Source organism: Globicephala melas, chromosome 12 (genome assembly GCF_963455315.2).
Source record: "Globicephala melas chromosome 12, mGloMel1.2, whole genome shotgun sequence".
Lineage (NCBI taxonomy): Eukaryota > Metazoa > Chordata > Mammalia > Artiodactyla > Delphinidae > Globicephala > Globicephala melas.
Window position 1 is genome coordinate 42,221,193 of NC_083325.1, and position 554,401 is coordinate 42,775,593.

General features: G+C 36.8%; 1 long non-coding RNA gene across 1 annotated transcript; it reads left to right on the plus strand.

The window, feature by feature from the left end:
* The first annotated feature begins 47,495 nt into the window (after window positions 1–47,495).
* On the plus strand, window positions 47,496–410,542 carry LOC132598240 (uncharacterized). Its single transcript, XR_009566235.1, has 5 exons — window positions 47,496–47,605; window positions 48,429–48,527; window positions 49,940–50,036; window positions 262,720–262,800; window positions 410,490–410,542. It is a non-coding gene; the product is annotated as an uncharacterized lncRNA (long non-coding RNA).
* The last annotated feature ends 143,859 nt before the right edge of the window (window positions 410,543–554,401 follow it).

Consider the following 554,401-nt stretch of genomic DNA (forward strand, 5'->3'; position numbering starts at 1 on the left):
AGTCCTATCCAAAGTGAATATATTTTCACCTATTATCAGAGTTGGTTTCTGAGTTTGGTTGTTATGAATCAACTCCACAGAATCTGACCACCTTCTGAGAAGCTGATGAAATTGAGAGCCTGGGAATACCCTGGCAGCCCAGTGGTTAGGACTCCACACCTCCACTACTGGGGACATGGGTTTGATCCCTAGCCGGGGAACTAAGATTCCATATGCCGCATGGTGCATACGAAAAAAAAAAAAAGAAAGAAAGAAATTGAGAGCCTGGATCAAGAAACCTTGGCTTAAAGACATATCTGCATAGCCAATCAGTATCACTCAGATCCATATGTATTTCAATTCAGAGTGTTTATAAACACATTAATTTTACATGAGCCTTGTACCTAAGTCCCCTACATATGAACGAGTTCCATTTGGAGAGCAAGTTCGTAAGTCCAGTTTGTTCATAAGTCCAACAAAGTTAACCTAGGTACCCAACTAACACAATCGGCTATATAGTACTGTACTGTAATAGGTTTATAATACTTTTCACACAAATAATACATAACAAACAAACAAACACAAAACATAGAGAAAACTTTTTTTTTTTTTTTTTTTTTTTTTTTGCGGTACTCAGGCCTCTCACTGTTGTGGCCTCTCCCATTGTGGAGCACAGGCTCCGGACGCGCAGGCTCAGCGGCCATGGCTCACGGGCCCAGCCGCTCCGCAGCATGTGGGACCCTCCTAGACCAGGGCACGAACCTGTGTCCCCTGCATCGGCAGGCGGACTCTCAACCACTGTGCCACCAGGGAAGCCCCAAGAAAATATTTTTAATCCTACAGTACAGTACCTTGAAAAGTACAGTAGTACAGTACAACAGCTGGCATACAGGGGCTGGCAAGTGAACAGGCAAGAAGAATTACTGACTGGAAGAGGGAGAAGAGGTGGGAGATGGTAGAGCTGAAGGGTCTTCAGCAATAGGAGATGGAGGGCAAGCTGCCATTTCACTCATGCCTGACATTGATGGCACAGGTTCTGGTTCCTTGCTGGATTCAATTCTATCTACCCTTCTGAAAAATGATACAGTGATGTCTGGGTGGTAGCTCCTTTTTTCTCATCCTAGATGACACGGTAGTACTGGATTGCATTCTGAACATTTGCTGCAACCTTCGTGTACAGTTCTACGTTCGGGTCCTATGCCTTAGAAACTAACAGTGCCTCCTCAAATGAAGAAAATCCCTTTGGCATTTCCTGCATCGTGACTCTCTTCAGTTTTTCAGTTACTTCTTCCTCTTGTCTCTCTTCATCCTTTATCTGGGCCTCCAATTCCATCAGGTCTTCATTAGTAAGTTCCTCCTGTTGCACGGCAGCAGTACTGTACAGTAAAGTACACAAAAGCACAACACTTGTAGAGGATGCACGCATGTGACGATGTACACCAGACACGTGAGCACACATGTGAACACACGTACGTGTCTTTGAAAGTTTGCAACTTGAAGGTTGACATGTAGGGGACTTACTGTATAGTATTATTCAGTTCAAATCAAATGAATCCAGAGAAATTTAGCTTGAGTTTACCTATAAAATGGCATTAATCACAATTCGAAGCAAATTCCCATTAAATATGTGTGGATACCCTGATTTCATTCATTATAAGATTTAGTCATCTCATTGACTTTCCATTTTCTTAAGTGAAATGACCAGGTAATAAAACTTGATCTAATTGATTTCATTGGTTTGTCAGTTAACTTATGTATATAGTTATGAGGCTCTATAAGAGACTTGCTCAAGGTCAAAATAAAATTTGACTAGTTAGAACAGTCATTTTGAAAAAATTCTTTCTATTCCCTCTTGAGTCCTATAATAAGCATATAAACACAAAACTCTCTGTTTAAGAGATAGGAGCCTCTTGAGGCCAATTCTGTTCCTTTGACTGATAGAAAGAAAACCAACATATACTAAGCAACCACTCTTCACCAAATGGTATGTGAGATGAAGATATAGACCAGGTTGTATACTACTAGACTGTGACGGAGTCTTACCACTGGACCTCCAGGGAAGTCCCAATGTACTACTAGACTTTATATATCTGAGTAGGTGAGCAGCATGCTGTGCTTTTACAATAGGTTTCTCTGTGATTTCTCATATAATCCAAGTTTATTCATTACAGAAATATATATATATATATACACACATATATATACACAAGTATATATTGAGTATTTGCTATGTGTAATCCAGATTTCAAAGATAGCAAATCCTAAATTAAGCTATATAATTAATGCAATCCTCATAAAATACCAACAATTTGAGACATATGACAAAATGCTATTAAATTTAAGTAGGAGGCATAAATATTCAAGTCTATTCTTAAATCCAATAGAGCTTATATTATTGTTGGGAGAGACACAAATGTAAGCAAACATAAAAGTAAAATATATAAATTTTAGGTGGTGAAAAGTGCTCTGGAGAAAAGTTAAGTATAATAGGTGGATATGGAGTACTATTGGTGGGGCTTTAGTTTTAAATAAGGTCTACAGAGAATACCAATGAAGTCAGTATTATTATTTTCATTTTATCTTACACTTCCAAGATTTGTCCGTGGCTATCTGATATTCAGTAATGGTTCAGTAAGAGTTTGGTTTGGGTACTTGAGATATTTAAATTAAACTCCAGTACAACCATCCTGAAATATAAAATCAAAAATAAAACAAATGTCTCTGATAACAATTCATGAAATCTCTGTTAAATACCTCATTGGTCAAAAAGAAAATCAAAACCTTGATTGTGCAATGTTTGTAAAATAACAAAAGTAAAAACAGTAAGTTTCAGAACAAATAGGATATATCTACTATTAATTACAGCACAATTCCCATAGTCTTAAACTCTTAATTAAGAAAGATTAAAAGGATGAATTAATTATTTAAATCAAGTTTTTGAAAATGATCAAGTGGGAACTAAGGAAAGTAGAGGAATGATTTAAAAAAATGAAAGCATAAATTTATACATAAAGCAGAACCTATAAATGAATTCAAGACCTGGTTCTTTAAAAAAGAAAAACAGATAAAATATATTAGATTTGAAATAAAAATGAGGACATAAACAACTGCACATAAAGAAAAAATCAAATTAGTTATAAATGAGTATCTTACATATTCTAATTATATTTGAAAGCGTAGACGAAATAAAAGCTTTTCTGATTAAAAAATCCCATAAAAACCAGAGTTAACTCAAAAAGATGTAGGAAAACTAAATAGTCGCCAAATCCAAGGTAAAAATTGAGAAAAGTGTTAATCCCCAGAAACATTACACTTAGAAGATTTTACATACGAAGTCTCCCAAATACTTTAAAGCTTGAAAAAGTAATAATTCTAATTATGTTAAATAATTTTTCTCACATAAAAAGTTTAAACTGATATCAAAATCTGATTAATGATAATAGAAAGGGAAAAGAAAATGAACCACTTTATTAACCCATGAACACAAAAATGCAAAACACATTATTGGCAAATAGAATTAGAGCTATTATGAAGATGACTTAATTTTGGAAAAACTAGTGATATAATTTACCATATTAAAAGATGCAGAAAAAATATGATCAATTTAATAGATGATAAAAATGCAGTTGCTTTAAAGCAATATTTATTTTTAATATAAAACTTTAAAAATGGAAATGGAAACTTCCTTAGCATGAGATAAATGCATGCCCAATTCAAAAGCAAGCAAGCATCAGGCTAAATAGTGAAACACTAAGATACTCCTGTTACACTCAGGAGAAATATAGATATGCTCTTTTATATCATTATCATTTATTATTTTTCTGGAAATACAGACATTAGATTCATTAGACAAAAAATAAATTTAGATTTATAAATATTGGAAAGTATGGGCTAAATTTTAATTTTGCAAATGATAACAATTTTATACTTGAAAACCCTAAAAGAATCAACTAAGAACTATTATAAGCTGTGACAGGGCAGGAGAGAGTCATGGACATATACACACTAACAAACGTAGTAAGGTAGATAGCTAGTGGGAAGCAGCCGCATGGCACAGGGATATTGGCTCGGTGCTTTGTGACAGCCTGGAGGGGTGGGATAGGGAGGGTGGGAGGGAGGGAGACGCAAGAGGGAAGACATATGGGAACATATGTTTATGTATGACTGATTCACTTTGTTATAAAGCAGAAACTAACACACCATTGTAAAGCAATTATACCCCAATAAAGATGTTAAAAAAAAGAACTATTATAAAAATAATTTAGTGAAATAATAGATTAAAAATAAATAACCAAAAAGTTTTCTATATACAAAACTATAAATTTAGAAACACATAGTTTCTAAATTTCTATATGTTCTGTATAACAAGTGGAATAAGAAAAATAGTATTACAAAGATATATTCCAAGAAGATATTCCTGTAGTGAAGAACTACATCTGCATGGTAAATGAACATGAAAATTAGGTATAGAATTCCTTACATGGATATATGTCGTTGTTAACGAATTTCAAGAATGAATAAATAATTATTCAGGCATCAGAAAAAGCTAATCACCTCCAAAAGAGACAAAAATCCAGACAGACCTCAAACTTCTGCATAGCAACACTCCATGCTCAACTATAAATGAGAATTGTCTGCACTGTGCTGTCCGATATGATAGTCACTAATTATATATGGCTTTTGAGCTCTTGAAATGTGGCTAGTTCAAACTGAGACATGCTCTGATTATAAAATACATGCTGGATTTTGAAGACAATATAAACTTTTTTTAAAATCTCATTAATCATGTTTTATGTTGATTACATGTTAAAATGATATTTAGACACATTGGGTTGAATAAAATATATTATTAAAATTAAAAATGTAATGGAATAAAATGTTTAGTATACAATATCTTCAAATAATAATGTGTAGAACTAATGTGAAAAAAAAACTATATCTTTTCTAAGGATAGTAAAGAAGTATCAAATAAAGAGAAAGACATACTTTGGATAAGAATAATCTATGTTAAAATTGTATATTTTTCTCAAATCTGTACATTTAATATACTCCTTTCAAAATACCAGCAAGATTGCTTTTAAGAAAATTTGTAAAATGATACTAAATTTCATTTGAAAAAAATAGTGAGATTAAAATGAAAGATTGTAAATGAGAAGAGTAATGTTGGAAAATAAGCCCTACCAGATATTAACATAAAGTATAAAGCTAGAGAACTTTAAAGAGTTGGTCACTGATTTAAGAAAAGACTGAAGAGTATGAAAGTAAAAGTCAAAATATATGAAGATTTAATACACGATAAAGGTAGGGTTCAAATAAATGGGGAAGGAATGAATTATTTAATAAACAATGTTCAATAAATTGGCTTAACATTTGGAGAACTAAAGTGAGATCTCTACCTCACTCATACACTAAAATGAATTTCAGATGAATCAAACATTATAACATAAAAAGTAAAATCATAAAAGCAATGGAGTAAAACATTAGAATATTGCTGTAGTAAAAGCCTTCTAAGCATAACACAAAATTTGGAAGTTGTAAAAGGGAGACTGACAAATTTGAGGACATAAAGATTAAATCCTTCAGTGAAAACAAAAAATTGAAGTCAGAACATGAATGACCACCATGGGAAAAAGTAATCAGAAAAGCATATGAGAAAGGGCTAATTTTATTTTTATGAAAGGATTCACAAGTTATTAAGAAAAAGTAGCTCAACCCTATAGAGATATGAACAAAAACATAAAGAGGTAGTTTACTAGGATGACCTTCACAACACATTTGTAACAACCACACACACAAATTCTGGAAACAATCTAAATATGTGTCAATTATGATTCACACAAATCATGAAGTATACTGAAAAAATTTTCCTTTAAAAATGAGGTATGGGCTTCCCTCGTGGCACAGTGGTTGAGAATCCGCCTGCCAATGCAGGGGACACGGGTTCGAGCCCTGGTCCGGTTAGATCCCACATGCCACGGAGCAACAAAGCCCATGCCCCGCAACTACTGAGCCTGCACTCTAGAGCCCACGAGCCACAACTACTGAGCCCACGAGCCACAACTACTGAGCCCACGAGCCACAACTACTGAGCCCTTGTGCCACAACTACTGAAGCCCGTGCGCCTAGAGCCCATGCTCCGCAACAAGAGAAGCCACTGCAATGAGAAGCCTGCGCACCGCAACGAAGAGTAGCCCCCACTCGCCGCAACCAGAGAAAACCCGCACACAGCAACAAAGACCCAACACAGCCAAAAAAATGAATTACATAAATAAATTTATTTTAAAAAATGAGGTAGATTTTTTAAACTGATATGGAAAAATATCCAAACTACATTATCATATGAATAAAGGACCTAAAAATATGCCCAAATTTATTTTTACCTGTGAAAAAGCACGGAATTTCTAACAGGTATCTCTATTAACATTGCAGTAGTGTTAACTTAGTGCAAAGTGTAACAAGTCTGTTCTATGATAATAGTTGATTATTTCAAAGGTCATCCAATTAAATAGAATTTAAAGGGAAAAGAAAGGGGAAGATAAAGACTGCAAAGCACATAATTAAATGCATTATATTGATTTCCTATAAAACTGATTTTGTTACTTTTTTTAAGAGTATTATGTGAATTTAATATTTTGTTTTGGAGATAGGTTTTTTTGTTGTTTTTTTTTGCGGTACGCGGGCCTCTCACCGTTGTGGCCTCTCCCATGGCGGAGCACAGGCTCCGGACGCGCAGGCTCAGCGGCCATGGCTCACGGGCCCAGCTGCTCCGCGGCATGTGGGATCTTCCTGGACTGGGGCACAAACCCGTGTCCCCTGCATCAGCAGGCGGACTCTCAACCACTGCTCCACCAGGGAAGCCCTGGAGATAGGTATTTTGAAATAATGTAATTCATTGTGTAACTTTATAATAGACCCATATAAAACATGTAAAAGCTAAATTATTCAGTTTGCTATTCCACTGGATTCCAATGCCGTATTTTAATATAAGTATAAAGAGTCTAATTTAAAAACAGCGCCTTTTACAAATTACTGTGTTTTTTTAGCTTCGTGATTAATTTTTCTATAGCTGTTCTTCTTTCAGAATAAAAGAATATTTATCTTAAATCTCTCTGTAGTTGTACCTATTTCATCTTTGTTTCAAAATTTTAAAAAGATATGCATAATTCTCATTCCTTCCTTCTTTGTAGAAATATTATTTAAAAAATACTCTGCCTTCAAATATAAATTAAATATAAACCAGAAGAATAAAATTTATTCAGCCATGAATTAATAATAGGTTACTAAGAACTTGAAAATTAATTCAGCACCAGGCTAAATTTTATCCTTTTCTCCTTTTTTCTCAAATCACTTTTATATAGCCACATTTTAGTGAGCAAATAGAGAGTTTCACAAAAGAAATTATTGTGCTAATTCTGTTGCTAACAGCAAGGCCCTAGGTAGTTTCAACCATTTTAAGTGGCTTCTATTTTTCCACAGGTTATTTGGAATTGGTTTATTATAACCAGGTAGGATGACACTGTCCTTCCATTTTCTACCTAAGGAAGTGGGAAACCAGTTTAGAAGTTGTCATCACTCGGAGGTGAATCAATTCTAGAGCAGAGTGGGTGCTGGGAGCCCTTCAGTTCTTCCAGTTTCCTCTCTGGTTTCAGATTAGCATGGATGCCTCCAACTTGAATCTACCATCACAATTCTTTACTTCATTTACAAAACTCTTGGAAATTGAATAAAAACTTTTAATGAAATGAAGTGCATGTAGTTATCTGAGAAAAAAAACTTTTTTTTTTTGCTGTGACTAATTCTCTGTTGCCAAATTTTCTGGAGAACATGCATCTGTAAACAGATGTCTAAAAACTTGGTGGGAGAAATTAGTTTGCAAATAGCAGAGTTAAAAAAAAATTGAATACTTATACCTTTCTTTTTCACTAAAAATCTTTCCTAGAGCTAATTCATATTCTAATTAGGATGGTGAATATCCCAGAGGGAAATATATCCCAAACTTGTTTGACCATGGAACCTATTTTTTTCCCCTATAGAACATCTGTTTAGTAGAACAAATTTGGGTAATAGTGATAAGAGCATATCTTTGGACATTTAAAAAAAGAAAGAAGAATTACCTTAATAATTTGGCTTACAGCACAAATCTCCTGCTATATGAAAACAAATTTATACTTTAGCAAGTTAATCTGTAATATCACCTTTTATTGGTATAAGAATAACACATTTTATGATTTTAGTTAGAGGCTTCATAACTGATAGAATTACCACACCTTGGAGGTGATGCTATCGAGGACTCTTGGCCAAGTTGCTGCTATGCATTTGCTTGAATAGAGCTTTGCTAATAATCATCGAAGGTGCTGTGCACAATGGCTGGGCCTTGTTGTGGTCTGTCCAAAATTTCAGCCACAGAGGCAGTCTGGATGTGAAGGCTGGCTCTAAAAGCCATGCAATTTACCCACCCTCAAGCAATGATTATTTTGACTATGCAATGAGCAGATGAAAAAAAAAAAGAGACCATTTCATATGTGAACACTAAGTTCTGTTCACTCTTGGAAGGCTGAATATGAGTACAGGGATGCCTGTGATAAATTTTAAGCTCTGAGTTCCTTAGTCATTGCTCCTGGTATTGTTAGGGAATTTAAACTGTCACTGTTCTTCGGGTCTGACGTTTTCCTTAAATAGCCCATTTATTAATGCTTATTAGAGGGAAATTTTAAAATTCTTTTCTGTTTTTTCCTCATGCATATTTAAAGTCAGCTTAACATCGTGAAGACTCTCAGGCAGTTGGGTTATTCTGCTATGTCATTTGGCGGCTAAGTTTTCTGCTTTGTCTACAGACCTGTTAAATTTTGTCTAAATGATAGATTGCAGTATTTTATTATTTTATCCAACAGACAATTTCACTATGTTCTCTTCTCAATTTCTATGATCTACCACTTTCAATATATGTCTACAGAAACCTTCACTCCTTACTGTGTCTTATATGCAGCACATGGGAGATTCGTTCATATTTGTAAAATTTCTTAGATTCTAAAAACATCTTTGATGTGAAGAGGAACAGAGTTCCCATTATGATTCAAATAAGCAGAAGGGATATAAATGATCTGAAGCAGGTTTGTAAGTTTAGTTGGTGACTGTCTATGTGATGTAATTTCAGGGATCTCACAACACTAAAAATAAATGACTGAAAACATTCTGTTCTACATAATGGGATGTAGAACAGAATCTGTCCTACAGATTCTGTTTGTCTTGAGCCCTCTGATCAATGTTAAAATGTGCACAGACCTTCAGTTAGATACGTAAACATATTATATATTAAGGATTTCAAGCAAATCATTTAAGAGGAAGATTGAGTAGGGTAAGAGACTGCAGGAGGATTTGGGACAGCTAACGTCGGGAGCCGAGGAGAAGGCCATGGAAGAGAAGGGGCTGGGGACACCAGACACAAACAATTCCCTTTGATAAATGCCAGCTCTGAATACCTCACTAAATCTCCTGAAAAGGAAAATGTGGCCAGTAGTGCCAGTGTGGATACACTGAAGAGCAGATGGCTCATGGTGTTGTCAATCTTTAGTCAGAAATGTGATGCATGTTTTAAATTTGGGGATAGGGTATGAGAAAGGAAAGCATCTTTGCTAACACATCGCTGAAACTCTCTCATGGGTCTTGGGCTTCTTTTTACCTGAAGCTGGGCGGAATGATTGTGGCATCTTCCTGAGCTGTCTGAGGGCCTTGGGTTTTGGATTCTTTGAAGCCAGAATCTCTTCTCTCATCCAGTGGTCCTTCCCCTGCCTTAATATCTATACCGCTCGTCACTGAATTTCAGGGCTGTATGCTCCAGAGGGAGGTAGGCTGAGAGAAAGAGGCTGGAAGTGGTGGAAATGGAAGACTGTGACTCTGTGAGGCTGAGTGTTTTGGACGGGGCCTCGGGGAGGGGATTCTTGTGCTCTAACCCCAGGCCTTTAAGGCATAGCTGGTGGCTGCACCTGTTTTGCCTTTATCAAAAACACTGGTGCGCTACATACCACCGGGATCTTTCTGAGAGGAGATCAGTAGAAACCCATGCTGTTCTTTACCAAGCTTGTGCCTTTGAACTTGTAGGTATCTACTGATTGTATCAAAATGTCATATGTCCCTCATCTTCAGTTTAATGTCCCTCATCTTCAGTTTAAATGTTCCATACCCCATGTGGTATGTTAATTCATGATCAGGTCTCCCCAAAAGAAAATCGATCAGGGTTGAATATACACAAACTAGAAATGCCCTTCTAGAAAAGGTTAGTATGCTTTTCTAGAAGGACATTTTAGTAACTTTATACCATCACATTCATAGTATCTTAGGGGAAGGAACCTTTGAAATCATGCAGTCCTATTCAGTTGGCTCGTAGATGAAGAAGCTGGGGTCTGGATGGGTGAAGTACCTTACCCAAGGCTTCAGAGCCAGACAGGAGCACAAATCTTTGGGCCCCAGCCCCATGCTTTCCCTAGTACATCACACTGCCCTTGGTGCCTCTTTGCAGTGACTTACCCCACCTCAAATAAAAAGGAGAAAATGCTTCCCTTAAAGTACTCTAAAACGCCAAGTACTTGCTATAACTATTTGGCATCACCGATCAAAATATGCAAAACAATCACACTTCACTAAGGAAGATCGGCATTAGGTTCAGCATTCATTACACATGAAACACTATTGTAATTTATTTGGAATCTGAAAACAAATTTTTAAATTTTACTAAAAACGTAAAAAAATTGAAAATCTACAAAATGAAAGTTGTCTTGAAGAAATATAACGTAGGAAACCAAAGAGAAGACATCTGCTTATGTTAATCCCTGCTTACTCAGCTATCTGCCTACCCACCTCTTCCACTAGTGAGCTTGTTCTTACCATATCCCCTCCCTGCTCCTTCTTAGCTTGACAGAGGCTTATGAATTCAAGGGGATCAATTCAGTTTGTTGTCCAACAAAGTTCTGCTCTGCATGAGCAAAATGATTCTTTAATTAAATGCACTGTCATGCATATTTCACAGATTATCTTCATTTTTCCTACTATGACTCTGATCTTCACTGCTTTCAAATCTTGAGATGTTTCTCTTGACTTTTGGTGTCTGATTCAGAAGACAGCCATTCCTCTTAAACCAGTTTACCTTGCTCAAGCCCTCACCTCAGTATTCTACCCTGAAGTGGCCTTGGGGCTTGAAGTACCCTGGGTGAAGATGTTTTGCATAAAGAGGACAATAGAAAAAAAAAAAAAAAAGAGGACAATAGATATAGCAACATACTTTAAAATTTTTTAATTTATATTTTTCTAAAGTAATACTCAATGTTGCATATTAGATTCCCTGGCGAAAATATTCAGATTGAGATTTTGGGGGGAGTTTATTAGGAGTGCTCTAGGGAACCACACCTGTGAGAGAATGAAGGAAATAGGATGGTCTAGGGAGAAATTGGAGGCAAGAGAGCTAGACCTTAATACTGTCACATTAACCAATATTGAATGTGAGTTGCCTCCAGAATTTGGGGGTGGGAAGTGTGACCTAGGACAGGGAGGCTCTCTTTAGCTTAGATAGCCTTCTTCAGCCCAGGGTGAGGCCCAGAGATAAACTCAGGTGAAAGCATGAGTGGTAGATTGAGTCCTGAGGTTGATCTAGACAGGACACCCCAGGATCCACAAGAGCCCACCATTCATATCCCTCAGATATGTAAGTTTCATATAACACACTCAGGGAACAGTCCCCCTGTATCCTCTTGGGCTTTTCCTAGGAAAATTACAAGAAAAGTTTAGTGGGATGAACTATAGCTCTAGCTCCCTCAGCTGGTCTCAAGGCTACAACGTAATGTGTCTGTCTTCCACTAACCTTCCTAAGTTCCACTTACGTTTGGCTTATACCTCATGGTCTGGATGGCTCACTTGCTAGGATGACTCAGACCCTAATCTCTGTAGGCTCTGAGTCCTGGATAACATGTTCTTCACAGTATATGCCTGTGAATTTGCCCCTTTACAATCAAAATGGTGCGAGAGAGATGCTGATAAAGTTCATCTGGGTGCCAGCACGTTCTTCCATGCCTTTATTATATAATAGCTGTCCTACTTTTTCCTGACGATTAGGCCAATTGTCCTGCCAGGATGTAACTCCTTTCCTTGCCAAGTGGTCTCATTACAAGAAACATAAAGGGAATGGGCAGCACCCGTAGCTTAAATTTCAATGGCACTCTTACTATGTACCGTGATGGAAGCATTCGTACCTGGGAACCAGAAGTTTTAAACCTGCAGAGCCCTGTGTTGAGGGGAAGAGAAGCACACATTCCTCAGGTGAGTCACTGGGAGTGAGGGTAAGCTGAGCCACTCCTGTTTCCACTCCTTTGTTTCCTGGACCTATTTTTCTATCTATTGGGAAGACAGCACAATTAATAGGTCATTGATTTAGAGTGTTATATAACATTCTGTAGGAAGAGCCCCCATTTTCCCAGGGTGTTACTTGTGAGCTGGAGCTTCAGCTGTACCTTCATCAGGCCATTCCATTGCTCTACCAGGTCAGCATCTTCTAGAAGGCACAGTAAGCAATAGCACCAGTGGATTGCCTGGTCATGTAACCATTCCAAAGTCTATAGGCTTCTGTGTCAGTGGGTCGAACACTGTGTAAGCGCTTGGAGCGTGAGCATAGGTAGGCCCTGCAGGCAGGAAAAGCAAACCCATACTTGGAAAGTATGCTGATGCCATTCAAGTTGAGTTGCTGCCATTCCAGTGTAAAAAAAAAAAAAAACCCAGTCTGATCAACTAGCCAAATCTTTATCGGAAAGACCTTTTCCATGTTCCTTTACTGAAATACTGGGGTTTGTTGTTAGGAAAAGAAATTATAGCTGGGCCTCTCCAGCTTTTCTTGTGTTCTTATTTTAATTCTTCCACTTATAGCTCTGTAATTTTAGGCTAGTCACTTAACTTCTTTGACCTTAAGATTTTATATCAGTAAGTACATGATCCTTCTCCTTCTTCTTCTTCACAAATTTATTGTGAAAAACCCAGACACTCTACTAATGTAGAAGGGATAGTTTTATAGTGATATCATGTCTAGGGATAAGAGAACAGTACAAAGGGGAGAACCAGAGAAAAAACAAAACAAAACAAAAAACCTTTTCTTTTTTTTTCTTTCAAACTGTGTCCCAATTTGCCTAGTGTCGGGATCATACACATTTTACAGAGAAATAAGGAAAACACAACTCATTGGTTTTGTTTCAGAACAGACGCGGCTGTGCCTGCATAGCAACCAGCAAAAGATGGAGAAGGGCAGGTTTCAGAGGATGGTCCAGATGCTTGCGGATATTCACAGTGTAAACGAAGCAGCTGGGTGGTTGACTGAATCTCCCGTTCATCACCAAGACCCTTGGCCTTGTGTGGACAGAATTGTAAGTTGATGATGGGGAGAAAAATAAATCCATATAGACAGAAAAACAGAATGATACATAATTCCAGTCTGGTATGTTTGATTGTAAATGTCTCTCTTTGTACTCTCATAATGAGTGGGAGTCTTAGACAGTCTATTATAACAGCAGGGGCAGCCATAAAGACAGTAGGGATATAAATGATGACAGGATAAATAGTCTTCTGTTCTACTGCAGATCATCGGAGGGGAGCCTTTTAAAACAGAGTATTCTGTGAACATTCCCAAGTTGGTGTGTCTGTACTTATTTCATCTTACACTTTTTCAAATGATGGTCTCTCCAGAAGACATATACATCATTGCAGTTCCTAGAGGAGGAACCCATAGACCCTTGCTTCTTTTCATGGTAGCTGAAAATGACGAGACTAGAAACCCCTTGAGATGTGACACTCATGAGTGAAAAGCCCCAGGCACCTGAACTAAGACTTGAATCAATGCATCCAAATAGCAGAACGGGATGGGATGCTTAGGGGATTTGGGCTCATGTATCCCCTACCTTCAACCATGCCGAGAGAGGAGGTAAACCAAATATTTGTCCACAGGGAGGAGGAAGTAAGCCTTCTCAGTCCCTTTTCTTTCTTTTCCTCTTCTACTTCTATAGCCTTGTGGCAACTTTGGAAATGTGATCGCTTATTTAAAAATTAATTTATCCAGGGTTATGATTAACCATACATTTATCAGGCAATCTGTATTTTCTTACGAGTTTTTTTCTTCTGAGCTATATTTGTTAATATCAATTATTAAACACACATGAAATAACTTGACTTGAAATACAGTATAACTTTATTGTAAGTATTTGTTGATCATTCATTGTGTGCTTGTATATGTACCAGGCACCCAGGAACCTACAAACTGCCTGGAGAAATAGTTCCTGGTACTTGCTGTCTTCTTTTCTCTCATTCACTACTCAACCTCCTGCAGTACAAACTGACTGGAATTTCTCTTGGCAAGGTCAATGATGACGTCTTTGTTGATAAATTCAATAAATAATCCTTATTTGAACTCTCATCAGCATTCCACAATGTTGACCAGTTTCTCCGTTAAAAGCCTCTTCCCTGGCTTCTAGGATACCGTGCTACCTGGCTTTCCTACTACTTCTCTCTGGTGCCTCTTTTCTGGTTCTTAGCATGTGTCTCCCTCCTCTGCCAATAACCAAAATGTTGGTATTTTCAGGGTTCTTCTCTAGGTGCTCTCCTCTCCTTTTTCCTCCCTTTTCCTCTCTCCTCTCTCCTCTTTTCATTCTACTCAACTTCCCTGAGTAATCAGAGCCACTCCAATGGCTCTGCAATCCCTAATCCAGTATGTACCATACAGCCCCTTATATATCTGATTATTCTTAAATTTATGTTTTCATCTGAATCTTCACACCTGGACACCATCCCGTATATCAAATTGCCCCTTGGATGGCTTGCTTTGCTGTCTTACAGGTACTTCTATTATAGTATAATCAAAGAAAAATTCATCTTCTCCCACAAATTTGACTCATCTGTTTTGCATTTTTCACTGAATGGCACTAAAATCCAACCCACAGAATAAGCCAGAAATATGGGTGGCATGGTTGACTCTTTCTTCTCCACACATTTTACCAGTTACCAAGTTCTATGAATTTTAACTAAGAAACATTTTGAAATATGTTCACATGCTTCCTTTCCTCTATTAACACCCCAATCTGAGTCCCAACATTTCTCCCCAGATAAAGTCTTCATTTTAACATGCACAATTTGGAAGAGAGGACAAATACAGTCATTTTTAGGAAGAAAGTCTTAACGTTAGCCAAACTGGAATAAACAAGGGTTTGTAGAATGGGCCACAGCATTTCTTCACGTTTCTCTTATGAGCACCTTTCAGTTCACATAGAGTCAGCTTCAGATGGAAATTTGAGAAGCTCTTCCATTTCTGATTTCCTCCTCTCTTCTTTATTCCTCCAACTATCCCTTTGGTTCTTCTCTAGTACCTTCAACTCAAGTGCCTTAAATTCCTTGAGGTTCTGATAATGGCTCCTGCTTCTAATCTGTCTGAGGGGCTATAGATCCTTTTTGTGTCATAGATGGAGAAATTTTCAGGTATTTCAGATGCTTCAGACCATACTAGACCACTTTTGTTTTGTCAGCATTGAGTGCCTCTCTTGGCATAACTTTTCTCTATTACTGTACCACTCAAGTCATTCTCTCTAGGACTCAGAGGATGAGGGAAGGCAGTGTGAATTCAGTATTCTGTTCGTGGTTCTGCTTACCTCCTGATTTGCTCCTGTTCAATATTCTCTTCCTTTTGCAGTCAGAATAAGCCTTCTGAAAGGTAGGTCTAATCATATCACTTCCCTACTTCACATTCCCATGGCATCCCATTACCATTAGGGTAACCATCAACTTCTTAAAATAGACTTGTCTACTTCCTTTCACGTTGTCACGTGCCACACCCTTCTTCTTTCTCTCAGCACCAGCTAAACTGGATTCTTTCAAGCTCTATGTCATCTAGTTCTCTGTTAGCTCCAGTCCTTTGCACATGCTGTTCCTTCTGTCCCAACGCAGACCTTGGAATCATTGCATCTCATTCTTTGGCTCATCTCTAGATCTCCTTCTTTCTACAAGAGATAGGTGAAAATGTGAATTGCAGTCTCATTTGGGTATTTGTTTATATCCTGTTTTATGTTCTGTTTTGTCTGTTGAATCCTCCTAATAGCAGCAAGCCTGAAATTGAATGTCTGGTTTCCGGTGAATAAGAAAAGCACCTTCTGCCTAGGGAACACTATTCTTTTCTGTGCTCTGTTGCTTGATGATTGGCTTCAGGTGGGTGGCAGGATGTAACTTCCAGCTAGGGTCTTGCCGGGAGGTCTCCCAGCTGTGGGAGTAAAGCCAAGGGCCCCTCCTGTGTACGTGCATATGAGGACAGCTATAATGAGCTAGGAACTGGTACTTTATTCTCAGTGTTTTTGTTACAGAGATGTGGATGAGGGATTGTTTTAGCAAAAGGAATTAAATACCTGTCAAGATACTCTGCAGCATTAGCATGGAAAAAAGTTCACTCCTAGAAGTTTTCTGAGCTTAGATTCAATGAGTAGTTATTGGCATCATTATTTAGTAGGAGAATTTTGATCCACAGAGTTGATATATATCTCAGGTTCCTAATTTATATGCGTGTTGTAGTTTTTTTTTTTTTTTTCCTGTTCGCAAGAAGGATGTTATTATCTGTTAGATTCAATGGTGGAAGCAAAACAGAAGGAACCAGAGAATACAGCATTGTGAGTTCAAGCAGTAACACTATTCAGGAAAGAAAGCAATCTCAGGAGAAAGAATTGAGTAAACTTGATAGATTTTCTGATTTATCCTCTTCACAAACGTATTCCTACATCCCTAACCAATTTCATTTTCTCTCTACCTTCTCTATGATATGCCTTAAAATCACTTTAATCCTTAAAGAAGCAGAGTTAGCACAAAGGACTCTGTTTGGGCCAGCTTTATAAATGATTCTCATGATTTTTCCTCGAGTTATAATAGGTCCGAAGGAAATTAGCAACAGAAGACAAAATGGGAGACACCATTTTACATCTAGGGAATGGCTTATTTAATTCCTTACTTTTTTTAAAGGCCATGTTAGCTTCTTTCTTAGGAGGTGTTGGAACGTGAAAAAAAAATATGAAGAGGTTTTACACATTTTTCTTTTTTTTTTTTTTTTTTTACTTAACCCTCATTTCAGAAGGTTGTAATGAACTCCGACCCCTCAGCAATGTGTATTTTTGAGCCCTGCTAGGTAGCATGGTACAGACATGGACTCTAAAAAAACCTCAGAGTGTCTGTTTACCAAGGAGATTCAAGTGCTTCTCGAAGCTCCCATCCAGCTCCTGAGAGTTCTGCAGTGTTGAAGTTTTATGTCCAATTTATGATTATATTACACAGAGATACTGAGCTAACACAGGCAATGAAGTCCAGAGGCATTAAGCATGTTCATTTAAGCAGTAATTTCTGTCTTATCTATTAATGATTAGAGGGGTTAGCAAGTTGCTAAAATGAGACCGATTCTGGCTTAATTTTATTTCATTTCCCTTGTCTCCGCTTAAATGAAGGGCATTAACTAGCAATGAATTGTCCAGGCCTCTGGGAGAGGGGTGGAAGGAGAAAGAAGAAAAGCAAATGTCCAGTTTCTCCCTGAGACTGGACACACCTCCTCTAGGTAATAGGCATTGGCTCTGCCTTTCTGGGAGAAGCCACAGTTTTACCGGGAGAGTACAGGAAAATACATAATAAGGGAAGAATACCATATATTGTTTTCATTGCAGTTGAGACAGTCTTGATTGTTGTTCCTATGCTCCTTAGGCTCGGAACTGGAGGGCGGGGAGCGCATGCAGCTTGGGAGTAGGATGGGGCATCTGGCTTGTATGTACACAGCATTATGCAAAAGTCTTGTATGCCCACACTTCAGACAGTTCTGACAGCTGCTGGGACAAACTATTTTCCAGTATAATTATATAAAGCCAAAAGCAGTCAGCAATTGTATTTACCATTGTGAATTGTGTTCCAGATCTCATTCTCTCTGAGATATTCGTTTTAATGAGCTAAAGATGCTCACTTAAAAAAATAAAAGGTTTTGCATGTAAACATCTTCAAAAAAATGTTTTTATACTGTATGCTAGCGTTACCACATTTCTTCCAGAACATATTTTGATTCCTAAGTTAAATCTAGCTATAGCCAAAACTCAGGTTTGCAATATGTCAGAATGCTCTGTTACAGGTAGCTCTCAAGACCTTGTGGCCGTGATCCACCAGGAGTAGACTGGATTTTGGAAATTATGGCAAATAGAATCTTAATCATATATGTCTTCAGCCCTTCTGAAGATTACAGGTTTCCAGATGAATGAAATGACATGATGATAAAGATGTTTTTCAGCCTAAGTTTAGTTCCTCTACAAAGCAGAGGAAGCTCGGAGAATTGACACTCTTACTGAATCCATCTATCCATTAATTTTAGATTTGTTGCTGCCTTTAAACTTCTCATTCTTTCTGCCACCTTGTAGGAAATGCTAACCAATGGCACAAATAACTAATGACAGAAGCTAAATGAGGTATCTTTTCTCTTAGTACTCACTGAGAGTTGTGCACACCTGCATTGTAGCCATAACTTTGCTGTCTTGTAATTGTGTGTCTTCCCTCCGTACCATACTATGGTCTGCAGACCATTCCTGACCGCTCCCTGTTGTTGTTTTTTTAATAACGTTTTATTGAAACACATCTCTATGCATCTGTTTATGTATTTGTTGTCTGTGACTGCTTTTGTGCTACAGGGGCAAAGTTGAATAGTTGCACCAGAGACTGTAGGGTGAGACCCCGGTGGGAAGGAAACAAGGAGAATAAGCAAGGAATCTTCAGGGATTCAAATCTTAATGCCTGTGCTGTCTGAGTGATTAAAGAAAAGTCAGTATAGTAGAGCAGAGGAGCTGAGTCACCTACAAATTTCATCAGCAGAAAGGGTTCCAGGAAAGATATATGCTTAGGGCCACCATTGTAGAGAGCTGAGCCTCTGGGAGAAGATGAAAAAAGCCTGTTTGCTTATTATACTTTTTGGTCCTCCCTTTCAGTGGTAGTAGTAATTAAAGGTCTGAGTGTGTCTTTTGCCAGGCAGGGCTTAATGGAGGGTTAACCTGGGCCAAGGTGAGGCCTTGGGGGTGGGGTGGGAATACGGTGGAAGGAAGCAAAGGAAGGCTGCTTGACTATCTCTGGATCAGGCCTCAGGGTTCTTTCAATTCTCTGCTGGTCGGCTTAGGTGGGTAGGGAGAAGGTGAATGTTTAGAACAGAAGCCCTGGTTGTGGTCACGACTGCACATTTGGTCAGTTTGGGTCCTGTGTCATCTCTTGGAAATCACATTGAGGCAGTGAGGATGTGGATTTGGGATGGTACTAATTGAGCTGAGGGAGCCCGAACATCTGCCAGAGCCAGCAATAGGAAACGTCAACAGCTGGCAAACGACCTACAAATGCTGCCTGTCTGCAATTGCAGGAACAATAGCTTTTTCACATAGTGAGTAGTAAATAAAAGAAATTTATCCACTACCCTCCAAAGGTTTTTATGAGAAGAATAACAAGTGACAGTGATCCAAGAAACAATCACTTATTGAAGGGGAATAATGTGCTCAGAATATATTTATAAAATGAATATATTGTAGGGTCACCGAGTATACTGACTGTGGCAAACACTCAGCCTCCTAACAAAATATTATAACTTCTGCAGCTAAACATGTACACTAGTTAGCATATATATATAGCAGGGTGGCTCATTGATTTAGCTCAGCATAGAATTTAATTTTCTATTATACATTTTTTTTTTTTTATTTTTAGAGATGAACTAGAGTTCTAACATGATGAGTCTCAACCAGGAGTTTGAAGTATTATAATCAAATGATTTCATAGTCTCAAATAACCTAAAGCTGTTCCCAGATTGTTTATTGATTCCTACTGATTTATTTCCTGGTATTGTTATTCTTCTCATCTGCCACTGTTCCTCCAGCCAGAGAGCACTGTGGCCAATGTATATCTACAAGCAAGCACTGAGAGGAGATAGGTAACCTGGAAAGCTTCATTAAATTTCCAGGACAACAGAGTCAGAATCACTGCACCAGGTTAGTCATTTACTGAAAGGCAAAACGATTTTGCTTTGGATTCTCTGGTTACCACCTCAGGGGTCCATAGAAATCTTCTGAGCCCTTTGTTCTCACTCGTTCTGTTTTTCTTGAAGGATGAATGCACTAGGTTTGTTTTTATTACAAATTTGACGCAGTAAACTCTGAAGTTACAGTATGGAAAACATATAATTATGGAAGCAAGCAAAGCAATAATCATTTTGTATAAGACACCAAAAGCCTACAACTGTGGCAATTAGTGTGGCACTCCCAGCTGAGATTACATTTGCATAGTGTTAATGCCAAAGTGATGCTTCCATGTGGCTCAAAGAATGGAAGGAATTATCATCCCAAATTACTTGCAAATGATAAGCTACAGAAAACCAGCAGGGTCTCTTCAGTGACCTGGCAAATTTATGTATCTTCCCTTCTGAAATCATCACTTGCTTTAGGTTGTGTGTGTGTGTGTCTGTGTCTGTGTCTGTGTCTACACCAGTGAAGAATGGCTTTCATAATATTTCTACCATGAGTTTTTAAAGCATTGTTCGTTCAGATAAACGTCATATACTGTTGTGTTCTCAGAACATCTCTTTAAGGTGAATATGAAGATATTTTTGCTTTCAGATGTCTTCAGTGTTCTAGAAAATTCAGGCCTAAGACAGCCTGACATTGTTGTTATCGCTGAGTGACATGAACTCAGCTTCTGATTCACATTTTTTCCCTAGCGCAGGAAAAAGCACTTTTTCCCTGCCCTTGAAGTCCTGTTTTTTTCTATTTTTTATCCTAGCTCTAAATAGATACAATTTTTTAAAATACCAAATTATATTTAGTCTCACTTTTACAATATAGGTGAAGCAGTTTATATCTGAGCCCTTCTCAGCTTTAATTTAATTACTTTTTAAAGTCTTTGGAAAATAATGTCTGCATATAGTGAGAACCTTTCGTTAATGACAGCAATAGTTAACGCTTAGGAATCTACTGCACCCAGAATACTCTACTGAACCCTGTAAGGAAGCTTGTATATAAGAGGAAACTGAAACTTAAAGAAATTTAAATGATTTATTCAAGGCTACATTGCCTAGTAAGTGTCAGAGCTGGGATTCAAACCCAGGCATTCTGGCTCTAGTGCCTATATACTGAATATTGCTTTGCTAGAGCTTGGCTGCAGTTTTTGCTAGCGTTTTTGTTTTTGTTTTTGTTTTTGTTTTTTTTTTTGGTTTTTTGGTGTTTTGGTTTGTTTTGGGGGCTGTGCTGCGCAGAATGCAGGATCTTAGTTCCGTGACCCCTGCAGTGGAAGTGTGGAGTCTAACCACTGAACAGCCAGGGAATTCCCTTGGCTGCATTTTCTACATGTAGGTGGATGGGAATTTCTGTCTAACTAAGTAGTGGTTGGCATAGCAGATAGGTAAGAGGGTGTATGGGCAGGTGGGGAGTATATGTGGGTCCTCGATGCCTTCCAGCCAGTGTGTGCAGAAGGAAGGGAGTGTCAGAGGGTTTCTACATAGTTCTACAAAGGCCTTCTAAACCTCATGATCATCCTGGAAAACTTTGAAAGAAATAACAAAGGGAAGCTCTGTAGCTGCTGGATGTCTTGTTTTTGTAATCCTCATTACAAAATACTGTGCTTTTGAGGGATTGATGTTTGTCTTCCAAATTCTCCTTTCGCGTCTTCACTGAAACGTGACCAATGTGGTCTAAGGCCAGTTTGTACCTTTGGTAAGTACACAAAGTCCGCCTTCTGTTTTGACAAGGTCACGTAAGTCTTGGTGGTAGTTGTATTTCTATATAGGCTTATAACCTATTTCCTTGTCTTTTCCATTATATTCCCCTTCTGTTATTCTTATGCTTTTCCCTAGCATGTTGTCATGCAGATGTTGTGCTAAACAGTAGCAAGGGAGTGAAAAGAATCTATAGGTCCTGTGTAGCCACCAGGATAACTCAAGCAGGCTGTCACGCTAGGGGTGCTGGCCATGATGTAGCCATGCACCAGACATATGGACATGAGACTAGTCGTGCCTATCAAAGCATGGCCCAATAATGATGACTTAGAGGTCCCACACATGGAGGACAGTGCACTAGTGCTCCATGACACCACAGTCATTTAGACAGACCTACTTTAATGTAACTGGAAAAGGTAAACAGAAAGTATTCTAGGCTGTGGAAAAGGAATGTTGTTCTTGAAAAATGCTATTCAAGATGCCTCCTGGCCAAACCAGTATACTCATGAAAAGTTTTGTTTCCAATTTCCAGGATTACACAGCTTTTTGTATTGTCCTTGCCGTAACATTTTTCAACATGTAGTGGAACTCATATAAAAATTAAGCTATCTGATATCATGGGATCCTGTCTGAGCCCTGTAGCAATTCTGTAATTACCAGTTAGTAAATGCCTGTTCTGCTATGTACTTGTGTTTACCTGACCATAGGGCTGTAAGAGGCCAGAAAAACATAAAGTATCCTCAAAATAATCCCAGTTTGATATTTACAAAGACAAATATCATGATATGTTTGTTCCAAACAAATACACACTTTTAACCTTTTAAACTGCACTAATTTTTTTTGCCATTCCAACTGAAGCCAAGAAATGAAAATAACTATAATTTCTTATGGCAGGGAGTTCCCTGGTGGTCCATTAGTTAGGACTTGGTGCTTTCACTGCCGTGTGCCCGAGGTTCAATATATATATATATGTATGTATGTGTGTATATATATATGTGTGTGTGTGTGTGTGTGTGTGTGTATACATACATATATATATATATATATATATATACACACACACATATATATTTCTTACGGCAGTAGACATTTATCCCTGGGAGTTTTGTATAAATTATTTTTGACAACCTCAACGAGGGAGTAAACTTATTTCTAAGAATTTGTAAACCTTGCCTCATGTTTAAAAGCTAAAGTTAAATAAGTCACTTTTTTACTTCGGCAACTGAAAAGTTTGGTTTACCTTGTACTCAATTAAAACCAGATCTTTTATACAAAAACATTGCTCTGTGATGATTTCTTACACCTATCTGTATTAGTGGTATTGTTTTGTATTGTACTATTTTGAGGAGACAATTCGGTGTCTTACCTTTCAAAGTTCTGAATATCTATTTTCATTTAGTTATCTGGCAGTCTAAAGTGGGGCCCTAGTCTAGGCAGTATGTATTTGTCACTGTAAGTTGTGTAGATCATATAATTAGTTTTAATTTTTTTTCTTTATATAGAAGTCTATTTATTTGGAACTTTTGTGGCTGTAGTTCTGGGGCATGAAAAGGATTAGTAGAAGCAGGGCCTGCTATTAACAAAATTGGAAAAGTCTAGAACTTTACAGTTAAATCCTTTAGCTTTTTCTTTCTTTTCTTATTCATTCAGTAAGGCCCCATCTTACTCATTGAGATACGTCAGTGAACAGAGGTATCTGTATATCAGCTTCCTCATAACCTTTTTTTCATTTTTTGCTGTCACTCCCTGTCTCTGTCCCTCTTCTAGGTTCATCATTCACAGAACAGATATTTTTGAGTATCTATAATGTACTACCCTAGTTCCCCGGTGGTTTTGTAGCTTTCTCAAACAGCTTTTAGAGAAGGAATTGCAATAAGTCATATAGTCTCAAATGTGAATTGAAGTCAACTTTAGCTCTCTCTTTCAAGGATAATAAATCTGAAGTCTTATTTGATTATAGAGGTATTGGATTTTACTAACAGAATTTGGTATTAATTAGGAAATGGCTAAATTATTGGTCTTAGCATCTACTGTCTAAGGGTAAGTGCATAGTCCCTCAGATATTCACACCTAATCAGAAGCTTGAGTTAAAGGAATTTCAGGAATCTTGCTCTGTTCCACTTTCACTTAACAGGGTGGAAAAGCTGACATTTTATTTATTTATTTACAACTCTATGCCCTTTATTTTATTTATTTATTTATATATATGGAATCTTAAAAAAAAATGGTTATGAAGAACCTAGGGGCAGGACGGGAATAAAGATGCAGACCTACTAGAGAATGGACTTGAGGACACGGGGAGGGGGAAGGGTAAGCTGGGACAAAGTGAGAGAGTGTCATGGACATATATATACTACCAAAAGCTGACATTTTAAATTGCCAAATACCTCACATCAAATTTGTATGAAAACGCCTATCAGAACCTGGCTGGCTTTTTGTTTTGTTTTGTTTTTTTGTTTTTTGGGGGTTTTTTTGGCTGAGATCCATGGCATGTGGGATCTTAGTTCCCAACCAGGGATAGAACCCATGCCCCCTGCAGTGGAAGTGCAGAGTCCCAACCACTGGACCAAGAATCTGGGTTTCCTGACTCTCAGTCTGATGAGTTTTACTCTACCATGTTGAGTATGGGGAGAACCTAAAGCAGAATGAGCCCAGAGAGAACTAAAAGGTGGAAAATTAGACCCAACCTGGAATTTGTAAGTATTTGTCCTGGACAAGAATAGGCTAATGGGAAACTTCAAAGCTAGCTGCATTTAAGGGTATAAACAGCTTTTACAGTAAGAATTGTGATGACTAACACTATTGATTGAAGGCATAAAAAGAACAAATGTATTTAAGTTGTACCATGAAGATTTGGGTGAGGTATAAAAAATTCCCTGAAATTAAATGTAAGAAGATATTTCTGGGAGAAAAGATGGACCTATATTTTTGAGAGATATTGAGATATTTTAAAAAAATAACCTAGATATCTAGGTGTGTTTGTGTGTGTGTGTTTAGTTGTAAACCTCCTGTTCAAATGGAAGGAAGTGCATTATATAAGTCAGGTGAAAGTGGAGGTGCACTTAGAATCCCACTTGCTTGTGGTTCCCTGAATTCTGCAGAGCACAGTCTGAGTGAAAAGCAATGAGCCAGATCATCATTTGGCCAGAATGGGTTTACCTTAGGGCAGAGAGTAGCTTTTATGACAGTGCTGCAGCTCTGATATTCCAGGAAGGGCTCTCTGCCTGCATATCAAGAGGTAGTTTGGCAATGTACATGATATTCGGCAATCATTGACTCATACCCTTTCATTTCAACTAAATTGAATAATCAATGCTCAACATAAGGCCTTGCACACAGTGGGTTCTTGACAAATATTTGCTGAACAAATGCTGTTCTTTGGTATAGTAGAGAGCTTTAATTCTCTAAATGATTTGGTGAGAAGCAGTGACAAGTCAGTGGCACAGAGTAAATTTTGGCTTCCTATCCTCTCTAGACAGTATATTGGATTTCACCCATGAGATGGCTGCCAAAGATACAATTTTCCCAGCTCTGTTTGTGCTTGTAGCCTGGGCAGAAGCTGGGATGGCTGCCACAGCAGAAACATGAGGCACAGACCCAGGGCCAGCCTGACTCAGTCAATATCTTCCCACTCAGCACCTCAAAAATGTTTCCTGTGTTAATCTCTTTGGACAGTAATGAAGGAACGAAGGATATTTTTAAAACAGTAACTTATCAACATGAAGCAGATACCCAAGTGTGCTCTGGATTGGATGCAGTTTACACCAGAACTTTCAGAATTGATTTTTTTCTTTTCCTGGCCTTATATAAATGTGGGGAGGTGACTCCAAGGCATTATGGATTTTTTTTGGATATTGACAAGTCAATCTACCACTGAATGTGCGGCTTTGGAGAGCAGTAAATAATTTTCCTGAGTTCACTGACTTTTAGGGCCCTGACAGATATTTTCAGAACTGCCATATAAAGAAGATTGTATCATTATGACAAAAACATTTTGCAATTCCCACACTCCCTGCTCCATCCCCATGAGGTATGTTTCTTCGTTGTGCTTTTATCAGCATTTTTTCTTCTCTTTATTTATCATGTAAATAGCATAAAATAACAACCAAGACATAAAGAACAAAGAAGGAAGTTATCTGAAATATCACCAATTATAGAAAATGTCTTAAATTTTCATTTTTCTTTATAGACACTGTGTTCATACAAATACTATATAGTGTTAATAAAAATGTAGATAGAATTATGTCTTCGTATGCTAAAATTGATGTTATGTATATTTTCCATGTTGAATGATTTTCATAAGTCATCAGACTAGTGGTTATATTCTTTTGGTAGATATATCTTAAGACTTTATTATTTGATGCTTATTTAGAGAGTTTCCAAGTGTTTCTATGATAAAATCACTGAAATGAGTAATTTAGCATATATCATTTTTTCCTTCTTTTAAAAGCACAGCATAGAGATAATCCCTTGCTAAAGAAATTTACATTTTAGTGACGATAGACATGAAATAGAACAAGTGGGTAACAGTTGCTATAGCAGCTGGGTACAGTGAGAGAATGACAATGGTAAATTCCTGAAGGGTCAGAATGGTTTTTTTTTTTTTTTTACTGTATAAAGGAAGTGATGCTGTTACTAAGTCTTGAAAATGTGTTGATTTTAACTAGTTATGTGAAAGCAGAAGGAATTACAGACATAGGGAGGAGCTTGTGCAAGGGCATGGAAGTCCGGGAAATTCTGGGAACTGTCAGTCATTAGCAACAAGGCAGTATGAAGGAGGCTCAGCTACACTCAGGTGAGACACAGATGATGAAGGGCCTTGTGCACCCTTCAGGAAAGGTCATGGAGGCTGAATGAAGCCTGTTTCCTGTATCGAGAAATGGGGGACACAGAAAGGTTTTTGTGCCCAGGAACCCCACAGGGTCCTGCTCGGTATCACCTCAAATTTTGTCTATTGAGCTCTTTCTGGATTAGAATCCATATGGATTTTCCATATCATGTAGATATTAGCTCTTTGTACAGTCATACTTGACATTTATTCTTCCTAGTGCATTTTAAAAGTTATTTACTTATTTATTTTTGTCCGGTGCATTTTTTGTATTTAAAAATTTTCAGTTACATCTATCGTGAATTCAACAATTTTAAATTGTGATGCTTTTCCTTTGTGATTTTTTTCTTCTGCATTGAAATACAGACCGATTAATTAAGAGGAATTGAAGGGCTAGTGGCAGGGAGTCCAGTTAGGAAGCTATTATGCCAAAGAGATGATGTCCTGAGGGCCTGGAATAACGAAAGGAGCAGTAGGAATAGAAAAGAGGAGATGGATGTAGGAGTTACTACAGAGGTAAAATTTATACGTTTCCATAACCAGCTGTAAAATTAGGCAGGAATGTTTGGAGGCTGAGGTTTTAGACAATGGATAGAAGGAAAGAAAACCAGCATTTTAAGCTTTTACCATATTTCAGAAAATTTATGTTTAATCATTCAAAGAATTTATTGAGTACCTGCTATGAGCCTGACATTGTTCTATGTGCTTGGGATGTATTAGTAGACAAAGCAATGATTCCTGCTCTTGTGTAGTTTACTTTTTAGGGGTGAATACGGATGATAAACAAGCAAAAAATAACAATGGCACATGAGTAAAGTATACAGTACATTAGAAGTCAATGTGATTGATATTCTCTGCTTGCTTCTCTAGATTTATTTTATCTTTTCCTCTTCCTGCCCAGAGCTCTGGAAGTCTGACTTTTACAGATGAATCAATGGGTTAATTTGCCTTTGGGCCTCCAATTAAGTTTAACCAATGAGAGGCAACAAAAGATCAGAGCCTGGGAGGAGAATGAGTGTTGTTCTCTCCTCCTGCTGGTCAAAGTGTTGATAACGGCTGGGCTTATCTGGCAACAGGCTCAACTTCTGTAAGATGCCTTCTCCTACAGGTTTCTCAAGGTTCCAGCAAACTGCTTCTCCCTTCCTCGCCGTTTTAGCCAAGATTGGCACTAGAATGCTGCTGTTTCTCACCCTGATGTGTTTCAACATTTGTAGTTAATTTCCCATTTATTTGCCCAATAGCACCTTCAATCCCCTCACCCCCCATTTGAGCATAGCATTTGTTTTCTACCAACCTTGACTAGTGTAAGTGATAAGTACCAGGTGAAAAAAAAAAAAAAATAGAGCATGGTAAGGGGGATCAGGATTGTCAGAACTGAGAGGATAATTTGCAATATGAATAGGATGGTTAGTTGGGTTTTATTAAAAATGAGACGTTTAAGCAAAACCTGGAAGGAGTTGAAGGCATTATTCAAGTGGATATCTGGGGTAGGATCATTTCAGGCTGAAAGAGCAACCATAGGTAATGTACCAAGAATGGTGTGTCCTATTATGTCAAGAAACAGCGGAAGACTGCAGGGCTGGGGCATAAAGAGTGCACTGGATTGTAATATAGAAGATCAGAGACCATGCAGGCATTGAAAATCATTGCAAATAATTTGGCTTTTACTCTGAAACTGGGAGTCACTAAACAGTATTAAACAAAGGAGTGACATGATCTGACATACTGAAACAGGATAGCTTTGGATACCTAGTTAAGAAGAGCTGCAGGCAGGCAGAGGGATTGAAGGGAGAACTAGTTGGAGATGATCATAGTAGTTTTCTTGGAAAATGATGACGACTCTATCCCTTGTGATATCAGAGAATGTGGTGCAAATTGGTCAAAGCCTACGTATAATTTGGGGTATGAGAGAACAGAAAGAGTAAGGGATGACTCCAGGGTTTGCGTCTGGGCCTACTGGTAAGGTGGGCTTCTATCACTTCAGATAGAGTGCAAGGAGATCAGCTTGGCTTTGGACATGCAGAATTTGAGATGTATAATTGCTATCTCCAATTGGAAATCGCAAGTAGACAGACAGATATGTGATCTGGAGTAATAAATTGGGAGTCATTATATAGATCTGCAATACAATAGTCCACTTGCCACATGTACTAGCGCATGTAAAGTGCCCAGCAGTCTCATGTGGTTAGTGGTTGTTGTATTAGGTAGTGCACATATAGAATATTTCCACCGTAGAAGAAAGTTCTGATGTACAGTGTTAATCTAGATGGTATCTCAAGTAATTAGACTGGATGAAATCACCAAGGGAGTCATAATAGAAGAAGAGAAAAAACTGAAACCTGGGACAATAAAATATTAAGGGATCAGACAGGAGATGGAAGCAATAAAGACTTGAAAAGGAGTGGAAGTATAAGGTAAGTCAGAAGTATCTGGTTGAAGTGTATCATTTCATCCTCATTACAAAATTAAGGGGCTTCAATTATTTTCAATATTATTTAGGCGAGGAAACAGGCTCAGAGAGTAAAAGCACATGTTTTCTATCACACAGCTAGTTCTGGAAAAGTTGGGATTTGAGACCAGAAAGAATGGAAAGCCTCCTCTGGGAGGGATCTAGCTGTATGTAAATATGATGATGGTGATTTCTCTTAGACCATGACAGCTAGGGTTTTCTCACCAAAGATGTCTGTTCTGGTAGATTCAGGATGTTGACTCAGGTCTCAAGGATCCACCCAAACCTGTTGAATATATTATACTGACAACAGCTGCCTCCAATTATGACCAGATGAGAGAGAGTGTTTGCTTCCCTCCCATCCAGTTTATTGAAATATAATTGCTATATAGCATTGTTATAGTTTGAGATGTACAACATAACTATTTGATATATGTATATATTGCAAAATGATTACTACAGTAAGTTCAGTTGACATCCATAACCTCACATAGTTACAAACATTTTTTTCCTTGGGACCAGCACGTTTAAGATCTACTCTCTTAGCAACTTTCAAATATATAAAACAGCACTGTTAATTATAGTCATCATGCTGTACATTACATGCCCAGAACTTATTCATCTTATAACTAGATGGTACCTTTTGACAAACTTCACCCATTTTGTCCACCTCTTACCCACCACCTCTGCAGCCACCAATCCGTGCTCTGTGTCTACGAGTTTTTTTTTTTTTGATTCTACACATAAGTGAGGTTATACAGTATTTGTATTTTTCTGTTTGATTTATTTCATTTAGCACAGTACCCTCCATTATGCATAAGGTTCAATGATGTTGTCACAAATGGCAGAATTTTATTCTTTTTTATGGCTGAAAAATATTCCATGGTATATATGTATATATCATGTTTTCTTTATCCACTCATCCACTGATGGACACTTCACTTGTTTCCTGAAAACATGTCTTGGCTATTGTGAACAATGCTGCAATGAACATGGAGGTGCAGATATCTTTTCAAGATAGTGATTTCATTCTCTTTGGATATAGACCCAGAAGTGGAATTACTGGATCATATGTAGTTATACTTCAAATTTTTTGAGGAACCACTATACTTTTTCCACAGTGGCTGCGTCAATTTATATTCCCACCAACAGTGCACAAATGTTCCCTTTTCTCTACATCTTCACCAACACTTTTTATCTCTTGTCTTTTTGATAATAGCCATTCCAAAAGATGTGAGGTGATCTCATAGTTTTTATTTTCATTTCCTTGATGATTAGTGATATTGAGTATCTTTTCTTGTACCTGTTGGCCATCTGTATGTCTTCTTTGGAAAAATGTCTATTCAGGTCCTCTGCCCAATTTTTAATCAGAATCTTTTTTGCTATTGAGTTGTATGAGTTCTTTATATATTTTGGATATTACCTCCTTATCAGATATATGATTTGCAAATATTTTCTCCCATTCAATAGGTTGCCTTTTCATTTTGTTGATGGTTTCCTTGGCTGTGCAGAAGCTTTTGAGTTTGACGTAATCACACTTGTTTACTTTTGCTTTTGTTGCCTTTGCTTTTGGTGTTAAATCCAAAATATTGTTGTCCAAAATATTATTTACAATGATAAAGTGTCAGTGTTTGCTTTTGAATGGATCGTCTTCCCTAGGTGTGTCACATAAGAGGGTACGTGCTTCATCTTAGTGACTCACAAAGTCCTAAGATTGCTACGTGAGGGGCTTAATGTTTTGCCTGATTTGATATTTCTTATTATAAAATCCTTAACATCATTTATGTCTTAGTTTGCTTCTCCCTGAAGGCATAGACTGAAATAAGGATTTGGATGCAAGTGACCTATTTGGGAGAAGATCATTTCTGCTTCTGGGAAGCAGAAATGAGAGAGTGAGGAGAATGAAGCAGGGCAAGGAGAAAAGCTAAAAAGGGTTAGTTACCTACATGGGCAAATGGAGCTTAATCTATGTGGGGTCAGTCTGATTCCCCTGACTCACACTACCCTCAGTCCAGAGTTGACCTTGGGGTAACTACCCATAATTCTGGGCTATGCTTATGTACAATTTAAGCTGTGTTCCCAGCTTCTCCCTGAACCAGAAAAATCAGAGATGCTGCAGCTTGTGTTTGAGGTGAGACACAGGCACTGTGCATGAAACTGTCCACTAAAGCCATACTGAAATCAGGGGGGTGGGAGGTGGCATGCAGCACCTGTAAATGTGTAATACAGTTGGGAACTAGCATAATTTAGCTGTTGGTAGTTACTAATGAATACAGAATTACATTATCCTCCCTTAAAATGATAATGTAAGTATACTGGCTGACACTATCATTTGTCTCTGAGACAAAATAATTACCAATAAAACTTAAAAAGAAACTCTCCACTCTTTCAAATTAGATGCATCATTTTGGAATCAGAGAAATTGGGTTAAAGTGCTAGTTTTGCTGCTTATTTGCTCTCTGACTTTTGGGAAGCTAGTTATTATTACTGAACATCAATATTGTAATCTATACAATAGAGATAAACGTATTTACCTCATGGGATTATTAGAAGAGTTATAGAATACATACACAAACATACACATATGCACACACATCAGGCATGGATTAGGTGCTTAATGATTGTTAGTTTTCCTTTCTTTTGAAAAATTGTATTTATTTAATTCATTTTATTCTTGAGCTCCGTTCTTTTTTTTTTTTTTGGTGGTACACGGGCCTCTCACTGTTGTGGCCTCTCCCGTTGCGGAGCACAGGCTCCGGACGCGCAGGCTCAGCGGCCATGGCTCACGGGCCCAGCCGCTCCGCAGCATGTGGGATCTTCCCGGACCGGGGCACGAACCCATGTCCCCTGCATTGGCAGGCGGACTCCCAACCACTGCGCCACCAGGGAAGCCCTCTTTCTTCTTTCTGAATGCAAAGTAGAGACATATGTTGATTGGTATCAATGGTGAAAAAACAGAATAAAAATGATACAAAATTCCATTCGATTAAATGAAGAATATTGAACTTTCATGAATAATTTTGGTATTTAAGTTATGACAAAATGAAAAAATATATGAACAAAGAAAAATATCGTCTTATCTAAATTTTGTACTAAAAATTCATATACTGCAGCCTAATTTTTCTTTTTATGATATTTAAAAAGAGGCAAGGAAAAAAAAAGCAAACTGTATTAGGTAGTACACATACAGAATACTTCCACCATAGAAGAAAGTTCTGAGGTACAGTGCTAATCTAGATGGTATTTCAAGTAATTAGACTGGATGAAATCACCAAGGGAGTAATTCCTACTTCCATTTACTGTAATGGGAATGTTGTTGATTATAAGCTTTGAATTTTCTATTAAATGTCTTCTTATCGCTTTGCTTTATTGAACACTCATTCCTCATTTTTTGTTTATGGCCTTACTGTCTAGAGATGAAGAGAGAAAATAAATGCCAACAAGTCTAAATACTGAAAGGTCAGGGTGTTCACACACACAGTATTTCACTTTTCAGAATGCATTAGCCATTACAAGTCTAGTATCTCCGTCAACTTTCAGATATCAAATTGATGTTGTGCCATTTCTCCCCTGGAGGCAATTTTGAGATCATAAAAGTTGTGCCAAGGACAAGAAAATGGGGCCTGGATGACTCAGAATTGAGAACATGTTCAGTTCATGGGTAGTGAAAAAAGAACCAAAGTGCTGGTTTCACTGGCTGCTTGTTTTTGTAGCACTTCAAGTAATAAAACCATCAACATAAATTCTGGGTTGGTTTTGTTCCCCTTTGAACTTTTGCTCTAGGGACTGATGAATCTCTTTGCACAGCTGCGTAAATACTGTGCTGCCATTTGGCTCAAATGGGAGGTTGGTCTTAGAAATCTTCACTTGTGAAAAATGAAATAAGCACAGGGGACTAGAACACGTGTGGATTAGGAAAGGAAGAGAGGAGCTGGAGCTCTGCAGTCTGAGATTTTTCTGTAATAGATATTTGCTGCTCCTCTTTGCCTAATATATTTTCAGTTGGGTACCTGCTCCTTCTCTACCTCATAATTTTGGTCAAGCTGTCAGGTACCCTGACTTCTGTCCAACAGAGTAGCTACTAGGGGTCCAACAATTGTAAAATCAGAGGCAATAAGAAAAAAAAAACACCTTGATAAATTTGACTATACAAAATTTTTTCAAATGCATGAAAACATCATAAGTAAAATCAAAAACATTTGATAAATTTGGAGAAAATATTTTCAAGGTATATCATATATAAAGGGTTAATAGCCCTAATTCATAATAAACTTTTAAAATTAGAAGGGGAAAAAATGTAGTAGAGATTAGGAAGAAGATATAAACAGATAATTCACAATAAAAATAGCTGTTAAACATAAAAACGTTTCTAATTTCTTTACATGTTTGCCAACATTTACCTTTTATTGTTTCGATAACTGCTGTGAGATGGTATCTCATTGTGGCTTTGATTTGCATGGCCCTAATGATTAGTAATATTGAGTATCTTTTCATATATATATATATATTCATTTATATGGCCTTTTAGCCATTCCCCACCTGTTGACTCTCTATCAGCCAGGGCTCTCCATTAGCTCAGCTTGCCTGCCAGAAAATAATTAAATTCAGTAAATATGTGATCCCTTCCTGTGGACTGGTTTATCCAAGTGCCTCAAAGTCCTTTCAGAAATACCATAAACACTATAGGTTAAAAATTGTAGGCAGAATTTTATCACACTCAATAATCTCTTCTACCTTCCGTCTCAGTTAATAGCATATTCATCTTCCTATTCCTTTTAGAAACCTTAGAATCACCTTTCATTTAAACTTTTCTTAATATTCTCTATGAAGTTACGAAATGTTGTATAGTCTTACTATTTCAGCCTTATCACTTGCCTCCAGATTCATAGTCTACGTTTTCCTCCTGCTTTGTTTATGGTTCTCCTGCTATTCAGTCAGATAATCACAATGACCAAGTCCTTCTACTGCAATATCAGTGGGGTCCAGTCCATGACATTCAAATAAAGATCTTATCATTATTCATCTATAAACAAGTTCCTGACAGTTCCCTGTTCCCCCAGTGGATACAGAGAAAACTCCTTATCATGGTATACAAAGGTCTCCCCAATCTGGTATCAACTATCTTTCTAACCTTATCCTTTGCCCTGCAGTCAATGTATTCAAATTCACAATGTTGCTCTTTCCAGAGCTCCCTGTGTTTTGGTCTGCATATTGCTGTTGTCTACACCTATAATACTTTCTTTTTCTTTTCTAACTGGAAAATGCTTACTCATCTTTCATAATCCATCTTAAATAGCCCCTCTGATGTTTTTTCTCTATTCCCTCTATTCCCAACCTGAGCAGGTTAAATCATTCTCTCTTCTCCATAACATCTCCACACATTTTGTTATTATCAAACTCATCAATTTATATTGTGATTTTTATGTCACTTTTTCTCTAGTAGACACCTAGCAAAATTATGGGGTTCAATAAATGTTAAGTTGAATGAATATAAATGAGTGAGTGCATGAGACATAAGGGAAGTATTTTTGCTGTGGAAGAAAATCTTCTGCTACCACTCACATGTGCACTAAAATACAAAATAGTCTACTCTGATTATGAGGATGACTGTTCTCAAGTAATTTATATGACTTCTATGTTGTAAATAAATTTACTTTCAAATCTGAGTTCATTCTTGGTATGCATTTTGCCAGGACACTTTCTAAATTCTAAACCACATTCCTCTCTATAGCAGTGATATGAAATGGCTCTAGGAAACTACACCTTTAAATAATGACTTAAGTCAGATGGTAAGAATAAGAAACTATATTTTATTGGTCCAATTAATTTAATAAGCCCTTTAGTTTCTATAATAGAAAATTAGAATTCTGTAGAAATAGAATTATGTATATAGCTTTTGATAATATTATATAATATTTCACTTTAAACATGTTATGCTTTTGAATGTAAGTTACTGTGAAACTAACTGGAAAAAAACAACACCACCTCATCAGACTCTCAAGTGTTGAAAATCTTTTTCCTCTATATAGAAACTATATTCCTGTGGAAACTATATTCCTCTATTAGAAGTAGATGGCGCCATTTTCCAGGCTGAAATTATAAGCCAGTACACCTCCAGGCATTTCTCAATGGAGAAGCTGAAAGGTAATCACATTTGCACAACTCTGTGTGCCGTAAGCTTGACAGATTTGAGTGCACTGTATTGTTTTCTGAGAGATTATTTATACTCTTATCTTTAGGATACAGAGGTCCTTACTCTGAACTGGCTTTTTAAAGGATTTGCACTGAAACAGCACTTGCATCTGTAAAATGTGCAGGGAGGAAAGCCAGGTTTGTTTAATGTCTTATATGCTCTTCAGGTACTTAGACAAAGAATGCATTTTTTCATGTTTCTTTTTATTTACAAAAGTCTCATCATTGTGACCTTATATAAGGCTGTTTATACATATTTGTGTGTGTATGTATGTGTGTGTGTGTGTGTGTGTGTGTGTGTACATTCAAGACGACACAGATGTTTGCGTGTTGCTACAGAAATGTTTTGTTACATGCTGTCTTACATTATTAACAGCCTCTGGATTTGTATCTTGCTTTTCACAGTTGAACTTGTGATTAAGGCTAGAGAGGCATGATGAATCCTTGTGCAAAGTGATGAAATTATAAAATTGCAGTGGCTTAAACTGATGTTCACAACACTTAATTCATTTGGCTCTAAACCAGGCTTATTCATAAATTTCTTGTACTTGAAGAGTCGGCAGACATTTAATATGCCTAACTTTTTTCTTTCCAGGTATAGTTTGATCTTGACATCGACTAAAAAAATTAACCAAAATAAACTAAGGGAAAACAAATCTGTTGTTTTTTTTTTTTTCAAAGTCTCCCTTGCATTCTCTCTCCAAGAGGGTATGAAACCTAATTATGTATTTTCTAGGAAGCAGTGATCATCACATTGAAAAGTGAAACATCCAGACAGTCTATGAGACCTAATAGTCCAGTGATATGCTGCGAAGGGAATTTTATATATTTGACGTTTTCTTTGCATTTTGAGGACTGCATTTAAGAAAGGAGACTTTAGTGTAGTCTCAGAGATGAGGTGAAAAATGCCTCCAGGCCTCCTAAAAGTTTTAATGACCTGAGAAGGTTTCTTAACTTTTCCTGCTGGTATTAGTGTTTCAGCAAAGCACTTGATACTTGGGAGCTTCACTGACCCAGAGAAATACAAGACCAGATCCAGGGATTACACTTTCCATTTTTATTAAAAGTACTCTGTTCTTTCAGAATCTATCTGAATCTTTGTGTGCTGAGAGACCTCAGCAGATTAAAGCTTTCTAGAAGGATTTCATTGAGGAAGAGGGTTGAGATACATATTTTCATAGCAAAAGGTGTTTGAAAGGATACCTATTTTCTTCTGAAGCCTTAACATGCATATTTACTTACTTAGTGTGAAGAAAATACCACCATCTCATCCCTGGTAAGATGCAATGAAATTAATTTCATATGGGATAACTTTTTCTTCTATAATGAGAAAAGACAGTGAAATATAAATGTCTCTGGGGCAGGGGGCATTTTGATTCAAGTTCATACTAGGGTATAAAAAAAAAGTTTTCCCAAGAGCAGTTTCTGATGGAAGGAAGAAGAGTAAAGAGAGCAAGAATACACTAGATGGAAGGAGGAAAAAATATCATAAAGTTCGGGGAAATAAAGAGGAATGGGCTGAGAGGCTGGAGTACTCACAAGCCAGCTATGATGACAATTTTATAGATGTGTACTCTGGCCTTTCCACACTGCTTATGCTTAAAGCTGGCTATCAACTCTGTGACTAGATCCATGGCTAGTATTTAAATATTAGCCTCATAGATGGCTAGGAGTATTTGCTAAAATAGTGCTAGACTAGGGCTGACTGTGGTAATTTTTCCCCCATATAGAATTTGGGCACATTAAAAAAAAAATCATCCTTGAGGACATCCTTCTAAGTACCTCTTTCTACTTGAATTTGCCATTCATAGGACAACACAATGCCTAGAAAATTCATATTTCAGCTCACTTGGCAATTAACTAATTATATTTAAAGATGGGGATCATGGTTCTTTTAGACCTCTTAGAGCCACTTGGACATAATGGAAAATTCCAGGAATCAATTAATACATACGAGAAACATAAGCATATTTATATAAACATAAACATATTTTTAAATTGTAAGATAAAATACAATAGGCTTGGTCCTATTGGTGAGAAAATCATTATTAGCAAAGTGTCATTTAAATGTGATGATTTACCTTAAAATATTTACAATTCTGTTCTCATTAGAGATTTTTCACAATTGAGCGGTCTACATTTTTTTTAATATTTATTTATTTACTTTGGCTGCGCCAGGTCTTAGTTGTGGCACGTGGACTTCTCAGTTGCAGCTTGTGGACTCTTAGTTGTGGCTTGCAGGCTCTTAGTTGCGGCAGGCATGCGGGATGTCTTTCCTTGACCAGGGATCGAACCCAGGCCCCCTGCATTGGGAGCACGGAGTCTTACCCACAGGACCACCAGGGAAGTCCCTGAGTAGTCTACTTTCTTTTCCTTTTAGGGGACTCAAAATCATGAAACCAGGAGCCTGTGCTAGGATTTCTCACCACCTTCCTTTGAAGCCTTTGCTCAGTCCCCTTAGTTCTTTCCTCTCCATTCTCCTCAACAGAGGAACTGCTCCTATCTCTACTGAGTCATAATAAGTGAATTTGAACAGAGTTTAAAGTGGACAAGGCACCACTCACTAGTCAGCTTTTCTCATTTTCCTTGGTCTCCTTAGCCTGTCTTTAAAGGTGCTAATAATGAGAGCAAATCTTCATTCCACAGTTTTTTTTGAAGTCTGCTATTTCCAAGGTACTATGCTAGATATCCAAAAATAGAATATTCTTGTTTTCTGAAAGCTGAAAGCTGGGAGCTGGGAGTGGGGAGGGGGGGTAGTTAAAATACATTCATAAATAATTTGGATACATAAGCTGAACATAATACAGAACAATGAGATATTTACTGAGTATTTACTATGTGTTGTATACTCTGCTAGGTGCTGTGAGTGATTAAAAAAAGTGAGTGGAGCCCATGAATTAACTGGAGAGATGGTGCATACACACATGAAACACAGGCTGGTAGGAACCAAGATAAGTAGAATCTGATGAGAAGACATCAGAGAGCTAGATTTATGGTAAATATGTAATAAATGTTTAGAGATTGTTTAAAGAAAATTGGGACTAAGCAAGGACTATGGAGTAGCTTTAGCTGGTGCTTTAAGAATGACAGTCTGGTAGAGTAGGGGAGGAAGCACTCTGGGTAAGGAAGTGACAGGAGCAAAGGTAAAGAATTAGGTATGTACTGGCATGATTGGAAATGAGAGATGCTAACGGGAGAAATGCAAGCAGGGGGCAAGAAGGAGACCTGGAGGTCAGGCAACTTGTCCAAGGTTGTAGAGCTAAAAATAAATGGGGTTGGGATTTGAACCTGGGATGTCTGATGCTGACTCCCCTGGGTGGGAGGTCAAAATTGAGGCAGCCTTCATTATGGAAAACAGTATGGAGTTTCCTCAAAGAGTTGCCATATGATCTAGCAATCCCACTCCTAGGCATATACCCAAACAAAACTATAATTCGAAAAGACACATGCACCCCTATGTTCATAGCAGCAATATTCACAATAGCCAAGACATGGAAACAACCTAAATGTCCATCAACAGATGAATGGGTAAAGAGGATGTGGTACATTATATACAATGGAATACTACTCAGCCATAAAAAAGAATGAAATAATGTCCTTTGCAGCAACATGGATGGACCTAGAGATTATCATACTAAATGAAGTAAGTCAGAAAGAGAAAGACAAATACCATATGATATCTTATATATGGAAATACCATATGATATCTTATATATGGAATCTAAAATATGACACATATGAACCTATCTACAAAACAGAAATAGTCTCACAGACATAGGGAACAGACCTGTGATTGCCAAGGGGGAGAAGGGATGGGGAAGGGATGAATTAGGAGTTTTAAATTAGCAGGTGCAAATTATTATAAATAGAATAGATAAATGACAAGGTCCGACTGTATGGTACAGGAAAATATATTCAGTACCTGTGATAAACTATAATGGAAAAGAATATGAAAAATATATATATAAAACTGAATCACTTTGCTGTACAGCAGGAATTAACACAACATTGTAAATCAACTATACTTGAATAAAATAAATTTTTAAAAATTGTGGCAGCCTTGAATTTGGGCACAGGGATTTGAGTTTAATTTTGTAGATACCTGAGGATTTATTCAATGTTATTTTCTTGCCTTTCTACTATGAACATTAGCAGCTGCTTTAATATTGGAAAAGAGTACTCAGAATTGAGAGAACTCAGCTTTCTGAAATGATGGTCTTGTAAATGACCTCAAGTACTGGGAAGTAACTTTTTTAACTTTCAAAATTCTAATGTTCCAATATGTGATAAGTAACACAAAATTCTGTGATATTATTGGGTTTCTGCTGAAGTCTTTCATAAAAGGAACACTTTTAAGCTGAGATGTGACTTGTTTGAGGTTCTTATTATGCGGAAAACTTATTTCTAGAATTTCAACTAAACCTAAGACGTGAGTGTTTACAGGTTGATTTGTGTCTCCTCAAAGTTCATATGTGGAAGCCCTAACTCTTAATGTGACTGTATTTGGAGAGAGCGCCTTTAAGGAGGCAAATAAGGCTAACTGAGGTTCTAAGGATAGGACCCTAATCTGATAGAATTTGGTCCCTTGGAAGAAGAGGAAATAACACTCAAGCTCACTTTCTTTCTCTCTCCTCTTGCACAGGAGAAAGGCCATGTGAGGACACAGTGAGAAGGTTTGCAATCCAAGAAGAGAGTTCTCGCCATAAACCAGCCCTGATGGTGCCTTGATCTTGGACTTGTGGCCTCTAGAACTGTGAGAAAGTAAATGTTTGTTGTTTAAGCCACCCAGGTATTGATATTTTGTCATGGCAGCCCTAGCAGAATAAGACGGTGAGAAAAAAGTAGGAAAGAGAAAAAAGGAGAAATAAAACAGAATTCTCTCTCTCAAATTAATAAAAGGAAATTGAGGGGAAATACAATATATGTAGAAATATGTTATCATTTAAGGAGGCGTTATTAGGTCCTAACTTAGAAAGCTCATCTCATAGGCTGTCTGGATTGACATACTGTGAAACATCAGGAAGTAAGTTAACTGATTTTCTTGGAAAGAGAAGTCACCATGAAAATTATGGACGGTGTCACTTGGGGTTACCTATGTTTAAAAATAAATGTAATTGTGGCCAGTGAGAAATATTTGAAAACTATTGGCCATTTTTTGTTTCACTCTGCTGTAGTTTATGAACACAAGTTTTAATTAACTCCATTGGCAGTATTATTTTTCTCTTGCAGCAGCTGACTAAAAAATCTAGGGCAAATTCTGGCAATAATTGTGTTGAATCTCTTCAGGGAAAAAGTGAGAGCGATAATACTTATAAAACTTTGCAATGGTTTGCGTTAGCAGATTTTTTCAAAGACTGAATATTTTCACTTTTTACTCCTTTGAAAGCAAGTAAACCTGAGTTGTCTGAACGGGAAGAAAAGTTTCACTTTTCACATGGGGAACTTCTTAAAAAGAGAGAAATTCTTTTGAGGAAGATGCAGATTCTTGGGTATCTGTGCGTCTAAGCTTACTTACTAGCTCAATGTTGGGTGATGTGGCACCTTTCCTATTCCTGTATTCACAAATACTGAAACTGTGCCTCAGCACTGCAATGAAGACATGACAGCTTATACTCTCCTACAGTTTCAAAGACTCTGGAAAAAAACAATCTAGGCCATGCCCATATATAATAAAGGGCTTTAAAATTTTTTTCCAGGTTCATATAAAGCCATTTAAATCATTTGGTTCCTCTTATAAAAATACAGAAAATTGAATGTCTTGCTCTATAGAATAGATAATACATAAATTTGAAAGAAAGCATAAATGATTTTATGCTGATATAGTCTTTCAATATTGCTAATTTCTTCTTTTATATTTCTCCCTCTTACATTTAAGGTAAATAAAATTGCCAGTTTGGTACAGGGATTTAAACCAAGCTTCCAATTGTGAAAAAAAAGTTTTTAATTTGATTTCTGATACAGTTGGAGGTTTATTCATTATACATTTCTAGATTTTATGTTATTTAAAATTACTTCTCCACATAGTACTGGCTATCAATCTGCATAATAACTTGGTCTGTCATGCTGCTGTAATCAGATTTTTTAGATTTACTCTTTTATTTTGAAACATATTTCCATTATTTCCATTCAGGTAAATTTATTGGGTACCTGATAGGTAAAGTTCAATAATGAGTTCTAATTATTTCAAGCAAAGTAGAACATTTCACATGATTTCAAAGTTTCCTGTAGGGAAAATGAGCCTCATATGAGCGTGGATTGTTTTCGGCTACTCATCATCCAAGGATCCAAACATCTTTCGTACTATGGGATAGCTCTAACAGTGGTGGTAAGCAGGGCCCTACCTCTCACTATAGAAGTGAAAGAGGTACATAATTCTTTGACTTCCTGGAAGCTAAAGTATAAGCAAGTATCACAGGCTTGGCTAGGTAGACACTATGAACATTTAATATTAAGGGAATCATTCAAAAATAAGGGAGTTGAGTTTACTTATAGAGTTGTCACAGTGAATTTTCAGGGGCAAGTGTCCACTGCTAAATTGGTGTTAGAGATGCCAGCATCCATCCAGACCGCTCCTGTGTGCTATCTCGGCTACACCTTGGTTTCCTTTATTTCTTCTCATCCTTTATATCTTTCCAGTGTTTCTGTGAACTCTCTATTATCCTTTCCATAAATTTGTTTTATGTTTAATGAGAGTGGATTTCAGATATTTGCAGTCAAGTAGCATGACTATTACCTTCCATCATCAGGGATGATTATTTTTTTAAACTGTAGGTGAAATTAACTAAAGTAGTGATAACTTTCATTTGTACAGTCCTCTCTAATATTTTTGAAGCACTTCCACATTCTTATTTAATTTTATCCTAAGGAGATTACTATGAATTGGTCAGGAACTAGTATCTCTGAATGATAAAACAATAAGCTATGGCATGGAAATGTTAAATGACTTGCCTAAGGACACCTACTCAGGCATAGAGAAGAATTTATAAGCCAGAGTGCCTGACTCTCAACATCACCTTCTCATATTTGTTTCATATTAGCTGGTATCAGGATTGTGCTAATAAAAATCTTAAAACCCTAAAAGAATAGCCTAGATAAATTTTAACTCAGCATATATTTATTGAATAAATTTCTAACCTGCATATTTTATTTTTTTAAAAGCAATAAAAACAGGGCTTCCCTGGTGGCGCAGTGGGTGAGAGTCTGACTGCCGATGCAGGGGACACAGTTTCGTGCCCCGGTCTGGGAAAATCCCACGTGCCGCAGAGCGGCTGGGCCCGTGAGCCATGGCCACTGAGCATGCGCGTCCGGAGCCTGTGCTCCGCAATGGCAGAGGCCCCAACAGTGAGAGGCCCACGTACCGCAAAAAAAAAAAAAAAAAAAAAAAAAAAAAGCAATAAAAACAAAATTATTAACTGGTGAGTAAAGCTGTCTCTACTCTTCTAGGAACTTACTATTGAATCAAGGAGGTAGATCTACATAAATAACATATTTCAATAGGTACTTATGGGGTCTGGAAAATTCTTGAGGCGTAACTTCTGAAATGAATGAAGGAGCTAAGTGAAGGTTGTGTGGCAGGATTTCTTCAGGGGAAATCATGGAGTTGGTTTTGTAGGAACTTAGCAAAGAGTGTGCCCTGAGAGAAGAAAATGGAGATGAGGTTTAAGACTAGGTCATAGTGAGCCTTGAAAAAGCCTTACTTTTGAAACGTATTCTCCAAGACAGCAGTTTCAAGCAATCTCCAAGGAAGTGTTGACCTGACACAAATAGACTGCCAGACATTTCTCCAGCAAAGATGGGTTTATTCACGATCAGCAGAGAATTGCAATTTGGACTCTGCAACCATGGTCATCCACCTGTAAGTCCCTGTAGGCAAGGGATGGAGAACACTTTTATAGAGATAAAAAGTAAGTTGGGAGGGGTACAGGAAACAGAGTCCATGGCTTTCCATTGGCTGAGTCCTTGCCAGGAAAGAAGAGGCATCTCTTTTCTTCTTGTTGGGCTCTGCTGTCATTGCAGAACATGAGAGATCCCCCTCTGGCCTCCCAACTCTATTTAATTGGTGTTTCTGTTTGTCAGATTTTTACTGAAGTTTGTTAAAATGTGGTTTCCCAGACCTCCTTTGCAGAAGTTCTTATTTTTCTGCCTGGGGTAGAGCCTAGAATTTTAACCTTAACAATAACAAATTCAGGTGGTGTGCAGATGCTCCCCAGTGAGACAACCAGCTTATGTCTTGTAATACATTGTTACTGTTCATGTAACTTCTAGTAGGTCTAAATGTATGAAAAAGGGGCAATGAAACAGCCTACCTTCACTCTTGCCTGATATCATTGTCAAGTAACATTCACTCATTCAGGTGTGTAATGGGTTCTGTCCAGGAGTTGGAGGGGTGGTAGAGGACAAAACAAAGTGCCTGCAAGCGTAGAGCTTGTGTCCTAGTTGGAGGCACGGTAGAGACTATTTTGTATCTTATATCTTCATTACAAATCTTATATCTTCATTACAAGAACAGGAGATGTGTCGATGGAGGGGTATTGTTTTCATAGCAGTGATCAGGAAAGGGCTCTCTCGTGTGATACTTGAGCAAAGTCCTGAAAGACTTTGACATGAGGAGGGAGTCAATCTGAGCAGGAAACTTCCAGGCTGAAAGAACAGTAAGTATGAAGACACTGAGGAGGAATTTGTGGTGGGAAAACAAGAGTCCAGTGTGGTTAAAGAGGAGGAGAAAGGAAGGGAGCTAAAGAGAACCAGTTTAAAGATGTAGAGAATGTCTGCTCTTTTATGCTGTGGTAAGGTGGTCACTGTGTTCTCAGTATCATGGAGAGAGAATTTTGAGCAGGTGATTCATGATTTTAAACGATCACTTTTGCTGCTCTGGGGAGAAGGGACTGTTGAGAAAGCAGAGTGTTGAGAGGTGATGGTGGCCTAGACCAGGCTGGCCCCGACTGGCATGGCTATAATGGTCCTTCAACCCAATTACATGATATATGTCTTCAAAACATGTTTAAAGGGTTCTGTGGTATTTTCCAACATCGAAGCCAAGTCTCTGGTTCTCTGGACACCAACTATGTCCTACAATGCAATTCAGTTCTGGTAGTAACTCCTTGGATTTAGCACCAGAGTCCACAGATTTAAGGGCTCAGACCCACAAGAATGTCCTCACTTTAGATGCCAACATAAATATTGGGTCCCCAGGTTACACACATTCTGTCCAACTTGGCTGCAAATTGGGGTTTCCACCCCCCCCCCCAGTTCAATAATTGGCTAGACTGGCTCATAGAACTCAGGAAAACAGTTTACTTTCTGTAACTGTTTTATTATAAAGGATACAACTCAGGAAGAGTTGTTACCAAACCTAACTTGTGTCCACTCTCCTATCCGCAGCAAAGCCAACCTACTGACACCAGTTGTAGTGAAAGGAAAGAATAGCATTTATTTCAGGGTGCCAAGCAAGCAGAACGAGCAGCCCACGCTCAAAAGACCCGAACTGCCTGGTGGCTTTCAGGGAAGGGTTTCTAAAGACAACATTTGGGGGTGAGGTTTGCAGCTTGTGGACTTTCTTCTGATTTGGTTGGTGTTCAGGTAACAGGGTGATGTTTTGATGATCTTCATCATCAACCTTTTGGTTCAAACCAGTTTGGAGTCTACATGCCTGTGGTCAGCACAGAGGTACCGTCCTCCACCCAGATTGGGGGGGGGGAGTCTTGGTTTCTGCAGAACAACTCACAGATATGCATCAAATTATTATGTATATCTCTTAAGGAGGATCCAGCACTCTGTTTTATGGATGAACAATTGTTTAAGTTATTATCACTTTTGTTGCTTAACTGCTTTCCCTTTGTTTCTGTGTTCCCTCACTTCTCTAATTAGTAACTGCTTGAGTCTGCTCTTTGGAACTCAGGGAAGGCCTAGAAGACGAAAGCCTTTTTCTACAAACAATAAACAGGGGACACGGAGGTGCTTTTGTACCTGGGAGGGCCCACAGATCCCTGCTCTGTTTCAATCCCTGCTTTTCTTTGATACTATTCAATCCTGAGGGTAACAGAGGTGGGACAAGAAAAGGAAAAGTTTTGGACAGAGAGGTTTATCATAAACTCATCAGGGGAACTCAGTTTTAGTGGAACTTGGTTTCACAGGCAAATGGAAGAGATGCATAGGGCAAGTTATAGGGGAAGGGGCATAAAGTTTCCCTGCCATCTCACTGTGCAACACCATCCCAACATCTGGATGTGTTCACCAACCTGGTAGTTCTCTGAACCTCATCATTTAGGAGTTTTTATGGTGTTCCCATTACATAGGAATGATTGATTAAATTATTGACCATTGGTGATTGAACCCAATCTCCAGCCCCAGAGGTCTGAGGGGAGGGCTGAAAGTTCCAGTCCTCTGATCATGTGATTGGTTCCTCTGGCAACCATCCCCCATCCTGAAGCTACCTAGGAACCCAGCAAGAGTCACCTCATTAACATACACTCAGGTATAGTTGAAAGCAGCTTGTTACAAATAACAAAAGGTGTTGCTATTACCACTATCACTCAGGAAATTCCAAGGATTTTAGAATGTCTGTGTTAGGAACTTAAGAGAAAGACCAAATATGTGTTTACTATAAGTACAAATAATGGTGGAATCACATGTTGGCTGAAAGCCAGCCCACTTTAGGGATACATTTCTTTAATACTGTATTGCTTTTGACACCCCAGAGTTCACACTATGTAGATGGCTATGTACGAAGGAAAAGGAACGTTTTTAACATTTCTATAAAAGGCCACTTTATAATTTCTATAATTTAAATTTTAAAATAGCATCCATTAGGAAATACCATACTTACTCTAAATTCTTCTTGCTGAGGTCCAATCTACTGCTTTCTCTAGAACCATATGCTTTTATAGGATCTAATAAAATGATCTCATAATTATGTTAGGATTTCAGCTGCTTTACATGAGATAGTTCTATTTGTGGAATTAATGTCGATTCCAGTTATATTAGAGAACGTGTCTCAAAATCACGAAAGGAGATGAAGATGGCCATACCATTTATAGAGCAAGAAGGGCAATTTGACTTACAATCACTGAATGTTAGTGTTTTTCAGTAGTGATACAGGAAACAAACTTATTTATATGTTGTTAAATGCTTTGCACAAATGAGAGAATTGACGTATGTGTTAACTGTAGAAATAGGTAAGCTTTTAAGACTGAGAGAATGGATAGAAATAAAAGCGATCATGCACTTCTGTGAACAGAAATGCAGTTGCCAATGATAACGATTCCATTCAGTTTGAGAAACTGTGATACAATGTTCACCACATTGAAAACTGAAACGCCCAATCTGGCATTATCTATGGCACATATCCAGTGATATGGGCCAAAGAGGACTTAGTGTGACATCTTAGAGTATCTATGAATTTATGACAGAAAAAAGTGGGAAGGTTTTTAAGTTAGGTAAAATTGTAACAGAACATTCTCTTCCCCGGTATAATAAAACTGGAAATGAGACAGGAGGGAAGAGAGCAGGGCACAACCATCAAAAGAATGACATAGCCGTTGAAGATATGACATAAACTGGTTAGAACCAACTAGGCCCAAGGTGGCGGAAGATTCAACTTCCAGTGGACCTTGAGCCTCATTATGCATTCATTGTAATACATTAGCTTAAACGACACACACACAGGCGCCATGATAGTTCCGAGGCTGGCCAAAAAGTGGGCTGTGGCCTAATTCCTGGAAATCCCCACCTCTTCCCCATAATAGTTGGAATAATCCTCTCACTCACCAGCCTATGAAATTACCCAGCCCATAAAAACTACCACCCCTGCACCAGACCACCCTCGCCTTCTAAGACGGCCCACACTCTGTCTGTGGAATGTGTCTCTCTCTAAATAAATCTGCTTTCACTTTACCATGGCTCCCTCTTGAATTCTTTTCTGCGTGAAGCCCATCCCAGGGACTCACCTGAGAACTGACACATGTGGTCTTCTCCCCCTCCCCCATTTTTCCTTTGATTATAAAACTGTAGCCCACGTAGTTACCGGGGCAGAGCCCTCTTGTTTGTCCACGTATATCCTTCACAAGCATCCTATATTAATCTACTTTTTACTTATCACTTTGTTTCTCGCTGGATTCCTTCTGCAGCGAACCATAAAGAATCTGAGCTTAAGTCATGAGATAAGTTGCGTGGTTTCAGTTGGAAGATTGTGGGTTCAAGTCCCTATGTGAGGTGCAGTTTCAGAAGGAGAAGAAATAGCAAGATGCGGTCATGTTTAAACTGGCACGTTTTACTTTCTATCTTGGAGGTTGGGCGGTTCGGAGAGGAGGCGAGACAGCGGGGCTAGAGAGGCTGTTCTGGCGGCTGCAGGCGTGGCCGGAAGTGCTGGGTCCCGAGCTGGAGCTCGAAACCTCGCGTGCAGGTATTCTACCTCTAGTTTCTTCGCAGACTGTGTCAGAGTGGAGGTGAGCCATCTGGACGATTTCAGGAGAGCATCTCACTGTTTTCGCAGACTTGCTGGCCTTGTGGCTATGACTGCGTGTTCTCTATCACTAAGTGGCCGTCAGCACCCCAAGAAGCAGGAATGAAAGTGGTGCTTTCTCCGGCCCAGGGTTCCAGGACACAGTCCCAGGCTGCCTATGGTTATGAGGCCGACTGAGGGTGTGAGGGGCCTTCACACCTCACTGCAAACTTTGCGCTCGTTGTAACATACAAAGAAACGACGCCTGGAAATTTCCAAACAAGTTTTTTCCTCAATTTCTTCCTTAACTTTAAGGAACAAGAAGCTGAGTAGGGCCCAGTATAGGGGCTGCTTTCTTTTCTACTCCCTTCGTATCAATATACATCTATATGTAAGTATGTATATATATTTCCTGTGGGGAAAAAAACCTATGATTAATTTTAATCTCTTTAATGCACAGTGTAAGCTTAGTTGTAAGGAGCTCAATATAAACCGGGTAATATAGTTAAGAGCTGAGGCTCTGGAGTCTGCTGGGTTTTCAGCCATGGTTCTACAACTTGTTAACCGTGGGACCTTAGGGGATGTTAAGGACTGAATGTTCTTGTCTTCTCAAAATTCATATGCTGAAGTCCTAATTCCCAGTGTGGCTATGTTTGAAGATGGGACCTCTAAAGGAGTAATTAAGTTTAAATGAGGTCATATGGGTGAGGCTTTGGTCCAATAGGCTTAGTGTCTATATAAGAGACACCTGAGAGTTGTTCCCTTTCCCTCTCCACCTGTCTAGGATTCAGCAAGAAGGCAGCTATCTGCAAGTCAAGAAGAAAGCCCTACCTGAAACTGAAGCAGCTGGAACCTTGATCTTGGACTTCTAGCTTCCAGAACGGTAAGAAAATAAATTTCTGCTGTTTAAGCCCCGCAGTCTAAGGTATTTTGTTATAGTAGCCTAAGAAGACTAATAAAGAAAAAATATTTAATTCTCTGTGCCTTAGTTCCCTTACTGTAAAATGAAGGTAACAGGCCCACTTCCTAGTGTTGCTTTGATGAGCTGAGTGTAAGAAGCTCAACTAATGTTAGTTATTCATATTATAATTATTGAGAATGCAGTTTACTGTTGTCGTTATGCAAGTAGAATAGAATGAGCTAATTTGGTGAATGAGTGTTTTTTTTAATGAATTAAACTCATTAGGTATAAGTATTTATACATATTTTGTATGTAGAAGCATGTACATGAACCTGAGACAGATATAAAGCTTTGTCAAAGAATGCTAAAAAGAGAGGTCTGTGGAATGTAAGAAGAGTAAATTAAACAAATTTTTTTTGATATGAATTTTGACTTTTTTTGAAGGTGTGACTCAAATGTGACCAAACAGACTTAGGTGAATATCGTTTTGAAATTTTCAAGGTTCTTAAACTGTACCCTAGATAACTAAATGCAAATTGTTAGTCTGAGCTCTTTTCTCAGACAATGACAAGGAGAAAAACAAAAAGAGTATAGACTATATGGTTCATTTAAATATTTTAGCCCCAAACTTCAGTCTGAAATTTTGACTGCAACGAGCTCTTTTAATGTCCTGGAGACAGAAATTCAGTCAATTTAGCAAAGCAAAGGTCAAGTCAATTATTTGTTGTCCTAGAGAGGCAATTGAATAATTGATTTAGTTAATATTATGTTTCTTGGGCTTCCCTGGTGCCACAGTGGTTAAGAATCCGCCTGCCAATGCAGGGGACACGGGTTCGAGGCCTGGTCCAGGAAGATCCCACATGCTGCGGAGCAACTAAGCCCGTGTGCCACAACTACTGAGCCTGCGCTCTAGAGCCTGTGAGCCACAACTACTGAAGCCCACGCTCCTAGAGCCCGTGCTCGGCAACAAGAGAAGCCACCGCAATGAGAAGCCTGTGCACCGCAACAAAGAGTAGCCCCTGCTCACTGCAACTAGAGAAAGCCCACACTCAGCAACAAAGATCCAGTGCAACCAAAAATGAATAAAAATAAAAAATTAAAAAAAATATTATATTTCTTTAATCTGGTAATGACTGTGAATTTTAGACAAAATCTCAATGAAATCAGAATTTTTCTTCCTACTAGTTAATACCTCAACACAGTGACATATGTCATTTTATAGACAAATTGCTTACTGCAGTATGTTCTTTAATAAAGTGTTTGGGACCTAGAATTGAAAGTAGATGTGCTTGTATGGGTTGGGCAGGAATGGGGGGTGGGGAGGAGTCAACTGTCTTCAGACATTTGACTGACTGATCTAACAAAGTTCCTACTATTCCTAAAAAAATTTCTAGGTTGTTGCTGATGGCTTTGAGGGCAGAATGCAATTCTTATAAGAAAATAAGAAACCCGAGGGTACAGGAAGAATATTGATAAAAAATCAGAGATAAGGTAGGTAAAGCAGATTTCTCTGAAAAAATATCTCTTTTTTAATCATGTCTCTCCCTCTTAATTACCAAATCTGGTTAGTTAGAGGTAGAATAAGAAGAAAGTAGGAGAGAGATGGTGAATACAGAATTTCATTGTCATCAGTAAATAAGTTGTATGTGTCTATTTATATGTTTTACTGTCATCTTATAAAACTGGGACTTAGTAGCAGGAAATTCTATAATGAATCATAAATATAACAGTATTTTAATAGTATAAATTGTATGCTCATGATGCTTATAGTAGAATAGTAAAGTCTTTTAATAAGCTCTAGAAAAACCTTCAATGTAAAGCCAACTAATGAAAAACTATAGGTTTAAAATAAAACACTATAATGATGTAATCTGTTTGGCATCTTAAGTTATCTAACTTAGTCTTATAAGTTCAGTGTGTAATTTGCCTAGGGAAAAGATAATTCTTTTTTTTTTAAGGAATATTTATTGTGTGCTTATTACATGTCAGACATTGCTGGCATTTTTTTAAAATTTTTATTGGAGTATAGTTGCTTTATTTATTTATTCTGTTAGCATATATGTGGCATCTAGAAAAATGGTACAGATGAGCCGGTTTGCAAGGCAGTAATAGAGATACAGATGTAGAGAACAAATGTATGGACACCAAGGGGGGAAGTGTGTGTGGGGGTGGGGGGGTGGGATGAATTGAGAGATTGGGATTGAGGTGTATACACTGTTGTGTATAAAATAGATAACTGATAAGAACCTACTGTATAAAAAATAACTAAAACAAAATTCAAAAAATATATAAATGCAATAAATAAATATTCTGTTAGTTTATACTTTACATACAACATTCTTTTTTTTAATTTTTTTTTTTTTAATTTTTTAAAAATTTATTTTATTTATTTTTGGCTGTGTTGGGTCTTTGTTGCTGCACGCAGGCTTTCTCTAGTTGTGGCAAGCGGGGGCTACTCTTCATTGCAGTGTGCGGGTTTCTCATTGCGATGACTTCTCTTGTTGTGGAGCACGGGCTCTAGGCGCATGGACTTCAGTAGTTGTCGCGCACAGGCTTAGTTGGTCCACGGCATGTGGCATCCTCCCCGACCAGGGCTCAAACCTGTGTCCCCTGCATTGGCAGGCAGATTCTTAACCACTGTGCCACCAGGGAAGTCCCAGCATTCAGTTTTGAGGGGTCTTCTGGAGGCTGCAAGTCCAAGATGAAGGTGTCAGCAGCATAGTTCCACCTGAGGCCTCTCTCTTTGGTGTGCAGATGGCTGCTCTATTAATGTGTCTTCACATGACCTTCCCTCTGTGGCCGCACTTCCTTGATGACTCCAAAAGACAATTCTTAAAAAGTTCTTTCTCACTTAAGTTATTATGAATAAGAAAATATTAATGTACTTTATATGCACTTTTAAGTAGTGCATAGGCAGGGACAGAGAAAATTAGAAAACTTAAAAAAAATGAGTGCTAAAAAGTGAAGGAAAAGCTGTTTTGTATTGAATTCCCACCCAAAGATATCTGAGAAAGAATAGAAGTAACTAATATATCCAGTTTTTAAATATTGCTTTAGGAATAGTTTCATTTGCTGGAAAATAGTGAAAAGATAAGGAACAATATATTTCTCAGTAAGCTGAGAGAGTATATTTGACTGCAAGTTTTTAGTATCTACAAATGCTGTTTAAAGAGGATATTAATATCCATTAATGTCTCCCAAGCAAAGCAAAGCAAATCAATGGGAAAAATATTAAAGCTAAGAACATTTGGTAAAGTGGCTGTTTTCAAAATAAACATTATAAAAAAATAGCTTTATCAGTAATAAACATTAAAAAGAACAAAAAATTACACTGAAGTTGTAAAATATGAAATTTCTAGGAATTATCTCAACAAAATTTGTCATACAAACAAATTTGAGACCTATGGAGGAAATAAATTTAAGACCTATGGAGGAAATAAATTTAAGACCTATGGAGGAAATAAATAAAAGACTATTTTTTCCTCTTTTGTATCCCTAATGCTTTGAATAGTGCTGGGCTCAGCCCATGAAATATTTGTCAAATAGCTAATGGATCAACCTTGTGGAATATGTAGAAAATAGTTTGGGAAATGCTTTTATGATGTAAAAATATTGCAGTGTTGACATTCAATGTATATATACATATATAATGAATATGTATGTATATATGTTTGTGTGTGTTTTCTATTAAGTGAATATTATTTTTAAAATTGCACCCAGCATTCTATATAACAGAGAAGTAATAGAGGCATGTGATTCTAGTATTTAATCAGATAGTCAAGGGTTGCAGATTTATTTATTTCTTTTTTTACTTATTTTGCTCCTGAATTTTAATCCCTAGTTGTTATATACTCTAGTTTCTGGAAATATAAGGTCAGAATTCTGAATTACAATAAAAATAATCAAACACAAGCACTCGTACACACATGCATGCACACATACATAAACACACCCTACAGTCGACCAGAGAACAAAACCTAGTGTCTCAGTTCAAAGTCATATCATGTTTCATCCAACTACCCATCCATTGATCCATTGATCCATCAGTCCATTGATCTATTGATCCATTGGTCCATCCATCCCTACATACGTACATAAAATTAAGTTTATTGACCTCTGTAAATATAAACTAGTATTAGCAACCTGTTTCAGTAAAGGAAACATAAAAGGTAATCATAGAAAGAGTAGAAAAAATAGAGTATTGCAGTGAAAGTCTAGGAAAAGAAGTGTTTCAAGGAGCTGGGAGGAGTCTATGGGGATGATACAGAGGGATTATGTCTTGGTAGTATTCTTTTGGATTCATTGCTTAGGATGCTACTGATGAATTTCAAGATTGCAGTTTTAGTAGGTTCATTAAGTACAAGCCAGATTCAGTTAGATTGAAAGTAAGTGTGGTGAGAAGGAAGTAAGGAGTTGAATGTGTGGCATCCTTATCAGTACCACTCTTAGGACTGGGAAAGAGTGGCCCCTGCTCTCACACCTGCATTATAAAAGGACACACGCATCACAAGCCCACAGACTCACATGTTTATTAAAGAACACATGGGCAGTACTGTTATCAGAGATCTGGAACTCGGTGTTCTTTTAATACGTGAAATGAACCTAAACATCGTCTTTTTTGACATACCATTTGGTCTTCAGGGAAATGCTCCTTTTCATCTCTTGCACCATGTGTTTGAAACAAAAAGTGACAATGTCTGAATGCCATGAAATTTGTGCATCAGGTTAATGTCAAAATCACCTATACCTTCAAAGTGCAGGAATGATCTGAGCACCAAAAGTGCTTAGGTAAAAGGAAAAAAAAAAAAAAAAAAAATATATATATATGTATATATATAAAAAAATTAACTTGTCAAATTCTTCCTCTCACCATGGAAGAAGGTTGTAGATTCTTGCATGACAAAGTATCCTTCCCAGCAGTTCTGAGCTTCTATTCTCTGTTCCTCTGTGTTCCAATTCCTGGTTCTGGAGCCACTCAAAAATAGTACAGAATTTGTAGCATTTGCATGGCAGCTGAGAATCAGTTTGTAATGTTAAACCACATTATTATAATGATTTTAAAATTATTTTTACTTTATGTTTTTGATGAAATATATTCAGAATTTGGATGCTTTGAGAACAATAACATTTTACATTTTAATTCTTAGATCATTCCAGTCAGTAGAACAAAAATAACACTATAATATTACTTATAAAAACAATTTGTGGGACTTCCCTGGTGGTCCAGTGGTTAAGACTTCACCTTCCAATGTAGGGGCTGTGTGTTTGATCCCTGATGGGGGAGCTAAGATCCCACATGCCTCAGGGCCAAAAAACCAAAGCATAAAACAGAAGCAATATGGTAACAAATTCAATAAAGACTTCAAAAATGGTCCACATTAAAAAAAGAAAAATTGTGATTTTGATGAAATAAAGGCAAAAATATTTTGGAATATACTCTATGAATTAGGTATGCCTTTGTCTGTTACACATCCAAACATTGCAAGCTCAGCAAGAGAATGATGCCCAGACACATACAATATTTATTAAAGTCAGTCATCTTTGATATTTTGATAATTTCAGTCACAAAGAAACCATAGTTTTATCAGTATTTTTCCATTTAAAAAAGTCATGAAGGTAGATTTGTCAAAGAAGAGAAAAACATTTTTATTTAGCAGTATGTTAGCTTGGTTTATAACTTTTAAATATTTAGACATATGGTTTGTGGGCTTCATTTGTACTCTTGCTTTGGGTCTTGTAAATTTTAGGGCTGGGTCTAGTGTGAATATATTCTTGAATATTTGTTCACTTACATAGTTTCTTAAGATAAATTTATAAAATAGAATTACAAAGTCAAAGAGAGAGACCTTTTTTGTGAACATTTAGATTTGTAATGATTTCATAGCAAAAGCCCCTTTAATAAATGAAAATATTATTTATTGAGTACTGTTTACTACCCTTTTATCAGAAAATCCCTCATAATTTTGTTATTGAATGTATAAGTTATTACAGTGTTGCAAAATTCTGCAGAACTATTGCAGAGGTCCTGAAGAGGCAGAGAGGAAGTCAGAGGAGAGCTGGGGAGGTACAGGGCAACTGGAGGAGGCTTTCTTTGGGTTCAGATTTTATCCGTGATCTCTGTGCTGCAGTTTAGTTACAAACCAAGCGTCCCTCAGCCTGGAAATTTGGTGGTGGGCTCCATGGGTCATATACATTCTTCAAAACAAATTGCATTTTGAAAGACTATACACAAATACATTTTTTGTTACAAAATATAAATCAGAAAATTTATGAAAGAATGGGGAGAATGATAATTGCCTACAATCATATATTGAGAGAAAAATTTCTATAGTATTGATACTTTTGTATATATATTTTCAGACATGTATGTGATTTTATATATATTTAAATGTGTATATATAAATATATATATATATATACATTTAAAATTTATCCCCCATTTAATATACTGAGAACATCTATCCACGTCAGTACATATCTAAGGTTGCATTGCATTGGTATATGAATATACCTTAATATATTCATTTATAATTTATGTCACATTCTTAGACATCTAAGATGTTTTTGCTTCCATAAATAATCCCAAGACAAATATGTCTGTACATAAATCTTTAGAATCTTGTCCATTTATTACTTTAAAGCATGTTCTGTGAAGTGGAATTACAGATTTTAAAATAAATACACGTTAAAGCTTTTGGTAGATATTGTCAAATAACTCTCCACAAAGGGTATATGTATTTTACCCTGCTGTCTGTGGAAGTGATTAATTCCTCAATTCACTGTTATTTTGTTTTTACTCTTTACCAGTCTCTATGACAATGCAAATAATTTTTGTTTTATTGTGTATGGTCGCAAAATAATTTAGATAAGCTTTCATATATTTATGGACAGTGCATTTATTTGTGAATTGTTCATATAATTTCCATATTATTGTTTGATGTCTTCAAACTGTTCTTTTTTTAAAATTTATTTTTTTATATTTATTTTTGGCTGCGTTGGCTCTTCGTTGCTGCGCGGGGGCTTTCTCTAGTTGCGGTGAGGGGGGGCTACTCTCCGTTGCGGTGCACGGGCTTCTCATTGCAGTGGCTTCTCTCGTTGCGGAGCATGGGCTCTAGGCATGCGGGCTTCAGTAGTTGTGGCGTACAGGCTCAGTAGTTGTGGCTCGCGGGCTCCAGAGCACAGGCTCAGTAGTTGTGGCACACGGGCTTAGTTGCTCCGCAGCATGTGGGATCTTCCTGGACCAGGGCTCGAACTCGTGTCTCCTGCATTGGCAGGTGGATTCTTAACCACTGTGCCACCAGGGAAGTCCCAAAATTGTTCTTATATATACACCTTATACAGAAAAAAATACTAAAGCTTTGTCTCAATTTAACAACATTTAGAAAACTATTTATTGACCAATACTCTGTTTAGTGGAGGGCACTAAATAGACACATTGAAAAAAATAAACATGACGGCTGAGCTGAGTGACTTATTTAATGATCAAGCCAAGGAAGATAGAAGAAAAGGAAAGATGGTCTTCACACCCAGAAAGCTGTTTTAACCAAGACAGATAGTGATAGCATTCACATTGCTTCAGTGCAAGAAATCTGGCTCCATAATTCATATTGCTGTGTTTTTCATTTTTTGCTTTATATTAATTTATTACAAGTATAAATTTAATGAACACATTTTAAAAATTCAAATAGTATTAAGCAGCTTATAACTAAAAGAAACAGTATACCCTGCCCTGTTCCTCCCCATCCTCTAAACGACTGTACAGAAGCAGCCACTTTTATCATTTTTAGTTACTGGAACATATATTTGCCTGCATATTTATAAGTAATATATTTAAACATCTATTTTTTGATCTTCAAATTTTAGATATTATAAATCAATTTCATGTTAAGAAAGGCTTTAGCTTTGTAACACTAACTCTCTCTCTTATACATGCACACACATACACACACACACAATAAACACCTACATTTCTCTTCCTATATTTCTCAAAATTATAATTTTTGTTTAAGTCATTGTTCTTAGTTTCTAATATTATAACTGTTACCTGAGATTTCTCAGTCTCAGCACTATTGACATTTCAGCTGGATAATCTTTATTGTGAGGGGCTGTCATGTGCATTATAGGGGTGTTTAGCAGCATCCCTGACATGTACCCACTAGATGCCAGGAACACATCCTAGTTGTGGTAACCAAAAATATCTCCAGACATTGCCAGATATCTCCTGGAGGACAAAATTGCCTCTGATTGAAAACCATTAATTTCATCTTATAAATGATCCATGTTATTATGTATTGTTCACCGCTGAAATTACATGTCGTACAGTTATTTTACTGTCTTTTCATATAAATTTTGTTTCTATTGGAGTTAATAACTGCATTATGTGTGTGTCTTTGCTTCATTATATATGTAAATTCACTGACAGAATTATAAGACACCTCTTAATATGTCAAAGACATCTGTTAACCTGTCAGTTCAGTTTTCTCTGGGAGGTACTTCTATCCTCCTGCTCCAGGATGGACTGGTTGCTCTCAGTCAGATATATTACTGTCATTTTGCAACTTCTCCTTGTCATACTAGGAATTTCCTTTGCCTCACTAATCTGATAAAGCCCTGGATTCATATGTATTGGTTATAAATTGTACTTGGCTGCTTATAAAAGACACAAAACAACAGTGGCTTTCACAGCAATAAATTAACTTTTTGCTAATATATAAGTAGTAGAGAGCTAGTTCTGTGCAGTTCTGGTGGCTCCAAAAGTCATTAGGGATCCTGACTGCTTTCTCTTTCTGTTACACCATGCTCATGCATGGTCCTGATGGTCAAAAAGTGCCTGCTGGATCACTGCCATCACATCTGCACTCAAAGCAGGAAACAGGAGGAGGAGGTGGGGAGAAGATAGAAAGTGTTCTTGTATAAAATTTGGTTTGATTTTATAGAAAATTTTATGTTGGAAATCATGTTTTCTTCGATTAAAATGTTGAAACCATTCCCTCAATGTCTTCTGGCTTTCAGTGTTGCTACTGAGAAGTCACATATTATTTTGATTCCTGATTCTTTGTGGTCATTTTTTTCCCCCTCTAGTTGCTTTTAGCATCTTTCCTTTATCTTTACTGTTTTTAAATTTCACGAGTCATCTTGGTTTGGATCTTTTTCATTCAGTTGTGCTGGACACTTGGAGGAGGTTTTCAATTTGGAAACTCAATTTCTTTTGGACAATTTTCTTATATTTCCTTTTTTAAAAATTTATTTTTTCTCATTTAAATAATTAGAAAAATTTTATTGAAGTATAGTTGATTTACAGTATATTTCTTCGATAATTTACTCCCCTCTACTTTTTTTATATATTGATTCTGGATGTTAATGCTCTAATTCATTAAATGCTGGAATACTTGGATTGATCCTATAATATTCTCTTGTTGTTTTTCCTCTCTTTTATTTTTCAGTTATTTTCTTTTTGGTTCTGTGCTTCTGATATTTTTTTTCAATTTTATCTTCAAACCCCTCTCTTGAATTTTTTATTTCTGCTGTCCACTTATATTTTCTTGCTTGTTCTCTGTTTCTGTTTTATAGCAATCTCTTTTTACATCCTGATTTCAATAACTTCTCTCTGAGACCATTAATGATAAAGTTTTAGTATTTTCTTCTGCTTCTCCAAGGTGCCGTTTTCCTGTTTGCTTATTTTATTTTTTTATTTTCTTTAAGGGATATTCCTCAAATATCTTGTAATGCTTTGATAATCTATTTCTCTTTAAGAGTGGGGTGCTTAATGGGTAATTAGAAGCTCTGTACAGAGCTCATCATCTTCGTATAGCACTGTTTGGTAGGGACTTCACCATTTCATAGGGAAAAGTCCAAAGTTAATATCTGTAGATATGGGTTTTTTTTCCAGTTTTATTGAGATATAATTGACATATAACATTGCATCAGTTTAATGTGTATGACATAATGATTTCATATATGTATATTGTGTTTTCTAGTTCTGATCAAACTCCCTGTGGAAGACTATTCTGACCCACTGCCCAGGGGAGGGATTTAAACTTGACTGTTAGCATTCTGGGAGTGGAGCATGAGAAGTAGAATGCAAACCTCCTTTAAGGATGTGTAATTGAATTATTTTTTCTGTTTTCAAAATGGCACTGTATCCCTGCCCTCATTTGTACAGCCTCAAATCCACAGGTTCTTAAGTTCAAATTTTCCAGAAACTTTACTCCAGATGATATGATAGGGGAGCAGATCTGAGGATCTAAATTCTCTTTATAAAGACTTCCAACGGATTCTCCCTTGTTCAGACCCATCTTCTACTTCTTCCTACATACCTGCTTACTCCTACTGAGCTTCTAGAGATTGTCTGGCTGGAATTGGTTTCAGATGTCATCCTTACTAGAACAGTTACCACTCATGAATCTTATTTTCATCTTCATCTTCTTTATTGATGCATCTTGTATGCTCGAATTAACTCTTTCATTTGCTTTGCCCTTGTCTTTTATCTATTTTTATTAATTTATGTACATTTTGGTAGTATTCTTGGAGGCTAAAGATAAATAAGTATGTTCAATATGCCATGTTTATCAGTTTCCATTCATTTGTTATAGCTACCCTAGGTAATATTTAAATGGTCTCAAATATATAAATAAAAGGACATTTTAATGTGGCTAGGTTAGGACAACAGAAAGAAGTAGTTACTCTGAGTTGACTTGGGGGGCTGGTCTAGCTGTTGGGGCTTTGACATTTGGTGCCATGAATTGTTTGGCCAACAGAACATAACGAGATTGTATGTTGTAGTCTCCACTTTATGTGTTCCCTATCATGATAGCTCATACAATTGCTACTTCTATCAGGGTGAAAAAGTCAGATATGCCGAGATTTGAAAGATGCTTATGTGGTTATCTGATAAAATCTAATTTGTAGCTAATGTATTTTGTATCACTTGAACCCTTCACTTCCAAACCAATGTTCACATTAGCTGTCATGAGTAAAGAATATGTGTTATCTTACCTCATTCCTAATCTTGAGTTGAAATTCAATGAGAACCATTTGTGATCTTCCAAACAGTTCCTTTTAGTGGAGAAGTTCGAAATGAACAGGCTGCACCTCACCAGCGCAGCATAGCATAGGTAGGAAGAGGCAAGAGTAGGAGTAGAGAGGAATAGGTCTGCAGTGATCAGAGTATTTTTCTGATTTTCTAGTATGTGACTAATGTGGAGGATTTCTTATTCAAATTATTTTTAGGAATTACATTGCCTGACTTGTGAGGCCCTATACAACATGTCTTCTGTCATAAATTTAGTGATGTGGCCTTATTATTTGGATTGTACTGAATATGTAGTGCATTTTGCATTTTTCCTCCACTTAACTCAGTATCTGCCCATTAGCTGCAAGTCACTTCTCAGATGACACAGCGTTTGAAATACCATATGGGAATAAATAGTTGCATTTGATTTTTGATTATTTCCAAAAGGCATCAGTGAAAAGCTGTGGTAAAATATAAGGTTGAGTCCCTGGGTAAAGGAAATTACTGCATTTCAGCTACCGTATCACGTGTCTTAAGGAAATGCTTACTCATATCATTAAGAGGTGCATTGCATTATATATCTCAAGAGTAGATTTTTCTGCATCTTAATTAAATAGATTGCATATCCTGGGTTAAAAGCAGAAATGAGATAACAGTGATGAGAATTGGTTTTAAGTTTTCAGATGTTAAGGAAAAGAAGTAAAAGTAGGAATGCAGAGATTTATTTGTATCTTTTGACAAAAGGAAGATGTGAGGACAATTTATTTTTCTTGCAAAAAAAAGTGGAAATTTATTTCTTGCGTCTTTATACAGAGAACATCTAGGAATAAAATCTTCAAACCTAAAGAAACATTGCCCAGCTAATGGTTCTTGTATCGACCTTCAGCAGAGACAAAGAACATTACATTAAGTTGTGCCTTAGTGAAAGCAATTCTTTGAAGGGCTCTGGTAATGTGGTAAATGTGCTTTACTGTCTGATGGTTTAATACAGGAATGGATCTTAGGCAATCAGACAAATGGATGTAAGCACATCCATTAGATGCTTGCCAGTATCATGAGTAGAAGGAAGCATAAGATTCTATAGAATTTCTATAGGAAATTCAGTTCTTCCGTAGGTATTCAGGAGCATGGGAGGGTTATTTATCTCTGAAGTAATCATGAGTATAGCCCTGTAACTGAAATTCTTTATACCTTGTGGTATAGTCTCAGATTCACTTCTCTGTTTTCCTAGGTATGAGTAAAGATGTCCATTTTTATTTGATTGCACATATAGAAAATTTTATTCTTGTTGATATCCAGGAAGCTGAATATTCAGAAAGTAGATGAATGGATCAGATACATACCTATATTCTTTTAAAATAACCTCCCAATTCAAAAACATAAATTTAAAGATTTATGGTGAGCAATTTATAGCATAATTATTATTTTCTTTCAAATTCAATGCTAAAAAATTTAGACAACTATCTTCATCTACTTGGGCTGCCATAATAAAATACTACAGACTGGGTGGCTTAAACAAAAGAAATATATTTTGTCACAGTTTTGGAGTCTAGGTCAGGGTATTATATGGTCAGATTCTGATGAGGACTCTTTTCCTGGCTTGTAGAAGGCCTCCTTCTCTCTGTGTCCACACAGGGCAGAGAGAGCAAACTCTCCAGTATCTCTTGTTATAAGAGCACTAATTCCACAATGAAGGCCCCTCTCTCGTGACCTCACTTAAACCTAATACCTCTGAGAGGACCCATCTTCAGATGCCATTATATTGCGGGTTAGGGCTTCAACTTATTAATTTGGAGGGATACAGTTCAGTCCATAGCAACAATATTACCTGGGTTTTCATGTTGAGTATTGTAGTTGACTCCTCCAGATTTCCCAGTAACCAGTGTTTTCAAACCATGATGTGTAGCCATCTGTCCATCTGACTGAAAGTACCTGGGCTCATTCAAGAGGACCTATGTCTCCTATTTTGGCTGTCCCTCCCCTTATTTTTTTTGAGAAAGAACATGGTCAACAAAGACTCATTTTTGAAGAAATTGAGGAATTCTTGGTTAAATGACTGGTAGATCTGATGGAAAAGGAAGAAAAAGAGAAAGTTTAGAAACAATGCAGAAGTTTTAAACAAACCCTATATCAAACATCTTTTCTTACCCACTTTCCATTAAACATAAAAAAAAATTGATACATAAACTCATAATTCTAACTGTTCAGTAGAGCTTATTCATTTCTCTTTCTGACTGAACATATCCATACATATAGTACAATGTATAGCCCCTGATCCTTTCATTTTGCAGATTTCATGTGAATCCATACATACACTGGTATAAAATTGATCACATTTGTTTGAACAGAATCTCAATATGTTTTATTTCTTTGCCACTAACTACAGCTGGAAGCTAGAACTAAATATGTTAGGCATAGGTTATCTGTATTTGTGAATGGCCTTTTTTCCCCAGAAAAGGGACTTGAACCACGTCAACAGGATTGGCCACATGTAAATGTAATGCTTGATCCTTGAAGTAGAAAATAGAGAGTTAGCTCTAAAATAGGCTTCTATCATTTTACACACTTAAAATACATTGTTTAAGTTCTTGAGACCAAAGCAATGAAAGAATGTGAGTGGTTTCATTTCTATGTGTGCTCTCTGCAAACTAAAGGAACATTGTTTTGTGGGTGGTAATAAATATGTCTTAGAATTCATGTACTTTATTATTGTGTTTATAACGTACAACTAGTTAGGTTAGAGTGAAGAATTGAGCTATGTTCATATGTATGTGTCTCCTTGGACTGTGAGTTCTTTAAGGGCAGGCTCTATAATATATTTGAGTCTGTGTCCCCAGAATAGTATTTGTATGAAATAGGGGCTCCGTAAGTGCTTAATGATTGACTGACTGAATAAATATCTCCAAAATATCTGGACCACAGCATAATTAATTCAATGTTTTAGTTTGATTTAATGACCAATAGGGATAGCTCATGGTCAAATAAATTGATGTGCATCAAATTTATAATAAAAAATGGTGGGGCTTCCCTGGTGGCGCAGTGGGTGAGAGTCCGCCTGCCGACGCAGGGGACACGGGTTCGTGCCCCGGTCCGGGAAGATCCCACATGCCGCGGAGTGGCTAGGCCCATGACCCATGGCCTCTGGGCCTGCGCATCTGGAGCCTGTGCTCCGCAACGGGAGAGGCCACAGCAGTGAGAGGCCGGCGTACTGGGAAAAAAAAAAAAAAAAAATGGTGAAGCAACTTATTTTGTTTCAGTGACAATTATTTATAAGGCTTTCTATTCATCTGACTTAAAGATTAAACCCATATTTCAACCAAAATATTAGAGAACTTTACTTTCTTGTTGCTAGTTTATTTTCTTTCTCTTATATTACTTCGTTTTTGTAGATTACCCTGAACTAAAAAAATATTTCCAACCTCATTGAAGATTCTGGATGACAAGCCCTTGACTGAAAAATGCCAATGGCGGTTAGTTTTGGTTATTTTTAATGCACTTGCAGAACATTAGAAACCTCAGGTCTCTTTTTAAAAATTTCAAGTGCATTTTCACAGAAACTCTCAAAGATAGACCAAGATGATTACAAAGTCAAGGTTATTTTGCAAGGGTAAAATTCCTTACTGAATTCTAGTTAACTTGAGGATTCTGGTCAAATGCCAAGTCAGATAATCGCTTTATTCTCTGGTAAATTTCCTTCCTGGATTAGAATGCATTTACTTAATTTTATGATTTCTTCCAGGGGTGGATAATTGGTGAATATTCTTGATGCTTCATCACAGACATAGGTCCAATTTGATTATGTGGGAAATGATATGTGTGCAAAAGTTACAGAATTTTGCATCTTTTTATATTTAGTTTCTGGGAGTTAATGAATTCATGGCAGTGTGCTTTCAGTCTGGTGGAGGAGGATCCAGAAAGAAATACTTTATTGCTTTATCTTAAAATGGAGAATTGGGGCACCTTCGGATGAAACGAGACAGTATGTGATAGCATTATCATCATAGCCATTATTTATAAACAAAACCAAACAAAGCAACCATCTATGCAGGTGTTAGTTGTGGCAGAGTCAGGAGTGGTTGAGAAGAGTTTATTAGATGACTAAAGAGTGCAGGCAACATTGCATGGTGGAGTAATCAGCTTTGGAGTCATATAGCATTGGTTTCAATTCCCAGTTCTCCATTTTAGTAGTTTTGTTCTTTTCATCTTTTCAAGTTACTTTTCAGTGTCTGGCATGTAATAGTTTTAATATAAATCGTAGTTATTGTCATTAGCCACTAAACAACTAAGGTGTTTTTCTGGAATATTCACACTTTTTCAATCAACATTTGTCTTAAACATTTTTGGTGATGTGAGACTGAATGTTTTGTTGCAGTGAAGTCTTTATCCTGTGATTTTCCCTACTCAATTAACCAGATAGCCTCCACTCTTGGTTTAAAAAGCAGAAACCTCAAAGGGTTAGAGACACAAACATTTGCGTACTATATCTCATTTTTGTTGGATATTTTAAGAGAAAAAACATTTTAAAATCTCCCTAACAGTAGGGGCATGGCCATTCCTTTTAAATTTTGGTCACATATTCAGGAAGATAGCAACGGTAGCTGATAGGGAAATTAATGGTCCCTGAAGGGCTGGTCTATGTACCTTGGAACATATTCAGATTTACCTTATAGACTGGTTAATTGTACATAATGGAGGCACAGGTGGTATTGGTTGTGAAGAGGAGGAAGATCCTGAACTTTCTCACTCATCTTTTCATTTGTTAGGGAGTAAGGAGGCCATATGTAAATTAATTAAGTCTAAAAGATATGTTTGGTCTATTCCTGAGATTGTATTGAACTTAAGCCTTTGATTTTGAGGTCAGAAATCCTGGCTTTGCTATTTGTTACCACTGTGTCCTCCTATGAGTTACTGGACTTCTCTGGACTTAGTGTCTTATCTATAAAATCATAATAATATGTCCCACATCATTATAAGTTTTATCTGGAACTTTATTACCTAGATAATGCAAGGAAAGTCTTGTTTTAATTCATAGTGCAAAATATCTGTTCAGAAAATGTTTGATGGTCTCTGAACCAAGTTTTTGAGACTTAAGAATGCAAAAAGGCAACTGACAGTTGTTGAGTATGCACATACTGTGTGCGAAATAGATGTTGGCCAATTATTATATATATTTATCTCATTTAATCCACATAGCAGTCATGTTGAGTTGGTCCCCTTACCTTCATGTACAAGGTGAGGGAACCAAGTCTTAGGCTGGTTTAGTAGCTTGTTAAGTCACACAGCTAGAGGCTTACAATGCCAAAACTTTATTGAGTTTGTCTATTGTCAGACAGCAAATTCTATTCTCATGGAATGTATTATGTTCCTGGGTCTGTGTTCTTTGCTACCACCATAATATCTTCATAATTTCCTGTTGATTAGTTTATTCCTTCTTATGCTGAGCCTGTGTGCTTTACTTTAGACTACATACCTGCTTGATTTAGGGTTTGCAAATATGTATCTATCCAATTTAGGTGTCAGGAAATCCATGCTGTTGATTTTCTGGTTAGCAGGTATAGTAAAGAGAAATGTGATTTACACAGGTTATTTTATAGCATTATTGTTTAACTTCAAAAGGAAACATATTCATTTTATATGTATTTAATAAGCAAAAGGCTGATGGTCTCAGATTCCTTGATATCCTCTTGAAAAAACATTAAATGTAACAGATTTACTAATATTTTTCTCATTAAATCGCATATGAATTTATTCTGTGCAAAGGCAAGGCCTGTATATCTGTGGCAAAATCAGGCATGGCTGAAAGATGAAGTCATTCGTAGTTGCCAGGGAATTATATATATTAATAATATGACTCCTGAGAGTGGAAGTGCTGTCATCTCTCTGTCCACCTGCCAAAAGGATTGCAGAGAGGGCACAGAAAACCAGAAATTCTGCAGCTGCACCAATAAGACAACTCCAAAATGATATGAAAGTGGAAAAAAACAGAATTATTGATTTTGAGGTATTCTTATATGTCAGTTCCAGCCATGACCAAATCCAGTCTTTAATGAAAAATGGAGAATTCAGAAACAAAGTTAAATTAATTTGTCATTGTCCCTCCAATTCATAGCTAAATTTATATTTTCTATTTGAAGATGGTGGATATGTAATGCAAAGCAGATATTTCATAAACCTAAGTAGATAAACCTGTGTACAGAATGCAACTAAATTTGCTGTTTAAGACAGCATTTAAGGTTGAAAACCTTGAAATTCTTTAATTTTACTTAAAGACTTAAGCAACACAAAAATAAGTTGCTTTTATTTTTCAGGTTACAGATAATATGAAAAGAAAGTTGCCAATCATTCCAGAGTTTTATTTTAATCCTTCATGGATAGTGTTTTTTAAACTTGTGCTTATCTCTCATTTAGTGGAATTTATGTAACTCTAGAGAACACAGTGGTGATCATGGCTCTTTGGATGTGGTCCTTTTGAATCCATGCCCTTTACCACTCACATACCCTGCCCAAATCCCAGCAAATGACCCTGTGTCAGAAAGAAAGTAGGAGCTGCCTAACATAAATTCTCTCAACTTTCTACCCCACCACCCATAAATTTATCTACTTCTATGTACTCCAGCTACAAAGGGAGAGGGTCAAGACTGGTTGTTTTCTGGTGCTCTATAACCCATCCGCTCCTGCTGTCTACCTCTAGTTTCTTATTACATTTATTTATCATTTGATCTCTTCTTTGCTATTAATCTCTCACACTTCACTGGTTCCTTTTTTTCAATTTATAAATATTCATTAACTCAACAGTTATTTATTAAGAATCTGTTTGACGACAGGCTCTTTTCTAGGCACTGGAGTTACAGTATTGATTGAAATAGACAAAAATATCTACTTCCATGGAAGTTAGATTCTGGTGAGTGGAGAAGAGATTTTAAAAATAGGTAAATATGTAATATAGCAGATGATGGGAGGGACTAATGAGGAGTTCACAATAAAATAAGGTAGTCTGGAAAGGCTTCATTGAGGAGATGATATTTGTACAAAGGAGGTTAGAGTGTAGAACGTGTAGATCTGGGGAAGAACATTTTAGCAGAGGAAACATGAAGTAGAAAGATCTTGAGAGAGGAGCATGCCTGCCATATGCAAAAAACAACTAGGAGGTCAAAGTGGCTGGAGCAGTCAGTGAAAGAAGATGGTGCAGATCCTGCAGAGTATTTTGTCAATTATACAAACTGAAAAATAATAAAAATGTATAATTGATAAATAAGAGGGGAGATAGAATCGTAAGAATGCTCAATTAATATAAAAGAAGGCAAAAAAGGAAATAAAAAAGAACAGATGGAATAAATAAAAACAGCTAGAAAGTTGTAGATTTTAGTACAACCTATCAATAATCACATAAATGCTCTAAACCCACCAAGTAAGATATATCGTCAGACTGCATATAACAGAAAGACCCAATTCTATGCTCTTTACAAGAAGCCCACTTTAAACATAGAAAAAATAAAACGGATAAAATATTAGGATTGAAAAATATATACCATGTAAATAATAAAAAAAGAAAGCTAGATTAGTTGCACTAATATCAGATAAATAAGACTTCAGAACAAGAAATAGCACCAGAAATAAAGAGGGGCGTTTCATGACACAAAGGGGTCAATTCTCCATGAAGGTCTATCAATTATAAATAAGTATGCACCAGAAACGAGCAAAAATTGACAGAATATAGGAGACAAAAGCAAATATACAATTTTAGTTGAAGACTTCAACAATCCCCTCATTAACCAATACGAGACAGAAAATGAGCACGCATATAGATGACCTGAATAATATCAACCACGTTGATCTAACTGACATTTATGGAACACTCCCCTCCAAACACACACACATACCCACCCACACTCACACACATACACACAGCAGAATATACATTTTTTTGCAAATGCACAAGGAATAATCATCAAATTTACCATATTCTGGGCCATAAAATAAATCTTACAAATTTAAAATAGTAAAAATAATACAAAATGTGTTCTTAGACTCTAGAGGAGTTAAATAATAAATTTCCAGAAAGTACCCAAACTTCACAACTCTCTGTTGACTTACCTGTGCCCCCTTCTAGGTATGCTTCTACCACCACCCTCACATCCTGTGGCTAAGAGCCAACAAAGGACTATTACTGAATTCTCTGATCCACTCCTCATTGGCTTTAGCTCTTATTTTCAGTTGTGCTCCTGTATTTTTGACTTGAAATTGATCTTGATTTCCTTATCCCGACCCTTGATATTATTTAGGACTTTGGCTAATGAGTGGGATGCCCCACACAACTATGATCCCCTAAACCCAGTTGCTACCCACATGCCTGACCAAGGCCCATAAAGTTAACACTTGGTAGTAAGGTTTTCCCAGAAGAGTCAATCACTCTCTAGTTTACACTCTTACTGTATCTTGCCCATGATTAAATGAAATATGATATATAAAGAGTTTGTGCAATCCTTGGCATGTGGCAAGTTTGCAGTAATACTAGTTGTTAGTATTAATGTAAAATTTTTGGTCTTTTTCTTATTATATTGATATATGTGTTTTATTTCAATTTTTAGCTTCTCTCCCCAACTTGTTTTATTCTTTGTATTTACTATTGATAAATATGATCACCAGGCCCCAAGTTACTCAAATTATAAAACTGGAGTTGTCTTCAATTTCTCTATTTTTCTCCAGTCGTTAACTACTATAGAGTCTACCTCTTGAATGCCTATCGTATTTTTTTATCATCCTCTCAGTTCCTGTTGCTCCTATCTCTTTATACCTTGCCTGGGCTAGTGCAGTATTTTCCTAACTAGATTCTTTTTCTCAAAGTCATCCCCTACCATGATTCCAGAAGTATAATTCCAAAATGCAGGCATGATCTCGTATTTAAGACACATTATTCATTGTCATTGGGAAGTCCATGAATCCCTTCATTGTATCCTTCTGAGTAACAAGTCTCACTTCTGATTATTTCATCATGTGCACTCATCAGTGCTACACTACTTGCAGTTCCTCCAAATTATTTACATCTTTTTGCTTTTGTACATATTTTTCGACAGGAAAACTCTTATACCCCCAGTTTGTTGGTGTGAACACAGTTTAAATTCCTCCTCACTTCCAAAGCCTTCACTGATAGCTAACTGCCATCCTGTCCTCTCTAGTGACAACACACCACATATCCCATCCTATGTGGTGCTCCTTTTGGTACTTAACCAGGGTGTTATCATTTTAAATTCGTATGTCTATTTTCTCCACTAGATTTTGAGTTCCTTGAATTCAGGCATGGCTGACATCTTATTAATCTGCTTCTTCAACCCTTTGTCCAACCCTGGACATGTGGAAGGTTTCATACTAGAATGGCTGACTAAATAGAATGAAATAGAATGGACTGAGTTAGGTTCAGTAATGTCCCATGGAACTTTCCAGACTTATGATTCCATAATGCATTAAAATTGAATGAAGACAAAGATCAACTTTTAAAATTTGTTCAAATTATCCAGATGTACAAAACATACCAAATATTATGTTGTTTCTTCACTTTCAAGGCATGAAACTCATCAATAAATTCTTTGTCTGAATTTTCTAGCATTGTGCCACATGTAGCCTGTAGATGTATGTGGATTTAAATATTTCTGAATTTTATATACACATGATTTATTCTTTTACTTCAAAAAATTGGTAGAAATTTGAACTGGCTATCAATCCTTAGCTACAGAAAAATGCCTTCTGTGTATAAAATGTAATTCTATACACTGTATTGAATGTTGAAATTTTATCTACTATAAATTTATCTGAACATGTGCTGAAACATTGTCAGTGATAAAATCCTTAAGCAAGAAATCTTGAAAAAAATGAGATAAAATACCCCCAAATTGTCTGTTGCTTACAGGGGCTATTTGACCTTTTGATTTGGTCATTCCAAGATCCAAAATTGGATACAGAATGGATTGCTATTGGGTGTATACAAATTATATTATGTAAGAAGATATCTTTTTACCCCATATTGAATGGACTGGGCTTGTAATTCTTGCTTCTGAAGAGTTACAATAGCGGTATTCCCGGACTCAGTAAATCAACATTTTTGAGTTCCTACTATGTGGAGTACATTTGAGGGAGACTGATTTAGAAAGAGTCGCTGCTTCCTCTATGCCTACAGCTTGATGTCAAGGCAATACCATTATTACTGCTCCTAATTTTGAGATTATCAACAACAATATTTTATGTTGATGTATGGGTCTAACACTGTTCCAAGGAATTTATATCTATTATTAAAATTTAATCATTACAAAAAACCCTTTGTAGTAGATATAGTTATTATCTCTATTTAACCACAAAATAAAGTCCTAAAGACTTTAACAGACTTATCCAAAATCACACAGTTATTAAATAATAGAGTTGGAATTACCCAGTCTTATGCTGGAGTTTGTTCTCCTTAGCACTGTAGCCTACTTCCTCCCAAAGTTTCACAAGCAAAAAATATGAAGAATTAAAAAGCATATGAATTAAATTGCAGTTCTGTGTAACAACCTAGAAATATTGTGGACAGTGCATGATTAATTGCCAAAAGAATGGTAAAGACAAAGTCTTTGGGTTTATCTTGATACTCAAGAGTACTCCAAAACCACCTTCTATCTCTTCTCTTGTATCTCCTTCTTTAAACAATCCCCTTGCAAGTCCAATTTGATAGCAAAGTCCAGAATTATGCAAGTTTACTCAATGTATTTTTCCTGTACACATTTTAAAAAAGGTACTGATTAAAGTTTTGCTTTTTTCAGAATACATACACAAACTGAACCTCTGCTTGCATCTATAAACCAGTTAGCCTACCCAGTTATGCATCAGGCTTAAAATGATGGCTTTTGTTGAATTTTTGCCAAATGAATTGGACTAAAATATTCTCAATATCTAGCAAATGTGTGCCAATCAAATAGCCATATGGTAATAATAAATGTCTGGCTGTGACCCATAAAAGACAGCTTTTTAATATATGATCTTGCACTATGCCTTCATTTTTTTACCTTATTTTAAAGTTCTTCTCCATGATACCTTGGATATTCACAAAATTCTGAAGTAACTGCATTCAGTCTGAATAAATAGGACTGAAGATTTATGATGTGGCCATATGACTGTATAAAAGTGAAGTCAGGCTTCCCTGGTGGCACAGTGGTTGAGAGTCCGCCTGCCAATGCAGGGGACATGGGTTCGTGCCCCGGTCCGGGAGGATCCCACATGCTGTGGAGCGGCTAGGCCCGTGGGCCATGGCCGCTGAGCCTGCGCGTCCGGAGCCTGTGCTCCGCAACGGGAGAGGCCACAACAGTGAGAGGCCCGTGTACCGCAAAAAAAAAAAAAAAAAAAAAAAGTGAAGTCATGTGATGATGATTTTCTTTGACTGTAGGAAAATACTTTTTAGAAAATCAGTTGAGCAGTTTTTTACTCCCCGTTTCAGTGTAGATCATCACTACTTTAGTTGTAGCTTACATTAGGTTTTGTATAGAAAGAGGAAAAGAAAAGTTTTGTTTGAAAGTGCTTCCAGTGGTTGATTTATTGAAAGAACCACCTCAGTAGGAATAATTTTAACTCTAGATTTCCCAAAGAATCAGCAATTTTAAAATATAGGTAGCCTTCAAATAAAGATGTATTAATTCTGAATACTTTAATTTCAAGGTAAATCTATCCTTTCAGGTGGTTTTATGTGCAGGCTTCATAAAATCTGTAATATATATGCGGGCATAAGGCAGGGAAGGAGTAAGTCTCAGCTTCATAAAGTAACTTTTGTTTGCAACACAGTGTTTGAATAGGGGGGACACAAATTCCCAGGCAAAAAGTATACAGTCAAGTTTATTACTTTCTGAAACTGCTTGACTGTTGGAGTTTATTTTGAGCATCACTGATTTGATTTTCTCTTTGCGAATCTGTTTACAGAGAAGCAAGAAGCCCTTGATGTGACCAATTTGATACTTCCCAAAATATCTTAGTATATTTTAGATATAGTGATGATTGCTTGGTTGACTCCAATGTCTGCTGTAATATGTAATTTAATATCTCTACTACCCAGATTATATTAAACATTGAAAATGCCACATTGTTTCAGAGGTTTTAAATAAAACGAAGAACCTCATCCATAAGAATTTCTAGAGTGCATGTCCTTGCCTGTTAGAATATAAGTGTAGATACAGAACCACTGATTTGTGAGTCACATGGCTATGGTTCTAATCCTGAGGTCTTTGCCTCTCTGAACTTTAGTTTCTTCTTTCCTAAAATAGAAAAATATACCTATATCATGTGGTTGTTTTGAGTAAATAAATTTATGTCAAAGAACATTGCAAATTACCCTTATTATACAAGTGTTAGTTATCATAGTCATTTTTCATAATATATATAATTATTAACCTGAAATTTGTTTAGCCAGAAAATCATTTCTACTTTCCTTTTAATATCCAGGTTTTCTCTTGCTTGGTACCAGAGCAAGTTTTCCAGATCTGGTTAATTCATTTGTTTTTGATTGAAGGTCGGCTCTTCACAATGGGTCACTACTTATTTAATCTTCCCTAGGAAACTCCCAAGCTTCAGTCATCTACTTCAGTAACTTCTGGTTGAGTTGAATGAAACCTATGTTTGAGACAACTGATTGTTTTAAACACACAAATTCCTTACAGATTTGAAATGAATCCTAAAGCCAGAGGGAGAAAAATTAAATATTTGAGCTTGCCATCTTTCACTAGGATACCATCATTTAATATAATATTTTATGGTTTCTTATTTGATATGGTAAAAGAATCTGCAACACATCAACAGATCCTAACAATCTTTGCAACGGATTGCTATAAATAAGTTATAAAAACACTACCAAAAGACATTTTTTATTGAACTCTCTTTGATCTGAACATCAGTCGATATCTATAGAGACCTGATATGTCAAAAAATTATAGAAGCGTTGATTAACTCTTCACAGAAGTAAACCCAGATTACCTGAAGAGTAAAATCAAATTAGAGGTAGCAGCTGAATTTGATAAATTTAAAAGCAGTCAGGAAAAACCACAATTTTACAAAAATGTAATAGTCATTTTGAGGTATCTAAAGCTGATACAATGTTTAACTGTATTATGCCTTACAGAACACAATATTTATCAATTTTCTTAATTTATCAATTAATTGATTCTAAACCAGTAAAGCAGAACCTGCATGGTATTCCCTTTTGGGTCAGGAATGAAGAAAGTGTTATTTTTAAATTAGCTACATTTCATTTACATGTTTTCCAATTTTTTTCATTATTAGCATGTACCATACAATCATAAAATGTTGATAATAATGTATCTCAATATGAACATTTCAATGTAATCCACTTTTATGGTTTACTCATCCGAAATTCACCACCAAATAACATTGACTTATTGGGTCACATAAACGAATTCTGAAGCTTTGAACCCCTTTGTATCCAAATGAAATGGCATCTGTTGAGATGGATAGGAGAATTCTCTGGATGGTATCACTTGGTTGCCTAGCAACCAGTCACCTGATGTGTTTGGGGAATTAGGCAATGAGCAAGAAGTCTGACAAAAGAGAGAAGCCATAAGACCTTTTACAAAGGCTAGTTATATGTACATTAGCATCTGTTTTAACTTCTGCTTGAGTGTATAAAGTAATTGAAACTAGGCCAACAGTACTTTTGGATAAGCTTCACTATGGAAAAAGAGGGATCTGGTAACATATATTGAGCTGCTCATATGATTTCTTTAGAAGATAAAGGTTATAATCTTAGGATACTCCCAAGAAGATCTTCAGTGTCTATAATATGAATTGTAATGATCTTGGGAAATATCCATTTGAAAATGTGTTCTTTGGCATTATTAGCAGTAGAAAATTTCAATTTATGTGATTGATTACACTTAATTAAGCAAGTATAACTCATTGCACTCGCTTCGCTTTATTACAATTCACAGATATTGTGGGGTTTTTTTAATAAACTTTTTTATTAATTTAATTTTTAAAATTTATTTTTGGCTATTCTTCATTGCTGCACACAGGCTTTTCCCTAGTTGCAGTGAGCGGGGGCTACTCTTCATTGTGGTGCACGAGCTTATTGCTGTGGCTTCTGTTGTTGCGGAGCACGGGCTCTAGAGCGCAGGCTCAGTCAGTGGTTGTGGCTCACGGGCTTAGCTGCTCCTCGGCATGTGGGATCTTCTCAGACTAGGGCTTGAACCCGTGTCTCCTGCATTGGCAGGCGGATTCTTAACCACTGCGCCACCAGGGAAGCCCCGATATTGTGGTTTTTACAAATTGAAGGTTAATTGAAGGTTTGTGGCAACCCTGGGCTGTCAGATGATGGTTAGCATTTTTTGGCAATAAAGTATTTTTTCATTAACGTACATACATTTCTTTTTTAGGCGTAGTGCTATTGCACACAATAGACCACGGTAGAGTGTAAACATAACTTTTATGGGCACTAGGGAACCAAAAAGTTCTTGTGACTTGCTTTATTGCCATATTTGCTTTATTGCAGTGGTCTGGAACCAAAAACACAATATCTCTGAGCTATGCATGTATTTATGTGTTCAGATTAATTCTCATCACATGGAGTCTTTTTCCAGAAATTTTGTGACTTCTTTATATAAAAAAGTTTTGTGACTACAGAAGTCATCTAATACAATGCTACTTATTATACTCTTAATTGTGTCTGAATTATGTTAATGCTACAATTCTTAGTTTCTGTAACATTCAGCATTAACTCTTCTCTACCAATGAGAGTTTGATGTGTAACTGTATCTAATACAAGAGGGTCTCCTATTCCTTATGACCTTCTTAAATCCCCTGGGGAATAAGGCAGGGTAAAATTAAAGAAATAATATAACAATTGATTAATATATTAAGTTTCTGCAAGAACTATCATGAAAAGATATATAAGAAGTATTTAGCAAAATCTCTAATCCAGAATGTGCTACCTGTATAACTATACTATAAAGAAGGTCTAGAACATATGTATTTCACTCTCATTAATATTAGACTTATCTGTTTATGTTTAACTTAATGTTTACTTTTTAAGTATCATGAATATTAGGACTAAAAAAATTGAGACAACATTTGCATAATATAGAATTCATTATTTTAATAATTTTAAAGTATACAATTCAGTGATTTTTGGTATTTTCACAAAGTTGCACAGCCATCACCACTAATTATAGAACATTTGTATCACCCCAAAATGTAACCATTTATTTATTAGCAGTCACTCCCCATTCTTTCCTTCCTCCCAAGCCACTAGCAAGCACTAGTCTACTTCCTGTATCAGTGAATTTGTTTAAGCTGAATATTTCAAATAAGTGAAATCATACAATATATGGTCTTTTATGTCTGGCTTCTATCATTCAGCATAATGTTTTCAAGATTCATCCATGTTGTAGCATGTATCAGTACTTCAGTCCTTCTCAGGACTGAATAATATCAATATTTCATTGTATAGATATATCACATCTTTATTCAGTCACTGGCTGATGGACATCTGGGTTATTGTCACACTGTGGCTATTATGAATAATGCTGATATATCACTCATGTACAGATTTTTGCATGGTTATGTGCTTTCATTTCTCTTAGGTGTATACCTAGCAATGGAATTGCTGGAGTAATGTTAACCCTATGTTTAACTTATCAAGGAACTGCCGAATTGTTTTTCGTAGCAGCTCCACAATTTTATATTCCCACCAGCAATGTATGAACTTTACAGTTCATTCACATCATTGCAAATACTTTTTATTATCTGTTTGTTGTTGTTGTTTATTAATAGCCATCCTAGTGGGTGTGAAGTGGTAACTTAATGTGGTTTGATTTTCATGTCCCTAATGAATAAAGATATTGAGCATCTTTTCATGTTAGCCATTTTTATGTATTCTTTGGAGAATTGTCTATTAAAACTCTGCCCATTTTTAAATTGGGTTGTCTGTCTTTTTGTTGTTGAGTTGTAAGAGTTCTCTAGGTATTCTGGGTGCTAGACTCTTATCAGATATATTATTTGCAAATATTTTATTCCATATTGTAGATTGTGTTTTCACTGACTCGATAGTGTCCTTTGCTTCACACAAGTTTTAAATTTCGGTGAAGTACAATTTATTTGTTTTTTGTTTAGGTTGCATATGCTTTTGATGTCATGTTTAAGAAACTATTATCTAATTCAAGGTCATAATATTTATACCTCTGTTTTCTTTTAAGACTTTTATAGTTTTAACACTTACCTTTAGATCTTACATTTATTTTGAGTGAATTTTAGTATTTTGTGTGATGCAGGGATATAATTCATTCTTTTGCAGGTGGATATCCAGTTATCCCAGATCCATTTTGGGAAAAAAACAAAAACAAAAAAACACCTTTTATTTTTTCTATTTGAGTGAACTTAGCCCCCTTGTTGTAAATCAGTTATATGGATTTGTCTGGACTCTCAATTATATTCTGTTGGTCTATATGTCTATTCTTATGCCAGTACTATATTGATTTGACACGAGTATATTCGTAGAAAGTGTTAAAATTGGGAAGTGTGAGTACCCCAGCTTTGTTTTTTTGTTTTGTTTTATTTATTTATTTATTTTTGGCTGTGTTGGGTCTTCGTTGCTATGCGCAGGCCTTCTCTAGTTGCAGTGAGTGGGGGCTTCTCTTGTTGCGGAGCATGGGCTCTAGGCACACAAGCTTCAGTAAGTTGTGGCTCACAGGCTCTAGAGCGCAGGCTGAGCAGTTGTGGCGCACGGGCTTAGTTGCTCCATGGCATGTGAGATCTTCCCAGACCAGGGCTCGAACCCGTGTCCCCTACATTGACAGGCAGATTCTTAACCACTGAGCCACCAGGGAAGCCCCCCAACATTGTTTTTCATTTTCAAGATTGTTTTGGCCACTCTGGGTTCCTTGCAATTCCATAGGAGTTTTAGAATTGGCTTGTCCATTTCTGCAAAAAAAGGAAGTCAGACATTTAATAGGGAATGCATTGAATCTGTGCATAAATTTGGTGATTATTGCCATCTTAACAATATTAAGTCTTCAATCCATGAACATGGGGTATCTTTTCATTATTTTAATTCTTTCAACAATGTTTTGTAGATTTTAGTGTCTAATTCTTACATCTCTTGGTTAAATTTATTTTTTTAAGTATTTTATTTCTTTTGATGCCTTAGTAAATAAAATTGTTTTCCTGTTTACATTTTAAGACTGCTCACTGCTAGCATATAGCAATACAACTGCTTTTTATGTTGATCTTGTATCCTACAATTTTGATGACTCTTTTGTTAGCTATAATAATTTGTGAATTATTTAGGCTTTTCTATATATAAGATCATGTCGTCTGTGAATATAGGACACATTTTCTGCAAAAAAATATGTTGGGATTTTGATTGGGATTTCATTGAATCTGTAGGTCACTTTGGGTAGTATGGACACCTTAACAATATTAAGTTCCCGATGCATGAACACAGCCTGCCCTTCCATTATTTGTGTCTTCTTTAATTTGTTTCAGCAGTGTTCTGTAATTTTCACTGTATGAGTTTTTCACCATCTTGGTTAAGTTATTACTTTTTGTGTTTTTTTGTCACAATTGTAAATGAAATTGTTTTCTTAATTTCCTTTCAGATTGTTCATTGTTATTATGTAACTTTTGATTCCCTTTTATAATTATTTCCTTTTGTTGATATTATCAATTTGGTGAGTCATTCTTATGGTTTCTTTTTATTCATTGGGCATGATTTCATTTAGTTTTTGAACATATTTAGAACAGCTATTTAAAATTTTTGTCTAGTAATTCCAGTGTCTAAGCTTCCTCAGGGAGAGTTCCTCTTCATTTCTTTTTTGGTTTGGTATGGGTCATATTTTATTGTTTTCTTATTGCCTTGTAATTTTCATTGAAAAGTTGACATTTTGAATATTATGATTGTGCAAATTTGTAAATCACATTCACCTTCCTCCCCTTGGCTTTTTGTTGCTGCTCGTTGTTGTATGTTTGGTGGCTTTTCTGAACTAATTTTGTAAAGCCTGTGTTCTTTATTATGTTTGGCCACTGAATTCTCTGTTCTGTCGCCTTAGTGATCAGCTGATGATTGGACAGAGATTTCCTTAAATGGCTGGAATTAAAGTAAAATCTCTCAGTTTTCAGATGGGCTTGTATGTCATTTGGGGGGATATCCTGAGTACTCAGGCAGGCAGTTTACAGCTTTGCCTTAGCCTTCCTGGAGATCAGTCAGAGGGGAGAATTTAGGGCCTTCTCATGTCTTTTCTGAACATGCATACATGGTCTTCCAGATTCCTAGTATTATGTTGGAGCTTTTCAAAACCTTTATTCCTCAAAGCATCTCATTCTTTAGTCTTTCTTCCCAAGCTTTTTGGTTAGTCTGTTATTTGTCCCAGCTGTCTCCATTGCCCTTAGGCAGCCATGACTAATGTCTTTGCTTGTATATTTGACCAACACCCCTCCTCCTCAGATAGCCATCTCAGCACTGCAAAAGTTCTGAATTAGGCAAAGATGAAGGCAAACACTTTGATCCAAGGAGTCACCAGACAGGTCAGCTGATCACCCACGTCTCTTTGTGAATGAAGTCTCTTCTAGTCCTTCTAGTAATGCTCTCTGTATTGGGACTGTGAGCTCTTAAGTCAAGTTCACATCTGAATCCAGAATTGGGTAATGGGACCAATAAGTAAGAGCACCACTGGGGTCTCTGTTTTTACAAAATCCCACCAGTTTTTGTTGATTAAGCATTATCTTAGTTGCTGCAAGCTTCTGTTTATTTTCCGGAATGCCAAAAAAAGTTCATTCTGATAGATTTTGCCAGTGTTTTTATTGATTTTACGGCAGGACAGAGTTTTAGATTTTCTTACTATGCCATTTTTTGTTAACAATATTCTGTTTAGGATTTTAATAAATTGTAACATTGAATATCTACTAATGAGAATCCAAACTAAAATATCAATATCTTAATGCAGTGTGTACATTTTAATATATATATGTATACACACGTGTGTGTGTATATATATATATATATAAAACCTACATGATACTCCACACCTTGACACATTTTAATCTGTATCTATTTTTCTTTCTCAATAATCGGAAATAGAACTTGGTATAAGAAACAGGAGAGTTAAATCCTATTTGACCTACTTCATCAGTGCCCTCCCTCCTTGCCAAGACTCAGTGTTGGTGGAGTTAGTTAGCAGTTCCCATTTGGATACAGAGTTTCCATTTAGCTACAGTTACCTTCAGTATTACACATTAATAAATAACAAAAGTGCTTCTCTCTTCTCTTTAGGTACTTCCCCAGCATTACTGACTCTCAAATATGGCAGCCTCACATAAGACTAGGAGAATTGTGTGGGAGATGTATATTGACCTAAAATTAAGCGTTTAGCAAAAATATAATTTTTTGCAGCTATACAGGGAGATACTAAAATAGTAAATAGGGATTTTGCTACTTTGAACATTAAGTGTAGTTTGCATATTCTGTGTGTGTTGTGTATGTGTTTAAAGGAATTATTGACTGTTGTTGAAAATAAAGTTCTAGAATACTGTTTCAACTTGTTTTATTTGAGTAAAGGTTTGGAAACTTGTTCCTATCTTAACTTTAGAAAAATATACTCTAGATATCAGTAACTAACATTGGTATAGAAATTTATGGTTTATAAGTTTATGATTATAAATTTGGATAGTTTCTCCATATTACTGTCTCTTTAAATATCATAAAAAAGATAATCACAAAGGGGAAAAATGTTTAGAAATGTTGAGGATAACCTGAGGTCAGATGTGTAGTAGTTGGCCAAATTGGAACTAACTATAAATCATATAGTTTTTTCAATACCATCCATTTAAAAATAATGTATACAAGCTTGAGTGACAGATGCTTAGTGTGAACCATTTCTTTAACTAACTAAGCAGTTCATGGAGTTGGTTCAGTGTAATTCTGAAGTTTTACCTTAGTATATCATCTCAAGGGGACCATCATTAAAATCATTCCTTAAAGTAATGGTATAAATGGGTTCTCCAATATTTCAAGCCTGTCTCCGAGGAAGGACTTGCCTGAAACCTTTGATGTTTTATAATCAGAGAGCCTTTTTGATCTTGCTTGGTTATACCAATTTTGCATAATATTCCCCAGTCAATAATAATTCTGTCATATCAAAATTACTCTGCTTTATCCTTTATCCTTTATGGTCATCAAAGAATATTTGTTTCAGCCAAATTAATTGCCTCTGGTATAAATGCAGCCAAGGGATTAGTTTCTGTGAGAAGTTTAAAAGTTGTTTCATTATCTAAATTTCAAATATCTATTGGGTTAAATTTATTTAAGCCTTTATTTCCAACCTTGGGGGAGAACAAAAGTCATATCACTATTCAAAATTGCCTTTAATCTATCAGAGTTTTGGAGATACCAAAGTATATAAGTCTAGAGAAGTGAAGAGAAAAGAAGTGTGCTTGATTTAAAAGTAAGCTATTGATATTTGAGTTGTACAAGAAATGAAATAACCTCTGTGTGACCCTAAAGAACATTTACTAAGAAGTCAGTGTTCTGAATCTCTATGAGAACAGTAATCAGAAGCAATATTCTGTAAAAAAGCATGTCTGGATGGATGGATGGAGGGGAAAAATGGGTTTCAAGTCAGACCCTTTTGTCTTAGTTTTCTAATCTGTGTTAACTGTTTACAGGGTTATTGTGAGTATGTTCGGGGAATAAGTATGAAAGATTTGAAAAATAAACTGAATCTTGGACATAAAGTGCTTTTATTACTTCCCATTAATAATTTTAATAATTCTTAAGAGAGTGTAGCAATGTGCCACATCAGATATAGATGTTGGGAGGAGACTCCCTAGTTGCCCCTTCTGAAGTTGTTTGTCTGCCATCACAGCAACAATTCCAGCCCTGTCACTAGTCAGGGGAGAGGAAGTCATAATTCTTAGCTTTCCTTCTAATTCAAGTGATATTATAGGCTCAATTGAGACAAAGTAGACTAAAGCCGAAAAAAAAAAAAAAGGCTTTTGAGTCACATAGCCATATCTCAAGAACAGTGTTGTCAGTAGCTGTGGGATAACTAGAATCTGGATTTAGACAACATCATGATTTCCTTACATTTGGCTCTTGATTCTCTCTCAGTATTGCTTTCTTCATATTAGTTCTACTCTCATGACCTCATCTAATCCTAATTACCTCCCAAAGGCTCTATCTCTTAATACCATCCCATTGGACGGTAACATATGAATTTTGGAGAATAAAAGCATGCAATCCATAACATTTTGTTCCTGGCTCCCAAAATGTATGTCCTTCTCACATAAAAAATACCATCTCAACAACTCCCAAAGTCTCAACTCATTCCACCATAAGCTCTAAATTCTAAAATCCAGAGTTTCATTTAAATAGCATCTAAATCAGATATGGGTGAGACTCAATGCATGCTTCATGCTGAGGCCACTTCCTCCTCAGCTGTGAATCTGTGAAACCAAATATGTAATGTGCTTCCAAAATACAACTGTGGGGTGGGCATAGGGTTGGCATTCCCATTCCAAAATCAAGAAGTAGGAAAGAAGAAAGGGGTAACGAGTCCCAAGTATGTCTAAAACATAACAGGGCAAAGAGCATTAAACCTAACGGCTCAAGAACAATCATCTTTGGCTTGATGCTCAGCCTTCCAATCCCTTTGGGGGGCAGTATCACCCCCATGACTTTGTGGGATAGTCTTAAGTGGCTTTCTGTAGGGGCCCTGCCCCCACAGCAACTTTCTGCCTGGGCTTTATGGCTCTCTAGGGTTGGGTCATGTGCCCGTGGCTCTCCTAGTCTGGGATTCCAAGCCTGTGGCTCGGCTGACCCCATCCTTTGAAATCTAGATAGAGGTAGCCCATGTCCCCCCATAGCTGTGCTGAATACAGCCCATGCTAATTTCTCCGTGATGGCCCAACCTCTGAGGCACTGGGCAGGGGCATCCTGGACTGCCTGGTGACCCCCTCCTTTGAAACCATTCTTCCCAACCCCTCATCCCCCACAGGCCCCCTCCACACTGGGCCTGTGATGGGAGAAGCAGCCTTGATGATGTTCGATTCACCTTTGGGGTCATTCTTCAATTGTCTTAAAGAATAAATCCTGGCTTCTCTTGAAATGGCTGATTCATACTAATCTTATTAAAGGGTTGCCTGGCCACATCCTTGGTGTTCTCATTTTTTTGCAATATGGATAAGCTGAGAATTGTCCAGATCTTTATATTCTGCTTCACTTTTTGCTCAACAATTCCATGTTTAAGTCATTTCTCTCATCTCATATTTTATTATAAGTAGTCAAGAGAACCCAAGCTGTACCTTCAACTCTTTACTTAGAAATAGTTTCAGCTTGATATCCAATTTTGTAAGTTCTACCTTCCACAAAACACTAGAACATAAACACAATGCAGCCAAGGTCTTTGCCACTTTATAACAAGGATTACCAGTTTCCAACAACATGCTTCTCATTTCTGTCCGAAACCACATCAGAATGGCCTTCATCATCTATATTTCTACCAACATTCTGTTCAGGATTACTTTATCCTCTAAGAAGATTAAATCTTTCTCTACAGCTTTTCTTTCTGAGTTCTCACCAGAATCTCCCTTAATGATTCATTCATGGCAATGTAGGCTTTTTCTAGCATGGACCTCAAAACTTTTTCAGCTTCTACCATTACCAGTTCCAAAGCCACTTCTACATTTTTAGGTATTTGTTACAGCAGCATATCTATTTCTCGATACTAATTTCTGTTTAGTCAATTTGGGCTACTATATCAAAAATACCATTGACTGGATGACTAATAAATAACAGAAATTTATTACTCAACAGTTATGGAGGCTGGCGGTCTGAGATCAGGGTGTAAGCATGGTCAGGTTCCAGTGAGGGCCCTCTTGTGGGTTGCAGACTGCTGACTTCTCAATGTATCCTCACATGGCAGAGAGCAGAGAAAAACCAAGCTCTCTTGTGACTCTTATAAATTCATTAATCCCATTCATTGAGGCCTCTACCCTCATGATCTCCTCTAATCCTATTGCCTCCCAAAGACTCCACCTCCTAGTAGCATCCTGTTTTTTTTTTCCTATTGAAATATATTTGCTTTACAAAATTATATTAATTTCAGATGTACAGCATAGTGATTCAGTACTTTTATAGATAATACCCCATTTAAAGTTATTACCAAATAATGGCTGTATTTCTCTGCTGTACAATATATCCTTGTAGCTTATCTATTTTATCCATAGTAGTTTATATCTCTTAATCCCATACACCTATTTTACCCTTCCCCCCCCTCCCCTCTCCCCACTGGTAGCCACTAGTTTGTTCTCTGTATCTGTTTCTGTTTTGTTATATGCATTCATATTTTTTTAGATTCCACATATAAGTGATAATATGCACTATTTGCCTTTCTCTGTCTGACTTATTTCACTAAGCATAATACTCTCTAGGTCCATCCATGTTGTTGCAAATGCCAGAATTTCATTCTTTTTTATGGCTGAGTAATATTCCATTGTGTGTGTGTGTGTGTGTGTATGTATGTGTGTGTATATATCTTCTATATATAGAATATAAATATGTGTATATATATAGATATGTCTTCTATATATATAGAAGATATATATATATATACATATTCTATATTTATTCATCTGTTGATGGACACTTAGGTTGCTTCCATATCTTGGTATAGTAAATAATGCTGCTGTGAACGTTGGGGTACAGTATATCTTTTCTTCAGATATATACCCAGTATACAAGGGTTCCCTTTTCTCCACATCCTCACCAGCATTTATTTGTGGTCTTTTTGATAGTCATTCTAACAGGTGTGAGGTGATTATGTCATTGCGGTTTTGATTTGCAATTCTTTGATGATTAGTAACATTGAGCATCTTTTCATGTGCCTGTTGGCCATTTGTACGTCTTCTTTGGAAAAATGTTCAGGTCTTCACTTATTTTAAAATTGGGGTTATTTTTTGATATGATAAAGTTTCAACATACGAGTTTTGGGGCAATACAAGCACTTAGTCCATAACATATGGATATACCACATTTTGTTTATTCTTTCATCCATTGATAACTACTTGGATTGTTTCTGCCCTTTAGTTATTGAGAATAATACTACTATGAACATGGGTGTACAAAACCTTTTCAAGACCCTGCTTTCAATTATTTTGGATATATATACCCAGAAGTAGAATTGCTGGATCATATGGTCATTCTGTTTTTAATTTTGGGGGGAAACCTCCAGACTGTTTTAATAGTAGCTGCACCGACATCAAGCACCCGCGGGGTTGGCGGCCAGCTGGGCCAGAGCCATGGTCTGGGCTCTAGGACCCCAGCGTGGCCTCGCGAATTACCTCACCTTGCCGCCACCCTTCTGCCTCGGGCCCAGTCTGAGCCCTGGCACCTTCCAGGCTGGCACCAAGCTGAGGTGGAAATGCAGCCATTTTGTTGAGTGTGACTTAACTTTCTGTGAGGAACTGTGTGGAGTGTGTCACCTCAAGGTGCTCACCTTTTACTCTACCACAAGCTGTGTGGCTGACAGGGTCTTGGTGCTCCGACCGGGTGTCAGGCCTGAACCTCTGAATGGGAGAGCTGAGTTCAGGATATTGGTCCACAAGAGACCTCCCAGCTCCACGTAATATCAAACAGCGAAAGCACTCGCAGAGATCTCCATCTCAACACTAAGACCCAGCTCCATTCAACAACCAGCAAGCTACCGTGCTGGACACCCTATGTCAAACAACTGGCAAGACAGGACACAACCCCACCCATTAGCACAGAAGCTGCCTAAAATCATAATAAGGTCACAGACCTCCAAAACACACCAACAGCGCGGCCTTGCCCTCCAGAAAGACAAGACCCAGCCTCATCCACCAGAAAACAGGCACCAGTCCCCTCTACCAGGAAGCCTACACAGCCCACTGAAACAACCTTACCCACTGGGAGCAGACACCAAAAACAATGGGAACTAGGAACCTGCAGCCTGCGAAAAGGAGACCCCAAACACAGTAAGTTAAGCAAAATGAGAAGACAGAGAAACACACAGCAGATGAAAGAGCAAGATAAAAACCCACCAGACCAAACAAATGAAGAGGAAATAGGCAGTCTACCTGAAAAAGAATTCAGAGTAATGATAGTAAAGATGATCCAAAATCTTGGAAATAGAATCTTGGAGAAGATACAACAAACGTTTAACAACCTAGAAGAACTAAAGAGCAAACAAACAATGATGAACAACACAGTAAATGAAATTAAAACTCTCTAGAAGGAATCAATAGCAGAATAACTTAGGCAGAAGAACGGATAAGTGACCTGTAAGATAAAATAGTGGAAATAACTACCGCAGAGCAGAATAAAGAAAAAAGAATGAAAAGAACTGAGGACAGTCTCACAGACCTCTGGGACATTAAATGCACCAACATTCGAATTATAGGGGTCCCAGAAGAAGAAGAGAAAAAAAAAAGGGACTGAGAAAATATTTGAAGAGATTATAGTTGAAAACTTCCCTAATATGGGTAAGGAAATAGTCAAGTCCAGGAAGCTCAGAGAGTCCCATACAGGATAAATCCAAGGAGAAACACAAAAAGAAACATATGAATCAAACTGTCAAAAATTAAATACAAAGAAAAACTATTAAAAGCAGCAAGGGAAAAGCAACAATTAACATACAAGGGAATCCCCATAAGGTTAACAGCTGATCTTTCAGCACAAACTCTGCAAGGCAGAAGGGAGTGACAGGACATATTTAAAGTGATGAAAGGGAAAAAAAACTTCAACCAAAATTACTCTACCCAGCAAGGATCTCATTCAGATTTGAAGGAGAAATTAAAACCTTTACAGACAAGCAAAAGCTAAGAGAATTCAGCACCACCAAACCAGCTCTACAACAAATGCTAAAGAAACTACTCTAGGCAGGAAACACAAGAGAAGGATAAGACCTACAAAAACAAACCCAAAACAATTAAGAAAATGGTGATAGAAACATACATATCGATAACTACCTTAAATATTAATGGATTAAATGCTCCAACCAAGTGACATAGACTGGCTGAATGGATACAAAAACAAGACGCATATATATGCTGTCTACAGGAGACCCACTTCAGACCTAGGGACACATACAGACTGAAAGTGAGGGGGTGGAAAAAGATACTCAATGCAAATGGAAATCAAAAGAAAGCTGGAGTAGCAATTCTCATATCAGACAAAATAGACTTTAAAATAAAGACGAGACAAAGAAGGACACTACATAATGAGCAAGGGATCGATCCAAGAAGAAGATATAACAATTGTAAATATTTATGCACCCAACATAGGAGCACCTCAATACATAAGGCAAATGCTAACAGGTATAAAAGTGGAAACACAATCCTAGTAGGTGCCTTTACACCCCACTTTCACCAATGGACAGATCATCCAAAATGAAAATAAATAAGGAAACACAAGCTTTAAATGACACATTATACAAGATGGACTTAAGTGATATTTATAGGACATTCCATCCAAAAACAACAGAATAGACTTTCTCTCAAGTGCTCATGGAACATTCTCCAAGATAGATCATATCTTGGGTCACAAATCAAAGCTTGGAAAATTTACGAAAATTGAAATCATGTAAAGTATCTTTTACGACCACAATGCTATGAGACTACGTATCAGTTTCAGGAAAAAATCTGTAAAAAATACAAACGCTTGGAGACTAAACAGTACACTACTTAATAACCAAGAGATCACTGAAGAAATCAAAGAGGAAAGCATAAAATACCTAGAAGCAAATGTCAATGAAAACACGATGACCCAAAAGCTATGGGATGCAGCAAAAGCAGTTCTAAGAGGGAAGTGTATAGCAATACAATCCTACCTCAAGAAACAAGAAACATCTCAAACAAACAACCTAATCTTACACCTAAAGCAATTAGAGAAAGAAGAATAAAAAATAGCCCAAAGTTAGCAGAAGTAAAGAAAGCATAGAGATCAGATCAGAAATAAATGAAAAAGAAATGAAGAAAACAATAGCAAAGGTCAGTAAAACTAAAAGCTGGTTCTTTGAGAAGATAAACAAAATTGATAAACCATTAGCCAGATTCATCAAGAAAAAAGGTAGAAGACTCAAATCAGTAGGATTAGAAATGAAAAAGGAGAAGTAACAACTGACACTGCAGAAATACAAAGGATCATGAGAGATTGCTACAAGCAACTATATGCCAATAAAATGGACAAGCTGGAAGAAATGGACAAATTCTTAGAAAACCAAAACCTTCTGAGACTGAACAAGGAAGAAATAGAAAATATAAACAGATGAATCACAAGCACTGAAATTGAGACTGTGATTAAAAATCTTCCAACAAACAAAAGCCCAGGACCAGATGGCTTCACAGGAGAACTCTATCGAACATTTAGAGAAGAGCTAACACCCATCCTTCTCAAACTTTTCCAAATTGAAGCAGAGGGGGGAATACTCCCAAACTACTTCTACGAGGCTACCATCGCCCTGATACTAAAACCAGACATAGATGTCGCAAAGGAAGAAAGCAACAGGCCAATATCACTGATGAACATAGATGCAAAAATCCTCAACAAAATACTAGCAAACAGAATCCAAGAGCATATTAAAAGGATCATACACCATGATCAACTGGGGTTTATCTGAGGAATGCAAGGATTCTTCAATATATGCAGATCAATCCATGTGATACACCATATTAACAAATTGAAGGAGAAAAACCATATGATCATCTCAATAGATGCAGAGAAAGCTTTTAACAAAATTCAACACCCATTTATGAAAAAAACCCTCCAGAAAGTAGGCACAAAGGGAGCCTACCTCAACATAATAAAGGCCATATATGACAGACCAACAACCAACATCTTTCTCAATGGTGAAAAACTGAAAACATTTCCTCTAAGATCAGGAACAAGACAAGGTTGTCCACTCTCACCACTATTATTCAACATAGTTTTGGAAGTTTTAGCCACAGCAATCAGAGAAGAAAAAGCAATAAAAGGAATACAAATCGGGAAAGAAGTAAAGTTGTCACTGTGTGCAGATGACATGGTACTATACATAGAGAATCCTAAAGATGCTACCAGAAAACTTCTAGAGCTAATCAGTGAATTTTATAAAGTAGCAGGATATAAAATTAATTCACAGAAATCTCTTGCATGCCTATACACTAACGTTGAAAAATCTGAAAGAGAAATTAAGGAAACACTCCTTTTTACCACTGCAACAAAAAGAATAAAATACCCAGGAATAAACCTACCTAAGGAGACAAAAGACCTGTATGCAGAAAACTATAAGACACTGATGAAAGAAATTAAAGATGATACAAACAGATGGAGAGATATACCATGTTCTTGGATTGAAAGAATCAACATTGTGAAAATGACTCTACTACCCAAAGCAATCTACAGATTCAGTGCAATCCCTATCAAACTACCAGTGGCATTTTTTACAGAACTAGAACAAAACATTGCACAATTTGTATGGAAACACAAAAAACTCTGAATAGCCAAAGCGATCTTGAGAAAGAAAAATGGAGCTAGAGGAATCAGACTCCCTGACATCAGACTATACTACAGAGGTACAGTAATCAAGTCACTATGGTACTGGCACAAAAACAGAAATATAGATCAATGGAACAGGATAGAAAGCCCAGAGATAAACCCACGCAAATATGGTCACCTTATTTTTTGATAAAGGAGTCAAGAATATAAAAAATGGAGAAAAGACAGCATCTTCAATAAGTGGTGCTGGGAAAACTGGACAGCTACATGTAAAAGAATGAAATTAGAACACTCCCTAACACTGTACACAAAAATAAACTCAAAATGGATTAAAGCCTAAATGTAAGGCCAGACACTATAAAACTCCTAGAGGAAAACATAGGCAGAACACTCTCTGACGTAAATCACACCAAGATCCTTTTTGACCTACCTTCTAGAGAAATGGAAATAAAAACAAAAATAAACAAATGAGACCTAATGAAACTTAAAAGCTTTTGCACAGCGAAGGAAACCATGTACAAGACAAAAAGACAACCCTCACAATGGGAGAAAATATTTACAAATGAAGCAATTGACAAAGTATTAATCTCCAGAATTTACAAGCAGCTCTTGCAGCTCAATTAAAAAAAAAAAAAATCCACAAATGGGCAGAAGACCTAAATAGACATTTCTCCAAAGAAGATATACAGATTGCCAACAAACACATGAAAGGATGCTCAACATCACTAATCATTAGAGAAATGCAAATCAAACTACAATGAGTTATCACCTTACATCGGTCAGAATGGCCATCATCAAAGAATCTGCAAACAGTAAATGCTGGAGAGGATGTGGAGAAAAGGGAACCCTCTTGCACTGTTGGTGAGAATATAAATTGATACAGCCACTATGGAGAACAGTATGGAGGTTCCTTAAAAAACTAAAAATAGAGCTACTGTATGACCCAGCAATGCCACTACTGGGCATATATCCTGAGAAAACCATAATTCAAAAAGAGTTGCGGCTCTATTTACAATAGCCAGGACATGGAAGCAACCTAAGTGTCCATCAACAGATGAATGGATAAAGAAGATGTGGCATATATATATATATATATATATATACAATGGAATATTATTCAGCCATGAAAAGAAATGAAGTTATTTGTAGTGAGATGGATGGACCTAGAGACTGTCATACAGAGTGAAGTAAGTCAGAAAGAGAAAAACAAATACCATATGCTAACACATATATGTGGAATGTAAAAGAAAAAATAAATGGTTCTGAAGAACCTAGGGGCAGGACAGGAATAAAGACCCAGATGTAGAGAATGGACTTGAGGACACAGGGAGTAGGAAGGGTAAGCTGGGACAAAGTGAGAGAGTGGCATGGGCTTATATATACTAAGAAATATAAAATAGAAAGCGAAGTGGGAAGCAGCCGCATAGCACAGGGAGATCATCTCAGTGCTTTGTGATTACCGAGAGGGGTGGGATAGGGAGAGTGGGAGGGAGACGCAAGAGGGAGGAGATATGGGGATATACGTATATGTGTAGCTGATTCACTTTGATATAAAACAGAAACTAACACACCGTTGTAAAGCAATTGTGCTCCAATAAAGATGTTAAAAAAGAAAAAAAGTGGCTGCACCATTTTGCATTCCCACCAACAGTGCACAAGAGTTCTAATTTCTCCATATCCTCGCCAACACTTGTTATTTTTTGTTAATATTTTTGATAGTAGCCATCTTGATGGATATGAGGTTATATCTCATTGTAGAAATATCTCATTCTTAAGCTGTGTCTCCACCTCTTTTTCTCCCACTTAAGAATGTGTGTTATAATGTGAGTGAATGAGAGTGATTTTGTTATGTCTAATCATGAATCTGTTCTAATTCATTTTTAATCTTTAACGAAGTTAATGATTTTTTTATTGTTACTAACAAATAACATGCAATGTACCTCTATCTCGTATTGTCTGAAAAGAATTATAAGTGGTGGCTCTGAATTACAATAATATAATTGTAGTGTGTATAGAAGGCTCAGTTCTTAAATACACTTTTACTTCTTTGCCTGAAAGTGGTGATTCATATTCTCCTCTTTCTATTAGCAGTCCTTCTTTGCTACATGACTTTTTTATTCCATATATATTTTAGCCTGAATTCTTTAGAACTATTTAATGTGAGCAATTGAATCTATATTTCATAATGCTTACTGCCTAGTTTTGGAAGTAGACATCAATACCAAATAGTTATTTAATAACAATGGTGATAAATTATATGAAAGGAAAGCACATGATGCTGTGAGGGCTGTAATGGGGACTGGAACTAAGCAAGAAGGGGGTAGGAAAGACAGGCTTCTCTGAGAATTGACATTTGTGTTAAACTTGAAGTTAAGTGATGTTTTAGATGATATGGTGTGTTGATAGACATGACTGCATGGGTGGATGGGAGTGGATTCCAGGCTAGGTTAGAAAATATTTTTAAAAGTCCTTAAGATGGAAAGACATTTGATTTAGGAATAAAATGTAGGCCCGTTTGAATGAAGCATAAAGAATAAAAGAAAAATGGGTAGGAGCATAGGACAGAGAGAGAGGCAAGAGCTAAATCTTGCAGGCTATGCTAGACCGCATTTTCAAAGAATGTTTTTGGGCCTTTTTGATCAAAACTGTGCATAAGTTTATATGAAGTCTTTCAATTTTAAGCAAATAGCAATGATATATAATGTATAAAAACAGTAGCAAACCCCCCCAGATATGTAGTTGGACTCCAGGGCAAACTAGATATTTTTGCAATCCAGAAACAGAATAGAAACTCAAGTAGTGATGAAGCTGAAGCTATGAACTTGCTGGTATCTGATACAAGACACTGTCATTGGTGGCACAAGAAATTGGCTCCGGTAGACTAATGGGCACCAAATTCCAAAAAATAGGAAAGCATGTGATGGCAGATTAGCCTATCAAATCAACAATCTGTATGTGAATTTTCCTTCAGGGAACAGAAGAAGGAAATTAGCAAATTCATTCTGATGAGTCTAGTATAATATTGAGATCAAGACTAGGCAATAAAAGTTTAAGAAAAAAGTTATAGAAAATCTCACCTATGAATTTGAATGCAAAAAGTCTCCAAAAAAACTAATATATCAATATTTAAATCAGCAGTACATAAAAAAGATACATCATGACCAAGTGCAGTTGATCTGAGGAAAGCAAGAATGCTTCAGTATTTGAAAAGCTATCAAAATAATATATGATTAATGGACCAAATCTAAAAATCTATATGATTATCTTCATAGAAACAGCAAAAATAAATGTAATTCCATACTGCTTCATAGATTAAAAAATAAAATCTCTTAGCAGATGAAAGGCAAATAAAATAAGTGTCCTCTATTGTTTTTTTGTCTACCCATACTCATTCCTAAACCCTTTTTTCTTACCCACTTTTCACTATCAAGATGAAAAAGCCAACTATTCACATTCCTAGTCTCTCTTGTGTAAGGGTGGTCATATGACCCAGTTCTGGACAGTAAGGTGTCAAGAGGATTCTGAGAGGGGATACTAGGAATGACTTTCCTCCCTGATGAAAGAGATATACAATCTTTTTTTTTTTTTCCTCACTCTAGCTACCCACTGTTTCTTCCCTATGACCATGGTTGTAAGTGAATGTGATGCTTGAAATTATGCTGTAAGAAAAGGCCAAAGATTCTAATCCCATATACTGATATCAATAAGCTGCTGCCCAAACCTGCAACTACGTACCTTAAAATTTCTTGCTATATGAGATAATTAGCTATCTTTTTTTGTAAATAGCAGTGTTAGATATTCTTACTTTCAATCCAAAGTATTTCTAACTGATAAAGAAGGAAACTTCTTTAACTTGAAAAGGGAATTCAAATTCCCCTTTCAAATTCCTATTCAGGTTCTTCAGTGAGTATCATACATATTAAAAAAGGTTAGAAGTCTCCCATTACATTCAGAACTGGAAAAGGATGCCATTTATAACTTGTTTCAGTGTTATACTGCAGATCCTAGTCAGTGCAGTAAGTTAGAGACATAACATTAAAACATTAGAAAAGAAAAATACCTAATTTGCCAATGATATTGCTTTCATAGAAGACTGGAAAGCATATATAGACGAACTGCAGAATTAGTAATAGAGTTTTGCAAGTTTACTGGATTCAAGATCAACTGAAAAAAGACTACATAGCCACTACCCACCAGTAAAAAGAAATCACATTATATAATAAAGTACTTAGGAATGTATCTAACAGAATTTGGTAGCACTTTTTAAAAGGGAATAATTTCAAAATGGTACTGAAGTGTGTAAGGTGAATAAAAGGAGAAAGTTTGGGAATTGAATCACTCATTATCTTAAAGAGACATTGATTTGCCTCAAATTAATACTAGATTCTATATTTCCTATACAATGTCTACTCAAACTTTAAAAGGATTTATTGGGTGTCTTAACAGCTCTTCATAAAATTAATGTGAAGTTGCAAAGGACCAAGAATAGCTGAGACAATTTTAAAAAAGAAGTGCAAGATAGTTAGACCTTACCGAACTTATTTAACAGCATAATGATTACGATTATATAGTGTAGTAGTTGCTTGAGGTTGGGCAAACAGAAAGATGGGAAATTTTAGGGAAACAGAGCACCTATGTGGAAACGGTATGTTCCAGAGGTGTCATTAAAATTATAGGCAGAGAGCAACCAAGTATATAAATCGTTCTGGAGAAATTAGTTTTCCTGGTGAAAACAGCCGAATTCCTATTTCACCCTACATAAACAATTAGGTGGATGAAACAATTAGGTTTATGATCTCGGGTTAAGAAATGAGTTAAGTTACAAAACACCATAAATCTTAAAGGAAAAGATTAATAACTTGATCATATTAAAGTTAAAAGTTTCTGGTCATCAAGAGACACCATAAAGGACTTCCTTGGTGTCTCAGTGGTTAAGAATCCACCTGCCAATGCAGGGGACACGGGTTCGATCCCTGGTCTGGTAAGATCCCACATGCCGCGGAGCAACTAAGCCCATGTACCACAACTACTGATCCTGCACTCTAGAGCCCATGAGCCACAACTACGGAGCCTGCATGCCACAACTACTGAAGCATATGTGCCTAGAGCCCATGCTCCACAACAAGAGAAGCCACCACAATGAGAAGCCTGCGCACCACAAGGAAGCGTAGCCGGCACTTCCCCAACTAGAGAAAGCCCACGTGCAGCCAAAAAAGAAAAAAAAAAAGACACCATAAAAATTAAAATATATCTAAAAATATTTGAAATACATCTAACAAAAGTTGGGATCTAGAATTAAGAAAGGATTCCTACATATAAATAAGAAAAATGTAATAACACAAGTGAATGAATAAAGGAGAGGAAGAGGGGACAGAAGCCTAACCCACACCCATAAACGTATCCTCAATCTCACTGATTATTTGGGGAATTCCATTTCACAGCTATCAAGTTTGCAAAATTAAAATCTGGTTTGACAATTCAGTTAGTTGATGAGGATACAGAGCTACACGAACTCTCATTTATGTTGGTGGGAATGCCCACTGATGCTTTGGAGTAGAATTTAGCATGATTCAACAGTGTCAGTGATGGTCATACCCTTCATGCTATTTATACATCCTAGAGAAGATTTTTCTAACTCAGGATTAAAAAAGATGTTCTTGGCAATATTGCTGTCACAGGGAAGACTGAAAATGACTTAACTATCCATTAACAAGAAAACAGGTAAATGCTATTACTTCACAGTTGAATACTTACTACACATGGCTCAAATGAATGAACTACAGCTACATAGTTATACCTCAAAAATATAACACTAAGCAGAAAAATCAAGTTTCACAATGGTGTGCAAGTTATACTGTTTTGGTAAAGTTTGAAAACAGGAACAACCCTTCTGTGTAATGTTTATTCATACATGTACAAGTAGTCATAGATTAAAATGTGCATGGGAATGAGGAATACCAGATTCAACATAATGTTATATCTGGGGAAAAAGAAGGGAAGAGGATGGGGGAGAAATGCATAGGGGCTTCACCTGTTCAAAATATTTTATTTCTTAAGCTGAGAGTCTGTTACATGAATGTTTATTGTACGATTTCTATGTTTTTGTATGCCTTAAATGTTTCACAATAATCTATCTATCCTATCATCCATCTATCTGTCATCTATCTATCATCTACATATTATTTATGTATCTGTCATCTGTTTCTTTATCAGTCATCATCTATCTGTCATCTGCCTGTCTGAAGCATGCATGATAAAATGGATAATAGATCTATAAGTATTATGATATTCTTATTACTTTGCTGCTATTTTAAACATGTTATTTACTAAAAGGTTTTATTTGCTACTGTGTGGGTAATAGATCAGGGTAGATAAGAGGGGGTGTGAGATGCCACTGAGTTTTACTGCAGTAGCAGATGGAAGAACATAGTGAATCTGAAGACCACTTAGGAAGTTGAATGGATGTCTGTGAGACTACTTGAAAGTGAAAGTTTAGGGAAAGGCTGGTGCAAGGATGGTTCTAATGTTTCTGTCATGAACCTCCTAGTGGACAATAAAATGACTTCTATTGCTAGAAAATACATGTGGAAAAGGTGACGTTGGTGGTTGGGGCAATGTGATTTTAACATTTTTAACAAATTTTAACAAAGAATTTATGTTTCTTGTAACATTCCTTGATGTGTTGCATATCCTCAAAAGTGCATCCTGAAGCCTTTGTCAGAGTCCAAGAGAAGAAATGTTCTGATGTGGCTTTTGCCTCCTCCTGAAAAGTCCAAGTTAAAAATTTCTGTTTAAAGAAGTAAATCCTTCGTATGGCATATTCACAGTTTCTATAGAACTGGCTGACATGAGGTGGTTTAGGAGAGATCCATTACTTGGTCCCATTTGTGGCCAATATGGGCTTTGGACTCTGAAAATGCTGATTGGATTGAAATAGGATTTACAGCTGAGAATCACCTGTTAGGGCAGGGATGCTGTCTCAAAATGCTGGCTGAAGATTGCAGAATGTGCTGATCTATATATTGGAGAGGGCCCTAAAAAGCACAATGTGCAAGACTTTCACTGTTGCTAAGAACTCAGGTGAAAAATGTGTGTTATAGGCACTTTTTCACCCGGCATGACTTCCGTGGATGCTGCTGATTGATCAGAACTTGCTGCATATTGCTTTGTGGTCCCTTAATTTCTGTACTAGCTCTGGATGTAGGATCTTTTAAAAAAATTGTTATACTTCTTCAGCCATGGTAGGAAGTCACAACAAACAGTTCATTCTCAGCTTCATAATCCAGAATTATATAAAATTTTGCTATAGCGCTGTTTATTTGTGCCTGATCGAATTCTTGGCAAATAACAGAAACTGATGCTTCTATTCTTATTCCTGATGCTCATTTCTATATTAGGGTATGAAAAGAGCTAATGGATAGTATTAAGCATTAATAAAGTGAGCAAGTGAGGTTGCTTAAGAATGAAACTGCTTATGAAATGTCCTAGATTCTACTTTGTGTTAGTTTTATTAGATAGGTGTCACTTTTCCAATGTTGATTTTCATAACCACGTCCTTTATTCTGAACCATGAAAAGTGAGTATATGTTTAAAACTAAAGTAAATATAATATTTAGGTTTTTAGCAGTTTTGTACCATCTATGAAGAAAATAAATAAGCCTGGTAACCTGAGAGTTCATTTCAGTTAAGAGTAAAAATTACTAAAATGTTCTGTTCACTGAACCAAACACAGATTATATTTTTGTTATCTAGGTTCCAAGAATTCACCAGGGGGAAGCTAGAGAAAAAAACAAAATTAAACAAAACAAAAATCAAATGAGATCTTGATAGTAGAAGAGGGAAAGACTCAAAGGCCTATCTATTCTTTCCTTATAAGAAAGTAAACCTTTTATAAACTTTCTACAAAGAAGTTTTGCAAAATTATAATCAGACATTTCAGGGGCAAGATGGTGTTTCTGATTTGCATTCTCGGAAATCACAGCCAGGATCCAGTTTGCTAAAGGGGAAGCTTCAAGAAGAGTTCATATTAATGTTCCAGGACTTCGATCCTAGGTTATCAAATTCTGGGGGCACCTCGTAGATCATCTGTTTCTATTCTGTTTATTATTGAAGACTCCTGCTTTTATCTTCACCTGAATCTCACACATAATCAGATACACTCAAGCAGTCTGGAGGGTGCTTATACTTTTGGAAAAAGTACAAATTTACAAAAATAATCATCCCTTGGACCCCTCTCCCTCTCCTTTCTACAATCACAGATAGTTTCACACCTGCCAGTCTCCCCTGCTTGGTTCCTCTAGAGCAGTTTCTCAACCCTGGCACTTTGGTTCTTTGTTGTAGGGGTCTGACCTATGCACTGTAGTATGTTTAGCAGCATCCCTGGGCTCAGTCTACTAGATGCCAGTAGTACTCATCCACACAACTGTGACAAACAAAAATGTCTCTAATTCTTCCCAAATGTCCCCTGGGGGCAAAACTGCTCCCAGTTGAGAACAAGTGTTCTAAAGAGAAGTTTATATGGGTCTCCAAGAAGCAATGGTGAAAGACTAATTCTGCAGCATCACTGATATTTGGATTAGGTTTTCATGCAGATAGATGTGTCTGGGGGTTATCCTAAAAAATATCATGAGATGATTGTATCAACTAAAATAAAATAAATTTTTAAAAAATCATGAGTTGGGAACCTCTTTTTACAGAAGCATTATTCTACTACACGATATACTTTCTATTTTCTGACTGACAGCAGTTTCAATAAATGGATTGCTTTTCTATGTTAGGTGCTGAAAATACTAGTGTGAATGAAAATCAATTTCTCCTCTAAAGGAATAGGCACTCTAGGGACATTTGGGAAATCTTTGACCAAAACGAAACTTAATGTAAGTTAACATTAACTGTGGACCCTATATTAGTAACAAACATTACTACTTTCTTTCATTAGTGAAAGACACTTCATGTGTATATATTCATTCCTTTATGTAAGAATCTGCCTGACTCTCCTATTCTTGTATCATTATTAAAGGATGAATAATACCCAGAGAGGTAGTTAAAGCCGCTTAATTGGCATATGAATGAATGAAATGTTCAATTAAGAGGGCCAAATGCCAGAGATGAATTAGTTTAATGTTTTTTTATGACTTGACATGATGCATTACTGGTGACTAGCATCTATAAAGTGGTCTGCTTTATAAGACACAGGGTTAATTACTAAACCTTAGCTTAAACCACTTCATTCTATTGTCACTTTGTTTTATATTTTCTTGTGTTGTTCATTGCTTAAATTCATGAAGAATAGTTCTTATTTTAGCAAACATATTTCCCATCTTAGGATAATCCAAGGCTTTATTGTTCCCTGATGCTCTCATTTGATGCCAAGTACCATGTATTTTAATATACCATACAACTACTAGATTGAGATGATTTCTTAATTGGCTCTTTCAGCTTTCCAGCAGCTTGCACCAATTAAGAAGATTCTACTCTGCTTATCAGAAGTGAGCTTGCTGTAGTTGGTGACATTTGTGCTGATCTTAAAAATTATCAGACATAAAATCATTTATTGTCTAATCACGTAAATTGGACAGCTTCTATCTCTGACTGAACTTACAGGTTTTTGTGAAATAAAGTAATAATAATGAATAGTAATGAAAACCAAGTGGCCTGATACATGATATAAATCTTTATTGCTCTTATTTGTTCTGTTGGTCATTCCTCCCACTACCTATTTCAGAAAGTCATCTAAAATAGAAACCTAGTACTCTGAATCTTATGGAAAATAGTCCTTTAAAAGAGAAGAGCCTTTCTTTATTTTGATGCATGTATATTTAGAATCCTTTGAATACTCAAATACAAGACTATAGATGGAATCGTATTATTTAGAATAGACAGTGATATTACAGGTAATTCAGCACAATGCCTTTATTTTTTCATATAAGGACACTGAAAGTCAGATTGGCTAAGTGACTTGCCCAAGCTCTCTCAGATAGAAAGAGGCAAAGTAGGCATAATAGTACAGAATTACTAATTCCTGGTCCAGTGGCATCAGTTTTCTAGCATATTGTTTTTCTATATGAACTTCAGAATTATTTTTTTCTGGTCATATGATTATATGATTTAGAAGTTAAGGAAAAAGTAAGCTAAAATAATCTTTTCTCCACAGCCCCAAATTTTGTATATAAGTTTCAAGAGTTGTTCAAATGGTTGGTATTTCATGGCCTCTGACAATTGGAGACTCACTGTGAACATCACAAGAACAGTTAGACACATGCGACTTGTATGTTCCAAATGTTCTTGGATCAGATTCTTATTTCCATAGGTGTACCTTTTGAGATTTATATAAAAAAGATACCTTTAGCATTGTTAATTTACATAAAAATAAAACGTTAAAAAGTGAATTTACATGTTTTTATATATTAAGTAGAGTTTTTTTTTTTTTTTTTACAAGTAGGAACCAAAATGTTCTGGTTGTAATAAAGCGAGTGTTGCAGAATTCAGTACTGTTTTTTTATGATAGATATTCAGTATAATTTCAGGGGATAGAAACTTGCTATAATGAGCATTCATATAGTGAGAAAAGAATTAATGTAATTAATGTAGAGATTATATATATATATATATGTAGATAGATAGAGATATAGTGGATGTGAGAAGTATCTCGTTGTAGTTGGAAGTTGCATTTCCCTAATGACTCATTATATTGAGCATTTTTTCAGGTGCTTTTTAGCCATTTGTGTATCTTCTGTTCAAATCCTTTGCCCATATTTAAACTAGGTTAGTCTACTCCTAGGTATAGACTCAAGAGAAATGAAAACATATGTGCAAACAAAATTTTGTGGAAGAATGTTCATGTTAACATTATCCATAATAGCCAAAGTTGGACACAATCCAAACGTCTGTCAACTGAACAATAAGCAAATGTGGTATATCTATACAATCAAAAACTATTTGGCAATAAAAGTGAATTATGTACTGATGTATGCTATAACACAGATGAACCTGAAAACATACTAAGTGAAAGAAGCCAATCATAAAAAAACATATATCATATAATTACATTTATATGAAATGGCTAGAAAAGAGACGGAAAGTAGGTTAGTGCTTGCCTAGGGCTAGGGAGAGAGAGAAATGGGGAATGACTGCTAATGGGTATATGCTTTCTTTTCGGGTGATGACAGTTTCTAAAACTAGATAGCAGTGGTGGTTGCACAACTCTGAATGTGCTAGAAAACACTGAATGGTAAACTTTAGTTGGGTAAATGTTATGGTATGTGAATTATATCTCAGTAAAGCTTTTGAATAAAGAAAAACATGCTTATAAAAATTACAGTTTGACTTTCTTGTAGTTTATAAAATAATAAATTTTGAAATAAGCCTTTTAGAATCCTTACTATAAGTTGATTACCAGCTGGTCAATAAAATATCCATTTGCACTTAAATTGTTAAAAATTAACATCTCTGTATTACAGACAAATGTTTTCACTTCTACTCTCAGTATATAGCACATCATCTATCTAGTTGCCCAAACCAAATACTTGAAAGTAAGCTTTCATTTTCTTTTACCTCCAACCTGTAGGAAAGCACAAAGTTCTATTGATTTCACCTTTTACCTCCTGGGTATCATTTGGCATTCTTCCTTTCCAGTCATGCTGCTTTAGCCTTAGTTGGGAATATTTGGCCTACCCTATTTTTTAAAAAAATTTATTAGAGTAGAGTTGATTTACAATGTTATGTTAGTTTCAGGTGTACAGTAAAGTGAATCAGTTATACATATATCCACTCTTTTTTAGATTCTTTTCTCATATAGGTCATTACAGAGTACTGAGTAGAGTTCACTGTGCTATACAGTAGGTCCTTATTAGTTATCTATTTTATATATAGTAGGTATATATGTCAATCCCAATCTCCTAATTTATCCCCTGGTAACCATAAGTTTGTTTTCTACATCTGTAACTCTATTTCTGTTTTGTAGATAAGTTCATTTGTACCCTTTTTTTAGATTCCACATGTAAGTGATATCATATGATATCTGTCTCTGTCTTACTTCACTCAATATGACAGTCTCTACATCCATCTATGTTGCTGTAAATGGCATTATTTTGTTCTTTTTATGGCTGAGTAATATTCCAGTGTATATATGTACCACATCTTCATCCTTTCCTCTGTTGATGGACATTTAGGTTGCTTCCATGTCCTGGCTGTTGTAAATAGCGCTGCAGTGAACATTGGGGTGCATGCATCTTTTTGAATTATGGTCTTCTCCAGATATATGCCCAGGTGTGGGATTGCTGGTTCCTTAAAAACAGAGTTACCATATGGCCTACCCTATTTTTATATTGGTTTTTCTATACCTATTGGTTTGTCTATACCTCTGTTAAAGAATGTTCTAAAATGTATGTATGATCTCAGTGACATCAGTGTATAATTTCACTTACAGAATAAAGATTAAACTTCTTAGTATGCTCTGGAAAGCTTTCTATATTCTGAATCCTGTCCATTTTCCAGTCCTACTTTCTATCACTCCTACACAGCAAGTTACACTAGAGTTCAATGCACTTGTCATGCCATTTCAGATATTTAAAATTTTTGTCTTATAACTTCTTTGATCCATAGGTAATTTAGAAATATGTTGTTTAGTTTCTAAATATTTGGTGATTTTCCAACTACCTTTCTGTTACTGATTTCTAGTTTAATTCCACTGAGGTCTGGAAACATACTTTTTGTTTTTATTTATTTATTTATTTATTTTTGTGGTATGTGGACCTCCCACTGTTGTGGCCTCTCCCGCCACAGAGCACAGGCTCCGGACGTGCAGGCCCAGCGGCCATGGCCCACGGGCCCAGCCGCCCCGCAGCATGTGGGATCCTCCCGGACCGGGGCACGAACCCGCGTCTCCCGCATCGGCAGGCAGACTCCCAACCACTGCGCCACCAGGGAAGCCCTGGAAACATACTTTGTAAGGTTTCTATTCTTTAAAATTTGCTGGGATGTCTGCTGTGGCCCAGAATGTCATCTCTTGGTGAACATACCATGTAAGCTTGAACAGAATGTGTTTTCTGATGTTGGATGGAGTATTCTACAAATGTCAACTAGATCAAGTTGATTGATAGTACTATTCAGGTCATGTATATTCTTACTGATTTTCTACTGGCTTGATCTATCAATAAGTGGCAGAGATAAGTTGAAGCCTCCAACTATAATGCTGGATTCATCTGTTTATACTTGCAGTTTTCTCAGTTTTTATTTCATGTATTTTGCTACTTTTTAGTAAGGTGCATTTACATCTGGGATTGTTACGTCCCCTTGAAAATTGGCCCCTTTATCATTATGTAATGCCCCTGATTCCTTCTTAGTCTGAAATTGATATAATCACTGCAGCTTGCTTTTGATTAGTGTTAGCCTAGTAAAGATTTCTCTCTAGCCCTGTACGTTTTACCCATCTGAGTGGTGTACATTTAAGGTGTATTTCTTATGGACTGCACACAGTTAGATCTTGTTTTTTTAATCTACTCTGATAATATCTATCATTTAATTGGTATGTTCAGACCGTTTATATATAAAGTGATTGATTTATTGATATAGTTAGATCATTATCTACCATGTATAAATATTCACTGTATTTGTTTTTGTTTCTTTCTCCCCTAGTTTTCTGTCTTTTCTGATTTTGATTGACTATTTAAATGATTCTATTTTATTTCCTCCCTTTAGTGTATCAATTACACTTTTTAAATAGCTAGACTTTATATTTTTAGAGCAGTTTTAGATTTACAGAACAATTTAACAGAAAATACAGTTTTCATATACTCCCTTTTCCCCTGCTCCCATCATTTCTTCTGTTATTAATATCTTGTATCAGTGTGGTATGTTTTTAACAATTGATTAACCAATATTGATACATTGCTATTAACTGAAGTCCATTTACATTACAGTTCACTCTTTGGTTGCACATTCTATGAATTTTGACAAATGCAGAATATTATGTATCCACCGTTTTAGTATCATACAGAGTAGTTTCACTTCCCTAAAAATTCCCTGTGCTCTACTTATCTCTCCCTCCCTTTTCTCCCTTTCTTACCCATTCCTTTCCCCTGCTACAACTGAACTGGCAACACCAGCTTGTTTACTGTCTCTGTAGTTTTGCGTTTTCTGGAATGTTATATTATTGAAATCGTACGGTGTGTAGCCTTTCATACTGGCTCCTTTCACTTAGCAATATGCATTTGAGGTTCCTCCATGTCTTTTTGTGGCTTGATAACATATTTCTTTTTAATCTGTGGCTAATATTCCATTGTATGGATGTATCATAGTTTGTTTATCCATTCACTTGTTGAAGGACATCTTGGTTGCTTCTGGTTTTTCACAATTATGAACAAAGCAGCTATAAACATCCACGTGCAGGTATCAAGGAGTGTGATTGCTGGATCGCATGGTAAGAGTATGTGTAGTGTTGCAAGAAACTACCAAACTGTCTTCCAAAGTGGCTGTACCATTTTTCATTCCCACCAGCAATGAATGAGAGTTCCTATGGCTCCACACCTTGTGAGCATTTGATGTTATTAGGGCTATGGATTTTGGCCATTCTAATTGGTGTGTAGTGCTATATCATTGTTGTATTAATTTTCAATTCTCTAATGACATTTGATGATGAACATATTTTCGTATGCTTATTTGCTATGTCTTCTTTGGTGAGATTTCCATTTAGAACTTTTGCCCAGTTTTTAACTGAGTTGTCTATTTTCCTATTGTTAATTTTTAAGGATCCTTTGAATATTTTGGATACAAGCAAGTCCTCTACCAGATGTGCTTTACAAAGAATTTTTCCCAGCTATGACTTGTGTTTTCATTCTTTTAACAGTGTCCTTTGCAGAGAAGCAGTTTTTAATTTTAACGAACTCCAATTTATCATTTTTTCTCTCATGGATCTTGCCTTCAGTATTATATCTAAACGCTATTGCCAAAACCAAATTCACCTAGTTTTTTTCTATGTTATTTTCCAGTTTTTGTGGGTTTATGCATTACTCTAAGTCTGTGTTACATTTTGAGTTAATTTTTGAGAAAAGTTTAAGGTCAATGGCTTAATTCTTTTTTTCCCTGTTTTTTTTTGTCATAAAAATATTCAGTTATTCCAGCACCATTTTTTTTAACATTTTTATTGGAGTATAATTGCTTTACATTGTTGTGTTAGTTTCTGCTGTATAACAAAGTGAATCAGCTATACGTATACATATATCCCCATATCCACTCCGTCTTGCATCTCCCTCCCACCCTCCCTATCCCACCCCTCTAGGTGGTCTCAAAGCACCGACCTGATCTCCCTGGGCTATGTGGCTGCTTCCCAATAGCTATCTGTTTTACATTTGGTAATGTATATATGTCCGTGCCACTCTCTCACTTATTCCTAGTTTACCCTTCCCCCTTCCCGTGTCCTCAAGTCCATTCTCTACTTCTGTATCTTTATTCCTGTCCTACCCCTAGTTTCTTCAGAACCATTATTTTTTTATATTCCATATATATGTGTTAGCATATCGTATTTGTTTTTCTCTTTATGACTTACTTCACGCTGTATGACACACTCTAAGTCCATCTACCTCATTACAAATAGCTCAATTTCGTTTCTTTTTATGGCTGAGTAATATTCCATTGTATATATGTGCCACATCTTCTTTATCCATTCATCTGTCAATGGACACTTAGGTTGCTTCCATGTCCTGGCTATTGTAAATAGTGCTGCAATGAACATTGTGGTTCATGACTCTTTTAGAATTATGGTTTTCTCAGGGTATATGCCCAGTAATGGGATTGCTGAGTCATATGGTAGTTCTATTTTTAGTTTTTTAAAGCACCTCCATACTGTTCTCCATAGTAGCTGTATCACTTTACATTCCCACCAACAGTGCAAGAGGGTTCCCTTTTCTCCACACCCTCTCCAGAATTTATTGTTTATAGATTTTTTGATGATGGCCATTCTGACTGGTGTGAGGTGATACCTCATTGTAGTTTTGACTTACATTTCTCTAATGATTAGTGATGTTGGGCATCTTTTCATGTGTTCGTTGGCAATCTGTATATCTTGTTTGGAGAAATGTCTATTTAGGTCTTTGGCCCATTTTTGGGTTTTGGGTTTGTTTTTGTAGGTCCTTCTCTTGTGTTTCCCACTTAAAGAAGTTCCTTTAGCATTTGTTGTAGAGCTGGTTTGGTGTTGCTGAATTCTCTTAGCTGTTGCTTGTCTGTAAAGCTTTTGATTTCTCCATCGAATCTGAATGAGATCCTTGCCGGATAGGGTAATCTTGATTGTAGGTTCTTCCCTTTCATCACTTTAAGTATATCATGCCACTCCCTTCTGGCTTGTAGAGTTTCTGCTGAGAAATCAGCTGTTAACCTTACGGGAGTTCCCTTGTATGTTATTTGTCATTTTTCCCTTGCTGCTTTCAGTAAATTTTCTTTGTCTTTAATTTTTGCCAATTTGATTACTGTGTGTCTCGGCCTGTTTCTCCTTGGGTTTATCCTGTATGGGACTCCCTGCACTTCCTGGACTTGGGTGGCTATTTCCTTTACCATGTTAGGGAAGTTTTTGACTATAATCTGTTCAAATATTTTCTCGGGTCCTTTCTCTCTCTCTTCTCCTTCTGGGACCCCTATAATGTGAATGTTGTTGTGTTTAATGTTGTCCTAGAGGTCTCTTAGGCTGTCTTCATTTCCTTTCATTCTTTTTTCTTTATTCTGTTCTGCAACAGTGAACTCCACCATTCTGTCTTCCACGTCACTTAGCTGTTCTTCTACCTCAGTTATTCTGCTATTGATTCCTTCTAGTGTACTTTTCATTTCAGTTATTGCATTGTTCATCTCTGTTTGTTTGTTCTTTAATTCTTCTAGGTCTTTATTAAACATTTCTTGCATCTTCTCGATCTTTGCCTCCATTCTTTTTCCGAGGTCCCAGATCATCTTCGCTATCATTATTCTGAATTCTTTTTCTGGAAGATTGTGTATCTCCACTTCATTTAGTTGTTTTTCTGGGGTTTTATCTTGTTCCTTCATCTGGTACATAGCCCTCTGCCTTTTCATCTTGTCTATCTTTCTGTGAATGTGGGTTTTGTTCCACAGGCTGCAGGATTGTAGTTCCTGCTTCTGCTCTCTGCCCTCTGGTGGATGAGGCTATCTAAAAGGCTTGTGCAAGTTTCCTGATGGGAGGAACTGGTGGTGTATAGAGCTGACTATTTCTCTGGTGTGCAGAGCTCAGTCATCCTTTAATCCGCTTGACTGCTGATGGGTGGGGCTGCATTCCCTCCCTGTTGGTTGTTTGGCCTGAGGCAACCCAACACTGGAGACTACCTGCGCTCTTTGGTGGGGCTAATAGGGGACTCTGGGAGGGCTCACGCCAAGGAGTACTTCCCAGAACTTCTGCTGCCAGTGTCCTTGTCCCCAGGGTGAGCCACAGCCACCCCCCGCCTCTGCAGGAGACCCTCCAACACTAGCAGGTAGGTCTGGTTCAGTCTCCCTTGGGGTCACTGCTCCTTCCCCTGGGTCCCGATGCGCACACTACTTTGTGTGTGCCCTCCAAGAGTGGAGTCTCTGTTTCCCCCAGTCCTGTCGAAGTCCTACAGTCAAATCCCACTAGTGTTCGAAGTCTGATTCTCTAGGAATTCCTCCTCCCCTTGCTGGACCCAGGTCGGGAAGCCTGACGTGGGGCTCAAAACCTTCACTCCAGTGGGTGAACTTCTGTGGTATAAGTGTTCTCCAGTCTGTGAGTCACCCACCCAGCAGTTATGGGACTTGATCTTACTGTGATTGCGCCCCTCCTAACATCTCGTTGCGGCCTCTCCTTTGTCTTTGGATGTGGGGTATCTATTTTGGTGAGTTCCAGTGTCTTCCTGTCGATGATTGTCCAGCAGCTAGTTGTGATTCTGGTGTTCTCACAAGAGGGAGTGAGAGCACGTCCTTCTACTCTGCCAACTTGGAGCATGTCCTTCTACTCTGCCAACTTGGTTCAGGGCTCTTTGGCCCATTTTTGGATTGAGTTGTTTGTTTTTTTGATATTGAGCTGCATAAGCTGCTTGTGTGTTTTGGAGATTAATCCTTTGTCAGTTGCTTCATTTGCAAATAATTTCTCCCATTCTGAGGGTTGTCTTTTTGTCTTGTTTATGGTTTCCTTTACTGTGCAAAAGCTTTTAAGTTTCATTAGGTCCCATTTGTTTATTTTTGGTTTTATTTCCATTTCTCTAGGAGGTGGTTCAAAATGGATCTTGCTGTGAATTATGTCCTAGAGTGTTCTGCCTATGTTTTCCTCTAGGAGTTTTATAGTATCTGGCCTAACATTTAGGTCTTTAATCCATTTTGAGTTTATTTTTGTGTATGGTGTTAGGGAGTGTTCTAATATCATTCTTTTACATGTAGCTGTCCAGTTTTCCCAGCACCACTTATTGAAGAGGCTGTCCTTTCTCCACTGTACATTCCTGCCTCCTTTATCAAAGATAAGGTGACCATATGCGCCTGGGTTTATCTCTGGGCTTTCTATCCTGTTCAATTGATCTATATTACTGTTTTTGTGCCAGTACCATACTGTCTTGATTACTGTAGCTTTGTAGTATAATCCGAAGTCCAGGAGCCTGATTCCTCCAGCTCCATTTTTCTTTCTCAAGATTGCTTTGGCTATTCAGAGTCTTTTGTGTTTCCATGAAAATTGTGAGTTTTTTTTTTTTTTCTAGTTTTGTGAAAAATGCCAGTGGTAGTTTGATAGGGATTGCATTGAATCTGTAGATTGCTTTGGGTAGTAGAGTCATTTTCACAATGTTGATTCTTCCAATGCAGGAACATGGTATGTCTCTCCATCTGGTTGTATCATCTTTAATTTCTTTCATCAGTGTCTTACAGTTTTCTGCATACAGGTCTTTTGTCTCCTTAGGTAGGTTTATTCCTAGGTATTTTATTATTTTTGTTGTAGTGATAAATGGGAGTGTTTTGTTAATTTCTCTTTCAGATTTTTCATCATTAGTGTATAGGGATGCAAGAGATTTCTGTGCATTAATTTTGTATCCTGCTACTTTACCAAATTCATTGATGAGTCTAGTATTTTTCTGGTAGCATCTTTAGGATTCTCTATGTATAATATCATGTCATCTGCAAATGGTGACAGTTTTACTTCTTCATTTCCGAGTTGGATGCCTTTTATTTATTTTACTTCTCTGATTTCTGTGATAAAACTTCCAAAATTATGTTAAATAATAGTGGTGAGAGTGGGCAACCTTGTCTTGTTCCTGATCTTAGTGGAAATGCTTTCAGTTTTTCACCATTGAGAACAATGTTGCCTGTGGGTTTGTCATCTATGGCCTTTATTATGTTGAGGTGAGTTCCCTCTATGCCTACTTTCTGGAGAGCTTGTGTCATAAATGGGTGTTGAATTCTGTCGAAAATTTTTTTGCATCTATTGAGATTATCATATGGTCTTTATCTTTCAATTCTTTAATATGGTGTGTCACTTTGATTTATGTATATTGACGAATCCTTGCATTCCTGGGATAAATCACACTTGATCATGGTGTATGATCCTTTTAATGTGCTGTTGGATTCTGTTTGCTAGTATTTTGTTGAGGATTTTTGCATCTATGTTCGTCAGTGATACTGGTCTGTAGTTTTCTTTTTTTGTGACATCTTTGTATGGTTTTGGTATCAGGGTGGCCTCATAGAATGAGTTTGAGAGTTTTCCTCCCTCTGCTATATTTTGGAAGAGTTTGAGAAGTATAGCTGTTAGCTCTTCTCGAAATGTTTGGTAGAATTCACCGGGCAATCCATGTGGTCCTGGGCTTTTGTTTGTTGAAAAATTTTTAATCATAGTTTCAATTTCAGTGCTGGTGATTGGTCTGTTTATATTTTCTGTTTCTTCCTGGTTCAGTCTTGGAAGGTTGTGCTTTTGTAAGAATTTGTCCATTTCTTCCAGGTTGTCCATTTTATTGGCATATAGTTGCTTGTAGCAATCTCTCATGATCCTCTGTATTTCTGCAGTGCCAGTTGTTACTTCTTCTTTTTCATTTCTAATTCTGTTGATTTCAGTCTTCTCCCTTTTTTCTTGATGAGTGTGGCTAATGGTTTATCAATTTTGTTTATCTTCTCAAAGAACCATCTTTTAGTTTTATTGATCTATGCTATCATTTCCTTCATTTCTTTTTCATTTATTTCTGATCTGATCTTTATGATTTCTTTCCTTCTCCTAACTTTGAGGGTTTCTTTCTTCTTTCTCTAATTGCCCTAGGTGTAAGGTTAGGTTGTTTATTTGAGATTTTACTTGTTTCTTTAGGTAGGATTGTATTGCTATAAACTTCTCTCTTAGAACTGCTTTTGCTGCATCCCATAGGATTTGGGCCATGGTGTTTTCATTGTCTTTTGTTTCTAGGTATTTTCTGATTTCCTCTTTGATTTCTGCAGTGATCTCTTGCTTATTTAGGAGTGTATTGTTTAGCTTACATGTGTTTGTATTTTACTGTTTTTTTTTTCCCTATAATTGGTATCTAGTCTCATAGCATTCTGGTCAGAAAAGATACTTGATATAATTTCAGTTTTCTTAAATCTACCAACGCTAGATTTGTGACCCAAGATATGATCTACCCTGGAGAATGTTCCATGAGCACTTGAGAAGAAAGTGTATTCTTTTGTTTTTGAATGGAATGTCCTATAAATATCAGTTAAGTCCATCTTATTTCATGTGTCATTTAACGTTTGTGTTCCTTTATTTATTTTCATTTTGTTGAATTGTCCATTGGTGAAGGTGGGGTGTTAAAGTGCCCTACTATTACTGTGTTACTGTCGATTTCATCTTTTATGTCTGTTAGCATTTGCCTTATGTATTGAGGTGCTCCTATGTTGGGTGCATAAATATTTACAATGTTATATCTTCTTTTTGGATCGATCCCTAGATCATTTTGTAGTGTCTTTCTTTATCTCTTGTAATAGTCTTTATTTAAAGTCTATTTTCTCTCATATAAGAATTGCTACTCCAGTTTTCTTTTGATTTCCATTTACATGGAATATCTTTTTCCATCCCCTCACTTTCAGTTTGTGTCCCTAGGTCTGAATTGGGTCTCTTGTATGCAGCATATATATGGGTCTTGTTTTTGTATCCATTCAGCCAGTCTGTGTCACTTGGTTGGAGCATTTAATCCATTTACATTTAAGGTAGTTATCAATATGTATGTTCCTATTACCATTTTCTTAATTGTTTTCGGTTTATTATTGTAGGTCTTTTCCTTCTCTTGTGTTTCCTGCCTAGAGAAGTTCCTTTAGCATTTATTGTAAAGATGGTTTGGTGGTGCTGAATTCTCCTAGCTTTTGCTTGTCTGTAAGTTTTTAATTTTTCTGTCGAATCTGAATGCGATCCTTGCTAGTTAGACTAATCTCGGTTGTAGGTTTTTCCCTTTCATCACTTTAAATATGTCCTGCCACTTCCTTCTGGCTTGAAGAGTTTGTGCTGAAAGATCAGCTGTTAACCTTATGGGGATTAGCTTGTATGTTATTTGTTGCTTTTCCTTTGCTACTTTTAATATATTTTCTTTGTATTGAATTTTGGTAATTTGATTAGTATGTGTCTTGACATGTTCCTCCTTGATTTATCCCATATGGGAGTCTCTGCGCTTCCTGGTATTGATTGGCTATTTCCTTTCCCATATTAGGGAAGTTTTCAACTATAATATCTTCAAATATTTTCTCAGTCCCTTTCTTTTTCTCTTCTTCTTCTGGTACCCTATAATTCGCATGTTGGTGCGTTTTATGTGTCCCAGAGGTCTCTGAGACTGTCCTCCTTTCATTTCATTCTTTTTTCTTTATTCTGTTCTGCAGTAGTTATTTCCACTGTTTTATCTTCCAGGGCACTTATCCGTTCTTCTGCCTCAGTTATTCTGCTATTGATTCCTTCTAGAGAATTTTAAAATCCATTTATTGTGTTGTTCATCATTGTTTGTTTGCTCTTTAGTTCTTCTAGGTCCTATTTAAACATTTCTTGTATTTTCTCCATTCTTTTTCCAACATTTTGGATATTCTTTACTATCATTACTCTGAATTCTGTTTCAAGTAGACTGCCTACTCCTTGAAGAGGAGTCAAGTAGACTCCTCTTCATTTGTTTGGTCTGGTGGCTTTTTACCTTGCACCTTCATCTGCTGTGTGTTTCTCTGTCTTCTCATTTTGCTTAACTTACTGTGTTTGGGGTCTCCTTTTTGCAAGCTGCAGGTTCTTAGTTCCCGTTGTTTTTGGTGTCTGCCCCCAGTGGGTAAGGTTGGTTTAGTGTATTATGTAGGCTTCCTGGTGGAGGGGACTGGTGCCTGTGTTCTGGTGGATGAGGCTGGATCTTGTCTTTCTGATGGGCAGGTCCACGTCTGGTGGTGTGTTTTGGGGTGTCTGTGAACTTACTGTGATTTTAGGCAGCCTCTGTGCTAATGGATGGAGTTGTGTACCCGTCTTGCTAGTTGTTTGGCATGGGGTGTCCAGCACTGGAGCTTGCTGGTCGTTGAGTGGAGCTAGGTCTTAGCGTTGAGACGGAGATCTCTGGGAGGGCTCTTGCCCATTGATATTACATGGGGTTGGGAGGTCTCTGGTGGTCCAGTGCCTCAACTCCGCTCTCCCACCTCCAAGGCTCATGCCTGACACCCAGCCAGAGCACCAAGACTGTGTCAGCCACACAGCTCAGAAGAAAAGGGAGGGAAAAAAAAGAATAAAATAAAATGAAAGTTATTAAATTAAAAGTTTTTAAAAAATATTATTAAAATAAAAAAATTAAAACGTGATTAAAAAAAGAAAAGAGCCACTGAACCAGTAAACACACCCACCAATTATAACAAATGCTAAAAAGTAAACTAAGATAAGCATATAAATCAGAAACTAATCAGTCACATATGGCAAACCCCAAGTCTACAGTTGCTACCAAAATCCACTGACTCAATTTTGGGGTGATTCGTTGTCTATTCAAGTATTCCACAGATTCAGTACCTCAAGTTTATTGTTGAGATTTAATCTGCTTCTCCTGAGGCTGCCTGGAGAAATTTCCCTTTCTCTTCTTTGTTAGCACAGCTCCTGAGGTTCAGCTTTGGATTTGGCCTCGTCTCTGCATGTAGATCTCCCTCTCGCATCTGTTCTTTACCCAGACAGGAGGGGTTTAAAGGAGCGGCTGATTAGGGGGCTCTGGCTCACTCAGGCCAGTGGAAGGGAGGGGTATAGTATGTGGGGCGAGCCTGAGGCTGCAGAGGCCGGCATGACGTTACAACATCCTGAGGCGCACCGTGTGTTCTCCTGGGGAAGTTGTCACTGGATCACTGTACCCTGGCAGTGGCAGGCTGCACAGGCTCCCAGGAGGGGAGGTTTGGATAGTGACCTGTGCTTCCACACAGGATTCTTGGTGGTAGTGGCAGCCGCCTTAGCGTTTCATGCCCATTTCTGGTGTCCACGCTGATAGCTGCAGCTCGCACCCATATCTGGATCTCATTTAGGCGGTTCTCTGAATCTCCTCTCCTTGTGCCCCCTGAAACAATGGTCTCTTGCCTCTTAAGAAGGTCCAGACTTTTTCCTGGACTTCCTCCTGGCTAGCTGTAGCACACTAGCCCCCTTCAGACTGTGTTCATGCAGCCAACCCCAGTCCTCTCCCTGGGATCTGACCTCCGAAGCCTGAGCCTCAGCCTTTAGCCCCCATCCACCCCGGCAGGTAAGCAGACAAGCCTCTCAGGCTGGTGAGTGCTGGTTGGCACCAATCCTCTGTGCGGGAATCTCTCTGTTTTGCCCTCTGCACCTCTGTTGCTGCGCTCTCCTCCATGGCTCCGAAGCTTCTCCCCAACCACCACGTTCTCTGTCAGTGATGGGGCTTCCTAGTGTGTGGAAACTTTTCCTCCTTCACAGCTCCCTCCCAGGGGTGTAGGTCCCATCCCTATTCTTTTGTCTCTGTTTTTCTTTTTTTCTTTTGCCCTACCCAGGTATGTGGGGATTTTCTTGCCTTTTGGGAAGTCTGAGGTCTTCTGCCAGCGTTCAGTATGTGTTCTTTAGGAGTTGTTCCACATGTACATGTATTTTTAATGTATTTGTGGAGAGGAAGGTGATCTCCACATCTTACTCCTCCACCATCTTGAAGGTCCCTCGAGCACCATTTTTTGGAAACACTTATTCTTTGTTGAATAGCCTGTGCTCCTTTATCAAAGATCAATTGTCTATATTTATGTGGGTAAATTTCTGGCCTCTTTATTCTGTTCCATTGCTCTGTTTGTCTATTTTTTTTTTTGTCAATACCACACTGTTTTGATCAGTGTAGCTTTATAGTAAGTGTTGAAGTCATATAGTGTTGGTCCTCTGACTTTATTTTTCTTCAATATTATATTGGCTAATCTGGGTCTTTTGCCTTTCCGTATAAACTTTAGAATAAGTCACTTGCTGAAATTTGATTTAGATTGCGTTGAATTTATAGATTAAGATGGAGAGAAATGATATTTAACAATATTGAGTCTTCCTATCCATGAACATAGAATATCTGAATATCTGTCCATGTAGTTAGATCTTTTTTCTTTGATTTTTTTTTTCATTAGAGTTTTACAGTTTTCCTCATATGTATCTTGTACATATTTTGTTAGCTTTATACCCAAGTATTTATTTATTTTTTGGTACTAATGTATATGATATTTTTTGATGTCAAATTTCAGTTGTTCACTGCCAGTATAAGGGAACACAATTGACTTTTGTATATTAACCTTATATTCTGCACCCTTGCTATAATTGCTTATTAGTTCCAATAATTTTTGTTGTTGTTGATTCTTTGGGATTTTCTACATATAGCCATGTCTTCTGCAAAAAGATAATATTATTTCTTCCTTCCCAGTATACTTTTTTTTGGTCTTAAATCATTGGCCAGGACTTTCAGCACAATGGGAAGAATAGGAGTGGTGAGAGGGGACTTATCCTAGAATGCATTTTCTAAATTAACCTTTAGAACCCACGTCAAATATCACTACCTCAATGAAATCTCCTCTAATTTCCTGCTCACCTGTACCCTTAAAGGATTAGTTGTACTTTCAGTGGCTCCCAAAATATCATCCAAAATATTAGAATATATGTACTCTAATACTTACTTTTTTTATTAATGTACATGTTTGTATCTTTCATTGTGAGCTGTATGTTTAATTCATCTCTGTATTTTAAGTATTTAGAACACATGCCAGTACATAGTACACTCTCAGTAAATATTTAATAGATAAATTTATCATTACAAATTACAAAGCTTATTTTTGTATGTTTCTCCATGGTTACAAAACCAGCATATCCATAATTTTTGGTCCAATTAACCATAACCTAATATGGCATGAGGAAGCTTCACTTACCTGGCTACCTGTATTCCTTCCAACTAGAACCTTATAACTATATAGATAGCTGCTTTAGGTTCTGCCAGATATTTGACATGAGGACAACTGAACTTACGTTCTTGTTCTTTCTCCCACTTTAGGTGATAGTCAAAAAGATCGAAAAATTATAAAATGGAAGGTTTGATCACAAGTAGTTTAATAAAAGAAATGAATTTTTTGAAATATGACATTTAATTACAATATAATTTACAAGGAAGGTGCTGAACATCATATGGTTTTATGTAAAGCTCATTTAAAAAATATGTATACATCTCTCTTTAAGTGTAGTGCAGCTTCCTGTGGTAAGGACTGTATTTTATCTCACTTTTCTCATCTAACGCACCAAATAGAGTGATAGGTGGATATTAGGCACTCGAGTCATTTTCATAAGTAGTCATTAATCAGTTAGCCTAATGTTCAAAATAAACTGTTTTCTGTCTTTTGAACAGTATCATAAAATTATTACTGTAAATGCCATCTAACATTTGAAACTCTATTAGACATCTTTATGCAAAGTAAGGCATCCCCTCTGGCCTGCTAATTACTAGCTCTTAATAGAATGTCAGTTTCTGAACCTGTACATCAGGAACATCGTTTGGGAACATGGAAGCATGACAGGCTTTATAATAAAACACTGTGGGTGTAGTCCCCATATACATATATTCTGTATTAAAATTCTCAATTGTTTCACAAATAAAAACAGTGCCTTTAGTGGATCGGCCAAAAGATGACAGTTTGAATTATTTATGGATGATTTAGATACTGGTGTAATTTCCTGCTTCAATATTTCATGTAATTGACTGTAAATATGAAAGTAGAGAGAATTGTTAGGCTGATTTTTCTCATTCTGAAACAAATCTGTGCTTTTACATCGTATAACTACCCTTGGGAATATCATCGAAATGAATGGGTTGCATCGCTACATACAGTGACTGGAAGCTGCAGTTGGATAATGTTTTACATTATTTATTTATTTTTTTTAATGTTTTCATATCTGCTTCCGTTTATCTCAGTTCCAGTCTCCATCCCTCAGAACAGTCTGTCATTCATGTTTCCTGCAAGTTAGTGAGACTGATCACGTAGGAAAGATTCATCCATAGTAGAGAGAACTTCATTTGAGGAACATTTATGATTGACTGCAACTTCAGAAACAAGATGACCTCAATATACCAGTCACAGTGTTATAAAATTTTCTAGCAATGAAAGATCAAAATAATATAAAGGTAAAATAAAAATACCCTGAAGGAGGGAGAAAGCTTATTTGAACATAGGAAAGCAAAAGACTAATTTAGAAGCCTTCAAATCTCCTGGATTCATTTGAGTCACAGTGTTAGGCAATAACTCTAATAATAGTAGCATTCGTTTCAACTGTATTCAGGGGTACTTCCAATCAGTCCTAGTTGTTTCTTAATAATGGCTCAGTCCAAGCCTGCATCCTCTTTCACTTTTTTGAGACAGGCCAGGTAGCTGGCTTTTTGTTTCCTTCTTTTTTCTTTCTTTTTTTTTTTTTTTTTTTGCTGGGGGGCGGGGGATTGATTTAAATATTTTATTTAAAGAAGTCTTCTGAAGACTATAGTTTATTGGTAAGAAAAATATAAAGCATACTTTTTTTTAATTTTAAGGAGTTTATTTCAAATGCAAGTAATGAACAGAACTATTTTAAAACTGCTTTTGACTACTGGATTTTATTAGTTTGAATGTGACTTTTCCTGGAAATCAGGTTACACTGCATTGTTGAATTTATTTGGGTAAAATATGCAAACACCTCTTCAATACGTAAGACATAGTGGGTACTCAACAAATGATACATGTTATAATGGTCATAATTACTTCTGGCTGCCACTTCTTTTTTGTAGGCTAAATATGATGGCTCTATTTTCAGGCACCCACGTCTTTCTTGCCTCCATTTTTGCCCGCCCCTCTTGGAGAGATATTACTTTTGCAAGGCCCAAACTAACAATCTGGGACATTGCTGCAAGGCATTAAATTCAGGTATGTCACAAAGGAGTAATTCCGTTTTCCCCCTTCTCCATGCATCATTTAAGGCCATAGATCCTGAGGAAACTGCCAAAAATACAAGCAGCACTAGCAATGAGAAAGGTCACAGCCACAGATTTTTGGGACTGCAGAACCACACACATCCTGTTCTCATTGTCATGGGTATATGAATTTACGAGGTCCCTGATCTCATATTCTTCTGTATTCTTTTGAGTGGAGTTTCCCTTTTATTTTTCTATTTTGACCATGATATTTCTAGTCATCTTGGGACCATGTAAGATAGACTTGAAAATCTCCCAGAGGTAACAATTTTCTCTTATTTACAAGTGAACGTTTTAGTAGGAGTTTCTAATTTTATTTTATTTTCACTTTATCACCATATTAAATTATTTTATATAACTATTTATTCTCTCACTTACTTGCTTTTCTCAACTAGAATGTAAGCCCCATGAGGTTTTGAGCTTTATCTGTTTTTTAAAAAAATTTATTTAATATTGGAATATAATTGATTTACAGTGTTGTGTTAGTTTCAGGTGCACAGCAAAATGATTCAGTTATACACATATCTATTCTTCTTCAAATTCTTTTCCCATTTAGCTTATTACAGAATATTGAGTAGAGTTCCCTGTTGGTTCTGTTTTAAATATAGCAGGGTGTGTATGTTAATCGCAAACTCCTACTTTATCCCTACCCGGCACCCTTCCCCTTTCGTAACCATAAGTTTGTTTTCTAATTCTGTGAGTCTGTTTCTGTTTTGTAAATAAGTTCATTTCTATCATTTTTTTTTGATTCCATATACAAGTGATACCATATGATATTTGTCTTTCTCTGTCTGACTTACTTCACTTACTATGATAATCTCTAGGTCCATCCATGTTGTTGCAACTGGCATTATTTCAGTTCTTTTTTATGGCTAAGTAATATTCCATTGTAAAATTGACCACTTCTTTTTATCCATTCATCTGTCAGTGGACATTTAGGTTGTTTCCATGTCTTGGCTATTGTAAATAGTGATGCAATGAACATTGCAGTGCATGTATCTTTTTGAATTATGGTTTTCTCCAGATATATGCCCAGGAGTGGGATAGTTGGATCATATAGTAGCTCTATTTTAGTTTTTTAAGGAACCTCCATACTGTTCTCCATAGTGGCTGTACCAATTTACATTCCTGCCAACAGTGTAGGAGGGTTCCCTCTTCTCCACACCCTCGCCAGCGTTTTTTGTTTGTAGACTTTGTGATGATGGCCATTCTGCCTAGTGTGAGGTGCCATCTCATTGCAGTTTTGATTTGCACTTCTTATAATAATTAGTGATGTTGAGCATCTTTTCATGTGCCTCTTGGCTATCTCTATGTCTTCTTTAGAGAAATGTCTGTTTAGGTCTTCTGCCCATTTTTTTTGTTTGTTTGTTTGTTTGTTTGCAGTACGCAGGCCTCTCACTGTTGTGGCCTCTCCCGTAGCAGAGCACAGGCTCCGGACGCGCAGGCTCAGCGGCCATGGCTCACGCGCCCAGCCGCTCCGCAGCATGTGGGATCTTCCCGGACGGGGGCACGAACCCGTGTCCGCTGCATCGGCAGGTGGACTCTCAACCACTGTGCCACCAGGGAAGCCCTCTGCCCGTTATTTGATTGGGCTGTGTGTTTTTTTGATATTGAGCTGCAAGAGCTATTTGTATATTTTGGAGATTAATCCCTTGTTGGTCCCACCCTTTGCAAATATACTCTCCCATCCTGTGGGCTTTCTTTTCATTTTGTTTATGGTTTCCTTTGCTATGCAAAAGCTTTTAATTTTCATTGGGTCCCCATTGTTAATTATTTTTTTAATTTTTATTACTCTAGGAAGTGGATCAAAAAAGGTATTGCTGCAATTTACGTCAAGGAGTTCTGCCTATGTTTTCCTCTAAGAGCTTTATAATATCTGGTCTTACATTAAGGTCTTTAATCCATTTTGAGTTTAGTTTTGTATATGATGTTAAAGAATGTTCTAAGTTCTTTTTCTCCACGTAGCTGTCCAGTTTTCCCAGCCCCACTTATTGAAAAGACTGTCTTTTCTCCATTGTATATTCTTGCCTCCTTTGTCATAGATTAATTGACCATAGGTGAGTGGGTTTATTTCTGGGCTTTCTGTCCTGTTCCATTGATTGATATGTCTGTCCTTGTGACAGTACCATACTGTTTTGATTACTGTAGTGTGAAGTCAGGGAGCCTGACTCCTCCAGCTCTGTTTTTCTCTCTCAAGATTGCTTTGGCTGTTTGGGATCTTTTGTGTCTCCATACAAATTTAAAAATTTTTTATTCAATTTCTGTGAAAAATGTCATTGGTAATTTGCTAGGGATTACATTGAATCTGTAGACTGCCTTGGGTAGTATAGTCATTTTAAAAATATTGATTCTTCCAATCCAAGAACGTGGTATATGTTTCCATCTGTTTGTGGCATCTTCGATTTCTTTCATCAGCATCTTAAAGTTTTCAGAGTACAGGTCTTTTGCCTCCTTAGGTAAGTTTATTCCTAGGTACTTTATTCTTTTTGATGTGATGGTAAATGGGATTGATTGTTAATTTCTCTTTCTGATCTTTTGTTGTTAGTTTATGGAAATGCAACATATTTCTGTGTGTTAATTTTGTATCCTGCAACTTTACTGAATTCATGGATGAAATCTAGTAGTTTTCTGTTAACATCTTTAGGATTTTCTATGTATAGTATCTTGTCATCTGCAAACGGTGACAGTTTTGCTTCTTCTTTTCCGATTTGGATTCCTTTTATTTCTTTTTCTTCTCTGATTGCCGTGGATAGGACTTCTAAAACTATGTTGATAAAAAGTGGCGAAAGTGGACATCCTTGTCTTGTTCTTGATCTTAGATGAAATGCTTTCAGCTTTTCACCATTGAGCATGATATTAGCTATACGTTTTTCATATATGGCCTTTATTATGTTGAGGTGGGTTCCCTCTATGCCTATTCTCTGGAGAGTTTTTATCATAAATGGTGTTGAATTTTGTCAAAAGCTTTTCCTGCCTTTATTGAGATGATCATATGGTTTTTATTCTTTAATTTGTTATTGTGGTGTATCACACTGACTGATTTGCAGCTATTGAAAAATCCTTGCATCCTGGGGATAAATCCCACTTGATCATGGAGTATGATCCTTTTAATGTATTGTTAGATTCTGTTTGCTAGTACTTTGTTGAGGATTTTTGTGCCCATGGTCATCAGTGATATTGGCCTGTGATTTGCTTTTTTTGTGGTATCTTTGTCTTATTTTGGTATCAGGGTGATGGTGGCCTCATAGAATTAGTTTGGGAATGTTCTTTCCTCTGCAATTTTTTGCAATAGTTTCAGAAGTATAGGTGTTAACTTTTCTCTAAATGTTTGATAGAATTCAGCTGTGAAGCCATCTGTTCCTGGACCTTTGTTTGTAGGGATTTTTTAAATCACAATTTCAATTTCAGTACTTGTGATTGATCTGTTCATATTTTCTATTTCTTCCTGGTTCAGTCTTGGGAGATTGTACGTTTCTGAAAATTTCCCCATTTCTTCTAGGTTGTCCTTTTTTTTTTTTTAACAAATTTATTTATTTTTGGCTGCATTTGGTCTTCATTGCTGCACACAGGCTTTCTGTAGTGGTGGTGAGTGGGGGCTATCTCTTCATTGTGGTGCATGGGCTTCTCATTGCAATGGCTTCTCTTGTTGTAGAGAACAGGCTCTAGGCACACAGGCTTCAGTAGTTGTGGCAGATGGGCTCAGTAGTTGTGGCTCACAGGCTCTAGAGCGCAGGCTCAGTAGTTGTGGCGCACGGTCTTTGTTGCTCCATGGCATGTGTGATCCTCCTGGACCAGGGCTCGAACCTGTGTCCCCTGCACTGGCAGGCAGATTCTTAACCACTGCACCACCAGGAAAGTCCCTAGGTTGTTCATTTTATTGGCGTAGAGTTGCTTGTAGTAGTCTCTTATGATTCTTTGTATTTCTGTGGTGTGCATTGTAACTTCTCCTTTTTCATTTCTAATTTTATTGATTTGAGCCCTCTCCCTTTTTTTTCTTGATGAATCTGGCTAAAGTTTTATCAACTTTGTTTATCTTTTCAAAGAATCAGCTTTTAGTTTCATTGATATTTTTTATTGTTTTCTTTGTCTCTATTTCATTTATTTCTGCTGTAATCGTTATGATTTCTTTCCTTCTACTAACTTTAGGGTTATTTTTGTTCTTCCTCTAGTTGCTTTAGGGGTAAGGGTAGGTTGTTTATTTTAGATTGTTCTTGTTTCCTGAGGTAAGATTGTATCACTATGAACTTCCCTCTTAGAACTGCTTTTGCTGTGTTCCATAGGTTTTGGATCATGTTTTCATTTTCATTTGTCTCTAGGTATTTTTTTATTTCCTCTTTGATTTCTTCAGTGATCCATTGGTTGTTGGGTAGCATATTGTTTAGCCTCCATGTGTTAATGTTTTGTTTTGTTTTTTTAAATGAAAGCTTCTTTCTTTCTTTATTTTTGGCTGTGTTGGGCCTTTGTTTCTGTGTGAGGGCTTTCTCTAGTTGCGGTGAGCGGGGGCCACTCTTCATCGCGGTGCACAGGCCTCTCACTGTCACGGCCTCTCTTGTAGCGGAGCACAAGCTCCAGATATGCAGGCTCAGTAGTTGTGGCTCACAGGCCTAGTTGCTTCATGGCATTTGGGATCTTCCCAGACAAGGGCTCGAACCCGTGTCCCCTGCATTGGCAGGCAGATTCTCAAACACTGCGCCACCAGGGAAGCCCGTTAATATTTTTTATAGTTTGTTTTTTTTTTTTTAGTTGATTTCTAATCTCATAATGTTGTGGTCAGAAACGATGCTTGATAATGGTTTCAATTTTCTTAAATTTACTGAGGCTCTCTTTGTGGCCCATCATGTGATCAATCCTAGAGATTGCCGCATGTGCACTTTAAAAGAATGTGTATTCTGCTGCTTTCAGATGGAATGCTCTATAAATATCAATTAAGTCCTTCTGGCCTAATGTGTCATTTAGCGCCTGTGTTTCTGTATTGATTTTCTGTCTGGATGATCGTCCATTGTTGAAAGTGGGATGTTAAAGTCCCACACTTACTGTGTTACTGTCGATTTCTCCTTTTATGGCTGTTAGCATTTGCCTTATATTTTGAGATCCTCCTACGCTGGGTGCATATATATTTGTAATTGTTATATCTTCTTTTGGATTTTTCCCTTGATCATTATGTAGTGTCTGTCTTTGTCTCTTGTAACAGTCTTTATTTGAAAGTCTATTTTGCCTGATATGAATATTACTTCTCCAGTTTTCTTTTGATTTCCATTTGCATGGCATACCTTTTTCCATCCCTTCACTTTCAGTCTATATGTGTCCCTAGAGATGAAGTGGGTCTCTTGTAGACTGCATATATACAGGTATTGTTTTTGTATCCATTCAGCCAGTCTATGTCTTCTGGTTGAAGCATATAATCCATTTACTTTATATTTAAGGTAATTATCGATATGTATGTTCTTATTGCCATTTTGTTAATTGTTTTGGATTCTTTTTGTAGGTACTTTTTCCTTCCCTTCCTCTTTTGTTCCTTTCTCTTGTGATTTGATGACTGACTTTAGTGTTTTGTTTGGATTGCTTTTTCTTTTTTGTGTGTGTATCTGTTGTAGATTTTTTGTTATACAGCAGTCTGTATATAAACAAGATTGTTTTAAGTTGCTGGTCTTTTCATTTCAAGTGCATTTCCAATATCCTGCATTTGTGCTCTCCTCTTCTCATGATTGCTGGTTTTGATATCATATTTGTGTGTGGATGATTTCCTACATTTACTGTACATTTGTTTGCCTTTACCGGTGAGCTTTCTCATTCGTAATTTTCTTGTTTCTAGTTGCGGCCTTTTCTTTTTCACCTAGAGAAGTTCCTTTAGTATTTGTTGTAAAGCTCGTTTGATGGTGCTGAATTCTCTTAACTTTTGCTTACCTGTAAAACTTTTGATTTCTCCATCGAATCTGAACTAGAGCCTTTCTGGGTAGAGTATTCCTGGTTGTAGGTTTTTCCCTTTCATCAGTTTAAATATATTGTGCCACTCCCTTCTGGCCTGCAGAGTTTTGGCTGAAAAATCAGGTCATAACTTTATGGGGATTCCCTTGTATGTTATTTGTTGCTTTTCCCTTGTTGCTTTTTTTTTTTCTTGCGTTACGCGGCCTCTCACTGTTGTGGCCTCTCCCGTTGCGGAGCACAGGCTCCGGACGTGCAGGCTCAGCGGCCATGGCTCACAGGCCCAGCCGCTCCGTGGCATGTGGGATCTTCCTCGACCGGGGCAAGAACCCATGTCCCCTGTATCAGCAGGCGGACTCTCAACCACTGTGCCACCAGGGAAGCCCCCCTTGTTGCTTTTAATATTTTTTCTTTGTCTTTAATTTTTGGCAGTTTGATTACTGTGTGTCTCAGGGTGTTACTCCTTGGGTTTATCCTGCCTGGCACTCTGCATTTCCTAGACTTGGGTGACTGTTTTCTTTCCCATGTTAGGGAAGTTTTCAGCTGTTACCTCTTCAAATATTTTCTCATGCTCTTTCTCTCTCTCTTCTTCTGGGACCTCTATAATATGAATGTTGGTGTGCTTAATGTTGTCCCTGAGGTCTCTTAAATTGTCTTCATTTCTTTTCATTCTTTTTTCTTTATTCTGTTCAACACCACCGATTGCCACCATTCTGTCCTCCAGCTCACTTATCTGTTCTTCTGCCTCATTTATTCTGCTATTGATTCCTTCTAGTGTATTTTTTTTATTTCAGTTCTTCTCTGTTTGTTTGTTCTTTAGACCTTCTAATTCTTTATTAAACATTTCTTGTATCTTCTCGGTCTGTGCCTTCGTTATTTTTCTGAGATCTTCGATTGTCTTTACTATCATTACTCTGAATTCTTTTTCAGGTAGATTTCCTATCTTTACCTCCCTTAGTTGTTCTTCTGGGGTTTTATCTTGTTCTTCCACCTGGAACATATTTCTCTGCCTTCATTTTGTCTAACTTTCTGTGATTGTGTTTTCCATTCCGCAGGCTGCAGGGTTGTAATTCCTTTTTCTTCTGGCGTCTGACCCCTGGTGGATGAGGCTGGTCTGAGAAGTTTGTGCATACTTTCTGGTAGGAGGGACTGGTTCCTGTCCACTGGTGGGTGAAATTGGGTCTTGTTCCTCTGGTGGGCAGGGCCATGTCAAGAGGTGTGTTTACCAGGCAGCTGTTGGCTCACCAGGATTTTAGGCAGCCTGTCTGCTGGTAGCTGGGGCTGTGTTCCCACCCTGCTGATTGGCCTGAGGTGTCCCAGCACTGGGGCCTATAGGCTGTTGGGTGGGGCCAGGTCTTGGTGAGAAAATGGCAGCCTCCAAGAAGCCTCACACCAATAAGTACTCCCCAGAACCACTGCCGCCAGTGTCTCTGTCCCCACAGTGAGCCACAGCCACACCCCAGCTCCTCAGGAGACTCTCCAAGACCAGCATGTAGGTCTGGCCCAGTCTCCTATGAACTCACTACTTTTTCCTTGGGTTGTGGTGCACAGGAGACCCTGTGTGCACCCTCCAAGAGTGGAGCTTCTGCTTCCCCCCAGTCCTGTGGATTGCTGGCGATCAAGTCCTAGTGGCTTTCAAAGCCAGATACTCTGGGAGCTCCTCTTCTCAATGCCAGACCCCCAGGCTAGAGAGCCAGACATTTGGCTCAGAACCCTCACTCCTATGGATGAACCTCTGCAATATAAGCATTCTCCAGTTTGTGGGCTGCCCACCCGGCGGGTATCGGGTTTGATTTTATAACGATTGCACCCCTCTTAAAATCTCGTTGTGGCTTCTTCTTTGTCTTTGGAATATCTTTTTTGTAGCTTCCAGTCTTTTTTTTACTATGGTTGTTCGTCAGTTAGTTGTGATTTTAGTGTTTTCGTGAGAGGATGTGAGCTCATGTCCTTCTATTCTGCCATCTTGTCTCCGTCAACAAATACTATTTTTAGGGGTTCTCTTTTTTCCAAAGCTTTCCAAAGAATCATGAATTGAAATCTGAGAAAGCCAGTTCTTTAGATTGCTTGTATGAAGTAGATTTTTGGTCAGTGACAATAAGGCAGAACAGAGGAAACTCCTTGCCTGATAGCAGTTTTCCAAAGATGAAACATCAAAATAGTGACAAAACTTCTGAAGCCTGTGATTCTGCAGTTTTAGATGCTCATTATATTAACAACAGCCAAATAAAGAGATATGTAGGACGTGGTCCCAAACAAAGGTATCATGGAGTTTGGCAACCTGCACAATGGTGTGCCGAAGTGTTCTGTTTCTCCAACCTGGAAGCTCTAAGCATACATGTTTGAAGATTATTTTGTACTGACATTATAGTAACTAGATTTATCCATATAATATGATTCATTTTGTAGTGCTACTAGTGGAATTCATTCTGCAGAAATATGTTTTGTCTTCAAATCTTGCCATATTACCCTAACATCAAAAAGAAAAAAGGATAATAAAAAAGCACAACTTGGGGGTTTCCCTGGTGGCGCAGTGGTTGAGAGTCCGCCTGCCGATGCAGGGGACACGGATTCGTGCCCCGGTCCGGGAAGATCCCACATGCCGCGGAGCGGCTGGGCCCATGAGCCATGGCCGCTGAGCCTGCGCATCCGGAGCCTGTGCTCCGCAACGGGAGAGGCCACAACAGTGAGAGGCCCGTGTACCGCAAAAACAACAGCAACAACAAAAAAACACAACTTGGATTAAAGTTTACTAGACCACATCTAATTTATTACAGAGTAAGTTATTTTATTTACCTCTTCAAGGATGTGCTTGAACAAGGTAGGAAAACAAATCGCTCTCTTTCCATATATATATATATATATATATATAAAACATTATTTTCATAGTCATATATTTCTTAACTTGGGTTCCAGAACTATTAGGGGGCCTTATAAATTGATCAGTACTTTAATATAATTGTCCTACTTTTTAATCCCATCGTTTGATATTATGTATTTAAAAAATCTTTTCTAAGAAGGGGTTCATAGACTTCTCTAGGCTTCCAAAGAGGTTCATTGCACAAAAAAAGGTTGTTAGCATATATTGGTGACAAAATTAAAAATTCTTTTTTTTTTGACTATCATGGGAGCAAGTAATACATTACTTTATTTTCTAAATAGAATCAACTAAGCAATTGTCTCATTTATCCAGGAGATGCAGCATTATTTTGTATTGTTCTAGCCGAATATTCAAAAGCTCCATCAGTAAGAAGCCATAAGCTTTTAGTCACAATACCATTAATGGAATGTTTTCTGGCATTGTTCGTTCTTTCTTAAGTGGGTGATTTCTGGTCAGCCTTTTCTGAAACTAGGCACCACACAAATTATGTGTTTCTTTTAAATTATTAGTGAACTGATCATAGACATGTATCCCTTATTTTAATGCACAGTTCTGAATCATGAGCAGATATTTCAGAGACAGTTGTTGATAGAAGAACTTACCAGAGTCAGGAATGGATCACATTTAACTTGGATTTAGGGAATAGAAATGAATGTTTCAGTGCAAAATTGCTCCTACTTATCCATCATTTCCACACATTTCTATTAGGTAAAGTCATTTTAGGCCTCTTATAATAGGAAAATCTGTTCTTCTAGGGCTAACTCATTACTTAACATCATCCTTTAATAATATAACAGTTTATCTGATTAGCCCTTCTCTTTTATAAGATTGCTTTTCAAACCATGGGCCATGATTTATTTCTAGGTTATAAAATCAATTTAATGATTCATGACTAGCATATCTTTTTTTATTTATTTATTTTTAAAATAAATCTATTTATTTATTTATTTTTGGCTGCGTTGGGTCTTAGTTGCTGCATGCGGGCTTTCTCTATTTGCAGCGAGTGGGGGCTACTCTTCGTTGCGGTGTGCAGGCTTCTCATCGCAGTGGCTTCTCTTGTTGTGGAGCACAGGCTCTAGTAACTCAGGCTTCAGTAGTTGTGGCACGTAGGCTCAGTAGTTGTCGCTCACGGTCTCTAGAGCACAGGCTCAGTAGTTGTGGCACACAGGCTTAGTTGCTCCACGGCATGTGGGATCTTCCTGGACCAGGGCTCAAACTCGTGTCCCCTGCGTTGGCAGGCAGCTTCTTAACCACTGCGCCACCAGGGAAGTCCAGCATTTCTTTTTAAATAGAGTACACTAGACCATGTCAATTTCATAATATGAATTAAAGGTAAATATTGTTTTCTGAGAAGTTGTTTTGTGTTTGTTTATGTGTGTGTGTGCATGCGCATGCACACGAGAGAGAGAGAGAGAGAGTGTTATATGTATCTATGCGTATTGCGTTGAAATACAGGCGTTTTTTGGAAATGTCATATAAATTAGGATGAAGTCAAGAAAATTTGGAAGCAAACAGAGAACTTATGGAATGGGAACGTAGGGACATTAGCAGTTAAAGGTTGGCCAAAAAAGTATTGAGAATTAATAACAATAGTAATAAGTATTATTATTATTCCTGATGTTTCTTGAGCATTTGCCAGGCACTGCTATGAGAAATTTCCATAACTCACTTAGTGTTCCCAATGATGCTTTAAGTTATGTAGGTAGTATTGCTATTTCCATTTTCCTGTTGAGAAAACGAAGATACAGATAGGCTTAATGACTTGATCGATGTTGTTTAGCTTAGTGAGTGGCAAACATGGGAGTCAAACACAGGCTCTCTCCAGCTATGAAGCTTATGCTTTTAAGCACTACAGTAGATTACTTCCCAGGTTAAATGCGATTGAAGCATAAAGACAAATAAGAATTGCCTGCTTCAAATGTATGTTTAGAGAGGTCTGCATACAACAGTATCCTCCTCTAAAATAAGTTTCAGACAATGGGCAGACATACAAGATCAGGGCATTCAGTACCTAACCCATTCAATATTGTAAATGAGTGTTTTGCAGAAGCCTTTAAAACTGTCTACAGGTTAATGAGCTTGATACAATAGACTTGTAGGCTTATAAAAGAACTGTACTGGCTGACTAGAGAGCCATAAATTTAGCTCCTCTCAAGTTGACATGTTGTACAACTCGGATTTCCCAGTGTCTTGAATTTTAAAATGACCATAAGATTTAGGGACATTTACTAAAATGCTTTTAACTTTCTTCACAAAGGCCCCAAGCTCATTAGAAATACAAACAAAACTAAACTCTCAAACTTCATGCAGCTGCTGCTGAAGCAACCTGAAATGGAGAGGAAGTGATTAATTTTATATTTTCCTTAATATATACACAGTACACATTATGCTTCTATCAACTTTAATGCATTTATCCCTCAGGGATCACTAACAAGCAGCCAAGGTAAGGCAAGGTGAAGTGACCAGAAGGTTTCAGAGCCGATTTCTTCAGCCTCCTGGGAGCTGATCTTGTCCATCTCTCTGACATGTGCTCTCTGCATATCAGAAAATGCTGTTGATCACATCAAAGCGTTCATGAATTCAGTGATTTCTTTTTTCCTTCACCAAATGTTCTTTCCTTTTCAGATCTTTGTCAGTGGTGTCACAGCTGAGTGAGCCATTCCTGGCTTCCTGAATTTCCCTTGAGGGCTAAACTGTCAATATCTATGTTCATCATGGAAACCTTCAACTTAAGAAAAATAATTTGATTTTAATCGGGATTTTATATGTAAAATGAAGCCTCTTTAGTTCTCTTAGTTTCCTGAATTTTTCCCCTTACGATTTTAGTCCATTTAATTTTTCTAGGAGGATTGTAAACACCCCCCCACAATGAAATTTTTCTTTTGTTTTTACTTCCTCCCCTTCCCTTTCTCTTCACTCCTGTTCTTTCTTTCCAGCCTTCCTTCCTACTTCCTCATTCTTATTTTTTAAATCATTTCTTTCTTTCAACATTTATTGAAATAACTGCTATGTGCCAGACATCATGGGTGTAGTGATGGATGCAAATGTCCTTGCCTATGAGGGACTCACATTGACCACTTGACCTTCATTCTTAATCATGAAATAAGCAGCTTCCTTCATTCGTTGCTTTTTCCAAGATCACCTCTCTTCACCCTGTGTTTCCTGTCCTCTCCACGTGCTTAGATGATTTATGCCAAAGGGCTGGGTGTGCCTGGTTGGGTTTATCCTGCTTCACATGCCTGGAAATGACAGTTAGCTCTGTTATGACTTTGATTTGGCTTCAGAGGAATGAAAATGGAACTAGGTTTAATGGAAGATACAATGAAGAAGGAAGGAAGGGGCTTTAATTCAGTCCTGCAGGATGATGCTAGGGAGGCAAAATATCTACTCTTTAACTTAGTGGCGTCCCTCATTGGCTGCCCAATCGCTTGAGATCCTAAGTGTCCTGGTAGGAGTAAAAACTTTGGATGTATATTTTTTAAATCTATTGAATACATATAACTGGTTATATTGCCCTTTTATCATGCTTCATCCCAGTTCATTCTCAACATAGTCATTAAAGTCACCTTTTTAACATACAAATCTGATTATATTGCTCCGCTACTTAAAACCTTCTTGTGGCAGCCGTTTGCCTAAAGGTGGAAGGCAGAAGTTTACCAGCTCTGTATGTTAGGCCACTTACATTGTGACCCTGCAACCTCTCCATGCTCATCTCCCCTGGTTTTCACCACATGCACTCTGTTCAGAATATATGGATTTGCTTATAATTCCCTGAAGGTTCCATGTGATTTCATACTTTTATGCTTCCACATACCTGTTTTCTCTGTCTGGAATTACTTCTTTCCCCTCCACTACTTATCTACCTGAGAAAGCCAATCAAGTAATCAAAATCATGGCCTGGCATTGTCTCCTCCTGAGATCTTCCTTGAATATCCAAACTAGAATTAATCACTGACTTTTCTGTACTTCTTCTATATCTGGTACTTATTTTTTATTATTGCACTTCTCATTTTGCTGCTTAATCACTTGTGTGTACATTTGCTTTCCTATTACACTGAGCTCCTTGAGTGAGAGTTTGTGTTTCTAATGTTTCTATTTCCAGCTGCCTTATCAAATACTTGAACCATCATAGGTAACGAATAAATATGTGTAGTTTTGTAATTAATTGATATGGATTTGTATATTCTGTTTACAGTTTTCTTTTTTTTTCTATAACAGTCTTTATTTTCCAAGGAAACTTAATAATGAGTTTAATAAATGCTCACATACCATGTTAAGTTACTTGCATTCCCTAGGACCCCAAATTGGATTTCAATATACTCTTCCTTACTGGTAGCCTAATGTACAGTTAGTGTTCTGACTTAACATGTTAAGTGAAGCTGAAGTGAATTCTAATTAGATCAATGAGCTAATAGTCTACTCTTCATAGAATATCCCCATCTTTCAGCCATTCTTCAGTATTTATCAAGCTAAGAGATTTAGTTAATGATGAAAGTTAATGGTCAATACACTTTTTTATGTTTTTTATTACTATCTTTGGTAACTCAAAAGGTGTTTTTCTATGTACAATCTCATTTAATTTTCAAAACTACTCTGAGTAAAATATGGCAAATTTCACTTCCAGAATCTCTAGGATATTCTGCAACATGCAGGACAAGGTGGCAATATGCCATCTAGTTGAGACGTGGGGAATGCTGGCTTATCAGTTAGATAGTCCTTCACATGGTGACATTTGTAACCTGGGAGAATTCCCTGTATTTTAGGCTTTGGATTTTCAGGCTTTGGGCTCAGAATACTGATGTTCTGATAAATGAAGAGGAAGATCAGACTCTCATGGACAGTCTCACATATATATATCTTTCAGATTCTGATTATTGAAACCAGAAGGATTTTTCTTAATTTAAAATGAGAATAAGTCATCACCAAGGTAAGATACTGATATCCACTAGTTGTGGACTTTCTTTGTGTAGACAAAGCTACATGAGTTTCAAAATTATAAACTGAAGTTAGCTTTAAAAACATTAATGATTCCAGACAAGGAGTGTGTAAATGCTTGCTTCACCCGTTTCTCCACAGATGAAGCTGCTGTTAGGACAAGAGAGGTCACATCCCTGAACATTCAGCTATATTGTCACTCTACTGTTGATTTCTTCTGTGCCAGTCTTTTTTTTTTTTTTTTTTTAGTTTTCAAGGCTGATTTTTTTTTTTTTTTAATTTCACATTCTCTGTATCAGTCAGGGTCCAGCCAGGATTTTAAAACTATATATTTTAATGGAAGGTTATTTAAAATAATCAATAACACAGGTGATCACAGAATGGAGAACCCAAATTAAGTGTCACAGATATTAGCACTAGGAGGAAGTAGTTACCATTCCTAGGGCTAGGAGGCTACCTGTTTCCCAATTGAGATGTGAGATTCATCCTGAGAGCCCAAAGCTCAGTTGGAATGAGGTTTTGCTTATGGGAGCTGAGTCACAAAAGGTGGGACTGTCTATCAAGGAGCCATGGAAACGGTATAGTCACTGCAGAAAGATACTACAGGGGGCAAAAGAGAGAGTGGAAGAGATACTTTGACTTCCTTCCTCGCACCTTCTTGTCTTCCTCCAGTGCTTTACAAGGCCTGGAAGTACTTGGAAGCCAGACAGCAAGGGTGGAACTGATGACAAAATGACTTTGGCCAGCAAGTCTTCTTTCTTCACACTTGGTCAAACATTAAATTAATCCTTTAGCAGGCAATTTGCATAATTGACTCAATTTGGGATTCTGCATTCTTTGAAAATTTGGTCAGACTGATATATCTATCACATTTTAGGGCCTCTATCAAAGAATACTTTTTAACAGACGTATAGTTGATTTACAATATTAGTTTCAGGTATACAACATAATGATTCAAACATTTTATAGATTATATTCCATTTAAAGTTATTATAAAATATTGGCTATATTCCCTGTGCTGAACAATATATCCTTGTACCTTATTTATTTTACACATAGTAGTTCGTACCTCTCAATTCCATACCCTTTTCTTGCCCTTCCTCCTTTCCCTCTCCCCATTCGTAGCCACTAGTTTGTTCTCTATATCCATGAGTCTGTTTCTGTTTTGTTATATTCATTTGTTTTATTTTTTAATTCCCCATATAAGTGATAATACACAGTATTTATCTTTTTCTGTCTGACTTATTTCACTAAGCATAATACCCTCCAATTCCATTTATGTTGTTGCGAATGGCAAAATTTCCTTCTTCTTTATAACTGAGTAATATTCTATTATATATATACATATATACATATACCACCTTTTCTTTATCCATTCATCTGTTGATGGATGCTTAGCTTGCTTCCATGTCTTGGCTACTGTAAATAATGCTGCCATGAATATCATTGGGGTGCATGTATCCTTTTGAATTAGTGTTTTTGTTGTCTTCAGATATATACCCAGGAGTGGGATTCCTAGGTCATATGGTAGTTCTATTATTAGTTTTTTGAGGAACTTCCATACTGTTTTCCATAGTGGCAGTACCAATTTGCATTCCTTGTAACAGTATACTAGGGTTTCCTTTCTCCACATCCTTGCCAAAATCTGTTATTCTGACAGGTGTGAGGTGATATCTCATTGTGGTTTTGATTTGGATTTCTCTGACGATTAGTGATGTTGAACATCTTTTCATGTGCTTGTTTACCATCTCTATATCTTCTTTTGAAAAATGCCTGTTCAGGTCTTCTGCTCATTTTTTAATCAGGTTGTTTGTTGTTTTGATACTGAGTTGTATGAACTATTTGCTTATTTTGAATATTAACTCCTTTTCCATATATCACTTGCAAATATTTTCTACCATTCAGTAAGGTTGTCTTTTTTGTTGCTGATGATTTCCTTTGCTGTGCAAAACCTTTTAAGTTTAATTAGGCCCAATTTGTTAATTTTTGCTTTTGTTTTCTTTGCCTTAGGAGACAGATCCAAAAAATATTGCTATGATTTATGTCAAAGAATATTTTCCTATGTTTTTTCTAGGAGTTTTATGATTTCTAGTCTTACATTTAGGTCTTTAATCTATTTTGAGTTTATTTTTGTATATGTTGTGAGGAAATTTTCTAATTTCATTCTTTTACATGATGCTGTTCAATCTTCCCAGTACCACTTATTAAAGAGACTGTCTTTTCCCCATTGTATATTCTTGCCTCCTTTGTAGTAGATTAATTGGCCATAAGTGTGTGTGGGCTTATTTCTGGGCTCTCTGTTCTGTTCCATTGATCTATGTGTCTGTTTTTGTACCAATACCATATAGTTTTGATTATTGTAGCTTTGCAGTATAGTCTGAAGTCAGGGCTTGTGATACGTCCAGTTTTGTTCTTTTTTGTCAAGATTGCTTTGGCTATTTGGGGTCTTTGAGGATGCCATATAAATTTTAGGATTATTTGTTCTAGTTCTGTGAAAAATGTCATTGGTATTTTGATAGGGATTGCATTATATCTGTAGATTGCTTTGTGAAGTATGGACATTTTAACAGTATTAATTTTTCCAATCCATAAACCTGGGATATCTTTCTATTTTTTTGTATCCTCTTCAGTTACCTTTGCCAGTGTTTTATAGTTTTCAGTGTATAGGTCTTTCACCTCTTTGGTAGCGTTTATTCCTAGCTATTTTATTCTTCTTGATGCAATTTTGAACATGATTATCTTCTTGCTTTCTCTTTCTTATGGTTCATTATTAGTCTATAGAAAAACAACATATTTCTGTGTATTAATCTTGTATCTTGCAACTTTACTGAATTCATTTATTAGTTCTAATGGTTTTTTGGTGGAGACTTCTATATACAGTATCATGTTATCCACAAATAATGACAGTTTTACCTCTTCCCTTCCAATTTAAATGCTAAGAAATTTTAAAGGCAATATACATAAGATTATGAGATTTAAAATACTGTTTCCTTACTAGGAGTACATGTTCCCCAAACCTGAAGTACTTTTTTTTTTTTTTTTTTTCCTGGAGTCTGTGCATGAGTTTAGATCCAAGAAAGGACCATGCTTCTGGAATTGAGATTCTGTTATTCTGGTAGTGATAATGGATTCTGACACCTTTATTCAGGATTCTGACACCTTTATTCAAGTTCTAAGGAGGGATCAGAAGATATTAGTGGGAGGGCTGGGCAACAGTTATTGTATATCCATCCAGTCTGGCCAACTTCCCTGGCAGAGATAAGTGTTCCAGCTGTGTGGATGATAGCCTCAGTCTTCATGGATTAAAGGTGTACATTAAAGTTAATTTTTTAACAGAGCTACTGAATTCAAGGATGGAGTAGGGAGCTACCTGTATATCAGGATTTCAGGGGAATCAAAAAGCACCCCAATGCCCTAACAATGGGCACTGTCCCACTGCTGATGACTTTAACTGACATGCTTAGACATTTATTTCTTTGACAATATTTTCTTCACTGATAGAATGAAAAAAAAATCCATATAATATTATAATCATGATTTTCTAATATTCTTTAGAGAGAAGGCAAAAGGATAGCTCATGTATACCATATTTTTGAGGAAAAAAATCAGTGTGCCTCTTCTGACACTTTAACATTATGCTTTGTGGAAAAAGGGATAGAATATTTAATATTAGAAATATCTATGAAATCCTGTGTGTATACAATCACTTTGCTTATAAGAGATGGGCAACATGACTTTGAAGATTACATGCTTGAGGTTGTGGATAGAGAGAGGGAAGGAGTACAGACCTTAGAACAAGGCAGAAGTGTGGTCTCCTTTTTATCTACAAGGTTGAGAGCTTTTACCAGAACGTAAATGTACTAGGTCAGTAAGCACACCACTTAGTTCAGCTGTTTTACATGTAGCAAGACTTTCTCTGTGAAGGAAGCAGCATAAGACTCTCAGTTGAGTGCAAGCTCTTAGCTCATGGTGGACATCATTTTGGGTAGCGTCATTTCAAGCAAAGGGAGAGAGCCAGGAAAAAGGGATATCTTGGGAGCCAAGGGAAAACACAGCCTGTTTCACTTTTGTTGAGTTCTGAGCGGGTTTCTTTATCCAGATTGTTAGAACTACCATCTGTAACCTTCATTTATTGGTTCTTATTCTGTCCTTCAGTTGTGGGACTTCCCTAAGTCTTCCTCACCCCCGCAGTTCCTTTAATAATTCTCCATAATGCTTGGTTTTCAGACCCTTCATCATCATCTTCACCATTGTTAGAATGTACCACATTTTATCCAGGTTGAACGCAAAATGATGAACTCATGCCTGTTCTAGACACATACTAACTGGAGCAGAGACTGTGGGAACTATTTTGTCCTGGACGCTGTGCCACCTCACCACAGCCCGTGATTTCATGTTTGCTCATGGATATGTCTCAATTCTTAATAACATTAAGTGTACTGTTAACTGAAACCCCATGCCTTTATACTTTCTTCACATGAACTGGAGTTAACTTATATTTCCATCATCTGGTACATGTGAAGCTGATTTTTTAAACCTACTTGCCTGATACTTCATTCATCATTACTGACGAATGACTTAATTTTGTCTGTTCTTCTGATCAGAAGAACAAGATTTATTGGCCGTTCTGGGGTGCTAGTGTAGAGAGTAAATTGTTTCAAGGTGCTATCAAGACATTTAAACAAAACATTTGGAATTATGTTACAAATACCTTATCTACTCATTCAATGCTGTAATGGGATTTATGTGATTGAAAAACTCTTGCTGAGGGACTAAAAGCTTAGAATTTTTCATTAAAAATCAGCTGCATATGTGAGCATTTATTCATTTACCCTTGTTTATAAACATCACCTAATAATTGTGGAAATTATTGTTTGCAAAAGAAGTTTCTACATATTTTTGGAAAATGTTATTTGGCTTTACTAAAATCCCAGTTTTCTTTTATATAAAATACACTTTATGGGAATGTTTTGAAGATAAAATAATCTGTGATTAATAGTAATTTCAGTCCACAAATTCCCATTTGCAATAAATATTTCCTATAATTAAATTTAATTTGAAATCTGAGTCACCATTCATTGTACTAGTGAGAAAGGCAACATTTAGTCATTCTTGAGGTTTGTACAAATTAAAGAAGAGGTGGGATTTTAACATGAATTTGAAGTGGGGGGAGAACTCTACCTGGAATGATTGGACGAATTCAGGAGTGGCAGTTTAGACAATTCAAGGGGAGGGAGAGCAGGCAAAAAAGGTGTTACGTAGGAGAAGCCAAACTGGGTTTGAAACCAGAACTCAGTCTAGTGTGCTTGTAATAGCAACTATGCATTGGAAGAAATAAGGGAGAAAAGTACGATGGGAGTGGAATTACTTTCACAACTGTTTACCCAGACTGCGCTAGGCTAGGTAGATAGGTTCGAGTTCCTCTGCAATTAAATGCTTTGGGGCCATTAAATTCTTCTGAGGATAAAGTGACATGGTTACCTTCATGCTTTTAATGGAACATAAAGATAACTGGAACAAGTGTGGTCATGTTTGGAAAGGAAGTGCTTGCAGTTAGGAAGCCCCATTAGGACATATTACAGTGGTCCAGGCAAGTGATTCAGAAGGCCCAGACTAGAGGAGTGTTGGAGAGAACACGAAGGAGGGAACATGGCATTGGGTTCTTTCTGACAAGGAAGCACTCTTAATAGAAATACTTGTCTTCATCATTAGAGTCTATTCCTTCTTCCACTTCAATCAACCATTGATTAGATAGTCAGAGTCATGCATTTTCTACCTCCTACTAATCCTTGTCCCTAGCCTGGGACAGCAAGTTGTTTCTTAGTGAATGTAGCTACCAGGGAAAATTGACTTACAATCAGTGTGTAGTGGGAATTAGCAAAATAAGTTCTACTTAGAATAAAGTTATATTTGAATATAGAAGTTATTTTTATGATCATTTTATGCCTTTATAATTTAAAAATCAGTAGCTAGATAAGGTTAAATAAGTATAAATGGCATTTATATTTGTTATAGTTGAAGGTAACTAAATAATATGATTAATTCTTATTAAGCTCTAAGACAAATTGAATATGGGTTAAATAATAAGGTTATAAGTTATGTCCTTTGGCTACTGGTATTAAAATTGATAGAAACCAGAAGAATATAAATATAATATGCCATTAATTGCTGTTTATAGATTTTTTGTCATATCTAAAATTTTAAAAAAGCGTAAGACCTTTAATGTGCCATGTGCTTTGTAGCTCACAAATCACATTCTTGGATAGTCTCATTTAATCCTCAGTACAGTTCTGCCAGCAAGGCACTTATTATTTTCCCAAACAGAGACTCTGAAGAAGTCAAATGAATTTTACAACTTTTTATCGAGCTGGCTAGTAAAAAATGAGAACTTGACACTGTGATTTTGTGTGAGTGATTCTGTGTGTTTTGAATGCCACACCATGCTACCTAAGTTATTAGTCAGGATACACTAAATTTCAATAACTCAGAACAAACAGTATCTATCTATCTATCTATCTATCTATCTATCTATCTTTCTTACACTTGTCCATCAAGTGCTAGCTTCAGGCTCTGCTCTGTGCTTTCTTTAGTCCAGAACACGAAGCCAACAGAGGACATCCAGTCTGGTAGTGGCTGGTCATCATGACAAAGGGAAAGAGGACATGACAAAGCTCATACATTTTGAAAGCTTCTGCCTTGGTGACTCACAGTACTAATATCTGCATGCCATTGGTCAAAGTAAATTAAACAATTACACCTAGCTTCGGGTGCGCAGAGATGTATGTCTTTCCATGTGTCCAGAAAGAGAGAGAGCTGGACTATTTATAAACATCCTAATTACTACCATAGTTGTTAAAAGTCAAAATTGAAAAACTAATAAAAATTTAGAAAAACCGTATTTTTGTTTTAAATAAAACAATGTTTGCCTTTTACCCAAAGTTTACATATGAAATGTTTGCTTTGTGTAATTTTAATGAGCATAATTTATTGACAACTCAGCATAGAAATTCTCAAAGTGAGAATTGTGTAAGACCAAACCTTTGAGATGCTCTGTGATCCAAGGTTGTATAAGTTTTGAAACTCTATCTCCTATCACTTTCTTGGAGAGTCACAGTTATATTAGCATTTAAAGCCCAAGAAATCCTGATGAAGTTCCAAACTCATCTGAAGACACTCCTTTGTGTGTGTGCATGCATGTGTCACATCCACTAGCGTCCTGACAACGCGGGACTCCTTGGGAAATTCACCCTGAATTCTTCTTTAATGTCCTCTTTTTCCTTAATCTTCACATTCAGTCTGCCAGAAAGTCCATTCAGAATTATATTTTCCTGAGTAGTAGGCAGCAAAAATTGTAAAAAGCCTATTGTAATAACCATACTAGCTATATGCCATAGCAAGTGACTTAAACTTTTGGAACCTCAGAAGTGTTGTTTGTAAAATGGGTTTAATAGTTGCTGTGAGGATGAAAGTAATGACATGTAAGATACCTGACCCAGCAGGTAGCTAGTTTTGATTTTCCTTTCTATTCTTCCTTTTTCTTTCCACTTACATACTGGGAAAATAAAAGAATGGAAATGATTTGCCATTTTTTCTTATTTATTTAACTAAAATATTCTATTTGTGTGTTTCTTAAAGATAGCCTGCAAAACAGTAATAGAATAAACTACCACACACTTTAACTTTGCTAACTTCTTAGAGGGAACATTAGAAGCAGAGAGCACTGAGCCAATGGGGTATAGAAGTCATGATTTCAGGCACCAGCATGTGTCAAAGACACTAAGCTAAAAAGCTAAAGAACTTTTGTCAGCAAAGCTGACTGCCACTTTCCATAATGAAGGCACATTTCCAAAATGTGCCTTGAGTAGTTCCACAGAGCAGGAAATAAAAAACATCCCATTTTAACGTCCTATTTACATTTGCTCTACTCTAGTCTATCTTTTTTGGTAACAAGAAGAGAGAATTATTTGTCAGGATAAGGATTCCTTGTTAAAACTCATTTTTAAATGGATTTACCTTTCGGACATATATAATGAGAAAGAGGTTCTTTGGGACATCATCATAGACAAAAGCAGCCACCACAATGATGTAATGAAGCAAAATTGAAATAATAAAAATAAATATGAGATGATGAAAATGTTAGAAAGTAAAAGCTTTTCTACTATACAATCCCAGGGGCGCTGGGCTACAAAACTATCTTATTCTGGAATCAACTATATATTTCCAGATCTGGCCCAGATCAGAAGCAGTTTTTTCTGAGATGTAAGAAATTATGCCTAGTTTCTCTTTATGCCATATCTGGGCCACAGAGACCATGAAGAAGGAGACTGGTAGTGAAACCCATTTAAGGACTGGGTTATAAATCAGTCATCTGCAAACCTGACCAGGGAGTCTGGACTTCATATGCTCTTGTGTAGTGAATCTTTACTAAATAATCTTCTGTAGAACTCTGTTACCTTTAAGTGAGATAAAGAGAGAGTGTGGTGCAGGGTAACTGGGAAGAATAATGATTTCTTATCAGGAGCACCCTACTCTGGTTCTCTGTGGCCCAGTAGATGTGGGTCCTTTTCTGTTTAACTTTTTGATTTTTATCCTTAAGTTATCCTCAGCAGTGGACTGCTATTTGTTTCTTTATGCGAGAAAGCTTTCCCCTGGCTATGGTGTCCCCTGAAAGCAGTCATCTTCATCAGTTCTACTGAGTCCAGGAGTGATTTTCTAATGCTAATTTTAGGCTTGTGCCCTGGAGTTGAAGGTCTACAGAGCCAAATATAGAGTAGACATTATTTCCACTCTGTAACATCAATGAAGAGCACATCATAGCTTCAAATGATGAGAAAATGTGAACCTCTCCTCAACAGAAAAGACTGCAAAGCTAGCATAGAAAGCACAAACTAAGAGATTTAACATCTGACTTGGTGATCTACAGATAATTGCCCATACATTTATTGTCTCATTTATTCCCCCATTCATCAGACATTTGCTAAAATCTCCTATGTGTCCTTTTGTGTAATATACAGAGGAGGTGATCGCAAAGAAACCACACATTGCAGACCGAGGCAGTTCTGGAGCCCAAACCTGACTTTTTTAATCCCTGCAAGTTACATATCACTCTATGCCTTAGTTTCTCCATGTATAAATGGAAGAAATAAACATTGTAGCATACTTTTCTTAGTGGATTAGGTGGTGTACTTAAAACCACGTAGCAAACAGTGGTATCACACAACACTAGTTAATTCCCTTTGCTTTTTGAGCTGTCTTTCCCTATGATTCTGGAAATGATGCCGATATGATGATATGGTTTCTATCCCCGAGGAACAGACTGAAACTGATGCTAGTCAAAAAACATGGAAAGCCTTTCAAATGGGTTAGACCAGACCTACTTTTAACATAGGAACCTCAAAATTACAGCATATCTATGAGGGGAACAAACATGTCTGTCTTTTATATAGTTTTGGAGTTATAGAGCCTTATCACGATTCCTGTCACTTAGTGCTTTCCAGTAAATATTAAATGGATGAATGAGCCTGAAAGAAGTAGAGATCAAGGACTAAGTAATTTCTAATGAGGGAGAAATGATTTCTTACATATAAGGTGTTCAGGTCTGGTGCTTAGGACACAGAATCTGAGATTGAGATTTGTGTGCAGAAATGTTATTAGAGATGGTCTCAGGATTAACATGTACAGGGGTAGGTAAGGAAGCAGAATTGGGCAGAGAGAGAAGTTGGGCTGTGTGATGCACTCAGAAGAGTCAGTGAATCCACTGGTATCTCAGAGACTAGAACAGGTAGGGTTTTCCTGAGCACCCTTACTTTGAGCAACATGCAGGCTACCCTTGAGAAGTGGGTATAACCTTTAACTGAGGGAAATTCCTGGAGAGGGCTGACAGCTGAGGGCTATCGGGCTGCAGGCTTCTCAGCAATATGGAAAATTGGCCTTTATTACCGAAGGGAGGGTCTGTGGGTGCAGTACACTGTCCACCGCAGTCTACCATTCCTTCTGATCAGATCTACTTCTTCCTGTATATCTGAGAACAGCTATTCCAGGATATTGGTTCAGCTCTTTTCCTGTGGACACTTACAATAGGAAGGTTAGTGAGATCACTAGAGACTGCTGCTACAGCTTTTCTTGAAATCACAACTAATATTCATCGTCTCCTTCCCCTATTGTCCATTTAGTCTTCACCTCAACCACAGCCAACCTCTGCTGGTCTCAGTGGCATACCTGCTGATGTGATTCAGAGTCTCATTTCTGAGGGGTCTGAACTTCTGGTCACCAAACTCTTCTTAGGCTGTGGCTGCTACACTTCTCTATTTAACTTCAAATTTGGACAAGCGATTACCTAGAGAGTCCTAAGAGGATCGCCTCAGTGTCAGATACATTCTTCCCTTTCCCCGTTACATAACCACAGCCTAATCTCCTCTTAATGATTGATAAACTCTGCCAGAATAGTGACTCTTCTCGCCTGCTGGTCCTTTGGCATAATGTGGATCCTGAAGTGCCTGTATAGCAGCCGTATCTTAAAATTTAACACTTGCTCTAAACCAGCAGTGAACAGATTTGGAGGGAAGGGAAGTACACATTTTCCAAGTGGGCCACGCTTTTGTCCCTGAACCCATGTATTCTGTCTAGTAAAGGCATGGCACCATGTGATGGCCACTGTTTAGAGTATATAATGAATCGGGAGGATGGCATCCCATCTTCACAGAGTTTGATCTTTCAGTTGGTGTCTCAGCTGTGCCTTCGACAGGCTGTTACGTTGCTATGTCAGAATAGCAGCTTCAGGTTGGTAAGATTTTTTGATAGGACCAGTGGATCTCACAGTGATGTGCTCACTGCCCACCCCCTCTTCTGTAAATCGTGTTCTTTGGTCTGATATGATATTATATGGGATTCTGTGTCAGCTTACTTTGTAAGCCCTTTAATGGTGGTAAAGGCAGAACACCTGATGGTAGCAAAAAGGAAATTCTTATATGGAATGTGTCTATTTCAGCCAAGTGACTCACTCTCAGGGTAGAAGAAGTTCAGTGTGGTTAAGTTGCTCTCAGGTGGATGGTTGGTTTCCTTGGAGAATGGTCCTGTATCAGGGAGTCATTGTTCTATTATGTTCTCTACCATGGTACCACATGACATACTTCATCTGAGCCCATATAGCTCCCTCAGGTTCTCTTTCTTGCTTCTGTAACTAGGAAAAAGAAGCACAGGGATATTTTCCAAGACTGGGAACACTGCTTCCAAATTTCCGGTCCCCTTAAGTATGCTATGACAAGTCATACCCTTGTCTTCAAAAATATAGAAAACATATGCTGTCAAATAATCACTCCTCTCTCACTTTCCCCATCTGGGAAAACTTTCTTTTCTCTCTATTGTATCTTTCTAAAACTCATTTTCTTTTATCCCTTCTCTTTGGAGATGTCCAGAATAATTCTTTCAGTGAGTTTATCTCTAGACAAATAAAAGAATAGCTCTTGACTTCAAACTGCTTCTGATGTTAGCCCTGGAAAAAAGAAGTTCCAAAGGCAAGAAACTACTAAGGGTCTGGCTATTGTACTAGAGACGGGGGAGGAAAAATAAAGCAAACAAAATGCAAGTTAATGCACCAAAAGTGTCAAGCTAAAGTGATCCAGTGCTATGAATCCAACAGACAGGAGAGAGAGACTGAGGGAAAACGGTTTAGTGGGATGAGATGACAGACGGAATGATTATGTACCACCACAGTCAAAAAGAATTTTAGGGGCAAAAAAGACCCTGAAGATCACATAATCCAATTCTTTTCTTTTATACAAGGGTAATCTGAGGCTCAGAGCTAGAACCAAAGTCCAGGGCTCTTAATTACCAGCCCAATCTCCATTTCTAACTCTTATTTTCATGCCTTAGATGACTGATTTTTCTTGTTCAAACCTTGGTAAGGAGAGATGTGCTGAGTTCTTGGCAGGTGACTGTGAAATTCATGCTGCAACTAGTTTAAGGTTTAGATGTTTGTTTCCTGCATGCACACTACTATGAGACCACAAGGAGCTGTGAGATACGATCTGCAGTCATAAATCAAGCTAGAGATATTTAACAAAGGCAGTTTGTGTCGTGAAAATGAATGTATTGTGGTGCTATGTAACGACAGAAACCTCTCTTTTCCCTTCTCCTTCCTTGCTGAAGCTGAAGGCAGCTGCATAATAAAAAGTGACCCTTTGAAGCCAGCAATGCTAACCTTCCCAAACTTGATAAGAATATTTAATTCCTTTATCACCAGACTGGGCTTCAAGGAAAGTACAATTCAGACATAAAGAGACCAGGCAAATGGTTCCAGGGCTCTTTTCTGTTTCTGCTCTACCTGCCAGAATTTTTGGCATTGCATCAAGCAGCCCTGCATTCCCCAGCCCAGACAGATGCTTGTCAAGGGAATGGATATTTTAAAGAGGTTGCCTTCTGTTTCAATTAACTGACTGATAAATGAAGTATATCTGGCAATGCCATGTTCATTCTCATGTTAAAATTACAGTGAATATATGAACACGCAAGAATAGGTATATGTAGTAAACATTTGTATTTCTCCATCCACCCAGATTCTGCCCCTGTGTCTTCTAATATTAGAACTGTAATCCCCTTTGCGGAAATTATATCCTATGCGTTATATATAGTCTGCATATTGTTCTCCATTGATGTGCTCTGTACAATCCTGGTAAATTGTCAATGCATACCTGAGGCTCAGTTTCTTTGAAACTCTCTCCAGATTTTTAATCTTCAGTGGCATGACGCAGGGTGGAAAAATGGAGTTGATTCATGTAAGAGGCTGATTCATTCTAGCATAGTGTTATCCAATAGATATTTCTGCAATCATGGAAATATGATACCTTTGTGCTATCCAATGCAATAGCCGCTAGCCACGTGAGACTACTGAGCACTGAGGCGTGGCTAGTGTAGCTCAATAACTGAATTTTTAGTTTTATTTAATTTTAATTAATTAAAATTTAAATAACCACATTTTTATGGTAACGTCTGTTTCAGACAGCACAGCTCCAGCAGAGCTCCCTGGAGAAATCATGCACTGGCACATGGTATGTGTGCACGTGGATTCCCAGATAGTACGGTTCTTTCTCTTTTTGAACCTCTTTCTTTAGCTATTTCTTTGACTCTCTGAGCTACCTCAATCCAGTTTGTTATGATAATTTCCTCCTTTTCCTAGTAGCTGGAATCAATTTTATTTGCTTGTAACCAAAGAACTCTAACTGAAGAGCGTAAGTGGGGAAACTCACTAATTTATTGACATATCAATAAGTTAAGTATCTATATGTGTCTGAGCTGGTCTTTGGGGATGAAAAGTTATAAACAAAAATCCTTACCTTTCAGGAGCTGAGACTAATGAAGAAGATAGAAACATAAACAGCAGTAATGCAATGAGAGAAATCAGATATTTACAAAGAATTCTGGGATCCCAATGGATATTTCATTAATACAGTGCAGTGAGTTAAATAGTGCTCCCCCCCAAAAGATAAGTCCATCTGGAACCTGTGAACATGACCTAATGAGGAAATAGGGTCTTTACAGATGTAATTAAGGATTTTTGAGATGAGATTATCTTGGATGTAGAGTGGACCCTAAATCCAATGACAGTGTACTTACAAAGGACACCCAGAGGAGAGACACAGGGAGACGAGGAGAAGGTATTTGAAGGTGGAGGAAGAGAATGGAATTATACTGCCACAAGCTAAGGAATGTCTGGAGCCACCAGAAGCTAGAAGAGGCCAGGATGTTCTCCCCTAGAAGATCTGGAGGGAGCGTGGCCCTGCCAATACTTTGATTTTAGACTTCTGGCCTCCAGAACTGTGAACTAATATATTTAATTTGTTTTAAACGATCAAATTTGTGGTAGTTTGTTATGACAGTTACAGGAAATTAATGTATATAGTAAGATATTCCAGTTCTACTAACAGAACACTGCCTTAAACCCAGCCTTCTGTGTTGTCCCTTGGGTAGCCGACCTAGATATCAGGGACGCTAGACCCTATTTGTTCTACCTCCAAGTGTTAAGTAGGGTTATTCTGCAACACAGATGGAACATATCCATCTTATCTTTGCATATTGTCCATTCAGCTGTAAGTTCCACAAGGGAAGGGATATTTGTCTAGCCTGTTCACTACTATATTTCCAGCACCTAGAAGTATACCTGCCGTACATTTAGTTTTAAGTAAATATTAAATTAATAAATTAAATTTAAAAATAATTTAATTTAAAATTAATTTAATTTAATATTAAATAAATTAATGCTGCTGGGTCCTTCCCCTGGACCTTGCCAAACTTCTTTCTCCTGCCACATCCACTTTCAGTATTAATGCTAATATTGGTGATGTTCAAGTTCACCCTTCTTCCTTGGTGAATCATGTTGAGATTGCTGATTACTACTTACCCAAAAGAAACACAACCATGGAATTGACTTGGTCACCCCTACCCTAATCCCAAATTGTCACTAGATTCTGCCACCCCTCTTTTAAATCAAAATATCCTGAAAGGAGTAAGAGTAAAAAGCATCTCTGGATCATATTGGAATAATCACATCTTTGGGGAAAACTGGTGCTTTTTTCCTGGTATATTAAAGCAGATTGCTTTGATCAGTATATTGTTGAGCTACTGCCAAGTTTATTTTCTTAGACTCTACAACCTCATCCATAATTTCAGAGTTAAGTTGTATCATGCTTTAACCATCATGCCACAAAACGTATACATTGAATTCCTGGCACTGTATTCTACGAAGAGGTCTTCAGATTCTCATTAGATTTTATTGACTGTCTTTCAACATATACTTTTAGAAAATATGATTGTCTTTTTTCTCAGCTCATAAGGCATTTAAATAAGTAGTGGCAGTGACTCACATGCAGTGACTTCACACAGTGACAAGTTACAGACTAATACTGAGAAAAAAGGAAGTTATAAAATAGATACAAAAAATGTAATGTACAACAGACAGCAGCCATGTAATGCAGGGGCTAATCATTCTACATCCCTCAATAATCTACAGTATTACAATGGGTGCTCATTATAATGACTCAATCATCAAAACAGACTTAGCTTATGTTCAGTATATTAATCTCTATAAGAGATTAGAGAGGTAGAGAATATATATTTTTAAGAATGTCACAAACTCATTAATTTATGTATTTTTTAACAATCACCATGAAAATATTTATTTGTGATAATCGTAAGTCAGTAAGACCAGCACAAACAGACACGGTCTTTATAGCGCTGGAAGGGGTTTTATGTTTACAAATACACCGCAAGCGTACAGTAGGTGGGGCTGGTAGAGCACGGGGCTAGTGAAACTACTGCCTGAACCGCAGGGAATCCCCCAGCTGCCGCCCCCCGCAGCCAGGACTGAACTGTGTCTGAGGCTGCATGACTTAAACCCCCCCCCACCCCCCAGAAACCTCCAAAATCTGAGCTCCATTCAGGAATGACAGGGTAGGCATCGACTGGCCTGAGTCAGTGCCTTGGTCCTCCTGTGGGTCCAGTTTTGCAATTGTTGGCCAAAGTCCCAACTAAAATTCAGAATTAGAAAGTATGCAGCTTTAAAGCCAAAAACACCACCCACATACTTCTTATCTTTGGGGGCTACATGGAGTAAATTAAGAATTCAATCCCATTTCCCCGAATATCAACATCTGTATCTCCTATCATCAAGACAGCAACAAACTCATTAATTAAAAAAAAAAAAATGGTACTTGAAATGGCAAATCTTACTTAGGGGGATAATCCCCTTAAGTGTTCATGCTGAGAAAGACTGGGAAGCTCCTGGAGCTCTGGAACAACAACACGCCTGCCCAAGTATAAGGACTGAAGGTTCTGAAGACAAAGAAATCAGGTTATTAATGTCAAACTGGAATATATACTATGATTTGAAACACAAGTAGGAGGTCACTGAAGGTACACAGGGTATAATCTCCAACCTGGTAGATTGATGGTTCCATCTCTCTCCCTCTCAATCTCTCTCTCTCTCTCTCTCTCTCTCTCTCTCTCTCTCTCTCTCTCAACACACACACACACAGACACACACACGTATAGAAACAATCAAGACCACATCTTTGGGGTGTGGAGGCCCTGAAGCGACCTTGTATACATCTCTCTTTATCCCAGCACAAGGGCAGCCAATCTAAAATTGAATTATGAAATCATTTGTTCTTGATTTCAGCCCCTATGGTGTCCATTGTACTTACAGGAGCCATGCTGCCTCCTTTTCTGTCTCAGGGAAAACCCTCTCCTCTACTGGACTTACTATCTACAGGTATTATTTCCAGTCATTCTGTCAAATGCTACAATCTCTCCAACCCCAATCTAAAACTAAAAACTCTGATAGTATCAATCCACATTTACCTGAAACATATTTAGTATCGACCCCATGATGTAATACCCCCAGTATTATTATTTTTATCTCTAATTATATTGATAGATTTGTCCAATTAAAGGAACCTCAGACAGTACAGGAAGAATTTGAACTCTTGAAAGAGATGGGAGATTTAAGTGTTAAGGAATTTCATATCATCCAGCTGGCTGAGAAGCAAACAGCAGCTTTGGGGTACATACTGGGGCCTCTTTTCTTTTAAGTGGATATGTTAGAACATTGATCATTGCTATTACTATTATTACTGTGCTTACAGTGGTAGTGACAGTAGAGTATTCACATGGTTATGGTGTTAAGGAAAATTGTGGATGCATATCTGACAAGGTAGTCTTCTGCATTTGATGGTTTGGGTTCCATACTCCTTAAGAAGTTACATTCCTCTTCCAGCATGAGGAAAATACATAAATAAATATGTGTAAGTGAGAAATATTGGGAATTTTTATCTTCTTCAGTGAGGTTCATAGTTTTAAAAACCCATTGATCATATAACCATCTGTCACCATTCAAGCTAATAAGTATTTGAGGTTTGCTTTCTCACGAGGATTCAGTGCTGTGTCTTGTGAGGCTGGTTTTACTTTTTGCCTGATTATTTATGTCTCTCTTTTTTTTTTCATCTTAGAGGCATAACAAGGAAAACTGCTGTCTTCCCATAGAGTTATTTTTTAATAGTTTCAGTATATTTATTTATTTGGTTTGAACTGACCAGTCGTCTCAAATGCTTGTGGTTTGAAATATTCTTCAATGATCTACTGAAGGAATTCTCTTCAGCTGAGTGTGATTCCTATCCTCTTGTCACGTCTTCGGTATCTGAAAGAATGTGTAGAGATACCAAGACCTTTGGAAGATTTATCAGCTGTTCCCACAACCCAAAATACAAGCGTTCTTGTAATAAATTAGAATACTATGTGATATGACTCCTGGGGCCTCACTCTGTCTTTAAAAGATAAAAAGTTACTAGATTTAGTAAAATTCAAAACTGGAGAAAAAAATGCTCTGTTTTCTTGCATTCTACCTGGCCTTGGTATATGGGTTTACAAAATTAATGTTTTTAGTTTCTTATGTTGACAATTATCTTAAACAACAGAAGAGGGTTTAGTGGTTGAGGTTTGGTATTCACCTTTTCCTAGACTTGCCTTTCACAAAAAAATTCCATCATTGCAGCACTAAATGGAGCAACTTAGGAAAAATTTAATCAAACTTCTTTCACAGAGGAAAAAGAACAAAATCTTGCTCTATCATGTTGCACAAATGATGTATTTTCTCTTTCTAAATAATCAGGCACTAGGGATGCTCCAATGAGTTGGTTTAGTGGAATGCAGATTCTGATTAAGCTAACATTTACTGAGCAAAAACTGCATGCCAGACGCTGCCACATCTTTTAATGATACTGTTTAATCACACAGTGTAATAACTGTAGCTACAACGTATAATTGCCAACTATATGCCAGACAATTTTTGCTCATTTATTGATGTTGCTCCAAGCTATGCAGTCAGTGAGTGCTGGAGACAAGATTTGCTCTTCACTTTGTGTAGCTCCACAGCTTCTCCTCTAGTATTTCTCAGCCAATGCTGCCTGACCAAATAGGGTAATTTGACCTTCCCTTGATTTGTACCACTCTTATCATGATATCTCTCCCTGGATGATTAAATTCTAAAACTGATTTACCCATTTAGATCATTAAAACACTCAACTGTTTAAGTGATTCTTCAGTGCACAAATGCTCCTGAGAGGCTAACCCCTTAAGCCTTTCTTGGCTCAAAGTACGGAGGATGAGACTCGAGCCAGGCCCTGGGACAGTGGGATGCAGGCAAAGCGACTACGGGCATGTGATTGCGATTATGTACTTGGCTCAGTGATGGAGAGAATCATGGCAAAGAAAGCTGGAGGAATCCCAGACAAGTCCTTGGTGCTTCATAATTTAAAGAACAATTCCTCGTCTACCTTGTGTCCAATCAGAACTGTTCCACCAAGAAGACCTACAGGTCCTCGCTATAGGTTTATTGTAATCTCTTCCTTTATCTTTCCTTTATTCTTTTAACTGTTTCCAGTTTGTATGCCGCCTTTCATCAGTTTAGTTGCTTGAGGCTAGTGTTTGAACTTGCCTTGCAGTCTTGTAGGCATCCTGCACAAACTTACACATGGCAATTTTCAATAGAATAAAATTGTTTGAAGTTAACTTCTTCCAGGGAAAGTATTTCACAGTGTCTATACAAGGTGAATGTCCATTTAATTATCCTAATTTTTATCATAGTGACCGAGGCTAGATGGGAGATATAACCACTAGGAGATATTCATCTAGTAAAATACAGAACCAAATGGGCAAGTGTCCAAGAGTAGGAACTGGAATGTAAATTCCAGAACCTTTTTTTTTTTTTACATCTTTATTGGAGTATAATTGCTTTACAATGGTGTGTTAGTTTCTGCTTTATAACAAAGTGAATCAGTTATACATATACATACATCCCCATATCTCCTCCCTCTTGCGTCTCCCTCCCTCCCACCCTCCCTATTCCACCCCTCTAGGTGGTCACAAAGCACCGAGCTGATCTCCCTGTGCTATGCGGCTGCTTCCCACTAGCTATCTGTTTTACGTTTGGTAGTGTATATATGTCCATGCCACTCTCTCACTTTGTCACAGCTTACTTCTTTTCATTTATATAAGTTGGTGTTGCACTGGTGTCAGTTCTCTTATAATCATTCCTGGTAAGAGAGCAAAACCATGTTTGAGATATGGTTAGGTTAAATTGCAAGAAAAATATGGAGTTGGGCAAGTGAGGATGGGAACACCAGAGAAGTGAAATCTATTGAATTAATAAGAATTTATTCAATATTTACTGTACTCCTGGTACTGGAAATGTAGATTGAACTTAAGCTAGGGGATTTTTTTTTGTTGTTTTTTTTCAGTACGCGGGCCTCTCCCTGTTGTGGCCTGTCCCGTTGCGGAGCACAGGCTCCGGACGCGCAGGCTCAGTGGCCATGGCTCACGGGCCCTGCCGCTCCACAGCATGCGGGATCCTCCCAGACCGGGGCACCAACCCGTGTCCCCTGCATCAGCAGACGGACCACTGCGCCACCAGGGAAGCCCGCTAGGAGATATTTTGTAATAACTTTGAGTTTTCTTTTTTTAATTTAATTAATTAATTTATTTATTTTGGCTGTGCTGGGTCTTCATTGCTGCGCGCAGGCTTTCTGTAGTTGTGGCGAGCGGGGGCTGCTCTGCATTGTGGTGTGCGGGCTTCTTATTGCTGTGGCTGTTCTTGTTGAGGAGCATGGGCTCTAGGTGCGTGGGCTTCAGTAGTTGCAGCACGCGGGCACAGTAGTTGTGGTTCGCAGGCTGTAGAGCACAGGCTCCGTAGTTGTAACGCAGGGGCTTAGTTGCTCCGTGGCATGTGGGACCTTCCCGGACCAGGGATCAAACCCATGTCCCTGCATTGGCAGGCGGATTCTTAACCACTTTGCTACCAGGGAAGTCCCTGGGTTTTCTTTAGTACCCCAATTTTCCCCTTACTGTTCCCCTTTCTCTCAGATGGTTTGCTTCAAGAATTTTGATTTTGTTGTGTTTATCCAAAATATTCTAAGTTATTATTGGTAAGAAATTGCAATTTTAAATAATCCTATAAGACCAGTTGGACAGATAGGAAGGGCACTAGGTTTGGAATAAGAGAGACATATGTTTTTAATCTCTGCTTTACCACTTAATATACTTCTGTTTTTCGATAAGTCATTTATCTTCTCTAATCCCAAGTGTCTCTGTCTGTAAAATGGAGATAAATACCTTCTGGGTTGGTGTGAAATGTGAAGATTAAATGAGATAATGTATGTATCGTACACAATGCACAGCACCAAGTAAGTGCTCCATAAATAACCCTAACTGCTGTGCTCTTCTATTTAAATCACCCAGAACAGAGCTAAGAATATATTAAAATCACTGTAATTCTTATTGCATTTCTCTTCCCTTTAATATTCAAGACCTGAATCTAGGGGTAGAATTTCTGTCCCTGAAACTGGGAGAAGTAGATGCAAATTTGGCTCAAAGGAAAGAGGAGGAAAAGAAGAAAAGTGGTAGGAACTTTCTGAGACTCTTCAAATCAAACCAGCTGTGACCTTAAATCCACTTTGAATTAAGCTCTGTTCCACTAGTGGAAGATTTCAGAAAGGCAGTTTGTCTTTCCTTTACTGTCTCAAATTGTGTCTGGGCAGAGAACAAACAGGCAACCTCTTGACATTCTTTATTTTGTTAGCTAAAACCCATATACCTAGATCTCCAAATTTGACTAACAATATAACTACAACATTTGGAAAAAATGTATTTTCTTTTCTTTATCAATAACATGTTTTCCCTCTCAACAACTGTTTGTTTTTTAGTTGGAGGGTGGCAGGATTGGGGAGGGGCTCTTTTAGTCATTTCCTATTTCAAATTTCATCTGTTCCTACAATTTATACATGGAGTGCCTACAGAAAGAATGCTCAGGCTTTCAGATTTTAGTTCTTCATTACAGCTGCAGCTTCTCTCCAAGATGGTGGCTGAGCATATGGGGGTAGAAATATGACTTGCATGATGTCATGTAGGAGGGAAAGGCTTAGAGAACTTGGAGATTCTGTGGTCTGCTTCTTGTGTCGCAGGCAGTGTCTTTTTTCCTCCCTGGTTGAGGCTTGCTCATCTGGTATCCCTGGCTGGAGGGTGTAGCTGATGTAAGTCACAGTCCTTTCTCCCTTCCAGGGCCTGACTCATTGACCTTTACCTGAGCCCCTCTTGGTCTATAGACCCCTTTCAGATCTGACTGTAACTCGCCTTCAGCCAGGTGCCAGGAATCCGAACTGCAGTTCTCATCCAAGCCATTTTGTCTCACTCTTGGGATCCCCTCTCTAAGTCCCCTAGCCAGGTTCCCAGCTATTTCTGGGTCCTGTCTATGCCTCGTCGGGATCAGCAGGCTCATGATCATGGAACCTCAGTGCCTTTTAGTGACTGACCATCCTGAGCCGCTGGGTTTACTTTTTACAGCTGTGGCTGTGAGGCTTTCTCTTCTCATCATTCCAAAAGAAGAGTGGATACCCTCGGTATCGCTACCACTTGTCTCATTAATGCTCCCTTTCTGAGCTGAAGACTGAAGAGGGTAAACTGAGCACGTGCCTCTATTTTCTCTCCTGCCTTTCTTCTCCCTTTTTCCTCCCATAACCCCAGGACCCAACTGTGCAGGCTTTTCTTTACTTCAAACTCCAGCCTCGTTACTGAACCTAAATGATGATGAGTATTTCATTCACTTTACAGGGACAGTTCTATAATGTGTTCTCACTTTAGCCTTTGACTTGTTAAATCATCGCTAAAAGAATGAGGTAATTTCTCTTTAAGAAGCCTGGCTTTTCTGCCTATCGCTGTGCCAAAGAGGCGAAGTACTGATTCTTTACTTCTTGAGAACAGTATAACTCATTGAAGTGGAAATTTGCAGTGTGACCATGATAAAAGGGGAAGTTAACATGCACTTAACATATTTACAAAAAAATTATCTGTCACCTATTATGTCTTTGGTCTGAAAATTTCAATGGCTTTTCCATTGTGTGTGCAAATTAATTTTGAAAAATGAACCAATCACATATTATATCAGTATGTTAATGTAGTTTTCACTGTTGGTGCATATCCTCATGGAGAACATGGATTGTGATGAAATACGTGTCAGCACAGAGTTTGCTTTGTAATAGGCCCTCATTAAATATTTGTTGAGATAATTAATTCATGATGACCTGTGCTCAGGTCTATATTGGCCAAGGTCTGTGATAATATCCAAAGAGGAAACATGTAAAACATAGCAACTACTTTGATATAACATTTTCCAAGCCTTTCAAGCTCCATTTCATATTCTTTTACTATTGGGCATTTCTTGTGGCTTATTTTGTTCTTTTTTGTTTTTTTCTACCCCGTCTTCTCTTTGGTGAAAAGAAACATGCTTTTGGCAGTTGAAACCAAAGCCAGTGCCTTTTCATTTCCTTTTCACTTTAGCCATTAAACTTTTCACAGTTTCTGAGTCTTGTCCTGATAGTCTTTTGTTTCGACAGTTAGCTTCAAGTCTGAAGGCAAACGTTTGTGCAACTCAGCTGTAGAGCAGCTAACTGGGCATCTGCATTATATGAGCAAGCCCTACCCACTAGTAACTGGATGCAGAAATGAACAAAAGACAACAGTCTTTGCCCTTACGGAGCAAATATAGTGGAGGCAAATACAGACCAAAAAAAAAAAAAACAGGTTTGTCATGTGAAATCAAATTATTAAACATTTACCGAGTATTTACTGTATCCCAGTGTTTGTGAAGTGCTATGATACTTAAAAGTTGGTATACCCATGGTCTTTTCCTTAAAACTCAAAGTCTGTCTTAACTAAACTTAAGCTAAATGTGAAGCAATTAGAAAACCAATACAATTGGTAACATTTGTAACAAATATAAAAGGAATGAAGAGAAGAGCATAGCCACCAGAATCTTTAATAATAATAATTTAATTTATTACATTTAAATTTATTATAACTACACACATCACTAGGCCATTTGCATTAATGAGAACTCAGTAAGGTTGGGGGACACATACGATTATCCCCATTTGTAGGAAGAATATGAGACAAGACGGGGTAAAGCAACTTGCCTGTGTTTTATGACGGATTAGTAGTACCAGAGCTAGAATCAAGGTGTTGGACCCATACTGCGTCCAGGGGGAGGGGAGAGGAGGGGAGGGGAGGGGAGGGGAATTTTTGCCAAGAGAGACAGCGGTGACAAAGGCACAGAGCTGGAAAGATACAGAGTATTAAAGGAGTCTCAAGATCTCAGGTTTTTCATGTTTCAGATTTGAAGCAGATGAAACCAAGATCATTCTTAAAGACTCTTCTAACATCAAAAATACATTATTCCTTTTTAAAGAAATATCATTTCCATTACGTACTCTTAAAGTTTGATGGAACAGATTTTTCCACTCAACAAAAGTATAACTATTTTTGGTGGGCAGTTTTCTATTTCTGCAACTCTGATCTTTCTTTGAACCTTACGTGCTGCCTCTCTTACTTTTTGAAGAACAGTTTCACCTGAAGTTTTTATTTTACCTTCAAGCTATTATGTGTAAAGAATTTGTTATATTTATTTCCAAATAAATTTCCTTTCAAAGTATGTTTATAGCTGTTTTTCCCCAGTAGCTAAGGATGAAAACTTCGAAGCCATCCTTGCTGCCTGCCTTTTTTTTACTTTCCCTTTTCTAAGAGCAGCAGTCACCAGTGTTTTCTGCAATTGCTAATTCCTTTGCATTCCACTGTTCCCAAGCTAAAACAGAATTTTATTACTTCATTGTTTGCATGACTTTAATAATTTTGTAATTAATTTTCTCCATCCCTTTCAGTTCATCATGCAAACTCAAGACGACAGAGTCAGTATAAATATAAAATTATTGTCAACCAAAACAGGTACAGGATAAAGAAAGGTTATTAATGTGTCAATGGCATTTTTTGTTGTATTTTATATTTGTCTTAAGAACAGGTATCTTGTATGTCTTATTCACTACTTTGTCCCCAACACCTGGAATATAAGGCTCTTGTAGACAGACTCTAAGATGGCTCTCCTGTCTCATGATATTTTGATCTGCTCCCCATGATTATAGATAGGACTTGTGACTTGCTTCTAACCAATATATTCAATAATATGGAAGAGTGGTAGAATATCATTTCCACAACTACATTATAGAAGATTGTAACTTCCATCTTGCTAGCAGGCTTTGATTATTGACTCTTTCCCTTGCTGGCTTTTATGAAGCAGGCTGCCACATGGATAGACCCACATGGCAAGGAAATAAAGATGATCTCTGGCTGACAGCCAACAAGTCCCTAAGGCCTTTATCTGATAGCTTATAAGCATCTGAATCCTGCTGATAACCACATAAGCTTGGAAGTAGCAGATCCTTCCCCAGTCAAGTCTCAGATGAGACCCTAGCACTGGTCCATGCCTCAGTTGCAGCCTCATGAGAAACACTGAAGTAGAGGACCCAGCTAAGCCATGGTGGGATTCCTGATCTACAGAAATTGTGAGATAATAAATGTGTGTAATTTAAGGCTGATAGGTTTATGGCAATTTGTTATGCAGCAATAAATAACGCAATGCCTTGCGTCTATTTTGCAGTTAATAAATATTTGTCAATTGAATACATGAATGAAATATCCTCATTGTATATTTAAGTCCATCTGGTCTAATGTGTCATTTAAGGCCTCTGTTTTCTTATTGATTTTCTACCTGGATGATCTGTCCACTGATGAAAGTGGGGTGTGAAAGTCCCCCTCTATTATGTTACTGTCGATTTCTCCTTATATGTCTGTTAGCATTTGCCTTATATATTGAGGTGCTCCTATGTTGGGTACATATATATTTACAATTGTTATATCTTCTTCTTGGGTTGATCCCTTGATCTTTATGTAGTGTCCATCTTTGTCTCTTGTAACAGTCTTTATTTTAAAGTCCGTTTTGTGTAATACGAGTACTGTTACTCCAGCTTTCTTTTGATTTCCATTTGCATGGCATACCTTTTTCCATCCCCTCACTTTCAGTGTGTATGTGTCCCTAGGTCTGAAGTGGGTCTCTTGTAGACAGCATATATATGGGTCTTGTTTTTGTATCCATTCAGCCAGTCTTATGTCTTTTGGTTGGAGCATTTAATCAGTTTACATTTAAGATAATTATTGATATTTATGTACTTACTGCCATTTTGTTAATTGTTTTGGAACTTGTTTTTGTAGATCTTTTTTCTTCCCTTCCTCCTTTCATCTCTTCTTTTGTGATTTGATGACTAACTTTAATGTTGTGTTTGGATTCCTTTTTCTTTTTTGTGTGTGTGTTTCTATTGTAGATTTTCGGTTTGTGGTTACCATGAGGTTTTTTTTGTTTTTTTGTTTTGCGGTACACGGGCCTCTCACTGTTGTGGCCTCTCCCGTTGCGGAGCACAGGCTCCGGATGCGCAGGCTCAGTGGCCATGGCTCACGGGCCCAGCCGCTCTGCGGCATGTGGGATCTTCCTGGACCGGGGCACGAACCCGTGTCCCCTGCATCGGCAGGCGGACTCTCAACCACTGCGCCACCAGGGAAGCCCCTACCATGAGGTTTTGATATAGCATTCTATGTATAAACAAGAGTGTTTTAAGTTGCTGGTCTTTTAATTTCAAATGTATTTCCAACATCGTGCATTTGTGCTCTCCTCTTCTCATGATTGCTGGTTTTGATATCATATTTGTGTGTGGATGATTTCCTAACTTTACTGTATGTTTGCCTTTACTAGTGAGCTTTCCCACCCATAATTTTCTTGTTTTCAGTTGTGGCCTTTCCTGCCTAGAGAAGTTCCTTAAGCATTTGTTATAAAGCTCATTTGGTGGTGTTGAATTCTTTTAGCTTTTGCTTGTCTGTAAAGCTTTTGATTTCTCCATCGAATCTGAATGAGAGCCTTGCTGGTAGAGTATTTTTGGTTGTAGCTTTTTCTTTCATCACTGTAAATATATTATGCCACTCCCTTCTGGCCTGCAGAGTTTCTCCTGAAAAATCAGCTGATAACCTTATGGAGATTCCCTTGTAAGCTATTTGTTGCTTTTCCCTTGTCGCTTTTAATATTTTCTCTTTTCTTTAATTTTTGTCAGTTTGATTAATATATGTCTTTGTGTGTTCCTTCTTGGGTTTATCCTGTATGGGGCTCTCTGTGCTTCCTGGACTTGGGTGACTGTTGCCTTTCCTATGTTAGGGAAGTTTTCAGCTATTATCTCTTCAAATATTTTCTCAGGCCCTTTCTCTCTCTCTTCTTCTGGGACCTCGATAATGTGAATGTTGGCATGTTTAATGTTGTCCCAGAGATCTCTTAAACTATCTTCATTTCTTTTCATTCTTTATTCTGTTCCACAGCAGTGATTTCCACCATTCTGTCTTGCAGTTCACTTATTCATTCTCCTGCCTCATTTATGCTGATGTTGATTCCCTCTAGTGTATTTTTCATTTCAGTTACTGTATTGTTCATCTCAGTTTGTTCTGTAAATCTTCTAGGTTTTTGTTAAACATTTCTTGCATCTTCTCAGTCTGTGCCTCCATTCTTTTTCCAAGATCTTGGATCATCTTTACTATCAGTAGTCTTTTTAGGTGGAAGTCCTATCTCCACTTCACTTTGTTGTTTTTCTGGGGTTTTATCTTGTTCCTTCTTCTGGAACATATTCCTTCTCATTTTGTCTAACTTTCTGTGATTGTGGTTTCCATTCCACAGGCTGCAGGGTTGTCGTTCCTCTTGCTTCTGGTGTATGCCCCCTGGTGGATGAGGCCAGTCTAAGAGGTTTATGCAGGCTTCCGGGTGGGAGGGGCTTCTTCCTGCTCACTGGTGGCTGGAGCTGGATCGTGTCCCTCTGATGGGCAGGGCCGTGTCAAGGGATATGTTTAGAGGTGGCTGTAGGTTCGGGTAGGGCTGGGTTCCCAACCTGTTGGGTTGTTTGGCCTGAAGTGTCCCAGCACTGGAGCCTACAGGATGTTGGGTGGGGCCAGGTCAAAATGGCGGCCTCCAGGAGTGCTCACACCAATCAGTACATCTGTCCCCAAAGTGTCTTTGACCCCACAGTGAGTCACAGCTGCCCACCTCCCCAGGAGACCCTACAAACCAGCAGGTAGGTCTGGCCCAGGCTCCTATGAAGTCACTGCTTTTTCTCTGGGTTCCAGAGCATCTGAGACCTTGTGGGCACCCTCCAAGAGTGGAGTTTCTATTACACCCAGTCCTGTGGAGTTCCTGCGATCAAGCTCTGATGGCCTTCAAAGCCAAATGCTCAGGGGGCACTTCCTCCTGATGCCAGACCCTTAGGCTGGGGACCCTGACATGGGGCTCAGAACTCTCATTCCTGCAGGAGAACCTCTGCGATACGATTATTTTCCAGTCTGTGGGTCACCCACCTGGCGGGTATGGGACTTAATTTTATTGTGATTGTGCCCCTCCTGCCATCTCATTGTGGCTTCTTCTTTGTCTTTGGATGTAGAATATCTTTTTGGGGGAGGTTCCAGTCTTTTTTTTTCGATGGTTGTTCAGCAGTTAGTTGTGATTTTGGTGTTTTCGTAAGAGGAGGTGAGCTCGCGTCCTTCTTCTGTGCCATCTTGTCCTCTCTCCGTTTTGTATCTTTATAAATGAATATTCTATATACATATTTCAATAAATACTACCTAAAAAGAACAAAAAATACCTCTTAAAAGTTAAGAAAACTAGATTAATTTTAAGACTGGGACCTATAATCTCTGGGCATATTCTTTAGTGTTGAGTAATTATGATGTGGTGAATGTGGTAGTGTCAGGTATTGCTTTTGAGTTTTTCTTGTTGTTTGATGGCTAACATCTCTGCTGTCATTGAACATGCTTAATTAAATGTGTGATCTATACTTTCACACACTAGTTAATTAAACCCATGTCTGTAGACATAAGGTGAACTCTCCTTTTATTTTCTCAGAGACTTTGACGTTCCAAAGTCATTTTTGCCATAATTCTTGAGGATACTTAATTAAATTTGTATTGTTTTCAAATATCCTCGTTACCAACAGCATATTGTACCATGGTGCTGGACATGCAGACAGAAAATCAAATTATAAATTGAAATGTGGCAAATATACATTAAAAATTAAATTCTATAGATCTTACCTCACTTGGCAAAGACTACTGTCAGAAGATGTAACTTAATATTTCAGATCTTCAATAAAATATTCAAAAATCACAATTCTCTTCTCTTGGGAAGAAGAAAAAGTTTCAGCAAACTTAACATCTACAAAATATAGTGACATATGAGGGGCACATATTTTTTATTATAAGTAGTAAAGGAAAATATCAGGAGGCAATATGTTTATTACCAGGTTGGAAGTGCTAGTTACTGTGTTTGTATCAGCTGTTTCTGGAAATTTTGCAATAGGTTTAAATGTTTGCTTCTGTGACACTCAGGCAATTCCTTGTTTGCTTCTTCTTCTAGTCCAGTTCATTTTCACTCTGTCTCACCCCATCAGAATCCTGTCTTTTCATTCTGCCATTCTTGTGGTTGTGTTTAGAACTGATCACATTACTCAGAAAATAATTTTTTTTTTTTTTAGAAAATAATTTTGAATCAATTAAATGTGCCTTGAATTAAAAAAAATAAAACAGAGGATGAGAGTATATTTAGCAACATGCCTTGTTAAAAAAAAAAAATTGTTAGTGGAAACCCCAATTTCAAAACATAATATGGAAAGCAATAGTAAAATTGGACAGTAAGTCATGTTTAACTGAGAATACAAATGGATAATTAAACTTGTGTGTGGGAATTCTCTGGTGGTCTAGTGACTAAGACTTGGCATGTTCACTGCCTTGGGCCCAGATTGATCCCTGGTCAAGGAAATAAGATCCCACAAGCCATGTGGCAAAAAAAAAAAAAGAGAAAGAAAAACCTTTGTGTGACCACAATTCACAATTAAAGGATAAAGGAAAGCAAATAAAAATTGCAAATACAAATTTCAATCCAAGTAGTTGTTGATACTTTTTTTATCTTTTTGTTTCAAATGAAGTGGAGGTGAAACTTGATTGAGGGTTGGCTAGTGAACAAATTGGCCTCATGTATCATTTTGTGGAGAGTATGAGTTGTATGGTCAACCAAGGACATTATATTTGACACAGAGAAATGGGTGGATTTCAAGAAAGAAGAGGATATTTAGAAAGTGGTACCGGTAGAGGAGAGTAGAAAATAAGAACCTAGGTCTTCCCTAGATCTTAGTCTCTGGTACCTTTTAAATTTTTTTAAGCAGCTTTATTGAGGTATAGTTGATATATAAAAACTGCATGTATGTATGTGTACAATTTGATGAGTTTGATGTTTACAAACACCCATGATATCATCATGATGATCAGAGAATAGATATATCCAGAACCTCCCAAAGTTTCCTTGTGTCCCTGTTTTCTTTCTCCTGTTTCTGTTTGTTTATTCTTTTGTGGTAAGAACACAACATGAGATCTATTCTCTTAAGAGATTTGAAGTGTAAATACTATATTATTAACTGTAGACATGATGTTGTCACTAGGTATCTAGAACTTATTCATCTAGGATAACTGAAACTTTATACCCTTTGAAAAACAACACCCCATTTCCCCCACCCTCAGCCCCTGGTGACCATTATTATATTCTCTGCTTCTATGAGTTTCACTATTTTAGATACCTCATATAAATGGAATCATGCAATATTCCACTCTGTGATTGACTTATTTCACTTAGTATAATGTCCTTTATCTATGTTGTCACAAATGAACATGGGAGTATAGATATCTCTTTAAGATCTTGATTTCATTTCTCTTGGTTTATACCCAGAAGTGGGGTTGCTGGATCATATGGTAGTTATACTTTCAATATTTTTTTAATGATCCTCCATATTGTTTTCCACAGCTGCTGTACCATTTTCCACTTCTTTTAGAACTAATATGCAAATTAGAGTTGCAGATATAAAATCAACATGGAGGGCTTCCCTGGTGGCGCAGTGGTTGGGAGTCCGCCTGCCGATGCAGGGGACGCGGGTTCGTGCCGCGGTCCGGGAGGATCCCACATGCCGCGGAGCGGCCGGGGCCTGTGCTCCGCAACGGGAGAGGCCACAACAGTGAGAGGCCCGCGTACCGCAAAAAAAAAAAAAAAAAAATCAACATGGAAAAATCAGTTGTATTTCTGTACACTAACAATGACCGATGTCTCAATTCTTAAGAAAATAATCCCACTTACAATAGCATCAAAAAGAATAAAATACTTAGGAATAAATTTAACCAAGGAAGTGAAAGATTTGCACACTTAAAATTATAAAACATTGATGAAAGAAATAAAAGGGGTCACAAATAATTAGAAGACATCGTGCATTCATGGAATGAAGACTTAATATTGTTAAAATGGTCCAGACTACACAAAGCAATGTACAGATCCAAGCTATCCCCATCAAAATCCCAATTGCATTTTTTTCTTACAGAAATAGAAAAATTACAATCCTAAAATTCATGTGGAACAACAAAAGATATAGATTAACCAAAGTGATTTTGACAAAGAAGAACATATCTAGAGGCATCACAGTTCCTGATTTTAAAATATATTATGAAGCTACAGTAATTAAAACAGTATGGTATGAGCATAAGTACAGACATAAAGAACAATGAAATAAAATAGAGAACCCAGAATAAACCCACACTAGAAGATTTACAGAACAAACAAACTGAGATGAACAGTACAGTAACTGAAATGAAAAATACACTAGAGGGAATCAACAGCCCAGGTCGTAGGGATCTGTGACAAAGGCTAAGAGATCATGAGAATCCCAGGTGTGAGGTAGATTGACAGTAGACTATGGCAAAATGAAAAATCATTGTCCTGCCAACTTCCAGATCAAAGTCAGTTCACAGCCTCAGGGTTCTTTGATTGAAGGAGATCCTAAGTCCCCAACATCACCACAAATATATGTGTTAAATAGTCCATTGTTTTATTCCCCAAAAGATCTGGGGGCTTTGTCAGGGTTTCAGTGCCCTGGAAAGGCCCCTTACCTAGACTTTTCAACAGGGCGTCTGAACTGTGCTGACACAGAATATCTGAGACAGTATCATCGTTTTACAGTTATAGAGGCCAATGGTGGACCAGTTGTAGCAGTGAGTACCATAGCTTGTTTCATTAACTTCCTTGCTTGAAGTCTTTTCAGATATTGTTTCTGTGACTTTTACTTCCTCTTTTGGAGAAGTGAGGGCATTTTATCTTCATAAAAATGGTGGGTCATTTTGCAGTATGAGAACTGGAAAAAATGGGAGGGCATGAATAGATCTGAGTGATGCAACGAATGGGCCGTATCAGACACCTTCTAAGTACCACTTCAAATGTTTGTGACCTCATCTGCCCTAGTCTCTGGCCACTGGTTTTACCCCAGGTGCTGTGATGACTGACTTCACATGAGAGCACCTTGTCTCATGCCTGTACTCTATATCTCTTGTCTCTTGCCTGAGGTTTCCTGGTTTCCACTGAGGTGTGAAATGCCATAGAATATACTTGGCACCTATGCTTATACAGTCCTGAAGCTGAACTTTTAACTGAGGGGAAGTGGGAGTTGGTGACTGTATTCTTAATTCTTCTCCACCTGGAAGGGCTCTCTCTTTTTTTTTTTTTTTGCGGTACACGGGCCTCTCACTGCTGTGGCCTCTCCCGTTGCGGAGGACAGGCTCCGGACGCACAGGCTCAGCGGCCATGGCTCACGGGCCCAGCCGCTCTGCGGCATGTGGGATCTTCCTGGACCGGGGCACGAATCCGTGTCCCCTGCATCGGCAGGTGGAATCTCAACCACTAGAAGGGCTCTCTTAAATGCAGTAGTAAATAGGCCCTCTCAGAAGATAAACCTACTAGATCAAGCAAAATTAGTTGTGTTGGATTTTAAGCAGTGACCAGCTCCATGGTACTTTCTTTCCTATTTACTCTTCTTCCTTCAATACCTCACTCCCCATTTCCTTCCCTCCTGATTCCTTGGGATTTCTCTCACCAATAAAGTATTAACACATATATTTTTGCCTTAAGCTTTGTTTCTAGAAAAAAAAAAGCTTATATAATATCACATTCCTCAGACATACGTATTTACTTCTTATACCTGCACTGATTTTGTTTCCTTACTTGAGTAGCAAACTCCTGATCATTCTTCAAGTTTTATTTCACTGTGTTCAATAAAGCTTGATCTACTCAAGCAGAATTAATCATTTTCTCCATTGTGTTACTATTAACTTCCTAGCACATACATCTATCATTGTATTTACCATAATGTTTTATAGTGGTTTGTGTTGCTGATTAAACCCTGAACTCCTTGAAAGTCATATCTTATGCTTCTTTGGATTTTCAACATCATTAATAGTCTCTGGAACATAGTGTGTAATCATCATTTTATTTTTTTACATCTTTATTGGAGTATAATTGCTTTACAGTGTTGTGTTACTTTGTGCTATATAACAAAGTGAGTCAGCTATATGTATACATATGTGCCCATATCCCCTCCCTCTTGTGCCTCCTTCCCACCCTCCTTACCTCACCCCTCTAGGTGGTCACAGAGCACTGAGCTGATCTCCCTTTGCTATGCAGCTGCTTCCCACTAGCTGTCTATTTTACATTTGGTAGTTTATATTGGTCAGTGCTACACTCTCACTTCATCCCAGCTTACCCTCCCTGAGCCCATGTCCTCAAGTCCATTCTCTACATCTGCATCTTTATTCCTGTCCAGCCCCTAGGTTCATCAGAACCTTTTTTTTTTTTAGATTCCATATATACGTGTCAGCATATGGTATTTGTTTTTCTCTTTATGACTTACTTCACGCTGTATGACAGCCTCTAGGTCCATCCACCTCACTACAAATAACTCAATTTCCTTTCTTTTTATGGTTGAGTAGTATTCCATTGTATATATGTGCCACATCTTCTTGATCCATTCATGTGGCAATGGACACTTAAGTTGATTCCATGTCCTGGCTATTGTAAATAGGGCTGCAATGAATATTATGGTACATGATTCTTTTTGATTATGGTTTTCTCAGGGTGTATGAACAGTAGTGGGGTTGCTGGGTCACAGGGTAGTTCTATTTTTAGTTCTTTTGAGGAACCTCCGTACTGTTCTCCATAGTGGCTGTATCAATTTACATTCCCACCAACAGTGCAAGAGGGTTCCCTTTTCTCCACACCCACTCCAGCATTTATTGTTTGTAGATTTTTTGATAATGGGCATTCTGACTGTGTGAGGTGATACCTCACTGTGGTTTTGATTTGCGTTTCTCTAATGATTAGGGATGTAGAGCATCCTTTCGTGTGTTTGTTGGCAATCCTTATATTGTCTTTGCAGAAATGTCTGTTTTGGTCTTCCACCCATTTTAGGGCTGGGTTGATTGTTTTTCTGATATTGAGCTGTTTGAGCTGCTTGTATATTTTGGAGATTAATCCTTTGTCAGTTGCTTCATTTGCAAATATTTTCTCCCATTCTGAAGGTTGTTTTTTCATCTTGTCTTTGGTTTCCTTTGCTGTGCGAAAACTTTAAGTTTCATTAGGTCCCCTTTGTTTATTTTTATTTTTATTTCCATTAGTCTAGGAGGTGAGTCAAAAATAATCTTGCTGTGATTTATGTCATAGATTGTCCTGCCTATGTTTTACTCTAAGAGTTTTATAGTGTCTGATCTTACATTTAGGTCTTTAATCCATTTTGAGTTTATTTTTGTGTATGGTGTTAGGGAGTATTCTAATTTCATTCTTTTACTTGTAGCTGTCCAGTTTTCCTAGCACCAGTTATTGAAAAGGCTTTCTTTTCTGCACCGTATTGTGTTGCCTCCTTTTTGTCAAAGATAAGATGACCATATGTGCGTGGGTTTAGCTCTGAGTTTTCTATCCTGTGCCATTGATCTATATTTCTCCTTTTGTGCCAGTACCATACTGTCTTGATTACTGTAGCTTTGTAGTATAGTCTGAAGTCAGGGAGCCAGATTCCTTCAGCTTCGTTTTTCTTTCTCAAGACTGCTTTGGCTATTCAGGGTCTTTGTGTTTCCATACAAATTGTGAAATTTTTTTGTTCTAGTCTGTGAAAAATGCCATTGGTAGTTTGATAGGGATTACATTGAATGTGTAGATTGCTTTGGGTAGTATAGTCATTTTCACATTGATTCTTCCAATCCAAGAACATGGTATATCTCTTCATCAGTTTGTAGTGTCTTTGATTTCTTTCGTCAGTGTCTTATAGTTTTCTGCATACAGGTCTTTTCTCTCCTTAGGTGGGTTTATTCCTAGGTATTTTATTCTTTTTGTTGCAATGGTAAATGGGAGTGTTTCCTTAATTTCTCTTTCAGATTTTTCACCATTAGTGTATAGGAATGCAAGAGATTTCTGTGCATTAATTTTGTATCCTGCTACTTTACCAAGTCATTGATTAGCTCTAGTTTTCTGGTAGCATGTTTAGGATTCTCTATATATGGTATCATGTCATCTGCAAACAGTGACAGTTTTACTTCTTCTTTTCCAATTTGGATTTCTTTTATTGCTTTTTCTTCTCTGATTGCTGAGGCTAAACCTTCCAAAACTATGTTGAATAATAGTGGTAAGAATGGGCAACCTTGTCTTTTTCCTGATCTTAGTGGAAATGCTTTCAGTTTTTCACCATTGAGAAAGGTGTTGGCTGTGTGTTTGTCATATATGGCCTTTATTATGTTGAGGTAAGTTCCCTCTATGCCTACTTTGTGGAGAGTTTTTATCATAAATGGGTGTTGAATTTTGTCAAAAGCTTTTTCTGCATCTATTGAGATGATCATAAAGTTTTTCTCCTTCAGTTTGTTAATATGGTTTATCACATTGAATGATTTGCATATATTGAAGAATCCTTGCATTCCTGGGATAAACCCCACTTGACCATGGTGTATGATCCTTTTAATGTGTTGTTGGATTCTGTTTGCTAGTATTTTGTTGAGGATCTTTGCATCTATTTCATCAGTGATATTGGCCTGTAGTTTTCTTTTTTGTGACATCTTTGTCTGGTTTTAGTATCAGGGTGATGGTGGCCTCGTAGAATGAGTTTAGGAGTATTCCTCCCTCTGCTGCGTTTTGGAAGAGTTTGAGAACGATAGCTGTTAGCTCTTCTCTAAATGTTTGATAGAGTTTGCCTGTGAAGCCATCTGGTCCTGGACTTTTGTTTGTTGGAAGGTTTTTAATCACAGTTTCAATTTCAGTGCTTGTGATTGGTCTGTTCGTATTTTCTGTTTCTTCCTGGTTCAGTCTTGGAACGTTGTACTTTTCTAAGAATTTGTCCATTTCTTCCAGGTTGTACATTTTATTGGCATATAGCTGCTTGTAGTAATCTCTCATGATCCTTTGTATTTCTGCAGTGGCAATTGTTACTTCTCCTTTTCCCTTTCTAATTCTGTTGATTTTAGTCTTCTTTTTTTTCTTGATGAGTCTGGCTAATGGTTTATCATTTTGTTTATCTCTCAGAGAATCAGCTTCTAGTTTTATTCATCTTTGCTATTGTTTCCTTCATTTCTTTTTCATTTATTTTTGACCTGATATTTATGATTTCTTCCTTCTGCTAACTTTCGGGTTTTTTTTTTATTGTTGTTGTTCTTCTTTCTCTAATTGCTTTAGGTGTAAAGTTTGAGATTTTTCTTGTTTCTTGAGGTAGGATTGTATTGCTATAAACTTCCCTCTTACAACTGTTTTTGCTGTATCCAGTAGTATTTGGGTTGTCGTGTTTTCATTGTCATTTGTTTCTAGGTATTTTTTGGTTTCCTCTTTGATGTCTTCAGTGATCTCTTGGTTATTTAGTAGTGTATTGTTTAGCCTCCACGTGTTTGTAATTTTTACAGTTTTTTTCCTGTAAGTGATATCTAGTCTCATAGTGTTGTGGTCATAAAAGATACTTGATACAATTTCAGTTATCTTAAATTTACTAAGGCTTGATTTGTGACCCAAGATATGATCTGTCCTGGAGAATGTTTCATGTGCACTTGAGAAGAAAGTGTATTCTGTTGTTTTTGGATGGAATGTCTTATAAATATCAATTAAGCCCATCTGTTGTAATGTGTCATTTAAAGCTTGTGTTTCCTTACTTATTTTCATTTTGGATGATCTGTCCGTTGGTGAAATTGGAGTGTTAAAGTCACCCACTATTATTGTGTTACTGTTGATTTCCCCTTTTATTTCTGTTAGCATTTGCCTTATGTGTTGAGGTGCTCCTATGTTGGGTGCATAAATATTTACAATTGTTACATCTTCTTCTTAGATTGATCCCTTGATCATTATGTAGTGTCCTTCTTTGTCTCTTGTAATAGGCTTTATTTTAAAGTCTATTTTGTCTGATATGAGAATTGCTACTCCAGCTTTCTTTTAATTTCCATTTGCATGGAATATCTTTTTCTATCCCCTCACTTTCAGTGTGTATGTGTCCCTAGGTCTGAAGTGGGTGTCTTATAGACAGCATATACATGGGTCTTGTTTTTATATCCATAGAGCCAGTCTGTCTCTTTTGGTTGGAGCATTTAATCCATTTACATTTAAGGTAATTATCGATACATATGTTCCAATCCCATTTTCTTAATTGTTTTGGGTTTGTTTTTGTAGGTCTTTTCCTTCTCTTGTATTTCCCACCTAGAGAAGTTCCTTTAGCCTTTGTTATAAAGCTGGTTTGGTGGTGCTGGATTCTCTTAACTTTGTTTGCATAGCTCCTGGGGTTCAGCTTTGGTTTTGGCCCAGCTTCTGCATGTAGGCCACCCTCAGGCATCTGTTCCCCACCCAGACAGGAGGGGGTTAAAGCAGCAGCTGGGGTCTCTTGCTCACTCAGGCTGGGGAGAGGGAGGGTTATGGTAGTAATAATTTGAATGCGAGGCGTGCCTGTGTTGGCAGAGGCCAGCATGACGTTGCAACAGCCTGAGGCAAGCTATGTGTTCTCCCAGGGATGTTGTCCCTGGATCATGGGACCCTGGCAGTGGTGGGCTGCACAGGCTCCCAGGGGCGTGTGTGTAGTGACCTGTGCCTGCACACAGGATTGTTGTTGACAGTGGCAGCAGCGATAACAGTCCCTACCTGCCTCTGGGGTCCGAGCTGATAGCCGCAGCTGGCACCCATCTATGGAGCTCACTTAGCCCGTGCTATTCCGTCTGTGGGCACACGGAGCAGGAAGCCCTTCTCCTCGTGCACCTGGAAACAGTGGTCTCTTGCCTCTCCAGCAGGTCCAGACTTTTTCCTGGACTCCCTCCCAGCTAGCTGTGGCGCACTAGCCCCCTTCCGGCTGTCTTCACACAGCTAACCTCAGTCCTCTCCCTCATGTCTGACCTCTGAAACCAGGGCCTCAGCTCCAAGCCCCCACCCACCCTGGCGGGTGAGCAGACAAGCCTCTCAGGCTGGTGAGTGCTGGTTGGCACCAGTCTTCTGTGCAGGAATCTCTCTGCTTTGCCCTCTGCACCCCTGTTGCTGCGCTCTCCTCCATGGCTCTGAAGCTTCCCCCTCCGCCACCCCCATCTCCACCAGTGAAGGGGCTTCCTAGTGTGGGGAAACTTTTCCTGCTTCACAGCTCCCTCCCAGAGGTGCAAGTCCTGTCCCTATTCTTTTGTCTCTGTTTTTTCTTTTTTCTTTTGCCCTACCCAGATACATGGGGATTTTCTTGCCTTTTGGGAAGTCTGAGGTCTTCTGCCAGCATTCAGTAGGTGTTCTGCAGGAGTTCTTCCACATGTAGATGTATTTTTGATGTATTTATAGGGAGGAAGGTGATCTCCATGTCTTACTACTCCACCATCTTGAACGTCTCCCTAATCATCATTTTTTATGGAATGAATTAATGTGTTAATTAAAATTTAATATTAAGACCATGTTCTAGTTTTGTGGCCTCTGTGAATGCAGAGAAATGTGTAATAGCTGAAGATTTATACTGTTATACATAAGCACCTAGTATGTAACTATATGTACCTGTTATGTAATTATTTACATATATTGAATATCCAAAAATATTTTATTTACCTATATATTTTATCTTCCTGTCTAGCTGTCTCTCTCCCCTCTACCTATTTCTGTATTGTCAGTGTGTACTATTACTTTGAGGATGAGAAAGAGAACAGACAAGTGCCATTGATAAAGCAATAGACCACGAGGTTACTTGTTCAAAGTCAAAACACTGTATGCTTTGGAGAAATGATTTTTATTGCTTTAGTTCAGAAGTGAGCCTGCATTGCTGCTTTGTTTGGGCCTGATGTGTTTTAGTTCTGACAGAGATTTTGCTGTTATAATGGTCTCAATGCAGTACTTAAACTAGAAATAGCAAGCCTAAGAAATGACTTAATTTTTACCAATAACTGAGGTGACAATGAAGAAATTTCATTTGCAGCTTCAGATACTTTGAGCTTCAAGTCAATACTGGATCCCTGAGCACATATGAATTTATTTGCAGATCCCTCTCTAATATATCTCTGTGCTCCAACCTCCATAACCGCCTAGTATAATTGTTATAGTTCTGATTTGCAGGTGTTGCCTCTCATTTCTATGCCACAGGCTACTTGCTCATCCAAAGCCAGTTATTTCATAACTCCCAAAGAGGGAGAGAAATGTCCTCCCACATCCAGAGCTTCATCATTGTTGGCATATTATGTTTCTAATTAATCAGCTTTCTTTCAAATTTAGCCTTTAGGCTTTTGCCTCCAAAATCACCAAAAATGGCATCAAATCCTGAGTGCTTCAATAGTATAAGAACTTTAGTATCTGTGTCCTAGAAAAACCCTTACCACTTACTTTATTATATTATTATAAATATTCAGAAAATATGCAATGATAATTTGTATCCAGTTGAAAATACATTATTAGCATGTAATTATTCCCTATTGAATTTATTTCTGATCTGAATATATTATTTATGGGTGAGAATAAGGGGAGAAAATCATTCCTTTTCTGTTCAGTTTATCTCTTTATGATTTATTCAAACTAATTAATTTATTACTTTTTTGTTTTGTTTTGCTTTTGTTTTTGTGTTTTGAGGACAACACTTTGAGATAATGCATCCTGGAAAGCATCTGCATTCTGGTTAGGACATTTATTTGGAATGAATTAAAGCTCTTGAAGACTCTATTATATTCTTTCTTTGTTATTCATTTAAGAGATTTCTCAGTTCCTTTCAAGGTATTTATTATTTCTTGTTCTGAGTTTGATGTAAAATGTCAGAAAACAACTCTAGGAGAGTGTGGGCAGTTTCCATACTGTCAAAGAGAAGTGATCCTCATTTATGATGAAATATTTACTTTAGGCTTGTAAGCCCCTTTGTCATGTGCAATTTTCCATTCAATCATGACACTTTAAACAAAAGAAATATAAATAGATGGAGACATCAAATCAATGAATATGATCACTTAATTAACTAAAACGATTTTAAAAGGGGCCAGGTAAGTTTAGGAAAACAAACCTCAGAATTTCATTTGAAATCCTACAGACTTTTGTCTGCATTTCCCATGCTCTCAGATGCTGAAACAATAACACACTTGATGGCAGTGAACAAGAAACGTTTGTTAAAGTAATCTACTTGCCAAACATGACCTAACCTTGTTTTATTTTTTACATTGTTTTTCTGTCTACAAAGGTACAAGGCTTTTGTGTGCTTCTCAGACAGATTAGGCCCCAAAAGGGAAGTGCATGATCAAGCAATGAAAAAAGTTTTGGAATTGGCTGGCTTGTTTGTGAGCGGTCCATTCTATTATTGCTCTTAGGCTCAAATCTGATACTTGTGGTGCAATGAGAGGATGTGGGTATGGGGGCTGAGTTGGTAAAATTCAGTGGCAAAAAGAGGAAAAGGAGCGCACATTCTTAAGGAGAGCATGCTACTTCTGATCTTAGGTTTACTATTGAACATCTCCCCATTTCACAGATAGGATGAAACCAATTAAACACCATCAGGATCTAATGTGCTCACTAGATCTTGATGGTTTTCTTACCTTTTTCTCTTGTATATCTTCCTACACACCCTGTTCTGCCATTTGTTCCTTTATACTAAAATGGAGCTTCTCAAAGGTGGCAGCATTGACATTTTGGGGTGAATTGATCCTTTTTTGGGGAGTGAAGGCTGGGCTGCCTTTGGCATTATAAGCTGTTAAGCAGCAACTCTGATTTTTATCTGCTAGATTTGAGTAACACAGTCCTCCCCTGCCCTAGTTATGACAACCAAAAATATCTCTAGACATTACCAAATATCCCTTGAGATATTTGCAAAATATCCCCCCAAGTCACCCCTTGTTGAGAACCACTGTACTAAAAGAATAATTTTAAAAACTGCATTAAATATGGTGCTCTAGCTGCTGTCCTCAAATCTCAGTTACTCAACACATTAAAAGTTTATGTTCTCCGCACTTTACCATTATGTGCAGATATTCCTGGTCAGATGGCCTTCCATAATGTAATGAAGGAATATAAGCACCTTACATTTCACAGATCTGCCCTTCTCAAGGGGCTTTGAGTCTTTTCTATCCAGTAAATGGAAAAAGAGAGCAGGAAAAAAACTGCCCAATTCTTAACTACTTTGGATAGGAATTGATATGCATATTGTATTTGCTTACATTCCATTGAGAAAAGTAGTCATTGGCATCACATAGATGAATATGAACTGGAAAATCTAGTCCCTAGATCGGCAGCCATTTCCAAGCAATTATTCCACACCAAAAAAGAACAAAACAGAAGTCTTTGGGGGAAGAAGTGGTATGTCACTTATCCTTCTTTGCTGCATAACCCTAGAATATCTTTTCTTTTCCATGGACCCCCTAAGGTGCGGCTGCTGATAGATATCTGGGAGAGGAACTAAACTGAGGTGCCACTGGACAGAAGATATTTTAAGATATTTACCCTGAAGAGAAGTAAAAAATCTTAGAAACCTACCGACACTATAGCTACACAATTAGAAGAATGATAAACATAATTTTTGAGACACTTAAATATTTACTATATTACATATTCATCTAAAAATAATTAAATGAATATTCATTTAAATAAACCATACCCTACAATATAGTGGGTTTAAAAGAACAGAAGTCTGATATTAGATTTTGAGTCTGTCCTTACTGGCTTGTGATTTGCGCAAGTCATTGAATATTCCAGCGTGTTTGTTCTGCATGTGTAAAATAGACATAAAACCACTTAATGTTCTTACAGGGGATTCATAGGAGAGTTACGTTATAACTTTATTTGAAAAATTCTTCATTCTAGCTAACTTCAAAGTTATACTTATATCACACTACTTATTATGAGTTACTGTGTGGAGCTGGTAAATGATCACATATTGGTTCACTGTCCATTAGAGAGAGGGATTCTGAATTATCTAAAGAAAAGAAGGCTGAGAGGCTGCATGGCAATCTTGTGAGCCCAGTGAGCATTTGGACATATTCATGGAGACCTCAGGCTATATAAAAGATATCTCCTTTATGTTTTAGGTACTATAAAGGCCTCTGTAACAGTAGTTGAGCAATAAGGAAGATGAATTTATAAGCCAGGGCATTCTCTGATGGGCAGTAGCCAAGAAATTAGGTCTTAATTTTTGAAGACTGGATGCATCAATGATATCTGGAGCAGAAGCAAGAAACACTACAATCCTGCAGCCTGTGGAACAAAAAACACGTTCACAGAAAGATAGACAAGATGAAAAGGCAGAGGCCTATGTACCAGATGAAGGAACAAGATAAAACCCTAGAAAAACAATTAAATCAAGTGGATAGGCAACCTACCAGAAAAAGAATTCAGAATAATGATAGTGAAGATGATCCAGGACCTCAGAAAAAGAATGGAGGCAAAGATCGAGAAGATGCAAGAAATGTTTAACAAAGACCTAGAAGAATTAAAGAACAAACAGAGATGAACAATACAATAACTGAAATGAAAAATACACTAGAAGGAATCAATAGCAGAATAACTGAGGCAGAAGAACGGATAAGAGACCTGGAAGACAGAATGGTGGAATTCACTGTTGCAGAACAGAATAAGAAAAAAGAATGAAAAGAAATGAAGACAGCCAAAGAGACCTCTGGAACAAAATTAAATGCAACAACGTTCTCATTATAGGAGTCCCAGAAGGGGAAGAGAGAGAGAAAGGACCCGAGAAAATATTTGAAGAGATTATAGTCAAAAACTTCCCTAACATGGGAAAGGAAATAGCCACCCAAGTCCAGGAAGTGCAGAGAGTCCCAGGCAGGATAAACCCAAGGAGAAACATGCCGAGACACATAGTAATCAAATTGGCAAAAATTAAAGACAAAGAAAATTTACTGAAAGCAGCAAGGGAAAAATGACAACATACAAGGGAATTCCCATAAGGTTAACAGCCAATTTCTCAGCAGAAACTCTACAGGCCAGAAGGGAGTGGCATGATATACTTAAAGTGATGAAAAGGAAGAACCTACAACCAAGATTACTCTACCCAGCAAGGATCTCATTCAGATTTGATGGAGAAATCAAAAGCTTTACAGACAAGCAAAAGCTAGGAGCATTCAGCACCACCAAACCAGCTCTACAACAATTGCTAAAGGAACTTCCCAAAGTGGGAAACACAAGAGAAGGAAAGGACCTACAAAAACAAACCCCAAACAATTAAGAAAATGGTAATAGGAACATACATATTGATAATTACCTTAAACGTGAATCGATTAAAGGCTCCAACCAAAAGACACAGGCTTGCTGAATGCATACAAAAACAAGACTCATATATATGCTGCCTACAGGAGATCCACTTCAGACCTAGGGACACATACAGACTGAAAGTGAGGGGATGGAAAAAGATACTCCATGTAAATGTAAATCAAAAGAAAGCTGGAGGGCTTCCCTGGTAGCGCAGTGGTTGAGAGTCCGCCTGCCGATGCAGGGGACACGGGTTCGTGCCCTGGTACGGGAAGATCCCACCTGCCGCAGAGTGGCTGGGCCTGTGAGCCATGGCCGCTGAGCCTGTGCATCCGGAGACTGTGCTCTGCAGCAGGAGAGGCCACAGCAGTGAGAGGCCATGTACCGCAATTAAAAAAAAAAGAAAAAAGAAAGAAAGCTGGAATAGCAGTACTCATACCAGATAAAATAGACTTTAAAGTAAAGACTGTTGCAAAAGATAAGGAGGATCACTACATAATGATAAAGGGACCAACCCAAGAAGAAGATATAATAACTATAAATGTTTATGCACCCAAGATAGGAGCACCTCAATACATAAGGCAACTGCTAAAAGCTCTAAAAGAGGAAATCAACAGTAACACAATAATAGTGGGGGACTTTAACACCTCACTTACACCAATGGACAGATCATCCAAACAGAAAATTAGTAAGGAAGAACAAGCTTTAAATGACACAATAGACCAGATAGATTTAATTGATGTTTATAGGACATTCCATCCAAAAACAGCAGATTACACTTTCTTCTCAAGTGCACATGGAACATTCTCCAGGATAGATCACATCTTGGGTCACAAATCAAGCCTCAGTAAATTTAAGAAAATTGAAATCATATCAAGCATCTTTTCTGACCACAACGCTATGAGATCAGAAATGAACTACAGGGCAAAAAAACGTAAAAAACACAAACACATGGAGGCTAAACAATACATTGCTAAATAACCAAGAGATCACTGAAGAAATCAATAACTACCTAGAGACAAATGACAATGAAAACATGACGATCCAAAATCTATGGGATGCAGCAAAAGCAGTTCCAAGAGGGAAGTTTATACCTATACAAGCCCACCTAAAGAAATAAGAAAAATCTCAAACAAACAATCTAACCTTACACCTAAAGAAACTATAAAAAGAAGAACAATCAAATCCCAAAGTTATCAGAAGGAAAGAAATCATAAATATCAAAACAGAAATAAATGAAATAGTCACAAAGAAAACAATAGTAAAGATCAATAAAACCAAAAGCTGGTGCTTTGAGAAGATAAACAAAATTGATAAACCATTAGCCAGACTCATCAAGAAAAAGAGGGAGAGGACTCAAATCAATAAAATTAGAAATGAAAAAGGAGAAGTTACAACAGACACTGAGAAATACAAAGCATCCTAAAGCAACTCTATGCCAATAAAATGGACAGCCTGCAAGAAATGGACAAATTCTTAGAAAGGTATAACCTTCCAAGACTGAACCTGGAAGAAACAGAAAATGTGAACAGACCAGTCACACGTAATGAAATTGAAACTGTGATTTAAAATCTTCCAACAAACAAAAGTCCAGGACCACATGGCTTCACAGCTGAATTCTATCAAAACATTTAGAGAAGAGGTAACACCCATCCTTCTCAAACTCTTCCCAAAAATTGTGGAGGAAGGAATACTCCCAATATCATTCTATGAGGCCACCTTCACCCTGATACCAAAACCAGGCAAAGATACTACAAAAAAAGAAAATTACAGACCAATATCACTGATGAATATAGATGCAAAAATCCTCAAAAAAAATACTAGCAAACAGAATCCAATAACACATGAAAAGGATCATACACCATAATCAGTGGGATTTATCCCAAGGATGCAAGGATTCTTCAATATATGCAAATCAATCAATTTGATACACCATATGAACAAATTGAAGAAGAAAAACCATATGATCATCTCAATAGATGCAGAAAAAGCTTTTGACAAAATTCAACACCCATCTATGATAAAAACTCTCCAGAAAGTGGGCATAGAGGGAACCTGCCTCAACATAATAAATGCCATATATGACAAACCCACAGCAAACATCATTCTTAGTGGTGAAAAACAAAGCATTTCCTCTAAGATCAGGAACAAGACAAGGAAGTCCACTCTCACCACTATTATTAAACATGGTTTTGGAGGTCCTACCCATGGCAATCAGAGAAGAAAAAAAATGAAAGGAATCCAAATTGGAAAAGAAGAAGTAAAACTGGCACTGTTTGCAGATGACATACTATACATAGAGAATCCTAAAGATGCCACCAGAAAACTATTAGAGCTAATAAGTGCATTTGGTAAAGTTGCAGGATACAAAATTAATGCTCAGTAATCTCTTGCATTCCTATATACTAATGAAGAAAAATCTGAAAGAGAAATTAAGGAATCACTCTCATTTATCACTGAAATAAAAAGAATGAAATACCTAGGAATAAACCTACTGAGGGAGACAAAAGACCTGTATGCAGAAAAGTGTAAGACACTGATGAAAGAAATTAAAGATGATACCAACAGATGGAGGGATACACCATGTTCTTGGATTGGAAGAATCAATATTGTGAAAATGACTATACTACCCAAAGCAATCTACAGATTCAATGCAATCCCTATCAAATTACCAATGGCATTTTACAGAACTAGAACAAAAAATCTTAAAATTTGTATGGAGACTCAAAAGACCCTGAATAGCCAAAGTATTCTTGAGGGAAAAAATCGGAGCTGGAGGAATCAGATTCCCTGACTTCAGACTGTACTGTAAAACTATAGTTATCAAGACAATATGGTACTGGCACAAAAACAGAAATATACATCAATGGAACATGATAGAAAGCCCAGAGATAAACCCACCTACCGGTGGTCAACTAATCTATGACAAAGGAGGCAAGGATATCCAATGGAGAAACAACAGTCTCTTCAATAAGTGGTGCTGGGAAAACTGGACAGCTACATGTAAAAGAATGAAATTAGAACACTCCCTAACACCATACACCAAAATAAACTCAAAATGGATTAGACACCTAAATGTAAGACTGGACACTATAAAACTCTTAGAGGAAAACATAAGAAGAACACTCTTTGACATAAATCACAGCAAGATCTTTTTTGATACACCTTCTAGAGTAATGGAAATAAAAACAAAAATAAACAAATGGGACCTAATGTAACTTCACAGCTTTTGCACAGCAAAGGAAACCATAAGCAAGACGAAAAGGCAACCCTCAGAATGGGAGAAAATATTTGCAAATGAATCAATGGACAAAGGATTAATCTCCAACATATATAAACAGCTCATGCAGCTCAATATTAAAAAAAACAACCCAATCCAAAAGTGGGCAGAAGACCTAAATAGACATTTCTCCAAAGAACACATACAGATAGCCAGGAAGCACATGAAAAGCTGCTCAACATCACTAATTATCAGAGAAATGCAAACCAAGACTACAATGAGGTCTCACCTCACACCAGTTAGAATGGGCATCATCAGAAAATCTACAAAGAAGAAATGCTGGAGAGGGTGTGGAATAAAGGGAACCCTCTTGCCCTGTTGGTGGGAATGTAAATTGTTACAGCCACTATGGAGAACATTATGTAGGTTACTTAAAAAACTAAAAATAGAATTACCATATGATCTAGCAATCCCACTACTAGGCATATACCCAGAGAAAACCGTAATTCAAAAAGACACATGCACCCCAGTGTTCATTGCAGCACTTTTTACAATAGCCAGGTCATGGAAGCAACCTAAATGCCCCTTGACAGATGAGTGGATGAAGAAAATGTGGTACATATATACAGTGGAATATTACTTAGCCATAAAAGGAGCGAAATTGTTGAGACGTGGATTTATCTAGAGACAGTCATACAGAGTGAAGTAAGTCAAAAAGAGAAAAACAAATATCGTATATTAACGTATATATGTGGAACCTAGAAAAATGGTACAGATGAACTAGTTTGCAGGGCAGAAATTGAGACACAGATGTAGAGAACAAATGTATGGACACCAAGGGAGGAAAGCGGTGGGGGGGTCTGGGTGGTGGTATGATGAATTGGGCAATTGGGATTGACATGTATACACTGATGTGTATAAAATTGATGACTAATATGAACCTGCTGTATAAAAAAGTAAATAAAATAAAAAAAGAGGGCTTCCCTGGTAGCACAGTGGTTGAGAGTACGCCTGCCGATGCAGGGGACATGGGTTTGTGCCCTGGTCCGGGAGGATCCCACATGCCGCGGAGCGGCTGGGCCCGTGAGCCCTGTTCGCTGAGCCTGCGAGTCTGGAGCCTGTGCTCCGCAACGGGAGAGGGCACAACAGTGAGAGGCCCACGTACCGCAAAAAAAAAGAAAAGAAAAGAAAAGTAAACACTTATGGCTGCTAAGGAGGAAAGGTGGGGTTGGGTGAGGCATAATCCAGGAAGTTGAAATTAGCATAGATACCTTTCCAAAGACCAATAAATAAATAAATAAATAAAATCTGTTACAAGGCTTTCAAAGGAGCTATCCATTGTTCTGATACTCTATTTCAGACCTTTCTGCATCAAAGGGCCAATATCCTTATTCTTGGTACAATATTTGCCTCTCAACCTTGTCCTCTTGATTGTAACTACCCTTAACATTACTGTGCTCTAGATCAAAACTGATCTGTGAAACCATTTTTATACCTTGAATGGTTTCCAACCTAACTTCCAGTAACCTTAATAAGTTAATGAGTTACACTGCTGCCCAAGTTAATCGATACCTAGCCTGATCTTCACATTCCCCAGTTATGCCCCAGACCTACATTCTGGTTTCAAACTGGATCAATTACACAACAAAAAATGCATATATTGTGCATGTAGCCAATGGCTGGAGAATTACTTTCATAAGGCATCAATAATTATAGTGTAAGTCAAACTAATTTTTATGGTTTGTGACATTTTTAAGTACCTGAGAAAAACCTGATTTTAGAACACAGATAAATCTTACGAATAGTTTGATATGTGAGCAGTGATTTGGTTGTAAATTAATACTACTGCTGATTGTTCATGTTTCTTATCTCAACCAAGAATCCCCAAAGACTCAAATAATATTTTTAACAGATGATGAAATCACATGGGCAACTTTGATACTTATTATGTTATCTCACAGGATTCCATTCTCATGTAAATGATCTACTCTGATAATAAGAAAAGGAAAGATGGGAGGTCTGTTTGGGGCTTGAAGTTTGATTATTCTCTTCATTGACTTTTAAGAATATGAAGTGTATTATTTATGCCAAGCCCATGAGACACATTACCTGTACTAAGAAGAACAGTATTTTGCAGAGTTGATTCCTATTAAAGAGTGAGTTTTAACAGCCAAGGGCACAAATAAGCCAACTTGAGGAGTATTGATCAGGGAGAAATGTGGCATTGGCACTGACTGGAAAGTGCACGTTTGCTACTCAATTAGAGTCAAATCCAGCAGCAAGAAAACTGGGGGGTGGCGGTGGGGATTCCTTCAAAAAAATTGGGTGCAAGGAGCTCTAACTTTCATAAGAATTAATTTTAGTTAAATCAGGTACTCTCAAGGTAAGGAAAAATGGATGAACTGGTAGGATAATGATTTACCTGAGACACTCTATTTTCATTTCATCTGGTTGACTTTTTTTCCAATGATATAAAAATGTACATGGTTTTTAGATCACTTAATGAATATAAATATAGATATTTTAATCTGTGTTTCAGTAGACTAACACAGTAGTACCACGACTAAACATTGCAAAATTTAGAAACACGTGTCTGTTTCCCCTTGGTAAATTTCCCATGGCAGAATTTCTCTACTTACATTCCTTTTTATGTGGCTAGAACCCATGGTATTTGAAGATGGGAAGGGAAGAATACTACCTAAGTGATAGTAACAAAGATATTCATTGGCAATTATTGCTTTTACGTTTACCTTTTCTATATTGGATATCATATGAACAAAGATAAAAATTATTAAGATTTTGGCCTCATTTTCAGTGATTTAAACAGAGGAATCAGCTTAAAGAAAAAAACAATATCCAGGCCCTAGGGTGATTAGTTTGACAGTAGTCCTATATTGTTGATTTTATGCTTTGAGTTTTGTGAATGCTTTCATTTCACATTTGGCAGTTTTATTGTTTACGCATATACAATTAGTTGAAAGCCTAAGAAAAAAAATTAACGAAAGGCATTGTCCACTTCTTTAAGTTGGGTAACACGTGGTTATTTTTTCTGCATGTCTGTGTTCTTAAATGTTCTTTAGGACAGTGCTTCCAAACTTTAATGTGCATGTGAATCATTTATGCATCTTGTTAAAATGTGGAATCTGATAGTTGGTTTGTAATAGAGACTGAGATTCTGCATTTCTAACAAGCACCCAGGTAATGCCAATGCTGCTGGTCTGCAGACCATACTTCTAATTTCTCTTATGTAATAGCTATTAGCTATTACATCATAGAAGTAGCTATTATAGTAAGCTATTTGACTTTCCTATTTCAGGACCAATAGGGATGGTGAAATGTGGTGATTAAGACCATGGGCTCTAGTGTCAGGTGGTCTGAGTTTGACTTCCAGCTTTCATCTTTGCTTAGCTGTGACTAAATTGTTAAATGTTTCTAAGCCTCAGTGTCCCATTATATAAAAAGTAGATAATGTCTGGTCCTACATCATGGAATTCTTATGTTGATTTCATGAGATAATGCTTATAAAGTACTTAGCCCACTGATAGGCACATAGTAGATACTCTAAAATATTAGGTACAATCATTTATATTTGCATTTATATGAAGCAGAAGGGACATTCAGAAATTATATAGTTTAACCCTGTTAAAGCTTGGAATATTGAGACATGTAAGATAAACTGAGTTGCCTTGGATCGATCAGCAGGTGCTGGTTAATAACCTAGATAAGATGGCATATCAGAGGCAGCATCTGAGAGAAAATTGGGAAGGATTAAGACAGTTAAAACAAAATTCATTACTTTGGCAGATGCATTAATCAAAAGAATAAACCCAGCATATCCTATATTACTTAATAGATTTTCATATTTTTATGAACACACTTCTATTTTTTCAAACATCATTTTACTTGTGCTATTTCAAACACTTTATGATACAACTCATACAGTTTTTAAAGCCATTTTAGCAGAGAAAATCTTGAAGTGCAAGTAGAAATTTATAACATACTCTTCAGCAGAATAATTGCTTTGCAGATATCATCACTTTTTTATGCTTAAGAAAAAATCTCCATGGAGGTCTGTCACTGTTTGGCCCTGAGAATCAGGAGGTATGCAATTTAATTCTATTTCTGTTGCTCACTGATTGTGGGTTCTTGGGTAAGTCAGTTTATCTCTGGCTCAGTTTCATCAACTATAAAAATATCCATTTTTCCTCCAAGCATCAAGTATAGTTCTGGGTGTTGAAAATTTGTTGTTGGATTATCGCCAAAATGAGTTCATTATTATAATGGCACCTTCACCTTCAGAATATGACCAAGGCTATCAATGACATAAGCCCTTTATCGTAGGAAATTCTATGTCAGTGACTTCCACAATGATTGAAAGTGAGGGCCCATTTCTTTGGGTGTTAAAAGCACTGAGAAATTGGGTAGCAGCTGTTGACATTGCACAAGCTAAATTATTAACAATATATGTGTAAACCTATGCATTTCCTTTAGGAAAAAATGTACCCTACACCACTGTGAAATATGGTGGCATTAACTTTATCTCCAGCTGAATTTAAAAAAATAAACTTCAGTATTATTATAATGCAGATACAAGTTGTCTATGAGGCTTTCCAAAAGATTTTCTTGTGCTTTGAGTTGAGATCTTTTTAAAAATTTTATGCCTTTATGTTTTTTCTCTCTCACAAAATGACATCCAAATGCAAACATATGTGGACAGAAAAAAATGATCATAATAAAGTGGATCCTCATCTTTTCATTAGAGATGGATTAATATTTATGGGTTTATCTTTACCTTAAGTATGTTTTTACAGGAAATGCATTTCAAAATTCTGGATTGTCCATAAGGTTTCTTTACATTCCTGACAATGTTCTTCCCAGTGAAGATCAAGATTTATATAAGAAAAGTTTATTGTATTTGTAATTGGAAAAGCATAAAAACTGATTTCTGTCAGTTCCCTCAAGTAGAGGTGCCAAAACTATTTAGACCTCCACTTCTTTCTTTCTGGAATCTCTGCATACACACTCCTTTACCTACCGAGGATGTCATCATTTCAGCATTCCCCATGTGCCTGGTGCTGTTAGTTCGTGAAGCCCGATCCCTTTTGCTGTCATTTGTCCCCCTGTGGGTCACTTAAAAATATCAGATACAGCTGTTGCTTTTACCTATAACTTTGCCCCAAGGTAATAGTTGATGTAAGTGTAAAGAATATCTTGAGAAGAAAATTTGGCATTTAAAATAGAAAGTACAGTATCTTTCTAGGTCAATTTCTAAAGAATGCTATCATTTTGAATTAACACTTTAATTCAAAGTAAAGGGCTGAAAGATGTCTTGGCCTCACTTATTAAGCTATTTTCTTAATTTAGACGGTTTTGATTTTTAAATATTTTATATTAAATGTGCAAAAGTAAATATACTGGAGTTTTCTAAGTCTTTTATTTTTTATTTTTATTTACAATGTTGTGTTAGTTTTAGGTGTACAATACAGTGATTCAGTTATGCATATACATATATTCATTCTTCTTCAGATTCTGTTCTCATATAGGTTATCACAAGAATATTGAGTAGAGTTCCCTGTGCTATAGAGTGGGTCCTTGTTGGTTATCTATCTTATATATAGTAGTGTGTGTATGTTAATCCCAAGCTCCTGATTTATCCCTTCCCCACCCACATTTCCCCTTTGGTGACCATAAGTTTGTTTTTGATATCTTTAAGTCTGTTTCTGTTTTGTAAATAATATCATTTGTGTCATTGTTTAAAATTAGATTCCACATATGAGTGATAGCATATGATATTTGTTTTTCTTTATCTGATTTACTTCACTTAGCATGATAATCTCTAGGTCCATCGGTGTTGCTGCAAACGGCATTATTTTGTTCTTTTTTTTTCATGAATATCATTTATTTTTTATTTTAAAAAGACACAATAAAAATATTTTGATATTTTAAAACCCAATGCATTCTTTTTTTTAACATCTTTATTGGAGTATAATTGCTTTACAATGGTGTCTTAGTTTCTGCTTTATAACTAAGTGAATCAGTTATACATATGTTCCCATATCTCTTCCCTCTTGTGTCTCCCTCCCTCCCACCCTCCATATCCCACCCCTCTAGGTGGTCACAAAGCACCGAGCTGATCTCCCTGTGCTATGCGGCTGCTTCCCACTAGCTATCTATTTTACATTTGGTAGTGTATATATGTCCATGCCACTCTCTCACTTTGTCACAGCTTACCCTTCCCCCTCCCCATATCCTCAAGTCCATTTTCTAGTAGGTCTGTGTCTTTATTTCAGTCTTACCCCTAGGTTCTTCATGACACTTTTTTTTTCTTAGATTCCATGTATATGTGTTAGCATACGGTATTTGTTTTTCTCTTTCTGACATACTTCACGCTGTATGACAGACTCTAGGTCCATCCACCTCAATAAAAATAACTCAATTTCATTTCTTTTTATGGCTGAGTAATATTCCATTGTATATATGTGCCACATCTTCTTTATCCATTCATCCGGTGATGGACACTTAGGTTGCTTCCATGTCCTGGCTATTGTAAATTGAGCTGCAATGAACATTGTGGTACATGACTCTTTTTGAATTATGGTTTGCTTTTTCAGGGTATATGCCCAGTAGTGGGATTGCTGGGTCATATGGTAGTTCTATTTGTAGTTTTTTAAGGAACCTCTATACTGTTCTCCATAGTGGCTGTACCAATTCACATTCCCACCAACAGTGCAAGAGAGTTCCCTTTTCTCCAGACCCTCTCCAGCATTTATTGTTTCTAGAATTTTTGATGATGGCCATTCTGACCAGTGTGAGATGATATCTTATTGTAGTTTTTATTTGCATTTCTCTAATGCTTAATGATGTTGAGTATCAATTCACGTGTTTGTTGGCAGTCTGTATGTCTTCTTTGGAGAAATGTCTGTTTAGGTCTTATGCCCATTTTTGGATTGGGTTGTTTGTTTTTTTGTTATTGAGCTGCATGAGCTGCTTGTAAATTTTGGAGATTAATCCTTTGTCAGTTGCTTCATTTGCAAATATTTTCTCCCATTCTGAGGGTTGTCTTTTGGTCTTGTTTATGGTTTCCTTTGCTGTGCAAAAGCTTTGAAGTTTCATTAGGTCTCATTTGTTTATTTTTGTTTTTATTTCCATTTCTCTAGGAGATGTGTCAAAAAGGATCTTGCTGTGAATTATGTCATAGAATGTTCTGCCTATGTTTTCGTCTAAGAGTTTGATAGTTTCTGGCCTTACATTTAGGTCTTTAATCCATTTTGAGCTTATTTTTGTGTATGGTGTTAGGGAGTGTTCTAATTTCATTCTTTTACATGTAGCTGTCCAGTTTTCCCAGCACCACTTATTGAAGAGGCTGTCCTTTCTCCACTGTACATTCCTGCCTCCTTTATCAAAGATAAGGTGACCATATGTGTGTGGGTTTATCTCTGGGCTTTCTATCCTGTTCCATTGACCTATCTTTCTGTTTTTGTGCCAGTACCATACTGTCTTGATTACTGTAGCTTTGTAGTATAGTCTGAAGTCAGAGAGCCTGATTCCTCCAGCTCTGTTTTTCGTTCTCAAGATTGCTTTGGCTATTCGGGGTATTTTGTGTTTCCATACAAATTGTGAAATTTTTTGTTCTGGTTCTGTGAAAAATGCCAGTGGTCGTTTGATAGGGATTTCACTGAATCTGTAGATTGCTTTGGGTAGTAGAGTCATTTTCACAATGTTGATTCTTCCAATCCAAGAACATGGTATATCTCTCCATCTATTTGTATCATCTTTAATTTCTTTCATCAATGTCTTATCATTTTCTGCATACAGGTCTTTTGTCTCCTTAGGTAGGTTTATTCCTAGATATTTTATTCTTTTTGTTGTAATGGTAAATGGGAGGGTTTTCTTAATTTCACTTTCAGATTTTTCATCATTAATGTATAGGAATGCCAGAGATTCCTGAGCATTAATTTTGTATCCTGCTACTTTACCAAATTCATTGATTAGCTCTAGTAGTTTTCTGGTAGCATCTTTAGGATTCTCTATGTATAATATCATGTCATCTGCAAACAGTGACAGCTTTACTTCTTCTTTTCCGATTTGGATTCCTTTTATTTCCTTTTCTTCTCTGATTGTCGTGGCTAAAACTTCCAAAACTATGTTGAATAAGAGCGGTGAGAGTGCACAACCTTGTCTTGTTCCTGATCTTAGTGGGGAGGTTTCAGTTTTTCACCATTGAGGATGATGTTGGCTGTGGGCTTGTCATTTATGGCCTTTATTATGTTGAGGAAAGTTCCCTCTATGCCTACTTACTGCAGGGTTTTTACCATAAATGGGTTTTGAATTTGGTCGAAAGCTTTCTCTGCATCTATTGAGATGATCATATGGTTTTTCTCCTTCAATTTGTTAATATGGCGTATCACGTTGATCGATTTGCATATATTGAAGAATCCTTGCATTCCAGGAATAAACCCCACTTGATCATGGTGTATGATCCTTTTAATGTGCTGTTGGATTCTGTTTGCTAGTATTTTGTTGAGGATTTTTGCATCTATGTTCATCAGTGATATTGGCCCTTAGTTTTCTTTCTTTGTGACATCTTTGTCTGGTTTTGGTATCAGGGTGATGGTGGCCTCGTAGAATGAGTTTGGGAGTTTTCCTCCCTCTGCTATATTTTGGAAGAGTTTGAGAAGGATAGATGTTAGCTCTTCTCTAAATGTTTGATAGAATTTGCCTGTGAGCCATCTGGTCCTGGGCTTTTGTTTGTTGGAAGATTTTTAATCACAGTTTCAATTTCAGTGCTTGTGATTGGTCTCTTCGTATTTTCTATCTCTTCCTGATTCAGCCTTGGCAGTTTGTGCATTTGTAATAATTTGTCCATTTATTCCAGGTTGTCCACTTTATTGGCATAGAGTTGCTTGTAGTCTCTCATGATATTTTGTACTTCTGCAGTGTCATTTGTTACTTCTCCTATTTCATTTCTAATTCTGTTGATTTGAGCCTTCTCCCTTTTTTTCTTGATGATTCTGGCTAATGGTTTATCAATTTTGTTTATCTTCTCAAAGAACCAGCTTTTAGTTTTATTGATCTTTGCTATCGTTTCCTTCATTTCTTTTTCATTTATTTCTGATCTGATCTTTATGATTTATTTCCTTCTGCTTTTGGGTTGATTTGTTCTTCTTTCTCTAATTGCTTTAGGTGCAAGGTTAGGTTGTTTATTTGAGATGTTTCTTGTTTCTTGAGGTAGGATTGTATTGCTATAAACTTCCCTCTTAGAACTGCTTTTGCTGCATCCCATAGGTTTGGGGTCGTCATGTCTCCCTTGTCATTGTTTCTAGGTATTTTTTGATTTCCTCTTTGATTTCTTCAGTGATCACTTACTTCGGTATTAAGTACTGTATTGTTTAGCCTCCATGTGTTTGTATTTTTTACAGATGTTTTCCTGTAATTGGTATCTAGTCTCATAGCATTGTGGTCGAAAAGATACTTGATACAATTTCAATTTTCTTAAATTTACCAAGGCTTGATTTGTGACCCAAGAGATGATCTGTCCTGGAGAATGTTCCATGAGCCCTTGAGAAAACTATGTATTCTGTTGTTTTTGGATGGAATGTCCTATAAATGTCAGTTAAGTCCATCTTGTTTAATGTATCATTTAAAGCTTGTGTTTCCTGATTTATTGTCTTTTTGGATGATCTGTTCATTGGTGAAAGTGGGGTGTTAAAGTCCTCTACTATGAATGTGTTACTGTCGATTTCCCCTTTTATAGCTGTTAGTATTTGCCTTATGTATTGAGGTGCTTCTATATTGGGTGCATAAATATTTACAATTGTTATATCTTCTTCTTGATTTGATCCCTTGATCATTATATAGTGTCCTTCTTTATCTCTTGTAATAGTCTTTATTTTAAAGTCTATTTTGTCTGATATGAGAATTGCTACTCCATATTTCTTTTGATTCCCATTTGCATGGAATATCTTTTTTCATCTCCTCACTTTCAGTCTGTGTGTGTCCCTAGGTCTGAAGTGGGTCTCTTGTAGACAGCATATATATGGGTCTTGTTTTTGTATCCATTCAGCCAGTCTGTGTCTTTTGTTGGGAGTGTTTAATCCATTTACATTTAAGGTAATTATCGATATGTATGTTCCTATTCCCATTTTCTTAATTGTTTTGGGTTTGTTATTGTAGGTCTCCTTCTCTTGTGTTTGTTGCCTAGAGAAGTTCCTTTAGCATTCGTTGTAAAGCTGGTTTGGTGGTGCTGAACTCTCTCAGCTTTTGCTTGTCTGTAAAGGTTTTAATTTCTCCATCAAATCTGAATGAGATCCTTGATGGGTAGAGTAATCTTGGTTGTAGGTTTTTCTCCTTCATCACTTTAAATATGTCCTGCCACTCCCTTCTGGCTTGCAGAGTTTCTGCTGTAAGATCAGCTGTTAACCTTATGGGGATTCCCTCTGCAGTGGCGGGCTGCAGAGGCTCCCTGGAAGGGGGGGGTGTGGATAGTGACCTGTGCTCACACACAGGCTTCTTGCTGGCAGCAGCAGCAGCCTTAGCGTCTCTTGCCCGTCTCTGGGGTCCGTGCTGATAGCTGCGGCCCGTGCCCATCTCTGGAGCTCCTTTAAGCAACGCTCTTAATCCCCTCTCCTCATGCACCGGGAAACAAAGAGGCAAGAAATAGTCTCTTGCCTCTTCGGCAGGTCCAGACTTTTCCTTGGACTCCCTCCCAGCTAGCCGTGGTGCACTAACCCCTTTAGGCTGTGTTCACACCACCAACCCCAGTCCTCTCCCTGGGATCCGACCGAAGCCCGAGCCTCAGCTCCCAGCTCCCGCCCGCCCCGGCGGGTTAGCAGACAAGCCTCTCGAGCTGGTGAGTGCCAGTCAGCACTGATCCTCTGTGTGGGAATCTCTCCGCTTTGCCCTCCGCACCCCTGTTGCTGCGGTCTCATCCGCGGCTCTGAAGCTTCCCGCCTCCACCACCCACAGTCTCCACCCATGAAGGGTCTTCCTAGTGTGTGGAAACCTATCCTCCTTCACAGCTCCCTCCCACTAGTGCAAGTCCCATCCCTATTCTTTTGTCTCTGTTTATTCTTTTTTCTTTTGCCCTACCCAGGTACGTGGGGACTTTCTTGCCTTTTGGGAGGTCTGAGGTCTTCTGCCAGGTTCAGTGGGTGTTCTGTAGGAATTGTTCCATGTGTAGATGTATTTCTGATGTATCTTTGGGGGGAGAAGGTGATCTCTGCGTCTTACTCTTCCACCATCTTCCCCCTCTCTCTCTTTGTTCTTTTTTTAAGGCTGAGTAATATATCATTGTATATATGTACCACATTTTCTTTATCCATTCCTCTGTCGATGGACATTTAGGTTGCCTTCATGTTCTCGCTATTGTAAATAGTGCTGCAGTGAACATTAGGTTGCATGTATCTTTTTGAATTATGGTTTTCTCCAGGTATATGCCCAGGAGTAGGATTGCTGGATCATATGGTAGCTCTATTTTTAGTTTTCTAAGGAACCTGCATAGTGTTTTCCATAGTGGCTGTACTAATTTACATACTCATCAACAGTGTAGGAGGTTTCCCTTTTCTTCACACCCTCTCCAGCATTTATTGTTTATAGAGTTTTTGATGATAGCCATTCTGACCGGTGTGAGTTGATACCTCATCGTAGTTTTGATTTACATTTCTCTGATAATTAATGATGTTGAGCGTCTTTTCATGTGCTTTTGGCCATCTGTACGTCTTCTTTGGAGAAATGTCTATTTATATCTTCTGCCCAGATTTTTATTGGGTTGTCTGGTTTTTTTGATACAGAGCTGCATGAGCTGTTTTTATATTTTGGAGATTAATCCCTTGTCAGTCGCTTCATTTGCAAATATTTTTTCCCATTCTGTGGGTTGTCTTTTTGTTTTGTTTAAGGTTTCCTTTGCTGTGCAGAAGCTTTAAGTTTAATTAGGTCCTATTTGTTTATTTTTGTTTTTATTTTCATTACTCTAGGAGGTAGATCAAAGAAGATATTTATGTCTGCAATTTATGTCAAAGTGTGTTCAGCCTATGTTTTCCTCTAAGAATTTTATAGTGTCTAGCCTTACATTTTGGTCTTTTATCTCTTTTGAATTTATTTTTGTGTATGGTTTTAGGGAATGTTCTAATTTCATTCTTTTACATGGAGCTGTGCAGTTGAATAAGCACTGCTTATTAAAGAGACTGTCTTTTCTACATTGTATTCTTGCCTCCTTTGTCATAGATTAATTGACCATGGGTGGGTGAGTTTATTTCTGGGCTTTCTATCCTGTTCCATTGATTGATACTTGTGTCCTTGCACCAGTACCATAGTGTTTTGATTATTGTGGCTTTGTAGTATAGTCTGAAGTCAGGGAGCCTGATTCCCCCAGCTCTGTTTTTCTTTCTCAGGATAGCTTTGGCTTTTCAGGGTCCTTTGTGTTTCCATTCAAATTTTAAAATTGAGTCTTTTTTAAAAGTCTGTGAGAAATGATATACAGGAATCTGCCTTTTGTACAAATATTACTGTAAGCACATCAGCAGTCTATCTGGGCCCTGGATAACATTTTGGTAGATGCCTTAATCCAACCTCAGACCACATAGTCATTTAGAGGAACAGATTTTGTTTTTACAAGAGCAAATAGGCTTTGCTGATTGCTCAATATGCGGAATTGTCTGAAAAATATTCACCAAAGACACAAAGTAATATAAAAATAAAGCCCTTTTCATAAAGTATTAATTTAAAATGAATTTTGCAATGATCACGAAATGCAGTTTCTTTCTTAGTATGGCTATTGACCTTTGATTTGAGTCATAGGGACAATCTGGGATGTTGTAAGTGATTCTGAGCAATGTCTTAGAGTATGTGCCTGAAATGTAATAAACTTAGAAATAAAGAATCTCTCCCAACAAATCACTTTTATTTGACCTCTCAGCAGTGAACGTTGAGATCTGACAGATTTGAAGTTAGCACGTGAATGTGAAATATATCAGTCTTGTAAGTGCCTAGGGAAACATTGTTTTGCTACACAGAGATGATCTATTGAAGAAAGTAACCACTGTAGCAGAAAGACTCAGTTTCTTTGATGTACATATTCACTGGGGGCGTGCTTGACAGCTGATTCATTTAGGAAAATCACCATTAATACTGCAATCCTTAAACTTAAGCTGCAACTGGCTTTTAGAGTCAAACATGGACCCAATTTGAGCTAATATTAGTACAAATACCCTACAGCTTTCATTGCCAGACTGCTTTACATAATCCATAAAAGCAGCTGTATAATTTGAATTTATCCTGGGAGTCGGCTTTGATCAGAAATAATTTCTGTCACATAAAAAATTTGATAAGCTTCCTGTGTTCCATGTTTGCACAGTCATGATAGCTCATCCCCTTGGAATTATCGATGGAATGACTGGGCCCTGAAGACCTGCTCAATTAGTGTTTTTATTTACAAGGCCCTCAATCCCGTGGAAAACAGGAACAGTTACTACTACTCAAAGCAGATCCTGAGACAAAGCATTAAAATAATCATAATTCATAATAACAAATGCTGATATTAAGACATTATTATTTATTCTTCAAGGGGTTATGTTTCAGAGATGCTTTTTTTCTTTACAGGCTTTTGTTTTCCCCTTGGTAGAGTGACAGTCTCTTCCCAGTCTGGGCTGTAACATCCTCCTGGCTGGAGAACTGGTATAAGAGATGTGGAGAAAAAGTCACATTGCTATTCCTGAGCGAGGGGACTGTGGCCTCTGTTGACTTTACATTCTCTTGGCTTGTAGCTTTTAAAAGTAAGGCCAGGTTTTCTGCCATTCTTCTCTCAGCTGGTCTCTGACTTGAGATTCACAGAACAAATTGCAGGAGGTAAGCCCAGCCAGGTCTTAAATCCACCTGCAGGCCTTTGCCTGAGCCAGCCATTTTGTCAAAGTCTACATTTTACCTCTTCTGAATGCATAGGAGGGAAAAAATGCAGTTGATCCTAAATGATTTCATCAAATTCAAAGGTAGTTGTCAGGAAAGGTAGGTTGTCAAAAAAAAAAAAAAAAAAGGAAATCTAGGATAAGAGTTTATTTGCAAAATGAAAAAGTACCTCGGTTTTCTCTTTCCAGACAAATTTGTAAAGTGCTGTTTTCTTTCACTGGTACAGCATACCTTAACCAAAAGTGGAAAATTGAAACAATTGTTTACATATCAGATAGTGATATCAATTGGAGTTTTATAAGACACACAAACTGTTTTATTGTATATACAATACTGTATATTATATATATGTATTTCTAAAATGTATTCCTATATAATGTATATATGTGTAGCTATAATTATTTCTTTGTACCCACTTTATGTCCACTTAGATCAACAACTTAATTTTTGGCCTTTTAAATAATTAAGGTGAGAGCTGCTATTTTAATGCATTTCTGGTTTTGCTTTGCTCCTGTCTTATTATGTACTAGTGATTTGTTACCAGCTGGAAAGAAGTTTTTGTTCATTGCTTTGTTCTATTCCCTTTATAAGTCAGGCTCAAAGGAATACATTCTTTAGCAAGCAGCCAGAGCCACTCTGATTACAGATAAGCTAATTGATGCTAAAAAATGAGGGAGACACTGAATGCTGCTCTGAGACCCTGCAGCTCCTAGGGCAGGCATTAGAGACAGTGGCTGCCCCACTTTCCTCTCCAAAGCTGCAGCTCCCCTGTCTGCCAAGCCTCAAGAGCAGGGGCAAGGTGAGCAAGGGACAGGGGTTATGTAAAAACATGGGAGGTTAAATTCAAAATCATAATGGGGTAGATATGTAATGGACTTGGAGTTCACTTGTCCAGCGTTTCTCACAGTGTTGTCTGAGGCCTTCCTGGTAGAATCCCCCTCCTCCTTACTGAGTCAGTCTCTGTGGGGTTGTGGGCCCAGGTTACAAGCACACCAGGTAATTTTTTACTACACACTAAGGTTTGCAAATCACTGATTCTAATCTAATAGTCCTATTAGCAATATTGATTTACATTGGTTACATCACCATCATTCTCATCAGCATCATAATTGCTAGGATTTATTGAGAATTTACTCTTCAGGGCACTGTGCTTTTCATGCTTTATCTTCTTTAATCTTGACAAAAATCCTATAAATTAGAATCATATAAGCCTTTATAAGTAAAAAGAAACAGGCCTAGAGAACTTGAGAACTTTCCCAAGTTGACAACAATTAGTAAGTGATAGAGACAGAATCCAACCCCTCTTCTGTATAACTACAGAGCCTTTACTTGAATACTTTGTAGATAAAAATTTTACAGAAAACAAATATTGTTTTTTGTAGAGACTCTAAAATAGTGGAAATGAATAGGAAATATTTTAGGGAAAAAATACAATTAACTGAAATACTTGAAAGATAGAATAGCTTCTTCTTATCTGGTCTGTTGTATTAACAGAAATATTGGACTCATACACAAATTAGAAGAAATGGACATGGAGATATGGAACATTGAATAAGACCAGCATATATGCCCTAAAACTTTCCTAGGGAACTTGGAATTTGCATAGGCAAAAGTAAAACAAGGAATAGTGAAGGATCTTGTGGGTGATTAAATAAAATATCTTTAGTTCCAAATTTTAAATTCCTTTTGTTTGTTTGTATATCCATATTGCCTAGTGCAGGATTTGCTATATAATAAGATTCAAAATTATTGTTGAATAAATTGAATTGGGTGTGGAATTGGAGAATAAAAAGTAATTGTGAGAGGCCATCCTGGTAGCTTTTCAGATCTGTCATGATGTCTTGATGGAAAAGAAGCTCCTTAGGACCTGTTATGCTAACAGTAAGACTGCATCTTAGTGAAGACTTTATTTAGGGAGTGTGTGAATGAAACATTTTAAAATATAAAGGGGGATCAGAGAGAGCATCATGACATGATACCAAGGACTTTCAGTGCATGCTCTATGCGTAAATGCAGTATTAAAAAGTGATCTGTATTGAGATGGGCTGAGGTCATAAGTCTAAAATTTAGTGTGATTTGGATGTTAATACCTCAGATGTTAAAGTCAGAAGGACCTAGTTTCAAATCACAGCTCTCCACAATGTTGTATGTGCCAGGACAACATACAGAGCCTCCTCACTTAGGAAATATGGATGAAAATGCCGAGATTATTGATATGTGGGAGGGCACGAATATCTTCTTCGTAAAACACCTCAAAAGTCAAAATTATAGAAGCAAAACTACAAAAAGGAAAATTGGGACCATGTGACATTTTACTAAACAAGCACATTTTTCTTTTGTGTGTGTATAAAACATGTTATATGATATTAGAAATGTAAGTTGTTGCTACATGATACTGAACACCAGATGAAAAATTAGAACAAAATTAACCAATCATTGCTGATTATATAAACATCCAGATGTTTGGCATCAGATAGATAAAACATCTGGCTCGTGAATTGAAATTTTTACTTTTCATATGCAAGTTGTGATAACACTACTTGGTGTTTATTTCTATAATTTTTTTTTTCCTTTCTAAAGTAACAAGCTTATGAATCTCACAAGAGAAATGTATAAAGCAGGGAAAACATTTCAATTTTAGGTAGATTTTAATCTCACAATTAATTTTTACTCTCCAATTTCACACCAAATTCAGTTTAGTCAACAATACTTTTGAATCTTATTATATAGCAAACCCCGCATTAGGCAATATGAATTTTAAGACAAACAAACAAAAGAACCACCCCTGCCTAGAGATAGGTCACTTTTGAAGGAAGGAAACAAATGTTTAAAACAATAAAAATTCAGCATCAGCACTGAAGTAAAATCAGGGTGGCACATGCACACAATAAAGAGGCTGCCTTCCCGGCTCCCAGCTAGAGGAAGTGGAGAGAAGAAGGCATGTCTGTAGAGACTTCCAAGAGGAAACTGATGTTGGAGTTGAGGAATAAGGACAAATAGCTGTATGCCGGGAGGATTCAGAAGTGATGGATATTCAAGGAGCTCATGGGTTTGCCCCTGGAGCTTAGGAGCTACATGTAAGTTGTCTGGGAGATGAGGCAGCAAGGAGAGATTCTGAATGGTTTTCTCTTAGTCAGTGGGGTGACAGAGTGGCATTGCACAGAGTGTGAGGGGAGTAGAATGCAGGATGAATGGTGAAGGGAGACAAGAAACCAGTAAGGAGACTACTGCAATGATCTGGGATTATGAAATTCCTACCTTAGGAAAAAAAAAAAAAAAAAAACAGAGAAGAGGGGACAGATTGCAGAGATATAGACAAGCTAAAAGCTCATTTGGTGCTACCAGGATGGAGAGCAAAGGAAAAGGAAGTTTGCCTACAGCTTTCAGGTTTCTGTTTGAATGACAGGGAAATAATGCCATCTCTATATGGAAGAAGAAAGGAGAAGGAACAGCTGTATGGATAAATGTGGTGAAACTAGTTTTTGACACCCCTGTGAGATACAAGAGGGAGATGTCTACAAGGTCATAAAAAAGTAGCCTAGATTGAAATATTGATTTTTGCGGATATTGAAATCCAAGTTAGAACAAGAAGAAACACTGTAAGCATTATAAACACTAACGTTAAAATACCGTCTAGATTCATTTAAATGATAATCCAGAGCATCAAGGCAATGGGTATATCTTTTGAAATTGCTTCATTATGAATTCCACGTTGGATGATCAGAAAGTTGGAAATAAAGAAATATATTATTTATGCCCTGATAGAATCTGTGAGCCATGATGTCAGTGCTGTCATATGTTGCTCTTACCCAGAACTATATGATTTTGAGAATTATCTTCTAGAACATTTTACTCAAATTCCAACACTAAAGATGTGAAAGGTATTATGTCTTTTATACTCCCGAGGGTTCATTTGTATATTTGATGGGAACTGAACTGCATTTTTAATTCAGATTTTTGTCTGTGGGTTTAAATGGCAGAAACAAAGTTTAAGTGCCCCTGAAATTTTTGAAAAATTCAATCATATATGGCTTTGTACATAGTATCAATTATTTTGTGATTGAAATATTTCTGGCCATAATCCCCAACATTGGACTAGTCCTAACTGTTGACTCTGTTTCACCTCGCCTTGTATTTCTATCCTAATCTGCTGTTATGTGGAACCAGAGGGTAATTCCCGTTGTCAGACTTCAGAGCCCAAGCCTCACTGTCATTTGGCATGCTCTATGGAGCAAAGAAGATTTGCGTTTTGCCTAGAGCTTGTCAAGAGCCATAAACACACAGCTTTGAATTAGAGGCAAAGCTAAACTTCTGAATAGCCATCCACAGGCTAGGTCTTTGTAGCCCTTCACAGCAAGATCTGAACTATAATCTTCAATTTTATTTCACCTCTTAAGTGATAGATTCTGGAATAAACCTCATTTTCCTTATGGCCAAGGTATCTGACTCCACTTTATACGGATACTATATGTTATTAATCTCAAAATCACCCTTGCTCTTCTTTATTGCTTAAGCAACATAAAAAATTAAAATGATAGTATTTTGTTTATAGAGGGCTAATGGTATGTTTTAATAGCCATAAAACTCTCATTGCTTTTTTTTCCCCTCTCAATGCATTTTTTAAAAAATAACTTTCTATTATACACAAAATTCATGCTATGTGCTTCCGCACGTACTTTCAAAAAGTGAGAAATTTTCTCATATATTCATGGTCATTATAATACCAATATTAAACATAATTCCTAACTTATTTAACAGGTAGTCCCTATTGAAATCCTGGGTTGCATCTCAAATGTCCTTAGTTTGCTGTTGTTTTTTGACTCAGTATTCAGATTCTATGCATTGCATTTTGTTGTTATATCCCTTAAAGCTCTTTAAGTCTTTTTCTTTTAATTGACGAATAGTTGACACACAATAGTATATTTATTTCAGGCATATCATATAGTGATTCAGCATTTATATACATAACAAATTGATCACCGTAAGTCTAATAACCAGCTGTTACCATGTAAAGTTATTATTATATTATGGACTATATTCTCTAGGCTTTACATTACATCATTGTGGCTTATTTGTTGTAACTGAAAGTTTGTATCCCTTAATCCCTTTCACCCATTTTGCTTGCCTTTCACCCTCCTCTTCTTTGGTGACCACAGTATTATTCTCTGTATCTATGGGTCTATTTCTATTTTGTTTTGTTTTGTTTTGTTTGTTTTTTAAATTCCATGTATAAGTAAAATTATATGATATTTGTCTTTCTCTTAAAATTACCTCTCAAAATGTTATATATGGAAAAACAAAGATAAGACTGACAACCGACTTCTTGTGAGAAATAATACAAATGAAGAGATACTTTTTGAACAGTTTTAACATATTAAAAAAAAGAAAACCCTGTCAACTTATAATTGAATAATTGGCAAAAACATTATTCAATATCAAAGGACATTTTCAGGCATATAAAAGGTGAAAAACATTACCACTAGCAAATCAATGCTGTAAGCAACATTAAAGAAAATCATTCCATCAGAAGGAAAAGAGATAGAAATCAGTATTGACATGGAACAAATAACACTGGAAATGGTAAATATGTGAGTAAATATAAAAGGCTTTTTTTTTTCTTACTTTTAATTCTCTTTGAAAGGTAATGGACTGTTTGATACAGTAGTTGGCAAAATAAGGCCTGTGGACCTACAACCTATTTTATATGGCTTGAGACCTAAGGATAAATTTTGCATACTGAACTATAAGAAGACATAAGCAAAAACAAAAACCAAGTAACCATGTGCAACAGATCTCATGTGACCTGCAGTGTTTAAAACATTTAACGTGTGGCCCCAGAAAAATATCCTCAGTTTAAAGCAAAAATACTAACGTTGTGACATTTACACCATTTGGAAAAGCAAAATGTGTGAAAACAATAGGACAAAGTCCAGTGGAGGGAAGATGGACTAATAATGTCACAAGGTTTTTCTACTATCCTTTAAGTGATGCAATATTACTTAAAGTTAGATTGTGAAAAGTTAATTATATAAGTTAATGAGAGTTAATGATAAAGTAATAATTTAAAAAGATGAATAGTTAATAAGCCAATAAAGAAGATACAATGGATTGAAAAGTAACCAATTATTCCAGAAGATGGGAGTAAAGATGAAAAAGGATACAAAGATCAGAGGGGACAAATAAAAATGATAAGGAAGATGGTAGAACTAAACCTTAAAATAGTAGTAAATCATATTAAATATAATTGGTCATGTACCCCATTAAATGACAGATAAGTCAGATTGCATAAAAAAGCAAGATGCAAATAAACATATGTGGTATACAGTAAGCCCTCCTGAAACATAGAGACATAAATGGTTCAAAGTCAAATAATGGGAAAATATATGCAATGCTAAGCTAATATAAAGAAAGCTGCAATGGCTATATTAATATGAGATGAAATAAATTTAAAGAAAAGAATATTGCCATTAATAAAGTGGGCCATTTTTTAATGATAAAGAGCATAAAACATTCCTAAATGTTTGTGTTCCTATTACCAAAGTTTACAGATAAATTAAAAAAAAATTACTAGAATTGAAAGCAGAAATGGACAGATACCCAATTATAGTGAAAGATTTTATACTGGATAGAAACAAAACAAAAATAAGAATCAAGAAGACTCGAATATCTCCTCCCTGTTATAAAGCAGAAACTAACACACCATTGTAAAGCAAGTATACTCCAATAAAGATGTTAAAAAAAAGACTTGAATAGCACTATAAACAAACTTTACCTAATATTTTTAGAACCTTCTACTCAATAGTAGCAAAATATGCATTCCTCTTAATTGCACATAGGAGTTTTACCAAGATAGATCATATCATGGTCATAATGCATATCTGAATAAATTTAAGAGCATTCAAATATTGCAAATTATACTGTATAACAAACATGGGATTAAATTAGAAAACTATAAGGGAAAGAAATCTGGAAAATTCCCAAACAAAATAAACCAACATCTGTAAATAAGACTTGGGTCAAAGAGTTTATTTTTGTACATGGTGTTAGAGAACATTCTAATTTCATTCTTTTACATGTAGCTGTTCAGTTTTCCCAGAACCAGTTATTGAAGTGACTGTCTTTTCTCCATTGTATATCCTTGCCTCCTTTGTTGTAGATTAATTGAACATAAGGATGTGAGTTTATTTCTGGGCTCTCTATTCTGTTCCATTGATCTATGTATCTGTTTTTGTGCCAGTACCATACTGTTGTGATTACGGTAGCTTTGTAGTATAGTCTCAAGTCAAGGAGCTTGATTCCTCCAGCGTTTTTTTTTGAGCAAATTTCTTTCAGATAACTTCTTTAATTTTTTTTTAATTTTTATTTTACATTGGAGAATAGTTGATTAACGATGTTATGTTAGTTTCAGGTGTACAGCAAAGTGATTCAGTTATGTGTATACATGTATCTATTCTTTTTCAAATTCTTTTCCCATTTAGGTTATTATAGGATATTAAACAGAGTTCCCTGTGCTATACAGTAAGTCCTTGTTGGTTATCTATTTTAAATATAGCAGTGTGTACATGTCAATCCCAAACTTCCAATCTATCCCTCCCCCAACCGTTCACCCCTAGTAGCCATAAGTTCATTTTCTAAGTCTGTGAATCTGGTTCTGTTTTGTAAATAAGTTCATTTGTATCATTTTCTTTAGATTCCGAATATAAGTGATATCAGTCTGTCTCTGTCTGACTTACTTCACTTAGTATGATAATCTCCAGAGCCATCCATGTTGCTGCAAATGGCATTATTCAATTCTTTTTAATGGCTGAATAATATTCCATTGTATTTATGTACCACATCTTCTTTATCCATTCCTCTGTCAATGGACATTTAGGTTGCTTCCATGTCTTGGCTATTGTAAACAGTGCTGAAATGGACATTGGGGTGCATGTATCCTTTCGAACCATGTTTTTCTGCAGATATATGCCCAGGAGTGGGATTGCTGGATCATATGGTAGCTCAATTTTTAGTTTTTTTTAAGGAACCTCCCTACTGCTCTCCCTAGAGGCTGTACCAATTTACATTCCCACCAACAGTGTAGGAGGGTTCCCTTTCTCCACACCCTCTCCAGCAGTTATTGTTTGTAGATTTTTTGATGATGGCTGTCAGAATGGTGTGAGTGATGCCTCATTTTAGTTTTGATTTGCATTTCTCTAATAATTAGCAATGTTGAACATCCTTTCATGTACCTCTTGGCCATCTGTATGTCTTCTTTGGAGAAATGTCTGTTTAGGTCTTCTGCCCATTTTTTCATTGGGTTGTTTGTTTTTATGATATTGAGCCACATGGGCTATTTGTGAATTTTGGAGAATAATCCTTTGTCGGTTGCATCATTTGCAAATCAGCTCTGTTCTTCGTTCTCAGGATTGTTTTGTCTACTTGGCGTCTTTTGTGTTTCTATATAAATTTTATAATTAGTTGTTCTAGTTCTGTGAAAAATGCCATTGGTTATTTGAAACAGATTGCATTGAATCTGTAGATTGACTTGGATAGTATGGTCATTTTAAGAATACTGATTCTTCCAGTCCAATAATACAGTATATCTTTCCAGCTGAAGAAAAATAGAACATATTTGGGACTGAATGAAATTGAAAACAAGATATATCAGAATTCTTGGGATGCAGTTAAAGTAGTACATAAAGGAAATTTAGAGCTTAAACAGTTAAATTACTTTAAAAAAAAACGAGTCCACATTGTGACCTATGCTTTCTAAGACATTAGGTAAAGAAAACTAAATTTAACCCAAAATAAGCAGAAGAAAAGAAATCAGAAAGATTAAAAACAGAAATAAATAAAATAGAAAACTGAAAAACAAGCATGAAAAATCAATGAAATTGAAAGCTGGTTTTTTGAGAATATCAATAAACTTGAAAAACCTATTAGCCAGACTGATCAGCAAAAAGAATATGTTACCGATCCTAAGGTGAGAAAAGGAACAACACTATAGATCCTATAAGTCTGAAAAGGATAAAGAGGGAAATTTTTAATCAACTTTATACCAACAATTTGAAAAGTTAGTTGATACAGACAGATTTCCTGAAAGACACGAACTACCAACTCTCATTCAAGAAGAAACAGGGCTTCCCTGGTGGCGCAGTGGTTGAGAGTCCGCCTGCCAATGCAGGGGACACGGGTTTGTGCCCCGGTCTGGGAAGATCCCACATGCCGCGGAGCGGCTGGGCCCGTGAGCCATGGCCACTGAGCCTGCGCTTCCGGAGCCTGTGCTCCACAGCAGGAGAGGCCACAACAGTGAGGCCCGTGTACCGCAAAAAAAAAAAAAGAAGAAGAAACAGATAACCTGAAAAGCCCTATACCCATTAGAGGAATTGAATTTATGGTTAAAAACATTTCCACACAGGAAATTTCCAGTCAAATGGCTTCACTGATGCATTCTACCAAACATTAAAGGAAGAGACAGTATCAACAATACTAGCACCTAGAACATTTGGCACATGGAAATTATGTAATAAATACTAATTTAATTGATAAACCTGTTTTTAATATCTCTCTCTTTAAATATTTATAAGCACAAAACTGTGCATGCATGCTTCATATAGTTTTCATTTAGGGGCCAGTATTTAGTTAGAAATTTCTGCAGATGCAAAAGGGGAATACCTTTGGTTTGTTACTAAAATACACACCTACAGAGTGTGAACTTTTGAATTTCAAAAAAGGGAGATTACATAGTTAGCATCCCACTTTGCTCTCTGTATATTATGAAACTGCCCTACATTCATCATTGTACTACAAAAATAGTCATTTGTTATATGTGTGTATGTGACATGTATATGTGTCTATATAAAAACCATTTTTATTTGTTACAATAAACCATATGACTTTGCAGTATTCTTACCAACTAGAGTCACATCTGGCCCAAATAGGAACATTGACCCAATTCCATGGCACATTTGACAAAACCAATTTTATCACCCTGGTATATTTTTGGACTCCAGCAAAGGAGATATAATGATACTCTCATAAATAATTTGGGGGATTTGATTATTTTGCTTTTTACCCCAGTCATGCTCTGCCTCAAAGTTTATCTATGTAATAGCAACTGACTTGGTGTGACAGTTTCTGAAACTTTCTTTTCTCTTCTGTTTCCTTTTCAAAGTAACTCTTGTAAGGTTATTTAAACAGATGTCAGTTTTAATAGAGCAAGGATAAGTTCTCAGGTTATATCTAAGAAATCAATTATAAATGTTCACTGACTTTTACTGATTCTAAAAGCCATGCACCTAAGTAAAAAATATTTATTCATTTAAAATAAATGATAGTAAAGTGTGAGATGGCAGGGAGTTTGTGGATGGAAATTTCAGGAGTCCTATCTTGAGAGATGTCCAATATTTACCTATTTTTATTTTTAATGTAATTTTAAAAATAAAAAAAAACCTTTTATATGTATCCTTTCCAAATTTCAATAATTTAGATTCAAAATTGTGATTAGTGTAAAATTGGATCTTTATGTTTTTTAATTGTATTGGTTTGGTTAATAAGAGAATAGGAAATGATAGTCTTCAAATTGAACTTGACTTCTATTTGTTTTTGCTTTATGCTCAAATTTCTTAAGGTTTGCTTTCAAGAAGAGAACTGTATAACGATATAAAGTTTATCAGAAAAATCAGGTATCTTTTCCTTCTAATAAAACCTTTAAAGAATGAAATGATAGGAATATTGGCACTGATTTTTCATCCAAGAAAAACTTAAATTTTTTAAAATTTTATATTGGAGTGTAGTTGATTAACAATGTTGTGTTAGTTTCATGTGTATAGCAAAGTAATTCAGTTATATGTATACATGTATCTATTCTTTTTCAAATTCTTTTCCCATTTAGGTTATTACAGAGTACTGAGCAGAGTTCCCTGTGCTATACAGTAGGTCATTGTTGGTTATCTTATTTTATATATAACAGTGTGTATATGTCAATCTCAAACTTCCAATCTATACCCCACCCTACTCCTCCCCCCTGGTAACCATAAGTTTGTTCTCTAAGTCTGTGAGTCTATTTCTGTTTTGTGAGTAAGTTCAATTTATCATTTTTTAAGATTCCGCATATAAGCCATATCATATGATATTTGTCTTTGTCTGACCTACTTCACTGAATATGATAATCTCTAGGTCCATCCATGTTGTGGCAATTTTCATTTCATGTTGTTGCATTATTTCATTCCTTTTTATGGCTGAGTAATATTCCATTGTATTTATGTACCACATCTTCTTTATCCATTCATCTGTCAGTAGACATTAAGGTTGCTTCCATGTCTTGGCTATTGTAAACAGCACTGCAGTGAACACTGGAATGTGTGTATCCTTTCAAACCATGTTTTTCTCCAGATATATGCCCAGGAGTGGGATTGCTGGATCATATGGTAGCTCAACTTTTAGTTTCTTAAGGAAACTCTATACTGTTCTCCATCATGGTTGTTCCAATTTACATTCCCACCAACAGTGTAGGAGGGCTCCTTTTTCTCCACACCGTCTCCAGCATTTATTGTTTGTAGAATTTTTGATGATGGCCATTCTGACTGGTGTGAGGTGATACCTCATTGTAGTCTTGATTTGCATTTCTCTAATGATTAATGATACTGAGCATCTTTTCATGTACCTTTTGGTCATCTGTATGTCTTCTTTAGAGAAATGTCTGTTTAGGTCTTCTGCCTATTTTTTGATTGGGTTGTTTGGTTTTTTTTGTTACTGAGCAGCATGACTATTTGTAAATTTTTGAGATTAATGCCTTGTTTGTTGCTTCGTTTGCAAATATTTTCTCCCTTTCTGTGGGTTGTCTTTTCATTCTGTTTATGGTTTCCTTTGCTGTCAAAAAGTTTTTAGAGTTTCATTAGGTCACATTTGTTTATTTTTGTTTTTATTTCCATTACTCTAGGAGATGGATCAAAAAATATATTGCTGCATTTTATGTCAGAGTATTCTGCCTATGTTTTCCTCTAAGATGTTTATAGTTTCCAGTCTTACATTTAGGTCTTAAATCCATTTTGAGTTTATTTTTGTGTATGGTGTTAAAGAATGTTCTAGTTGCATTTTTTTTAATGTAGCTGTCCAGTTTTCCCAGCACCATTTATTGCAGAGACTGTGCTTTCTCCATTAGATAGTCTTGCTTCCTTTGTCATTGATTAATTGACCATAAGTGCATAGGCTTATTTCTGGGCTTTCTATCTTGTTCCATTGATCTATGTTTGTTTTTGTGCCAGTAGCATACTGTTTTGATTACTGTAGCTTTGTAGTATAATCTGAAGAGAGGGACCCTGATTCCTCCAGCTCTGTTTTACTTTCGCAAGATTGCTTTGGCTATTCAGGGTCTTTTTTGTCTTCATAAAAATTAAAAAAAATATTTTTGTTCTAGTTCTGTGAAAAATGCCATTGGTAATTTGATAGGGATTGCATTGAATATGTAGATTGCCTTAGATAATATAGTCATTTTGAGAATATTGATTCTTCCAATCCAAGAACATGGTATATCTTTCCATCTGTTTGTGTCATCTTCGATTTCTTTCATCAGCCCCTTACTATTTTCAGAGTACAGGTCTTTTGCCTCATTAGATAGGTTTATTCCTAAGTATGTTATTCTTTTTTTTGTTTGTTTTCATTGGAGTATAGTTGCTTTACAATGTTGTGTTAGTTTCTGCTGCACAGCCAAATGAATCAGTTATATGTGTACATATATCTCCTCTTTTTTAGATATCCTTCCCATTTAGGTCACCACAGAACATTGAGTAGAGTTTCCTGTGCTATACAGTAGGTTCTCATTAGTTATCTGTATTATACATAGTAGTGTACATATATCAATCCCAGTCTCCCAATTCATCCCACCCCGTTGCCCCCCTTGCTATAGATAAGTTTCTTTTCTACATCTGTGTCTCTATTTCTGCTTTGCAAATTAGTTCATCTGTATCATTTTTCTAGATTCCACATATGAGCAATATTATATGATATATATTTTTCCCTTTCTGACTAACTTCACTCAGTATGACAGTCTCTGGGTCTATCCATGTCTCTGCAAATGGCACTATTTTGTTCCTTTTTATGGCCTAGTAATATTCCATTGTATATATGTACCACATCTTCTTTATCCGTTCCTCTGTTAATGGACATTTAGGTTGCTTCCATGTCCTGGCTGTTGTAAATAGTGCTGCAGTGAACATTGGGGTGCAGATATCTTTCTGAATTATGGTTTTCTCTTGGTGTATGCCTAGGAGTGGGATTGATGGCTCATATGGTAGTTCCATTTTTGTTTTTTTTTATGGAACCCCCATATTGTTCTCCCTAGTGGCTGTACCAATTTACATGCCCACCAATGGTGTAGAAGGGTTCCATTTTCTCTACACCCTCTGCAGCATTTACTGTTTGTAGAATTTTTGATGATGGCCATTCTGACCAGTGTGAAATGATACCCCATTGTAGTTGTGATTTTCATTTCTCTAATAATTAGTGATGTTGAGCATCTTTTCATGTGTTTGTTGGCCATCTATGTCTTCTTTGGAGAAATGTCTATTTAGATCTTTCACCCATTTTGTGATTGGGTTATTTGTTTTTTTGATATTGAGCTGCATGAGCTGCTTGTATATTTCGGAGATTAATGCCTTGTCGGTTGCTTCATTTGCAAATATTTTCTCCCATTCTGAGGGTTATCTCTTTGTTTTGTTTATGGTTTCCTTTGCTGTGAAAAAGCTTTTAAGTTTAAATAGATCCCATTTGTTTATTTTTGTTTTAATTTTCATTACTCTAGGAGGTGGATCGAAAAAGATCTTGCTGCAATTTATATCAAAGAGTGTTCTGCCTATGTTTTCCTCTAAGAGTTTTATAGTGTCTGGCCTTACATTTAGATCTTTGATCCGTTTTAAGTTTATTTTTCTGTATGGTGTTAGAGAATGTTCTAATTTCATTCTTTTACATGTAGCTGTCCAGTTTTCCCAGCACCAGTTATTGATGATACTGTCTTTTCTCCATTGATTATTCTTGCCTCCTTTGTCATTGATTAGGTGAGCATAGATACGTGGGTTTATCTCTGAGCTTTCTATCCTGTTCCATCGATCTATACTTCTGTTTTTGTGCCAGTACCATACTTTCTTGATTACTGTAGCTTTGTAGTATAGTCTGAAGTAAGGGAGCCTGACTCCCCCGGCTCCATTTTTCTTTCTCAAGATTGCTTTTGTTATTCAGGGTCTTTTGGGTTTCCATACAAATTGTAAAATTTTTTGTTCTAATTCTGTGAAAAATGCCATTGGTAATTTGATAGGGATTGCATTGAATCTGTAAATTGCTTTGGGTAATATAGTCATTTTCACATACTGATTTTTCCAATCCAAGAACATGGTATATCTCTCCATCTGTTTGTGTCATCTTTGATTTTTTTCATCAGTATTTTATACTTTTCTGAGTACAGGTCTTTTGCCTCCTTAAGTAGATTTATTCCTAGGTATTTTATTCTCTTTGTTGTGATGGTAAATGGGATTGTGTCTTTAAATTCTCTTTCTGATCTTTTATTTTTAGTGTATAGGAATGCAAGAGATTTCTGTATTAATTTTGTATCCTACAGTTTTACCAAATTCATTGATTAGCTCTAGTGGTTTTCTGGAAGCATCTTTAGGATTTAGTATGTATAGTATCATCTCATTTGCAAACAGTAACAGTTTTACTTCTTCTTTACCAATTTGGATTCTTTTCATTTCTTTTTCTTCTCTGATTGCCGTGGCTAAGACTTCCAAAACTATGCTGAAAAAAAAGTCGTGAGAATGGACATCCTTGTCTTGTTCCTGATCTTAGAGGAAATGTTTTCAGCTTTTTATTGTTGAGAATGATATTAACTATAGGTTTGTCGTACGTGGCCTTTATTGTGTTGAGATGTATTCCATCTATGCCCAGTTTCTAGAGAGTTTTTATCATATATGGGTGTTGAATTTTGTCACAAGCTTTTTCTGCATCTATTGAGATGATCATATGGTTTTTATTCTTCAATTTGTTGATGTGGTGTATCACAATGAATGATTTGCAGATATTGAATAATCCTTGCATCCCTGGAATAAATCCCACTTGATCATGGTGTATGATCCTTTTTAAGTGTTGTTGGATTCAGTTTACCATTTTGTTGAGGTGTTTTGTGTCTGTGTTCCTCAGTGATATTGGCCTGTATTTTTATTTTTTCGTGGTATCTTTGTCTTGTTTGCATATCATGGTGATAGTGGCCTCATAGAATGTGTTTGCAAGTGTTCATTTCTCTGGGATTTTTTTTTTTTTGAACAGTTTCACAGAGATAAGTGTTAAGTATTCTCTAAATATTTGATAGAATTCACCTGTGAAACCATCTGGTCCTGGGATTTTGTTTGTTGGGGGTTTTTAAATCACAGTTTCAATTTCAGTACTTGTGATTGGTCTGTTCATATTTTCTATTTCTTCGTGGTTCGGTCTGGGAAGGTTGTACATTTCTAAGAATTTGTCCATATCTTCTATGTTGTCCATTTTATTGGTATATAGTTGTTTATAGTAGTCTCTTATGATCCTTTGTATTTCCGTGGTGTCTGTTGTAACTTCTTCTATTTCATTTCTAAATTTTTTGATTTGAGCCCTCTCCCTCTTTTTCTTGGTGAATCTGGCTAAAGGTTTATCGATTTTGTTTATCTTTTCAAAGAACCAGCTTTTAGTTACATTGATCTTTGCTATTGTTTTCTTCATCTCTACTTCATTTATTTCTGCTCTGATCATTATGATTTCTTTCCTTCTACTAACTTTGGGTTTGGTTTGTTCTTCTTTCTCTAGTTGCTTTAGGTGAAAGGGTAGGTTGTTTATTTGAGAGTTTTCTTGTTTCCTGAGGTAAGATTGTATTGCTATAAACTTCCCTCTTAGAACTGCTTTTGCTGTGTCCCATTGCTTTTGGATTGTCATGCTTTCATTTTCACTTGTTTCTAGGTATTTTTTAAATTTCCTCTTTGATTTATTCAGTGATCCATTAGTTGTTTGGTAGCATATTGTTTAGCCTCCCAGTGTTTGTGTTTTTTTACATTTTTTTCTTGCAGTTGATTTCTAATTTCATAGTGTTGTGGTCAGAAAAGATACTTGATATGGTTTCAGTTTTCTTAAATTTACTGAGGCTTGCTTTGTGACCCAGCATACAATCAATCCTGGAGAATGTTCCGTGTGCACTTGTGGAGAACGTGTATTCTGCTGCTTTTGGATGGAATGTTCTATAAATATCAATTAAATACATCTGGTCTAATGTGTCATTTAAGACCTTTCTTTTTTTGTTGATTTTTCTGTCTGGATGATCTGTGAATCAGTGAATGTAGGGTGGTATATTTCCCCACTATTATTGTGTTACTATCAATTTCTTCTTTTATGGCTCTTAGCATTTGCCTTATATTTTGAGGTGCTCCTATGTTGGGTGCATATATATTTATAATTGTTATATCTTCTTCTTGGATTGATTCCTTGATCATTATGTAGTATCCTTCTTTGTCAATTTTAACAGTCTTTATTTTAAAGTCTATTTTGTCTGATATGAGTATTGCTACTCCAGTTTTCTTTTGATTTCCATTTGCATGGCATCATACCTTTTACATCCCCTCACTTTCAGTCTGTATGTGTCCCTAGATCTGAAGCGCGTCTCTTGTAGACAGCATATATATGGGACTTGTTTTTGTATTCATTCATCTAGTCTATATCTTTTGGTTGGAACATTTAATCAATTTACATTCAAGGTAATTATCAATATTTATGCTCTTACTGCCAGTTTGTTAATTGTTTTGGATTTGTTTTTTTAGGTCTTTTTTCTTCCCTTCCTCTTTTGTTCTCTTGTGATTTGATAACTTTTATGTTGTGTTTGAATTCCTTTTTCTTTTGCGTGTGTGTATCTATTGTAGATTTTCGGTTTGTCGTTACCATGAGGTTTTGATACAGCATTCTATATATAAACAAGATTGTTTTAAGTTGCTGGTCTTTTAATTTCAAATGCATTTCCAACATTCTGCATTTGTACTCTCCTCACAGTTGCTGATTTTGATATCATATTTGTGTGTGGTTGATTTCTTACCTTTACTGTATGCCCTTACTGATGAGCTTTTCCATTCATAATTTTCTTGTTTCCATTTGTGCCCTTTTCTTTTCTGCCTAGAGAATTCCTTCAGCATTTGTTGCAGAGCTCCTCTGGTGCTACTAAATTCTTTTAGCTTTTTTCCTACCTGTAAGCTTTGGATTTCTGCATAGAATCTGAATGAGAGCCTTGCTGGGTAGCACATTCTGGGTTGTAGGTTCTTCCCTTTCATTATTTTAAATATATCTTGCCAATCCCTTCTGGCCTGCAGAGTCTGCTGAGAAATTAGCTGATAACTTTATTGAAATTCCCTTGTATGTTATTTGTTGCTTTTCCCTCATTTCTTTTAATATTTTTTCTTTGTCTTTATTTTTTGTCAATTTGATTACTATGTGTCTCAGCGTATTCCTCCTTGGGTTTATCCTGCCTGAGACTGTCTGTGCTTCCTAGACTTGGGTGACTGTTTCCTTTTCCTTGTTAAGGAATTTTTCAGTTATTACATCTTCAAATATTTTTTCATGTCCTTTATCTCTTTCTTCTCCTCCTGGGACCCCTTATGCAAATGTTGGTGTATTTAATGTTGTCCCAGAGGTCTCTTAGACTGTCCTCATTTCTTTTTGTTCTTTTTTCTTTATTCTGTTCCACAACAGTTATTTCCACCTGTCTGTCTTCCAGCTCACTAATCCATTCTTCTGCCTCAGTTATTTTGCTATTGATTCCTTCTAGTATATTTTCATTTCAGTTATTGTATTGTTCATTTCTGTTTGTTTGTTCTTTAGTTCTTCTAGGTCTTTTTTAAACATTTCTTGTATCTTCTCAATCTGTACCTCCATTTTTTTCCCAAGATCTTGAATCATTTTTACTTTCATTACTTTGAATTCTTTTTCAGGTAGATTGCCTATCTCTACTTCACTTAGTTATTCTTCTGGGATTTTATCTTGTTCCTTTGTCTGGGACAGATTCTTTTGCTGTCTCATTTTGTCTAACTTTCTGTGATTGTGGTTTCTGTTTCACAGGCTGCAGTGTTGTAGGTTGTAGTTCTTCTTGCTTCTGCTGTCTGCCCCCTGGTGGATAAAGCTGTCTAAGAGGAACATGTAGGCTTCCTGGTGGGAGGGACTGGTTCCTGTCCCTGGTGCGTGGAGCTGGGTCTTGTCTCTCTGGTGGGCAGGGCCATGTCAGGGGTTGTGTTTATTAGGCAGCTGTGTGCTTAGGAAGACTTTAAGCAGCCTGTCTGATGATGGGAAGGGCCATGTTCCTGTCCCGTTGGTTGTTTGGCCTGTGGCATCCCAACACTGGAACCTGTTGGATGAGGCCAGTTGTTGGTGGGAAAATGGTGGACTCCAGGAGAGCTCATGCTAATGAATACTCCCAAGACCTACCACAGCTAGGGTACATGTCCCCACAGTGAGTCACAGCCACTGCCCGCCCCCCGCCTCCACAGGAGACCCTCTAATACTAGCAGGTAAGTCTGGCCCTGGGTCCTGGTGTGCATGAAACCCTGTGTCCACCCTCTAAGAGTGGAGTTTCTGTTTCCCCCAGTCCTATGGAATTCCTGCAATCAAAGCCTGCTGGCCATCAAAGCCAGATTCTATGGAGGTTCCTCCTCCTATTGCCAGATCCCCAGGCTTGGGATCCTGACCTGGTGCTCAGAACTTTCAATCCTGTGGGAGACCTTCTGTGGTATAATTATTTTCTTGTTTGTGGGTCACCTACTCAGTGTGTATGGGATTTGAGTTTATTGTGATTGTGCCCCGCCTACCGTCTTGTTGTGGCTTCTTCCTTGTCTTTGGATGTAGGTTATCTTTTTTGGTAGGTTCCAGCATTTTTTTGTTGATGGTTGTTCATCAGTTAGTTGTGATTTTGGCATTTTTAGTGGAAGAGGTGAGCTCATGTCCTTCTACTCTGCCATCTTGTCTCCTTCCCCCAGCACTGATTTTTGTTTTTGTTGCTGTTAGCACTGAATTTATTTTGATCAACACTAGATGGTGAGATTAGAGTTGCAGTGCCTAAATTATCTCATATGCTAAAATGGAAGCCATTGCTAGTACATACATCATCAGCATATGTGATAGATTACAACAGAAACCTCATTTATTTCAACTTCTGTATATCCACACCCTTTGCCAGTTGGTTTTGCTATTCCTTTAAGAAGAGGTAGCACCAATTTTCCACCCCTTGAATTGAGTGGGCTTTGTAACTTTATTTGGCTCATAATTACAGTATTCCCAGCATCAAAACAAACTGTACTTTCACTTGCCTGTTATTGATCTCTTCTGTGACCATGATAAAATGGCATGATGATGGAAGAAATGTAGGATAGTTTCATGTTGACCTTGTTGCCTTGGACAAGGCCATTATATAGATAAGCTAGTAGATAGTCCATCCCCAGACATATGAATGAGTCAAGCTAAGATCAGCAGAACTCGCTAGCTCCTGAGTGAGCCCAGCTGAGATCAGTTAAACTTTGAGATAAAGAAAAGTTATGTGTTGTATGACACAATGACTTTTGTGAGTTTGCTACACAGCTATAATTTTTAAACTTTTTATTTTGAAACAATCATAAATTTTAAATTTACTGAAGAATTATAAAGATTGTGCAGAGGTCCTATATACTCTTCAGTAAGCTTCTCCTAATGTTAACATCTCAAATAACCATGTTACATTTACCAAAATTGGGAAATTATCATTGGCACAAACTTTATTTGGATTTCATCCATTTTTCCCCTAATGTTCTTTTGGTGTCCCAGGACCAATCCAAGATACCACATTGCATTTAGTTGTCATTTATTGTTATTTATCTAGCAGGTGACCTCTCGAATGCAGTGATTCTACCCAGGGTAAACATCTGCCTTGCACTGATTCAGTTTTCCCTCTTTATACTTTAGGTTAGGGCAGTGCTCCTCAAACTGTAATATACATATAAATTACCTGGGTATCTTGTTACAATGCAGATTTATATTCAGTAAATTAGGTTGGGATAAGAGATTCTGCTTGTCTAACAAGCTCGCAGGTGATGTTAATATTGTCCATCCATGGACCATACATTGGATTACAAGGACCTGAAACACAGAAATTAGATGATTAAGGTAGTCTGAGTGCTAACTCTGTAAAGATTTAGTGCCAGGCTTAGCTTTGTAGCAGCCCAATCATGTGGCTAGCAGTTTGAGGAAACAGCAACTGAGAAACTTGCAGAGCCCTGTTCTGAGAAAGAAGATAAAGCAGATGTGAAGCCTCTAAGTTCACACAGCTTCTGAGAGAAATGGAAATGAAGATGGACCTTCTTAAATAATAATCAAAATTCCAGGAACCCAGCTGTTAGAACTGAGTCTCTAAACCCAACTCACACTCTCTTCTGCTCTAAATTTCAATTTTAATCCCACTTTATTTATATTATTGTTAATGGAACCCTATTTCTTCCTTCTAAACATCCTAATTTACATCCATATAAGAATAATACCCCCAACTGTGCCAAGAATTAAAAAAGAGGAAAGAAGAAAATAAAAGATAATAACTCTGGGAGTATATGGGCCTAGAAATATGTCAGTCTTTCTTTAAAGCTCATTATAATTTCTGTTCATGCAATACCTTTCTCCAGACGTTCAAACACCTTATATAGAAAAGAGAGATTCCTCTAAAAACAATTGGTATATTTATAATTCAAACATAAATCTTAGTAGCAAATAAAAAATAAATTTCATGTAATATTTTTTTTAATAATTAGAATTTCTGGAACCAGTCTAGTGTATTTTTTGTTAGATCAGTATATCCTATTAAGACAATGTGTGGCTGTGGGGTCAGGACTGAAATCACAGCTATAGTTAGCCTCCAAGGTAAAAGGATAACTAGGTGGTCCCTCAAAATTTCATCTCCTGTTACTATTATATTGATACAAATAAACTGGGCAGACATTGCAACATGTTAGGTAGGCTTTGATTTTGTCTGTTTTAAATGAGGGCAACAAAACAAGATAGGATCTAAGGAACCTAGTATTGATAGCTTTTCTGGACTCTAATAATATTACTGAGTAGAGTGACTACTCTGTTGCTCCTTCCTACCCTGAAACTCCCTAACAATATCCACAACATTTGTTGAATTTCTTTGATTCATTCATTCATTCATTCAACGAGAAGTTATCAAGCACATATATACCTCTATGAAGTAAATGCAGGATTACACCACAAGCCCATTAAAAATTTGAAAAACCTCATTTGCTCCGTAAGCAATTTGGACATTTATAATTACCTTCTCTCCTGTGGTGCTATACAAAATGAGTGTGCCTATGAACTCCTCCAAGCTAATAAACCTCTTTCTGATTCCCTTTGAGTTATATATATAAATTCTTACATGTCTTGCTACTACAATAGGAAACAGTCAATATTTTGCATATATTATAATATATATATTTATATGTATTGCTTTTAATTGTGTATGTATTTCATAATTTAAATATGGGTTTGTGGGACTCTTGTTTTCATATTTGTTTACCTAAGCATTTTTGGATTTGTACATACAGTTTTGTTTTCTATCGTTTTATGAGTTTATGTCTTATTTTCTGTTCCATATTGTACATCTTATCTTTTATTTCACAACACAGGCCTGGCCCTGAGGGGTCAGGTGGCAATCTCTTATGACCTCTAACTGGTCAATTGGTCATTGATATGTCTATTTCTATTTGATTCTTTAGTCTATTTCTCTTTATGATTTGAGGGATAAAGCCTTGAACTCTTCTTTTTTTCTCAATTTTGCTCTTTATAAACCTGGAGAATTTGAATGAATGTGATTCACTTCTTAAGTATGCCTGGAATGAATTGCATTTCTTTTATTATCAAATCTTGATCATGATTCTGTGTTGAGTTCACTGCTAATATTGTGTCTGGGTATGCAGATGTTAAGTTGATGTGCCATATAAACGCATCTCTGAGCCACAGGGTCAGTGATATAAATAAGTGTAACAAGCTGCATTGTTAGAAGTCAGGGCTTCAATATGGAAAGATGATAATAGAAGCTTTTTAAATGGGGTCATGAAATATCAATTTAAAATGTTCTCTGTTAGGTGACACTGTTGCTGCTTTCAGTCAGAGGGAAGCATATTGACAATATTCTCTATTTTCCATGTATGTTTTTCAAATGGGAGAGTTTGCATCAAAATCTCAGAAGGTGTTTTCCCCAGATTTAATAATTTAATTCTTCAGCCCCTGGAAAAACGATAGCAGCCACCTTTCATTGTGGACATTTATTCCAAAGCATATTTTATCAGATTGGGTCATGTTTTTGAATAAATAAGGCACTTAGTTTTTATTTATTCCATAAAGCACCTGTTAATTTTTTTCCAGTAGCATAAGGTCATAGTCTAAGATGCTCTAAGATTTCCCGAAGATATAATTGAAAATAGCTTGGCCATCAAACAGATTACTTTCCAAGGGCAGCGTTTGCACTGCTGGTCCTTACCAGTCAAAGTCAGCAAATGTGTTACTGTCTCTTTAAAGCAATGGGGCTTCTGTACTTCTACAATATGATACTCAGACTTTTTCTTTTTTTTTTTAATTTCAGCTTTATTGAGCCATAGTTGACAAATAAAATTTTAAGGTAATTGAAGTGTATATTGGGACAATTTGATATGCATATACATTTGAAAGAATTCCCCCCATCTAGTTAAAACACATCTATTACCTCACATATTTATCTCTTTTTCGAGAACATGTTAGTTCTGCTCTCTTAGCAAATTTCAGTTGTACAATACAGTGTTATCAACTATAGTCACCATGTTATACATTCAGTCCTCAGACCTTACTCACCTTACAGCTGAAAGTTTGTGCCTTTTTATCCACCTTTTTTCCCTCTTTCCTCCAGCCTCCAACCCTTGGCAACCACTTTTCTGTTTCTATGCATTTCACTTTTTTTTTTAGATTTCATATATAAGTGATACTGATAGTCAAGACTTTTTCAACCCTCAGTGTGTACTTTGATTACCTACCTTTCCTGGCTACTTGAAGCCTTATTTATTGGTGAGTTTAAATTTAATCACTTTGTAAACAACTCTGAATAAAAGCATAATTTTCACATAGTCACCTACATTAAAAAAATCATTTTTCAGTGGTCTGGCAGGTCTGGTCTGATCAGAAGTATCTGTGAGTAGTAAGCAATAATTCACTTGCTTATCTTAACTCCAATAAAGAAACCTTCTTAGACATGGCCCAATGTTGTCTAGCTGGCTAATTCATAAAGTGTCAAAGGAGACTAAAAAGAGCCTAAGAATGTCCAACCACATAGTGAAAGGAATTGTATGAAGTGGAGAAGCTCTGTCTCGGTGGCCAACAGCATTCTGTGCCTGCTCTTCCCCTCACTTCTTGGCTTCTCTATTTTTTTTCATCCTCGTGTTGTGCTCAGGCCTTCCCTTTTGTCTGAAACTAGTATAGCAAACTTTGCTTTCAGAAAGTAAAGTGTAGAAGAGGTTGTACGGAGTAGTGGTTAAGAGTGTGGGGTTTAAAGAGAGACAGTTTGGGATCAAATTCTGATGCTATCACCTGCTACATAACCTGGGCAAGTCCATTAACCTCTCTGTTTACTCTTCAGTCCTTTTTGGACTGTTTATTACTGACCAGCGCATAGGATCCCGTAATGGTTAAACCAATTATCCATTTGAGGGACTGTCATTAATAAGTATTCAATGAATAGTAGCCATTACTATTATTATGTTCATCTTTTACAAGTTACTATGATATTAACTTGTTAATTTTTGAGGGACATATGGATATTAAATCTTATCTCTAATAATGAAGTCATTTGATGTTTCTTCAAGCATTAGGAAGTCAGAAGAGGGAGTATTTCAGAGAGAGCTACCTTTCTTGGTACCTATGATATGATAATCACCACTTTTCAGGTCTCTTTTCTTAGTGAGATGATGTAACTATATATCTCATTTAATTCTTATTGGATCCAGATGAATCACTAAGGTGACTCTTGCATATCTTCAGGGCAGAAATTACCTCTACTAATTTTAGACTCTGATCACTAGACGAGACCTTCCATATAAGCATTTGAATTGCTTATCATTTATACATATTTATATTCCTCTTGGCTATTCTCACCATGATTACTGTCTAGATTTTCAGAATTGCCCCCTCCCCCAACTCCCCTCACTTTATAACTGACTTCCTGCTGTTCTTGACTCAGGAGTGTTTAAGTCCCATATTTAAATGGTGAAACATTTGTTTGTGACAAACACCATATGTCCAGAATTCGTGTACCTGTCGAAGACAGGCCTTGCAGGACCTGACAGGTGGAATGTCTGCATATAGGTTGTTCTGGCATGATCATTCATAATGATTCTCAAAGGGAGTATGAGTAATTTACATATCAAAGGTCCTATGTCAGGAGTGTATATAAAGTAAGAAGCTCACCAGTATTAAATTTTTGATCAGGAAACTTCTTCAGGGACCATATCTCAATTTTCAAGGCATTTCTAGTAAAGACAACTTAAGTAACTGCTTTGACTAACAGTGTCACCTTTCCTATTTGAAGGTATTGCTGACTCAGATTCATATCTCATTCAATCCTCATTATAACCTTGAGTCAAGTGTTAGGGCCCACATATAATTAGGATTCATGCAGTGTCCACCATGCCACTTAGCTAGTGTCCCATTATCCCACTTTGCCTCAAATATGACTCTCCTCTCAGATACTAATTTATAAAATACTCATTGTTTTACATATATATGTATAAAACCAAGTAAGAGGAGATGTTTTGTGGTGGGGAAGTGCTTGCCAGTGGCCCTGTGATATCGTAGAGTACAGCACATCTATTCAGGTGAAGTTGGTTCTATAGACCACCTTTGTTTAAGGGTGTAGCTTAGTGTTTTCCAATATGTATTTTGGAGAACAAAACTAGTTTTGTTGTTGTTATTGTTTTTACTACTGGATTTCTCAGAACATTTATTATTACTAATGTACATTTGTGAGTCTACAAGGGAAAAAAGACATACTTTTCAACATTGCCCAAATTTATTTAATCATAGAATATCTTTTTTTCACAGAGATACAGAATAACTCATGGCTCCAAGGCTTTATACAAGGCATTCCAGAAAACACTAATATGACTATTTGAAAACCTGGAGAAAATCCCTATTAAATTAGGAGGGAGGAAGGTAGAGACAAAGTGTAATAGAGCCTCTACTGAGGATCTTGGTTTTGCTTAAATATTTTACTATCTCATTGAGTGTGAAAATGAAAATAAACTATCATCACTTCAACCACCATAATTGCTTTGGTAAAATAATGGTAAATAGCAGCATAGCCATTTTTAAGTGTTTGTTTTTTTTCACATTTGCCATGTTACTTATGGACTCAAGGCCAGCTACTACTGTAACTTCCTTTACTTCCTTATTGCTGATGTTTTAAAATGTGAACTTTCAATCCATTTCCCTTGATTTGCCCAGCTTCTCACTTTGCTTCAGGTCTAGAAGGATAGGGAGTGTTAGCCCCGGTAGACACTCCCCTGTCTCAGACATGCATTCTGCCCACCCCTGTCCAGTCCCTCTACTCCCCCAGACATAGCAAATTTTGACATCTGGTTCTTTGGTTCTTTATCACCAATTCTTTCACCTTAGTCCACTCACCTTAGTCCCAGCTTCATCAGGTCAAATGCTCATATTTAAGGCTGCGTTATTTTTCTTTGTAACGTAGAGGGATCTTCTACTGTTAAAATTTAAAAATCCACCTTTCATGTGCACTTAAAGTCCCCTGTTGAATTTAACTGCAAAGGATAAAAGATAGAGAATGAAGTAGAAAAAGTCCTGTAAATCACTGCCTATATTTTCTGATAAGCATATCGAAAGCCCACTCTTCCCCATTCTAGTAAACCTCCAAAGTGATGGATTTAGCTGAGGGACAGGAATGCGGGTGAATAGCTGTGGGGTGAGGACAGGGGGAGTAAAACCAGAGCTGTGCTGCAGCTGTGTTTCCTGGTGGCTCAGCAGAGCCAGTGGTTAGATTTCCACGAGCTGTGAAAGCTGGCCGGTAAACACAGCCATTATTAAGAAGTAAATAATATAAACTTATATTTAAATAATTTACATTAAAAACAAAGGTAATACATACTCAAAACTCACCACTTCCTAATTATTTTATTACATGTTACTATTATATATGATCAAGGTTATTTATATCCATTGTATTTGCCTTGTGGAAATAGTATACAATAATGTGCTGTTGTGCACCTTCTCCCAATTCCCTGGTCAGGTTTGTAACTTGAATTTGGCCATTGGGGGAATTTTCATACCATAGAAACCAGCAACTATTACACAGCAAGGCTCATTTTATTGTTTTATTGATTATCCAGAAATTGGCAAATTTTTTCTGTACCTGTGTATCAATAAAACGATTTACCAAAACAGGAGATTGCCCAGATTTGGCCCGTCAGCCAAGGTTTGCTGATCTTTAGTCTGAAGTTAAGAAGATGATGCTGAAATGTTCATCATGCATTTAAAGTAACAGTGTATTATAACTGTATCCATTACATTGTGAATTGCACAAAAAGTTCAGGAAATATTCCAGTATTTGAAAACTATTATCCCATTTGGCAAGAAAGCCACTATCATCACTGAGGAATGAGTGCCATTCTGGCATATGTCTTCTGTGTTTCACTTTCATATTACTCATTAATGTAAATGAAAATATCCGGTATTTAGGTAAGAACTACACTTGTATGTCAATTGCAGTAATAGATTGGTTATGGACACCAGAATTGGGCAAAAATCAACCAAAACATTCTGTGAGAGTCAACTGGTTATATGGAGTTGTATGTTGTATTACTTTTATTATTATTTGTAAATTGCATGCTACACATCCTTTAGATTGGTAAAGGACTTTATGTACACATACATGTATATACATTTTTTTATCCTGAAGAGTCTGTTGTTAAACATTTATCAGTTTTCCATTGAGGGAAAGAAATCACATATGGGGGTAATTGGAAGTAGCCGTGGAAAAGGAAGAAGGTGGGTTCACCTCTGGAACACTCAGAGAGAAAGGAAGAGGGTGCTTAGGAGAATATGAGTTTGTCTAGTTTTTTGGACGAGGACTCAGGATTCCTCTAGATTTGGAGTGGGGGATGGGACCATTGTGCTCTTAGCAGGCCAAGGTGAAATTATTACTGTAAGTATGTTAACATACAATGAAAGCACCTAATGCCACACTTTGCCTTGAGGTAACTTGTATGTTGAGTAGAAGTTGAAATCCAATATGTGTACTATGCCAGAGTTTTCAATGTGGTTTCAATGGGAAAAATACCCCACACGTCTAACAAACAACTTATATATTTTGGGGAAACATATCTTTCATAAAAACAATCTGGATTTTAAATGATTAAAACAAACTCTCATACACAGCATGCTTTGGAGATTGCACTTTTACTTTCTTTTGTTATTATCATCTTCGGTGCTGACTACTTTTTAAGAATGTACTTGTTAGAGCATCATTTTCTTTCCACAGCTTCAATTAAAATGAGGTATGGAGATTTATCAACATTGCAACAGTGACTTTAGGCTCTCAGCATGCTGACGGTTCGCTGTGCATACTTACCTGGAGGCCCACATTGAATCCTGAGCCAACTTCCTTCCTTTGGTCAATTTTCCATAACAGTGTCCAGGATTGTGTGAGTTCAGGCAATGCTAATTTATGTTGGTATTACTTAAAGCCTGAATTTAGGGAGTTATTCCTATGGCCTAAGGAAACCTTATCTAGCCTCAAATCAGGTAGCAATGAGTTTTCATTTTTATTGGATTGCTGTTTAGATTACTCATCTGACATCTTTCCTTTCCTGTCGCACTCAGAGTTTGCCTTCATTATAAAGATTATTCAGACTTGCCTGTGCTGCTATTCAACCATCCACCACAGTGGCTGGGCACTTTCCCCAAATCTGATTATTAACTATCACTTTGCACAACAGAGCCGATATATTTGTCCCTCTTCCCCAACTGCATAATAGCATCTCCGGTTCTGGAAGGAACCATTTGATATTCTCCCTGTACAGTTGTTCACCTGGTATGTTGTTGCCAGGAGGTGGCAATGGCAGCGCTCTAGCTCTTTAGTAGCTGGGTAAGAGCAGTTTAAGAAGTGGAAATGGTGTTTGTTTAAGGTGAAGAAAATGAAGGGTGCCTTCTGCCATGTTACTTATAATGAAAATAAAAATTTTGTATACTAAATGCCTAGTTCAATAAACAGTGCGTACAAATGAAACACTGAATCATAAAATAAATTTAAATAAAATTTAAGAAAAAGGAAATAGTAATTAGAATATAATATTTAGTGAAAAAATGATGGAGTTAAAATTACATAGGCACACCAGCCCTAATTTTATAAATGTATGTTATGTGTATTTGTGTATTATGAAAGCATAAAAAGATTTGAGTAATAGTATGAGTGATTTTAATTTTCTTCTTTAGTTTTTTCTGTAGTTTTCAAATTTCTATAATGGTCATGTCTATTTTTGTAGTCAGAATTTAAAACATCATTATTACAAAAAAGAAATTTCCAAAATCAGATAACAATAACTGCCCCCTCCACCCCATCATTGCCATTTGCTGAAAATAAGAGGAAATCTGCTTAAATTACTCAGGTTTCTTCATGTGGTTTCATGGAACCATGGATCCTTTACAATACATAAAACCATTTATTCTGAGTCTTGAAGAAACAGAAATGAAGCAGAGTATAAAATGTTTACAAGGCAAATGCTATTTTATCATTTTAACCCCTAAAATACCTGGAAAGATGTAGGAACTTTAGTGATCAATATGAGTCATACTCATGCAATCTAGCGTTCTGATTAAAATCTGGAAAAGAATAGGGCATAGTCCATCACCAACAAGAACCAAATCTTTCCAGCAGAGAGTCAGGAATCTTCCTGGCATCCAGAGGTTGGTGCTGTGGGCCATGATAGATTCTCTCCTGTGGACTTTCCTTTTCCTGTTTCTCTCCCATGAGTCATACTTTATCCTACAATGTGCTCAATCTGAAAAATTAAGTTTCATGCTTTGTCTTTTGAATCTGTATCACCAAGTCAAACTCCCTGATTGTTCAAATTCTTCAGCATATACTAAAGGCCTAATGAAGCCATGAAAAGAGATGTCTCTCTTACTGAAGAGATAAATCTCATCGTATAACTTGTGCTCACCATGTCAGAAAGCCTCTTCAGAATGAGGTTGAGGATGGAGAGGGATGAGGGGGATAAAGGGAAGAGAGCTCTATTCTGCCCTAATGATGAAAATGGGAAGAACACAAGGGTGAAGTAGATGATCTCACTGTGGGTGAGTGGGTGTGTCGCTGTTTTGCAATTGGGTGAAATGGAGATCTGACCCATGGTAGAAGCATTACTTCATGAAAATGGAGATGAGAGGGGGTGATATCTACTACCCTTGGCACTGATCCTAGACTCCTTTAGCCTTAACTCCTTAGGGAGACCTGAAATTTCTTTTCTAGTCATTTCTAATTCTTTAAAGAATTATTTTGTCTTCTCTTGGTAGGCAGGGTATGCATGTATTTCTAAAAGATCTTCTCTGTGAGAAGCATTTGGTATTATTAAGAACTCATTGCTGGACTCCTTATTTCCAGAAAGTTATGATTCTTATTGACTTTATTGCTGCAGCTGGATTGATTTTAAAAATCAAAATGTCTTCTTGTTAATGCAAAGGCTATCAACGACGAGTAGATCTAATGATTTTTTTAGCAGTCGATAGTCCTATACACAATGGTCTTGTACACTGTTAAATCTCTAATGATAAAGGTGACTGGTGTGATAGTAATTAATGGAGGTGTTCTGTCTCTCCTTTTTATCCATATTCCATTATGGTTTTAAAACATATAAAAATAAAGGCAATCTCTGAGACAATATACAAGGAGATCCTTCTCTCTCGTCTTAGTTACTGCTCACCTGTAAGCTAAAAAAAAAAATCTTCTCCTTTCCATTTGGTCCAGCTCAGCTCAGTGAGTGTTGGGTGTTGAGTTTGTCTCCCTTGTGACTCCAGTCAGGGTTTTAAGAGGGTGTGTATCATCTTATATGCTTTAAATGATGATGTGGTCTCTGAAGTTACCATCTCACTGACATTTAGATATTTTCAGGAAGCAGATGAAAAATGGGTCAGGATGGAGAGTTTTATACTCACTGAATCATAGAAATTTGAATGATGATTTGTTTCAGCTGAGGTGGAAAATCAAAAGCCAATCGATTTTGACTAGTCCCACTCCTTCCATCAGCTCTCATATTAACATCATTTGTGATTTTATTCCGTATTTTGATTTTTCCTCATATATTGTGCAAACCAATTTCATGCCTAGCTAGAGGCCCCACCTTCTCCCCCTTTTCTTGTCTAAAGACCAGTCTTTTATAATTTAAAAATTGTTTCATTCCCATGCCTTCCTCTCTTGAATTTCTGTTGTGTGTTTTTTTGTTTTACAGAGGTGCCCTTTAGTAATTTTTTTTTACAAAAAGTCTAAATATTCTTAGTCCTATACATCCTTATGCATATTTTCATTCTGTTCTCATACTTGAATGCTAGCTTTAAGTTATTTTTCTTTGAAGATTGAAGACATGATTCCATAGTTTTCTGGAGGCTGTTACTGATTGAAGACATGACTCCATAGTTTTCTGGAGGCTGGTACTGACAGAAATTCTGATGGCAGTTTGATGTTCATATGCCAGTAAATACGTTTTTATTTTTCTCCAGGGAAGCTGTTGAATTCTTCTCTTCTATTTAACTTTTGGAAAGTTTACCACAACATGTGTCAGTGCAGGTTTCCTTTGTACTAACACTATATTCAGTCATCAGACTTGGGTTTTTATTTGACTTTATTCATTATTATTCCTTCCTGTCCATTTCCCCTGAATTTTTCATTCTGAAACACATAATTGATGGGCCTTGAAACTTCTGGATCTAACCTTTCAGTGTCTCAGCTTTTCTCTCATATGTATCCTCTTACAGTGCCTGCCTCTGCTTGTCGTGGGGAGGGATGTAATGCAGGGGATTGATTTGTCTTCCTAGTGTGAGAGCTCTCTGTCCCTCCAGAAACTGTAAACTGCCTGGGGGTCACAGTGTTGCTTCTTTGGTGCCTGGGCTGAATTGATACTTCACAGAACAGCCTTAGTTAGCAGGCAGCCATCCTTTTTGATTTTCTGTCTTTTTAGAGACTATTCTTGTCTCAGTGCCATGTATACTGTGAGCACTTCCTGGATACATGGTCCACAGGCGTTCAAGCAGCAGTTTCCAGGGCATCGGTCTCGGGGCAGGAGACACTGCTCTCATCTGTTTTACAGATTGAAAAGCCAGCCCTGTGCTCAATGTAGTTCTTCTTCACCTTGTTACCATGACGCCTGCCAGGCTTGGAATTTCTAATACTTCACTGGGCCTCTGATGTTTTAGGTCTGTTTTGTTTCCTCTGCTTTTCCCTATCAATCTTGTTTCATTTGCTTTCTATCCTTAAAGGAATTTCTAAAATTTCAAAAATGTGAATGACATTTTTCTCCTTTCCTTGTGATGTTACAGGAACATATATATTTATTTTAAAGAGATTTTAAGTTGGAGAGGGGATATAGACATTTGGGCTCAGTTCAGTATTCAGACCATAGAAATTCCAAGACAACAGGCTGAATGCTCAATGAGGTTTTTCAGCCACAGTTGAGGGTTTGCCCCTAACACAATCAAGGACAGTCTCTCTCCTAGAAGCTCCCTTCTCAGATCTACTACAAAACTTGGTAGCTCACCTAGAGTAAACAGAGAAATATCCAAGTTACATTAAATACTTTCTTACAGTTTGGAACCTAGCAGTGCTTTCCCATAATGCAGTTATCCTTACTATCTTATTTCACCCACATACTTCCTGAACTGTAAAGTATTGCTAAGTCTATTTTTTGGCTGGGGAAAATGAGATACAAAGTGACTGGTCATCTTGCATGTATAAGAACCTGGACAGGACTACAATTAGAATCCAAATATCCTAGTCTATTAGGCCAGCGGCTCTTACTGCTTTTGCAGAGCAACATAGGTGACAGAGAAAGCTCACATATTCACCACATTCCTCAGGTTTCTGGTGCACTAAACCCAAACTCCACTCTAATTGTATCATTTAAAGAGCTGGGTGCATCTCAAGGTCTGTTGCTACTTGGACTAATATGGATTACTCTATTTAAAAATAATAGTAAACATTTATTGAGCACTCACTCAGGCAGAGTTACAGTGCTTCACATATATTAACTAAGTCATCCTCACCCCTATCAATTGGGGATGTTATTATCATCATCTTTATTTCATAGATGAAAAAACAAAGAGATTAAGTCTCACAGCTGATTACAGGTGTTGCCGGGATCCTGACCATCTGACTCCAGAGCCCATGCTCTAAACCAGAGACTAGCGAACTAAAGCCTGTGGGCTAAATTTGATCAGCTGCCTTTTTTTTTTTTTTTAACTGCCCATGAACTAAGAATAGATTTTACTTTTTTTTTTTTTTTTTTTTTTTTTGGCTGTGTTGGGTCTTCATTGCCGCGTGTGCGGGCTTTCTCTAGTTGCGGTGAGCAGGGTCGACACTTCGTTGTGGTGCGCGGGTCTCCCATTGTGGTGGCTTCTCTTGTCGCAGAGCACGGGCTCTAGGCGCATGGGCTTCAGTAGTTGCAGCATGCGGGCTCAGTAGTTGCTGTGCTTGGGCACTAGAGCATGCGGGCCTTAGTAGTGGCACACAGGCTCAGTAGTTGTGGCTCGCGGGCTTAGTTGCTCCGCGGCATGTGGGATCTTCCCGGACCAGGGCTGGAACCCATGTCACCTGCATTGGCAGGCGGATTCTTAACCACTGCACCACCAGGGAAGTCCCTAAATTTTACACTTTTTAATTGATTACATTTTAACTGGTTATATAAGTGCCTATGTAATATCTTCAATTTTGTTTCTTCGCCCCACAAAGCCTGAATCATTTACTCTCTGGCCCTTTAAAAAAATGTGTGCCAACTCCAGCAAGTCTAACCATTAGGCTCTAATTCACACACTCCAGTATTTTATTTTGAGTTACAATTAGTTGGGCATAGCTCACTGTTAGCAGGTTGAGATGTGTAGTTGAGAAATGCTGCACTAGTTTATACCATGGAGTCCAGACAGCATAAACAGGCAATTTGTAGCTTTTATTGCTTCTCCTGCCCATTTCTTCCTCCCTCATAAATAAGGTCTTAATAGGCTGTATTTGTTTTTTAACTATTACAATGAATTGATAAAATTTCTCCTTCTCTCTTTACCCCTTTCTAAATGTATCCAGTTTTTCCTAAGGAAATAGGAAAGGATTGTGCAGATAGAGGAAATCTGAAAATAAATCAAGAACTGTGCTTTAAGATCTCAGTTGTTGTTTTCAGGATTCATGTTAGCAATTAATCTGGCAGTAGGAAGGCCCTGGCAAAAGAGTCAGACATATACCTGGCCTGAAATCTGTAACAGGCCTTCTGTGTGGGCTTTGCTTTGCAGGTAGGTAGATTCATACCAAACCCCACATTATGATCATAGGAGTCCATGTGAAGAATACAGTTAGGGAAAAGTAATTGGTTTATATAAAGAACCTTTTCATATGTAACATATGTCACAGATCATAGTTTCATGGAATGCTAAAGCTGTTTGGTGTTGAGGAGTCCGGACACCCACATGGTTAAATAAATTTGAAAAATTCTTGGTTAAACAAAGTTAACAAGTTTTCTTAGTCAGAAACTCTCCTAGAGGTCATAATATGGTAATGTCCAATATCAGTCCATAAGTGGAGTATGTAGTGTACAGTGTTTTCTGAAGTTACAAGATGATGAACCTTTGTTTGTTTGTTTGGTTGGTTTTAATCAAATAACTTGTGCTCCAGGGAACACAGTTTGGGGAACACTGGGAAACATATTGAATTGCTCTTTTCCTCCTTGGAAGCTTTTTCTGCACACTGAATCAGTACCAGCTGATAGAGTCAGAGCACCATTCCTCCTGGATATTGCAGAACCATATTTATAAATCCCTTTTCTCCCATTCCTCTTTCTTATTTTAGATTCCATGCAGACTACCAGCCTTCTGTGCACATTTGACATTATATCATTCTTTTCCATTCCAACATTTTTTATAACCATAAAATTTTCAAGTTGACAAATCATTCCTCACTGCTTTTCTTCTTGATTTAACTGCTTCATGCACACTCAAGGAGTTACCTTAATCTAATCAGCCAGTTCTCTCTAAATCACAATGTGAAATAACGACAGTTAATTCTTACCGAGGTGGTGAGTTTCTGCTAACTTAGATCTCAGATGCATTCTGTAAACCAGTACTTAGGTTTGTAAGTTTATAACACCTTGTAGGGAGGTGTAAAACCTTTTGGCACCTGACCACATTGTTCATCTATAACGTAAAGTGTCACCCAGCTCTTACTTTTGAAGTTCTACCTTACATTCTACCCAGGGATTGTATGAAATGGATTTTGGTGGTTTTCTTTTTTAAAACAGTCTTCAGAGAGAGGAAGTTACTGAATTCTCTACATAAAGATCAGTCTCACCTGCCCTGATAACCTTTGGCTGTCCTGCCCTGTGTGGCAGAAATCAGCATTCCCTGTTTCCAGCAGGTCTCCAGAAACGATAGCAATTTCCTCGTGCACATCAGTTTCTCCTTGCGGATGGGCAGCTTGTTGCTATAATCAGATCTGTCAGCTTTTTGCAAAAGAATTGGAAAGTGGCCTTACTCCTGTGGAAATCTAATAGCGACTTGTTGTCTCTCCCTCTTGGCGGCATAGCCCGGGCTGTCAACATGGTGTCCTGTGTCCTGCAGTTGCAGAGGGCTGGGCCCCTGCCTGAGGAGAGGCAGCTGAATTGGGCCACTTTGCTCACTCTTGCAGAATTTATGATCTACCCAGTGCCTTCCCTGTCATGATTGACTTTTAGAAAATGAGATTGCCAAGTCCTGAGTATTTTAATCTGTCAGTAACTAGTACAAATTCTACCATCATAATTCACGTAACAAAAACCAATTAATGAAAACAATCCAGCTATTGGTACATTATGATTTCCTTGTACCGTGAAAAATGGGGTACCCCGTTGTAGCGAATTATTATCCCACATCTCTCTACATTCTACTTAGAGATTGTATCAAATGACAGAGGTAAGATTCTTTTAAAAGAAATTTAAAATATATTCCAGGCAGTCATTCTTTTAAACATTAGATGCCAGCTAATTGATCTTTAAGTTTTTACTTTTCAGCTCCATTACACTTTACACCTCAGTATATTTTCATACTCTCTCACTTTTGGTAGAGATATCCGATTTCTAGCTTTTAACAGAATTGTTCCGTAAGTTAAGTCAATTCCTGTTAATACAGCTGTTAAGTATTGAGATCATGCTGCATGTTAAATGAAATTGGTTTTCAAAGTAAATTAAATCCCTGAATGAAGGTGGGTGTATCTTTCCACATGAAGGAAGAAATCGTAAGAGAGTTGCATATATAATCAGATCTTGGGGACATAAACTGCATTGTCTACGGAAGAGTTGTATTATGATGAACAATCCTATCCTTCTCAAAGAGCCTTAAAAAGTGAACTATATTTAATATGAGTTTAAACATGGAGGACAAAGATACAGATTTTGAGAATATGATAGTTTTTGTCTGACTGTCAGCCGGTTGTTTTTGCTTTAAAAGAGTCTAGAGTCGAATAAAACCCAATTCCTCATTCATTTCTTCCAACCAGGAGAGAAAAATGGGATTGGAGTAAGTAATGTCTCAAAAGCAATTTTTACACTTTAATTAGCTGGCTCTAGCTATAACTGGATTGACAGGGTTCGTATACCGTTGTAACAATACTGAATGCTGTATTCTTCTATTAAACCCACATATTGCATCCTAAAAAGTAGGTTTTAACTTCAGATCGCCTATTTCTCCTCTCTTTCTCCAATCTTCTTTACTATGTAGAGAAAACAGAAAGTAAGAAAAACCTTAAGCAGTGTGAAAGAACAGAATAATTCCCACCCCTGTCCTCTATTTTAGTGTAGCAATAAGTCACATGATTATGTATTATATAGTTTACAGATTATAGGATATATGAAAAACATCATGTATATAATTCATATGCTCATTCAACTAGGCTGAACTAAAAAGCTTTATGAGGTTTTCTTTGTTTGTTTTCTCATATTCCATAATATTATGAAATGTAAGATAAGTGCTCAGTCACTTACCAAATACTTTGTCACATGGTCTCAGGGCCATGTTCGGTAATTCAGAGGGGAGACAAGTAGAAGAGAAGTCACAGGGAGGGCTTTCATGTAACGTGTTATCTGGTTTTTGAAAGATAAAACTTCCCAAGTTAAAAATAATGGTAAACCCTTCAGTCCTTTCACAGGGGAAAACTATATGAAAGATTATTCTGTGTGATTCTAAAAGAATAGATTTAAAGTTGAGGCAAGTTGAGGACTTGAGGTGGAGTGATTACAGCCAGGGGAGCAAACTGAGGGGTCACTGAGGAGATAAACTTGCTGATAAAAAGAAAAATAGGAAGGTGGACACATTGGCTTTTCCAGTGAGGGGAATGGTCTAGAGGAGAGATTGGCGGATTGTGACCTGTGGGCTAAATCTGACAAATGGACAATTTTTATACGACCACTGGGTAAGGTTAGTTTTTACTTTTTAAAGCATTGTAAAAATACAAAGAGGTAAAAATACAAAGAGGTCTCTATATGAGATATAGAGACCCTATGGCCCAGAGCCTAAAATATGTATTATCTGGCCCTTTACTGAACAAGTTTGTTGACCCTTTGTCTATAGTAACCCTCTTCAAACTTTCTGTGACAACGGAAATGTCCCATCTCTGTTCTGATCAACGCAGTGGTCAGGAGCCACTTGTGACAACTTAGCACTTGAAATGTGGCCAGTGTGACTGAGAAACTGGGGTTTTAATTTACTTAATTTTAATTACTTTAAAGTTAAATTGCCACAGGTGGCTGGTGGCTACGCTATTGGACAGCACAATTCTAGCCAGTTGTGAATGTATGGACCATCTTATATAAAAGCAAAAGTTCTAGACTAATTCCTATTCCATACCTCAGGTTGACCGCTCTGTATGGTGTTAGCTCTGAAGCAAGCTGGGAGTGACAGGGCACCAAACTGAGAGTGAGGAGTAATATTGGGAAGGCTGAAAAGCCTTGGCAGGGGGAGATTGCAGGACAACCCTATGGAGAGTTCCCATGCTAGGGATACAGTCTAAGTTCTAACTGAGGTGGCCGGAATCCATCTATTTCCAAAACATATGCTAAGAATCCAGAATTAGAGATCCGATCTGGAGGAAGTCAATGTTTAGACTGCAGCGCAGAGACAATTCTAGTGTCAGACAAAGGATGAATCAAGTGGAGGAATCCGTCTGTGGTAGAAAAAGGCCAGAAATATGATCTGTATCTTCAGAAATAGCGCTGGCAGAAAAATGATGGGCAAATAGGGCTGTCAAGGCAGCTAACGTATAGGGAAGTGTCCCATCTTTCCAGAGCACCAGTATTCTGGTGAGAGGAGGTGCTATGGATTGGACAGCTTTTAGTGCCTAAGGGATAGGCATAGGATACGCACATGGATTTAGAGGTGGGTGGGAGCAGCAGGTACCTTGAAACCTCTGTCCCATTCATTCATGGAGCTAGGATAGGATTGCCAGATGAAATACAGTATACCCGGTTAAATTTGAATTTCAGATAAATAACAAATACTTTAAAAAAAGTATATCTAAAATATTATATGGGACATACTTACACTAAAAATATATTTATTATTTATCCAAAATACAAATTTAACTAGGCATCCTATATTTTTATTTGCTCAATCTGGTAACCCTAGGAAGGGCCATTGACACAGCCTGCTGACCTTCCATGAAAGGGTGGGGTAGCTTAATGGAGGCTTCATCCAAATGTCTGGAATCAGGCTAGGTTGACACTTACTAGACATATGCTTTTGGCCACATCACTAAAACTCTCTTTGCTTTCTGTTCTCATTAGTGTGGAGCAAGGAAATTCACTCAATGAGAGCTATGTCTGTCCTACCTTGAATGGCAAAATGTTAGAACTACATGGGACCATAGTTATCTTCTATCTAAGGCTGTTATTTTTACAGAAGAAGAAGGAGGCCTAAAAAAAATAAGGCGACTTTTAAAAGAACCCACATTTCTACCTGTGATAATATGACCATTCCTGGAATCTGGATATCTTGCTACTCAGTTCAATACTTTTTCTCTCTCTACTGCTCTGTCATCTTCTGTCTTCAAAGACCTTAGGAAATAATGCACATTAAAGTGATTTGCAAATTTTAATATGTAAAATATAAATGTATAGGAGAACTGTTTCTAGGCTGATATCAGAGCATGGAAATCACCTCCCTAATTATGCTGATTCACAATTCTCTGTCTGGAAAAATGTTTGGGTATCAGCACTTCAGAAGTCCAAAGTCTTAATTTTGGGGGGTTGTCTCTAGAAAGCACAACTAATAAATTAAAAACAAAGTTATCAAAACAAGTTACAATTCTAGGTCTTTTAAAATCTGGCCCCATGGGAAACCAACCAAAGCTGTTTGATAAAGGTAAACATCCTTAGATGCACACCAACCAGCCTTTTGCATTTCATTGTTGACAAGTCAGGCTAGATGCATAACTTGTATGCTGCTGTCTGCCTCGTGGGAGATGGATTCTTATTGCAAGGCAAGTCACATTCCTGACCACATTTATAGCTGCTCTGTCACTGTGGCAGTGACAGTCTGATACCTCCCAGATGCCTGGATTTTTCCCCCAGTGTTAATAAACAGTTGTGGTGGGAGTGTGGAAATGAGGTGAAATAATATTCCTGTCCAGGCAGTTAATGCTAAAGAAACATTTAGATAAAAGAGGAGCTGATTTGAGCATGGAAATAGATACCCAAAGGTAACGTTTAAGATCCAAAGTCTAAGAACTCTTTAGAGGCACCTCCATAACGGGGAGAGATCTGAGCCTCTTTGGTTGCTGCTTCTTCGTGTCATTACCAAGGACTGTACCCTCTCTTTCCTGTAATTGTCTTATTTCGGCTCAATTAAGAGTTTGGGAATAAGAGTTTTAATCTTATACTGAGATATATAACTACTGGTAGTACAACTGGTTCATTGTCTTTTGAATGTGTTTAAGATTTCCTCTTCATAAATGATTCAGTGGGAGTTGGGTTTATTTTTATATTGCTAAATGTTTTATATATGTAAATGAAATTTTGGTCAAGGAAATTAGAAAGGAAATATTTTAAGACATGTAAAGCTTTTAATCCAACAAATTATTTTGGGAATAAAAAGATCTTCCCTCCTGTGTGCTTATTGTTTGGCCCAAAATTATATGTCTTCCATAAATACCATGAATATTCTCACGGAGACTTAACACTGTCCAAAAATTCTTCATTTCTTACAGATTTTTTAAAAACTCAATTACCTTGTATTCCCTTGCACATAGCAAAATATTTTGTTCTTCCACAGAAGTCTAGAATGTAGTTTTCATCTGCGTTGCCTTTAAGTGGTATCTAGGTCTTTAGAATTATCAAGAATATTGATTATTGCTTTTCTTTACCTTATAACAGCAGAAGAGCTTTTAATTTACAAATTAAATGGTATCATGTCTTTTCTTTTTTCTTTTCTCTCCTCTTCTCTTCTTTTTTCTTTTCTATTCTATTCTATTCTTTTCTTTTTTTCTTAACCAAACCCAGTTGACAGTGACTGTTAAGGGTTTACTTTTCTGAACCCAAGTATCTTCTTAGGAAGATGCTCCTAGATTTCTGAGCTGTACTGATGAGGTTTGAGATAGTATACTCCTTGCCTCATACTGGTGGCAGGGACAAAGGCTTTAAGCAGAACTGTCCAGTTTAGCATCTTTGATTAATATATTATAGTAAGTTTCCCTGTAGAGTGTGTTTTGCCCTTTAGAGGAAAAATCTGTTTTTAAAAACACTTGAATAAAGAACACCCATGTATATATACACGGACAAATCTCTAGGCTTCAGTCTGGTACAGAAACAGTTTGGGGCTATGTCACTTTGGTTTTATGGCTGTGAATACCTATTGTGTGCTAATCGCTGTACTGAGTAACATCATTTGAAATGATGAACCGCTTGCTTGATTGATTGATTACACAAGCCTTTTATTTCAGTCTGATACCTTGGAGGCTCTATAAACTCTTGAGTTTGTGGCTAGAATTAGTGCTTTGGGAACTTGTGAAAGTATGCAGATTAAAAATTTATTGAGAAGGGGTAAGATATTCATTCATCTTTTTAAAATAGTGTGAATGGGACTTCTGTTTTGGGTTTTTTTTTTGTTTTTTTTTTTACATTTTGACCCCTCTTCTACCTGGATCATTACAAGATTGTTCTGATTAAACTTCCTTCTCCATTCAGGTCCCTAAAATCAATTAAGCAAATTAAAAAAAAATCCATTCCTTATCATGTCTCTGAATAAGGTAAGAGGTAAGTTTTCTCATGATTGATTATGCTCAGGACTTATAAGCATTTATCCCAGATTTTTTTCAGAAGAAAATGAACTAAAATTAGCTTATGATCAACAAGCATTTAACAGAGTCCCATGGAGAATTTCTGAGTTCCATGGGGTACTGATTTTTTAAAAAGAATTTTTATTGAAGTATAGTTGAATTATAATATTGTGTTAGTTTCTGGTATACATCAAAGTGATTCAGATATATATAATATTTATATATATATACTTTTTTTTCCATTATGGTTTATTACAGGATTTGAATATAGTTCCCTATGCTATACAGTAGGACCTTGTTGTTTATCTATTTTATATATAGTAGTTTGTATCTGTTAATCCTAAATCTAATTTATCTCTCCCCCATCCCCTTTCCCCTTTGATAGCCATAAGTTTGTTTTCTATGTCTGAGTCTGTTTCTGTTTTGTTAAGAAGTTCATTTGTGTCATATTTTAGATTCCACACATAAGTGATATCATATATTTGTCTTCCTCTGTCCAACTTACTTCACTTAGTATGATAATCTCTGGGTCCATCCATGTTGCTGCAAATGGCATTATTTTGTTCTTTTTATGGCTGAGTAATATTCCATTGTATATATGTACCACTTTTTTTTTTTTTTTTTTTTTTTTTTTGTGGTACGCGAACCTCTCACTGTTGTGGCCTCTCCCGTGGCGGAGCACAGGCTCCGGACGCGCAGGCTCAGTGGCCATGGCTCACAGGCCCAGCCGCTCCGTGAAATGTGGGATCCTCCCGGACTGGGGCAAGAACCGTGTGCCCTGCATCGGCAGGCAGACTCTCAACCACTGCACCACCAGGGAAGCCCTCTGTACCACATCTTCTTCAACCATTCCTCTGCAACATTTAGGTTGCTTCCATGTCTTGGCTATTGTAAATAGTGCTGCAGTGAACATTGGGTTGCATGTATTTTTTCAAATTAGAGTTTTCTCCGGATAAATGCCCAGGAGTAGGATCGTTGGATCATATGGCAGCTCTATTTTTAGTTTTTTAAGGAACCTCCATACTCTTCTCCATAGTGGCTGTACCAACTTACATTCCCTCCAACAGTGTAAGAGGGTTCCCTTTTCTCCACATCCTCTCCAGCATTTTGTATTTGTAGACTTGTTTATGATGGCCATTCTGACCAGTGTGAGGTGATACTTCATTGTAGTTTTGATTTGCATTTTGAAGTACTGATTTCTAAATTTCGTTCCACAAACCTCCATAGAAGAGCCCCTTGAAAGCTGATATGAACATGTTGGGTGTTTTATTTGAAGCTGGGCCTGTCCTCAGGAAAGACTGGGGATACACAGACAGAAAAAGGTATCTCTTCTAGAGCCAAGGTTGCAAAACTGTGCAGTACATGATTGTGCTGTTATAGACACTCTGTCTTTATTTTGTGGATAAAGAAACTAAGAATTAAGCAACGATGAACAACACAATAAATGAAATTAAAAGTACTCTAGATGGGATCAATAGCAGAATAACTGAGGCAGAAGAACGGATAAGTGACCTGGAAGATAAAATAGTGGAAATAACTACTGCAGAGCAGAATAAAGAAAAAAGAATGAAAAGAACTGAGGACAGTCTCAGAGACCTCTGGGACAACATTAAACGCACCAACATTCGAATTATAGGGGTTCCAGAAGAAGAAGAGAAAAAGAAAGGGACTGAGAAAATATTTGAAGAGATTATAGTTGAAAACTTCCCTAATATGGGAAAGGAAATAGTTAATCAAGTCCAGGAAGCACAGAGAGTCCCATACAAGATAAATACAAGGAGAAATACGCCAAGACACATATTAATCAAACTGTCAAAAATTAAATACAAAGAAAGCATATTAAAAGCAGCAAGGGAAAAACAACAAATAACACATAAGGGAATCCCCATAAGGTTAACAGCTGATCTCTCAGCAGAAACCCTACAAGCCAGAAGGGAGTGGCAGGACATACTGAAAGTGATGAAGGAGAAAAACATGCAGCCAAGACTACTCTACCCAGCAAGGATCTCATTCAGATTTGATGGAGAAATTAAAACCTTTACAGACAAGCAAAAGCTGAGAGAGTTCAGCACCACCAAACCAGCTTTACAACAAATGCTAAAGGATCTTCTCTAGGCAAGAAACACAAGAGAAGGAAAAGACCTATAATAACGAACCCAAAACAATTTAGAAAATGGGAATAGGAACATACATATCGATAATTACCTTAAATGTAAATGGACTAAATGCTCCCACCAAAAGACACAGATTAGCTGAATGGATACAAAAACAAGACCCTTATATATGCTGTCTACAAGAGACCCACTTCAGACCTAGAGACACATACAGACTGAAAGTAAGGGGATGGAAAAAGATATTCCATGCAAATGGAAGCCAAAAGAAAGCTGGAGTAGCAATTCTCATATCAGACAAAATAGACTTTAAAATAAGGACTATTAAAAGAGACAAAGAAGGACACTACATAATGATCAAGGGATCGATCCAAGAAGATATAACAATTGTAAATATTTATGCACCCAACATAGGAGCACCTCAATACATAAGGCAAATACTAACAGCCATAAAAGGGGAAATCGACAGTAACACATTCATAGTAGGGGACTTAAACACCCCACTTTCACCCATGGACAGATCATCCAAAATGAAAATAAATAAGGAAACACAAGCTTTAAATGATACATTAAACAAGATGGACTTAATTGATATTTATAGGACACTCCATCCAAAAACAACAGAATACACATTTTTCTCAAGTGCTCATGGAACATTCTCCAGGATAGATCATATCTTAGGTCACAAATCAAGCCTTGGTAAATTTAAGATAATTGAAATTGTATCAAGTATCTTTTCTGACCACAACGCCATGAGACTAGATATCAATTACAGGAAAAGATCTGTAAAAAATACAAACACATGGAGGCTAAACAATACACTACTTAATAATGAAGAGATCACTGAAGAAATCAAAGAGGAAATCAAAAAATACCTAGAAACAAATGACAATGGAGACACAACGACCCAAAACCTGTGGGATGCAGCAAAAGCAGTTCTAAGGGGGAAGTTTATAGCAATACAAGCCCACCTTAAGAAGCAGGAAACATCTTGAATAAACAACCTAACCTTGCACCTCAAGCAATTAGAGAAAGAAGAACAAAAAAACCCCAAAGCTAGCAGAAGGAAAGAAATCATAAAAATCAGATCAGAAATAAATGAAAAAGAAATGAAGGAAACAATAGCAAAGATCAATAAAACTAAAAGCTGGTTCTTTGAGAAGATAAACAAAATAGATAAACCACTAGCCAGACTCATCAAGAAAAAAAGGGAGAAGACTCAAATCAATAGAATTAGAAATGAAAAAGGAGAGGTAACAACTGACACTGCAGAGATAAAAGAGATCATGAGAGATTACTACAAGCAACTCTATGCCAATAAAATGGACAATCTGGAAGAAATGGACAAATTCTTAGAAATGCACAACCTGCCAAGACTGAATCAGGAAGAAATAGAAAATATGAACAGACCAATCACAAGCACTGAAATTGAAACTGTGATTAAAAATCTTCCAACAAAGAAAAGCCCAGGACCAGATGGCTTCACAGGCGAATTCTATCAAACATTTAGAGAAGAGCTAACACCTATCCTTCTCAAACTCTTCCAAAATATAGCAGAGGGAGGACCACTCCCTAACTCCTTCTACGAGGCCACCATCACCTTGATACCAAAACCAGACAAGGATGTCACAAAGAAAGAAAACTACAGGCCAATATCACTGATGAACATAGATGCAAAAATCCTCAACAAAATACTAGCAAACAGAATCCAACAGCACATTAAAAGGATCATACACCATGATCAAGTGGGGTTTATTCCAGGAATGCAAGGATTCTTCAATATACGCAAATCTATCAATGTGATAAACCATATTAACAAATTGAAGGACAAAAACCATATGATCATCTCAATAGATGCAGAGAAAGCTTTTGACAAAATTCAACACCCATTTATGGTAAAAACCCTGCAGAAAGTAGGCATAGAGGGAACTTTCCTCAACATAATAAAGGCCATATATGACAAGCCCACAGCAAACATCATCCTCAATGGTGAAAAACTGAAAGCATTTCCACTAAGATCAGGAACAAGACAAGGTTGCCCACTCTCACCACTATTATTCAACATTGTTTTGGAAGTTTTAGCCACAGCAATCAGAGAAGAAAAGGAAATAAAAGGAATCCAAATTGGAAAAGAAGAAGTAAAGCTGTCACTGTTTGCAGATGACATGATCCTATACATAGAGAATTCTAAATATGCTACCAGAAAACTACTAGAGCTAATCAATGAATTTGGTAAAGTGGCAGGATACAAAATTAATGCACAGAAATCTCTGGCATTCCTATATACTAATGATGAAAAATCTGAAAATGAAATCAAGAAAACACTCCCATTTACCATTGCAACAAAAAGAATAAAATATCTAGGAATAAACCTACCTAAGGAGACAAAAGACCTGTATGCAGAAAATTATAAGACACTGATGAAAGAAATTAAAGATGATATAAATAGATGGAGAGATATACCATGTTCTTGGATTGGAAGAATCAACATTGTGAAAATGACTCTACTACCCAAAGCAATCTATAAATTCAATGCAATCCCTATCAAACTACCACTGGCATTTTTCACAGAACTAGAACAAAAAATTTCACAATTTGTATGGAAACACAAAAGACCCCGAATAGCCAAAGCAATCTTGAGAACGAAAGAAGGAACTGGAGGAATCAGGCTCCCTGACTTCAGACTATACTACAAAGCTACAGTCATCAAGACGGTATGGTACTGGCACAAAAACAGAAAGATAGATCAATGGAACAGGATAGAAAGCCCAGAGATAAACCCATGCACATATGGACACCTTATCTTTGATAAAGGTGGCAGTAATGTACAATGGAGAAAGGACACCCTCTTCAATAAGTGGTGCTGGGAAAACTGGGCAGGTACATGTAAAAGTATGAGATTAGATCACTCCCTAACACCATACACAAAAATAAGCTCAAAATGGATTAAAGACCTAAATGTAAGGCCAGAAACTATCAAACTCTTAGACGAAAACATAGGCAGAACACTCTATGACATAAATCACAGCAAGATCCTTTCTGACCCACCTCCTAGAGTAATGGAAATAAAAACAAAAATAAACAAATGGGACCTAATGAAACTTCAAAGCTTTTGCACAGCAAAGGAAACCGTAAACAAGACCAAAAGACAACCCTCAGAATGGGAGAAAATATTTGCAAATGAAGCAACCGACAAAGGATTAATCTCCAAAATTTACAAGCAGCTCATGCAGCTCAATAACAAGAAAACAAACAACCCAATCCAAAAATGGGCAGAAGACCTAAATAGACATTTCTCCAAAGAAGATATACAGACTGCCAACAAACACATGAAAGAATGCTCAACATCATTAATCATTAGAGAAATGCAAATCAAAACTACAATGAGATATCATCTCACACCAGTCAGAATGGCCATCATCAAAAAATCTAGAAACAATAAATGCTGGAGAGGGTGTGGAGAAAAGGGAACACTCTTGCACTGCTGGTGGGAATGTGAATTGGTTCAGCCACTATGGAGAACAGTATGGAGGTTCCTTAAAAAACTACAAATAGAACTACCATATGACCCAGCAATCCCACTACTGGGCATATACCCTGAGAAAACCAAAATTCAAAAAGAGTCATGTACCAAAATGTTCATTGCAGCTCTATTTACAATAGCCCAGAGATGGAAACAACCTAAGTGCCCGTCATCGGATGAATGGATAAAGAAGATGTGGCACATATATACAATGGAATATTACTCAGCCATAAAAAGAAACGAAATTGAGCTATTTGTAATGAGGTGGATAGACCTAGAGTCTGTCATACAGAGTGAAGTAAGTCAGAAAGAAAAAGACAAATACCGTATGCTAACACATATATATGGAATTTAAGAAAAAAATGTCATGAAGAACCTAGGGGTAAAGCAGGAATAAAGACGCAGACCTCTTAGAGAACGGACTTGAGGTTATGGGGAGGGGGAAGGGTGAGCTGTGACAGGGCGAGAGAGAGTCATGGGCATATACACACTAACAAACGCAGTAAGGTAGATAGCTAGTGGGAAGCAGCCGCATGGCACAGGGATATTGGCTCGGTGCTTTGTGACAGCCTGGAGGGGTGGGATAGGGAGGGTGGGAGGGAGGGAGACGCAACAGGGAAGACATATGGGAACATATGTTTATGTATGACTGATTCACTTTGTTATAAAGCAGAAACTAACACACCATTGTAAAGCAATTATACCCCAATAAAGATGTTAAAAAAAAAAAAAAAGAAAGAAACTAAGAATTAGTGTTATTTAATGTAAGCCTTTGAAAGGAGGAGGGGGGAAAGATCTTATATAATGATAACTAATGCAATCTAAAAAGAGTTATTTTGGCGCAATGGTGATGTGTTTTCCCCTTGCAGTTTTGTAACAGTTTCCAAGCTATTAGATTACTATGTCAGCAAAGTTGTATTGAATTTGACTTTTCAAAAAACTTAAAGTACTTCATTATTTTTATTCCATTTTCAAAAGAAACCTCCAATTTCTGTCTCCAGTGGAAATGATTTCACCAGTAGTTAATTATTTACAGTTGTACCACCATCCTCACAGCCACCCGAGCGAACTCCTAGAGCCAGTCTAGTCTGCTTCAGCTCTCTCACACTCAAATTACTGTCCATATCTGTTACCTCCTCTGAGATTTGTTTTGTATCTGTCCCCTTCCCTCTATCATCACTGCACCCGTGTTCTCCAGTCCCTCATCTTCTCTCGGCTGGACGATGCAGCAGCCCATCACTATCTCCTTGTCTTGGATCTGCCCACACTCCCATTTGTTTCCTGTAAGAGCCCTTCACTCCTCCCCATACAAACCTCCCCTTCTCCCTGTAGCCCTCAATCTGAAGCCTAAGCTTCGGAATGCCATTCAGTCTTCAGTCAGTAACTCAACTCTCTACTTGCATCTTTCACTATTTATTCCTTCCTACTTTTAGATTTAGAGTTTTTGAACTACTTATAGTTGCAAGATTCTATCCAGTTTCTGTGCCTTTTCTCAGGCCGTTCCCTCTTCCTGAAACACTCTTCTCCAGCCCCTTGGTTTCATGCCCCCATTGACCATGCTAACTTCTATTCATCTTTCAAAACTATCCCCAGGGAAGAGCTGAGTCACTCCCTTTTCTGAACTGAGGCCCTCTAACTCGGCGCTCTGGAATCAGACTGCTTAATACCGTCTTTTATTAGCTGCGTTACCTTGGATAAGTCATTTTCTTTCCCTGTGCCACAGCCAAGCCCTCATATTTGAAATAATAATGCCTCCATCATTGGGTAGTTATCAGGATTCAATTAAAAAATAAAATATAAGAGTGCTTGTTATACAGTAAAGGCTAATATAAGTATAACTATTATTATTATTACTTGTATATTCAATTATTTTCACACTGCATTATAATTATTTCATGATACTTCAATATCTCACACACTTACCTTTAATGAGGACTTAGAAAGCAAACACAGCATTTTATTCATTTTCATATCTTCAAAAGTTTCTGTAAAGCCAGGAACATAGTAGACAGTGAGTATGAAGTATGTCAAAAAGAACAAAATTCTGTGTAAGTATGTGGCAATATCATCCTATCATGGGAAAGAAAGCACAAGAAAAATTCATTAGAGGTGACTTAAGAAGAGTTAGACTCGATATGGTTTAGATTTTAACATGTACCATGTTTAGGCAAACATCAAAGTATGATTAAATTTTCAAGTTAAGTGCCTATAGTGGTGAAAAAACACAAAGAGTGTTCTGTTGGGTAGCTTAGTTAAAAAAAAAAAATCCATAATTTACATTTTCTGTTCGCTAACACACAGAGCCCATCAACTCTCACAAGAAACTCCAACTGTTAAGTATGGATCCCCTGCTGTACGCCTAAATGCCTGCCCCCCTGCGTCCCTTCTGCTAGGGCTACACCCCTGCTGTCATTGGCCCATTGCCCCATAGGTCTGCATATAAGAACCCATGGTGCCATTCCTCCAAGACCCACACACCCTTCTAAGTTTCCATCCTCCTAGCAGAATGTCCATACCTCCCAGAAGCTTCTACGGCCCTGGTAATGGCCTCAGGCCCCAATTTTTCAGAGCCCTTCTCTCCAACCATAAATGCTGTACTTGAAGTGGGATTGTTTGGTGACAGGACCACATCTAGAATTCCAGTAAACTGAGTGAAAAAGATCTTTTAAAAATAATTTGCAAGTTGAACACAGTCTAGCTTACTAAATCCATGTAAGCTGGTAACTGAGAATAGACTGTACGTTTCTTCAGACTATACCTTTTTACGTAAACTCATAAAAACAGAAGAGCACACTATCTTCTTCAGATGCATTTTTGCAAACTTTGTGCACTGTCCATGGAAGAATGGAAAAATATTTAAATGGATGATGTAGCTAAAATTCTGTTTGACAAAACAAGAAGAAGAGACATGGAATTAGGGATTGAAATTAAACTAATACAATCACAAACAGCAATCAGGAAACTACAGAAGTAATGCTCAGCTCTCTGAGCTGATATATTCCTCAATTCACATGTCTCAGTGGTCTTTTTGAGAGTGAAAATTGTCAGAGACTATGAGATTAAGAATGAAGTCACAGCCCACTTAAGGTGAAACTCCTTGTAAGTGCATTAAAGGAGGGATGCAGGGAGAATGGCTCTATGCAGCAGCTCTAAGAATAAATATTTATTGAATATTTTACAAAACAGACTGATTTTGGTGGGATTATTTGATTTTTGTGAAAGTCAAAGACTCTTTAATAATATCAATAAAAATAAAAACATCTTGACAGTGTTTTAATAGCATGTACATTTTTTCTTTAACTCCAAGAAGAAGAGCTAATGATGTGCATGTAACTTTATCATGTTAAATGAGAAAAAAAAAAAAACCCTGAAAATTAGCTATGGCCTGTGGCAAATTCCTGAATTTCATACTATTTTTGGACTTTGCCTCAGGGAGGGAGATATATTATTTTGGATGTGAAAGGCCGTCCAGTGCATTAGCTGTGACAGGATTGCACAGACAGGTATTAAACTGGCCAACAGGAATTTTTCAGACGTAGTACACATTGTTTCATAGTCAGTTGCTGCAATTTTCTGGTTCTGTGATGATATGAAATTCCAGTATGAATGTGAGGCAAATGATATGAGTAGATAAAAAAATAAGAGATCCTGTTGACAGTAAGTACAAGACAACATATGATATTGGGGGTACACACACCACATGGCTGGTTAATCTTCAAGGCTCATTTCATGTCAGAAAACAGAGCCAAGTGAGAACAGCCCCTTCCAAATCCAGACAGCCACACAGAAGCCAGCAATCCAATGCAACATTATCTCATAAAGCAAAGCTGTTTCCCCTGATCAATCTTGTTGAATAAAATAAAATGTTCAATTTAAAAAATATATATATAAGACTGGTTAAATTCAAGAAGGCTGTTGGCATACATTCAGGCTACACCATGCCATTGCTTCCTCAGCATGAGCTGTTTTCAGGAAAAACAGCAATTGACACTAATTAATACTAATTAACTCATCTTGCTCTTATTCTTTGAGTTTTTCTGGCCTTACCAATATGTACTGTTCAAGTTCAATGCTTGCTTGAGGACTGGAGAATTTTTTTCCACTCAGCTCTAACACATGCTACTTTCCAACCAGTGTCAGGAGGAAAAGGAACTGCAAATGAGCTGTGGTCATGTAAGAATAGAAGTTTTCATAGGTCTCGGGGGAGGTTATAAACTTACTAAAGATTTAATGTTTTATTATGGGATTTATTCTCCAACAATACGTTTTATATCTGTATAGTTATTACAAGTAGGCATCACTGAAACTATTATTATTGCTACTGTCCTTATTATTGAAACTATCTTTGGTATTATCCTATTATTATTGATACTATCCTTATAGTATCTTTACTATATGGCACTCTCTGTACCATCAATGACTCTTCCTTACCCACTGAGTTAAGAATAAGTTTTCCAGTTTCTACAAATAATATAGTCCCATCCTCCCTCTTCAGTCTCAGCTTGTATTATTCCCTTGTCATACCATGGGGTACCACTAACTAGGCCAATTGTAACTCCCAACCACATTCTAACTAATGCATTTTCTTGATTTTAAATATATTTGCATAATGTAAGTGCTTAGGTACGATTACAGCAGACATAATTTTTGGTTTATACCTAAGCACATATTTGAGTACATATTTGGAAGCTGCATATTTGAGTCCCTCTAAATTTTGTACTTTTAGCTGGGGCTGTCTGGGAAATTTTGTCCCAGAAACTGCTATTCAGTTCCACAAGTGGCCTTTCCAATCTATATCAGTCTATAAACATGGCGTTTTGTCTGCCGTGGTCCATACCTTGTCTAGGTTGAAACTTCGCAACAACTTTCACAGACAGGAATTTAATGGTAACAGAAACTTGTAATTTTGTTTTCTTACCATTTAGTGTTTGTTTGCTCCTTTTTCTTTCAGATATTTCCCCCAAGATACAGTGGATCTGTGTTTCTGTGAGATGTTTCTTAATTTAAATCCTGTTCAAGACCTAACTCTTAATTTTACCTTCTAAGTTAATTCAGTATACTATATTCTTAACGCCATCAGTACATCACAATTTTTTAATAGAATTAGTCACTGAACGTTTGTATATGCATAATGCACTCTAGTCCCTATTTAAGTTAAACCCTTGTGTGGCTAAAGGCGAATGACACCAAACCACAAATATATATGTTACAAATATCCATATGTATAATATCCTGGCAAAAAAGTCTTTGAGTCACATAGCAGATTCTGTTGAGTGACTTCTGTGGGTGGGGAGAGTAAAGGGGCAGGGGTTTATAAATGCTGATTCCTCAAGAGAGACACATAACATTGTCATACCTTGAGAACTGGTTGGTGGTACAGCAGAAGTGAATGACGTAACAGAAATGATCATCTTTTCTTTTCCTTCTTCCTGTCCTCCAAACACTTCCAGAGAAATAAGTAATCACCGTATTGAAAACTTGCAAGCACATTCTGTGTTCCTGAGGCATTTTTGCCATTTTATGATTGAACTTAGGCTATTCATCACGTACATACTTTTAAGGTGGTGGAGCTCTGTATGAATTAAGCCACCTCCAAGATGGTTAAACAGCATTTAGAACATTCCCTCTCCTAGACATAGAAAGGATTTCTCTTTGGGAATACTTAGTCCCACTTGACTGGTTCACTTATTTGAGCATTCAGACCTCATTGCTCTCTGAGAAAGAAATTACTCTGGAGAGAGTCAGTATGAGATGGTTGCAAGCAAGGGAATAAGCAAGGTAATAGCCTTCTTTATCATTAGTACTTATTCAGAAAGCCATCTGGAGTGTTACACCCATAACCCTCCAAAAAAGTACAAAAGGAGGAATCATGGGATGGAGACTGCCAATTCTCTGGGGAGTTCTAGTCCTTCAAATGAGTTCTCACTAGTACAATCCAACCGCTCCCAGGACATTTCTTACAATTTCTGGGTGGTAGTTTACATTTATCAACAATTGCTATGAGACCTCAAAATTGAGAAAAGTATAAAACTAGAGCTCTAATACTTGCTAGATTGATCAATAACCTTAGGGACTATAGCTTCATGCTTTTTCTTCCCAAACACAAACAAGTTTTAGAAGAAAAGTTAATAAAACAAAAGTAAAAACCATGGGGACTGGAAAAGTTCTTCAGAATAGGAACAAATCATGATTATGGAGGCAAAAGGGTGTAGGCAGTGCTGGATTAACATACAGGGATGTGTGGAAGCACGTGCCAACAAGGTAAGGATCACATTAAACAAAGCGTGGTAACCTTCTCTCAGGTGGGCTTTATTGGTATTCAGAAGGGGAGAGACTGATGCTCAGGGCAAGGCGGCCTCTTGGCAGAGCCTAACAGTTTTGGAACACAGAGGAGAATCTTATTTTTAGCCTTACCGTCCCAGAAATTTAGTTTTGCCATGGCACACAGTTTGGTCACATTTAGAGAGACTGACAGAAGCTAACCAAAGTTAGAGGAAACTAACATGTAGGATAGCCCAGTCAAAGGATTTATAAAAGGCACATGGAGCTTATACATTTTTAAACATCATCTCCTGCTCCTATAGAAATGCGTACATTGGTCCATGCTGTGAAAGAACAACTGTGTGGAAGGACGATTTTACTAGGTGAGAAGGCAGGCCTGTTCACTGCTTTGCCATCTTTCCTAGTGTGAAATTATGGTGCCATCAGAATTCGAAGTGGGTACTTTCCTAGACCAGGAACAAATTTCCTAATAAAATTTGCTAGGAGAAGACTTAAAAAGGCAATTTTCTTTCCACTTTGATATTCAAATGAGCACTGTGCAGACTTCCGCTTTTCTCTCTCTTTCTCTAATAACATGGTAGGAAATGTGTTTGTTGATTTTCTTTTTTCACTCTTGATTATCTAAAACACTGGGATTTGCAGTCCTTTAAGTTTCCCTTTGAGCAGCCATGAAATTAACAATGTTTTGCCTGTGTATGAGGCAGTATTTTTATTGTCCATTAGCTTTGGTTTCCATCAGCAGCTACCGCTATTTGGAGGATGTGGCTCTCCCTAACCTCTGATGGGGCACAGGCCTGTGAGTGTTGAGTCTCTGAGGTGCTACTTGTACTAGGGTGAGCTGGGGGGTCTGGCAGACCTACCAGCTCACTTGCAAGGCCTCCTCCACAAGTCGCTCTTGAGAGACAGCACATTCCATGTTGGTACAAGGCCAAGGAGCCCACAGCTGTGAGTAATCAGCTGGGTGTTCCCTCAGGCTCTTCCAGAGAAACTGAGGTGGGTGGAAGTATGCATACTGAAAATTTGGGTACGTATTTTGTTTCTCAGTGCCCTCTGATTTAGGATACAAGGGCAAAGTAAGAAAGCATGTTCTTTCCCTTGTCATGGGTAGCATCACTCTGGACCTAGACAGGGGAGCAAATCTTAGCCCTTTTCTTGGTTTCAGAAGTTTTAGTTGTGAGTTTTTAATATTTTTGTCAGTGTTTCAAGCAGCTGTTTCTAGAGTTCTGTGAGGGTTTTGCTTATCTTGGCAGATTCACTATCAAGAAGGTACATATCAGGCTTCATAGCAGCTCAAAAATAGCGAGACCCAAAATGCTTGAACTTTTTCCTAAGTGACATTTCTTAATAATGCAATACATTTGGAAATATAGTTACTAAGGTTTTCATAATCATCCTAGGAATGTAATATTTCTGTGGGATATGGAGAGCAAAAATCAAGCATGAGGATTTAAATCCTAATCCTAAGATGAGGATTTATCTATAGCTTTTAAAGTAATTTTTTATCCTCAAGAAAATTTAATAGGAACAGCAGAATTGTGGGACCCCTGTAGCGGTCATGTCTGAGCAAACGTATCTTCATTTGTTAAGTTGTTTACATGTTTGTAGAAGCCTCATTCTCGGCAGCAGGCCGAGAATTCCTACTCAACCAGTTTTTACCTGTGCACAATCATTCTCAGTTTCTGAGTAAGCAAAAGGAGATTGAATATTCGTTTTAAATTTGTTACTTGGCTTACTGTTACTAGAGACATACTCAACTATGAATTTTTAAATCCATGGATTGTTTTAAAAAAAGCCTTGCCAATTCTTTTAGAAATGTGAAAAGAAAACAACTTGGGAAGTAGGGAAAGTATTGAGCTATGAAAGACAGGATAGGGAGAAGTAGAAGGGGAGAAATGTGAGGTTGCTTTCTGTAGTCAGTGCATTTGTCTTAGAAGAAATAATTCTGAGGGGGAAAAAGTGTCTTTCCTTAAGCACATGAAAGGTGCCCAGATTTTATCTAATATTAAAAATCATGACGTGTCAGATGGCTGTCAGGATTCTGAGATAATATTAACTTTCATTTCATGGCAGTGCTCTGCCACTACTAATTTTACACTTAACAGAGTCCATTTCTTCATCTTGCCTTTGGAGTCTCTAAATTCAGGATTTATTGATCTGGTGTCAATCAAGTATGCTTTATTTTCTGAGTCCCTTGCCTCACCTAACTGTCTGTAGCCCCTGCAAGACAGGACACTGTTAACACTGGTGAATGTGTGTGAAGGCCTAGCAAGTGAAAGAGGAAAGGTTTAGCTGGGGTCAGTTTGGGTGGAGCATCAGCGCTAATTGAGAGAGTTCTAGGTCATGGTGCTTTACCTACAGAGAGAGTTGATGTGGCCAGAAGGAGATCCTCAAAGCAGGACTCACATCAGGAGAGGATAGAAGTAGTGATTACAGTGCTAGGGAAAATGGCAGAACAGCTTTTTTGGGGAGAGTAGGTGATAGTGGAGTATTAGCATTTTATGAGAAAAGTAAGCATAATTTATTTAACAAAATAATCAAATCTGATTACTCAATGTTATCAAATATATTTGAACAAAATGTATCCAATGTAAAGTTATGAACAAATATAAAAGTTAGAGAAAAATATCATTAAATATAAATTACTAGCTACTAAGTGACATCTCTGGTCTCTGCCGTTCGTTTGCTTGGATTCCATTCGTCTCCATCCTGGGACCAATGAGATCACTCAGAGCTGTAACCTCCGATGGCGTCAGCCCAATTGGCCTTCAGTATCTTCCTGTCATGTAGCTCCCCTGAGTGGAGTTGTCACTAATACTGCCTCTGGGTGGCTCCTCTGCCTGGACCAAAGCAGTTTTATTTTAGCAGTTTGATTTCTTTGCTTGCCATCTCCAAAGAAGTGGTCGTGCCGTAGTCACTTCATTCTCAGCTGAGGCATCTGCCTGTGCTGTGCACTCCAGCCAGGTCAATCCTGGGCTTTTTGTGGGGGGCTGCGATGAAGTTGGGGGAAGGATATCAGAGGCAGCAGGAGATCAGTGACAAAGAACAGGAGGAATGGCTTGCAGTAAGGATGTCAGGAAAGGGGATTGGGCAGGAAGTGGAAGAGGAGGCTATTAGAAATAAAAATGGCCAACTAAGCTACTGACCGGTGTCTCTAACATTTGCATGACCACAACGAAAGTACCAGTGTTTCAGTTTTTAAAAATAGAAAGGTGAAAGGTAGTGGTTTTCCATCTTGTCTGCACATTGGCAAGTTTATTTTTTAAAATACTGAGGTTTGGGTCACACCCCCAACTCCCCCACCAGAGACACTGATTGAATTGTTCTGGGGTGTGGCTTTCTCATCAAAAGTTTAAAAATCTTACCAAGAGAGTTCCAACATGCAGCCAGTGTTAAGAACTGCAGTTGTAAGTTAATGCTAGGAGTTTGAAAATCAGTATTAAATCCATGAATGGAACATGCAGCTGTTACCTTTATTTTAACCAAAGGGAAACAGGTTCGTTTTTAAGGAGCATCTTCAGGTGCCAGGCATGGCGCTGAGTACTATTACCTTTTTTATTTTTATAGTGATACTGTGAAGTGAGAAGAGTAAACCCAATTTAAAAGGTGAAGAAAGTGAGGCTAAGGGAAGAGAAGTAATTTGCTCAAGGTGACAGTGTTTGTGGAGGTGAAGCTAGCAACTGGGACTCAATCCCAAGCTTATATGATTCATCTTTTTTCTTACCTTTCCTTTAAGACACAGTTGTAAAGGGTAACTTATCATGGCTTGCTTGAAGACCTACATTCTTTTGTGCCTTATATCTAGGGATAAGAAATGAAATCTGTATGTTCTAATCACCATAACCTATAAGATTGCTCAAAATCAGGGTTCAACAAATTATAACCCACTGTCAGTTTTTGGGTGGCTTATGAGGTAGAATGGTTTTTACATTTGTAAATGGTTGAAACAAAATTAAGGAAGGCTATTTCATGGCCCATGAAAATGATACGAGATTCAAAATTTGGTGACCACAGATAAAGTTTTATTGGAACACACTACACTTATTTGTTATGTTTTATCTGGGGCTGCTTTCCCACCACAGCAGCAGGGTTGAGTACTGGCAGCAGAGACCATATGGCCAGCACAGCCTAGAATATTTACTATTTAGCCCTTTACAAAATAAAGTTTGTTGACTTCTGCTCTAAAGTAAAACCTGATAGAGAAATCTTAATGTACAAAACTGACATAGTATAGAGAATGCTTGTTCACATTAACAAATATATAACAATACAAAACAATTTTCAAGGTTCTTTGAAGGTATAAGCTACCCTAGTGCATTTAGGTGTTGGTTTAAAAATCATTAGGTGCCCCCGGGGGTTGATGATTATATAAATGTAAAGCAAAAGCACCATGAACCATTATTCACAGAAGATTAGTTACAGAAAAAGGTAAGAACCCTTACAAATGATGTCACTAGCAACTCAGGATTCATTGTAATAACTCCATTTATTTTTAGCTTTACTTGTAAATTAAGTAGATCAGTGCATGATTCTGTTTCTATTTTTGCACTGTTTCTTTTTCCAAAATTTCTACTTTTTAAAATACTGGTATATATATCAATGTTTTCAGAAATGTACTAATTCAGTAATATGCTATCTTTGCTGTAGCAACTGTACCAGAGTCTCTCAAAATGTGTTCCTTGGATCACATGCATCTGAATCATCTAGGATGCTTGTTTTAAATACAGATTCTAGGGCCTCAGACCAGACCTACTGATTCAGAACCTCTGAGGGCAGGATTCTGCCTTTCTCCAAGCTCCCAAGGTGAATCTCATGTATCTTGTAGAGTGAAAAAACCATGCTACATCATGGGTGGTTCTATTGACAGTTATACTAGGAATAGACTTAGAGGAGCAGCAAGCAGGGTGTCTCTACAGAGAAGTGGAGGAATATCAGGATTCTGTATTCCCAGGGTGTATGAGTGAAAGCAAATAGGGAAACCATCTTGCTAGTAAGAAGCAGATTCATCCAAGTGGACAGAGAAATAATAGAAATGAGGAAACATTAAAAGAATGAAAGCTGGGACGGATTGCTGCTAGTTTGTTTCTGCTTATCAGAATATGATTGGTCTAAGAGCCATTTCCCTTCTTGGCATCCTTTCTTCATCCTAGAAATGACCAAGTGTGCCAGGCATTTATGTTTGCTCTTTCAGATCCACTCTCCATCCCTTTCCATCTACCCTGTTCTCTCTCTGGAGAGTCTAAACTGTATGGACCCCCCTGCCATGTGGCTTCTAGTTGGGGTGATCAGTGGGGTGCCCAAGAAGGAGATCAGAGAGAGGCAGGGGAGTGAGGCCCCCTCACTGTGGAACCAATCTGGCTACCTGTCTCTTTAGACTGATAGTCATTGCTCTGTTCAAGATAATACTCCACTGCCAGGTTCTGTTACATGCTTTTGCCTTGTCCCTTTGGGTCTGAGGGCAGTAATAGCTCCATGGTTGCAAACCTCAGGTTAACTACAAAATCCTTTACGTTTCTACAGCCTGCCCACATGTTTATATATATTTAAACACTCTTTGAGTTTTTCTAATTTGACTATAACATCTGTTTCCTGTTTGGACCCTACTGTAACAGCAACCAAATGTCTACAGGTGGAATCCAAAAGGAAAGGGGGCATCATCTCTTTGGTGAGAAAAGTTGTAGTTCATCAAACATGACAAGAGACCTCACATGTACTGTTATCCCGCCTAAGACCCTCTTCTCTCCACCTCTTTTATCTGGCTAACTCCTGGTCATTTTAAAAGTCTCACCTTGAATGGCAGCTTCTAAGAAATTCCTCAAATGGTTCCATCAAACTGAATTAGTTTCCCCTGCTATACCTTCTCATAATATGCTTTATTTTTTCCTTAATTGTTCTTATGCATATTATAAGTCATTTATCTTATATTATCTTTGGTCATCTCTCACACTAGACTGTGATCTCTAGGAGGACTCTATTTCGTGTTTAACGCCTGCCCTTTGCAAATGCTCATTCAGTTTTTGTTGAATATGTGCATGAATAAAATATATCTATCCTAGCCAATTTCACTGTTATCCTTTTCCCTGGGAAAAACTATGACATATATAAACCGTACCTATATAGCATTCTATTTTCTGTACTTCCATAAACCCAATAATATGGACCAATTATGCCAATGCCCACACAGAACTCTAAATCTCAGGTGAATGGTTCTACTTGTTTCCCAGAAACTTGTCTATTTTATGAAACATTTGCTGTAAGAAAGGAGGCAGAAACCTATCAAACAAATTGTCAGTACTTGATAAAGTAACAACAAGTCATACAAAGCAAGAACAATTGCGTGGTAAGTGTAGGACTGGTGCTAGGTTAAACTCGGTGAGTGGGCATTTAATTTACCTTTTCCTAACAAATGGGAAAAAGACCCACTGGATCCCCACACTCTTATTTCCTCCTCTCCAGAGTATTTCTAATCAGAGACACTAGCAGACATCTACTTATAATAAAAGGCTTCTCCTTAGAGAATCAAAGTGACAGAAATTTTTAGGTAGTAAATTTGACAAAGCGGCAGGTTTTCATTTACTGCATTCTCTTTCTGAGAACTTAGTTACATTTCCTAAATAAGTAGCCTGGATTAGATGAAGAGAAAAAAAAATCTAATCACTCCAAATATTTGGAGATAGAGTAACTAGTGAGAACTCTTCATAATTTGTTTTCTCCATTCCAATGCCTCATCCTGTGTGGATTTCGGTTTCTTTGTAGCCTAAGTCTTTGGGGGATACAGATGTGAATAAGTAAGGTACCCCTACAGATCCACATCCGCCTGTGTTTAATTTGCATTCCACATTTCATCCATTCACAGTCCCAAGCCCATTTCAGTTTTTCTCTTCATGGAACAAAATATCCCAGCCCCAAGGACTCATCTCTTTCTCTTCTTGGAGGACTGCAGTCAGTGCATGTTCTCTTGCCAGCTGCCACCTCATGCTGAGAAATCATGCAGATAGACCACCCTTCTCCAAGTCATCACAAGCCCAGAGATGCTCTTTGTGCATTGCACCAAATGCCACAGTGAAGAAAAGAAAATCAATCAGAATCTTCCTGCATTTCAGTATGAGCTGACCTTCCTCCTTTGTGAATGATTTCAGGGATCAAGAGAAAACTATTTAGGTCCTGTCCACTAATTTGCTAATGTTTGAAATTCCTTTGTTAAAGACTAAACTTAAGCTTAATATTACAGGCCCTGTTTAAAAACAATTTCCCTGTGTGAGATAACACATAGTACATTGTTAATCATTGACATTTCAGTTTGAATAAGATCACCAGATGCATTTTGAAAGTAGATTTCTATAATGAGTAGGGGGCGAAAAAACATGAGGACCCCGAATTAAGCACAGAGGAGAGCAGAAAGGGGACACTTGGCTCTCAGTATAAACAGCATCTACTTTTGCTTCCATACTTCCCTTACCTCAGTCCCAATTTCAACTAACATTGTTAAATTTTGTCAGGTATTGAAGGCATTCCAAATAAAGTAATATGCAGTGAATTTTCTCTGATTATTGCCAAGCCAGATAAGTATTGACTTCATTATTAAAGTATGCATATATTACAGAATTAATATAAAAATGCACATTTTAGACTTGTCATTATTCGTGTATATATATGTGTGTGTGTGTGTGTGTGTGTGTGTATATATATATTTGTATGTGTGTGTGTCTATTTCTTAACATGAGTGAAAACAGTATATGGATTCAGCATTACCCAAGGCAGTGGAATTTAAAGATGTGAAAATACAGCAATCATATACATTAATTTGTACAATTACCCTTCAGTAAATGCAAACAGGGACATTTATTAAGCGCTTCAAAATTTGTATCTCCACCTAGTGGTAACTGATGGAAATAACATGTTTTTAAATTAATATTTTAAGCACCGGGAGTGGATAAATTGAGATGTTCTTGGTCAATCAGCATTCGTTATCAATTCAGTTATATTTTTATATGGGATGGAAAGTACAAAGTAAAGCTAGACGTGCAGTTGGCAAAGGGAAGCCAAGTACTGTTCAACTAACTGTGAACAATATAGAGTAGGCGTAAATTATTCAATATGGAGCAAGCCAGGATTTTAAGCAGTATTTATATAACAGAAATCTCATAGGACTAAAAGATAAGGATGGACGGTTTATTTTGAACATCAAGAAGGGAGCCAGGGAATTACCTCCATTTGCTCTTTTTTTTCTGAGAACATCACCTAATGGCCATCCTTCTCCATGGCTTCCCAGAGTCAGTCTCCTTGATGACAAAGAATGTTTGCGAGAGAAGTCATTTTGGGATAGGAAAGAACCCCTTAGTTTCCTCAAGTGTCTCATTTAAAATCCTACTGAGTGGAAATATCAATAAAAATTTATCTTAAACTGATGTAGGCACAAAGTATATCTGCCTCCAGACTCTGAGGCTGCCAAAGAGAAACACTTAGTTGAGGGAACAACTTGTTAAAAATGTCTAAGTTCCCTGTTCCAAATTTTCTCAGAGCCTTTCTAACATGAATTCTTTACCAGATAAGGTAGAATAAGTCCCTGAGAGAGATACCTAGGATTTTTTTTTTTTAATATATAAAAGAAAGACAAACCTGGTTCCATTTTATCTTTTTTTATGTGATAAAAGAAAGGATTGCTTAGATTTATCATCTACCGTAGAGCTTTCATCCTGCTATGGATGGGAAAAAATAATAAGTCTAATAAACCGACCGTAACATTTATAGATTCACATAATTTACATAAAATTTCATACTATTTATTGTGAGTTGCCTCAGTGCTGGAAGAATCTAATAGACACCTTATGTATGCAGTTCCTTCGGCTTCACCTGTGCTTGCAAAGGACAATGACCCGAGAATTTATTCCAAATTCCATGGACAACTAGGACACTTTATATTTTTTAACTTAGTCTTGAATTTCTGGCTTGAATCACAAGAATTTTGATTCTTCACTTGAGCTTGCTTATTTATTCACTCACAATACAGTGGTGATAGTGACAATACCCTGATTTTCCCTTGAATAATATTTTATTCATTCATTCATTTATTCTGATTTGATTAAAAGAATTCTTTCTGGATTCAATGGCTTTTGGCTGTAGCACATAGTTTTCTGTCTATGTAGTTATTTAACGAATGCTTATTCATCACGTTATATATCACATGTGGAGTTAGGTGCTGGGAATACAATCATAATTTGGGACTAGATGTTTGTAGGAGTTGTTTCTTCGAAAAATATTTATGCCAAGTGCCAAAGCTACAACAAACCACGACATAATTAATGTTTACCTCTGATGACTTTTTACCTTCCTTTTAGTTCTGCAAAGATTTCTGCAAGGAACTGCTCTCTACCTTTTTGCAGTCATAACTTAATCCTCCCTGCAGGATGCTGCCTGCTATAGAAGCAGCATCCTTCTGTTGTCTCTTACCTACAGAATTCTGTCCTTTTGCGGCTGAATCACATTGTCACAAAGCACACCCGTAGGCCTGAGCATAAGCAGAACTGTTGGGGGCGGTTATAGAGGGAGCTTGGGCACTTAGGCTGGGGTATCCACCAGCCTAAGGCATCTGAGACACCACCTGCAGTGCTGGACAGAGCCTGGTCAGGAAGTAAAAGGGTATGAGCTACAGACCTCCAGCCAGAGGTGACCAAGAGCTCCCAGTGCTGTCAAGTAGAGCATCATATGAAGGTGGGGGATAGAAGAGATTTTATTTGTCATTCTAGTAGCTCTATTTACAACTTTTAAATATTTAGATATATATTATGTTGACTCCATTTATTCTCCTGCCCCCAGCCCCTCAGAGGTTTAGGATAGGCCTGATAATTCCTTCCCACCCGCTGCCTCTGCTCTGCGCCCGCCCTGCTGGGCATCACTGCCTCTCATCAGCTCCCCTGGCACTGCTGCTCCTCCCCAGCTGCTCTGCCACTGCTTCTCTGGCACCGGGGCCTTTACTGCTGTTCCTCTTAGGAGGTGTGAGAACCCTCCTGGTACAAAAGCTGTTTGGAAAGCACGCTTTGCTCCAGGTTTGTCTTTAATGTTACCCTCTCTCAGAGGTGAACCCAGACTGTACTGCATGTGCTCTTGTTTTGAAAGAGACACTAAGTAAAATACATCTTTCTGTTTTTATATACAGACTTCACAGGACTCAGATATGAGTCCAGTAAAGATAAGAGACATATTCCCATGACAGAGAATATTATCCTGTGAGGAGATCAAAGTTAATTAATTTGCCTAATGATGTACAGAAATAAGTGACAGAACTATGCTTATATCTGTGTTTCTGGTTTCAAATCTAGGGCTCTGCATGTGATGCCAAGCTGGCACTTGGTTTCATTTTATCAGCACTTAATTACTTCCTTTTGAATTGTTCTCTGATTGTTTTATTCATGTTTATTTTCCTTGTCTCTTAAGACTGTAAACCTCTGAAGGCAAAGTCAAACGTTGCCAGGGCACTATAGGATAATGCTGAGAAAATAGTAGATGCTCCGAATAAATTATTGGATAGCATAAGCTTGGTCTTTGGGATAATAATCTGCTCTATCAAAGACAAAAAGTCTTCAGAGACAGGAAAACCTAATTCAGATCTCTGCAATACCACTTACTATTCGTGAGATCTTGGACACATTGCTTAATCTAAGACTTTGTTTCTTCATCTGTAAAATGGGCATGTTAAAAAAATTTACCTAATGGAATGATGATGATAATTCAATTATATAACATAGGTAAAGCACAGAGAACATAATACACTCTTAATAAATATACTGTCTAGCTTCATCCTCATCATCATTTTCTAATAAAATTTCAGAAATCCCATGGCGGATAATATTTTGCCATTTTACTAAGGAGTCAATTTGCTTAATAATCTGGGACAAGAACCCACTTTAAGACTGGTAGATGTGTTAGCAACCAGCTGTCCCATTAACTCCATGAATATTTTAATGAGGTTTACAGCTCCGATGGATCTATTTCTTCATGAACATCAGCAATAAAACTTAGTAGATACCAAGGATATGTGACAGAGAGTCCAGTGGATCATGAAGAGCTGACGCATATTCGTTTCTGGATGTAGTGGGCATGGGTCTCAGGTGGGCTGAGCTGGCATGAAAAGGAGCATCGTAGCCACTACTTCCGCTCAGCCCACTTGATTTTGCAGAGAAAATATTCGGCAACACTGAGAGGCATTATCGGCCGCACTGGGCCACGCACTTACTGTTCTTGAGTGAGCTCATTTTCATACTAAGAAAAAGAAAACCTTCCTCCTCTCTGATCTAAGAACTAGTCCTTGTTTTCTCTATTTCGAGGGAAAAGTTATAAAAGCTCTTTTTGTTATAAATGGGGTCCATTTTACTACCTCATCATAACTCTAGAAATTAACACTTGCATAGCACCTGAAAGTCTTAGAAAGAAAGCACTATCTAAAGAGAAGTTGTCCCACATCTCTCCTGTGTCATATGTATTAGACTCATTTGAAAGTTCCTTGAGGACAGAAACACTGCCGTTTTCTCCACTGTATACAGCCCAGTGCGAAATACATGCTGTGAAAACCAGGGCAGGCAAATCTTTGCTCGGACCCCACCCCATCATATTTGCTTATCCCCGCATTCCTCAGGTTTGATACAGGCCTCAGGCCACCTGCCAGTTGAAGAAACCTCTTTAAAGAATTGACTGTGGGGGGCTTCCCTGGTGGCGCAGTGGTTGAGAGTCCGCCTGCCGATGCAGGGGACACGGGTTCGTGCCCCGGTCTGGGAAGATCCCACACGCCGTGGAGTGGCTGGGCCCGTGAGCCATGGCCGCTGAGCCTGTGCGTCGGGAGAAGCCACAGCAGTGAGAGGCCCGCATACCGCAAAAAAAAAAATTGACCGTGGCTCAACATCTGTCTTTCAGCTCCAGACATAGATGGTTTACTGTGCAAAATAAAAGGCTTGGGTATTCAGTTGACAGAGAAAGTAGAAACCTCTGTGTTTGTTGACAGAAATAAAATGTGTCTTGTCATAATGTTGATATCACATATTAATCGCCCCTGCTGGGGAACGTGGGCCCCCTGGTGCGGTGTGCTATAAATATTGATGTGCTCACCCTGAACTGGCAGGATGCCTGGGAAGCCATGAGAGGTATAGATGAAAGGATTTTCATAAAGGTGTGCTCAGTTGCTCTCCATCCTTCTTTTTTTCTGCTTTGGAATCTATGCATCTCCAACTAATTGCTTCCCCATCCAACCCCACAAAGTTTGAAAAAACCTTTCCAGATATTCCAGGAATATGGTGGACTCTCCTTTCTCGTTTCAAACAGAATACCTAATCCTTGTATCTTTTACATTTTATATGGTTTGGGACAGAAGTCACATCATCCCCAGCTGGCTGCCTATCCAGTAGAGTGAAAAGTTGTCTGGCATCGGCTGCTGGTGAGGAAACATCCAGGCCATTTCAGCTGCAGGGGCAGAACTTTATGCTGGGATGTTATTTTCAGTTCAGGGGACACTTTCCAGTAATCAAGTTGACAGTCTTTCTTAAAGTTACATGCCAACCAGAAGAAAATTGTTGTTTCTGAAGACTGAGCAAATGCTGATGCTCGCAACTGCAAAATGCCAGCTATCTTTTGGCACATTTGCTGTTGTTTCACTGCTGTTTACAAATCCTTGCCAACCATAAGATATAGTCTGAATTGTGACCACACTGAAGTCAAAAATAGGGTCCCTTCATTGAATTATAGGGACATATTCCTTCAGTATACTGCACTGTAGATGATTTCTGCAATAATATATATATTTTTTTCATCTAACAGATATTTATTGAGCCTCCAGTATTATGTCAGGCACTGTTCTAGGTACTGTGGACATAGGGATAAACAAGTGGGGCAGACAGACAAGGTTCTCTGCTGTCACTTTATGGTCTCATAATAGGACCTCCAAAAAGAAAAATAAACAAGGAACACATCAGTTATATATTCCGAACATTAAAACCGAATAGGAGACCTGGTGGTTACTGTGGATTGGGTAGTCAAATAGTATGAAGTGTACATTTTTTAAAGTTACGAGCAGATTACAGATGGGGTAAGAGATTGTGCCAAGCAGCATGTATTCCTCATGCAAAGGTGTTTAATGTGGGAGGGTTAGGCATTTTTAAGGAACAGTTGGTCGGTGCCTTTGAATATTTTTTAATTTTAAATGACAAGAGAGGCAAATTTGACTGAGGGTATGTGAAAAGAGAGTGCAGGAAGCAATTCTTCAAGGATATTTCACAAAAAAATTACTTTAAGGGCTTCCAGCAAAGGTCTGGACAACTAGGACCGAGAGCAGATGGCAAGATCACCCAGTCTTATCCAAGATGAGAAATTTGTTGGTGAGAGAGATTCTAATGGGTCCTCTATCTCAAAAGGCTATCCTGGCACCCTTAGTTTGGAGGAAAGCCCATCTGCCTTGGGAAGCAATGACAATTCCTCTCTTTTGTATCTGTTCTTAGCGCTTGGCATAGAAGTTAATAAACGTTGCGTGCTCACATTTTATAGATGATATCAGTGAGTAAGCAAATGTGAAAAATCTGACTCCTTACCCCAATTTGGAAATCTAGACTAGCCGGAAAGCTACGTAGAATGTCCTGTCCTAACCTCTACCATTCTGAAGCACTTGGAGAGAGAACTTTAAGGTAGAAAGCAGCATATGATTCAGAATATTGCTTAAAATTGCTCTAGACCTTTATTTTTCAATATTTGCAAATGAACATCTTATGAGAAATGCCAGTGAATTGTAGTTACTGGCCTAACTTAATTTGACTTCTTTTTGCAATCTCATAAGTATGCTTAGTCCAGGAAAACGAAGTTTTTTTGTAATGTAGAGTAAAGCGTGCTTCAGACTATTCTCTCAGGGAAACATACATTTAAAAATAGGTCACATTGACTAAATTTGTCTGACTTTTTTTTCATACGGAAGATTTTTTTCAAAGCAATTTTTTCAGTTTAGATGTTTTCCCAGAACCTAAACTATCACATTCACCTCAAATTTCCGCATGGGAAGTTTCTTTTTAGAAATGGTCTGAGAACTGCAATTAGAATTTTTTAGGTGGGGAAGTAGCTCAGGGAAGTTTCTTTTTAGAAATGGTCTGAGAAATGCAGTTAGATTCTTTTAGGTGGGGAAGTAGCTCAGGGAATTTTCTGTATCCAAGGTTTGATAATGACTACTAAAAAAAGTTCTCATATTTAAATGACAATTGACAGCTTAAGAAAGACAGGTTGGATCCCTGTGCCTATCTTCAGAAGCTTAAAGAGATCAAATAATTCTGACTGAAAGCCATGTTAAAGAGCCCAACCAATGTGGGAAATAGATTGTAGAGTCTGATCACAGGTTTTATGCAGAAATTGGATTTCATAGATATAATGTGAATCGCACAAAGCAATCTATCCAACAGGGGAAGGACCTGACAGTGCTTAGAGATTTTATTTTGGAAGGGTTTGAAAACACTGGGTGTTTCAGTTTATTTTAATGACAGATGAATAGGAGATGCTAAATATTTGATATCAAGAATTTTTTTATTGAAATAAAATTGTATTAAATTATTTTCAAAACTGTTTCAAGCAACTTTACCAAAACTGTAGGGCTTGAATCAGTTCTATTCTTTGCAAAGCATTCTATTTCTGTTCTGGATTGGTGAGACAGTAAACATTTGTGAATGTTTCTGGTCCCTACTGAATTTTGATTGAAAAGAGAAAGAATAGGTATTTTGATACTTACTACGTTCTTTTTCTTGGGCTTTCTGACCTTCCCAAAATAGAACTGTCAATTGAATTAAATCTTGTATTGAATACTTTCCAGTGCAAGGCTTGTACTTGAAGAAAAATGAGTGATAAAAGGTCCCTGCCCTTAAGCTATTCAATCTAGGGTTACAGGCATCTTTTTATTGCCCATTGGTTATCACTATCTGAAACTTCTGTATCATCTTAAATTCATCCCCTAAGCCGAATTTAATTCTCACCTTGGTTAATGTTAGTGGTGAAATACAGCCTGAAATATAGAAGACATTCTTGAAGCCTCTCTTTATTTACCCTTCACACTCAGTCAGTTATCAAGTTCTTTCAAATATATCTCTTCAATATGTCTTAAACTGAGTTTATATTCTCATGTCTAAGGACATAATTATTGTTCCTGAATTACTAAAATAGTCTCCTAAATTCTGTATACATGTCTATAAGTATAAAGTTATCAATTATCTTTTCTTGAAAGGTCTGTCCTTCTCATTTTAACTAAATTTTATTTTTTGAAAAATAATGCTTGATTATGAACCAATTTAAGAATACAAATAATTATTACCACAATTTAATGGATGGTTCTGATGGCTTATGTGGTATTCCCAGGGCTTTATGCATATTCTTTCATTTATTCTCACAATAACCATATCAGGTGAGTATTATTAGAATCTGCATTGTAAAGTTAAGCATATAGTATTTAAAGGTTTACTTTTTATAATAAAATGTATATTCTTTTTATGAAAATAGTCTTTATTTTTCTTAGTTGGCTAAGTAAAATATTTGGCTCTTCTAGAGTAATTCTAAGGTGTTGATTGATTGACAGTTAGCTGAAATGCAAAGTAGACAACCTGTTTGATTGTGGATTGGCTTTGAGAGATTATTTTCCCTGATTAGGCCTGTCATTTAGAAAGATACTCTGACAACAGTTTATACGATGTTTTATTGGATATTCTACCACATGGCAGGTATTCCCTAAATTTTTGTTGAATAAATAAGGTTTAAAGACTAGTTGATATGTTGTTATATAGATCAGGAGAGATGAGAACTCAGAGAGAGTGGAATTCATATGAAAAGGAGAGGTCAGATGTTACGTGCCCATAGAGATAAAGTGATCAGAATTTGGTGATAAAAGGAAGAGTCCGGGAGAGCTCTGGAACTTTAAAAGCAACCAGGAGCATAGTGATGTTGCATTGGTACAGAAGGATGAGAATTTTCACGGGGGTGCTGGAATTGATTGAAGCTTTGAACATTTGAGTACAATTACACAATAGTTGTGTCTGTTTATTTTGTTCGTTTTTAAGATGATTATTCTTATTTCAAGCAATTAAAGCAAGTTTCTTCTAGTTCTGTCATACTTTCTAAATAATTTCCAGTCCCCATCCCACTATCAGTATCTATTAAAGGAAAATCTCTCATAAAAATAATTTAGACTGGCATACTTTTCTTATGGGCATTTATATTTTAAACCAACTTTTTGTCTGTGGAATTGTATTCGTGTGTACAGCAAATTACCACAGCATAAAACAACCTGCATTTTATTATCTCAGAAGTTTTGTGGGTCGGGTGTCTGGGCACAGCTTAACTGGGTCCTCTGCTTAGGATATCATAGCTTACAATCAAGGTGTCCTCCAGGGCTGGGTTCTCAGCTGGAGACTCAGGTGGGGAAATATGCACTTCCCCTCTAGCATTGTTGTTGGCAACATTCAGTCCCTTGTGATTTTAAGTTTCATGGAAACTTGCCCTCTCAAAGCCCACAAAGGGAGAAGTAGGCTAACATGATTGAGTCTTTTATAATGTAACATAATCATGGGAGGGAAAGCCTATCACCTCTGCTATATTCTATTGGTTAGAAATGAGGCATAGTTCCTGTTAACTCTCAAGGCGAGGGAATTTACAAGGATATGAACCCCAGAAGGCAGAGATCATGGGGCCACTTAAAGTATGTCCGTTACAGGAATAGAAGAATTGGCTCATGGTAAAAATTTTACTGTAGTTTAATTTCTTGTTTTCCAAATCTCTTCTCAACATATCAGCTTTGGTTAATGAGGACTTAATGCTGTTACCAACGTCCTACTATGGCAAAATGTACTCTATGATGAAATATCTGCTCTATTTTTTCCAACTTTATTGAGATATTATTGACATGTATGTAAGTTTAAGGTGTACAGTGTGATGTTTTGATACACATATGTATTCTGAAATGAGTACCACAATAAGGTTAGTTAACATACCCATCCCTTCACATAATTGCCTTTTTATTTTTATTTTTTTGATAACATTTAAGATCTATTTTCTTAACAAATTTCAAGTATAAAATACAGTATTGTTAATTGGAGTCACCATACTATAAATTAGATCCCCAGAACTTATTTATCTTATCACTGGAAATTTGTACCCTTTGACCAATATCTCCCCTTTTCCCCCATTGTCTCTGGCAATCACCATTGTACTTTGTTTCTATGATTATGGCTTTTTCAGATTCCACATATAAATAAGAGAATGCAGTATTTTTCTTCCTCTGTTTGACCTATTTCATGTAGCATAATGCTCTCAAGGTCCATCCATGTTGTATAAATGGCAGGTTTTCCTTTTTTATAGCCGAATAATATTCCATTGTATGTATATACCACATTTTTTTTGCTCATTCATCCTTCCGTGGAGACTTAGGTTGTTTCTATTTCTTGGCTATTGTAGATATTGCTGCAATGGATATTGAGATGCAGATATCTTTTCAAGATAATGATTTCATTTCCTTTGGATATATACCTAGAAGTGGGATTGCTGGGTCATATAGTAGTTCTATTTTGTAATTTTCTGAGGAACCTCCATACAGTTTTCCATAGTGGTTGTACCAATTTACATTTACACCAACAGTGCACAAAAGTTTTCTCTTCTCCCATCCTCACCAACACTTGTTTTCTTTTGTCTTTTTGATAATAACCATTCTAACAGGTGTGAGGTGATTTCTCATGGTGGGTTTGATCTGCATTTCCCTCCTGATTAGTGATTTTGAGCATCTTTTCATGTATTTTATGGCCATTCGTATGTCTTCTTTTGAAAAATGTCTATTTAATAAATCCTTGTTCATTTTTCAATCAGATTGTTTGCTTTTTCCTGTTGTTTCTTTTTTATATTAACCCCTTATTAGATAGATAGATTGAAAATATTTTTTTCCCATTCTATACTTTGCCTTTTCATTATGCTGATTGTTTCTTCTGTTGTGCAGAAGCTTTTTGTTTGGTATAGTCCCAGTTGATTTTTGTTCTTTTTTGCTTGCACGTTTGGTATCATAGCGAAGAAATCATTACCAATACCAATGCCAAGGAGATTTTCTCTATGTTTTCTTCCAGGAATTTTAGTTTTGAATCTTATATTTAAATCTTTAATACATATTGAGTTAATTTTTGTGAGTAGTGTTAGAAAGGGGTCCAATTTCATTCTTTTGCATGTGACAATTCAGTTTTTCCAACACCATTTATTGAAGGGATTATCCTTTACCCCTTTAATATTCTTGACTCTCTTATCAAATATTAGTTGACTATATATGCATGCATTTATTTCTGGACTCTCATTTCTGTTTTATTGTTCTGTGTTTCTGTTTTGATGCCAGTACTATACTGTTTTGATTCTATAGCTTTGTAATAAAGTTTTGAAATCAGAAATTGTGATGTCTCCAAAGTCAGAATTACGTTGGCTATTTGCAGTCTTTTGTGGTTCCAAATAAATTTTAAAATTGATTTTTCTATTTCTGTGAAAAATTGCTATTGGAATATTGATAGGGATTGCATTGAATCTATAGATGGCTTTGGTGGTATGGACATTTTAACAATATTAATTTTTCCACTCCATGAGCATGAGATATCTTTCCATTTATTTGTTTTTTTTTCAGTTCCTTTCAACAAAGTTGTAATTCTCAGTACACACATCTTTCACCACCTTTGTTAAATTTAGGCTTAAGTATATTTTTTATTTTTGATGCTATTATAAATGTTTTCTTTATTTCTTTTTCAGATAGTCCATTGTTAGTATATAGAAACACGGCTGATTTTTGGATGTTGATTTTATATCCTGCAACTTTACTGAATTTGTGTATTAGTTCTAATGCTTTTTTTGGTAGAGTGGTAGAGTCTTTAGAACTTTGTATATATAAGGTCATATCATCTGCAAAAAGATAATTTTACTTCTTTTTGTCTGATTAACGATTCTTTTTTTCTTGCCTAATTGATATGGCTAGGACTTCCAGGACTGAACTGGGTTAAAATGGTGAGAATGGGTAACATTGTCTTGTTACTGATCTTATAAGAAAACCTTTCAAGTTTTCACTATTAAGTATGTTAGCTGTGGGCTCAGCATATATGGACTTTATTATATTGAAGTACATTCCTTGTATACACAATTTGTTGAGAGTTTTTATCTTGAATGGATGTTGAATTTTGTTAAATGTTTTTTCTACATCTGTTGAGATAATCACATAATTTTTATCATTAATTCTATTAGTATGATATATCACATTTATTGTCTTGCCTGTGTCGAACTATCTTAGCATCCCAGGAATGAATCCCAATTAATCATGGTGTATGGTCCTTTTAATGTGCTGTTGAATTCAGTTTGCTAGTATTATGTTGAGAATTTTTGCATCTATATTTATTAAGGATATTAGCTTATAGTTTTCTTTTATTGTAGTGTCTTTCTCTGTCTTTGTATCAGGGTAATGTTGGGCCTTGTAAAATGAGTTTGGGGTTGTTCTCATCTTTAGTTTTTTGGAAGAGTTTGAGAAGAATTGGTGTCAGTTCTTTAAATGTTTGGTAGAATTCACCAGTGAAGGCATCTGCTTCTGGGCTCTTTTAGTTGGCTGGTTTTTGTTTACTGTTTCAGTCTTCTTACTCATTATTGGTCTGTTCAAATTTTCTGTTTCTTCATGATTCAGTCTTCGCTGATTTTATGTTTCTAGGAATTTATCTGTTTGTTCTATGTTACCCAATTTGTTGGATATTTATAACTGTTTCTAGTAGTCTCTTATGATCCTTTGTATTTCTGTGGTGTCAGTTGTAATGTCTCCACTTTCATTTCTGATTATTTCAGTGTTCTCTCCTTTTCTCCTGGCTGGTCTAAAGGTTTGTCAATTTTGGTTATCTTTTCAAAAAATCAGATCTTAGTTTTGCTGGTCTTTTCTACTGATTTTCTATTCTCTATTTCATTTATTTCTTCTTGAAGTGTAAAAGTTAGGTTGTTTATATGAGATTTTTCTTTTTTCTTTTTTTTTCTTCTTTTTTCTTAATGTGTAGGCATTTATCACCATGAACTTCCTTCTTAGAATTGCTTTTGCTTATACCATTAGTTTTGGTATGTTGTGTTTCCCTTTTCATTTATTTCAAGATATCTTTTGATTTTCCCTTTTGATTTCTTCTTTGACCTGTTGTTCAGGAGTGTGTTGTTTAGTTTCCACACATTTATGAATTTCCCACTTTTCCTTCTGTGTTTGAATTTATAGTTTCATACCACTGTGTTCAGAAAAGATACTTGATATTATTTCAGTCTTTTACATTTGCTAAGGCTTGTTTTGTGACCTAACATAATATCTATACTGGAGAATGTTCTGCATGCTCTTGAGAAGGATCTATATTCTGCTGCTGTTGGGTGGAATGTTCTGTATGTGTCTGTTACATCTATTTGGTCTAAGATATAGTTCAAGTCCAGTGTAATGATTTTCTGTCTGGATGAGCTATCCAGGGCCAAAAGTGAGGTATTGAAGTACCCTACTGTTTTTTGTATTGCTGTCTACTTGTTCCTTCAGATCTGTTAGTATTTGCTTAATATATTTAGGTGCTCTGATGTTGGGTGCCTGTTTATTTATGCTTGATATATCCTCTCGATGAATGTACCCCTTTTATCATTATATAATCACCATATTTGCCTCTCATGACAGTTTTAACTTAAAGTCTATTTTGTGTGATATAAATTTAGCTTCCCCTACTCACTTTTGCTTTTACTATCCCTTCACTTTGAACTTATGTATGTCCTTAAAGCTGAAGTGAGTGTCTTGTAGGCAGCACTTAGTTGGGTTTTGTCTTCTTGTTTTTTAATCCATTTGACCACTCTATGCCTTTTGATTTGAGGATTTAATACATTTACATTTAAAGTAATTATTGATAGGTAAGAACTTAGTAATTCCATCTTATTAATTATTGTATGCTGTTTTGCAGTTTTCTTGTTCCTTTCTTCTCTTTTGTCATCTTTCTTTGTGAATTGATGATTTTCCAGAGTGAAATGCTTTGATTCCCATCTCTTTATCTTTTATCTATCAACTGTAGGTTTTTGCCTTGTGCTTACCACAAGACTTACATAAAATATCTCATATAGAGATATAATAGTCTTTTAAGCTGATAACTACTCAACTTCAATCACATATAAAAATTCGACCCTTATACTCTCTCCCCATATTTTTTGATGTCTTATTTTACCTCTTCTTATATTATCTATCCATTAAAATTATTATAGCTCTATTTATTTTTAATACTTTTGTCCTTTAAACCTTTTTTATTTGAGTTAAGTGATTTGCACACCACCAAATTACTGTATTAGAGTATTTGAATTTGACTATATGCTTACCTTTACAAGTATGTTTTGTATTTTCACATCATTTCATGTTACTAATTAGAGTCCTTTCATTTCAGCTTGAAGAACACCTTTCGGCATCTTGTAAGACAGTTCTAATGGTGATGAACTCCTTCATTCCTGAAAAACAACTTTGCCAGGTAAAATATTCTTGTTTGGCAATTTTCCCTTTCAAGAGTTTGACTCTATCATCTCACTCTCTCCTGGCCTGCAAGGTTTCTGCTGCAAAATCCACTGATAGCCTTACGGGGATTCCCTTATATATGAATTAATTTTTCTCCTGTTGTTTTTTCTTGCTGTTAAAATTTTTCTCATTGTCTTTTATTTTATTTTTTTAACATCTTTATTGGAGTATAATTGCTTTACAATAGTGTGTTAGTTTCTGCTTTATAACAAAATGAATCAGCTATACTTATACATATATCCCCATATCTCCTCCCTCTTGCATCTCCCTCCCACCCTCTCTATCTCACCCCTCTAGGTGGTCACAAAGCACCAAGCTGACCTCCCCGTGCTATGCGGCTGCTTCCCACTAGCTATCTGTTTTACATTTGGTAGTGTATATATGTCCATGCCATATGTCAGCAAGTGGGCAGGCCTGTTGTTTATGTACACAGGGGCCATCGTGGTATCTGGGTCCATGTGGAAAGGCCTAGCGCTGGAGTCTGCAGTGATGGGCCTGGGACCTGGGTCTGCATGGGCAGGCTTGGATCATGGGTCCAGAGGGCCAATCAGGACCCAGGGACCACTGGGGTGGGCCTGGAATTTGGACTCACCTCACTCTCCTTCTCCCATGGGGAGAGGGTATCTCTCTGCGTGTTGGGCTGCCTGGGCTTGGGGAGGAGTGATGAAAGTAGTATGAATCTGTCTTTCCTACTGCCTTCATGCATCTTTTCTAATTTCAGTGCTTCACCCAGTGCTATAATTCTTTACCTGGAATTCTTGGCTCTTACGAAATTATTTTTGCATGTGGATAGTTGTTCAAATTGATGTTTCTGGGGAGGGGACAAGCTCTGAAATTCCTATGCCACCATTTTTGCTGATATTACTCTCCCCATATTTTAGTTGTGTTCTTTAATCTCAGATATTAGTTCCAAGTATGGTAAAAAACAAAGGAAAAAACCAATAAGCTAGCAAACCAGAGCCAAAATAAATAAGCAAGCAAGCAAAAAAGCAAATAAGCACAACAGAATCTTCAGCCATCTTGAGAGTCAAATCCAGAAGGAGGATTTCTAAAGTTTCTAAAGACAACAGGTCCCAGAGAAGTATTTATCAACCCAAAGTCTCTTGGTGCTTTCCTGAAATCTCCAGTTTATTCACAGATATGATTTTTATTAAAGCAACTTGGCCCATATAATAGGAAAAAGCAAAACTGTTCCTTAGAAAGATAATTATCTGCTCATTAGGTGTTTATTTTAAAAAATGAGCTATATTCTCTTTCCTTTGCATTTGATTGTTGAATCATTGAGTTGTAGGGGATGTATTGTGGGTGAAGAGGAGAATCATGTAAGAACAATAGCAAATCCCTTGCCTGGAATTTGTTTTTTAGTTTTTGACTTATGCCTTCAGTCCTCGTAAAGATTCTTATAGTGGTGAATTTCAAAATTTATACTTGTGCTTTGATTTATTAAGATAGTAACACAAGGAAAATAAAGTTGTAAAGATTTTGTAGAAAAGTTTACTAATTTGTTTTTGGTTAGGATTTTGTTTACTTGTTTAGAAGAAAGATTTGTGAATATTTAATTATCAACATTTTTTTAACATCTTTATTGGAATATAATTGCTTTACAATAGTGGGTTAGTTTCTGCTGTATAACAAAGTGAATCGGCTATACGTAAACATATATCCCCATATCTCCTTCCTCTTGCGTCTCCCTCCCAAATGATATATACTGATCCATCCATTAGACCTGAAGCTCTCACCCTTTATATCAAGTTTAAATAAAGCTTTTAGACCCAAAATATTTTTATTTGATCTGAAAAACAGTATTGCAAATCCTGCCTGGAATCTTTGAAAACTGATTGAGGCTGTACTTATGTAACTCATGGTGTACACAAAGATCATGGGCTTGTACAGACAGTCACTTTGGACGGATTATTCTAATGTAGAATTGTCACACCTACAAATGAATTACTTGATGGCTGAACTTATGGTGTGACTAACACATGCTTTGCTAGTTAACTTCTGTGTGTGTGTTTGAATAGATAGATAAATTAGAATTTTATTTAATAGTGAAAATAATTGTTTGGATAATATATTCAATCCCTCCTTACTAAGGACTTGGTGATACCCTTCATTGCATCAGGTCCAGAGAGTGTTTCTGTCATGGTCCTGATTGTATCATGTTTTGATGTCCTGATTTGATGTCATCTCAAGAAAGTTATTCTGAGTTTCACCTTGATAGAGGTTAGATTAAGAGAGCCATTGCAGATTGTATGCAGTCTCTTTTTGTAGTTTCTCAGCTATATTTCTATGGTTCTACCTACTATTTTGCTTAATTTTCTTTTTATAGGTATTTGAGTTGCTTGAAGTTGAGGAATTTTCTCATGTTCAGTGTATTTCTGGTAAAAGGCTATGTATGCCCTAGAAAGTAAACATTTTTCTGTGCTACTCAGACAGATATTCCAGGTTAAAGTCATGCTCTCATTTTTTTGCAGGAAAAGGATGATCTCTAGGTTGAATATTCTGAAAACAATGGGGTACAATATTCATGAAGGATTAAATCAGTGTTCCCTCCAGTTTTACTATTAAATTATCAGGGTTTGGTATTTACCTGGTTCATTCCAATGTGTTTGTGAGATGACATCTACAGAGATTTGTAAGCTTTTCAAACCAGAGAGCAAAATTACATCAATATTCTTAAGTGCTTTGAAATGAGGCAGTGTGAAAATCAGATCCAAGAGCTTGACTATCAGAATTCATTCCTTCTTTTTACTCTGTTCTTTTCCCTATACCTAGAGCTCCATCTTTCCTCTGTACATGGTGCCTTTTCTTTTATCCTAACTCTTCTCCCTTCCACCTTTTGCAATAATTATATAACATGTAGCTCTTTGGCCCCAGACTTAAATTTTAATAATTTTATAATTTTCATCTCTTACATTCTGTTCAGTCATTTTACCTTAGGAGACAGTATTGAAAATAATCCCTTCAAGGTGACGTGCTAAGAATATGAGTATACAGTACTTTTAAGGTTTTTATTTTTTTTATTGTTGACTTTTAAAACTAAAATGTGTTATTTTGATTTAAGTGATATATTTTGGAAGAAAGAAGTCATATTGGCTCTAAGTAAGTCAAATGTAGATAATGACAGTAAGTTAACAATCCTTTATGCATAGAATATCTGCTTAATGTATAGTTGACCAGGAAAGTATCTCGATGCCTTAGTTTTCCTCTTTTTAAATAGTCACTTGGCCTCATATTTCATTAAACCCCTGCAGTAGGAAATTTGAGCTCTAATAATAAATTATATAAAAACAACACTGAGATATAGATAAAATCTTGCTATTTTAGCAAAGATACTCTACACGTTCTTCCAAATGTTCATATTTTACAAGGAATGTACTCCATATTGAACTTATACTGGATGCTTTTAATTATATAGAATGGATCCTGAGGTTAAATGTGTGACCATAGAGATAGCATTGCATGGTTAGTTATTAATGTTAATTGAGCTTTCATTCTGTGAGGTGCACAGTACAAAAGAAATAGAAGTTCAGATGCAGGCTTCCTTGCAAACTGATCATCTAATGGGAAGATAGAAGTCATTAAAAAACGGCACCCAATCCTGAATTTCCATGGCTAGACATCAAAAGGTCTAATGTTATTAAACTCTGTATTTGTATAACACTTTGAAATGTACAATCTGTCCTCATATATGATATCTCTTAAGATCTCTTAGGATACTGTGAAAACTACAAGGTGTGGTGAAAGAGCATGAATTTGGTTTCAAATAGAGCTGGTTCTAATCCTGTTCTGCCTCTTCAGTTGAAGATTTAAAGACCTCTGCACCTGTTTCCTCAGTTGTATAATGAGGATAATAACATGCCTTTTAGTGCTGATTTGAGATTTATAGGAAATGACATGTTGTAGGATGGTCACTTACTTCATATAGTAAGTGACCAATAAATGTGTGCTCCTCTCATTATCCTTTTGCAGATGAGGAAACTGAAGCCTTTGCTTGGGACTAGGTCCTAGGCCTCCTAAACAAGATCAAAGCTCTGTTCATTATGCCACACTGTTGGGGTTATCATGTGTGCTTAGTAGTCTGAAGGCTTACCATAGAGAACATCTTAATTTCAAGCCTATGCTAAAGACTTACCAGTTCTTATTATAGTTTTTCCCCAGAGATTTTGCATCCCTATGCTCCCTTTGATTTGGTAAAGGTTACTTTGTCTGATAGAAGAAAATAGTATATATCTATTGTTCCCTATCCACAGATCAGCTTTTTTGTACTTGATAAAATGTTTGATCATTTCAGAGATGCTATGAGCTCCACAAATTTCATCGTATCTTGCATATCTTATACTAATTCATAAATTTTATTGTCCTTTCTCTGCCATGTATCAAAGGGGGTTGGCAGGGAGTAGAAGTTACTAGATAAAAATATATAATCAGGGCTTCCTTGGTGGCGCAGTGGTTGAGAGTCCGCCTGCCGATGCAGGAGACACGGGTTCGTGCCCCGGTCCGGGAAGATCCCACATGCCACGTAGCGGCTGGGCCCGTGAGCCATGGCCGCTGAGCCTGCATGTCCGGAGCCTGTGCTCCGCAACGGGAGAGGACACAACAGTGAGAGGCCTGCGTACCGGAAAAAAAAAAAAAAAATATATATATATATATATATATATATATATATATATATATATATAATCAATGGGAAGATGGTAGGACCTTACAAAGGTCAAACAGAGAAAACAATAACAAGAGAAATATGTGGGCATGTGTATTAGCCAAGGCCATGGATATGCCCAGGGTGTTCTAAGAAACACGCCAACTTAATGGAAAGAGTGAAGCTAACCATGCAGAGAGGAAGTGTGGGCATGTGACCTGCCTGTGCACACTCCCTAATTTGATATTTCTTGGAAGACCCAAGGCAGTACTGATGTAGAAGCATACTTATTGATCTTAAAAGGAGTTTTAAAAAATATAACATTAGCTTTATATAACTTCATTACCCTTACCAAATATGTTTTGTGTAGATATACTGGCTACCTTTTTCCTGGGTATCTGTGGTACAGATACATTGAATAACATTGAGATGAGATTTGTACACGTCCTCTAGGTTTCAAGAAGACGGTGTCTATCTCTAAAGTTATTAGAAAAGTGATCACTTTTGTTCATGCCTGATTAGTGTTGTATGGGAACTAGAAAGAAAAAAAAAACTTTTTCTTGAAATGAATTTGTCTTCCTACATAGCTAGTTGGAAGAGATACTTCCCATCTACAAATATCTTCTTTAGAATACTTACAAGACTTTTTCTCAAATGTAATACAGCAACATCTACTCAGAGTTTTCCATTGGCTTTTAAGTGAATAGAAATCAGGGTGCTATTGAAGAATAAGCAGATTTTTCTCCTTAAAGTGAATATGATTTCCATTGTTTTGGCTTGTCTCCATTTTTGGGCTATGAGGTTTATAGTTCTAGCTTCTTAACAAACTAGTTCCAAAGTCTCTCTCAGTATGTGCAATGGGTATTCAGCTGTATGTTTCTCCTGATGACCAGTGCTTTGAAGGAAGCTAAAGTATTTTTAAAGCTCAAGTGCTCAACTAGGAATATTTGAGATTCTACAGATTTAATAGCAATGCAATATTCCCCCAAACTGTAAAAGTAGAAAAGCTGGAAACAGAGTGGAAATAGTGGAAAAGTAGAGCTTTTTTTTAGGTAGTTGCTGAGCTTATGATAATAAATATACTTTTCTTCGGTTATAGCAGTCATATCTAAACATCATAGGATACTAGAGTTAGAATAGCCTACAGATCATTTATTTTAACTCCTGGTATCACAAATGATGAAGGTGAGACTCAAAAAGGTGAAGGTGAAGGTGCAGGTTATGTAACTAGTTATTGGTCAAATGAGTCATAGCCATATCTCTTGATGTTTCTTTTTCATTGTATGATGCATAATGCACCACTCTCTTTGAAAACAGGTCTTTTGCCCAGAAGAACTTCCTTAGAAATCTAATTATGTGAGGATTACAAGGCTGAGAAATAGTGATAGCTCAATGTCAACTCATTGATCTGGTGCATATTCACAATGAATGTAATTGATACACAATTACAGAATCATCAGATACCAGTATTAGGTTCTTTCATCTTAATTACTTATAGAAAAGATATTTTATTTTCCTTTTTATATATAGAGATGACCCAACAAATCTCACTTCTTATACCTCTTTTTAAAATTCCAGACAGAGATTCAGTTTCCTCACTGGTATCATTCTATAGAGAGCTCATTTTAGCCAATGAGAAATAAAGTGGCTTTATTCTAACCTTCCTGATGTCCTCTGCCTGGACCTCCCCAAATACCAGAATCACCTAAGACTTAAAATCAATTACAGTTGACATAGGTACCATGTTGTAATCCTCCTATATAATTAAACAGTTTAATTGTCATTGTTTCATAATGTTTGCTAACAGCAGAAACCATCCAGCTGGTGGCTGTGTTCTTTCAAGAGGCGCTTAGTACAATTCTCCTAAACCGAAGAGAACTTAGATGCAGATAAAAATCACAACCTCTTCACTTTGCATTTTTAGCACATGCCACATTGTAGTCTATTCACCTTATGCATTTTTGTTGAAAGTTGCAAGGATATGAAAATAAAGAAATTAGTTACAGACTGGGCTGTAAAGAAAAGAATGTAGAATGGAAATATAAACTAATGTGAAAAACTTGCTTCAGAACTCGTCCTTTAAATATTCATATTCAAGTTCTTTAATGGAATGAGTTTTCTTTTATATGCAAATTAGTGTTTCTGTTTGACAGTTTGATTTTATAATTGTGATATGATTTCACCTCTTTGAGTCTTAGTTTTCATATCTATAACATGGAGATGGTGATAGTTCCAACATCTCTGGAGTTTTAGATTAAAAAATATACTATATACTTGAAAACACTGTATATGTTTTCAAAATACATAGGCATATGTTTATGATTGTATACTGTTAAGGAAGCAATTTGATGAAATGATATCTAGTTTCATTTCCAACTCCCAAGTTCTACAGTACCACTCCGTATCATCTAACACATCAATACTTCCATAAAGAGCCAGTCCGTTTCTCTCAGACCAATGGAAATGCTGCCTTTCTCTTCTTCTTCTACCCCCTGTAGCATGTTAATTACAACACTGATCATTATTCATTTTTGCAACTCCCAGAAAGTACCTGCTCATTGCCTATTCAATGAATAATCTTGTTGCTTCCAAACCAAGGACGTCTACACTGCTCTGTAGCTATCATTGTATAGCGTATTGTAAAGAGCCAATAAATTGGCTGACCAGTTACCTAAAACCCCACTGCTAAAAAAATGTGGGAAAGGTCACTTAGTCACTTTGCATCCTATGCTTAGTCATCTGCATCCACCAAGTTTTACTATCTTTCTTAAAAAAAAAAAAAAAAAAAAGCAGTCAAAGAATGGGTTGATTATTGGAAACCTTTCCTCCCTCTACTCCTGAAGATGTAACTCAGCAGCAGCTCTCAGTTCTTACTGTGTATTGCCCAAGTGTTGAAATGTCTCTATTGTTGAATTTATGAACTAATCTTGGTTTTCATCTCTCTACACCTGATCACCCACACCCACTAAATAGAATGACAGTAGTTACCATGTATCTGCCTTCTTGTAAGAACCTTTGAAATTATCTTTGCAAAGTACTCTGAGGCCAATAAGAAAGAGACACCCCAAATATATACTGGTATTTTCTCTTCCTAAATTTCACTGCTCATCTTAAAAGTTAATATTTTCTCTTTGGAATTCTTGAAGATAGTTTTATAAACTGGCAGAAAAGTTTTCAGTACCATGTTATCAAGCCCCTATGCTCCTTTTTTAAAATTTATTTTATTTATTTATTTTTGGCTGTGTTGGGTCTTTGTTGTTTCTGTGCTGGCTTTCTCTAGTTGTGGCGAGCAGGGGCTACTCTTCATTGCGGTGCGCGGGCTTCACTAGTTGTGGCATGCAGACTCAGTAGTTGTTGCTCGCAGGCTCCAGAGCTAGATATGCATCTAAATTTGTTGAAATATTGACCTTATTCTCAATAAAGGGCAGATATCTAAGATGTTTTCTCTGAAAGCATAATAGGGAAACAGTACAACACCCTCTAGAAGATGAAGTCATACAAAGCAGCAGTTCACCGGAATCAATGGCATTCTCCTCTCAGAGCTCAGATGCTCCTTTACTCTATCATTAACATGGAGGTCCTTGCTCTCAGCCTAACCATTTTCCTCTGGGGCTCTTTGGAATAGAATGTAAAGTTTCTCACATGCTTTGCTAACCTTAGTTCAGCCAGGTGAAAAGGGAAACACGGGCAATTTTGCTGTCACCATTCTTGTTATCTCAATTATGATGTAGATATTTATGGGTTAGGTGGTCTCAGTGCCTCCTGGCTTTCTAACAGCACCCCTCACTGTGTTTCCCTCCTCCAACTTTTCCTTCCAGTGAGAAGCCTAATCTTTTAAAACAACTTGTCAAAAACTATCACTGACATCCACTGCCTGCACATAAAATCCAGACATCTTAGCCTAATGTCCGAAACCTTCCATGATATGACCCTAACCTGCTTCCTAGCCATAAATCTGACTTTTCCCTTGGTTGAACTGGTATTCTACACAAACTATTCTATTCAATGCTTATTTAACCTGTTGTTTAATGGTCCATGTCCTATATTTTTGCTGTTTCCTAGCCCCTGTTTTTCCTTCCACCAGAATTGTAGGCCATGTTAAAATCCCTCTTTTTTTAGCCATCCTAGTGGGGGGAAGTAGCACCTATATTTGGGACAGTTCAGTACTACCCTTAGGTATAACCTCTGTTGTTAGTATTGTTATTGTTTTTATATGTCTTACATCTGTCACTGTACCAAAAGCTCCATAGGACAGAGTTTATGGATCAGCCATCCTTATCATCCTCACAAGATCATATTCCTAGTCTGCGCTCAAATATGTATTTGGTCAAAGATACCTAACAATTTTTCATACCACTATGGTTAGTGTTGCAGGCCCTGCCACAGAAATTTTAAATATATACTTTTATTAAGTTAATAAATCTTCACAGTGATATTGCAAGATAACTACCAATACTATTAATTTTTTAAAAAGGTGAATTGAACTAAGATCCAAGAAAAAATGAAGTGACTTGCCAAGACCATAGAGTCAAAGTGTCTGCGGCAGAGTTTTTGAACAGGTTTATTTCACTCAAGGAACATCATCCCAGTAAGGCTGAGGCAAGGATTCTAATATTAAAAACAAAAACAAAGGCAAAATCATTTGTGCAAAGCGTGTCAGGCTGGTTTGTGAGACAAGAGCCCCCCAAGCTACTGAAACAACATGAGTAAGAGAAATATCCAGAGATTGAAACATTTCAGGAAAAACCCCTTACCACAGATTGTATGCAGGTACTATGTTCACTGTCAGATTTGAGTTATGCTTCAGACAATGAGATTCCGTGTTCACTATTCTGCTTGAAGCTGATATATTTAGGGTCAGCTGTAAACCAATTTGTGAGGGAGAAAAAGTTGTGTTATATATACTTGTGTGTCATTTGCTGGGGCATAGCCTGACCTACATGAGTCCCTCCAAAATTTCTCAGTCTGCCTTATGTGTTCCACTGACAGCCCATGTTTAGATCCAATTTCTGAGCCAATGTCAATCAAAGCTGGCCTTCTGGGGCTTAGAATTATGTCACCTGTCTTAGATCTGGTAACTGGGTTGTGATTGCTGACTCTGAAATTATTTCCATGTTCCTTTTGTTGTCAGGCTATGTCTTGGTACATCTGGAACTGATTTCCCTAGGGAGAGAGTTTAGATGTGGACATGGGAAGTGCAAACTGAAGCACAGTGTCAAGATTTACCAAGGATGTAAGCAGCCAAGTTGTATTAGAGCAAAAATGTTGCCCAAAACATTTTACCAAACAAATAGGATGAAAAAAGAGTTCTAGGATATAGAAGTCAGACTTGGTGCTAAATGATCTAAAGCAAAGGAGTAAGTGGATGAGAAGCACTGAGTCAGAGAAGTCCATGACTAGGGGAATAGGATGAGACCCTGGGAGGATCAATGCAAGAATGATCTTTGGGGGCTCAGGACATGGTCTGAGGTCAGTAAGATGATGCCATAGGCAAGGCTTACTTTATTAAAATTTTTTTAAAAAATTTTATTGGAGTATAGTTGATTTAAAATGTTATATTTATTCATTCAAAATATATCCATGTGATGACTTCCATTCAATCATTCTTCCATTTAGCAGAAGGGATACAGTGCCGGTTCAAAAGGGAGTTTTCAGTTAAGCAAGTAATACAGACAGAAATCAAATAATTATACAAGTAGTTGAGAAATTATAATTTTGAAAACTCCTGTGAAGGAAAAGACTTCCATGGGGAAGAATCATAGATGAGACTGACGGTGAAATATTAACCACCTGTAGGATGGAGGGTGCACATCAGACAAAGGAAACAGGAAAAAACATGGTATATTTGAGGAACAAAGAGAAGTCTGGCATCACTGGAACATAGCAAGAGATAAGTGAGTGGCATGAGAAAAGATTAGAAAGGTAAACAGGAGCCAAATCCATAAGGCAGATATTGCTACTGTTATCCCAGTTTCCCGATGAAACATCTGAGACTCAGATAACTCAACTCCTTAACTCACCAGCTAGGAAGGGGTCAAACCAAAATATGAATCAGGGCTATTTAAGTGCATAGGCTATTTCCATAACCTATGTCACAAATGCCTTTATATAGTTCCTGCAGACTATATTAAGGTTTTAAACTTAATCCTAAAAGCAATGGTAAGTACACTGAGAGATATTAATAGCAAAAGTGGGATAAAAGATAATTTGGGCTGGTCGATGGAGGATGGATTGGAAAATGACACTGGTTAGCAGCCTATTGGAGTGGATAGAATACTGTGCTATCTAACACATTCTTAAATTTCCTCATCACCTAACTGGATGGGAACTTTGAGATCAGCTGATCATTCACCTCCACTATCTATCCAAGAAGGTGCTGAGGTCTAGAGTTATTTCCTCTGAGCCACAATTTTATGCTGCCGTTCATTTCATGTAACTGTAAGCAGTTTGGAGGACTGGCAAATCATTCAGTACTCCAATATTTCTTATTGCAAGCTGAGTAGTTGCCAGTAAGAGTCAGGTCAATTTTATCAGTCATTCTTCCCTGAAATCAGCAGACACTTACATAACTGAAACCAGTTTTAAATCTATTGTACAGACAGGGGCTCAAATTAGTGTAAATTCAAAAGGTAATAATAATGTTATTTTAACATTTACCAAACCTTTCTATATGTACTAGGAATATACCTTTGAAAAGCATCTAAACCATTTCATTTATTTATTCCTATGTCTAATCCTCTATATCTATGTCAAGAATATTCTGTGTATCAGGCTTTATGCCCTAGGTACTGGGTATATAGTGGTGAACAAAACACAGTCCTTGTCCACATGAAGTTTAAAATATGATAGAGGGCTTCCCTGGTGGTGCAGTGGTTGAGAGTCCGCCTGCCGATGCAGGGGACACGGGTTCGTGCCCCAGTCCGGGAAGATCCCACATGCCGCGGAGCAGCTGGGCCCGTGAGCCATGGCCGCTGAGCCTGTGCATCCGGAGCCTGTGCTCCACAACGGGAGAGGCCACAGCAGTGAGAGGCCCGCGTACCGCAAAAAATAAATAAATTAATTAATTAAAATATGATGGAGACATACTGATTATGGGAATATAAAATGGCTTAATTGCTGGGAAAAACAGTTTGGTGGTTTCTCAAAAAGTAAAACAAAGTTACTGTATGACCCAGTGATTCCATTTTTAGGTAGATACCCAACTTTAATTAAAGTTAGGAATATGTAAAAAGAATACTACAAAATGATGTGTGATTTAATCTAAGAAGGCAAGGTTTTTTTAACATACAAAAGTCAGTCAATGTAATTATCACATTTATATACTAAAGAAAAATCATTTTTAATAAATGCATAAATATTTGACAAAATGTAGTATCTATTTATGATTAAAAATATCTCTCAGTGAACTAGAAATAGATGAAAAGCCTGATAGAGCAATTCAGTATGGAAGGAAAATATTTTCCAAATATACGTATGGAAGAAGAAACCTGACTTCTACCTCATGTCATACCAAATGGAATTAAAGGTAGATCAGAGATCTAAGTATAAAAACTAAAATAATGAAGCTACTAGGAAACATCATAGGAGAATATCTGTGCAACTTTGAGGCTGACAAGTTTTCTTAGAGAGGACGTAGAATGAACCATAAAATATAAATGAATAATATAAATTTCCTGAAAGTTAAAAACTTGCTCATCAAAATATACCATCCAGAAATTATACAGCCAGTAAGATTAAACAGAAAGGAATAATGTATTTACAACACACATATCTGACAAAGGATTTCTATTAAGAATATTTTAAAACTCTCACAACTCAGTAAGGAGATATAAAATGTGGAAAAGACTTAAACTTCTCACAAAATAAAATACACAAAACATCTAAAAAGCAGAGGAAGAAGTGCCAAATCTTATTAATTGTCATGGAAATACAAATCAAAACCACAATGAGATATCACTATGAATCTGAAAGAATGGTCAATATAACAAAAGGTTGTCAACACCAAATGTTGTACAGGCTATAAAGCAAACAGAACTTTCATGCATTGCTCTTTGAAGTGCAAAGGGGTGCAACTACTTTGGAAAATAGTTGGGTAGTTTCTTTAAAAATAAACACCTACTTATCATATGACCCAACAATTCCACTTCTAGATTTTAAGCCAAAAGAAAAAATGCCTCAGAAGGCACACTATAAAGAATGTTTATAGCAGCTTTATTCAATATAGCCAAAAGCAGGAGACAACCTAAATTCTATCAATAGGGAAATGTGTAAACAAATGATAGTCTGTGTATATAATGGACTACTCAATATTAAAATAAAATGAACTGATGGATCCAGCAATGGTATTCTGGTAAAAGAAGCCAGACTCAATCATGCTATATGATTCCAATGACATGGAATTCTAGAATAATTAAGTAAACCTATAGAAATAGAAATGAAATTAGTGACTATTTCAGGAGGGGTTACTGACTAAGAAAGGCCACAAGGGAATATTCTGTAGTGATTAAAATGTTCTGTGGTTTGATAATGCGTTTGTCAAAACTTATTGAATATCATATTCAGTATCTGAGCATCTCACTATATGTAACTCTAACCTCTATTAAAAAAAATATTTGTGCGAGAAACAGAGTGAAAAATAGAAGTCTAGGAGACCTATAATGCTTATACTAGAAAAGAAGAAAAGGTGAAAGTTAAGATGAGTATTTAAGTTAAAAGTAAAGGTGGAAAGAATATTATTTTTTACCTTAAATAGAAGAGAAGAAAAAGTAAAAGTAATAAGCTAAGTATCTTACTTAAAATAGAGGGGAGAAGGAATAGACTCAAGGAAAAAGGAACTCAAAAAGAAAATAAATAAAAATGTAGAAATTAATGGAATGAAGTAGTGATGAAAACAAAATCAAATATATGTAATATCTGTTGTGTGCCAAGAACATTTCTGAGAGCTTTACTTACATTCTGTGCATCCCAAATATCCTATGATTTAATTATTATTTTATTTTATAGGTGGGAAAACTGAATTTAAAGAGGTTTAATAACTTACCAAAAAAATCACATAAAATGAAATAAGTAACCGGGAATTCCCTGGCCATCCAGTGGTTAGGACTCCAAGCTCTCACTGCCAAGGGGCCGAGTTCAATCCCTGGCCAGGGAACTAAGATCCCATAAGCCGCACAGCACAGCCAAAAACAAAAACAACAAGAACAACAAAGAAATAAGTAACCTACTCAAGATCACTTTGACAATGTATAATAGGGATGGAATTTGAACTCTAGAGATTTGTCTCAAAGTCTGTGGTCTTCAACCTGTTTGATTTTCAGTCTTTATGGGAAGAAGCATAAAACTTTAACTTAAATAGACAAATTCTTAGAAAAATGTAATTTGCAAACAAGAAATAAATAGCCTGTGAATAACCCTATGCATATTAAGTAAATTGAATAAATGCTATAAAATGTTCTACAAAAATTATAGGCCCATGTGTTTTAGAAATTATTCATATAAAACTTTCAGTTAAAATATCCTTTAGTGTAATAAATACTCTTTGGTAGAATTGAAATGTGTAAATACTACCCAACATATTCCTCATAGCGATAATAACCAGAATACCCAAGTCTAATTAGGCAAAGGAACAATAAAAGAACAAAAATCGATAGGCCAGTATTACTAAGGAACATTGATGTAAGTATATTAAACCAAATAGTAAACAACCAAATCCAGTATTTAAAAAAAGGTGTTACATCATGAACAAGTCAAAATTTATCATAAAATTCAAGGATAGTTTAACATTATAAAATCTATAAATGTTATTCAGTACATTAATATTTAAAAGAGTAAAATGAATGATTATTTTAATAGATGTGGAAGATATTTAACAATCATTCTTGGGTTAAAAAAACTCATAACAAATTGTCAATCAAAAAAATTTCCTTAATGTAATCGAGAGTAACTATACAAAACGTACGGCAAACACCTGTAAAAATATGAAATGTCAAAGTATTATTCATTAAATATGGAGTAAGGCAAGCTTATCCACTGTCATTATTTCTATTCAGCATTGAGTACTATATTGTTCTAGCCAGCACAGCAAGCAGAAAATAAGTAGGTAAACAAATAAATGATAGTGCAAGAATGTAAATAGAAGGAACAAAGCTCTTACTTAAAAATAATATCATTGTCTACAAAGAAGTAATATGCTGACAAGTCTTTAGAATAAATAAGAGAAATTTTTTAATTGGCTAGTCATAAGATAAGCATATAAAATATCAATTTATATATGCCACCAAAATAAGTTATAAACATAATTAAAATAGAAAAGATTTACTACATCAAGAAGAAGTGAGGTAACAAGAAATACAAAATGTGTGCCATATCTGTCAAAAAACTTGATTACAGAGGCTTCAATATAATGAGTCACATATAGAACTCACACATATATGAGTTCTAGATTAGAGGACTCAGTATTCTAAAGTTGATTCTCTCCAGATTGATTCATAGGTTCAATAGAATTCTGATAAATTGGTGACATAGATTTTAAGAGATTTGAAAAATAACTTATTACATCTATATGAATCAATCTGATTTTAACATAGTGGAATTCTAACCAGAATTTCACCGTAGGTTTTTGAGAAATTTGAATGACTACTTACTACATTTTTCTGGGTTATCCTGATTCTGAAATTTACCTGAAGAACAGAAACTCATTAACCAAATCACTTCAGAAGGGAAAAATCAGATGGGGATACTTGCCCTACTGGGTGTAAGAATATCTTCTAAATCTCAAGTAGACATAACATTGTCTTATCAGTTCTGGGGAAAATATTCAACAATAGAACCAAGTAGCAAACCTAGATTCAAAACCACAAATATTTGTAAACTTGATACAAGGGAAAGCATTAGAGACCAGGAGCAGTGGGAGAAGGATGGTCCATTCAGTAAGTGGTAGTGGGACAGAGTTATCTCTGGAAATAAGTAAAATTCATTCCACTCCATGTACCATACAGAAAGTTCATCCAATATAGATTGAAGAACTAAATGTGAAAGTAAAACTTTAAAACATTTAGATAAAATCATTAGATCATAATTTTATGTCTTCTGGTTGGGAAATACTTCCTTAATCAAGGTATTAAGCATAAAAGAAATGATTAACCATAAACAAAGTATGAAACATGATTGATGAAGTTGACTACCTTAAACTTTAGCACTTCTGTTAATCAAAATACACCATAATGAAAGTGAAAATAAGTCATAAACTATGGCAACACATATAACACGTGAAGTACTCATGTCAAAATTAAAGAACTCCTACAAATCAATCAGAGAAAACCTAATAGAAAATATACAAAATCATGAAGCAATGTCTTTTACAGGAGTACAGCAAATGCCTAGTAAATATATACTAAATCTCATGGTCATCAGAAAATGCAAATTAAAAACCAAAATAAGAGACCATTTCAACTAAGTGTTAGTGAGGATACAGAAAATGTGTACATTCTTGGACAGAGCAAGTAAGTCTGTATATTGCTATAAGCAATTTGAAAACATGTTGGCCTTAATGTGTAAAACTAAGTATGAACATATTGTAACACAGCAATTTTGCTTGTTATTATATGGCTTTTTCAAACTTTTAGGAACCAGACCCACATTACATTACATTGTACACTTTGATCCCACTACTATCATAAATATATAAATATACATGTGTATACGTATATAGAAATAACTGGAACCAAGTTTCATGAAACAATATTTCTATTCTTTTTAAAAACATGAAAAACTGTTTATAGTAACTACGTTGATTTCATTACGATGTGACTCACAGTATGAAAAGCCTCACCCTGCAGAAACTCTTGCACATATACATAAGTAGGAATCAAAAATTTTTCCAAAGAAATTCGCTGAAGCAGGTATTATAAAAACAAAATTTTGGAAACAATTCATATGTTTATTGACAGGAGAATAGATAAATACATTGTTGTATAGAATTGTGAAATAAATTCATCAGTAAAAATGAACAAACTACTCCTATGTATATTAACCTGTATGAATCTTAGAAATATATTTTGTGAAATGAGTGATTTCAGATTACTACATACAGTATTACTACTTTTGTTAACTGCACAAACAGTAAAATAAAAGAATACATAGTTTACAGATAAATACACTGAAGGTAAATCTCTTAAAAAGTGAAAACCAATTGCCTCTAGTAGAATGGAGTTCTGGGAGAGTAGATGAACTGAATTTGGAGAAAGTACACAGGAGTTTCAATAGTATTTTTAATATTCTAGCTGTTCAGCTAAGTAACGAGTTGACCAGTTTTTATCCTATAGTATATAACGTATATGTGCGTGTGTGTTTCTGTGTGTATGTTTGTATTTTGTATGTATCAACATTACATAATACAAACTTAACACATAAAAAAGTATTTCATGTTGCCCGTTGAGACAGCAGATACACCCCAAAGAAAATGTGAAGTAGAGGTATTTTCTTCATTTTTAGTTATTGACTTAATTGTGTAATGGTCAGAGCAGGCCACCTAAATGAAAATTGCACAAACCGCTGCTCCCATAGGAATGCTGCATATCTATATTAAAATGAGGGAATACATTTTCTTTGTTGTATTTTGATTTTTACCTGCTTTAGAATACTTTTAATAAAATGCTACTACAAGAAGAAAATCTCATATCTCAAGTACTCTGAAGTTCTTTACATTTTACAATTAAAACAATATTTATTGTTTTTTACTAACTCTTGGTGGGAACTATTAGGCAGTTGGCAGATACTCTGTTAAGACTGACCTTTACTTGCTTCCTAGCTATAGCTGAGTTGAGAACCTCTGGGTTATTAATTATTAGTAAAGATTTTGCATTTCAATAGGTTCATCCTGTTCTCAAAAGCCTTTTACTTCAGAAAATCAATTGTTCTCTCTTTTGAACTGTAATGTTTGTATGATTAGGTAAGTTTTGCGGACATCTGTGATATACTTCATCTTCATACCCAACTGTGGTATCTTGAGAACTAATGCTGTTACATATGACATTTGAGGCTAATTTTCCTCTCCTTCAATAAGTGATTTTTTGGTATGAATTAGTAATGTAGTTCCACCTAAGCTGCACAAAGTAAAGAAGAGATTTAGCAATCTTCTCACTAATTCAGTCTATGTAGAGTACCTATAAAATAAAATGAAACCTACTTTCCTTGTAGAAATTCACTTTGTGTAACCTTGGGTATTTTCCTAACAGTTGTTACTTGAAATTAATGTGTATGATGTATGAAACAGGATGTGTATGGATTATTTAGAATTTGAAACAGCAAAGTTATCATCTTAAATGTATATGCCATTTTATACTTTCCAAAGTTCTTTTTTCTTTATCTCATATGTTACTTGGAGGAAGGGTGCGAATAATGCTAAAATTGTTGGTTAGTTTTCAGAGTTACCCTTACAAAGACTTTTTAACTTACAATGGAATTACTTTGTGAGGAAGTTTTACCCTGGTGAGTAGTATACGATAATTTTAGATTACCAAGTGGAATGATGTGTAATTCAGTGACATTAAATGGTAATTAGCTTTTGTTTTATAGTTTTAATGGGAAATTGCAGCATGAATTTGTTTCTATCTTGCTAGGAATGTAACTGGCTAACGTGAAAAATGAAAAATTCCCCTGCATCACATTTTCACTCCTAGAGACGAAGAAAGCTGAGCATGGCTTTAATACATTGGGATATATCCTTTTTATTTTTAAGGCATTAGTAAAGAGAGTTGATCCACAATTTGGAATAAGCTGGTTGTAGAATATCTTAAAATAAGTAATACTTGTTTATTCTTCCATCTTCCCCCTTGAAACTATACTTCAACATTACTTTTTGGATAAAAAGCAATCACGTGTGTTTCATGGTTGTTTAAATAGTGAGTGTGGCTACTGCTTAAGATGTATAAAGCAGGAAAATAATGGAAGACATTACTCAAAAATATCCAAGAGGCTCAGTGAGCTTTGTACAGGATAAATGCTAAAACAAAGGCAAACAAAAAAAGAAATAAGGAAAAAAAACACAAAACCCACAACCAAGTACATCATAGTCAAACTGCTAAAGACCAACAATAAAGAGAAAATCTTGAAGGTATCCAGGGAAAAATCAAATTACATAGAGAATAACAAAGGAAGCAGTGGAAATGATAGAAAATAAAATAGACAGGAAGAGGTGACTGGGAAAAAATGATGAAAGCATCAGTGAGTTGTGGGACAACTTAAACCTAAAAAATGTATAATTGGAGCTTCAAAGGAGGTTGGGGTGGGGGACAAAAATTATTTGAAGAAAAAATGGCTAGAATTTTTTCTAAATTTGATGAAAATTATAAAGCCACAGATCCAAGCTTAACAAACACTAGAAACATGAATAAAATTACATAAGACTATTCATAATCACATTAATTAAAACCAGTTATAAACAGAAAATCTTAACAGAAACCAGAGAGGGAAAAAGATAATTATATACAAAGGAACAAAGAGATGAATGACTGTAGACTTCTCATTGGAAACAATGCAAGAGAAAGGACAGTGGAGCAACATCTGTATGTACCAAAAGAAATAATCCTGTCATCATGCTTTTATATGAAGTAATATTACTCTTAAAACTGAGGTGAGTGATTTTATCAGGGATGGCAGAGAAAGGACTTCCAAAAATCCACCTCTCGTAAAAGAAATTAGAATACTGGCAAAATTTGTCAAAATCAACTTTTTCAGATCTCTGGAAATTAATCTAAGTCTTTGAACAATCTGAGAAGTGTTTATTCAAGAAAAATGGCTAAATCTTCGTAAGAACAGTTAGATTTGTGGCACTTAAACTTGCCCTATTACCATATCCCTCTCCCTGCTCCAAAGCAGTTTTGAACAGCAACAGTCCCATGGTCTTGGATAAAAGCAGAAACCTACCAGGCACTAGAGAGGTCAGAGAAGGTTTGGAGCTTCCAAAATCATCTTTCTTAGAGAATTGTCATTATTTATGCTGTCTGACAGTTCTCTGGAAGCATTCATGTACAGGATTTATCTCTTTTTGACCATATTTAGACCTGCTCTGAGTGAAGAGTCTTTTCCCTGGCATTTGTCAGTGACAGTTGTTGAATATCACAGCTGCCTGAGGTAGTCATAATAGTTGGGGCAAATGATAGCTCAGAAGAAACCAAAAAAACAAAAACAAAACAAAACAACCTTTGAAAGAGGACCTGGACAATGGGAATCTAGAAGACCACAAACATAAACAGGGCAGCATGCCTGGCCAGGGCTATATGTATGCCTAGAGAAAATGGAGAAGACCCTAAACTCCTCTCTGGCTGACGTTGAGATTTCCTGCAGAAGCAGAAAGTAAAGACTAAGGCAGAGCTGTAGACGGCTTATCTGAGCACAGAAGTTGTACCCCAACACACACACACGGAGTCTATCAGCAAAGCCTGTGAGACCTGCTAGTTCCAGTCATTTAAAAAAAGCTATTTGCAATGATTAGCTGACCCCTGAGCAAAGCTAGAAGAAACCTCAAGGGCCACACACAACAACAAAATATACAGACTTTATAGAATTGCTTCAAGAAAGTCATTAAAACAAAACAAACAAACAAAAGAGCAGCAAAGTCGATGCAACACACAGCAACAACAAGAGACCTTGGTGGTTGTGGGGAGGCAGTCTGATTTCCAGAGCTGCCCATTTTATTATTTAAAGTGTCCAGTTTTCAGCAAGGATTAGGCTACATGCAGAGACACCAGAAATATACCCCATTCACAGAAAAAACTATAATCAATAGAAACTGTCCTTAAGGAAACCCAGAAGTCGAAATTACTAGAGAAATCACTTAAATTAGCCATTCTAAATATGACTAAGCAAGTGAAGGAATTCATATTTAAAAACTAAAGGAGAGACTTTCCCAGTGATCCAGTGGTAAAGAGTCTACCTTCCAAAGCAGGGGACGTGGGTTCCATCCCTGGCTGGAGAACTAAGATCCCACATGCCGTGAGGCAACTAAGCCCGCATGCCACAACTGCAGAGTCCATGCCCTCTGGAGCCTGCATGTCACAACTAGAGAAAAGCCTGCGTGCTGCAATGAAGATCCCACATACCACAACTAAGACCCAAAGCAGCCTAAATAAATAAATAAATAAAATATTTTTAAAAACTAAAGGAAAGTATGAGATTGATGTCTCAAAAAATAGAATTTTAACAAAGAGATAAAATTTATGAAAAATAACCAAATAAAAATTCTAGATTTAAAAGGTATAATAACTGAAATAAAAGACTTAACCAGGGAGGCTCAACATTTGATCTGGCAGGAAAAAAAAAAATCAGCAAACTTTAAATTTGGTCAATTGAGATGATCTAATCTGAGGAACAGAAAGAATAAAAAAATGAGGAAAATGAACAGTGACCTGCGGGACACCAAGTGTCCCAACATACACATAATTAAGAGTATGTATATGAGAAGAAGAGGGAAAACAGGCGGAAAGAATATTTGAAGAAATAATGCCTGCAGGCTTTTCAACTTTCATGAAAAATACTGGTATACATATCCCAGAGGCTTAACACACTCTGTGCTCAAAAACTTCAAGTAAATCTACACTAGAAACATCAAAATAAAACTTTTGAAGATAAATACAAAGAGAGAATCTTGAAAGCAGCAAGAGAGGAGTGGCTCAACATGTATACGGGATTTTCAATAAGACTAACTGCTAATTTCTCACCAGAATCCATGGAAGACTGAAAGCAGTGGATGGGCATGTTCAGAGTGCTGGGGAAAAAAAGATGCTTAAAGATGTCAATGAAAGATGTTTTAAGCAGCAAACTATCCTTCAAAAATGAAGGAAAAATTAACACATTCCCAGGCTAATGACAACTGAGAGACTTTGATGCTAGAAGGTCTTTGATGCTGACCTACAAGAAATACAAAATTAAAAATTTTTGTGCTTCAAAGGATACCATCAAAAGAGTAAAAAGACAACCCACAGAATGGGAGAAAATAGCACATATATGGTAAGGGACTAGTCTCAAAAATATTTAACAAACTCTTAAAATTCAACAATAAAAATAGGAATAACCCGGACTTCCCTGGTGGCACAGTGGTTGAGAGTCCGCCTGCCAATGCAGGGGACGCGGGTTCGTGCCCCGGTCCGGGAGAATCCCACATGCTGCGGAGCAGCTGGGCCCGTGAGTCATGGCCACTGAGCCTGCGCGTCCGGAGCCTGTGCTCCGCAACGGGAGAGGCCACAACAGTGAGAGGCCCGCGTACCGCAAAAAAAAAAAAAAAAAAAAAATGAGTTTCTTTTGGGTGTGATGAAAATGTTCTGGAATTAGATAGTGGCAGGGGTCGTACTAAAAACATTCAATTTTATGCCTTAAGAGGTAACTTTTATGATATGTGAATTATATCTCAAGTTTAAAAATTGAAGTCAAAATCAACTTTTAAAGGCATAAAAAAAACGGCAAGAATTCATTATTAGTAGACATTCATTTAAAGGCATTTTAAAGGCAGTCCTTCAGTCAGAAGGAATATGAGAGCATATAGAAATCTGCATTTAAACAATGGAATGAAAAGCACCAAAATAGTTACTACATGGATATATATATTAGAATGTTCTTTTTATTGCTGGATCTAATATTTAAAAAGTAGTTGAGAGGTTGAGAGGAGATTTCCATTGTCTGCCAAGATGGAGTAACAGGGATTGGATTTATACTTCTGCCTGAAACAACTGAAAAAATATGGACAAAATGTATGAAACAGTAGTTGTCGAGACACATGACTTCAGGTGAGAAAGGCAGTATTCCCTGAGATACAGGAAATGATGAGGTGATCGCTTTTGTTGCCCCCTTATACCTTGAGAGAATATCCTGGCTGTGACAGAGAGGACGGACTCAAGTGTACCTTGGCAGACTCCCTGAGAATTTGGGAATATTCAAGGCTTGACTTCATAAGACAGAGTCCCAGAGAGGAGAGATCTTTATAAAGAGATAACTCTGTATCTATGCAGAGGGTTCCTGTGGAGTATTCAGCTGAGTACTGATTAGCACTTATGTGTGCATAACCTACCCAAGGGGATACTGAGAGCTCTTAGGGGAATGACCTTGTGCTTATGCAGGACCAGAAATAACGTCTGTTCCTGCAACAAGACTGGAAAAACCTCATGATTCAAAAGGCATTTGGTACTCAGAAGGGTTTTGCCTCTTTAGTAGTGACTAATTTGTCCTAGGTCAAACATGGCTGTGGGCCTGTATAATTGTTAATTTTATGTGTCATCTTGACTGGATCACAGGGTGCCCAGATATTTGGCTAAACATTATTTCTGGGTGTTCCATGAGGATATTTCTGGATGAAATCAGCATTTGCATTGGTGGACCCAGTAAAGCAGTTTGCCCTCTTCAGCATGGGTGGGTGTCTCCCAGTCCAATCAATCGTGGGCCTGAATAGAACAGAAAAACAGAGGAAGGAAGAATTTGACCTTTCCTGCGTGATTGCTTAACATTGGTATTCTGCCCTTGGAGCTCGTGGTTCTCAGGCCTTTAGACTCTCACTGAATTACGTCACTAGCTTTCCTGTGTCTCCAGCTCGCAGGTGGCAGGCTGTGGGACTCCTTAGCCTCCATGATTGCATGAGCCAATTCTTTATACTAAATACCTCTCTGTCTCTTTCTCTCTCTCTCTCTCTCTCCACACACACACACACACACACACACACACACACACACACACACTCACACAGACATATACACACATATATCCTATTGATTCTATTTCTCTGGAGAACTGACTAATACAGCCTGCCTCACAAAACTAAAAAGTAAGACCCTAAATGATCAAACTATAAGTAACTTAACTGCATCTCTCATAAAAGCATAAGAATATTTATAGAAATACAAAATATCTATCAATAAACAACATGAAATCTTTAATATCACCATACAACAAAAAGGTTACCAGTATGAAAAGAAGCAGCAAATATGACCAATAATGAAGAGAAAAATAAACCAATGGAAAACAATCCTAGACTGACAGGAGACAAGGGCATTAAAACATTTATTATAAATGTGTTTAAAAACTAAAGACATGGAAGATATAAAAAAGACCCAAATCAGACTTCTAGAGATGAGAAATAGAATGTATAAAATGTATAATACACTAAATTTGATTAATTACATATTAGACAACTTAGAGAAAAGATTAGTGAACTTAAAGATGTAGCAATAGAAACTATCTAAAATGAAACACTAAGGGAAAACAGGATTTTTTTTTAAAAGGAGCACTAATGACTTGTGGGACATTTTTAAGTGACCTATTGTATGTGTAATTGGATCCCCTGAAGGAAGTGGGGGAGAGCAATTACAATATTTTAAGAAATTATGACTGATAGTTTTCCAAGTTTGATGGCAACTCCAAACCCAGAGGTTCTAAGAGGCTCAGGAAGTTTCAACAACAACCAGAAACGTGAAGAAAACTAAACGAAGGCAAATGCAGTGATAAAGAGAATATCTTAGATGCAGCCAGAGGAAAAGGACACAGTATATAGAGAGGAAGAAAAAGAAAGATAACTCATCAGGAATAGTGTTAATGAGAATGACCAATATATTGAAATTACTGAAAGAAAAAATCTATCAACCTAGAATTTTATTCAAGTAAAGATATCTTTTATTAAGAAATGACTAATGGCCTGAAGATATGAACACTTTACTGAATGAACTGTATGGAAGGCAAATAAGCACATGAAATCATTCTCAACATCTTTAGTCATTAAATAAATATAAACTACAATCACAAACATATATATCTATTAGAATGGCTTTTAAAAACTGACAATGTAAAGTGTTGAGAATGCAGAGCAATTGGAAATCTCAGACATGGCTGGTGAAAATTAAAATATGGTTTGGCTACTTTGAAAATCAGTTTTCAGTTTCTCTTATAGTTGAACATGCACTTACATTCCAATCCAGCCATCCTACTCCTAGGTATTTGTACAAGTGAATTGAAAACTTATGTTCACACAAGAATCATTATATGAATATATGACCTTATTTATAATAACCAAAAACTAGAAACAACACAAATTTCCTTCAACAGGTGAATGGATAAACAAAATGTAACACATCCATATGATTGAATAATACTCAACAATTAAAAAGGAATGAACTACCCATATAGATAAGAACATTAATTAATCTAAAATGCATGTTTAGAAACTGAAAAAAACCACATCTAAAAGGCTACATGTGTATACTCTATTTTTATGACATTCTGCGAAGGAAAAGGCAAAACTAAAGGGAAGGAAACAAATCAGCAAATTCCAGGGGTTTATGGTGGCAGAAGGTGTTGTCTACAGTGACATGCAAGAGGGTTTTAGGGAGTTGACGATGATATTCATCGTCTCTTTGTTGGTGGTGATGTTGTTATATGACGGTTATGTGATTGCCAAACTCACAGAATTGCATGCCAAAAAAGTGATTTTTACTGTAGCATATAAATTATACTTGAATAAAATTATGATAAAAAGAATGGGAAAATTTCTGAGGACAACTGGGAAGCTAGAATAGAGAGAATCTCTAAAATGCTCATACGTTCAGGCAACAGGTTATTTATTAGGTGCCTGTAGTTTGGAGGGATGGTAAAATGTGGCGAGCCAATATAGAGATAAAAGGAAGGCTATGTGTTAACTATCGGGGATTCTACAATAAATATATTTCCACCCTTCAGGAGCCCATGGTTTACTGAGGGGAACAATCCTTTTAACTGAAAGCCATGAAATAATGTGGTAAGAGCTATGAAACAGCCAATGTAAGATATTCTTGGATCCTGCAAGTGGGATAGATGACCAGACATAGGTGATAGGGCAGAAGACTGCCTAGAAGAGAAATCATCAAAGATATGAACAGATAGCTAGTGGGAAGCAGCTGCATAGCACAGGGAGATCAGCTCAGTGCTTTGTGACCACCTAGAGGGGTGGGATAGGGAGGGTGGGAGGGAGACGCAAGAGGGAGGGGATATGGCGACATATGTATGCATATAGCTGATTCACTTTGTGATACAGCAGAAACTAACACAACATTGTAAAGCAATTATACTCCAATAAAGATGTTAAAAAGAAAAAAAGATATGACCAGAAATTAGCTTTCCAAGAAGGGAAGCGGCTGTTTTGTAAAACAAAATAGGTTCTCATTTACGTAAAAATTTTTAAAAAGCTAACACATGCATATTGGAACACATGCCTATAGTACTAAATTCAAAAGATTTTGAAGATTTTTACCCAGAAGGATCCTCTCTTATCAATACTTGCATGTATTTATAGAAATATCCTTTGAATCTAATAAGCATGTATATATGGATTTTTTTTAAACAGCCGTATGGCATATTATATACACTCTAAATGTTACTGTTTTCAGCTAAAATGCATCTTGGAGATTATTACCTATCAGTGTAAAACTAACCATAATAAAACCATTACAGTTCCATTTGTATTTGGGGGTTTTCTTACTGATAATTATAAGGTTTGTAGTTATTCTGCTTATCTTTATCATGAGTCCTTTGTGAAATATATTCACATTTCTGTTTCTTTTCATAGCATGAGACTTTGATACGAATGATGATGCATTCATCCACTTTTTCTCACCACCATTCCTTCCCTTCCAAATCTAACTTTAATAGCTCGTATTCTTAGATTTTGTTTGCCTTCCCCTCCTCGCCTAGAATCTCCATGTTCTAGTTGCTGGAGATACAGCAGTGAACAAAGCAAAGCAAACAACTAAACAAACATGTCATAGAGTTTATAGTCTAGTGGGAGGGTACAGGCAACATAAAAATGTTATGTACATACAGTGCCGTAAGACCTATGGGGGGAAGCAAAAGTAAGTTCGAGTAGTATAGTGTGCCAGAGGGAAGAGGGTAGATTGCAATTTTAAGTAGATTCACCAGAGAAGGACTCACTAATCATGTACCATTTCATAAAGGCTTGAGAATGTAAAGGATTGAGCTGTCTGATGTGCATTTCTCAAGGAGGAGCACTCCTATTATCTTTCTCTTTGTTTTTTTTTTCATTTACTTACAGGTTAATTTCTCAACTTTTAACACCCCATATTTCTTTGGACTTCTTTCTGTCATAATGTTCTATTGTTTCTAAGAACTCTTTCAAGAAATGTTCCGTTTACCTAACACTCTATTCTTTTTTTTTTTTTAACATCTTTATTGGGGTATAATTACTTTACAATGGTGTGTTAGTTTCTGCTTTATAACAAAGTGAATCAGTTATACATATACATATGTTCCCATATCTCTTCCCTCTTGCGTCTCCCTCCCTCCCACCCTCCCTATCCCACCCCTCCAGGCTGTCACAAAGCACCGAGCCAATATCCCTGTGCCATGCGGCTGCTTCCCACTAGCTATCTACCTTACTACGTTTGTTAGTGTGTATATGTCCATGACTCTCTCTCGCCCCGTCACAGCTCACCCTTCCCCCTCCCCATAACCTCAAGTCCGTTCTCTAGGAGGTCTGCGTCTTTATTCCTGCCTTACCCCTAGGTTCTTCATGACATTTTTTTTTCTTAAATTCCATATATATGTGTTAGCATACTGTATTTGTCTTTTTCTTTCTAACTTACTTCACTGTGTATGGCAGACTCTAGGTCTATCCACCTCATTAGAAATAGCTCAATTTCGTTTCTTTTTATGGCTGAGTAATATTCCATTGTATATATGTGCCACATCTTCTTTATCCATTCATCCGATGATGGGCACTTAGGTTGTTTCCATCTCCGGGCTATTGTAAATAGAGCTGCGATGAACATTTTGGTACATGACTCTTTTTGAATTTCGGTTTTCTCAGGGTATATGCCCAGTAGTGGGATTGCTGGGTCATATGGTAGTTCTATTTGTAGTTTTTTAAGGAACCTCCATACTGTTCTCCATAGTGGCTGAACCAATTCACATTCCCACCAGCAGTGCAAGAGGGTTCCCTTTTCTCCACACCCTCTCCAGCATTTATTGTTTCTAGATTTTTTGATGATGGCCATTCTGACTGGTGTGAGATGATATCTCATTGTAGTTTTGATTTGCATTTCTCTAATGATTAATGATGTTGAGCATTCTTTCATGTGTTTGTTGGCAGTCTGTATATCTTCTTTGAAGAAATGTCTATTTAGGTCTTCTGCCCATTTTTGGATTGGGTTGTTTGTTTTTTTGTTGTTGAGCTGCATGAGCTGCTTGTAAATTTTGGAGATTAATCCTTTGTCGGTTGCTTCATTTGCAAATATTTTCTCCCATTCTGAGGGTTGTCTTTTGTTCTTGTTTATGGTTTCCTTTGCTGTGCAAAAGCTTTGAAGTTTCATTAGGTCCCATTTGTTTATTTTTGTTTTTATTTCCATTACTCTAGGGGGTGGGTCAGAAAGAATCTTGCTGTGATTTATGTCCTAGAGTGTTCTGCCTATGTTTTCCTCTAATAGTTTGATAGTTTCTGGCCTTATATTTAGGTCTTTAATGCATTTTGAGCTTATTTTTGTGTATGGTGTTAGGGAGTGTTCTAATTTCATTCTTTTACATGTACCTGTCCAGTTTTCCCAGCACCACTTATTGAAGAGGCTGTCCTTTTTCCACTGTACATTCCTGCCACCTTTATCAAAGATAAGGTGTCCATATGTGCATGGGTTTATCTCTGGGCTTTCTATCCTGTTCCATTGATCTATCTTTCTGTTTTTGTGCCAGTACCATACCATCTTGATAACTGTAGCTTTGTAGTATAGTCTGAAGTCAGGGAGCCTGATTCCTCCAGTTCCTTTTTTTGTTCTCAAGATTGCTTTGGCTATTTGGGGTCTTTTGTGTTTCCATACAAATTGCGAAATTTTTTGTTCTAGTTTTGTGAAAAATGCCAGTGGTAGTTTGATAGGGATTGCATTGAATCTATAGATTGCTTTGGGTAGTAGAGTCATTTTCACAATGTTGATTCTTCCAATCCAAGAACATGGTATATGTCTCCATCTATTTGTATCATCTTTAATTTCTTTCATCAGTGTCTTATAGTTTTCTGCATACAGGTCTTTTGTCTCCTTAGGTAGGTTTATTCCTAGATATTTTATTCTTTTTGTTGCAATGGTAAATGGGAGCCTAACACTCTATTCTTATTTCATGTGTACAATATCTTCTCCTCTCTGAGAATATTACTTATATCTTTTAAAGATTTCTTATCTTTCTTGCATTACATATATTTTAATCTCACTTCCTTTTGTCTTTCATTTTGCAGTGTCTTCTTGAACATTATCTGTTTCTATTTCAGACCAAGGTATTAAAAGCTAAATGGAAGTTATGTCAGCTGATAAAATTATTTGTGTAGACTGATCACATTAGGATCAGGGCTTTTGACTGGGACAGTCCCCAATATTAGAATTTACAAGTATTTTTTTCTGTGACTTCTTTATTTGTTCAGAGAGGAACCTTCTGCTCTCCTGCTTAGGGGGATATATGCCTGAATGACAACCCTCTTGGGTCAGAGTTACATAAAGGGGCAAGAAGCCTACATATTCAGTACACAGACTTCCACTTATTCCCACTGTTTTTAATAGAGCATATCTCCCTCACTCTTCCCTTTCCTCTTCCTGAGTCTGGAACCTGTAGATTAATTTCTCCAAAGAATACATTTATAGTCTCTTAAGGATGGTCACCTGGCCAACAGATGTAGAGGAGAAGGTCTGACTGGTTTAACTTCTTGCATGCACTTTGTTCACCAGCATCTTTTAAGCTCAGAAGTTCATCCTCAAGAGATTCTGCAGTGAGGTGCAGCTTGCTCCTGGCTGGATTCCTTCTCAGCAAGCATTTTTAAATTTTCTCAGCTCTGCTAAAGATTCCATCCACCTTTTCCCCTTCTTTTACTTCTATTTCATCATCTGCAATACACGAAGAATAGCACCCAACTGGAATTCTTCCAGGAGGGTTATGGACATGAAATAACAATGAACTTGAAAGCATCTTCTAACCTCTTCAGCCCATTCTGGTCCCTCCTCTCTCTGCTCCTGGCTGTCCAGTTGCCTTCTTCTAATTCCTTTTTTTTTTTTTTTTTTTTTTTGCGGTACGCGGGCCTCTCACTGTTGTGGCCTCTCCCGTTGCAGAGCACAGGCTCCGGACGCGCAGGCTCAGCAGCCATGGCTCACGGGCCCAGCCGCTCCGTGGCATGTGGGATCCTCCTGGACCGGGGCATGAGCCCACGTCCCCTGCATCGGCAGGTGGACTCTCAACCACTGCGCCACCAGGGAAGCCCCCTTTAATTATTTTGAGCTTGTTTTCCATATTTTTATTGACCATTTGTATATATCTTTTGGCAAGTGTATGTTCAAGTCTTCAGCCCATTTTTATATTGAATTTTCTGTATTTTCCTTTGGATTCGTAAGAGTTTCTCAAAATTATATATTCTGGATACAAATTCTTTGTCAGTTGTTTATTGCAAATATCCTCTTCCAATGTGTGGCTTACCTCTTCACTCCTCCAAAGGAATATTTTCATGGACTTTCAGTGTAGCCCTATTTATCTATTTTTGCCATATGGCTAGGGCATTTTTAGTATATCTGAGAGCTCTTTTCCTAATTCAATTTTATGAAGTTATTCTCCTGTGTTATCTTCTAGAAATTGTTTTGACTCTCACATCAGTTGGGTTATAATTTTTGGTATGATATGAAGTCATACAACATTTTTTCCCCATATCTAATGTCCAGTTGCCCAGAAACAGCTTTACCATATGTTTGTGTACCTTCTTTTTCATAAATTAACCATTTTTGTATATAGGCTTTCTATTCTTTTCCATTTGTCTCTTTATATATCTTTACATCTTTACACTGCCTTTACTTCTAAATTTTTTTAAAAGTGCTGATTTCCCTGAAGCAAGGTTGAGCAGACCTTAGCCAGTGGATCAAATTCATCTGATAGGAAAGTTTTCCTGGAACAATACATGTTTGGTAAGATTGAGAGCCACCAAGAAACCAAAATTATAGTGATGGGACCATGAAATACTGCCCTTAGGGAGTGAGACATGTAAACCCAGGAGAACTATAGAAATCACATATAAAGAAGAGACAGATATCAATTGTGCTCGTCTTTCCATGTGAAGTTAATGCTCCCATTTATCAAGACACAGACTTTGTGTTGAAATATGGACTTGGGCTAATGTACCCTTGGAACCTTGCTGCTTCCACTTTGCATACCCTTGGAAAGGGGCTGGTTGTGGTTCCAGTGAACCCTATAGCCATGAAATAGAGACAGTCTAATTGCCTCCAGCTGCCATTTGTTCCTCAGTAGCAGAGAGTTCTAACAGTATGAGCTAACTGCAAGAGTGAGTCCATCTTGGTTCACTGGACTATGTACTTTACAAAGAACCTCTAGAGCTGATGATTTAAGGTACAGATGACTGTGGATATGTGTATTGCAATTACAGATGCAACTTTTTTCCTGAGCATTTTCACTTGGTCTATTAGATGTCTTAGGGGAAATTCCTGGTGCTGAGCTCCTGTGCTGCTGCTAGGTGTTGAATTTAGAAATAGTAGTGGTGACCTTGACCTTGATTCAACATTGTTGGAAAGTGCCAACATCAAAGAGTTCAGTTTCAGACTTCCCTGGTGGCGCAGTGGTTAAGAATCCACCTGCCAGTGCAGGGGACATGGGTTCAAGCCCTGGTCCGGAAGATCCCACATGCCACGGAGCAACTAAGCCCGTGCACCACAACTACTGAGCCCACACACCACAACTACTGAAGCCTGTGCGCCTAGAGCCCGTGCTCCACAACAAGAGAAGCCACCAAAATGAGAAGCCCACGCACCACAATGAAGAGTAGCCCCCGCTTGCCGCAACTAGAGAAAGCCTGTGCGCAGCAACAAAGACCCAACGCAGTCAAAAAATAAATAAATGAATTAAAAAAAAAAAAAAGAGTTCAGTTTCAGGTGATTTTTTCCAACCATCCTTTACCCTGGTAGGCAGGACCAAGGGTAGGCTCTGTATATGAGACAGCAGTGCCCCAGCAATCCTTTGAAGTCTTTTGGCAGCTGAAAACTAGATCTAGAATTAAGAATTCTCGTTAGTCAAACAGGGAGCTTTCAAAGTTAAAATTTGCAATGTAATTTAAGGAAAAAATCACCTTCAATCTGGTTCACAGGATATAATCTCTCCCATGCTTTTGAATTTATTTGTTAATGATATGGCATATCAAGACTAATAACATCAATAAAAATAGAGTATACTTAATATCAATTTGAATCATAAAATTAAAATACAATTTCAGGTCCGATGTTCAAAAGTCATTTTATTTTTAAACATTTAAGGAGAATATGGACATCAGAGTGAGAAAACAGGGATACCTCTTGGGAATAGTCACTCTGCAATACTTTTTCTGGAGAATCATTGCTGAAAATTCTATTTTTATAATGTGATTAAATGCATGTTCGTGAATGTGGCTCAGAATTAAGACTGCTTGACTTTTTCATTTTTCTTGTTGGCTACCTTTTGGGTAGTGGTTTCCTCTTCTCGTCACTGGGGGGTCATTTTACAGTAACCATATATAGAAGTGAAAATATTATAACCAAATAGTATATAGTAATGGTCTCATTATATTGATATAAGTTTGGCAATGGCAAAGTGTAATTGGTTTCTCAAATTGCTTGACCATAGATCAGCCGTGTGCCTTTATTCTCTAGTTCTCCCTGTAGAGTGCTGTTAAGTCTATATTGGTTCCCTCACCACCCCAACTCAAAGCCTTCTATATTAAACCTGGAGAGAAGGTGTAGTGGTGTTTGTCATGCTCTTTGACCACCCCAAATCTTTTTCTTTTATTGGATATGATACATAAAGAAAAACAACACAGTAAGTATACAACTCAATAAATTACCACGTGAAAATGCCTGTGTGATCACCACTGTTGGCAGCAAAGTGAACATTGTAAATAGTCAAAGAGCCCCTAACATACTTCCTCCCAGTTATTAAACTCACTGTTCCACCAGCAATGTATGAAATTTCTGATTGCTCTACATCTTCAGCAGTATTGTTGTCAATCTTTTTTATGTTAGCCATTCCAGTGGGTATGTGATGGCATGATATTATGATATTAATTTAGAGAAATTCCATAGTGAAATTAAACTTCACAACTACCTAGGTACTGCAAGCCTAATTCTCCGGATATCCCAGAGGTTTTGAGAACGAGCAAATATCATGAATATATTTAATTTATACTTAAACTATTTAAAGTGATTCTTTTGTTTGCAGCTAAGAATCCTGCTGATATCGAGGAGAAATATAACATATGATGCTGGGAGTTAATTGATTAATAAAGAAAGATATTTACAGAGAAAAGATGGCAGAGAAAGAGGAGATATACAAGGAGAAATAAACAGTTGTGTGATGGGTTATTGAAAGTAGATAAGTCTAGGCAGGTCTATTTTCTATGCCACACTGCCCTTTCACAGTGATTAAAATAGAACTATTAAATACCATTCTATATGCTGGGATTTTGAGAAATACATAGAGACAATTTTGGAAAAGTGAGTAATGGATGCAACAGTTGGAAAATGGACAGAGTTTGCTCAAAATATAGTATTATAGTATTACAATATAGTAAAATGGACAGAGTTTGCTCAAAATATAGTATATATCACTGACCAACTGAAAGCAGAAAGAAATTGTAAGGATAATTTTTAAAACTCAGCTCCGCCTCACGAAATACAGGTGCTTCTTGGTACCTTACATAATCTTTTGCATTTTCGTAAGTAGTGCTCATATCATCAGCATGCTTCCCGTTTAATTTTGTCAACCAAACCTAGCTTATCATCAAAATCACCAATTCTGACCCCAAACCCAGGTATAGTAAATCAGAATTTCTATAGATGGCATCTGGAGAAGATGTTTTTTGAATGCTTAGGTGGTTTATTTTGGTGATCATAAAGCTTTGAAAGTTATTGGTATAAACTTTAGTTCACAGAAATTAGGTATTTTATTTCCTAACGAAGTTTGGGGAATTTAATATACTTACCTTATCTAAAGCCTTAAGGCAAATCCCATTTATGTATAAAGAGTGTTTAACAAACTAGCTGGATTCAAATGATTATCGAGTATTAGTATTAACCTGCCCTTCTTCATTTCTCTCAGAATTTTTATTATATATGACTTTTCCAAGTTCAAGTTTAAAGTCAAAATTAAAAACTGGAAATGAAGCAAGAGGCATTGGACTTGGGTATTATCTCATCTAGTTTTTAGCTTTGGGAAATTATTTAATATCTTAAGCATCGTTTTTACTTAATGTATTAAACAAAAATATTGCCAGACTTTGTGTGAACTTTATTTGAGGGATGTGGTGTGTGTGTGTGTCTGTGTGTGTATGTATGTATGTGCCTACTCAGTTTTAGCTGCACAGAAGTCATACACTAAGTGTTTTACTTTCTTAGTTGACATTTTAATAAAAGAATGATTAGCATCATACTTCTTTTACTTCTCAGTACGCTCTTTGCATGACAGGTTGCCTGGTGGCACTGTGTTTAGTATTTAATTAGTGGTGCATAACTGTTTACAATTTCTTTCTATAAACTAATAAAATACTTTTGTTAATGTATCTTGAGTTTCTATCAGATTATCCATACAATGGTAGCACTTTCTTGAATTCTTCTAAAAAACATACCTAGATGTGTAATGGTGTTCATTCATTTGACAAATACTCATTAAATGTGTACTGTGTCTCAGGCACCGTTCTTGTTTCTGGAGAGTATAGTAGTAAATAAAAGAGCCAAGTCCCTGATTTTTGAGAGATTAAATTCCAGTAGTTGGAGATAGTGTGAATAGAAAACTTATTCACATAAGACTCATGGAATCTAAGCTCAAACCTACTACAAGTATCTTAAATTTGGCCATTGACTTGCCTTTTTATTAAACTAATATTTCTAGCATCAGAAAAGAATTATGTAAATGTATTCACTTTGGTTCTGTTCAGCACAGCACTGGATAAACAAATAGAAAATAAATCTGTCCAATCAGGCTACATTGACTTTGAAGGTGTATTGTTTACAAAATAGTAGGTGGGAGAAAGAGCAAAGCTTTTTAGGGGGCACTGCTTGAAATAATGGGAAGAGGTAGAAAGATTTTACAGTCTCCTAGAGAAACCCTAGAGCCGAAGGTGAGGAGGGGGGGTTAGATTCTGTGAAGGTCCAGCATTACTATGAAGGATCCTATGGGGACAAGACCATTATAACATGGGAATAATATCTAAGTTGTCACCAAAGGAGACCTACTACAGCAAGTCAGAAAAACAGTCATGAAATGAGAAATAAATTGCCAAGCTTTTTAGCTGAAAATACAAATAAACCAAAATTTAACAAATGAAGAAGTGAGGCCTAGAAGAAAAGCAGAGAATTAGATTTAGGCATGAAATGTGGTGGCTAGGAATAACTCTGGCAAATATTGCTTCAGATTGCTGTGTCATTTTGAGCCACTCATGCCTGACTGGGGCAAGGCTTTAAGAAGAATTTCTAGCTGGGTAAGGAAGGGGAAGGGAATTGCTATTGAAGGCTGTTCAGTAATATGTGTTTTTATACATGTCATTTTAGTCAATCTGTATCCCTTATTTTAAGTGGAAAACCAAGTTTATAAAGACTGTGACTTAGCCAAAGTCCTACCAAGTTAGTAGTAGAAACTATTAACAAAATGATCTTCTGACTTGCAGCCAAGTATTATTTTACAGCCTCCTCTATAAGTCACCTAGCTCCCTTTCAGAAGGATTCCACCATCCACTGTATTCTTCTTCCAAGTGAGGCCATGAATCATTTCAATTCCATTTTATTTTATTTTTATTTTATTTTATTTTTCTTTTCTATGCTAACACCAAGTCCTGCTTAGAAAAAAAATGCAAAAAATACATGACTCATCTATACCCAGTGTGTAACTGTATTATTACAAATGTAAGCTTTTCATCTATATTAAAATACTTATTAACAAACCGCTAGAGTCAAAGCAAAATATTTGTATCTAATAAGATGTGCAGTTATGCGCAAGAACAGACACATTTCCTAAGCTTAATTTTCGGAACTGGAAAAACTAAACTCATAATGGCAATGTGTTGAATATAAGTATGGCAATCTTTATTTCTCACCCTTGTTTCAGCAAAGAATTTGATGGTGTTTCTGCCTTATGAAAAGAAAGACTTCTCTGATAGGATTATTAATGAGTTGATATATGAGGGAAGAACATGGTGGGGGCGGGTGGGAGGAGAATTCTAGGAAAAGTGAACAAAGGTCAGTGCGTGTGCAAAGATTCTGTGGTGTAAGGCAGCGGTCCCCAACCTTTTTGGCATCAGGGACCGGTTTTGTAGAAGATAGTTTTTCCACGGCCGGGGAGGGGGAAGGGTGGGTGATGATTCAAGCAGTAATGCGGGTGATGGGGGGGATGGTTCAGGCGGCAATGCGAGCGATGGGGAGTGATGGGAGTGGCAGATGAAGCTTCGCTTGCTCGCCTCCTGCTGTGCGGCCCAGTTCCTAACAGTCTGCGGACTGCTACCGGTCCGCAGCCTGGGGGTTGGGGACCCCTGGTGTAAGGGACATCAGTTATTTAAGAACTTAAAATAGCCAGAGTGACTAGAATGCAGAGAACTGAGAGGACCATAATGTTAAGATGAGGAATGGTAGCATGACCTTATAGGACCTGGAAGACCATGGAAAGACTTGTGGTCTTCCTTGGAAACTCAGTAGGAAGCCAGTGGATTATTTTAATAAAGAGGTGATTGTAAGATCTCATAAAGTTAGGTTCATAATTTTTAAATAACTGTCTATAGGTGGAACTGTCTATAGTTTCTGGAAGGGGATAAGAGGAGACATAGGAAGGCCAGTTAAATGTAAATTGGTCCAAAAAAATGTTTAACTTAAAAAAAATAAAAAATAAAAGGCTGTGCAGTAGGGTAGGTGAGGGATTGTGGTGGCTTTCAATAGGGTGGTAGAAGTGGAAGAAGAAAGGAACAGAGGTGGCATAAATTCTGGAGCAAGAGCCATCAGGATGGGCTACTGGATTGGACTTGAAGGGGAAAAAGAACTCCAAAATACCTCGTGGGTTTCTGACTTGTATAATTGCTAGTTGTTGATTGAAGTTGATAGTATTCACTGATGTGGAGAACACTAAGAAAGAGAAGAGCAGTTTTGGATGTGGGTCATTAACTTACCCCAGAGATTGGAATGTATAGTCCTAGAGTTCTGAAGAATGGTCTAGCATGGAGATAAAATTTTGAGACTCATCAGTGCATGAGTGGTAATCAGAGCCTTCAGTGAGGATGAGATTCCATGGAGAGAAAAGTTTTGAATGGTAAAAGAGGAGGGCTGAGTTTTTAATTACCCAGAGAGTACAAGGGGACGAGTTTGTAAAACTGACAAAGGAGAGCATAACATCATCTATATCAATGAAAGAGAATCTTACAAGTGACAAAGGTTAGCAGTATGGAATCCTACCGAGAAGTCAAGAAAAATAAAGACTAAAATGGCAACTTCCTACAAATAGTGTATGTAATTAAGCAGGCAGCCAAAATGATCTGTCGTTCATGTCAGAGTGTTAGGGTGCTTTATTCCACACTTGTTTAATGGTAAAGAGAGGGTAAGTATATTTGTGTGCAGAACATTCTGAAGCGTCATCAATTTTCTGGGGCAAATGTGGGGACACAACTGGTGACCCTGAGAAACAATTCCAAGGAAAAGAGACTCTTTTCCAAGGAAAAGAGACTTGGTTGCCATGGTTTTCCATGGCAACCAAGTTTAAATGGTTCTGTTAGGTGAACAGGTCAATACCATTATAGCCATTTGTCTTATTACTCTTATTTGTCACTTTAGAAAGCCCACATTTTTGTTTGGGAGCCTATTAAGATTTGTTCAAACTTCTTCTAATTGTTTCAATTCAAAGCTTTTAAAAGTTCTTTTGCAAGCAAGGAAAAAAATATATCTTAAAACTAAATTTAAATGACGAACAATTTTCACTATATATTGATAAGTTAGTGATCAAGTTTTGAATAGAAGAATATAATGAATTTTAAGCATAAAAACATATTATATCCTGCTGGAGAATACAAAGGGCTCGATTAAAAAGCTTTACAAATCAAATAATAATTAGAAGTAAAATACATGACTTTTTGAAGCTCAGCACACTCTTCTAAGTTTATTTTTCTTATTGAAGACAGTAGATATAAAATAATCAATGAATCATTAAACTCAAAATGTAAACATGATTTTTTTTATTTATGAAAGATAGTAGTGCATTGATTTTAATCTTCACATGTACTACCTAATGCTTAAGAAAAAAACCCCGAAGTAATACTTAGACAATGTGGAGGTGGTTTTCCTAAAGTGACTTTAAACAATGGAGATGCAAATTACATGATTGTTCATGCAAGCCTATAATAGGGCACTAAAAACTGGCACAGGTCCTTTTTAGCCCATGTTCTTTGCTTTGTGTTCTGTGATGTGAGACGTATTTTTTGCTGTCACTATTCACGTGCCAACAATTTGGGCTGAGTATTAAAATGATTTGGTTTTGAATTCTAGGTACGAAATAATTGTAAGGGTCCAAAAGTTGTTAATTTATAGTTGGAAAAAAATGCCTTTTTGACATCGTTTATAGTTCTATTTGAAATGAAAATGTCAATTTCAAAACCTCAGTTTAATTTTTAGTCTCAAGAAAAAAAACAGGCTGAAATTACAACCTTTAGAAATCACATGCAATTAATACATCACAAAACTGAAAAATAATTAAAGCCTAATGATTCATTAAATATTTACTTCAGTTCAGGGTTTCCTTTGATTAGCTTATGTTGATTTCTGGGAAAGATTATACAATTTGGATTTATCTGTGCCCTGAGCTACTGATTATTGTGGATCACTTGTTCTGAGCATCATCTGAATTTGCAGATGATGCTCTTCTAGCATTTATGCTTAAAACTGCTCTTCTAGCATTTATGACTAAACAAGGTAGGATTGCTTGCTCACAGAAGCAAGCAATTTGGCACAAAATTTCTATTTTAAGCTAATGAATTCCACTTGGGACAACAGTGCTCTAAGTTTTACGGAGACCCAAACACTTGACCCATGAAAGATGTTTACATATTTTTTTGGTATATAAAATTTTATTCAATGAAAGATTCATTAAGTTCTGTAGTGCTTTACAATTTTCAAAAGTATGACACACATGATTTCTATAATCCCATAATAACCCCTATTCCCTCTACCTCAGTATTTCCGCTCCCCCTCCCCTCTTCCCACTGGTAACCACTAGTTTGTTCTCAATATCTGTGAGTCGGCTTCAATTTTTTTTTAATGTTTATTTTTTATTTATTTTTTTCTTATTAGTCATCAACTTTATACACATCAGTGTATACATCTCAATCTCAATCTCCCAATTCATCCCACCACCACCCGCCACTTTCCCCCCGTAGTGTCCATACGTTTTTTCTCTACTTCTCTTTCTCAATTTCTGCTCTAGAAACCAGTTCATCTGAACCACATCTAAGTTCCACATATATGCATTAATAGACAATATTTGTTTTTCTCTTTCTGACTTACTTCACTCTGTATGACAGTCTCCAGATCCAGCCACGTCTCTACAAATGATGCAATTTCGTTTCTTTTTATGGCTGAGTAATATTCCATTGTATATATGTACCACATCTTCTTTATTCATTCGTCTGTCGGTGGGCATTTAGGTTGCTTCCATGACCTGGCTGTTGTAAATAGTGCTGCAGTGAACTTTGGCATGCTTGTGTCTTTTTGAATTATGGTTTTCTCAGGGTATATGCCCAGTAGTGGGATTGCTGGGTCATGTGGTAATTCTATTTTTGGTTCTTTAAGGAACCTCCATACTGTTCTCCATAGTGGCTGTATCAATTTACATTCCCACCAACAGTGCAAGAGGGTTCCCTTTTCTCCACATCCTCTCCAGCATTTGTTGTTTGTATATTTTCTGATGATGCCCATTCTAACTGGTGTGAGGTGAGACCTCATTGTAGTTTTGATTTACATTTCTCTGATAATTAGTGATGTTGAGCAGGTTTTCATGTGCTTCTTGGCCATCTGTATGTCTTCTTTGGACGAATGTCTATTTAGGTCTTCTGCCCATTTTTTGATTGGGTTGTTTGCTTTTTTAATACTGAGCTGCCTGAGCTGTTTATATATTTTGGAGATTAATCCTTTGTCCGATGATTCATTTGCAAATATTTTCTCCCATTCTAAGGGCTGTCCTTTCATCTTGCTTATGGTTCCCTTTGCTGTGCAAAAGCTTTTAATCTTCATTAGGTCCCATTTGTTTGTTTTTATTTCCATTACTCTAGGAGGTGGATCAAAAAACATCTTGCTGTGATTTATGTCAAAGAGTGTTCTTCCTATACTTTCCTTTAAGAGTTTTATAGTGCCCAGTCTTACATTTAGGTCTCTAATCCATTTTGAGTTTATTTTTGTGTATGTTAGGGAGTGTTCTAATTTCATTCTTTTACATGTAGCTGTCCAGTTTTCCCAGCACCACTTATTGAAGAGACTGTCTTTTCTCCATTGTATATCTTTGCCTCCTTTGTCATAGATTAGTTGACCATAGGTGAGTGGGTTTATCTCTGGACTTTCTATACTGTTCCATTGATCTATATTTCTGTTTTTGTGCCAGTACCATATTGTCTTGAATACTGTAGTTTTGTAGTATAGTCTGGAGTCAGGGAGTCTGATTCCTCCAGTTCCGTTTTTTTCCCTCAACACTGCTTTGGCTATTCGGAGTCTTTTGTGTCTCCATACATATTTTAAGATTTTTTGTTCTAGTTCTGTAAAAAAATGCCCTTGGTAATAGGATAAGGATTGCATTGAATCTGTAGATTGCTTTAGGTAGTATAGTCATTTTCACAATACTGATTCTTCCAATCTAAGAACATGGTATATCTCTCCATCTGTTGGTATCATCTTTAATTTCTTTCATCAGTGTCTTATAGTTTTCTGCACACAGGTTTTTTGTCTCCCTAGGTAGGTTTATTCCTAGGTATTTTATTCCTTTTGTTGCAATGGTAAATGGGAGTGTTTCCTTACTTTCTCTTTCAGACATTTCATCATTAGTGTATAGGAATGCAAGATATTTCTGTGCATTAATTTTGTATCCTGCAACTTTACCAAATTCATTGATTAGCTCTAGTAGTTTTCTGGTGGCATCTTTAGGATTCTCTATGTATAATATCATGTCATCTGCAAACAGTGACAGTTTTACTTCTTCTTTTCCAGTTTGTATTCCTTTTATTTCTTTTTCTTCTCTGATTGTCGTGGCTAGGACTTCCAAAACTATGTTGAATAATAGTGGTGAGAGTGGACATCCTTGTCTTTTTCCTGATGTTAGAGGAAAAGCTTTCAGTTTTTCACCATTGAGAATGATGTTTGCTGTGGATTTGTCATATATGGCCTTTATTATGTTGACGTAGGTTCCCTCTAAGCCCACTTTCTGGAGTGTTTTTTTATCATAAATGGGTGTTGAATGTTGTCAAAAGCTTTTTCTGCATCTATGGATATGATCCTATGGTTTTTATTCTTCACTTTGTTAACATGGTGTATCACATTGATTGATTTGCGTATATTGAAGAATCCTTGCATCTCTGGGATAAATCCCATTTGATCATGGTATATGATCCTTTTAATGTGTTGTTGGATTCTGTTTGCTAGTATTTTGTTGAGGATTTTTGCATCTATATTCATCAGTGATACTTGTCTCTAATTTTCTGTTTTTGTAGTATCTTTGTTTGGTTTTGGTATCAGGGTGATGGTGGCCTCATAGAATGAGTTTGGGAGTTTTCCTTCCTCTGCAATTTTTTGGAAGACTTTGAGAAGAATGGGTGTTAGATCTTCTCTAAATGTTTTATAGAATTTCCCTGTGAAACCATCTGGTCCTGGACTTCTCTTTGTTTTGGAAGATTTTTTAATCACAGTTTCAATTTCATCACTTGTGATTGGTCTGTTTATATTTTCTATTTCTTCCTGATTCAGTCTTGGAAGGTTATATCTTTCTAAGAATTTCTCCATTTCTTCCATGTTGTCCATTTTATTGGCATAAAGTTGCTTGTAGTAGTCTCTTAATGATGCTTTGTATTTCTGCGGTGTCTGTTTGTAACTTTTCCTTTTTCATTTCTAATTTTATTGATTTGAGTCCTCTCCCTCTTTTTCTTGATGAATCTGGCTAATGGTTTATCAATTTTATTTGTCTTCTCAAAGAACCAGCTTTTAGTTTTATTGCTCTTTGCTATTGTTTTCTTTGTGTCTATTTCATTTATTTCTGCTCTGATCTTTATGATTTCTTTCCTTCTGCTAACTTTGGGTTTTGCTTGTTCTTCTTTCTCTCGTTCCTTTAGGTGTAAGGTTAGATTGTTTATTTGAGATGTTTCTTGTTTCTTGAGGTGGGCTTGTATAGCTATAAACTTCCCTCTTAGAACTGCTTTTGCTGCATCCATAGGTTGTGGATCGTCGTGTTTTCATTGTCATTTGTGTCTAGGTATTTATTGACTTCCTCTTTGATTTCTTCAGTGATCTCTTGGTTATTTAGTAACATATTGTTTAGCCTCCATGTGTTTGTGTTTCTTACGTTTTTTGCCCTGTAATTCACTTCTAACCTCATAGCGTGTGGTCAGAAAAGATGTTTGTTATGATTTCAATTTTCTTAAATTTACTCTGGCTTGATTTGTGACCCAAGATGTGATCTATCCTGGAGAATGTTCCATGCGCACTTGAGAAGAAAGTGTAATCTGCTCTTTTTGGTTGGAATGTTCTATGAATATCAGTTAAAGCTATCTTGTCTATTGTGTCATTTAAAGCTGTGTTTCCTTATTAATTTTCTGTTTGGATGATCTGTCCATTGGTGTAAGTGAGGTGTTAAAGTCCCCCACTATTATTGTGTCACTGTCGATTTCCTCTTTTAGAGCTGTTAACAGTTGCCTTATGTATTGAGGTGCTCCTATGTTGGGTGCATATATATTTATAATTTTTATATATTCTTCTTGGATTGATCTCTTGATCATTATGTAGTGTCCTTCCTTGTCCCTTGTAACAGTCTTTATTTTAAAGTCTATTTTATCTGATATGAGTATTGCTATTCTAGCTTTGTTTTGATTTTCATTTTCATGGAATATCTTTTTCCATCCCCTCACTTTCAGTCTGTATGTGTCCCTAGGTCTGAAGTGGGTCTCTTGTAGACAGCATATATATGGGTCTTGTTTTTGTATCCATTCAGCAAGCCTGTGTCTTTTGGTTGGAGCATTTAATCCATTCACGTTTAAGGTAATTATCGATATGTATGTTCCTATTACCATTTTCTTAATTGTTTTGGGTTTGTTTTTATAAGTCCTCTTCTTCTGTTGTGTTTCCCACTTAGAGAAGTTCCTTTAGCATTTGTTGTAGAGCTGGTTTGGTGGTGCTGAATTCTCTTAGCTTTTGCTTGTCTGTAAAGTTTTTGATTTCTCCATGGAATCTGAATGAGATCCTTGCTGGGTAGAGTAATCTTGGTTGTAGGTTCTTCCCTTTCATCACTTTAAGTATACCATGCCACTCCCTTCTGGCTTGTAGAGTTTCTGCTGAGAAATCAGCTGTTAACCTTATGGTAGTTCCCTTGTATGTTATTTTTTGTTTTTCCCTTGCTACTTTCAATAATTTTTCTTTGTCTTTAATTTTTGCCAATTTGATTACTACGTGTCTTGGTGTGTTTCTCCTTGGGTTCATCCTGCCGTTGACTCTGTGGGCTTCCTGGACTTGGGTGGCTATTTCCTTTCCCATGTTAGGGAAGTTTTCGACTATAATCTCTTCAGATATTTTCTCGGTTCCTTTCTCTTTCTCTTCTCCTTTTGGGACCCCTGTAATGTGAATGTTGTTGCATTTAATGTTGTCCCAGAGGTATCTTAGGCTGTCTTCATTTCTTTTCATTCTTTTTTCTTTATTCTGTTCCTCAGCAGTGAATTCCACCATTCTGTCTTCCAGGTCACTTATCCATTCTTCTGCCTCAGTTATTCTGCTATTGATTCCTTCTTTTGTATTTTTCATTTCAGTTATTGTATTGCTCATCTCTGTTTGTTTGTTCTTTAATTCTTCTAGATCTTTGTTAAACGTTTCTTGCATCTTCTCGATCTTTGCCTCCATTCTTTTTCAGAGGTCCTGGGTCATATTCACTATCATTATTTGAATCCTTTTTCTGGAAGATTGCCCATCTCCATTTCATTTAGTTGTTTTTCTGGGGTTTTATCTTGTTCCTTCATCTGGTACATAGCCCTCTGCCTTTTCATCTTGTCTGTATTTCTGTGAATGTGGGTTTTTGTTCCACAGGCTGCAGGATTGTAGTTCTTCTTGCTTCTCCTGTCTGCCCTCTGGTGGATGAGGCTATGTTCCATTTTTGTTTTATTCACTAGTTTGTTGAGTTTTTTAGATTCCACATATAAGCGATATCATGCAGTATATCCGAAAAAAACAAAAACAGTAATTCGAGAAAATATGTGTACCCCAATGTTCATTGCACCGTTATTTACAATTGTCAAGGTATGAACAGAACCTAAAGGTCCATCAACAGGTGAATGAATAAAGAATATGTGGTGTGTATGTGTATATATATATATATATATATATATATATATATATATATATATATAATGGAATACTACTCAGCCATAAAAAAGAATGAAAATTTGTCATTTGCAGTAACATGGATGGACTTGGAGGGCATTATGCTAAGTGAAATAAGTCAAAGAAAGACAGATACTGTAAGATGTTAATATTTTGCAAATCCTACCAGGGAGGGATTTCAGTGTTTCTGGAAGACTGTGAAGATGGCCAGCCAGCCTTAATAGCTACTCCTTTATTTCATTACATCCCACTGTTTCAAAGCATGCTGTTAACACAAACCAAAAACTCACAACATCATGACTTGGTGAAAGTTTTTTTGGTTGTGAAGTATCTCTCTCTCTCTGCCTCTCTCTCTTTCTGTCACATACACACACACACATACACAGGCACTGTGCATGTGTGCCAAAAATTCTTTGAGTTTTATTCTACCACCAATTTGGGCACGTTAACACAAAGTAGTTTTGCTATACCCTTTCATGTACAGAATAAACAAAAGTTAGAACGCTTGGAACTAACAATAGCAAGTGAAGAGAGAAGGGGTAGAACCTTGTTCATCTTGTATGTTTTCTTTTTATATTTCTTCATGGTCTATAATTAGGCAAAGCAGAATGAAATATATTTGATAAATTGAATCATTTGATAAAATTTACATGCTTTAATCCACAAGGCAATATAATGGTATTAATTTTAATAATTCTAATTACATTATGGAACATGAAAGTGAGGCTCTTGATAGGGTGGATGAAAGGGTTACTCTCCACCCAGCAAACATTTTTTGCACATATTGTCCATAGGCAGGTTTTCATCATGAAGATGTTTTGAAATAGCTGGAAAACCATTATTTTAATGTTTTGCTTGGCTTTTCCTCTTCCTGCATTCAACATTTCACAGCAAGTTTTATGCTTCTGAAAAATTTTAATAATTATGTTAACTCATGTTTTAATTTTGGCAACTAGGAAAAGAGCTGGAAAACAAAGGAACAAAAGGGGACTCTTGCTATTTGCGTGTCAGGAAGATTGACAGTCTGTTTGTGTCTACTTTGCTGGTTATAACCTAATGCAACATAGGTCATAGGGCAGAGTAAGTTAGCTGTTCCCAATAATGGAATTGAGTCTCACTGTCCAACTCTGTATTACAAGAAATAAATTACTTATAACATATAAACTACTAAAAATGCACAATCAAATCAAACTGTAATAATTTACTAGATTATTGTTCTAATTTTACCATTTTCCCTTGCATTCCGATATCAGTTTTTGAGTTGGAAACATTGTATTGAAATAGTAGTGCAAACACAAGGAATTGGTCATAATCCTGGGTAAGCACTTGAGCGAAAGTGTTGTATAGTTAATATCATATGTGTGTGTTCTGGTGTAAAATTATAGAATCACTGATACAGGTTATGGGTCCGTGATTCTAAAATTATATATATGTGTGTGTATATGTATGTATATATCACAGAAAAAATAGAAAAATCAACATTTCTCTTGATCACAGTACTTTCACTACTGGCACTACTGACATACTGTATAAATCTTCTGTTAATGAATTTCTTATTAGTATAAGTAATCAGCTTGAAAGTAAGGGCTATGCATAAGTTTTCAGTGACTTGTGGAGTGGCTGGCATTTTGCAAGCTTGTTTAAGTAAATGAATAATGATTTGACACTTAGGTATTTATTTACTCAGTACCATAAGCAGATAATGCAAATTCTAATTGTATTTGATTGCTTGTATATGACACAACTATTCCATTTGTTCTTTTTTTAAATTTTTTTATTTATTTATTTAGTTTTGCCTGCATTGGGTCTTCACTGCTGTGCATGGGCTTTCTCTTGTTGTGGTACGTGGGCTTCTCATTGCGGTGGCTTCTCTTGCAGCAAGAGAGCACGGGCTCTAGGCACGCGGGCTTCAGTAATTGTGGCTTGTAGGCTCACTAGTTGTGGCTCGTGGGCTGTAGAGTGCAGGCTCAGTAGTTGTGGCACATGGACTTAGTTGCTCCGCGGCATGTGGGATCTTCTCGGACCGGGGCTCAAACCCATGTTCCCTACATTGGCAGGCGGATTCTTAACCACTATGCCACCAGAGAAGTCCCCCATTTGTTCTTCCAAACTCAGTCTCCACCTTTCTCCCCTCTGTGCTATGCTCCAAGACGTTGAGCTCTCTGGACTACGTCAGCTTTGGTCTGTGGGTGACTCTGGCAAGAGATCTGAAGGAAGAAGGGAGGAGAGTGAGGTCAGGACATTTATTCCCCCAGCTCACTCTAGTAGCTCTGTCATTGGCTGAATCCTTAAGTGAAGATCACAGCTCTGTCGGGTAGCCATCTACACAAAGAGCTTATTCTATCACTCCCCATCTCTCCCCAGCTGCCCAGGTTCCAATAGCAGGTCTCTCCTCCCCCTCATCAGGACTAAAGATGATGATGGTGTCCAGCTCCCTGATATGACTAGGCTGGGATTCTTCAGTCTCTTGAGGTCTCCCTTAACCCTACCCACACTTTTAAAAACAGTTCCTTTACTAAATGTCCCTTAAATTATGCAATCTGATGTGCCTTCTCTTTCCTGCTGGTGCCTTATCTGATACACTAATCTCAGTGGAGTAAATTCTGAAAATAGAAAATGTTCTTGACATCGCCAAATCATGTTGATTTAATTTTTAACTATTATTTTAATGTTATTCATGGAATTGTAACTTTTATTCCCACTAGAGAGTGATGCTTTTATAAAAACCCATTCCCTAATGCCATCCAAAATCAAAACTCTTTGAGAGATTTCACAGTTAACTTAAAGAAGCAAACAAGACATGATTTCAGCTGAACTACCATACTATGAAATGATACTGTTAAGCATTTAATATGACTTTTCACTCTTGGATATCTCTAATAAAAATGTTTGAGATGAACAAGGTATGCCTCCTCTGCCTACCTCCGTTTGTGATGTCCACGGCTTCATTCCTTCCCTTAACCCCAGGTGGTTCCCTGTGGTTCTTTGAGTGTATGCCAAGCTTATTTTGTACTCAGGGCCTTTATACATGTATGGACCACCTTCCTCCTACACCTTTCTATGTTTTACTCCTTCACGTTACTCAGGTCTTAATGCAATTGTGACCTTTCCAGGGGCTTCCTCTATCCTCTCTAAAATATCTGTCTACCACCCACCAAAGTCTGTACCTTTACTCTGATTCATTTGCTCTCTAGCATTTTTATTATCTAAAAACATATTATGTTTTGCTATGTAAGGTTATATTTGTATTTATTATTGGTCTTTACCCTCTCCCCACGTAAGCTCCATGGAAACAAAGATGGCATTTTCTTCAGGAATAGCATAAGCAATATTTTTAGCAGCTCTATTGATATATTTCATATCAAATATATGTATGTATCCAAAAAGTTTATAAAAGTATATATCAACAAATATAAATAATATAAATATATAATATAATATGAATATATAAAATATATAATATGAACATATATAAATATATCTACTATAAATATAGGTGTATATAAAATTATATAAAACATACATCAATAAACTTATGTAAAATTTCAATACATAGATAGTTTATTTAAAACACACCTTTTAAAGTGTGCAGCTTAGGGAATTCCCTGGCAGTCCAGTGGTTAAGACTCCGAGCTTTCACTGTCGAGGGCAAGGGTTCAGTCCCTGGTCAGGGAACTAAGATCCTACAAGTGGCGCAGTGAGGCCAAATAAATAATCAAGTGTGCAGCTTATTGCATAGAGTTGTACATCTGTCACCACAACCATTTTTAAAACATTTCATTACTCCAGAAAGAAAACCTGTGTCCTTAGCGATTCCCTCTCCCTCCATCTTCCCAGTCTCCTGACAACCACTAATCTTTATATCCTATAGATTTTCCACTTCTAGATATTTCATATAAATGGAGTCATACTATATGTGGTCTGGTGTTTTATGACTGGCTTCTTTCACTTAGCATAATGTTTTCAAGGTTCATTCATGTTGTAGCTCTTACTAGTACTTCATTCCTTTTGATGGCTGAAAAACATTCTACTGTATGGATAAACCACATTTTATTTATTCATTCATCAGTTGATGGACATTTAAGTTTTCCTCATCTTTTGGCTATTATGAAAAATGCAGCTATGAACATTCACATATAAGATTTTACATGGACGTATGTTTTCATTTCTCTTGAATATATATACCTGAAAGTGGGATTGCTGGATCATATGGTAGCTTTAGGTTTAATTTTTGGAGGAACTGCCAGACTCCTTTCCAAAGTGGCTGCAACATTTTACATTCCTGTTAGGAGGGTCAAAGTCTTCAATTTCTCCACTTCCTCCCCAGATAACACGTTGTATTATCTGTCTTTTTGATTAGAGCCATCCTGGTAGGTGTGAAGGCAATCATTATTTTTGATTGTATATATGACCCTGCTTATTCTAATTTGGGTCAAAGTTAAAGTCTTAAATATTAAATACAATCCTATAGTATTTTTTCTTATTTTTATTTTTAACTAGTGCCGTGAGTTTAGAGACTAATATTTTTTAAATGTTTGTGTAGATATTTTTTGCTTTATCCTATTATGGGGAATCTTCAGTGGACTTCTATGAATTGCATGTTTGTGTACACCCCAAATTCATATGTTGAAACCCTGATCCCCAGTATGATCATATTTGGAGATGGGATCTTTGGGAGATAATTAGGTCATAATGGTGGGCCCCTCATAATTGGATTAGAGCCTTTATAAGAAAGAGACACCAGAGTGCTCTCTCGGTCTCTCTCTCTTTCTCTCCCTCTCTCCCTCCCTCTCCACCATGTGAGGACATAGCCTGGAAGAGAGCTCTCCCCAGGAAACAAATCACCTGACCCCTTGATCTTGAATTTCCCAGCCTCCAGAACTGTGAGAAATAAATTTATGTGTTTAAGCCACCCAGTTGTTGATATTTTTTTATAGCAGCCTGAACCAACTGTGAAGACTACAGTGAACTTATTTTTTCTAGAATAATAGTAGTTATAGAATGGTGTTACTCCCCATGCTCTATATAACATGACAGTGGATCTCAATTTGACAATGGGTAAGATTTTACCCATTTTAGAATTTTAGAATCTCCTTAAAGTTTAAAAATAACAGTGGACTTAAAGACAGACAGAAGTTTACCTGGAGAAAGACTTGTGTATGTGTGTCTAGGGGTAAGGACAGGGTGAGTATTTTCTTGTTGTTAGGAATTATCCCCAAGAATAAATAAATATATCTATTGTAACACATTCTGCTTAGAACCCTATTTTTATCCATTCAAGTACATGCCCTTTGAAGGTGAGAGGAGACCAATTTCTTTCATAAAGCAATAAGGAGTGCAGATTGCATCCTGACAATAACAAATTGTCAAATAAGGAGAGGCGTAGGTTTAGAAGAGGGATTTCAACAACAGGCTGCAATCCCAGGTCCAACTCTTTTATGATAATATAAAAATAAATTTTAGTGAAGAATTCCAGTGAAGATCGATAATAAAAAATCTGACAGTTTCTAAGGAGGAAATAAGTTGGTATTTTTTCTTTTATACTTCACGTTTATCAAAAGGATGACAAATTTCAAATGCTAGTGATATTTTATAGTCAATTAAAACAACTATTTACCTTAAACTATTTTCTATAGCATGCACAGGAAATATGTATTGTCTTTTTCTCTTTTCTTCTGACAATGATCATAAACTACTTAAGAGATAACTTCTTTATGTGAAACAGCTCCCACAGTAACAAGAAAAATATGCTTTCCACTAAAGTTCAATATTTACTGATAATAATTAACACCAAAATGACCACAGAAAAACTTTACACATCGTTTATTTTACTTCCTCTTTAAAATCACCTTAGTAATTTCATCCACAGTATTTGAATTATAGTTGAGGCATATTAGAATATTTTAATGTAATTTACATTGCAAATGAATGAGAAATTCTGCTGTGTGGTCTTATGTGTAGATATCTAATAAATTAAAGGCAATTTTTCTACCCCACCTTCCCTTTCCTTTCCTGCATCCCAACTTTCCTTATTCCTATTGAGTTTATTCTAGTTGATAGAAAAGGTCATTAAAATATATAACAAATAAATATGAACATATAGATAAAATAAGGAAGGGGGTGAAGGCTGTGGGAAGATTTTTAACTGATTAATGACAACCTCTAATCTATGTTTGAAAGGTATCGCTGTAGCTGCTGTGTGCAACGTAGACTGTGTTGGGGGTAATTGTGGAAGCAAGGTGACTGCTAGGAGGCTATTGCAATAATCCAATTGAGAAATGATAGTGTTCGGGACTGGAATGTAGGCAGTAGGGTTAATGGGAACAGTATATAGAATAGTATATTTTGGATATAGGAAAAGAGAAAATGAGGAGTCAAAGATGGCCTACACATTGGTGAGGTGATGTTATGAGTTTTAGTGTGAGGGCAAACAAAACAAAACAAAACCAAAAACCTGATGCTGTATCTACTATGTGGACCAAGAAAGGAATATGGGTAATTTCCCAGTTGTAAAACATAATCACAAAAACTAATTCAATGGGTATGTGATAAATATCAGGTGATGGCCAATGGTTGTATGATTGTTGTCAAATCACATTAATTTTCACATTTCCCTGTATGTTTTCATAGTTTTCTGAAGGAAAAATAGAAAGCAGATGAAGCAGGAACTTTGTAGAAATTCTACTATTCTCTCTCATGTTTGGTATTTCTGTAGTAGACATTAGAACACCCTCTGCCAAGACCATAAAGGATCCAACACGTTGAGTTCAAGGTGTTGGAAACCATTTCATTATGTCCCAGAACAATAGCTTTCTGGAAACAGAATTGAATGGAAGTATCTTAAAATGACCTGTGTTTTTTAAAAAGTGAAAGAAATGTGCTATTACGTGTAACTGTGTCCCTCTTTTCAGTTTATAATATAATGAACTTTTAACTAATGGTTAAATTGTCAAATATAAAAACCTTCAAGATTTATACAAATTCCATCGTTCATGGAATATTTTACTGGAACAAAACTTTGCTTTTAATGAATTTTTAATTTAAAAATTAGTGCGAAATCCGGAGTGCTTTCCTTAAGCAATGTTGCTAAGTATAACAGAAATAGTCTTGCTTCTAGACATTTGCAGTCTCTTCCTGCTGACTACAGCATTATTTTGAAAGTTAGAAACTAGACTAATGACAGAAATAAGCAAAAATAAGCTATAAGGCCTAAGTTATCCTGCTTTGAGGAGTCAGATAACAAATGTCTGAGTTAACTGCCTTTTATTTTGAGTGAGGTACAAGATTTTAAAGCTTCCCCTCCTGAAGTATTTCTGATGTTTTCACACAATATCCCACATTCCACAGATATTGCTTCTCTATACCAGGGGTCAACAAAGTACAAAAACATTGCCTGTTTTTATAAATAAAGTTTTATTGGAACACAGCCACTGATATTCATTTAGAGTTTTAACAAAGATGTTATGACCCAGAAAGCCAGTAATGTTCCCTATCTGGCCCTTTACAGAATAAGTTTGCTGACCTATGGTCTATACAATGGCTCCAGGCTCCCCTGCTTTGCCTCTGGTGGTGTCCCCTCACCAGATCCTCCAGAACTGAGCAGTTGTCTGGACTTCACCCCATTGGAAGCATGATCCCCAGACCCAAGACCCAGAAATATGGCTAAGACCAAATAGTGATATTCAACAAAGATGCACGTAGCCAAGCTTAGGATGGTGGCTTACAGGAAGGACAGTGGTGGCAGCTAATGTTCTCTTCCCTGATCTGAGTGTTGGCTACACAGGTATGTTTGGTTTGTGAGAATTCATTGAGTTGCACAATTATAAGAGACACACATATCACAACTTAACAAAAAGTAAAAACCATGTGTTGAGAGCTTGTGCATAAGGTGAAGAATCATAGAACTGACAGAAATACAAACTTCAAGTAGGGTTCTATTTCACTTAGTCATGGGCCATGCATTTCTGGTTAGGATGCCCCTGCTACTTTTTTACTTAGAGGCACCTTTTTATACTTGGCATATTAAAATTTTGTTAATTTAAGTATGGTTTTGCCGATATAATAATCTCCTTAGGCACAGGCCGTGCTGCTCTGTCTGGGATGTCCTTCTTTCTCACTCTCCTTAGCTTAGAGCTGGGAGCCTCACTCAACTGTACAGATGTTCCCATGCATCTTTCCTTTACTCAAATCCAGAATCCTCACTCCCTGCTTTTTCCAAAGAAAGGAAGAAATGTTTTCACCTCCATTCAACCTCATAATAATCCCTATAATGATACAAGGGTAATCACAATGAAGCCAGGCTCTCACAGCATTATGCAGAATTTTCTGTTTGTCTTGAAGGTGCATTCTGAATAAAATGTACCTTTACCATGAAATAACTAAAACGCCGATAAAAGCGCTTCCCCCCACCCCAGGAAAGGAAAAAGCAAGAGTGTTACTTATCTTTATGACGATTTCTCACACATGCCCTGAGCATTTATTGTCTAATGCACACTTTGACAGCTTTAAAATACCAGTTTACTCCTCATGAGACGCTCACAGATCTTTTGAAAAATGGTCAGTGGGGTGCTAACACAAATTTAGAAATCAACATTCCATCTTTTACGATGCATGCTTCTTGCTTTGGGTGCGAACCTGTGCCTAGGTAGCTTATAGAAAAGTTATTCTAGGCAGGTACCTATTCTAGGGTACAGTACCTAAAACCATTTTTAACAAGTACCACTGTGTTTGGGTGTAAATTAGTTACTTAAAAGCATACACACCGATGAAAGCAACACTTGGCAACTATGTCCACAGTTTAAACTGAGATAGTTTTGCAGCTGCTACCAATGAAAAATGGAAATTAAATTACCCTGACAAAGAAACAAACACAAATACTTTGGGTTACTTAAAATGATAACTATTCACTTCCACGCTGTCTCCCTCAAGCATCTCCTGGTTCACCCAGACTTTAACCTGTGGAAATTGGATCCTGAACCTTCACTGACCCTTGGTCAGGAATTGCTCCAGGTAACTCTGTCTTTTCCCTCCTCCACAACTCCCTCCCCCAACGCATACTATTTATGAAGAACTTGTCCTCTCTTAATCCCTCCTAACTTTTCATCGGCCTGGCTTTGCGTGGGTTGTCCTGGATTTACAGGCTTTATCTGGGGTTATTCCCTGGGATGCTGCTTGCAGTAATTGTTAGCTGCCCTCACACTTGGGCCCACAGACCTGAGCTGAATCACAGGCCTAGAGTTTTTTTTGTGTGTGTGTGTTTTTTTTTTAAACCCCAAGTAGTGTTTTGTTTGTTTAATTGGTTGGTTTTGTTTTGTTTTATTTTTTAAGGGAGTTGGGAAAGCGGCATTGCTTCTGTAATCTTCATCTCATATCACCTCTAACAAAGCTGTTAATTGTTGCCTTTGTAAATGAGTTTTCTTCCAGGCAGGCAGTTTGAGAAGTAGAAATAATACTGTTAAATAAAACGCTTTTACATTTATGGATACGATCCTCATAATCTGAAGAGCCCTGTTCCATGGGGACTTAGATTCGGGGCCAGATCGGCAGATGATATATCATTCCATAATTGATATGAAGGCATTGCTGGAGTTCTCCTAATTATTAGCACCTGTGCTAGAGATAGGTGTGGGGATGCAACTAAAAGTATGCAGAAAACACAGTCTTCACTCACAAAGGTCTCAGGGTAAGTTGCTGCCTGGTTGGAATTCTAGGTGGGATGTCATAAAGCAAATAACTGTCCTGGTTTTCCCAGGACTGAGGGATTTCCTAGGACATGGACTTTCAATGGTAAAACCAGGAGTCCCAGGGAAACAGAAACAGTTGGTCACCCTACTGGAGAGATTTGTTTACTTTCTTGAAAACTTTCTGCAAAAGGAGGTTCTAAAATCCTTGGAAAAATGTAATATAGAGGATGTTTTAGCATGGAGTCAAACTAACTCTGGCTGTAATCACAATAGGGATCAACTTTTTCTATAAAGGACTTTGAGGGCAATATGGTTTTTATTGCAACCACTCAACTCTGACAAGGTAGTATGAAAGCAGCCATAAACAATTAAATTAATGCATGTGGCTCTGTTCAAAGAAAACGTTATTTACAAAAATAGGCCATGGCTGGATTGGGCCAACTGGCTATAGTTTGCTTACCCTGGAACCAAACTTTTCTTATTTTAAAATTGTTTTCTGTAGTCTCCATTTATGGTCATATATATTTAGATATATACAAACAAATGTTACCATTTGGTTCACAAGTTTTATCACAAGGTTTTTCCTATCTATTTATAGAAGATGTATCATAGAATTTAAATTATTGCAAAGGAAGTATAGGAAAATATAGAACATAGAGTTACTATATTAAAAATATGTTGTACTATTGTAATCCCTAGGATATTATTATTATTGTACTAGTCTAATCCCTAGGATAATTATTGTACTAGTCTAATCCCTAGGGTAATTTTAACGTCACCTCTTATAATATTCTAATATATTTATTGATATAGAAGTGTGAGAAGGAAGAACTCTAAATTGGAGGCTATATTTACAATATACAGTTGACCTTTGAACAACATGAGTTTGAACTGCATGGGTCCACTTATATGTGGATTTTTTTCAATAGTAAATACTACGGTACTATATGATCTGCAGTTGATTGAATCCACAGATGCAGAACCACGTATATGGAGGAAACATGGCTACAGAGGAACTGCATATATGGAAGGCCAACTATAAGTTTTACTTGCATTTTCCACTTCATGGAGGGTCAGTGTTCCTGTCCCCTGTAGGAACAGCTGTACTTCTACATAGTTTATAGCGTTTGACTGTTTTAATTGCACTCTGTAACTTTCACCTCCCTAATCAAAGTGTACATAATCATCGTGATAAACATTTCCCAAATCCAAGAAGCAGGTAGTGGCACCATTTAGAACAACAGCTTAGCTGCACACCATACTTCCTTCCCTCTTTGCTCCAGCCAGAGCCTCGGTGGTCCCATTCTGTTCCTCCTACCTGCAATGCTTCCTTCTGCCGTATTATCTTTGTCCAGGCTCTTCCCTCTACTTGGAATGTTCTTCTAGTTCCTTTTCATCAAGTTAAAATGGACCATCCTTGATGTAGTCCCACTTGTCTATTTATGCCTTTAGCGTCACATCCAATAAATCATCGCCAAGACCAATGTCAAAAACTATTTGTTAGTTTTCTTTTAAAAATGTCACAGTTTCACAGCTTATTGAGTTATTTTTTTGTATGGTGTAAGGTAGGGTCCAATTTCATGTTTCTTTGTGTGGCTATCCAGTTTTCCCAGTACCGTTTTATTGAAGAGACTATCCTCTACCCATTGGTTGTCTTCTTGGTACTCAATTGAGCATATATGTGTGGGTTTATTTCTGGGCTCTCTATTGTATTCCATTAATCATTAGATCTGTCTTTATGCTAGTACTATACTGTTTTAATTATTATAGTTATTAATATAGTTTTATATTTCAAAATCAGGATGTGTGATGCCTCCAGCTTTGTTTTTCTTGCTCAAAATTGCTTTGACTGTTTAGGGTCTTTTGTGGTTCCATATGAGTTTTAGAATTGTTTTTTTCTATTTCTCTAAGCATGCCTTTAATATCCTTACTCATTATTGAAATATCTGTTCAGATTTTCTGTTTCTTCATGACTCAGTCTTGGTAGGCAAAGGAAAAAACAAACAGAATGAAAAGGCAACCTCTGGAATGCAAGAATATATTTGTAAACCGTATATCTGATAACAGGTTAAATTTCCAACATATATAAGGAACTACTACAACTCAATAGCAATAAATAAATAGACAGACAGACAGATAGATAAAATGGCAAAGGACTTGAACAGACATTTCTCCAAAGAAGGCATACAAATGTCCAACAGGTATATGAAACGATGCTCAATGTCATTAATTATCAGGGAAATGCAAATAAAAGCTGCAATATCACCTCACACCTGTTAGATAACAAGTGCTGGTAAAGTTATGGAAAAATCAGAACCCTTGTACACTGCTGATGGGGATGCAAAATGGTGTAGCAGCTATGGAAAACAGTATGGAGTTTCCTCAAAAAATTAAAACAGTATTATCATACGATCAAGCAATCTTACTTCTGGGTATATATCCAAAATAATTGAAATAAAAATCTCAAAGATAGCTGTATTTGCATATTTTCTGCAGCACTAATCATAATAGTCAAGATGTGGAAATAACCTAAGTGTGCATTTACAGATATATGGATAAAGAAAAAAAGTGGTATATACATACAATGGAATATTATTCAGCCTTAAAAATGGAAATCCTGTCTTTGTAACAATCTGGATAAACCTTGAGGGTATTATGCTAAGTGAAATAAGCCAGTTACAGTAAGGCAAATACTGTATGATTCCACTTAGATTCCACTTACATGAGGTACCTAAAATAGTCAAACTCATAGAAGCAGAGAATGTAATAGTGGTTCCAAGGGCTGGAGGATGAGGAATTGAGGGGTTGTTATTCAAAGGGCACAAAGTTTCAGTTATGTCAGATAAGTTCTTGAGGTGGCCTGTACAACACAGTGCCTATAGTTGACAATACCATATTGTGCACTTCAAAATTTGTGAAGAGGGTAGATCTCATGTTAAGTGCTCTTACCACAAAACAAAACAAAATGAAACAAAACAAAATGACAAAACAAAGGGACAAAGGAAACTCTAGGAGGTGTTGGATATGTCTGTTACCTTGATTGTGGTGATAGTATCATAAATGTTTGCCCATGTTCAAATGCATCCAATTGTACACATTAAATTTGTGCAGTTTTATGTATATCAATTATACCTCAAGATAGTTTTTTTAAAAAGGTTAAAAAACTGACCATCTTTCAGATTACAGTTCAAATGTTGCTTCTTCAGGACATTCTTCCCTGACCTCCCTAAATAGGTCAAACTCTCTATTTTAGAGTCCCATATCACAGTGTTCCTTGCTTTTTTAAAAGCATTCGTCATAGCTGCAGTTTTAGGATTATATACTTGATTCTGTATTTGTTTTCTTTTTCATGAGCCTGTATGCTTCATACCTTTAAAAAAAAATTAAGTATAGTTGTTTTGCAATATTGTGTTAGTTTAAGGTGAACAACATAGTGGTTCAGTATTTTTGCAGATTCTGTTCCATTATAGGTTCTTGCAAGATAATGGGTATAATTCCCTATGTTATACAGTGAATCCATGTTGCTTATCTATTTTATACACAGTGGTTTGTGATACTGTAATTTTTTAAGAGATGTCTATCTGCCCTTCTATGTTATAAACTCTAACAAGACAGGGACTATATGTGGTTTTGCTCATCACCTTTTACCCACAGTGTAGCATAGTACACTAGCATTTAATTAGTCAGTTGAATAAAGGGATACTGAATGAAGGAATAAAGACATGAATTAAATTTTAATTTGAAAGAAATAAGAGACCAAATACTTAGGATATGGGAGGATTTCTTTTGGAACAATCAATATTAGGAGGAATTTTGAAAGAAGGGATTTTGACCTGTGGTTGATATGTAAACATTTAAAAATGTGTGTTGGAGACGCCACTGGTCAAGATTATCTTTACTTTATTAATTATCATATACATTTATAGAGGAATGTGCATTAGTATGTAAAATGTTTCAGATCCATAATGAGTTTTTATTGTGATAATGGTGTGGAGAATTTAAGCCCAACTGAAGTTTATTTCCATAGTACTGCATTACTTGCAGATCAAGATATTGACAACCAGTATCATAATTAAAACTTAATCTTGTTTTCATTTGCTGCAGCTACTATCAGCATATTTTTCCTTTACAGATATGGATGTTATATAAAGTATTACTTTTCTGTAATAATGGGGAGATTGAAGCTGTTTCCATATTCAGCATGAAGCTGAAGTTGGGATTCACTATGAATTATCAATCAATGTGTGCATGTGTGAATTAAAGACAATTTATATTCAGCAAGTTGTGTTTTTCCTTCCTTAAGGCTATAGCGAAATAGGACCAGCAAAATGTGCATCCAACTAAGAGAAAAGATGAGAGGGCATCTATGGACCTTATTCTAAAAAGTCCTCACAAATTTGCCTAAAGAACCCCAGTGGAAAATAATCAAAACAGCAAAGGGTTTTGCTTGATCTTCTCGTGTTGATGTTTTTAGCAATCATGACATCTGTTCAAGTGCTTGCTCACTGAGCTAAAGTTAGGAAGAGCTGAGCTTAAATTTTGTTTGTTAAGTCATTAAAAGTCAATCTAGGCCAATGTTTCTCACTCTTGGTTACACATTGGAATCACCTGGGGACCTTCAACAACCAGGGATGCTGGGCACTACCCCTCAAGATTCTGACTTAATTGATTTGGGATGTGACCTGGGCAGCAGGAGTTTTGAAATCTCCCCAGGTGATTCTAATGTGCAGCCGAGTTAAAAACCATTGATGTAGGATAGTTCAGACCAAGAGGGACTTTAGAGAAATCTGACAAAGCAAGCTCCTCTCTGTATGATGCTGGCTTACCTTTTTATTTCTTCGTAACCATTTTTCAAGGAGTGTTCCCCAGACTAGCAGCATAGATATCACGTGGTAACATTTAGAAATGTAGACTCTCAGACCTACCGAATCAGAATCTGCATTCTCATATGATGCTCAAGTGTTTAAAATGAACATTAAAGTTTGAGAAATGTGTGTTTATAGCACACTTATTTTTCTTTTGCTTTGCTCCTTCCAGTGTTTTCCCAGCCTGCTTGTCTTGTGCTATTAAATGGACATCAGATATCACTGGAATGGATGGCCATTCTCTTTTTCCAAAAATAGCTGATCATTTGTACAGTATTAAGTCCCCCAAACTGGAAGCTTCTAAGTCAGAAATTCATGTCCACTCTGCATATTCTTAATTTCTTTGAATGTGGAAATATACTTCTAATTATGAAAAAAATATCCCTTTATGTGTAATTTTTAAAAATACCTACTGGTTTTTCTTAGGCATAGTTGCCCTGCTGGTGAGTATTGGATCATTCTGGTCCGTTTTTTTGCTGAAAAATATTTTAGAAATTCAATAACTTTTTGTTCTGAAGACTGATGTTTAAAAGATAAGATGCTTTTGAATGCTTCTAAATTTTATCTTGTTTTGAACTTATGACAAAGAACATTCTCTAAGAGCTCAATGTTACCTGTGAAGAATGCTCTGGAGCTTTCAGTTACCCTCTGTTATAGAAATAGGGAAATTTGCATCTGTCTGAGTGGATGATTTTGTTATTGAAGTTAATCCTGTAGTGGAACCATTGTGATGCTGCTTTATCCAGCATTACAAATTCTAGTTTAATGGACTAGAAATACATTTACTACAGGAAAGAGTAGTTCTGTCTCTTTGATCCTGAATTAATCATAGAGCAGTTTCTTGTGTGCTGAATCGGCACTTGTTACTAGTACGGATCCCCATCTAAGTTGGCATTTCATCTACTCCACTCCCTTCCCTTGACAGAATACTATGACTGTACTCCATAGTGTAAATTGCTAAGAATAACGGGGAATGAGCTTGCCTGGTATGCTACAATGACAAAAATGAATTGGTTCATCATCAGGAATGATGATGTGGTGTCGAGTTCCCAACCATGTGTTTTTCTTGTGACATTTTGCAACAGTTGGCTTATCGCTAAGTTGTATTTTTTATAATGTAGTGCTACTGGAAATTATTTTCTGTAATTCAAATTTGCCATGCATGGTAAGGAGACAGAGGGACCTTTTGGAAAAGGGAAACTTTTGGCAGAAGTGGGAAACTTGTTTTGACTTTCACACTAAGCTTTTTTAGTGTGAAATAAAGTCAGCATGGACATGGTAAGATTGACTAGTCAGCATGGACATGCGTAAGGATCGAATCCCCTCATTAGAAGGGATTTTTCACATAACTGTGTAACACAATACCACATTTCCTGCCTGTGTTATGCCACACTGGAAACAAAACCCTCACTCAGTTTCATGATTTGTGAAACATGGTGTTCATGCTGCCCAACACTTTTAACAAGTCCCTTTTTATCATACTTTGGAACCTTCACTCTCTTCTGATTTCCACCTTTCACTCTCTTCTGATTTCCACCCTTAAAGTCACACATGAATTCTTGCTCTCTGCCTGGCCTGTTTGGACTGGTGATGCATTTGGATGTTGGACCTAGGCTTTTAAATTTTGGCATTCAGTTTATCTAAGTCAGCTTGTTGCATTACAACTCCTGACTGTAATGAATCCCCCAGGCTAGAACTTCTTGACCTCAGATTCCTGTTAGTCTTGGAGGAGGAATTGGACACAATCTGATCTCTACAGACCTCAGATTCCTGTTAGTCTTGGAGGAGGAATTGGACACAGTCTGATCTCTAGAGACTTTTGACCTTTTGCTTGTCTTGAGTTAATGGCTAAAGCTCAAGAAATGAAGCACTTACATTTGATCTTGGTATGATCTCTTTAGGTAGAGCTCTACCAGGAGCTTTAGGTTGCATTCCTGGCCCTACTGATGTGAAACCCAGTGAGATGAATTACTTTTCAGAGCCTGTCTAGGCCTCCTGAAAATGAAAAGCAATGTGTGTGATGAAAAGATGAGCATGACCTCTGGGGATTTTAAGCTTCATGATGATTTAATAGCAAATCATTGTAAATTCACCAGACTTGACTTTCCCAATAAACATTTACTTTAAAGGAGAGAACTGTTTCTAAATGTTGTAGGTAGCTGCTCTTTTCTAGTTGCTAAAGTCTTAGTTTACTATCTCACCCTGCCCCAGTCCAAACTTAGAGCTGGGGCAGGGATATAGGGTGTTCCTATTCAAGTGTGTGAACCTAGTGGGTCTCAAAGTCACGTCTACTTGGAAACTGGCTCTGGAAGCGACAGTGGGAAAGGGAATTCTTACTATCACATCCACCTTTAATTTTGGAGATGCTACCTCCAAAAAAGCCAGATACCTCATGAGAGTGAGATCTGGCCTAGAATAATCGCGGTGAGCCAAAAGCTTAGCTCACACCGGGTCCTGCTGCCTAGGCTTAAGCCAACAGAAGCACTTCATGTGGTTAGCAGGTACATCAGTGCCTATAATTATAGGACCTAAAAATTCACAGCACCTGAGGTCAATTTTCATTTGTTTGTTTTAAATCTAATATTTAACTGAGCACTTAACTAGGCCAGGTACTGTCTTAGTCTCTTTGCATATATTATCATGTTTAATCTTTACAGCTGAGTTGCTATGTTTGCTTTATCCTCTTTACATATGAGGAGATCCAGGCTTAGAAATGTCACATAACCAGTTAAAAGTTCATCTGAGTATTACCTGATGGAACTAGTATTTGATCCAAGGGTTGTCTGACTTCAGAGGCCAGGTTCTTAACCACTGTGTGATTCTGTACACCAGGAAGAGCTAAGGAGGCCTCCTCTAAAATGGCATGTGAAAAAAAAAGAGCTCACTTGGAAAAGCTGGCATCGAAGTATTTCAGTTATCCTTTAGAACATGTTTAAAACATTGAAGACCACCTTCAGAGATTTCTGGTGACAATATACCATCACCTGTGGTGTTGGTCCTTAGTCACAGTTGCAGGGAACTTGAGAGGCTGTGTCCCATCCTTTCATCCTTTACGTGTTCCTGGAATATTCTTCATCCAAACCTAATCTCCAAGCTATCTGGCTCAAATATTGGCAACATTGCCCTAGTGATGGTTGGCACTCCACTGAATATAGCACATTTTATCTTCTACATTGACCCACCAAACTCTGTCATTCTGTGGATCAATAAGACCTTCTCTTACCACATGCTATCAAGATATCAGGTATCTAGAGTCAGTTATTCTGGTTTTGACATTCTGAGTGATCAGTGACTGGAAGTATACAAACTGGGCACTTGCTAATGAGAGAGCCTTGGGTAATAGCATGGAGTTTCTATAAGATTTACTCATTATTTCTCACTGTGCCTCCATTCAGAAAACTTACTTTCAAGGAAATTCAACCTTTTATTCCTGATATCTCTCGATTGATACCTCATCAGCCTGTTAGTATGTGGGAAACTATTGCTTGATCAGAAGTTATTTCCAGTATGCCAAGAGGAAGCTGAAAGCGTAAACTAGCGGGTAAGGTGACTTGCGTCCATGGCTTCTCGGTGGGGTGCCCTGCAGCCAAGTAGAGACTGTCTCTGTTTTTAATGTGGGCACAGATACTGCCCACCCACGTAGAAAGCTGAAGGTCCCTTTGTCTCCATCACATATTCTCTCCTTGTTTAGGTAAGAGAACACAAACATTGGGCACATTTGTCATGGCTCCCTCTACTTATATCCTTGAGGGTGATGGCTAATCAATCGTAGTACTGTATCACCCTGAACTTGGCTGTAACCTCTCATTCTTCACCACCGTACATTCTTCATCTATCGCTTCTAGCAAGTGATAGGCATTAGCATGTAAGATGAAACCTCCTTGCCATTGCTTGCTGTGTTAGATCGACGACAGAGATGTGGCTGTCTGCCTTGGTCTTTATTTCAGTTTTGCTATCTCAGTCTAGCTCTTCTGTTTCACTTGCGGCAGCTCCATCTCGTTTCCCTTCCAGACTCCGGCTATACTCTTCATCAAGTGGATTTCAGTGGCCAGGCCCCTTTCTCCCAATTATCTGGAGTTGTAATCAGAGGTCTGGGAACCACTACATATGTCTCCCGGACCAAATAGATTTTATAGTAAAAAAAATCATTTTCATCAACTCATAGTGTGACTAAAACTATAAATAAAATGAAAGAGAAAAAGATATTTCATGAATTCAGAATGAGAGCAAAATAAGAGTGAACATCAAAGCTAATAAAGAGAAAAATGAATGAGAATGTCATGATGGGCTATTGCTAATGTGTCTTCTTTCTTTTATTCATAAAATAATAATTATTATATAGTATAATTAATCCCTAGCCAAAAAGAATCTTCCATTAAACAATAAACTTTTTCCCAAGTAGCTTTATTTCCTCTCTATCTCACTGGGAGAAATGGTTAGGAGAGAGAGTGTAAAGGCTGAAGTAATAAAAAGATTTAAATTTCCTTTAGTAAGTTACTCTGTGATTGTTTTCACTGTTTCGCTCAAATAAATAGGCTCAGGCATTCTATCCAAATCTTTTCACTATGCAGGTAGGCCCCCAAACATCTATGTTGCCTAAACTTTACTTTCAATATTTCTTGTTTTCATAGATACAAAGGAAATCAAAAGAAGTCTTTCACTGAATCTTTCGATGTATTTTTTTAGGAAATTTCCTTAGAAAAATATACTATCTCAATGATGTTTCATGTCTTGGCTGTTTGGATGAAAAGTCAACTGGAAAAAAAACTATTTTGTTGTGATCTTTTAGAAGTACATATTGTTGTGCACTCCTCCTGGCAGATTCTTTCTGTTTCAATGAATTTAATTTGTGCATTAGAAAATATTTCTCAAAATTAGGCTCAAAACCAGTCAGACCAAAATGATTGGATCTTAGACTTGAGACATGTGAAAATTTGCTTGAAAGAAACACTATAAAAATGTATGCCTATTTCAAATCTAATGGCTTTTACATAAACAGATATGTTATTTATCAAGTAAAATTTATCTAAATTCTTTTTTCATAAAGTGACTTTAAAAATGGTGTACATAGGTTATGATTTAGGTTACAGGAACTCAAGTCTGTTTTTTATTTCATTCTATCATTTTATTTATAGTCTATAAACAAAGACTAATTTGACTTTGATTAAATCTAAGAATGCTGAAAGTGTCAGATGAAGGCTACTCCTTAATCACTTGATTAAATTATTGAAGAAACATTCTGGTGTCTCTTTAATCACAGAAGAAACACATCACTCATTAAGAAGCAAAAGAAGGCAGAAACAAGGTTGGGAAGTAGAATAAATTTTTCTTGTGGCAATAACAATTTTAGCAGGTTAAAACTGCATTGTATAAATTTACTACTTGTATTGTGCCACTGATGTAATATTTGTGTATGTATATGTTCATGTTATGCATTATTTAGTTAACATATAAGGCTCTAATTGAGCCTATTTACAGGAACTTTTGTTCTTTTCATTACTTATTTTTATGGAAAAAGAACAGTAGTTTCAAAAGAAGTGAAAAATAGTATCATGGCTCTTAGTAACCTAAATATACCCATTTTTTCGGCTCTCTCTGCTTATTAGGATTCTAACAAGGTTAAAATGTAACCTGTTAAGCAACCAAGATGTCTTTCAGTAGATGAATGGATAGATAAACTGTGGTACTTCCAGACAACGGAATATTATTTGCACTAAAAGAAAATGAGCTAAATAAAAAGCCATGAAAAGTCATGGAAGAATCTTAAATGCATATTATTAAGTGAAAGAAGTCAATCTTTATAGGCTGCATACTGTGTGATTCCAACTATAGGACATTCTGCAAAAGGCAAAACTCTGGAGACAGTAAAAAGATCCGAGGTTGACAGAGGTCAGGAAGGAGGGAGAGATGAATAGACATAGCACAGAGGATTTTTAGAGCAGTGACACTATTCTGCATGATACGACAATGGTAGATGAATGTCATTATACTTTTGTCTAAAGCTATAGCGTGTACACCAAGAGTGAACCTTAATGTAAACTGTGGATTTTGAGTGATAATGATGTGTCAGTGTAGGTTCATCAATTGCAGCAGATGTACATTTCTTGTGGGTTATGTTGATAGTGGGGTGTGCTGTGCATGTGCAGGATCAGGGAGTATATGGGAACTCTCTGTACTTTCTGCTCAGTTTTTCTGGGAACCTAAAACTGTTCTAAAAAATGAAGTCTAAAAGAAAAAAATATACATAATCAGTTAATATTGTTATACTTAGGAAGACTAGGCATAGTTACATTGATTATATTTTTAGAAACAATTGTCTGGACCTGTGGTTCATCAAAGAATTGTTTCCTCATTTGTGAACTCATTTATGGACAAAGAATAAACATTGTTACATTATTTATAACTTAATAAGCCATTTATGTAGAAATGAATACTATTTCCAAAAATAGCTATACACCTATGTATAGTTATAGATCAGTTAACACAAAATTTCCATTATTATTTTATAATTCATATGCTATAAATATGGGTATATTGTCTTACTATTATCTGAAGAGCTCAATTTTCCCACAACTGTTATGCTTATTTTCTTCAATTTATATTTGTATTTCAGTTGAATTTCCTAGAGAGACTTTATAGTCTCAATGGCCATTGCCTTTTCTGATTCATCCAAACTGTTTTAGTTAATTAAATATAGGTTTTAAATTTCCATGATTGTACTTAAGCAAAAGTACAAGCATGATTGTAGTTAGAGAAAAATGTGTACATTTTTCACTATCAGTGAGATGGATTTTCATGATAATGAATAAAACACTTAAATACTTTCTACTATCTTTGATCTATAGATGAATTCTTTGACTTAATTGGTTACCAAGTTCTCATCAAGCTATCATTAAGGAAATTATAAATATTTTTACAGTATACAATGGTCACTTTGGAAAAAACATAATGTCTTGTTCATGTCATTCCATTAAGAATTTCTCCTCCATAACTCACCCTAAATCCATCCAAGATGATTAATCATTAACAATCAGGTTTTATCTCCTAAACATTAGTGTGTCCTGAAGTGTGTTCTGTGGGCCTCAGATGTTAATAGATAGTATATGGAAATATTTTGTCATCAAATATATCTAGGAAATGCTGAATTAGGTAGGTTTCCTTTTTGCAGAATTTTTCAGATCCTTTAATTTGCTAATGTGCAAAATGAATCTCCAAGCCAGAGTAGTACAATGTACTTTACTGCAGGATCATTCTTCTTTTTGGAAGAGCATTCTGCAGGATGAGTGTACCATGGATGCACTTTAGAAAATGTTCATCTAGAATATTGACAATTAATGCAGATGTCACTTAACTGTTGTACCATTTCTACGTTATAATCAACTATCTTTGACAATTTTCCATCTGTGATTCTGAGTAGTAATGTCCCAGAGAAGTTTTCTTCTTCTAAATCATAATACAAATAGAGTAGTTCCCAAATCACTTTTTTTTTTTTACTGATTTGTTCTGTACTTCTGTTTTATAAATTATGAATCATAATAGAAACCTGGCTTATGAAACATAACATATATTATACCCTAATGTTTCCAGAAATTTTCACAAGAGTTGGCATTCTCAACTGACAAAAAATAAACTCACAGAGGGTGGAACATTATAAGCATTCTCTCAGGAAGAGGCTATTAGCTTTAGAAATGACGTCCAATTCAACATAATTGGTTTGCCCTTTTCTTCTACAAAAGGGAGATTTTAGTGTCATCACCAATATCCTAAAAGCTTGAAAAATGTAAGTTTATGATAATTTTTAACTGAAACAATAGCAGATGCATTATTAATACTATTATGGGGAACTCTATCTAATCTTTTACATTCCAAATTTGGAAAAAGGGATTCTGAAGTTCAACTATTAAAATCTATCCACAAGTGATGTTATCAACTGTATATGAGAGGGAAATAGGAAAATTTAAATAAGTGATCACAGTGTCTAGAAACTATCAATACTTTTTATTACCACCAGTACCAAGGTGAGGTGACTTAGTTATAACCTCAGTAAAGACACACTGGCATACCATTTAAATGTACTATATGGGAAAATGTCCAATTTCTCACCAGTTTCTCTGGTGAAAAACTGTATGTTTGCATTTGGATTTTAGCCTAGAGAGTGGCCCACAGTAAACTACTTATCAGAGTGTTCTGGGAAGATTATGAAAGTTAAAAATACCAGTGCCCCACATTTGGAGATTCTATTTTAGTAGGTTTGGAATGGGTCCCCCAAATTTATATTTTTAACCAGATCCTTAATGGATCCTTATGTAGCCAGCCTTGTGCCTTGTTAATGAACCTGCATTTGGAGCCACTGATGTAGAGTATGAAAGCCCAAAGAGCCAGAAGTGAGCAGCATTATTCTATCAGTAACAGGAGGAGAGACCATGAGTCTGGTGAACATGGATATAGTCACAAGAAAATAATAATCTCTGTGGGTTGGGAATAATCAATCAGGTTGCCAGAGAATTCACCTCTCCTTTATTAAAGCCTTCAGTTTACTAATTCAATATACTAAATTGTCAGAAAACAGGAAAGTTTCATTCTGCTTCTATGATTTAGTACTTTTAGTTAAAGTCATATTATCCATTACAGATTAATAAACTTGGTTAACCTGATTCATCAACTCTAGGCCTCTCAACAGTAGAACCCTGCACAATCAGAGAGCCTAACCTGGGTGATAACAAATCCATCAAGAAAATGACACTTTGCGGGTAGATGTTGGATTTTCTCCTGCTCAGTCGTGAGGGGAGGAGAAATTTCAGCCCCCTCACCCCATCTTAATCCTTTGTCTGCTGCCCTCCCCTAGATATCCCGTCACAGCTTGGGTTCCCTGAAAAGCAGAATAAGATGAAGAAATTTGAGGAAAAAGTAATAATAATTGGAAAAATTATTTCTATTATTTGAGCAGTTATTATTATTATTATTACAGATTTTTCCTAATTGTTGATTAGGCACACCTTGGCCTTTTGTTCTTTGTAGCTGTACATAAGCACCGAAGGATATAGAATGCAGTAAAAAGTGGCCTATTTTATAAATTTTGTCATCTCCTTTTTGTATTAACCACTGGGCCAGATTATTGATCCTGAGTAATAAATCATAGCAGATTAGTTTGCTCTTGAATCTTAAGAGCCTTCTCTGGTGGTCTGTAGTATTTCACAGAGGCACATCACAAGCTGTGACGGACCTCCGAAGCCCTATTCCAATCCAGTGCTCATTTTTGTTGCCCTCTTCCTCTTTCTCCACATCTACTGCTAAGTCTCATTTCCCCAGTCTATTGCCATAGATTGTTTGTCTGTAATGAAGCCCTGCCTTAGAAATGTCAAACATAATGAAAAAAAGAGGAAAAAACATGGCCGAGTTGGCCATTGAAATTCCTGGGAGTCTCACATTCATAAAACACACCAGTTTTGCAAATCCATCAACTAAACTTTGAAGTGAAGGTACTATGGTCTTTTGGCTCTTATCTCTGGGCAACACTATGTCTTTTTTTCTGCCCATGAACTACAATGAGATATTTCACTGTAAAGTATAATAGTGAACATTTGGAGAGTTTCATATATTCCTGTAAGATAAACAATCCAAATCAAGTTTTAACTTTTAAAATTTTAGTTGGAAAATAGGAAATGAATCGTTAAGAGAGAATATTTTAAGGTAAATTTTTGTTGTTGTTGATATATTATCAGATTTCCTAGAAAATATTTTACGTCTTCTAAAAAATGGGTTAAATATGCTGACTACCCACCAAATGTTCTGCTTTATACTTGTCTCGTCATAATTCGATAATGAATAAATGTTGAGGCATTTAACCACATAATTAATAGATATATTTTATTTTTACTCCAATTCTATCATCTTATCAGAAGATAAAGTGAACAATATTCTTCATTCCAGACTTTTCCTGAGGAAAAAATTGGTGCCAGAATATGTTTGAAAGAAAAACAATGAAATAAAAGTAATCTGAAGACAAGAGTTCTGTTAACTGTCCACTTCTATCCCTGCATAAAGATGGTCTCTACTTATGTTTTTAGAAACATTATAAAACAAAAGCAAAACCAAAGAAAAAGACCACTCTGGATAATTTATTTTTAGCTTGTAAATGACTTGAGAAGAATACTATTGTTTTCATTTAAGTATCAATTAAGCATACTTCAACCACCTGCTTATGTGAATTACAAGGCATTGAATTAAATGTATGTTATCCCATTTAATCCTATGTTAAGTCAATATTTATAATATTCCTCTTAAAGGTAAGAAAATCAAAGACAAGAGATACTCAGTAAATTCCCCCTTTTTACACAGCTAGTTATGTAGCTGTGTAGACATACCCTTTTCTGCCCAGCTGTGGTGGATGAGGCCTCATGGCCAGAATTTTTTGCTTCCAGAATCCATGCTTTTTCCTCTGTACCACATCTTTCAATTATATTGTAATACAGTTGGTATGAAAGAGCAAATAATTCATTTATTCATCAAACATTTATGAATTATTCCCCCAAAGCTTAGCACTATGCTGGGTGATTTTGGGGAAATCACAAAATAAGACAATGAGGACCTGTCTCCAAGATATTTACAAAAATAGAAGGAGCAATGAAATATAAGTAAATAGGTCCTATTTTATTTACCAGTGATACCCAACTGCTTTTGATATCTTCCTGATGATTGTTTCCCAGAATGTTAAGAGATCCATCTCACCTCTTTCCACTTGCCCCTAATTTTTTTAGTTTTGTTGGCAATAACCAAGTACAGTACTTGATTAGTCAGGGTGGCTAACTGTTGTAACAAACAACTCCAAACTCTTTTGGTTTAACACAACACAATACAAATTCCTTTCTTACTTGTGGCACATGTAAAACAAGTTGAGGGGATTATGGGGAGAGGAGAGCATGGGAAACACTGCTTCAATCACTCAGGGACTCAGTATCTTTCTATTTGTGGTGTTGTCTTCTATATATAACCCATAAGATTAAACCTGAATGAGGAGAAAGGATGATGCAAAAAAGATTTTTATGGGACCACTTTTTATCCACATACCATTTGTTGGAATGTAGTTGCATGACCCTGAAATAAATGTACCAGGGTTGGAAAATGTACATTAACTGTGTTCCCAGTTGGAAAATAGGATAATTCTGTGAATAAAAAATAGTGTCTCTGCCACACTTTTGACCCATTGTTAATTTAAGAGGCTTGATTATCAGAAAATAATACCTAAAATGACCAAAAATTAGTTTTCTAGGGTGTATATGGGCATGGAGAAATCCTGGGCTTCTGATCTGTAAAAAATCCATACACCCCAATTCTAATGTCTCATATCCCCCAGTCCTCTGATACTTCATTTCTCACATAATCTGAGCAGGTATGGAGGAGAATTTGCATCTATGTTCAGCCTTTCATCATTCCCTGAAATTCACTTCAAGACTGAGGTTCAGAATTCTTCAGGGATCCTCTTTCATCTCTGTCTCAGAGAAAGTGACAGATCTGTCCAGTGATACTGTCTCTGTGTCATGTACTCATTCATTTTTTTCAAAAGTATGTGTTCAGTGTCTACTATGTACTAAGAATTAAGGCTGAAGAGAGTATATACACATACACACACGCATACACACACACAGATATTTCTCTTTAGAGGCAATACTCTCCTCATTCCCATTCCCAGTACAAATGGCACCTCCACGTAGAACCTTCTGAGAAGCCACCGAGCAATTGTGTGTCTAGATTTTCTACCAGTTTCACAGGATAGAGAAAATCATATGACCTCTCTCTGAAGTCTCTGGGGAGAGAAAAAATATCTGTTGATGAATAGGAATCTTTTTTTTCTCCTCTGCGTCTAACACTTTTACTGTCTTGATCAGAAAGTTAAATCCTTTTAGGTTGGGCTTCCGCATGGCTTTTCTGATGACATAAATCTCTAGTGGCCCTTTCTATTCATTCCTAAATAAAACTTATCCATCTTGTAAGAGATGGCTTGAGTAAAAGTAATATAGTTCTGTTGACATTCAACTATGAAATCATTCTAGAAATAAATGGGTATGTGTTCATTTAAGTGTCCTAAGGTGTTTCAAACAATGAAGAAGGAAATAAACGGCAGATTAAGTACATCAATCCTATAGTAACCAAGGCCAGCACTTTACAGAGAAAATTATAATTATGTTTCAGGAGAGCTATAGCCAATTGGTGTGGAGCTGGCTATACTGATGCCAACTGGAAGTCAAGTATTGATTAGCAGTTTGAAGAATTACTTTTATTTTTTGTTTTGTGCCTAGAAAATTAAAAGTTTATATTCTTCAAGCAATGGTTAACTTGATTAAGGTATTAATAGCCAAAATACCACATTAATTTTATTTTTACCTCTGAAATATAAGAATGTAATTTTCTAGCAGACTTATGAATTATGAAATTCAAGCACAGTTGAAGTTATAATGGACACTAATGATATGTAATCAAGGCTGAGCCTGTTAGCTAAATAAACAATTTTAATTCGTGCTTGAAGTGTAAACACAGTGTAAGTCATGAATTTAATTTGGTCTGTACTTGGATTCTAGCTGACATTTTGTCTTTATCCTAGACATTAGCATGGTGAAAATGTTTCCAAATTTTTTGAATTTTGTTTTGTTTGGAGTTTTTTTTTTTTTTTTTGGTTGTTGAAGGGATCTTTCTTTAAAATTATTCACAAGTCATTGAAGTATTTTATTTGACAGGATAGTTGTGACCCACATTCCAAGCAGTGTTTTTAAAACCTTCAAAGTCAAAGATGTTCCATTCAGCAAATTTGACATCAAACACGGAGATTAGAAAAATCTGCTTCACCCACTGTGTTTTGGGGTAGAGCATGAATAACCCATCGTTCAAGAGATTTAAAAAACATATTTTCGGGCTTCCCTGGTGGCGCAGTGGTTGAGAGTCCGCCTGCCGATGCAGGGGACACGGGTTCGTGCCCCGGTCCGGGAAGATCCCACATGCCACGGAGCGGCTGGGCCCGTGAGCCATGACTGCTGAGTCTGCGCGTCCGGAGCCTGTGCTCCACAACGGGAGAGGCCACAACAGTGGGAGACCCGCGTAAAAAAACAAAACAAAACAAAAAACATATTTTCCTCTGGAATGACTGTCTTTTTCTATCACAGTATATTAAATCTTTCCTGCAACTGCAACACCAGATGAACTTCCTTTGTTGTACCAAATATCAAGAATTTGATTTACTGTCCTTCTAAGGAATATTCTGTATGAATATGATTCTTTATCTTGTAAATAATAAAAAAAAACCCTACCCAAGGTGGCGTAAACAATAACTATTTTATTGGCTCACATAACTGAACCATCCAGAGATAAATCATTGGTTTTAATTTGTTTAACATGTTTGCAAGCCTGAGACCCCATTTTTCTATGCTCTTTCCTCCTAGGGGTACTGGCTTTGTCCTATAGGGGGTTTGTGTCAAAGTACCTAGATGGCTACTGCTAGTTTTAGGGCAACAGGATTTTGTGTTTATATTCACTGGGAGAGAGAGGGGTTCTTTCACTCAACCACCCAATTTGGACCAAATTAAGAAACTTCCATGAATGTAGGCTCCAATTTATTATCCATCCCTAAAAGCAGTAACTGTTAAGAGGAGTAATTGGGTCACCTTGAGTTCTGGGTGATCGGTTCTTAAATGGTGAAAGAGGGGCTAGACTGAGTAGAATGTCAAGAAGACAAGCAAACTATCTAACAAGTGCTTCTTTTTTCTTGCTAGTCCTGAATTTGATACATTCAGTTCTTATAATAGCATTGCTAGACTTCTGCCCGTAATGTTGAAAGTAATTTTAGTATAAATCCTAACCTGCACAGAGCCTCCAGATTAGTCTGGTATCCCCTAAACTTCACTAACTTTATTACTTTTCAAGGTACACAGTTTGTGTGGCTTTCAGGTTGAAGAATGATACCATAACACCAAAGATACACATCTTTCCTCTTTATAAAGTAAGAGAAATTAAAGGAAATCGGATGTTGAATGAAACTTTGGAAATTTTTAGAAGCCTATGTTCTTGTCCCTCAGGGGAGTACAGTGGGAAGAGCCAGAAGTATTTGTTTGCTGGAAAGCAAACCCATCCTAGTATTAAAGTGGCATAACTTTCTCATTGTATTTTTGGAATTTATTTTATCTTGCCTTGAGAAATAAGGTCTTTTAAATTTTTATGCACTTTTAAACTTTCATATTGTGGGTATGCTAGAAACAAATCTTCAGAGGCATTTAAAAGAAAATTAGTTAAAGTTTATGGAAAACTATCAAAATTATAGCATTTGATCCTATTTAAGACTCTGCAACACATAGAGAACAGGGGATAAATGTAAAAAGAAAAGTGTGATTTCTGGCAAACAAAATGCGAGGCCATAATAATCATGAGGAAAACATGAATGTGCTGTTACCATGTAAATCACAGACATTCCCCAAATACTTACATTTTGCAAGGACTACATGAAAGTCCAGAGAAGCAAACATTCCTTGGAGTACAATTAATCACATATGACATGACTTCTTTGTTGGTATTCCCTAAGTATAGGTACACACAGTGAATTTATACTACCCACTTCTATATTCCTTACTTATCATGTAGATAAATATGTAAAATATTGCTAATATTCAAAGTGTTTAGGAGGTATAGGAAACATGCATCATTATAAATTGCTAGTGTGAGTATAACTCTATACAAATTTTCCTGGGAATAATTTTAATACTTATAAAGGTTTAAAAATGCCTGTACCATGCGTTTTCACTTCCAGAGATTCCTGGAGTGGTAATTGGAAAATGAGTATGAAAAATATAGGGAAGATGTTCAGGAAAGCATGGCTTATAAGCATGAAGAACTGAAAATAACCCATGTAATAAAATACTATGATACAGTTAAAGATGATATAGTTCAATATTTATTAGAATAGAAAGGTGTTAAGTGTTTTATCTACATTTATGAATAAATTTAATGGGATTTCCAACCAAAAATGCCAACAAAAGTAAAAATATGAAGTGAGCTAATTTTTTTTAAATGAAGAATAATTAGAAGGTACTAATTTTTCTACATGTAAGTACAGGAAAGAAAGAGACAGAAAGGGAAAAGGGAAAGAGGAAGGGAGGGAAGAAAGAAAGAAAAAGAGAAAAAAGGAAGAAAGGAAGAAAGGAAGGGAAGGGAACAAAAGAGTGCTGAAACATTGAGGACTTATTTGACCATTGAGTTAGTTTCATGTTGCTGCATAACTAACCACCCCGAGATTCGGAGGGTTAAAACCACAATCATTTATTATGGCTCTTGGGTCATGAAAATGGGCTCGTCTCCATGGTCTCTCTAAAGAGACTATAGGTTGGATGGTTCTAGAATTATATAGACTGACTTCATCTGAGACATCTGGGTTGGTTTGGGTGTATTTCGTCTGACATTCATCCTCTGCTGGGACTGGTGGGCTAGTCTGGCCATGTCCTTCTTGTGACAATAATAGAGTACAGTACAACAACAGAAACACAGAAGTCCTTTTGAGACCAAGATGCAGAATTTGCACACCATAGCTTCTGCCACTTACTAATAGCCAAAGCAAGTCACAAAGGCTGCTCAGATTTAGGAAATGAGGAAATAATATAGGATTACAGAGTTACAAGATGAAAGACATGGATAAAGGTGAAGATAAAGGGGTCTTAATACAATCTATGAAAATACCCATTTAATAAATTACACATTTTTTAATGTATGGCGAGTTCTTACACATCAATCAAGGATTAATTATTCAAAAGGAAAAAATGTGCAAAGAATAAGAAAATACAGTTCACACAAAAAGGAATACAAAAGTCTTATAAACATCACTAATAAATCTCAACCTCATTTATAATTAAAATAATACATATTAAGATAGTGAAATACTTTTTCTTACATCCAGGGGACTGACAAAGTTTAAAATTTTGGTAGTAGATTACAGTGGTCAGAGTGTAGTAGATTACAGTGTTCAGGGTGTGAAGGTGCATACACATTCCTCTTTATAGAAACCTAATTGTTTAGCCTTCATTGAAAGATAATTTGGTAATATCCATCATAATATGAAATGAGTGTGTTTTTTAAAAAAAACAGTTTTACTTCTACTAACATGACCTCTGAATATACATGTCTATATGAATAGATACATGAAGGGGAACATTAATTGCCTAAGAGCAAAACACTTGAAACAATTCAAATATCCATCAATATGCGTATTTTTACATAATTTATGGTGCATTCATTTAGTAGTATATTTTGCAAGCATTGAAAAAACAAAGTGAATCTATATATTGTTTTCTGTATTTTTTGTGTGTTTTAAAAAACAATTTCAATTTGAATAGTACAAGATGTCTGAAGTTGGAAATAGTTTCCATTTTATTATGTAAATGTTTATACTGTTGATGTTTTACCATGCATGATTACAAATGACCATAAAGAAGCAAAGTGTGCATGGCATATTACTTAGTAAAGCTGTGAGTGAACAAAACATTATTTAACTATCAGCCTTTTTCTACAAAATTATACACACAAAGACATATGCACATAGAAAAAGCTGGAAGGTTGTTCACCAAATTATTAAAAGCAGTTTTAATGAAATGTCACATGGTATTTATATTTATTTTCATATATCATGTTTTTTTTTTTAATTTTTGAAGTAGCATGTCTTATCCTTCTAGTGAAAAGCTACTTTTATTTTTTAAGGACATCTTCTTAATCTAAATCCACAAATGGGCAACCTTTTAATATATTCCTTTAACGATCATTTAGCAAATTTTCAGTGCCTGATCACTCTGTACCAGGAAGTGTTCTGTATGTTGCCACTGCATCCATATTAAGGAACTAATAGTCTAGTAAGGGAGTTGGACAGTGAACAACGGTTAAGAAAATGAATGACAAATGGAGTTTCATATAGTGATTAATATATTTAAACACTTAAGAAACCACCCAGTTTGCTTCCTGCTCAGAGGAGCTTCATTCTGCCTTCACCCAGATTTTGGAGACAAATGTCTGCTTCTCTCAGCCACTTGAACATACTGCTTTAACATAATTTTTTTAATTGACTGTCTATTTCGTGAAAGGCATTGTGCTGAATGCTGAGGATATGATATTTAATGAAATATGTATTACCTCATTGTGTTTATAGTCCTTGATAGAACAGGCTGTTTTTTCTGTTATACTTGTATTTCTCAAAAGAGGAATTTGACCAGATCAGTGGTTCTCAAGTTGGGGAAATAGGAGTATTTAAGCATAATTTGGGACTTTTACCAAAGTACACATGACAGACTTATACCTCCTTACTTCTCTGAACCCACAGCATTCTTTTGGGTCTTTATCTATGGAGGAGTATGTGTGGGTGGTTCCTGAATTTTAAACACTCCCCTGATGACCGTGATAGACGTCCCTAATTGTGAATCAATGAGTGTGATCATCAGTATGGCCAATTCCAGCTCTAAAACAGAGCATCGCTTTAGCTTATTTAGGCAGCCAGTGGGGGGAAAAAAGGAAGAAAATAAGTATAAAATTTATGTCTATGTCTCGGTTAGATAATAAATAATTTCTGTGAAAATACTAGTTGGAATTACTCCCCCCGCAAGAATTGTCAGGCATGTTTCTTTATGTTCAGAAATGATGCTACTGACTGCTGTAAGCAAATGTGATTTCAAAGTCCTTGAGCACAGGGAACATGACTGTCTCCCACTTATAAAGCTAATGCCCAAACAACTTCCTGAGTCAGAAGAGTCAGTGGGAAGACAAGTCATTTTCATCATTTGTGTCAAGAAGATAAAGCTACCAATTGAGTTACTGGTTTACTGAAGCACAGTTTTGGTAACAACTGTGGAAAGTTTTGGAGTTTCACTTTTCCAGACATGGGGGTTGGGGAAGGGAGAGGGAGAGGAAAGAAATGGGGGTGGGGAGGGGAATGGGAGGAAGAGAGAAGAGGGGAGTCATGGACTAAACACACTTCTTTGTCTAATTTCATGGGTTGTCTTCCATCCATCTGCAAACATTGAATATCTATTGTGTATTCAATGTTTAATTCACTCCTTTGCCCCTTTTGCTTTGCCCTTCCTCCATCCTGCTGCCTGAATCTGGCAGCACCTTGGATCCTGAGTCCTAGGCCACCTTGGTGATGTCAGGGAGAGTGGTGACCTGAAAGATGCCTGGGACCCTGAAAACTGTGTAGCCATGTCTAATTCCAGAGTACTCATCGTTGGGCTTTCGTTTTTTTTCTTTTATTTTCTTTTCTTTTTTTTACATCTTTATTGGAGTATAATTGATTTACAACGGTGTGTTAGTTTCTGCTTTATAACAAAGTGAATCAGTTATACATATACATATGTTCCCATATTTCTTCGCTCTTGCGTCTCACTCCCTCCCACCCTCCATATCCCACACCTCCAGGTGGTCACAAAGCACCGAGCTTATATCCCTGTGCTATGCGCCTGCTTCCCACTAGCAATCTACCTTAGGTTTGGTAGTGTATATATGTCCATGCCTCTCTCTCGCTTTGTCACAGCGTACCCTTCCCCCTCCCATATCCTCAAGTCCATTCTCTAGTAGGTCTGTGTCTTTATTTCTGTCTTACCCCTAGGTTCTTCATGACATTTCTTTTTCTTAAATTCCATATATATGTGTTAGCATATGGTATTTGTCTTTCTCTTTCTGACTTACTTCACTCTGTATGACAGACTCTAGGTCTATCCACCTCATTACAAATAGCTCACTTTCGTTTCTTTTTATGGCTGAGTAATATTCCATTGTATATATGTGCCACATCTTTTTTATACATTCATCTGATAATGGACACTTATGTTGTTTCCATCTCTGGGCTATTGTAAATAGAGCTACAATGAACATTTTGGTACATGACTCTTTTTGAATTATGGTTTTCTCAGGGTATATGCCCAGTAGTGGGATTGCTGGGTCATATGGTAGTTCTATTTGTAGTTTTTTAAGGAACCTCTATACTGTTCTCCACAGTGGCTGTATCAATTTACATTCCCACCAGCAGTGCAAGAGGGTTCCCTTTTCTCCACACCCTCTCCAGCATTTATTGTTTCTAGATTTTTTTGATGATGGCCATTCTAACTGCTGTGAGATGATATCTCATTGTAGTTTTGATTTCCATTTCTCTAATGATTAATGATGTTGAGCATTCTTTCATGTGTTTGCTGGCAGTCTGTATATCTTCTTTGGAGAAATGTCTATTTAGGTCTTCTGCCCATTTTTGGATTAGGTTGGTTTTTTGTTATTGAGCTGCATGAGCTGCTTATAAATTTTGGAGATTAATCCTTTGTCAGTTGCTTCATTTGCAAATATTTTCTCGCATTCTGAGGGTTGTCTTTTGGTCTTGTTTATGGTTTCCTTTGCTGTGCAAAAGCTTTGAAGTTTCATTAGGTCCCATTTGTTTATTTTTGTTTTTATTTCCATTTCTCTAGGAGGTGGGTCAAAAAGGATCTTGCTGTGATTTATGTCATAGAGTGTTCTGCCTATGTTTTCCTCTAAGAGTGATAGTTTCTGGCCTTACATTTAGGTCTTTAATCCATTTTGAGCTTATTTTTGTGTATGGTGTTAGGGAGTTTTCTAATCTCATACTTTAACATGTACCTGTCCAGTTTTCCCATCACCACTTATTGAATAGGCTGTCCTTTCTCCACTGTACATTCCTGCCTCCTTTATCAAAGGTAAGGTGACCATATGTGCATGGGTTTATCTCTGGGCTTTCTATCCTGTTCCATTGATCTATCTTTCCGTTTTTGTGCCAGTACCATACTGTCTTGATTACTGTAGCTTTGTAGTATAGTCTGAAGTCAGGGAGCCTGATTCCTCCAGCTCCGTTTTTGGTTCTCAAGATTGCTCTGGCTATTCGGGGTCTTTTGTGTTTCCATACAAATTGTGAAAGTTTTGGTTCTAGTTCTGTGAAAAATGCCAGTGGTAGTTTGATAGGGATTGCATTGAACCTGTAGATTGCTTTGGGTAGTAGAGTCATTTTCACAATGTTGATTCTTCCAATCCAAGAACATGGTATATCTCTCCATCTATTTGTATCATCTTTAATTTCTTTCATCAGTGTCTTATAATTTTCTGCATGCAGGTCTTTTGTCTCCTAAGGTAGGTTTATTCCTAGCTATTTTATTCTTTTTGTTGCAGTGCTAAATGGGAGTGTTTTCTTGATTTCACTTTCAGATTTTTCATCATTAGTGTATAGGAATGCAAGAGATTACTGTGCATTAATTTTGTATCCTGCTACTTTAACAAATTCATTGATTAGCTCTAGTAGTTTTCTGGTAGCATCTTTAGGATTCTCTATGTAGAGTATCATGTCATCTGCAAACAGTGACAGCTTTATTTCTTCTTTTCCGATTTGCATTCCTTTTATTTCCTTTTCTTCTCTGATTGCTGTGGCTAAAACTTCCAAAACTATGTTGAATATCAGTGCTGTGAGTGAGCAACCTTGTCTTGTTCCTGATCTTAGTTGAAATGCTTTCAGTTTTTCACCATTGAGGACGATGTTGGCTGTGGGTTTGTCATATATAGCCTTCACTATGTTGAGGAAAGTTCCCTCTATGCCTACTTTCTGCAGGGTTTTTTATCGTAAATGGGTGTTGAATTTTGTCAAAAGCTTTCTCTGCATCTATTGAGATGATCATATGGTTTTTCTCCTTCAGTTTGTTAATATGGTTTATCACATTGATTGATTTGCGTATATTGAAGAATCCTTGCATTCCTGGAATAAACCCCACTTGATCATGGTGCATGATCCGTTTAATGTGCTGTTGGATTCTGTTTGCTAGTATTTTGTTGAGAATTTTTGCATCATGTTCGTCAGTGATATTGGCCTGTAGTTTTCTTTCTTTGTGACGTCTTTGTCTGGTTTTGGTATCAGGGTGATGGTGGCGTCGTAGAATGAGTTTGTGAGTGTTCCTCCCTCTGCTATATTCTGGAAGACTTTGAGAAGGATAGGTGTTAGCTCTTCTGTAAATGTTTGATAGAATTCGCCTGTGAAGCCATCTGGTCCTGGGGTTCTGTTTGTTGGAAGATTTTTAATCACAGTTTCAATTTCAGTGCTTGTGATTGGTCTGTTCATATTTTCTATTTCTTCCTGATTCAGTCTTGGCAGGTTGTGCATTTCTAAGAATTTGTCCATTTCTTCCAGGTTGTCCACTCTATTGGCATAGAGTTGCTTGTAGTAATCTCTCATGATCTTTTGTATTTCTGCAGTGTCAGTTGTTACTTCTCCTTTTTCATTTCTAATTCTATTGATTTGAGTCTTCTCCCTTTTTTTCTTGATGAGTCTGGCTAATGGTTTATCAATTTTGTTTATCTTCTCAAAGAACCAGCTTTTAGTTTTATTGATCTTTGCTATCGTTTCCTTCATTTCTTTTTCATTTATTTCTGATCTGATTTTTATGATTTCTTTCCTTCTGCTAACTTTGGGGTTTTTTTTTTTTTGTTGTTCTTCTTTCTCTAATTGCTTTAGGTGTAAGGTTAGGTTGTTTATTCAAGATGTTTCCTGTTTTGTAAGGTAGCTTGTATTGCTATAAACTTCCCTCTTAGAACTGCTTTTGCTGCATCCCATAGATTTTGGGTCGTCGTGTCTCCATTGTCATTTGTTTCTAGGTATTTTTTTATTTCCTCTTTGACTTCTTCAGTGATCACTTTGTTGTTAAGTAGTGTATTGTTTAGCCTCCATGTGTTTGTATTTTTTACAGATCTTTTCCTGTAATTGATATCTAGTCTCATAGCGTTGTGGTCGGAAAAGATACTTGATACAGTTTCAGTTTTCTTAAATTTACCAAGGCTTGATTTGTGACCCAAGATATGATCTATCCTGGAGAATGTTCCATGAGCACTTGAGATAAATGTGTATTCTGTTGTTTTTGGATGGAATGTCCTATAAATATCTTTTAAGTACATCTTGTTTAATGTATCATTTAAAGCTTGTGTCTCCTTATTTATTTTCAATTTGGATGATCTGTCCATTGGTGAAAGTGAGGTGTTAATGTCCCCTACTATGAATGTGTTACTGTTGATTTCCCCTTTTATGGCTGTTAGTGTTTGCCTTACGTATTGAGGTGCTCCTATTTTGGGTGAATAAATATTTACAATTGTTATATCTTCTTCTTGGATTGATCTCTTGATCATTATGTAGTGTCCTTCTTTGTGTCTTCTAATACTCTTTATTTTAAAGTCTATTTTGTCTGATATGAGAATTGCTACTCCAGCTTTCTTTTGGTTTCCATTTGCATGAAATATCTTTTTCCATCCCCTCACTTTCAGTCTGTATGTGTCTCTAGGTCTGAAGTGGGTCTCGTGTAGACAGCATATAAATGGGTCTTGTTTTTGTATCCATTCAGCCAATCTGTGTCTTTTGGTGGGAGCATTTAGTCCATTTACATTTAAGGTAATTATCGATAATGTATGTTCCTATTCCCATTTTCTTAATTGTTTTGGGTTCATTATTGTAGGTCTTTTCCTTCTCTTGTGTTTCTTGCCTAGAGAAGTTCCTTTAGCAGTTGTTGTAAAGCTGTTTTGGTGGTGCTGAACTCTCTCAGCTTTTGCTTGTCTGTAAAGGTTTTAATTTCTCCATCAAATCTGAATGAGATCCTTGCTAGGTAGAGTAATCTTGGTTGCAGGTTTTTCTCCTTCATCACTTTAAATATGTCCTGCCACTCCCTTCTGGCTTGCAGAGTTTCTGCTGTAAGATCAGCTGTTAACCTTATGGGTATTCCCTTGTGTGTTATTTGTTGTTTTTCCCTTGCTGCTTTTAATATGTTTTCTTTGTATTTAATTTTTGACAGTTTGATTAATATGTGTCTTGGCGTATTTCTCCTTGTATTTATCCTGTATGGTACTCTCTGTGCTTCCTGGACTTGATTAACTATTTCCTTTCCCATATTAGGGAAGTTTTCAACTATAATCTCTTCAAATATTTTCTCAGTCCCTTTCTTTTTCTCTTCTTCTTCTGGAACCCCTATAATTCGAATGTTGGTGCATTTAATGTTGTCCCAGAGGTCTCTGAGGCTGCCCTCAGTTCTTTTCATTCTTTTTTCTTTATTCTGCTCTGCAGTAGTCATTTCCACTATTTTATCTTCCAGGTCACTTATCCGTTCTTCTGCCTCAGTTATTCTGCTATTGATCCCATCTAGCGTCTTTTAAATTTCATTTATTGTGTTGTTCATCGTTGTTTATTTCATCTTTAGTTCTTCTAGGTCCTTGTTAAATGTTTCTTGCATTTTCTCTACTCTATTTCCAAGATTTTAGATCATCTTTACTATCATTATTCTGAATTCTTTTTCAGGTAGACTGCTTATTTCCTCTTCATTTGTTAGGTCTGGTGGGTTCTTATCTTGCTCCTTCATTTGCTGTGTGTTTTTCTGTCTTCTCATTTTGCTTATCTTACTGTGTTTGGGGTCTCCTTTTTGCAGGCTGCAGGTTCGTAGTTCCTGTTGGTTTTGGTGTCTGTACCCAGTGGCTAAGGTTGGTTCAGTGGGTTGTGTAGGCTTTCTGGTGGAGGGGACTAGTGCCTGTGTTCTGGTGGATGAGGCTGGATCTTGTCTTTCTGTTGGGCAGGTCCACGTCTGGTGGTGTGTTTTGGGGTGTCTGTGGACTTATTATGATTTTAGGCAGCCTCTCTGCTAATGGGTGGGGGGGTGTTCCTGTCTTGCTAGTTGTTTGGCATAGGGTGTCCAGCACTGTAGCTTGCTGGTCGTTGAGTGAAGCTGGGTGCTGGTGTTGAGATGGAGATCTCTGGGAGATTTTCACCATTTGATATTATGTGGAGCTGGGAGGTCTCTTGTGGACCAGTGTCCTGAAGTTGGCTCTCACTCCTCAGAGGCACAGCACTGACTCCTGGCTGCAGCACCAAGAGCCTTTTATCCACACAGCTCATAATAAAAGGGAGAAAAAGTAGAAAGAAAGAATTAGTAGAAGTAGGAAGAGAGAAAGAAAGAAAGAAAGAAAGTATGGAGGGAGGGAGGGAGGAACGAAGGAAGGAGGGAAGGAAGGAAAAAAGAAAGGAGATAAAGTAAAATAAAATAAAGTACGATTAAATATAATAAAGTTATTAAAATAAAAAAATTATTAAGAGAAAAAAAGAAAAAAAATTAAAAAAACAAACAAAAAAAACGGATGGATAGAACCGTAGGACAAATGGTGGAAGCAAAGCTATACTGACAAAATCCCACACAAACATACACACTCACAAAAAGAGGAAAAGGTGAAAAAATCATAAATCTTGCTCTCAAAGTCCACCTCCTCAGTTTGGGATGATTCGTTGTCTAAAGGAGGAAAGGAAGGAAGGAAGGAAGAGAGGGAGGGAGGGAGGGAGGGAGGGAGGGAGGAAAGAAGATAAAGTAAAATAAAGTTATTAAAATAAAAAGTAATTATTAAGAAAAGATTTTTTTTAAGAAAACGGATGGATAGAACCCTAGGACGAATGGTGGAAGCAAAGCTATACAGACAAAAATCTCACACAGAAGCATACACATGCACACTCACAAAAAGAGGAAAAGGGGAAAAAATAGTTATTCTTGCTCTCAAAGTCCACCTCCTTAATTTGGGATGATTTGTTGTCTATTCATGTATTCCACAGATGCGGGGTACATCAAGTTGATTGTGGAGCTTTAATCCACTGCTTCTGAGGCTGCTGGGAGAGATTTCCCTTTCTCTTCTTTGTTCTCACAGCTCCCAGGGGCTCAGCTTTGGATTTGGCCCCGCCTCTGCGTGTAGGTCGCTGGAGGGCGTCTGTTCTTCGCTTAGACAGGACGGGGTTAAAAGAGCCGCTGATCTGGGGGCTCTGGCTCACTCAGGCCGGGGGGGAGGAAGGGGCATGGAGTGCGGGACAAGCCTGCGGCGGCAGAGGCCAACATGACCTTGCCCCAGCCTGTGGCGCACCATGCGTTCTCCCGGAGGAGTTGACCCTGGATCCCTGGACCCTGGCAGTGGTGGGCTGCAGAGGCTCCCTGGAAGGGGGGGGATGTGGATAGTGACCTGTGCTCGCACACAGGCTTCTTGGTGGCGGCAGCAGCAGCCTTAGCGTCTCATGCCCGTCTCTGGGGTCCGCGCTGATAGCCGCGGCTCACGGCCGTCTCTGGAGCTCCTTTAAGCAGCGCTCTTAATCCCCTCTCCTCGTGCACCAGGAAACAAAGAGGGAAGAAAAAGTCTCTTGCCTCTTCGGCAGGTCCAGACTTTTCCTCAGACTCCCTCCCGGCTAGCCGTGGTGCACTAACCCCCTGCAGGCTGTGTTCACGCCACCAACCCTATTCCTCTCCCGGCGCTCTGACCGAGGCCCGAGCCTTAGATCCCAGCCCCGCCCGCCCCGGCGGGTGAGCAGACAAGCCTCTCGGGCTGGTGAGTGCCGGTTGGCCCTGATCCACTGTGCGGGAATCTCTCCGCTTTGCCCTCCGCACCCCTGTTGCTGTGCTCTCCTCCGCAGCTCCGAAGCTTCCGCCTCCGCCACCCGCAGTCTGCGCCCGCGAATGGGCTTCCTAGTGTGTGGAAACCTTTCCTCCTTCACAGCTCCCTCCCACTGGTGCAGGTCCCGTCCCTATTCTTTTGTCTCTGTTTATTCTTTTTTCTTTTGCCCTACCCAGGTACATGGCGGGTTTCTTGCCTTTTGGGAGGTCTGAGGTCTTCTCCCAGCATTCAGTAGGTGTTCTGTAGGAGTTGTTTCATGTGTAGATGTATTTCTGGAGTATTTGTGGGGAGGAAGGTGATCTCCGCATCTTACTCTTCTGCTATCTTTCTGGAAGCCCTGGGCTTTTATTTAAGAGAGAAATGCATTCCTATTTGCTAATTTGGTGTTATTCAGGTTTTCTTTTGTATATAATCGTACTGAATCCTCAGTGATAGGAGTGCTCATATGTGTACATGAAGGAACCATGACAGTTTTTGGTTTGTAAATCTAATCAGCATTTTCACAGGAAACTCTTCTTATCCAACAGAGCCTCTCAAATTTTATAGTTAAATTAAAAAAACCCCACACACCTTTAGTAATGATTAAACAATAACAAAAATATTTGCATATGGAGGTAAGGCTAAAGATATAAAATTCAAGACATAGAAAGGTCTATAAAACTTTATTATGTACTAATAAAAATAGCAATGGTAATTCTGATATTAAAATTATAAAGCAGAGTATTTACAGTTGAGTGTTAAATATTTGTATCACTAAAATAAACAATGCAGAGTTGCAGAAGTATATTAGCAACATTTGATTTCTGAATGATTTTAGTGGTGGATTAGGGAAGAGATTTTTCCACCTAATGTTGTTTGTCATCCTTAGGTAACTATTAGTAGGTCACCTTTCTAATAGAATGGTCCTGGTTGTCTACTAGGTATTTTAGTGTATTGTGATTAATTTGCTTGGACAGAGAAGTAGATAGAGTAAAAAAAAATCCCAGCCTTGAAATGGGATGAGATCCTGCAGAGACATGGTATTGTTAGTCAGATGCAGAGGTGTCTGTTATTTTGACACAAAACTTTTCTGTCTAAGAATTTTGAAGGGATGATAAAGCACAAAGCATGTGGCCTATAGAGTCCTTGACAGGAGAGACACCATTTGATTAATGAGATGTGATGTATAGTTGATTGATTTTAGAGCACATTTGCTGATTTTCACAAATGATCCATCTTAATTTTGGATATATTATCAATGTATTCAGCAGCTGTCATTGGTAATGCCTGTTAACAGCAGACATGGTTTTCTACGAAAAGTCTAATTTTTCCAGTAATTCATCATTTGTGTTTAGTTCAGGCCCAGTTTTATGTAGCTTCCCATAAATATTGATCCTGATGGAAAAACAGAGGAAAAGCTCTTTTACTACTATCCTATATTTTGTTAATATTAAATCTAAATACTGCTATATTATAACAGTACATCATTGAGTCCATCGCATACAATGTTAGATTAGTTACAAATTAATGTTTTTTGTATATCTGTGAGCTTGCTTCCAGACTTTTCTGTTCCTTTAGTCAATTCTTGCATCAATACAATACTAAGTTAATACAGTGTAATAATAATAATTGATATCTGATAAGACAAGGACCCTACTTGCTTTGCTTCCTGTTAAGCACTCAGACTCCTTTAGAAGGGTTGATTTCTCACATTAATTATACAACCAGCTTTTAAAATTCCTCCCCCAAAAGTGATTTGTTGAAAAATTAGAATAATCACTAATTTGTAGATCCATTTTGAGGGAGTGGTATCTTTGTAATCATAAATCTTCTAATCCACATATAAAATACCTAGATGCATTGATTTAGGTGTTCTTTAATGGTTTTCAATAAAATTTGATCTATAAAATCCTTGGGTATTTTTTTTCCAGATTTATTTCTAGGTATGTTATATTTTGGTTGCTAAAGTTATATTTTCTATTTATTCCTAGTGTAGAGGGTTACAATTATTTTTGTATTTTCATTTTATATTCAAAATTTGTTAATCTCTCTTACTAATTCTAATAATATATCTGTAAAATTTTGGGGGTCCACCTGTGTAGAGCAAGGGTTACAGACTCCAGCCTGTAGACCAAATTTGGCCTGCTCTTTTTTTTGTAAGTGAAGTTTTATTGAAACCCAGCCATGCTCATTTGTTTATGTATTGTGTGTGGCTGCCTTCATGATACAGATTTGAATAGTTGTAACAGAGACCACTAATTTTTTAAATTAATTAAAAAAAAAAGATTAGCGTTATTTCCTCCATGTTTGTTAAAATTGACTGTTAAACTGTCTGAGACTGGAGGTTTGTTTTTGGGGGGTTGTTTTTGTTTTTTGTTTTTTGTTTTTGTGGTAAGCAGGCCTCTCACTGTTGTGACCTCTCCCGTTGTGGAGCACAGGCTCCGGACACGCAGGCTCTGCGGCCATGGCTCATGGGCCCAGCCACTCTGCGGATGTGGGATCCTTCGGACCGGGGCACGAACCCGCGTCCCCTGCATCGGCAGGCGGACTCTCAACTACTGCGCCACCAGGGAAGCCCGTTTTTTTTTTTTTTAAGATAAGATGTTTTAACTACTTTTTCAATAATTCTAGTGACTACAGAACTATCTAGGATTTTTGTTAATTTTTTTCAAAAAATTATTCTGCTAAAAAGACAGTGTGAGATCTACCCTCTTAACAAATGTTTACGGGTACAATACAGTAGTGTTGAATGTAAGTATAATGTTGTACGGCAGATCTCTAAAACTTATTTATCTTGCTTAACTGAAACTTATGCCCATTGATTAGTAACTCCCCATTTGCCCTTCCCTCACAACCCCTGACAGCTAACATTTAACTCTGATTCTATGAATTTGACTATTTTAGATACCTCATATAAGTGGAATCATGCAGTATTTGTCTGTCTGTGATGGTTTATTTCACTTCGTATAATGTCCTCAAGGTTCATCCGTGTTGTCACATATTGTAAAACTTTCTTCTTTTTATAAGGCTGAATAATATTACATTTTATCATTTTCTTTATTCATCTGTCCATGGACTTTTAGGTTGTTTCCATATCTTGGCAATTGTGAATAGTGCTGCAATGAACATGGGTGTGCAAATATCTCTTTGAGATCTTGATCTCAGTACTTTTAGTTAAATACTTAGAAGTAGGATTGCTGGATCATATAATAGTTCTATTTTTAATTTCTTGAGGACCTTCATGCTGTTTTCCATCGCAGCTGTACCATTTTGCATTCCTACCACAATGTACAAGGGTTCTAAATCTTCCACATCCTCACCAGCATTTGTCATCTTTTATTTTTTGATAATATCCATCCTGACAGGTGTGAGGTAATATTTTGCAGTGGTTTAGATGTACAGTCCCCTGATGATTAGTTATGAGCATTTTTTCATATGCCTGTTGGCTATTTGTATATCTTCTTTGGAGAAATGTCAAGTCCTTAGCCCGTGTTTTAATTGGATTATTTGGATGCTCAGATGGATGACTTTAGTATTTTATCTTTAATTTGAAATAAATTTAGATTGAATTATTATTTTAGTTATACCCCACAATTCTAATATTTAGTATTTTTTATTATTTTATAATTCTTAATGTTTTCCTTGGTTTGCTTTCAATTTTGCTTTCTGTATTTTGAGATCATGTTTTATATACTTATATTAACAATTGTACTTCTATATTTCTGGTGAATTAAAATGTTGATCATTCTGAGTTACCTTCCTTTTTCCCTTGTAATGATTTTTTCCGTAATGTCTACTTTATCTAGTATTAATATAGCACGCTTCCCCCGCCTTCTCATTTATCTGTCAGACCAACTCTCAGTCATGGTTTCTTGCTATATCTTTTTTCCATTGCTTTACTTTCAATTGTTTTGTATCTTTATGTGGTAAACACGACTCTGAATTTTAAAAATAATATTTACTCCATTTCATTTACTGTAGTTATTGATATATGTGAGTTTCTACCATTTGTGTAAGTTTATTTTTGCCCTACCTGTATTATATATTTATTTTTCTTCATTTTTGTCTTTATTTTAACTGGTTATGATTCCTTTTTCACTGATTTTTCCCCCCTTTACTAGTAAAGCCATATACCCTTTTTCTTTTCCTCTAGTGTTCACATTGGAGGGCTTTTACAATGTGCATCATTGATTTATCAAAATCTAATGTCATTTGATTATTGTTACCTAACTCTCCTCATGGGAAATGCAAGGAACTTAGAAAATTTATTTTTAACCTCCTGCTGGCTGATATGCTTTTGTTTTTGTGCATTCGTATATATAAATGTATGTGTGCATATGCATATTTACCCCAAATCATTGTTTTATACAATACCTATTTATATTTATCTATATATTTACCATTAATTTGCTCTTCTTACCTTCTTGCTTCTTTAACCTTCTATCTGATATCATATTACCTTCAGCCTAAAGTACACATTTTATAATTTCTTTTAGTGCATATCTGCTGATTGGAAATTCTCCCAGTTTTATGGCTTTTATTTACCTTCATTCTTTAAAAGTATTTTGAGGCTTATAGAATTATGATTTCACAATTACTTTCTTTCAAACCATTTATGATGTCATTCCTCTAACTACTACTACCTTCCAATATTACAGTTAACAAACCTGCAGTCAGTCTTTCACTCTTTTGATTTTCTCTTTTTTTCTCTCTTCTTTATAGCTCTCCCATGACATTTGTAAGAGTAAATTCCTGTTTAACTAAACTAATTTGGATGTATTAATGTATTTCATTTGTTTTGAAAATCCCTAAGGCATTAATTACCTCTTCAGGCCTTCCTTTGCTTCATTTCTTCTCTCTTCATCTTCAATTAAATAAATGTTATATATTCTCACTTTACTCACTGTCTGCTATTCTCTCTGTTCGAATTTTTAACTTTTAATCTCTCTGAACTTTATTGTAAATAGTTTCTTATCTATATCTCAGTTTACTACTTTTCTCTCAGCTATTTTTAATACAGTGGTAAACTTATCTAAGGAATTCTGTTCATTTTTTCCAGACTATTATTTCTCTTTTTCAGATTCTATAAATTATGTATTAATCTCTCCTCAAGTTTACTGATTCCATTCTTTCTCATCTCCACTTGACTCTTGAAACAATTCAGTAAGTTTTTCATTTAGGTTATTATATTTTTCAGTTCTGTAATTTCAATTACACTTCATATTTTAGAATGGACTTATTAGATTTACCCAAAAAAATTGTGAAAATAGCACAGAGAGTCCTATATACCCTACATCCAGTCTCTCCTAATATTAACATTAAACATTAGTGTGGTACCTAAAAAATGAACCATTTAATGAACCAATATTGATACATTATTATTAACTAAATGCTATACCTCATTCAGAATTCCTTACTCTTTACCTAATTTCATGTTTCTGTTCTAGGATCCCCTCTAGGCTACTACTTTATTTTATTGCTTAGATTTTTCTAGCTTTGCATATTGGGAACTCTGTCAGTTCTCTGTGTCCCACTGACATAGTCTCATCATCAGAGAGTTATTTTTAAAACTTTACTATTTCCTGAAAGATTAACTCCATGTTCAGAACTGCTAGACACCACTCAGCAGATGACTCTTTGCCCCTAATGAAACCATGAACCACGGCAGGGTGTGTGTGTGTGTGTGTGTGTGTGTGTGTGTGTGTGTGTGTGTGTGTGTGTGTGTGTGTGTGTGTGTGTGTGTGTGTGTGTGTGTGTGTGTGTGTGTGTCTGCGTGTGTCTGCAGTTTTCCCATTGGTGTTTCACAGCAGTATAGCTGGTCTTTTCCAGTTTTGTTTTGTTTTTTTTGGGGGGGGGAGCAGGCAGTGGGTAGAACAGGCTTTTCATGGAGCTTCTTTTATCTATATCTCTTGGCTGTTCTGTGTCAAAGGCTTCTCTAGTGCCCTGTCTAGGATATATGTGGGACAGTGAGGAATCTCAGGATCTCAACAAGGAGGTGTATGTAGTTAGTTTATAGTCGTGTCTGATCATTTTAGTATCTGAAGGCCTATGTATGTGTTTGTCTGTTGTTTTTGCTATTTGAGTCATAGTGTTTTATCTTCTCGTGTCTTTTTCTTTGGTTTTGTACCATTTATTAGGTTTGAAAGGAATGTTTGTTTAAATATTTTGAAGACTAGGATGATGTTGCTCAAGTAGTTAAAGTGTTTTTTTGCTGAAATTTGTTGGCTTTGTTAGGAAAAAATATGCTTGGCCAAATTTATAAGTCAAAGACTGCTGTTGCTCTATATAGAAATAGAAAATACTACAAAAATTAAATTATCTTAACTTTATGCTAAACCCAGCACATTCAGCAGATAAATTTGAACATCTGAGTAAAAAGTCTGAAGTTCCAAAGGACAAATTCTAATATTTCTTATCTTCTGAATAGTTTGAGCACAAATCTTGCTATAGATATTATGAATTGTAGCTAAAGATAAGTTATCTAATTTTTACTCAATTATGCTCTTAAGGAAAAGTACTCTTTTTAATCGATTTCATAAGGCAAATCAAGTATTACATTCTTGTGTAGAATATGTATTCAAGCTTTAGTTTGACCTCATGTTTGAAAATATCCTTGGAAGCTTGGAAGAAATGTTTTTTTTTTTTACGATATTTAACAAAAGATTCTCAAGAGGAATTTAGGAACTAAAATGTGACTCAGTAGCCAAATGTAAGTTGCAAAATATATCACTTTGCACCATAGAGTATATTCCTTTTATCCCCAGTAAATGCACATGGTTTTTGTTTGTTTGTTTTGGCTATTATTCCCCCACCCATACCTTGTTTATGGTAACATGAAATAACAAAACTTCTTTTATGGATTTTTCACTTTGAAAACAAAGCAGACCTAGAAAGTTAACAGAGAAATTGACCCATTTAATATGAAATTAGGAGAGAAAACTTGAGTCACAATAATATCAAGACATTATTATCATATGATTGACATTTAAAGAAATAACTTGCCACATGAAAATGATCATTTCACTTTATTATTTTTATTTGTATTTAATCACAATATTTAATTCATTTTAAAATGCTTTTAAATGAGATTATGAGTTTTTTACATTTTTTTAAGAGGAGGCACAAGTTCTCAAATCTTAATTGCTTTGACTAAAACTTTTATAATTTTTAACTTAGTAGATACTGTAAGGCAATTCAATAGTTTTGAATTCTTGTAGAAAAATTAAGAATAAAAATTACCAAATGGGGTTTCCCTGGTGGCACAGTGGTTGAGAGTCCACCTGCCGATGTAGGGGACACGGGTTCGTGCCCCGGTCTGGGAAGATCCCACATGCCGCGGAGCAGCTGGGCCTGTGAGCCATGGCCTCTGAGCCTGCGCGTCCGGAGCCTGTGCTCCACAACAGGAGAGGCCACGACAGTGAGAGGCCTGCGTACCACAAAAAAAGAAAAAAAAAATCATTAAAGGAATGTAAGTTAAAACTATATGAGGTATTACTACTACAAACAAGAATTATTAGAAATAGACAGATGGCCAAAAACAAGTCTTTGAAACAATGTGGATCAATATATACAATGAAACATTAATTTGGTAGTTGAGTCTGTAGAAGAGAACAGTGACAAGCCATAAGTGAATTTGGAGGAAGATATCCAACTTGCATTCCCAGGAAAACTTTAGGAAGTAAGAATTTCAGGGCAGAAGCATCAACAGGGTAAAATGCTGTTGAGAGTTCAAGAAATATCAGGATGAAAATGTCCCCTGGGTTTAGCTCTGTAGAGATAGTTGTGGACAGCAGCAAGAGCTATATTGGAGGAATGACGAGGCTGAAGCCTCATTGGAGTAGGCCTTCGAATGAGGGTAAGATTTGGAAACAGGGAGGTGAGGAAACAGAATGTAGGTTACTTCTTTCAAGGTATTTTCTTATGGAAGTCAACATGTTACATCATAGCTAGGAAAATGTGACATCAAATTATTACTGGTTTGTTTAGTTTTATCTGTTATTATTTTTGAGAGAGAGGAAGTTGAACTTAAGCATGTTTAAAAGTCAGTGGGAATGTATTAGAGGTTGATTATACAAGAGAATTAGTATAGAATTTTTTTTTTAACTATAGGAAAGAACAGGACCTAATATATAGGTGGAAAGATTAGTCTTAGATGAAAGGTAGAAAGCTTTTTTATTTATGAGGGTTAAAGGACTTAGAATGAGTACAGATATGAGTAATTTTGTGATTTCATAGCAGAAAGATGAAAAGATGCAGTCAGAGATTGAAGTAAAAGACTAGGTCATCTGCTGAGAGTGAGAACACATCCAGTGGTTGACGGCCATAGCCATATATTTTTAATAATTGTGATAATACTTTTTGTACTCATTTGGGGTTTGTAATTATTGAAAGCTATTTTGGCCTCTTGGGTGACAGTTTCCATAATTTCTAATCTGATTGTAGTTTTTCCATGTGGAATGGGCAAAAAAACCAAAAGGACCAGAGATTTTATGTTATTAATAAAATAATATATTAATTAATGGACCATGAATTTTAAGAAAAAAGTGTGAAGAATAAGAGTCTGGTTCATTGGGAAAAGTAGGGATATTAATTGACTGAATAGTCTAAAACAATTAAAGCATACTCCTAGTAGGTGGAATAGAACCAGAAAGACTGATGGAGAGAAGATTGTGTGCAGACAGAAGGATGACCAAATTAGTAATCTCAGAGGCCATTAGAAATTCCAATAAGTGACAATGGAATTGACTGTCTGAAGTAGGGAAAACATTTCGGTAAAGATGAGAAGGTCAAGAAATGTAGTAGCTAGTGTGTTGGGAGAAGATATATTTTAGATGCTGAAGATAACAAGGAAGAAAACAAAGTGGAGAAGGATTGGAAATCTGTAAACCAGAAGCCAAGTCTTCAATAAATGAAAATTTACCCAAAAGTAATAGCAAGAGGAGCAATTGATATAGCCAAATACTTTAAACATTAAAGAGAAAGATATTTTCCAGAAGACAGGTGGAGAAAGCATCTGGAATAAGCAAAAGGGAGCAGAGAGAATGCCCATAATACCTCTTGAACCGGAGATGTTTTAGGATGGGAGAAGAAAGAAATCCTGCCAATTAAGAAGGCTGTCAGGAATAAAACAGGGAATCCTGTGTCAGCTCAGGAAAGAAGAGAATAAGGTTTTTGAGAGCAACTTGAGTATATAGACATGTACAATTTACAAGGTGAAAGTTCTAGAGGAAACCAGAGTAAAATGTTTGTGAAAGAGAGCTAAGGAAAATTAGGGCCAATCTAAGGAATTAAGGGAAGGAGAATGCAAAGATAAGGGTTGGCTGGATAGCCTGAGATTCTGTAGAGTAACTGAGGAGAATAAGGACATTAGGCTTAATGAAAAGCATTTTGATAATCTTGGAAAGGACAATAGAAATATAATGCATTACAGTCCCAAAAGCTTAGCTCAGGGATATGAGAGTTTGGAGTGGGCAATATTCTCCTCTCTTATCTGCAGCATATGGTGATACAGCAGGTAACTCCCATGCTTTACTTGCCTGTAGACTGTAATTTAGCCTTGGTATGTAAACATTAGGCATTCAGAGATTCTGTTAAAATATGCATTCTAGGCTTTAAAGATAAACATGCCTGGTAAGATCCATCTTTATTTTTTAACTTAAGTATGTATACTTAAAAGAATGTGTGTGTTGAGAACACAGAGATAGTGAAGTGGCTTGGAAAAGTAGTGTTTTAGACGATTTTTTGAAAGTCTGGTTTCTGAATGTTGCTCAATTAGAAGAAATGTCAGTGACCCTGGATACTCAATAATTGGCTCCTATGTGACCTTTACTGGAACAGAATATATATTTTTTCTCACTTTTCCAATTTAGAGCTCAACAAGAGTGGTAAGTGGCAAGTTTTAGACATTGACTTAATGAGATTAGACTTCTGAGTATAAATGATTTGGGCCTTATATGTGAAACCATTGTTTGTTTTCTATGATGTGGTGTTTGAACACCTATGATACGTCCCAATTATCATTGAAAATGGGATCCATAACACACTAAATTTAGCTGCCAGAATTGGTAGTTCTTTTCTGGTTCAGTTTTATTTCTTGCCTAATAACAAGAAGAAAACAGCTTAGGTCTTGCTTTTAACAATAACTTGATTTTTTATTTCATGTGCCTTTGAACAAGTTTAACATCACTGTATCACCTCTAAAAAGAAGGTAGTTATTCTTTTCTCAAAGTTCGTTTTAACAGTTTTAGATAAAAAATGTAAAGCACCCAGGAAAAGTGCTAGCTCGTATTGAAAACTCATTCAGTGTTAGTCTTTCTAACATGGATATTTCTATGCCAATTCCATAATTTTTAAATTAAAAGAGTTAAATCTATATGATAACGTATTTAATAAAGCAACAGGTAATTTTATGGTCCCATTTCCAGTGAGTTATGCCTTCCCCATACACAAATATTCCGATTTTGACCGTTCAACAATAATATTGTAGTAATGATATTCTGATTTTAGAATATATAAAGGGAGAAGCAGAGTAATATCTGTGGCTTTTCTCAGATTGCATAAACCAATAAAATTATTTTAATAGGCTAGTTAGAAATATAAAGGATTAACAAAAATCATTAGTATTATTTATTGTCATTGCCTCTATGAAAATTAGATACTATAGATTCTCATATTTTAATGTAGCAGTTTGTAGCATGGGTTAGTAATGAAAGATCATTCAGTTTAAGTATCATTGCTACTTGTATGATAATTAACCTCACAAGGACCAAAACTAATATGTAATATGCATAACAAACAGAAACATTAGGGTGATAAACAAATTTAAAAGGTCTTATTCATTAGTGTACATATTTTGACTTGGAAATGTCAAAGGTAACAATGGAATTACATTGTTAACTATCTTAATACCAGGTAGTAGAGTTCATTTCACACATGAACTCAGTGTTTCAAATAATTTTATTAGCAAACATTTGATTCCACATTGTCTATTTGTAAGGCGAGTTTGTTTTAAACAAAAAGCACCATTTTTTAAATTTTCCATCGCTTATTCTTTTAATCAAGAAGTATTTAATGAAGTGTATATATTTTGATAAAAACATTTTTAAATATAAGAAAAATAATTAAAACATTTAGAAGTAGAAGCTCAAATACATTTATTAAAACAAATATAACTAAAAAATGCAGTATAGGGGCTTCCCTGGTGGCTCAGTGGTTGAGAGTCCGCCTGCCGATGCAGGGGACACGGGTTCATGCCCCGGTCCGGGAAGATCCCACATGCCGCGGAGCGGCTGGGCCCGTGAACTGTGGCCTCTGAGCCTGCGCGTCCAGAATCTGTGCTCTGCAATGGGAGAGGCCACGGCAGTAAGAGGCCCACGTACCGCAAAAAAAAAAAGCAGTATAAAATGTAACAGAGTTATAGTCATTGCATAATAATGTAGAAGACAATCATCCCTTATTCCTAACAAAAGACAGTGGATCCAGACAGTAATATGGTGAGTTCTTTCCCATTATTTATCTCAATTATTTTTATAACTCCACAAAATTTACATTTGCAGTACATTCTTACTACTGCTATCTCTTGATGTATTCAGTAATTCACAAGTATTATGAGACATATGTAGTTTTAAATGTTGGGTAAGGAACTTCTGGTATTCACCCCTCTACACACACACACATTAAATATTTCTGTTTTTAAAGATGAGATTATTTACATTCCATATACTCTGTTACCAATATAAAATGATGGAAAACTTTCCAGTTCTTTTAAAAATTATTTCACAACATTAATAGTAAAAAACAAAAGAATTAATAGCAAGAATAAAAACAGTACAACAGAGATCAGTCTCACAAAGACAGGTGCAGAAATCCTAAATAAAATGTAACCCAAATTCTGCTTTATATTAAAAAATAAAAATGGTGCAACATAGTAATTGCATCTATATCAAGTAGTCTTAAGATATAAAAAAACAAAGTAAAACCTTCACATCTATTTAGATGTTTAAAAAGTATTTACAAATTCATCTGTTCTTAGTAAAATAAGCTTATTAAAATGATAAATCATATTTATCTAGAATAATAACAACCAAATATTAAATAGACTATGCTAGAAGCATTCTCATTAATGTCAGGATCAGAGTAAGTACATCACTAGTTAAAAGAATAGGTCATTTCTGTAGGCAAACACACTGTATGATCATCTGCCTGGAAAATCTACAAGATCAACTGAGAAACTCAGATCGTTTCCAAGAGAGCTTACTAAATTAGCTGATACAAAATTAACACACAATTATAGGATTTTTCTACATATCAGCAATGGTAAGTTAGAATTTTAATAAAATTAAAGTATTTAAATAAATTTGATTAAATAAATTTAAGTTAAAAAGTAGAATAAACTAAAAAAGAACAATTAGCTTACTAACACTATTCAATGATGGATGATAGTTTTTCAAATAGTTTTTTTTTGTTTTTTTTTTTTTTTTGGCGGTACGCGGGCCTCTCACTGTTTTGGCCTCTCCCAGTGCGAAGCACAGGCTCCGGACCTGCAGGCTCAGCGGCCATGGCTCACGGGCCCAGCCGCTCCACGGCATGTGGGATCTTCCCGGACCGGGGCACGAACCCATGTCCCCTGCATCGGCAGGCGGACTCTCAACCACTGCGCCACCAGGGAAGCCCTCAAATAATATTTTGATTATGCTTGATTTGACTATTTACAAATAGTCTCAGAAGTTTGGGATTAAATAAAATATGCTTATGTAGTAGAATCCTGGGTAAATTTTTAGCAGTAAAACTTATTTTGAAATTTAAAGGTTTCCAGAGTAATTATAAGAATTATTATGAAAATATAATTTAAAAGATTAAAAGCAAGAATCGTGCCTGGATAGATTGGTCAAAAAGCAACTAAATTTCAAATTAAATTCCACTGGACACATAAAAAGATCATGGAATATGCTAAAATCCTGATTTATAGATAGGTTGCTTTGGAGTAATTAATGGAGGTTCCAGAAATGGCAGAAGGATACCTGATGTTTGTACATGTGGGTATAAAACAGGAATTATCCAAAGACTGCTTTGCCTTGGACAGTCTCTGAGTCAGTTTGTTGTAAGAGATAGCAGTTAGTGAGACCACCATCTTTCTACTGTGAAAGCAGTACTAATCCAGAAAGATGTAAATTTCCAAGTACCCTGGTATCCTCAGAACAGTTTCTGGAAAAGAGAAAGAAACAGATATTCAAATCTTTATAACAACTCCAGAGAAGAAATTTTCCATATCCTTTTTGCCTTTTTCTTATTTCACAGTAGTTAGTTCAACTTCTAGTTAAGGGAATATTTTAAACCTCTAACTAGAAAAATTTGAGAGGCCTATTTTTTTTTTTTTCTGAAGTATGCCACGGTTGGCTGAGAAATCACAGAGAAATACTGCTTCTCAGCAGGTATTAAGAGAACTTAAAACTGCTTACTAGTTTGTAGAGGAATAAACTTTGTAGCAAAAATTCCAATCATGTCATACTCAGGAACATATTTTAATGAATTGAAAAAATGTGTATCATTTATTCTTCCACTTATTTTTTTCCTAAAATTTCACTCATCTGATCTAAAAAGGAACTTCTTCAAAGTATGTTAAGAATTCACAGGAAAAATATGTTTCTGGAATATGGATTTCTTAAATGAAGAATTCAATATATATTTTTTCAATATGGACTACTGTCCCAAATGAGTGTTTCTCCTGCATTTTTTTAAACTATTTATTTATTATTATTATTAGTTTTTGACTTTGTTGGGTCTTCATTGCTGTGTGCGGGCTTTCTCTAGTTGTGGCGAGCAGGGGCTACTCTTTTTGTGGTGTGAGGGCTTCTCATTGCGGTGGCTTCTCTTGTTGCAGAGCACGGGCTCTAGGCACACGGGCTTCAGTAGTTGCAGCACGTGGTCTCTAGGGCATTCAGGCTTCAGTAGTTGTGGCGCGCAGGCTCAGTAGCTGTGGCTCATGGTCTCTAGAGCGCAGGCGCAGTAGTTGTAGTGCACAGACTTAGTTGCTCCACGGCATGTGGGATCTCCCCGGACAAGGGTTAGAACCCGTGTCCCCTGCATTGACAGGCAGATTCTTAACCACTGCACCACCAGAGAAGTCCAAGAATTCAATATTTTTGAGTCTAGTAATTATACACGATAAGTCTCTTATGGGACAAGTCTCCCAGCAAGGACTTAGTCTGGTTACATATTCAGAGGAGGAGTGATGAGAGGTGGGCAGTGGGGGTGAAAGATAGAGGATGAGGGAAAAGCATTGGAATGAGATGGGTAGAAAATAACACTTTAGCTAATTTCATGGAAAAGGGAATTATAAAAGTAGTTGCCTTGCCATGACTATTTTTCCTTTTTAATCCTTTCATGGAAATTTTTTCCAAAAATAGTAAGATAAATTCTAAATACATGAATTTTTTTTTTCTGGCAATGGCTTTCATTTACTGGGCATTTAGTTTGCTTTTAAGTCTTAATTCAATAATATAGATTAACCCAATGAAAATGTTCTTAACTATTTTAACACTTTGATATTAAGTCAGAAGATTTTCTAATACTATAATTCAGAGTCAGAGACTATATTTTACTACTTTACCTTTTAACATTTCCATATGATTAATTGTCTTCAAAATTTGTAGTACCCACCAGTTATAAAGAGACAAATGAACCATAGGCCAGCTGCTTTAATTTGTTTCTCCCAAGCTCTTATCCAGTCTAGGACATATTAAAATATGTTTGAGAGTTTGAGAGTTTTCATTGAAAATGTTTTGTTCTTGTTGTTTTGTTAATAGAAAAACTTGGCCATGTAAATTTAGCATGTTTTAGTAAGTTAGATAATTTTATATTTATTGCATAAGTTGCTTATTTTGAGCTACATTATTCAGAATGCAGATGGAGAAAAATCAGTACACAAAAGGAAATATGGTATTAATTGCTGACAATAGATTTTAACACACCAAAACCACATGTTAATTTGAAATTAAAAATCCTTTTTAATGAGAAATTAATGTCTAATGATTTTGACCAGCAAATCTGGACAGGAATTATTTAATTACTCCTTCTGTTCTCAACTGTATCCCTTTCTGTTCAGGCAGATAAATTTTTGAAAAAAAACAGAAGTGTGAAAGGTACAAACTTCCTATTTTTTATCAATATGTTCATGCCAACTTAAACTTACAGTATACTCACTAGCATGAGATAGAGGGAAAAATGTCTTTGAAAACATGTTTTTATTGAGTTAGTTACATTTATTCATATTTTATACATAATTAGATGATTCCATATACTAAGATTTTTAAAAACTAAGTCTCTAATGTCTGGCTTTATTTTTATAATATTGTTGGAAAAATACTACCAGGCACAAAGAAACTAGATTAGTAAAATATGATTAAAATCTGCTATTGACTCTCTTATTCTCTTTATCACCATTTGAGGCATCTTCTCTCCTAAAACCCTTCCTGTGTGGATATTTATGGAATTTATAACTGTAGCTGTTTTCTTAGATATAAAAATTATCCTTTATAATTCAACTCTTTAAGACAAGTGTCTTCCTTCTTTCAAACTGGTAAATTCTGGGACCCTATTCTGTTTTCTGTTTTGTTCTTTTCAAATGAGACTTGGAAAAGTATTTTGACCTTTTTAACCAGATTATAATTAACTTCTGTTTTCTGTCTGGGATTCTTTCTATTCAGACATTTTGCCCTTCTGAATTTCTGTAATCAACCCACATCAAATGAACTTAAAATGTTGACAGTAGAAATTACTATGCGATTTTCTTCAAGATTCAACATTGTGATAAAAGACATCTGTCATTCTCTAGTAGGTCTGTGTCTTTATTCCTGTCTTACCCCTAGGTTCTTCATGACATTTTTTTTTCTTAGATTCCATATATATGTGTTAGCATACAGTATTTGTCTTTCTCTTTCTGACTTACTTCACTCTGTATGACAGACTCTAGGTCCATCCACCTCATTACAAATAGCTTAATTTTGTTTCTTTTTATGGCTGAGTAATATTCCATTGTATATATGTGCCACATCTTCTTTATCCATTCATCCGATGATGGACACTTACGTTGTTTCCATCTCCGGGCTATTGTAATGGGGAGGGGGAAGGGTAAGCTGTGACAAAGCGAGAGAGTGGCATGGACATATATACACTACCAAACGTAAGGTAGATAGGTAGTGGAAAGCAGCCGCATAGCACAGGGAGATCAGCTTGGTGCTTCGTGACCACCTGGAGGGGTGGGATAGGGAGGGTGGGAGGGAGGGAGATGCAAGAGGGAAGAGATATGGGAACATATGTATATGTATAACTGATTCACTTGTTATAAAGCAGAAACTAACACACCATTGTAAAACAATGATACTCCAATAAAGATGTGAAAAAAAAGACGTCTGTCAATGTGCCTCAGGCTTCCAGAAGGGATATAGACATAGGACAACATTATCTGAAGCAATTTAGGACTGAAGCCCTTTTTTTTTTTATCATAAAGAATAATATGCATGAAAGGATCTCAACGATTACCTAATCAAAATCTCTAATTCTGGGAAGAAGGAAATAGAGGTTCAGACAGATTTTGCAAGTTGTACAACATATCAGCTCTCTAGCGTCCTGTCCTGAAACTGCTGCTTTATAGAGTCTTAGTAAGTATTTAGCTTCCCATGGGAGACACAGATCCCCTAATTGTCTTCCTTGTCCCAAATAGATGTGGACATTCTCAGGGAAACTAGAGTATTTCCAATGATTTTTAATTAACTGTCTCTACAGATCCAAGTTACAGTTTCATACTGTAATATTTCCCAGGTAGGATGCCAGTATCAGAAAAATAAACAATGTCTTCATTATATATGACAGGGAACTACAGAAGTAACAATGACAGCTTAGAAAGAGTAAATACCTGCATACATAGAAGCAATGGCATGGAATACATTGAACATGTTTTTTTTTCTACAGTACATTTCAAACAATTACTTTTCAGAGTGGCATTTTGTCTTTTCTTCCTTAAAAAAAAGGAGATACAATTCTGAATGGCTCCCAGAAAGGTTTATGCCATTCAATTGTTATTGAACAGGTTAAATTTTATCCAGTGAGGAGTAATTCTACATAAGTATCAATTTTATTGCACAGATATATGACTACATCAGAAGAATTCAGACATTTTATTCAAGGCAAACATCTGGGGCTATTTGAATTCTCATTGTAAGAGTTATACATGCCAGACAACAGTTACAATATTAGAAATAATTCATTATAGTTAAACTTTTTCCTCTACTTTTCAATTTAACTTATAGGATAGAGCACAAAAATTAATATTGTTACAAATGTAGCATCTTCAATAAGTCAAAGGTTCAAAAAATATTGGCAATAAAAATAAACGTGCAAAATTGCAATAGGTAAAGAATCCCTCTCCAACTATATGTTTGCAGATCATGCTGTTTACCCTCGTGAAAAATAGCTATTTACTAATTTGAGGAGTACAATATCTGTCTAAAGCATAGAGAACGATACACTTTATAAAATAAATAACTGGTCAATCATTTAAGCCGCACATAATAGTTTTTTGTATCATAATATTTCTCCCAAATCATAAAACAAAAAATAGAGTGTTATAAAATGTTATTCAGAGACATAGTTCTTTCCAGGGCAATAATTTAATTTTCTTAAATCAGTTGCTGTGCTCTGAAACTATATTCTACATGAAAAAGTAAGATCATATAAACCTTAGAAGTAGATCATTGGTGTCCCCATTTATTTTTTCATGATTTCATTGTTGGAATGCATTTCACAGCTGTAATATGTAGTACATGTATATGTATTGAGCACTGCATTTGTTATTATTTCTTCCACTCTACATGACAGATTCATTTCTCCATTTTTCAACTAGTATAAGTGTTTTTATAAACTGTAAAAAACATTGAGTGAAAATAATTTTGAGAGTTTGAGCATGGTTTCCATGGCGATACAAAACACTTTACTGGTGTAGATTTACCATAATCTAGAAAAATTCAGTTGCTGACTTTTATGCACATTATTTATTTGACTTGAATTACCAAGAACAATACTCTCAATGTTTAACAGGACATGGTTTAATAAGTCCATGTAATCCAGGTATCATATCCTTTTGGATACTTTAAAATCTGTAAAATTTTTCTTTCTTTTCCTTTCTTTTCTCCTTCCTTCCTTCCTTCCCCCCTTCCTTCCTTCTTCCCTCCTTCCCTTCCTCCCATCCTTCCTTCCATCTGGCAATTGAATTGTGAAATGTTGGGGAAAGTCAGACATTAAATGCTTGGTTTCTACAACTGATGTCTTGAAAGTGTGGTAACAGTATTTCTGTTATAGATCTGGTCTGTTTATTACAAAACCATTTAGCAGTTGTATATGAAAAACTCTATTCTATCCTGAGATCATTTCCAGTCTTCTCTTTTTTTTTCACATATATTCTCAGAGATTTATGCGTATATGCTTGAAGAAAAAGAAAAGAGCACCTAAATTAGTATGGAATAAATGGTGTCTTACTGTTGCCAGTACCTCAGGAGCAGAGTGGCCAGTCTGGTACTACAGGTCAAGTTAAGGAAACAGAAAGAATAAAAGCTCATTGGTGCAAACTAATTTTGTTGGATATGTCAATAGTTCAACAAATATTTTCTTATCCAGGGCAAGGTGTGTGGATTGGGACAGGGGCCTTCCTTTGGTAGGATGTAGTACCCTGCAGCACCCTAACAAACTACTTGGCCTGGAGGAATTATATGTCTGCCAGTACTTAGGATATTGAGAAAAAGAGAAGCCACCATACTGCACAGTTACGAAGCATGTCACTGAACATGAAGAAGGTATCCTGAAGCCACAGTGGCTGAAACATTGCAGGAAAAAACAGATATGAGACTATCCAGTTGTTTCCTGGTAGAGACAGAAAGAGAGAACAGGAAAGTCAAAGGCAGTGGTTCTCAAACATTGTTACCTGTTAGCATCACCTGGGAAACTTTATACATATTCCCAAGTCTCACACCAGACCAATTCAGTTATAATTTCTGGGGTGAGTCACTGAAATTAGTCTTTTAAAAAGTCTACATAAATGATTGCAATGTGCAACAAAAGTAAAAGACACCTTTGAGGCCATTGGCCAAAAGTGATATCACATTGATTCATGGTATGGGATGTACACTTTGGTCATTAGTAAATTTGACATTGCTTAATAGTGCATTTCATTTGGTTTGTTATGCTGTGTTGTGTTTCTTCATGTGACTTGTTTTTTTTGATCAGGGTATATTTGACTCTAAGTAACTAAACTTTATATAATTTGTTGACTTTGCTACCCTACTATAATAGTTGTATTTAATTGAATTACAGTGGTTTGATGATATCTTACAAGTATCATATGTCTGGATTACCCACAAGGTTTTCCTCACTATTATAATCTATGGAGTCCAGAAAAATAGTTTATTTAGGATGCAATGTAATTTCTGCCACTGAATAATTCAGATCTTCCTTATGGGGGTACCAGGAAGGGGTTGCAGGTATGTGACAAGACATTGATCCCCTCTGTTCCCATAGAGACAAGGTTGAGCTTAGGTACCTAGAGACGCCTTGTCTTATATCTCTCTCTGTAAATAATTAAATTTCTTTCAAAGACAGTCTTATCAGAGAAGTCTAAAAACAAAACCCATAGTCAACAACAGGTACAAAGAGAATGAATGAATTTGCTGCCCTCCTGTACTATTAGTGAGGCGAAAGAGAAGCTCTCCCATCTGAACATCTAATATAGCTGAAACTACCTAGGGCTCAACTGCCCAGTGAGTATAAGGGGCCTGATGAGATGCTGGAATAGCAATCCAAGAACCCAGGTAACACTGTGAGCAAGCCAAGCTAAGGCTGATGGGGGAGGTGACAGTGAGGCAGGGGGAGCTCCTGGCAGGTACAGATCTTGGCAGCAGCCAAATTTAATCTCACTTCACGCATGTTAAATGTGTGTGTGTGCATGTGTGTGTGTGTGTGTGTGTGTGTGTAAGAAAATATACTATTTTTCCCCCACTGGGGCCCCTATAGAAGCCTCCAAATTCCCTTCAGTTTGCATCAGTTTACCATAAGAATATTATCACTTTCTGTGTGCCATGGCAAGAAAAAAATTGGGAAGCACTAATAAAGTTTAATTTTGAATATATCAGAGGTACTATGAACAATACAAATTGGCACAGTCAAGGTGATAGGGTTATTGTATTCCTTGGCTATAATTCCAAAGAGTATGTTTCCAACTTACTTCATCTTCTTTCTCGTATGAAACCACTGCATCATTGACTTTTTGGAGGATCAATAAACTCAGCACCTTACAGATCCTTGGTTTTAATAGGGATCCAGTTTAAATGGAGCTTACTAAATTTATCTAGAGAGACATAGATTTAAGTATTATATGATAACATATATATTAATTATAATATAATATAGCATATAATATAAATGTAATAAATTATACAATGTATTGGAAAGAGTATTCTGCAGTGACTAGATATTTGAAGACAAGACAGTAAGCAACCAGAAATAAGACTACTACATGCAGTGATATTTGTGGATTCATTTACTCTCAACATCATCTAAGTTTTAAACGACAAGTATAGAAATCTTTTCTGAACCAACTTTGGAATAGACTAATGATCAATGTTTGTCTTAGAAGATTTTTGTAATAATCTGCAAAAAAAAAAAACTATAAAAGGAATAACTAAGAGAACTCCATTCACTGGAACAATTCAGTTCAAAACAACTGAACAGCTATTTATTGAGTGTCTATTAAGGGAACAGAGCATGAAATGTTCAAAAGCCTTGATAACCTCATTTGCCAAACATATTATGAATTGTATTATACAGGGAGTTGTACAGTAGGTAAGACAATGACTTATTTTTCCCAGATACGTTTCACTTGATAGGCAGAAATAAGTCTAGTAAAACAAAGTTGAAACCAGATAAAACCGTTTATTGCCTCCTAAATGTATTCTTGTGTGCATTTTATTTCTCTACAGAAATTGGCCTGTTATTGTTTACACAATCTAAGGTTTCCTCAGTTATGTCAGTTAAGACCTAGGCCTCCACAAAATGAATATATGTTTAAGTTTGGCTTTGCACTTGCTCTTTTTGTGTGTAATTTCCATCTTCTCGGACTCCTCCAACAATTATGAGCTGAGTAATATTCCATTGTATATACGTGCCACATCTTCTTGATCCATTCCTCTGTTGATGGACACTTAGGTTGCTTCCATGTCCTGGCTATTGTAAATAGTGCTGCAGTGAACAATGTGATACATGACTCTTTATGAATTATGGTTTTCTCAGGGTATATGACCAGTAGTGGGATTGCTGGATCATATGGTAGTTCTGTTTTTAATTTTTTAAGGAACCTCCATAATGTTCTACATAGTGGCTGTATCAATATACATTCCCACCAACAATGCAAGAGGGTTTTCTTTTCTCCACACCCTCTAGGCATTTATTGTTTGTAGATATTTTGATGATGGCCATCCTGACCAGTGTGAGGTGATACCTCATTGTGGTTTTGATTTGCATTTCTCTAATAATTAGTAATGTTGAGCATCCTTTCATGTGTTTGTTGGCAGTCTGTATATCTTCTTCGGAGAAATGTCTATTTAGGTCTTCCATCCATTTTTGGATTGGGTTGTTTTTTTCATACTGAGCTGCATGAGCTGCTTGTATATTTTGGATATTAATCCTTTGTCAGTTGCTTCATTTGCAAATATTTTCTCCCATTCTGAGAGTTGTCTTTTGGTCTTGTTTATGGTTTCCCTTGCTGTGTAAAAGCTTTTAAGTTTCATTAGGTCCCATTTGTTTATTTTTCTGTTTATTTCCATTTCTCAAGTAGGTGGGTGAGAAAGTATCTTGCGCTGATTTATGTCATAGAGTATTCTGCCTATGTTTTCCTCTAAGAGTTTTACAGTGTCTGGCCTTAGATTTATGTCTTTAATCCATTTTGAGTGTATTTTTGTGTACAGTTTTAGGAAGTGTCCTAATTTCATTCTTTTCCATGTAGCTGGCCAGTTTTCCCAGCACCACTTATTGAAGAGGCTGTCTTTTCTCCATCATATATTTTTGCCTCCTTTATCAAAGATAAGGTGACCATATGTGCGTGGGTTTATCTCTGGGCTTTCTATCCTGTTCCATTGATCTATATTTCTCTTCTTTTTGTGCCAGTACCATACTGTATTTATTACTGTAGCTTTATAGTATAGTCTGAAGTCCGGGAGCCTGATTCCTCCAGCTCCGTTTTTCTTTCTCAAGATGTCTTTGGCTATTCGGGATCTTTTGTGTTTCCATACAAATTGTAAAATTTTTTGTTCCAGTTCCGTGAAAATGTCATTGGTAGTTTCAGGGATTGCACTGAACCTGTAGATTGCTTTGGGTAACATAGTCATTTTCACAATTTAGATATCTCTCCATCTGTTTGTATTGTCTTTAATTTCTTTCCTCAGTGTCTTATAGTTTTCTGCATACAGGTCTTTTGTCTCCTTAGGTAGGTTTATTCCTCCGTATTTTATTCTTTTTGTTGCAATGGTAATTGGGAGTGTTTCCTTAATTTCTCTTTCAGATTTTTCATCATTAGTGTATAGGAATGCAAAAGATTTCTGTGCATTAATTTTGTATCCTGCTACTTTACGAAATTCATTGATTAGCTCTAGTAGTTTTCTGGTAGCATCTTTAGGATCTCTATGTATAGTATCATGTCATCTGCAAACAGTGACAGTTTTACTTCTTCTTTTCCGATTTGGATTCCTTTTATTTATTTTTCTTCTCTGACTGCCATGCTAAAACTTCCAAAACTATGTTGAATAATAGTGGTGAGAGTGGGCACCCTTGTCTTGTTCCTGATCTTAGTGGAAATGGTTTCAGTTTTTCACCATTGAGAGCGATGTTTGTTGTGGGTTTGTCATATATGGCCTTTATTATGTTGAGGTAGGTTCCCTCTATGCACACTTTCTGGAGAGTTTTTATCATAAATGGAAGTTGAATTTTGTCAAAAGCTTTTTCTCCATCTATTGAGATGATCATATGGTTTTTATTCTTCAGTTTGTTAGTATGGTGTATCACATTTATAGATTTGCATATACTGAAAAATCCTTGCATTCCTGGGATAAACCCCACTTGATCATGGTGTATGATCCTTTTAGTGTGCTGTTGAAGTCTCTTTGCTAGTATTTTATTGAGGATTTTTGCATCTGTGTTCATCAGTGATATTGGCCTGTAGTTTTCTTTTTTTGTGACATCTTTGTCTGGTTTGGGTATCAGTGTGATGGTGGCCTCGTAGAATGAGTTTGGGAGTGTTCCTTCCTCTGCAATATTTTGGAATAGTTTGAGAAGGATGGGTGTTAGCTCTTCTCTAAATGTTTGATAGAATTCACGTGTGAAGCCATCTGGTCCTGGGCTTTTATTTGTTGGAAGATTTTTAATCACAGTTACAATTTCATTACTTGTGATTGGTCTGTTCATATGTTCTATTTCTTCCTGGTTCAGTCTTGGAAGGTTGTGCTTTTCTAAGAATTTGTCCATTTCTTCCAGGATGTCCATTTTATTGGCATATATTTGCTCATAGTAGTCTCTCATGATCCTTGGTATTTCTGGAGTGTCAGTTGTTACTTCTCCTTTTTCATTTCTAATTCTGTTGATTTGAGGCTTCTCCCTTTTTTTCTTGATGAGTCTGGCTAATGATTTATCAATTTTGTTTATCTTCTCAAAGAACCAGCTATTTTATTTATTTATTTTTTATATTAAATTGTAATTATGGTTTGAATTTTTTTTAATTTTATTTATTTATTTATTTTTGGCTGCATTGTGTTTTCATTGCTGCATGCAGGCTTTCTCTAGTTGCAGCGAGTGGGGGCTACTCTTCGTTGCAGTGTGCGGGCTTCTCATTGCGGTGTCTTATCTTGTTGCCGAGCATGTGCTCTAGGCATGCGGGCTTCAGTAGTTGCGGCACATGGGCTCAGTCTTTGTGGCTCACGAGCTCTAGAGCGCCGGCTCAGTAGTTGTGGTGCACAGGCTTAGTTGCTCCATGGCATGTGGGATCTTCCCAGACCAGGGCTCAAACCCATGTCCCCTGCATTGGCAGGTGGATTCTTAACTACTGTGCTACCAGGGAAGCCCCCAGAACCAGCTTTTAGTTTTATTGATCTTTGCTTTTGTTTCCTTCATTTCTTTTTCATTTATTTCTGATCTGATCTTTATGATTTCTTTCCTTCTGCTAACTTTGGGGTTTTTTTGTTCTTCTTTCTCTAATTGCTTTAGGTGTAAGGTTAGGTTGTTTATTTGAGATTTTTCTTATTTCTTGAGGTAGGATCGTATTGCTATAAACTTCCCTCTTAGAACTGCTTTTGCTGCATCCCATAGGTTTTGGGTCATTGTGTTTTCATTGTCATTTTTTTCTAGGTATTTTTTTAATTTCCTCTTTGATTTCTACAGTGATTGATCATTTTAATATATATAGAAATATTGATTCACAGTGTTGTACACCAAGGACTAACATAGAATTGTAGGTCAATTTATAATTCATAAACAAACAAACTAACTCATGGAGATAGAGACCAGTTTTGTGGTTACCAGAAATGTTGGGTGGGGGAGGTGGAACTGAATGAAGGTAGTCAACAGATGCAAACTTCCAGTTAGAATATAAATAAATACTAGGGATGTAATACACAACATGATAAATATAATTAACACTGCTATATATATATGAAAGTTGTTAAGAGAATGACCCCTGGGAGTTCTCATCACAAGGAAAACATTTTTTTTCTTCTTTTTCTTCATATCTGTATGAGATCATGGATGTTCACTAAACTTATGTGGTGATCATTTCATGACGTATGTAACTCACATCATGATACTGTATATCTTAAACTTACACAGTGCTATATGTCAATTATATTGCAATAAAGCTAGAAGGAAAAAATTAAATAATGTAGTCTTTAAAGTACTTACACCTAGTCAAAACATTGAATTAAAAATTCTCATAAAGAGCTTTCTTTGAGTTTAAATTCATGGTTATCTTGGCTCAACAATTCAGAAAAATAGAAAAACATATATTTATCCAGATACCTGGTCACAAGTTATTATTTAAGAGTAAAATATTAGAATCTACACGTCTAAGCAGTATGTAACTTATAATCAGTTTAAATTACATATTTCAATTAATAGTATTTTGTAGTCTTCACAATTGGTAATTGATTTAGTTAAAAATAAAACATACTGCTCATTTAAAAACTCTTTATTTTGTAAAGAAGTGTCAAATGTTCTTCCTGCCAAAAATTATTTTAAAACAAGAACCATCCTTTTTCAAACTGCTTTAGAACAGTTCACATATTTTGCTAGTGCAAGGAAAATTATTCTTCCAGTAAATACATTTTGATGAGACAGACACCAGATGTAGACATTGTTACTTCCTAAAGCAAAATATTTCCAGACTCTTAAAAAGATCCATGAGTTCTTGATATATGGTAAGCCACTTATTTGTACTAAAGACCTCAAGAACATTATATAGTACTTCATAATTTTCAGCTTTGCAAATAAAATATACTTGCTAATAGTTACCTATTAATCGTGTTGTCTCTACAGAAGTGTTATACAGTGAATAGCATGTAAGTACTCTGCTTCTTGGTAGGAGAAATAAAAGATACAATTAGAGAATCTAAAAAGTAGCAGCACTATCATTCTATTAATTTGCTACTTTAAAAAAATCAAATGCAAAGTAAATCTTCAATATTACTGAAGACTCAGAAGTAGCTTTGATAATGTATAGAGTTTTTAGATTTGTTTTGTTTTTGTCTTCATAGTGATTATAAATCTAGTGATCTTTTAAATTCATATACAGTTGAGCCAGTCAGTAGTTCTCCTCAGATAGCTGGGAAATACTATTACTCATTGATCAAAGATCTCAGCAAATCTTAACTGCATGTCAACTATTCAACAAAGGATTTCATCAGTTACTTTTCATTTGAAGAGAAATGTGCATTCCATATGCATTAGTTATCCAGTTAAGAATACATTTTTTATTTCATTTTTAAAGTTCACTTTTTTAGATGTGAGATATACAATTCAGTCATTGAAGGTTTATTGCCTTTTCAATGCATTGGAAATAATAGCCTTTAATTATTTACAAATACTTTATCTACATTTCAAAATAATTTTCCCAATAGATTTTTAAGAAGATGCAAAAACATGATTTTCCTTAATGTTTTTTAAGATATTTATTCTGAGCACAATGGAGAGATTCAAAAATTATCCATGTGATTAAAATATGTAGAGCATTTTTTATTTGGATACTTGAGGCCAAAGTAGTATTTTGGCCTGAATTATCTAGATAGTAACATTAATTCTTTATTCTTATCTAGCTATATCTTCCCTCATGATGGGGATAAGTTATCTGTTACACAGATGAACATGTGCATATTTTTCTATACAGTTTGTCTAAATCTAACAAGTAGTATAGTCATTCTTTTCATAATGCCAAGCATGCTTTTAAAATGTTTATAGTTCCCCAACGCAATAAATGAATTAGTTCTTTTATCTGTAGCCACAGGGGTAAGACATATAGAGTAATGATGCTTTATGCAATATACATTCACACATACTCTCAAAATGAAGCAGATTAAGAAATAAAATTCCTGGGCTTCCCTGGTGGCGCAGTGGTAGAGAGTCCGGCTGCCGATGCAAGGGACACAGGTTAACCTGCTTTCTTGAGTAATCATTAACTTACAGGGGTCTCCCATATTTTTTCTACTTACAATCCCCCAGTGGGTTTAACTATTTAATCACCTACATTGTCCCTTTACTCTGTCCCTATCATCCCTATGACCCAGAATCTGTCTGTCCTAAACGTCTGAAAGGTATCTGGTTCTGGACCACATCATTCAATTAAATTTCATAATGTAAGCACCTTAATATGTGCCCATTTATATGAATCAGATGGAATCTTTGGCCTCAAACTGTCATAATCAAGAATGAGACAGAAAATTAATTTTACTTAGCAATTATACTTATGGCACATGCTATATGATTCACTCATTTAATTTTCAAATTAATGCCATAAGAAAGGTAATAACATTATAATTTTATAGGTTATTTTAAGTAAAAGTTATACTATAGAGACTGGTAAGTAGGACTTCCCTGGTGGCACAGTGGTTAAGAATCTGCCTGCCAATGCAGGGGACAGAGGTTTGAGCCCTGGTCCGGGAAAATCCCACATGCTGCGGAGCAACTAAGCCCGTGCACCACAACTACTGAGCCTGCGCTCTAGAACCCACGAGCCACAACTACTGAAGCCTGCGCGCCTAGAGCCTGTGCTCCACAACAAGAGAAGCCACTGCAATGAGAAGCCCGTGCACCACAACAAGAGTAGCCCCCGCTCACCGCCACTAGAGAAAGCCCACGCGCAGTAATAGAGACCCAGTGCAGCCAAAAATAAATAAATAAATAATTTTTTAAGAAAGACTGGTAAGTAGCAGAGCTAGAATGTGAATCCAGGTTGTGGCAACTCGAGTTCAGCTTGTAGCCACTGTGCTCTGCTACCTCAATGATATATACCAAGTGTGAAATAAGCCAGAGCTTACATGGAGCAACTTAATTTTGCTTGAATTGCCACAGGAGAGATGAGCATTTTCTTCTCAGAGAATGCTCACTCTCTCCTCCTCAGTGTAAGCACTTGGAAGAATCATTAAGGAGAGTGGAAGGCGGAGTAAAGATAACAATTCTAAAGGACGATCATATTCACTGTAATAAGGTGTTTATTTCCAATAGAGCATATTTACTTGTGTGAATTGCATTCTTATTGGCTACATTTAAAGCATATAGGCACAAGGTAAATTCTGACCACATGTGTGTTGTCCTCATATTCTTTTAGATACAGGCTGAAAATATTGAATGAGTCTGTACAGGTGATAAGAATTGCAATCTTCATTTGGACAAGGTATGACCCAGAGCCCTGAAGTATAAAGTAATAAAAGGTAAAGTATGTCTCTTTAACACATTTACAGTTGCAGGCACCCATCAATTTGACATATAATCCCAGTGTCGTTTAATCAACAAACTAGGAGTAGGATTTATGTATCCAGCACAAAGATACCTCAGGCCCTTCTACAAGTTCTTCAATTTCTTTTCCATCTGTAAAATAAAAAGTATATATGTAGCTATCTATTTTCCATAGACTCTGAGAAAATGAAATGAGACTCCAGATTTAAGATAGTGTGAATATACACCTGGTATGCTTCCTTACAACTGATTACCATAATAGCTTTTGACAAAAAACGAAAAGCTTATTTGCAAAGAGTACAGGTATGTCAGATTCTAGAAGAATCACTAAGTACAAACATAAATACATAAAGGAGGAAAAAACACTATTACAAAGCATGCCAACTCTATATTAATCTGTTCACAGTAGAAGAACTGAATTTTTTTGTTGTTAGTATATTGTATCTATGAACGTTGTGATTTATCTTCAATCATCAGTACTGAAAAAATTGAGAATGAAGTGGCCTGACTAGTATAGTTCAGGCTTACAGGAAATGTTCAAATTTTTATTTATTTGGGGACCAGAACCACATATAGTGGCCCTGTTATTTTGGTGTTTATCTTTTAATATGCTGTTGGATTTGCCTTTCTAGTATTTTGTTGAGGATTTTTGCATCTATATTCATAAGGGATATTGGTCTGTAGTTTTCTCTTAGAATAGTGTCATTGTCTGACTTTGGTATCAGAGTAATGCTGGCCACATAGAATGAATTAGGGAGTATTCCCTGCTCTTCTATTTTTTGGAAGAGTTTGAAAAGCATTAGTGTTCATTATTCTTTAATAATTTGTCAGAATTCACCAGTGAAGCCATCTGGTTCTGTTTTTTTGTTGTTGTTGGGAGGTTTTTGGTTACTGACTCAAACTCTTTACTTGGTATAGGTTTGTTGAGAGTTTCTATTTCTTCTTGAGTCTGCTCAGAGGACGTGTGTGTTTCTAGGATTTTCTCCAATCCATCTAGGTTATTTGTTGACATACAGTTATTTAATTGCTTACTAAAATATGCTACTGAACCCCTCTACTGAATTTCTCATTTCAATTATTATACTTTTCAGCTGCAGTATTTTACTTGGTTTCTTTTTATAATTCTATTTATTGATATTCTCATTTTGTTCACGCATTGGTTTCCTGACTTTAGTTCTTTGTCTATGGTTTCCTTCAACTCTTTGAGCATATTGTATATTTAAGATAATTGAGTTGAAGTCTTTGTCATGTAAGTCCAATGTCTGGGCTTTCATAGAGATGGTTTCTATCAATTTGCTTATTTCCTTTGAATTGACCATACTTTGTTATTATTTTGTATGTTTTGTATTTTTTTGTTGTTGTTGGAAACTGGCATTCAAGTATTACAGTTTGGTAACTTGTCAAATCAGATTCTCCCCTTCCTCAGGGTTAGCAGTTCTTGACTGCTGAATGTTTAGCTTGTGTTTTGCCAGTATTTTGAATGAGATTTCCTTGAATCCTGGGAGTCTTAAGCAATAGCAGCAATGACAACTAAACCACCTCTTCTACGTTTTGTGAGTAGACTTTGGGCTAGGACACTCCTTTAACACTTAGCCAGGCCATTTGCGATTCTGCCTCAGCCTTCACTTCTTTTTTCAGTAAGACTATAGATTAGCCAGTAGTGAGATCTTAGGGTCTTCTCAGTTCTTTCTAAGCTTGTACCTTATCCTGAGCATGCACTGTGGCTCTCTTTTTTTTCCCAGTGTACTCACGTACTTTGAATGTCCTCCCCAATTTCCCAAAGAAATTCTCCCCTGGACTCTTCCAGGATTTAGAAGGACTTTTGTGTATCTCCACCATAATCTTTTGCCAAGCAAATGTGGATATTTTGATGGCTTACAATGTTTTTGTGCAATACCCACAACATACCCTTCCTGAGTGGATATTCCTGAATATCCACTTAGTGGATTCCGAGATAGATGAAACAGTGACAAGCAACTTGCATCAATCCTTCAGGTCCCCAGACAGCTTATAACAAACACCATAATTTACAAATAAGATTTGTAATATAAACATGAGGTAAGACTTGGTAGCAGCTGTGATTTTAATGTTTAAGCGAAAACTGGTATAAAACAATGAACAGGAATAGAGTAGATAGAGTGACTCACAAAGACCATCCAATGGTTTGGGGGTTACAATGACCAATTGTCCCTGAAGCCCTTATTATTGTGCACTTATATGTGTTGATAATTCTCCCATTAGGCTAATTTTTTCTTATTTTAATTTCAAACATTTTGCAACAAAAGGTCCTGAACTACAAGTTGACTTACGTGTCTTTATTAAAATAGTTCAATTGGTCTTGTGATGTTTGACATTAGACAACCAAAACATATATAGCTTCTTGTGTGACTGTTTCATTAACCCTTTGTAAACAGTCTTTACCTACTCCTAAGACAAGCTTGAGACCTACACACACTCAAGATATGAATTAGGTACATTCATATCAAATATTTCAAGATTTCAAAAAAAATTATACCTTGTTGTTGGAAGAGTATAAAAAAAGACAGCTTCCTATTTGAATGAAAAAATATTAGAATCATGTATGCTGTCAAGAAATTTATAGAGTACATAAAGTGATGTACCAGATAAGAACACATCAGTACTTTTTCTCAGGAAGGAAAAGAAAGCTCAGGATTACCAGGATTTAAATAGTTTATTGGCAAACAATCCCTTTTTTTAGGCTTCTTTCTGAAACTTAAAGATTTGGTGGAATAACATATTTATTACTCTTAAAACTCCAGAAAGTAATCTCTGTTCTTGTAGACTCTCTGTGTAACTAGGGACTGGAAAAAGAATGTCCTCTCTGTTTATGTGAGTAATTCCTCAGAAGCATTAATTATTAGATCCCATTTACCAGAATTTTGCACTGAAAAAATGAGAGTGGAAACTGAGTAATTATCTTCTTCCCATATTGCATATTATATATTTTCTTTCTCCTTTTTATTTTTCACCAATATACCAGGTAAGATGCAATACTTTTTTTTTTAAAGATGTTTTTGATGTGGACCATTTTTCCAGTCTTTACTGAGTTTGTTACAATATTGCTTCTGTTTTATGTTTTTGGGGTCTGTTTTGGCCCCGTGGCATGTGGGATCTTAGCTCCCCAACCAGGGATCGAACCCACACCACCTGCGTTGGAAAGCGAAGTCTTAACCACTGGATGGCCAGGGAAGTCCAAGATGCAATACTTTTATGATATATTTTAAGTGTGGTTTTGGTACACATACCTGTTCAACAGAAGCAAACATTTTAAGGTTTTAATTATGTTTATTTTAAGTTAGATCAGATTATTTTTTGGTTTATATACTTTATAGTTTATGTCCCACTTTATTTTATATATTCATTCTAATTTATGTCCTTTATTTTAAAAAGGATACAAATGACTTACAAATACGTACAAAATGTAACAACATAAAGTAAGTTTAAATAAGTAGGAAAATGAATGAAGAATAAATTAGATTAAACAAGGGCCCAGGAACCAGAGCATGCCTAGTTCCCAATATCCATGCCATCAACTCAAATGCACTTACAGGGAGCAACTTGTATTTGACATACATTCTTGAAAATCCAATAGAAAGAGGAAAAAATAATTAATTATTAAATATTTAGTATCTATGTTCATGTTGTCCAATAAAGTAGCCACTAACCACATGTGACTTAGCCACTTGAAATGTGGCTAGTCTGAATTGAAAAGTCCTATGTATAAAATGCACTCTGAATTTCAGACCTAGAATAAAAAAAGAATGTAAATATCTCATTAATAAGTTTTATAGAGATTACATATTTAATGATAACATTTTTGATACATTGTGTTAAGTAAAATATATTATTAAAATTAATTTTACCTGTGTCTTTTCACTTTCAGAGTGGCTACTAAAGTATTTAAAATTACATAGGTGGCTTGCAATTGTAATTCATTATATTTCTTTAGGACACCACTGGTCCATATGGTAAAACAATTTCATTACTCTAGGAAATCACTACTATTCCTAATGCAGGCAGTTCTCACTTTGCATAGTTCTGATATGCATGGATTTCAGTTTCAATTAGTTTAATTAGCTAACACTAGTCCTCCAACACATGATCCAAATTTTAGTTACCATGGCATATTAACTCTGAGTTATTGTATAAAGTGTAAATTTCACTGCTAGCTATTCATTCCACAGATATCTAATACATCATGTTCAGTGACCAATCATGACACTTCCTTCTCAGTCTCTTGATGATTGGTTACTGCATATCTGTTTTCAGACAGCATGCACAGACAGTAAAGCATGTACTTGTATTGCCTTCTTATCTCCAAGTGATAACCCATGTGACACTTTACAAAATGAATAATCAAAAGAGAGTATAGGCCAACAAAGATAAAATGCAATAAATAAAAAATCATAACAATGGAACTGAAATTTTAATTAACTATATATGGAGTTATAAAAGAAATAGTTGATTTTGAAGATGTTGGCACTGCCATCATTTGAGAAACCTAGATATGCAGTCAGGGGAACTTAGTGAAAGCCAATTTATAGACATAAATGAGGAAAGTGGTTGTGTTAAAAAAGATGCAGAGGAAGTGATGCTGGCAAAACTTCACATTAATGGAACTTTCTGAAATTATTTTACATCACTGAAAGCATAAAGAGGAAAATGTGTTGGAAGCTGATGCAAACTTAGATAGTAATATATAACAATTTGTTAAGGCATGTAAAAGGTGCTTGCTCCCTATCCTAAGTTATAAGGCAAGAGGAAGGCAAGCACTGTTCAAACTACTCTTGATAAGTTTTTTTTTTTTTTTTTTTACTAAGAGATAAAACACTTTAATTCTCAATGTTTCTTATGGTTTAAATTATAGTACACTTAATCAATATTAGTTTTGCTATTTTTAATTCCCTATACATTTATCCCTAAGTCTAAGAGAATATTAATGTTTTGAGAATTTTTTTTTTTAATTTTACAGAATAGAAAAACATTTTCTATTGATTATTAAGAGAGCTTTGCACAGTTCTAGCTTTAATAGTCATTTTTACAATCCTGCATGGAGGCAAAGTGAGGACTACTTGTATTAAGATCAGGGAGAAATATTTTCTGAGGTTTCTCATAGAAAGGTTATTGTTTAATGTTATGGAAAGCATCTAAATTCCTTACAGCAAAGTCAGTGATGATATCTACTGGACTGTTTTTTGTAACCTCACCAAAGTACTTGATGGCCTCCATAGAACAAGGGAGTTCCGTGATGGGACAGTGTGATGAGATCCAGGGGTAACTGGCTTACTGATCACTTCTCTTTATTCACTGATAGATTTGAGAACGGGCTATCAATTCTTAAGGCAAATTTTTATGAACATAGTTTCTAATCTTAAAAACGGGAGCAGTGGACAGTTTGGGATTACATTCTAGAAGATATACCACTAATGGGTATATTCTATTATCAGTTAAGTACAAAGGGCCTTATGTTTAAACAAGCAGCAGAATAATATAATTATTAAATTAAATTAGCTATTAAATCAGTTCGAAGAATACTGATGTTTTTAAAAGATATGCATATTCTGAGAACTGACCTTTTATGTCAGTTTTTCTTTCTTGGTTTGAGATGCTGAGCCAGCCAAGTGAGATTTGTTATCAAGACCAAGGTGTAGATCTGTGGGTACTGCTCCTATTTGCCTTTGTTTGTTTGTTTGTTTGTTTCGGATCCTGGTGAGTATCTCTTAATACTGGTAAAACTGAGCACTGTCTGGAGTACTAATTGGTTTCATATCTCTTTTTTCCATAGAGAATTGCTTTACCACAGCATGTTAGATCATATCTGAAAGGTATCCCTTCTCCCTTTCCATTAATTCTTCCCTTTATTGACTATGGAACATTTTCCATTTTCAATATTTTGATGTGAATTCACTTGTAGGATCCTCACAGGGGCCCTGTGAGATAGGGTAGGTATTTTTATTTCCCTTTGTCAAATGAAAACAAAGAGACCACAGGGAGTTGGGTGACTATTTGTGAGACCATGAGAATGCACCTGGCATATTTCCAACTGCTGGGAGCTTAATTGACTGAGGACCCCAGCTGCTTCCTCTGAAATCCATCACGGGAACGTGAAGGAAGCCTCCTTCCTAGGTAACAGGAGACTCCTCAGAGTAGCTGGCTTGGTTTGAGGACTCTCAATGGCTATGTTTAATCTTTCCTGGACTAGGGCACTTTCACCCACCCTTACTTCCCTCTCCTTAACTCTGGTTCACAGTTGTGTCATGGTCTAATGACTTTCTCAGCCTTTCCAGTCCCTGCCCAATTTTCTTTCCTGCAGGTATTTCCACTAAGAAAATTAGATCAGGAAGAGCTACTGCTGACTTTCAGAAAGTGAACTATTGCTGGCCTTCCAAAACACAAAATATGCAAACAAAGAAACTTGATGCTGGAGATTACAGCTTGCTGTATCAGCACAATATAGCATTTGCAGGAGCTCACAGGGAAGCCACTGCAGCTATCATACTCTATCTACCAGCACATCTGCCTGCTGGAGGAGAATAAGGGCTTCTTTCCCTCTTGCACATTTCAAATTTCTTAAGAGTACCGCTCATTGTTATAACTTAACTAGAACCCATCAGGCAAAGGAGCCTAGGAAAGGGGTCCAGCTCCTGACATGTAGGAGAAGTATAGAAGGTGGGGACATATACATGATGTCTGTCATTGATAGTTAGAAACAATTCAAGGAACAAGGGCTGCTAAAGACTATTTTTTAGCTAACCATTTTTCTGAACCCATTCAATTTCTTCAGTGCCGTTTAATTGTAGATTTTGTTCTTTAAACTTGACTCTGGTTGGGTCACTGAAATTCCTTAAAATATGATTAATCTAAGGTTCACCATCACTTCTTCCATTACCCAGATGTTTATTTTTCAATAATTTACATACATTCTTTGCCAGCTTCCTTGTCCTCTGCAAGTGACTACTGTGCTAATATAGGAATAGATGGGGTTAGAGAGAGCAAAACATATCTCTGCTTCTTCAGCAATTTCAAGACAAGAGTTTCATTTATTTTTCTAACTTTTCTTTGTGTTTTATTAACCTTTTTGGGGATGTGTGAAATGGTGGTAATAAATACTTGAACATTTAATCTTCTACTGAGCTTACTTAACTTCTTCAAGGGCAAAAAAATCAGAGCATGGTCCTTATCTTTAAAGCTACAATATTTTGCATTTTCTCTTTTTATTAAATCCCCCACCTGACTCTCCTATTGAAGGATTCATTTAATTATAGAACATGTGCCATCTTAAGTCACTTATTATTCTAGACTCTGGAAATATAGTAGTGAATAAGACGAAAATGTCCCCTGCTCTTGTGGAACTTTCATTTCTAGTGACAAGAACTATCAATAGTTAAATCAACTGAATGAAAAAAGAAAGATGATTTCAGACAACAGTAAAGTCTGAGAATAAAATAAAACAATGCAACATGAAAGAGAGAACAGCTGAGTCTGAGCACAGCATAGTTAGGAATGTTTTGCTGAAGAATTGCGTTTATTTGGAAACTGGAAGAAAAGAAGTTTCCAACTACTAAGGGGCGGAACATTCTAGTCAAAGGAAACGATATATGCAAACATCTTAATGCAAATTTTCTGGCAGAAAAGAACATACATTCAGGAATGCAAAAGGTTAATATGGCTGTATCATAAAGGAACAAGAGGGAGTTAAGAGAGTTATGAAAAATGAATTTGGACAACCAAATCAGAACCTAGAGGGTTCTGTAGGCACATTAAATAATAAAATTCTAAGAGCAAGTTCACATCATTGTAACAGTGAAAACACAAGTGTTACATGTTCTGATTTGTAGTTTTAAATAAACAATAGGACTAAAATAAGTAAACCATGTTTTTATCAAGCCTTTATTCTATATAACTGCTACATTTAAAAACATTAATTAGTTATCTTTAAAGTAATATAATGAGCATTTTATAATGGGTTTTGGTTTCATTATTTTCACTAATACATACAATACTTTTACACATAAGTATTTTAAAAATCTGATAGTTGTTTTTTTTTCCTCTGATTTGCAAAACAGTGTGCTAAAATTAGAAGATTTTGACAACAATGACAATTTCATTGTTGCTTGTAAACTGCTTAAATATTAAAGATGTATTGATTACTTGTACTGGAAGTCTCAATAGAGATCCATACTGATACAAGTCCTGTATGAATAATCTTTGTAAGAAAAAAATTACAAAGTGATAAGAGGTAGAGAAAGGGGAAAGTGTTATAGCAGTGAAGGGAAGGGAGTAAGCATTTTGTGAAGAAATCCATCCGATAACATTACAGAGTTGAGCACCGGCTATTACTTGTATTAGCCTACTGGAGCATCCCCATAGAAGAAAGGAATGTAAGCTTTATTTTCAGCCTCACAATGCTAATGAAAGGCCCTCTCTTCCCCCTCAGAATGAACCCCAGCCCAGTGCATGAGACAAACTCTTCCAAAAGCCTTTGTGCCAGTGACTTAAGTGAAGGACTTTGATCTCTGTCCCCCACTATAGACAGCATAGTCTTGAACAGTTCATCTCACTGTACTTATGTCCACTCAGCAATACAGTTTCTGTGCTGAAAGTACTTCTTTCTAGCACATTATACAAAATAAATATTCAAGAAAATTGTTAAGTTCCTCTAGGGGAAGATAAATAACAACAAATATGAACATTCTTTTTTCCGGACTTGGGTTTAAGAAGCAAGGTTGACAGGCAGACCACTGCAATGCTGTGACTTCAGAAGCATTTTCTGCCTGAGCAGAATGAGACTTCCTTTTAATGACTTCATTTTCAAACTTCCTTTTCCTGTACTCCTTCAGAATATGTTTTAATTCATTCAGTCAGTCAGAATTGTTGAGTGTCTACTTTATGTGGGGCAATTTGTTTTCAACATTGAGTTGTGTATACAGTAAGCTGAAGTTAAGTGTGTGTGTGAGTTTCTGAGTGCCAGTATATGTTATCTACTAATTATTTTCTCTTCTGCAACAATTTATTTTTCTTTTCTACAACAGTTTGTTTAAAAAAGGTGAAATGTTGCATTACTAGAACTATTTTATGAGAAATAGTAAACAGCTTATACAAATTGCATTTTGATTTGGAGCAAGAATAAAATTCTACCTAAATAGTTTTATTTCTTTTTAAAATGATTATTATATGGACTAAAAAACTTACCTTTTTTACTTAGCATTTTATTAAAGGTAAGTGCACATTAAGTTTTTTCTTTCAAATGTGTAACTACCCCATTCCAGTATCATGTTTTATCTCATTGAATACCTAGAGAATAAATACGAGATTACCACTGATTTCATTACCAGAGACAGCATGTACACAAGTGGATAGAAACCTTAGATCATTAAACCATTTCTCACTGAAAACATAACTTAAAATCCTTACACTGCTTATAGCCCCTAAACATCTGTATGATGATCTTTCTATTCTTTATTGCCAAAAGTCATACTTCTGTTACTGAATATTTAACCATGGGTCATTTCTGCTTTTGAGATATAATCTCTCAGACTACTTATTTGATTTCCTGTGTCAGTCTTGCTTCTTCCTTTAGAATAGAAATCATAATGTTTGCCATCAATCTGTCTTAGCTGTGTAGGTTGTCTGATAAAAAAGAATTAAGAGCATACTTTACTTTGGGGATTAATAAAAAATTTTACCCCCCACCCATATCCAAATCCTGCTTGGAACCCTAGGTTTCTGCCAAAATTATGCTTGCTAAGTGCATTCATATTCTCCATGTCATGGAAGTGGTTCAGTCTTCATTCGCAGGCTGCATAGTCCAGCCACTAAATTGGGGGTCTTTGAAGCCCTCTCAGCAGCACACATGGATGGATACCATCTCACATTCTCTGATTGCAATCACTCTTCTCAGGAGGAAGTGTCTATCGGTGCCCTTCAAAATCTTAAACGTTTAAATGATGAGGGTCATCACTGACCCAGGTTCCTGGGGTCATAAGCATTAGGGCTATATGCTCATGACTTCCCCGTGATCTCTTCCCTCCTAGCATATTCACACGCACACTCTGGGCTTCCTACATATGCACTACTGGCTTCCGCTTGGGGCAAAATTCATATGTAAACTCTTTTAGCCATCCCATCATCCAGTTGTTCCTTCAGATAAACTCAAATAGCTATTTTTTTAGGACTTTTTTCCCCCTACTTAACTATAAGAAAGATAGTTGGCATTTGTTTAAAACATAGAACCTTAAAAAATTAGCATGACTTACTAATGAAAACAGGAGAACTCCATTTAAACATTTAAAATTTTTGGTGGCAGCATTGGTGTTTGAATTTTATCTCAAAAGACTAATCAGACTAAGCTTGAAAGCAGCTTTCATGGAGCGATGGATTAAAAGGCCCAATTCTGAGAGGAAAACATTGGCAACTTTTTAACGATGGCTATAAAAGAAAGTACAACAAATTTTTTCTAACCAAAATTTAAGATTCTTATTTATACACGTTCTACATATAGGCAGGATTTCTAGAATTTAGTGTGTGTGTACATGAAGCACACAAATATGATTTTTAAATGATTTTTAAAAACGATATGTATAACAGTTGTCAAACTTTAAATGACAAGCGTTGTTCTGGTGTCATTAAAAGAACTGCAGAGCCAGCGTGGGTAAAAAGCTTTTGATAGCTCCTGCAATGGTTTCATTTTAAATACATGTGCCATTAAATTAAGTTATGAAGAACAAGAGTAGGGTGTTAGTGGAGGGGGGTTTGGAATGGCGTGGTACGTTCATCTTTGATGCTCTCCTCTGATGCTCTCCTCTGATACAAATACAAAGCAATCTTGGATAGAAATAAAGGGGAACATTAAGAAAACATAGCTGAGCTCAAAACAAGGATAAACATCTCCAGAGATCAGAAATGGAAAAGAGAAACAAAGCAGTGTGTGACGCTGAAGCCACACCCAGCCTAGCAGGAGCTATCCTCTGTAGGAAATGGGGACTAAACGTGCTCTAGGTCAAGTCTGACACAGGACCAAGCTCCTTGCTTGCATCCAGAGCCAAGATCAATTTCCCCAGATGTATGAAATAATAAAAACAATAGTGTTTTTTTTTACCTAATTCCCTGATCTGCAAATTTAGAAGAAGCAGTAGGTCTAGGGAAGTGGAGGATAAGGATGCTTCTGGCAATCAGGAACAAAATCAAGCCACTCTCTGGCTCATCAGATTGACCAATGACTTCTTCAATGAAATGACAAGGATGAAGTTTTGAAATACCATCATAAGAATTGGGGATGCTGGGGACTGAATGTAGGGGTAGGCAACTCTGTAGTTACTAGGTAATGGTAGGTGAACATAGAAGAAGAGAAGAAGTCAAGGAAGAAAGACAGAGAGAACAATGAAATCTTACTACTCAGAATGAACCTGCACACCAAGGTTAGAGAGTGAATGAAAAATAAATAAATTTCAAAATGAAAGACCACCAGCAAAATCAACAATCTGAATTTGAATTTACTCAAGATTAATTTTAGGAGACAGCATGTTAAAAAAAAAAAACATACTTAAGATGTTCATGTATGAAGGAATAATCTCTAATTAAAATTTAAAAGGTAATAAAATAATATAACCATTAGACCAGTCACAGCTGAAGAATGAATAAATTACAAGATAATATGAGTTAATCACCCAGAATGAAGAAAATAAAGATAGAAATATGAAAGAGCAGTTCAGAAACATGCTAATAAGAGTAACAAGAGGCAGAATTGAATAAATAGAAAACGGTATTTGCCTAACATGAAGTCTCAATAGTATAAATACTAAAATTGAATAGTGACAATTCAAGAAAATAAATTACATCTGAACTTCATTTATAAGCATGGATTTAGCCCTTTAAGTAAACTACCATACCATTTTACTTTTAAGGGAGAAAGCAGTTTAGGAGAGAAAATGTATTGTCCGTCACAATTTATTCAAAGTTTGGAAACTTCAGATAGTATTGTATATAGGTTATATATAGATACATTTTATTGTTATAGTATAAAAACCTACATGGGATGGAGGCAGAGGAATGGGATGAGAGAGGTGGTTTACCTGTGTCTATAATGTTTTATTTCTTTTCAAATGATAAAAAGCCCATGTGACATATTATGATTTGAAAAAGCTCAGTGCCCCTTACATTGTCTTCTGTATTTTTCTGTATGATTGAATTATTTCATTTATTTTAAAGGTATGTGAGTTGAGGGAAAAAATCCGATTTTAATGAAAAATGAATAAAATGTAAAAATAAATGAAGACTGGAAAATCGATTTCTGCCAAGTTAGAGTAGCCTCATTCCTCCAGTTCCATGCTTTATAGCTGAATATCCTTTTTTTTTTTCTTCTTGCCTTATTGCGGTAGCTAGAAATTCTAGTCCTATGATGAATTAGAGTAGTGAGAGTACTCATTACTCTTGCATTGGTCCTGATGTTAGAAAGAAAGTATAATATGAATGTTAGCTCTTTTGTTATGGTCCCACAGGTCTCTGAGACTCTGTTGTTGGTGGTGGTTTTTTTTTTTTTTTTCTATTTTATTTTCTCTTTGTTCAAACTGGGTAAATTTTATTGATCTGTCCTTCAGGTCACTGATTCTGTCCTCTGTAATCTCTACTCTACTATATATTAAGCCCATCCATTGAGTTTTTATTTTGGTTATTGTATTTTTAAGTTTTATAATTTCCATTTGCCAAAAACTGGAAACTTCTTCAACAGGCAAGTGGTTAAACAGGCTGTGATACACCAATATCATGAAACATTAGTCATCAATTACAAAGAACAAACTATTGATACATGTAACAATTTGATGTATCGCCAGGGAATTATGCTGAGTGAAAAAAGCCAATCTCAAAAGGTAGTATGCTATATGTAGACATGAATATAGCATTGTTGAAAAGTATAGGCATGGAGAATAGATTCAGTGGTTGCCAGAGTTAGGGACGTGTGATGGTAAATATATGAATATATGCTCCCCACTTAATTTAAAGTTGTTTCCTGGCTCTCTACCCACTGACCCCCTACCCACCCTGCCCTGCCAGTGCCTCTTGCCTTTACTCTGCACTGAGTGACTAGTGTTTGGGGCAGGGGCAGGATCAAGAAAAGTAATCTAATCTATAAATGGGTTTATCCAGTATACTGAACAAAGAGGTCAGAAAACACACACACACACACACACACACACACTCTTCAGTGGAAGGAGTAAATCAACCAGACAACCAACCAGAGAATCTTCAAGTATTTTGGTTTCATTACGTATGTGTATCTAAGTGTGAAAAAAGAATTTTAGCAAGGAATTTTAATTTTAATATTATGGAGCAGGGTGATTCCAGTAGGCTGAAAGAATCCGTATATTTGATGATTCAATAGAGTCACATCCTGCAGATTTTCACAGGAATCTTCCAGTTCCAGCCCTCCCACTTCCCTCTCCCAGTGTACTGTTAACTAGCAGGACACATGCTGGAAAGATGGAAAAAACAGGGCTTTCCAGTGTGATTGACTCCAACTCAGCCTTGTGAATTCTAGTTAGCTTTTGAAATAGAATACACCACCATGAGCACTGAACCTTTTCTAGTGGATTCTGGCTTATTAGCTATCTGGACATCAAAAATATCACTTAAATCCTTATTTGTCATCTAGGAAAAAAGGTAAAGGTCAGCAGGAATTGGAAGTTTTACTAGGTGGCCCTGTTCAATAGATTTGCAAGTGCAAATCTCAAAAAACTCTCAGGATATTTTATGCTAGAGAATTAAAGGGAAAGGAGGATATGGCTCTATCTTGGTACTATATAAGTAAGGACCTACTGAAAATCTCCCTCTTTGGATCTAGTCTTTCCTCAGTGGAAATACTGGTTAAGGTATAGATGAAATAAAGGTGACAAGGAAGAATGACTTGTTTTTGAAAATTTTAGGGAAGCTGAAAGAGATAGCTTAAATAGTAGCTAAGTGAAAATTAGAATTGCTTGACATACACAGCATCTTTTACCTCTAACAGAAAAAGCCTTGTGTTACAAATATAAAACACTTGGGGGAAGGATGTTAAGACACTTGAAAGAATTCTTGTGTAAGGTGGATGTGTACTTCATGGTTTAAAAAGAATACTCTCAGTTTAGGTAGAAAGTCTCTCAGATGTCTTTAAGTTTCCCACTCTGCCTCTCATCCTCATTTTTGAGTCTCCAAAAGTTTGCTGCTGTATCATTTTTCTCTCTCTACTACTTAAAGACAATTAGCTTTAAAACTGTTCTTTGAAGAGCTCTAGGAATTCTATACAAGTTCCTCAATGGTGAGCACCCACAGCAAAAGAGAGAGATGGTAAGCATCATACCATTCTACCAGAGCAGGTCTGCTCTATTAGTTTTATTTGTTTATGCTTCTAGGCATCATTTTCTTTTGAGTAAAAAAAAAAAAAAAATAAAGTTTGAGAACAAATGTGTTGGCAAATCCCTAGATCTTTGACTGTAACGTTAGAAAAACTGTGTCAACACGCTTTGCTATAAAAATGGTATCCATCTATAATGTATCCTGCTGAAATCCATACAGTAAGATGAAAATCCACATTTTAAAATGTAAGGAGAAAAATGATTTTGTAAGTAAGCTGATATCAAATATTAGGTCTGAATCTTAGTGTAGAATTTGTGTTTCTTATTGCTTCTCAGATTTTGATTCAACTAATGGAAGACTAGAGAAATAACGCATTAGGTCCTATGTAACAGTTAATAAACCCTCAAATCCAATCAAGGCCCATACTGAAATAGTAGTTGTTTTATTAGTAATACTATAACAATACTAATTAATAATGTTTTAGGTATATTTAAAACTGCGTTAGCCTTCTTTTTTTTTTTTTTTTTTTCGCGGTACGCAGGCCTCTCACTGCCATGGCCTCTCCCATTGCGGAGCACAGGCTCCAGACACACAGGCTCAGTGGCCATGGCTCAGGGGCCCAGCCGCTCTGCGGCACGTGGGATCCTCCCAGACCAGGGCACAAACCTGTGTCCCCTGCATCGGCAGGCGGACTCCCAACCACTGCGCCACCAGGGAAGCCCTGCGTTAGTCTTCTTAACAGTATTCCTGTATATGAATATGAGGACCCCGTCAGGGCAAATGGTCTGCATCAGGGATGTTTATCATGATTGTAGCTTTGAATCCAGTGAAAGGAGCTCTAAAATTTGGATAGATCTTTTGAAGTGAATATTTTCAAGATGCCAAAGAAGAAGAATTGTTTCCAGAATATAAGGATTATAATCCCATTGTACTCCAGGCTAGCCAGAACACTACCGAAATATTGTATATTGGTTTTGATAACATAATTTAAGAAGATCATTGACAAACTGATGCAGGATCAGTGGGTATTGACAAGTTCATAAAGCATCTGAGTACAGTGGAATACCATGTCATCTGATGGGCATTAGAAAGGTTTCTGTGGAAAGTTTAGTCAAGAGAAGCCCTGCAAGATGGTGGTAGAAATTTTCTCTCTTTTCAGTCAAAATAGAAGACTATAAGACAACTGAAACATGTTAGCCGAAAGGCAAAGTAAGACTAACAATTGGAAGTTGTATGAAGCAAATTATACTGATAGAAACAAAATTTATGAACCGATATGTTAAAAAATAGAGTGTGCTTCCTTCTGAAGTCCTACATTTCTTTTCATAGATACACACAGAGTACTAAATTTGGGATTTTATCTGGCCAGAATGTTGGAGAGGAATTCCTATCTTGGAAATGTTTTGTCCTAGATAAACTCAAAGTCCTTTCTAACTCTAAATTGACATGAACTGTTACCGTCATCCTTTGGGAAGTGCTCTTTGAATATTTTGGGACTCTTTACAACTCAAGTATTTAAAAAGCCTTTGTTATGTTACATGCATTAAGCATACATTTTATATACATTATCCTATCTCATGACATTCATTTGTTCATTCATTCAGTAAATATTTCCCGAACACCATCTGCCTGATAACTATGCTAGGTACTTAGGCTGATACAGGTGGAGCTTAGGTTTCAGTTATTTGGGAAAGATTTGATGGGGAATAGTAATTTTGGACTAAGGAAGAGTGAAGTGAAAGAAGACTAGGCCTACACAGCATACACAGTGTGTTCTCCAGGTAGTCACCTGGGACTTGATCCACTGGGACCTTCTGCAGAACCCCAAAGAATGCATTTCAGAATCATCTGCCCAAGAGACAGAAGAGCAGAGACTTTATCCATGGGGTCCATTGGTCAGGTGTTGCTCCATGAAGTGTTCACTCTCATGCATATCCAGGCCATACCTGCATGAGAGCCTGGCAGGATTTCACAAGCATTTTAGTCAGGTAGTCAGAGAAACCTCATGGCAGAAAGCAAGGACTCCACAGTGCAGTTGAAGGGAGATGCTTTCAGGTACACCTATGTGAAGCTAGTTGCTATGGCCATGGCTGGATAAAATGCAGGCCCAGAAGACAGTGAGGTGATCTACAAGAGGAATCTGAGTCCGCTTTTATCCCTGATTCAGATCTTATCCATTATGAGAATTTAGTCCTTTTACTTTACTCTTTCTCTGCTCCGTCCTTCTCTCTTTCATATCTCTTAAGAGGAAAATATCCTCAAATTTTCTTTATGAAGAAAATTTTTATGAACTTTGTATATCCCCTGTCTACAAATGGAGCTCAGGACCACTTTTGCACATCTAAGGCCCAGGCAGAACTTTGAAATTACTACTTAAAGCCCACTACATTAAGCTTTAAGCAAGACATCTCGCTTCTTGGTTGTTATTTGGGGTGTGCAGCCCAGATGTGTGTGTGTGTGGTGGTGATGTTTGTTTTTTTATTTCCATGAAAATGAAATAAGAATACTGGAGGTTGGTAGAAGAAAAAACTTGACATTATAGATTCAGTATGGGTGGGCACTTCTAGATAGCTTGAAAGAAAATAGATCTTATTAGAAACATAAGCACATGTAGAAATTGCCAGTCCTTCTGTGCCATTGGAATGTTCTATTCCCAACTCTGACTCTTAAAAATATAAATAAACATTATCTTCTTTTGTTTTATTTTGGTTGAAGAGAAGTTTAGATGTCTTTGTGGAAACTATATGTGGATTCTGAGGGAGAAAAATGTGTACCCATTTGTCTCGCTGGTATTCTGCAGTTTGAAACAGTTTGCAATAATTAAAAAAGAAGGGGAGAAAAAACTAAATTACTATCACTTACTACCTGTTAGGGATTTGTTATTTTTTCAAAAAAATAAACTCTCAACTATATAATCAGAAATTCCCTTCATTCATGAAAAAAATTAAAACAAGATGACTTCTGGAATTTAAAAAAAATTTAGCTTCCATGTGTCATGTTAATCACGAATGACCTTTCAGAGCCTACAAATATATCAGTGACATTCATACAAACATTTCTCACGAAAGGTCAGGACAGAATTCCTTTTTCTGTTCACTTTTTAATAGAAGGATAATAATTTCTAAGAACCACTATCAGAACTGTTATTTCTAGCAAGATGCATTAAAGAATCACTCAGGTGTTTTCATTTTTAAAGTATATCTGAGTTGGTACAGGAAAGAAGCAAATGTTTTGTGAAATCAGGAGAGAGGTCCATGAGGTAAAGGAAGAAAGAGAGGAAAAGCATGAGTAGGAGTGAGCTTAAGAATGATGGAAAGTGCTGAATCTGCACAGAAAAAGGTCACTATCAGAAAGAGGAGAAATTAGAATTTAATTCAGGTATAGTTCTTGTGTGTGTTCATTGAGCTCCGTATCTGAATAGGCATCATATTCTTTTTAAATTCTTGGATTAATTTTCAGAATTTCAGACTGTATTGTCAACTGTGAGACACTGGAGGGAAGGGAAAACGGCTTATTCATTCCTCTGTCACAGTATATGGTAATTGTCTGTTGGACATAAGTAAACTGAGATGCCTTTGGCTATTTTTGAGGCATGAAGAATAAGCATGAAGTCATCAAACGTATTTTAAAAAGCCTCCCAAAATAGAGTATGGAAAAATAATAAAGCCAATTTTCAACACTGCCTGGAAGATCACTTATGTCTCAAATGAATAATGTCAGACTGATCTGTTTCCATTTTGTGAAAAAGGAAAAAAATCTTGCTTTTTAATGTGGAAAAAAACTTGTTGAAAGTTTGTTATTATGGACAGAATTCTTTTCTAGACATTTGGGTTTTTATGGAGGAGGGGGAGTGCAGCATATGTGGTGAGAGTAGTATTGGGTGGTGTTATCTAAATGTTATTTTTATAAACTGGTTATGTTTTTTTTTAATCAAAAGCACTAATAATTCAATAGAAAGCATACATATTAAATATATTGATAACACCAGGTGAAGAAGCCTAAGTTAAGTCCTAGAAAAAAAAAATAAGATATTTAATTGACATTGGCAGAAGTATATAAAGAGGTTATGTTTCAATAGAATAAAGCACAGGGGAGTGAGACTATTTGCCTAAGGAAAAATAGACAAATAAAAAATGAAAACTAATTCCTACAGCCTGGTACAGCAAGAACAGTTTCTATGGAAATAGAACAAAAGGTGAAACATCACAAACACAGAACCTTGTATGCCAAGATAAGTAAAGAGGGTGCAGAAGTCCATTTGACCTGGCATATTAAATACCTTTAAATATCCTTCTTCTCACAGCAGCCAGAGGGATAATATTAAAATCCTCTAATAAATGTCTATGGAACTTAAAGTAACACCTTCACGTCACAGGCTGCCCTACCAAGCCCTGCAAGATCTGGTCCTGCCAGCCTGTCTCATAAACACCTTCACCTTCGTTGCTTATACAGCTCCAGTCTCACCAGCCTCTTGGCTGTTTAGAAAACAAAGTCTTTTCAACTTAGGGCTTTTCCTCTTGATACTTCCTCTCCTTGATAAGCTCTTTATCTAGATTTTTGCTCCTTCTCTGTGTCCTGGTCTGTGTCTAAATGTTACCGTCTTAGAAAACCTTTCCTAACCATGTGTTTGACCACCCTCCCCACTCCTACCCCATCCCACCCCCAGCCGATTACCCTGTTTTATTTTCTTCATTATATGTATCAGTATCTAATGCTATATTAAGTGGTTTATGTAGTTGTTTATGGCTTGAATTTTCCAGTGAAATCTAAGCTCCATAAACACCAAGAACTTTACCGTCTTGTTCTCCTCTCTTTTTCTATCCTTGCGAATGTGATTGACATCATTATAGGACAAAATAAATATTTGTTGAAGGCATAAACATTTGTAAACTAGCCATTTCGAGAAAAAGAAAGCTAAAGAAGAGAAATCTCCCTTCCTGCCATGAAACTATCTCTATGGGTTTTAATGTACTAAAATAACTTCTTGAGGGACGTTAAGGAAACATAATGAACACTGAGTTTATTTAAGGAGGTTTATTAAATGTTAAGGTATAGATTAGGTGCACATTGAAGAAATATACACTGTGCAGTTAGTAAATTGGAAAAAGCTTCTTTTCAGTATCAGGATACCAAGAATTCTAGCTCTCTATTGATTACACTATTTGTTGGAAAATAACATTAAAAAAAAGCATCCCTACACTGTTATACCACTGTGAATATGGACATTCTTGGTATGCCAGAATTTGTTAAAGCTAATTTAGTCCAGAATGTATTCTGTTTGAGGGCAAGACTGTACCTTCTACTGGTGGAATCTGCATGAAACTTAGTAAATCTATTCTGTAATTTATTTATGTAAGGATATATGTTTCAATATATTGATTGCTTAAAAATCTAATAAATGTTCCTTAAACAGAATTTATGTTCTGGATTAAAGTAGGTATTACTTGCTCTTGCAACCTTTACTACTAGTAAAAGTGAATATGAGTGACACATCATAGTTCATTTTAGTATGGTAGTAATTTACACTTCAATTCTCAGTAAGCTTGTATGTAATAACCACCAACGACATTTAAAATAATGAGAGATTCCATGAAATCATATATAAGAATTATTATTGAAGGGTCTGAAAAGCTTCTCATCCCATCAGTGATGTATAAAGGAGATGTCTGCCTGCCTTTTACAATTTCAAAGTGGAATCTTTTACGTAATGTTTCTTTCATCCTTTTAGGCCTTGCAACCTTCATGCATTTATTTTTCAACTTTTACATGAATATAAACCATCTCTTCCATAATACATGGCTTTGGTACCGTTTGACTTTAGCTTATTTTGTTCTTTCTTTTTTTCTTTTCTTTCTTTTCTTTTTTTTTTTTTTTTCTAATGGCAAAGTACCTTCAAAAACAGCAAGCATGCCTTGATTATTTCCAGCTATCCATGCAGATTTCTCTGGTCACACACTGAGAAAACCCCATAGTTACAGGATATTTATGATAGCAGCACTGCTATTTCAGGGAATTACATTATAGTTCACACTAAAAATAAAAGGGCAACACATTTTACATGCTGGTAGCTGGTTTCCCTTGATACACACAGTTGCTTTTTCTATAGAATTAAATTTATCCTTCACCATCTGCTCTTCAAGTATTCCAGAAAATACAATATTGCATCTGAATTCCCCTGAAAATAAGTTATTCTTCCTCCCTACAGACTTCCTTGTCAGATTCATAGTCTTACCTGCAAACAAATGCCCAATATTTGGGGAGCTCCACTAATTTTGTACTTCAGTTTAGAGATAACTTGGGAGAGCATTGTCAGTCACTCCCGTAATATATGGGTGTGATTGACGAGATGACAGAGGCATTTTTTTTTTAACATCTTTATTGGAGTATCATTGCTTTACAGTGGTGTGTTAATTTCTGCTTTATAACAAAGTGAATCAGCTGTACATATACATATATCCCCATATTTCTTCCCTTTTGCATCTTCCTCCCTCCCACCCTCCCTAACCCACCCCTCTAGGTGGTCACAAAGCACCAAGCAAATCTCCCTTTACTATGGGGCTGCTTTTCTCTAGCTATCTGTTTTACATTTGGTAGTGTATATATGTCCATGCCAGTCTCTCACTTTGTCCCAGATTACCCCTCCCCCTCCGCAGTGTCGTCAAGTCCATTCTCTACTAGGTCTGCTTTTTTATTCCCATCCTGTGCCTAGGTTCTTCATGACCTTTTTTTTTTTTTTAGATTCCATATATATGTGTTAGCATACGGTATTTGTTTTTCTCTTTCTGACTTACTTCACACCTTATGACAGTCTCTAGGTCCATCCACCTCACTAGAAATAACTCAATTTCGTTTCTTTTTATGGCTGAGTAATATTCCATTGTATATATGTGCCACATCCTCTTTATCCATTCATCTGTTGATGGACACTTAGGTTGCTTCCATGTCCTGACTATTGTAAATAGAGCTGCAATGAACATTGTGGAACATGACACTTTTTGAATTATGGTTTTCTCAGGGTATATGCCCAGTAGTGGGATTGCTGGGTCATATGGTAGTTCTATTTTTAGTTTTTAAAGGAACCTCCATACTGTTCTCCATAGTGGCTGTATCAATTGACATTCCCACCAACACTGCAAGAGGGTTCCCTTTTCTCCAGACCCTCTCCAGCATTTATTGTTTCTAGATTTTTTGATGATGGCCATTCTGATTGGTGTGAGATGATATCTCATTGTAGTTTTGATTTGCATTTCTCAAATGATTAGTGATGTTGAGCATCCTTTCATGTGTTTGTTGGCAATCCATATATCTTTGTTGGAGAAATGTCTATTTAGGTCTTCTGCCCATTTTTGGATTGGGTTCTTTGTGTTTTTGATATTGAGCTGCATGAGCTGCTTGTAAATTTTGGATATTAATCCTTTGTCAGTTGCTTCATTTGCAAATATTTTCTCGCATTCTGAGGGTTGTCTTTTCATCTTGTTTATGGTTTCCTTTGCTGTGCAAAAGCTTTTAAGTTTTATTAGGTCCCATTTGTTTTTATTTCCATTTCTCTAGGAGGTGGGTCAAAAAGGATCTTGCTGTGATTTATGTCATAGAGTGTTCTGCCGATGTTTTTCTCTAAGATTTTCATAGTGTCTAGGATTACATTTAGGCCTTTAATCCATTTTGAATTTATTTTTGTGTATGGTGTTAGGGAGTGTTCTAATTTCATTCTTTTACATGTAGCTATCCAGTTTTCCCAGCAACACTTATTGAACAGACTGTCTTTTCTCCATGGTATATCCTTGCCTCCTTTATCAAAGAAAAGGTGACCATATGTGTGTGGGTCTCTGGGCTTTATATCCTGTTCCATTGATCTCTATTTCTGTTTTTGTGCCAGTCCCATGCTGTCTTGATTACTGTACCTTTGTAGTATAGTCTTAAGTCAGGGATTCTGATTCCTTCAGCTCCATTTTTTCCCCTCAAGATTGCTTTGGCTATTTGGGGTCTTTTGTGTCTCTATACAAATTTTAAGACGTTTTGTTCTAGTTCTGTAAAAAAAAAAAAAAAAACACTGTCATTGGTAATTTGATAGGGCTTGCATTGATTCTGTAGATTGCTTTGGGTAGTAGCGTCATTTTCACAATTTAGATTCTTCCAATCCAAGAACATGGTATATCTCTCCATCTATTTGTATCATCTTTAATTTCTTTCATCAGTGTCTTATACTTCTCTGCATACAGGTCTTTTGTCTCCCTAGGTAGGTTTATTCCTAGGTATTTTATTCTTTTTTGTTGCAAAGGTAAATGGGAGTGTTTCCTTAATTTCACTTTCAGATTTTTCATCATTAGTATATAGGAATGCAAGAGATTTCTGTGCATTAATTTTGTTTCCTGCTACTTTACCAAATTACTTGATTAGCACTAGTACTTTTCTGGTAGCATGTTTAGGATTCTCTATGTATAGTATCATGTCATCTGCAAACAGTGACAGTTTTACTCCTTCTTTTCTGATTTGGATCCCTTTTATTTCTTTTCTTCTCTGATTGCTGTGGCTAAAATTTCCTAAACTATGTTGAACAATAGTGGTGAGAGTGGTCAACCTTGTCTTGCTCCTGATCTTAGTGGAAATGGTTTCAGTTTTTCACCATTGAGGACGATGTTGGCTGTGGGTTTTTCATATATGGCCTTTATTATGTTAAGTTCCCTCTATGCCTACTTTCTGCAGGGTTTTTATCATAAATAGGTGTTGAATTTTGTTGAAAGCTTTTTCTGCATCTATTGAGATGATCATATGGTTTTTCTCCTTCAATTTGTTAAGATGGTGTATCACAGTGATTGATATGCATATATTGAAGAATCCTTGCATTCCTGGGATAAACGCCACTTGATCATGGTGTAGGACCCTTTTACTGTGCTGTTGGATTCTGTTTGCTAGTATTTTGTTGAGGATTTTTGCATCTGTGTTCATCAGTGATATTAGCCTATAGTTTTCTTTCTTTGTGATATCTTTGTCTGGTTTTGGCATCAGAGTGATGGTGGCCTCGTAGAATGAGTTTGGGAGTGTTCCTCCCTCTGCTATATTTTGGAAGAGTTTGAGAAGGATATGTATTAACTCTTCTCTAAATGTTTGATAGAATTCGCCTGTGAAGACATCTGATCCTGGGCTTTTGTTTGTTGCAAGACTTTTAATCACACTTTTAATTTCAGTGCTTGTGATGGGTCTGTTTATAGTTTCTATTTCTTCCTGGTTCAGTCTTGGAAGGTTGTGCTTTTTAAGAATTTCTCCATTTCTTCCAGGTTGTCCATTTTATTGACATAGAGTTGTTTGTAGTAATCTCTCACGATCTTTTGTATTTCTGCAGTGTCAGTTATTACTTCACCTTTTTCATTTCTAATTCTGTTGATTTGAGTCTTCTCCCTTTTTTCTTGATGAGTCTGGCTAATGGTGTACCAATTTTGTTTATCTTCTCAAAGAACAAGCTTTTAGTTTTATTGATCTTTGCTATCATTTTCTTTGTTTCTCTTTCATTTATTTCTGCTCTGCTCTTTATGATTTCTTTCCTTCTGCTAACTGGGTTTTGTTTGTTCTTCTTTCTCTAATTGTTTTAGGTGTAAGGTTAGGTTGTTTATATGAAATGTTTCTTGTTTCTTAAGGTACGAGTGTATTGCTATAAACTTTCCTCTTAGAACTGCTTTTGCTGCATCCTATAGGTTTTGGGTTGTCGTGTTTTCATTGTCATTTGTTTCTAGGTATTTTTTGATTTCCTCTTTGATTTCTACAGTGATCTCTTGGTTATTAAATAGTGTATTGTTTAGCCTCCATGTGTTTGTATTTTTTACAGATCTTTTCCTGTAATTGATATCTAGTCTCATAGTGTTGTGGTCAGAAAAGATACTTGATAAAATTTCAATTTTCGTAAATTTACTGAGGCTTGATTTGTGACCCAAGATATGATCTATCCTGGAGAATGTTCCATGAGCACTTGAGAAGAAAGTGTATTCTGTTATTTTTGGATGGAATGTCCTATAAATATCAATTAAGTCCATCTTATTTAATATATCATTTAAAACTTGTGTTTCCATGTTTATTTTCATTTTGGATGATCTGTCCATTGGTGCAAGTGGGGAGTTAAAGTCCCCTATTATAAATGTGTTACTGTTGATTTCCCCTTTTATGGCTCTTAGTGTTTGCCTTATGTATTGAGGTACTCCTATGTTGGTGCATAAATATTTACAATTGTTATAGCTTCTTCTTGGATTGATCCCTTGATCATTATGTGGTGTCCTTCTTTGTCTCTTGTAATATTCTTTGTTTTAAAGTTTATTTTGTCTGATATGAGAATTGCTACTGCAGCTTTCTTTCGATTTCCATTTGCATGGAATATCTTTTTCCATCCCCTCACTTTCAGTCTGTATGTGTCTCTAGGTCTGAAGTGAGTTTCTTACAGACCGCTTATGTATGGGTCTTGTTTTTGTATCCATTCAGGCAATCTATGTCTTTTGGTTGGAGCATTTATTCCATTTACATTTAAGGTAGTTATCAATATGTGTGTTCCTATTACCATTTTCTTAATTGGTTTGGGTTTGTTATTGTAGGTCTTTTCCTTCTCTTGTGTTTCCTGCCCAGAGAAGTTCCTTTAGCATTTATTGTAAAGCTGGTTTGGTGGTGCTGAATTCTCTTAGCTTTTGCTTGTCTCTAAAGGTTTTAATTGCCCTGTCTAATCTGAATGAGATCCTTCCTGGGTAGAGTAATCTTGGTTGTAGGTTTTTCCCTTTCATCACTTTAAATATGTCCTGCTACTCCCTCATGGCTTGCAGAGGTTCTGCTGAAAGATCAGCTGTTAATCTTATGGGGATTCCCTTGTATGTTATTTGTTGTTTTTCCCTTGCTGCTTTTAATATTTTTTCTTTGCATTTAATTTTTGATAGTTTGATTAATATATTTCTTGGCATGTTTCTCCTTGGATTTATCCTGCATGGGAGTCTCTGTGCTTGCTGGACTTGGGTGGCTATTTCCTTTCCCATATTAGGGAAGTTTTCAGCTATAATCTCTTCAAATATGTTCTCAGTCCCTGTTTTTTTCTCTTCTTCTTCTGGGACCCCTATAATTCCAATGTTGGTGTGTTTAATGTTGTCCCAGCGGTCTCTGAGACTGTCCTCCATTCTTTTCATTTTTTTTTCTTTATTCTGCTCTGCTGTAGTTATTTCCACTATTTTATCTTCCAGGTCACTTATCCGTTCTTCTGCCTCAGTTATTCTGCTATTGATTCCTTCTAGAGAATTTTTAATTTCATATATTGTGTTGTTCATCATGGTTTGTTTGCTCTTTAGTTCTTCTAGCTCCTTGTTAAACATTTCTTGTATTTTCTGCATTCTATTTCTAAGATTTTGGATCATCTTTACTATCATTACTTTGAATTCTTTTTCAGGTGGACTGTCTGTTTCCTCTTCATTTGTTTGGTCTGGTGGGTTTTTTATCTTGTTCCTTAATCTGCTGTGTGTTTCTCTGTTTTCTCATTTTGCTTAACTTACTGTGTTTGGGGTCTCCTTTTTGCAGGCTGCAGGTTTGTATTTCCTGGGTTTTTTTTCGTGTCTGACCCCAGTGTATAAGGTTAGTTCAGTGGGTTGTGTAGGCTTCCTGGTGGAGGCGACTGGTGCCTGTGTTCTGGTGGATGAGACTGGATCTTGTCTTTCTGGTGGTCAGGTTCACGTCTGGTGCTGTGTTTTGGGATGTCTCTGACTGTATTATGATTTTAGGCAGCCTCTGTGCTAATGGTTGGGATTGTGTTCCTGTCTTGCTAGTTGTTTGGCATAGGGTGTCCAGCACTGTAGCTTGCTGGTCGTTGAGTGGAGCTGGATCTTGGTGTTGAGATGGAGATCTCTGGGAGATCTTCGCCTTTTGATATTATGTGGAGCTGGGAGGCTGGTGGTCCAATGTCCTGAAGTTGACTCTCCCATGTCAGAAGCACAGGCCTGACACCCAGCCGGAGCACCAAGAGCAAAAAGAGAAAAAGGGAAAAACTATATATATATCGTTGCTCCCAAAGTCCACCTCCTCAGTTTGGGATGATTCGTTGTCTATTCTGGTATTCCACAGATGCAAGGAACATCAAGTTGATTGTGGAGATCTGCTGCCCCTGAGGCTGCTGGGAGAGATTTCCCATTCTCTTCTTTGTTTGCACAGCCCAGGGGTTCAGCTTTGGATTTGGCCCCGCCTCTGCGTGTAATTCTCCTGAGGGCGTCTGTTCCCGCCCAGACAGGACAGGGTTAAAGGAACAGCTGATTCGGGGGCTCTGGTTCACTCAGGCCGGGGGGAGGGAGGGGTACGGGTGCGGGGCGAGTCTGTGGCGGCAGAGGCCGGCGTGATGTTGCACCAGCCTGCGGCGTGCCGTGCGTTCTCCCGGGTAATTTGTACCTGGATCATGGGACCCTGGCAGTGGCGGGCTGCACAGGCTCCCGGGAGGGGAGGTGTGGATAGTGACCTGTGCTTGCACACCGGCTTCTTGGTGCCTGCAGCAGCAGCCTTAGCATCTCATGCCCGTCTCTGGGGTCCGCACTGGTAGCCGCAGCTTGTGCCTGTCTCTCGTTTAGGTGGCGCTTTTAATATTCTCTCTTCACACGCCGCCAGATAAAGTCTCTTGCCTCTTAGGCAGCTCCAGACTTTTTCCCGGACTCTCTCCCAGACTCCCTCCCAGCTAGCCATGGTGCACTAACCCCCTGCAGGCTGTGTTCACGCCACCAACACCAGTCCTCTCTTGGCGCTCTGACCAAAGCCCGAGCCTCAGCTCCCAGCCCCGCCCGCCCCGGCGGGTGAGCAGACGAGCCTCTCGGGCTGGTGAGTGCCGGTCGGCCCTGACCCTCTGTGCGGGAATCTCTCTGCTTTGCCCTCCACACCCCTGTGGCTGCGCTCTCCTCCGAGGCTCCGAAGCTTCCCCCTCCGTCATCCACTGTCTCTGCCCGCGAAGGGGCTTCTTGTGTGTGGAAACCTTTCCTCCTTCACAGCTCCCTCCCACTGGTGCAGGTCTGTCCCTATTCTTTTGTCTCTGTTTTTTCTTTTTTCTTTTGCGCTACCCAGGTACGTTGGGAGCTTCTTGCCTTTTGGGAGGTCTGAGCTCTTCTGTCAGCGTTCAATAGGTGTTCCTTAGGAGCTGTTCCACATGTAGATGTATTTCTGATGTACTTGTGGGGAGGAAGGTGATCTCTGCATCTCACTCTTCCACCATCTTGAAGCTCCTCTCCATTTTTGTTTTAATGATGGTTTTAAGAAAAAGTTATTGCTGAAGAAGCTATATGGTTTTTGTTTGTTTTTCTTTATTCATTCTTTCAACAAAAATTTATTAAAGTAACTTTTCTTAAAACAGTTTTGGAAAGAATTGTACTAACCCTATTTATACAGAATAAGTCAGAGCTGTATGTTGCCATCATTTAGGGGAGTCTGAAAGGACACTTATACCCTCTCGACCTAATACAGTTTACCAGTACAGGTAGTACAAACTAAAACTTAGGCCCTTTGGTGTCTTTTGGAAGCGTCCTTTAAGAAAAATCCAAACCTGCAAGTAGCCATGTTAATTATTTCTGTGTGACTAATTTCTTAAACAGCAGGGCTTTAGGGAAATCTCGAGGTCCTTGTCTTTGGACAGGAAGAGAAAGGCAGAATTAGGTTCTGAATACTGGGAGGACTTGGCCTTTTATGTAGTCTATAGTCAATAGATATTTGTTGAGTGAATATGAGAGGGTGAATAGAAAACCCTAAAATAAATCTGCCCTATTGTAAAATATTGCCCTGAGCCAGTCTTTTTTCTAGGCTTTCAGATTTTGCCTTTGACTTTCAAATTCAACTGAAGTCCTACTTCTCTTCAGCCACTGGATTCTATCTTATAACAGGGAAAGAAGATGCTTCATCCACATTTGATATTGTTAGTTTCCCAGAGGTCTCAAAGCATTATCATATCAATCTTGATGTGAACACAACCAAGGAATTCCTTGGCTATAATTAATTAGTCCTAAAACACTCTCACATTAAAAAATTTAACCAGAGGTCCCTGAAAAGTTTGTAGCCACTTAGAAATGGTGCGATTGATGTGTCACAAATTGGTGAATGGCTGAGAAAGTGAAGAATATATGAAAGTTTGTACATGAGCTGATTATCTAGGGATCAGATGAACCTGTTAAACTTCCCTGATTGTTCATTTGTGAAATAGTAAGTTCAGAATTGATGTTGCTGTAGTCACCTTTCTTGCACTGTGACTGATTGCACCTCTCTTCTCTGTGGGCATAGAACAGGCAAGTGTGCAGCGCCAGAAGAGATCACGATGCATGAGCTCCCCACCATGACTTTTGGCCTAAACTCATGTGAGAGAGATTCCAAGTGACCCTTATTGTTGACATCACTTCCTTGAAAGTACATCACAGAGAGAATCTTACTTTGCCAAGGGCATTGTTTTAGTTGAGAACAATTGCCATGTTTGGCACTTAGTGTTTTTCTTTTCTTTGCTTGTTTTTGTATAGCAAATTAGGAAAAACACACACACACACACAATTTCATTTTCACATTATTATTTTTTTAAAGGATCTCTTCAGAATCATATAATTTTAAGGCTGAAAGAGACCTCAAAAGCAATCTAGTTTTTCTCTAATGCATAAATCCCTTTATTTCATCCACTAAAATGATTTATAAGCTCAAACACTTTAAATGACTTGCAACTTACTGCTTCATCAAACATCTTATTCCACTTTAGCAGCTTTGAGTGTGAGAAAGTTTTTTTTTTTTTTTATATTGAGTTGAAATCCGTACCCCTCACCTGTCTGTAACCTGAACCCATTAGTCCTAATTTTGCTTTCTAGAAGTACACAGAAACAATAAGCTCTCATTTATTTGGTAACCTCTCACATATTTTAAACTATCTACTGTATACTCACAAGGTCCTTTTAAAATAATGAATCACTCCAAGTTTCTGCAAGCATTTTTTTTTAATTCACAGATATGCAGGTTTTTAAGAAATGGAAGAAATTTTGGAGATCATCTAGTCTATTTTTTTTTTTCTACAAAGACATTTCTACAAAATACTTATGCTGGAGATAGTAATAGTAAAAAGTACACAGTAAGATCCTGATCTTTCGTCTCCTTATGCCTGTGATTCTTGAACTTGGGACTCCTCTTCCTGGAGTTATATGAAGGGAGCCCCAGGGTAATCTTACTTTTCCTTAAAGAGTTTATCAAAAGAATCCTCATTTTTATGTTAGAAAGAAACATTGACAGAATAAGAATTTTAATATCAACTTGACATGAAATACAAGGTTTCAAATACTTTCAAACTTTCCAGGGGTAGTTGCTATGGACTGAATTATGTCCCCTCAAATTTATATATGTTGAAGCCCTAACATACAATGTGATAGTATTAGTATTCGAAGATGGGGACTTTGTAAGGTAAGTATGTTGTGATGATGTCATGAGAGTGAGCACATTGTACGATTATTTTCCTCATTAGAAGACACACCAGAACTTTCTTTCTCTCATATTCTCTTCCTCTCTCTCTCTCTCTCTCTCTCTCTCTCTCGCTCTCACTCTTGCTCTCTCTCTCTCTCTCTTTCTCTCTCTCTCTCGCTCTCTTTCTCCACCATGTGAGAACAACCAGAAACTGACCATACTGGCACCCTGATCTAGGACTTCAAGCATCCAGAACTATGAGAATATTCATTTCTGTTGTCTATGCCACCCACACTGTGGTATTTGTTTTTGGAAGCCTGAGCAGACTAAGATAGCAGCTTTGGTGTAGGCCTGTTCCTCTCAGCCAAAGGCAATTTGTCAATATCTGAACACATTTTTTATTATCACAATTTGGAAATGCTACTGGGATCTATTGGTGAGGGGCCAGGGATGCTGTTAAACATTCTATAATGCACGGGAGGGGTACCCACAACAAAGAATTATCTGGTCCAAATGTCAAGTTGGGGTTGAAAAACTCTGGACTTGGTTACCAGTAGGGTACCATTGGGTAACTTAGTGGAATGTTTATTATTCATCACTATTTGTTATTCATCTTTTAAGTGCAGAATATTAAAAACTGTCATAAGAGGAATGGTTTTTCTAAAATAAAGGACGCTAGATGATTTTTCTCTTTTCACCAGCTCTGGATGAATTTATAATGATCTCCAAGCAGATTTCTTGTTCTTATTTCAACAGGATCTTTGTTGTCCTGTGAAGAATGTTGATTACCTCATATCTCAAATAACCTCAAATAACAGGGCCCTTAATGTTGAGGCTGCATTTCAGATATAGCTTTTATTACTCAGGGTTATTCAGAAGCAGAACCAATAGGCCATGTGTGTGTGTGTGTGTGTGTCTGTGTGTGTCTGTGTGTGTAAAGAGATTTATTTTAAAGGAAGTAGCTCATAACAGTTATGGAGGCTGGCAAGTCTAACAAATTATGGAGATCCAGCCAAGAGCTGATGTTGCAGTTCAAGTCTAAAGGCTATCAAGCTGCAGAATTCCTTCTCGCTGAGGTCCAGTCTTTTGTTCTATTCAGGGCTTCGACTGGCTGCCCACATTATGGAGAGCAGTCTGCTTTACTTAAAGCCTACCCATTTTAATGTGAATCTTATCCAAATCACCCTCACAGAATTATCCAGAATAATGTTTGAATAAATATCTGGGCACTGTGGCCCAGCCAAGTTGACACACAAAATTAACCATCACAGTGCTTCTTTCCTAATCATGTTGTGGGTTAAACCCCATATTTTCTCACTCTACACCTCTTTAAAAGTGCATAGAATATTGTTTTAAAGTTATCATATGTAATAGTGAAAAAGTAGTAACTTTAACAAATGTAAGTAAATCTCGTTATATTTATTTATGTATTTTTCATTTTAAGCCTACCTTACTATGAGTTTAATTTGGAGTATTCCAAAATTGAAAGCAATTTATTTGAGTAAATGTAAGAAGCACAGCCCATAAGTAAAAATTGGACTATCTCCTCTGCTTAGAACTGGATGTCCTTCAAATCCAGCTTAGTAAAAATTGGTTTATTCCCTGTGTAAATGAGAAAGAAAATAAACGGTATCAAAACAGTTTCAGAAACTTCCTAGCACCGAGGACATGCCATATTTATGTAACAGTTTAAAAATAATTTACCAGTATAGTCAGAAGTCATATACCAGAGTAATTCCTTTTTAAACACTGGACATCATCTTTTCTTGAACATCACTTTCATAGCATCCAGTCTTGGTGCTGTGCAGTATTTGTTTTGCAAAGTTGCCAAAGTTCTCAGGCATTTCAGTGGATTTTTAATTTTTTAAAACAAATTTGCTTGTTCTCAACTTGCTTCTGTACTTAAGAGAGCCACAGTAGTTTATCTGGAGAAGTCATAAGTATTATTTATTACTCATTTTAGCATTGGAAGTCTTTTTCCATTAACACCATTAGTGTTTGAATAATATGCATAAAGCACCATAGAAATCTAGAAAAATTCTATGAGTGTTTAATGTTTTTTTCAAATAAATTTATTTATTTTTTTTGGCTGCCTTGGGTCTTCATTGCTGTATGCGGGCTTTCTCTAGTTGCAGCGAGTGAGGGGCTCCTCTTGGTTGCAGTGCGTGGGCTTCTCATTGCGGTGGCTTCTCTTGTTGCAGAGCATGGACTCTAGGTGCGCGGGCTTCAGTAGTTGTGGCTCACGGGCTCTAGAGCACAGGCTCAGTAGTTGTGGTGCACGGGCTTAGTTGCTCCACGGCATGTGGGATCTTCCTGGACCAGGGCTCGAACCCGTGTCCCCTGCATTGGCAGGTGGATACTTAAACCAGTGCACCACCAGGGAAGCCCGAGTATTTAATGCTTAATGTGTGTGTGTTGGTATTATGAAATCACTTGTTTACTGCAAGGCATTTGATGTTAAGATAAGACTTTGGTACTGCCCTGCCCTCCTCCCTCTCTCCCTTCCTCCCTCCCACATATTAGCCCAGAGGTGATATGACTCTCTATACTTTTCTGGGTTCAGGATTTATGTACATCATTTTCCTTTCATGGAAATGTAATCTGTCCTATAAATCACCACAAGGCCTTCAGAATTAACAAATCTGAGGAACAGATCTGTGCTGAAGATAGTCCTCTGTTTGGATACAATGAGTCATCTACAATTCTCTTTTGGTTGTCCTAACTGGGAAAGTTCATATGAATTTTCATTCTATCTTCATGGAATAGAATGGGTTAATTGACCTACGTTCCAGTTTTGTTCAATGAAACATGTCAGGAGAGAGTTTCTGTTCTCACTAACTGTATGGAGAACTGCCTTTTCATAAAGTTTCAAACTGAGAAAAATCTCAAGGATATTTTCGAACTAGACACAAAATTGTCTTTAGTGCTCTATAATTTGAATGAATTTTTAAAAACTAATAAATGGATTCTAATATATTAGTGAAAACCAAGGTAAGTAATTCCTCAAATTCTCATGTGGCATTTGCTATGATACTAATTATCATGAGGAAATAGAAGTGATTAAGATATGGGGCTGCTCTCAAGAAACTTACATTCTAGACATCTAGAGAAGATAAGTTCATAAATAATGAGACTTCAAAGCAATATTTGAAACATGGTACAGTAGAGGTAAACTGTATGAACAAAGTTTAGAGAAGGTTGTGATCATTTTTAACTCACATGGGTAGGTCTTGGGGGAATGATGAAAATATTGAGAAATAGGGTAGGTTTGCTCTCAGAGGCACTTGGTTGAGACAGGATGTATTTTCAGGACTACAGCTGCTCCCCTTGAAGGTAGTAACTTTCTCAGGCAGATCTTCACTGACTTATTCAGAATCTACTTGCTCCTTTGTTTGTTGAACAGTTGGACACACCTGACTTCAGGGGTTTCCTAGTCAGGCTAAAGCTTCATTTTGAAAGCATTAATTTTTGACCAGTAATATAAAATGATTTTGTTCTCTAGAGAATAACAAATTCCAGCAGCTTTACAGCCATTTCATTTTATGTGTGTGTGGAGAGGGTCAGTGAGGAGAGGGTAGGGGGTGGGGAACTCAAGGATGTTACAAAGGTGTCGTGTTTTAGAGGTAGAAGTCTGAGATATTTATCAGTCTGAGGAGCAGCTTATGCTTCCAAAGTAGGATCAGCAATAGAGCAACAGGTAAAGCTTTCTGCTTCTCAGAAAAATAAGATTGGCCATTCTTCCATTCTACAAATGCTGCATAGTTTTAGAATGGGAAATAGGGAAATACTAAATTGAAGGATGAGCTGGGAAAAAGATGTGATGTAAATGCTTTGAGGATCCAGAGGGGAGATTGTTTGATCCTAGATCGTTCTGTTATTGTTACAAAAAATTTTTTTGGAAATAATTGTTTTTACTCTTTTTTTTAAATTAGTTTTTATTGCTTTACAATGTTGTGTTTAGTTTCTACCGTACAGCAAAGTGAATCAGCTATACGTATGCATATATCCCCTCTTTTTTGGATTTCCTTCCCATTTAGGTCACCGCAGAGCACTGAGTAGAGTTCTCTGAGCTATACAGTAGTTTCTCATTAGTTATCTATTTAATACACAGCATCATAGTGTATATATGTCAATCCCACTCTCCCAATTCATCCCATCCACCCCCTCCCCCCTTGGTATCCATGCATTTGTTCTCTACGTCTGTGTCTCGTTTTCTGCTTTGCAAATAAGATCATCTGTACCATTTTTCTGGATTCCACATATATATGTTAATGTGCAATATTTGTTTTTCTCTTTCTGACTTACTTCACTCTGTATGACAGTCTCTAGGTCCATCCACATCTCTAAAACTGACCCAATTTGTTTCCTTTTTATGGTTGAGTAATATTCCATTGTATATATGTACAGCATCTTCTTTATCCATTTCTCTTTTGATGGACATTTAGGTTAGTTCCGTGTCCTGGCTATTGTAAATAGTGCTGCAGTGAACACTGGGGTACATGTGTCTTTTTGAATTATGGTCTTCTTTGGGTATATGCCCAGTAGTGGGATTGCTGGGTCATATGATAGTTATATTTTTAGTTTTTTTAAGGATGGAAATAAATTTACAGAAATTTCACAAAAATAGTTCAGAGCATTCATGTATATATACCCTTCACCCAGTTTCTTCCAAATGTTAACAACTTACTTAACCATGTTACAAATATTACAATCAGGAAATTAACATTGATACAATATTATTAACTATTAACTAAACATTGATACAACATTATTAACTTAAAAGACCTTATTAGCATTTCACTAATGACATCCCATAAGGCTGTTTTTCTGTTCTAAGATCCAATCAAAAATCCTGCATTGTATTTAGTTGTGGCACCTTAGTCTCCCCGAATCTGTGAAAGTTCTTCAGCCTTTTAATTTCATTAAAATGGAATCATACAATATATACTCTTTTTGTCTGCTTTTGCTCAGCATAAATTTTATATTCATCTGTGTTACTGCAAATAACACTAATTCTTCCCTTTTTAGTTTTGGATATTATTCTATTTTAAGAAAATAGCTCTATTTTTTATATTCATTCTTCTGTTCATGGACATTTGAGTTGTATCCATCTTGGGCCTATTATGAATAGTCTCTATGGACATTCAAATCTAAATTTGTTTATTTGTTTTTGTCTTTATGGACACAATTTTTAGTTTTCTTAGGAATGGAATTTTGGGGTCATATTGTAGGTGTATGTTTAAAATGACAAGAAACTGCCAAACACCCTGACAAAGTGATTTTACTCTATTTTTACATATTTGCAATCGTATCAGAGTTCCAATTGCTACACTTTTTGCCAACATACATAATTGACAGTCATTTTAAATTTAGCTTTTCTTTCTGATGTGTAATGGTATCACACTGTGGTTTAATTTGCATTTCCCTGATAACTAAAGAGATTATGCATCTTTATGTGCTTTTTGACTATTCATATGTCTTCTTTTGAATTGTCTATTTAATTCTTTGCCCATTTTTATCTTTTTTTTTTTCAGTTGTAGGAGTCCTTTATATATTCTTGATTCAAGTTCTTTGTCAGATGTATTTTTTCCAAACGTTTTCCTCCCAGTTAGTGATTTACACATTTATGTTCTTGTTTTTTTCTCTAGATCATGTTAAAAATTCAGACTTATTTGGAATCATATAACAGAACTCTACTTGAGCTCTTTGAAGCAAAAGTAGGTGAGTTTGGGGGATTTACTGTAAGAATATAACAATATATCACAAATTAGAAAAGAGAGATACTATCAGACCTCAGAAAAGAATTAGAACAATAGACTTTATGCCAAATAGAAAATTGTTCTCCCTGTTTCTGTCATCACATTCTATTTTTCAGCCTCCCTCTTCCACTTTTAAGAATCATTGTGATTACCTTGGGCATACCCAGATATTCTAGGTTAACATTTTTTACTTAAAGTTAGCTGGTTACACCCTTAATTCTATCTGCAAACATAATTCCCTTTTGCTGTGTAACGTAACATATTCATATGTTCCAGGAATTAAGATATGGACATCTTTGGGGGAGCCATTATTCTACATATCTCAAATGAATTTCTCTTCTTTAAGACAAGAGTGCTAATAATTAAATGCCTCGAAGTTATGTAGTTGACAGTAGTAATATTTGTATTTGGTCTTAATGAATTTTGATACTGCCTTTAGATCAGTGTACATATGAAAATCGAATAGATTCTAGAAGAGTTTTGGTTGATCTTCATGGTACTTTTGAAATCTTATTCCCTGATAAGTTACAAGAGGCCACTAATGAGGACCTATTTCACATACAATGCCTTGAGACATCCTTTATGTGTGAACATGGACTTTTATCATTTTTCTATTTAATTTTGCCATTGAATGAGTTGGAAGACTAATATATTTGTATGATCCATGGTTCCTCAGTTTGTGGCAAATGAGCAGAGTACTGAAGGAATATTAGGGTTTATTTAGAAAAGAGGGATTAGGGTGATGATATTTCTAGAAGAGAAAACTCTGCCTGCTCCAGGAAATATGAGTGATTCAGTGTCATTAAGTGTAAGCTATAAACTTAGGTACCCAGAGATGAAGATACAAAGGTAAATAAGGTCTAGATAGGGGTCATAAAAAATAATTTTAATTTTATCCTAAAGTAACTGTGAGTATTAATAATTTTAAACAAGGAAATATTTGACTAGGATTTGTATGGTAGATCGATTTATAAACCCCTTAAATTATATTATTTTTTCTCTTTTTTTCCACCCAAATTTGTGGTGGAGATTTTAAGATGTGGTTGGATACAGGGTATATCTAAGATATAGCCAAAAGCATCCCTCAGTGTCCTGAATGTGGTATGAGAGAAAAAGAAGTGTCAGTGATGATTCCATGGGTTTGGACCTAAGCAATTTGAATACTGAACTTAAAATTCACTGAGTTGAGGAATAGAGAAAACATATTGAGAACTGAGATAACTAAGACATTGCTTTTGGTCCGTTTATTAATTAATGCTTTTTAGAAAGAAATCTAAATGAAGATGGTAAGTGGAAGCAAGATATAAGAATCTGGATTTCAAGAGAAAGGTCAAAAATAGAGGCATCTATTTGGGAGTCATCAACATATAGAGAATCTTTAAAACCATGACATCAGATGAAGTATTTAAGAACATGAGTGCAGGGCTTCCCTGGTGGCGCAGTGGTTGAGAGTCCGCCTGCCGATGCAGGGGACACGGATTCGTGCCCCGGTCTGGGAGGATCCCACATGCCGCGGAGCGGCTGGGCCCGTGAGCCATGGCCGCTGAGCCTGTGTGTCCAGAGCCTGTGCTCCGCAATGGGAGAGGCCACAACAGTGAGGCCTGTGTACCGCAAAAAAAAAACAAAAACCAAAACAAGAACATGAGTGCAGATTAGAAGGACAAGACCCAGAGTTATTGTAACATTTAAGGGTTTTGTGGAGAGAATGAAGAACCAGTCAAGAGAATGAGGAGGAACACTTAGTGAGATAGGAGGAAAGCCAGGAGAATGTGATGCCTTGAAATCTAAATGAAGAAAGTGTTTCAAGAAGGAGAACATGATTAAATAGGTCAAATGCTGAAGATAAGTAAAGTAAAATGAGGATTCAGCTGACCAATAGAATTAGTAGCATGAATATCATAGATAACTCTTACAGGAGTCAATTTAATGGAGTGGTATGGATGAAAGCCTATTTAGAGAGGAGTCAAGGCTAAGTGAATTGGTGACAAATCAATTGGTATAGACCAATCCTTAAAAGAATTTTACGTCAAACGTGTGGTAGATAAAATTCAGAAATCATCCTTGGAACATCTGAGTTCACCCACGCTCAGTGTACATGCCCTGTGTCACCTCTCCTTGAGTGTAGATGTAACTGCATCTGGATTTCACCCCATGATTCGTTTATATTACAAAGGTGAACAAATTTTTGCATTTGCAATTAAGGTACCAAATCAGTTGACTTTGAGATAATCAAAAAGAAAATTATTCAGGTGGCCCTGGCATAATCAAATGAGCTCTAAAAGGGACAAGGCATCTCCAGAAATCAGAGATTCAACGTGTGAGGTCAGTTCGTCTCCCATCCTTGAAAAAAAAGCAAACCGCTATGTTCTGAGAGAGTCTGTGAGCTGGAGTCTTATCTAGGAGCTTAGAGGGACCTCCAGCAAATAGCCAGCAAGAAAACATGGAACTCAGTCCTACAACTCCATGGAAATGAATTCTGACAGGAGCTAGTAAGCTTAGAAGAGGATCCCTAAGGAACCCTCATTTGAAATCACAGTCTCAGCTGACTTTTTTTTTTTGTGGTACGCGGCCCTCTCAGTGTTGTGGCCTCTGCCGCTGCGGAGCACAGGCTCTGGACGCGCAGGCTCAGCGGCCATGGCTCACGGGCCCAGCCGCTCCGCGGCATGTGGGATCTTCCCGGACCGGGGCATGAACCCACGTCCCCTGCATCAGCAGGCGGACTCTCAACCACTGCACCACCAGGGAAGCCCCCCAGCTGACTTCTTGATTCAACCCACTGAGCGCCTGAGTAGAGAACCCAGCTAACCTATGCTTGACTCCTGACCCATAGAAATTGTGAGATAATTATTTGTCTTGTTTTACACCACTAAGTTTATGGTATTTTAAGGCACACTTTTAAAATAGGCAATTATGTTTTAACAGACAATTAATACAAAAGGAGTTCAGGAAAATAAAGCATTAGCTAAAGGAGATGTAGAGGTCATGAGGGCTTTTCTTTTTAAGATGTCTGTATGCTGATGGGAAAAAATGATGCAGGAAAAAAATGATTGGATATAGTGCATGAATGGATGAGTTGGCTTTACATGGACAACTTATACAGTAGCAGAAGAGAAGGCAGAGTATATTGGTACAAATGATGGCAAATTGGTTGATGTGATAAGGATATGATAAAGTTCTTTGCAGATTTTATTATTTCTCAGTGAAATAGGGGCTAAAGTAATGAGCTGAGTGTGAAAATAGTTGAAGCTTGGGGAGAGGGAATAAAGTGTGAAAATATCCTTTAGGAGAGTAAGCAATTAATTGGAATACAGATACATAGCAGAATTGCTACTAATTGATTAACAGAATTGCAGTGAGAATTGGTAAGTGAATTTAAATTAACTAGTCGCAAAGATTGCATGTTTTCTCTAGTCAGATTGAGTGGCCTTAGTGAAGGGAGAATAGAGGGAGAGTGGGGCTTTCGCGTATGAGTGCTAAGGAGGGATAGACTGGCAAGGGAGGTGAAGGTGGATGAAAGGGAATTATTGCAGTGATGGAACATTTTCCAGGTTGACATGTGTAGCTCAGATTTATTTTTTAACTGATGTATCATTCCATTTTGAGGTATACCACTATTTATCTCTTCAAGTGGACATTTAGATTGCTACCACGTTTTTTGTTACAGCAAATAATGCCACAGTGAGCATACTTGTGCCAATTTATTGTGCATATGTGTAAATATACTTCTAATGTATGTATCTAGAAGAAAACTGTATGGGAAATAGGTAATTTTCCGTTTTAGTAGTACTGCAAATTATTCTCAGGAGTAGCTGTAATTTACATATTCCCACCAATGATATATTGATACTAGCCTATTCTACCTTTCCTCACGCCCTGGCCAACTGGTTTTTTTTAATTATTAAAATTTTTTATTTATTTAATTTTATTTTTTATTTTTGGCTGTGTTGGGTCTCCGTTGCTGTGCGTGGGCTTTCTCTAGTTACGGTGAGCCAGGGCTACTCTTCATTGCAGTGCGCAGGCTTCTCATTGTCGTGGCTTCTCTTGTTGCAGAGCACGGGCTCTAGGCACACAGGCTTCAGTAGTTGTGGCACGTGGGCTCAGTAGTTGTGGCGCATGGGCTTAGTTGCTCCGCAGCATGTGGGATCTTCCCGGGCGAGGGCTCGAACCCGTGTCCCTTGCATTGACAGGCAGATTCTTAACCACTGTGCCACCAGGGAAGCCCCCTGGCCAACTCTTGATAATGTGGAACGTTTTAGCCAACATATTTGTATTTTCTGTTTAATTTATTGCTTTTACCTTAACGTTTTTCCTACTTTATTTCTATTTTTTAAAAATAACATTTTTAATGCATATAAATTTTCAGTAATATAATCATGTTGCCCACTTAATGTGGAAGTTGAGCATTGCAAAATTTAAAATCTTCTGCAATGTGTCTTTTCCCGGTTTTGTTTTCACGTGAACACTTCTTATAGCCTTAGCACATAACTATCACTACTGGCTTATTGTTTATCCTTCCAGGTAATTATATTCATTTCAAACTAATGCAAATATATGTTACTTTTATTTTTGCTTTTTTACGTAATGGGTTACATATACATACTATTATTCACTGTTTTCATGTAGCAATATATCTTGGAAATCTTTATGTCAGTTCATAAAGGACTTCTTATCTTTTACGTCCATATTCCATTGTCTGAATATAATATAATTTCTTCACTGAATTCTTTTTTCTTTTTCATTTAGATTGTTTCCATTCTTTTGCTCTTCCAAAGAATGTGACAGTAAATAACTTTGAGCATAAATCATTTCATATAGTATGGATGTGTCTGTAGGGGAATTTATTACAAGTGGAATAGCTGGGTTAAATATACATGAAATTGCTTGCACACAGATTCTCCAATGGAATTTGATTATGTTACCAAATTTAAGAATTTTGCTGATTTGATAAATGCAAAGGATAATTTATATATAGTTTAATTGTGTTTCTTATTTTATGAGCTAAATTAGAAATATTTCATATGTTTAAGAGCCATTTAAGCAGAAACTAACACACCATTGTAAAGCAATTGTACCCCAATAAAGATGTTAAAAAAAAAAAAAAAAAAAAAAAAGAGCCATTTATATTTCTCTTTCTTTGAAATGAGTGTGTTCATATCCTTTGCCCATTTTTTTGGTAGTTGATCTTTTTTTAACTTTAGGTAGATTAGCCTTTTTGAAAGATGAATTAAGGCATTTTTCCTAGGTCATAATTTTTGAATTTATCATTATTATTACTATAATTTTTATGTTTTAAGAGATTGAATTTTTCATATTTGATTTTGTTAGGATTTCTGAATTATGCTATAGTTTAGAAAGATTGCCTCACTCTTAGATTATAAAAATACCCCCATGTTTTCATATAGGTTATTAAAAGTTAGATTATTTTTTATTTATGTATTTTATACATATAGAATTCTTCTTGGTGTATGGGAAGAGATATAAACAGGTTTTTTTAAATTATTTTTATAATGTTTTTCCAACACCATTTACTGTCTAGTTCATCTTTTCAACCACTGTTTAATTGCTCAACATTCTTTCCTATTTCATTGATTTTTTGCCTTTTTTACTTTTTCTCCTCAATTTTCTTTAGTTGTTTTGCTTTTTCTATCTTTTTGAGTTTAATATTTAGCTGATTTATTCTAATTTTCCACATTTTGAAAGAATTTTTCCCTGCTACTGCTTTGGCTATATCCACAATTTTAGATATGTAATGTTCTTGTTGTCATTCAGTCATAAATAATTTATATTTTCTACTTTTATTTTCTCTTAAACCATTGTAGCATGAAGCCTCTAAGATGGGCCCAAAGACTCTTGCCTCCTAGTATTACGCCCATGTGTATTCTCCTTTCATTGAGTGACATCCTTCAAATAAATAGTAATTCTGACATTATAGATGCCACTTCTGAGATTATGTTACAAAGAGACTGGCCTATGTCTCACTCTCTCTCGTTGCCTTATTCTGTGGGAAAGCTAGCTGCCATGTTGTGAGCTTGCCCATATAGAAACCCCCATGGCAGGGGCAGGAACTGATGTCTCTGGCAAACAGTGAGAAGCTAAGGATTGCCGTAGTCACCTGAATGGACTTGAAAGTGGATTCTCTGAGGACTGGGAACAACCACTTGTGTGAACTTGAAAGTAGATTCTTCCTAAATTGAGCCTTCAGATAACTATAACCCCAGATGATACCTTGATTATAGCCTTATGGGAGACTCCAACCCAGAGGCACCCAGCTAAGAAGCACCTGAATGCTGGACCCAGAGAAACCATAATATAACAAGTATTTATTTTTTGAGCTATTAAATCTTGGGGTAATTTGTTACACAGCAGTATATAACTAATATAATCATGAATTAAAGAAACATATGTATTCCAATATCTCAAATAAGTGGGGCAGATGAATTTATGTGATTTCTAATTTTATTTAATTTTAGTTAGGGAATATGTTTTGTGTAATATTGATTGAAGATTATTTTATGTTCTAGTAGCTGGTCAGTATTGATATAGGATTGATAATATTTAATATGGGATTGAAGATAAGAAGTGTTTTCTCTTTGTATGGTACAGATATGCAGCTTATTTGTTTTGTTTATTCCCATGGTTGATATTCAGCTGATTCAGACTTTGCACTTCAAACTGATTGTTAAAGTCCAACATCTCTTCTACTTTGTTGACACCTTCATGTGATTAATCAGTGCCTTTGTTACTTTGGCTATTAAATATTTTTTAGTAACAAACCTGGTTATTTCAGTCCTATATGTTCTTATTTATTTTTTGTTGCTTGAAATGTAAGTATATGAGAACACCATATTAAAGTTCCCCACTAGGAACTTGGAATTTTTCAACTTCTCCTTGTTTTTCATTATTTGGATTGATTTATTTTAAGACTCTATTGTTAGCTACATCCAAGTTCAAGAGTATTATTGTCTTTGTGGATCAATCCTTTTATAAGCGAGGAATAGGCACTTTATCTGCTTTAATATCTCATAGTATGTATTGGTTATAAGAATATTTAGCAGCATCCAGTGATGAAAATGAAATAAAACAATAATAACTGTGGCTTAAGCAAGACACATTTATTTCTCTCTCTTCAAAACCTAGGCCATCTAGGGCTGGGAGGGTCTTCACAGCCGTCAGACACTCAGGCTCCTTTAAAGTAATTACTGAGCCATTTTCAAATCATTACATGTTTATATTCTTTTGTTGCAACTTTTTTTTTCTTTTAAGCTTCTCCTGTATGAACAGATACTAGCTACATTTTAAAAATCCATTTATAACTTATGCTTTCTAATAATAGTTTCAACTCAAATATGCCTATTTTGATTAATGGTATACTTTAAATTATTTCTGCCATCTTAGCACGTTTTTTTTTTTTTAATGTTTATCAAACTTTTTTTTTCCTGTCCCTCCCTTTTTTTTAAAGTATAATTTCTTTGATCTTGTTTATTTATTCCATTTTTTTCTCTATAGGTTTATAAGTTTTACAGTCTAATTCTTTTTTTTTTTTTTTTTGCCGTATGCGGGCCTCTCACTGCTGTGGCCCCTCCCGCTACGGAGCACAGGCTCTGGACGCACAGGCCCAGCGGCCACGGCTCACGGGCCCAGCCGATGCGCGGCACGTGGGATCCTCCTGGACTGGGGCATGAACACACGTCCCCTGCATCGGCAGGCGGACTCTCAACCACTGCGCCACCAGGGAAGCCCTACAGTCTAATTCTTAATATTTCTTCCTCTTCCTCCTCCTCCTCCTGGGCCGTCTCTTTTCATTCCCCTTTCTCTTCTCCTTCCCCTTCTTCCTCATCTTCTTCTTCTTGTTTGGGATTTCTTTAAATATTTATTCACAAAACATCAACTTTTTTTTTAAACAAGTATATCACGTAGTTCTGCCTTTCTTTGGGACAAGACAAAGTTTTTTAGCATACTTATACTTTCCTTTGTACCATTTCACCTCTCAACTGTTACTACTGTTTCCAATTTATTTATTTTATTAAACTCCTATCTTTAATGTATTTCAACTTTGTTTTATATTTTGTATTTTTTTTTTAATCCTTTGCTCTATATTCAAGGAAGTTTTCACTGATTTTACAACTCACTATTTCGTTTTTCAAGTCTCTCCAGTTGGCTGGGTAGTAAACCTATTCAAGTATTTCTCATTTAATAACCATCAACTTCTGTGTCATAATTTTTTATTCTTGTTTTGGTTGCTTTCACTTTTATTTTTCTGTAGAAAACATTAAATTGATTACTTTAAAGTTCTTTTCAGATTGCTGTACTTTTCTCTATGTTCTGAGTTATAACTCTGTTTTGCTCAATTGTGCAACCCTTTCATTGTTTTGGTTTTCCTCTAGCACTTCGTGATTCTTATTTGTAAGGCTATCTTTGGACAGATACTACTTTATTACACATCCAGGGAATACATAACTGTCTTTAAGATGCTTAGTCTTGGCCTTCCATGACACAAGCCTCCCACGACAGGCTTTGCATGTTTCACCTATTATTGGATTCGGATCCCATGTGGTTAGTTTATTTCTGGATTTATTTCATTAAATACATTACAGAACTCTAGATTGGCTTCACATGTATAAGAGATCCTGCTTGAGTTTTCAGTCAATAAAAATGTATTCCTCTTCTTGTATTATGTTATATTTTCTGATTCTTTACTGTTATGCATGTTTTATGAGCACCACCCAAGTAAGTCACAGGTTCTGTTACACTGACCCTCCTCCCCAGACCTTTGATGTTCTTGACTTAGCCCAGAATGTTTAGTAAATATATGCTTCATTTCTAGTCTATGAAGAAAATCTCTTTTTTAATTATGGCAGTTTTGTTTGGCAGTGCTTGTTCTTTCATTTATATGTGTTCAGATGACATTGTGGGAGGTTTGAGCAGTTGTAAATTTGCAAAATTGATCAGGAGTTGTGAATGTGCAAAATTGATCCGCTATAATTTTAGAGAGCTCTTCTTTCTGTATTTTAAAGTATTACTGTTTCCTCCATTGCTCCCAGGCTGTTAACTTCCTTCTGTCATCACTGTGACTAACTCTAGAGCTCCTTAGTTCTGATTAATTTTAATTCATTGATAGTCAGAAAGCTAGGTGGGCTTTATAAAAGTATTACTATAGCAGTAAAAAAAAAATTGTATATCAAGTGCTTTCTTGGTGAATGGCCAAATCAAGTGTTTTGTTAAATCAAGTCAAATCAAAAAATGTACAGACATCTCTTTCTTTTCTCTTGGGCCTTTCTTCATTATTACCAAGTTCTCATTGATGTTCCAAACTGCTGATTTGTAGGATAAGTGACCTTCAGATAAATGACATGTTACTGCTTTATTTTCTCTTCATAGGACACTTGAGACATGATCAAGCCATGAATGAAAAGTCAGTGTATTTTCTAATATAGAAAAAAAAAAAGCTGGCATCTTTCCGTTTTAGTTTTTATTCTGGTTATATAAAATGAAGGTTGTTTTCAATTCATGTATATGTACTTATATTTTTACATAACACACCAAAAAACAAAGTTTATTTTATTTCAGGCACTGCATTGCAGCCAAATTCATCCAAGTTGCTTGAAATTCTCCTGAGCTAACTCAAATATTGGCTGAGATGATAATATGTCCTCATTTGTTCAGTACAAATTAAATCATAATGTGGCAGTTTCACTATTAAAAAGCTATTTGCAAAGGTATGCAATGACTACAGAAATATTTGAGGACCAGTTCAAGCACTTCATTTTAGTCACTTTTTTACTGAATCAATCCCAAATGATGCAAGGACCTTGAGGCCTGGTGATGAATGCTTAAGTGAGAACTGTGGAGTACATTTTGTCCTTAAAGTGAGGAAACATTACCACTTAGTTACATGAGTTTAAATCAGTAAAGGAATAGAAATAAAGAGTAGCTATCTTCTGCTTTTTTGCCATTTGTGAGCAATAATAGTCAACTATTATTGCATCGTTCTATTTTAAGTTGCTCGGGATCCTTTTATAGCCATAAACTAATACGATATAAGTTGAACATTGGAAGAAAATAGCTTACCTGGCTAAGATAAAATATAGAATGCATTGTTTGCCAGAGAAGAAGGCAGGGGAATCTCTTGGTGGAAAAAAGGAACTCCTCAATTGGTCTCCTTAAGTCCTTTTCTCTTTTCTTGGTCTATTTATTTCCTAGGGCTGCAATAATAAACTACTACCAACTTGGTGGTTACAAGACAACAGAAATCTATTCTCTCACAGTTCATGAAGGCAGAAGTGTGAAATCAAGGAATCAACAGGGCTGGCTCCCTCTGTCATTATTTCATACTGCCAGAATGTTGTAATTTTGCCATTACATGCTCTTTGTCTTGCCATCTCTGAGGGGAACTTTCCCATGCCTCTCTCCTAACTTCTGGAGGTTACACAATATCCTTAACATTTTTTGGCTTATGGACACAGACACATCACTAATCTCTGCTTCCATCTTCATATCGCTTTCTTCTCTGTGTTTCTCTCCTTGTGTCCTTTCTGTTTCTTAAAAAGAAGGTTACTATCATTGGGTTGGTTTTTAATTTTAGCAATATTTATCATTTATTTATTTACAAGTCATTTCTTTAAATTAATTACGTTATTTATTTTTGGCTGCGTTGGGTCTTTGTTGCTGTGCGCGAGCTTCATTCTAGTTGCAGCAAGCGGGGGCTACTCTTCTTTGCGATGCACAGTCTTCTCATTGTGGTGGCTTCTCTTGTTGTGGAGCACGGGCTCTAAGCGTGCGGGCTTCAGTAGTTGTGGCACGTGGGCTCTAGAGTGCAGGTGCAGTAGTTGCTCCGCAGCATGTGGGATCTTCCCGGACCAGGGCTCAAACCCGTGTCCCCTGCATTGGCAGGCGGATTCTTAACCACTGTGCCACCAGGGAAGCCCTATCATTGGGTTTTGATCTAAGCCTAATTCAGCATAATTTCTTATCTTGTTCCTTACGATAATTACACTTGGAAAGAACGTATTTCCAAATAAGGTCACATTCTGAGGTTTCCAGTAGATTTGGATATTGAGGGTGACATTATAAAACTCACTATACTTGAGATTCTATCATTGCTGTTATCATCAAAATCAGATACATATTGTGTGTGTGTGCGTGTGTGTGTGTGTGTGTGTGTGTGTGTGTGTGTGTGAATCTAGCCATGCTGTCTTAGCATAACTCTGCCTCCTTAACCATAATTGATTGACTGGCTTATTTTGAGAATCTAGTCTCTGCCAATAAGCCATCCCTCTCAAATTTAAAATTGGGAATTTAAAATTGAATTTAGAAACCCCAACTCCATTGTAAGTGGAGTTGTAAGTAAAACTATGAATGATTACTTTCTGCCTTGTGGACTAAAGTAAAGAAAACTTGACACACAAAAAGAAGAATGAAGCCAAGAATCATGAGAGGGCAAGAGTAAAAGAAGGAAGAAGGATAATTATTTTGTGTAGACTTGATTATTCTGATTCTTCCCCTAGGCCCGATAGTATCTTCCTTTTTTAAGTCTCTAAAATATATTGTTATATTCTTAAAATCAACCCATGAAACCACCATCTTTTGTTATGGAGAGCTCAAATGGAGTTCTCTTTTATGACCCTGAATGAGTCTGAACTTTGATACAACCTTTGTATAGACATGAGCAAATATTTTATGCAGGAAGCTTATGCCCTGTAGCCAGGGGTGGAGAAAATCAAAGTGAGTGAAATGTAAAGGAAGATGCAAACTGAGAACAGGGTCTGATTCACTTAGACTGGTGACGTCTCATTCAGAACTCTTCTTTGCTTGATGTCTGGACGGTTTTGTCCTTTTGTCATTCTTTGTAAAAAGAGGTCATTCTTTGAGACATACGTACCAGTAAGTCCAGAGACAGCTAGTGGAACTCTGGGGAAATGGGTACTAACTCGTTTGATATAACATTCAAAGAACTTAGAAATATCAATAGAGCTATAATGAAAATGACGTTGAGCATAACTAAAATACTTGTTAATATTTAAGCCCCCTCAAATTTGTCGAGAGGCTCATAATCATTATCATAAGTCTGTATTAAACAATTGGCTAATAAAGGGATTCAATTCAAATCGTGAAATACTGAGTACCTCACATATGCCAGGTGCTGTACATGGTGCAAGGCCTACAGGATATAGTAAAGACAAAATTGGGAATCTTAGGGAACTTAGCAGTGGCCGAATTGTGGAACACTAAAAGCTGTGATTCAAAAATAATGTTTAAGATTTAATGAGGAGGAGCTTCAAGATGGCGGAAGAGTAAGACGCGGAGATCACCTTCCTCCCCACAGATACACCAGAAATACATCTGCATGTGGAACAACTCCTGTAGAACACCTACTGAACGCTGGCAGAAGACCTCAGACCTCCCAAAAGGCAAGGAACTCCCCCACGTACCTGGGCAGGGCAAAAGAAAAAAGAATAAACAGAGACAAAAGGATAGGGAACGGACCGGCACCAGTGGGAGGGAGCGGTGAAGGAGGAAAGGTTTCCACACACTAGAAGCCCCTTCACGGGTGGAGACTGCGGGTGGCGGAGGGGGAAAGCTTCGGAGCCACAGAGGAGAGCGCAGCAACAGCGGTGCAGAAGGCAAAGTGGAGAGATTCCCGCACAGAGGATCGGTGCCGACCAGCAGTCCCCAGCCCGAGAGGCTTGTCTGCTCACCCACCAGGACGGGCAGGGGCTGGGAGCTGAGGCTTGGGCTTCGGTTGGAGCGCAGGGAAAGGACTGAGGTTGGCGGCGTGAACGTAGCCTGCAGGGGCTTAGTGCACCATGGCTAGCCGGGAGTGAGTCCGGGAAAAGGTCTGGACCTGCGGAAGAGACAAGAGACTTTTTCTTGCCTCTTTGTTTCCTGATGCGTGAGGAGAGGGGATTAAGAGTGCCGCTTAGGGGAGCTGCAGAGACGGGCGCGAGCCGCGGCTATCAGCGCGGACCCCATAGACGGGCATGAGATGCTAGGGCTGCTGCTGCCACCACCAAGAAGCCTGTGTGCGAGCACAGGTCACTCTCCACACCTCCCCTCCCGGGAGCCTGTGCAGCCTGCCACTGCCAGGGTCCCGTGATCCAGGGACAACTTCCCCAGGAGAACACAAGGCGCGCCTCAGGCTGGTGCAACGTCACTCCGGCCTCTGCCGCTGCAGGCTCACCCCACATCCGTACCCCTCCCTCCCCTGGCCTGAGTGAGCCAGAGCCCCCTAATCAGCTGCTTCTTTAACCCCGTCCTCTCTGAGCAAAGAACAGATGCCCTCAGGTGACCTGTTATCAGAGGCGGGTCCAAATCCAAAGCTGAAACCCAGGAGCTATGCGGAAAAAAGAAGAGAAAGGGAAATTTCTCCCAGCAGCCTCAGGAGCAGTGGATTAAATCTCAAAAATCAACATGAGGTACCCTGCATCTGTGGAATACCTGAATACACAACGAATCATCCCAAATTGAGGAGGTGGACTTTGGGAGCAAGATATATATTATTTTTTCCCCTTTTCCTCTTTTTGTGAGTGTGTATGTGTATGCTTCTGTGTGTAATTTTGTCTCTGTAGCTTTGCTTTTACCATTTATCCTAAGGTTCTGTCTGTCCTTTTTTTATTATTACTTAAAAGAAAATTTTCTTAATAATTATATTTTATTTTTTACTTTAATAACTTTATTTTATTTTATCTTCTTCTTTCTTTCTTTTTTCTCTCCCTTTTATTCTGAGCCGTGTGAATGACAGACTCTTGATGCTCCAGCCAGGCATCAGGGCTGTGCCTCTGAGGTGGGACAGCCAAGTTCAGGACACTGGTCCACAAGAGACCTCCCAGTTCCATGTAATATCACACGGCGAAAATCTCCCAGACATCTCCATCTCAATGCCAAGACCCAGCTCCACTCAACGACCAGCAAGCTACAGTGCTGAACACCATGCCAAACAACTAGCAAGAGAGGAACACAACCCCATCCATTAGCAGAGAGGCTACCTAAAATCATAATAAGGCCACAGACACCCCAAAACACGCAACCAGACGTGGACCTGCCCACCAGAAAGACAAGATCCAGCCTCATCCACCAGAACACAGGCACTAGTACCCTCCACCAGGAAGCCTACAAAACCCACTAAACTAACCGTAGCCACTGGGGACAGACACCAAAACCAACGGGAACTACGAACCTGCAGCCGGCGAAAAGGAGACCCCAGACACAGTAAGTTGAGCAAAATGAGAAGACAGAAAAATGCACAGCAGATGAAGGAGCAAGGCAAAAACCCACCAGACCTAACAAATGAAGAAGAAATAATTTCGGCAGTCTACCTGAAAAAGAATTCAGAATAATGATAATAAGGATGATCCAAAATCTTGGAAATAGAATAGAGAAATTACAAGAAATGTTTAACAAGGACCTAGAAGAACTAAAGAGCAAAGAAACAGTGATGAACAACACAATAAATGAAATTAAAAATTCTCTAGAACTGATCAATAGTAGAATAACTGAGGCAGAAGAATGCATAAGTGACCTGGAAGATAAATAGTGGAAATAACTATAGCAGAGCAGAATAAAAAAAAAAGAATGAAAATAATTGAGGACAGTCTCAGAGACTTCTGGGACAACATTAAATGCACAAGTTTTCGAATTATAGGGGTCCCAGAAGAAAAAGAGAAAAAGAAAGGGACTGAGAAAATATTTGAAGAGGTTATAGTTGAAATTTTCCCTAATATGGGAAAGGAAATAGTTAATCAAGTCCAGGGAGCACAGAGAGTCCCATACAGTATAAACACACCAAGACACATATGAATCAAACTATCAAAAATTAAAAACAAAGAAAAAATATTAAAAGCAGCAAGGGAAAAACAACAAATAACACACAAGGGAATCCCCATAAGGTTAACAGCTGATCTTTCAGCAGAAACACTGCAAGCCAGAAGGGAGTGGCAGGACATATTTAAAGTGATGAAGGAGGAAAACCTAAAACCAAGATTACTCTACCCAGCAAGGATCTCATTCAGATTTGATGGAGAAATTAGAACCTTTACAGACAAGCAAAAGTTAAGAGAATTCAGCACCACCAAACCAGCTTTACAACAAATGCTAAAGGAACTTCTCTAGGCAGGAAACACAAGAGAAGGAAAAGACATACAATAACAAACCCAAAACAATTACGAAAATGGTAATAGGAACATACATATCTGTAATTACCTTAAATGTAAGTGGATTAAATTTTCCAACCAAAAGACAAAGACTGGCTGAATGGATACAAAAACAAGACCCATATATATGCTGTCTACAAGAGACCCACTTCAGACCTAGGGATACATACAGACTGAAAGTGAGGGGATGGAAAAAGATATTCCATGAAAATGGAAAACCAAAAGAAAGCTGGAGTAGCAATTCTCATATCAGATAAAATAGACTTTAAAACAAAGACTATTACAAGAGACAAAGAAGGACACTACATAATGATCAAGGGATCGATCCAAGAAGAAGATATAACAATTGTAAATATTTATGCACCCAACATAGGAGCATCTCAATACATAAGGCAAACACTAAGAGCCATAAAAGGGGAAATTGACAGTAACACAATTATACTAGGGGACTTTAACACCCCACTTTCACCAATGGACAGATCATCCAAAATGAAAATAAATAAGGAAACACAAGCTTTAAATGATACATTAAACAAGATGGACTTAATTGATATTTATAGGACATTCCATCCAAAAACAACAGAATACACTTTCTTCTCAAGTGCTCAAGGAACATTCTCCAGGATAGATCATATCTTGGGTCACAAATCAAGCCTTGGTAAATTTAAGAAAATTGAAACTGTATCAAGTATCTTTTTTAACCACAATGCTCTGAGGCTATCAATTACAGGGAAAAAATCTGTAAAAAATACAAACACATGGAGGCTAAACACTACACTACTTAATAACCAAGAGATCACTGAAGAATCAAAGAGGAAATCAAAAAATACCTAGAACCAAATGACAATGAAAACACGACGACCCAAAACCTAAGGGATGCAGCAAAAGCAGTTCTAAGAGGGAAGTTTATAACAATAAAATCCTACGTTAAGAAACCAGAAACATCTCAAATTAACAAACTAACCTTACACCATAGCAATGGAGAAAGAAGAAAAAAAAGAACCCAAAGTTAGCAGAAGGAAAGAAATCATAAATATCAGATCAGAAATAAATGAAAAAGAAATAAAGGAAATGATAGCAAAGATCAATAAAACTGAAAGCTTGTTCGTTGAGAAGATAAACACAATTGATAAACCATTAGCCAGACTCATCAAGAAAAATGGGAGGAGACTCATGTCAGTAGAATTAGAAATGAAAACGGCGAAGTAACACCTGACACTGCAGAAATACAAAGGATCATGAGAGATTACTACAAGCAACTATATGCCAATAAAATGGACAACCTGGAAGAAATGGACAGATTCTTAGAAATGCACAACCTTCCGAGACTGAACCAGGAAGAAATAGAAAATATGAACAGACCAATCATAAGCACTGAAATTGAAACTGTGATTAAAAATCTTCCAACAAACGAAAGCCCAGGAACAGATGGCTTCACAGGTGAATTCTGTCAAACATTTAGAGAAGAGCTAACACCTATCCTTCTCAAACTCTTCCAAATTATACCAGAGGGTGGAACACTCCCAAACTCATTCTACGAGGCCACCATCACCCTGATACCAAAACCAGAGAAAGATGTCACAAAGAAAGAAAACTATAGGCCAATATCACTGATGAACATAGATGCAAAAATCCTCAACAAAATACTAGCAAACAGAATCCAACAGCACATTAAAAGGATCATACACCATGATCAAGTGGTGTTTATCCCAGGAATGTAAGGATTCTTCAATATATGCAAATCAATCAATGTGATACACCATATTAACAAATTGAAGGAGAAAAACCATATGATCATCTCAATAGATGCAGAGAAAGGTTTCAAAAAAATTCAACACCCATCTATGATAAAAACCCTGCAGAAAATAGGCACAGAGGGAACTTTCCTCAACATAATAAAGGCCATATATGACAAACCCACAGCCAACATCATCCTCAGTGGTGAAAAACTGAAAGCATTTCCACTAAGATCAGGAAGAAGACAAGGTTGCCCACTCTCACCACTCTTATTCAACATAGTTATGGAAGTTTTAGCCACAGCAATCAGAGAAGAAAAAGAAATAAAAGGAATCTAAATTGGAAAAGAAGTAAAACTGTCACTCTTTGCAGATGACATGATACTATACATAGAGAATCCTGATGATGCTACCAGAAAACTACTAGAGCTAATCAATGAATTTGGTAAAGTAGCAGGATACTACTAATTAATGCACAAATATCTCTTGCATTCCTCTACACTAATGAAAAATCTGAAAATGAAATTAAGAAAACACTCCCATTTACCATTGAAACAAAAAGAATAAAATATCTACGAATAAACCTACTTGAGGAGACAAAAGACCTGTATGCAGAAAATTATAAGACACTGATGAAAGAAATTAAAGATGATACAAAAAGATGGAGATATATACCATGTTGGCATTTTTCACAGAACTAGAACAAAAAACTTCACAATTTGTATGAAAACATAGATGATCCTGAATAGCCAAAGCAATCTTGAGAAAGAAAAACTGAGCTGGAGGAATCAAGCTCCCTGACTCCAGACTATACTACAGACCTACAGAATTCAAGACAGTATGGTACTGGCACAAAAACTGAAATATAGATCAATGGAAGATGATAGAAAGCCCAGAGATGAACCCATGTACATATGGTCACCTTAACTTTGATAAAGGATGCAAGAATATACTGTGGAGAAAAGACAGCCTCTTCAGTAAGTGGTGCTGGGAAAACTGGATAGCTACATGTAAAAGAATGAAATTAGAACACTCCCTAACATATACACAAAAATAAACTCAAAATGGATTAAAGACCTAAATGTAAGGCCAGACACTATCAAACTTTTAGAGGAAAACATAGACAGAACACTCTGACATAAATCACAGCAAGATCCTTTTTGACCCACCTCCTAGAGAAATGGAAATAAAAACAAAAATAAACAAATGGCACCTAATGAAACGCAAAAACTTCTGCACAGCAAAGGAAACCATAAACAAGATGAAAAATCAACCCTCAGAATGGGAGAAAATATTTCCAAATGAAGCAACTGACACAGGATTAATCTCCGGAGTATACAAGCAGCTCATGCAGCTCAATATCAAAAAAACCAACAACCCAATCCAAAAATGGGCAGAAGACCTAAAGAGATATTTCTCCAAAGAAGATATACAGATTGCCAACAAACACATAAAAGAATGCTTAACATCATTAATCATTAGAGAAATGCAAATCAAAACTACAATGAGATATCATCTCACAGCGGTCAGAATGGCCATCATCAAACTGTCTACAAACAATAAATGCTGGAGAGGGTGTGGAGGAAAGGGAATCCTCATACACTGTTGGTGGGAATGTGAATTGATACAGCCACTATGGAGAACAGTATGGAGGTTCCTTAGAAAACTAAAAATAGAACTACCATACAACCCTGCAATCCCACTACTGGGCATACACCCTGAGATAACCATAATTCAAAACGAGTCATGTACCACAATGTTCATTGCAGCTCTATTTACAATTCCCAGGACATGGAAGCAAGCTAAGTGTCCATCAACAGATGAGTGGGTAAACAAGATGTGGCACATATATACAATGGAATATTACTCAGCCATAATAAGAAACAAAATTGAGTTACTTGTAGTGAGGTGGATGGACCTAGAGTCTGTCATACAGAGTGAAGTAAGTCAGAAAGCGGAAAACAAATACCGAATGCTAACACATATGTATGGAATCTAAAAAAAAAAAAAAAAAAGAAAGAAAAAATGGCCATGAAGAACCCAGGGGCAAGATGGGAATAAAGACGCAGACCTATTAGAGAATGGACTTGAGGATACAGGGAGAGGGAAGGGTAAGCTGGGACAAGGTGAGCGAGTGGCATGGACATATATACACTACCAAATGTAAAATAGGTAGCTACTGGGAAGCAGCCGCATAGTACAGGGAGATCAGCTTGGTGCTTTGTGACCACCTTGAGGAGTGGGATAAGGAGGGTGGGAGGGAGACGCAAGAGGATGGAGATATGGGGATATATGTATATGTATGGCTGATTCAGTTTGTTACAAAACAGAAACTAACACAGCATTGTAAAGCAATTATACTCCAATAAAGATGTTTAAAAAAATTTAATGAACACATAGTATGTGTCAGATACTATGCTATGAATTTGTGCTTTAATTTATTTAATCATTAAAACAATCCTAAGAAGAAGGTTGTATTTTATTCTCATTTTACTGACAAGAAAACTGAAACATGGAGAGGTTAGATGAATCATCAGTATCATAAAATCAGCAAGTAGTGGGAAAGATGTTAGAACCCAGGCAGTATCTCTCCTAAACCTGAGTGTATAACTTGTCTAATGATATCACATGTCTGAGAAGAGGTTCTAAAATGACAGCTAACACTGGTCATAGGCAAGAGATGAGACTTCCCAGAGAAGGTAGCAGTCCAACTTAGTCTTTTTTTAAGCAGCTTTATTGAAGTATAGTTTATAATAAAATAAACAGTGCATGTTTAATGTATACAATTTGATGAGTTTGGACCTATGCATACACCATCCATGAAACCATCCCAACTTAGTTTATAAGGAAGGAATTTATCAAGTTTAAAAATTTGAGTGAGAATATTCTGAGAAGAGAAAATAGCAAATGCAAAGGTGCAAATAAGTGAAGAAAAAAATAGCATATTTTGAATAAGAAAACAATGGGTAAGAACATTTAAACCAGAAGTCAGGAAAGACTTTTTGCATGTTTTTGCACTTTTTATAATTGGAATCATACATTATATACTCTTGTAAGTGGTTTATTTTGTTCATCATTGTGTCTGAGATTAATCCATACTGTTGTATATTGTATTTATCACTTTTAATTTATGATCATCCCTCATTTATCTCTTTTAGCAACTTAAACATATTTATTTTAAAATTTCTGTCAGGCTATTCCATAGCATTCATTTTATCAGGAATGAGTACATAATTCTGTTATCAATTTGATTAAATTGCTTAACATTATATTTCTTCATGTGTTTGAGAATTCTGTTTCATGGTTATCTTGAGAGAGAAATTTTCTAAGTGTGTTCTTCTTTCCTTTCCTATTTAAGGGTGAGTTGGTTATAAGGGGTCCTTAACCTCCTCAGATCTTTAGGCCTCCAGTCTGAACCTAAATCTCCCATAATGTTTCAACACTCCTACTCAGTGGAGTGGTGGTTTTTTATTAGTGATTTTGATCGTACAAAAATAATTGTTTCATAACTTTGCATAAGCTTATCGGTCTCTAAGTGCTTTTGGTCTCAGTTAATAGCATTGTTTTCCAGGCATGCAGTCATTTTATGAAACCAAACAATAACTCCAAATAGATTTTCTAATCAAGTAAAACTAAAACATAAATGATTTTTTTTCAATTCTGATTCCTTGGTGCTATCTCGGTAAAGGGGATGAGGTAGACGTTCCAAGTAAATAATACCTTGTGCTTTGAGTTGTCTATGTTATTTTAGTGGGCAGGAAATAATTATCAGAAGAGCTAAAAAAATGTACTTGGGGCAGAGTGCATTCCTGCCAAATTGATTTCTAGTAGTATAGAGCCAAGAGTTTAAATACTAAGCACTAAGGTGAACAGCTGTTTGATCTATTGTCAGGTAAACCCAATCAATTTTACCCATCACTGTGACTGCAAATAATTATAACTCTAGGGAAGTCCCCATTTTCAATTCACAAAATACTCAAGGCTCTGAAGTGATATATTCTAACTCAGCCCAGGGGAATTGACTCTCTTATCATTAGAAGGTCTGAGTCAAAACACCATAGGCATTGTGCCTTCTGGCTAGAGGGGCTTCCTCATTCAGTGCATCATCCCAAAGCTGACTTCTTCCAGAAATTGAACATAAATCTTAGCAGAGTGGATCTCAAGTCAGAGGGTCCTGAATTATTAGGGTTCATTTGTTTGGGGTTCACTTGGAGGTGAATGCTCACCCACATCTTTCATGTCCATATTAGCAGTATCTTCATTATGAGAGGATTTGTGATGAGTGGGAACCACAGTAAGATTTCCCTCTAGGTCCAGGATTTTTTATTATTATTTGCATTATATCTCTAAGAAAGAAGCTTCTTTTATATAGTCAAACTTCTTACGAGAAGCCAAATGATGTACGTGAAGATTTACATTTAAAAAGAGAATTTTGTGGGGTGGCAACCAACCTCAGACACATACGGTTCAGTGCTCCATTATTCTACCTGAGTCCGGTGCCTAAAACAATGCTTGCCAATGAACATTTTGAAAGACAAAAACAATTATACTGTGGGCAACAGCTGTGGATATTAGAAAGTTTCTAAGACTGGAGAATTTTATGTAGCCTTTGAATATGATTGTTTTTAGCACGTGACAATATGATATTAAAAATTATTCTAGTAGACTCAAATATAAGAGTATAACGAAAGGAAAAAGAGAAGTTAGCAAACACCTTCATGTAGCCAGGTATGTCTGTATAGCTCTCAGGTAAGCAATTTGGATACAACACATCCAAAATAAAATTTTCTTTTATTTCAAATATGCTCCTCTCCTATGTTTCCCATTTCTGAGAACACATCGTGCACAATTCACCAAGTGAAACAGCAGAGTATTATTAGATATTTCCCTTTCTTTCACCCCATCCATAAACTAACTCCTGTCCATTCTAATCTTGAAGGAGCTCTCAAATTCATTTCTTCCCCCTCTATCCTCACTGCTGCTCTCTCAGATCAGAACCGAATCCTTTCAGGCAAGCGTCTCAGCCTCCCAACTGGCTTCCCTGTCCCCTCCTCTTTTCTCCCATGCATCACCCATACCATCATCAGAGGTGTTTCTAAAGCCCACCTTGATCACCTAAACGTTCAGTGGCTTCTCCATGCCTACAGAATGCATGCTCTTCTTAGAACACATATTATCTTTCATAGTGAGACCCCACATATTTCTCTTTCAACCACATTTCATACATTCCCCAAAAGCCCTCTATGTTAAGTCATACCAAATTAGTCTATAATTTCTTGAATTCTCCATAGTCTTTCATGTAGGTTGATGTGTCTATTCTCTGTGTAGACCATCTATCCATAGCATCCTACTGATTAGCTCTTAGTGTCCATTAAAACCTCTTACTGTCTACCTTTTTTCACATACCTCTATTATAACACAAGTAATGCTGAATTTAGTTGTATGTTTACTCTTCTCTTGCTCTCCCATTAGACAGTGAACTATTAAAAACAGCCTTTTTTAAACTTTTATCCTCCCATTGTTCCCACCACCCTCAGGATTCTAGCACAATCTATGGTAAATTATATATGTTAATATATATTTAAATGAAAAAAATGACTAAACTTAGACATATAGAAAGAGAAAAAAAGCAAAGATGGAGAAAAGTTTTTATAGCAATAGAATTTAAATGTTGAGTGAGATGATAGCTCAGTTGATTTTAAATGGTTAAGGAAAAATAATTTTAGGATATTTGTGATTGCTTTTAATGTAAACATATATTATTCCATATTTAAAACAACCCATGGTAAATTAGTGCCACTCAATTGGACAAAGCAGCAAGGGAGATATTAAAAGATAATTGTTATCATCTCTCCTCTACATCTTTTAAGCTTGCTATATCTCAAAGAATTCATGGACGAAATTGCCCAACAAATTAAGAGGTTGATAATTTAAATAAATTATCAATTAAATTATGTATAATTTATAATTAAATAAATTATCAAATTAAATAAATTATCAATTAAATATGTATATTTAAATAAAAATGCTCAACTATACTTAGTTTTCCCCCTTTGTGTTAGAAAAGACCTCAAGATGAACAAGCACAAGTAGGAAATGGTGAGTTTCAATATCACACTAAAAAGATAAACAGCCTTCCTAACCTGTGTGATTAGCTCAGTTAGTAGGACATAAATATCTGCAAGGCATTCATATTTATCATTAATTATTTTTTTATTTTCTTTTTTTGCGGTACGTGGGCCTCTCGCTGTTGTGGCCTCTCACGTTGCGGAGCACAGGCTCTGGGCGCTCAGGCTCAGCGGCCATGGCTCACGGGCCCAGCCGCTCCGTGGCATGTGGGATCTTCCCGGACCGGGGCACGAACCCGTGTCCCCTGCATCGGTGGGCGGACTCTCAACCACTGCTCCACCAGGGAAGCCCTATCATTAATTTTTAAATGCACTGGGTGGGAGGGTAATATTTCCAAAGATTTTGGCCCTGATCTATCTATCTGTCTATCTATATATATCTTAATTTTATTCATCTAATATTGTTCTTTTGAATCAAATAAATAATCAAAATTAATGAGCAACTAATTTCATGTTTATGAACAGAATTCTCATTTTTTTCCTCAAGTTAAAATCCCTAGCCATTTGATTCTTTTTTTCTTGCCTAATTAGTGTCGAGCAGTAGAGTAGTGGCAGAGGGGGTAAGACACAAGTTTACACATGACTGTTCAGGATTTTTCACCCTCTTATTACAATATCAACTCATCTTTTATGTATCTAGGCTGAAATTGTATTGGTATGCAGCATTTCTGGCTGTGTCATTGTTCCCACATTATTTGTGAGGTACACGTTTGTCTTATCAGCTAGAATGTATATTCCCCTATAGTTACAGTATTTTTCTGCTTCAGATGATTATCATATGGCTGGTAGTAATGAGTATGTATGCATGTGTTTGCACTTTTATGTGTGCTTCATGTAAACTTTAATTAATTAACTTTTAATGTTTTAATGGGAAAAGATAAACTGGGGTAGAAAGAGTTCAGTTGAATGCTGTCTTGATTTTCCAAAAACTGCAGAATCTGCACTTAGGAAACTTGGTCATTGAGAGGCATTGCAAAATGGGATAGGATGTATGTTCAGCCAGACTCTGTCCAGAAAAGTGAATAGAAAGATTATCACAAGTTTATTTTATTTCTAGTTTCTGTGTTGCTGGAGAGCTCAGTCAAGGAGAAACACCATGTGCATGGAAGGCAAATCCTTCCCTCTTAAGTCCATCTCACCTGTGCCATGAAGAAGAGGTTGTGGTACCTCCATGGATGGGCTTATCCTCTTTCCATCCACAGTTCCATAGCTAGCAGATGAATGTAGTAAAAAAGGTAAAGACCAGATCATTGGTTTCTCCCATTTCCAGCAGAGTACGAAGGGACATTCGGATTTTAGAGGATGGAACTGAGTAAATTCAAGACACATCTGTTTTTATATTTAACTCTACTTGTCTTGGTGGATAAGTTCTTAATTAAATCAAAGTAGGTGATAATGAAATGTAGAGGTGGCCTTGAGATAGAATGAATTCACCAAGTGAAATACTCGGGGAATTCACTGAAAGCCAAATCTCTCCCCTATTATGATTACATTTTTCTAAAATTAAAAGCAAAGCTTATAATTAAAGCAAGGTTTGAGACTCAAATAATTTCAAAAGTATTGCTTCTTGAATCACTTTTGTAAATTTCCATTTCTAAAAGCAAAGCAGTAAAATTCAATAATTTAAAATTTGTAACTGTTCAGATCATACTGTGTACCACAAACTGTCACTGCTATACCCTAACCTGATACTTACTTCTCTTCATACTTATTTTAAATTTACCTTAACTTTTTCTTTTTTCATTTTTATATTCCCACAATTGTTCTATCTTTTCGAATAAATTTTGCTTTTAATTAAACAGTAATGAGAAGTCTAACTAAATTTTTTTTAAAAAAACTTTTCTTGACTGATGACAGCTTGTAACATTATTTCTCCCTTTTCCTCTTCTGATCTACATCTAAGCAAGCAGGTAAGAAAGCCAGGTGTATGCTGACCTTTGATACCAGCAACGAGTTCAAACAACTTGCAGCAACCTTCAGCTAGGTCTTATTCCCTAACCACCATAAAAACCCAAGCCATTTTCACTTCAGTTTGGGAAATCTACCCTGCTCTCCCCCCCAAAATCTCATAGCATGTGTGTGTCATCCTCACTCTCAATATCCGAACGCATTTTTGGAGAGGAGTCAATTTTGCTTCTTCAGGGGTAGCCATAAAATAACCAACCCGTATATCAGACCCTCTGTGCTCACTGCTATGTATGTGATAAATTATCACTAAATGGGAAAAAATGCTTCTTTTCTTATTCGGGAGCATATAATTTTGGTCTAGTGAGTTCAGAAATAAATTTAGTTATTTAATTAATTCATACCAAACACTTTAATGGGAGGGGAGGTGTTACGTGCTTTCAGCCACACTGCCCTGATACTGAATATTTTTTAAAATGTTATTTGATTGTGGTGAGAACACTTAACATGAGATCAACCCTCTTAACATATTTTTAACTGTACAAGGCAGTATTTTTGACTATAGATACAATGCTTTACGGTAGATCACTGGAGCTTATTTATCTTGCTAACTGAAACTTTATGCCCATTGATTAGTAACTCCCCATTTCTCCCACCTGTCAGCCCCCAGCAACCACCATTCCACAATCTGATTCTATAAAATTTATTATTTAATTATCTTACATAAGTAGAATCATGTGCAGTCTTTGTCTTTCTGTTATTGGCTTGTTTCACTTAGCGTAATGTCTTCAAGTTTCATTTGTGTTGTTGCATATGGCAGAATGTTCCTTTTTTTTAAAGGTTGACTAGTATTCTATTGTATGTATATACCACATTTTCTTTATCATTCCATCTATCAATGGACATTTAGGTTGTTTCCACATTTTAACTATTGTAAATAGTGCTTCAGTGAACATGAGAGTGTTAATATCTCTTTGAGATCCCAATTTCAATTATTTTGGATAAATACCCGGAAGTGGGATTGTTGGATCACATGGTGGTTCTGTTTTTAATTTTTTGAGTGAACTTCATACTGTTTTCTGTAGCTGCTGCGCCATTTTGCATTCCCATCAACAGTGAAAAAGATTTCTAATTTTTTCACATACTCATCAACACTTGTTATTTTCTGTACTTTTAAAATAATGACCATCCTAACAGGTATGAGGTGATATCTCCTTGTTGTTTTGATTTGCATTTCCCTGATGATTAGTGGTGTTGAGAATCTGTTCCTATACCAGTTGGCCATTTGTATGTCTTCCTTGGAGAAGTGTCTATCCAAGTGCTTAGTCCATTTTTAAAATGGGTTATTAGGTTTTGTGGTGTTGAGTTGTAGCAGTTCCTTATATATTTCGGGGACTAACCCCTTATCAGATATATGGTTTGCAAATATTTTCTTCCATTCCATAGGTTCCCTTTTCATGTGGTGTTTTCTTAGCTGTGCAGAAGCTTTGTGGTTTGATGTAGTTCCACTTACTTATTTTTGTTTTTGTTGCCTATGTTTTTTGGTGTCATATCTATCAAATTATTGCTAAGATCAATGTCATGAAGCTTTTCCCCTATATTTTCTTCTAGGAGTTTTAAGTGTTTAATCCACTTTGTGTTGATTTTTGTGGTTAGTGTATAATAAGGTTCCAATTTCATTCTTTTGCATGTTGATATCCACTTTTCCCAGCACCATTTGTCAAAGAGACTATCCTTTCCCAAGAACTGTATATTCTTGGCAATGAATGTGAATATTTATATACCTAGTTCTAGCTCTGGCTTTGAAAAGGTTTTGACTCTCAGCATTCTTGTCTATCAAATGGAGATAGTAATATCCCTCTCAAAGGTTCCTGGGAGGATTCAGTGGCCAAATATAAGTAAATCACCCAGGATAGGACGGTGCATATAGACAACACAAATGTTGTTTTGCTACCCCACTGTTCCCTTCTGGCTACAAAGGATGTATAAGATATGGTGCTTAACTATTAGCTAAGAAATAATATTTGCAATCATAAGATAAATACTTAGTTAAGAGATAACATTTGCAATCATAAAATAAGATTCAGGTGTGTATATATATATATATATATATATATATATACACACACACACACACACACACCAAAATGTGTTTAACCTTTTTATGCACAGTGTTGGAGACAAGACTCAAACATGCATAAAATAAGGACAGAACCAACTCCTTTATCAAGTCAGCCAAACAGACCCTTTCCCCAATAGACCAAACCATATATAGGCACATTTAATATGCCAGACACTGGGTTAAATAGTTTATATTCCTTTTGTCATTTAATTATCACAGCTTTGTGAAGTTGATGATGATGATCATAATGATAATATCATTCACTGACATGTTCAGGGTACTTTTACATATTTTTTCATATCCTCATGATTTTCATGATTTTTGGGGTTAGTGATGTTATTCATCTTACTTTGTGGTTGTGAAAACTGAGACACAGTTAAATTACTTTTATAAGCTGGCATAAATAGTAACTGCCCAACAGGAGTGGGATTTGAGCCCAGGTTGCGTTATCTCTTGGGCCCATAAGCAGCAAGATAGTTCAGAAATTCATTCGGTTCATCTTCTGAATCACTTGAGAAATTAAAATTCCAACAAGTGTTTAAATAAAATGAAACTAGAAGTGTAAGACATACGTGAAAAAAAGGTGTGAATTGGCTATGCTGTGACTTTGTGGGAAGAGCTAGTCTTACACAGTGGGGAAATATTATGGCTGCTGCTCTTGTGTCTGGACTCTGGTAAGATCTTCCACCTTTAAATTTTCTCCTATAAGAAGCAAAGTCTGTGAGGACAGAGAAAGTTTAAAATGTAAACCACCTGGGAAGGAGAAAAAAATCCATGTTCTAGAATAGAAATGCCTCATTCCAAACCTCTTCTGACAGCTATTGTGGAAAGCCTCAGGCTGGAATCAGGTTCCTGGTTAGGAGCTGGATGGAAATCCCTTGAGGGGTACGAAGGTGATGACTGGTAAGTTCATCAAAACTCAAAGAAAATGTCACATGTTTTACGTTTTTTTGCTATTGTTGAATATATATATATGTTTTATCTAATGGATCATTTAAGATCTTCTGCCTTTTATTTAGAATAGATATAAAAGATTTGATAATATTTACTCAATGTAAAATGGCACTAAAATTCTTCAAGCTGTATGAACCATTTCTTTTTTTTTTTTTTAACATCTTTATTGGACTATAGTTGCTTTACAATGTTGTGTTAGTTGTGGCTGTATAACAAAGTGAGTCAGCTATATGTTTACATACATCCCCCATCTCCTCCCTCTTGCGTCTCCCTCCCATCCTCCCTATCCCACCACTGTAAGTGGACAGAAAGCACCGAGCTCATCTCCCTGTGCTATGCTGCTGTTTCCCACTAGCTATTTTACATTTGGTAGTGTATATATGTCCATGCCACTCTCTCACTTCATCCCAGCTTACCCTTCCCCCTCCCCCTGTCCTCAAGTCCATTCTCTACATCTGCGTCTTTATTCCTGTCCTGCCCCTAGGTTCTTCAGAACCCTTTTTTTTTTTTTTTTAGATACTATATATATGTGTTAGCATACGGTATTTGTTTTTTCTCTTTCTGACTTCACTCTGTATGACAGTCTCTAGGTCCATCCAACTCACTACAAATAACTCAATTTCATTTCATTTTAATGCTGAGTAATATTCCATTGTATATATGTGCCACATCTTGATCCATTCATCTGTCGATGGACACGTAGGTTGCTTCCATGTCCTGGCTATTGTAACCAGAGCCGCAATGAACATTTTGGTACATGACTCTTTTTGAATTATGGTTTTCTCAGGGTATATGCCCAGTAGTAGGATTGCTGGGTCATATGGTAGTTCTATTTTTAGCTTTTTAAAGAATCTCCATACTGTTCTCCATAGTAGCTGTATCAATTTACATTCCCACCAACAGTGCAAGAGGGTTCCCTTTTCTCCACACCCTCTCCAGCATTTACTGTTTGCAGCTTTATTGATGACAGCCATTCTGACCAGTGTGAGGTGATACCTCTTTGTGGTTTTGATTTGCATTTCTCTAATGATTAGTGATGTTGAGCATCCTTTCATGTGTTTGTTGGCAATCTGTATATCTTCTTTGGAAAAATGCCTATTTAGATCTTCTGCCCATTTTTGGATTGGGTTCTTTGTGTTGTTGATATTGAGCTGCATGATCTGCTTGTATATTTTGGAGATTAATCCTTTGTCAGTTGCTTTGTTTGCAAATATTTTCTCCCATTCTGAGGGTTGTCTTTTCTTCTTATTTATAGTTTCCTTTGCTGTTCAAAAGCTTTTAAGTTTCATTAGGTCGCATGTGTTTATCCTTGTTGTTATGTGCATTTCTCTAGGAGGTGGGTCAAAAAGGGTCTTGCTGTGATTTTTGTCATAGAGTGTTTTGCCTACGTTTTCCTCGAAGAGTTTGATAGTGTCTGGCCTTACATTTAGGTCTTTAATCCATTTTGAGTTTATTTTTGTGTATGGTCTTAGGGCGTGTTCTAATTTCATTCTTTTATATGTAGCTGTCCAGTTTTCCCAGCACCACTTATTGAAGATATTGTCTTTTCTCCATTGTATCTTCTTGCCCCATTTATCAAAGATAAGGTGACCATATGTGTGTGGGTTTATCTCTGAGCTTTCTTTCCTGTTCAATTGATCTGTCTTGCTGTTTTTATGCCAGTAACATACTGTCTTGATTACTGTAGGTCTGTAGTATAGTCTGAAGTCAGGGAGCCTGATTCCTCCAGCTCCATTTTTCTTTCTTAAGATTGCTTTGGCTATTCGGGGTCTTTTGTGTTTCCATACAAATTGTGAATTTTTTTGTTCTAGTTCTGTGAAAAATGTCATTGGTAGTTTGATAGGGATTGCATTGAATCTGTAGATTGCTTTGGGTAGCATAGTCATTTTCACAATGTTGATTCTTCCAATTCAAGAATATGGTATATCTCTCCATCTGTTTGTATCATCTTTAATTTCTTTCATCAGTGTCTTGTAGTTTTCTGCATACAGGTCTTTTGTCTCCTTAGGTAGGTTTATTCCTAGGTATATTGTTCTTTTTGTTGCAGTGGTAAATGGGAGTGTTTCTTTAATTTCTCTTTCAGATTTTTCATCATTAGTGTATAGGAATGCAAGAGATTTCTATGCATTAATTTTGTATCCTGCTACTTTACCAAATCCATCGATTAGCTCTATTAGTTTTCTGGTAGCACTCTGTAGGATTCTCTATGTATAGTATCGTGTCATCTGCAAACAGTGACAGTTTTACTTCTTCTTTTCTGATTTGGATTGCTTTTATTTCTTTTTCTTCTCTGATTGCTGTGGCTAAAACTTCCTAAACTATGTTGAATAATAGTGGTAGAGTGGGCAACCTTGTCTTGTTCCTGATCTTAGTGGAAATGGTTTCAGTTTTTCACCATTGAGAATGATTTTGGCTGTGGGTTTGTCATATATGGCCTTTATTATGTTGAGGTAAGTTCCCTCTATGCCTACTTTCTGGAGGATTTTTATCATTAATGGTGTGGAATTTTGTCAAAAGCTTTTTCTACATCTATTGAGATGATCATATGGTTTTTCTCTTTCAATTTGTTAATATGGTTTATCACATTGCTAATTTCCATATATCAAAGAATCCTTGCATTCCTGGGTTAAACCCCACTTGATCATGGTGTATGATCCCTTTAATGTGCTGTTGGATTCTGTTTGCTAGTATTCTGTTGAGGATTTTTGCATCTATGTTCATCAGTGATATTGGCCTGTAGTTTTCTTTCTTTGTGACATATTTTTCTGGTTTTGGTATCAGGGTGATAGTGGCCTCGTAGAATGAGTTTGGGAGTGTTCCTCCCTCTGCTATATTTTGGAAGAGTTTGAGAAGGATAGGTGTTAGCTCTTCTCTAAATGTTTGATAGAATTCACCTGTGAAGCCATCTGGTCCTGGGCTTTTGTTTGTTGGAAGATTTTTAATCACAGTTTCAATTTCAGTGCCTGTGATTGGTCTGTTTATACTTTCTATTTCTTTGTGGTTCAGTCTTGGAAGGTTGTGCTTTTCTAAGAATTTGTCCATTTGTTCCAGGTTGTCCATTTTATTGGCATATTGTTTCTTGTAGTAATCTCTCATGATCCTTTGTATTTCTGCAGTAACAGTTGTAACTTGTATTTCATTTCTAATTCTATTGATTTGAGTCTTCTCCCTTTTTTTCTTGATGATTCTGGCTTATGGTTTATCAATTTTGTTTATCTTCTCAAAGAACCAGCTTTTAGAAACCCTATCTTTTTAAAAAGTCATGAAGATCAAATTTCTCTGACACATGCCCAATGATATAAAAATCACGAAATGATTCAAAAGATAGTAAGTTTTTATTTTTATCCAAAAATGTTCTCCTTGTGAAGCAAGACTGTAAAACAATTTTAAATCTAGATTTCAACAATCCATTTAATTTTATTTAGACTTGTATTTACTATAGGTGTTTTTCATATGGTACATTTATCTTAGTTCAGTCTTTAAATTTGTGCAACTCAGGATATCCCTTTATATTGACACTACAATGTCATATATCTTTTATTCACAATTTCCTTAAGTGTTTTAATCACAGTACATTCACTGTAATGTAAAGAAGTGTTCTGATCTGAAGGTTTTAGAAAACATAAGACATACAGAAGATATATTCACTTTATTATAGTTACTCATCACTATCATATGTGCCTTCTGGGTCACTTTGGTAGTTCATGATACATTTTTCCACATGTAAATTATTTTTATCATTTTACATGATGGAGAAGAAAATACACAGATGTGTATCCATTCAGAAAAATAATTCATAATGCACAGATTATAAGAGCAGGCAGAACTGAAATTAAAATTCCTTATACAATACAGATATAGATTTCCTTTTTAAGTGATGTCTAATTATAATAAAATATGTCAACAAAAGTAAGATTAATCCAAATTTCTTTTCCAGAGGCAACTCTTGATAGTTTTTCTAAATATCTGTCTCCTTGTCTAGTATTTTAATTTAAATCTCCAAACATCCCATTATTTAGCTTTTAAATAAGGTCTCTTCTGCTACTGAGTCAGCTCTGCCTCCTTCAAAATTAGATCTGATTAGTTTGCCATTTTTTATTTTGGGGTCATAGTAGGAACTTTAAACTGAATTTTAACCTTATTCTGAATTATTCAGAGCTTGCTTTGAGAATTTGGGTAAAGGCATTTTCACAGGATAATTCTGGAAATAGTGTTTCTGTGTGATGTTAATATTTTAGAATATAAATTGGACTTCAGAGGACCCTCTTGAATGTTTGGTAGCTTGAATTTGCATTTTTCTTTCACAGAGATGGATAACCACACCAATATCATAAACCATCTCAGAGGCAATAACATTATTTAGCTGGAAGTGGCAGTCTTTTTACATTTTACATATATTTTGTGTCTCATTATGAGGTAGGCAGGTTTTTAGTTGTAAGTTGTGACAGTCATCATGTTTGTCTCCATGATATGTCAGGATTTCAAAAAATAGAGCTTTAAAATAAGAATGAATTACATTTATTTTGATAAATGTACACAGATTGGAGATAGCCAGACCTGAGGACTCTACATTCTGGATATAATGGCAGGATTTGCTTTTGCCAAGGCAGATTATATTTCACAGAGAAGCCTAAACGTTTTAATAAATTGATGTTTGAACCTCACTCTTAAATTTTCTGTGAAGATAATTGAATTAATATTTTAGTACCCAAACAGGCAAATGCTAATGCAAGTCTCTCCTGTTCAAACAGGATTGTATGCAGAATAAGCGTATAAGGTAACAGTTTTTGCTTCTATTGAGAGAAGATAAAGAACTCTATCTGAGAGTGGATAAGGAACTTAAATGGTCACAAGCCCAACCTATCTCTTTATTGAGATAGGGCAATAAGTACCCACCAAAGACCATTTTTCTTTTTAAATCAAAATAGAGCAATAGCCAAGGTTCTTGACCGACCTTACTGGGAATCCTTGCCTACCGGGCATGTAACTTTTCATACAGATTCCATCCAACTGTAGACTCTGCATCTGAATCTGCTCTAGAGCCCTAGGAACAGTGACTCACTAGTTCCATGGGCTGCTAGCCTAAGTGTTGTCTGACTTGATATTTACTGGCTTTCCAATTTCAGGCTTATATATTCATGTTTATTAACTCTTTTCCTGAGCGAAGAACACTTTTGGAAGAGAAACATAGGAATCAAGTGTATATTTAAAGTACAAGACAAGCAGAAATTATTAGTACCAGCTAGACAAGTGAGAAACCCAAGAGTAGGGAAATTTAAAGAACTTGCTCAAAATCACAGATTATGGAAATATGAACTTAAATTCAGTTGTATATATCATCAAGGAACAGATATTCCTTACACACCAGCGTACCCAGAGAAACTTAATTGTGACCCTGAAAAAACCATAACCTGCTCAAATCTTCAGTTTATGTCATTCACCATGCAATTTTGTTATGTGATCAAATTTCAGAAACATATGGACTAAAAGAGAAAGGTACTTTAAGTTCACATCAGCACCCTATGGTTTTCTATGAAGAAAAGCAATGCTGTGTTACTGAGGGTAATGTAAGTTTGTGAATAACAGATGATAGTAATGGTTTTAGAAGACTGTGAATTCTTTGAAATCTCCCCTGCAACCCAATAGTAAGCCTAAATTCTTCAGTGACTGAATAAAAAAATTTTTAAAGCATTCATATTTTAATAAAATAGTATAAGGTTTTCATTGCGATTTACTCATAACATCATCCAATTGATATGCGTGTGCAAGATAGCAAATTTTTATTAATTCAATATGTAAGGTGATGAATAAGCCACTGAACTATTTCCAAAGACTCCCCTTTGAAGGCATATCAACCTACAATATATTTTCCCATTAGTGGTCATATTATGTTAAGTCAATCATTAATACATCTATGAAAGTAACATGAAGATTATATTACTACTATGGATAAATTACAATATATAAAACTCTTCTCAAGGGTTTTAGTCGTATTAAAATTTTCAGGTTTTGTTCTCATGAACCAATGTATGTAAATGCATTTTTGTTAGTGATTCTTGCATTTAGTCCTGTTGAGAACTGACCTAAGCTAATTTGGGCAGTCATGGTTATCTGGTTCTTCTTTATAGGTATTGGTAGCCTCTTATGATTTGAGACAGAACCACTTGTCCACAGTGTATCCATGAAATTATGTCTTATGCTGAATTTTACCTCACATATAAATATTTACTAGCAAAAAGGTGTTAAATAGTTTCTTGTTAGTTTGTTACATTTCCAACTCTACTTCGAATAGTTTTCAGCTGTTAGAATTGCCATATCTGTATGCCTTCTTTGTGTCTCTGCATCCCTGGAAAATCCTCATATTTTTTAACACACTTTCCCCCAGTAAAATCATTTTTATCATCCTTGTGCATTTATTCAGTTATCTACGGTTGATATTTATTTTGGGTGTCCATAGACTCCTAACTATGCTCTTTAAACTACTCTTCACCCTTGAAGTGTGTGTTTTGAGTAGGTTACCTCAAATGTTAACTAGCCAGCAGTAAGGCGTTCATTAAAGTGGATTCATAAAGGCGCATACATATACACACCCCAAAATGTCCATGCTTAAAATATTACAGGTAATATAAAACACCTTGTGAAGAAGTCTTTTCTTTTAAAATGAGAAAAAGTTGTGGGTATCCTTTTAAGCTACATATTTTGGAAATGTCTAGGTTTCAAAAATAAGTATGCAGCTTTCTCTGGTTTCCTGATGTGCTACAAGTTTTTTCTATCATATACCTTTGGATATTTCAAGTTATACTGTTACATAATTTCAATTTCCTTGATCTTTGAAGATAACCTACTAATATTGAGTATCTACTGTGTGTCTATGAGTTTACATTCATGTCACTATGCACATTTTCAAAACGATTAAATTTAGATTAATTTAAAATTTCTACATCAAAGCATTTATTTTGAACCATCTTATTCCTACAAAGATGATGCACATGCACACACATATATATACACACAAAATGATAACTAATGAAATATTTATAAAATGTCTTAGGGACATTTATGTCATACTTAAAATTTTAGATATATATTTACATATTTTGTATAATCATAAATTATATCCTTACAAATTATATATGTACTTTAAATATTCAAAAATGCTAAAATTCAGGAACCTCCATACTGTTCTCCATAGTGGCTGTATCAATTTGCATTCCCACCAACAGTGCAAGAGGGTTCCCTTTTCTCCACACCCTCTCCAGCATTTAATGTTTGTAGATTTTTTGATCATGGCCATTCTGACAGATGTGAGATGATATCTCATTGTAGTTTTGATTTGCATTTCTCTAATGATTAATGATGTTGAGCATTCTTTCATGTGTTTGTTGGCAATCTGTATATCTTCTTTGGAGAAATGTCTATTTAGGTCTTCTGCCCATTTTGGGATTGGGTTGTTTGTTCCTTAAAAAACTAAAAATAGAGCTACCATACGACCAGCAATCCCACTACTGGGCATATACCCTGAGAAAACCATAATTCAAAAAGAGTCATGTACCAAACTGTTCATTGTAGCTCTGTTTACAATAGCCAGGACATGGAAACACCCTAAGTGTCCATCAACAGATGAATGGATAAAGAAGATGTGGCACATATATACAATGGAATATTACTCAGCCATAAAAAGAAACGAAATTGAATTATTTGTAGTGAGGTGGATGGACCTAGAGTCTGTCATACAGAGTGAAGTAAGTCAGAAAGAGAAAAACAAATACCGTATGCTAACACATATATATGGAATCCAAAAAAAAAGAAAAATGGTCATGAAGAACCTAGGGGCAAGACGGGAATAAAGACACAGACCTACTAGAGAATGGACTTGAGGATACGGGGAGGGGGAAGGGTAAGCTGGGACAAAGTGAGAGAGTGACATGGACATATATACACTACCAAATGTAAAATAGATAGCTAGTGGGAAGCAGCCGCGTAGCACAGGGAGATCGGCTCGGTGCTTTGTGACCACCTAGAGGGGTGAGATAAGGAGGGTGGGAGGGAGGGAGACGCAAGAGGGAAGAGATATGGGGACATATGTATATGTATAACTGATTCACTTTGTTATAAAGCAGAAACTAACACACCATTGTAAAGCAATTATACTCCAATAAAGGTGTTAAAAATGTTAAAATTCAATTAGGCTTATATAATGTTTTATAATTACATATAACCATTTTTTTAAATGCCTGTGTGATTTTTTTAATTTAATAAACAAATGTGAATACTAAGTCTGTCCAACTTAAAGTCTGTGTGATAGAAAAGTAATGTAGTATATATTGTCTAATTTATAAAAACAGTATTGCTGCTGTAATGGTCCACAGTGAAAAGATAATTCAAAATATTGAGGAGAAAGCAGAATGATATTTTTGTCTCACATAGAAAATATTAAAGCAGATATAATCCATACGTGTCCATATGTATATATGTATGTAGATATGCATGTATGTATGTATCTATCATGTCTGTCTCTCAGTCATTTCTGTTAATGGATAATTCACTGACTGCTCCTTAACCCTTTCTCCATTTCCCATATTTCACTGAAGGTGCTGAGTGAGATGTTTTTTTTCCCAGTTATGGGTGACCATGTAATTCAGTTCTAGCTGATGTGACATAGAAGATTTCCAAGGAGCATCTGGAAAACCTTTTGCTTATTTGATAAAAAATAATAGATGGATCTTGTACTGCCCTTCCTCCTTTTTACTCACCAACTTTAATGAATGTGTTATATTAGAGGCTACACCAGGCATCTTACTAAAATGAAGAGAAAAAGCATAGGGCAAGAAAAAGTCAATATGCTAGTAACAGTGGTACAGAAAGATAGGAGCCAAGACCTTGATGATGTTAAGTAGCTGAACAGATGCCAGTAACTCCCTGCCTCTGGGCTTCTTGCTTTGAGTTTGTCATTCTCAGTTGGTTTCTTTAATTAAAACTTAGTTTTCATTGAGCAGGCTTATGTTCGGAGAAAAATTGAACAGAAGTACAGAGATTTCCCACATACCACCTGCCCCCATCCATGCATAGACTCTCCAATTCTCCAAATCCCCTACCAGAGTGGTACATTTGTTACAAGCAATGAATCTACACTGACACATCATAATAACCCAACGTCCATATTTTACGTTATGGTTCACCTTTAGTATTGAACATTCTATGGTTTTGGACAACTGTTTAATGACATTTATCTACCATTATATCATACAGAGTATTTTCACTGCCCTAAAAATACTCTGTGCTCTGCCTAATCATCTCTCTCCCCCAATATCAATGTTTGGGAATCACTGATATTTTTATTATATCCACAGTTTTGCCTTTTCCAGAATGTTATATAATTGGAATCACAGTGTATGTTGCCTTTTCAGATTGGCTTCTTTCACTTAGTTATATACATTTAAGGTTCTTCTATGTCTTTTCACAGCTTGATATCTCATTTCTTTTCAGCACTGAATAATATTCCATTGTCTGGAGGTATAGTTTATTAATCCATTCATCTACTGAAGAACATCATAGTTGCTTTTAAGTATTGATAATTATGAGTAAAGCTGCTATAAACATCCATGTGTAAGTTTTTATGTGGACATAACGTTTCAACTCCTTTGGGTAAATACTAAGGAGCATGATTTCTGGATCGTATGGTAAGAGTAAATTTAGTTTTGTTAAAAACTGCCAAACTGTTTTACACCGTGGCTGTAATAATTTTGCATTCCCATCAGCAATGTTTCACAGTTCATGTTGCTGTACATCCTCATCAGCATTTGGTGTTATCAGTGCTCCATAGTTTAGAGATTCTAATAAGTGTACATGTGAAGCATGCTTATTTGCCATGTGTATATCTTCTTTGATGATGTGTGTTAAGGTCTTTGGCCTATTTTTAATATGATTAGTTGTTTTCTTATTGTTGAGTTTTAAAAGTTCTTTGTATATTTTATCTAACAGTCATTTATCAGCTGTGTCTTCTGCAAATACTTTTTTTCCAGTCTGTCACTTGTCTTCTCATTCTCTTTTCTTTTGTATAGCAGAGATTTTTATTTTAATGAAGTCTAGCTTGTCAATTCTTTCATGGAATGTGTCTTTGGTGTTGCATCTAAAAAATCATCACCATGCATCATGTCATCTAGGTTTTCTCCTATGTTATAGTCTAGGAGTTTTATAGTTATGCAATCTACATTTAGGTCTATGATGCACTTTGAGATAATTTTAGTGAAGGGTATAAGGTCTGTGTCTAGATTTATTTATTTTTGCATGTGAAGGTCCAGTTCTTCCAGCACCTTCTGTTAAAAAGACTATTTTTGCTCCATTGTATTGCCTTTGCTTCTTTGTCAAAGATCAGTTCACTTTATTTATGGAGGTCTTTTTATGGGTCCTCTTTTCTGTTTCATTGATCTATTTGTCTTTTCTTTCACCAATACCCCACTGTCTTGATTACTGTAGCTTTATAGTGAGTCTTGAAGTCAAGTAGTGTCAGCCCTCCAACTTTGTTCTCATCCTTCTACATTGTGTGGCCTATTCTGAGTGTTTTGCCTTTCTCTATGAACTTTAGAATTAGTTTGTCAATATCCGCAAAATAATTTGCTGGGCTCTTTTGATTGGAATTGCATTGAATCTATAAATTAAATTGGGAAGAATTCACATCTCGACAATATTAGTTTTTCTATCTATGGACATGGAATAGCTCTGTTAATTGAGTTCTTTGATTACATACATCAGAGTTTGTAGATTTCTTCATTTTGATCTTGTACATATTTTGTTAGATTTATAGCTAGTATTTTATTTTGGGGGGTGCTAATGCAAATGGTACTCTGTTTTTAATTTTTAATTTCATTTGTTCATTATTGGTATATAGGAAAGCAATTGACCTTTGTATATTTATCTTATATTCTGCAACCTTGCTATAATTGCTGATTAATTCCAGAAGTTCTTTTGTCAGCTCATTCAGATTTTCTACAGACACTCATGTCATCTATGAATGAAGACAGTTTTATGTCTTCATTCCCAATCTCTAAACATTTTCCTTTCTTTTCTCTTTTCTTTTCTTTTCTTTCCTTATTGCATTAACAAGAACTTCCAGTACAATATTGAAAAGGAATGGTGAGAGGAGACATCCTTGTCTTGTATTTGATCTTAGTGGGAAAACTTCGAGTTTCTCACCATTAAGTGTGATATTAGTTGTAGATAGTCTTTATCAAGCTGAGGCAGTTCCTCTCTATTTCTAGTTTACTGAGAGATTTTATCATGAATGGGTGTTGGATTTTGTCAAATGTTTTAGCTGCACCTTGATATGATCATGTGATTTTTTTTTTATATTTTGGTGTGATGGGTTACATTAATTGATATTTGAATATTGAATCAGCCTTACATATCTGGGATAAATCCCAGTTGGTCATGGTGTATAATTCTTTCTTATACTTTTTAAATTCAATTTTCTAATATTCTGTTAAGGATTTTTGCATCTATGTTCATGAGAGATACTGGTCTCTATTTTTCTTTTCTTGTAATGTCTTTATCTTGTTTTGGTATTAGGGTAATGCTGTTTCATAGAATGAGTTAGGAAATATTCTCTCTGCTTCTGTCTTTTGTAGAGATTGTAGATAATTGCCATAATTTCGTCTTTAAACATTTGGTAGAATTCACCAGTGAACTTATCTGGGCCTGGTGCTTTCTGTTTGGAAGGTCTGTTCAGACTTTTACTTGTTGTTAGGATGGAGTGGAGACCTCAGGTTTATTTCTAGTGGATCTGGAAACTGAAAATCATAAATTTGGTTTTAATATCATTAGTTTTTGGAAGGGTTTTGATTGACATTTGAATGACCATGAGACTAATTTATACTGGGTATTATAGCTTAATATTATCTCATGGTTTTGTTCTATTTCTGGACGTAAGTCCTTTTCATTAAATTTCTGACAACTGGTGCCTAAGTAGTAATTGCAAAGCTGTCCCTCTACTCCAAATTTAAATATCTGTTTGGCTGCATAAGTTGAATCAAATTTTGGTTTTACTGAAAGAACAAATTAGCCCACTAAAGAATTAGTCTTGGACAGAAAAAAAGTAATGAGGATATTTTTTTTTCCCCAACAATCATAGAATTTTTGTACTCTTCTGTAAAACTTATCAGTGGGCATCATTAGATAACTTCAGTTGGCTTAGATATACAGACTAATGAGGAAATACCTGTATTGACTATATCCATTAAAAAAACTTAAAATCAGAGCATGCAAAATGATGTCCAGTGAGTGATTCTTCTGGACTTAATGTATGGGCTTTTTTTTCACTGAAAGAGTTGGAGAAACATTCTTTTCCACTGTTCTTCATGTTCTTTCAAACCCTTTCACCTCCTCTTTATTGTAAATATCCATCCAGCTAGGAAACAAAAGTTTACATAGGCTCACAAACATCAAAATCAACGGGACTGTAAAATTCCCAGCTACCTTTTCAACTCTCCTGATGATGCACTAAGAAATAAATAGAGCTTCTAATGTACAATTTCTATTTTAACTTTCATCTCTCTAACAAAAGTTATAGATGACTGAATGAAAAATATTAAATGGCCTTTGAGTTCTTTGCCAAGATCCTTTGTATCATTGATTAAACCCTTTGGGAAGGTTGATCCTAACAGAGCTTTGTACTCAATATTTAAGGGAGTAAAGTGCAGAACAGTGATTAGTTTTCTAATGTTCTATAAAAAATCACCATAAGTTACACTAGAAACAGTTATTGCTTCTGTCTCACCCTAAAGGGACAAATTACTGGTTGTAATAAGTAGTTCAGTTCTCTATTTGAGACACATTGTAAATTGGTACTTATGATTTTTTAAAATTATCATCAGTTGAAATTGTCTCAACAGCTGTCTTCAGAGACTTGGCTATTGCAAAGGCAATGATTCATGCTCAGTTACGAAGCTCAAACACATTTCATTTACTACCTAAAATACTTCTTTGCCAAACAGAGGCTGATGTATTGAGGCTGATGTTATTGTCAGGGTAATAACAGTCAAATAAAACATGAGTAAGGAATGGAGGAGTTCTGTTTGTTTGTTTGCTTTGACTTAAAAATCATTTAGCTTCTTTTTTTTTTTCTCATAGAAAAGCCCTTCTGTTGTCTTTACCTTGCAGTCATCTTTTCCAGGATTATCATAAAACAAACCCTAATGTATTATTGATTACCTGCTTCCTTTTTTTGTTGGCATGCATTGGCCGCAAAAATGAACCTTAATTCCATGTAGTGCAGTCACTAACTTAATTAAGGCACTAATTAAGGATTCTGAGGAGGAATTAAAGTATTACATTTTAGTAATATGTGTTCCTGTTTTTAGGTTCATGTTTATGTCAATGTTAGAAGCTGAAAAAGAAATATATATGTATATATTTATGATAAGTTTATTTTAGCCACAGACTCATATTAATTATCAATTGGTATTGTAAATTATAAAAGTAAATCACTTTAACTGCATGCCTACAATAGCAATTTCATGGATTCACATTGTGAATATAGACAGCCTTGCAAATCAGTATGATATGCTTTGGAATTCCATATATTCATCCAACAGAGCAGCTTACTTCTAATTGAATTACAAGCTCCTTATTTATACTTCTTGTTATCCTATGAAGTATTTTTAGATAAGTGCATGGATTAATCGATTAACACAGTTTTTCTCTTATTTCAAATGCATCATTAGTTCTTTAGCTTAGTTTAAGAAGCACTATCAAAGTAAATCCATAGAATTAACATGACTTTACATAACTAAGCAAACTGAATCATGTTCGATGAATTCAGTTATGTAGCTACCTAATGATGAGAACTGGGCCAAGTCCTATGGTGGAAATTAAGAAAAGTGAAACCTGTTCTTGGTTTTATTTGTTAATTGAAGAGAGAAGAAATGCACCAAAATTATCTAAGAAACTGTATGATAAGTAGTACAATATAGTGCCAAATGAGAAGAGATATTTAGCAGCACTGATCTCCAGCTATTGTTGTAGGAATAACCTCTCTGTTGACAAGGAAGGCACCATTTGTCTTGAAGGTTTTAATTTTCAATTAGTGCCCCTCACCAGGCACGATCAGAGGCAGCTTGGAGATTATATTATAAACTTTTCACCTCTCTCCAATCTTTAAAAATCAACACACAAACACACATAAGCTGTATATACAGCACAGATAGGAAATGAATCACATGGGCATAAAGAATTTGTTTACTAAAGTGATGGCCTAATAATAACTGGGCCAGCTCAAGGCAGGTCAAAAAGGAATAGAGAGGGAAGCTCATAAATATGGATTTGTGTTACCTGTCCAGTGCTAGCCAAGTTTCTAGTATATGCTCCCCTAGACCCTCTAACAGCATTTGTTTTTGTTTTCAAAAAGACTAGCAGTAACTGATTTTCACATCCCTTCAATCAAGAATTTCCTGTTCTGTTTCGATGACTGTATCACATCTGACTTTTTACAATATGATGTTCTCTTTCCCTAAGAACTTCTGCTTCTAGTCATTTAATCAACAGTTATGCATATACTATCTATTGTTTGAAATGTATTATATTATGTACCGCAAACATTTATGAAAGATCTATGTACCAGGAAATACACAACAAATGGAGATCTTGTAAGATAGAAGATGTAAGATAGAACAAAATAAAAATTAATAGAAGGTATCAGTATGTTGCAACACATATTTACTTAAAGTGCTAAGTGAGCACCTAATTTCTGGCAGGGAGAAGGTCCAAAGGAGGAAGTGGGGTTGGAGTTGAATTCTGAAAAATCAGCAGTGTGTTAGGCAGAATAGAGGTGCTGGCCACTCTAAGTAGAGACATACAGTTCAGTATCAATGACTATAACATAAACTGCGAGTGCGGTAGGAAATGAGCCTTCATATCATGATAAGTAGCCAGCTCTATAACTCTTAGAAAATGCAGAATCACTGAAATGTTTTATAAATGAGAGTGATATGATAGATATGCATTTTAGTAAGATAGGCCTATAAAAACTGGATAGGAAATGAAAAAATGCAGGGCACATATAGGGACCAGTGGATATTTGAGTTGAATAGCAGCATCAGGTTGGAATAAGTTAACTTCATCCAGGTAGGTTGGACAGAATAATGTGGGTCTTTGCCATATTTTTATATGGAGTTGATGCATCACTGAAGAATTTAAAGCAGGGGACAGAGGGTATTAATACCTGGATTAGTATTTAGAGAGACATCTCTAGCAAATCTATGCAGGACTAATTGGAAAATACTGAGAGTGGAGATGGGAAACTGTTTAGGAGCCACCTACAATAGACTGAATCATAAAAGAACATGTGGCTAAAGTTGGGTAAAGTCAGTGCTTATGTAGAAAAGAGAATAACTAACAGATTTCCAACTCAAAGACTGTCTTCCTTCCTTATTTAGAATTTCTCACTTATGACTCACTTATGACTCTCGTATATACTATACAGATTTACTAATTTATTTTGCTTACTGTGTCTCTCTAGAACTGGAATATTAACTCTGCAAAGACAATTTGTCTATTTTTTGCTCAGTGTTGTATCCCAAGAACAGTACTTAATGCAAATTTGTTGATTGAATGGAAAAAAAAGTATCAAGTTACAGAGATTTAAAGAGCTTTATATCCTATTACATATCACATATAGTACCCTCTTAAAATCTCTGAAAATTAGGAAAAAACTCTCATAGTTGCTGGTCTGATTCTTATGGGGATATTTTTGTAGTTTAAAAAAATAGTAACTTTTAATTATTATTTTTTTTAAATCCAGTTGATTATCTTTATTTGCAGTAGTTATGTTCTATCAATATAAAGTCACTATAAATACTGTATTAGCAAATTCTGAACCATTTCTCTAAGGGGAAATACGTATACATATCTCACATAATTTATAATCATAAAAGTACCTCATTCTGGTAGATTCCTCTTTTTTCTTTCACGAGGTTCAGAACTGTTAACTAAGTGACTTGCCTGAGGCTGCCCAACTAATAGGTACCAGAGATGAGATTTAAACACTGTGTAAATGGCCCCAAAACGGGAGCTTTTTACACTACCCTGCATTGCCCCTGCCGTCTCCATCCTCTGGTCATCTCTGTGTGAGAGCTAAAACAAGAAGGCCTACCACTGTCCTCTTCAACCTTAGCTAGGAACATGCATCAAGCAACTCGAATTTTTCACACCTCTGAGCATGCCCACGAATGACCATGAAAATGCACTAGGACTATTGATTTTGGGGTTATAAATATATTTTAGTGAGTAGGAGAATTTATAAATATGGACTCTCCAAATACTGAATCTATGAATAAAGAGAACAGGCTGTACTTAATAATCAGATTATTTTGTGTTCTAGAATATTGTGTCTCAAACTCAGGTATTTGGTCTTATTAATATAAAAATCAAATGTGAGCCCTAGTTATTACTATACATTACCTGATATTTGATCGACTTAACTTGTGATTTGGGTTGCATATAGAAGCATCTAAAGTGTTCTAATCTTCTAACTTTATTTTCTTAACGGATTCACTGTTTAAAAAAATATCTCTGTGCCTGTCCTTGTATAAATTTGCCTTAGACTCTTTAATATATGGTCTCAAGTGTAATCCATAACACTTGCCCTCAATTATTATCTTTTTAAAGTTCATATATTTACCACATTATTAAAGTACCAGGTAATTATGAAATTTCAAATGTAATTTCAGCTGTCAGAACTTTTGATGTTAAAACATACTCTAAGGTAATCACTCTATAGTCTACACAAAATCAAATACAAGACACATGTGCAGGGACTACTCAGAATCTTTTCTAGTGCTTTTTAAAATACTCTTCTGGAAAATCTTGATTTTGGAGAAGTATTCCACTTTCCTATAAAGAATAATCAGAATTTTACGCATTTTTTTAAAATTTACCTTTAACAACACATTACAGGTAATTTTCAACACTGGGAATTAGGAGAGAAAATTTGGGGTAGGTAGTGGTATGTACCATTCATTGACATGAAGCCAAGATTAATTGTATTTAAAATTTAACCTTGTCTGCCATGGATCAGCTGGAGCTTTTAGGGACAGGTACAGTGTCTGTCAATAGCACATCACTCTTAATCCTCAATTGTTGTTTTCAGAGAAAATAATGAGGATACGTTGCCTTTTATGCAAGACAGATGAACTGAGGGATAATAAAATTGAACCTAACTTTCCTGTTTCCTTGATACCTCTGGGTCTCCTGCAACAGAAGTCTCTTTTGAAACAAACAGAAGCCCACCTGCTGCTGATATACACAGGGTCAAAAAGAGGGGTATTAACAGTATACCTCTTTAGTTTGTAATAGCTGACTTTCTTGTTGCTTAACATAAAAATGTTTTTCATCTTCTTGTGTTCAGCTTACAATTAGAATAAAAGAACAATGGGATTCATCACCACCATCTTTACTGTGATAAATTTATAACCTATGTTGGTCCACCCCAGGTTCAATCGGTAATTGTGGTTTTCTAACCTCCACACATCCTTTGTCTGGTTTCAAGTTGGGAAACATCTTGGCAGTAAAAAAAGACTGGCCTTAAAATTGTGGCAGTAACTGATCTGTCATGACCTATTACAGACTGAACATTTGTGTCCTCCCAAATTTATATGTTGAAACCTCCCAGTGTAACTATATTTGGACATACGGCCTGTGAGGATGTGATGAAGGCTAAATGAGATCACAAGAGGAGAGCTCTAATCTGATAGGCCTGCTGACATTATAAGAAGGGAAAATACACCAGAGTCCTTTCTCTCAGAGCACATGAAAGAAGGGCCATGTGAAGAAAGGGTGGCCATCCACAAGCCAGGAAGAGAGTTCTTACCAGAAACGGAATCCTACTGGAACCGTGATCTTGGAATTTCCAGCTCCCAGAAGTGTAAGAAAATAAATTTCTGTTGTTTAAACAATCCAGTCTATGGTATTTTGTTATGGCAGCCCAAGTGGACCACTGTGATCCTCTTCATATTCCCAGCTCGATTATGAAATTCAATTACTTCTTATATTTCCTCTCAATTTAGAATCACATAGGTTATATGTGTGTCTTCCTTTCATCCTTTCCTTCCTCCCTTCCTCCCTCTCTGCTCTTTCTCTCTCCCTCCTCTCTTTCTTTCTTTCCCCCAAATGACTTTTTAGACTCTCTTTCAAAGAGAAAAATCAACATTTCCTTCCAGTGTCTTCTTTTTATAATATTTTTATGTTAAAATATTCTTGTTGTAAATATGTCAAATAGTGCAAAAAAATATGAAGTATGAAAGTTCTCCTTCGTCGTATGTCATTCTCATTACTCTCAACAGATATAATAAGTGATACATTTTTCCAGACCCATATTTATACATTTATACACATAAGTCATACCTAAAACACTTATATATGTTCAAGTTAAAATTAGGTCACTAGAGCCGGCCACAATCCAGTATGACTGGTGCTTTTATATAAAGGGGAATTTGGACACACAGATGTGCACAGAAGGAAGACTATGTGAAGACACACAGGGAGAATACCATGTGAAGACGGAGGATTAGAGTGATGTATCTACAAGCCAAGGTGTGCCAGAGATGCTGACAAACCACCAGAAGCTAGGAAGATACAAGGAAGGATTCCCTTTAGGTCTCAAAGGGAGCATGGCCCTGCGACATCTTGATTTCAGACTGCCAGCCTCCAGAACTGTGAGACAGTAAATTTCTGTTGTTTTAAGCCACTCACTTTGTGGTATTTTGATATAGCAGTCCTAGGAATCTAAAATAATGACATATTTGAATAAAATTTTTTTTTGAAAAGAAAACATAATTTTATAGATATCTGTTATTTCCTGCTCAATCCTGGCTACTGAGAAGAAATAGTGAAATGAAATTAAATATTTCAGTTTAAGAAGTAAACCACACCATATATATTTTGAAGACCCACATTTATAATATACCTTTTATTGATAATTTCTTTCTTATTAAAATTCTTTACTTTCAAAATCACTTGGGATTTCCTTAAAAGAAAAACAAACAGTATACTATGATACTTTCAGTTCTTTAATTTCTTGAAAGGAAAAGTTGAGAAATGGCAGTGGAGGAACGTTCCAATGTTCCGTTAAATATTAAAGATTATCTACCAATCAAAAGTAACAAGAAATTAAGATAAAGCATCTCTACAGTGAAAGTGGATATCAAAAGTAAACCAAGATGGTAGTGCATTGGCTTATATATTTGTTGTTTACATGGAGAATTTCAGTAAGCACTCTGTTTCATAAATAAGTTACATCTATTTTCAGCTGACATTTCACATTCTCATGGATAGATTTGTTTTTCCTTGAGAAACCATTAAGGATATTTACAGTGTTGTTTTTATCGATCAATGAATTATTATACACCAGGTATGTCCCAAACAGTATTCTGGATACCACAACAGAATTTTTCAAAGAAATGCTATTTTCTAAGAAATGGTATTTTTTAAGTTAATACTACTATTCTACTTATGAACTAATAGGAAATACAATAAAGAATTATGACTTTGCCCATAATTTAACCATTCAATTATTTTATCCTTCATCTCACCTACAGTTCTATGATATTGATATGTTCAATTGACAAAGAAATTCCTTGCTTCCTCCTAAATGCCTGCTTCCTCATTTTGACACCTTGTCAACAAATGTCTGTTTTTCACAGCATATATAGTTACATATATATTTTTATATTTACTAGTATAGTTGCTTGTTCCACATGCAGTTTTGTAGGTTCCACTCTTAAGTCACAGCTTTGCACACCCTCCCTCACCTGTGAAATGGCACCACTGACAACTGTGAGATATACCTTGTTTATAAATGTATCAGAGAGAAAAGCATACATTTATTTTCTGAGTGTCCTTTAAAGTATTGGATTCAGAGCCTCAACTCATCAGTAGTTTTTCTTGGTATTAAAAGTAGCAAGTATTCAAAGGGCTACATATGTGTCAGTCCAAGAGCAGGAATATGGGAGTGAGCCTTCCAGAATGAAGGCAATGATTTAAATCTGAAGAGAATAATAATATTAATGAAACTGATCGAGATTAGTCAGCCTTTTATCACCATGACCCTGCTATATTAGCTTTTATTAATGATAAAATATTCCACCCTCAAAAAAATGGGGGGTCTAAATTCTAAACAGTTGTGGTTACTGTTATACACACACACATACACACAAACACATTTTTTGTTATCCTTTAGTAAATATTTTTTTCTACATAGAAATTCATTTGAGGAATTTCTAGTTAAACAGGTGGCTGTGCTACATACATGGCTTTGGAAATTAGGATCAGGCTCTGGGCAAAGTTCTTTTCGCTGACTTCTGTGGAACTACACGTTTCTTTGTTTAAACAGCCAATCTGAAATAAACAGTGATAACACAGAGATTGCATGATGAAGAGAAAATACTGCATATTATTTTATGTGAGCACTTGGACAGTTTTATTTTTAAAACTTAAAAGATTGAAACATAGATAGCCTCATCCACCAGAGGGCAGACAGCAGAAGCAAGAAGAACTACAGTCCTGCAGCCTGTGGAATAAAAACCACATTCACAGAAAGATAGACAAGATGAAAAGGCAGAGGGCTCTGTACCAGATGAAGGAACAAGGTAAAACCCCAGAAAAACAGCTAAATGAAGTGCAGATAGGCAACCTTCCAGAAAAAGAATTCAGAATAATGATAGTGAAGATGATCCAGGACCTTGGAAAAAGAATGGAGGCAAAGATCAAGAAGGTGCAAGAAATGTTTAACAAAGACCTAGAAGAATTAAAGAACAAACAAACAGAGATGAACAATACAATAACTGAAATGAAAAGTACACTAGAAGGAATCAATAGCAGAATAACTGAGGCAGAAGAACGGATAAGTGACCTGGAAGACAGAATGGTGGAGTTCACTGCTGCAGAACAGAATAAAGAAAAAAGAATGAAAACAAGTGAAGACAGCCTAAGAGACCTCTAGGACAACATTAAACACAACAACATCCACATTATACGGGTCCCAGAAGGAAAAGAGAGAGAGAAACGACCAGAGAAAATATTTGAAGAGATTATAGTCAAGAATTTCCCTAACATGGGAAAGGAAATAGCCACCCAAGTCCAGGAAGTGCAGGGAGTCCCATACAGGATAAACCCAAGGAGAAACAGGCCGAGACACATAGTAATCAAATTGGCAAAAAATAAAGACAAAGAAAAATTATTGAAAGCAGCAAGGGAAAAACAAAAAATAACATACAAGGGAACTACCATAAGGTTAAGAGCTGATTTCTCAGCAGAAACTCTACAAGCCAGAAGGGAGTGGCATGATATACTTAAAGTGATGAAAGGGAAGAACGTACAACCAAGATTACTCTACCCAGCAAAGATTTCATTCAGATTCGAAGGAGAAATCAAAAGATTTACAGACAAGCAAAAGCTAAGAGAATTCAGCACCACCAAAGCAGCTCTACAACAAATGCTAAAGTAACTTCTCTAAGTAGGAAACACAAGAGAAGAAAAGGACCTACAAAAACAAACCCAAAACAATTTAAGAAAATGGTCTTAGGAACATACATATCGATAATTACCTTAAACGTGAATGGATTTAATGCTCCAACCAAAAGACACTGGCTTGCTGAATGGATACAAAAACAAGACCCATATATATGCTGTCTACAAGAGACCCACTTCAGACCTAGGGACGCATACAGACTGAAAGTGAGGGGATGGAAAAAGATATTCCATGCAAATGGAAATCAAAAGAAAGTTGGAGTAGCAATACTCATATCAGATAAAATAGACTTTAGAATAAAGAATGTTACAAGAGACAAGGAAGGACCACTACATTATGATCAAGGGATCAATCCAAAAAGAAGATATAACAATTATAAATATATATGCACCCAACATAGGAGCACCTCAATACATAAAGGAACTGCTAATAGCTAAAAAACAGGAAATCGACAGTAACACAATAATAGTGGGGGACTTTAACACCTCACTTACACCAATGGACAGATCATCCACAATTAAAATAAATAAGGAAACAGAAACTTTAAATGACACAATAGACCAGATAGACACTGTGACAATGTCAGAATAACCATGGTAATACAGTGTAGAGCCATGATTTTAGATGGTCATAAGGGTTTGGTATTGGATTCTAGCTGAAAACTGGAGGTAAAAACAGAATCAAAATTTACAAGGATAATAATAAATTAGAGCTATACAGTGGGTCCTGGTGAAGTGGGTAGGGTTCAGGACAAATAAAAGATCCTGGGACCTAAAATTAAACTAAGAAAACTCATTCTATGGACTGGGAAAATATGTTGAAGGTTAGCAAACAAAACAACAAATCCTTTGGCACACAGATACTAAAGGCACACAGCAGCTAGTTTGGATAACTGCCTTAGGGCAGCAAGATTAATTTTGGGCTGCTGATTAATTTTGGCTAGTGAGTCTGAGTTCTTGGAAATAATTGTTCACCTTTGTGCCAGGACTGTGCACAGTGACCCTATTGATGGTTCCATGTCTCCACTGTTAAACGTACCTTGGGGAAGGCAGGGTTACATATTATGAAAAGGAAAGAATCAGTGAAAACAAGATACATAAATGATAGCTGGATTCAATGCACTGAAATAAAGTGTCTATATTTTTAGTTCAGATTTTCTGAGTTGCTGAACCTAAACATTAAATTTTTCACTTACTTACCCTGTTAAAATCACAGATTTTGAATCCAGTGGGCAAGTGCCCTGACTGGTTAAGAATTCAGAAAGATTAATAAGAGAGACGGATATTCAGAATGAGGATGTTTGTATGGTGTCCTGAGGGAAGAAGAGACCACATTGTGTTGTAAAGGGCAAAGAGGCTGTTTGTAATTATAGAAGGAATATGGTGTGAATGGAAGGCTTCTATGCAAATAGTTATAGTTGCATAAAAGGAGTGCTTGTGACATAAATAAATAAATAACCCTACAAATGCTGTAACAATGTAAAGCAAGAGAATAAAAAGAAGTGGAGGGGGCTTACATACAATCATTTCTCTAGGCATTGCTCCTTTTATGTTTGGTATCTTTTCTGCACTCTAAAATACTATCAAACTAGGAAAGAGCTCAAAGGTGAATTAGTGAAAAGACCTCTTAATTTCAGCCACGCCTATCTTATTTTACAGATGAAGGGACTGAAGCTATAGACATGGATTAACCTGCTAAATGTCACAACCCCTATCTCCAAGTACAATATTGTTTTCACTGGAAGGTATGATCTCACTGCCCCAATTACTCACAGGTTTCTTCTCTAGGTTTTTTCACATTTCAAGTGTCAACTGCCATTTTTACAGGTTACGAAGAAAAAGTCACAGTAGCTGCTGGCTTTTGGTTTGTAAATTTCCACAAACCCAGTCCGACTCCTTCTTTAATTCACTGGTCTCCCTCGTTGCCATATGTCTTTGACTTTGATCCATGATTTTTGCTTTCCTGTCTGAACCCAGTGCTACCTAGCTTTGTTGGCATCACTTGGGACATGGTAACTTAGTGTACTTGGCTCTTCTTTCAACTAACCCTTTGAATGTGGCAATTGAGATTTTTTTTAATTGATTCTAGCCATTGAGTACTCCTGCCTTTGGTATATATCTCTTGGATCATTTATGATAATGGGAGTCCTGTCCCCACATTGAATTTGAAAGATCTCAATGGCAAAGATTGGGATCAGGTTGGAGTGTGGAGCCAGGGCCTAGATGGGGCAACGTTCAAGGGTGGGGTGCGGCCTCTGTTTAGGACCTGCGCAGAAGGGGAGAGGCCGCACGTCGAAAGGAGGGCCTCTGGAGTGTGGAGTTCCAGAGTTTGGAGGTATTTTGATGTTGGACTGCATGATTTCTTAGCCACGTGGCTGACAGGGTCTTGGTACTCCAGCTGGGTGTCAGGGCTGAGCCTCTGAGGTGGGAGAGCCGAGTTCAGGACATTGGTCCACCAGAGACCTCCTGGCCCTACATAATATCAAACAGCGAAAGCTCTCATAGAGATTTCCATCTCAATGCTAAGACACATCTCCACTCAATGACCAGCAGGCTCCAGTGCTGGACATCCTATGCCAAACAACTAGCAAGATGGGAACACAACCCCACCCATTAGCAGAGAGGCTGCCTAAAATAATAATAAGGTCACAGACACCCCAAAACACACCACTGAACATGGTCCTGCCCACCAGAAAGACAAGATCCAGCCTCATCCACCAGAACACAGACACCAGTCGCCTCCACCAGGAAACCTACACAACCCACTGAACCAACCTTAGTTACTGGGGACAGACACAAAAAACAACAGGAACTACGAACCTGCAGCCTGTGAAAAGGAGACCCCAAACACAGTCAGTTAAGCAAATGAGAAGACAGAGAAATACACAGCAGATGGAGCAAGGTAGAACCCCACCGGACCAAACAAATGAAGAGGAAATAGGCAGTCTACCTGAAAAAGAATTCAGAGTAATGATAGTAAAGATGATCCAAAATCTTGGAAACAGAATGGAGAAAATACAAGAACGTTTAATAAGGACCAAGAATAACCAAAGAGCAAACAAACCATGAAGAACAACACAATAAATGAAATTAAAACTTGTCTAGAAGGAATCAATAGCAGAATAACTGAGGCAGAAGAATGGATAAGTGACCTGGAAGATAAAATACTGGAAATAACTACTGCAGAGCAGAATAAAGAAAAAACAATGAAAAGAATTGAGGACAGTCTCAGAGACCTCTGAGACAACATTAAATACACCAACATTGGAATTGTAGGGGTCCAGGAGAAGAAGAGAAAAAAAAAGGGACTAAGAAAATATTTGAAGAGATTATAGTTGGAAACTTCCCTAATATGGGAAAAGAAATAGTCATTCAAGTCCAGGAAGCACAGAGAGTCCCATACAGGATAAATCCAAGGAGAAACATGCCAAGATATATATTAATCAAACTATCAAAAATTAAATACAAAAAAAATATTAAAGCAGTAAGGGAAAAGCAACAAATAACATACAAGTGTATCCCCATAAGGTTAACAACTGATCTTTCAGCAGAAACTCTGCAAGCCAGAAGGGAGTGGCAGGACATATTTAAAGTGATGGAAGGGAAAAACCTACAACCAAGATTACTCTACCCAGCAAGGATCTCCTTCAGATTAGACAGGGAAATTAAAACCTTTACAGATAAGCAAAAGCTAAGACAATTCAGCACCACCAAACCAGCTTTACAACAAATGCTAAAGGAACTTCTTTAGGCAGAAAATACAAGAAGGAAAAGACCTACAAAAACAAACCCAAAACATTTAAGAATATGGTAATAGGAACATGCACATCGATAACTACCTTAAATATAAATGGATTAAATTTTCCAACCAAAAGACATAGACTCGCTGAATGGATACAAAAATAAGACCTGTATATATGTTGTCTGCAAGAAACCCACTTCAGACCTAGGGACGCATACAGACTGAAAGTGAGGGGATGGAAAAACATATTCCATACAAATGGAAAGCAAAAAACAGCTGGAGTAGCAATTCTCATATCAGACAAAATAGACTTTAAAACAAAGACTATTAAAAGAGACAAAGAGGGGCTTCCCCAGCAGCGCAGTGGTTGAGGATCTGCTTGCCAATGCAGGGGACATGGGTTCGAGCCCTGGTCTGGGTTGATCCCACATGCCGCGGAGCAACTAGGCCCATGAGCCACAACTACTGAGCCTGCACGTCAGGAGCCTGTGCTCCGCAACAAGAGAGGCCGCGAGAGTGAGAGGTCCGGGCACCTCAATGAAGAGTGGCTCCCACTCACTGCAACTAGAGAAAGCCCTCGCACAGAAACAAAGACCCAACACAGCCAAAAATTAATTAATTAATTTTAAAAAAATAAGAGACAAAGAAGGACACTACATAATGATCAAGGAATCAAATCAATAAGAAGATATAACACTTGTAAATATTTATGCAGCGAACATAGGAGCACCTCAATACCTAAGGCAAATGCTCACAGCCACAAAGGGGAAATTGACAGTAACACAATCATAGTAGGGGACTTTAACACCCCACTTTCACCAATGAACAGATCATTCAAAATGAAAATAGGTAACAAAAAACAAGCTTTAAATGATACATTAAACAAGATGGACTTAATTGATATTTATAGGACATTCCATTCAAAAACAACAGATTACACTTTCTTCCCAAGTGCTCATGGAACATTCTCCAGGATAACACCACACACAAAAATAAACTCAATATGGATTAAAGACCTAAATGTAAGGCCAGTCACTATAAAATTCCTAGATGAAAACATAGGCAAAACACTCTATGACACAAATCACAGCAAGATCCTTTTTGACCCACCTTCTAGAGAAACGCACATAAAAACAAAAATAAACAAATGGGATCTAATGAAACTTAAAAGCTTTTACACAGCGAAGGAAACTGTAAACAAGACAAAAGGACAACCATCAGAATGGGAGAAAATATTTGCAAGTGAGGCAACTGACAAAGGATAAATCTCCAAAATATACAAGCAGCTCATGCAGCTCTGTATCAACAACACAAACAACCCAATACAAAAATGGGCAGAAGGCCTAAATAGACATTTCTCCAAAGAAGATATACTGATTGCCAACAAACACATGAAAGGATACTCAACATCAGTAATCATTAGAGAAATGCAAATCAAAACCACAAACAAGTATCACCTCACACTGGTCAGAATGGCCGTCCTCAATAAAGCTGCAAACAGTAAATGCTGGAGAGGGTCAGGAGAAAAGGGAACCCTCTTGCACTGTTGGTGGGAATGTAAATTGATACAGCCAATATGGAGAACAGTATGGAGGTTCCTTAAAAAACTGAAAAGAGACCTACCATATGACCCAGCAATCCCACTACTGGGCATATACCCTGCAAAAACCATAATTCAAAAAGAGTCACATACCACAATGCTCATTGCAGCTCTATTTACAATAGCCAGGACATGGAAGCAACCTACGTGTCCATCGACAGATGAATGGATAAAGAAGATGTGGCACATATATACAATGGAATATTACTCAGCCGCAAAAAGAGACGAAATTGAGTTATTTGTAGTGAGGTGGATGGACCTAGAGACTGTCATACAGAGTGAAGTAAGTCAGAAAGAGACAAACAAATACTGTATGCTAACACATATATATGGAATCTAAAAAAGATAAAATGGTTCTGAACAACCTAGGGGCAGAATAGGGATAAAGATGCAGATGTAGAGAATGGACTTGAGGACATGGGGAGGGGAAAGGATAAGCTGGGACAAAGTGAGAGAGTGGCATGGACATATATACACTACCAAATGTAAAATAGATAGCTAGTGAGAAGCAGCCGCATAGCATAGGGCGATCAGCTTGGTGCTTTGTGTCCCTGTAGAGGGGTGAGATAGGGAGGGTGGGAGGTAGGCACAAGAGGGAGGAGATATGGGGATATATGTATATGTATAGCTGATTCACTTTTATACAGCAGAAACTAACACACCATTGTAAAGCAATTATACTCCAATAAAGATGTTAAAAAAAACAAACAAACTATTGGGTTCAACCAAAAATGACCTATTCTTCTCAATTTGGATCTAGCTTTCCTACTCTGTGAAACATTGCAGTGCTGATATGTTCTTAAAAGAGCTGCATGTGATTGACCAAAATGACCAGCTAACATTATCCTATGATTTCTTTAGAACACTTTAGAAATGATCTAATTTATATAAATTGCTTGGTATTTAGCAGGTTTTCTCAACCTTAGCACTATTGACATTTGGGTCCATACAATCCTTTGATGTGGAATGATGCCCTGTGTTTAGCAGCCTCTCTAGCTTCTACCTGCTAGATGCCCATGGCACCCCAGCAATTCATGACAATAAACATGACTCCAGATTGTTAAATGACCCCTAGGGAGAAATTGTAGCCAGTTGAGAGCTGCTGGTGTAGAGTATGACACATAGCAAACAACTCAAAATAATTTGGTAAAATTTATATATACAGTGACATATAAAATGTGATATGCAGATTTTAAGAATATAATTTAATGAATTTTTTAAAATAAATTTATACAGCAGTGTAACCAGAATCTCAAGACAAAAACATTTTCATCTCCACAGAAAGGGCCCTTATTCCCATTCCAGTCCATTTCTACCCTTCATAGGTAACCATTTTTCTCATTTCTATTGCCAGAAATTGTTTTTGCCTCTTCTTGAGATTCATATAATTGGAATTTTTATATATAATATTATATATAAATATATAAATTATAAAATGTATATAATTATAATCATAAATTATATATATAAATATTCTAAATCACAGCTACCATTTTCAATTTCTTATTTGTCATTTGATGTGAAGACTATTTTACTTTTGATGAAGTCAGGTTTTTTTTCTTTTATGATTAGTGCTTTTTGTGTTCTAAGAAATACTTGCATTCCCAAGGCCCCAAATATATTCCCCTAAATATTATTCTAGAAGCTTTATAATTTTGACTCTAAGGTTTTGACTCTATGATACATCTCAAATTAATCTTGGTGTGAGGTAAATGTTCATTTTTCCCATATATTTGTCAAGTTGTTTTTTCAACATTTATTGAAAGGACATTTATACCTCCCATTTAATTTGATGCCTTTGTAGAAAATAAATTGACACTATATGTCTGTCTATCTCTAGATTCTCTATGCTACTCCCAGCTGCTGTTAAGCCCTTTCAGTAAATTTTTCATCTCAGATATTTTACTTTTCAGTTTTCAAATTTATTTTTGCTTTCTTCTTTTTAATCATTTTTAGTTCTCTGCTGAGATTTTCCATCTCACGATTATGTCCATATTTTCCTTCACATCTTTGAATATATTTACATATGTTTTAATCACCTTCTATAATTCTAGCATCTCAGTCATCTTGAGGTATTTTTCTATTTCTACTGACATTTTTAAAAATATGAGTTACATGTTTACCATTTTTTCAAGTGTCTAGTAAAGTTTATTGTATGTTTGGCATTTTGAGGTACTACATTTTAGGAATATGGGCTATTCTGTCTTCCTTTAAATGGTGTTGAGATTTATGCTGGCAAACAGTTAAGTTTATAGTGGTTCTGAATGGTCCTATCAGGCTTGGTTTTAGGAGGTGGTGTATTTTGTTTTTTCCATAGTTTTAGGGCTTGGCCCTTAATCTAGAGCATTATACTTAATCCTACAGGGTGTTTTTTTTCTGGGATTTCAGTAAGTTGTTCAAAGCATTTAGTAACACTTTTCCAGTCTAAGAAGACCAGAACTCCAAACTCTCCAATCACGGCATGATTTTTAGTATCTTCTTTAGCTCTCACACCTATTATACTTCCTCCTTACAAAGACTGTTGTATAGCCCAACCTTCCAACAAGGCCTCATGGAGCCCCTATGCAGATTTCTTATTCACCAGTACTGTGATCTGTAAATTCCAGTCACTTCAGCAGCCCCCAAATCCAATCTCTGCCTCTTCAACTTAGTGAGATCATCATGCTCTACTTGGGCTGAATATCACTGTGTTGCAGTTTATATAATATCCCAAAACAGAATTCCAGAGGAAATGTGAGATTCAATTCATGGGTTCCTCTTCTCTTAGGAATAATAGTCCTGCACTACCTGTTGACCAATTCTTGAAAATATTTGCCTCATATATCTTATGGTGGTTTATGGCATAAAGGTAAATCCAGTAGCAGTTGATCTGTCCTGGGCAGAAATGGAAGTCCCCTGATCTTTAAAAAATATGTTTTACTTATTCTGAAAACAATAAACATTTATTGTAGAATCACTAGAAAATATAGAAAATTGTAAGTCTATGATTTAAAATATTTATAGAAACACTACTTAGAAAACAGCAGTTTGCATTTTGGTATCCAAAGGTTTTTTTCCTTCTTCCTTCTTTTCTTTAAAAAAAATTTAAATAGTTTGGATCCCTAAGACTTTAGTTGTGGAGGTTGCTTCTTATATTAAGAATGCAATCTTATTGACTCAAAGTAGAAGTCATTCATTGCTTTTGCCTGTATATCTTACATTCCTGCATTTTTGTAGTATCTCAATTTTTGTTTTAGCAATTATCTCATTGATATCTTAATGGAATTGTCACTTAAGTAGCTCTATACTCCCTTGATCAAGTAAGCTTGTGATCTGAGTTTCATCAATAAGCTTTACTCTCTTGGGAAGTGATAAATACAGAAAATGCTTGGTGTGGCTTTATCCAATTTCAAAGTATAGACTACTGTTTATCAGTCCTGCTACCTAGATCCTGGAGCTGCTCCATTTTGATGTATGTTGCAATGTCAGTTTTTTTCCTTTGATTTTGTTTAACTGATCCATGCTTTTACTATAAAATAATTTTTGGCTTATTTTGGCCCAATTGTTATCATCTGTGTCTTGCAAGCAAAGAACCCTAACTATTACAAAAGTTGGCCCTGGAGTGGGCAAGAGGTCTTCAAGAAAATGGACTACTGGACTGCAACATGGTGAAAGGCACCATCTTGGATTGTAAGCCATAAGGAAGATAGCTTGTGATGGTGTAAAATAATGAGACGGGGTGAGAGAACAGCAAACTAAAACCACATAAATTCTTTTGTCAAGATCCATAGTGAAATTCGCACACTTTCTGAGGATTAATTTGAAAATACTGAATTTCTTGGGTTTTCTGACCCTTGGCTAAGATAAGTAAACAGTGACAACAACAGAAACAAATTAAAATAACAAACAAAACTTTCAGAGGATGATTTTTTGAGATCTGAATTGAATCTCATTTGAATTTATCAGAGCTGACATGAAAGTTAGTGCATCGGTCAGCAAAGAAGCAAATTCCAGCAATCAGATCTAGGGTTCTGGGGAGATCCATGGATTTGGATTACCTCAAACTCATAAACCTCAAAGAAAGCCTTGATGAGTACCCATCTGAATAAGTTGTTCCTCATTTTCAGGAGAAAACTGATGTGTTCTCTCTTACCCCAATTCTTGCTATTAAGTTAATAATCAGATTGCAAGATCAACATGTTCCGAAGGCTAAAATGCTAAGTGAGAATGAGAAATAGAGAAAACACATAGGAAGACTACAAGAATTTGATAATTCTATCACTCAAAGCATTCAGAATATTTGTAGAAATGGCTTTTCAGTTTGGTGAAATGTGGAAGTGAAAATTAAATTTTAACTCAGGCTGAATTAATTCATAATGGTGGACTAACCAGAAATTCTGGCCACCATATACTCATGCAAATCTTAATCCAAAATTGATGGATTTTATTTATCATGTGGGTCTATCCCACTTATGCCTTCACTACATCCCCCCAAGAGATTTCAGAAGTCTATCCCTTATAAAGGTTTTAGGGGGCAGATTAATTAGGATTAGGATTATTTGAAAAGAAGGGTAAAAGGATGAAAAAACCCCACTTTATTGGTTGTTCTCTTTACACTAAGAATGTACTTGGGAGGGAATTGAAATCTCAGTGTAGGTGGGAGGATCCTAGCTGGCTCATCTCAGGAGGTGAAAATAGTGGATGTGACTATAAGAGTAGGCAACAGGACAGGTGGGATAGTTATAACTCTGTTGAACCAGTAAAGATCTCTGCCCAGGTTAATTATTCATGGGGTTCCTAAGAATGAAATCGTTATATCTCTAAGGTCTTACCTGATTTACATAACCAGAACATTCCAGATATGGCAAACTACAGAATAGACCTGAGGTAGCAGAACTGAGAATTATGGACCCTCAGCCATTTTTAGACCTGAGGCAATTCATCAAGCGAGCCTTGTATGGAGACAGAACTACCTATTTTGGAAGATGGATCTCAATAGAGAGATACATACAAATGCATATGGTGAATTTCTCCCTAGGCTTCCTCAAAGGAGCCTAGAGCCATTTTCCTGGGAAACTGGGCCCCTGATAAGCTGTGCCTTGTTTTCTTCACAAGTAAAAGGAGTTAATTATTGTAACTGTCATACAAATTGCTTTGAGGAATAAGGCAAACATAATACCTGTGAAGTACATAGAATAGGACCTGCTTCATAATAAAAGCTTAATGATGTTGGCTATCATCATTATTAAAATACAACTTTTTACAACCCTTCTTCTCCCTAGGAGATGTGCCATATTTGTATTTTGTGGAATCTTTGCTGTTAGCTATAAAAAGAACGATTATTTAAAGGCAGTTTGAAGCACCAACATGGGCCAATGTGAAAGTTGTGTCATGGACATTTTTAAAAGTCCCTCAAGCTATCTCATGCTTAATTAGAAATCTGCTTTCCTTGAACTTGTGGTTGGCCCTGTAGGTAAAGCTTTGTCTCATATCCCTGACTCCCAGAGGATGTAATCTCCCTCCTCTAAAATCCGGTAGAGTAGCACATCTTTTGTATCTCTGATTGCTTTGCATTATTAGTTGCTTCTGTGTGTGTTTCCCCTGATGAGCTCCTTATGATCCAAAGGAAAATGTTATGTAAGCTTGGGGTCAGGAAATCAAAACTAAAGTCCACACTCCTCCATTTAATAGCCTTTATATTTTACTCCTAAAAGTGCCATTTTCCTTATTTTTCAAGTGGTAGTAACAATATAAGCCTAATTCCTATTAGCCTTACATTGTTATGTGGTGAAATGGTAAGAGCATGAGATACAGAGTCAGCCTTCCCGAGTTTGAACTCAGCTCCACCACCATCACCAGCAGGGTGACCTAGCTGAGTTATCCACACTCCCAGTGTTTCTGCTTCCTCCTCTCTAAAACAAAGTTGAGATGAGGATTAAGAGGGCCAACTCATACAAAGCACTGAGAGCAATGCCTAGCATGTAGTAATTGCTCAATATATGTTAAATTACTATTGAAAAAATCAATTAATATACACATAAATATTTCATAAACTGCTAATACAGATATTCATTACTAAGATGAATTGCTTTAAAATGTGAATAAATTAATGCGTTAATTAATGAACTTTTAAAACTATATGACATGTATTAATTTGTGAATATATATATATATAATTTTTTTAACCAGAGCAGATTGGTGTATTTAAACGTCAGTTCTGCTTTCAGGACTCTTTATTTTTAAGATGAAATGGTGAGCTACAACTTCACATTTGGAAAAAATTAAAGATTGTTACATCTAGCCTTTAAAGACTGCTACCCCTCAAGGTATCCTTGACTTGAGCATTCAGGGTCTATCTTTACAACAGGAGAGAACCGGTCCTCTCCTCACCATATGCTTTCTTGCCATAGTTGTTATAACAACCACTACTGCCCCTTCCCATCGTTCTGAGGTGGGAAACATTATCTCTCTGTGTTTTTATATAGTTGAATGCAATGGCTTTTCTTCTTAAAAAATAACATTTGTTTAACATGCCTGATGTTTTGAAAAGAAATTTAACATAACAGTAAAGCTGTCCTTACATGTTAATATGTAAAATTTTTAAAATCATTCCTTTATAAAAGCACAACATTTTTCTTTTCTTGAAGACTGCATAGTGTTTAAGTAATTTGTAGGATAACCCTGAAGTGGTGTTTTATATGCAACTTAAATAACTTTTTATGTTTTATTCCATGATTTTATATAGTGTCCTACTGACATTTTCTGTCCATATTTGAAATCCCATATTATTGCTGGTTTCATAGATTGCAGCTATAAAATAGTATGCAAGATTGAACATTTACCACAAATCTCAAAAAGCTGTAGCAGGAAATAGGCTCCAAAATATAATGTTTTAAATGACTCAGTAAAGCAGGGATTTCAGCAAATTTCTTTTGTTCGAAAACTACTGCTAAAATTGCCCAGCATTTAGAATAACAAGTAGAACTAGACTTGTAATTAATAGCCAATTTTGAAATAATTCAGAGCACCGTTGTTTTAGGTAAAGTCTTTTGAAATATAAATGTATCTTGTTCTAATGGAGCTTATTTTTTAAAAATCCAATTTAATTTTGATATTTACTTATATTAAAATTTTTCAGAAATGTAATGAATTACCTTATCAATTAACTTAATATAATCATGAGGCTGTATTATATATCTATATTCTCTATCTCTCTTAAATGCTTCCTTAACAATACTTTTTGTCAGTCTGCTGAAATATTCTTATGGGTCATACCAGTAAAACGCAGAAAGATCTCTAAAAATTCCATAAAGTGCAACAAGCTAAACTGAATTGATTTATTCTGAATCCTTCAGAAAGATGGTTTCTAGGTTTTCAGTTGGATTTGCATTTACTGCAAACGTTTATTTTGAATTTTAATAGTCTTTGTATATATTTTTTTTCTTGAATAGACCATTTTAAAAAACAAATTCCTATCTCCATAGCCAGAATATTAAGTTAAACAGAGGAATAAGAGGTCCTCAAGAGTAATAATGCGAAAGTTGCTTTTTGAGATAAGTGTTTTGTCTGGAATTATTTTTGGAGCAGGCAAAGTAAAAATAACTAAAGCATAGATGAAAGTAAATAACAAAAATATACAAGTGGTGTTTTAAACTAAATATGAGTCTTTATTTACTTGTTCTTACCTCCCCTCTGATGATAACTGGATCATATTCAAAGTGCCTTTCAATTTTAAAATAAAAAGCATCACAATAAAAAGCAGCTTGCATTACAGACTGTTTAAATTAGACTATGGGGCTTGGTGGTATTAAAGATCTAATTTGACTCATGTGTTAACCAGCTTCCAAGATGGCCCCCAGTGATTTACACTCCTTGGTAGTCACATCTTTGTGTATCCCTTACCACGTTGTATCAGCTTCAGTCTGTGTGACCAACAGAGTACAGCAGAAGTGATGGTATGGCACTTCTGAGATTAGATTATTAAAGCATGGTGCCGTCTATCTTTGGCATGCTCTCTGATTTTTTCTCTTAGATCACTCAGTCTGGAGGGAGTGAGCTAACAGACCATAAGTGATACTTAGAAGAGACCCATAAGGTGTGTAACTAAACTTCCCTGCCAAAGGCCACATGAGTGGATTTAGAAACAAATTCTCTAGCCCTAACCAACTATAGCCCTAGCTGTTAGTTGTCTATAACCTCATGAGAGCTTCTGGGCCAGAACCACTGACTTGAGCCATTTCCAGATTCCTGACCTTCAGAAAATTTGTGAGATAATAAATTTTTTTAAGTGGCTATGTTTAGGGTAATTTGTTATAAAGCAATAGGTAAGTAATACAACTCACAAAGAAAAGAACAAGGCCCCAAATTTCACAGCTTTCATAGCAAATCAGGATCAGTGAATTGGCCATAGATAATTAAATGGCTTGAGGCCCACAAGCAAATCCTTTTGGTCTAAAAGGAAATTTTTCTCTTACGCATATAAAAGTAACTGAATTATATTATTAATCTCATGCAACACTCCCCTGGGAAGGCCTCTCTGAGGGGCTCCCAGCCTCTCCTGCTTTCCCTAGTCCCATTATATACACATTTATCTCAATTATATTATAATTATTATTTGTTTATTTTCATTTCTAGATTGAGATTTCTTGAGGGTAGGGACTTTCTTTTTACTCATTGTAATTCCTGGTATTTGCTAGTTGCTTAATATACATCAGCCAAACACATGTCTAAATACTGTAGTTATCCTAAGATCCAAGCAAGAAAAAATATATATATTTTTAAAGTAAAAGGAAAGTGTCATCACAAGCACAGTTTAGACAAAAAGAAATTAGGCAGTCTTGAAGGATATTTTCCAGACCCAGTGTCTGTTGATAGTCACAGCCCCCAGGTTCCATGTCTCCCTGCTCCAGGTGGTCCTGAATGCATGCTGACAAAATTTACTTGTTTATTTCCTGTTTATCCCTCCCTGCCACTCTTCTTCTCCTGATATATTTCCTTAGCTCTAAACATGTGATTCAAGAATGCATTTAAAGGATCCCCCTTATGCCAATGCACCTTTTAAAAGGAAATACTTTAGAAGCAAAACCACATATACACATCCCTACCTGGGCCACCTAGCAGTGTTGCTGTGAACCATTCATAAATCACTTTTGCTTCTCACCCTGGAACACCTGGATTACACATCTGTTGCCAGGTACCTTGGTGTATGCCACATTCGAAGCCACTGCACCAGGAAATGGAACTATCCCAATTACCTTCCACATCTGCCAGATATGTGGCCAGAAAAATCATTTTGCTTGATATTCTAATGAAATGGCAGAAAAAATAGGTGGAAAGTTCAAAATAAATTGAAATTTTATTTTATTTAGATAGAAATGCCATTTCTGGTATCTCAGATTGAGTCATCATTGACTATTTACAAGACTGGGTATTAATATCTGTTTGATCTAATAATTGATCAAATACTTGGGTTTATATTCTTCCATCTTCTTTTCCTGAAGAGTTGTAGGTTTCCTAACTTAAACTGAGCAGATAACATTTGTGTCCCAGTTAATGGCTGATGTGTGTTAGATGCAAAGATTCCAGCAGTGATTGATTTCATTAATTTAATAATCATTTCAGCTGCAGTAATCTTCAATCACAGGCAGCAGTGATGATTTCTGAGAGAAGCAAATGCTAGAAGCCTCTAGCCATATTTGCAAATAAGTCCATGTATCATGACATTCAAAGATTGATCCAGGGAAGCACATTTGGTGATTTTTGTGGCATAGCTTGCAGATAGTAATTTTTAGAGAGCATAAAGATTGATTAAGAAGAAGAGAAACTAATCACAGCTTCCTCCAGTCTTATAGTTTTAAAAGACTTTGAAAGATGATGGTCTGCATACCATACAACTACAGTTATCCTAAATTAGCTCATCTAAAGTAGTAATATCAAGTATCAGGTTTTATTTTTATTTCCCATGATATCTAAAATCAGTATTGGGGAAGCAGGTCACTCATTCTGAAAGAAAAATGGAAGCCAGAAAATTATATAGAAATTATTTTCAAAGTATTTCAGACTCATTGGCATAATATGTATAAAAATTCCTCTCCAATCAATTAACTGATAATGACATGGATAAGCATTTGGCTAAAGGTAGAATGAGTGCCTTTTTAAAGAAACATGTAAATAAGCCTGCATTTTCCAGACTCTCTTTGCTTTAAATAATGACCAAAGTATGTTAGTACTTCTAAAAGTCACAAATATTTTCTTCATAGCTCAATTACTTATCAGCATCCTTTATTATTAATATCTTGAATACTATGATATTAAACACTTTTTCCCCTTAGTTTAACAAAAACCAAGGCTTGTAAATTAAGGAAAATGAAGGTCTGTTTCAGTGGATTTTTGAGATCAGCTTTGATGTCTCAGCCCGTTTTTGTGTTTGTCTCTATGTATGTTTTTATGATCATAGTTTTTCACTTAAAAGTGGAAAATTGCTTCATTTGAACACTTTTATAGCATTGAGAATGAATCCACGGTATTGAAAAAATGAGGGCATCTGGGTGCCAATGACCTGCAAATTCATATTTGTTCCAAAACTGTTCTCTGAGCTTCATACAAGAAAATACCTATTTGGCATTTCCACTCTGATGCTTAAAGCCATTTCAAACTCAAACTATCCAAAATAAAACACATGTTCTCCCTGCCCACCTCTCTCCTTCTCTCATCAATGCTGCCAGACAACTATTATGGCCTGTTAAATATTCCTTCAGCATATACTGATGCTCTCTTCCAATTTTTCTGCTTCTTGCTGCCTGAGCCATCTTTTAAAGATGCAAATCTGATGATGCAATTGGTTCTGAAAACTGTCACTCAAGTTTGAGATCTGTTTCTTGATTATTCTTAGGTTCTTTTAATTTTGATTGGTGCCTAGAGATAAAGAACTCAGGTATACAAGTTCAGGAAAGCAAGCTTACCTTTTATTCTCCTTCTTTCTTCATCCTTTAGTTCATAAAGGAGAGTCAGTGATGGGTGGGAAGGACCTTGCTCTTTGATGGCAGCAGGCCTCACAATCTCCCTCTCTGGCAGAGGCTAGTATATCTTAAGGAGGGTAAGGAAAATGAGAGCTAGCCTCATAGCGTGATGGTCCTCAAGACTTCGGGTTGTCTTCCAATCAAGGGGGAAATAACCTGGCTTTAACCTGGTCCTAGTGTTGTTAGCAGAGACCAGGGTACAATGGGACAAGGTTCTCCATAGATGAGGTACAGTGTCTCTTTGTATGTGAGGTAATTTGCTATAGCCAAAATTCAAGACGTTTTTGCTGAATATTCTCAACTTCTTCACTCTTTATCTTCATTATGAGTAATTAGTGATAATTCTCACTTCCTCAATTTTATGCCCAAAGGCTTCTATTAATTAGTTAATAATCTGGGGATAAGTTTAAGGGGGTCTTTTTACCTGATGTAAAAAAACAGCCAGTCAAGCCAGTACTGGTGTTTCCTCCATTGATCATTATTATACTCAATACCTCAAATTGCCTTTAGGACAAGGAGAAAAGAAAATCCTACTATGGCTTATAATTCCCCTGGCCTTTTAAAGTTTCCAAACAGTTTTATGTTTCCTTTAGTTTTAGAGCTTGTAAATGTCATTGTACTATGCACGAGATAGCCCCCTCTGCCTGCATCTAGTTAATGCATTCTTCAGGTCTCAGGTTTAGTAACATTTCTTCATCGAAGATGAGGTCATATTTCCACATTGCCTGTGTCATTGCATTGTTCTACTGCAAATCATTCACTGCTATGTTTATACTTGTGATTTTTTAGTTGACATCCATCTCTATCGTTAGAATGTAAGCTCCATATGGCCAAAGGCCACATATATTATGTGTGTGGTGCCTTGTACAAAATGTGCTTACTGAGTATTTTTTATGTGGATCAATTCACTTAAATAAGAAAATGAAAAATAACTGGATCTTATAAATCTTTTTTTTTTTTTTTCGGTACGCGGGCCTCTCACTGTTGTGGCCTCTCCCGTTGCGGAGCACAGGCTCCGGACGCGCAGGCTCAGCGGCCATGGCTCACGGGCCCAGCCGCTCCGCAGCATGTGGGATCTTCCCGGACCGGGGCACGAACCCGTGTCCCCTGCATCAGCAGGCAGACTCAACCACTGCGCCACCAGGGAAGCCCTGGATCTTATAAGTCTTTAAACACACATATCAAATGCAAAAATATAATCTCTACCTAGGTATTCCTTATAGGTAGATACTGGAAAAATAAATGCCCTTGTTATATGCCATTTAAAAAATATAACTTAATAGAATATATGAAAAAAAGAAATGGGAATTATCAGAATTGTGCACCCTATCAGAATAGGTGCACAATTAATTAATATTTATTATTAATATTAATTAATATTATTAATTATTAATTATTGCACATGTTACACGTATTACACATAATTACACATATTACACAATTATTAATATTAATTAATATTAACCCTATTAATCTATAGGGTTAATATTAATTATTTTCATGTCTGGAAATTAAATATATTATAAGAATAAAACAAAATCAACTGTTTTCAAAATGTGTGTGATTACAGTGTCTCCATTACACAGGTTTCTCCAGGGACTGAAGTGAGTTAAGGCGTTTATGGCATTTCAAGTGTATTGATAGAGGACACCAGTCAGGACTCGTCTTCACATTAAAATATTGCTAAGAAAAATATTTTTTTAAAGTGCATACATCCATATTAGAGGGGCATATACTACTCACTATAAATAGTCCAGTTAAAGCATCCGTTAAAAGAAACAAAAACAAAGAGCTGTGCCCTTATGAAAGGCAGTTTTGAGCACTATTTCTCCTTCCCTCCAATGAGGAAAAAAATAAGTAAAGATATATAGAGTTTGGGGAAAGCTAATCCATTTGCATTGTTTCCATTGTATGATAGCTGAAAACAGAAGGGATTTTGACGAATAGCATGATTTCCCTGCTTTTCTCTGTTGTGTTAAGCAGAATTTTCTTTCACAACACAATTAAAGCCTATTTCACTACATAACCAAATGCTCACATGGATTCTGAGGTAAAATTTAATGTCAAAGAAAGCCATTGTCCAGTGCAAAATCAATGACCTGGTCAAGTTAGAGACATATTTTAAACCCGATTACGTTGGATGGCAAGTCTAATGAGAACATTCAACAACTATTATCATATTAGACATAAATTCAACCACCAAGTCAAACATCATTAGTTTTGATTGCTTGGGGATTTAGAAATTCATTTTTATGAAATATTGTTTTGTGGAACACTGGGAAGAGTTTTTCACTTCTTTTCCATAATTACCAATAGGAAGAGGATAACACTGTTTCATTTGCTAGATCATAGAAAATTTTTTAAAAACATGGCACAACTGTGCCAAGAAATTAAACTCTAAAAAGATATAAAATGAACTTGAAGAAGAAGTTGAGTGCTCTACTGTAGGTGAAGAAGTTATTCGGTGATCGTATAAATGAGAGAAAACATTTAGATTCAACAGTATAACCTGGATTAATAGATTTAGGATGATGCCTGTCTTTTGGCAGGTGTTCAGTCATAGATGAATGAAATGAACATTACAGGTTATAATATTTGTTTCTTTTAATCTTAAAACTATATTAATTCTGCCTAGCCTAAGCATAGCACCTTTGTGTTTTATCAAGAAAATAATTTCTTAGATTATTATATCATTTTAGAATCTGACCAAAACACTTAAACCTGGAATATCCTGGTAATTTAAAGGTATTTATTCTTTGCCTGTGTTACTTATTTTGCCTGTGATATACTATGCCTATATAAAGTTAGAGAACTTTGGATTTTTCATTTCTGACATTTTGAGTTTGCATAATACTCAAATCTACTGGTCTCTTCCCTCTTTTCTCTTACTCATTTCTAGGTACTTTATTGGTAATAGTATTCAATTTATTTTTAGGAAGAGCTATAAATTGTCTAGCAATTCGTGCCCATTTTATTTTTATTACTAAACTAGACCCTTTTTCACCTCAGCAGAAAAATATATTGTGTTATGACAAAGTGATGTGTGAAACAAAATATATGAATATTGATTTCTAAACTCAAAACCCTCCGTTTTAGAACGGTAAAGAGGTTGACATATGAACACAATATATTCCCTCATTGCGGGTGACCATTACCTCCCATTACGAAATGTGGTTGTCCCAGGTTCCATTATAAATATCCTTCAGTGTTTGTAACTGAGCTATAAAACAGGCTCTTAGACAGAAACTCAGCACATGGGGATTCAGTTTGGGGGTACTTTATTTTTTAATTCAAGTTTAGTTTAAATTGGTTCAGCTATTTCTAAATGACAGGAGAGTAGTAAAAATAAGTAAATATGGGAGTGCAGCATGTACGGTTTTGCATTACTGTAACTAGGAAATTAATTACTTTTCTAAAATAAAATTTTTGCATTGTTGGTTAGAGACACAATTGTATTGTTTAAGGGAGAAATATTAAAAATTGTTGAATAGGCAAGAAACTAACAGTTCAATACATTTTGATGAAAAATAAGAACTAGCATTTCCCTGTAGGCATTTTTTTTTTAAGATTAACAAGTCCTTATATGGCCACTGTCAGTTTATCAGGTAGATAAGTACTTTTTCTATTAAAATAATTTTGCATAAAGTTGGTGACAGACCTAGGAGGAGAAATGCAAAATGTTCATTTACATACATTTTCAGTTTTTTTAAAGATAATTTAAAGTCAATTCAGTATTTACTAAGATTATCCAAACTCTGTAACCCAGCACCAATTTCAGTAAATAATTAACTAGAAAATGCTATATATATAATAATACTATATACTAATATATAATATAATTTATATTTATGCATTTATTTCTCTCCAACTTTACATCTGTACTGGAGTTTGGAGAGAACAGTTATACAAATTACAAGAATAAAAATGCAAATCATAATATAATTTCTCTTTCATCATGAGGTTGCATACTGATAGGTCATTTAATCTCTTCTAGACCCAAGCTTAGTAGGGGAACTGTTTTGTACTATTTATCCAGCAGTTGGGGGCAGTTTAACTGTGCCATTCACTCTTTCCCTCCTATAGTTACTTGTGTCTAGTCCTGTTGGGTAAGATCGTAATCATTGACTCTGGAACACAGAAGAATTCAAGGACTAACATAAGAATCAGACTCATCTGTTTCGTCTCGAAACCCTTAATTTGCTACCTATAATCCCTGTAGACACCAACTTCAATACCTTTATAAGTCTGGGATTGAAAGCCTGTATGGGAGGAATGGAAGAAAGGGCGGCCAAACAAAATTCTCACACTTAGGTTTGACCTGGATCTTTGTGGATCCACACTTTTGCTGCCTTTGCTTTCCCTCTGCCAGTCTGTATCTGATTTTCTGGTATCTGATATTACACACAGCCTGCAATGTATTTAATTTGACTTGGATAACCTCTGCTACTTGATCATTGCCTCTGGTGCATTAGGTATAATCTCTGCCCTTGAACTTTCAGTCTCAGGAGTATCTCCTCACTTCCTTTCTTCCTTTTCATTCTTTTCTCCTTTGGTTCTGTACCTTTAACATCAACAAATACCAGTATAGCACCTGACCCAAACAGACTTTTGACTCTTGTCATTAAACCCAACTTCGGGTCTACCCAGTAAAGGTGATATGTTGAGAGAAAGCAGAAGAAAAATACTCACACTGGTGTTTCAGTTTTGGAGTACAAAAGTAAAGTCCTAGACCTTTTCAAACCTTGATTAATACTTTATATGGCATTTTTCATCTATGCTTTAGAGTGAAAGTGACCTGTAATTATTCTTTCCCATAATCTCTTTGTCCAATTTTGTAAGCAAGATAAATAAGTTGTAAGACAAGTTGTTGACTTTTTCCTTTCTATTCTCTTGAAAGAGTTTATGTAAGATTGATATTTATTCATAAGTGGTAAAACTTTTTGTAAAGCCATCTGCTTTGAAGTTTTCTTTGCACAGAGTTTTGTTTGTTTAATTGATTTGTTTCTTTGTTTTTATTAAGGATTCAGTTTCCTTAATGGTTAGGAGAGAATTAAGATGACCTACTTCCGCTGAATTTGTTAAATGTACTTTTGTTGGATTGATGGAAAAAAATTAACAAGGAGATTAATTAAATTGATTTTCGGTCAAGAAAATATTCCATTGTGAATCACAGTTTCAGCAGGCAAACATGTCCAATTAAATTGTGAGACACTATTCTCAGTGCCAACTAGGAATTATTACCCTAAATCAGTAATTTATAGTAAAGATTTGTGTAAGCAAAAAGAAATGTTTTGTGTAGACCTAAGATAACTATATAGAGGGAAGGAAGCTATGTAGAGACAAGTTGGTAGTTTATATGATTTCTTACAAGCCATATATTTTAGATATTATAAGTACTCTGTAATAAATATGATGTGTAGGTGTTTAAAATTCTTTATAAGTGATAACTGTAGATCAAAAGTTCTCATCCATAAATGAACAGTAGAGTCACCTATGGATACTTTTAAAAAATACTGATGCACAGTCCAAACCAAGTAAATGAGCAGCTTGGGAGTTGAGCCCTGCCATCTGTGTTTTGTAGAAGCTCCAAATGATAATAAAATAAAGCCAAGTCTGAGAACTACTGATATAGATGGATTGGTAAGTGATTGCTGTCAATACAACAAGTGGGTTTGAAGTATCATATTTTTGTTACTGAAGTATGATACATTCACAGTAAAGTATGGGGCTGAAATATGATTTTTATGTTTCATTAATACTGTTACTGAGTACCTTCTATTACCTGAGACTATTCAAGGCACTAGGAACAAAGCAGTAAACATTGTCTAACTCCCTGGTCTTACGGAGTATATATTTGGGATGCGGCAAAGGAGGAGTAACAAATAAACAAGAAAACTCAAGTACTGATAAGTGCTGTTTGGGTCAAGGGGTAGATATTGTAGATGGAAGATCAGGAGAGTCCTCTTTGGGAGTTAATAACTTACATTTAAGTAATGGGAAAGAGAAGGCTGTGATGGGATTGTAGCAAGGAAAGATGGCACAATAGTAGGTAGAAGTCACCTCATAGCAAGTCTTGTAGTTGAAGCCAATGTGTTTAGGTTGTGTTCAGAGCTTTTAACTCAGGGAAGTATATAGTTTGATTTACAGTAAAACAATGGGTCCATTCTGGGTATAATGTGAAGAAGAAACTGAAGAGGAATCAGAGAGGAAGCAAAGAGACTAGGTGAGAAGGTGGTCATGTGCTCACATGATAGGTGGTTTTGACTTGGGTTGGGGGTGAAAGCATGAGATAAGGTGGGTGGATACAGAATATATTTTGGAGTTTGACCTGACAGGACTTGGTGAAGAGAGTCTGAGAGAAAGAAAGGAATAAAGATGACTTCTAAATTTTTGGCTTCAGCAACAGGATAGGCACTAAGATGGTGAAAACTAAAGGGGAGGGGAATTATGTGAAGAAGATGAAGTCAGGAGTGGAATTTTGATTTACCAGGTGTCAAATCTGAGATTCCTAATAGAAATCCAAACAAAGGTGTCCAATGGGCATTAGAAATACAGGTCTAGAGTTCAAGTAGCAGAGACAAGCCTGAAGTAGAAGTTTTTGAATCAAATATTTTGTGATAATTGAGACAGACCCCCACTGAGTAAAAGAATGAAAGTCATGGGGAAACTGTGAGCCACAGGGACTGTACTGATAGGGTTGCTGCCCAGAGAATAAAAAGACAAGGGAAAACTGAGAGTCTGATTGGCCTAACAGAAAACCAGTTATTAGGAAGAGTTTGGGTATACATAGGAGTCAGAAGTCAGGAAAAGTGTGGAGAGAGTTATGAAGAAGAAAAAGATCACATAAAACACTGAGTCCTAACTCAGCAAACAGAAAAACTGAGTAACTCTGCATAGAGTCTGGACAGCATTTATTTTGCAGCGTCTTTCTTTCTGATGAGGCTAGGGTCAGTTCTGGAAGTGCATGGCCCAAAAGTGAGATAGGGAAGCTGAACAAATGGATTATTAACTAAATTAATGTAGCCAGAAATAAGGATAGATATTGACAAGATACTTAGGAACCTGAAAGATAATGGGCTGATCAGATATTCCCAATAAATATTTAACTTTCCACTTCACAAAATTCTGTAGACTTAGTTAAATCCATTAATATAGTTGATTTTGCTCACCAACCAAAAAAGTGCTTTCTTTGGAGGGAAAGTGTTTACTAAACTTAGAAACATACACGTACAATATATAGACACATACATATAGGTATATCAGCAAAGGTAGTGATCCTAGAACTAGTGAACAATGCATTAAAAAACAGAGGAATTAAGTAAAATTAAATTTTCTATGCTATTTGAAGTCATTGGTATGTAAAATCAATGTTCCTCAAGCTGTGTTTATTATGTCACTAAAGTGAACAAAGAAGATTATATTACAGAGTATGTTTGTGATACTAAAGGGAGTAAAACGTTTTATAAAAGTATATATGTGGATTGGTGCAATATGGCGGTTTAGAAGGACTTGAACTCACTCCCTCTTGCGAGAACACCAGAATAACAATTAACTGCTGAACAGTCATCAACAAGAAGACGCTGGAACTCACCAAAAAAGATACCCCACATCCAAAGATAAAGGAGAAGCCACAGTGAGATGGTAGGAGGGACACAATTACAATAAAATCAAATCCCATAACCACTGGGTGGGTGACTCACAAACTGGAGAATAATTATACCACAGAAGTCCACCCACTGGAGGGAAGTTTCTGAGCCCCACGTCAGGCTTCCCAACCTGGGGGTCCGGCAACAGGAGGAGGAATTCCCAGAGAACCAGACTTTGAAGGCTAGTGGAATTTGATTGCAGCACTTCAACAGGACTGGGAAGAACAGAGACTCTACTCTTGGAGGGCACAAACGAAGTAGTGTGCACATCAGGACCCAGGGGGAAGGAGCAGTGACCCCATAGGAGACTGAACCAGACCTACCTGCTACTGTTGGAGGGTCCTGCCGAGGCAGGGGGTGGCAGTGGCTCACCATGAGGACAGGGACACTGGAAGCAGAAGTTCTGGGAAGTACTCCTTGGCGTGAGCCCTCCCAGAGTCTGCCATTAGCCCCACCAAAGAGCCTGTAGCCTCCAGTGCTGGGTTGCATCAGGCCAAATAACCAACGTGGAGGGGACTCAGCCCCACCCATCAGCAGACAAGCGGATTAAAGTTTTACATAGCTCTGCCCACCAGAGCAACACCCAGCTCTACCCACCACCAATCTCTCCCATCAGGAAGCTTGCACAAGCCTCTTAGATAGCCTCATCCACCAGAGTGTAGACAGGAGAAGCAAGAAGAACTACAATCCTGCAGCCTGTGGAATGAAAACCACATTCACAGAAAGATAGACAAAATGAAAAGACAGAGGGCTCTGTACCAGATGAAGGAAAAAGAAAAAACCCCAGAAAAACAACTAAATGAAGTGGAGACAGGAAACGTTCCAGAAAAAGAATTCAGAATAATGGTAGTGAAGATGATCCAGGACTTCGGAAAAATAATGGAGGAAAAGATTGAGGAGATGCAAGAAATGTTTAACAAAAACCTAGAAGAATTAAGGAACAAACAAACAGAGATGAACAATACAATAACTGAAGTGAAAAAAACACTAAAAAGAATCAATAGCAGAATAACTATTGAGGCGGAGGAACGGATAAGTGACCTGGAAGACAGAATGGTGGAAATCACTACCATAGAACAGAATAAAGAAAAAAAAAATGAAAAGAAATGAAGACAACCTAAGAGACCCCTGGGACAACATTAAATGCACCAATATTCACATGATAGGGGTCCCAGAAGGAGAAGAGAGAGAGAAAGGACCTGAGAAAATATTTGAAGAGATTATAGTCGAAAACTTCCCTAATATGGGAAAGGAAACAGCCACCCAAGTCCAGGAAGCTCAGAGAGTCCCAGGCAGGATAAATCCAAGTAGAAACACACTGAGACAAATAGTAATCAAATTAACAAAAATTAAAGACAAAAATTATTTAAAACAACAAGAGAAAAATGACAAATAACATACAAGGGAACTCCCATAAGCTTAACAGCTAATTTCTCAGCAGAAACTCTACAAGCCAGAAGACAGTGGCACCATATATTTAAATTGGTGAAAGGGAAGACACTACAACCAACATTACTCTACCTGGCAAGGATCTCATTCAGACTTCTCTGGAGAAATCAAAAGCTTTACAGACAAGCAAAAGCTAAGAGACATCAGCACCACCAAACCAGCTCTACAGCAAATGCTAAAGGAAATTTTCTAAGTGGGAAACACAAGAGAAGAAAAGGACCTACAAAAACAGACACAAAACAATGAAGAAAATGGTAATAGTTACCTTAAATGTGAGTGGATTACATGTTCCAACCAAAAGACACAGGCTCGCTGAATGGATACAAAAACAAGACTCGGGCTTCCCTGGTGGTGCAGTGGTTGAGAGTCCACCTGCCGATGCAGGGGACGCGGGTTCGTGCCCTGGTCCAGGAAGATCCCACATGCCGCGGAGCGGCTGGGTCCGTGAGCCATGGCCGCTGAGCCTGCGCGTCCAGAGCCTGTGCTCCGCAACGGGAGAGGCCACAACAGTGAGAGGCCCGCGTACCGCAAAAAAAAAAAAAAAAAAAAAAAACAAGACTCATCTATATACTGTCTACAAGAGACCCACTTCAGACTTAGGGACACATACAGACTGAAAGTGAGGGGATGGAAAGAGAAATTCCATGCAAATGGAAATCGAAAGCTGGAATAGCAATACTCATATCAGGTAAAGTAGACTTTAAAATAAAAAATGTTACAGTAGACAGGGAAGGACACTATATAATGATCAAGGGATCAATCCAAGAAGAAGATATAACAATTATAAATATTTATTGCACCCAACATAGGAGCACCTCAATACATAAGGTAAATGCTAACAGCTATAAAATAGCAAATTGACAGTGACACAATAATAGTGGGGGACTTTAACACCTCACTTACACCATTGGACAGATCATCCAAACAGAAAATTAATAAGGAAACACAAGCTTTAAATGACACAATAGACCAGATAGATTAAAGTGATATTTATAGTACATTCCATCTGAAAAGAGCAGATTACACTTTCTTCTCAAGTGCACAGGGAACATTCTCCAGGATAGATCACATCTTGGGTCACAAATCAAGCCTTGGAAAATTTAAGGAAATTGAAATCATATCAAGCATGTGTTCTGACCACAATGCTATAAGCTTAGAAGTAAATTACAGGGGGAAAAAATGTAAAAAACACAAACACATGGAAGCTAAAGAATACGTTACTAAATAGCCAAGAGATCACTGAAGAAATCAAAGAGGAAATCAAAAAATACCTAGAGACAAATGAAAGTGAACATATGACAATCCAAAACCTATGGGATGCAGCAAAAGCACTTCTAAGAAGGAAGTTTATGGCAATACAATCCTACCTCAAGAAACAAGAAAAATCTCAAATAAACAATCTAACCTTACACCTAAAGGAACTAGAGAAAGAAGAACAAACAAAACCCAAAGTTAGTAGAAGGAAAGAAATCATAAAGATCAGGGCAGAAATAAATGAAATAGAAACAAAGAAAACAATAAGATCAATAAAAGTAAAAGCTAATTCTTTGAGAACATAAACAAAATTGATAAACCATTAGCCAGACTCATCAAGAAAAAGACGGAGAGGACTCAAATCAATAAAATTAGAAATGAAAAAGGAGAAGTTACAACAGACAGCGCAGAATACAAAGCATCATAAGAGACTACTACAAGCAACTCCATGCCAATAAAATAGAAAACGTGGAAGAAATAGGCAAATTCCTAGAAAGGTATAACCTTCCAAGACTGAACCAGGAAGAAATAGAAAATATGAACAGTCCAATCACAAGCACTGTAATTGGAACTGTGATTAAAAGTCTTCCAACAAACGAAAGTCCAGGACCAGATGGCTTCACAGGTGAATTCTATCAAACATTTAGAAAAGAGCTAACACCTATTCTTCTCAAACTCTTCCAAAAAATTGCAGACGAAGGAACACTCCCAAACTCATTCTACAAAGCCACCATCACCCTGATACCAGAACCAAAGATACTACAAAAACATAAAATTACAGACCAGTATCACTGATGAATATAGATGCAAAAATCTTCAACACAATACTAACAAAAAGAATCCAACAATACATTAAAGGGATCTTTCACCATGATCAAATGGGATTTATCTCAGGGATGCAAGGATTCTTCAATATATGCAAATCAATCAATGTGATACACCGTATTAACAAACTGAAGAATAAAGGTCATATGATCATCTCAACAGATGCAGAAAAAGCTTTGGACAAAATTCAACACAAATTTGGGCTTCACTGGTGGCGCAGTGGTTGAGAGTCCGCCTGCCGATAGAGGGGACACGGGTTCGTGTCCCGGTCTGGGAAGATCCCACATGCCGTGGAGCGGCTAGGCCCATGAGCCATGGCCGCTGAACCTGCGGTTCCGGAGCCTGTGCTCAGCAACGGGAGAGGCCACAACATTGAGAGACACACATACCGCAAAAAAAAAAAAAAAAATTCAACACAAATTTATGATAAAAACTCTCCATAAAGTGGGCATAGAGGGAACCTACCTCAAATTAATAAAGGCCATCTCTGACAAATTCACAGCAAACATCATTCTCAATGGCCAAAAACTGAAAACATTTCCTCTAAGATCAGTAAAAAGACAAGGACGTCTACTCTCGCCACTATTATACAACATAGTTTTGGAAGTCCTAGCCACAGCAATCAGAGAAGAAAAAGAAATAAAAAATATACAAATTGGAAAAGAAGAAGTAAAACTGTCACTGTTTGCAGATGACATGATACTATACATAGAAAATCCTAAAGGTGCCACCAGAAAACTACTAGAGCTAATCAATGAATTTGGTAAGGTTGCAAGTTACAAAATCAATGCACAAAAATCTCTTGCATCCCTATACACTAACAATGACAGATCAGAGAACTTAAGGAAACAATCCCATTCACCATTTCAACAAAAAGAATAAAATACCTAGGAATAAACCTACCTAAGGAGATAAAAGACCTGTATGCCAAAAACTATAAGACACTGATGAAAGAAATCAAAGATGACACAAACAGATGGAGATATATACCATCTTCTTGGATTGGAAGAATCAACATTGTGAAAATGACTATACTACCCAAAGCAATCTACAAATTTAATGCAATCCTTATCAAATTACCAATGGCAGGTTTTGCTTTTTTATTTTATATTTGTACAGAACTAGAACAAAAAATCTTAAAATTTGTATGGAGACACAAAAGACCCCAAATAGCCAAAGCAATCTTGAGGGGAAAAAATGGAGCTGGAGGAATCAGACTCCCTGACTTCAGACTATACTACAAAGCTACAGTAATCAAGACAGCATGGGACTGGCACAAAAACAGAAATATTGACCAATGGAAGAGGACAGAAAGCCCAGAGATAAACCCATGCACATACGGTCACCTTATCGTTGATAAAGGGGGCAAGGATATACAATGGAGAAAAGACAGTCTCTTCAATAAGTGGTGCTGGGAAAACTGGACAGCTACATGTAAAAGAATGAAATTAGAACACGCCCTAACACCATACACAAAAGTAAACTCAAAATGGATTAAAAACCTAAATGTAAGACTGGACACTATAAAACTCTTAGAGGAAAACATAGGAAGAACACTCTTTGACATAAATCACAGCAAGATCCTTTTTGATCCTCCTCCTAGAGAAATGGAAATAAAAGTAAAAATAAAGATGGGACCTAGTTAAATTTAAAAGCTTTTGCAGAGCAAAGGAAACTATAAACAAGATGAAAAGACAACCCTCAGAATGGGAGAAAATATTTGCAAACAAATTAATGGACAAAGGATTAATCTCCAAAATATATAAACAGCTCATGTAGCTCAATATTAAGAAAACAAACAACCCAATCCAAAATTGGGCAGACGACCTAAATGGACATTTCTCCAAAGAAGACATACAAATGTCCAAGAGGCACATGAAAAGATGCCCAACATCACTAATTATGAGAGAAATGCAAATCAAAACTACAATGAGGTATCACCTCACACTGGTTAGAATGGGCATCACCAGAAAATCTACAAACAACAAATGCTGGAGAGGGTGTTGAGAAAAGGGAACCCTCTTGCACTGTTGGTGGGAATGTAAGTTGATACAGCCATTATAAAGAACAGTATGGAGGTTCCTTAAAGAACCAAAAATAGAATTACCGTATGACCCAGCAATCCAACTACTGGGCATATACCCAGAGAAAATCATAATTCAAAAAGACGTGTGCACACCAATGTTCATTGCAGCACTATTTACAATAGCCAGGTCATGGAAGCAACCTAAATGCCCATTGACAGACGAATGGATAAAGAAGATATGGTACATATATACAATGTACTATTACTCAGCCATAAAAAGGAACAAAATTGGGTCATTTGTAGAGATGTGCATGGACCTAGAGACTGTCATACAGCGTGAACTAAGCCAGAAAGAGAAAAACACATATCGTATATTAACGCATATATGTGGAATCTAGAAAAATAGTACAGATCAACTGGTTTGCAAAGCAGAAATTGAGACACAGATGTAGAGAACAAACGTATGGACACCAAAGGGAGAAAGCTGGCAGGCGGGGGATGTGTTGGTGGGAAGAACTGGAAGATTGGGATTGACATATATATACTAATATGTATAAAATAGATAACTAATAAGAACCTGCTCTATAAATAAATTAATTAAATTTTTAAAAATACCCGAAGTAGTGAGACAAAAAAAAGCTTCCAGAATTAAAATAGGTAAGGGTTTACAGAAAAAAAGCAGTGTGATGAACACCAAAGCTATGATTTCTCAACCAGGCTTTCTCCAAAATGAGAATTTTTTTAAAAGACTTTATGTTTTTCAGCAGTTTTATGTTCACAGCAAAACTGAGAGAAAGGTAATGCAGAATTTTCCCATATCCCTCCTTCCTCCACATGTGCACAGCCTCCCTCATTATCAACATCCTTTTCCTTTTACCTATAGCACAAGAATCCAAACTATAACCCAAAGTTGGGAAGAGTTGAGGACGTGACGCTCTTTGATGGTATGTTGGGGAATGTCTTCCAACAAACATCATTCAAATTCCAATCCCCACACTTGAGAAATGGTTCCCCTTGTACAGACTTGATAATTTGCACTGTATAATACATGCTGAGCCATGTTCTTTGGAATCCCTTTATGAATTCCACAGACAACATTGCTACTGGACTCTCAGCCATAGTGTGAATTCCTAGACTTTGTCCTTTATTTTCCTACTGACCAGCTCCTATAGTTTTATCGAGGTTTTGTTTTTTGTTTTTGGAGTTTTTTCGGGGGGCCAGGGATGTTGTATTGTCTTTACTTATAAATAATTTCCCCAATTTTAGAAATATGATTCTGTTCACATAAATTTAACTTATCTGTACATCTTAATTGATTTTAAACCTTAATTGTATGTCTTTTTTAGACCATTCTGCTAAATTTTAATGTATAATTTCATATTTAAATTTTAATAAATACATTTAAAAATAAAATAATGTATAATTTCATATTTAAATTTTAATAAATACATTTAAAAATAAAATAAGTAAATATGTAAGGGAAATCCTTTGGATGTAAAATTTTGTATTGTTTCTGGCATGATTTCCTTATATAATGAAGCCATCTGTAGACATCTGGTTGATTTCTACATTTTTCTTAACAAAATAAAATCTTAAGAATATTTTTTGCACATCTGCAGAGTTCTTGTATTTCAGATTCAACTCTTCTGAATTGCAGAGAATTTGGTACATCATCAGAAAATATTCAAAGTGGGTAAAATTACTGCTTTGCAAGTAGGTGACTATAGTTTTGAAGAAATGTTGGTATTTGCATATGGGCCAGTTTGGAAGATCAAATTTTACCTGTTTTTTTTGTTTAATTTTTAGAAAATACAATATAAGTATTCAATTATTAGTTACATATTGTATGCACAGTTAAATAATTAAATTAATTGTTATGTGTCAGCATACACAAGAAAAGTAAAAAATAAGTGCTTATTTTGTGTAACATAACCTCAGCGGTCAGAGGATAGAGTGTCTATGTGGAAAATAGGTAAACTGTAAGTTTTCTTACCTTCTGCCTCTTGGTCATTAGGACTGCCATTACAGGCAAGGAAGAAGAAAATGAGATATGAAATTCATATTACTCAGCTTTTCTTCTAGCTCAGAGTTACAGTAAAAGGTGTAAGGGCCAAAAGAAAACTTGGTAAGAAAAACTTCCCATCTGAGATGAGAGTTGCCTTAGACTTCTCTTAGCCTGTTTCATGACCCCGTGTCTAACAATTCATCTGTATGATCTCTTGTATCCTATTACTAACATAATTTAAATATGGCTCTTTTGACAAATGGAGAAGTAGTATCTGTTTTCTTCATCCCAGTGTGAGTGAGTTCAAAAGTCAAATGTAACTGGCATAGCATCTGGTAAGAAACAGGGCTGCAAAGTAAGCAGTGTACTGAAAGGTGGGTACCAGATAACCATATGCAGGTTATAGGTAACCTGATTCAGGAAGTGACTGGAGACATTGTAGAAAGCTAATGGAGGACTGATCTGTGTGGGATATCCCATACCTACTCAAAAAGGAAGGAAGGAAAGAAGGGAAGAAGAAATAACTATTTCGATATTTTGGCTAGAGTATCTCCAGATCATTAGGGATTGTATTATTTCTTCAATAAGGACGTTTGAGTTGTGTGTAGTAAGCACTATTAGTCACTTTCCCTTTAGCTGCTACTCCATTACCTCCTTCTAACAGAACCTAATTATAATGTGTCCAGCCCCAGGCAATGTAAAACAGTTGGGCAAAGACAATCACGTTGCTCTGATCCTTTGACAGTCGATTTTCCAGGCTCCCTTTCTGCTATTGCTAGCCATGTGAACCATTCTCTGCAACGGGATGTTGCATGATCTCCTTGGATAGGGGTTTTCTTTAAGAAATGTTGTGTTCCTGAGAAAGAGACAGATAGGATAGGTACCTTTCTTCAATTTCTTACTGCTTTGATTGTAGAAATAATGCCTGTATATTCAGTAGCCATCCTGCACACACAAGGTAACAGATAGCAGACAAGTAGATAATGAGCTAAGTCCAGTGAAGCAGAAAAAGGAGCCCTGACACCTAAACTAGTGCTTGCAGCGTTTTATCTCAAGACTTTCATTGTAAGTGAAGTATTATTCAAGCACTGTGAGTTGCATATTCTGTCAACATATCCAGTTATACAACTGGATATGTTGTATATCATATATATTCTGGCATATATTCTGGCAGAATTATTTTTAAGTATGTATGTAGAACTCTTTGATTCCAAAATTTTACCCAGTTCTTCTTGGGTAATGTTGAGAGAACATAGTCATCCTCTATCTCTATTTGATTTACTTTGATTCATAATATCCAGTGAAATCATGAGATACTAATCAGTTTCTGGTCCTGTGCTTATGTCAAGTTCAGTTTAATTAAACATAGCTGTCTCCTCTGCACTATAAACTAGAATCTAGAATTCGTCTGTTTATTTGCCAAGAGAAACTTTTATGTTGATCTTTTTTATTAGAAAAAATAATAGTGTTTTGGTCTGTGAAAAATATTGAACATTACTTTTCTTGTGTCATGTGATTATAGTAATGCCTTTGTTAATACTGATGTAAATATTGCTTTGGAATTTTAAAAATATCAATTTTTTTTTCAGAAGAGGTATAATCAGGAATGCACCCTTAAATTTTGGCTGGCATCATAGCTAATCATAGAACCCCTTTAGAGATGAGCCCAGAAACATCATAAAACAAAGGAATAAACATGTATTCCAGCTCCATCCATGTTACCACAAGTGGTAGGATTTCCCCAAGGTTGAATAATATTCCACTGTATGTGTGTGTGTGTGTGTGTGTATATACATATATATACATACATATATATGTGTATGTACCATATACTGCATTTCTTCATTCATTCATTCGTTCATGGACACTTAGATTGTTTCCATACTTTAGCTATTGTAAGTAATGCTGCAGTGAATATGGGAGTACAAATACGTTTTTGAGGTAATGATTTTTTTTGTCCTTTGGGTGTATACCTAGAAGTGGGAATGCTGATTCATATGGTAGTTCTATTTTTAATTTCTTGAGGAACCTCCATACTCTTTCCTGAGGTAGCTATACCAGTTTACATTCCCACCAACAGTGTACAAAGTTTCTCTTTTCTCCAATCCTTGCCAGAATTTGATATCTCTTGTCTTTTTGATAATAGCCATTTTAACAGGTGTGAGGTGATATCTCACTGTGGTTTTGATTTGCATTCTCCTCATAATTAGTGAGGTTGAGCATCTTTTCATGTACCTCCTGGCCATTTGTATGTCTTCTTTGGGAAAATGTCTATTTAGATCTTTTGCCCATTTTTAATCAGGGTATTTGTTGGTTTGCTACTGAGTTAAATGTAATCATTGTGTATTTTGATTGTTAACCCCTTTTTGTATATGTGGTGTGCAAATATTTTTCCCATTCGATAGGCTGCTTTTTCATTTTGTTGATGGTTTCCTTCACTATGCAGAGGCCTTTTAGTTTGATGTAACTTCACGTGCTTATTTTTGCTTTTATTACCTTTGCTTTTGGTGTTAAATTCAAGACCAATGTCAAGGATTTATCCATAGGGTTTTTTTCTAGGAGATTTATGGTTTCAAATCCTCAGGAAGAAGTTGAGAGTTGGGGGTTCCCTCCCAGTCATATGGCACTACGCTGGGAGTGGGTTTTATGGCAAGAGTGTGTCTCAGCCTTTCCTACCTGTTTCAATGTGGATATTTTCTCATTCACCCTGTTAAAAGATCAACTGAAGTATATACAAAATTTTAAGAGTTTATTTGAGCAAACATTGATTCAAGTTAGCACCAAATGGGAAGTGATTAGGAACGCTCCACTTACAGGAGCTAGCTGCAAGACTTTTTATAGCGAAAACTCAGAAGCAAAACAAGGAAATTGATTGGCTGTAGCATAAGTGATCATCGTTTTTGTGTGAAAGCTTAGTTGGCTGTTTGTGAATGGTCGTCCTTAGGTTTTGATTTCTTAACCTTGTGGTATTTACAGGCTTAGGTTTTGTTGTGCTTAAGTAGGCTGCTAAGGCATTAAAGCCACCTCAGTCTAAATATCTCTTTGTTAATTAAACAACCCAGTGTGTAGAGTCCCTCAGCTAGCTTCTGGATCTCTTTCAGAGGGAATTACTCCTTGTGTGGCTGCATATTCCATGTGTCTGTGGGAACAGGGGAGCTCAGGAGCCTCCTAGGTCACCATTTTAGCTGACCTCCACTCTAATTATTTTTTTACTTATAATGTTGCTGGTTTTGGTTTGCTATACTTATTTGTTTCTGTTTTTGTCAATAATCATAAGAGATATTGGTCTACAGTTTTCTTGTGATATCTTTGTCTAAGTTTTATATCAGAATAATATTGACATAGAATGAATGAGTCATAATGTGTCCCCTCTTCTTCTATTTTTTGGAAGAGTTTGTAAGGAATAGATATTCGTTCTTCTTTATACTTTTTTTTTTTTTTAATATTTGGTAGAATTCAGTGGTGAAGCCATCTGGCCCTGAGGTTTTCTTTATGGGTAGCTGTTTTTTATTACTAATATATTTCCTTAATTGTTACACATCCATTCAGATTTTCTATATTTTTCTTGAGTCAGTTATAGTAGTTTGTGTCTTTCTAAGAATTCTTTTTGTTTGTTTCATTCAGGTTGTAGAACATATTGTAGACATATAATTGTTCTTAGTATTCCTTCATAATCCTGTTTATTTCTGTAAGGTCAGCGGTAACAGACTCTCCTTTATTTCTGATTGTAGTAATTTGTGTCTTAGCTCTTTTTTTTTTCTTGGTCAATCTAGTAAAAGTTTGTTAATTTTGTTGGTGTTTTCAAAGAGTCTGTTCTTGGGGCTTCCCTGGTGGTCCAGTGGTTAAGACTCCATGCTCCCCATGCAGGGAGTGCAGGTTCGATCCCTGATCGGGGAACTAAAATCCCACATGCCACATGGCACGGCCTAAAACAAAAACAAAACAAACAAACAAGCAAAGAGTCAGTTCTTGGTCTTATTGATCTGTATTGCTTTTCTATTCTCCATTTCCTTAATTTCCACTCTAATCTTTACTCTCTCTTTCTGCATGCTTCATGTTTAGTTTTCTCTTCTTTTACCAATATCTTTTACCAATGCCTTATTGGAAGGTTAAGTTAGTAATTTGAAATATCTCATCTTCTTTTAAAATAGCCATTTAGAAGCTAAAAATTTCCCTCTAAGCACTGCTATAGCTGTGTCCCATAAGTTTTGATATATTGTGTTTTCATTTTCATTCCTCTCAAGGTATTTTTAAATTTCTTTTTTGATTATTTTTTTTAACAGATCATGTTTTTGGTGTCAGTTCTTTGCCTAGATCTCAAAGATTTCACTTTTAATGATGAAATCACTATATTTAAAGTCAGTTTCTTGCATATAGTTGGGTCACGTGCTTTAGTTCGTTTTGCCAGTCTGTTTTTTAACTGGTGTATTTAGACCATATACATTTTATTGTATGTATTGATGTGTTTGAATTTGTCCATTTTTGTTTATTTTTATGTTTACTGTTCTCTCTATATTCCTTTATCTTTTTTATTTTTCCTGCCTTGTGTGCGTTATTTGAATATTGTTTATAATCCTATTTTAATCTATTTATAGTGTTTCTAAATGAATATCTTTATGTGGTTTTTCAGTGGTTGTTCTAGGAATTAAGTAATACATACATTATTCTTTACAGTGTACTGGTGTCATAATTTTATGAGTTTGAGCAAAATACCTCCCTTTATGACTCTTTATCCTTTCTCATATATAATATAATTATCTTAACTGTTTCCTCTACATTTATTTAGAACCACATCAGACTGTTATACTTAAAACCCAGTCTTGGATATGTAAGGCAAAAACAAACCAACCAACCAACCATACAAGCAAACAAAAAACAAAACTAGAGAACACACCATTATGCTGTCCTTGGCTCTTGAGGTCTTTCGCCTGTTGGTCTTCTCTCTGCTTTGTCTTCTTAGAATTGTTTTACATATAATATCCAGAGTTTGTAGTTGTACTTAGCAAAGGAAATAGGGAAAAGTACATACACTGTATCTTCTCATAAGCAGAAGTCTCAGTTCATTTATTTTTAATCACAGCAGTGCTCTGTTATACAGACAGACCACCATTTGGTTATTACCCAGTTGATTTTTGTTGCTTCCAGTTTTTGACATATATGAATAAAGCCATATTAAACATATGATACAAGTTATTTTATGAAAATAATAAGTTTTTATTCTATTTTGGTAAATACCAAAATACCATTTTTTGCTCCCATCAACAATGTATTATAGTTCCAGTTGTTACATACTCTTATTTTTAGCACTTCCTACTTTCAGTTTTATTGATAGAACTTTTCCTGTACAATAGATGTGGCAAATTGCTTATCAAAGATATTTACACATACATATGCATCCTGGAAAGAAATTTTGAAATTGGGTATTAATTCCCCCCTCCAAGATTATGATATGGCTTTATATTTGTTTAGATCATATACTGTTATCTATTTAGAGTACTACAATTTTCATTATAGGGACTCTATATTTACAAATTTATTCCCATTTCCACTTGTAGGAATTTATACTTAGAGTAGAATAGAACTATATGTTATTAACACCTCTTGTATTTAGCTGTTTTAACTGGATTAGAATACATATTATTAATTCTGATAGGTGTATTTTACTAGGGTCTTGAGTTTTATAAATTATATTCATATTACAGCAAAAATATCTTAAAATTATTTTTTATGTTATGTCAATCTTTTTTCTCATTTCTTTTTCCAAAGTCTTCACATCTTTAACAATAACATGAGTGGACAGCTCTGTATGTTACTGATTTCAATTTAAAGAATGTTGAGGGTTAGAATAATATTTACTGTTTTTTTAAATTATATGTATTTTGTTTCCTCTTATTTCTATTTTACCTACACTTTCAAAAATCAACTTTATTAAGGTATAACTTATGTATAATAAATTGTACCCATATAAGGTTACAATGTGATGAGTTTTGACAGATATACATACAGACATAAAACCGCATAAAACCACCACAGTAAATGTGCCGAATTTTTCCTGGGCCCTCAAAAATGTCTTCTTGCCTCTGCAGGCAATCCTGCCCTCTCTGTGCAGCTCCCAGGCAATTATATATCTGACTTCTGTCACTTTAGATTACTTTGTATTTCCTGAAGATGTGCATTGAAATATGAAGTGCTCATTTGTATCTAGCTTTTTTCACTAGCATAGTGTTTTGAGCAACATCGATATTGTTTCATATACCATTGGTTTATTAATTTTTATTGTTAATAAGTATTCAAGTGCATTATCCATTAACCTGTTGATGTGCTTTCATCTTGATTCCTATTTCTGAATATTACAAATAAAATTGCTATAAACATTTGTGTACAAGTCTTCTTGCACATATTTTGTGACATGTATCATTAAGTGTCTCATGGTTTTGAGGCTTCTAAAATAATACAACTTTTATAACTTTTTTTGATAGTACATAGAGATACAATCAATTTTTGAAGAATTATTTTATTTTACATCTTTATTGGAGTATAATTGCTTTATAATGTTTTGTTAGTTTCTGCTGTATAACAAAGTGAATCAGCTCTATGTATACATATATCCCCGTATCCCCTCCCTCTTGAGCCTCCCTTCCACCCTCCCTATCCCACCCATCTAGGTGGTCACAAAGCACCGAGAGCTGATCTCCCTGTGCTATGTGGCTACTTCCCACTAGCTATCTATTTTACATTTGGTAGTGTATATATGTCAATGCTACTCTCTCACTTCGTCCCAGCTTCCCCTCTCTCCAACCCCCGCCATGACCTCAAGTCCATTCTCTACATCTGTGTCTTGTGTCTTTATTCCTGTCCTGCCACTAGGTTCATCAGAACGTTTTTTTTTTTTTTAGATTCTATATATATGTGTTAGCATATGGTATTTGTTTTTCTCTTTCTTACTTCACTATGTATGACAGACTCTATGTCCATCCACCTCTCTATAAATAACTCAATTTCATTTTGAAGAATGATTTTAAGTATTGCTATCTTGTTCAACAAGCTTAATAATAATTCTAGTAGTTTTTTGATAATAGATTCCTTAAAATTTTCAACTTAAACAAATTTACTACTGCCACAAAAAAAGAAAATTTACTTCTTCTTTTCCCAATTGACATGTCTTTTACTTGTTTTTTGTTTTTTCTTTTGTGCTTTACTGCACTGTTTAGAATCCATACAATGATGTTGAACATCAGTGGCAAGTGTTGAAATCTTTACCTTGTTTAAGACATTGGATAGAAAGCATTCAATATTTTGCCATTACAATGCTAGTTTGGGGTTTTACTTAGATGATCTTTTTAGCTTGATGAAGTTTCTATTCTTAGTTTGCAGGAATGAGTGTTGAATTTTATTAAATGCTTTTTGTGCATAAAGGAAATAATTATTCATTCACCTTGATTCTGTTTATATGGTGAAATGTTAAATAAATCTTTGATTCTCAGAATTGACCTCATCTGGTCCAGAGATAGTATAATTTTTATATTATAGGATTTAATTTGCTATCCAACAATATAAAAAAATATACTACCTCTGTCCCAAATGAGGTCTATCCTGAGAATCAAAGGTTTATTTAACTTTATTAAGGATATCTACATGTATGCTCTTGAGGGATATTTGTCTTTAATATATTTAGATTTTTAGTTTAGAATGGGTGCTAGGTTTTACTTGTCCTTTTGACATATTTCAATATGAGTTTTTTTCTTTTGGCATAAATTACATCATAGTTTTTTGGTGTCACTTTATTACTTCTTTCTTACATCACTGGATTCTGTTTGCTAACCATTTCTTTCTAATTAAGATTAAAAATGAGTGTCCTTTTGTGACCTTAATTTTGTCAGGTTTTGATATTAAAGGTAATTTTGCTATGTAAGTTAACTGAAGGGATTTTTTTCTTCTTTAGTAATTGAGATATTTAAAGCTAAAATTTTGTTATCTAAATATAATTTGCTATGTCACATAGATTTAGTTACTACCTCTTTTCTTTTTTTCATTTTCTTGTCATTGTAAATTTTTCTTTTGATTTCCCCTTTGTTGCAAAAGTAATTGTGTAGTGTCTTTCTAAATAATTAGTTGTGAATTAATTGAATTGATTACATTTTATTCATAATTTCTAAATATATTTTCTCACAACTACACTGTGTTGCTTATAAAATTGCACACATTTAAACTTTATAAATATGTGCTTTATGTTTAACACAGCTCATTTTTTGCAGGAGTTTTATGTACACATAACAAAGAATGTATATTTCCTCTTTAAATGACAAAAGATTTCCTTATATGTATATGTTAAATTAAGATTATTAATTATATTATTCACCCTATCTGCATTTCAACTCTTTTTTTTTTTCATTGACCAGATGTATTGAAATTTCAGCAGGGAATTTAGAAGTTACAGAATTTTTACCAAGTCGTGTTCAGGTAATGTGCATTTTCTAATCAATCCAGCCTGGAACTTGATAAACCCCTTTAGTATGCAGGCTCAAATCTTTATTCAGAGAGGGGAAATTTTCTTCTATACCATGTCTAAATATTGGCTCTTCTTCACCTGTTTCTATTTATTCTGACGTTATACATGCATTTTCGTTCATTTGTGCCTTTTACTCATGTGTCTCACCATTTCTTTCATGATTTTCATTTCATTGCTTTGCTTTGAAATATTTCTTGCTCTTGATCTTCCTGGTCACTAGTGAAGGACTCATTTTCTTGAATTCATGTAATCACTTTGTTTTATTCTTCAAAAAAATTTTATCTTCAGAAAGTCTGAAAAACTGGGTCACTTAGTCACAAGGAGAATATGGTTTTTGCTTTATTCAATAATTTTAAAGCAGTTTTTATACATAAATGTTCTTCTAAGAGCTAAGGATAAAAATATAATAGGTAATGAAATACTGATAGATTTTTGTGAGTGCCTAGATAAATGAGGAGGCTGTACATATCTCAGGACTTAAAATACTTAAAAGGCAAAAAGAAACAATCCATGTAAAAATCTACAGAAATTTTGTGAAATCTGGCATTTTGTGATGAGATAACAAAATGCAAAAAGCCTAGAGGCTTTTTGTTCATAAATTTCTACAAGGCCAAGTTTGGGAATGATGGCTTTGTCATCACATGGAATAGGGCTGAGTTTCCCTCACTTATTCTTTAAGGGTCATTGGAAAGAAAAGTTTCCAGAGCATGCTCATACCACTATCTAATGCCATGATTATTAGACTTTAGTCTGGATATATATTTTTTTCACATGTGAATATCCTCAGTGTCATCATTAGTCTATGTTAGTGCTGTTTAGTGCATGGGTTGGTTACTGAGAAATGTATTTATTTTGGAAAAAAAATTCCAGCCTACAAAATTACCAGTGCTTATGAAAGAGTAATGTACTTTTTCTTATTGATGATTTTTTAAAGACCTTTAAAATAGTTTTATCTGCTCAATAATGTGGAGAAATATTTGTTTAATTTTTCAGAGATTATGATATTTAAAACCTTACTGAACATAAACTCCTTGTCAGAATGGTATTAAAGCACATAGTATAAGAGAAACATTATTGAAGTGAACATTAGGAAGAAAATAACAAAAATGACACATTGAGAACTCAAACGCTCTATTCTCACACAAATCACACCTGACATCAAAACTTTTCTTTAATTAGTTAAATTTATCTAATTCCGCACACAAAAGAGACTGAAGCACTGAATTTAATATATATTTACTTGTTTCAGCAATATGATATGATATAACTTTGTGATTAAAACAGAGCCTCCAGTCATACAGTGGAAATCAATAATGTGGAATTAAAGATATTGAAAAATCTGGTACAATTTCCCATCTCTTTAAAGAAAAACCTTTTTATTCCCCAGTGAGTCATGAACAACACAGACTAAGTCTACTGACACATTCTGATACACAAGATATAGAAGAGCAAAGTATCTAGAGCTCATTTAAACAGAACAGATTACTAATTTATTCAGACTCTCCATTTTTACATTTTTATCGCTTGTAGCCAAGTGAGCTTTGTGCAATTTTTGTCCAAAGACCTCGTTATAAAATCTTTCCTGCCCTTTCCCTGCCAACTAGGCATTGAATGTTACTGAGGACATTAAGATAATCCCTGTATTATATGTTCCTTTGATGGTTTAGGACCATCCCACATAAAATATTCAATATATATTCTAATATACTAAATTATATAGATGATAAAATGAAACAGAAGTGGGTAGCATTTGGCTTTGCTCTACTTTTGTGTGAAAATATCTTGAAGAATTTATCTTCTATTTTATTACTACCTTTTGGCAGTATACCATTTAATTTGAAGAATTTTACAGTTAAAATATCCCTGGAAATTATATACTCTAACCTACTCAAAGTACTCAAAGTAGTCTTACCAATAAGAGAGACTTTCTATAGAGGATCATCCATCTTATGCTTGATTACATCACAGAACAGGTCATTTCTGCAAGAAGCAGCTCAAGTTTTAGATAAATCATTCTTATAATCAACTGTAGTATTTTTTACTGGAACTTTTTTTTTTATCACAATTCTGTTCTCTTGATCAATAGAAAACAAATTAATGTAGTCCTTTTTCTTCATGGCATCCTTACAGATCTTTGTAGACAGATACCAGTTCTTTCAAAGTTCATCTATAATGGTAATTCTTCCTTGTCCTTTTAGTTATCTCACTTGATGTTAAGAACACTCCCTGTTCTGTTAACTTTCTGTGAATGCAATCTATCATATGAAAGCCTCACTTAAAATATTGTATCAGGAACTGAGCATATTATTCCATGTATAATTTAGTCAAGACAGGAATTATTTCCAGTAATTTGAACAATTTGCCACTTTTAATACAGTTTATCATACTGTTTGCATTTTGAACATTTTTGCAGTCATGGAAGACTTGGTGCTTATAGTGAGTGACGGCATGGTTGTTAATACTACCATGTTCTTTGCACACGAAACGCTATTTAGAAAAATTTCCTGACTTCTTTTAGACTCAAGTAAAAAAATCACCGTTTATTATTGCCAATTTTTTTCTTGAGTCTGTTTACCATTTCAAGCCAATCTGTGATCAAATCATGTAATATACTTCTCTTAATTTCTATCTCCCTATCCTCTTCTTTCCCCCTTCACATTCTAAGTGGTTTTACTGGGGCTGTCAATCACACAGTCCCACTCTTCTGCCATAGAAGTCTTTGTTTCTTGGAATTCTGAGTCTTGAGCTGAGACAAAAAGGCATATAAAGCTGTTGGAACCTTGTTATCTGGTGACAGGAACACATAAGATTGTCTCAGAGCTCCATCTTCTGTGATCTCCTTTGCCTCTTGGTTGCCATTCCTCTTACTCAGCTGTTCTTGCAGTTCTGTGAGATAGCACATGTTCCTCCAATCATTTCATTCCTTGCTCAACTTTATTCAGTGCTGATCTAATTGCTTACGACCAAGCATTCTAATTGTTTCATACAATTCTCAATTTTGCATCCACCATAATTTTGATTATTAAAATTAGATTATTAAAAATTTTTAAACTTTGCATCCATCATAGATTAGAGCATATTCATTAGCTGTTTATGTAGGCTTTTTCTTTTTTCTGAGAACTGCATAGTCATTTACACAAACAAGGTGATTTGCTTCCTGGGAATAAAATTTAAGGGATAATGATTAGGAAAACTGCTTCAAAAATGTGCAGACAATAAGAAAGATGTGAAAAAATATTTAAAGAATAGATTTCTTATACTTACATTTAAAACTCTCAGCATTTTATAAATTTACATTTTAAAACCTAATAGGCACAAACAGTTTGGCATGTGTATGTGTATGCACATATGTGCATGCATATATTCTTTATTATACTACATATAATTTACTTTATATTATTTATTTTCTTTTAAGAACTTTTAGAAGATAGTTTTCTATGCTTAATAACATGGATAGGTATTTGTTTAATAAATTGTTCAGCGATTATGACACTTAAAACCTTACTGGACATGAACTCCCTGTCAGAATTACATTAAAGCACATGCTATTAGAGCAAATATTATTAAAGAAAATGAACATAAGGAAGAAATACGACAAGAATAACACATTGCAGAGTTAGAAGATATTCTATCAACATTTTGGAGTGAGAGTGAAAATTATATGAATTTAATAAATTAAATAAATAAAAATGTGTAGAAAATCAATTTCTATTGTGCTTATGTATGCAACATCCATAAATGCATTTTAAAACCTATATAATCATATCTTTAGAAGTCTTGGGGAAAAAGTGAGTAATGAATGAAAAAACAGATATGTAGAGAGCGTATTTCTCTTGTCCGTCAAGTGGAAGTTTAAACCTACCTTTTGTTTTTAGGTATAAAAGAGAATTTGCTCTACTCTACATCCCTTTACACAGATGTTTTGAAAATAGGCAAGACCATGAACATTTAATTCACTTTTCAATAGTGAATGCTGAAATAAAACAAATGGCAGTGAGTTCATGTTTCCCTCATTTAGCAAATTTTTTTATTAAAGTTAAGTTACAGATATTTGTAAAAACTTTAAGGTAATTTCCAAACTTAAGCTTCTATGATCTGGAAGCTTACAAATATCGGAACAAATTCTCGAATACTACTTATGGTATTAAGGCACATTGCAACTTAGTCTCTAACATTCTCAGTGGAAAACTGAGTCAAAATACAGCATTTTATTTTTCTTTTAAAGTAATGTCTGAGTTTTTGTAATATTAAAAATTAAAGCATCTTAAAATAATTTTTTCATAGTAATCCTGACAGTGCTGTTCAAGAGAAAAAAGAACTTAGAGAACTATGAATTCTGTGTTTCCTTTAAAAATAGAAGGCTTTGACTGAAAAACCCCTTAAGGTACATTAAAATAAATTTTACAATCAGTCCTACATATTTTAAAAATTATGCCATTTAAAAATAAATTACCATCTTTTCAGAGAGACAGTTACTCATTTTTTCCAGGAAAGCAAACACAGGATTTCTGGATAAGAGATCCAGCTTATTATTTATAGCAGTAACAGCAATTTTCCTTGACTAATCCTGCTCGAGGGAATGTGTCAAGTGCAGATATCAGTTGCGTATACATAGATCTGTACTCCATAAGAGGAATCCCATAATCATGAATCTGGAAACTTACATAGGAGCTTGACAGCAACACAGTTCCCTTCACATCCTGAGAGAAGGAGAGAAATCTTGCACCGTTGACCCTTGAACAATGTAGGGGTTAGGAGCACGACCCCTCCCATAGTCAAAAATCCTTGTATAACTTTACAGTTGTCCCTGTGTATCTGAGATTCCACATCAGCAGATTCAACCAACCACAGATTGTGTAGTACATATTTATTGAAAACAATCCACATATAAGTGGACCCACGCAGTTCAAACCCACACTGTTCAAGCGTCAACTGTATTTCTAGTGCAAATAAATTCTATCTGGTCAGAAAGGGAGGAAGGCTCATATGAAGAATACAAGCATTTGACTCAGGAGAAAATAAGTTTTCTTACTCTTTGAATGGAGCCAGGAGACTCTACCATAAAAGAGACCAGCTGTCTATTTATAATGTTATAACTGTTCATTATAATGTTATCTATATGTTTTAGTTTCTGTAAATGTTTTTACATTTTATTAGACTAAAAGAGTATCATTATGAATATTTTGGTAAGAGAATTTTATTAAGTTTTATCAAATTATTCTTTTTTGCTTGAGATAGTTAAGTAATATTTATATTATATAAATACAAAATAAATATCAAATGAAAGAAATTAGAATATATAACTGAGGTAAGGATGTGAAAAGGCATTGTTATGAGACTATAAAAACCAGTATATCTATGTATTGTTTCTTCTTTCTTTCTTTTGTTTTTCACTTTAGTACAGTGACACTTAACACTAAATTTCATTTTTCACTATATTATACTTCATTGGTTCAGGATTCCTTTCTTGTAATCACAAAAATTACATACCTGTTTCCACAGTGGACAATTTTATTAGGCATGATTAATACAAATTTGAGTTGTAATTTTGAGATTGCATATAAATACAAGAGGAATAATTAACTTATTAAAAGCAAGCTTAATATCAGTTGTGTTTTTCCTTACAAGTCTAGATATAGAATATATCATCTTTTATAAAATTACTATGCATTCAATAAAATGACTGTTCATTCTAGTAAAGTAGTAATGACTTCTTGCATGAAATAAGCTCAGGTGAAAATTTACCGTAATCAAGAATTTAATGCTGTATCATCATTTCCACAGAACAAATATACTAAAATATCTTCCATCAGGTTAAGAAAACATATGGTTTTCTATTTACAACAATTGGTGCAATTTATAGAGAAAATTGAAATGTACAAGCAGATAATATAAGGTCACAAAGCATTTTATTGAATTAGAAGTAAAAAACTATGCTTTAGAAAAACAGCTACCTCAAAATTTAGAATAATGAAGTTATATTTCAAAGTAACTTAAATTGAGGCCCGATATACTATGTAAATAATTACAAATATATAAATGGTAGTATTTCTAAGATCTCTGAGGTTATAGACTGAAGTGTAAATATCTATCACGATTCGATAAATTTATTACTGCTGTGGAAAATTTTTTTAACTCATAATTCATAGTCTTTTCACATTATCCTTTTTTTTCTTCACATCTTTATTGGAGTATAAATGCTTTACAATGTGACGTTAGTTTCTGCTGTATAACAAAGTGAATCAGCTATATATATACATATATACCCATATCCCCTCCCTCCCTCCCACGCCTATCCATCTAGGTCGTCACAAAGCATCGAGTTGACCTCCTAGCAGCTTCCCACTAGCCATTCATTTTACATTTAGTAGTGTGTATATGTTAATGCGACTCTCTCACTTCATCCCAGCTTTCCCTTCCCCGCTGTGCCCTCAAGTCCATTCTCTATATCTGTGTCTTTATTCCTGCCCTGCCACTAGATTCATCAGTACTGCTTTTTAAAATTCTATATATATGTATACATTAGCATACGGTATTTGTTTTTCTCTTTCTGACTTACTTCACTCTGTATGACAAACTCTAGGTCCATCCACCTCACTACAAATAACTCAATTTCATGTCTTCTTATGGCTGAGTAATATTCCATTGTATATATGTGCCACATCTTCTTTATCCATTCATCTGTTGATGGACACTTAGGTTGCTTCCATGTCCTGGCTATTGTAAATAGTGCTGCAATGAACATTGTGGTACATGTATATTTTGACTTATGGTTTTCTCAGGGTATATGCCCACTAGTGGGATTGCTGGGTCATATGGTAGGTCTCTTTTTAGTTTTTTAAGGAACCTCCATACTGTTCTCCATACTGGCTGTATCAATTTACATTCCCACCAACAGTGCAAGAGGGTTCCCTTTTCTCCACACCCTCTCCAGCATTTATTGTTTGTAGATTTTTTGATGATGGCCATCCTGACCGGTGTGAGGTGATACCTCATTGTGGTTTTGACTTGCATTTCTCTAATGATTAGTGATGTTGAGCATCTTTTGATGTATTTGTTCGCCATCTATATGTCTTCTTTGGAGAAATGTCTATTTATGTCTTCCACCATTTTTGGATTGAGTTGTTTGTTTTTGTGATATTGAGCTGCATGAGCTGCTTGTATATTTTGAAGATTAATCCTTTGTCAGTTGCTTTGTTTGCAAATATTTTCTCCCATTCTGAGGGTGGTCTTTTCGTCCTGTTTATGGTTTCCTTTGCTGCGCAAAAGATTTTAAGTTTCATTAGGTCCCATGTGTTTGTTTTTGTTTTTATTTCCCTTATTCTAGGAGGTGGGTCAAAAAGGATCTTGCTGTGATTTATGTCATAGAGTGTTCTGCCTGTGTTTTCCTCTAAGTTTTATACTGTCTGGCCTTACATTTAGGTCTTTATTCCAGTTTGAGTTTATTTTTGTGTATGGTGTTAGGGTGTGTTCTAATTTCATTCTTTTACATGTATCTATCCATTCTTCCCAGCACCACCTATTGAAGAGGCTGTCTTTTCTCAATTGTATATTCTTGCCTCCTTTGTCAAAGATAAGGTGGCCATATGTGCGTGGGTTTATCTCTGGGCTTTCTATCCTGTTCTGTTGATCTATCTTTCCATTTTTGTGCCAGTACCATACTGTCTTGATTACTGTGGCTTTGTAGTATAGTCTGAAGTCAGGGAGCCTGATTTCTCCAGCTCCATTTTTCTTTCTTAAGATTGCTTTGTCTATTCGGGGTCTTTTGTGTTTCCATACAAATTGTGAAATTTTTTATTCTAGTTCTGTGAACAATGCCATTGGTAGTTTGATAGTGATTGCATTAAATCTGTAGATTGCTTTGGGTAGTATAGTCATTTTCACAGTATAGATTCTTCCAATCCAAGAAGGTGGTATATCTCTCCATCTGTTTGTATCATCTTTAATTTCTTTCATCAGTGTCTTATAGTTTTCTGCATAAAAGTTTTTTGTCTCCTTAGGTAGGTTTATTCCTAGGTATTTTGTTCTTTTTGTTACAGTGGTAAATGGGAGTGTTTCTTTAATTTCTCTTTCTGATTTTTAGTTGTTGGTGTATACAAATGCCAGAAATTTCTGTGTATTAATTTTGTATCCTACAACTTTACCAAATACATTGATTAGTTCTAGTAGTTTTCTGGTGGCATCTTTAGCATTTTCTATGTACACTACCATGTCATCTGCAAACAGTTGACAGTTTTACTTCTTTTCCAATTTGTATTTCTTTTTCTTCTCTGATTAATGTGACAAGGACTTCAAAAACTATGTTGAATAATAGTGGTGAGAGTGGACATCCTTGTCTTGTTCCTGATCTTAGCGGAAATGCTTTCAGTTTTTCACCATTGAGAATGATGTTTGCTGTAGGTTTGTCATATATGGCTTTTATTTTGTTGAGGTAGGTTCCCTCTATGCCCACTTTATGGAGAATTTTTATCATAAATTTGTGTTGAATTTTGTCCAAAGCTTTTCTGCATGTATTGAGATGATCATATTGTTTTTATTCTTTAATTTGTTAATATGGTATATCACATTGATTGTTTTGAGTTTATTGAAGAATCCTTGCATCCCTGGGATAAATCCCACTTGATCATGGTGTATGATCCTTTAATGTGTTGTTGGATTCTGTTTGCTAGTATTTTGTTGAGGATTTTTGCATCTATGTTTATCAGTGATATTGGTCTATAATTTTCTTTTTTTGTGATATCTTTGTTTGGTTTTGATATCAGGGTGATGCTGACCTCACCAAGTAGAACAAGTCTGGGAGTGTTCCTCCTAACACAAATTTTTGGAAGAGTTTGAGAAGGATAGGTGTTAATTCTTCTCTAAATGTTTGATAGAATTCCCCTGTGTAGCCAACTGGTCCTGGACTTTTGTTTGTTGGAAGATTTTTAATTACAATTTCATTACCTGTGATTGGTCTGTTTATATTTTCTAATTCTTCCTGATTCAATCTTGGAAAGTTGTACTTTTCCAAGAATTTTTCCATTTCTTCCAGGTCATCCATTTTATTGACATATAGTTGCTTGTAGTAGACTCTTACGATCTTTTTTATTTCTGTGGTGTGAGTTGTAATCTCTCCTTTTTCATTTCTAATTTTATTGATTTGAGTCCTCTCCCTTTATTTCTTGATGAGTCTGGCTAAAGGTTTATCAATTTTGTTTATCTTCTCAAAGAACCAACTTTTAGTTTTATTGATCTTTGCTATTGTTTTCCTTGTTTCTATTTCATTTATCTCTGCTCTGATCTTTATGATTTCTTTCCTTCTACTAACTTTGGGTTTTCTTTGTTTTTCTTTTTCTAGTTGCTTTAGGTGTAAGTTTCGATTGTTTATTTGAGATTTTTCTTGTTTCTTGAGGTGAGCTTGAATTGCTGTGAACTTCCTTCTTAGAGCTGCTTTTGCTGTGTTCCATAGGTTTGGGATCATCATGCTTTCATTGTCATTTGCTTCTAGGTATTTTTTGATTTCTTCTTTGATTTCTTCAGTGATCTCTTGATTATTTAGTAATGTATTCTTTAGCCTCCATGTTTTTTGTGTTTTTTACATTTTTTCCCTGTAACTGATTTCTAATCTCCTATCTTTGTGGTTAGAAAAGATGCTTGATACGATTTCAATTTTCTTAAATTCTCCAAGGCTTGATTTGTGACCCAAGTTGTGATTTATTCTGGAGAATGTTCCATGTGTACTTGAGAAGAAAGTGTATTCTTCTGCTTTCAGGTGGAATATCCTAAAAATATCAATAAAGTCTATCTGGTCTATTGTGTCATTTAAAGCTTCTTCTTCCTTATTTATTTTCTATCTGGATGATCTGTCTATTGGTTTAAGTGGGGTGTTAATGTCCCCTACTATTATTGTGTTAGTGTCGATTTCTCCTTTTATGGCTGTTAGCATTTGCCTTATGTCTTGAGGTGCTCCTATGTTGGGTGCATAAATATTTATAACTGTTATGTTTTCTTCTTGGATTGATCCTTTGATCATTATATAGTGTCCCTCCTTATCTCTTGTAGCAGTCTTTATTTTAAAGTGTATTTTATCTGATATGAGTATTACTACTCCAGCTTTCTTTTCATTTCCATTTGCATGGAATATCTTTTTCCATCCCCTCACTTGCAGTCTGTATGTGTCCCTAGGTCTGAAGTGTGTTTCTTGTAGACAACTTATATAACGGTCTTGTTTTTGTATCCATTCAGCCAGTCTGTGTCTTTTGGTTAGAGCATTTAATCCATTTACATTCATGGTGATTATCGATATGTATTATCAATACGTATTGATAATAATGTTCCTCTTATCATTTTCTTAATTGATTTGGGTGTGTTTTCGTGGGTCTTTTTCTTCTCTTACGTTTTCCGCTTAGAGAAGTTCCATTAGCATTTGTTGTAAAGCTGGTTTGGTGGTGCTGAATTCTCGTAGCTTTTGCTTGTCTGTAAAGCTTTTGATTTCTCCATCGAATCTGAATAAGATCCATGCTGGATAGAGTAATCTTGGTTGTAGGTTTTTCTCTTTCATCATTTTAAATATGTCCTGCCATTCCCTTCTGGCTTGCAGAGTTTCTGCTGAAAGATCAGCTGTTAACCTTATGGGGATTCCTTTTATATTATTTGCTGCTTTTCCCTTGCTGCTTTTAATACATTTTATTTGTATTTAATTTTTGATACTTTGATTAATATGTGTCTTGGAGTGTTTCCCTTTGGGTTTATCCTGTATAGGACTCTGTGCACTTTCTGGATTTGATTGACTATTTCCTTTTGCATGTTAGGGAAGTTTTTGACTATAATCTCTTCAAATATTTTCTCAGACCCTTTCTTTTTCTCTTCTTCTTCTGGGACCTCTGTAATTCGAATGTTGGAGCATTTAATGTTGTCCCAGAGGTCTCTAAGACTGTCCTCATTTCTTTTCATTCTTTTTTCTTTATTCTGCTCCCTGGCAGTTATTTCCACCGTTTTATCTTCCAGCTCACTTATCCGTCCTTCTGCCTCAGTTATTCTGCTATTGATTCCTTCTACAGTATTTTTAATATCAGTTATTGTGTTGTTCATCACTGTTTGTTTGCTCTTTAGTTCTTCTAGATCCTTGTTAAACATTTCTTGTATTTTCTCCATTCTGTTTCCGAGATTTTGGATCATCTTTACTATCATTACTCTGAATTCTTTTTCAGGTAGGTTGCCTATTTTGTCTTCATTTCTTTGATATTGTAGGTTTTTACCTTACTCCTTCATCTGTAACATAATTTTTGTCATTTCTTTTTTTTTTTTTTTTTGGATGGGTGGGGCTGTATTCCTGTCTTACTGGTTTTTTGGCCTGAGGCATCCAGCCCTGGACTTTGCAGGCAGTTGAGTAAAGCTTGGTCTTGGTACTGAGATGAGCACCTCCGGGAGGCCTGACTCTGATTAATATTCCCTGGGGTCTGAGGATGTCTGTTATTCCAGTGGTTTGAACTCGGTGCTCCCACCACAGGAGCATGGGCCCAACCTCTGGCCTGGGAACCAAGATCCCATAAGCCATGTGGCACAGCAAAAAAATAAAGGAGCAGTACAATAACAAAGAATAAAAAATTAAATTAAATTAAAAAGATAAAAAATGTATTAGGAAAAATAAAAATATAATTGAAACAACTCCAAGAAGGTAAAACAAAACCACAACAGGAAAAAGAAAAAAAAGGGGGTAACAAGCATAAAGGAGCAGAACAATAACAAAGTATTAAGAATAAAATAAAATTAGAAAAATGCAAGATCTATTTGAAAAATTAAAATATAAATGAATCAACAACAACAAGGTATAACAGAACCCCAACCTAAAAGAAGAAAAAAGGAAAAAAAACAAAGGCCTTGGCTGTGGGGGGCAGAGTTTAAGTGGGGGGTGGAAGTTAGGCAGGGGCAGGGATTAGGGTGGGGCAGGGCCTAGCCTCAGAACCCACGTGGCTGGAAAAGACCTTGGGGGCGGGCCCTCTGCCTAGGACCTGCGCAGAAGGGGAGAGGCAGCATGTCAAAGGAGCGCCTCTGGAGTGTGGCGTTCCGCAGTTTGGAGGTAAGGCCCTGGGTGAGGGTGTGTGGATGGGGTTTAGGCCCAGCACTGTTGGAGGGGGTCTCAGAAGGGGTCTCTGAGTGTAGAGGTAGGACCCTGGGTAGGGGTATAGGGGCAGGGCTTGGGCTCTGCACGGTAGGAGGGAGGCTGCGAGGACAGAGAATTAGGCCCGGGCACCCAACAGGCTCCCGGGTGCCTAAGTGGACAGGGAAAGTGCTGGCTGCATTCCCTTCCATTCCTCTGTGCCCACCCCCCAGGGTCTCCCCCGTCACCGTCAGACCCCTAACCATGTTTGGGTCCTGTTGGGTGTAGAAACTCCTCCTCTCTCCCAGAAGCCCCTCAGGGGTGCTGTCCGTAGGTCCGGCTTTTACCTTTGCTCCCCCTTCCCTCCCTCCCACTCCCTCAGGACCCACGTGGCTGGAGGGGGCCTTGGTGGGCAGAGGATCAGGCCCGGGATCTCAGCAGGCTCCCGGGGGCGCAAGTGGGCAGGGGAAACCTGGCCATGCTCCCTTTTGATCATCTGCCCTCCCAAGGGTCCCCCAATTTCCCCCTTTGGGCACGGGATCCCTTCCCCTCCCCCAGCTGCCCCTCAGGGGCACTGGTCCCATCCCGCCTCCACTTCTCCTCCCCCCTCACTCCCCTCCACGTCCTACCCGGTCACTGGGGGTTCCTCCCATCCCCTTAGGTGTCTGTGGTCCCCCATTGGTGCTTGGTAGGTGCCCTAGTTGTGCAGAGATGCGAATTCCTCGTCCTACTAGTCCACCATCTTCCACATTATGCTTTAATTTACTTCCTTTAGATCCTTTGGTCTTCACTTAGTGAAGTTTATTTTTCTGTGCATATGTATGTCAACAAAAAAGTTTCTATGATTTCTACTTAATTAAAATTGTAATAATTATTTAACTAGTATGGTAGGCAGAATTCTAAGATGATCCCAATGATTTTTGCTCCTTCAAATTAAGCCCCTGACTATGTTATATTACGCGCAAAGGGATCTTGAAGATGTAATTAAAGTTCTTAATCAGTTGACTTTGAGTTAATCAAAAGGCAGATTATCCAGGCCAGCCTAACCTAATCACCTGAGCCCTTTAAAAGTACGTTTTGTTTGGCTGTTTATAGAAATCAGACAGATTCAAAAAATGGGAGAGATTCAAGGAAGGTTCGCCACTGTTCTGATGGAGGGAGGGCACAGGGCAAAGACAAAAAGTATCCAATTAGTTCTCTCCAGCTCTACCTAAGCACAATCATCTATAGTATGTCTCCTTCTAAAGAGCTTTCTCTACTGCCCAAGAATTGTCCCTGATTGATTATTTCAATTCCTGGATCCTAACAGTGTCAGCCCTGGGTTCCTGTGAAGAGGAAGTAGGGCAGGCCAGGGAGGGCTTCTCATCATTAGATGCACTGACTGGTCCAGTCTTGATTCTGCTCTCCTCCACCTTCTATACAAGCATCACGTACGAGGCAGCATTTGACTGAGGGAGCTGCCTCAGCTGAAAAGAATGAGAGGGGGTAGGAACAGGCCTAGGTCAGACCCTGAGTTGAGATGTTCTGTGTCTAAATCTGGAATGCAACTGAGGAGCTTTCAGTCCACCAGGGGCAGGACAAATGTGAGGAACAGATCATAGAAAAATGCCTGCAGAGCAAATAGTTCTGGATGAACTGTATGCTCCAGGACTTTTCTGTTAGGAGAGGCAGCCTATTCAAGATAACTGAGGAAAGAAATCTATTGTTACTGCCCTGTGGAGGGCCAATTCTTTTCAAAATCGTGAAATGAATTGAACTGGAACTTGCTGTGATAGAAACTCTGTTCACTTTTCTTGGGCTAAAAAGGGAACTGGCCGGCTCACATTGTTGGAAAGAACAGGGGTTGGGCCAGGTTCAGGCACAGAGGAATCCTCAGGTCTCTCCCTCCCTCTCTCTTCTCTTGACTTCTGTGTTTGTTCCCTTTTAAGGCATACTCTCTCCTTGTGGTGAGAGAGGGTCACCATTAGTATCTGGTCTTCCCTGGACTCTGATAGGCCCTCCTTGAGTTACATCTGTATCTCCAGAGCCATCACTGTGTCAAGTTTCGGCAGTGGCGACAGGTTTGCTAGCACTGTTTGATTTGGGATGCCAGAGGACGGAAAGGGCTGCTAGGAAGGGAGAAGAGAGAGGTCCACCTGACAGCAAAGCAGCTTTATGGCTCCACTCTACCTCTTCCTCCACCTGCCCCTGTGAGGCACTTAATGTCCTCTCACTGCCCGTCCTCTGTCCAACACTCACTTCAGCTCTCCCTATATCCATAAGTACCCAAGTTCCCTCTGCTCCATACTTTGTAGCCTTCAAATTCCAGCCCCCAATGAGGATGGAATGCATACATTTAGAGCCTGTGACAGAAATGTTTGGAGTCTCCTCTGGTGACAGAGGAAGGTCAGAGCCCATCAGAGTACACTGTGTAGGCAGTTGTCTTAGAGAATAAAAAGGTATTATTTCATTGATTTGAATTCATATCAGAGCTTCAGGATCCTCTCTAAGGTGCAAAGAATAGCTTCCAAGTCTTAGAAAGCTTCTAGAGAAGTCTGTGATTTGCCTTGCCCATTCAGACAAACCCAAGCTTAAGCATCTCTTAGGATCTAAGCAGTAGAGGTCTGAGCCTGGAAGCAGAGCTTTCTGCAGGTCTAGGGCTGCCAAAGTGACCCCTCATGGCCCTCACTTGTGAGAAAATCCATCAGGATCAAATCAACATTGCTGGGCCTGTTCTGTGCTCAGAGTTGGACCAGAGAACCAATGAACAGTGGAAAACCATACTGAACCCCCAAGAGGCCCCAACTCATCTTCCCTCACTCAGAAAATGTCACCTTCCTTATATAACTCTCACAGCTTCGATAGATTATTTTTTGTTGTGCTGTTTTTTTAATAGTAATTGGACCAGAAGGATCACGAAAAATCCTCTGAAAACCAGAGATCATAAAATTCAGAACAGGGCTTCCTTGGTGGCGCAGTGGTTGGGGGTCCGCCTGCTGATGCAGGGGACGCAGGTTCGTGCCCCGGTCCGGGAGGATCCCGCATGCCGCGGAGTGGCTGGGCCCGTGAGCCGTGGCCGCTGAGCCTGCGCATCCGGAGCCTGTGCTCCGCGGCGGGAGGGGCCGCAGCGGTGAGAGGCCCGCGTACTGAAAAAAAAAAAAAAAAAAAATTCAAAACAGTATGTTGTGCTCTACAGGCTAAAATAGGCTCTTCAACATGTCTTGTTTTCTTGCTACCACATAACAGCCTTGGTCTCTGGGGCTCAAGCCCTAGTTAAGGGCTAACACTGTAGTGATTACCAAAGACCTCTCTCCTCTCTCTTTGGGGAGATCTGTATCGGCTGTGTTGACTGTATTTAATAGTCATATGTACATGAGAGGCCAAAAGAATCATCTCTCTGATTTCTATATTTCACTGGCAAATACCAGAAGTTCTCACCCATTACCACACATAGAATTGCCTGGGAAGCTTTCAAAATAGACCTGACTTCATCCTCGGAAGTACTGGTTTAATTAGTCTCAGGTGCAACATAGACATTGAAATGTATTAAAAACTTCCCAGGTGATTCTACTGCACAGCAAGAGTTGGGAACCTCTTGTATATATCAAAAAAAAAATTGTATTTATTGAGCTCTTGCCATATGCCAAGCATTGCACTGAATTATTTAGAAGCATTATCTTGTTCAAGTCTCAAAACAACTCTACTGGTTAGTTACATTATACCCATTTTATAGATGAAGCAATTGAACTTAGAGGAGTTAGTTGTTTAAATAGCCATTAAGAAACAGGAATATGTACCTGGTATTTATGGCCAAAGAGTCCATGTGTTTAGCAACTATGTTATACTGTTTCCTACTATATTCTGCTACCTTCTGAATACATAGGATTACGTATGTGACCAAATGGGAGTAGAGGAAGAAAATGTCAAAGAGGTAATGAGGATTTGCTAAATATAGAATAAATATTTTGTTGCCCTACCAGCTGTAAGGTCACTTTCTTGACCTCTTAAGCACCATACAATTTCTTTTGGGGGGAAGAAAATGATGATGATGACAAGAATGACATGGCAATAATGTAGGAATATTAGTGCCCTCACTCTTTCTTTTAGATACTCAGAAACATTCATTAAAAGAAGATACACACACTCACACACATATGACACAAGGTTTAACAGAACCTTAAAATGATCTACACCAACCCTTTAATTCTACATATGAGGAAATTAGGACTCAGAAAAGAGAAATGATTTGCTCAGTTTCACATATTTGAAGAACCTGACTCTGAGTCTCCTGACTCCTAGTTTGGGCCACTTTCCCATATCCAGTGACAGAGAGCTCCTCAGGAAGATGGATCAGTGCCAGAAAATACACAACGTACGATAATTGCATTCCTCCAACCTATGGCCATGACATTACCAACCAAGCCACACTCATGTGCGTATTCTGAGAGTTGAAAATAGTTTGCAGTTAGAGGGCTTCTTGGGAGAGTCTCAGAGCTTTGTGTTCCATTATCTCTTCCTGAAAAAAATTTCTCTTTTCCAGAAAGGCTACCTAAACCATGTGAAATGAGTCCACCAAACCCATAAGCATTTAGGTTTCACTTTCTCAGTGTTTTCCAAACTGGTTCTAGACTGTCAGGTCAGAATTAGTCAGAATACTTATATCAAAATACATGATAATTATGGGCCATGAGCCAGAGCTACCATATCAGAATTTCTGGAAGTGAGGCCCATTTCGAAAAAGTACTCAGGCGATTCTTCTGCACATGAACATTTAAGAACCACTGATTTTAGACAACAGCCTTTCCTGCTACAGGTGTGTTCCCAGAAGAACCAGAATAAAATCAGCAACTTCACGACCAGAGAAGCTTTCTGCTTTCTCAGTTCTGATTCTTAACTCGTGCTGAGAGCCATAATACTCCACTGGGAAATCCCTGAGACTCTCTAGATATACTGTAAGCCAGGCTGGAAGGCCTAGATAAAGAGTTCTGATTGCCCTAACTTTCGATCTTGGGTGTTGGAACCAACAGAGCATGACAACTTGTGTTCTCTGAGTCCCTAGAATCCCTCAGCTCACTGATGCCTCATCTGCTGCCAAAAGGACCATCTGAAGAGGCAGACGGCAGGTGCTGTGGCTCACCTGCTGCCCTGCTCTGTGGTGCTTCCCTCAACCAGTGGCTTTCCACAGAGTGACACTCCTGCAGTCAACTGCCATGTTTATACTTTTTATTGTTTCTGGGGTATGCAGTCTTTCCATTTATGCTAACATTGGAAGTATGAGTGGAACCCTCTGATGAACATCAGAAGGTCTTACCTCTTCTTCTAATGTTTAACCAAAAAAGTAAAAATTTATGAAGAGTACCAGGTGCTTGCTCTTTGAAAGGAAGGCAACCCTCCATATAAAAGACGTCTATTTCTTATTGTTCTAAGACTGATTTTTCAAGATATAGGTGTGCCTTCTCTGACTTCATAGCTTGTAGTACCAGGCCTGCCTGATCAGGAAAGTGAGACATCCTGACAATTTGATGTCATGTATCTGTGATGTAGGTAGAGGCCAGAGAACAAGGAGGATAGAAGGGAGTTATTTCTAACCATTTGTATTAAAAGTCCCCATCCAGCTATTTGAACTAAACAGAACCATGTAGTATTATCATGACCATTATATATTACCTAATCAAAATCTTTAGTCAATCTTTTCAAACAGAATCAAACCCATATATAATTGGTAAATTTACTAAAATAGAAGAAAACTGGAAAATCCTTATTCTCCAGTCTCCTGAATAAACAGAATCTGAAGTTTAGTCTGATTTATATCCCTCGTCCAAATCCAATCCAACATGCTCAAAATCTCTACAACATAATATCAAAATATATTGCAATGAAAACCTATTTTAGGCAAACTATTAAACTAGAATCCAATCATCTGTTATAGCATTCAGTTCTAGAGGGATACATGGTAGCAAATATGGGAAATCTAAGCAAAAGTGTGGCCCTATGGAACAGGTCCAGAGGCATGGCCCTATTTTATGAAACTCTGGATCTGACTGCTGCAGCGTCGCATGACTTAAGTAGTTAAGGCTGGGCCCAAGTAAGATAGGACTGATGTATTACCCCTCAGTTAGGAACTGGGATTGAGCTCATCTGTGGATTTGTCCATAGAGACAGCTGTAAGGATCTGGGAAAGACAAATGTATAGACTAAGAAAGAAGTAATCTAAATAGACATTTCTCCAAAGAAGATATGCAGATTGTCAACAAAGACATGAAAGGATGCTCAACATCACTAATCATTAGAGAAATGCAAATCAAAACTACAATGAGGTCCATCCACCTAACTACAAACAACTCAATTTCGTTTCTTTTTATGGCTGAGTAATGTTCCATTGTGTATATGTGCCACATCTTCTTTGTCCATTTATCTGTCAATGGACACTTAGGTTGCTTCCATGTCCTGGCTATTGTAAATAGTGCTGCAATGAACATTGTGGTACATGACTCTTAGAATCTGTCATACAGAGTGAAGTAAGTCAGAAGGAAAAACAAATACTGTATGCTAACACATATATACGGAATCTAAAAAAAAAAATGTTTCTGAAGAACCTAGGGGAAGGACAGGAATAAAGGTGCAGATGTAGAGAATGGACTTAAGGACACGGGAAGGGGGAAGGGTAAATGGGACGAAGTGAGAGAGTGGCATGGACATATATACACTACCAAATGTATCCTATCCCCTAGAGGGGTGGGATAGGGAGGGTAGGGGGGAGACGCAAGAGGGAGGGGATATGGGGGTATATGTATACGTATAGCCGATTCACTTTTTTATACAGCAGCAACTAACACAACATTGTAAAGCATTTATACTGCAATAAAGATGTTAAAAAAAAAAAAGAAAGAGGTAGATGGTAACAAAGGAGTCAACTTGGAGGATGCAGTCATACACAGCATGCTGGTGGAATCAGTCAGGTGGAATAAAGTCTCCCAGTTCATTCCCACTGGAAAATAATTTTCTTCCTTAATCACAAGACTTGTCATTTTACTCTGAGCCAACTATCTGCAAATCAAGGTTTCCCAGAACCGAGGGTGCAATGGTATTCTGTGGCTAGGGTAAGACACCTGCCACTGGCACCAGCATAAGGACATTTAGCATTTGGCCTGAAGAGCTGCCCATTAAATAGTTGAATATGGAAGCCAGGACCATCCAGGTGGAAAGCTTCATCTCCTTCCAATTCTCTTAAACACAGAGACACCTGGATTCCGCAACAATGCTGACATTTAGAGGAGATCCTGTTTTTAAAAGGCAGTGACTATTAACCATCAAAATGATCCCATTCACTTTTGTTCTAGAAGTATTTTAACACTTATTAACATTTAATAATATTTAATATTTTCATGTGCCTCCCACATTATCAACTCAGTAAGTATTGCTTAAATCTTAATAGAATATAAGGTGCTTCATGGCAAAAAAAGATGAGTAAAACTCTATATTTGCCCTAAATGGGTTTACAATCTAGTATTAGTAATATCTTACACACACAAAGTGGTGAAGTAAAGAGAAGCCTAATTAGGAGAATCTGAATTTGTCAAAGGCAGACAAAACCTGAATATGTATTTCTAAAGATCTAGTGCTCAGTTCTCAGAGGGTCTTTTTTGGCTTGATGGAGGGGGGCTGGAAAGCTTTGTAGGTACCGGGGGATATTTTGTATCTGGATCCAGTCCTTAGCCGTTGTTTCCTCTCTGCCTTTTGAGTATTACTGGACATATGTAAGAGGCAGGGAAGAGATAAAATGGGTGAGTCAGTCAATCAGTCCATCAACATACTTTTAAGTACTTATTTTTATCCTGAAGCATGAACTTTACCCTGCATTCCAAGCATGTACTTTTCCATACATTTTCCACATTCTTCACAGCCACCCTATGAGATAAGTATACTTCTTATATCCACTTTATAACTTAGGCTTAGATATGCTATGTAACTTGCCCAAAGCTAGTTAAAAAATAGTAGAGTTGGGACTTAAGTCCAGCTCTGCCTATCTTCAAAGCAGTTCTTTTTAGGTACTAAAGATAGTACCTCCTGCTGTAACTAGCTATCTACCAAGTACTTTGTGTTGATATAGTGGTAGGGTTGGGAGTAGAAGTGGAAAATTGTTCTAGTTTGAACCAAAAATTGTAGAATTCAGATATTTCCCAGCATGTCTGCAAAACTGACGGGATGCGCAAACTAGACATATTTTCATGAGGTGACAGAAAGCTAATTTGTTATGATTATTGACCTTTGGGGGATATTGAAATACCCCTAGTTAAATTCACATACCCACAAAATGTTTGTACATATTCACAAAGCTCATATAACCACTGCAGTCCATTCAGACCTAGGCAGGGCCCATGACTCAGGTTACGAACATCATTTCTAAGGGAAGAAGCAACCAGTCACAGCAAGCTTGACACATCACCAAGTCTCAAGCATAGTGTGGTGTCTCCTGCTCACCTTTGCCTGCTGCCCCAGATGCCATCCACTCTAATCCTAGGGTAGTGAAAGCTGAGGAGGAGACTAGAAGAAAGAGTAAACCCTTAGGAGGAATTGAAATTCAACGCAGGCTGCTTTGGGGTAGCAGAGAGACCACACGCATACAAAAGAGAGTGCCAGATTCCACGTCCTAAACCCCGTACAGCTGTGGGACATTGAGAAGTAGCGATGGGATCTGTCATCATGTAATCGATGTGATCTACTAGGGACTTCCAAAACAATTTTCAGAGCTGCTTCTAAATGAGAGAGAGGAGAGCCTTAGCAACATTAGCTGCTCCAAAATACACACATATACACACACATCAGAAATAATAATAATTGTTATTATTATTATTAGGAAAACTTTGCAGAAGGAATTCAAAAGTGAAGAAGGTTTCATTTACCAGTGAAAAATGAAGTGATTCATTCCCAGTGAGAAGACTGGAAGGTGAAGAGGTGAGTCCCCAGTGTGATCGACCAGCAAAAGCATTACCTTAAAACTCAAATGACTTTCATACCTTCTAATAATTCCCCTTTTTTTGTAGTGGCCCCACTGAATTCTACTAAAACTATACGAAATGTACTTCTCAACAGATTACTTCTCCAAAACCATAAACGTATTGTGTTGAACCTCCTACTCTCTATTATTATTCAGATAACCGTCAAAATAAAATGTTAGTTGCTTCTCCAGTCAGAAGAGTCCCTTTAGACCGTGAAAGAAATAGTAATTAGAGGGAATTCCTGCTGGATGCCATTGATCTTTCACTCGGGATTGAAATCTTTCTGTAGAAAATCAGAACCGACGTAAGTTAACATTTGAATATGAAGTGTCAGTATACTTTGGGAATTTAATTTCAAATGCTGATTGCAACATATTAGACAGCTGTGTATTTTTGAAAGCATTAGTACTTAATAATTTGTACTTACTTTGCTCTAAATTGCTTAATTTTAAAATGAGAATAATGTATAGCTTCATATGAACTACTTTCTTATTTATAGTAATATATGAACTATATGCATCCTACAATGTTTTATTTTTTATGTTTTTCTGTGGTTTGGGGGAATATTTCTGATGTTGTTTTTATGGGCTCATGAAAGCTAGAAATTGGACATATTGCCATGGAAATCACTTTCTGCAGGAGAGTCTATGGTGTAAATCAACAATTGTGCTGAAACACACTGGCAGCATAGGGGTGGATTTTTGTTGTCCCTGGTTGTTGATGTTTTTCGGTTTTATGGGGTTTTATTTTTGTTGTTGTTTATCAGGTTAGTTTCTTTGCTTTTGGACACCAGAAAGGTTTTACCTAATTTCAGTCCCATTGATTTTTTTAGACATACCTCACTCCTTAGTCTGCTATATTAAATAACTTGAACTGTTATTTTACAGTTGAGATTTTTAAAGATCTATCTGAAGGTACCAATGATCAATTAATTCATCTGAAAAAAAAAATCTGTTGGGCACCTACTACATTCCAGGTACAGTTCTGGGCACTTGGGACACATTGATAAACTGCAAAAGGCCACTGACTTTATGAGCTTGTATTTTACATACAACCTAATAAATAAAAAGTAAATGCTATGGCAGTATGTAAAAAGGTGGTTAGTGCTAAGGAAAAAGAAAACAATGAAGCGTAGGAAGAGGGACCAAAAGGGGCGGCTGTGTCGCAATCTTACACAGGGTTGTAGGGGAGGCCTCGTTGAGATGACATTTGTCGAAAGATTTAAATGAGTTGAAGAGGTTAGCTGTGGACATCTGGGAAAAGAGCATTCTCAAGAGAGAGAGACAGCTAGTGCAAATAACATAAACTGGAACTGTACCTCACGTGTTCAAGGAATAGCAAGAAGGCCAGCGTGCCTATAATGGAGTGAGTGAGGGGAAGGGTAACAGGAGAAAAGGTCAGAAGATAATAGAGAGACTTGTAAGTGTCTACAAGTACTTGTGATCTTACTCTAAGTATCATGGAAAGCCGTTGGAAGGTTTTGAAGTAAGGAGTGTCATACTCTAACTTAAGTTGTAGCTGCTCTGTTGTGACTAGACTGTAGAAAGTCAGGCCAAGGCTAGAAGGAAGATCAGCTAGGAAGCTGTTGCACTTATTCAATAGGTGAGAGAACGTGGCGGCACAGACCGGAAAAGTAGCTGTGGAGCTGCTAAGTGGTGGGATAATAGATACAGTTTAAAGTAATGCCATAGGATTTGCTGAGGGATTAGGGAGTGAGGGAAAGAGTGAGAGGGGTCAAAGATGGCTCTCAGCGTTCGGCATAAGAAACCAGAAAGATGGAGATGCCACCACTTGGAAAACACATAGCCGAAGAGTTGACTTCAAGAGATCAAGAACTCTAATTAAAAAGTGGAGTTTGGACTTCTGCTTTCTTGTCTTGCCCGTAAGAAGCTTAGAAGTCATCACTCCGCTCTAACAAGTAACATACTGAACAAACTGAAAAATCAACAACTCTTCTTAGCTCCGTCAGAGAAGTGAGGTCACAGGGCACACTACTGCCCCCAAAACTGAGGAGACAGGCAAATACACAGGATCACAGTTTACTGGAGAAGGAACCCATGAACAGTGACCTCCACAGGAACCAGCGCAGTGTAGGAAACCTTGACCTGTAATTGATGAATCGCTGGAGGCTCAGCGTGGGCAAGTTTGAGAGTTTAAAACTCCAGGGACCCCAGTCACAGGGGTAGCCCCACACTTTTGTAAGTTTTCCCTCCAGGAGCCCTACAGGTCCTCACAGTGAAGAGCAGAGAAAAATCTCTTCACGCTCCCAGCAGGGGAGTAAAAAAGAAACCATTTAAAGATATGCCGAAGAATTCTGATTTTCTTAAGCCCTGCCCTCAGGTGAAACTGTTTTACCAGAGCCTAATTTGCTGGGGTTTTATCAGAGTCCAGCCTACCTGGGGGAAGGGAGATACCCAACTTCAGCCCATCCTGTCTCATGTAAGGAAAGAAAAAAATTGAGAAGCACTGGTAAAATTCCCAGTCCAGGGGATTCCCTGGTGGCACAGTTGTTGGGAGTCCGCCTGCCGATGCAGGGGACACGGGTTCGAGCCCTGGTCCAGGAAGATCCCACATGCTGCGGAGCGGCTGGGCCCGTGAGCCATGGCCGCTGAGCCTACGCGTCCGGAGCCTGTGCTCTGCAGCGGGAGAGGCCACAACAGTGAGAGGCCCATGTACTGCAAAAAAAAAAAAGAGAGAGAGAGAAGACAGAAGCAAGAAAGGGGCTACGTAGGTACCAATCACACTGGGTATGTGGTTATCCTAGTTCTTCTTCCCCTTAGGTTCCATCATCATAGCTATGATGAATTGAACGATATTCAGAATATCAGATTCCTTGAACAACATCAGCAAGACACAACAAGTGGTTCAAGCCCTAGTCACCGCCACTGCTGCTCAGGCCTGCTAAGCGAGGCCTCAGCAAATGGTTCCGGTCATTAGAGCAATAAATCCGGGAGAGAAAATGGGTACATTAATCCACCTCTTCATCGGAAGGAAGAGGATCTGACTGACTCAGTGCATGTTCTCAGTCACTTAAGACTGCAAATTGCTGCAAGTATTTCCTGAATAATAAGGCAAAGAATACAGAAGAGAAGTACATGTGAAAAAAAAATCAGAGTTTGTTCTTTCTGCTATCCTGCCTAGAATTTCAACTACCAAACTGAATTAATTTGAATTCTTTGTTTTTTTCATCTTTTTTAAGTCGTCTTCTTCCTCTGTGATTTGAATATACTTCATCCAATATAAATGCCAATTTTGAGTTGTAACATGGAAAAAGATGTGTTCGTTAGTCATGAAACCTTGGCTCCAGCTTGCACCATCTTTCCTTGGGGAGCTAAGGATGGAAATTAGGGTCCTGCTGTTAGTTGAAGAGAGTCCTGGGTAGGAAAAAGTCAATGTACATTGTCTGCAAAAATGTCTTCTTCATAAAAGCCTCATGCTAACAATTTAGAGATAGTTATACCATCTCAGAAAAGAATGAGAATGATGTTTCACTTTACCCACTAAAGGAAGAGATAATTCAAGTGATTTTTAACTCAATAACTAAATGACTGTTTCACCATAAATGCAAATTAACTGTATTAAAATACATATAATTTATTTACTCCAAACATTAGATGAACGGTTTATTCACATAAGTAAATATAAAAAAGAAATAAAACCCCTTAGTTCATGGCAGTGTTGCTTTATTTTTGTTTTGCTTTTACTGTAGTTGATTTAGAATTTCCTTAATGCTGTTCCTGTGACTTTGGTAGACCTTCGATGAAGATAGCCTGATGGCTACATTTTTAAATTCCTGAATTTACACTATGGTTCTTTCAAAAATAGTCAATGCACTTACAAAAAGAAGACACTGGAATGGTTATTGGAGATGAATAAATCAGGAATGGAAAATAAGGACTGAGAAAAAATAGGAATTCAAAGATGCTAGTCATGGCGTTTATATGACTGAACTTCTAAACTTGGCTCTCGACCTCCTGTCAGCCAACAAAAGGCCAAGCACAGGATGTTTAAACACTCCAAATAAAAGAAGACGGGGAAAAAACCCCTCACTACTTCATTATATGAGGCAAACATTTTCCAATGACAAATTTTAGACTGAAATTTTCACTTCGGATTGTCTATGAGAAAGAGATCCTGTTTGTTCATGAGACATACTTGATAACATTTTTACAACAAACACATGGTCATTTTATGAAATAGTACTTGGTTAAATATTTAATGCAACTGAGTAAAGATGATTCTATGAGCCAAGCTTATATGGCAAATTCTGATGATCTGATTTGTGTTAATACAATTTTAATTTACCGAAAGTAGAGAGTACTTTATTTTTCCTAAATGGAACTTTTTTGAGCCAGACTTTTGTTAAGAGCTAGATGGTAGAAAAATTAGATTGTACTCTCCAACCAGTGTTTGAGAAGCAAATGTCTATACTGACTGATGGTGCACTGAAGAAAGCTCCACGTGCTTTGGAAACCAAATGAGCAGGTGGGCAGACTGATCTTTTCTCATAAAAGTTGATGAACAATCTACCATTCTCCTTTGGATTATCTGATGATGCATTGATGCCCACACATAAGCGTTTGTTAGAAAGCCAGTAAGTGTTATTACAAAAAGATTTTAGATGTGAGCCAACACGTAAGTCATAGAATTTACACTCTCACATGGCAAAAAAATGGATTTAGCTTAACAGCACTTTTTCTTTTGGAAAAAATGCAATGATGTTGGTGATGACAGCTTCCATTTCTACACAACACTGTAAGCTTTAGTCATAACAACGACCACAATGATAGTAATGATAAGAGTATTATTTATTGCAAGCTTATTTGTGTATGAAGCACAAGCACAAGCACAAATTTGTGCACAAGCACAAATTTCCAGTGATTTATACATAATAACGTGTAACCTTCACAAAAAATGTAAATTAGATATTATTAGCCCCATTATACAGAGGAAAGTACTAAAATATGAATATCACACAGCAACTAAGGGTTGGAGCCCAGGCAGTCTAATTTCAGACTGAGTTCTTAACCACTATGCTAAAAGAGATCAACTGTAAGAATTATAAAGGGAGAAACAAACTTATCAGTAGATAATCACATGATTGTCTACATTGGAAACTCAACAGGATATCACAAATTAACCATTCTCCAGGGTTATTCGATAAAAGATCAACAAAGGAAAATAAGCAGAGTGCTCATACGTCTGTAATAACCAACTAGGGGAAAAAAATAATATAAAAAAGATCCCATTCACAAAATCAACAAAAACCGTAGAGCATCTAGGAATAAACGTAACAAAAGATGTGTGAGACCTTCATGAATAAAACTGCAAAGCATTATGAAAGGATATAAATAAATCTGAATAAGTTTGAAGATTAATGGGTGGAAAAACAACAATCTATTCTAGCTATAGATCTAGATGTAGATGTAGATATAGATGGAACCAATTCAATTCCAATTAAACTCCCAAGCAGGACTTTTATGAAAATTGATAAATTAATTTCTAAAACTAATATGGAAAAGAGGGTCAAGACTAAAGAAGAACAAGGTATGAAGATATAAAGAAGACATAGTAATTAAGTAATTAAGACAGTGAGCATTGGAGGAGCACACGGAGAGGACGTGACCAGCCATTGATCCATGAGCTGGAGGCAGACAATCAGAAGCCCCTTCGCCTACCTCCCTGTCCTTTGGATATACTTTCTCCCCACCATTCCCCCAGCTGGAGCCATTTTCAAGGATGCAGTATTAAGAGCGTGATGTTTTATTGAAATCATCTGGACCTAATACATGATTGAAAGCCAGTTAAGGCCTCTATATAAATTCAAAATGGCTGGCGGTAGGCGTCGGGATTCAGTCGTCTGGTGGCCTCTCGAGACAAGCCTTTGTAAGTAAGTGTTTTTGCTTATTAAACCTACCACCTCCTAGTCTGGAGTGGTCTGCCTCTTTCTTCAGTCTCTCTATGCCCTCTGTGTACAGGAGCCAATCTGTGAAGCAACAGTTGGCATACCAGCTAGGAAACGGGAGAAGTGGGTCTTGGGAAAGGGGTATCCACGGAGGAAATCCCGAGTTGGCCTTTGGCATCTATGTGGGAAAGGGTGGCCTGTATTGAGTTGCTTGTGTACTGCTGTGTGTGAGTACAGGGACTCCCCGAAAATGCTAGCTGGTCAAATGCGCTTCTTCGAGGAACTGCACGGAGTGCACTGCGGCAAAGAAGGAAAACTTACGGCTGTGCAGTGGGCTGGGCTCTGATATGGGCGGTTCTGTGGTCACTGATGCCCCAATAGAGGCAGAAGTTCGGGTTAGAAAGTTGGAAGGAGGGCTGTAGTTAGAGAAGGATGTGTGGGTGTCCACCACTCTGGCAGCTCAGGGCTGGCAGACAAGGTGGGAGAGCAGGGTAAGTGGGAGACGTCTGTGTGCCGTTTTGCAAAGCTAGAAGGAAAAAGCTGCGGTAGATTAAGGTCTAAGTGCTTGTGACAAAACCTAGTTGGGACGCCAAGAGGTGGTATCTCTGGGAAAGTGAACGGAGTCAAGAGGAGGATTGACAGAAACACATGAAACGCCCTGTACCTTCAGACCGCTAATAGGAAAGCGAAACCACAGCACGTAAAGACCACCCCAGCCAGTGGGGCAGCCCCCAATTCCGAAACGTTCATTGTAGGAGAGTATACTCTCACTGAGCTTGTGGATATAGCTGCCAAGTTACAGCGAAAAACCAGGGAAAGCATCCAGGTGTGGTTAATACAGCTATGGGCTACAGGGGCGATGGCATTTCTCTGGCCCAGCAGGAGGCAGAGAAAAAGCAACATCACCACACACCCTGCCCTCCAACAGGGGAGGGGGGGCGGGACGGGAGCGGGGGGTGGGGGGGATGGGAGTGGGGGGTGGAGTTTCAAGATACTCACTCCCTTAGAGACTGGATTATTCTAGCCTGCAGGGAGGCTTGACCCACTGAGGGGATCTCCCTGGGCATGTGGGACTTTGGAAGTCTGTAGAGGAGGTACAACAAATTCTTAGGGAGTTGGAAATGAGACAGTGCCATAGATGGCCTTGTCTTTGAAAACCCTGATCTGATTGGGCCTCATTCACTGCTGGAATGACAGCCTAGCATGGGACACTGATACCATGCCTAGCTCAGTCATGGGCAAGACATTTATGATGTTGGGCAATCAGTTGCTGATCTGGGAGAAACTGACAAATCCTGGGAATGGGGACAGGCTGTGGGAAAGACCCAAGACAGGGAGCTCAAAAGCCAAAAGGCTGTCCCCAACTGCTGTAAAGGGTCCTGTAAAAGTAACCTGGAAGCAAATGGGCTTTGACCTCATGGCTGCGGAATCGCACCTGAAAAGATAGACTGGCCACCCAGTGCTGTATTGGTCAGCCTGTGGATAATCTTAAAACCTGAACAAACGTTCAGACCTGCCCCACCTGCCCTACCACCCCTGATACCTCACCTGCTCCAGCTGAGGCTTCCGAGATAGTACCCTATTCAGGGTGGGTGCCTCCCATACCCCAGTTACAGGATGCAAGCCAGGATTGCCCCTAGCTGAGGGCCATTGGAGGCAACTGGAGACCTCGTGTTGAGCTTACAATTTGTTGGTCTCCCCAAAATAAACAAAAGGTGACTGCTCTGGTTGATAGTAGGAGCTGAATGCACTCTAGGACATAGTAGCTCTCAGATTTTTAGCCCCGTCATTGCCGTCCATGATTAGAGAGGGCAAACGTTTATTGTCAGGAGGGTCCCTTTGACACTGAAAATTGGGTGTTCTCCCCCATGAGAAGAGGAGGTACCAGAGAACATGGGGCATTAAAACCCCACAAGGTCAAACAAACTCTGTACCAGAGAGTTTTTCTCCAGTACCAGAGAACATATTGGGCATTAAAACCCCACAAGGTCCAACAAACTCCGCAAACTGCTATAGGTGAATTCTGTTTCTGGGTTAGAATAATTAAACCAGTGCTCAGGGAAAATGCGAAGGGGGAACCAGTAAGTAAGTCTACTGCTCTCATGAAAAATCTGAACTGTCAAACCATATAAATTGCCTGAGGAGCATAAGGAAATAGGAGAAACTACCCAAGAACTGCACCAAGTGTGTAGGTATTACACACCCTGCCTGTATTGCCTTTAATAGCCTGGTATAGCTGGTCAGAAAGTCAGATGGCTTGTGGCAGATGACCATGGACTGCCTAGAATTGAGCATGGGGCTGTGCCCAACGTGGTCTCCATCTTAGATACTTTGGCCACGGTGCTAGGAGTGCACCATGCTTTACTGGACTTAGCAAATGGTTTTTCAGTATACCTCTGGTGGCTGAATCATAAGATCAATTTGCCTTCATGTGGGAGGGGCAACAATGGACTTTTCAAGTGCTTCCCCAAGGCAACATGCACAACCCCACAGTATGTCACAGGATGGTAGCCCAAGATCTGTCCCTGCTCTCCTCACATCAGTAAAGTGGCTCACTACATCAATAATGTAAGGTTAACATGTGAAGACTTTCTTCTGATGCAGGACTGTCTGCAGACTTTGCTGGCACACCTGCAAGGGAGTGGGTAAACCCATGGAAAATTCAAGGTCCAGGCAGCAACATCAGGTTTTGGGGAGTCATTTAGTTGGGTAAGATGCACATTGTCCCAGAAGCTGTAATTGACAAGGTACAAGCCTATCCGACCACTAAAAACGTGAAAGAAGTACAAGTTTTTGTAGGGATGTGGAGGGTTCAGGGGACTCTTATTCCCCACCTGGCACAGCACCTTCCTCCCTTACACCACATGCTAAAGAAAGGGCATGTGTAGGACTAGGGATCTGAACAGGAAGTCGCCTTTGAGAAGGCAGAAGTACTAGAGAAAGCAGATTAAAGCTCTGGGTATCTCCCGAGCAGCGCTACCCTTTGAGTTAGATGTCTCTTTGTGAACTGGGCACTATGGCAGAGACAACAGGAGAGTGTACCCCTAGAATTTTGTGGTCCCAGTTCTAGGAGGGGGCAGGAACCTGATATACCCCCATAGAACAACAGCTTCTGGCAGTGTACACAGCTTTCCTGCAGGGAGAGCCTCTCACAAAGGAACAGCATATCATGGTAAGAACTTCTTATCAAGGTGTAGGTTGAGAATATGTTCTATCAACCCACCTCTGCCATGGCTCAGACTTCCATGCTAAGCAGTATGTGTATTTATAGCAGAAGAGCACTCTGTCCAAGCCCACTGTCCCAATGAATGGTGCTGCTAGGCCCTGAAGTCTGTAGATCCTCCAGATGCTCCTGTGGCAGCCCCTGCAGCCTGTATAGAGAGTAGGGGAAATTTCTGCTGATGCCCCATATACAGATGGGTCTAGTTGGGGCAACCCACCCACATAGACTGCAGTCACTATTCTGCCCATTGCTGACACCATCTGGATTGAAACAGGAACAAACCACAGCAGCCAATGGGCTGAACTCTGAGCAGTTTGGCCGATGATCACTCATAAGCCCTGACCATTGACCCACTGCACTGACAGTGGGCTGTTTCATAGAGATTAACCCTGTAGCTTGGGCCATGGGAGGATGAGGGGTGAATGATCAGGGGTAAGCCCTTGTGGGGTCAGGATATGTGGACAGACATTTGGGCAAGAGCCTGAGGCTGTCCTCACTGTCCTCCATGTTGCAGCTCCTAAGGCACTGCACCCCTGGCAATCAAGAAACTGATACCCTAGACTGGATACTCTAGCAACTGACCCTTCAGTAGACACAGCAGACTGGATGCATTGAAAAGGCACCCAGCATAGCACCTGGGTGGATGGCATATTGCCAAGAATGTGAGGTTGCCCTTGAAATACAATGACCTGGTTAATGCACTAATAGCATATCCTGTGTGTTATAAACAACAGCCAAGGCAACTACCAAAGGAGTCTGGGGCCACCCACCGAAGTTCCCAACAGGCGAGGGATTGGCAGATTATAATGGCCCCCTTCCTTTGAGCAAAGTTTCTCAATCTTAGTCTGTGTGAACACTGTCTGGCCTAGCCCAGGCTGCCACGGCTGGGGACTAGAGAAGCTGAGCACCATATATGAATCCCCTCATCAAGTAGATGGTGATTGGGGGTCACATTTCAAAGGTCATGATGTGAACTGGACAAAAAAAAACGACATTGAATTAGGGTTCCACAAACAGCAGCGTTGGTAGAAAGGAAGAATGAAATATGAAAGCAACAGATTAAATTTCTAACAGAGGAAACTATCTTGGTGGGGTGTTCTAAAGTACTATCCCAGGTTTTAATACATTTGAATGATCAGCCAGTAGGGCCTGTTGCCCCAAATGCCAGACTGGGTACCCCTACCCACGTCGAGACAGCCAATACCACAAAGGTATGGAAGTCATGGGAAACAGTCCCAACCCTCACCATGGATCAACATGCTATGCTGCTAAGAACACTAAGTCCCATTATGCCTGGTGAAGGTGTTATCTACTGGAATGTGCATATGGGACCTCCCACCAGGGTGGGTGAATTACTCCAAAGCCCTGGGTGAGGGGGAACGACTCAACCTCTATTGGGATACCATTGTCCTGCTGCAAGCCAGAGCTGCTGAAGTGCACTATACCTGAAGTGGAACACACACCACTGGAAGAGGGGAGACAGTGGGGTCCTGGTCTGGCATATCCCACCCCAGTCCATCTCCTCATGCCTGACAGTGTTGCCTCCCCTGGCCATGTATGATATGCACCACAAGGTCAAGTTCCTAAAGCTGCCAGCCTTCTTCTCAAGGTTAGGTGGACACATTCTGTTTTCCACTGGTGTGATCATCTGGCTGCTGTCTTTGTTCCCTCCACTGGCCTGGAAGACAGCATAGCACACATAGAAGTTCTTACTAATTCACCCAGCAAGCCTTAAAAGATAGCCAACAAAGCCTGTCCTTAACACTGAAATGTGTCTCATGAGAAAAGTTGTCCTCCAGAGTAGGATGGGCTTGGACATTATTACTGCTTTGCAAAGAGTCACCTGTGCCTTTATCCAAACAGATTCATATTTGAGTCTGCTATAGGTGTCATCTTTTATTAAATTACATAGGAACATAAGCAAACGCCTTGACTGATGCAACCCCCAGTCCAAGGGGGCTTGGATTAATAAATTAGTGGTTTGGACCATGGGGCTCCTGGTGGAAAAAATTGTTACTTCTTCTAGGTATCAGTATCTTCATTTGCATTTTCTCTTGCGTTTTGCCTCTCTTACTATTGTGGTATCTGCCTCCAGGGCAGCCAGATAGCCACTGAACAAGCCACCTCCATGCTAGTGGAACTCCTTGCTGACCTCTCGGGGCACATTGAGGAAGAGGGGGGGGTGTAGGATTGTAGGAGCCAATCATGAGGTGTGGAGTCTTGGAAGAGGTCATCCAGAGGATGTGACTGCTGGTTGACCCACAAGTTGGACCTGGGTGATTGGAGGCTCCTTACCCCCTCCCCTGTCCTTAGAATGAACATTCTGCTCATTGTTCCCACAGTGGAAGCTGTTTTCAGAGCTGCAGTCTTGAGAGAGCAATGTGTTGTTGAGACCATGTGGACAGTATACTTGACTGAACCCTGTTAGGGCCTCTATATAAACTTTTAAGATTAAGGTGAGCTGGTGCAGAGATCTATTCATCTTGCAGCTGCCCAAAACAAGCCTCGTAAGTTCCTGTAACTATTAAAACTACCACCTACCAATCTGGAGTGGGCTTCCTCTTTCTTTGGTCTTTCCATGCCCTTCTTGTGCAGGGAGCAGTATTCAAACCAACAGTGAAATATTAGCCTCAACAAATCAATGAACCAGAAGAGATCTAAAAACACAGATGCATGTGTGTACACATGTGTATGTATATAAACTTGATAAATAGCAGGTGAAACTATGAATAATTGCAGAAGGATGGGCTATTCAGTAAATAATTCTGGAATGTAATGGAAAAAAATTTGATTCCTACCTTATAAAACACAAAAAAGATATAGCTGATTAGATACACATAAATAATACAATTTAAAAATGTTTAGAATAAATAGAAGATGATAGTTTGAGGGTAAAAAGACTTTTGAGGCATAGTTGATATACAATATTAAGTTTCAGGTGAACAACATAGGGATTCACAATTTTTAAAGGTTTTAGTCCATTTCTAGTTGTTATAAAATACTGGCTACATTCCCTGTATTGTATAATATAATCACTGAAGCTTATTTATGTCAGAGAGTGTTCTGCCTATGTTTGCCTCTAAGAGTTTTATAGTAACCGGCCTTACATTTAGGTCTTTAATCCATTTTGAGTTAATTTTTGTCTGTGATGTTAGAGGGTGTTGTAATTTCATTCTTTTACATGTACCTATCCAGTTTTCCCAGCACCACTTATTGAAGAGACTGTCATTTCTTCATTGTATATTCTTCCCTCCTTTGTCATAGATTAATTGACCATAAATGCATGGGTTTATTTCTGGGCTCTCTATTCTATTCCATTGATCTATGTGTCTATTTTTATGCCAGTATAATACTGTTTTGATTACTGTAGCTTTCTAATATAGTCTAAAGCCAGGAAGCGTAATTCCTCCAGCCCTGTTCTTCTTTCTCAAGATTTTATTGACTATTAGAGGTCTTTTGTGTTTGCATACAAATTTTAAAATTACTTGTTCTAGTTCGGTGGAAAATGCCACTGATGTTTTGATAGAGATTGCATTAAATCTATAGATTGCCTTGGATTGGATGGTCAGTATTGACACTATTAATTCTTCTAATCCATGAACACAGTATATCTTTCTATCTGTTTGTGTCATCTTCAATTTCTTTCTTTAATGTCTTATAGTTTTTGGAGTACAGGACCTTTGCCTCCTAAGGTATGTTTCTTCCAAGGTATTTTAGTATTCTTAATGCAATTATAAATGAGATTGTCTCCTTAATTTCTCCTTCTGCCAATTCATTGCTAGCATATAGAAATTTAACAGATCTTTGTATATTTTGTGTCCTGTGAATTTACTGAATTTATTGATGAGTTCTAGTAGTTTTTTGTTGGCACCTTGAGGAGTTTCCCTGTATAATATCATGTCTTCTGCAAACAATGACAGCCTTACTTCTTCCTTTCCAATTTGGATTTTTTTTATTTCTTTTTCTTATCTCTTTGCTGTGATGAGGACTGCCAATACTATGTTGAATTAAAGTGGTGAGAGTGGGCATCCTGGTCTTGTTCCTGATCTTAGAGGAAATGCTTCCAGCTTTTTGCCATTGAGTATGATGTCAGCAGAGAGTTTCTCAGATATGGCCTTTATCATGTTGAGGTATGTTCCCTCTATTCCCACTTCCTAGAGAGTTTTTATCATAAAAGGATGTTAAATTTTGTCAAAAGTTTTTTCTGCATCTATTGATGATTATATGGTTTTCATTCTTCAATTTGTTAATGTGGTGTATCACATAGATTTTATGAATATTGAAAAACCCTTGCACCCCTAGGATGAATCCCACTTAATCATGGCATATGATTTTTTAAACATATTATTGTATTTAGTTTGCTAATATTTTGAGGATTTTTGCATCTATGTTCATCTGTGATACTGGCCTGTAATTTTCTTTTTTGTGATATCTTTGTCTGGTTTGGTATCAGGGTGACACTGGCCTCATAGAATGAATTTGGAAGACTTCCTACCTCTGCAAATTTTTGGAATAGTTTGAGAAAGATAAGTGTTAACTCTTCTCTAAATGTTTGGTGGGATTCACCTGTGAAGCCATGTGGTCCTGGACTTTTGTTTCTTTGGAGATTTTTTTAATTTTTGATTCAGTTTCATTACTGGTAATTAGTGTGTTCATATTTCCTGTTTTTTACTGGTTCAGTCTCCAAAGATTGTTCATTTCTAGGAATTTGTCCACTTCTTCTAGATTGTCCATTTTATTTACACGTAATTGTTTGTAGTTTCTTACGATCTTCTGTATTTCTGTGATGTCAGTTGTAACTTTTTTTTCATTTTTGATTTTATTGATTTGAGCCCTCTTCCTTTTTTTCTTGACGGGTCTGGCTGAAGATTTATCAGTTTTGTTTATCTTTTCACAGAATCCACTCTTAGTTTCATTGATATTTTTTTTTAGTCTCTTTCATTTATTTCTGCTCTCATCTTTTTTCTTTCTTTCCTTCTACTAACTCTGGGTTTTGTTATTTTTCTAGCTCCTTTATGTGTAAAGTTAGGTTGTTTATTTGAGATTTTCCTTATTTTCTTGAGGTAAGCTTGCATAACTATAAACTTCCCTCTTAAAACTACTTTTGCAGCATCTCATAGATTTTGAATCGTTGTGTTTTCATTTTCATTTGTCTCTAGGTGTTTTTTGATTTCCTCCTTGATTTCTTCAATGATCCATTGGTTGTTTAGGAGCATATTGTTTAGCCTTGTTTTGCAGTTTTTTTGATAGTTGATTTCTAGTCTCATAGCATCGTGGTCAGAAAAGATGCTTGATATGATTTCAATTTTCTTACTGACTCTTCCATTGTGGCCTAGCATGTGATCTCCCTGGAGAATACTCCATGTGCGTTCTAAAAGAATGTATATTCTGCCGGTTTTGGATAGAGTGTTCTGTCTATACCTTTTAAGTCCATCTGGTCTAAAGTATCATTTAAGGCCAGTGTTTCCATATTGATTTTCTGTCAGAATGATCTGTCCATTGATGTAAGTAGGGTGTACCCTACTATTATTGTGTTACTGTTGATTTCTTCCTTTATGTCTGTTAATATTTGCTTTATGTATTTAGGTGCTCTTATATTGGGTGCATATATATTTACAGTTGTTATATCTTCTTCTTGGATTGATCCTTGATCATTATGTAATGTATTTCTTTGTCTCTTGTAACACTCTTTATTTTAAAGTATTTTGTCTGATATAAGTATTGCTACCACAGGTTTCTTTTGATTTCCATTTGCCTGAGATATATTTTTCCATCCTCTCACTTTTAGTCTGTGTGTCTTTAGATGAAGTGAGTCTGTTGTAGGCAGCATATATATGGGTCTTGTTTTTATATCCATTCAGCCTCTCTATCTCTTTTGATTGGAGCCTTTAGTCATTTACATTTAAAGTAATTATTGACATGTATGTTCTCATTGCCATTTTGTTAATTGTTTGGGGGTTTTGTGTAGGTCTTTTTTAGTAGATTCCCTCTTTTGTTCTCTTGTGATTGGATGTCTTTATGTTTGGATTCCTTTTAGTTTGTTGTGTGTATGATCTATTATAGATTATTGATTTGCAGTTACCATGAGATTTATATATAGCTATATATATATATATATATATATATATATATATATATGAAGTTGCTGATCTCTTAATTTCAAATGCATTTTAACAACCCTGCGTTTGCACCCTCCTCTCCTCACAATTACTGTTTCTTATATTTTACATCTAATTGTTTTGTGTATCCCTTAACTGCTTATTGTGGATATAGATGATTCTACTCTTTTGTCTTTTAACTGTCCTACTAGCTTTGTGCATGGATGATTTCCTACCTTTACTATATGTTTACCTTTACTGATAAGTTTTTTCCTTTCATAATTTTCACGTTTCTCATTGTGCCCCTTTCTTTTTCTCTTAGAGAAGTTCCTTTAACATTTCTTGTAAAGCTGGTTAGGTGGTGCTGAACTCTTATCTTTTGCTTGTTTGTAAAAGTTTTGATCTCTCAGTCAAATCTGAGAGACTTGCCAGGTATAATATTCTTGGTTGTAGGTTTGTTCTATTGATCACTTTCAATATATTGTGCCACTCCCTTCTGGCCTGTGATTTCTGCTGAAAAGTCAGCCGATAGCCTTATGGGAGTTCACTTGTACGTAATGTGTTGCTTTTCCCTTGCTGCTTTTAATAATTATCTTTAATTTTTGCCATTTTAATTATACTATGTCTTGGTGGGTTCCTCTTTGGGATTCTCTGTTTTTCCTGGACTTGGATGTCTGTTTCCTTTCCCAGGTTAGGGAAGTTTTCAGCCATTATGTCTTCAATTATGTTTTCAGCTCCTTTCTCTCTCTCTTTTCCTTCTAGGACCTTTATAATGCAAATATTAGTGAGATTGATGTTTTCCTAAAGGTCTCCTTAACTGTATTCATTTCTTTTCACTATTTTTTCTTCTGTTCAATATCAGTGATTTTCACTACTTTCTTCCAGCTCACTGACTGTTCCTCTGTATCATTTAGTCTACCGTTGATTCCTTCTAGTGTACTTTTCGTTTCTATCCCTGTACATCCATTCTACTCCCAAGTTTTTTGATCATCTTTACAATCACTACCCTAAACTCTTTCTCTGGTAAATTGCCTACCTCCACTTCACTTAATTCTTCTTTTGGGGTTTTATCTTGTTCTTTCATTTGGAACATGCTCCTCTGTCTCCTCATTTTCCCTAAATTCTTGTTTCTATTTATCTGGTACACTGGTTACATTTCTCAACCTTGGAGAAGTGGCTTTTTGTAGGAGGCGTCCTAGGGGTCCCAGCAGCCTACTGCCCTCATCACCAGAATTGTATGCTCTAGGGGTTCCCCCTATGAGGGCTGTGTGGGTCTGCTGTCTGTTGTGAAAGACTGTATGCGCAGTGTGGTAAGCCTTTTTGGCCCCCAATCTGGTTGGTTGCCAGGTCCTAACTTGTGGGAAGGCTGCTGGTTGGTAGGTCAGGAGGCAGCTGACTGTGGAACCCCAGGATCCCTGGGGCTAGTGCTAGGTTACTTGTGGGCAAAGTCAGGGTCCAGGAGATCCCAGGGCTACTGCCCACACACTGGTGGATGAAGCCAGTTCTGGGGCTAGTGCCAGCCTACTGGCAGGCAGAACCATGTCCTGAGGTCTGGTTGCAGAGCACAGGGGTCCCAGAGCTGGTGTCACATCACTGGTGTGTGGGGCTGGTTCCTGAAACAGCTGGCTGTGTGATTCGGGTGTCTTGAAGCTTATATTAGCTTGCTGGTGGGCGGGGCCAGAGCCCAGTAGGTCACAGGGCAGGGTTTCGCCTGCTGCTGGGAGGGCTTGGTCCACAGGCTGTAGGGCTACAAAACTGTTGCAACTGGCATCTGCCCACTGGTGGGTAAGGCTGGGCCCAAGGCTAGAGCAGGCTCCCTGGAGGACAGGGCCAGGACCCAGGAGATTCTGGGGCTGATGCCTGTGCACTGGTGGGTGGAGCTAGGTCCCAGATTGTCTGGTTGGAAGTCCCTGGAGGTTTATGGTCTAGTGCCTACATACTGTTGTGTGTGGCTGTGTCCTGGGCCTTTTGGTGGGCAGGGCTGTTTCCAGGGGTAGCTTTAGGCTCAGGGAGTCTTAAGGAAGCCTGTCTGCTGGTAGTGGGGCTGGGTCCATGGCCTGAGGCGTCCCAGCACTGGCACTTATAGGCTGTTGGTCCAGGGTGTGGCTGGGTTCTGGGGCTAGTAAGCTAGAGGGAGTATTCTAAAATGGCGCTTGCCAGCACCTGTGTCCATGTGGTAGAATGAGCTCCCCAAAATGGCTGCCACTGGTATCTGTGTCCCTAGGGTGAGCTGCAGTTGCCTCCTGCCTCTCCAGGAAACTCTCTAAGATAAGCAGGTAGGTCTGACACAGGTTCAGATCAAATTACTGCCTTTGCCCTGGGTCCCAGAGTGTGTGAGATTCTGCCTGTGCCCTTTGAGATTGAAGTCTCTATTTCCTCCAGCCCTCTGGGACTCCTAAAAGTAAGCCCCACTGGCCTTCAGAGGCAAATGCTCTGGGGTCTTGTCTTCACAGTGCAGGAACCTCAGTCTGGAGAGCCCAACGTGGGTCTCAGATCTTTCACCCCTTTGGGAGAACCTCTGCAGTTGTAGATATTCTCCCATTTTGTGAGTTGCCTACCCAGGGGCATTTGGGACTTGACTATTGTGACTCCACCCCTCCTATCTATCTCACTGTGGTTTCTTCTTTATATCTTTAGTTGTAGAAGATCTTTTCTGGTAGGTTCTGGTCTTTTTCGTCTATGGTTGTTCTGCAAATACATGATTTTGATGTGCCTTTGAGAAGAGGTGAACTCAGGGCCTTTCTACTCCATCTTGGCCAATCTCCTTAAGATTTTCTTAAAATGTAAAACAAAAGTCATGAAGGAATACTAAAATTTTTTTACTACATAAACATTAAAAGCTTCTCTACAAGAAATAATACAATGAAAATAATTAGAGAAGATATGTGCAATGCATAAAACCCTCAAAGACATAATAAACAGAATATACAAAGCTCTTAAAAATTAAAGACAACCTAGTAGACAAATGATTAAAGTACGTGGCCTTCAAGAGGAAAACCTACAGGCCAATAAACATTATGATGGTTAATCTCACTAACAATAGGGGTCAAGCAGACTGAAACAACGATGAGATACTATTTTGTGCCTATCAGATCAGCAAAAACTGTAAAAGGTAGTATGTACCAAATGTTAAGTACATGGGGAACTAGATCTCCTGGATACTCTACTGATAAGCAGACACAACCACTCCAGAGGACATCTGGCAATATCTTGTAGTTGAAGACATTCACACCCTGGAAACAAGTTATTCTACTTCCAAGTGTATACTCTAGAAACTCTGGCACAGATGCACAAAGAGAATTGCACACAGGTTTTCACTGAACATTGTTTATTTTGCTACTATAGATTATTTTGCTATTATAATCTAAAGTAATCTTAACTTTGGGTAATAAGTTCTTTCAATGAAAATTATGCAGCAATTTAAAAATATGAATTAGATCCTCATGAATTAATATGTACACATCTCAAATGTTACATGAAAAAGTTGCAGGATGACATTTATGTAAATGCATAAAACCCAAGAATAATTTTCTATATGTATGAACGTATTTATGTTATAAATCTATGAGTGGAAAGGACACTTATCAACTCTGGAACAGATTTTGCTTCTAGAATGGGCAGAAGGAGATGAATAAGGAAGAGAGTTCAAAAGAGACTTTAAAAAATGTTTTCTGTTAAGAGTGACTCAAATATTAGCAAAATGTCAGCATTTGTTAAAACATTTTTCACTAAATCTTTGAAATATTTTATAATTTGGAAAAATGGGCAGACTCCAAGTCCAGAGTTTTATTAACATCTCTGGTCCACTTTTCTTCTTGGAAACTCTAAAACTTCTAGGATTTCTTCAGTTTCTTCAGGGGCCCTCTCTCATCCACCATCCTGGTCCCTCCATCTCCTCTCCCCCTGTCTCCTCAGCCCCCAGCATAGGGGCTGAAAATACTGCTTCTCACTCTCCCCACTGCATTGCTACAAGTAGTCTTCATTTACTGTTGAGTCTCTGCCTCAGCACTGTTTTACTTTTTTCTCCCAGATGCATTGGAGGAGGGGAGGGGTCAGGAGAGGAGTGACAAAATAGATGAAAATAAGGAAAAGGAATGAGGAAGGCCATGAAGCCCCACATGTAATTTTTTTTTTTTTTTTTTTTGCGGTACGCGGGCCTCTCACTGCTGTGGCCTCTCCCGTTGCGGAGCACAGGCTCCGGACGCGCAGGCTCAGCGGCCGTGACTCACAGGCCCAGCCGCTCCGCGGCATGTGGGATATTCCCAGACCGGGGCACGAACCCGTGTTCCCTGCATCAGCAGGAGGACTCTCAACCACTGTGCCACCAGGGAAGCCCTGTAATTTTTTTTAAATCAAAGTATAGTTGACACTTTCAGGTGTGGAACATAGTGATTCAGTATTTTTGCAGATTATACTTACAAGATAATGGCCCTAATATCCAGTGCTATACAGTAAATCTTTGTTGCTTATCAATTTTATACATAGTAATTTGTATCTGTTAATCCCATACCCCTATCTGGCCCCTCCCCACTTCCTCTCCTGTTTGGTGACCATAAGTTTGTTTTCTATATCTATGCGTCTTCCTGTTTTACACATACATTCATTTGTATTTTTGAGATTCCACATATAAGTGATATCATACAGAATTTGTCACTCTCTGATTGATTTCACTAAGCATAATATTCTCTAGGTCCATCCATGTTGCTGCAAATGGCAATATTTCATTCCGTTTACGGCTGATATACCATTGTGTATGTATATATGTATGTATGTACCACATCTTCTTAATCCAAATGTCTGTTGTTGGGCAGTTGGGTTTATTTCATGTCTTGGCTATTGTAAATAGTGCTGCTATGAACTTTGGGGTGCAAGTATCTTTTCAAATTACTGTTTTCATATCTTCTGGGCATATACCCAGGAGTGGAATTGCTGGATCAGATGGTAGTTCAATTTTTAGTTTCTTGAGAAACTTTCATACTGTTTCAGTAGTGGCTGCAGCAATTTACATTCCCACAAACAGTGTGCAAGGGTTCTCATTTCTCCACGTCCTCATCAGCATTTGTTATTTATAGACGTTTTGATGATGGCCATTCTGATAGATGTGAGGTGATAGCTCATTGTTGTCTTGATTTGCCTTTCTCTAATAATTAGTGATGTTGAGCATCTTTTTATGTGCCTGTTAGCCATTTGTATGTATTCTCTGAAAAAAGGTCTATTCACGTTTTCTGGACATTTAATGATTGGGTTATTTTTTCTTTATTGAATTATGGTTGACTTACAATATTGCATTAGTTTCAAGTGTATAGCATAGTGATTCCTTTTTTTTTTTTTTTTTGCTGAGTATATTCCATTATAGGTTATTACAAGATATTGGATATAATTCCCTGCGCTGTATGGTAAATTCTTGTTGCTTATATATTGTATGTATAGTAGTTTGTATCTCTTAATCCTATACTCCTAAATTTGTCCATCGCCCCCCTCCCCTTTAGTAACCATAAGTTTGTTTTCTTGTCAGTGAGTCTGTTTTTGTATATAGATTCATTTGGATTATTTTTGAGATTCCACATATCAGTAATATCATATAGTGTTTGTCTTTCTCTATTTCACTAAGCATAATATTCTCTAGGTCTATCCATGTTGCTGCAAATGGTAATATTTTACTGTTTTCTATGGCTGAGTAATATTCCATTGTATATTTATTGAATATATACCAGTTCTTCTTAGGCCAATCATCTATTGATGGGCACTTGGGTTGTTTCCATATCCTGGTTATTGTAAACAGTGCTGCTGTAAATATTGGGGTGCATGTATCTTTTCGAATTAGAATTTTCATTTTTTCCCAGATCTATGCACAGGAGTGGGATTGCTGGATAATATGGTAGCTCTATTTTTAGTTTTTTTTGTTTTTTTTTTAAAGAACAGATTTATTTATTTATTTGTTTGTTTATTTTTGCTGTGTTGGGTCTTCGTTTCTGTGTGAGGGCTTTCTCCAGTGTGGCAAGCGTGGGCCACTGTTCATCGCGGTGCACGGGCCTCTCACTATCGCGGCCTCTCTTGTTGCAGAGAACAGGCTCCAGATGCACAGGCTCAGTAGTTGTGGCTCACGGGCCTAGTTGCTCCGTGGCATGTGGGATCCTCCCAGACCAGGGCTCGAACCCGTGTCCACTGCATTAGCAGGCAGATTCTCAACCACTGCGCCACCACGGAAGCCCTATTTTTAGTTTTTTAAGGAACCTTCATACTATATTTTCCACAGCAGCTGCACCAAGTTACATTCCAACCAACAGTGTATGAGGGTACTCTTTCCTCCATACCCTTTCAGCATTTTTATTTGTAGACTTTTTGATGATTGCCATTCTGACTGGTGTGAGGTGATTGTGGTTTTCATTTGCATTTCTATAAAACTTAACAATGCTGAGTATCTTTTCATGTGCTTGTTAGCCATCTGTATGTGTTCTCTGGGGGAAAATGTCTTTTAAGTCTTCTGTCCATTTCTTGATTGGGTTGTTGATTTATTATTTTTTTTAATATTGGGTTGAATGAGCTGTTTTTATATTTTGGATATTAATCCTTTGTCAGTTGCAAATATTTTCTCCCATTGCATATGTTGCCTTTTCATTTTGTTGATGGTTTCCTTTGCTGTGCAAAGGCTTTTAAATTTGATTAGGCCCCATTTGTTTATTTTTGCTTTTATTTCTTTTGCTTTAGGAGTCTGATCTAAGAAAATATTGCTGCGATTTATGTCACAGAATGTTTTGCCTATGTTTTCTTTTAGGAGTTTTATGATGTCATGTCTTATATTTAGGTCTTTAAACCATTTTGAGTTTGAGTATATAGTGTAAGGGAGTGTTTATTGATTTACATGTAGATGCCCAGCTTTCTTAACAATATTTGTTGAAGAGACTGTCTTTTCTTCATTGCATATTCTTGCCTCCTTTGTCATAGATTAATAGACCGTATGTGCATGGGTTTATTTCTGGTCTCTCTGTTCTCTTCCATTGATCTATATGTCTGTTTTTGTGCCACTATCACACTGTTTTGGTTACTGTAGCTTTGTAGTATAATCTGAAGTCTGGAAGGGTTATACATCCAGCTTTCTCTTTTCTTGGAATTGCTTTGACAAGTCTCAGTCTTTTATGGTTCCATATGAATTTTGAAATTATTTGTTCTAGCTCTGAGAAAAGTGTCATTGATATTTTGATAGGATTGCATTAAATCTGTAGATTGATTTGGGTAGTATGGCCATTTTAACAATATTAATTCTTCCAATCCAAGAGCATGGAATATCTTTCCTTTTCTTCTAGGTTATCCAATTTGCTGGCATATAACTGTTGATGGTATTCTGTTAGGATTTTTTTGTATTTCTATGTTATGGGTTGTTATTTCTCCTGTTTCACTTCCTATTTTGTTTATTTGCATCCTCTCTCTTCTTCCTGGAGAGCCTAGAGGTTTGTTGATTTTGTTTATCTCTTCGAAAAACCAGCTCTTGTTTTTATTGATCATTTCTGTTGTTTTTTGATATTTGTTTTATTTATTTCCTCTCTGATCTTTATTATTTCCTTCCTTCTGCTGACTTTGGGCTTTGTTTGTTCTTATTTTTCTAACTCTTTTAGGTGATAGATTAGGTTGTTACTTAAGATTTTTCTTGTTTCTTCAGGGAGGCCTGTATTGCTATGAACCTCTTACAACTGCTTTTACTTCATCCCATAGATTGTGTAAAGTTGTATTTTCATTTTCTTTTGTCTCACGGTATTTTATAATTTTTTTTTTTATTTCATCATTGACCGATTGCCTTTTGGTAGCATGTTGTTTAGTCTTCATGTGTTCACTATATTCCCATTTTTCTTTCTGTGTTGACTTCTACTTTCAAATATCTTGGTCAGGAATTATGCTTGAAATAATTTCTAGCCTCTTAAATTTCTTGAGCCTTGTTTTTGACCTAGTATGTGGTCTTTCCTAGAGAACGTTCCATGAACACTTGAAAATAATGTGTATTCTCCTGTTTTGGGATGTTATGTTCTATAGATATCAATTAAGTCCAACTGGTCTATTTTGTCATTTAGGAGTTCTGCCTTATTGATTTTCTGTCAGGATGATCTGTCCATTGATGTCACTGCAGTGTTAAAATCTCTTATTATTACTGTATTACTGTCAGTTTCTCCTTTTGTTAGTATTTGCTTTATTTAGGTGCCTCTCTATTTGGTGTATATAGGTGAACCAGTATAATATTCTCAATGAATTGATACCTATATTGTTATATACTGCCCTTCTTTGTCTTTATGGCCTTTGTTTTAAAGTTTATTTTGTCTGATATGGGTATTGCTACCCCCACTTTCTTGTCAGTTCCCTTTGCAAGAAATATTTTTTTCCACCCCCTCACTGTAGTCTGTCTTTCACCCTGAAGAGAGTCTCTTGTATGCAACATATTGCACGTTCTTTTTTAATCCAATTTGCCACTCAGTCTTTTTATTGGATCATTTAGTCCTTTGTTATTTAATGTAATTATTGATAGGTATATACTTACTGCCGTTTTGATCCTTGTTTTCTAGTTGTTATTGTAGTTCTTCTTTGTTCATTTTTTTCTTCTTTTTGTTTTTTCCTGTTGTGGTTTGATGATTTTCTTTTGTAGTATGCTTGAGTTCCTTTCTTTTTGGTTTTTATAAATCTATTGTGTGTGTATATATATATATATATATATATATATATATTTTTTTTTTTTTTTTTTTTTTTTTTTTTTTGGCGGTACGCGGGCCTCTCACTGCTGTGGCCTCTCCCGTTGCGGAGCACAGGCTCCAGATGCGCAGGCTCAGCGGCCATGGCTCACGGGCCTAGCTGCTCCGCGGCATGTGGGATCTTCCCGGACCAGGGCACGAACCCGTGTCCCCTGCATCAGCAGGTGGACTCTCAACCACTGTGCCACCAGGGAAGCCCTACTGTATATTTTTGATTTGTGGTTACCATGGAGTTCAAGAATGTTGACCCATAACTATATCTATTTGCTTTAAATTGATAGTCATTCAATTTCAAACACATTCTAAAAGATCTACATATTTATACTCCCCTCCCTCACATTTTGTGATTCTGATGTTCTATTTTACATCTTAATGCATATCCTTTTACTTCTTATTGTAGTTATAAATACTTTTACAACTTTGACGGTTTTTAATCCACATATTGGCTTATTTAAATGATTTTCAATCCTTACAATATATGATATTTGCCTTTTGTATTGGGATTTTCCCTTTCCTTTAGATTCTTGCTTCTTTTCTATTTAGAGAAGACCCTTCAGTATTCCTTTTAGGGTAGGTTTAGTATGGCTGAATTCTTTTAGCTTTTGCTTGTCTGAGAAGTTCTTTATCTCTCCTTCTATTCTAAATAATAATCTTCTTGGGTAGTGTATCCTGGATTGTAGGTTTTTCCCTTTCAGGACTTTGAACACACGATGCCACTCCCTTCTGGCCTGTAAAGTTTCTGTAGAGAAATCAGCTGGTAGCTTTATGGGGATTCCCTTGTATATGACTTTTTCTCTTGTTGCTTTTAGAATTCTCTTTTTATATTTAACTTTTTCCATTTAAGTTACAATATGACTTGGTGTGAGTCTGTTTGGATTCATCTTGTTTGGGACCCTCTGTGCTTCCTATCCCTGGATATCTATTTCCTTCTTTAGGTTTGGGAAGTTTTCAGTCATAATGTCTTCAATCCCCTTCTTTCTCTTCTGGAACACGTATTATGTATAAGTTTCATGCTTTATGTTATCCCATAGATCTTGTGTGTTACTTTTTTTTTTTCATTTGTCTTTCTGCTGTTCTAATTGGGTGATTTCCATTATTCTATTTTCCAGAACACTTAAGCATTTAGTTGACTGTTCATTGCTTCTAGATTGCTTTTTATCTCAGCAATTGAATTTTCTGTTATTGATTGGGTCATCTTTATACTTTCTAGTTCCTTGTTACAGTGATCTGCATTTCTATTGATAATTTTTCTTAATTCAGTTAGCATTTTTATTATGACCTTTTTGAACTCAGGGTCTGTTCATTATTTGTTCTTACAGGGAATTTCTCTTGCTCCTTTAGTTGGGAGTAATTCTTCTGCCTTTTTATTTTCCTTAACTTTACTGTGGTCTTGAAGGGATGCTTTTACGTGGGAGCATCCTTGTGTACACTGTGTGTGTTCAATGTCTTTGGTGTGAGGGCTGGTTTTGATATAGACTCCAGCCACGTCTTTCCTCAGGGTGTGCTGGACTTTATCCCCTTGATAGGAGGTGTGGTTGGTGTGGGAGGAGATAAAGCCTGTACAGGGTGTGATGTAAGACTTGCTCTCTGCTCTGCAGCTGTCTCTGCTCTGCAGCTGTCACTGCTCTGTCAGGAGTGGAGTCTGCTCCCCAGTTATTGGAGTAGAAGCCCTGAAGGTCATGTTCAATCAGGCTTCATTGCCCTTGAAAGGAGGTGATTGCTGAAGTGATACCCATGAGGTCACAGAGGACATAGGCACTTCCTGTGTAGGTGTCTGCAACTCTGCTCAGAAGCAGACCAAAGACACATCCCTTCCCCTCTTGTGTTCATCCCAGATCTAGTGCAAGGCTGTGGTGTGGAGTAGGCTGGGCCTGAGGTTAGGGCATTCTGAATGCAGGAATTGAGGTGGCTGCAATGCTGCCTAAGACCTGGGCTGCTTCTGTGGTAGTCTTCTCCCAGGACCTGTGTGCCCCAGATCCAGCACTAAGCTTCGGTGTAGAGCGGGCAGGACCAGGGTGGTCTCACTATGAGATGAACCATTGCATGCTCCTGCGCTGCATGGCTGATGCTGGCCTGCCTGAACCACACCCAAGTCCCCCAGGCTATCTCTGCACAGCTAGATTCTGAGTCCCGTCTCCGGGCTTGTCTGCCAGTGTTCCAGCTCTAAGCTGCAGTGTGCCCCTGTGCCATTGCCTTTTGTGTGTGCTGACAATGGTCCCCACTGCCCCACTCAGATCACATCCCAGATACCCATCTGTGTCTGTGTACTTAGACTAAGTCTTTACCCAGGGCCATACCAAGGTTTGGTGTGGAGTGCGCAGAGCCGGGGTGTTTGCCCTGTTTGGATTGGGGAGTGTGGCAGTGAGGTGAGAGCCCACAGTACAAGGCTCTTTCCACCATGATTGTTGGCAAACCAGCACACATGCACTCCTCGTGAGTAGAGTCTAGGTTTCTCCAGCCCTTCTGTCTGTCCCAGTGGTTCTCCCATCAGCTAAGACGGCTTGTCTCCTCCATGTAGGCCCCCAGGACTGGGATGCCCAGATTGTGGCTTGGGTGAGGGTGAGGGTTCTCCAGAGCAGACCTTCCCTTCCTTTCAGATCCTTCGCAGGGGTGCAGGTCCTAACCCAATGACTTTCTTCTGTCCTACCCTCTTACATGGAGATCTTTCTTGCAGCTTTGGTTATATAGGAGCTCTGCCTGTTTCCAGTCAGTTTTCTGTAAGAATTGTCCCATATATAGATACATTCTTGATGTTTGTGGGGGGAGATGAACTCCTTGTCCTGCTAGTTCACCATCTTGATCCTGCTCTCTCTGGGTTATTTGTTTTTTGGATATTGAGTTGTATGAGCTGCTTGTATATTTTGGATATTAACCCCCTGTTGGTTGCATCATTTGCAAATATTTTCTCCCATTCTTTAGGTTGTCTTTTTTTTAGATGGTTTCCTTTGCTGTGTGAAAGCTTTTAAATTTAATTAGGCCACATTTATTTATTTTTGCTTTTGTTTCTCTTGACTTCAGAGATCGGGCCAAGAAAATACTGCTGCAGTTTATGTCAGAGTGTTGTGCATATGTGCTCTTCTAGGAGTTGTATGCTTTCCATTCTTACATGTAGGTCTTTCAACCATTTTGAGTTTATTTTTGTACGAGGCACGAGGGAATATTCTAATCACGTGGCTGTCCAGTATTCCTAGCACCACTTGTTGAATAAACTGTCTTTTCTGCATTGTTTTCTGCATTATTCTGGCCTCTTTTGTCATAGGTTAATTGACTGTATGTGTGGGTGTTTATTTCTGAGCTGTCTGTTCTGGTCCATTGATCTATATGTCTTTTTTTATGCCAGTACCATGCTGTTTTGATTTGTTGTCTGATGTCTGGAATGGTTATAACTCCAGATTTCTTCTTTTCTCTCAAGATTGCTTTGGAAATTTGAGGTCTTTTGTGGTTCTATATGAATTTAAACATTATTTGTTGTGGTTCTGTGAAAAATATCAAGGGTATTTTGATAGGAATTGCACTAAATCTATAGATTGCTTTCAGTAATATGGCCATTTTAACAATATTAATTCTTCCAATCCAAGAGCATAGGGTATCTTTCCATTTCTTTGTATCACCTTCAATTTCCTTTCTCAGTGTTTTATAGTTTTCAGAGTATAGGTATTTCACTTCCATGGTTAAGTTTACTCCTAGGTATTTTATTCTTTTTGATGTGTTTTAAAAAGGATTTTTTTTTTTACTTTCTCTTTCTGATAATTTATTATTAGTGTATAAAAACACAGCAGATTTCTGTATATTAATCTTGTATCCTGCACCCTTGCTGAATTCATTTATTAGTTCTAATAGATTTTTGTTAGAGACTTTAGAGTTCTTCATATAAAGTATTATGTCAACTACAAATACTGACAGTTCTACCTCTTCCTTTCCAATTTGGATAACTTTTATTTCTATTGCTGTGACTAAAACTTCTTCTACTATGTTTAATGAAGTGGTGAGAGTAGAAATCCTTGTCTTATTTCTAAATATAGCAGGAATATTTTAAGCTTTTTCACTTTAAGTATGATGTTGGCTGTGGGTTTGTCAAAAATGGCCTTTATATGTTGAGATTTGTTCCCTCTATACCTACCTTGGTGAGAGTTTTTATCATGAATAGATGTTGAATTTTGTCAAATGCTTTTTCTGCATCTATTGAGATGATCAGGTGGTTTTTGTCTTTCCTTTTTTTAATGTGGTGTATCACATTGATTTGCCTTATGGGGATTCCCTTGGATATGACTTTTTCTCTTGCTGCTTTTAGAATTCTCTTTCTATCTTTAACTTTTGCCATTTTAATTATGTCTTGGTATAGGTCTATTTGGGTTCATCTTGATTTGGGACCTCTGTGCTTCCTAAACCTAGATATTTTTTTCCTTCTTTAGGTTGGAGAAGTTTTCAGCCATAATTTCTTCAATCAGTTTTTCAGAACCCTTCTTTCTTTCTTTTCCTTCTGGAACCCCTATAATGCAAATGTTGGCACATTTGATGTTATACCAGAGATCTCATATGTTGTACTCATATTGTTTCATTTGTTTGTCTGCTGTTCTGATTGGATGATTTCCATTATTATTCTATCTTCCAGATCACTTATGCATTCTTCTGTGTCATTTAGTATGCTATTCATTGTTCCTAGTATGCTTTTTATCTCACATGTTGAATTATCTATTCTTGTTTGCTGCTTCTTTATAATTTCTAGTTCCTCATGAAAATAATCTGTGTTTAAATCAATCTTCTTCCCTAATTCAGTTAGCCGTATTATTACCAGTATTTTGAATTAGCTGTTTGGTAAATTGCCTATTTCTGTTTCATTATTTTTTCAGAGGTTTTCTCTTGCTCTTTCAATTAAGCTTAGTTCCTTTCCCTTTTCATTTTATTTAACTTTCTCTGTCTCTACGAATTTAGGTGAAATAGCTACCTACTTTGGTCTTGAAGGGGTGTTCTTATGTGGGAGTGTACCTATGTAAACTGCATGTGCTCAGTGCCTTGGTGATAGGGCTGAATTTGATGTGGATGCCAGTCATGTCTTTTCTCAGGGAGTGCTGGCAGCTATAACCTTGGTAGGGGGTGTGGCTGGTGATAGAAGAGCTAGAGTCTGAGGGGGGTGTGAGGCGGGACTTCCTTTCTGCTCAGTGGCCATCACTGCCCTGTCAGGGGTGTGGGTCTTCTCACAAGTTGCTACAATAGAAGACCTGAGAGTTGGGCTCAAGCTAGCTCTGTTCGCTTTAATCGTGTGTTTTTCCTTCTCCCCACACTGGGACCTTTGCCCCAAAGGAGGGGAGTGCTGAAGCAAGAAGAGCCTGTGTGCTTTACAGAGGTCCAATGCTCTGCCTGTGTAGGCATCCGGGGCTCTGCTCATACAAAGCCCATGGTGGCATTTTTCCCCTGCTGTGGCCACCCTGGATCTAGTGCTAGACTATGGCAGGGAGTGAGCAGGGCCAGAGCGTTCACTTGGCTTGGGCTAGGGACCTTTCTCTGCCATGCCAGGGGGCAAACCAGCACATGCACACTCCTCAGGAGTGGAGTCTAGACTTCTCCAGTCTATCTGTCCCAATGCTTTTCCAATTAGCCAAATGGGCTTGTCTCCTATACACAGGACCCCAGGACTGGGATACCCAGTCTGTGGCTCGACCCACTCACTACCCAGGGTGACTGTCTGCCTGTGCAATCTCCCTTTTCCTCTTGGTCCCCTCCAAGGGGCACAGATCCTGACCCAATGCTTCTCTTCCTATCCTACCCAAATACGTGTGTATCTTTCTTGCAGCATTGTTGTCTTTTTTAAAATTTTATTTATTTGTTTATTCATTTTTGTCCATGCCATGCAGTGTGTGGGATCTTAGTTCCCCGACCAGGGATCGAATCCATGCCCCCTGCCTTGGAAGCACAGAGTCTTAACCACTGAACCGCCAGGGAAGTCCCCTGAGCATTGGTTTTATGAGTCTTTCTGCCAGTTTCCAGTTAGTTTTCCATGGGAATTGTTCCACCTGCAGATATATTTTTGAGGTGTCTGTGGGGGGGGAAATAAGCTCCACATCGTCCACCATCTTGATCTCCCTTCTTGCTAATTTCTTTTTATTCGACTACATAAAGATAACACAGAACCTCTCTTTTGTGACAGTAGTTAGAGGAATCAGTTGTTTGAACACACTCCTTGTTCCTCCCAATACAACTAAGCCATCATCATAGAATATCCTGCAGTTTTCCACATCAGGAGACCAGATATTCAATTCATAACATTTAAAGTGTACAATATTAGTTAGTAAAAGAATCCCAAATCAAAAACAGTAAGGAAAATTGGAATCTCTCTGAGAGTCCAGAAGTAGGGTGGACTCCAGACAAGGTATAATCAAAGTTCAGCTCCCTTTCTCCCCAGTTCTCTTGGCCCTCCCCTTAACTGTATGCATGCTTTCTCCTCTGGATGACTTCTCAATAACAGCCAACATAGCTTTTTGCAACAGACAACTCTTCCTTATATATCCAACAAGAGAAAAAAAAGCCTCTCCCCTACCCACAAAATAAACTTTCTTCCCCAAGAATTTAGATGAGCCTTGTTAGGCCATGTTGCCACAGTTGGGCCATAGGAATGCTGTGTGCTGATTGGCTGAAGATTGGCTTCCTGAATCAATTACTAGCAAGTAGGATGAGATTACCAAGATGGACTTTGTGAGTCTAGGCCTTAAAATAAGATTCAGCTATGGAGTTGGAAACACTTCTCCTGACTCTCTTGGACAGTGTAGAAGAGCATTGTCTTTCTACACCAAAGGAGAACTGTCTTAGGAAAAAGAGAAAACTGAATCTTGGGTAGCCAATCAATGTGTTCAATATTGAGTGGTAGGGCTAGACTGAGCCTGGGGAATGCTGATGGTTATTAAAAAAAAAAAAAAAGAAAAAGCCCCAGAGACTGTTATCTGGACTGTCAGAAACCCATTCATATCTAATCCAGATTTTTGCAAAGGGAAAACAGATTTTGTATAATGCTGTATTAAGCCCATCCAGCTTGGCCCACACCCAACAATGGCCCATAGAATCAAAGGCCAATTTTAGAGGCCTTTGTGCTTCTATAAAACACAAATGTGCTGCATTCCTGATTAGCATATGAATCTGTTGTTGCCATGGCAAGTATGATGTTGTATATTGTATGCTATCACTTTAGAACAGGATCTAGAAAACTAAAGGTCCTGGGATAGGAAATGAAAACCTTGGTAATAAGACCAAATGGAATTACAACTTGGGCATCAAAACTCTGAGAAACATTTATGCAAAATGAGAGGATATTGCTTTTTAAAGAGAGTCTTAGATTTCAGTTAAATGAGACTGTGCTTATGATTTATTCTTACTTCCAGATGGTTTTGAAGTACCTTTAACATTTAAACTCATAAAATACAGCAGTTAGAAAACAACTAGGAAAGAGAAGGAAGGATCGATGAAGGAAATGGAAGACAGTGAGAAATGTTGGGTGATGTTTGGTTATATACTCGTGTTAGTATTGAAATTTCCTATTAGCCTGCTGGGTTCATTCTACCACTTGCCTAAAGAAGCAGGTCAGGACGCTGGGTTTTGGAGATACTTCAGCCTCTCTAAATTAAGTGCAAAGGAGGTGGTGGGACAAACTCCTAGGCAGGGTGTATCAGTAGCTAAGGATCTGAGTACAGAGGGTCCCTTTTCCTCTGGGTGTTACCAGTCCAAAGACTTTGCACTGTGTCTCTGACTCAGTCATACTTACTACTCTCTATTCCAGCCTGTGAGTAATTATCTGTGTGTTCTATGTCTGACCCAGGGAGAGAAAGGTTATATGCAGGAGTCAAAACGTCTGGCTATTGTCAGTTATCCCAGAATCTCCATGCAGTGTGTGTATCAAACTCTTCCTTGTTTGAAACATCCTTGCAGCCACGCCTCGTTTTTAAACAATACCCTCCATCATGTACTTTGAATTATGGATCCATTCTTCAACAAGATACTGTTTGTCTCCCTTCTTTCAAGAATTCATCATAATTGCTGGTCCACAGAGTACAGTACTTTTTATGTTCTACTGGAATTATGAGTTTATTAAGTATCTTTTCGATCATTTTTAGGGTTCAAGGCAAGAGGGGGAAGCTGCAGCAGGTACTCATTCTGCCATTTTGAATGGAAAGTATTATGCCTACAGTGACATGAAAAACAAATTCAGAATTAAATGGTTGTAGAAATTGTTTTTCAAACATACTGTTCCTGTATGAGAATCAGACACATGTCCTTTTTCTCCATTTCCAGAATCACAGTATGTGATTGGTCATAGCAAGGCCTGTGGTAGGCTGATGATACGTAAAGAACAGAGCTTGAAAGTACGAATGTGCAGCTAGAATCTGTGTGGTAGATAAGAGTCCCTTCAGTGTTGTGGTTCCTTCCCTTAGCCTAATGGTATAAAGTGCCACAGCTCACGGGTCTAGGCTCCTATGTCAAAGGATCGCCACTGTTTCTTGTGGACTGTCAAGATCATTGAACTTTGGAACTAGGAAGGCTACTAAGAACCTTACAGTAACTCAGCAAGATAGATGTTATCTCCACTCAGCACATCAGGACACTGAGGCTCAATGAGAATAAGTCTCAAATGCACAGAGCTAATTATAGTCACGTGCTGAACTTGCCGCCCCAAAGTCAGCCTCGCTAAGCCAAAGGCCTTTATTCAGTGCTGCATGTAATAAAGCATACTTTATATTGCTCCAGCTCAATATGCTGACGCAAACTTCTATTGTTTATTCCCACCAAAAATCTCTTAATCATACGAAGTTGTACCGTATGCTGTTTTGGTAATCCAAAGATGGACAAATATTGGCAATCTCATATGGTTCAATCTGATATATTGTCCTTTAATTGTGTAATGAGATGGAGAAATTTTTCTTTTAGAAGTCAATGTATGAATTCCTCATAGAAGTGTCTTGAGCTTGTTGGGAATTTACTTTGATAAGACAGCTTGAAGTAGGCAGATCCTTTCCAAGAATGGGTGACAAGATTTCTAATGGAGAATCAGTTTGCACTTGAGGTGAAGCAGAATGAGGCAACAGGATGCTTACATAGAGTGAAAACTCTGGAAATGAGTGGAAGGCACTAGGAGACTTAGCACTTCCTCAAGATGATGAAAATAGATGTCTGAGGCAACCTTATCTAGATCTCAAGGATAAAGGAAGCTTCTGCTGGTATCCAAGATACTACGGTTCCATAT